Source organism: Calliopsis andreniformis, unplaced genomic scaffold, assembly GCF_051401765.1.
Source record: "Calliopsis andreniformis isolate RMS-2024a unplaced genomic scaffold, iyCalAndr_principal scaffold0133, whole genome shotgun sequence".
Taxonomy (NCBI): domain Eukaryota; kingdom Metazoa; phylum Arthropoda; class Insecta; order Hymenoptera; family Andrenidae; genus Calliopsis; species Calliopsis andreniformis.
In genome coordinates this window covers 347,061-792,754 of record NW_027480542.1, presented here as the reverse complement: position 1 = coordinate 792,754, position 445,694 = coordinate 347,061, and the positions used below count along the sequence as shown (strand labels likewise).

At 38.4% G+C, this 445,694-nt stretch overlaps 8 protein-coding genes, 1 long non-coding RNA gene and 3 pseudogenes across 14 annotated transcripts; 8 read left to right on the top strand and 4 right to left on the bottom strand.

Moving 5' to 3' along the window:
• The first annotated feature begins 17,036 nt into the window (after nt 1-17,036).
• On the top strand, nt 17,037-18,982 carry LOC143187670 (uncharacterized). Its single transcript, XM_076391909.1, has 6 exons — nt 17,037-17,407; nt 17,443-17,663; nt 17,706-18,162; nt 18,256-18,359; nt 18,406-18,523; nt 18,565-18,982. The coding sequence occupies exons 1-6, from the start codon at nt 17,037-17,039 to the stop codon at nt 18,980-18,982; spliced, it is 1,689 nt and encodes a 562-aa protein (XP_076248024.1).
• A 7-nt stretch (nt 18,983-18,989) lies between these two features.
• On the top strand, nt 18,990-20,070 carry LOC143187669 (uncharacterized). The gene is made up of 4 exons (XM_076391908.1): nt 18,990-19,011; nt 19,044-19,224; nt 19,266-19,833; nt 19,906-20,070. Exons 1-4 carry the CDS (start codon nt 18,990-18,992, stop codon nt 20,068-20,070), a joined length of 936 nt encoding a protein of 311 aa, XP_076248023.1.
• Nucleotides 20,071-20,873: 803 nt separating this feature from the next.
• On the top strand, nt 20,874-21,644 carry LOC143187668 (uncharacterized; annotated as a pseudogene).
• Nucleotides 21,645-24,391: 2,747 nt separating this feature from the next.
• LOC143187667 (uncharacterized) lies at nt 24,392-25,283 on the top strand. Its single transcript, XM_076391906.1, has 3 exons — nt 24,392-24,439; nt 24,651-25,025; nt 25,080-25,283. Exons 1-3 carry the CDS (start codon nt 24,392-24,394, stop codon nt 25,281-25,283), a joined length of 627 nt encoding a protein of 208 aa, XP_076248021.1.
• A 28,512-nt stretch (nt 25,284-53,795) lies between these two features.
• On the bottom strand, nt 53,796-416,068 carry Cow (Proteoglycan Cow). 2 transcript variants are annotated; one of them, XM_076391853.1, is made up of 10 exons: nt 415,686-416,068; nt 249,961-250,018; nt 192,779-192,881; nt 180,753-180,884; nt 140,896-141,041; nt 129,812-129,969; nt 112,110-112,323; nt 93,005-93,164; nt 79,041-79,267; nt 53,796-54,125 (listed from the first exon to the last, which is right to left on the bottom strand). In XM_076391853.1, the coding sequence occupies exons 1-10, from the start codon at nt 415,785-415,787 to the stop codon at nt 53,992-53,994; spliced, it is 1,434 nt and encodes a 477-aa protein (XP_076247968.1). In that variant the 5' UTR covers nt 415,788-416,068; the 3' UTR covers nt 53,796-53,991. The 2 variants fall into 2 exon arrangements, with proteins under 2 accessions (XP_076247968.1, XP_076247969.1); XM_076391854.1 differs by lacking the exon at nt 180,753-180,884.
• Nucleotides 150,101-151,336, bottom strand: LOC143187659 (histone H3-like). The gene is made up of 7 exons (XM_076391899.1): nt 151,328-151,336; nt 151,150-151,229; nt 150,964-151,037; nt 150,759-150,777; nt 150,693-150,698; nt 150,582-150,615; nt 150,101-150,537 (listed from the first exon to the last, which is right to left on the bottom strand). Exons 1-7 carry the CDS (start codon nt 151,334-151,336, stop codon nt 150,109-150,111), a joined length of 651 nt encoding a protein of 216 aa, XP_076248014.1. The 3' UTR covers nt 150,101-150,108.
• Nucleotides 199,579-207,403, bottom strand: LOC143187658 (uncharacterized; annotated as a pseudogene). Its single transcript, XR_013003252.1, has 3 exons — nt 207,375-207,403; nt 200,487-200,630; nt 199,579-200,395 (listed from the first exon to the last, which is right to left on the bottom strand). The product of XR_013003252.1 is annotated as an uncharacterized LOC143187658 (transcript).
• On the bottom strand, nt 207,266-208,627 carry LOC143187641 (uncharacterized). Of its 4 annotated transcripts, none has more exons than XR_013003246.1 (3): nt 208,449-208,627; nt 208,311-208,363; nt 207,266-208,211 (listed from the first exon to the last, which is right to left on the bottom strand). XR_013003246.1 is itself a non-coding variant. In XM_076391888.1 (3 exons), the coding sequence occupies exons 1-3, from the start codon at nt 208,459-208,461 to the stop codon at nt 207,920-207,922; spliced, it is 315 nt and encodes a 104-aa protein (XP_076248003.1). In that variant the 5' UTR covers nt 208,462-208,627; the 3' UTR covers nt 207,266-207,919. The 4 variants fall into 4 exon arrangements, 2 of the variants coding, with proteins under 2 accessions (XP_076248003.1, XP_076248002.1); XR_013003245.1 differs by having other exon boundaries at nt 207,266-208,145; XM_076391888.1 differs by having other exon boundaries at nt 207,266-208,145; nt 208,288-208,363.
• Nucleotides 240,502-242,644, top strand: LOC143187657 (uncharacterized). The gene is made up of 2 exons (XM_076391898.1): nt 240,502-241,111; nt 242,418-242,644. The coding sequence occupies exons 1-2, from the start codon at nt 240,502-240,504 to the stop codon at nt 242,642-242,644; spliced, it is 837 nt and encodes a 278-aa protein (XP_076248013.1).
• LOC143187656 (uncharacterized) lies at nt 351,852-352,255 on the top strand. The gene is made up of 3 exons (XR_013003251.1): nt 351,852-351,863; nt 351,914-352,067; nt 352,146-352,255. It is a non-coding gene; the product is annotated as an uncharacterized LOC143187656 (long non-coding RNA).
• LOC143187655 (uncharacterized) lies at nt 394,480-395,274 on the top strand (annotated as a pseudogene).
• On the top strand, nt 401,068-402,008 carry LOC143187654 (uncharacterized). The gene is made up of 3 exons (XM_076391896.1): nt 401,068-401,211; nt 401,337-401,432; nt 401,608-402,008. The coding sequence occupies exons 1-3, from the start codon at nt 401,068-401,070 to the stop codon at nt 401,857-401,859; spliced, it is 492 nt and encodes a 163-aa protein (XP_076248011.1). The 3' UTR covers nt 401,860-402,008.
• Nucleotides 416,069-445,694: the final 29,626 nt, after the last annotated feature.

Below are 445,694 nucleotides of genomic sequence, written 5' to 3'. Positions count from 1 at the left end.
TTGTAAACGATTTTATCGCGGTACACAATATTCATACTAATTGTAAGACGAGAGTTTAGGCTACAGACCACCTCGGCGACGAAAATTCCAAAGCAGAAGAGGTTTACAGTTTGATACCTAATAACAACCTGTATGTTCGATAAATCTATTGCGTATGTGCTGAAATAAGAAAACTTTACAATGCAAATACATTGTTGAATCACATCGCTCCATATTTTGAAATTTGTTCAAATTTGTTCAGAATGTAACATATGCACTTATGGCAAATTTCAATATGTAAAAACATATAGAATTCATATAATGTACAAAATTCTACCAAATATTGAAAGTTAATTATATATTTTGTAGTATTGGGAGAGAAGAACAAATCTGTAATTAGGTTGCACGTTCCTAATTTTATTTATGAAACTCAGAATTTGCATAAGCATTTGCAATCTATTCATCATTAATTAGCATCTTGAGCAACATACATTTTGTTTAAATTGCTTCATTTTGTTTCTCGTTTTCGTTTAAATATGATTTATCACAATTTGTTAACGCTAAATCTACTACTTTTAAAAATATCACATTTTCCACTGTAAAAACTAACGTCATTTTGTTTATTTCTATCTTACATTCATAATTCATATTGGGACGGTATACCTCTCCCTCTATGAAAAGATTTTCCTGGTTGTTAAACTGGTCTGCACATGTATGTAGAGGATGGAAATTATAAAGCGTTACAGACGAATATCTTAAAAGATATTGATTATACGCAAAAATGTTTCAGATGAAAGTTATTCAGCAGCGAGATGAATATCATGTGCTGGAACTTTTATTTTTCCCGGTGGATGCGCAAAGGTGAGGTATAGGTCACAACCATTGTTTCAAATGGAACCATACTTTTATTTTTTGCTAGTATTGTAGCTTCTTTTAAGAGGAATTTGAAAGCGATCTGTAGAAGGTCATTCAAGGTCAAGCTTGCAGGGAAATGCCGAAAAGATGATTGTAATAGATGTATTGATAATTTAAAGTAAATGCGTTTTATTTGTACGTTAGTAACTCTTCAAAATGATTACAAACAATGGTTTGTTCAATTTATTTCCGAAAAATAATTTGATTTTTGCTTTACAAGTTTACTGTGTATTCATTTCATTCACATGTTTTGTGCCTTCAAACTTTCACGCTAAAACAATAACATATGTTCAATATCAGCAATATTAAGGACGTAACGCCCCCCCCCCCCCCCCCCCCCCACACATACCTGCGCCATTGTCTTAAGATGATCCCCCACTTCCTATGCCATGCATGTAACCTTTTTTTTTTTTCTCTTAATACGCTCCTCTTTTATGATAGTTACTCCACTCATGTATAACCCTCATCATTGCGTTCGTAATATTTAGTTAGTTACAATTGCCTTGAACTATAACTTTTATATACCTTTTTCATATTGTAGAATTTTAAGATATACGTATTCAGTTTCATATCTTTTATAATATTTTATAATTACAATTAATTTAAGTTATTATTGTAAATATTAGAATAGGATAGCAATTGCTCCGACTTACTGAGCATGCGCGTGCTCTAATTTTTCGCGTACATAAAGAGGTGCTCCAGCCGCAGCTCTCAGAGAGAACACATTTGGATGACAAGAGTAATGCTTTAACTATCTGGGACGCAGCTGATAAACTTCCAGTGGTTACTAGAGACCGCTCCGCTTGTAAGATGGTCCCAGCGGCTATAGTGACTCAATGCCCAGAGGATTAAAGGTGTTTGATACTCCTTTGGAGATTGATAGCGAGGGCGTTCAAATATTCATGAAACTGGAAGTAATAAACCCGACGAATGCATTCTACAAGTGCAAAAAACCACTCCGTTCGAGACAAGGTTACTGCGACTATAGCAACTGGAGGCTTCGGCCAGTCATAATGCGTCTCGAAAATGTTTAGCCGACCATACATATCGTAACAAGCGCAGACAAGCAACTTGACGTTGGTGAGAGTGACAGACTGCTTCATCCGTGACAATATAGACTAAAAGTCGCTTAGATGTGCTTAGAAGGAGAGAAGAATTAGGTGACCACTCCTGGCTTATTTTCATAACTGAGGCAGCGACTCAGAATTTGGCAGATCAAGATCGAAATTCAACATAACCTCTCCAAATCTCGCGCTGCCTACATTACCGACACCGACAGAACATGTTGCCCTAACAACACTTTGTATGTACCCGCGTTCACAATATGACCCACAATACTACCGAAACAATTGTTATAGCTCGTGCTAGTTACACGTCCATTCAATTGCATAACCGCGTTCAGGTCAATGACCTCGCACCGATTTAGTAAATTCCAGGAGAGTCGGCAAAACGTGATGACGCCGGCCACCTGTTTTGTCTCTCGAAAGGTCATTAATCGCCGAAATGACTGATGAGTGTAGCGCACTTAGGCATAGCCGGCCTTGCGATACAGATCACGACAGTACCAGAAATAAACAGTGTTTGAATAAAAAGTAGTAAAGATCACGGTGAGTTCCAACTCTTTAACCTGGCCAAGGATCCAAGAACTTGCAGGGAAATGCCGAAACGTGTTAGAATATTGTAAAGCGCAGTGAAATAAACACATGTGATAGTGTGAATATGAGGACTGAATATAATCAATAGTGCTATTGTTGATACAAAATGCAAGAACACAGTCACACTATACACCACACGAGAGAAGGCGCGCAGAACAGCATACACTTACCCACACACAGGCTGTACAACTTGTGAAATATAAAGGAACTAAACTAGAGATAATTTCTTACTTTAATAAAAAGGTAAATAAAACGCAATTACGTTAAAGTATCAATACATTTATTTCAATCACCATTTCGGCATTTCCCTGCAAATTTGACCTTGAATAACTTTCTGTAGATAGTTTCCAAATTCGTCTTAAAAGAAGCTACAATACTAGCAAAAAAATAAAAATATGGTTCCATTTGAAATAATGGTCGTGACCTTCACCTCACCTTTGGGCGTCCACCGAGAAAAATAAAAGTCCCACCACATGATGTTCCCCTGGGTGTTGAACAACTTTTACCTGAAACATTTTTGCATATAATCAATATTTTTGGAGACATTCATCTGTAACGCTTTATAATTTCCACCCTGTATATGTAATTGTTATATTTTTTTATCATACAACTAAAATGGTATTTATATCTATAATTGTTTTCCTGATATAGTTTTATTATTAATTTCTGTGCACAAGATAACTTATCTGTTATTTTTAATATTCTACTATGTATACAGTTATTGAATAGATCCATAGAATTCTTGCTTAAATTATGTACAGGATTGTTAGTAATGTTCTCAAAATCTTTTATAAATGTATTCATAACATGTTGCTTATCAAATAATATTTTACAAAAATATAGTTTCCCCAAATATTTTGCTCTTTATTGAAAGGACGGTAATCCTATTTAGCTAACGGCACTGTCTTTGGCTCTTAATCATGAGGTCACTTATTGCTGCATTTTCTATAGTTTAAACAAGTTTTTTTAATTACTCTACTTTTGGAAAATGGATGGAAATACCAAATAGGTAATAAATATTTCTATGATACCAAAGAACCTTTGGTTGAAATATGTTTTTCTGTAACAACTGATGTGCAGACTACACAGTCAGGGTTGGTTTTAGCAATAGGCGAACGTAGACGATCGCCTAGAGGCGCCAAAATACGAGGGTGCAATCACCAGTCGTACTCATAAACAAAGAAATGGTAGATTGTTAAACTTTTTGACCTTAACTGACTTGACTTTTTTCTTAATTTTAGGAAAAAAATTGTTTAAAGTAATATGAAATTCAATAAAATTGACCGAGTCGTAAATTTGTTCTAAGCGTGACATATGACGATCCAGTTTGCAATTGGGTAAAATGTAAGCAGTCGATGCTGCGACTCCAATCCGTACCACGCCGTATCAATCGGTGCCGTCGCTCGATGCGGTGAGGTTTCGTATACGCGTCTGACGCTGTGTCCGTCTTAAGGGGGCAGACTCCTTGTGTTTTGAGCTGTGTGCGTGCGCTCACACAAGCAAAGAAAGTCATACACGTATACGCGATGAGCGAGAGAGACAAACAGTTTCGCAAATTACGCTTTACGTCTCGATACTTGCATAAATGAACTTTTCGCGGGTACAGAACCCACGAGTAGACTTCACTACAGGGTGCTCTGGTCCGTTTAAACTCCAATAAACACTATACGTTGAGAAAACTGTAAAATTACAAACTGTAAGCATGAAACAGACGCTGTTGTAAACTAGCAAGATGGCTGCCGAAGTGACATTTTCGCAAATATCTCACGATTTAATGGTTTTTTCACTCATAGCACACCAGAGCACCCATCCTTGAATTAGCACAATATCGTGGAAATGCGATTTTCCTCAATTTAACACTTCTTGAAGGCGTAAAGCGTAATTTTCGTTGTGCACCCGTTTTGACACAAAAATAATTCAACGATTTGCCGTTAGAAGCGTTAATGGTATATCTCAATCAATTTGGTCATATTACCATCAGCATCAATGAAAATACAAATCAGTCGATAAATGTAATCTAGAATTTGACAGCTGAATGGCGTATTCATCGAATACACGAATACAGATGCCAGAAAGGCTTAGTTGCCAAAACGTATTGAAAGTTTGGTCACGCTGTTGCCACATATATGTATGTACATATTACAATTCTGCCCATCAGGAAAACTCGAACGAATCCAACTCCAGCCGAGATTTTGATTCTTACTAATAAGGGAACATCGCGAGGTGAAAGTCTCCGATTTTGATGAAACTTTGTAGGATTGTAGAATAGCCGAATATATTCGACACGTATTTTTTTTTATTGCTTCTAATTCATCTAAAGGGTGTGAAAACCACCCCCAAAGTTGGGGGTGGAAAACATATTTTGTTTAATATCTCCAAAACTAGTGCGTATAGCAAAATGATATAAATGGCGTGATTGTGTATTTTTGAACCACGAATCCACCTATGTAAATAGTTTTTAAAAATATCAATTTATTTAAAAAATATATTAAAAAATAGTATATTGTCGTTGTTTTCACTGACAACATGCTGATCGATCGTTTTGCAAATATGTATGCAAATACTATGAACCAAAACACAAAATACGGCTAAAATAGAATTTTGAATTTTTACGTTATAAACAAAATAATAACATTCCTAGTTAAACTGCATTTTGTGCGAAATTGGGCCCTGAAACGAGTGGTTTTACGAAAAATATATACCCTTATAATGTTTTTGTCATTATATTATGATACATGTTGTTTATTGTTCACTAAATGCATAAATTATAACATTGCTAATGAATACTCGCAACGTCTTGCACTTGTTGCAAACAGTACGAGACGTTCAGTGTGAGTGACTCTTGATCGATGAAAATGTAGCAAGTAAAGGTGATTTACAAATTATTATTCTTCAATAGTTATTATTTACTATAAACAAACAATTGGAATTGTACCAGAAGTTATAGGTTAATCCACTAATTTTACAAGAAAGTACTTTAGTTGAGTGTGAATTAGGCATTCCCTCATAATCTGTAGGTGCCTGGTTCGAATCTCGTGGTAGCTTTTAATTTTTTTTGTTTTCAATTTTTATTTTAAATAATTCTAATTTTTGTATAACTTTTCACAGATTACAATTATACCACCCGTAACATTTTTATTTTTAAATAAAAAAAAATTAAAATAATTTCGTTTGTTTATTTCTTATTTTGGGATATTGAAAGGATTACATTTGAATAAATTAGAAAATATTTCTATATTACGTAACATTATAATTAGTCTTGATTAATGAACATTTATTATAAATGTGAAATTTTGTGTGAATCTCATACGAAAATGTTGTTTCTTAGACCACTTTCATAATTTTGGGCACATATGTATTGTTTCATTCGTGATACTCTTTCTTTGTCGCTCGCACCGTCCTTTTCTATATTCGTATGAAGCAAAATATCAGCTCAAGGCGTATTCAGTAGAGATTTACTGATGCATAAAATTGTAATTGATGTGGCAACAGCGTGACAGAACTTTCCTACGATGCGATTTGGCAATTATACCTTCGCACTTCTCATTTGTAATTCAACAGCATAACGCTAGATGCCACATTATCAAATGTCGCATGTATAAATTATATATTTTCACTAATGCCCGTTTTTTCGCAACAGCGCTTCGATCGATTCGGAGTAGGCCCCGAAGGAGTCTGCCCCCTTAACACCCAACGCACACATCGTGAAGTCAATGATAAAACAAATGCAGTAGATCAATGTACGTACAATATTGAAAACCGTCGTGTACGTTTGGACATGACGGCTGACCGCAATGTCGAACGCATTTAAGAAATCCTACCTTTAGCACACGATTTAAAAATCACTCCCTGGTTAAAGACTTATCGTAAAACTATAAAAATTCTTTAAAGGAGTATTTTCGATCCTTTCCAAATTTTAGAATTTGATTTTTTATTTAGTCTATCAGATATAGTTATAAGTTACAGTTAATTTACTTACATTATGGTTTTACCCTTTTCTCAAATATTCTTAAATGTTTCTTTCTTCAAATACTTAATTCTTCAAATATTGTCGGTAAGTATACTTATATACCTGCTATGTATTTATTTGAAAATTCTAACAAACGTTTTAATATGACAATTATTTTAAATTGTAAATTTTGTTGTACGTATTACGAGCGTTAGATGTTATTCTTCGTTACAGGCCGATTAGGCCATATCCGAGTTGTATTTCAATTTTACGTGTGATTATCGATCAGTTACCTTACGTTCTATTAGTCGCTATTATTAATATTATGCGAGGTGGTGGTGTGGTCGCGATTTCAAAGCAGTTTCTGAATAAGGTAGAATACTCGGGTACGATACGTAAATACTAATAGTATGTTGCTTATCCTGAAGAGATATAGTGGTAAATGCGTTAGGAAATCATCTACAACCTACAGTAATGTTATGGACGAGAGCCGCGCTCGGGTCTCGTCGCGGCTCTCGTTCTCAACATTACTGTAATCTCATACGAGTCTCGTTATACGTGATGACTTTTCGAGAAGTGGTAGTTTACGGTAATATTGTAGTTGAAAAATAAATGAATCGACTCAATGTAATAGTAATAAAAATAATAATAATAATTTTTTTAGAGATTTGCAAATTTCAAAAATAAATATAATTTCATTGTTAACTAATTGGAGCTAACAGTGACGTAGAATAAAAAACAGCATGATAATAATATACGAATAAAACGTATTATTCAAAATCAGCATGCAACTGTAAAATAATATGGTTCATATACAGTAATGTTGCGGACGAGAGCCGTTTCGTCTACACGGACGAGAGCCGTGGTTTATCCCCACTACCTCGTTTGATACGTGCCGCCGAGAAACCAATTCTTGGAACCATCGCGTTCGAGCTCGACGCCCGAGAACAAGGACGTCATAAAAAACAACGATAACATTAGGGATTTAAATAGGAAAAATTGAAGTTTCTTATTCGCAAACGGATTTTCACGCAAGTAACACCAATCGATTCCTTGTGCTCTCCCGATTAAAATGATGTCAAACACGACATGATTCCGATTATTTTTAACAAAGATACATAAAACTTGGTTTGTAGAACGAAAGGTCATGCTCGTAAACAGACCCGGGCGCGACTCTCGTCCGCGAGTGGTAGTCGATTTTAAGCACGACCAGTCCCGAGCGCTGCTCTCATCCGTGAATGGTAGTCGATTCTAAGGCACGACTAGACCCGAGCGCGACTCTCGCTCGCGAGTGGTAGTCGATTCGACGAACGCGGCTCTCGTCGTAGGGCTAACTCCCTATTATGTATTCCCTCATATTTTTGTGTTTAATTATTTAATGACTGAAATTATTAAGAAAATGAAAGCGTAATACAAAAAGTATGTATATAAGTTCCGCTTTAAATGTTTAGAAATTTTTATTTTTTTATTTTTAATATCTTCTTTCCGACATCGATTAAATATAATATACATAAATTCTGTTTATGTCATTTTTAGCTCGTAAAGAACTGATAGAAAAGTAACTTTGACGATTCTCCGTAACCGTCGCAGGGTTCCAACGTTTATTATTTAAATATCTTTATTATAAATAATAGGAATCATGTCGTATTTGATATCATTTTTATCGGGAGAGCACAAGGAATCGATTGGTGTTACTTGCGTGAAAATCTGTTTGCAAATAAGGAACTTCAATTTTTCCTATTAAATCCCTAATGTTATCCTTGTCTTTTCTGACGTCATTGATTTCGGGCATCGAGCTCGAGCGAGACCCTTTTTTTTGCTTCTCCGGTCGTGTACCAATTATCTCGGCGACCGAGAGCAAAGGAAGCCGAATCGACTACCAGTCGCGGACGAGAGTCGCGACCAGACCCGAGAGCGGGTCTCGTCCGCAACATTACTGTACACGCAAAATTAGATAAATATTATGACGCAAACATAAATTAAATCAGGAGACGCGGCTGATAGCGATTTATTCTTTTGATATAGTGTGTTTAAAATACAGTTAAATTTCGAATCGTTGTTTCGTCCGCGAGAATTGCAGTACGTTAACATACGTGACCGACCGAAGGTCGCTTTCGGTAGGGGATTCAGTTGCGTTGACAATAAACTCGGTACATTCGAATTACGACTCGTTTTTTCATCCAATGCGGTTGAAGTTCGAACAGGTGAGCGATCACGATCAGCTGCTTGAATCTCAGATCCGATATCGAGTGGGGGTATCGGAGCCTGACAAAGAGAGAGAGCAAAATCGGTACATTAGATAAAGATAGGCAATGATAAGCGAGCGCCGCGTAGCGGATTTTCGGGGATTCCGCGATTTTCGCGGAGCGTCTCGCGCTCGCAAGTCGAAGTCAGTCTTGCACCGATCGCTCGCACGGTAGTAAGGTACAGCAATTACAGAAGAGTCTGCTGAGTTAGGAAATTTGGGCACCAAGTTCCTTAGCTCGTGACGCCTTCTACGCTGTGTTATCGCACTGCAGCTCGCTATTGCTCCATTCGAGAATCACGTAATACACGTGCGAAGGAGCAGCGATTGTTTAGTAGCGATATTTTAAAAGACGAGTAACTGCACTCTTGGAATCGGTGGTTACCTCGATTCCCTGAGTTTGCTATTCGTCGGAGGAGCAATCAAGACCACTTCTTGGTAAGTGTGTCACCTCTGAGTGATAGGTGAGTGATAAAACCTCTGGCCTTTATCAGCCACCAAGCCTAGCCAGTGCTAGTGCCGTGTGTCGAACGTTCGCGAATCTCGGCTTACAACCGTGATTCGTGTGAGGCAAGCCTTCTTGGAAGGCAGGTTAAGCAGAGAAAAGGAGAATCCCTTCTCTCTGTACACTCGTCTACCGACGTTTTCTTCAGAGCGAAGAAACGTCGGTAATACAGTCCACTGCACTACCTTAACGTTCCGTCAAGGTACTGCTCCCCCCTCCACATAGGCTCGTTATCGAAGCCTGGAGTCGGGAAGACACGGTATAGCGTGAAAGTAATACGCTCGCTTATCTGTGCGATTCCATCGCTATTTTCTTTTCCAGACGCCAGCGTCGCTGACCGACGTCCGAGGGAGGAGAGGGGCCCTGTTCATTCGGCGAATAAACGGCGTCCCAAACACCAGGAGACCCCGTCCCGATGTTTTTAAAAAATCAAACAAACGTCGTAGCTAAGACCTTTTCAGGGCCGACTTAAATTTGATCAATCGTACACTTTTTTTTGACACCCTCCTCTCAACCACCCAATCCGGACCCCGTTAGATCCCTGAATTCAGCGATTCTAACATAGTGTGTAATGGATTTTCACGATTACTACATTGTTAAATATCACTTTGCGTGTAAAATGAGTCCTTACACATGTAAATTGGGATTGGAAGAGCTGAAATATTAAGATATTAATTTTACGTGCAGGAGTAATTTAACATGCTCAGTTTCGTCCGAGGAGGATACATTTTTCTGGCTTTCACATTTTTGTCGCTAGCTGGTTTCATGACTTTCATGTTTTTGCCGCTAGAGGGCTTCAGCTATGCAGCTAGTGTGGGTTCAAATAGTATCTGCGAGTTCCTAAATACGGAAATTCTAGATATACATTGGAAAGTTATATTGAGCTTTTCCGTTTTATAATTTATACTTACTTATATTTACTTATATTTACACAATTATTTACAATGATAGATCTACAATGAAATAAGATTAATAAACTAAAATAAAATAATCCAAAAACAAAATGTTCCACTAAATTGCAAGAGGACGCCATAGGTTTTTAAACTTTAACCAAATACGGCTAGTCACATCGAACGCTGGATCCAGAAGAAGGAGAAAATTGAGCGCGTCACCTTAGGTGTCGCACATACGCTTTAAGCCAAGTTTACAGTGTACAACCATGAATCACGCACTATTAAATGTAACTTGTCTATGACGTAAACTTCAAATTGATGATGAGGGCGGTACACCTGTGCTGCCAGACTGAGGACGCAAATATTGAGAATTACCCCCTCCACTACGCTTACTAACGCAAGGGCCGCGTATCCATCAGCTCAGCGGCTCAGCGCTTCGGGCACCTTCAGGCAGCTTCGAGAGATCCAGAGAAAAGGTGGAATGTGATGCGCACTCTTTCACTCTTTGAAATGTTTAAATCTCAATAGCTAGCAAGCGGCAAGCAACACGCACTTTGCGATCAGACCCGAGCGCGGCTCTCGTCCGTAACATTACTGTAACTGTATGAAACGTTTTTCACATTTTTTAAAATTTTTATTCACGCTATGTAACCCTCTATGAGATTATAAGCAACATACACTAATTAGTGTATGTATAATACAGTAGAATATACAGAGTACAGTACAAAAAAGACAAACAGAGTACAGTACAATACAAAAACTGAGAGTAAAGTAACAAAAGTAATGAAGTATTAGGACTGAATATTATAATACAATTAATATTACAACTAAATGTGTTGAAGTGAGCAATTGAAAAAAAAATAATAAAGAGAATTTCTCCATTTGGGTTTATAGCTTTATTGCTTTAGAACTGGGCAAAAGTCTGGTCGGTTTGTGAACTAAGTAAACAGTTGATGTACACTTAGGTACAGAATAAGTTCTCCACGGACCTGTCTGGTTGTCCAGATGGGAGGGGAGGTGAATCCCTACGTGGCGCGTCCCCAGGTGGCGGATAGGGGAAGCCTCGGGCCCGGGCCCGGGCCGGTGGGCATGACCGAGAGGTCGTGTCTCCCGTGTCCCGGTACCGAGCTCGGGGCGAAAGCCCCCGCGGACCAAACACAGTGGGTGTGTGTGTGTGTGTGTGCGTGCGTGCGTGCGTGCGTGTGTATGTGTGTGCGTGCGTGGGTGGGTGAATGGGCTGCGGCCGGTGGCTCGTGGATATTCCCGACAGACTAACCAAGGGGTGGAGTAGTAGCCCCCAGGCCGGGGTACCTGGGTGAAGTCTGTACCTAGCCTCTGTGGTGGAAGATGTGTAATTGTAAGTCCTGAAATTATGGCAAAGGTCGCCTGAAGCCGCATGCGAAACGTGGAAAAACCGCTCCCCAGGTACTGACTGGAGCCTATGTCGGGATTGAAGCGAGCTTAACTGGGCGCAGGTATGGAGGATTACCTCGTCAATATTTCTCCATACCCTGTGCGACGGGGGGTAAACCGTCGCGCCGTCTAGCCTGAGGTTTGGGTATGGGGTCCTTCGGATGGGTACCCGCCCTCTCGATAGGGGTGACGTAAAACCTTTAGCATCATATATGGTGCGGGTCTATCTCGTAACATTTTTTCTGTAGAGTCACCAGGTGCCAATAGGGTTGACCACCCGACAAGCCGCTTTTCGGTTTTGGCATTTACAACTAGGGCTTCTCTTACCTGGGGAAGTACTCCCACTGCGGTGGGGTCCCATGATGGGCGAACCGGAGGAACTTAATATCTGCCACAATGTCTAAACAAACGGAAACATTGGGGATGGAGGGGGAGTCGCAAGGCGACTTGAACAGACGGCGCAGCTCATCGCTGGGAAATATCCCTGTGACGAAGGACAGCGCGACAAAGGATCAGAGGGGCAGCTCATCCTCGGATGGGGGGCTACAGGAGTGGGTCGAGCGGGTTTGTTCCTCCAGGCCCATATCTGTAGCCGTAATGCACAGATCTGCAGCGGCCGAAGAAGTGGTCAATGCAGAAGACAGTACCCCCGGAGACGAGCCCGCAGCCGAACGGCTCAGTTGAACCCAGAGGCAGTACTTGGGTCCGAACTGGAGCAACCCTGGCGCAGGCGGGAGTGGGCAGAGGGAAACAGGGGACATGGGCAAGGAGGCGATGTCCCAGTCTTCCTCCGGCGACGAAGGCAGCGTGTCCTCCCATCGGTCCGCGATGTCCCTGAGATCTGGGGCATCGACCGGCAGTCGCAGAAGGCAATTGCCCTCAGCGGCTGCCGAGGGTGGGCGACGGGAAGACAAGAGGAAGAAGAAGAAGCAGGGTACCCTGCCCCCTGTCGCCAGGATACTGGTTCTTTGGGCGGGATGATCAGCCAAGAGCTGTCGGAGGTGGAAAGGGTTGTGTCGGATTCTGGAAACCTGAAGGGGATATTTGTTCGCAAGCTGAAGATGGCAGCCCGCAGTATAAGCGTGTCTGCTGTAGAAATGTAGCAGCGGACAGTAACCACCGCCAGCCAGAAAACGCTCGAAGAGCAGAATGCTCGGCTGGAGGCGGAGATACGGACCATGAGGGCAGAGATGGAGAAGCTGCGACAGGAAAGGGAGTCTTCCCCTAAAGACAGGAGGAATTCAACCCCCAGGGACCAACAGAGGGCGACCTTAAGAGATGAGGAGCTCATGCCTCCGCCTTCGCTGCCGTCTCCAACGACAACCACCAGCGCTCTACCAAAAGCGACCTCGGGCTACGACTCTCTTGTGGAGGTCTTATGGTCGAAAATGGAGGCTCTGGTAGAGGAGAAGTTCCGGGGGTTGAGGGCGGAGATAGTGCTCCTCGTCCACAAGAATACCCTCCCCACTGAAAAGAACGAGGGGCCAACACGGGTGCAGAAGTCACCCGCGCTATCGGTGACGATGCCACAGCCTCAAGCTGTGTTGGGAGAAACCCCAAGACTCTAAGGCGTTGCGGGAGAAGGAGAAGGAAGGAGGCACGGGCGAGGGCTCTGGCTTCAGCCGGTGAGGGACAGAAGCGACCCACTGTGGCAGTCGCACGAGCGGCACCGGTCACGGCGGACCCCGGTATGTGCTTTCCCTCCTCCATGCCTGTTGCTAACAGGCGGGCACCGACGGCGTGTGGGGTGAGCGGAGGGGGACTACGGGTCCTAAGGCTACTACCATGCCGTGGTCACAGGCAATGAAGCCACAGGGCCAGTCAACGGTCGGGAAGGGGGTGAGCCGGCAACCGGTAGCGGATCAGGCCACTTCTGTGCACAAGCCACAACGACCACGTCGGGATGGGCAAAATAGCTCAAATGAGCCGAAGGGGGCCAACAAAGCTCCCCCCGTAAGCGCCACCCAAGGCCAAAGGCAGAAGGGCAAGCCCCCACGTGCGCCGGCAAAGCCCCCAAAAACGGCAGCAATTGCGCTGACCGTGATGGATGAGTCCGGCGCGGATTTCGGTGATGTCATTAAGGTGGCCAGGGCCAACATTAAGTTGGCCGACCTGGGCATCACCGAAGTCAAGACAAAGCGAGCGATTACCGGCGGGATAGTCCTGGAAATTCCAGGCCCGGAGGGAGCCCCTAAAGCGGATGCTCTGGCGAAGAGGCTCCGGGCGGTCCTGGATGGAAAAGGGGTGAAGGTTGCCCGGCCCCAGAAGTCGGCGGAACTGCGGGTGGCGAGGTTGGATGACTCCGTCACCCCGCAAGACGCCGCTGACGCTATTGCGGCGCAGGGCGGGTGTGCAGGGGGTGAAGTAAAGATGAGCCCCATCTGCCACTCACCCACAGCTTTGGGCACGGCGTGGGTGAGGTGCCCACTCGCGGCTGCCCGCAGTCTGATAGCTGCGGGTAGACTGCGGGTCGGTTGGACCTCGGTCCGGCTCCCCATCCACTGCAGTGTTTCCGCTGTTTGGAAACGGGACATGTCCAGCAGCGGTGCACTTCAGCGGAGGATAGAAGGGGCCGCTGTTTTAAGTGCGTAGCTCATGAGCACCGGGCGGCTGAGTGCCGCGGAACCTCCCCTACGCGCCGTGCCCGGGTGTGGGCCCGAACGGTATTACTCTTGTCCCGGGGCACGGGTAATAGTACAAAATTTTTGTTAACTATAAAAGAAGCCTTACTTGAAGGGTAAAGGGTACAAAAATTTGGATTCGTCGGTAAGCTAGTCCTATACAGGTCCCTTTATTGAAATCTGATTAGATCAAAGGATATTGGAGGCTAGTCGTAATAACTTAGATTCATTTAAAGAGAAGAATAAACATTATCTATTAACACAAAACTTTACAGTGAAATAGTTTATACTTTCGCGTTAGTGTGTGGTAGCTCCGATAAGGGTGTCCCCACAATCTTGACGATTATCAAGAAAACTACCATCACTTACTTGTTTCCAAATTGATATTGAAATTAACAAAGATATGTGGAACTAAATATTCAGCTCACCAAACAATAATTTGTTTAAAATTCGAATTGGAAATTTCATTTCCTCTCTGTCTCTTTCTTTCTTTCTTTGTTTCTGTTCGCCGCTCCTGCTGCAGGAAAAGGAAATTAGCACTGTTCATACCACATCACTTAACAAGATCGACAATTTAGTACACTACAATGAATAATTAAAATAAATTCTAATACGTAAAAATATATATGTTATAAACAGCGCTAGGTCATGTTTCTTTGGAAGGGTAGGACGAACCGCTGAAGCGGACACTGTTGAATTAGTGTTCTCCGTGTACGGACCTGATTTCGTGAGCTGAGTGTTTGATTGTTTAAGTGCTATTTCAGACTTTGTTCCTCACATTGTGATTAGGAATACAATTGTATTGGGTTATACCCGACTTATTTCTTTTTTTTTATAAACTTCTAATTTTGATCCTAAAAATATATATACGATGCAAAGAATTAACACAAAGATAAAGTAAATAAAGTTAATGATATTAGCAGAAATTTGTTTACAACGGAATCAAGTCCTTTTCTTAACTTTAACACAAAGTCCAGAAAAACTCTGGCTCTAATATAATTTCGTGGACCCTAGACACGCACTTCGTGACTTTTCGTCGTAGAGTGTCGTAGCTTTGCGCCTTCGAAAGCGTCCAGAGTGGGTCCGCTCCGGCTTCACTATTGAATCTTCTAAATAAAGCAGTAATGTGTGTGTGTGAATCTATGTGCTAATTTCCCTAACTCATTCTTTTCAACTCTCTCTCACGTTCTTACACTCTCGCTCTCCTACAATCCCCGCTTGAAACCGAACTCTATGGCTTGCACATGGTATTGGCAATTTTTGTAGCGCTCCTGACGAAGGACATTCTCACACGGCTAGCATTATCAGGAGACACTACGCATACAAAAATTTAATCTACACGCTTCGTCTACTCTGACCGTTGCAAGGCTATTATATATTTTTACAGAAATTTACGCGACTGACTGACGCCTTGTAAGGCTATTCATATTACGACGACGATTCCAAGGAAAAAGGGATTTCGATTTCATCTAATTTGTAGCCAATTAATCTGTAACAGCACTTGATTTAGGGATAAACCCATAATACATGCATGTATTATCATTAGTGTTAATGAACCAGTTCACCATCTAACGATACACTCAAAACATTGGTCCTTGGAGCTGGATACCTGTGTTTAGTGAATACTGGTATTCTAAGTGACACTCTGGACCTTGAGAGTAATTGGACGGACTATATGTGATAACGTGACGTGAACTCAGGAACTGGAATTTATTGTGAAGTATGTGCTATTATTTTCACGGACTTGTCGCTCAGCATCCTGGAAGTTGGAACTACTGACGGACATTGAAACATTGAAGACACTACTTTGTTGGACTTTCTGGACCAAAATCATCAGAGAAGAGGTTGATAATATCTTACGTACAACACTGAAGCTGCACTTCTACTCTAAGGAATAGGACGCTTGAGATGGTAGATAGAGCACCAAAATTCCTTTGTCTATGACCGTAGGTTCCTTTCCTTTACTCGATTTAACTTGTGATTATTAGTAATAAACATTATGGACGCGTCATTGAAAATATTGGTCAAGGCACGTGGTCAGGTTAAAGCCGGACTCGCTTGCTTCAAAACGTATTTTGAATTTTTGGACAATTTTGCTTCTATGCGAGAACTCCAAGATCCCACGGAAAAGCTTTCATTATTATTTGATAAGTTTGAATCAGTTCAGTCTCAAATTGAAATGATTGTATTAGAAACTGAATTAGAAGCAACTCATACGGCGGAGCACGAATCTTTCGAAAATATGTATTTTAGATTTCTTGCCGCGGCAAAAGAACGCGTTGAAAAGACACAGTCACAAGGATCAAATGCATGCCTGATTTCGACTCCAAATGTTTCGACACCTGTAATGGCAGATCCATATTTTAATGTTAAATTTTCGGCATTAAATTTATCAACTTTTGATGCAGCGTATGATGATTGGATTAGATTTCGAGATACATTTGAGTCGCTTATTCATAATAATAATAATCTCTCAAATATTCAGAAATTTCATTATTTAAACTCTTCGTTAAAAGCTGAAGCAGCACGGACCATAAAATCTTTGGGTCTTTCTAACGTTAATTATGTACTGGCATAGAAAGGCTTAAAGAATCGTTGTAATGATTCCCAAACAATGATTCAGCATCATATCAAAGCATTATTCGATATGCAGGCTGTAACTAAATCCTCTTATACAGGTCTAAGACAATTATTCTATGATTACAATAACCATTTATTTGCGTTAAAATCTTTAAACGAACCTGTAGACTCATGGGGGTTCTATCATTGTTTATTTTGTAACAACGAAACTTGATTTTGCAACTAAACGAGAGTAGGACAAGGGACTAATGAATATTACTGGTAAACCAACTTAGACTCAAATGACAGAATTTTTAGAATCACAATGTAAATATTTGGAAAAACTTGCTATTGATAAGCCGGTTACATTACACGCACCATCTAAACCTGTGTATAAGCCAACTACAAATTTTAAGCGCAAGTATCCTGTAAATATTGCGATTTATGTATCTAAAACAATCGAAAAATGTGTTTTGTGTAACGAGGAACATGCATTATTTTCCTGTAGTCAATTTCAGAAGTTAACACCTGCTGCACGTAGTAATAAGGTTAGGCAACTGAATTTGTGTTTTAATTGCCTACAACCAGGACATAGAAATATAGCTTGTTCACACGGACAATGTAGGAAATGTGGGAAGAAATACCATACAACTTTGCATGTAGAAGATAGCAGGTAGATAGATCCGTTGCGTCGGTACCTGCGCCCAGTGTATCCTTAGCAGGTACACACTTTTTCTCAGATGGATTGTATGTATTATTAGCCACCGCTATCGTTCACTTGGAAGACTGTCATGGTAGGAAACATAAATGCAGAGCACTTTTAGATCCAGGTTCTCAATCAAATTTTTTGACAGAAGAAGTCGTTAAAAAATTAGGCTTATCTTGTAATCCATTTTTTGGAAGGTTTTCGGGTTTAGCACGTAAAGTCAGTAATGTATATAGTTGGACTCAGACAAGATTACATTAACGAGTTACATCATTTGAGACATCACTTCGTTGTTTGGTAATTCCAAGAATAACGGATGACCTTCCTAATGTAGCCATAGATTCAGATGTAATTTCTATACCTTCAAATTTAATGTTAGCCGATCCACATTTTTACCAAACAGGGAAAATTGATATATTACTTAGCGGAGGATTATTTTGGAAATTACTATGTGTAGGACAGACAAACTTTGGATCTAACTTACCGACAGTACAAAAGACACAATTAGGATGGATAGTAGCGGGAGGCATGTGTTTGTTTCCATGCTATGGGAGACCAAAATTAGAATGTCATTTAGTAACAAACGAAGATCAGTTAAACAAATTTTGGGCTATAGAAGAACCTAATTATCCATACAAAATTGTTAACAATGAGTGTGAAGCTGTTGCCTCTCTCCCGTTTGTTGGTGAGAGCAAGCGTGCTCTACCTCCGGTCGCCGTCAGGTGAGAAGGAGATAGGATGATTGGGTCCTTGGCCAGGTTAAAGAGTTAGAACTCACCGTGTACTTGACTACTTTTTATTTAAACACTGATTAGCTCTGGTACTGTCGCGTTGTGGTTCGCTGGACAGGCTATACCAAAGTGCACCGCGTTCCTCGATCGTATCCACGATCCGCGTTCTTTTTGGAGGCAAAACAGGGGTGGCTGAAGCCGTCACGTTTTGCCGATTCTTGTGAATTTGCTTAGCTCGGCGCGGAGGTATTGAGACTCCGCGGTTTCTGCTGCTAAGCGCACGTGTATTCACACGAGCTACAACAAAGGATATTTTCAAAAGACAACCATACGCGATAATAACGGGCGATTTGTAGTCAAAATTCCATTTAAACTAGAAATTAATGAACTAAGAGATTCGCGAATTATGACTGAAAAACGGTTTTACGCTTTTGAACGTAAATTTTGTAAAAATCCCGCCCAGAAAGGAGAATACTGCACATTTATGAAAGAATATGAAGACTTAGGGCATATGACACGGATAACAGATTGCAAAGCACAGAAATTACAATTTTTTCTTCCACATCATGCAGTGTTTAAACAAACTAGTACCACGACGAACCTCTGCGTAGTCTTTGATGGATCAGCGAAAACTAGTTCAGGTTTGTCGTTGAATGAAGCACAACAAGTAGGATCGACGGTACAGGATGATTTAATGTCTATTGCATTACGGTTTCGGAAACACAAGTATGTCTTGTCAGCAGACATAGATAAAATGTATAGGCAGGTCCACATTGCACCAGAGGAGCGACGGTTTCAAAGGATTTTATGACGTCCTGATGATACTCAACCCATTTAAACGTTCGAATTGAACACTGTCACTTATGGAACAGCTTCCGCACCTTTTTTGGCGATAAGGGCTCTTAGGCATCTGGGTGAAGATCATGCTGTTAGTTTTCCATCAGCGAGTCGTGCAATAATAAAAGACTTTTATGTAGATGATTTGCTAACAGGCGCAAATAGTATCGATGAGGCTAGAAAGTTACGACATGAAATTTCTGACATTTGCATACTGCTGGATATCCTCTTCGAAAATGGGCATCGAACGACTCCAGGATCTTAGACAACGAAGATGAGGGTCCACAAAGGGTAGAAATTAAAGAAGATAAGGATTCAAAAACGTTGGGGCTTTTGTGGATAGTGAAAGAAGATGCACTGCGATACTCAGTGCCTACGTCTACTCAGCACCGCATAACCAAACGCACAATATTATCTGAGATATTAAAAATCTTCGATCCACTCGGATTAGTAGGTCCAGCGACAGTTAGGGCTAAGGTAATTTTGCAAAGGTTATGGCAACTCAAGGTTTCATGGGATGAATCATTGCCACAAGACCTGCATACAGAATGGGAATGTTTTCATCATCAATTAGCATTACTAAATCAAATAAGCATAGCAAGATATGCGATTTCTAGTGCGATGCATGGAATTGAAATGCACGGATTTTGTGATGCGTCTGAACAGGCTTACAGGGCGTGTATATACTTGAAGTCTATAAACACGGAAGGTCAATGCACAGTCAGGTTACTCTGTGCAAAAAGTCGGATAGCCCCACTGAAGGCGATTACGTTACCTCGTCTGGAACTATGCGGAGCATTGTTATTGTCACAATTAGTTACTAAGGTAAAAAAGGCACTCGAAATTTCCATTATTCAGGAGTATTACTGGTGTGATTCAACAATTGTATTGGCATAGATTAGGGCTCCTTCAAGCAAATGGAAAACATTTGTTGTCAATCGAACGGTGGAAATTCAGAGGTCTACCAATAAGACTTGGTCTCATGTTAAATCTGAAGAAAATCCTGCGGACATCATTTGTCGAGGTATTCAACCAGCTGCGTTACAAGATTCGAGATTATAGTGGTATGGTTCGTCTTGGCTGTCCAAGGGAAATGATTACTGATCCAAGTCAGAAGAAAGGGTTGAAAACGTCCCAGAAGGCAGAGAATATCCATGCGTGTTAATAGGAACTACACATACAAGATTTGAATTGTTCGAGCGATTTTCATCGTATAATCGATTAATACGCGTCATTGCCTATTGCTTACGATTTATACGTAATATACGGAAACTACAGGATTTGAAGCCCCCGGTCGGCAATAAACATAATAGTATTTCCGATAAACTCTTAAATGTTAAGGAATTAGAAAATGCGAGAAATGTTTTGCTAAAATTAGCATAGAGAGATACATTTGCGACTGAACTGCATAGTTCACTAAACCTACCATGACGGGTCAAATGACCCATTTTAAACTTTTTGTCAGAATTTCTTGAAAATAACATTATCATGTCGCCATTTGCCTTTACGACTTTTATTAAAAAATACATCGAATGTATCTCTCAAGATTTACTACTCTCTTGTTAATTTTTTTACCGAGAAATATATGTAATCTGCCCTAACTACCGCAAGGGGTCATTTGACTCGTGCAAAGATTCTGTATCTTGATTTGTATTTCTTGTGATACGAAACCGCTGTATTGGACATTTTTGTTGTTGCGTGATATATTTTGCTGCATTGTGCTATATTTGTTGTTGGCTGACGGATGAATAGCCAATTTCACTCTACTCCAAGCGAGTATTACAGTAAAAATTTCAAGTTATAGTGCTATTTTGCGAATCAAGAATTCTTATTTCATCATTTTACTAATAATTCTTATCCCCAAAATGTCGAAACATTCAAGATATTTGAAATCATTAGAAATTATAAATAACATAGATGAAGAGTGTTCGGAATTTAGAGAAGAGAAACTATCTGAAAGTGAAGTGGATAACATAGAACAATATAGTGATTCATTTCACACTACGGACGAATGTGAGTCCTCAGGTGAAGACGAGAATATTTTGAATGTACGATGAGGACAAAAGAGAAAAAGACTGTTATCGAGTTCAGAAAGTGAAAGTGATGTGGAAGACCGATGTACTGAAATTGCGGATGGTACAATTTGGCAAGAAATTGAACAAGGCTCAACACCTGGACGAGCTCCAATTTATAATATTTTTAGGGAGGTTGTAGGCCCGACAGCGTATGCCAAACGAAATATTATGAAGGGCAAGGTAAGAACTGCATTTTCTTTGATTATTGACAATCGTGTAATGGAGCACATAAGAAAATGCACAGAAGAAGAAGCCTCTCGAATATTGGAAACTCAATGGAATCTTACTCCTGCAAAATTAAATACATTCATTGTTCTTCTATATGCACGTGGCGCATATCAAGCAAACAATTTGAACATTTCATATGTATGGAACAGTAAATGGGGTCCCGCTTTTTTTTCAAAAACCATGAGCAGGAGTGATTTTTGTGAAATTATGCGGTTTATCAGGTTTGATAAAAGAGGTCAACGAAGCCAGCGTTTACAAACAGATAAATTTGCTCTAATATCTGAAATATGGTACAAATTCATCAAGAATAGCCAAACTTGTAACTATCGATGAACAGCTTTTCCCAACCAAAGCATGGTGTAAGTTTACACAATATATGCCGAACAAACCGGATAAGTTTGGTATCAAATTCTGGCTAGCATCTGATGTCAGCACCAAATACATCATAAATGGATTTCCATATTTGGGAAAGGAAGAAAACAGAGGAGCTTCAACTTCGCTTGGGGAATTCGTTGTTCTCAAACTACTGGAACCGTTCACAGGATGCGGAAGAAGCGTCACTACAGATAATTTCTTTACGAGCGTATCACTAGCTGCAAAACTACTAGAAAAAAGAACCACTATTGTTGGAACGATCCGCGGGGACAAAAGAGAACTACCAAAATTCGCCAAACAGGCGAAAGATGGTATGCCACGCTTCTCCACAAAACTATATAAATCGAGTCATTGTTCACTTACCATTTACAAAAGTAAGCCAAACAAAAAAGTTCTTCTACTAAGCTCAAAGCATAAATCTGTAAGCACTGAAACACATGGCAAGCGTATACCTGAAACGATTAGATTTTACAATAATACCAAATACGGTGTAGACATGACGGATCAAATGACCAGAAAATACTCCGTGAAATCGAAATCGCAAAGATGGCATGCGCAGATGTTCTTCAATATTCTTGACCTGGCTGGAATCAACTCATGGGTTGTATACACAGAAACAACCGGCGAAAAAATCTTTAGACAACAATTTTTATTCCAATTAGCTGAAGAACTTGTCGCAGATTTTCAACATGAGTAACAGGAAGAAAAAGAAAATATACAAAAAATGTCAACAAATTCAAGTTCGGATTCTGGTGTGCAAATGCGAAAAAGGTGCTAAATAGGTTTTTGCAAAGAAAACAAAACTACGAAAATCTGTTTCAAATGCAACAAATATGTGTGTGGAAAATGTACCTTCGAGAACCCAATAATTTACAAAATATGCGGTGAACATGAATAAAGTTAACATATTATTTATTTGTTTTCTAAATTTGAGATTCAATTGAAGAATATTTAATTTTTTTCTTGTATTAATTTTATGGTTTTTAAATTTAATATATAAACTATTTTGAATCGTTATTTGAAAAAAATTGTTTTATTCATGTACCAAATTAGCCTAATTGATATATTTTTCGCTAGACATAGTAATATATGTAACCTTTTAAAGACGGATCATTTGACCCGCTTTGGTAGGAATAGGAATATATGAAGTATCGGTAGGTTTAGTGTTAAAGCAAACAAAAACAGTATCCAAATCTAGTAGACTGCGGTCGTTAAATCCTTTTTTAGATCCGGACGACCTTATTAGATTAGGCGGTCGTTTGGCTAATGCGAAATTGTCATATGATGGAAGATTTCCAATTATATTATCTTCGAAACATCCGCTAACAGATTTAATAATTCTTCACGAACATTCACAATTGTTACATGGAGGATGTCAATTAGTAATTGCATTAATCCGACGGAAATATTGGCCTCTTTCATGCAGATCGATTGTGAGGAACTTCTTAAGAAAATGTATTAGATGCTTTCGTGTAAAACCGAACACTGTAAATTATACGATGGGTGATTCACCTGCATCGCGAGTGACTCCTTCGAGAGCATCTTCTACCTGTGGGGTTGATATTACAGGTCCGTTTCCGACTAGAGAAAAGTCTCGGTGTCGAGTGTAACGCCCCACGACTCTGTCTCTGTCTCTTCCTATTTTCACTCTATCTCTCTCTTCGCTGTCTCTCTCCATCTTAGTGTAAATATGTCTATCTCTTTCTATTTCATTCTTCTTATTGTATATAAGCGCGTATTCTGTTCATTCATTTATTAATAGATATTTTTGTATTACGACACACGTTATATACTATAGATTTTAATTACATTCTCATATAAGTATAACATATTTCGTACGTTTTCATATTAAAACAGTCACTATTAGAATAAGAGCGCCATTAGAATTAGAACAACTGCGCATGTGCGAACTCCGACTGGCGGGTATATAAGGAGCTACGAAAGCAGCAGGAAGCCCACTTCTCTCTGGCATCGGGTTCCGAATAGACGATGATCTGGGAGGCAGCTGAGATACTCGTCCAGTGAGATCGAGACCGCTCCTTTAGGGGTAGCGACCGTTTTCCAGAGATCAAGAGTATTCGATGCTCCTTTACAGGTTCAATCTTGAGTAACTTCATGACAGGTGCACTATGACGATTCTAAGCAAGTGCAGTACGGGTGACATCTTGGAGGTAGCTGATATACTAAAGATCGAGACCGCTCCTTTAGGGGTAGCGACCGTTCTACCAAATAGTAATTGATGCTCCTTTAATATAGAGTTCGTGCTTGCCGCAAGCAGACGAATCGCCTGCCAACAAGCGCTAGAGCCATTCCTAGTTGGACGCATTTCTAAGACCGCTCCTGAAGAGTCTTTTCTCCCAGGTAGCGACTGATGTAGAAAAGATAACGAAGGGCTTACGGATGCTTAGGCAATCAAGCAAAGATTATATGTTTCATGAAACCTTGAGACCGCTCTGAGGTTATAGCCACCTATAACTTTGGCAGCGACCAGGGCATACGAGACAAGATCTATTGCACACACACACACACTTACACTGCGTATCGTCTAATATAGAGGATCCTCTACCGCAATTAATACGGATTAATAATTAATAACAGCATAATTCCTCTTGTTCACGAATGTAAAAGCGTAGACACATAACCTAACTTCTGTTCACGAATTTTAAGCATAGACACATAACCTAACTCTCGCGTTATCGAGATAAATGATAGAAGTATATCGCGTAACGATTACGATTAACATAACCTCGTCTGTGCATGATAATTATCCTAACTTGTTCTTATAAATATTTAACGAATTAGAATAGGCATTAGTATTGTATTTACGTTAGAATTAGAATAGGGTTTTACTGAATAAATTATTGTTAAGAAAGATCTAAGCTTTGGATTTTAACTCCTTAACCGCACGCCACACGAACCCCACTTTTCGTCCATCAGAAAGCCGCTCTTCCATGGACAACGTAGCATCGCTTTAGGGACGTTACACGAGTCATAATAAAGGCGTATTTATGTGTGTTTGTATGCTTTATAACTAAGGCACTTCATTTGGAGCTGGCTTCGAATCTTAGTACTCAAGCATTTTTAAACTGTTTACGACGATTTATAGTGCGCCGAGGAAAGTGTAATACTATTTATTCAGATAATGGCACCAATTTTGTGGGCGCACGTAACGAGTTAAATGATTTAGGCATATTGTTATTAAACGACAAACACAGAACACAAATATCTGATTTTTGTACAACGATAGGCATCCAATGGCACTTTATACCTCCTCATGCACCGCATTTTGGCGGTTTATGCGAAAGTGCTGTAAAATCAGCGAAATATCATCTGAAGCGAGTAGTTGGCTAAACTAATTTAACCTTTGAGAAATTATATACAATGATCTCACAGGTTGAATCGTGCGTGAATTCCCGTACATTATGCCCATTGACTGATGATCCTTCTGATTTTACTCCTCTAACTCTCAGTCATTTCCTTATCGGTGGCGTACTGACCTCACTTCCGGAGCCTGACCTTCGAGATGTTAAACCATCTAGACTAATTAGATACCAGCATCTTCAGCACATGTTACAGCATTTTTGGACAAGATGGTAGAAAGAATATCTGTAGGATGTGAGCGCTGATGTGTGCGTGCGCGCGCGCGTGTGTGTGTGTGTACACTGAATGTATGTGTTGTTTTTGTATACACCGCGACGCGTAACAAGCAGTTACGCACCGAATTTGAAAAGGACACTGAGAATATGTGAGAATATGTGAGAACATTCGATCGGCGTAAAACAAAAGGACGCACCCGCGGCGCGCGGGGTCAGAGTTACGCGAGTTACGAGACGAACACAGAAAACGATACGAAAGATTGATCACGACGTTACGGTTGCGACAACGGCTTTTAGTTCACGGATAACGAGACGGATTTCGGCTTAACGGTGGCGCTTGACCTGGTTTTTGCTAATCGCATACGCATATTTCCCGTACTTTTCTGTCGCGTGCTCGTCCCTATTTGTATATTTTGTCAATCGTTCTAATAAGTAGATACAAGCAATTCTATTCCTACATATCTGTATCAACTCCAACAACGGAACAAATGGATGGTGGGTACTACAGCCAAATTCGGACCAGGGACCCTGGTAATAGTCAAGGATGACAATGCACCACCATTGAAATGGCACATGGGCAGGATCATTGAACTTCATCCTGGGAAAGACAATGTCACACGCGTTGTTAGCATTGAATTACACTGTTCAACACGGGTCTGATTTTGTAAGCGTGAATAAACATTTCTTATAGATTTCGACGTGCTGATTACGAATCTGCAAACCGTTTTTTTCCAGAACGTCCAGTTTTTGAAAAAATCAATTTTGAAAAAAATGACAAATTTTCAACTTTGGGATTTTTCTGTGCTTTTGCCGTAGTAGTTATTTAGTTGCTCTTTGCACGAAATGATTCTGTGGACTCTCCCGAATAAAATAATATAAATATTTATTAGATTATAAACATCGAAATAGGTTTTGTTACACACGAAGTTTCGAGAAGAGAAACTTTTATTCGTTCACAATTGACGTTACAATTATTGACAATGATTTTGACGTGAAAACCACCAGAGTCTAACTCAGGACTAACTCTCGCGTTCGCCTGCCCCCCTCTTTATACTCTTTCTTATCGCTTCCTCGCGTCGGCTTTTCGTTTGGCTCATCGTGTTTACTTGGACCATGAGATTCCCAACGTTGGCTTTTGCGTTCGGCGTACGTTTGGTTCGTCGCGTTTGCGTCGCTTCTAACGTTAGCTTTTCGTTTGGTTTATTTTGTTACTTCGCTCGGCCCGTGAGATTCCGCCCGGGGTGAAAGAAAATGCGTCCTCGCATTTTGATTACAATTGTACGTTCCTATCTAATAGTATTAGGTTGTATTCTAGTTCCTCCGCAACGTTTAGGATGTGGTCTAACTTTGTAGCTATATCTCTTTCGCGTGCTCATTCGTTAAATGTTCGCGATAGATACTGATTGGTTTTGTTTTCGTAATTTACATTTACACTATAGCAGGCCGGCATATACCTTCTAAGGTCTAGTGTCTTATGCTTTAGGAAAAAGAAAAATTTGGTAACGTATAGCGAACAGATGTTACAGTCTTCGGCGCGTCTATACTTGTGAATATTCTATTTTCTAGGATGTCAATGAATGTTTCCAGTGTTCTGGTTGTAGTTTTAGGCCGACTTTCGATAATCGTTCAAGCAGAATTTGCAAATTTTTATTGTGTTCCTCTAAGGTTGTTCCAAATACTATTATATCGTCCATATACACGAAGCAAGTGTTTCCAATTAATCCTCTTAGACCGTTGTTCATCATCCTTTGGAAAGTGGCTGGTGCATTTTTCAGTCCAAACGGCATTCTGTTATATTCGTAGTGTCCGTCTGTAGTAGAAAAAGCGGTTTTTACCTTATCTCCTTCTCTCATGGCTATTTGATGAAAGCCTGAAGCTAAATCAAATGCAGAAAAGTATTTCGCATTGCCCAGTTTATCCAAGATTTCGTCTATTAATGGGAGTGGATAAGAGTCCTGTTTTGTTCTCTCATTTAATTTCCGATAGTCTATCACGAGTCTCCACTTCCGTTTACCTGAAGCGTCCGGTTTTTTGGGTACTATCCACAATGGCGAATTGAAAGGGGAATTGCTTTCCCTAATTATTCCTTGCTCTAGCATTTTCCTTACTTGCGTTGCCACTTCTTCTTGATGAATTGGTGGGAACCTATATTGTCTGGTGTGTATTGGGGTTGAGTCCGTTAACTCTATGGAGTGTTCAGTTAAATTCGTTAAGGGTATGGGATCTCCTGGTAGGACGAAGGTGTCGTGATATCTTTTTATTATTTCCCATATTTGTTCTTTCCCTTCTATAACGTGGTCCAGTCTAGTGTTTTGTTTCAACAATTCTTCGCGTTCCTTCGTAAGCGGTTCAGGGTTTTTTGGGAAATCTGACGGTTGGATTTTCTGGCCCAATACTTCCGTCGCTCTCACCCTTTTGGTTTCTGTTTCACTTAAGTTGTTTACAGGTATTCGGGCGATTCCACCTTTCACCGTGACTAGCATATCTGTATCTTCTAGTGTTATCTTTGCTTCTCCGTCTTGGATGTTAGCTACTTTGATTTTTTGTAGTTTGCTCGTTTTCGGCGGTATGGTTATTTCTTCCCTGTCGTCTTCTTTTCTCTTGAACAAGTTGTTCTCTAATCGTAACTGTCCTCTGCTTATATCCCATGTACAATGCAACGTTCTCAACGAATCTATTCCGATCAGGCCATCTTCCTGCATAACTTCGTCTCTTACTACTTGAAATCTTAAATTCTTTCCGAACAATCTTGTTTCAAATTCTCCTGCCGTTTTAAAGGTACTTCGTGACAGAGTTCTCACTTCGCGTATATTTTGCCTAGATATCTTCTTTTTGTCGATGATCATAGATTCTTTTAATAGTGATATGGCTGCCCCCGTGTCTACTAAGAATTTACTTGTCTTCGCGTTTTCTAATTTCAGAGTAACGTACGTTAATCGATCCCCTACTGCCGTGTTTATTCGTATAGCATTTCGCTGGTGTTCCCCTGAAAGTTCTCTTCCAGGGAAGTTTCTTGTTCGGGTTTTTGGTTTTCTTGGATTGCGTGCGCCGGTGGGGTTTCTGGGAAGCCTCGGCGCGTTTGAAAATTTTGAAATTGTTTCGTTCTACACTCTGCCTCTAGATGTCCTATTCTTTTGCAGTAATTACATTGTTTTATCGTGTTTCGCACCTGGGGTTTTACGGGATTTGAACGAGCTTGGGAATTCGGTTGCGGTCTTTTCGCATTGAAGTTCACACGGTTTTGAAATCTCGCTGGGTTTGGTTTAAAAAGGTGCTGTCTCTGCTGCATAATTTCCGACATCCTTGCGGCGTTTATTGCTTCTTGGATTGATCGCGGGTTTGCTGTTTTTACCTCTAACCGGGTTTCTTTGTCTAATCCATTTATAAAATCTATCACTCCTTTTTTCTTTTCCTCTTCTAATAACAGTTCGCGATGCTCTGTCGGTAGTGGCCTACTTAATGCGGCGTTTAGTGCAGCATCGTGTATTCTCATGAACCGGGATACGTACGAATTTACGGGTTCTCTGAACTCTTGTTTGCATTGAATTCTCTGTAATTGAAGTACTGTTGAATCGATTGGAGTTCCATAGTTTTGTCGCAATTGTTCTTTCAAGTCATCGAACGTTCCTATCATCTGAGCGCGGATCACCGTTCTGGCCTTTCCAACTATCTTTTGGCCTAATATGTTTCCTAACAATAGCTGGGCTTTTTCTTTCTGGACATTATGTTTGGCTGTTTCTATTTGACAAATGAAGGTCTCAACCGGTAATGTCTCTCCGTCAAACTCGGACACAGTTCCTAATAATTCGTTTAATGTACACGGAGCCGGTTCGAATTCGTTATCGCTTGTCAGTACAGACTGCATTGATTCTGAGAGGAGATCCTCTCTCCGGAGTGATTCACCCTTCGTTTCTAACTTCTCCAATCGATTCATTATTTCAGAGAGCATTTTAGTAACAGTTTCTGATTCGGCCATCTTACCTTGGTTTTTGTTTTCTTTCCTTTCTTTTTCGTACTTCTTAGAGAGTTGGCTCTTCGTCAGGTATTCTCTTCGTTGCTCGTGGTTTCGGAATCCGCTGGCCGTCTCCGCAGCTACGTTGACTCAGCAACGATTTTCAGCAGATCCCTCCGCTGCCACCAAATATGTTACACACGAAGTTTCGAGAAGAGAAACCTTTATTCGTTCACAATTGACGTTACAATTATTGACAATGATTTTGACGTGAAAACCACCAGAGTCTAACTCAGGACTAACTCTCGCGTTCGCCTGCCCCCCTCTTTATACTCTTTCTTATCGCTTCCTCGCGTCGGCTTTTCGTTTGGCTCATCGTGTTTACTTGGACCATGAGATTCCCAACGTTGGCTTTTGCGTTCGGCGTACGTTTGGTTCGTCGCGTTTGCGTCGCTTCTAACGTTAGCTTTTCGTTTGGTTTATTTTGTTACTTCGCTCGGCCCGTGAGAGTTTAAATAACAATTAAAGTGAAAAGGACACCCAAAACGCACCCATTTTTGTTGATATTTTTCACTTTATTTCAAAAAGTAAGGGTCTAGGAGAAAATTTGACTATACCACGCGATAGAGCAAACCTTTTCACTAAGGAAAGCATCAAGCGAATGTTCAAAATTATTTTTGTTTTCAATATAGAAATAAAATAGTTTGGCGAAACGCGCGGCGGCGACAGTGGTACTCAATGACGGCGGCGCGCGCTGGTGGACGCCTCGCCTATCGCCTGCCGTTCCGCAGACCCTATACGCATTGACGTCATTGAGTACCACTGTCGCCGCCGCGCGTTTCGCCAAACTATTTTATTTCTATATTGAAAACAAAAATAATTTTGAACATTCGCTTGATGCTGTCCTTAGTGGAAAGGTTTGCACTATCGCGTGTTATAGTCAAATTTTCTCCTAGACCCTTACTTTTTGCAATAAAGTGAAAAATATCAGCAAAAATGGGTGCGTTTTGGGTGTCCTTTTCACTTTAATTGTTATTTAAACCTATTTCGATGTTTATAATCTAATAAATATTTATATTATTTTATTCGGGAGAGTCCACAGAATCATTTCGTGCAAAGAGCAACTAAATAACTACTATGGCAAAAGCACAGAAAAATCCCAAAGTTGAAAATTTGTCATTTTTTTCAAAATTGATTTTTTCAAAAACTGTACGTTCTGGAAAAGAACGGTTTGCAGATTCGTAATCAGTACGTCGAAATTTATAAGAAATGTTTATTCACGTTTACAAAATCGAAAAAAAGTCAAAATTTGTTGAACAGTGTTATCTGATAGTGTAATAAAACGATCCGTGACGAAGATTTGTATTTTGCCATTAGATGATAACTCAAGTATTCAACCAGAGACTGTGAATTTAAATAAACAAGCGTGAGATTTTTTGTATTTTATTTTTTTTTAAGGTATTTAGGATTACATGTATATACAATTACATGCAAACGTACAAAATTTAAGTAATTACTGTATTTGCTTTGTGGAAATCTATATTATGTAAACTTAGATTTAATTATTCGCTCTTTATGAATGGCTTATTATTTGTGTTTTATATGCGATATTTTCTTTTGTAATAGCCTTAGTAACATTGTTATTTAATTAGACATTGACAATATTTGTTGAACACGATATGTTCAAGTCGGGCGGCATGATAAAGATTAAGTGACTTATGATGCAGGTTTATGATGCGGACGTGTCTTATTTGCAATTTTTGAGCACAAAAATTTCTTCTCTCTGCACAATTATTGCTGTTGTTTAGTATCTAACGTTGTAAACAGGAAAAATTCCAAATTCCGAATGGGACACGGAACCCTTGGGGTTTTCCTGGCGCTCAATAGTAATTTACGTGTCGTAAACTTCTGGGTAGCTGCACAGGATGGACTTGGTAACTTTGGAGGGCCTGGAATAAGGCCCAGGTCGGGCATTTAGTTTTGCGTTCCCTACCACTTTACTAGAAAAGGTGGGCGGAATCAACAATTTCGCTATTGGTTCTGTGTTCGCCCTTCCACTAAAATTTGTCTTGAAGAAGGAAAAAACAGAGTTTCATGGAAGGGAGAGCACAGGAAAAAAGGGAAAATCAAGACGAATTGTCAACTAGAAACTTGTACACTCTTCTATTTTTTAGGACTTTTTCTCGGTCATTGTACGACCTTCGTTTCTCACATTTGTTGTGGTTTACAATAAATTTGTTTTAAAATCGAGTGTGTTAATGAATCAGTTCACCATCTAACAATACACTCAAAACACCGGATACAGATTATGGGATTCAGATAAACAAAAAGTAATTGTGTCAAGAGACGTACATTTTGTGGAGAAAAACAATGAAAAGGTTGTAATAAAAGAAAAATTAAATAAAAATTACTTACTAAATGAGGATTCAGAAGGAAACCTAGAAATAGATTGAGACCATCAAAGAGAAGAAGAAAGTGCACAGGAAATAGAAGAAATTTTCGAAGACGCAGAAGAAAACCAATCGATAATAGAAGTCGGTGAAGATAGAACAATAGAAGAATTAGAAGATGGCAATGGAAGGCAAAAGAGGGAATGAAAATTTCCTGCAAAGTATAGTGATTATGTATGTTTAACATATCAAGAGGTAATAAATAGTCACGACAAGGTGAAATGGATAAAAGCTATTAATGAAGGAAAAAAAACACATAGTAAAAATAAGACATGGCAATTAACTCATGTCGTGGGAAATAAGAAGTGCATATCGAGCAGATGGGATTTTGAGGTGAAAGACTGTTTCGTCTTCGCCGGTTACTTGGCGAAGAAAGTGGACTGTATACGCTGAGATCTTTTAAATTTTGCTTGAAATTCCTGCCGGACTCCGGGACAGAAGGGCGGGAGACAACGGGCACAGTGACCAAGAACAACTTCTCAACGTCCTGTGGTAAACAGCGCAGCTTTAAGAATGATATTCGCTTTGTCAGCACAACCTAATTGGAGCTATATAAAATCTGATATCAAGACTGCATTTTTATATGGAGACCTGGATGAAGACATATATATGTATCTGCCTGAAGGTTACATAGAAGAAAATACAAAAGTATGCAAACTAAGGAAGGCTTTGTATGGTCTTAACATGCTTCGAACCGATGAAATAAAAAGTTTACAGAAACTTTGAAGGAGTACGGATTAAGACAATTAACAACGAAAAAATGTATTTTTAAGAAGGAAGACAACTCAATAATTTTAGCCTTTCATGTCGATGATGGAATATTATTTAGAAAAAACATAAAAACAGCTCAAAAAGACTTTCGACGTAACAGTTGACAAATGTCCAACTTGTTTTTTAGGGTTAGAAATTGAAAAAGTACAGCAGGGAATAAAACTTACTCAACAGAATTATAAGGATAAAATACTAAGATCATATGGGATGAAAAATGCAAAATCTGTTAGTACACCCATGGCGGTTGTAAAGAATAATCAAATTTCAGGTGTATGTACTAATAACAGGGATTAGTTTCAAAATTCATTTGCATTTCGCGAAGCTGTGGGAAGTCTTTTGTATGTGATGACTAAAACAAAATCAGATTTAGGTTTTGCTGTGACTTATAGCAGTAGAAAGGTACAAAATACCTATAAATAGATATAATTAATTTAAAAAGAATTTTCAGATATTTACAGGGTACAAGAAATTTAGGTTTAGTCTATAACAAAAACGAAGAATCACATATACTAAAAGCATACTGCGATGCAGACTATGCTGGAGATACATCAACGAGAAAAAACACATCAGGATATGTAATAGAAATATGTGGAGGATCGATTAGCTGGGCTTTGCAAAAACAACCCATTGTTGCATCGTTTACTACGGAAGCAGAATTTATTTCAGTTGCAGACTGCTATAAAGAATTACTGTTTTAATGGAATTAACAGGCAAGACGGTAAAATGTGACATGTATGTGGATAATCAGAGCGCGATAAAATTAATCAAAACCGGGGTGTTCAACCGGAGGTCAAAACACATAGATGTTCGATTTCACTTCATTACCGAAAAGGTCAGGAAACATAGTATTAACATTCAGTATTGTTGTTAGAATTAACTGATTAGATTGAGCGCGGTTTGCTCTAACGGTTAGAGTTACAATATATTTATAACATATGTTAGCTACGCGCGCGACACGCAACGTGATTCATCCACATGTTAGTCGGTGCCATCCTCAAACCGGAAGAGAGCAGCGCCCAACCAAAGTTGCATAAAACAGCCACGAATCGACTCACGCTACGAGGCGGTGCCTCTGTGAAAAAACATGTGCGCAATGAACCCATGGATTAGCGCGATAATTTAACAGTTGTAATACGAATGAACAATAAGCAGATATTTTTACGAAAGCGTTGAGTGTAACCAAATACGAGAAATTTAGAGATGCGTTAGTCAAGTAAGATAGAATTTAAGTTATTGAAAGAAGAAAATTTTATGTTTTATTGAAGCGCAGGAAATTTTGGTTTAAAAAATAAAAATAAAAATTATTTGAAATACCATCCCCCCGCCATCTGTATCGTTTGTCTACAAACGACAGACATTCCAACGGGAGTGCTGATCTCGTTTCAATTACGTGATCGATTGACGTATATGTTTTTGTGATTTCCAAATATATCAAGTGCCACGTGTTTCAAGTACCGTGAACAGTTTCACAGAAAGACTGTCTTTGACTAAGTGCCATTGTGTTTAATATTTTTCTTTTTTATAACAGTTAATTTAAGTGATTTTTTTTTCTATCATTTCACCAGCATCATGCCACCAACGTCTTTCAAATTCTAATTGTAACTTTAGGAACATTTGGTTAATGCATCGTGCTATTGACAAAGCCAATCGTAATTATGTAGAAGCTCGCGAAATATATAGGAAATATTTAAGAAGTCGTGGAGAACGTGTACGTGCAAGAGATATTCCGGATCGTAAAACATTTCAAAGACTCGATCATCGCATGAGTGAGATTATGTCTACAATAATGGACAATAGTTTTAGTAGGTCTAACACGCCACGCCGGCCTCGAGTGCACTGTCGGAAGGTGGAGCGCGTTATAGCTCTTCCACCTGCATTCCCACTAATGGGTCCTCGCGAAATAGCTCGACGAATAGGCATATCACATATGACGAGCCGTATTCGGGTTAAGACGGGCGTGCAGTATCCGGCCATTACGCGTCCCACGTCGTAAAAAATCTAATTGATCCTCGATCAGTGGAAGGGGGTATCGGTCGCGAACGATTTTAGCGTTCAGTTGTCGGTAATCGACGCACAAGCGAGAAGTACCGTCCTTCTTTTTTACAAGAACCACTGGGCTTGCATACTCCGAAAGAGAGGGTTGTACTATGCCGTCGCATATCCACTCGTTTATTTGCCGATTAACCCTCTCTCTCTCGGAGGGAGATAGTCTCCTCGGTCGCTGATACACCGGCTCGTCGTCCTTGACAATAATTCTCATTGTTACCCCGACGTCGCGGCTTTTGTCGGGCTTGTACTCGCGAACGACAGTCTCGATCTCTTTTCGTAATTTCGCGTCTTTCACGTGAGATAGGTCGATCGCGTCGTGTTCCTGTTCGTGGCCAACGTATAAAACTTCGGGCACGATAGTCTGCGTATTCGACCGTTTCGCCAATGTCATCGTGCCGTCTCTTACCGTTCACTCCGCGACATTTATGAAATCATAGCCGAGCAACACTCCATGATTCAGGACCGTGTTTTCTACAACGTGCAATGTAGCTTCGCGTATCTCGTCGTCGATTATGATCTCCGCGTCAAACTTCCCCAGAGTCCGATACTCTTGCGAGCCTATTTCCCGGAGATGTATTATTTCGTTTGTCAGCGGCGGTGCCCCGACGTCGAAGTATGCGCTTTTCCGAATTAGAGAGACATCGCTACCTGTGTCAAGGACGGCCACCGCGGCGCACCCGTTTACACGAACATCTTTTCGGAATTTAGTTTCCGCCGATTCCGCGACAGCGAGGACGTTTTTTGGGGCCTGTTTTTTCGTCGTGCAATCGCGCGAAATGTGACCATAATCGTTACACTGAAAGCACTTACGACCTCTGTTCTGTGTGGGACATTTCGACGTTGGATGTCCTCGGTCGCCGCAGTTGGTGCATCTTTTCGTTGCCGTCGCTGAGCTCGCTGGACCGTCGCCCTTGGTCCTCGACATCGGGTCCCCTCCCTTAGGCGTTGCGTTGGCTGTCTTCTGCCTGAGCGAAATCTTGCCGAACGCTTCCAGCAGATCGGCATTCGTCCGGAACCTTTGGAGGCGCGCCTGGTCCTGAAGGACAGGGTCGGGTATCCCATCGATGATGCAATCGATGAGTTCCTCTCCGTCTATGGGAATGCGGTTCGCCAGGATCACCTTTTGGTGGAGGTAATCGGCGAAGGTTTCTCCCCGCTGCCACGTCCTCTCCTCGAATTGTCGCCTTGCCAATAGCCGGTTCGGTCGTTGATAAAACATGGAACTCATATGCTCCAGCAAGGTCTCGATCGCCATTACCGTGTACTCCGGTCGAGAATGGAACCAATCCAGGGCCTTCCCTCGCAGCCTGGACGACGAGACACGCGTCGTCTCGCAACCCGTAAACGTTGCTTAGGAGTCGGAACTGCCTCGTCCACGTCTCGAACGTGCCCTCCGAACCATCGAAGTAAGTCAGGAGCTCCGCAATGGCCGTGATGCTCATGCGGAGGGGTTCGGGCGTCGCGGCTGCAACCTCTGTTCTCGTTGACCGCAGCTCGTCACTAGCTGGTGCCAGTCGCAAAAGTTCCAGCTCGCGTTTGGTCAGCTCTGCTTCCCGGATGGCCTTCTCCCTTTCTTTCTCCACAAGTTCGAGTCGCAGCCTCAATAGCTCCAACTCCGTAGCTTGGGCGGAGTCGCGGAGTGTCGGCCCTATTTTTTTGTCACCTTTGTCCGACGTCCCAGCTCCATCAAAAACACCGTCCGTCTCGCCGCCGTGCTCAAGTAACCTTGCGACCAGCTCGTTTTTCATTCCACTGGTTGAGAGAGATCGCTCCCTCAGCATCTCTTTCAAGCGTGCGGTGGTGAGGTCTTGCCAGTTCACGTCCTCCATTTCGTTTCAAACCGTGGGTGGTTTGACTCGTTGCACAGATCACTTTTCCTAATTGTAACTTCCCGTCGCGAACTCGCTACTTGTTTTAATCCCGGAGGGGCCCTCACTTGTAGGAATAGAATTGTCTGTATCTATTTATTGGGACGAGCACGCGACAGAAAAGTACGATTAATATGCGTATGCGATCGGCAAAAATCCGTTCAAGCGCCGCCGTTAAGCCGAAAACCGTCTCGTGAACTCAAAGCCATTGTCGTCGTGATCGATCTTTCGTCTCGTTTTTCTATACTCGTTCGTTGACTCGCGTAGCTCTGACCCCGCGCGCCGCGGGTGCGGCCTTTTGTTTTCCGCCGATCGAATGTTCTCGCATCTTCTCGCATATTCTAGCCTATTCTCGGTGTCCTTTTCAAATTAGGTGCGTAACCGCTCGTTACGCGTCAATGATGATGTCGCGGCGTATACAAAAACAACACATACATCTAGCGCACACACACACGCACGCACTCAAACACACACTCGCACTCGCGTCAGCGCTCACATCCTACATAATTGTAAAGGAAGTCGATTATACAGTCCACTGCATTACTTTCGCGTTATAGGCAAGGTATTGCTATCCCCTCCACATAGGCTTGTTGTCACAGCCTGGAGTCGGGAATCTTCGGTACAGCTTGATTTACACTCTCGCTTACCGCCGCGGTTCCGCCGCTATTTTCTTTTTCAGACGCCAGCGTCGCTAACCGGCGTCGATAGGACCAGGGCCCCCTCCACAAAGCAGCCTCCACGGACGAGGAGCCCACCCCGCCCCAACGTAACAAAAAGAAAGAATAATAAAAGTCGTAAATAAGTCCTTGTCAGGGCCAACTTAAATTTGATTACGTGTATTCGTTTCATTAAAAACCCTCAATCTCACCTTATCCGGAACCTAGTTAGATCCCTTATTATAAGCGATTCTAACACTTATCATTAACTTTAACTACACTATCACATATATAAACTCCTTCATTTAATACTCGTTTATCGATAAAATCTTCTTTTATATTTGAATTAGCAATATTTACGGAAACTAACACTTCATTTCGTACGGGAATAAATAATTAATTTATGGAACTAATATTGTTTCCTGTTGGATCGCCGAGTGTGGGGTCTTGATGTATCTGAATAACGACACGTTTTACAATAATCAACTCCGTGTATACTTAATAACTGAACGTAAGATATGTATAATAGGGAAAGTACAAGTCGTGTTGCGGAGCGCGTGTATGATGCTTTCTTGTCCCTCTCTATCTGAGTCTCTCTCGCTAGGCGGTGCTCGTGTTCGGGATGATGCGAGATGGCGCCTTATGCCCCAACATCTCCCTTCCTAGGAAAACGTTTATCAACCCACGTAAGATTTGGATTTAGGATCCAGGACCAGTCTCCGGGGTGGTGCTCGGGTACAGGTAGTTCTCCTCCTAGGGGTCACGTCCTCGGCATCAGCAGGTACAACGGAGTCAGCTGGCCGGTCCGCGCGTTGAAAGTCAGGTAGGTCCTCGCGCGGAGGATCCAGCTGGGACACAATGGCTGGGAGCGGTTCCTCGACGGGTGCATGCTCTGCCAGGATTGGGCCGTTGTCAGGAGCTGGCCCGAGGTACATCCAGTCATCATCGATCTTCTCCGTTCCGCGGATAGAGGCATCGCTCTCACCTTGCCAGACATGGTTGACATGGCGTTCAACGAGTTTTCCATTATCTAGCAGAATTTTTAGCGGGAGTCAGAGATGATGTCCGCTATGTTGCCCTGCGCTCGTTTGTCCCTGCCCAGAAGGACCACCGCGCGATCTGCTATCCTGAGGTTACGTCGACGTGCGCCATGGTGTTTCTGAAACTGAATTTGAGTTTTAGTTTACCCATCAATTCTTTCGGTAGAATCCTCCGGATACTGGTTTGGGAATAGTTTACTCAAGGGGGAGTTTATCCGTCGACCAAAAAAGAGTTCGGCGGGTAACTTTCCGCCAGGAGCTGAATCGCATGGAGAACTCCTATAGTTGTATCTCCCAGTTCGTAGGGTCTTTCGCGATTGCCCGTTTTATGGAATCGACCATTCTCTCTACCTGGCCGTTTGATTGTGGATGATTGACCGCAGAGAACAGATGGGTGACTTGGAACTCGTTGCAGAGTTTAAGAAAAATTTGTGAGGTGAACTGAGTACCGTGATTATTAACCAGGATCTCAGACGGACCATACCTGCAGAAGACCTCACGGCATAGGTTAGCTATGCGCTGGGCCGAGATCGATGAGGTGTTTGCCACATCCAAACACTTAGAGTAGGCGTCGACGAATACTAAGCTGTAACGTCCTTCGACAGATCCTGCATAATCAATATGCATACGCTCCAGAGGTTTCGACAGAATCGGCCAAGGGCTGAGGGGAATCTTGACTGGTAGTTTCCTAGTTAGAGCGCACGCGTCGCAATGTCGTGCCAGTTGTTCGAGATCATCCGACATTTTAGGCCAATACACATATTCGCGGACCAATTGTTTCATTTTTCTGATGCTATGAAGCGAAAGGAGTATTTTGGACTTCATTGCATCTGGCATTACCACTCTGCCTCCCAAGAGCAGTGTGCTGTCGACGACGCTCAAACTATTTCGGCTCTTGAAATAGTGTTGTATCATTTCGGAGTTTGGAGTCTTCTTCCAGTTGTTGCCAATGCTTACAATAACCGCCCTAAGGTCTGGGTCTTCGTTAGCATTTGCTTTCAAGGCCAGTCCCAGCTCCTTTCCGAATTTGTCAATGGAAAGATTCCCAACCTCGTGAATCTCTTGTTCCACAGTCTGAACGCTTGCGACCTGTAACTCTTCCAAGTTGTCTTCTCAAAATTTCTCGATTAGTCGTGATAGGACGTCCGTTTGCCCGAAATCTTCTGTTCGAACGTATTCGATTTGAAAATCATAGCCAAGCAGTCTGGTTGCCCAGCGTTTGAGCCTTGCAGCAGTGGTTGGTTTGAACCCCTTTGTGTTTTCAGTTCGGAGTAGAGCGACCAATGGTTTGTGGTCGGTTAATAGGATAAACTTCCTACCCCAGACGAACTTATGAAACGTTCGAATGCTGTAACCACAGCCAGGGCTTCTTTTTCGATCTGAGAGTAGTTGAGCATCTGTGAGGCTCTGAGCCATGTGATACACTGCTCGTTCGCGCCCATCTGGTCCCTGTTGCAGGAGTACTTCGCCGATGCCAATTGAAGAAGCATCTGCCGCTACAACGAGGGTCTTGAAAGGATCATAATGTTCCAGCATCAAAGAACTGAGCATAACTTCTTTGATGCGCTTTAAGGCCGCATCGTGTTTGCTATCCCAGGACCAAGTGCGGTTTTTTCTGGTGAGATCTTCAAAAGGATGTTTTATCTCATGTAGATAAAGAATAAATTTATCGTAATGGTTTATTATACCGAGTAGGCTTTTAACCTTTGACACTGTTGTAGGTTTTGGCATCTCTGCGATCGCGCGGGTTGCTTCGGGATCTGCCCGATCCCTATCATTGGCATTTATGATTGCTCCCAAATATTTAATTTGTGTTAGGGCAAATTTGCATTTCTCGGGCTTGAGTCTCCATTCTTTTTCTTCGAGACGTTGTAGGGTTCTGTGTAGACGTGTTCTTTGCAAGTAGTGCCTGTGACGACGACGTCATCGAGGTACGGGTACACTCCTTCCAGTTCCGATGTCGTGTCCTCTATCGGCTGCTGGAAGGTAGCCGGGGCTGTCCTGATGCCGAAAGGTACACGCTTGTATCTGAAGTGTCCTTTAGTTGTGACTATCGTGGTGATGTCACGGTCTTCTTCGGCTACTACTATTTGCAGGAAAGCGTCTTTGAGATCAAGAACACTGAAATAAGAGTTCCCGTTAAGTTTCGTAGTTATATCATCAACGCTAGGGAGAGGATGACGGTTGTCGATCAACGCGTTGTTAACTGCGGTAGAGTAGTCCGCACATAAACGAATTCTTCCGTCACTCTTTTTTTACAATTACGATGGGAGTGATCTAATTTGATGTTTGGACTCGCTCGATGATATCCAAGGATTCCTGCCGTTGTAATTCCTCTTCGAGAAGGACCTCCATGGCGTAAGGGATCGGTCGGCATGGAGTTTGTACTGGTCGAGCATCTTCCCTCAATTCGAATTTTACTTGGAAATTTTTACATTTTCCTAAATCAGTTGCGAACAGTTTAGGAAAATTGTTGATGAGTTTTTCGCTCAGCCCCGAGTTTGATTCTGCCGTATTGTGTCGTAAACTCAGCGTCGACATTGGTTTCCGGTATTCGGAGAGCAGCATGGACCATAGATTGAGTTTATCTATAGCGTTTAGACCAAACAAATTTATATTGTTTCGGGAAACAACGGTGATGTCGATATCCTCCTCGCGACAGAAAGCTTGAAGCGTAGCGTGGAATTTGCCGATTATATTGAGTTCATTTCCACCTGCATGTTCCACGGTGTCGCACTTAGAGAGTTTTGGACGTCCCATGCGAACTCACTCGTTTTTACCGACGGTCGTTGCGTCTGAACCTGAGTCGTATTGTAATGATACAGATTTTCCTAAGATGGATGCAGTCACGTAGATTCAGCGTTTCTTGTCAATTGAGGTTATGGATTGAATGGCTAGATTACCGTTTCTTGCCACGGATTTCTCTGCACTATTCACTGTGCCTTTTCTACGACACTTGGATTTCTTGTTTCGGCGCTCCTGTTGGCGTTACAATCGATCAGGGTGCGCAATTCGAATCGAGATTCTTCCCATCTCTTCTTGAGCTCATAGGATGTCAACGCATCCGTACGTCAGCCTATCACCCTGCTTCCAATGAAATGGTGGAGCGGTGGCACCGCTCACTCAAAGCTGCACTCATGTGCCAAGCTGGCAACAACCAGTGGTCACGTAGTCTTTCCACGGTTCTTCTCGGTCTCCGTACATACGTATGCCTCGACACCGATGCTAGCTCAGCTGACTTTCTCTACGGCACTCCTTTAAGACTGCCAGGGGAATTCTGTGCTTTTGGCGAATTTAAAGCCAATCTGCATATATTTCTTGAAGAATTTCGTGAATACATCCAATAAATCCAACCTGTTCCCGTCGCCCACAAAAGTGCGACGAAACCTTTTGTATTCAAGGAGCTTTTCTCTTGTTCTCATGTATTTGTCTTGCTCAGACTGAGCAAATCTCCTCTGGAGAGACCGTACTCCGGTCCCCACAAAGTTCTTTCTCGCAATCTTGAGTTTCGTACTTTCACCATTGATTATTTTGGCAAACCGAAAGTCGTCTCAGCCTAGCTTCTCAAACCAGCTCATTTTCTTTCGGAAGATCTTTCTGATCAATAATTCGACTCGCAGGATCCTAATCCCGTTCCTAACCCTCTGGAAATTCCTTCCAAGGCCGTCGTAGCAGGCGAACCCGTCTCAACTCAAGAAACTCCACGTCCGCAGCTACCCGATAGCACACCAAGTCGAAGCGAGAAACACTCTGACCAATCGCCCGCGGGTGTGCGGCGCTCGCGCGATGAAACCGAATCGCGAAACGCGAATCTTGACGAACCACAGCTGTCGTGCTCACATGCGCCGCCGGCTCAACCGAAATTCCCTCATCCTATCCTTAAAACTTATCCCTCGCCTAGAGATAAGGCTAAGAAAAATGTAAAATTTTTTAAAGTGATTAATATTCATTTAGTCAGTAAGTACATCCATCAACTTTTGGGCCATGGATCCAATCAACGATCTCATCCACGAAATTAAACGATTCATTAGCGTTAACTCTACCTCGCGTAATCGCAGAATCGAACCTTCTGTCGTGGCGGGGGAATCGTCCTTGCAGCACAGAAAACATGCGCCTGACAACACTGTTAAACTGCGCATCGACTTACTCGATACTAATCGATTTACTCGGTACTACCGTCACCGACGCAATCTTAGCGAAGATTACCCAGTAACTTCTTCAAAATCCTCCATATCGGCAAATCGCGTTCGTTCTTCCTTAATTATACATTGTAAGTCACTTCGTGGGACTCAGTGTTTGCCGTGTTCTTGTTCGTTCTCGTGAAGATTGTTTTGTACGCGTTACTCTGTATATATGTTATTCTCCCGTATGTATATATCGCGTTTCTTTGTAATTGCGTATGCGTTTTCTTATAATGTCTAAGTCAAACGTCTCTACTGTAATTATTGTTTGCATGCCGCGATGCCTTGTATGTGTCGTTATTCCGACACGCTCGCTTGTCAAGCACTGTATGAGCGACCCATTCTCTCTGAGGTCAAATGACGGCCAAAAACGCTTGCCCGTCATTGGGGGTGAGGCCTGTAGGCACGTCCCTGCCTCTGAATACCGCGTGCGCATGCGCGCCCCACTGGGCCGGAAGAGTGTACCGGCAGCGAGTAGAGTTCTGCAGCTGGCATCCATCTCATGCGATCTTTATATTCAGTTAAATATACTCGTTAAATTGTTAAGTCACTATGAGTGTTATTTAACCACCAGCCCAGAACACGACAGTTAATATAGGCCTGCCGACAACCACAAAGCCTATAACATTTCCCTCATTTAATCGATTTTGCGAACACACAAATTTTTCAACGTACTTTAATGAAATGCAATCCCGGGGGAAATGTAATAAGTTACTTTTACAATCGATTTGCAATTTTAGATTTACGATAATGTCATTATCCAACAGTCCAGGAAAAGAAATAGGAAAATTATCCTTCGCTACATGGAAAGCAACAATGTATGTATTATAGACTAAAGTTATATTTAAGTAACAATATCCTAGAGATTCAAATTCTTCAATGGATAAACGTTTTATTTTTAACTTTAAATTTTCATAACAAGGTATATTTCCTTTTAATTGAGATAACTTAGTTATGGATATATCAGCACTGGTATCTAGTAATAGATTAGTTATTTTATTTTGTGTTTCAAAAGTTTCTATAGGAACATAAGTTCTGAAGCCTAAATTTACATTTGTTGTTCTGCCTGAATTTGTTGAATTGCTCTCAGCTTGGCAGTCACCGAGGGTTAACTGAAGTTTAAAGCTTTCGGTTGTGACAAAGTTTGATCATTACAATTCCTTATATTCTGTTAAGCATTTTAACTGGCGTAATTTCTTGTCTGATAGTTTGATTTTTGATGTTGTAAAAGGTTAGGATTTGGCGAATTATTATATTGAAGAAATTTCCGATTACTATTATTATATTCGCGTGTCCTGCATTCGTTAATAGTATGACCAATATGCATATTGGAACATAGTTTCCTAAATTTATATCATCACTATTATTTCTAAGATCATGACTATCATTTCTATTAGCTATTCGTGATTTTGAATTACTGCTGTATGCAGAATAACGAGAATATATGTATTGGTTGTGTATACGCCTTCTTTGAAAATTTTCTGATTGTTGTCTACGAGACTGCACTTATACGGAATTCGTTGATTACTATTCGTTTCATTGGATTCGATATTTAAGCGATTTCTTCGAGTAAAAAAGTGTCTCCTCAAAGGATCACGTGTACTACAATGAGGAGACACAAATCTTTAGAAGTTCGTTGATGATCTCAAATTCTCTTCGTCATGGAAAAAATATTCTGCATTTGCATTAAGTGACTAACTTCTCAGTTTAGTAGTCTAATTACTCAATCTGCTATTAATATTTCTATGAAGAAAGAACGTATTGCGCCAGTTTCTCTGAAAACTTTTTCTTCTTTTTAAAATAATACTATTGTTGCGGATTGGCTGTGTGGGTCGGCGACGGATGCGCACTGAGCCATTGAGCAACCACGCGACCGGCAACGTTCGATGGCGAGTGAGCCATCGAGTCGGTTTGCCAATAGCTGAGTCAGATGTCAGCACCATCCGGCGGCGATTTGGGTATCGATTATCGATTCTGGATTACCCAATTACTATTGGCTAATCAAAGCGTCTCGATTGGTGTCCTTATCGCTCGCTCGGCAGACGGACGGCGACGCTCGCGGACTCGCTCTCTTATGCGCGCTCACTCAGCCGTGTCGGATCTGTTTTCTTGCGACGTCGTGCGTCTCTTGACCGATCGTGACATTAAAAACACCGATTCTCGATTGCGAAACACGTAATTCAATTAATTGAGTAAAAATTCGCGAGGACAATTCAACTCACACGGATTGTTTTATTAATACTCCTTGTACAGAACCACTGTATTGATTACAACGTTTAAGTTTTTTGTACCGTTGCTCGTGCGTTAACTAACCCGTTGGGCGAAAAAAAGACTTTTATTTTTAAGCCATTTCCTCGAGTCAATCCGTACTAAATAACTATACTGAAAATACGTTTCTTGAAGAATATCGTTATTAACCCCTTAACCTACGATTTACGTTCCAACAACCTGTGTCCAAAAAGTAAACAAGATCGCTTAGCCTTTGAGTCAATCCACGGTTCGGCAAATCGGTCCTAAGTGGTACTAATCGCCCACGACTTACGGAATGTAAGTACATGTGTAAGATACAACTAATTTAATTTTGTGAAATATTTGATAAATAATTACAACCTGACGTAATAATTGTGGTAGACATACCACAAAAGGTTTATCATCAATCAACAAAATATGAAAGAAATCAATAACATTTAACTCCAATTCGTGATTAAATTAACAATTCACACAGTTAGCATTTATACAAAAATCAACAACAAAAAATGAATAATCTTCAGTGGAGTGATATCGTTTGACACATACTGACACATGTAATGGAACTTTGCACCTCTTGCACTCCCACGTTGTTTCACGTTTTTTTATTTTTCGTGCAAAATATATTTCGACGTGCGAACGTGACCAAGAATAACATGTAACTGATTGTGATACAAAGAGATAATAAAAATTCATCACGAGCCTGGCCTGTGCTGTTAGTGGTGGGGCACATTACAAATCGCGACCGTCGTACCATAGGCCATGTATATGATATTTACATTTGGCCTGACCATTGTACCAGGGACCATACCCGTAATGTTTACATTTGGCCCGACCGATGTACCACGGGCCAGGCCCGTGATAATCAGTTTTGGCCCGAATACAAGACCACGTGTCTCACACGTAATTGTAGGTTAAGGGGTTAATATTAGTGCACTGAATTATTTCTGATCTATTATTAGTTTCATGGTTATTTATAGAATTATTATCTTGAGTTCTGTAATCTTGGTATACAAGATGCAGAAGGACCAGCTGTAAATGTCCGAAAAAGATTTTTCGACTATTTTTTCTACATAATCTTCTATGTTTATTTTGAGTGGTGTTTGATATTGATGTAATCGTTGCTTCGGAATTTGCGTTCAAGGAATAGTTAGTTGAGTTTCTTGAGTTCATTAGCAAATCATAACTGTAAGGGTAAATCAGGATCAGCGTGATGAGCGGTCAAACGAAATGAATTTGTAGGCGTTTATACAGTAAAACCGATGTTCGTCTTTATTCGTCGTGTTTCCCAGTCATGACGACTGCTCGTGCAAGAATGATCTTTTGATTGTCTTTTAGCCGTAAGGACATCTTCGTCACTATCGCCCTTTTTTGTGTTTATGGTATCCCTAGAGGTATCCCACTTGACTGTAGATAGAGAAAGCGCGTTGACAAAAAGCACATGATCTACTCGAGCATTCATTGACTTCGAATTTTTTAACATAACAGCCACTGTTATTCAAAGTATTATTTATTATTTTAGTGGATGAATGTGCAAAATTCGCAATTGACATTTGACATGTACTTGACGTTGGATTACTAGGTATGCTATTAATCAGATTTGAGAAGATAAGATAATGGTAAATTAGCTGTGGTTCTTGATAACCAGTCACAAGTCTCCAATACGCAGTTATAGATCTTCCGATGAAAAATCTTCCTCAACTGCTAATTGTGGATTCGGTTAGGAAATTGAACATTTAGCAGTCACCATGGAAAGTTTGTAAAATTTATACGAATTCTTCCCACTTCCCTCTTATTAAATTATGGGACACTCCCCAAAGCTGTTCGGAGTGATATTTTGTCACGCATTAACACAACTGCCACTCGAGGCTAATAAAGCTATAAACATTAAGTAGAACTTCAAAGAACAAGGTCTCGTAAACTCAGAATATTTAACTTTATAACTCCTACTGTCCACTCGTCTTGCGACAAGCTGTTTACAATCTTTTACATCCTATTCTTATTTTTTATGCTAGTCCTAAATGCTCTTAACGAAGGTCGAAATTTTCTACGTTAAGACTTTCTCCTCCGTGTCATAAACTGACCACATGCGGTGCACGCATCTGCGAAGTCAGAACCAGACCCATCCGGGATTCGAACTGTCTAACATTAGTTGCCCAGGTACAATCGGTCACTATGACCATATATCTCAAAGATATAAACCCATCGTAGAGTTTTCTGAGCTGTCTGTCGCTTGTACCTGGGCTACAACCGGTTAGCTCTAATCATATGCCATCAAGGCAAGCTAAACCGTGACCGTTTAAGCCGTCACGTTGGCGACTCCATCGCACCACCACCGCAGCTGCTGGGTTTTTCGGCTAGCTTACATGGGAAATGCCCAGCGAGCTGATTTGCTGAACAGTTCAGCCTATTGCCATTAGTTAAACCCCAAACGTTTACCAATTGGTTACTTTGGTCAATGCTTACCTTGCTGGAATATGCTCTGCAGCTCCTTGCTGACAGTTTTTAGGACATGGACGAGAAAGGTCAAGTCTCAGTCTAAAAAGATTCTTCGAGATCTACAGTCAGTTCTTGCCTGATTCTCTAACAAACTTATTCCTTTCATCGTTAAGATTACTGTAAACTATCTATCATCCTTGTTACTGTAACAGATTTTAGGGAAGTACGATTCTTCGTGGCAATGTAAATCCGATTGGATATCAATAAATGGTAAATATCATCGCGAACGCGTACTAAAAAACATAAACTTGATCAACACCAAGATTTTTAATTCTGATAATCTCACTTTCGACATCATTCAATTTTTGTAATGAACCTTTTGAGTAATGGTTATAAATAAATTCCACGTACTAATATATACTACAGTTTAATATATATTTCTGAGATGCACACAGTTCGACTGTTGATTCCGAGAGAGGAATGCGTTATATTAACTTCGTATTATCGAAATAGAATTCAACTGTATTCTATGCAAATATAAAATATGACAAACGAAGTCAGAATGGCAGTACAGACTCTTCAACAGTTGATTTTGACTAACTGTAATGTATAAATAAAAGATTACTGTTTCTTTAAATTTCATGGTTTATCAATAAACAAAAATATAATTACAATCATTTTAATAAATAATCTTGAACAGTGCAATCAGAGTGTTTAAAAAGCGGTTATATAACGGGCATTTGGCTCGTCCGCGAGATTCGTGATTTGTTGGTATACGTGACCGACCGAAGGTTGCCTTCGGTTGGAGAATCCATTGTCCTAGCAGCAAAACACGGTCAGCTGTCATATGACTTGTTTTTATCGTTAAAATTGAAGTTCAAACAAAGTAAGCGTTGTCGAGCAACGGTTTTGAACTCCAGGCTCGATGTCGAGTGGGGACATCGGAGCCTGAAGGAAAGAGAGAGTACATCGTACTACATTAGCACGAAATAAAAGATAATTAGTGAGCGCCGCGTAGTGGTAAAATTTAGCACGTCTTCCGCTTCGCGGAGACACGCGCGGCTCTCGCCCCAGTCGTCTTACGACAACCTAGCTTGCAACAGTCAGTGCGACCGTTCGTCAAGCGTATCTCAGCTAGCCAGTCTTCAGATTTCCAGTAGTTTGGTTACCAGACACTTGAAATCTTACTAGCTCTCAAAAGCTGAAACACTGTCGCCTACAAACTAGGATTCTGCTCTGCTCGATTCGTACGTATACTACGTACGACCGAGCACCTGGTTTGTCTTAGGGGACAATTGAACGAGATTTGCGCTCTTGGAATCGGGGCCTGCCCTGATTCTCTGAGTCTCGTCTTCGTCTCGGAGCAACAAAGGCCGCTGCCTGTTGGATCCCTGAGAGACGGGTTACAACAGAGAGAGATAACGTACGTGCCTATCACCTCTGCGTTACTCGTGCTCTGCCACCGCGTTTAGAAGCAACCCCCGTGTGACGAATAGAAGCACACGGTGAGGTGAACGGAGTCGCGGAGCCTCTGGCCGTCCTCAGCCTCCAGGACTAGCAATTCGCTGGTTATAGCGTGTCCCTCTGCTCACGAATCCCTAAGTTATCGGGATTCGTACAAAACGAACCTTTCTAAAAGGTGCAAGGCGAAGAGAAGAGGTCCCTCCTCGTCTCAAGCCACTCGCTCATCGACTTCTTCTTCGCACCAGAAGAAGAGTCGACAATACAGTAGCACTGCATTACCTTCGCGTTACAGGCAAGGTATTGCTATCCCCTCCACATAGGCTCGTGAGCGAAGCCTGGAGTCGGGAATCTTCGGTATAGCTAGACTTCCACTCTCGCTTACCGCCGCGGTTCCGCCGCTATTTCTCTTTTTCAGACGCCAACGTCGCTAAAGGAGGCAAACCGGCGTCGCCGCCACCTACCAAGGGCCCTCCGATCCACCGCCGAACACACGAGCCACCGAGGATCGGAGCCGCACCAAGCCCCCTACACGAGAGTCTAAATTTTCAATAAACGTCGTTGAAAAGCCCTTTTCAGGGCCGACAAAGATTAAACTTGTGTATTCGTTTCTTTCGTATACCCTCAATCTCACCTTATCCGGACCTCCGTTGGATCTCTTATTTTAAGCGATTCCAACACAGAGTATTTATTTTGTGATAATCTTGAATTCTGAAGTGCAATTAATTCTGAATCAGAAAGGGTTAATTCGATAAGAGCATTGTTTTCCAGACTAAATTGCATTACGTTAGCTTTACAAATCAAAATCTTTATCTTCCCACCTAATAGTAAAAAATATATGTGTAATATAAATATAAATATAAGAGGTAAGTATCATAATCCAAGCACCGATTTTGCTCTAAATCTAATAAGGTCTTGAGCTGAGAACATGAAATTTAGATATAAAGTTTCATTGAAGTTCATTCAGTCGTTTGAATGCAATTGGGTTGACCCTCTATGGGCCCGTGTAACTTTCAGGTCACACGTTAACTTATCAACATTTTATCAAATAATTTTAGTTTTTTTCATGAGAATTTCGGAAAAATTCTATAATTTCTTCAAAACAACCAATACCAATATTCATGACGGTTGGTAGGACTGAAATAAAGAAATACCAAAACAAAGGCTGTGCAAACTCTCTATAATTAAAACAAAAATTCGGCCCATAGAGGATTAATAAACATATGCGGTTTTTTAAAAAAAGCCCTTTTCTTAATAGTTAAAATGTAATCAGGGGGTCTTAAACTGAATTTTTCTCCAAGAAAAAAATTTTCGAAATTTTTTTTTATTAGAATAATTTTCTAAGTTGGAAACTGAAAATATTGGGGCAATCGGAAAACTGACACAAGGTGCGTGCGTCGCTTACCGCTTGCTAGCGATTGGGATTTAAACATTTCATAGAATGAGACAGTGCGCATCACGATCCACCTTCTCTTTCGACCTTTCGAAGCTACCCGAAGTTGTCCGAAGCTGTTCGAAGCTGCCCGAAGTGCCGAGCTCACGAATACGCGGCCCGTGCGTTAGTATGCGTAGTGGAGGGGGTAATTCTCAATATTTGCGTCCTCAGTCTGGCAGCACAGCAACGGACCCTTGGAGGTGGTGTAGCTGCTCCGTGTGGTAAAACCGTAGTCCGAGATGGGCCCCTCGGCCAAGGTCAACAGATGGCGTAGCCGCCGTAGCCTGTAGCGCTACCAACCAATTCCGATCCCGATGATCCTCCTCCATTGCGAACTGTGAAAACCGAGCGGAGCAGCGGCTCCCCCACTCGCTGAATCCGCCGTCGGGACATACGTCCCCCACTGCGTACCGAGCGGAGCAGCGGTTCCCAACCGACAGCGCCCGCTTAACCGGGAAGCTACGACTCCCAGCCGACTGATCTACAGGGGAGCGCGACTTCCATCCGACCGATACGCCAAGACGCAGCGGCTCCTACTCCGCGCTACGAAACAGAGGCATTCAGCTTCACACCGCGCCATTCACTGGTGTGAATAAAAACTACTTCAAACCGTAACTGACTGACTTCTTTCATTCGTTGCAACGAACCTAGCGCCCGACTGAGGCGGCACCTTCTTCGTCGCTCCACCCGGTGACTACGCATGATTTCTGCAACTCCGTAAGCACTATATCATTTAATGTTGATTTTGTTCGTGTAATTATATTGATTTTGATGTGGTATTCTGGTTGATTTGTTATAATATTATCAATTTGTGAAACATGTGCTCGCCTTGTATATTTATGTAGCAGAAAGGGTATTAATGTCGCAAAGGCATTTTGGATTATCCTGAATGCCCTTGTAACCACCAAGAGGGCATAGAAGAGCATGATACTATTTAGCGTATTCTTTTCTTTTGTTTTTCTTTTTCCGACATTGTATTTTCTTTCCGTTCTTTCTTTTTTTTCTTTCTGAGATTGCGATTTCTATTTGGACTGTTTATGTTCGGTGAACTAATTATTGCATATGCTGAACTTAGAGAATATATATATTTTGTTATTTTTGTTATTTACATACATATATTGAGTTCATTAATCTATTTTTCCAAGTACAATATAATCCTGAGCCTCCACCTCTCAGGAAGTAATCGCGTGTAGCGGGGCCCGTATGGGACTAGATGACTTCCTAACCCATTTACCATTATCCTTCTAGATAATTAATTAATAAGTATAGTAAATGTACTCGTGTATCGTGACCGAGCTTTCCTTTTATCTAAAGATCGCTCTGGTATTGCGACCACACTACCATTTCACATAATATCGCTATCCGCGATAGGTAGAGTAGTTGCTCGGTTAGTCATTTCTAAAGAGCGTGAGTAATATTAGTCTATAAAATATGTATATCTCGAGTGGCCTAGCCAATCCGTAACAAAAATCGTAAGTAACGGGTGGGGATACGAAACCCCGCGCAAGTAATGAAAGTCATTTGACTGTAATCAATTGTACTAGTTTTAGTGTCGTGATAACTTGAAATAATAAAGTAAAGAAAAAAATTTTGTTTATATTAACATTTACCTTAATTTGGTATATTTCATATAAATGAATTATAAATAATATCTTTGAAACTACAATCATGTAATTTTTACTTTGCTATTTCTAGTCTCAGAATATATAAATGAAGACGAAAAGAACAATATTATAAAGGACACAAAATATTGTTTAAAATTTGTTGTCTAGTAATTCATAGTAGAGATAAGAATAATATATCTTTTGGCAAAGTAGTATTTTTTTATTCATAAATTAATTTAAATATGATAATGTAAGGATATCTATTAATTATTAAAGTTTCAATTTTTATGGTTGTCGATGGATTTTCTCCAAGACTTAGATGTTCATAAATTACATGCAAATAGCATGGTTAATGGCAGGCTCCCACTGCTGCAATCGCGCCGCACAAACAAGCTCTCGGAGTGAGCGGTCAGTTTCGTTCGCAAATCCGTTTCCACTGATGCAATGCGCAGCCGCGAATGGTCTTCAGGTTTACTTGAAATGGTCGAGATGGTGGTCAAATGCGGCCCAAATTTACGACCACCCGCATAAGGAGAGTATCATGTGCGCTACATGCTAAAAATAACCCACCATCTCGCGCACTCGCGAATGTAGATCCTCATCGTTAACTTGTAGTTTTACTCCAAAGTTGCTCGTATACGTGGACTCATTATTTATTACTATAAACAAAATACATATTAATACAAGCAAAAGCATGATACCTGTAGCTATAAAGAACAATAATTTTATGATTACTGTAATTAGACAAATTATTATTTTTTTTAGAAATCATACACATAAACATCAGTTTAACTCGAAACCCTCTGAGTGGTAGCAGCAGTTATTGTAAATGCTGTTAGCATTGTAAGCGTTGCCAACACTTATTAGAGGGTTATTCAGTTAAACTGATTACGCTGCACAATTGTAATACAATGTATGTTCGTATCATTCAATTATAATTATATATTTTTTCAACTTAAATCAGTTATGACCCATCCTTCAAGAAGATCATAATACTAGAAATATAGGACGTATAGAAAATTTGTCACAAAAGTCACGCTACCCATACCTGTCTCTTCGCCACAAAAATGACAATGACCCTTAACTTAATGGTATTTCCATCATGTTTTTGAACACTTAAAACTATGACTAACACATGGTTAATTCAGAAACTCTACATAAAATAATGGTATAGCTTCACTTGAATCCTTGTTGATTTTTAGAATACGTTCGAAAGATAGCAATATGCGTTAAATCAAACTAAAAGAAAACCTAAAGTGTACTAACGAGTTATGTAACTGATACAGATATTGAATTGCTTAACAATTGAGATTAAAACTACCTTGCAAAATAATAACATTATATTTACTTTGTATATAACATTAACACTAATAAATACGCAGTACAGTCGTATAAAAGATTCTTCCAATACTTTTCAAAATGTTGTAAGTTCATTGTGACTGACGGTGTTAAAGTATGTTTGTTGTAAGTGGAACTAGGTGAAAACAAAGTATTCGTGTAGTCAATACTAAAAATGAAAATAGTATTATTATGATATTTGTTCTTATATTTTGTTCAAAAAGTCAAGTATGGACTATCGTGTGTATTCTAAGTTCAAGGTACATATTGGCCGATTTTCACGCAGAGGTTCAACGAATACTGTTTATCCTTGTTACTGCGAATGTAGACGATAAAGACAATACAGCAAGTTGTTTGGGGTAGTTTTAGTAATATCAAATGTGAAAAACTTGTTTCGGATACTGCCAACAGCCGATCCAACTAAAATAAAGAAAGATGTTTACATTCCGCATAGATCAATCTCTGGGTCCATAATTTCTCCAAAACTGAAAAATAAAAATCGACCTTCTTGAGTAATTCATGAATATGTACATACAACGCAGTTGCATCAGTGGAACCCTGCCTTAACATCTCCAAATGTTGATTGAAATTCGATTGTGTTGTATATCTATAATGTTCTACTCCATTTTATCCTTACTCTGTAAACGTATTTTTATACGTTCATATCATAAATATAGGTGATTTATTATCGACATGTTTTTAGTGTTTAAAAAACTGAAAAAAATACAAAAATCTATATAACTTCTATAAACGTTCCACATAAAGATTATAACAAGTGATTTTTCTTTAAATCAGAGGAAACAAACGATAATTTACCGAAAAACATACTCCTTTAGGACTATTCTTGACAAAAATTACCCATATTTACGAAGTAAGAGTTGATTTTGATGATATAAATTACATATGAAATAAGCGTTGATAACAATACGACATTAACTACATCATATGGGTACAATGTATGCGTTCATGTTTAAATATAAGTCAATATTTGGTAGTAAGCGAATGTGATTATGATAGTCATGTCTACTGCAGCCGGTTTTATTATGATTCAAAATGACACCTTCAATTACAATGACAATAAGAGATATAAATGAACAACTGGGTGAATATTTATTTTATTTTCAGAGAAGGAAATGTCTTCGTCTGAACGTTCGATGTTACTTTAAGGTGCTGCTTTAATATCTGCTACTGTTATATCACTGACTAATTCTAATATATCTAAAAATCCAACGGTTGATCAGCGGAACCTTCGAGATCCTGGGTAGAATTTGTACCACTATCTTCATCATCATCATTGAGATTTATCCTATTTGTTCTTGAAGCTCCATTGCTCGATTTCTTTACAATTACATCTGAAAAGTCATCATTTCGATTAATAATAAGCAACAATATTCAAAACACTAAAAGAGTAAGTAAACAACAATTACTAGTAACAATTAAAACAGCAATACCAATACACAATTGTTATGTATATATACAAGATTTAACAAGTATACGTTGAAGTATTTTAAGGAGTAGGAGGTACCCCAATTAGATCACAAAATGTCCTATAACATAGTGTCCGATCTGCGTCCGTTTTGCAGTGATAATGCTTCAAAGTTAATATGTATGAGGTGGTTATTCGGTAAGCACATAAACGTATTTAACTTAAAACTTGTTTATTAACAACAACAATATCAAATGTAGGCTACAGTAGTTCGACTATGACTGTCCGCGTGCCGTAACATCATCCTTTCTTATACCTTAAAAACTAGAGATAGCAACAGGAAAAGAAAAGAATGGAAAGAGGGCTGAAAAACGAAGAGGAAAGCGGACCGAACAGAGAGAAAAGTAAAGAAAGTAAAAAGGGGAAAATTGTCCTGAGCCACGCACAGATCTGGCCATTAGATGTAACTGACGATGACCAGTCCCGTGTTAATCCTTGGGCCAGGATGTAGAAAGAATAGGTTGGAAATTCTAAAGTATTAGAAGAAAAGGTTAAGAACAGCGAAGGTCGAAGAGAAAATCAGAACAGAAAACGGAAACGGAAATCAAGAGAAAACGACAAGGCCGTGGTGACAGTGCCGAACTACCACATGTACAGTGGATAAGACAGGTCTGCGTACAAACACACTCAACTTGAGAAAGAATGTGAAAAATGTATGTGATATCCCCTGTAGGCCTAGTTCACTATCTTGCGTTAATAGTTCAGAAAATCGCAAAAAAAGAAACAAAAAAACGTATCAGCAATAGTACCTCATAGGTGATATGGAAATCTATTGATACAAGTCTCGTCGCCCCAATGCGCCACGTGCGATTATTGTGGCACACGCCTGGGCTTTCCGAGCACTAGAATCGCTGCGGAGAGAGGTGACGTGCGGTGGGAGGAAGGAAACGTCGCCTTCGAAAATCGAAAAACAAGCTTGGTTTAAACCAAAGAATATAATGTTTAGTTTTACACGAAACTTGTGGTTTATTCTTTCATAATTCCAACAGTAACCACATACAACATAAATTAATATAACAAAAGTGTTAACTTCTATTAATTTATTAAAACGTAATATTGTACGATAGTGCTTGTAAGAAATTGATAATGCTATATTCTTGACGATTTCCTAAAATTCTCTGGATGCGCTCTTCTTTCATTCAATCTGTCTTTTCTGATCCTTTTCTTTGGGGATTCCCCGTTTGGAAGTTTTTCTAAAGTAATCTCAACCGCTGCTTGCTCTTTTCGTATACTATTTACAAGAATAAATATACTAGACTTTTTTTGTAAAAAGTATTGCCATCGTCGGTGCCATGCTTCTACGCTATTTTGTATTCCTGGTACTTGAAGTTTATTATTGTCATATACTGACCACAGTTCCGATGGAAATAAAGGGTGACGAATAACTAGTTCATTGTTACATTCTTATATTGTTCCATTTACATAATACTTATTAAACCATCGTGTAATATTATCAGACTCATGAAGAAGTAGAGGTTTTACTTCATTAAAGGCATCTGGTATTTCAGACAGTTCTAAGAATGCGAGACATGGAATATGTCTAATTACAGAACTAAATGCTCCGTCCCTTCCATATCGTCGTACTAAACCATTCTTCTGTACTTTACGATATATTGATTGACACAAATGAAACAAGCAGTCTTTGAGTTTTGCATTAGGAAACACAATTCTAATTGCGTTCATTGCAGCAACCTCAAAATCAATTATAATAAACTGAGGATTTAGGGATATACCTTATTTTTCAGCTGCAGAAACTATACTCTGTAAAAGAAATGTATAGATATTTTGTCGCTTCGAAGACAAAGGTGCACATACTAATGGAATTACAGTATCGCTGTCATTGTCTTCATCTTGTACGTTAGCATGGATTGTATATAATTGTTTCATGATAGTAGTAGCTGTCTTAAATGTACCGTCCATTAAGCAGCATTTACTTTTAGCAACAATTTTTTAATTTTCGTATGTTATAAACAATATAATACACTGTGTTCCTTCTTTTATAATTTTTCCAAATTGTTCTCCGTCCAATGTTTTAGATAATTTCTCAGGTAAATATAACTTTGATGCATTTTGCAGTACGAGCGACATCTTCGAGGCAGCTGAAGTACTAAGCCCTATTACTGACATTCAGGATTTCAACTCCTTAACCGCACGTCACATAAACCCGCACCTATTCGTCCATTGCAAAGACGCTCTTCCATGGACAGCATACCATTGTTTTAGGGACGTTACAAACTACGTATATAATTTTTGGTGATAGCGGTGGGATACTGAGCGTAGAACCGCATGTAATTTCGATAGAATCAACCCACAATAAGCTTAATATCTGAGGATAATAAGCTTTGCGAAACCTACTCCAAAAACTAAGTAAGTACTAACGAATAAGTTGTGGCTACGAGAATTAATTCTCTGCGGGGCTTATATCTGTAGCGGCCAGCGGTACGTACAAGAACATTTGGCGTGCAGATGATTGGCAGGATTTTTAGACATGTGCGTAAAGAAAGCTATTTTTGAGAAGATAGTTCCGTTAGTTGTTTCAAACAATGGATGTTTCCGTTTGTTCAAGACTTTTATTTTTGGGCCTCAATAGCTACGGCAGGTGTCATAAAGTCCTGAATTTCCCAGGGGCCTAAGCGTTGCGAGAGTGACAACTTGTGGGCCATGTGGTCAAGTGACTCGGGCCTCGAGGAAATTCCGCTGCGTTGCCAAGTTTGGGCCAGTAGCCCGCGAGGTCGTGACAAGATGCCGCCGTCACAACGTTGGAAATAGAGAGCGCGACCGAGCTCAGGAATTTTTCTATTGGTTAAGGAGCGTGAGGCATTGGCCAATGGGAATGAATGGAGAGGAACGACACGTTTTCATGAGATCGGAAAAAACTTGATTTGATAGAGTTGACTTCTAGACGCCTACGCGACAATTAGAAAAAGAATAAACACCGTCTTCAGAAACAAAACGTGAAATTTCTCTGGAACACAGACCCTTCGCTAAACTCCAAACGCGGAGTACGGTTTGGTACAGTTAATAAAAAATAAACTCATTGGACAAGCTTCACGACTAGTTTTAAGTGGTGATTGTAATACTATCGCTTTATTTCCGAACTCAGCTCACGTTTTGCTCCTTTACATTCGTCAATACAGTTATATGGCAATATGTCTAAGATTGCTCAGATACCAAACGAAGCTGTCGTAGACTATAGCAGTCGTGTTTCTAATATTCTGCTACAAATAAGAAATTGTAACGAGATCGAAGTACCAGATCATACTGCGCAATACAATATAACTGCGGAACGTAATTATATTAAGGCTTTCCTAACAGGATTGAAACCCGAGATATTCTCTCGTACGCGATATTGTGACTATAGTACTCAAATTTAGTACAATTCAAATTTAGTAACCAGCCTAAGGGGAAACAACAGCAAATTTCTTGAGTAGATTGGCAAATGAAGTATTGCCAGTTCTGTCAGTGGAAAGGACATATGATCCAAGAATGCCGAAGTCTAAATCGCCCCAGAAGAAACTCCCAACCAACAGACACCTACATGCACACTGCAAATTTAAGGGACACACAATTGAACAATGCAGGAAGAAGAAGTACTTCGACCAGCGGGAAGTAGTGAAAAACACTAATCAAGCGAGACCTCAAAGAAAACAGGCAGAACCGAGGATGGTACATAGACAAGCTGTACTAAATCTTGCTACAACATAAATAAGTAAACCTTCAAGTATTCATCTCTGTGATCCAGAATTCAGTAGTGATCGAACAATGTTAATGGTAGACATAGGCTCCGACTTAAACGTTATAAAGAAACCTACCATCTCTGCCTACGCACCTACAATCAACCAATCTCTTCTTCGACCTCTCAACGGAATCACGGAAGGACGACTCACTACTTTAGGGTTCATAAAAGTAAAGATCCTAAATACGTAAATCACCTTCCACATCGTTGAGAACCTTTCCATACATCAGGACGGCATACTGGGAACTGAATTTTTGAATATTGCAAAATCTGCAATAACGATAGGGAATCATGTCTTACCCCTTGCAGATCCAGAAACCATTACAATTCCTGCAAGAACAAGAAGCCAGATCTATGTACGTGTCGCTAATCTACAGGCAACCACGGGATACATTCCCAGAATGAATATGCATCCTAACATTTACATAGGAAACGCAATGGTAACCAACTATAATGGGACCGCCTATCCCGACAGGAGGATATAAAGACCCATGTCGAGCTTGCAAGGTGCTCTAACACATATGCCTGAATTACTTTAACAGTGAAGAAAGAGCCAATGTGGAGATCTTGATAAAGCAATATGCAGACAGATTTCTACTTCCTGCAGAAAAGCTAAAAGCCACAAATAAAGTATACCACAGAATAATTACCGAAAACGAAGTTCTCGTACACGCTAAGTAGTACCGCTATCCTCAGGTACACAAGGAGGAAATAAAAAAATCAAGTAAACGACCTCCTTGAAAAAGGAATAATTAGACCCTCTTCCTCCCCATATAACTCCCACGTCTGGGTCGTCTCAAAGAAGGAAGATTCCCAAGAAAAAAAGAAGTGGAGGGTGGTTATCGACTTCAGGAAACTCAACGACATACCTGTGGCAGACGGTCATTCACTTCTAAATATCACAGATATATTGAACCAATTAAGAAGTGCCAAATACTTCTCTGTATTTGATTTAGCTTCCGGATTCCACCAAATTCCCATGTACTCTGAAGGCCGGCACAAAGTTGTGCTGCAGATGCTGTTCTTAGCCGGAGGGGGGAGGGGGAGGGGGGAGGGAGGGGGGAGGGAGGGGGTATCGGCAAGGACCTTGCCATAGCATACGCATCCAGAGTCCTGAACGACGCCGAAACACGGTACCGCACCACCGAGCGAGAATTACTTGCAGTAGTATACTCTGTACATCAGTTTAGGCCTTGTGTACAAAATCTGGCTACTCCAACGTCACGACTAATGCGTTGGAAATTAAAACTAGCCGAGTATGATATCAAAATCATCTACAAATCCGGCAAATATAATATAAACGCTGATGCTTTATCCAGAAACCCGATCTCACTTCCTGTCTATGTCAAACGAACAATCGCCCACTCAAGCTCAGATTCGAACGAATTCAAAAGGAGAAAAGAATTTCACCAATACAGAACCCGTCAAAGATCAACTTCCTGCTCTAGCTCTGACCCTGAAGACTATAAGAGGAAGAAAATATATCACCAGTTCCCAATACGCCAGAGAAGCACCACAACCTTTGCATCTGGGAATCTAGCCCCAAAGAAACAAGCAAAAGTATATAAAAGTAAAGTATATAAAAGTAAAAAAGGCAGAAGTTAATGAAAAAAAGAAATTAGAAAGGAAAAAGGAACAAAAAACTTCCTTCTCCAGCCAACCTGAACCCAAAAAACATACAATACAAGCAGAAGTCCATGAAATCCCAAAATCTCTTCCTTTCCAACCTCCTGCTAAAACTAATCCTCTTAAATCTATACAGAAGCTAGAATCTACAGACTGGAACAAAATTATGGAGATTGACGAGGAAACAATAGCCCTAAACATCAATTCAGAGGTCCACCAAAAATAGATTCTTGTTCTAAAACTAGTAGCAGTACAAGTACCAGCGAAGCAACACTTACCACACCTAAAATGAATCGAATGTCAGACTCTAGTGGTACATTAACAGCCCCGATAAGTCCTATAAGAATCAGCAAGAAGAAACAGAGAATACTTATCCCCAGGTCGTATCCTCAAATCAATGGACCGGTGCAGAAGTAACCAACAAAAGAGATGCAGAGGAAACCAAAAATTGTTGGCAATGAACCTATAGGAGTTAACATTGAAGAGTCCAATGATCACCTACGGATGAGGAAGGAGACAATAATAATATTCATTAATGAGGATGGTAGACCATTAGGAACATTGGGAGAAGAATTAGTAAGGCAGAAAAAAATTAAATCATATAAACCACACGAAGCAGAACAAAAATGGTAGAATTAAGAAGAGGCAAAAACACTTTCTTTGGTATAGTCACTAACAATAATCCTTCAGAAGAAACTCTCCATAAGGTATTGAATTCATTCAGGATTAAGTTGTAACAAGAAAACATAATGCAAGCATGCATAAAAAACAAAGAACCACTGATAATAACAGACACACCTGTGGATGCATTTGACAAAATTTCCATGGATATCTTAGGACCACTCCCCTACACTGAAAGGAGTCATAGTCACATTCTGATAATAATTCAAGATAACCTCACAAAATACTCCCTTGCAGTCCCATTAGTGGCGATTACACCTGGAGATGTTGCCAAAGCATTTACTGAACACTTTATATGCAGATTCGGCAGTCCAAAGGCAATATTAACGGATCAGGGCACTAATTTTACAGGATCCCTTATGAGAAAATTCGCACAAGCGTTTCACATCAAACAATATCAAACTTCCGCTTTCCACCCTCAATCAAATGGATCCACTGAAAGAAGTCATCATGTTTTCATCGAGTACTTGAAGCATTACGTATCCAAGGAGAAACTATGGGATCTATGGTTACCTCAAGCAATGTTCTTCTATAACACAAGCACACACGAAGGAACAAGATTCACGCCACAGGAACTTGTTTCCGGCAGAAAAGGGCGCTTACCCTCAAACATTCCTTCAAATTACAGTCTAGGCATTTACGCAGACTATGTAGACAATTTAATCTCCAAACTACATTCACTCCGAGAACTAGCACGAGCTACTCTTGAACAATTAAAGTACAGACAAAAGTATTATTACGATAAGAAAATTCACCCTAAAATTTATAAGGTTGAAGATTATGTAATGCTTCTTAATCCATGACGCGACAAACTAAATAGCGAATACAGAGGGCCTTACCGGATTATTGAAATCCTAGAGAATAATAATGTAAAAATCTCTATAGGACCGAAAAAACTTAAGGTTGTCCATATGGACAGAATTAAAAAGGCCCATCTACCTTAAAGTACATACAGGCACTGAGCTGCCATTGGTACCGTCATAGCGGAGAGTTAAAATAAAACAACAATGAATTTCAAACAGTTCAAAACTGACCACTGCGATATTATAAAAGTGCAACAAGTTGCAACAGTGAAACAAAAGAACGGTAACTCGTAAGTAGAATATACGTGTAGGAAGAATAGAAAAAAATATAAAAAAAAGGGAAACAGGATATAGGATATATTATTTTCCAGAAAAAGATTTTGAACTTAACTACCGCAAAGGCAATATGTGCAAACAAAGGTGATTTCAAAATTACACAACCGCTAAGATGACAAGACTAATGGATTTGTGGTACAATGTATATTGCATAGAAGGGGAACTGTACACTGACGCAAACGGGAACGACTACTGCTGCGAATGCAGTGATAATCATAATATCGTAGAAGTATATCACTCGCACCATCTAAGTATAGACTATGCAATAAGATGTAGTACATGCATAAAATTAGTTATCGAACCAAAGTTGATACACTTTTGCCCGAGTTGACGAACAGCGTTCATAGCGGCATACAACCGATGGCAGAACCGATTAAGAAATATTTAAATACATATACATTTATTTTTCTAATAAAGTAATAAAAGGAGAGAAGAATTTTTATCATTTTTATTTTTGTATTTTACTCCCACATATACAGAGATATATAAAGAAAAAAAAGGAAAAAAAAACAACAAACAAAAGAAACAAAATTATTCATTTATTCAATTCCTATTATAATCTTTATGCTGGCGTCACCTACATGCGCCTTAGGGCTAACAAAAATCAAATGTAGCGCAAGTAGAAATCCGCTGCTATAACAGAATCTGCGCAAAGCTGCAAGCGCATCAATAAGGAAACCAGGAAAACAAGAGGACCAATCAGAAGCCTCGGAAATTTTCAGCAGCTTCAAAAAAGGGTATAAAAGAAGGCGGAAAATCTAAAATTTTCTTTATTCTTTCATTCTTAAAATACTAATAGGCTCTAAATCTAACGAGGCAGCACCGAGAAACACAGTCAGAGCCGACTGTCCGAAGCAATGTGCCAGTCGTTTCTGGGACCAGGATAATCGTAGCAAGGGCGAATACAGGCCTTTGTCCAGAGGGCGCTCCAGCCGCCCCAGTCCTCGTCCCAACAGTAGCCCTCACAGAGGTCGCTTCGGGCAATCCAGGCCCTCCTACAGAGGACGCTCCAGCCGTCCAGCCTCCGGAGGAAACCTGGTCCCTCCCAGTTACCCCGACCCGGCCAATAACCCCGTACCCTGGACCCATCTCAAAAGCCGAGATCCCGTATCAACTCATACCACTAACCATCCCGGAACCGGATTGGGAGGTTTACAAAAGCCTACCCCAAAACGACCCCCGGAAAAAACTGTGGCAAATCGGGAGGCTATTCGGAACCGGCGCCGCCGATTTCCCAAATACACGCAGGAATTGCAGGTGCACCAGGTGCACAAGGCCACCAAAAGAAGACCCATGCCAACCCAGAAAGAAGTCAGGAATCCCAAAAGAACTAAAGGCTCAGTGGCTGAAATCCAAGTCAAGACTTGATCTCTCGAGGACGAAAGGTTCCGCAAGGGGGGAGGTGTAACGACCCACGGTCTTCCCTCTGACACTATCCATTTCTCTCTCACTCTATCTATTACTATCTCTCTCTATCTATTACCATCTCTCTACATATTTGTATCCTTCTAATACCTTATTATTATATTACCGCGTATTCTATTATCTTATTACTAATTAATATTTTTGTACCTTATTTTTATATCATATATTATAAGTTCCAATTATATTTTAACATAAACACAACGTATATCGTACGTTTTCATTTACGATTAGAATAAGACCGCCATTAGAAAGTAAGACATTACGCATGCGCGAACTCCAACTAGCGGGTATATAAGGAGCTGTGAAAGCAGCAAGAGACACACTTCCTCCTGGTATCGGGTTCCGAATAGACAAAGATCCTGAAGGTAGCTGATATACTCGTCCAGTGAGATCGAGACCGCTCCTTTAGAGGTAGCGAGCGTTTTCCAAAGATCAAGGGTATTTGATGCTCCTTTACAGGTTCAGTCTAAAGTAACCTTATGACAGGTGCACTACGACGATTCCTGTTAAGTGCAGTGCGGGCGACATCTTGGAGGAAGCTGATACACTAAAAGATCGAAACAAAATAGTAGTTGATGCTCCTTTAATATAGAGTTCGTGCTCACCAGAAGCAGACGAATCGCCTGCCAACAAGTGCTAGAAGCCATTCCTAGTCCGACACATTTCTAAGACCGGTCCTAAAGAGTCTTTTCTCCAGGGTAGCGACTGATGTAGAAATGATAACGAAGGGCTTACGGATGCTTAGGCAATTAAGGCAAAGATTATATGTTTCATGGAACCTTGAGACCGCACTGAGGTTATAGCCACCTATAACTGTGGCAGCGGCCAGGGCATACGAAGCAAGATCTATTGCAGACACATACACAGCACACTGCGTTTTATATAAATGATCCTCTACCACGAATAATATCACCTAACCTAACTCTCGTTCAACGGTATATAACATAACTCTTGCATTATCGAGATAAATAATTATAATCACGTTCAATATAACTTCACATTCATATAATCACACATAATATAACCTCATAATATAAACTCATATCTTATGATTTTATTTAACTAGATTAGAATAGATATCAATATTATATTAATGTTAGGATTAGAATAAGTATTTGTTGAATAAATTATTGTTAAGAAAGATATAAGCCTTGGATTTCAACTCCTTAACCGCACGCCATACGAACCCCCACCTTCGTCCATTGGAAAGCCGCTCTTCCATGGACAACGTAGCATCGTTTTAGAGACGTTACAATAGTGACAATAGAAAACATGAGTTCAGGGACCCAAGGCCTATGGTAGAATTAACTTCAACAGGCGACTCAGGGTCACTCAGTCCCTCACGCGTCTTTCTGGTGGGACAGTGGAGTGAGCTCACGGATATTCCACACACGCGGAAAGTGCGTCCGCGCGCACGTGGAACTGCCGCGGTGGGGGAACCCGCCAGAAACGCGCGTGATGGGCTGAGTGACCCTGAGCCGTCTGTTGAAATTAATTCTACCATAGCCAGCAGTGCCAGTTATAAGGGTCAACTCCAGAACCCACATCTGACCATGACTGTTTGTCTCGTAACTTCTCAAAACCTCTCAGAATCGGAAAAAGAAGATAAAAATGTAAAATAAAAATTTGTTGTATTTTTAAATACCATAAAATGTATTTAACTATCAATCTCTTGTCTAATTCTGCAAATTGCATGAATTCTGTACGTCTTTGTACATCAAAATTCCCAAATGATATCTAATAATTAGACTGCGGCAAGTCTAAACACAGCTAAAGAAATAGTCCCTAAATAAAAATATGCTTTATCTTTCACATACTATAATTTGCACTCTATTTTTTATATTTTCTATGTTTTTGAATGTTTTATATATACTGTAAGTTTTCACAAACGCATAAAAATACGTAACCTAATATTCACTGTACAGTGTGTTCCAAAATTATTGCCACCACTAACAGAACGGTATTCTACACTTTTATATCGATGGAGATTTTTTAAAGAAAGTTTCCGCAAAATTTACCTTGACGTTGGAGCCATGGAGATAAAAAGTCAGAAAGAAATCATGGATCAGAACTCACTGTTTACAATGTGTTCCGAGGTCGCGGTGAAATACAAATTAAATAACCAATCAGGGTACTTAAGAATTAGAAATGCACGCAAATGCTATTGCAAAGTTCCGAAAGAAAATAGCTGAATGGATTGAGTTACTTTTAACTCACTGACAATCATTTTATTAACAATCCTGTCACTAACATGATTTCATCGACACCTAACTTCGTCGACAATATTAACTCATCGATACATTTAGATTACTGACGGTGATTTCCCCAACAATCATTTCTTCAACAGTCATTTCATTGTTACGAGCCCAGAGGTAGAACGGAACATAGCCGAGGATTCGATATTTTGTAAGAGGATGTTAATCAGGATGCACCAGCGCTTTAAAGCACAGGGTTGCAGAATTGTTTGGAAATTGAACTGACCCATGACGAATTCAGCCAGGTGCGCCGAGGATAAGTTCAAAACGTGGACATGCCTGTGACAGATAACACAGGTTTCCAATCCTAAGGACTGTATTGAAACTTTTACTAATCTCTAGATATATAAAACCATCGTTAAAGAGCTAAATATTAATTTGCGAACCCGTAAACCGTCAGACTCGATATCTCCATTTAATTCTGATTCCTTTACAACTAGTACCTCGACCTTGCGTACCACGACATCTGGACGCCAGATGCGACAGACCGCTTTAAAGGGACAATGCCCATCGTAAAATATTGTTTCTTAAACTACAAAAAGAAATGGTTAATACTGAAACCCCACTAATTTACCGTAGTTACTAAGCCAATCCACTCAGAAACACGACGACCAATAGAAGTGCATCTCCTTCACCACCAACTTTTCAACCCCCCCCCCCCCCCCCCCCCCCCCCCAAAATGTTGATAAAAACCCGGACACAGCCGGAACGAGCAGAAGTTCAAAAACCAACTCTCGAACGAACCAATAGCATAATTCGGAACTTGTCTCGATCTGTGAAGTTGTAATCATTAAACAGTTGTGATTTTTTTTGAATAACCGATATCCGTTTAATTTACGACCTGTCACTTTCAACGAGGATTGCATTGGACGATTGATGGAATCCAGCTCACCGTGCATCGTCACGGACAAGTGTATTGGGCCTTACAAACCCAATAGATTCTAAAAAAGGGAATTGCGGTGCATAAGGGACGCAACAACAGGGTTGCCACTAGTAAATTTGAAAATCGGACTATCCTGTGACGAATTTGCACGCGGCGCCAAGGATGGTGTCAAGATGTGGACACGCCTGTGCTAGATATAACAGGATTGCCACTACGAGATTTGGAGATCGAACTGATTTGTGACGAATCTGCAGAGGGGCCCTAAAGATGTGAGGTCGGGACTCAGACCCGATCTCGCCAAGATTTGATTTAAGGAAGCCCGAAGGGCCTGCAAATGTAGCTCCTTATATACCCGAAAATCAGAATTAAAAATTGGTGGGGGTGTTACATCCGGCCTTCACCTGGTCCTCTTTTCTCGATATCAATCAGCAAGAAATGCTGATGCAATCCGAAATATGTAATCAAACGTGCGAACGATTACGACTAACTCTATCGAGCTGATTCAACAAACTGATGTAAGTGTTCTCCTTTTTATGTTATGACACAAAAGGGAATAATATATAAGAACAACAGTCGTCAGCGCGCGTCAGTAGTCAGTCATAGTCACAGTCATAGACAGTCGTAGTCAGACCGAGAGTCAGAGGGAGAGAGAGAGAGTTAGTTCCATCGTGATTCAAGTACAAATGCGAGTCCGAGTAGGAGAAGCGACAGATCAGAACGAATCTCTGATTACCACCCACGCGAGAGCTGTAACATTGTAACAGCGAGGGCATATAGTAACGTTGAATTGGAAACTGCGTAAGAGATGGTGTCGTGAGTGTATTCTGCGAAATCCGAATCGGCCTCTTCAGACCGCGTTGAGCGAATCCGCGAAGTTCGATATAGGAACGTGTGTACGACAAGGAAAACCGCGTTGAGAAGTGACCGGAAGTGACCTGCGAGCCGATAACTTACAAGGTGGAAACGCTGAAATTGTACTGACAGACCGGACGAGTTGGTATGTAATTCGTAACCTTCCTAAATATATAAAATTCTTAAACCTAAACAGGATCTACCAGCTCACTTTCGCCTCTCTCCTTCCATTACACATAAGTTAAAGTTTAATCAAGGTGTGCTTTAGCACTTTAAAAGAGCAAGAACCCCAAAGGTCGATCTCCGCCACTCGAGACGATCGCCGGTTTAATTAGGACGTAACAGGGGTATGACTATGGTAGGAATGTTATTAGGAAAAAGTCTATGCGGGAGAGAATTCTGGAAGTTTCCATCCACCATATCGCTACAGCTGTTTCTATGATTGAATGGACAAAGGGTGCTACAGCTCGGAGAAAATATTACCAAATATGGTAATATCCTCGATCATGACCATATCGACAATCATTTCACCGACAGATGTTTTCATTGATACCGTGCTTTACCGGCAATCTTTTGACCGCCAAATATTTTCATTGTTACCAAGTTTCGCTGACAATGTATACATAGAAGCTATCGATTTCTATTATGTACACTGATTAGTATTCGCCTTATCATTGTGTGATATAGATGTGCTGCGTACTTACGTATTGAACGATATGAATTTTGGATCAAGTCGTAGAGCTGCGGAACAAGAAGTTAAAATTCTTTTCTTTATACGCGGGAAACAAAAGATGTGTATCAGTGGAAAATCATTGTTGGCAAAATCTTTGTATGTCAAATTCTTGTTGCGAGAAATTGTTACACGATTCTGTTCATATTTCAGTTTTCCTATTAGAGTTAACATATTCTTTATACTTTAACACTGTTTTCTCTTTGTGCTTTCTTTTTAAATGAGATATGCAATTGGAAGTTGTATTTCTAAATCCTTTAATTTCAACATGTTTTGTGTATTTCATACATAATCTTACTATTATATCGGAACTGCTCTTCGTAGGTTGATATTAAAAAAAAACGTACCATCAAGATTTAACATTACAATCTCTTTCAACATTCTGATTAGTCTCTATCTTTGTATGTTTATATTTCTTTTCATTGATCATTGTAACATTTACATATTACTCACAATTTACAAACTACCATAATTATATAAGAAGTAGAGGTGTCGGGAATGTTTGAATATTTAAATAGTTCTAAATTTTAATCGAACCGGAACTGAATTTTCGAATTTATTCGGGGTCTTGAAAAAACTTAACGGTTCGACAAAAACCGAATAATTTTCAAGGGTAGTAAATATAGTTCATTCGAACCGTTTAGTTCATTTTTTTCTTAATCGATTCGTTTTAACGAAACGTTCGGTTTCTTTGAGTTTCCTGATTAGTCCGAATATTCGAAGCACGTTATAACTCGGTTCGCTTATTCCGAACCGAACGACACATCTAATAGGAGGAAATTCAAGATAGTACTCGTACGTATCTTTTAGTTCTCGACTGTATGAAGTCAATTAATGACACAATGGGACAATACAGTCTTTTTATTAGTGGATATTTTAATAAGATTTTTCATTTTAATATTGTTGGCACGATCGATTTGCATAATATCAACGTAAGGTGGTGAGTTAATCGATGTGGATCGATGCGCATCGTGTCGCTCATAGTTTTTATGCATAGTTAATGCTCTCAGTAATTGTATACGCCATGTATAGGCACGTGTTTTTCTGGTTTATACTTTGGGGGTTTTTGTAATACCTAGTTTTAATATTATATCGGATATTTAATAATTTTGCGGAGTGTTTTCTTTTATTGATTCGGCGAAACCTTAACAAATATATTAATGATATTTCTCCTTTTTTGAATTGAAATATAATTATGGTAAAAATTGAATGCACAAATACGTTTGAAGAACATTCACATAAAATTCTAAAATTCTTACTCTAGGACATCAGGTTTACAGAAAACCAACACACACCAACAGATACCTACACGCCTCCTCCCACCACCACCCATCGCAGAAAAATTCAGTAATAAACTCCTTAATACACTGAACCATCAACATTAATGAGAAGGAACACCTCCCCCAGGAATTACAACACATTACAACCAGTCTGCAACAAAATGGCTTCTCCAAATACAAAATAAACCGTACCATGAACAGGATCATGAACCCATCCAACAAAAAATCCAAACCAGACAATAGTGACAAACATAATACCACCTTCCTCCCGTACATAGGGGGTACGACTGACCGCATAAGCAGAATCCTCACAAAACACAATATAAAGACCATTTTCACTACACACACGAAGATCGGACAAATGCTCACCTCCCCTAAAGATCCTCAACCACAGCTTTCATCGGCAGGAGTATACAAGATACCTTGCTCATGTGGCAAAATTTACATTGGTAAAAGTGGGAGGAGCGTGAGCACAAGGCTCAAAGAACATGAGCGCTGCACCAGATTGGGATATATACAATCCGCTGTTGCAGAACATCAAAAGGCAACAGGACACAAGATACTCTTCAACGAAATGAAAGTCCTAGCCAAGACTAAAGGCTATTTCCCTCGAAAACACCGGGAAACGTTGGAGATAATGAAGCATCCTAATGACATCAACAGGGATACTGGTTGCCACATGAACCCAATCTGCAGCTCCCTCCTCCCAGTTTTTTAATTGTCCAGCTGTATAATTAAAAAACAACACCATTGGTGCCCAATGAACCGGAACACCTTATTATTGACGCTCAGTGATGCATGAACAACACTTAAGTAGTGCACCGTACCAGACAAACTTCAGTTTCAGTGTGTCTTTCGACCCCCTGAAGAAGCCAGCTGCAATGCTAGCGAAACGTCGGAAATCTCTTCCTATCGGACATGGCTTACACTCGAAAGCTTCAACAATGATAATTGTATAATAATTAACAAGTTATGAGGTTTACTAACATTTCCTGCAGCTCTCTGATTCCACATCAGATTCGTCTACATGTCCTTGTGTTCGAATATGCCGCGCATATTCTTCTCGAACGTTCCATGTTCGCGTGACCGGTTCCGACAGCGCCACGAATTTCCACAAACCGGCGTTCCGGTGCCGATTCCCCAGACGCGCTACCGAAAGTATACCAAAAGGACATAATAAAGGTAATTGTATTTCCATCGAATCTTTCTGAGTCTCGTGTTTCACACCCAGTACGACTATCTGTTTCACTTCTTAATACTGATTTCCTAACCTTCCGACGCCTGACTCCCACGATTCTGGACGACTATCGGCTCCTCGTTCGAACCGTGCTACGAAAAGTTGTAAAATCGAACACTTTACTTCCAAAGAAAACTGTATCCAACATAGTGGCTCCCCGATTTATTCGAGTTCGTCCACGAAAGTTCGTCTGCATGCTACAGCTACCTGTAACACCAGTTTCGTTTGTACGTCATCCAACCTCCTTACAGCATCCTGATTTTGCATCAAGTGTCTGTTTTCACTTGCCAACCTCCTCAACACCCTAATTTATTCTAAGTTCGTCTGTGAAACTGATCATAGTGACTTCCTGATTACTGTTTAACCACTATATTCTTTGGATATATATCTATCCTCACCGGCTTCTCGAGCTGCTCGCGTCCCGTTTCATATCAAAGGTGTCGCTTTGAAAATGTGCAAATTATTGTTTATGTAGGATGGACGAATCCCGTTGTGTGTGCGTGTGTGTATGTGTGTGTACGTGTGCGTGTGCAAACACGTATGTGGTCGCGAGGTATCGCCGAAGTCGAGCGACGCAGGAAAAAACACGCGAGGCAAAACCGTTGGAGAGGCGTTGTGTATGTGAATGTGTATGTGTCCGGTGGTAGTCAGAAATCAGGAGACAGAGGACATTGTTTCGAGAGCGTCGCGAAGAAACGGCCACGAGGTGCGAACGTTATTCCGTCGTTCCTTACATATTTTCCGTTTTATAAACTTACATCTTTTCTTTTCTTTTGAATAAACCTATATAATTTTGGGGGCTCGTCCGGGATCTAATCAGACGTAGGCAAGTTTTAAGATCTTCGCGACGGTAAAACGACGTGAAAGTGTAAAGAATTGTAACGAAGTGAAAAGAAGTGTAAAGAAGTGTGACGAAGTGTAACATACAAAACACTATGGCGACTACGAGCAAAGATCCGGTATTAGTTAATCCGCCGACGGCCACAGGGAAGCCAATAGTGGACATAGAAAGTATGAAGCTGGAAGAATTAAGGGAACAATTGAGAAAATTGGGACTCAGTGTTCGAGGTAAGAAGATTGTATTAGCCGCAAGACTGGAAGGCGCCCTTGCACAGAACACGGAGAGAGACGGAGAATCTAGCGACGAATATTACGATGGTGACGAAGATCCGGCTGACAGGCCCAAGCAGGCATTGTCTTTCAAGGATGTGGAAGAATCTATCAAGGCTTTCAGCGGCGACGATTCAACCAACGTAAGCTGCTGGATAGAAGAATTTGAGGAGCTGGCGGAGCTGTGCGAATGGACAGACATCCAGAAAATTATTTACTGCAAGAGGCTCCTAAAAGGATCGGCAAAGCTATTCGTCCAGTTCGAGAAATGTGGCAAGACGTGGAAAAGGTTGAAAAAAGCCCTAATAGCGGAATTCTCAAGCTCCGTGGATACGTACAAAATTCATAGAGAATTGACGAAAAGAAGAAAAGAGCCCCACGAAACGTATCAAGAATACATCTACAAGATGTGTGATATAGCCGCACGAGGTGGGGTAGAAAAGAGCGCAACGATACAGTACATCATAGATGGAATTCACGACGAACCAGTGAATAAGACTATTCTGTATGGGGCAACGAACATTAGTGAACTCAAACAAAAATTCGCATTGTACGAGCCCATGAAGAGGGGCATGCAACCGAAATCGAAACGTCCGACGGAAAGCGAGGGTAAGAAGCAAGGATCGAATCGGCTTACTGAGGAGAAGCGCTGCTACAACTGCGGATCCATGAGTCATCTGGGTACGAAGTGTCCGTATTCACGGAAGGGTACGAGGTGTTTCAACTGCAACGGCTTTGGACATATAGCAGCGGACTGCCCCGAGCGGAAGAGTGCATCGAAAGAAAGCTGCAGTACCAGCCATGCATCCGTCAAGAAGAACTTCAAGGAAGTGAAGCTACGAGACGACAAGATAGTGGCGTTGATCGACACAGACAGTGATTTAAGCCTGATTCGTGCGGAACAGTACATTAAAATAGGTGCACCCACGTTAGGTAAGAACATTCTTAAATTTCGGGGAATAGGATCCGACGAAATCCATACGTTAGGCGAAATCTCCGAGAAAGTAAACATAGATAATAACGTTCACGCGATAACGCTGCATGTTGTTCCGGACACGTTAATGCGGCCAGATCTCCTGATTGGCAACGATTTTTTACAGAAAGTAGAGCTGCACATTAAAGACGGGAATGTTTCTATTTCATGTCCGGAAAAGAACAGCGAGCAATACGACGGCTTGCCGGAGATATTCAAAATAGACGTAGTTGAGGAAAATAGCGAAACCAATGAAGTTGATCTGTCGCATATCGTGAATGCAGCGCACCGCAAAAGAATAGAAGACGCGGTGACTAACTATAAGCCGAGTAAGACGCGCGGTATTGATATTGAGATGAATATAATTTTGAAAGACGAGGAACCCGTCTATCATCGTCCGAGGCGCCTATCGCCGTCGGAAAAAATGGAGGTGGATAGTCAGGTCAACAAATGGTTAGCGGAAGGAATAATCCGCCCGTCCAACTCGGATTTCGCTAGCCCAGTAGTTTTAGTGAAAAAAAAGGACGGGACGAGTAGGCTTTGCATTGATTATAGGAAACTAAATCAAAAGATTATTAGAGAGCGATACCCGTTGCCATTGATCGAGGATCAATTGGACGCATTAGAAGGCGCACGCGTGTACAGTACACTCGATTTGAAGAACGGATTTTTTCACGTCCCAATAAACGAAGAAAGCCGTAAATACACCGCGTTCGTTGTTCCAAACGGTCACTACGAGTTCCTCAAAGTCCCCTTCGGTCTGTGTAATTCGCCGTCAATTTTCCAGAAATTCATCAATACGATTTTCAGGGATCTAATGGCGTTGAAAATCGTGCTCGTCTATATGGACGACTTAATCGTACCGTCGGATGATGTGGAAAGCGGAATAGATAACCTTCTACGCGTATTCAACACCGCGGCCGAGTACGGACTCATAATAAACTGGAAGAAATGTCAATTTATACGAACGCGTATAGATTATCTGGGGCACGTGGTCGAGAACGGAACGATTCGCCCGTCGGTAGCCAAAACGTTGGCCGTCTCGAAATTTCCGAAGCCAACTAATTCAAAAGGAGTACAAGGCTTTCTTGGTTTGACGGGTTACTTCCGAAAATTCGTTCCCTAATACGCAATTATAGCGAGGCCGTTGTCCAATCTCTTGAAAAGAGACAACAAATTTGATTTCGGTTGCGAAGAAAAGCGATCGTTCGAGCGACTTAAGGCAATTTTGTGCAACGCGCCGGTTCTTAGACTGTATAAACCGACCGCGGAAACGGAGTTGCACACCGATGCGTCGGCTATGGGATATGGCGCTATTCTAATGCAACGCGATAGCGAAGATAGAGCATTTCACCCCGTTTACTATGCTAGCGGAAAAACCACACCCGCCGAGGAGAAGTACCCCAGTTACGAGTTGGAAGTGTTGGCGATCATCAAATCGCTACGCAAATTCAGAGTGTACCTGTTAGGGATACAGTTCAAAATTGTTACAGATTGTCGCGCATTTACAATGACAATGAATAAATCATATTTACATGTAAGAGTAGCTAGATGGGCACTGCTCCTCGAAGAGTTCCAATACTCAATCGAACATCGTTCGTGTAAGAATATGACACATGTAGACGCTCTAAGCCGCAACCCTTTACATACGGTGCTAGTCGTAAGTGAGAGCGAGGAAGGAATTATTTTCAAATTAAAAAAGGCACAGCGTGCAGACGATAACGTGCGAGCGATTATAGAAAAAATTCGTGAGGGCGAAGCCTCGGGATTTCTAGTAAAAAACGACCTGCTGTATAGAGTAGTGGACGGCGATGTATTAGTAGTGGTACCCAGAGCGCTACAAAAACAAATCGTAAGAAGGGTTCACGAGCAGGGTCACCTCGCGGCGGATAAAACAGAAAAGTTAGTAAAGCGGGACTATTGGTTCGAAGAGATGAGGAAGACTGTCGAAAAAGTAATTCGTAATTGTATCGATTGTATTCTCGCAAATCGAAAGCAGGGAAAACAGGAAGGGTGGCTCCATCCAATAGACAAGGGCGAGGTCCCTTTACATACGTATCACGTAGACCATCTCGGTCCAATGCCTTCGACTAAGAAAAGATATAGGTTCATTTTTGTAGTTGTAGACGGTTTTTCAAAGTTTGTTTGGCTCTATACGACCAGGTCGACAGACACTGCCGAGGTTTTAGGGCACTTGCGTAAACAGGCGTCGACATTCGGGAACCCGTACAGAATAATATCCGATAGGGGAACAGCCTTCACGTCACGGACATTTGAAGAATATTGCAACTCGGAGAACATAAAACACGCGAAAATCACCACCGGAATGCCGAGAGGGAACGGGCAAGTTGAGAGGGTCAACCGTACTCTGATACCACTACTGACTAAAATGAGCGCACCTAACCCTGAAGAATGGTATTGCTATCTCGAACTGGTCCAAAAATATCTAAATGCGACGCCAAACAGGAGCATCGATACTTCACCCTTTACTCTATTATTCGGTGTGCCGATGAGAATCCAAGAAAACCAATCGGTAAGGTCGATTATCGAGGAAGAATGGAGAGGCATGTTCCAGGAAAATCGGAAGGAGTTGAGAAAGCATGCGAAGCAGGCTATCCTCAAGGTCCAGGAGGAAAATCGAAAAGGCTTCAACAGGAAGCAGACTGCGGCCAAACGGTATGAGGTGGGAGAAATGGTCGCGATCCGTAGGACACAATTCGGTTCAGGCTTAAAATTATACCCTAAATACTTGGGGCCCTATGAAGTACTAAGAGTCCTGAAAAACGATCGTTACGTGGTACGGAAAATCGGTGAGCATGAAGGGCCTAACACAACGACTACTGCAGCAGACTCAATGAAACCATGGAGCAACGACGAAGAAAGAGACTCCTCGGATGCAGGAGAGGAAGATCAGAACATCTGAGGGCAGATGTTAATTGTCAGGACGGCCGAATGTAGGATGGACGAATCCCGTTGTGTGTGCGTGTGTGTATGTGTGTGTACGTGTGCGTGTGCAAACACGTATGTGGTCGCGAGGTATCGCCGAAGTCGAGCGACGCGGGAAAAAACACGCGAGGCAAAACCGTTGGAGAGGCGTTGTGTATGTGAATGTGTATGTGTCCGGTGGTAGTCAGAAATCAGGAGACAGAGGACATTGTTTCGAGAGCGTCGCGAAGAAACGGCCACGAGGTGCGAACGTTATTCCGTCGTTCCTTACATATTTTCCGTTTTATAAACTTACATCTTTTCTTTTCTTTTGAATAAACCTATATTTATTTAATCTCGATTTTGAACCTTGTTCCTTTACATTAGCTATTAGTGGTTTTATAGTATTCAATTTACTTTGACTTTGTTTTCGTTCAACATTGACGTAGTCATTACGTTTGACATTACGTTACAGTTCATGTTATATGTATTTCTTGAGAAAGATTGGTTGCTTCTATGAAAATTTTCATTTTGCAATGAATTATCGGTTGACACATTTTGTGAATATAGATTAGACGCATACAAATGATTTCGATTACGACATGTAGCCTTTCAGTAGTCTTTTTACAATAGATACGATAGGCTGTGGAGATTTTTTGTAAAAGGAAACTCGATGCTGCATTCTAGATAGATTTCGCATTAATCTTTTCTAATTTTAGTTGCCGTTACTCACCGAGTTCACATCGAACAGCCGTATTTATTTTAATAGCTCTTGACAAATCTTTAGTCATTTTGAGGAAAATAAATGGTACATCTTTATTTTTAAGTTTCCCGCGAATTCTGATAAACCTCTTCTTCGTTCTTCTTCAATTGAAATGTCTCTGTGTAGTTGTAAAATTGATTCAACCAAATATCCTTGCAGGATTTGATTATGAATTTCTGAGAATCTTTTAACATATTCTATGCAACGGGAACGCATTACAAAGTTTTTCTAAATTTCCTTCTTTCAGTGGTTTAAATCCTTACGAAGTCAAGATACTTCCAATGGTGAGAGTAGAGGCGCAGGCCGCATTTTCAAGGTTGAGAGACACAATTTATTGCAATATTAAAATCCTTATTTGTTTTCAGAAGCATTAAAACAGAATTTGTGATATTGATGGCTTTTAGATAATGAATCCAGTTAGTTAGCTTAATACATAGAGATGCCGTCAAATGAAGAATTCACTTCGATGTACCTTGGAGTTAAGTTCTTTCTTAAAAACGTTAAGCGGATCTGGTAATTTATTTGTGTTAGTTGGCCAATATGTGTGTTCAGTTGAACTAACAATGAGTTTTATACAGGATGTGGCATTTGAAACAATCAGATGTCATTAGAACAAAACGTTCTATGAAAAAATGTTTCAAATAAAAGTTATTCCATTTCAAGGAAGAAAGAGAATTGCATTAATATTTTTTAATTTTATGTGCGACTTCAAGATCAGTTGAAGGTTATCTTCATTTTTTAAAATGAGAAAAAAATAAGTAATTTTTGCTATGTTCAATTGAGTAATAATAACGTTCTGCAATTTCTTTACCTCATCATTCGTACAAATGCTTGAATGTAAATAAGACGTAACAAGAAGACGTAAGCAAAGCCTGTTTGTTTACAATCAATAAGGTTCTATTCTGTAATGTAAGGCATGTATAACTTTCAAGTGGTGACTACTATTTCAATATCATTAGTGGTGACTTGACGTCAAGTTGACTCTATATCAACAGTGGTGACCTGACTTCAAATTGACTACGTGCTAATAGTGGTGACTTGACGGCAAATTGACTCCGTATCGCTAGTAGTAACATAACATCAATGTGACTGTTGCGTCCCTTATGCACCGCAATTTAGGAGTCTATCGGGGTCGTAAGGCCCAATACGTTTGATCGTGGCGATGCACGGGTCGCTGGATGACTCAATCGGTTTGATTGAGATCCTCATGGAAAGTGCCAGGTCGTGGATGAAAGAATCGATTTGTTAACGAATAACAACACTTAATAAGTTAATAACACTTCTACAGATCACGTTGCGTGTTTGAGTATTCGTGTCACGAATGAATGGTGAATGTCTGATGTCTGATTGATGTCGGAATAGTGTCTCGCTAATGTCTCAATAATGTATCAATAATGTCTGAATAACGTCTGAATAATGTCTGAATATTTGGTTTTACAAAAGTTCTCTTATATACTGATTCTTGTTGGCATCGGTCGACCAATCAGGAGCTTGACTAATTTCTATTGGTGCGGGGCTGCTTACATTTTCCGCAGCTAAAAATTGTGGTCAGGGAATTCGCGATCGGTGGAAAAACCCTGACCTAACGGTACGGAACGCGCGGTGTCCTGCGTTTATTGGGGGTGGTCATAAACGCGACGCAGAGTCGAAAGGTGATCGTTTAGAAAATAATTGCTAGGGCTAAACTTCGATTATAAGCCGAAACAGATGTTGTTTTTAACTAAAAAATGGTCCAAATCCTAACATCACTGGAGGTATAGGTCTGATGGTACGGGTTTTACAATGTTCTTATACGTCTAGAAATCGGTGTACTTTCAACAAAGTCCTTAGGACTGAACAGTGACACATCTCTAAATAGAGATATATTCTACTTATATTAAGACGGTATTATTTGTTCTCATCTAGATAATTTTATTACGTTCATAGCATTTCATAAATAAAATATATTTGTTGTTAATACAATTACAATAATGAATTTTATTTCTATATACCTAACAATAACGCAACAATACATTTTACTATAAGATTAATAAACATTTACAGTACTTATACGGAGTCAATTTGACGTCAAGTCACCACTTTAGATACGGAGTCACTTTAATGTCAAGTCATCCGTATTATAGTGATACGAAATCAATTTGACGTGCATCACCACCAGTATTAGGAGCCAATTTGACATACGTCATCAATGTAAAAATAAGTTTAAAATTACTATTTATTAACAATGAGTTTAATAATCAGAGTCAGTTTGAATTGCAATGAATATCTATGGATAGATACACAACCACGGAAAAAATCGAAATAATTTTATTTTACGGCAAGCGTGCTCAAAACCTTGATTTTACCGTTGAATTACAAATGGCACGATTCCGTGAAGTGAAGTTTTTTTAATTAATTTGATTATTATCATGTTTATTTCTTGGTTGGTTTTATTTGTTCATTTGTTCATTTGTTGATTTATTGTTTATTTGTCTATTGCAATAATTTATGGAAACTTTGCCACATCTTCACAAAATTAAAAAAAAGACATCAATGCAATTATCTTTGCCCTTGGGAATCCAATATCTTTTGTTGGAAATCTTTTTTCATAAAATGCTTTGTTTTCAGGATTTGTTGCCTCATCTAAAATGCCGCATGTTGCATATTATAATTTCAATTGTGATCTTGATTGTGATCGTGTATTTAAACTTCTGCGCTTGAAGAAAGCATATTGCGTTCCAACATAGCATGTGCAATGAAATACGAGATTATTACTTTGGTATACTTGTTTTTGACATAAGATGAAAAACGCACTAAACAAAATTGGCTTTGACCAGCCGTAGGATGATGTAGGAAGTTGCTATATAATCCTGCTCTTTTTTCGGCATGTAAATGCATCATGAAAACTGAACATAGAAATCGCACTCTACTTTGTCCATACATCATTGTACAGCCTAAACTTTAAGAACACCGTTCGCTCTATCCGTACGTTCGGTACATTGTACGGACTAAGCAGCAAAAGGTTTAATTTTACAAAGGTAATAAATTCCAAAAATTTGTCTCTAAATCATTTAAAGCAAATTAAATGATACTGTATAATAGTAGTAATCCACTCAGCTAACCATATTTGTATTTGTATTTACATGTAAGTATATCAGAAATTATAATACACAGTAAAGGTATTTACCACAATTTTCCTTATTGCCACGTGTCCTGGTACCTGCAATTTCGACTCCATGGGGATCTACGCACCAACAAATCCCAATACCGTGATGACATTGGGTACTACGGTAATAACCTTGAGAGTCACATGCGGGTGCATTGTCGGGAGATGATCGTTTTTGTATAGCAATACAAGGACGTTCAGCTTTTGAGAAACATCCACACCACTCAGGACTGCTTACAAAAACATCTCTGAAAATATACATGCAGATAGTAACAATTAGTTTTAATGATAATTATTCACGTATTTAACAGATAAATGTAACAAACATAATGACTTTGAAATAACCCGTTATGTACTGTACAAGTGTGTACAATAACAATAATACACTCGTTAAAAAGATTCTACTGATCTCGTGGTATCGTGTCTAAGTGGTTCGACCACGGAATAAGTAAACAGCATTTAAGACACAGATTTCGATCAGTTTTATCGATCAGTTAATGGAATACCTGGCACGGAAAGCACGTTAGCTATTACTATTTGGTAACATTTTGTTATTAAACTACTCCTTCGCAAACATGTTGAGACTTCGTAACGACATTTGTTATTAAACAAGTGAAATTCAAAATTCGGTAGCAGAACACTCTACTCTTTGCAATCGGCAAACACACCTATTTTCATCAGTCTATGCAAATTTGTAAAGCAATAAGAAATATTTGACACGTATGTTTTATCAGCAACCGACAATGTTGAAGGCGTCGCAAGGGTAGCCGTCATTTTTGTTATGGCTTGAAAAGCCGGTTTAGGTTCGCTCAAACTACTACCGTAAGTCAAGAGAAGCTATAAGCGTAGACGTTGCAGTCTAGTAAAATTCTGTTATGCGCAAAGGTTGCGTATCCTTCTCGACATTGGGCTCTATATTCAATGAGGAAAATTCCCCTCTAGACCATGTAATATTTAATTCCATCAAGAAGTAACAAAACGAGTTCGACCAACAGAAAAAGTAAATAAGCAACATGCCACAAGATACCCAGATGTTGACGTGTGCATTGAGTGTTCAAGAGCAATACATTATTAACACTGAACTAATTTCAACGGAAATTGTTTTAACAGTATATGTCTTTATCCACACATGACATAACTCGCTGTTGAAACTTAAATGTCAGATCGACCTCGAAGTTTGATATTTTTGACAAGAATTAAAATGATATACATATAACTTTCCATGACGTAAACTACTGTGTAAACGAACGTCCTTGCAGTCCTATCGACCGGCTTACCTCTTCATGGAAAACCTCGGCAGCAAAATAGTTCCTAATGCCGGACGCAAAAAGGGTCGTTGATTGTATACAGAGGAGTCAGTGTCCCACTCTCGACGAAATTACAAGCTTATGCCAGAAACTATACTTATAACTCCCGATTCAACACAAGCAACGATTTCCATAACATCCCATGAAGGAGTCCATTTACTTAGACCATTCGATTACTTGAGAAGGTTGTCCTTCAGTGAGACTCCTACTGTAAACGGTCGCTATCTTTTCGACTACTGGATCATACTTGAACAGCTGACTGTTGGTCTACACTTTGGTCCTTAGGTCTACATTTCATTTGTGTGTTTATCACAAATATTTTTGACTCTTAAACCTTCATAAACATTAAACCGTAAGAGATACAACAAAATGTACCATGAGTTTTTACTTGCATTGCTCCACCTTAATATATCTGCAAAATTAAAAAATCTTCCGACTAATAGTCTACCGTATAGATTGTGAGCGTCGGTAGTTCGGAAGGATTTTCAACTCAATCGGGTGCCAAGAGATTCGACTTATTAATGCGGCCACTAGAGCGGGTGCGGTTTAACGTGCTTGGTGCGGGTTTGGTGGATCGCGGACGGTTTAGGCGGTAGTGTGGGGTCTGGTTAAGACTAAGGAGACGAGGAAAAGTCTCCTACCGGGAAGGCGGAGCCGCGTTCCTGAGCAGGCCACAAGGGAGACTTGAGTGCGTTGGGCACGCTATCACTGACGACGTGTTACTACTGCGGCCGGATAACCCAGCGCTCAGAACAACGTTTCTGGCTGATAGCGATCGAGGAAAAGCCTCAGCTAGAAGACCAGGCCGGAAGCGCGTGGACTTGTACGAATCCCCTGGAAAATGAAGTCCCAAAAAATAGAGTTGCGTCGCACACCACTGCGGGCAGGATACTCGTTTGTGTGATCTGTGCGTTGAGCCACCGTTCTCATGCATGTCGCGACTCTGGCTCCATGCGTCTTATCGCGCTCTTGAGCAGCGCGAGTTACGCATAGCCATGTCACGGCCGCGACGAGAAACCGTTATCTGCGCACATCCTTTACCCGCTTCATGTGTGTATGTCGAGCCTCGGCGTGGTAGGCGCCACTAATCGTGACATTGTCACAAAATATGTAAACTTTAACGCATTCTTACTGCAAAACGATCTTACAGTAATTTTGAATTTTGTGATTCAGTTGGACTATTCCACCACCCCTTGAAATATTTTAATGTATACATGTTGTACCCTATATACATAAGTCTTACAGCGCAGCAGGTAGACTCTCACTCATAATATGGGTTATACGATTGCCATCAAGGGTCCAAACTCAATTGCGGGTAGACTGAGATGATGAGACTTTTCCACCTATTGTTAGATATGACTCCTTAAGACTATCATTAGCGCTAGCTACAGCAAAAGATTTAGAAATTGACGTTATGAGTTGACGTTATTTCTACCTTTTTAAATGGATATCTGTCTGAAGGTATTTATATGAAACGGTCTCAAGGTTTTGTTAAAACTGATAGTTCTATAGTATATAAATTACACAAAAGCCTATATGGGCTTAAACAATCATACAGACGTTGGAACAATGCAGGTAAATGCATCTTTCATACTTTTTTTGAAAGTAGCGATGTTTATATGGCTCTTTATGTGGATGATGGCTTAATTATGAGCAAAGATGTGCGTACCATTGATATGATTTTGAATGAGCTCAACTTGCATTTTAAAATTACTATTGTGGGTAAATGAATAAGTAGCGATTTTTACTAAACCCACGCACTAATTTATTGTTCGAGTGTGACACGTACAAGATTCCTCGCGAAGCGCACGGTTGTGGAGCGAGTCAGTCAATGGCCCAGTCGCCACTTTTCACAGGCTATTTATTTGCCCTTAGTCTACGCGTAGGACACTCTTTTCAAGTCACCAGCGGAAAAACCCTCGCTGACTTCGTCCAAGTCTGGCTACCAGATATGGGCACGAAATATTGGGGAAAACCCGCTTTACCTGCCTAATCGCTCCGCAAAATACTGCAGGGAGTAGCAACGGCAAAGCCGCTACACTATAAAACCCTTAAGTTTTTTTTAGGCATGGAAATTAAGCAAAATAAACGTTTAAAGGAGATGACTTTCACTCAAAATCATTAAGTATGTAAACTTCTAAGCAAATTTAACATGAAGACCTGTAAAGCAAAGGCAACTCCCATGGATCCAGGCATTTTGGTAAATGTTGATCAGAACTCACAAGACACAGAAGTCAAGGAAATGCCTTTTCATCAACTAGTGGGTGATTTATTATTTTTAGCTAATATTTCGCGTCCAGATATTTCATTCTCAGTTAATCAGCTAAGTAGATATTTAAATAATTAGAAGGCTGTGCATTGAAAAGTATTAAAACAGATAATGCGGTATATACAAGGTTCTAAAGATAGTGGTATAAAATACAGTGGGAACAGGTTTAAATTATTAATGTATTTGGATGCCGATTTTGTGGGCGATTTAGATACTAGACGTTCAACGAGGGGGTATGTGAGCATGGTGTGTGGTGGATTGATAATATAGTATAGAGATTGTGTAGCTTGGTACTTTTATGAAGGAATTGGTTAACGAAGTTGTTGTATTCGAATAATAATAGAGGCGAAAGTAATAGTTTTACATTTTATGCGTTCGGAAGAACAATTAGCTGATATTTTTACCAAAGCATTAGCATGTTGTAAGTTTCTAGTGAATAAGTTTATAATAATTTATGATTTTTCTGAATAAGTTGTTAGGAGATAAACAAATAGTGGGAATGTTTATTACAGAGTTCTTATGTTTTACGATTATGTTGGTTACCCTTAATCCGTTATAGACTCCCTGCTGGTGCGTGTTGTGGATATTCAGCTATAGAATTTTTAATTTCATTTACTTCTACCAAAGTGTACAATTTTATTTTGCGTTATATTATTTATATACAGGGTGTAACAAAAATGTTGCAGTTCCTTGAAAGGGGTGATTCAGAGGGTGATTTGAAACAACTTTTTCCTTAGCGAAAATGTAACATGAGGCTTCGTTAACGAGTTATTAACGAAAAACACCGGCCAATGAGAGCGCGAGTTTGCCGCCCGCGCGACCGCGGTAGCGTTGGGTACGCGCGCTAGATGCTACGGTTGTACTCCGAACAAGAAAGTCGTCATACATCGAAGAAAATAGCATTAGTACGAAAACTAAAAGCGACATAATAAATAATACCGAGTCCTTTTTTTGTTTATCACTTAAAGTGAATAATTACTTAGAATTGAGGAAAACTACGTGCAACGTGTAACGCCCCAAGACTCTGTCTCTGTCTCTTCCTATTTCACTCTATCTCTCTCTACTATCGCTGTCTCTCTCCATCTTATTGTAAACATATCTATCTCTTTCTATTTCTATCTTATAACTGTATAATAGCGCGTATTCGGTTATCCAATTACTAATAAACATTTTTGTATTACGACACACATTATATATTATAGATTTTAATTACATTCTCATATAATTATAACATATTTCGTACGTTTTCATATTAAAACAGTCACTATTAGAATAAGAGCGCCATTAGAATTAGAACAACTGCGCATGTGCGAACTCCGACTGGCGAGTATATAAGGAGCTGCGAAAGCAGCAGGAACACACTTCTCTCTGGCATCAAGTTGCGAATAGACGAAGATCTGGGAGGCAGCTGAGATACTCGTCCAGTGAGATCGAGACCGCTCCTTTAGGGGTAGCGACCGTTTTCCAGAGATCAAGAGTATTCGATGCTCCTTTACAGGTTCAATCTTGAGTAGCTTTATGACAGGTGCACTACGACGATTCTAAGCAAGTGCAGTACGGGCGACATCTTGGAGATAGCTGAGATACTAAAGATCCAGACCGCTCCTTTAGGGGTAGCGACCGTTCTACCAAATAGTAATTGATGCTCCTTTAATATAGAGTTCGTGCTTGCCGTAAGCAGACGAATCGCTTGCCAACAAGCGCTAGAAGCCATTCTAAGTCGGACGCATTTCTAAGACCGCTCCTGAAGAGTCTTTTCTCTAAGGTAGCGACTGATGTAGAAAAGATAACGAAGGGCTTACGGATGCTTAGACAATCAAGCAAAGATTATATGTTTCATGAAACCTTGAGACCGCTCTTAGGTTATAGCCATCTATAACTTCGGCAGCGACCAGGGCATACGAGACAAGATCTATTGCACACACACACACACACTTACACTGCGTATCGTCTAATACAGAGGATCCTCTACCGCAATTAATACGGATTAATTAATAACTGCATAATCACTCTTGTACACGAATGTAAAAGCTTAGACACATAACCTAATTTCTATTCACGAATCATAGACACATAACCTAACTCTCGCGAAGTATATCGCATAACGATTACGATCAACATAACCTCGTCTGTACATAATAATTAACCTTATTTGTTCTTATAAATATTTAACGAATTAGAATAGGCATTAGTATTGTATTTACGTTAGAATTAGAATAGGGTTTTACTGAATAAATTAATGTCAAGAAAGATCTAAGCTTTGGATTTTAACTCCTTAACCGCACGCCACACGAACCCCACTTTTCGTCCATCGGAAAGCCGCTCTTCCATGGACAACGTAGCATCGCTTTAGGGACATTACAAACGTAAAAACACGAATACGTAAATTTCTTATTCGCATAACGTATAAACGAAAAATCAATACAAACCTGTATTGCAGACACACCTGTAGTTTGTAAACCTGTGTCACTGGGTTACTGTACCGATCCTGGTCATCGACCGTCGAAATGATTTATGCTAGGGTAGAATTTTTTTAAAGAAGCTCCTTCTACCCTCACATAGTTTCCGATCGTTCTATTATGAGTTAACTTTCACTAGGACCACAAGATTGAGAGAGAAAAAAATCAGTATCTGTCAAGAAAACATGTGCTTTGCAGAAGTGCGCAACGAGCACCAACAAGCAGTTTTACAAAAGCGCTCACCCTACTCTTTTACTGTCTACGTATCCAATGCTTCGAGACAGAAAACAGACACATCGTGCATCGGTCCAAAAGGGTCCGCGAAGAAGAGAAAGTCTTTTTCGTCCCCGAAGAATAAGAAACAAATTTTTAGCACCATTTGTCGAGTTGTTAGGGCAAGTCTAACCACCTTAGCAGAGATCAGGGGCATGCTTTTAGGTAATTTATGGCTTTATTGCTTTGGTTTCGAACGAGACATGATCTCGGAGTGTCCGAACAAGGAAGGTCTGAGGTGCTTAAACTACGTGGGGGTACAAGGAGCTTCTTTGCAAAAATTCTACCCTACCATAAACCATTTCAACAGTCGATGACCAGGATCGGTACAGTGACCTAGTGACACAGATTTAGAAACTGCAGATGAATTGCATTTAATTCATTAATGATTATTATTTTTTTAAATCTAACGCAGACTACTTTCCACGTTTCTATCTTCAACGTTAATTCTCCAATTCTCCGTTCATTTCTTTTGTTGCATTGCTTTTTTGTTTATACGTTATGCAAATATTTTTATACAAATGCTATTTCCTTCGACGCATGCCGACTTTCTTGTTCGGAGAACAACCGTAGCGCCCAGCGCGTACCCAACGCTACCACAGTCGCTCGGACGGCAAACTCGTGCTCTCATTGGCCGGTGTTTTTGGTTAATAACTCATTAACGAAGCCTCAGCTTACATTTTCGCTAAGGAAAAAGTAGTTTTAAATCACCCCCTGAATCACCCCTTTTAAGGAACTGCGACATTTTTGTTACACCCTGTATAACAAAACCATCCTGAACAAACGTTATAACATACGAACATATTTTTCAGGCACCGCTTTTTTATTTCGAGTATAACCTCAAGACAATTAATTAAGGAGTTTGAGATCACCGATAGTGTCCTAAACCAATATGGAAATGGCCGAAAAATGCCTGAAGGGATCGTAGAAACTGTGAAAAAACGGTTCCTAATATCTCCATCTACATCGCTAAAGAAAACTGTCGCAACAACTAGAACTTCCGTATTCAGCGTGCCAACGAGTTGCTAAACAGGCTCATCTTCACGCATATCGGAAGTCCACAGTTCAGGAGTTGCTACCGCCAGATCATGGAAAGCGTGTTCAGCGATTTATACTGGAAAATCCGAATGTATTACATATAACATGGTTTACCGACGAAAGATGGTTTCATTTAAGTGGGTATATGAATTCTCAAAATATCCGTATATGGGCGGGAAAAAACCCACATCATGTATTTCAGGAACAGTTACATTAGCAAAAAATTAGAGTATGGTGTGCCGTGTCTCGCCAAAGGATCACTGAGCCAATATTTTTCGACGCAATACTAAATTCACTGACAGACATTAATGTGATATTTAACGATTTTGCAAATTAACTGACTGATGATGAGTTAACAGAAGGCTACTTTCAGCAAGATAGAGCAACATGACTCACGTCTGCCAGTAGTTTAACCCCTTGACCTATAACAATGAGTCAGACTCGTGTATTTTTTCTGTATCTTCGCTGCCGATTACGCGATAACGCGTGATGAGAATATTTTACACGTAACCGATCACACATTATCGCGTGAGGAGTCTATGTTCGCTTAATGGGTGCTCTGTGGTTGGCAGTTTAAGATAGATTCCCGTTTCAGATCGGCAATGAAGGTGATGAAATTACGAAAGAAAAACGTAGGTCAAGGGGTTAAGAGAAATACAGACGTATTTTGATAATAGAGTCATTTCCAAAAATATTTGGCCACCAAGATTACCACACCTGATACCACCTGACTTTTTCTTGTGGGGATATCTCAAAGGACGCGTTTACATAAACAAACCCCGCGCTATAGAGGATTTAAAAAACAGTATACGCGAGGAAATAAACAGTATCACGAAGGACACGCTAATTCATGTTTTTGACAATTTGAAAAGATGAATAGAAAACTACAAAATATTCGGAGGAGACCATTTCCAACATCTTCTATGGAAAAAATTTTTGTAAAGGTAAGTGCAGTGTTGCTCCTCTCCCGTTCGTTGGTGAGAGCTAGTGTGCTCCACCTCCGATCACCGTCAGGTGGGAAGGAGATAGGATGATTGGGTCCTTGGCCAGGTTAAAGAGTTGGGACTCACCGTGTACTTGACTACTTTTTATTCAACACTAATTAGCTCTGATACTGTCGCGTGCGGTTAGCTGGACAGGCTATACCAAAGTGCGCCGCGTTCCTCGATCATTTCCATGATCCGCGTTCGTTTTGGAGGCAAAACGGGGGTGGCCGAAGCCGTCACGTTTTGCCGATTCTTGTGAATTCGCTTAGCTCGGCGCGGAGGTATTAAGACTCCGCGGTTTCTGCTGCTAAGCGCACGTGTCTTTACACGAGCTACAACAACAGATACATATTCATACGCAATCTTCTCTCTGGATATTCAGAACATTTCGCAGTGATTTTTTCTTCTTTCCTCTGCACTTTAATAAGGAACCATCGCTTGTAGTTCACACATGTATGCGTACAATAGTCTTGGGTTTGGAACGGTATCGACTACTTGAGTACTGGTGAAAACGCATCGTGAGATCACGTATGCAGACCCAGTGTTATAACCGTGTTGTTTATGCGGTGGCACTGCCTTTGCGTCCACTGGCAAGAGAATCACTCTGTGTAATAATAATGAACATTTTGTAACGTAATCTTTTTTGTCAATTCTTTGTCACGTACTTTTCACACTTTCTGTTCTAATCGATAATCTGCAAGCGAGAACACTGTTTTACTTTAATAAGTACCCAAGTGTGTACCGGGTACTCGTAACAGTATCTTATAAATAGACTGCGAATCCTTATGCATTTATGAGAAATTTCAGTGTGCAAAAACGGATAGAATTCGGATAATATTGGAAAAATATTGATATTATTGAAACATATTTCATAATGTTTAAAGGGTGAAACATGCCTTTAATTAAGTTTCATTTCTCTAATTTTGTGTATGAAAACAGAAATCTGCATAAATATCTGCAATCCCATACGCTAGCTAGTCATATATTTCTGTACAGGATGTTTGCAATACCATGGACTAGCGTTCTTTCACAAACGATAACTATTTGAAAAAAAAATGAAAGACAAAATTTTTTAAATGTTTTTTTTATAAGTAACGTACAATAATTTTTATATTTCCAATATTTATAAAGAAACGAAGGAAACTATAATGTCGTTTATTGAAGTGCACGGGATTCAGGCGACGGCGAGCCGGATGTCGACGACTCACTGTTCCAACAGTATGTTTTGTGGATATGTAATACTACATATAATATTCAATGCGACCTTCATTACACAAGAATCAAGTTTGAAAAACTTCATACGATTACCTTTAGCTCTTAAAAACTATTGCAAATATAAAAAATTAACGTACAATATCATATTGAAAATAAAAAACAGTAAATCTATTTTGTCTATTATTTTCTTGAAGTAGTTATGAGATAAAAATGTTGAATATTTATTTTATCCTATGGAGTATTTTTTTCTGGTACATAATTTTACGTCGCATTTTATTTTCAACGACAGACTTTTGAATAAATTATAACTAAAGTATATTGCATGTGTGATAATAATATACACGTAATTATATACTTTCGCAAATAGAAATTCCCTTTTTATTCTTTCCAAAAATTTTATAATAATATTACATAGACTTTATCACAACTCGTTTTGAAGAAAGTCTCTCGCATGGAGGTGAGACAATGATCGATTTGATCAGTGTGAAAAGGCCTTACTGTCATTATAGATCTGCGACTATTTTATTTGCACGAGTAGAAAATTAGTTCACGGTTATAGATTAAGTAACACTTAACTTCTCAATTCTGAGATTTAAGAATTACAGATAATTAGTTAATAAATTTATTGTACACATTTTACCTTGCTCGAGAGCACACTTATTTATATTTGTTTTGTACGATCTGTTTTCCTGCTTTGCGAGTACACGTTGCGTTTGAAAATCGATACAGTTTATCGAGCGGTACGGTAGTGTTGCGACACAAAGCATATGCGGGGCGTAGGCGGCAAGACCGCACGTATTTACTGAAGTTCTGCGAATGGGAAATATTAATCGTGAATATCATTTGAGCCGTAACTCAGAACTAAAATTCAGTGGTACTATCGCAATGTAATGTTGGTGCGATCTTTTGATTAAGCCTATACTCATCGAAATCGGTGCATCTATTGTTGAGATCTTGTGATGCTAACTGATCTTACGTCAGTTTCGTTTACGTACCAATTATTAACGCATCAATTACTCCATTCTTTGGAAGTATAGGGTGTGAGCGTGAATTGCGTGAATAACCAAACCGAATTTTCTAATTATTTATTATAATTGTAAATATTCGAATATTCGACAAGCAGTCTATGAGTACTAATGATTAGTGAAATTATGTTATTGTGTACAGTGATTAAGAATATGAGTGCCACAAATACGGAATTAACGTGTTGTCGTTGTGTGTGATTCTTCCGAAATATTTGTGTAAACTTCCTATAGTTCTGTTCTACACTCTTAGCGCGCGTGGATTGGATAAAAAATGAATGGAAAGATGAACACATTAGTCCTTTCTATTCCAACATCTCGTAGGGAATGTTTCGATTTGCCTTATAAATCATTAACGAAGCCCTGAACACTGAATCAGCATTCTTTATTTTTCTCTTGGTTTAACCTCTAGAATTGCACGTTAAAATTTTTCCCGCCTGTAGCTGAATACCCTATATATAAAATTGTTTAATCATAGGATAGTGCTACTATCTGCTCATTTTTTTTCATTCCTCCTCGCCCCTTACTCACTCACTCCCAAGATAAATGTAATGCAGTTGTGCTTCAGCACTTTAAAAGTGTAAGAACCCATAAGGTCGGTCTTTGCTGCTCGAGACGATCGTCTATCTAGTTAGGACGTAACAACGTGGAAGTGGGTAGTGTTTCAACTCTAGCACTAGCATCATTTCCCGTTCTGTGTATTGGAACCTGACATATATTACATAACACATCATCAGAATAAAGTTCTTTTAGCAAAGTCTGCGAGCATCATTCGGCATTTTCTATCGATAAAATATGTCGACTTTGCCCTGAAACTTTTTTAATGAATTTTTGGCATGAAACGCAATGGTGGTTAGCTGTCATTTTTACGGCGAGAAAAACTTAAAAAGTGGATAATATAATTAAATAAGAAGATAATATAAGTTGAAGTAAATAAATTAAACTAAATAAGATAATAATAGAAAAAAAACAAAAGAATATTTTAAAGAAAATATTTTCTAAAACAATTGAAGCGTATACGTTTTGAAACATCTGCTAAAAACTCGTGATTTTATATAACCTGCCAAAGCAAGACGATGTGTTTCTAGAACGTTCACTGAAAGTTTGACACCGAATGATTGTATTATTTCGATACTTCAAGGCATTTTACTTGCGTGAAAGGTCTTTTCTACCTAAATATCTAGCTGGGAATAGACGAAACTATTTTTTGTCTTTGTCTAGCATCTATCATTTTCTCTTTTCCAGAAACACCCACAACATTCTTTCTATGGCCGCTGAGAAAAATGTTGAATTCAATTAGTAATTTAGGAAGGTTTGTTTCGCACGGAAGAAATGGTGGACAACTCGAAGAATGTCTTTTTATGAGACAGTTCCAGTTATGCTATTCTGTGCAATGTAAATGCATATGCTGCAAATATTCGTATATAACAGTTGAATAATGCTTAAGAATTAAATTAATATAACTAACACACCCTCAGTGGTTTAGTATCCTGTGTGACGTTGCGCATAGCACCGTCCCCGGATTTAGCGAATTTCGTGAATCTGTGATAAGGAGGACCGTACGGCTCCCTTGCGGTACACGTGCCGAAAGACGCCTCCTGGAGGAAAATATCGTGAATTCGAATCGCTGCTAATTTCGGCTGCCTCCGTGCTGAGTATGCACGACGTTTCAGGGCCGTAGAAGAACCTGAGGGAACCCGAGGCTGCCCTTGTCCCCTGGCCGTGCAGTTTCCGGATTCAGGCGCCGTATCAACACTGGATGGTATAGGGGCCCTCCACTCCCGGAGTTGAGGGACTTGCCGCCGCCGCGGTGGACTAGAAGAGTGGAGAGAAAATCTGCCAACTACGAGCCAAGGGATGGTTTCGCGGTGCTGCCCTTCTACAGTGGCTCCAGAGGAAGGTGAGCGTGAAGGCGAGCCCAAAGATCATTGCCCAGGCGGTCGGAGCCATAGGAAGTCTTGGGGAAGCCTCCACGATACCGAAGAAATGCGTATCGTAGTCAGAGAGGAGCGGGGCCCCGCTTCTCGCATACGCGCCTGGACCATAGGGAGTACGCCGAGGGACTGTAGCGCTTGCGCGGGGCAGGAACGTGCCTCGAATTGGAGGGGTCGCATGCGCACGTACTGAGCGTTGTCACTCGTTGCCGACACGCTGACGAATAAAGAGCTGATTCGACACCAGTGTAATTAGGGTAAACTGCACAGATTACCTTCGTCTCAATTATCGAGCACGGGGTGCTGTAGTACTAGGCACGATTCCGGTTTCCTCCAGGGCATCCTCGAATATTGCGGTATCGTGTAATTCGTCTCAATTGTTCTCGCTTTAATTCGGTATCTCTACGCCGACACAAATTTTTTAACGGGCGAGTCCGCGCGTGCTAATTTCCTCAGGACGCGTGTTTGTTGTCGAATACCGAACACCTGTGAAATCTTCCGTTACCATGCCGACTGCACGGTCTAGATTAATTGTACAATAAGCACCTGTGGAAGATACTCGACGTTTCGTTATTGCATTGCCGTGAAGGCTAGATTTCTCCGCGCGTCCACGACTTTTCCTATCTCCTTCCGAGCTATCCGAGGTTTTCCACCGTACCTGAACTTACGGCAGTTCGACGCAGGTCAAGCTTTCCCCATCCATCCGAAAAAAAACACCCTGATACCTATTTCAGAAATAAAAAAGAAACTACAGGTAATAAATAGTAAGAAGGTACTATGGAAGTAGAAGAATCCCTGAGATAGGGAGAAATTGTAAACTATATAGATTTAATTAACTTAATTATATAAGATAAATGTATTTTTCTCACATACAATACTATAATATGCACTAGAATTCATCTGAGTGCATATAATATTGCATTATAATCAGAATTCCTTGCATTTGTCGAAAAAGTGACTAATAGCCATAATTCAAATTTCATAAAAGTGAAGTAGTGGAATTCACACGAGCGTCATTACATTGAGTTATCTGCAGATAGAGAAATCTGCTTTATCGGGCATGTGAAAGAGACGAACCTGTTCTTAAATACGGAAGGAAAGATCCGATCACCTACACCAGGCTTCGGAATTAACTGCTCTTTTCGGCCGATTTTCGAAGGCGACGCCTCCCTTCTCCCTCGCACGTCACTTCTCTCCGAAAATCGGCCGAAAAGAGCAGTTAATTCCGAAGCCTGACATACACAGTCTGACAACATTGCACGAAATGCGCATCTGGCGCTGGGTACCTTCTGAGCCGAATGCCGATTACTTGTCACACATCAGGGATCTTCTTTCGAAATATAGACAATGACTTTAGTATCCTGTACATAATTTCATAACGGACTATGTAGGTATGATGAACAACAAAACCACGGAAAGGCAAGAAACATTTGTTGCAATATAAATGTATTACCACTTTTAAAAGACTAAAGTTATGCTTACCCATCAGTATCACAATTATCCAAGAATGGTTTTAGACAAGGTTCGTTTTGATCATGCTCGAGTCCATAGAGTTCCGAAGGAGAAAGTCGTCCATCGTTATTACTGTCCAAATGTCCAAACATCCACTTGACTTCACTTTGACAACCAATAGGGAAGTGACCTGCAAATCGAATTTAGTGTTACGTATCGAACAAAATTTTTGTACTCATATGTCTCGACATGCCTAATATTGTGAGAATTTCCCTAGTCATATACAGTGCGACGAGATCGTCCGCTGCGAGCTGTGCTTGTGAACACTGTGTTTGTGCCGACAGTCGTGCAAATTTGAGCTGCACAAGTTTCTTACGCCTTGAATTTGTATGGGGCGCCTGGTTTCGTACAATGCCAGTGTGAGAAACATGTCACCAAAATTTCCGCAGGCCGGGTTAATTAAAGATAGGGAGAGCGGCTGAGTTCTTTCGGGCAACAAGGTTAGGAACAGTTATGGATTTCGGGTACTCTCACAGCGAGAATGCCAGCGAATATTCAGTTCATCTGGTAAAAAGACGGTATATTTTCGAGCAACATTGTATAAGGTATTCGGTACTAATTACATGCGAATTCCACGACTACGAAGCCGCGAGGACGATAATCTCAAAGTTACTCGGTTTGAATGCCGCGATTACAAAGGTACGAGGTACAAGATGGTTAAGCTAACTTCGACATTCGCGTTACAAAGATTTGAATGCGATAATTCTGAACCTAATTTTACAAAGTGCTGCAGACGCTCCGTTCATCCTCGTCTGAAGGCTGCAGATAATCCCCTTTTGCTAGCCTCCGCTACTAGTTCGTAATGACTACCAGGAGTCCAGCGATTACACCTTGCGCGCACGATATTTTTTACGGAGTCTCAGGGGAGTATTACGGAAGCGCTCGCCGCATGTCTGATCTTTACGAACTCTTACAGGAAGATGGACGAAGTTTAAGTACTCGTCTGGATCCTGTCACGCGTCGCTTCCAACGATTATTCCTGATTGGTTTACTCGTGTCACACCATTATTGGCCAACTCCTGATGGTGATATCTGAATCTTAACCGTTTGAGTGCCACTAGTCATTATTATTTCCCAATCGATAATTGCCACGCGACGCGATATAGCGCGTGTCATATTCTGTTATACTCTATTTTACATTACTAAATTTATTATATTATTATAGTCATGATTGTTTATAAGAAAAAAGCAAGTACGTCTACAAACTGTAATATTACTGTAATATTACTCCAATTTTGTTTTAAATTATCTAAAATTGAATGGTAACAGTAAGTCACGTATCGACAAAAATCGGGCGTGTTGTGATCGTCGAATTCGCAGCCCAGATAGCTGGCACTGTTCGAGCGACAGCGAAGAAGCGCAAAATCGCTCTTTGGCACTCAAACGGTTAATCGATGGTTGACGCGAAGTATCCCGCTGGCCCCCAGGACCAACACACGGCTGCGGTCCCGCGACGTAGCACCTTACAGTCTGTTCCTCGATGCTATCTACTGTCGATGCGGCGCCGATAACTAACACGCTTTCGTCGCGTAGTTGAGGACAAGTCCCTGAACACTTAGCGATAGGACTCTCCTCGCTAGACGGCTGTTCACCCTGCATTGGCGTGTCTTCTGCGACCGTGGTGCAGCCATCCCGTCGGCATCCTCCCCTGATTCTACTTGACGAACAACGACAGCCTCTTCCTTATCTTTGAGACACCCCTCACTTCACGGGCGGAATGATCCTGGAGTGACGGGTACCTGGGTCACTCCTCAATCCAAAGACCCGCTGTGAAATATCCTGTGCTGATTCTGTTGCTGGATAGACTACTCTCTCTTGACAATGGTTTCATCGATGTCGCCGAGATATCTGTTGACGTTTGACTTACGCACGTGAAAATGAATGTTAGTTTCGTATAAGACTTCTGATAATGTACACTGATGGCCGCCCCTGACACAGGAAAGGTTTAGCTTTATGACGTTCACTGATGCTACATAAAAGCTTGTAGAAAAAAAAGGCAAGTCTAACTTAAGTCTAAACTAGGTCTAACCTAAATCTAATTATCTTATATTATATGTTTTCAAGATAATTAGGTCTGGGGTACTTTTATCCGCTGGGTTAAGTTAGACTAATTGGGTCTTTCTAGGGTGTTGGAAGGCTTTTGGGTAATTTTTTTGGATTTGTTCATTGGGTCAACTTGTTCGGCTACTTGAAGGTCTCGAAGACAATGCTGGAATTCGATACCAACAGCCAATGTTATCCATGCAAGAAAGAGGAAAGATTGCATGGAAAATAGGAATAAGATGTTCAGTATCTCGTCCTGTATAATGTATTTCAAAACCATTGAAATCAGTAAAGTCAGCCACTTTCTAAATATGTCTTTCTGAGTACGCCAGAGCGTACCGTCCAGTGCTAACTTTACATCCAGCATGCACCTACACACCACCCACTGGAAACAACGCAAGTCATATCCACCACAGTACGGAATGCCACAGTACTCGTTCAGATAAATGTAAAAGTTGTACGTGTTTTTTACATCGATTTACTGCCCCTATGATGTCGAGAAAATTCCTCTAAACTCACAGTGTAGCATGTAAATTATATGTAGTATACTGTTACAAAATGTTTGGAAAATCATCTATATGTTTGTCTGTTAAGGTGCGTCTACATTATATAGCAAAACACTGTTATATAAACGATCTGTTTCAAACTTTGTTATATGACATGTTCCTGTAACTTGTTACTAGAACTCATTAAATTGCGTCTACACTATATAACAAAGTATGTTATATAGCAAAGTTATATAACTTGTTAGAAAACAGAAAAGGGACATGTTATATAACATGATGTTATATAACACTTTTTCTGTTATATAGCAAGTTATACGTTACCCATCAAGTATCGGTAAATGCTGAAAGATCAAAGAAGAGTACGCTGCATAGTCCGTTCAACAAATCGACGGAAACCATGAGCTGGCATGATACGAAGCGAACCGCGAGAACTGAGACTTTTCCGGAAGAGCTCATGGCATCATCGAACGCACGAGTTTAGATCTTAGTATGTGATCCGTTTATGATTGCCCATGCTCGATCACACTGTAATCGAAAATGTTCATCGCAGATCAAGGGCCGATACTACCCTTGTGTGGCGTGCCGATTTCGTGTGATCGGTATGTGCCGATCTGGTACGTAGCTTGAGTGTGTATGGACCACTACTCTAAGGACACGAATCTGGCGTTCCGATCAATAAAATCAAAATGAAAATCGTCGCATAGGCAATGAGCGAAAACAATAGTTTTTGATCCTTGCTAATGTGGGAGCGTAGAGGGCTCATTATGAATTGGACCATCACGGGAGTTTCAATAAATCAGTTTTATAAAAGCTTCTGTTGGATATTTAAATTTAAAGTGCTTTGAGTCTCCGTTGTGCGGCGCGCGAGTCAGTCCGAGGATGTGATTTCCGACTTCCGTGAGATATCCTTAGATTAAGAAGACGATCCGACTACGTTAAAAACATGTTATGTTTCATATAAAGTTTTTCATGAGTTTATTATTCTACAATGTTCCATATTATATAAATAATAGTATTAATGATAAGTATTATGTTTGTACGTACACGTGTACCTTAAAGCGAAAATATTAAAATATTCTAAAAGTTTCTTTTTCACACCTTGTTCCGTCGAGGAACAAAAAAGGGACCATCGACACGGTCCTTCCTCCGCTCGACGAAGCAATCGTTTATTTTATTATTACCAGATGCGAGAGTCAAAGTTTGTCCGAAATTATGGCTTTTATATTTTTCGATAGTTAAGGGTCCCACATCTGGCGACCTTAGTTATAAAACAATTTCGTGCTTTCGTCGAGCGTCACCACCGTTGCGGGACCAAGGAAGTGGGGGTACCTTCCGCCCTTCCAAGGTGACTCAGGAGGATGATGGCCAATCAATTCAATTTTGTCAACGCCCGAAATCAAATTTACACCCCCATATTCGTATTTCAGAGGGGATGAAAACTGAGGAGGAAGCGGACTCCGAAAGCATCGAAGCAGTTGTTATCGAATCGTCGAAAGAAATAATATTTTTCGAACCGTCACATATTCGAAACGTGAATAAGTATGGAATGGACGAAAGACATAGCGAGTGAGTTGATAGAATTATATCGTGAGAAGCGTGTATTGTGGGACCCAACAAGTATGGAATTCAAAAACAGGAATAATAAGCACGACGCGTGATGAGAATTAGCGGAAAATTTGAGGATAGATAATTTCTTTGAGGTACGTAATATACATATTTTTAACTTTGATTATTTCTCCGACCATTTATTAAACTTCTTTCATCTTCCTTGTTGGGATCCTTTCTTGATTAAATTAACACTTTGGGGCCTATGCGAAATCGGACCCTTGATTTCTTGTTTCTATAAACACTTCGCGATAGTTACAATTTAATTGTGTAGTACATAAAGTTTTTTGTAAATATCTTGAAAGCTAAGGCCGACCGATTATTATGTGCAAAAAATATTGTACAAGATCACTTCTTTTATAACATATTTGAAAACCATCAAAATCGGTGAGAGATCAATACATCGACAACTTCAACAAAACAGTACTTGTTAGAAACAATTACCAAAAAGTAGATAGAAGCAATTTTTTAAAATGAAATAATGTTTATTTAGTTCATTAATATCTTCGCTATAGGTATACAGAAGTTAATTCTCATGCGTTTATTAGGTCAGAAATTATGAATTTTTGATGAAAGTAAGCACTCTGATTCATGCAGCTGTAAGATCCATAATTTAAAAAATGTTGAGTACATTTAAACATTGCTAAAAACTGCAACATATTCAAATTTAAACAAGATTCGAGATATGAATCCGACAACTGTCCGATTTCGCATAGAATGACCCTTTCTAGGTATGATTAACATGCCTCCGATTCTTGTCTTCCTTATTTTTTTTCTACTAATCCATATGTTCTTCTTCTCTACAGGTAGAAAAAAAGATGCGTAGCCTCATAGGGCAATTTCAACGCGAGTTGAAAAAGGGAAACAGTGGCAATGGCGCGGACGCTGTGTATAAACGTAAGTGGAACTATTTCCAGACTCTTCTATTTTTAAAAGACAAAAACTCACCAAACCACACAACGGAAGTAGGTTTAGGCGAAGGACATTCTTTGGAATTCCAGAAGAATGATAACGGTAGCACTGGAGTTGAAGTAAGGATTGTTTAATTATTACAAATATAAAAACCATAGATATAAATAGATATCCATAAATACAAACATAGAAATACAGCACATATTACTGAATCTATAATAGATATTAAATTTAAAACACAAGAACTAATTGAAATCTAATAACTATTTTGCCATGGTATTTTTCCCTCCTTGCTCAAGAAGAACATAAAAAATTCTTTTCGAATTTCTTTTCCAAGTTCACAAGGTTCCCTTGGAACCCTTCTAAGTGATTGTACAGTACCACTTGGCGGTTCATCAGTTCTCCACTGTCCTGGTATTAATTCGCCTGTGACAGTATTTTCTAAATTAAAAGTTCCTGATGGACAGCAAGTTGCTGAGGACTGACTTTTTCACAAGAAATTATGAAGATAGACGCATGATAAAACCACCTTTTCTGCCTTTTCAGGCTCTAGCAACATTGGCAATCTTAAAACTCTAAATACGTTAGATATAATCCCAAACACATTTTCAACAATACGTCGTGCCCTATTATGTCTACCATTGTAAATTCGCTCTGCTGAACCTTTCATTTGTGTACCTGCATATGGTTTCATAATATTTTCTTGTAAGGGAAAGGCATCATCGCATACAAAAACATATGGTGTCAATGAACTACTTCCAGGTAGCGCCTGTGGTGAAGGTAAATTCAGATTTGAATCTTTAAGTAATTGTTTAAATGTGGTGCTTGTAAACACACAGCCATCTGATAAACACCTCTGACACCCTACACTGACAAATGTAAAGCAATAGTTAGCATCCATTATAGCTGAAAGTACGATGCTAGAAAATCCCTTATAATTAAACTAATCGCTTCCACTTTTTATAGGAGATTGCAAAGCTATGTGTTTTCCATCTATACTGCAACAGCAATGTGGAAAATTCCACTTTTCATAAAAATTTTTTGCATTTCGTAGCCACTGTTCTTCATTACTAGGCACCTAGAAACAAGAAAATTTTATTGTTATAGGTTAATTTAAAAGCGTATTAATAATTTTGATGTTTTTTTAGATTTGTGAAACAAATGCGAGTATTCGCAATAAGGATGAACGAAAAGCAAACGAAGTGGCTGTAAGTAGCCGTAAAAAGAGAAACGCGAAAGAAGTCCAAAAGGATGCAATGGCTGAAGAAGCGTATAATGTTATGACGCAATTGTCAGCAAGAATAAAACAAAAAGATAAATTTGATATATTGGGCGAATTGGTTGCTCATCGTTTGAGAAGCATAAAAAATATTGACACGCTGCTACAAACCAAACATAGTATTTACCATATACTAAATCAAGCAGAATTGAATGATCGATATTCGTCAACCTCCGGATCATCGCAATCCGATATTACAAACGTACATGAATTTGATAGTAGTAGTAGTAGTTACACTATGTTATAAGTTTAAATTGTTATAGTTTTATGTATAAATATATTTTTATATTTAGCTTTAAACAAATTTCTTACTTACCTTTACCATATTTTTTAAAGAATGAATTAAGGCTTCACACACTTCGGGCACAATATTTGAAATGCTCTGCTTGGAAATCTTGAATAAATAAAGTAAGCTTTGATATGAATCTCCACTTGCTAAAAACCTCAGTGTAACTGCCAATCTTTCCTTTACGGGTATGGCATCTCGGAATGAGGTATCTTTTTTACTTATTTTATGACCGATGCTATTTATTAAATATTCAAAGTCGGAACTTTTCATTCTTGCGAAATTTTTAAAACTTCAATCACACCGATATTCCTCCATTAATGAATCTCTGTCGTCTCTTTCAAGATCTGCTAAAAAATCACTACCGCTATATTTTCTTCTAGCTAATAATGATGGCCGCATCCAAAATCTTCGTTCCGATTTATTTTGCCTTGTTGACAAAATCACATGGCATGCTGCTACCAGAGCTACGTCCTCAATGCTTGACGAAATGATGAATACTGACTGTCGCAAACTACTGAAAACGTGGAAATCCTTAACGCCTTACCATTATCCTCAAAGAACCTAGAGTCGTTAGCTGCCGAAGAAAAAAAGTCACTCGATCTTTCGAGTGGTCGACAGCTTGACCCCACTTTCGGTCCCATAGCACGATCAGGATGCGCGGCACCACGGTGCATCGCAGAAAAATGTTATATAACATTTTTTTTCTGTCTTCTAACAAGTTATATAACTTTGTTATATAGCATGTTTTGTTACATAGTGTAGACGCACCTTTAGATAGTAATTTTTCGAAAACGAAGTCTCGGATGAAAAAATTGTACAATACATTTTTTCCTTATTTTCTTTTCTTTTTTTTTTTTTTTACATGGAATTACCCTTTAGCCGATTATACTACGATTTTAAACCCACCTTGTATTAATGAGTAGATCGATCTCATGTCTACTAGTGAACAAAGAAATAGATCATTGCTCTCGCTCTCGTAATATGTTTAAAAGGTTTCTTTTTGTTCCTTTTTAATGTTTTGTGGACCGCTATTCTCGAAGCACTGCAATTAGCTACCAATGTTCTGATTGATACCCTTGAGTTATTGTGAACTGCTGTTAATAGATTTAATTCGTGAACATTCGATGCAGGAGAGGATCGTATTTTGCGTTTGTCGGTACTTCCAGTTGTTTTAAATAGGTTAACTGATTTATAGGTTGTTGACGATGTTGGTTTCCATTTATGTGGATGTCGTGTATGAAACTTATTACTAATTTCTTGGTATAATAAATGTCCTTCGCCTCGTAAAAGTAATAATTCAGCTTTTTTCAAACAGCCCAAGACATTTTACATATCATTGTCAAACACACTTGAAGGTGAAGGTTAGTGTCTTAAACCAATTGTGATCATTCTTTTATGCAAACAGAAATTAAATATTCGCAATTGGTTATTAAAAATACGTGTATCAAGTCATCATGAAATAGGATATGATACTTTGTTTAAAATGTATCCACATATTGATTAATTTGAAATTCCGTTTATTTAAACATCAAGGAAATACCTCCACGTCTATCAGTTTTTAGTAACACTCACTGAATAAAGCCAAGACTGCAGACAATTAGTGCAATAGGCGTAAACGTCGAGCGCGATTTAAGACGGAGAATTTGAATGTCAAACATTGAAGAATCTTCTTTGCGCATCGACTCAGTTTTCGGGGAGCCTAAATCTATGGTAAAGATAAGGGCCTTTGAGGGAGAACCAAGGTACGTAACAACACTAGGTTTTTTCGTGTGTGAATTTGGATTAGAAAATTAATCCGGGCGTGCTTTGACTGACCCTCTGGATTGCAAAAAGATAACACGTTTAGTGTTATTCAACGGTACCCTCGTATGGTCTTTCAACATTCGCGAATGAGAAAATCGTGATGTGTGAAAGTGTAAAGTGAACAGACAGTTTACATAGAGATAGAGATATTAACTCTTTCTATCTCATACTGCGTGTTTTGTGTTGGCCTATGGATTGCAAGTAATAGACAAGATTATTGTTTCTGAATTATATTTATCAATTTTAACTGAATTTTCGATCCTGTATCTGGTCGAATATCGTAAATTTTATGATGAACTGTTCGACGGTAAGTGACTTCTCCCCTCTCTTATCTGAGTGCGGAACTGCTGTTCAAGCAACCCTTGCGTGAGACTTCTGAACTCATTTCTGGTGCTTCCCACCAGATATTTAGAGGCTTGCAATTAAGAAACGAAGCCTCAAACGCGAATAGGTTGTTCCTGATTATTGTTTTATTTTGGTTTCTAGAATCACCCCGTAAAGTTATACAGTATAGTTCAGAAACATACGCTTCACAAAGCCGAACCTTCCCAAGGACAGGAGCAGCCTTTGGTGCGCACCATCAAGAGCATAATACCATAATAACATCTATTTTTATGTACAAGGCGTGGGTTCCCGAATTGTCCCTTCAGGGTATCCCATGCAGCCTTCAAATTGCGATCCGCAATGTCAAACGAGGCTATTGACGCTAGAGCTTCCCATTCCAAGCAGGCGTTCAGATACTACAAGCGCTGTGTGTCGGACAGACGTTTGTTACGGATTATTCCAGCGGTAAAAAGATCCTCGAAGTGACTTTACTTTCCAGGATCTCCGCTAAATTTCGGAAGGCTCTGCTTAGGGAGCTCCAGCGGAACTGGAGAACTGAGTGAGCTACTTGCTTCGGATTTACGTTGGTCAATACTTAACGTAACTCTTTCTTGTTCTTCTGCAAGCTGGGCGAGCTCTGAAAAAATAAATCTTCAGCTTCGACGTAAGGTTCCTCTGCCTTCTCCAATCGAACCTCTGTTCGATTACTAACCTGTTTGGAATTATCAGTACGATTTCTTATTACCTTTTTCAACTTTCAAATCCGGTTCGAAAAACCTTATAGTAGGATCGCTAAAAGGAATCTAACTCTGGTCCGGATTAGGTGAGAAGGCGGGTAAACCACAAGAAAATCGCACAGTATAATTCCTTTTGTCGGTACTTATAAGGACAGACATTTATTGAAATGAATTACCCTGGAGGGCTAAATGGGCGATGCTCCTTGTAGTCGTGGATGGAATTCCTGGCCTCCTCCGGGCGTGATCGCCTGTTTCCTAACGCATCTGACGCCTAGAACAAAAATTTGGCGGAACCGCGCCGTCTAAATACCAATAACTCGACTATGCCTCAACTAAATACCTATCTCGACTATGCCCTAAGACACAGCGTCCACCCCACACGTGTGCATCTATTCGTCACACGGAGACTTTATGTAGGCGCGGGAGTAGAGCGGTACGACGGAGGAGTAATATGTGCCTCACGATTCTGTACCTTTCTGTGCTAGTGCACCGTTAACCAGTGGTCGTAACCGGAATCAACCGGAGAGAACAATGGGGGAAGACGTACCACCTGCGATACAGCCGGGGTTCCGTACAAGAGGAAGGCGGAGATCGCTGTGTGCGACAGGATCTTGGCACGCGATGCTTCTCCCACCGTGTCCCGATTGGCTCGCTCTTGTCGCACGATCTCGCGACCAATAATTGTCGACGTAATGCGAGTAACCATCGTTGATTGGTAGGAACCCACTGAGCCCCCCGACTTAGTGGAACTCGTCTTGCGGCGATGATCCGAGGCGCAGTATTGCACACTGTACTTCCAGACTTCGCTGCCATTGTCTGCCCACGAGATGGCTCCCGTAGCAGTGCCCCTAGGACTCTCCCTGGAGGACGTCTTCCCGGAACGCGGAACGAGATGGCCAACTTCGCGTGCATCGACTGGTTCCCATTCTTCAGTGCGTCCTCGTGCATTCGTGGTGCAGCCCTCCCATCGTGCGTCCTCTCTGAGTCGGTTCGATGGGCCATGACAGTCTCCTAGTTTACGCGTCGCTTCACTCGCCGGGTGGAGTAACTCTGAAGCGGTTGGTACCTTGGCCGCTCTCCGTTTCCGAAGATCCGACGCAAGAGACTGCTCTGATAGCTCCCATGTTGCTTAGTCCCTTTCTCCTGCCAATGCTCTTATCCAGGCTACCGAGATAACCGGAGTTACTTGGGCGTAAAATAAATGTTAGTAACGCGTTAAACTCCCGATGGTGCGCATTGAAGGCCCGCCTTGTCCCAGGACAGGTTCGGCTTTGTGACTGGCACTGCTGCTACGTCAGAGTACATAACCTCTGTCTCTCACCTTAGCTATCAAACGTCACGTACGGCAAGCGGAAGTCGTACCACGTTTAAAATGATCATATAATCAATTTCAACAGAAATCAGCAATCAATACGCGTATACTAATTATAGTTTTACTGGTTCATAAACATTTTTATTTACGCAAGTACATTAAAATAAGTTATTATTGTTACTATTATTATACATTATTGTTCCAGAACGTATGCACGAATTTTGCTAACATTTGCATTAAGGCACATAATAAGATTCATAGTGTTATAATTAATCACGTTCCACTGAGAAAACATCTTCTAACATACTTTCAAAATGCTTAAAGTTTTTGATATGCTAGTCTTCGTTGCTTTGTCTTGTGACGTTGCGCATAGCGCCATTCTCAAGTTACTGAATCTTGTAATGCGAAGGGCCGTACGGGACAGTCACATGCGTGCGTGCTAAGCGCTGACACTCATTGCTGACTCGCGAAAGCTAACAGATTCGGGTGGACAATCTGCGATAATTAGGGTAAGCTGCACAAAGTATCTTGGTCTTCATTTTCGGGAACGGAGTGCGTAGTGCTGGGCGCGATTTGGATTTCCTCCAGAGAGCGTCATAATTAGTCGTAGTTATCCCGACATCAATACGATCGACGTAGTAACTGTAATGATCGAATCCACGCGTGTCGATTGTCACGGACGCGTACCATAGCGAACTGCCGAATATTTGCAATTAACTTCCGTTACTATGCCGTATCGCATGGCCCTTCAATTGTTATAATGAACACCTGTGAAAGATATGCGCCGTATCGTTCTTGCCTTCCCGTGAAGGCTAACATTCTCCCCACTGTTTCCGACTTATAACCTGGCTTCTCCAATGAGCTACCCGGTCCTTCCGCCGGTTCTGCGCTGCAAGTGGTCGTGAGTTTTCGAATTTTTCGTTAACTGGCACGAAAAGTCCCTGGCGTATGTCCGAACAGGAATCCCTATTACCAAGCGATTCGCAGGGCGGACGCGGTAAGGTATCGTTCATTTCTGCCTCGACCATATGGCAGCTCGACGCGGGGAAATAGCCTAGTAGTTTATAGATAGTCCTGGCGAGAACATCTCGCCAGTTCACCACTATGACGAGGATGTACTTGACGCGAGTCTGTACCGAGACTCCTGATAGTCTTAGCAAAAGCCTCTCCCGAGGGCTTGTATTTGAACGAAAACTTTATGCCAGGAGTTTTTTCCACTTGCTTCTTCAATATTTGTCTTTATTATTTTACCTGCTGCCCGATAAAAAGTGACGAAGATATATTTCTTTAAAGGTTTCGAAAGAAGTTTCGCCTCTGTAAGAGTACTGCATGGCTAAATCGTGACAAACACAAAAGTCATTAGCGTCGGTTCCGCCAATTTAGAATAGCCGTGAATTTTTGCATCTGACGAGCAAATCTTCTTGTGAATGGCTATCTAGGTCATTGCGTAGAAATCGGTTTCAAAGCATTTAATTAATAGAGGGTGTTAATAATTATTAAAAAGGTGTTAACTTAATCACCACACCTCCATAACTCCATTCGTCACAACGTTTTTAAATATATTTCTGTTAAGACTGTTACTACTCTCTCGTTGCAATGCGAAAGTTAGTGGCTTCTACTTTTGCCGGCCGTTAAATGTGAAGCAGAGGGTTTTGGATTCTTGACCAGTTTAAACAATTAAAAGTTACCGTAAGATTTTATTAGTTTTCATTCAAAGACTTATCAACTCTAGTCGTTTCGCTATGTGTATCGCAAGACGAGTAACGCGTAACTTCGCTGAGCTAATTGAATCTTTCATGGAACACCGACTTTGCAAAGCAAAAAGTAGGGACCCGAAGCCGGCACGTTTTGCTTAGTTTCGAAGAATTTGCTAGTTTGCAGATGAATCATACGGCTTAATACACCTGAGCATCGATGAACGCACGTTTCATTAACGTGGATTATTCAACAACCGAGAAAGAGGAAAAGATAGCGTTTCGTGTTGGGCCTACTAGTGGACTCGCCGGTATAAAGCTACCTAACAGACCCTGCCTTAGATGCGGGGATGCTTAGGCCAGATCAGAGGTTGCACATGTAAAAAAGGGCAGCTGAGAAACTATTAGAAGGAAGGTAGTAAGTAGGAGAAAATCCCAATACTTGCGAAACATTTGTGGAAGTGGAAAAAAAACGATGGGAAAACGGTGGGTAAACCGTTGGTTAACATACAGGTAGGTAGGAGATTCCATTACGCTCATAACAGACACGGTAAAAACAACGTATGATTCTTTGAGTGAGAGAGGGGGGTGGGGCATCATAACAGAATAGAGATAGAGATATGAGAAGACAATAAGCGCTGCACAACGGCTAATAAGTGCTCCGGATTTACACGGTGATACGCCAGTCTTTCGGCGGTGTCAGCGAATATCCGTTCCACAGTACATTTCGATGAGCGCTATTTGGTCACCAAATCCATCGAAGACTCTGAACCGATTACACTAATGCTGATATTTCTATCTCTAGCGATCTGCGTCATTCGGTCTGTATGAACAACACGTATTGCACGTGCACTAGACGAAGCAAATCGTCCTAAAAAAGACAGCTTTTGGTATACTTGTGTCATTTTGGGACTGGATAAAATTACCATGGTTCCCGGCAGTTGTTATTCGGCTTTGGAGCACCACAGATCATTCGTTGAATGACAACTGGTTAACGGTGCACTCGCCAAATCCAGTCAACGTGAGGTAGTTTTCTACTCCTCCGTTGTACGAGCTCTAGTACGAGTGTGACAAATGACAACAGCTGATGCTTTCAGTGTGATCCCGAAACAAAATGCTAGAACATGCAATGCCAATTCCCGAGTTTGTCACGTTAAACAAAAACGCATGTCATGTTCGGAGTTCAAAATCATTCTTGTGTACTTCTTAGATCACGTAAGGATAATCTATTATGAATTTATGGAACGGGGACAAACGATCAATCAGAAGTGGGATTTAACACTTAATGTACCAGTCAGATAAATAGAATTTATTCTCTACTGATGTGAGTGATAATTTAAATTGTTAATATCAAGTTGAACAATTGAAGATTGAAAAAGACTGAAGTATCAACGGAAACCAATTTCATAACTGTGGAATACTTCTACAATTACACTCAGAAACAACAGCTGTGATTTGGATTTTAAAGGACTAGAAATGACGATGAAGTACAACTGTACTTTGGATACCAAGCTTTAGATATTTTTCGAATTATGCAATCTTGTTAAAAAATGTTAAATTCTGAATCGTAATTTTAGATATTAAATTGAATTACCAAATCTTAAAGCATCTAGAATTTTTGTTATTGTTTTATCGTATTATTCTTTATATTAAACAATATATACATATATTAACATTGAAGAAAAGAAAGAAACAAACAAAATGGAATCAAATCTTGCGACTACATCTACAGTTTAATTAGTCTCAACTTTGTAATTAGATTAATTCTTGACACATTTGATAGTAATAGATATCGATTAAGAAGTTTCATAAAACAAGTAGATTTTATTTTCGAACTGACTAGACAAGAGCAATAATTACCATTTTTGTTGTTTGTTAAAAGTAAAATTGTGAGTAAAACAAGACAATAAATTGACATACATTGTGAGTTAATTAGTTGAGCAGAAATTTCTAAATTATTGTTAAGCCTTTATTCAGATAAAAGATCGTTGGATCAGTTATTTTAAGATTTACATAATATAAAACAAGAACGTAATAAAAGCATAATACAGTTTTGCCAACGCTTGGAAGATTTATCTTCTTAAATTCTAGGTACAATTGACTCATTAAAAGCTACTAATAATAGTTTAATGGGACAACTTTTGTTGGTTAAAGACATGAGAATGAATTGACTTATTTACCATACGCATTCCCAAATATCACAAATACGCTACAGTATCGTGAATTTCCAATCGAGAATTATCGAATCCAAATGCAGTTTATCAAATTATACACAAGTTCAACGAATTTCTTCTTTAAAAGTTTTTAATTTTCACCTTGTTACTCTTCGTTCGACAAGTCGTGAGATACGTCATGAAAGCCCTATTATAGCTCGTACTAGTTACACGTACATTCAATTGCACAACTGTTTACTGGTCAATGACTTCACACCAAATTAGTGAATTCCAGGAAAGTCGGCAAAACATGACGGCCCTAACACTCCGTTTTGGCTCCCGAAAGGCCGCTGATTGCCAAAATGACCGATGAGTGCAGTGCACTTAGGTGTAGTCCGTCTTGCTATATGAATCTCAACAGTACCAGAGGTAAACAGTGCTTGAATAAAAAGTAGTCAAGTTCACGGTGAGTTCCAACTCTTTAACCTGGCCAAAGATCTCAAAATCCCATCTCTTTCATACTTAACGGCGATCGGGGGTAGAACACGCTAGCTCTCGCAAATAAAGGAGAAAGTGGCAACAGGTCGTGAACTAGTTATTCTTTTCTTTATCTTTACAATTTCTTTAATCTAACAATTTTTTACAATAGTTACCTTTTCGAGCATAGATTCACTCAAAAGTGCAATGTTCCGCGATTGAATAGATTCACAGTTCCATGTAACCAGGCACATTGTATAACGGTGACCCGGCTTTGATTTTGGATTGGTTTTGGTATTGGTTTTGGTATTAGTTTTGGATAATGACGACCCGGCTACCTCTATTGACTGCGACTTTTGACTTACGATTTGAATTACGATACTGATTCTTTGATTATGTGACTTTCTTCTGTTATATAAATTTTTATTCTTTGATTGATATTGTTGCGAATACCCGGTATGTAGCCATAGTCGACTGGTGCCTGCAAGAAGACAGTCGGAGATCGAAGAAAATCCACTGCGCTGACAGCTTGATAGCTGTTAGCCTTTCGCGTAAACTCGATCGTGGTACATGAGCGCGAAACGATCGAACAACCAATTGTATACCTATATAAATAAAGCCCTGTATAAAGTATGTAATGGTATTTAGTGAAGTGGGCTGGACTCGGTTGACGACGAGCCAGACGTCGGCAGCTCACCGTCACAACAATATTATCTTGATCTTATTATTTTTTTATTTATTTTATTTGTATTTGCGCTGATTTTATATTGATTTCGAACTACAATTTATTGAACATGTACCATCGCCTTTTGTATGTCCCGTGTGGATTGTTAAAGAGCATCGATATCGCCAATCGATATCGTGAATTTACCTTAGTGCCTTTGTCGCCACTTCAGCATGTAGAGCACGCTGCGCGGTGTGATAATTATTGTGTATGACTATACATGGTGAGCCGAAAATTGTAGTACAAACGGGCAGGGGTGATTCTACGTAGAAAAAGATTTGTAGACCTGTTTCCAGGCATGGGAACATCGTCTACACTATTTTCAAGATACACAAGGAACCTAGTATGAAGTCGACATTAGCTATTAATGTCGATTAGTTATTTATTAATATACACTTTCGAACAAACAGCTTTTACAAATGCATTCCAGGAATTAAATTGTCACACCTTATACATTAAAGTTTTCTACAATTCTTGTAGATGTAACTTATAACGAATTAAATTATCGAAAATTCTAATATGTCAGTAAAGCCTCTAATAGTATACAAAATATATGTTAATTAAGAACTACACTAGATTGATTTTTAATATTAAATATTAACTACGCGTATAAAGTTAAGGTGGCAACATAAAAGGCCTATCTTGGTTAAAGAATGTATTATGAATGAGGATGAAGCAGATAGTGTGAAGTTTGGTGTGTGTGTTTAGAGAGGTTAGTATAGGTGCGGTCGTGTCCAATTGCGTGTTTTCCAAACCGAAATAAATGAACGACGACGGTAGCCTTAGCCTTACATTCATGCTGTCGCTCAGGGCTAAACTTATGGTGCACGAATTGTATATTTGCTGTTACGTTCCGAACAGGAAATTCTTCGAATTTTTGACTCTTGGCCATTACGTCGGCCGGAGTATGTCACGACAATGCTTTGTCATTATAGAATTTCCTAGTCTGGCACATTCTGGCCTTTGACGTTCAAAATTCTAACTTATAATTATTGTATTGTATTATATGCTCTCTCCCTGGAATCGTCGTCGAAAGTCAACGACGGGAATGTGTGTGTGTGTGTGTGTGTGTTGTTCTGAAGCCTAGAAAAAGTGAGCGTGAATACCTTAGTCGTAACAACTATTGTTACATTACGATGTTTGGACTTGCGGGTTCTCATGCGCTTGAATGAGTGTGGTCTGAGCGTGTAATCAATACCTTCTATTGCGAATCGAATATCTTGTTGACCATGATGCCTGTTAGAACTAATTGCAAATTGTTCATAGGGTACCAATGTACCCGTATCTTGCATGAATTGAGACGGTTGCGAGTGATTGCGGAAAACTTTGTAATGTAACGGCGTTTCGAAAATTTGGAATGAGAACCTTTCGCGTTTGGTTTTGGATTTCGCACAAAAACTGTATACAGCGCGCGACACGACGCGACGCGCGAGCGACGATACCACGCGACGAAAACGCCGAGCGCTTCCCGCAAAAGTATGAAAAAGCTGTATAAATTATTACAAGTTTAATAATTATTGACCGTCGTTAATTGTAAGGAGCAATGGAGAATGTTGTACGTGTGTAGCATTTTGCAAAATATTGAGCAACTAGTAAATTGTGGAAGAAACCGGAAGGAGAACACATGCGATATATCGAAGTGCGAGTTGACAAATCGCGCGACGGCTCCCGCACGCTGCCTCATCTGATTTGTCAGGACCTCTCACGGATACGGCACACGATCACTGTATTGGTGATCCTCGAAGGATCCTGCTTATCTTGATGTCCGTGATCGATCACTCTTCGTTGACAAGTCGCGAGATGCGTGACGGGAGACCGTGGGTTAATTATATTCTCTTTCTTTCTTTCTTTTGTTCTTTCTTCAATTATAAATTGTTTCGAGCATAGATTCACGGGAGTGAATGGACTCAATCGCCCACGTAAAATTCTGTAATTCGTTCGGATAAAACCATAGTTCAATTTGAAATTTAACTTTTTAAACATTCCGCGTGTGCTCCCTTTTCTCTTTTACAGTCTTATCAGCATTTACAGTCTACACTGCAACCTTCTGCAATTCAGATAACGACAAGGCATACCTCAAAGATATGATTCGGCTTATGATTAGATTTGATTTCTGGAAAGGATTGATTGTGTTGATTTCTTCAATTGTGTGAGTCTTTTGAATATTATCAGATTTTGATTCATATATAATTTGATTGTCCGGAATTGTTTTCATATTCTTTTGTATTGATTGTATATTAATTTCTCTTCAAATTATTGTACATGTGTTATCGCCTTTTGTTTCGCTACGTGGTTTGAAGGACATCGATATCGCCAGTCGATATCGTGGAGTTACCTTGGTGTCCCTACGGCTACCTTGGCGCGGGAGATCCACGTGCACAGCACGATCTAATATTTTGTTTGCGATTATATATGCATATATTCTATTTCTTTCTTTTGTATCATACGCGAATTGATTAACATCATATAATTTTTCTTACGTGCATCGATATAATGTTTCGCGTATGTGTCTAAATGATTCTTTTACGGTTGCGTGCTCATTCAGCATAGTGCGTTTCGATTCTTTTCTTTTCATTTTTTTTTTATTGCATACGATTATCCATTGTTAACGTTGTCAATTTTGTTTAGAAAGTATCAGAAATCTATAATATATTTATTTTTCTTTTTGTCTTTCATATATACATTAAGTTGATTATTTTACTTTTTCCAAATACAGTATTAGCATAAGCCTCCACCTCTCGGGAAAATCAATCACGCATAGCGGGGCCCGTATGGGACTAGATGATTTCCTAACTCATTTACCTTTATCCTTCTTGGATATTTGATTAATAGAAATTTGAATATACTCGCATATCGTGGCCGAGCTTCGTTTTAAAGCCGTTTCTTTATCGCGACCACACTACCATTTCGCACTGTCTCAGCATATTTAATTCATAGACAGAGTAGTAGCTCGGACTAGACGTTAGAACGCATATAAGTATATTTATCTATAAAAATACATCCCATAACTAGCCAGTGGGGTGGTTGTGTATGTAACGGACAGAGTTACGAATTGCGTTGGTAACAGAACTAGTGACATACGAACGAGCCGAGTTACGGACTCCGCCCGTAACATTGCCGATCTCTTTCAAGGGTGTAATTAAACTTATAACTCTAATGCATTGTAATTAATGTAAAATTCTATAATGTGAAGCTATTTGTACGTGTACGTTCATACCTTTTGATTTAGGACGTAAACGGCGATGTTTGGAATCTGACATTACAACAGAAAACCAATCCAAAAGACGATTTGCCATTGTCGGTTTTGAGGACGGCGGACAGTCAGCATTTAATGACTGAAAATAGTGTTTTGACTTCAGAGGAGATGTTTTTCCCATAATTTCGTTACTCATTGAGTGTTGCTCATGATAGTTATTTCCAGAAGCTAATTCCTGAGAAGAAACAAACACAATTTTATATCAAATTTATTAAAAATTGATAAAAATACTAGATAAAGAACTACATTAATGCCTCTATAAGAGTGAAACCATTCGATCCGGAGTTTCACATTTGTTGAATCAGGCAGTACATTTCTCTTGTTCCAATATTTCCAAACGAAGAAAAGGACAAGGAGTTCAAGAGAAAGAGGAACTGAAAGTCGAACGAAGAAAAGGACTGCAATTGAAAGAGAAAAGGGGAATGACAATAAGAGTCGAGGCAGCCAGCGAAGATCAAAGACCTACAATTGAAGAAGTAAAATTAATTTTCTTGTTCTTGATTATTTTTAATAAAATTTTTATCATCACATTTGTGAGGTTTTTCTAATAAAAATGGAGTCAAACATAACACAATTCAGATTTCATTTACTCATTTTACAAGGAATCGTAATTCATTAACTTCTTAAATAGGTAAATATATTCTCAATTATATTGCATTTGGTATTATGTATGATAGTAATTTAATAAATAAATAACAGAAAATAAGAAAGTTAGTTTCGCCTCTTCAATTATAAGTTTTTAACTTTTACCGGCTGCTTCGACTGTGAGCCCTTCTTTCCCTTACTTTTTCTTGAAATTCCTATGTCCAAAACTATTTATTTGTCCCTTTTCATTTAACCCAGGTCACGATTCGTTCACATTTACTGTGAATCAGGAAATGGTTCGTTTACATTTATTTCAATCTAGAAGACGAATTTCACGCCTCGTGCATTTTGCAGATAGCCTTTGTATTTTGTAAATCATGAAAATCTTAGAGTACACCATAGTGACACACAATTGTTTTATTCTTCGTTTATTATTTATTTGTTATTGTTTATTTACATATTTCCTTATTATTTACTATGGTATCCATATAAATATTTGTGAATAGCATTTTCTGCCACATTATAATATAGAGAATGTAACAAGTATACCTTAAAATATTGAAAGAGATAGGGTAATTCAATTTCATCACTAAATGTGCTGTAACATAGTATCCGATCTGCTTTCATTTTGCAGTAATAATGCCTTAAAGTTAGCACTATGTTTCGAAACGAAGTAGCTCACACATACAGTGTCACTCGAAATTGATCAAATATTAGACTGAAATATTGTCCATATTTTAATTACTGTCACTTTTTGAAAAAAACTCGTACATTATCATTCCTAGAGTCATTTTACAGGGTAAATCTTCTATATAACAATAGAAGAAAAAAATCTTTATACATTTTGTTGTATCCCCTATGACTTAATTTTTATAAATCTTTAAAGATCGAAAATATTAGCGAAAAAGAACGTAGGTAGCGTACATATGTAGTCTAAACCAACAAACTGTCGGCAGTTAGCTGTTCAAAATTGACCGAGTGATCGACAGAGTTGAGGCTGTTTACAACAGAAGTCTCATTGAAAGACTTAGGTCTATGAAGGTCTTAACACGTGTTAAGGCTTTCCGAAACAAACACTACTTTTTCAGGCATCCGAATTCTCTAGGTCAACGGAATATTTTAATGTATTTGTTTCGCTGATATGCATGAGCTACCCTTCGTTTTAGAACACAGTCCTAATTTTAAGGGGATATGGTAATCACGTGACTTTCCAAGATTGACAGGTCGGTATCTACTGTCACAGTCATTGTTACAGGAATAGTATTACCTACAGACACGAAGCTGTCTAATGAAGGCGAAATGGAGTTACTCTATAATTTCAAATTGAAACCGTGACTTAGAAAATTTTCTCCTCCACTACACATACTAATACATGAGCCACATGCATATGAGCCCAACGCTTTGGTAGCTAGGAAAAATCGAAAAAGAAAGCAAGTGTGACTCTCGCTCTTGAAACGCTAAGATTCAACTATTCAAGTTGCTGGCAAGAGATACGAACCACGCATGATCTTTTCAATTGCCCAAATATTTTCATTTTTCGAGTTGTTAAAAGGGAGTAGTACCGGATCTAGTATTCTAGAGGCTTAAGACGTCACAAATGTTTGGAACTCCATTAAAATAAATAAATTATGCATAATATATATTGTCTTATTCCTATGTAAAGTTAAATACACATAAAATTAAGAACATTTAGATCAAATATTTGAAAAAAACATCTGTTTCTCATTTATCGTGATAATAATGTAGCTATATAATCTATAGTCTAGGTGTTAAAAGCTAAGGATAACTCCATAAACTTTTATCCGATTTGCTTGAAATTTTTGGCAATGGTTGCTAATAGTATTCTGTTCATTTGCACGTACGGAATTTTCGGTTAAATGATGTATATTTTTATTGCTGTGCAAAGACACCTATGTTACGGGTTTCGTGGCGACCTTCTGAACGTAAATCCACTACTGATGTGATTTCCAAAGATTTTTATGAAATTTTGAGATCAAACGATAACATTCTGAGGAATATCTTTATGTGTATTTTTTATAAACAATTAAAATAAGTCTGTATACATATTTACAAATTAATAATATTCTCAAGGAAGGTTGTTGGGTACCTGCAGATGACAATTTCTTTCTAAGTGACAGATTCTGCGTTCGATACCTAGTGTAGAAAGAACTTTTCCGTCTTTCCTAAATATTTACATTACATGTTATATTATTTCATAAATACTGCAATTTTTGTATACAAATTTTAATTCATACATAAATACATATTTAATAAATATGCATGACCAGTCGGAGACAGGAAGATCAGGGAGCACGCGATGTAATGCGAATGAAGAACGTGTCCTTCAATACACGAAGGAAAACCCTCAAACGAGTCAACAGATGGAGAGATTAATTGGAATGCCACGCTCGACTGTACATCGCATTTTACATGATGAAGGAATATCCTTGTCACATGTACCGTGTACAGTCACTAAAACCTGCTGATGTACCGGTGAATATAATTTTTTGCACATCGTTACGGGAGAAACACGAAGAAGATGATAGTATCTTTCAAAGAATTCTGTGGACGGACGAAAGCACTTTTACAAGAACTGGCGTTTGTAATACACGTAACACTCATATTTGGAGTTATGAAAGTCTATATGAGATAAGGTCCATTAATTTCCAACATCGATGGAAACTTAACGTCTAGGCAGGAATACTAAGTAATGAAATTGTAGATCAAGTTTATCCCGGATACATTAATAGCCAGCACGTACTTGGAATTTTTTCAAAATGAGTTACCTTAACTCTTGGAAAATATTCCATTAACTGTACAGAATACTATGCTTTTCCAACAGGATGGAACACTAGCTCATTTTGGGCAAAATGTTCGCGCATTTTTAAATAACTGCTACGAAGATCGTTGGATCGGGCAATTTTTTTTCTACTTTGTAGATAAGTTCTATAACACTCGTATTACTAAGTATCAGCAGAATTTTGTTAAATTGCGAGCTGACTGCGCTCCACTGAACTTTCTTCTTTCAAATGAACCCTTGCCCAGCTCAAAATCTCCTCATATAAGGACGAAGAATCGCAGAGCGTAAACCCATGTTTTTGTCTAATTTTGCCGGTAAAGTCACCGCCTTGACATATCCGGATCCATTCCCTTAAATCTCAACATTTTGAAAAGGAGATAATATTGGTCACATTTGCCTTCTCTCTTAACTTTTCACAGCTGTTGAAGCGCTGAGTTTACGTATACGTGGCTCGTGTAGTAGTATGTGTTATCAGGTGTTTTCTCTCGGTGGCGGTGTTTGACGATAGGTTTCCCTGCGTCGAGCTGTCGTGAGCTCGAGGCAGGACAGCCTGACAACTTCGCCATATCCGCCCTGCAAGTCGCTCAACAAAAGGGACAATTGTCCAGATGTGCGCCAGGCACTTTCGTGCCAACTACAACGAAAAATCAACAACGATATGCGACTCTTGCAGTGCAGGTACGGCGGCAAATCTCGACTAGCTCGGCGGAAGAGGAAAGGTCGTGGTTCGTATGCGCAGAGGAATCAAGCCTTCACGGCAAGGCAAAGACGAGACGTCGATTATCTTCCACAGATGTTTATTTGACAATATAGGGCCGTGTAGACGGCACGGTTGCGGAAAATTACAGGTGGTCAGTACAGAAACAAAAACGTGTCCTCACAATCTCGGCACACGCGGACTCGCCCGTTACAAACATTGCGTCGATCTTACTGACACCGGAATAAGCGAAACGAGATGTGAAATTACATAATACCGCGATATCGGAGACGTACTCGGGGAACCCGAATTGCGCCTAGCACTAACGGCAAAACCTCAGTAATTAGGGACCAAAGTAATTTATGCAGCTTACCCTTATTGCTCTATTCGCTAGCGTCTTCCATCACGTATCAGCAACGAATGACGACGCTCGGCACACGCGCAAGTGACCCCCCCCCCCCCCCCCCCCCCCCACCCATTCGCGGCACGTCCCTCCCCCGCACAAGCGTTACAGCCCCTCTGCGTAATCGCTCTGATTCAGGCGCGTATGCGAGCAGCGAGGCCCCGCTCCTCTCCGGCGACGATCCGTATTTGCTCGGCATCGTGGAGACTCCCCCCAGGACTTCCTATGGCTCCTGCCGCCTGGACAACGACCTCCACCCTCGCCTTCACCCTCGCCTTCTGCTTGAGCCTTTGTAGAAGGGCAGCACCGCGGGACCATCCCTCAGCCGGTTGGTAGATTTTCCTCAGCCTCACTGGTCCACCGCGGAGGCGGCAAGTCCCTCAACTCCGAGGGTGGAGGGCCCCTGTACCATCCGGTGTACATACAGCGCCCGAATCCGGAAACTGCACGGCCAGGGGACGGGGACGGCCTCAGAGTCCCTCAGGTCTCCTCCACGGCCCTGAAACGTCGTGCGCGCTCGGCTTGGAGGCACCCGAAATTAGCGACAATTCCAAATTCACGATATTTTCCCCCAGGAGACGTCTCTCGGCATGTGTTCCGCAAAGGGGCTGTACGGTCCTTCTTTTCCTTAAGTTTTCGTAATTTCGCAAATGGGAACGACGACATGCGCAACGTCACAATATGTATAATTGACAGTAACCCTAACCTAGAACTATATCCTGTGACGTGGCACAAGTGCCAGTCACAAAGCCGAACCCTTCCCGGGGCAAGAGGGGCCTTTAGTGCGCAGCATCGAGAGTCCAACGCATCACTAACGCCTCTTTTGCACTCGAGCTACCAGGGTTCTCGCAGCGGCCTAGGTGCTAGCTTTGGTAGGAGACAGGTACGAGACCACCACGGCACCACCGACACGGTCGCTTGCGGCAGATCCCCGGAATCGGGGAGCGACCAGGGTACCAGCCGCTCCAGAGTCACTTCACCCGGCGAGTGACACGACGCCTAAATTGGCAGGTTGTCGTAACCCATCGGGCCACTGAGGAAGGACACACGATGGGAGGGCTGCCCCACGGATGTACGAGGACGAACCGGTGACCACCTCGCCCCGCGTTCCGGGGAGAGGTCCTTAACGGAGAGGTGCAGTGGCGGAGCCATGGGAGCCATCTCGCGGGCGGAGGATGGCAGCGGACCCCGGAAGTGCGACGTCTAATACTGTGCCTCGGATCCACGACGCAAGAAGAGTTCCAGGGGGACTCAGGGAGGCCCTGCCAATCAGCCGTCAATCTTCGAACGGCGCCACAAATTGTTGGTCGCGAAATCGCGCGAGATGAGCGAGCCAATCGGGGCACGGTGGGGGAAGCGTCGCGTGCTGAGATCCTGCCGCACGCAGCGATCTCGGCCTTCTTCTTGTGCGGGGCGCTGACCAGGTCGCAGGTGGTAAGTCTTCCTCCATTGTTCTCCCCGGTTGACTCGGATTAGATCGGTTCGTAAGCGGAATCTTGAGAGGACCGACTCCTGGTGGTCGTGTAGGCCGTGTTACAGGAAGCGGCGTGATAACGAACGGTTGTCGCGTGCGGGTACATCTTCGACTTGCTGGTGTAACCTCGGTGTAACAGCAGCCAGGCGGGCGATTCACTTACGCGTGCCGAACGCACATTTCAGCCTCGTCGTCGCTCGGAAACCTTTGTTACGCGATGGCTGTAGCGGGGAACGGGTAACTGCCCGCGGCAACGTGTCGCGGGACAGCGCGTGTAATTAATCGCTCATACTCTGTACGTTTCTCGCTCGAATACATCTTTTATTACCTGAGAAAACCGTGCTTTGACTGGCGTTTTCGCCGTAAGAACCCGAAATCCCAGAAACGTTCCTCACCCTGCGCTCGAAAGAACCTCGCCCCTCTCCGCGCGAAGAACTAGCCCGGGCCGCGGTTTTGGAAAACGGGAGACGTATTCCACGCCGATATCGAAAGATACCTGACGCCCACGGAAAAATCAAGGCGTGGGACGCGTAGTGGGCGGATCTGCACGCCCGTCCTAAGCCAGATACGGGTCGGCGGGACGGTCATGTCGCAATTCTAACCTCAATTTCTTAATTCAAGCGATCGCGCTAGCGACACGTAACACGTTGCGCACAACATCGCGACATCATTCGAGTAACATCCTATACTGTGCTTCTTCGCACGCGCTGATGACAGAATGGCGACAGGATGATAACACCACGGACCTATCAGCAGGCGAGCTTCTCGGTACGCCTGCGCGTGCATTAACACGAGCATGCACCAAGACATCGGACCCTATTAGGAGCAGGTACTCTGCAACGGTTCTCGAGGACACATACGCAATACAATACTTATTATCTGCTGAGGGGAACCACTGGGTCCAAGGAAGGAGACAACCTTCGAGAATAAATATCGCGGCGACAGCAACAGCAAGACGTTCTGGAGTTCGAGGTTCTGAAGATCACACCAACGCACTGATTCTAAACCTTTCCAAGGCAGCTTTAATCAGCTCCTTGCATACTTCACATCGAGGCAGCTTTAACCAGCTCCTTGGTTCTTTCTAATCGAAGCAGCTTTTTAGGAAAGTTATTTTATTATTGCTTGTATTATCTTCATTATATTGTTTCATTTTATCCTTAATATCTATAATATTAGAATATGATAGATATATAATATATAATATCTAATATATATATACAGTATGTCCCACGAAATCCTGGACAGTCGATTATTTGCTAACCTATTAAAGATACGAAAAAAGTTTTTATATGAATTTGAATGGCAAGAGGGAGCTGATTTATTGGCCGTAACAATTTTTTTTTATCATTATTGTTTACAGAGATATGAAAGTTAAATTTGGTTTTTTAAATGGGATTATATATATATATATATATATCATATATATATCAGTAAACTTTTACGCGTAATATCTTAAAAACTATTTGAAAAAAGGTGTATACATTAATGTTTGCTGAATTCGTCTTGAAACGTACTATCTATTGATAAAAAAAATATATGTAATCCCATTTAAAAAACCAAACTTAACTTTCATATCTCTGTAAACAATAATGATAAAAAAAAATTGTTACGGCCAATAAATCAGCCCCCTCTTGCCATTCAATTTCATATTGTTTAAAAAGCGGTTATATAACGGGCATTTGGCTCGTCCGCGAGATTCGTAATTTGTTGGTATACGTGACCGACCGAAGGTGGCCTTCGGTTGGAGCATACGTTGTCCTAGCAGCAAAACACGATCAGCTGTCGTATGACTTGTTTTTGTCGTCAAAATTAAAGTTCAAACAAAGTAAGCGTTGTCGAGCAACGGTTTTGAACTCCAGGCTCGATGTCGAGTGGGGACATCGGAGCCTGAAGGAGAGAGAGAGTACATCGTACTACATTAGCACGAGACAAAAGATAATTTGTGAGCGCCGCGTAGTGGTAAAATTTGGCACGTCTTCCGCTTCGCGGAGACACGCGCGGCTCTCGCCCCAGTCGTCTTTCGACAATCAAGCTTGACGCAGTCAGTGCGACCGTACGTCAAGCGCCTCTCAGCTCGCCAGTTTTCAGATTTCAAGTAGTTTGGTTACCAGACACTTGAAATCTCACTAGCTCTAAAAAGCTGAACCTCTGTCGCCGACAGACTAGGAAACTCTGCTCGATTCGTACGTATACTACGTACGAAAGAGCACCTGGTTTGTCTTAGGAGACAATTGATCGAGATTTGCACTCTTGGAATCGGGGCCTGCCCTGATTCTCTGAGTCTCGTCTTCGTCTCGGAGCAACAAAGGCCGCTGCCTGTTGGATCCCTGAGAGGCGGGTTACAACAGAGAGAGATAACGTACGTGCCTATCACCTCTGCGTTACTCGTGCTCTGCCACCCCGTTTAGAAGCAACCCCCGTGTGACGAATAGAAGCACACGGTAAGGTGAACGGAGTCGCCGAGCCTCTGGCCGTCCTCAGCCTCCAGGACTAGCAATTCGCTGGTTATAGCGTGTCCCTCCGCTCACGAATCCCTAAGTTACTTGGATTCGTACGAAGCGAACCTTTCTAAAAGGTGCAAGGCGAAGAGAAGAGGTCCCTCCTCCTCTCAAGCCACTCGTTCATCGACGTCTTCTTCGCACCCGAAGAAGAGTCGATAATACAGTCCACTGCATTACCTTTGCGGTACTGGCAAGGTTTTGCTATCCCCTCCAAATAGGCTCGCGAGCGCAGCCTGGAGTTGGGAATCTTTGGTATAGCCAGATTTACACTCTTGCTTACCGCCGCGGTTCCGCCGCTATCTCTTTTTCAGACGCCAACGTCGCTAAGAGGAGCGCCGGCGTCACCAGCCACGACCACAGGGCCTCCGATCCACCGTCCACCCGAGCCGACGAGGACCGGAGCAGCACCCAGCCCTCTAGACAAAAGTTAAATAAACGTCGCTTAAAAGCCCTTTTCAGGGCCGACAAAATATAAAACTCGTGTCTTCGTTTTCTTTCGTATCCCCTCAATCTCACCTCATCCGGACCTCCGTTGGATCCCTTATTTTAAGCGATTCCAACACATATAAAAACTTTTTTCGTATCTTTAATAGGTTAGCAAATAATCGACTGTCCAGGATTTCGTGAGACATACTGTATATTAGTTGTAACAGTAGTATTATTCCTTACAAGACTCTGAATTGCACTTAGGAAATCTGAAAATATAACATAGGAGCATATTCTATCTTCTAAACAGATTTCTACCGCTTCTGTTAAAGCTACACATTCTAACGTAACAAATATCACTAATTTATCTGATAACTTTTTCTTTATTCTAATATTATAAATAAAATCCATTTTTACTTGTACAATGTCCTGCGACACCACACACGTGCAAAAAGAAACACCAAGCTCTGACTTCCGTTCTGACTACAGTCATTGTGAGTACGTTCCATTAAAACATATTTTATATCAGTTATGTATAGTTGTTTTATGGAGTTAAATATATTGTACTGTTTCACATGAGCACCTGCATAAACGTTATATGTAGAACCCTACAACTATAATCCAACACTGTTATCTGCCCGAATCAGATCTCGTAAGTCATCTTAAGTTGAAAAGTATTCGGTCAATAAATAAGCAGTGCTAGTTGCGAAATCTGTTAGTAAAAATACGTAACAGACTATACTAGAACTAGTTGCTTTAAGTTTAGCTATTAATTGTATAGACGTCAGTTTAATAAATTTTGTTATAGAGTAATTTAAGAGAAATCGATAATTATCGAAGTGATAATTATATATAATTATTATAATATATATAATATATAAAGTATCTAATATAATTATATATAATTATCACTCTCCATCGAATACGAAGTTCCTACAGTAAAATTGCAAGAAAGAACTTTACAGGAATCGATCGCAGGACTTGCTGTTTACAAGGAAGGCATTCATTCCACTTCACCGCCACAGCTTCTGTAATGCATATTTATACCTATAACAGATATACGAAAGGGCGTAACTTCAATTGTTTATATCTTTAAAACTATCGAGTAACTACATTTAATGTTGCGTATATATCATTAGAAACTAGTATACTATCATCTGACAAAAGCTCATTAAAACTGAAATCAGACAGTTGGGGTAATTCCTTATAATTATATACAGGGTATCCTAGGTTTTAGTGCTCAAATTTTGTCAGTATATTTTATGGCGTTAAATAAGAAAAAGATGTTTATAAACATAAGTCAATTAAAGGTTTATTAAAAAGTTATCGCACAAATACGGAGTACAAATGGAATAGTAAACGACTTGCTGCTACTGCGAGCATTGGCTTGAATAGATCAGTGTACTTACTATCTGACTTCGACACTTACAAAGTTAATTAATACCCCATTTAAAAATGTCCATCATTCTTGATAATATATGGTTGACAGCCATCAAAGATCGAATTTATAACTGTGAGAACTTTCGCATATCTCTGTATTCTCAATTCGTAAATACTCGTAACAGTTTGATATGAAGTTCAACGACACACTAACAGCTATTATTGGCGAAAACTACTTCCAAAATCTTTGGCAACCTGAGACACAGCTTAAATTGTCGCCCGAACCATATATTCTTTTAATACGTCAATCGATGTATCTTTGTATTCTCTTTAGAAAAGTATTGGATGTCTTAGTTCGAAAGTTGATTAATTTAGGAGCAATGAGTTTAGTTCCAAATTACCACAATAGGCGACACACTGTGGGACGGAAGACTCTACCCCTTGTCGACCGCCTACGGCAGCGACAGCGATCGCGATGCATGGTCGCTTTGGGTTTGCCGGGATCATTTGGTGATTAAGCAGATTACGGTGCAGGCTCGCTGGGTACTTCAGACCCTCCTGCTCATAGAGTTGACACTTTCAAGTGGACGGCGAACGCGCTCGCGACCCAAACTTACAGCAATGGGAAGCGACCTTTAGGCATAGGCTCTGCGCTCCTACCCTTAGCCCGTTACATCTCATATCTAGTAAACACCCTTTTCCACTAAGAAAAAGGCCCCAACGATAATTCATGGACTTCCCTGATCGTCCAATGATATCATTTCCTAGAAATCCCGCCTTTTCCCAATATTTCTGGACCCAAGGATAAATCATTCCCTTTTTTTTTAATCTCTTAAACAATCTGTCAATATCAGTTCTCGGGAAACCCGCTTTCCCCGAACTACGAAGGTCCCAAAAGGTTCCACCCCTCCTAGCGCGCACCCTTAAATACCGGCCCTCAACAAGGAGCGAGTCAGTCTTGAGTCTTGAGCAGTCTGGAACTTGGCACGAAAGTACCAAAAGCGTATCTCTGTAAAGTATTGTAAGAACCAACGAAATAAAAATACTGAAAACGATATCCAGTCCAGTTCCTTGGAGCACCTTGACGACATAATTTGGTTGCAGCGGCAAGGGATATCAACCTTTGGGCTTATCCAGAAGAAAATATACTAGTTGTGCTAGTTATTCCACAAGTGGAAATTTCTGGAGGTATCCTACAACGAACCCGAGAGCTCTGAAAATCTGGGAAAACTGGAGACCAAGTGGACACAGTGGAGAAACAGCAAAAACAACGTAAGTACTTCCAACGATACATTATTTGACATTTTGCAAGATTTCGTAACTGCTCCTCCTGACATGTCAAGAACGCAAAGTCCGACTCGTACTCAAATCGACATGAACATATTAGCTGAAAAATTACTTCAAGTATGCGATAGACTCAAAAGTTTAGAAGATAGAACAGAACCTAGACAAACAGTACAAATATCAGATACTATGAGACATAGAGACGACACATACATTCCGATCACAATAAGAAAATACCAGGAATGCCTACCACTAATTCCAGACTACGATGGATCTGGATTACGATGGACTGAGACATTTATCAGTATACTGATCAAAGTTTCTGCTATGCTAGACCAAGCCCAACACCCATTGTTACTATTAGCTATAATATCACAAAAATTAAAAGGCCGTGCAGTATTAACAATCCGACCAGATACAATTACATCAATACCAAAACTAATAGAGAAGGTACGATTTCTTTTTGGAAGAACTGTGGATACAGCATCTCTAAAAACTAAACGAGATTCGTGCAGACAAAAACCGAATGAGTCCATCAATGAATTTATACACCGATTCTCACAAGCACAAGACGAATTACTGGTCGCAGTAAATACTGAAAGAAGACTCCAAACATATATTGACATCAAGGAAATCGTCTGCAACGAAGAAAGGATCCAAGCATTCAGGTGTAACGTAAAAGCTGAAATATCTCAATATTTATTCAGTTAACCGCTTGAAACATTGAACCAAGCGTTCGAAGCAGCCTGCATGTATGACACAGAACTTCACTACATGCGTCAACAAGCTAGTACGTGGACACAACTAAGAGACCACAGAATACAAAGGGTGTCCTACAAGCCAGTCCAAAGAAATCCCGAAAGAAGGTGGGAACCTAGAGAATACAATTTCTGTAAACGACGAGGGCATACAGATAACGAATGCAGAACGAAGCAGTGGAGAGAGAGAGAGAAGACAGACGAATGGAGCAATAGCGAAATTTTCAACGGGGTCCGCCGAATTCAACACCACCAGGGAGACAGTTATCATCGGAAGTACTACGACAACGGCAGCAGAGGAACATCGTGTGTACCACTCCCCGTTTGTTCGACTAGAACTACCAGGACTCCAACCTACAACGTTCCTCATCGATACAGGTAGTGAAATCTCGATAATCAAGGAGAAACAAATCGCGAACGAAAATCTACCTAAAGGCAACCCGCTCACACTTAGAGACATCACAAATAACACTACAGACACGTTATACTCGATATTTGTTTCATTCAATGATAAATGCAATTCATTTCAAGTAATTAACAATAATTCTCTGATTTTACAAGATGGAATACTAGGGGCAGACTTTTTCTTCAATCACAATTTTTCCTTTTCATGTAATACATTCAAGATAGGCAATATCACTAAGCGTCGACTCAATACGAATACCAATTGTCAAAATAAGACAGTAATCGTCAATTTTATAAGCAGGATTGGAGCAATTACGAAACTCGATGCGAATGGTCACCCTATACTTTCAAATTCTCTGAAAAATCAAATCGAATCAGTAGAAGATTTCGATGAAAAGTTGGTGTTCCATATGCAGAGCAGCAATAAGACTGATGAAAGAATCAATTTATTACAACAAAACACTCGATTAGACCACTTAACAGAGGGTAGAGATCAAATTTGGGAAATTGTTTCTAATTTCCATGACATTTTTGTTTTACCCGGAGATCCTCTTCCTAAATATTTGATTCTCGAGCACGAAATTAATACTACTGACGAGATTCCTATACATACTGAACAGTACCGGTACCCCCCGATACACCAAGACGAAATTAAACGACAAGTTACAGACATGTTAGAGAAGGGCATCATCAGAGATAGCGATAGTACATACAACAGTCCATTATGGATCGTTCCCAAAAAGATAGACGCATCCGATAAACAAAAGTGGCGTCTTGTCATAGATTACCGGAAATTAAACAAAAAAACTATAAAAGATTCTTATCCGATTCCTAATATAGATGAAATTCTAGATAAACTCGGTAACTCAAAATACTTTTCAGCCTTTGACTTAGCTTCCGGTTTTCACCAAATTGGGGTTAAAGAAACAGACATTCACAAGACAGCTTTTTCGACAAATGACGGACACCATGAATTTGCTAGAATGCCCTTCAGGTTAAAGAACGCACCGCCAACATTCCAAAGATTGCTGAACCGCGGGTTACAGGGACTGACAGGCAATAATTGCTTTGTATATATTGACGACATTCTAGTGTTCGGTAGGATTTTAGACGAACACAATAAAAACTTAAAAACTCTTTTTGTATGGCTGAGACAGTGTGGACTGAAACTCCAACCCGATAAATGCAAGTACTTAAAACCAGAGTTGGAATACCTAGGGCACATTATCTCAGCCGACGGCGTTCGACCTAATCCGAAACGTATCGAAAAGGTAAAAACTTATCCCGCCCCTAGAAATCCTAAGGAAATAAAACAATTCCTAGATCTATGCGGCTATTATAGAAAATTCATAAAAGAATTTGCCAAAATTGCAAAACCACTTAACCACCTTTTAAAGAAAGATATAAAATTTCAGTGGACTAACGAACACCAGACATCTTTCGAAATCCTACGCAACGCCTTAATAACGCAGCCCTTATTACAATACCCTGAATGAACCGAACCTTTTATATTAACGACGGACACGAGCAATTATACTTTAGGCGCGGTACTATCACAAGGAACTATAGGGAACGACAAACCGGTTGCGTATGCCTCGCGTACTTTAAATAACGCTGAGACCCGATACTCGACAACAGAAAAGAAGTTATTAGCGATAGTTTGGGCAACCAAACATTTTTACCAATATTTGGGCGGACGAAAGTTTACCATAGTGACCGACCATAGACCACTCGTCTGGTTGATAAACGTAAAGGACCTGAATTCGCGTTTGATGCGTTGACGGTTAAAGTTATTAGAATACGAGTATGAAATAGTATATAAACAAGGAAAATCTAACACGAATGCAGACGCTCTCTCACGATGTAAAGTTAGAGTACTCGAAAATGATACCTTAGAAAAGGAACTAGATAAATATATAACATTTTATTCTCGTAACCCTCAAATAACTACAGAAGACGAGGAATTCATTGACGAAGTAATAGGTTACTCAAAAACAGACGCGCTTAAGGACTCCAAAGGTCCTCCGATTCGATCCGAGATAAAAATCTGTCAGGGATACTTAACCCTCACACGCTCCTCGTGTGAAAATTCACACATTTTGTGCTTTTAAGTGCTGTATAATTTTTTATTTCTTTGTAAATGTGTTATAACTTAATGTATTTGTCTAAAATATGAATATATACAGTCGGTCACGAAAATATTCAGACACCACTATAGTTTTGCCTATTGTAACAACCAGCCGCGACCTTATCTGTGAGGAAATCCAGTGTCGCAAGACATTTCCCCTTTCATAGTTAATAAATGACAAGTGATAATTAAATTCGAATAGTGGCAGTGATAGAACACCCTAACCTCGAATCCTTAATCGAATCCTTAATCGAACCCTCGGGCCAGCGACACGCGGCGCGCGTGCGCACACACAACGGAACGCTTCCCATTACGCGTGCGCACAGGATTGGTACATCATCAGGGCGACATCTTATGGCACGCGATAGAACACACGTTGACGATAGGATGATGACAGTACGAGCCAATCAACAAACAATGCTCTCTGTGCGCCGGCGCAAACACTACCAGACGTATGCACCAAAAATCCGGAACCAATAGAGAGCGCATATCCTGCGATGACTCCTACACGCGCAGGCGAAACACAACGCTACCCCTACACTGAGGTCAGTCACTGGGCCCAAAAGAGGGAGGCAATTTCCCTGTATAAATAGGGCAGCGCCAGCACCAGGAGACAGTAGAAAATAATAAGAATTAAAATACTAGTTCTCTCCAAAATTCCAAACCACACCAAGGCAGCTTTAACCAGCTCCTTGACTCTCTCATTCAAGGCAGTTTTAAACAGCTCCTTGATCTCCTCGTTCAAGGCAGCTTTAAACAACTCCTTGATCCCTTCGGTCTAGGTAGCTTTAACTAGCTCCTAGATCACTACAAACCGAGGTAGCTCTAACCAGCTCCTTGGATCCTCCGAATCGAGGCAGCTTCGATCAGCTCCTCGATTACTGACCGAGGCAGCTTCAACCAGCTCCTTGGCCTTTCCTCGACACACATTAATTCCGATCGTCACTGCCATCTGCTCAAATCAAAAGTAATTAATATTCTGTCTATACAGAATTTCGTGATAAGTATTAATTCGTAAAATGATAGGAATCTATCGCACCGAAGACTAAAGGTAGTACTACAATAAGAATAGAATTAAGAATCTTAGTATTGTAGAACATTTAGACTAATAAATGATTTCATGTATTATTTTAAAAGAGAAATCATAGTCTATGAAACTTATTTCTTAACCGCACGCCACAGGAATCCTACTCCCTGTTCACAGGTAAGCCGCTCTATCTGGGGACGTTTTATGTACAACGACACAAGATTCGTTACACGTCTAGAAACAATAATTAGAGAAATAAGAACACACATGAAAATCAAAACTGTGAGTACACTAATCAGAAACCCCAAAAAGTAACAAAAAATGTACTGGCTTAAAAAACATGTGCAAAATCAGGGAGAACTGTTAGAAACGTGTGACGCACATGTCGGTCAACGGGCGACTGCTATTCAGTAAATATGGGACAAACTATTACAAGGATATGAGAATTATGTTGACAGATCACAGCAAGGGGTAGTACAACGAGAAATTTTGAAATCCATAATACTCTCCAATGACCCTTACAGATCGTGAAATACCATAATGCATGATTATGGTAAAATCTGTCCGATGAAGATTTGATTGCGCTCCATACATTATTCCTTTCCCTCTATAATTATAGATACATAAAACATAATTTTCTAATAAATTATGTAGATTTCAACTTTGAATGTTAATCTTTACCATAATCATGCATTATGGTATTTCACGATCTGTGAGAGGCATTCGAAAGTGTTATGAATTTCAAAATTTCTCGTTGTACTAGCTCTTGCTGTGATCTGTCAACATAATTCGTATATCCTTGTAATGGTTTGTCCCATATTTACTGAATAGCAGTCGCCCGTTGACCGACATGTGCGTCACACGTTTCTAACAGTTCTCCCTGATTTTGCACGTGTTTTTTAAGCCAGTACATTCTTTGTTACTTTTTGGGGTTTCTGATTAGTGTACTCACAGTTTTGGTTTTCATGTGTGTTCTTATTTTTCTAAATTTTGTTTTTAGGCTCATAATTTTTAGATTACGGTTTTTTTTCTTTCAGAACGATCTGAATTGAGATCGAAATATCGGAAAAATGCTTCAAAATTAATGCAAAAGTGCTCTGATTGCCGATAACAGTTTCTTTTATTCTTAAGGTGTTTGGTTATTTTTGTGATAAACCGTGTAGATTAATAGACATTGCTTGACAATTCCTTTTGGATATTCTTTTGGAAATTCTTTTTGGAATTGCTAGTCAATTTTATTCCTTTGCCCTTCCTAATACCATGCCGAAGATATTGGTGACTCGCGCCGGTGTGAATAAAAACATAACCCTGGGACGGACCGATACTGCGAAGGTTCGTATCGTATCGTATTTGTTTGGGAAGTCCATATCACTGTGCTGGGTCTCACTTTTCGAGATAGAGAGTATTGAGTGATAGAGTAGTGGTAGGCCCATGCTCCTACATGTCACTCTATACAGTCAAACCTTTTCCTGGTTAAATAGTTCGTTTCTGACATATGATTTTTTTCAAACAATTTCTGTACTGAACTAACAGAGTATGTTTACATAAAAAATTGATATTAACTTTCGATGTAATAAACAATTTTACGGACGGGTTTTCCAAATCCAGCGGTGTAGAGTTATCCCTGAAAGCCGTGATCACTAATATTCTTACGTTTTGTATAGTACCTACTCGTTTTCGTTTCATTTTGTGCAATAAGGTATAAAGTAGTGTATCCAATAATATCAAAAACATTTTCTAAAATATCTATGAATGTAATTATATTAAACTTTTGAAGATGAAATATTGAACTTACTTTAATACGTTTGGTATATTTTAAATATCGGTAGTGATGATTGTCGTAGTTAAAATCACGGGGAGTAAATGTGATGTCATGACTTCGCTTTAACTTGTTAGCCAAGGACTTCTGACGTTGTACGTGCATTTTCTTAGTACGGATCCATGAATCGGTCTCTGAAAATGAATAATTGTTACGATCATAAACAGTTGAAAATTGTACTTTACTTTAAGGTAATTGACAAATTTGTCATTAGTGTTATGTTTGTGTACGTCTCGTGATAATATATTCATAAAAGAAAACTAAGACGTGATATTATACAGGGTGAGAATAAATAGTTTATAACTTTTAGCGTAGATAATACTAGCCATATAAAGCAGAAAAGTTCTAATAAATATGGGTCAAAAAATTATTATGTCCAAAGTTATAAGCAATTTTTGTTTCGATTTATTTGAGTGATTTGCTCGCTTCAAGAACTATTGAGCTTTATGTGTATTTCTAATTTCCGCGGTCAGAAAAGATCAGAAATAAAAGAATCCTATATTACGATACATATGTAGAATGGGAAAATAGATCCCAATAACATAACTTCAAAAAAGCAAGAAAAAATACGCCAAATACACGAAGAAATTCAAAACAAAAATATCTCAACAGTAACCCAAAATACACACACAAACAAGTGGAAAATTGAAGTGAAGTACAAGTTCATTTAAACGTAGTTTAAAACTTCTTAAGTTTTTTATATATAAAAAGATCAATATATTAAGCTCGTATCTTCATGATACTGTTGTTACACCAATGGCTATGTTTACTGTTTTATGAATATTTTAGTATTAAGTTTACACAGATGTAACATCTAGAGATTTGCTTCCATGTCCTCCGGCTGGAAGTTAAATACTTGGTGTGGCCAGGCAAGATCACTCATTGACATCCACTTCTTATCTCTACAAGTTGTCAGATAATTTGTCAATTTAAAATCTTGACGATACGAAAACACTTTCATTATTTTGTATCGTAGAATAATTAAGACTATTCATTGACACCTTGCCCTTGCCTGGCCACGCAAAGTATTTAACTTCCAGGCGGCGGACATCGAAGTAAATATCTAGATGTTACGTCTGTATAAACTTAATACCAAAATATTCATGATATTGTTACATCCGGCCTTCACCTGGTACCATTTTTCGGTGTCAATCAGCAAAATATGCTGATGCATTTCAAAGTATGTGACTTAGCATGCAAACGATTGCAACCAACTCAATCGAGCTAATTCGGCAAACCGATGTATAAGTGTTCCTCTTTTTGATGTTATGATCCAAAAAGGAATAATATAAGAACAACCGTCAGCGCACGTCAGAAGTGAAACAGAAGTGAAAAAGAAGTGAAAGAGAAGCGAAAGAGAAGTTGCATAGAATCAAGGATCAGTGAGAATCTCTGATCACCACCCACGCGAGAGCTGTAGCATTGTAACAGGAAGGGCGTATTGTAACGTTTAATCGAAAACCGCGTAAGAATTGTAAGGTATCGCGAGCATACTCGGCGAAATCCGAAACAGTCTCCTTAGACTGCGTCGAGGGAATCTGTGAAGTTTGAAATAGAAAACTGTGTGCGACAAGGAAACCACGTTGAGAAACGACCAGAAGCGACCAGCGATCCATTAACCTACAAGGTGGCAACGCTGAGACTGTACAGACAGAAAGGAAGAATTGGTATGTAATTTGTAACTTATTAAATATATGTGTTTAAAAGTGGAGTTAAAACGATGTCGATTAGCATATGCGACCTACCGAACGTGCTCTCTACAGGAGATTCCGTTGCGCTCATAACAGACACGGCAAAAACGACGCATGATTCTTTTCGGTTATTACAGTTGAAGTCGATCGGATGAACGGCCTGTATCAGCTGTTCGAATTTCAGGCCCAACGTCAAGTGGGAACGCCAGAGCCTGAGAGAGAGAGAGGGAGAGAGAGAGAGATAGAGAGAGAGAGAGAGAGAGAACGTCACAGAAAATAGACAGAGACATTAGAAGACAATGACCATCGCATTGCGGCAAATTAGCGTTTCACGCTTACTCGAGACGCCTACCGATTTTCGGCAGTCAATCAGCGGATATCCACGCTAGAGTACATTTCAGTGACCGCTTTTTTGCTACCAAACACTTTTCAAAATGTTTCTAAAAATTCAGGAATCCTTTCGGAAAAGCCTAGAGATATGTTTGCATGAGGGTGTAGGCCATTTCGAACATCGATTAGAAACCTACGGTAAGTCCTTATTATTCACACATAGCATTTTTCTTCATTACTTTAGTCGGAGTCGCATTAAAGATTTACGTATAGAAATACATTTTTAAACATTTTGAGAAATGACAGGACATTCAAACCGAATTTCATTTTTTATATTTCAGTATGAACTCTTTGTCACGTTATTTAAAAAGGTTCAAGCTATCCCTTAGTGAGAATGCAAAATTTTCGACTTTCTGAAAAAGCCAAAGCAACCCCTTAATCGTAGATAAATATCAATAGCATTTTCAATTAGAGAGTATGCTTTCCCATTCGATGCAGTATCTCTCGACACGTGTTGCCAGTCGTCAGAGGCTCATTTAAGCCCAGAAATGCCTAGATCTTTAAAAGCTCGAGGCCTCGTCGAAGTCCGGACACTGATCTTAAAGGGGATGGGTCACTGTTACATCGGTATTTTACGAAATATAAAATCACGTATAACTAACAAACTAAGCGTTTCCGAGAATATAGCATATGGAGTTTTCGGTTTATTTTCTTGTCTTCTACCTGCATCTCCGAGTATTCCTACGAATTCAGAAACACCCTGTATATACATTGAATAGTAAGTGTAGTGGTCCGAATTATTGTGTTGTTGCACCTAGGACAAGAAATATTTAGAGTGTACTGATGGACAATTATGGGTCATTTTAAATTCTAACAACTTACCGTATTTCACACATGGAAGGTTATGATTTAGTAAGTAGAACAATTGATACTTTGCCTTTCAGTTGGATTTAATTTTCTATACATTCATAAAATACACAATTCAGTTATAAATTAGGAACAGTTTGATGCTATAAAAACATGTGCCAATTCAAATTTTGACTACTTATCTAATTTAACAACTTCGCCGAATGACCTCAAGAGTTGACAAACGGAACATGTGTTAGTTCCTTTTATCTAAATTTATGCGTATGACGCGTATACGCTGTGACGTGGCACAAGTGCCAGTCACAAAGCCGAACTCTTCCTGGGGCAAGAGGGGCCTTTAGTGCGCACCATCAGGAATCTAACGCGTTACTAACATCTCTTTTACGCTCAAGCTACCATGGTTATCTCGGCGTCCTGGATGCGAACATTGGCAGGAGACAGGTGCGAGAGAACAACGGAGCCACCAAAGCGGTCTCTTGCAGCGAATCTTCGAAATCGGGAAGTGGCCACGGTACCAGCCGCTCCAGAGTCATTCCACTCGGCGAGTGACGCGACGCCTAAATTGGGAGGCTGTCGTAGCCCATCGAGCCAACTCAGGGAGGACGCATCGATGGATGGGAATCAGCCGACGCGCGCGAGGTTGGCCACCTCGCCCCACGTCCCGGGGAGAAGTTCTTACCGGAGAAGTGCAGGGATGTTGCTACGGGAGACATCTCGTAGGCAGATGATGGCAGCAGACCCCTGAAGTATGGCGAGAGCCTTTGTAATGCGATCGCTGTAGCGGGAAACGGGTAACTGCCCGTGACCACCTGTCGCGGAACTGCGCGTATAATAATCTCGACAAGAACTTGTACGTTTCTCGCTAGAATATATTCCTTCTTACATCAGAGAACCGTGTTTTGGCTGGCGTTCTCGCCGTAAGAACCCAAAATCCTAGACACGTTCCTCACTCTACGCCTGAAAGAACATCGCTCCTCTCCGCGCTAGGAGCTAACCTGGGCTACGATTCGGAAAAAGGGAGACACATTCCACGCTGGTATCGCAAGATACCTGGCGCCCACGGAAAAATCAAGGCATGGGACGCGTAGTGGCCGGATCCTGCACGCCCGTCCTAGCCCGAATACGGCTCGGCGGGACGGTCACGTCGCAACGTATATGACGGGCAACGAGCCACACCGAGTGATTCCGAGAGTCGACGAAAGAAACATGTGTTTGTTCTTTTGTCTGAATGTGTGTGTAACGTGTATACGCATATTATGTCGAAACTCGGATGAATTTTCAAAACCGAAAAAGGAAAATAAGAATCCTGAAATTTTCGTGTGATTGACGAGGCAATGTTACGATATTATTGTTATACGTAGACCAATTTGGTTGTAATTGGTCACGTTCGAAAGCTCATATTCGATTTGAATACAAAAATGCCTTTAAATTTGGAGAATATTGCAAACCTGTCGAGATATTAATGAAATAACCCACATAGCGGACTTTATTGCAGGAACGTTGGAGAAATGTTGCTGCAGTATTCTATTGTTGCAGGTTGCAATATAATATTCCAGTGGCAACGATCCTATAACATTTCTGTAATATTGCGCACAAATAGTAGCAGTAGAAGCGGTACCACAGGTAATTGCAGAAACACAATCAACAAGTACGTCTCTGCATGAACAGAATGACATTCAACCCAATCTTCATTCAGATTTTCAATCATTTATGATGAGAAAAAGAACAACTATGTCTATAATCCTGCAAGATATGAATAAAAGGTTGGAGAAAATAAAACACAAATTACAGGACGAGTCATGTAAGAACAATAATAATTCTGAGGTCGAATTCGATCTGATTCGTTTACTGAAAAGATTAAGCGGAAGAAACGTTTCAATAAGAACTTCGTTAATGTTAAACAAAGTATTAGACGCGCGTATGGCAATGAGCTATAGTTGGCACGGAAAAAAATCAAAGAAACCAAAAGTTTCAAAAATCAAAAGTTTCGTCAATATCCACAAGCTAGTACTCAGTAAGTAACTTTATTATTTATCTCATTTCAACACTTAAAATTGTAAAATAAATTTAACCGTATTATCCCAGGATCACTACACGCTGTATGCGAAGAAAGAGGACATAGACGTTGCAATGCAGAGATAATCAATGCGCGGTCTAAATAGTTAGCCCAAGCAAAAACCCGGGTTATAAGTTCACACAGTGCATTGAACAGTAATGCTACAAATATTTAACCTATAATATATGAGATATATGAACATTTAATTGATGCTTATTGTAATTTAATTCATTTCTCTTGCATTTACCTTTAACGTTTCCGTAATACTGCGGTCACATTGCCGAAACGTTTCAGAAATATGCTCCTACAAAATATTGCTATGCAATAGCATAGGGTGAATAAAGGAGTGAACCTGCAAAGTCACACCGCATTATTGTTAAAGCATTGCAGGATCATTGCCACAATTTTGCTGAAACGTTGCAGGATCATTGCCGTAATTTTGCCGTTTCGTTGCAGGCTCACTGCCGCAATATGGCAAAAATAAATACTTGTAACGTTGTTGCAACTTTGCAAGAATACACTCCTGCAATATTGTCCAAGGTGGACATAGGAATGAATCTGCAATGAATATTGCAATATTGCACCGCATCATTGCAGAGAGGTTGCTGCAATGTTATGGTACTGTGTGGTAAAGGTTCAAATGTCCGGTTTTTGGGAAAAAGATACGCGGTAGCGGTCGGTTCATATATTTAGTGTCAGAAAAAATATGTCGCAGCGACGGTTCACGTACTTGACGTTGAAACGCTACCACGTCTCTTGATATCGAGGCTTTGGAGTGCAAGATCATCATATTTAAATGTGTACGGCCCATCAATATTGTTTGTATAAACAAATTCGAAGAATCGAGCGAAACCGTCAGCAATAGATACATCATGATTAAGAACATTCTTATTATAATACATTACAATAGGTTACAGATTCGTCTTACTAGATAGTACAAGTAAAATTCCAAAAGATCTTGGCATTAGTCGGAATGTTACTTTCAATACGTTTAACATAATTAGAACAATAAATTTGCGATAGCCACTTACAATCAGTTTTAAGTCTTATAAAGATGACACAATCGGATATCGAATTGTAACGCTTACACAGTCTATGAGTAGCCTTCTTAATTCTAATAGTGTGAATTAAATCGGACGTGAATTGCATAAGATATGAGGATTTATGAATAGTTTTGGTTGGAACATACATCTCACTAGAGTAGTTCAAGTGCATATGAAGAATAATTACTGAATCTTCAACAGTATTACTAGTTAAAATATAATCCCAATTAATCGATCCATAATAGTTATTAATATAGGAGGAATCAGGTACTTTAGAATCTTTGATAATAAAGCAGGAGTGAGGAAAAGATGTTTAAAACTGAATAGCTAGAAAAAGCTAAAGTGGTGGATGGTAAGGATCGAGAGGAATTAAGCAATCAGATGCTAAAAAGACTTGAAGATTGCGAAAAGTTGAGAATACAAGGTCTAGCGTTCTTTCAAGACAGTTCATTACAGTATTCAATTGGAATAGATCCAAAAGATTAAGATAATCATGTATAATACTGCATTCTCTTGACGGAGAACAACAAGCAGAGGAAGGGAAAACTAGACTACCATTAAAGTTATTCGACCAAAAAATGTTAGGTAGATTGTAATCACCAGCTACGAGAAGATCAGTACCAGGTAACAATGACGTGAGTAAATATTGTACCTATTTACAGCGAATCCAGTACAGTGAGGGGTCATTGGCCAGAAATAAGTATACCGAATCTATTATAATAGATTCAAAATGACATCGGACTTCAACGATGACTTGTTCTATGAGCCAACGGTAGAGTGCGACTAAACAAAAACTCATGAAGAGTGTGGCGACCCGTGCACGTGCACGGCGTCACATGGCAAAGAATCCGGCGATGCGTCGATCGCCGTCTTTTCACGCTCGGGCAGAATGGAAATTAGTTTAAGTTTGTATATATTTCGTGGCGCCGTTCTGCCCCAGCGTGATAAGCCGCCGCCTAACCGTCACGTAGTCCCAAGTGTTTAGAGAAACAGGATGCGCGGCGGGGGCCCAGGCGAGAAAACCAAAAAGGTTTTTCTGGCAATCGATCACGAGACACCAGCGAGCGACTACGCTTCAATAAATTGACAAACAACGAACATATGTGTGGAAGTGATTTCACACCCTACATTCCTTCCCACAACTTAAAAGAAAAACTTTCAAAAGTCAACTTTCTAAGAAATACAAATCGTCGAATGCATCCATCTCGAATACTATGGCATACCAATTTTTGATAACACGTTACAGCTGTCATATAGGGTGTAACAAATATACGTTGAAATATTTAAAGGAGTTGGTAGAATACCCCAATTAAATCACAAAATGTGCTATGATGTAATATCCGATCTGTCTTCGCTTTGCCCTAATAATGCATTCAAGTTTATATGTCTATACGGTAAACTAATAATCCCACAATTTTATCATTCTGCAGATATACTGAAGATGAGCAATAAAAGAAAAAAATTTTAATACATTTTAGTATATCTGTCACATTTTAATTTTTATACAGCGTTAAAGCTTGAAAATGCTTGTGAAAAAGAACGTAAGTAACACACAAAGATGGAGTGTAAATCAAAAGACTTCCGGCAATCAACTGTTCAAATATGACATAAATCGAAAAAACAGCGACCGTTTATAGTAATGTAACGACCCACGGTCTTCCCTCTCACTCTATCTATTACCCTGTTACTATATCTATTACTATCTCTCTCTATCTATTGCTATCTCTCTCTCTATCTATCACCATCTCTCTTTATATTTGTATCTTTCTAATACTTCATTATTATATTACTGCGTATTCTATTATCCTAACACTAATTAATATTTTTGTACCTTATTTTTATACCATATATTATAAGTTTCAATTATATGTTAACATAAAAGCAACGTATATCGTCCGATTTCATTCACGATTAGAATAAGACCGCTACTAGAAAGTAAGACATTACGCATGCGCTAACTCCGACTAGCGGGTATATAAGGAGCTGCGAAAGCAGCAGGAGACACACTTCTCCCTGGCATCGGGTTCCGAACAGACGAAGATCTTGAAGGCAGCTGATATACTCGTCCAGTGAGATCGAGACCGCTCCTTTAGAGGTAGCGACCGTTCTAGCAAATGGTAGTTGATGCTCCTTTCATATAGAGTTCGTGCTCGCCAGAAGCAGATGAATCGCCTGCCAACAAGCGCTAGAAGCCATTCCTAGTCGGGCACATTTCTAAGACCGCTCCTGAAGAGTCTTTTCTCCAAGGTAGCGACTGATGTAGGAAAGACAACGAAGGGCTTACGGATGCTTAGGCAATTAAGGCAAAGATTATATGTTTCATGAAACTTTGAGACTGCTCTGAGATTATAGTCACCTATAACTTTGGCAGCGTCCAGGGCATGCGAGACAAGATCTATTGTAGACAAACACACACAATACACTTCGCCTTGTATAGAGGATCCTCTACCGCGAATAATATAAATAATCACATAACCTCATATCATCTTATGATTTTATGATTTTATTTAACCAAATTAGAATAGTTATCATTGTTGTGTTAATGTTAGGATTAGAATAAGTATTATTGAATAAATTATTGTTAAGAAAGATATAAGCCTTGGATTTTAACTCCTTAACCGCACGCCACACGAACCCCCACCTTTTCGTTCATTGGAAAACCGCTCTTCCTTGGACAATGTAGCATCGGTTTAGGAACGTTACAGTAGTGTAACGTCCTCACAACCCCTATCTCTTTCTATGTTCGACTATTCTTTTCTAACTTCATCTGTCCTTTTCTATCCTTTTCTTTCTTCTATTACTAGCTCATTTCTCTTTTTGTCCTTCTCTATCTTCACCTGTCACTATACTCCTTCCTAACTCAACTTTCCTACAATTCTTTTTAAACTCAATTATTAATCACTAAATATTGTTATATAAATTAAGTGTTATTATTAATTTTGTCAATATTATATTACATTCTGCTTCGAATATAAATAATTATAAAACTTCATCTAAATCGTAATAACTTATAACAAGAATATGAAAAATAGTGTAAGATAACTTCAAATGTAAAATATTATGCAGGCGTATTCCTAGAATTTCAAGTACAAAAGGAGTCGCACAAGCGGTAGAGGATGTACTCGTTTCTGTTAATCGTGGTAATAGCATGAAGGCGTTGGAGGTATCTAATAACCCCTTCCAGTGATAATAAGACCACTCTCTAGTAGACAGCGACTGTTGTTCAACGACACAACCGTAATAGATGCTCTTTTGGTGGATAACCACTTACGGTGGAAAGACGTGCCGCGCACGTCGAGATGCTTCTGCTACCGGAACGCCAGTGACCTGTTACACACGTCGTCAGGCGATTGTTGCAGAAAAAAAAAGACGCGCAATCGTGAATTTCTTTGCATCACAAGTGGTTAATGGCTTCCACCACTAACCTGTCATATATGCGACATCCTAATCCTAGATTCTAAGCAAATAGCTCTGAAAACAAGTATCTTGGAGGTAGTTGATTTGCTATCTTATTGGAATAAGACTGCTCTTACATCAAACAGTAACTGTTCTGAATAGGTGAAAAAGGTAGTTGATATTCCTTTTAAGGTTAATCATTCGACACTGAAGCAGACGAATCCATAGTGTCAACAAATACTAGGAAACGATCCAATATCTCGACAAGTTTTGAGATAGTTCCTGATAGGTTATTTCTTAAAGGTGGCAATCAAGATTCCACCTTCCAAGATTAGAATAAAAGCCTCAAGGAAGCTTAGACAGAATATATAAATAATATTCATCATAGTAAATAACGTATGCGATATAAAAACGTGTAAATCGAAGTGTTGTGTATTAGATCATAAATTTTAATTGTCTTATCATAGTTATCTTAGTCTTTCTAATTATTCATTGCTATAGCATCATTAGATTCCCAAATCCTTTATTATTTATTACTATAGCGACTCATATTGTTACCTTAATATTAATAGTTACACTTTTACAGCAAATTATATTATTGTTATTTAAACTCTCTCGACACTTAATCGTTATATTCTTATCACAAATAATTATATAACTGTGAACTGAAGTTAAAATAAGATATTATTGGTATTGTATTGTTGCCAATTAAATCGTTGCTTAATAAAATAGTATAAATCGAATAAACTATCGTTGTGAAGAGACATAAGCTTCTAGATTTCAATCTGTCACTGTACGCCATACTATTCCCCTCTTTTTCGCTCCATGGAAAATCGATCTACTATTAGCAACGTAATTCCGCTCACCTAAGTTTTTCCGAACGTTACAGTAGGAATTCCATTGAAAGACTTGTGTTTATGAAAGTCTTAACATGTGTTGAGGGCATTCAGGAATAAACACAACCTTGTCAAACCACCGAATAGGCTAGGTCGATGGATTCTTTCAATGCGTTTGCCTCATTGACATGCGTAATCCACTCTTTATTTCGAAACATGGTTGTAATTTTAAGGCATTATTACTGCAAAATAAACGCGAGTCGTTATAGGACATTTTATGATCCAATTGGGGTACCCGTCTAACTGTTAAAATATTTCAAGATATACTTGTTACACCCTGTATAATTTCTGTTGTTGTTCTCTACGAGTTTTTTATAATATGATCACAAATTAATTTAGATTAAATAGTCTGAATAGCCTAGGCGCGGATAAAAGGATTAATTTCTCCTGTAATATTTATACGAAATTATATCAAAATCGGTGTGTATCAGTAACCGGGATTCCCTGGCTAGACATCACTGGTCGAGGGTTACACGAATTATGCGATTGTGATAGAACTTCAAATTTTTAGTCTTACAAAATTTTGGTGTATTAACTTTCTACCTATAGAAAATCTTGTTCAATAACGAACCTCAATGCCAAAGTGAGTAAAAAAAGTTAAGTATGAGTACAATCCTGTTTAGAATTCTATAACACAATTCATGTTATAGTAGTAAAATGGAAAGATCTCTATAATTGCATAATTTGAAATTTCAAGTGTTACATATTTTCACATAACTACAGGATCTCATCAATTGATTAACTTGAAGTAGCTTAGAAACTGGTTTATAAGTACTGTTACCTTTACATGGACAGAAGCCTTTGCAAACCATGACAATAGATGTACGGTGAATGCAATTATGATATTGTAGCCGACATGGTGAACTGTACGTGCGGTTATCACTTCCACAAAGGAATGTCGGTTTTACCACAGGACATTCTTGACATCTGTAACACAAGTATATATATGTATAACTAAATAAAATTAGTATAACATTCAACAGAATGCATTACGTCCTCGTGCCGTATCTTTTGCTGTCGCATGCAGCGTTGGTAAAAAACGTCATTGAATTTTCGTCTGAAGGAGTGGGGAAGTTAGAATGGTGGAGCGGCTTCCACCGCTCCGCACAGTGCGGCGGAGTAGGTACCAGCAACATCGTGTTCTGAACACCCGTTACTTCTCGAAGCGGAGCGGTGGGAGCCATCCCACTATTCTATCTTTTCCGCTCTTTCAAACGGGGATTCAATGACATTTTTTAGCAACATTAGTGCCGCTGATAACACGTGTTGAGGCCAAGCGACGCGCGCCAGCTCCCGAATTCTCATCAACGACACCATTTTGTTCCCTCTCTACTCCCTACTACGTCACAGAACGGTAACGTCATAAAAATTCTCTATGCATAGAGAATCGCCCGGCAGGCATGCTACCAAGGCTGCTGGGCGGCAAGAAACTCATAACGTCATTAATTTGTTGGTGGTTAAACGTAGTTCGCGTGATGATGCTAAATCGTGGAGACACAGTCATGAATCTAAAGGATTGTGCATATACCCTTTAAAGGGTTGTAAGTTATAGCGAACTAGAATTTAAACGCGTTTATTTGCTGACAAATGTCAAGCCGCCATTAAAATTATTCTGTTCTGTGGTCAAAGTACAAAATGCAACTCTATACAACACACAATATTATTCAGTGATTAACTTTAATACAAGAACAATAACAAAAAGGAGTATATACATAAAATATAAGAAGATAGATATACGTATATAAATATAAAAAATTAAATACAAAAAAATATAAAACTAATAAGTATATAAGTATATGTCAACAATCGCTTTTGCATTCCTCAGTACTTTCATTGGTTTGTTCTAATAACGGTACACCGTAAGTAAAAGTAAGAGTAAGTGTTAGATTCGCTTATAATAAGGGAACTAATGGGGTCCGGATAAGGTTTGAGAAATATGGTATCGCAAAGAAATCGCACGCTGTTGATTTAAATTTTGTCGGCTCAGCTAAACGACCTTTATTTAATTATTTAAATTTTAAATTGATGGCCGGGTCGCTCCTGGTCCTCCGGAAAGTGTGGGGCCCTCTCTGGCGTGGACGCCGGTCAGCGACGCTGACGTCTGAAAAAGGAAGGAGCGGTGCAACCGCACCGGTAAGCAAGAGTATAACTTTCGCGCAATATCTAGTACTCCCGTCTCCAGGCTTCGTGGTCGAGCCTATGTGGAGGGGAGAGCAACGCCTTGCCGTAACATAAGGTAATGCAGTGGACTGTATAACCGACTTTCCTTCGTTGGGAAGGAATCGTCGATAGGCGAGTGGATAGGGTTAAGGGGGTCTCTTCTCTTCGCTTTTGCACCTTATAGAAAGGCTCGCTTCGTACGAATCCCGATGAAAGCGGTGATTTGCGTGCGGCGCGACACGCTATAGCTAGCACTTGCTAGTTCCGGTCGCAAATGACAACCAGAGGCTCTACGACACGCCGTTCATCTCATCCTGTGCATCCATTCGTCACACGGGGGTTGCTGCTAAACGGGGCGGTAAAGCGCAAGAAAGGAAAAATGTCTGCTTGCATCGCGTGGTGAGGTCAGATTTTCTCCTAGACCCTTAGTTTTCTAAATAAATTGAAAAATATCTGCCAAAATTGGTGCATTTCGGGTGTCCTTGTGCCTTTGATCTTAGTTTAAACATATTTAAATGTTTATAACCCAGTAATAATGTATATTACTTTATTCGGGAATGTTCATAGAATAATTGGACACAAAAATCAACTGAATAACTATTACTGTTTAAACACAGTAATTGTTCAAAGTTTAAATATTGCGTTTATTTTCAAAATCGATTTTTTCGAAAACTGAGGGTGTTGGCGAGTAACGGATTGCAGATTCGTATTCAGCGCATAAAAATCTATAAGAAACAAGTATTGAATGTTACAAGTCCGAAAAAAAGTTAAAATTTGTTGTATTATAAAAAGTGGTATTTTAGTGAATTAAATTTCTTATCCAATGTTAATCAAGAAACGGAATCTTCTTCTTATTTGGTAAGAAAACAAACATTTGCTTCTTTTTTTTTTTTTTATTACTTTTTGTATTAACCCTTTCGTTACGAGTGCCGTATTTAGCCAGCGTCAGCTGATATATACAGTATGTCCCACGAAATCCTGGACAGTCGATTATTTGGTAACTTATTAAAGATACGAAAAAAGTTTTTATATGAAATTGAATGGCAAGAGGGGGCTGATTTATTGGCCGTAACAATTTTTTTTTTATGAATATTATTTACAGAGATAGGAAAGTTAAGTTTGGTTTTTCAAATGGAATTATATATTTTTTGTTTGATCAGTAGATAGTACGTTCCAAGACGAATTCAGCAAATATTAATGTATATACCTCTTTTCAAATAGTTTTTAAGATATTACAAATAAAAGTTTACTTGAATTACTTGGTTCCTAAATTATCGGGCACGGAATGCCGTTAGTGCGAGGCGCGACTCGGGTTTTCCTCCAGGGTGTCTTTGGTATCGCGGTAGTGTGTCAATTACCGATTTGTATCGCTATTCCGGTCATTACGATCGACACAATTTTGTAACGGGCGAGTCCGCGTGTGCCGAAGTGTTAGGAGACATGTTTGTTCCGCACCAACCACCTGTGGTCTTCCTTAACCGTGCCGTCTGCACGGTGCCGACATTATAATAAATACCTGTGGAAGACAAACTGCGTTTCGTCTCTGCCTTGCCGTGAAGGCTCGATTCCTCTGCGTTTCCGGACCACGACCCTTCCTCTTCCGCCGAGCTAGTCAAGGATTGCCGCTGTACCTGCTCTGCAAGTGTCGCATATTGTCGTTCGCTTTCGTTATAATTGGCACGAAAGTGCCTGGCGCCCATCCGGACAATTTGTCCTTTTGTACAGCGACTTGCAGGGCGGATACGGCGAAGTTATCAGGCCGTCCTGCCTCGAGCTCACGGCAGCTCGATGCAGGAAAATCTCTCAAATAACATCCTGCCGAATAAAATACCTGATAGCATTGATACTCTACGGTTCGATATTGCCTTCGATATAAAATATAGGTTTGTCTGCGATCACTTTGCTAACTACACTAAGTTTGAAGACGACATCAGCAAACATAAATTCAAACAAGCGCTATCGCGTCGATTGGGTCATTTCGTAGTTACATCGGACAAGCGCTGTCACACCGCTTGCGTCCTTTCGCAGTTAGTTTGGACAAGCGTTACGGCGCTGCTGGGCTTTTCTCAACGCTACTTGGTGAAAACGGTCTGGTACTCAAACGATTAATGATTAAAATTGCTGACTTTGTATTCTCATTTTGTATATGATTTTATAAAATTAAAAAGAGATGATTTTTCATTAATATTGTATCGATACGAAGTTAATATCGAACTTTTCGGCCGATACATTCTCTGTATCGATATTTAAAGAAATTGATACATATCGATACCTAGTATAAATACTATCGATTGTATCGGGCATCCCTAATGCGCGTAATATGTTTTGCGAGTCGAAAGAAGTTTCTTCTGTGTGTTATATTTAGGAGTGAAGTATTTTCTAGGTACAAAAGTAAAATATAACAAGAAATCTTCGTTGAAGCATTACAAGAAATTGGAAAACAGCTATTAATGGTTCAAGGTTCGTAACACTTACTACATAATTTTATTAGGAGCTTTATGTAGTTTGTTTTATAAAATATTTTTACACCTTTATCAGAATGCTACAGAGAAGGTCAAAAAGAATTCTATTCTCTAACGGTTTGACTAATTCAGAAAATGATTCAGATAATGAAAATCAAAATAATGTTACACTACATAAAGAAAAAATAAAAAAAGGAGAATTGTAAGTAGTACTTCAGAATCAGAAGCGGAGAATATTGAGGCCAATAACAGTGACCGTGAAATATGGACGTCAGAAAGATTTGTCCCTAAAACACAGAGTTTTCATTAGAAGGTTCAGGAATTACACCTTGTAACGAGTAAGAGGGAGGCCGCGAACTCACCAATAGGGGCCGCCTTGGTTCGCGCCGCGGCCGCCTTGGTTCGCGCCGCGGCCGCCAGGCGGCAACCGCGGACTTCTCGCGATCTCGCGAATGAAATCGCGACACCGCGAGAATAAAAGGCGGGCAAGCCGGACCACGCGGCAGAGCGTTCCAGTTACCGAGCGTGCATACAGCGAGCGATACCGCGACGAGCGCACAAGCTGGTTCTCTCTTTTGTAATAGACTGTCCTCAGTCCTCCGATGGGAGAGTTATCTCTCCGCGTCACCAACCTCGGGTCTCTGTGCGCCCCACCCGTGGCGTAACCCGGTGGACAGAGGCGACGATCCCTTCGGCCAAGGTCAACGGGTGGCGTATCCGCCGTGGCCTGTAGCGCCAACCTCCGACTCCGATCCCGATTATCCTGTTACGTATGGAGAATATTTTCCGTCTATTCTCCCAAATATTCAAGTCCCTGCCTGTTAAGAGAAAACGCCCTAGCACTCTCGTTTTTTTTCCGTTATCTTAATGTAAGCGCGACTCCGAGAAGCTGGGTAGCAACCACGACGCTGTACCAACCGTGAGAAAGTTCCTTATATGGAAATTTCTAACAAACCTCCACTCATTTTTCGGCCTATATAAACTCAGAGATTTTAGCCCTAACGGGTTCAGAACAGTACCGTCACGTTGATAGTCAAGTTCGTCAGAGTTGGTTGCTATCCAGTTAGATCGGGCTAAAGTTCCCTTTCGAGTCTACAGTTAACCTCATAGATCCGCGAGTCGGCATAAATTCTATCTGGCAATTCCTACGACCATTCTGTAAGTCCCCGCATCGCCAGTGCGTTAACACCGTGCATTAAAATCATACACTTTACGCGACAACACTACACTGTACACTTGTACGTAAAGACTGATTTAGAATATATTCAAGTATTCATTGTAATTTTGCGTAGATTGCTTACAAACCTATAACTACCTTAAGCGATCCCATTCGAAGTTGACAGATCCACCACGATACAGCTTAACCGCTCAAGTTGTATCAATTAACAATTTAAAAAGTTACGAGGCTCACTAACATCTCCTGCGGCTCTCTGATCTTACATCAGTTTCGTCCGCTTACCCTTACTTCCAAAGAAACTGCATTCAACCTAGTGGCTCCTCGATTTATTCGAGTTCGTCCACGAAAGCTAACCTATCCTGTAGCTAACTGATTTTTACATCAGTTTCGTCTACTTCCTACAGCTACCTGATACCAGGTTCGTCTGTACATTATCCAACTTCCTTACAGCACCCTGATTTCGCATCAGGCTCGTCTGTTCGAATTCGCCAAACTCCTTAACAGCACCTCAATTTAATTTGAGTTCGTCTGTAAAACTGATCCTAGTGACTCCCTGATTTCGCATCAGGTACGTTCACAAACTCACTCTCCTGCGGCTCACTGATCATCGATCAGTTTCGTCCGCAAGCACACCTATCCTCAGAGGCTACCTGATTTTACATCAGGTCCGTCCTCGTCTACAATAATCCTAACGGCTCACTGATCTCGCATCAATTTCGTCCGTGTACCAACCAACACATCAACCACTATATTCTTTGGAATTATACCTATCTTCGACGGTCTCTCGCGCTGCTCGCCTCCCGTCTCGTAACAATCCTACACCACTGTGTACTGTGAGCACAGCGTGGAGCAGCGGCTCCCAACACTCGCCGACACCGCCGTTGGGGATACCCGATCCCCCCTACCGCGTGCCGTAGGGAACAGCAGTTCCCAACCTACCGACATCAACTAACCGGTGAGTTACGACTCCGAACGCGAGGGACTAAGTGGGGAACGCGACTCCCCACCTCCCGCCCGCCGAGAAGGAGCAGCGGCTCCCACTCCGAGTCACGCACGAGGGGCACCCGGCCTCTCCCGCCGCGCGTTACCAGAAAGCCAATAAAGGACTGTTCACAACCGAGATATAACTGACTCCCTTCATTCGCTTCACGAACCCGGCACCCGACTGAGGCGGCACCTTCTTCCTCGCTCCCCCACGCAACAGCGTGGTCACAACCTTTTAGTGCCGGGAGCCGATATATCGGCTCCTGCTACACTGGCGAGAAGTGTCAGAGCCGATATATCGGGCCGCGCCTCGTAGCGCTTTACTATTCGCATTGCGGGAGAAATAATCCAAATAAATTTGTAATACGTTATAAATGATCTAATTTCAGTACACTGCTTTTTGAATCATTTAAATATTGTTTCTCGTTTGGTTTTTATGAGCATTTTCCCAAACCCTAGTAAAACTGTGAAATTCGGCCGGTTATTCTCGCATAGGCACCTATTTTTCGCCCGGCACTAAAAGGGTTAAAGAAAACATTTCTAGATCAGTAAAAATCTTAAATTACTTTCAGTTTTTCGTCTGTGAAGATCTTGTAGAGTTGATTGCAAATGAAACAAATGAATATTGATCTCGAGATAATAATAATAACATAAACAATTCAGAAGGAACCGGAGTAGCCGAACTATACTGTTTTCTTACCGTATCATTTTTAATGACACGCAACAAGAAATTATCATTAGTAGAGTACTGGAGAAAGACAAACTTCTACATAGCGATATTTTTGGAGAAGTAATGACTAGAGATCGCTATTTCAAATTATTACGGATACTACATTTCAGCCACAATTTCGGTTCTATCAATGATCGTTTGTACAAAATACGGAATGTCAATGATATATTACGAAAAAAATTTAGTCAATCATTTCAACCCTCCCAAAGACTCTGCATAGACGAAAGTCTACTGTTGTATAAAGGGTGGCTGTTTTTCAAACAGTACATCCCGTCAAAAATAAATAGATTTGGATTAAAATCCTTTATTCTCTGTGACTGTCAGATAGGATTTGTACAAGATTTAATTGTTTATGCCGGATCATCTACCATGGTGGATGGTAAAAATAAGGATATTGGAAAATTGGGAGCATTAGTTGAAGCACTTATGAAGCTCTATCTAGGAAAGGGCCATACCCTTTATGTAGATAGTTAGTATTCCAGGCCAGCTTTATTTAATTTTCTACATAATAATTGCACAAATGCGTGCGGGACCATAAGAAAAAGAAGGAAAGGAATGCCTAAAATTGATGAACGATTGAAAAGAGTACAGGCAATCTCTCGCTCATCCAAAAATTTAATAATCATAATTGGTCTCTGTTCAATGGCAACATTTCGTTATTTCTTTCGTTTCGCCATTGTCCTAAAATTAAATCGCCGTTGTTCGTTTCGTGATCGAAGTCACTTGCTATTGCGTACATGTCGGAATGAGTCATTAAAAAATTATGTAAAGTACAGATTGCAAGAACAATCTTTATGGTTTTTTTTTTCATTTAAAGGTTGCCTTCAATAATATACATTTAGCTGACATTATTCCAAAAACATTTTCAATTATACGTCTAGCACGTTGGGGACCGCCTAAGTTATACCCCGAATGTGGTTTCATACTGTATGGTTTCAATGCGAATGCATAATCTGCCACAAGGACGTAGAGTATAGGCGGTCCATTTTCTATCAATCGTCCAGCAGATGAAATATTAATAGTATTTTCTTGTAAAGCATTTGATAAAGTGCATCGATAAAAACTTCACCATCAGATATACAACCTTTGCATCCCACATCAGCGTAAATTAGTTTGTAATTTGCGTCTGCAAGTGCCATGAATACTATACTATGAGTTCCTTTGTAATTATAGTGCGAACTTCCAGAGTTCGGAGGTGCAAATATCCGAACATGTTTCCCGTCTAGAGCACTAAAACAATTCGGGAAGTTCCATTTGTTTTGAAACATATACGCATGCTGTAAGCATTCCTCCTCTGTATTTGGCATCTAAATAATAAGAAAAATTATTTTCATTATTTTTTGGAATCAATGAAGGAAGGAAGTTCGAATCCGATGCCGATGTCCTACGTTGGGAATAGTGATGCAAATGATAGAGGTGGAAGTATGTCAGATGCAAGTAATCTAGAATTAAACACGGATGTTCCCCAAAGCAATTCATATCGGAAAAAGCGAAATAACTTGTAAAAAGAAGCATTATTGAATAATGCGATGAAAATGATGTAGCTAACAGATTCGCATCAAATATTTGGTGATTATACCGCCAGCAAAATTTGGTCAATGACTGAAGCCAAAGCAAAAAGATTTAAAATAATAATTCACAAAGCGTTAATCCAACTTGAAGAAGATCCTTGCGACATCACTCTCCCACCAAATTCTGTACGTGTGCAGCAAACTACATCATCGACAGCAAACCATACTGTAGGATCAAGGATTGGGGCTTATATATATATATATATATATATATATATAATATAAATTTTCTTCGTTAAAAATCTTTGAATATATATATACAGTCGAGGACAAAAGTAAGTGGACAGGGAGTAAAAATGGTATTCAAAGATTTTTAACGAAGAAAATTGTAATGTTATACACTTGAGTTTTATTAATTACATATCTCCATTGTATGTACATAATTAAATCAGTAATTGAAATTAATTTTTTACAGTTATAAATGAATTAATCACGTTTAATGAATACGTGAACCAAATGCGGAGGGACAAAAGTAAATGGACACTTTGTGGAAATGTCATTTAGAGTAAAGGACTGTAGACAAACGTCATGTGCTAGTAAATGCTAGTGTAACGGATAGTATGTCGTACATAAAACGTTCACAAATAAAGCGGCTTACCCGTGAACATGGGGGTAGGATTCCGGTGGCTTGCGGTTAAGAAATGAGTTCCATAGACTATGGTTTCTCTTTTGAAATATAACATGAAATCATTTATTGGCTAAATGTTCTACAATACTAGGATTCTTAATTTTATTCTTATAGTGGTACTACCTTTAGTCCTCAGCGTGGTAGATTCTTATCACTTTACAATTAATACTTACCGCTAAATTTTAGTAGAGATAGAATTAAGAGATAGATTAATCTTTGTATATTGTATATTGTTCCAGATATTGTTCCATTTTATAATTGTATATTGTTCCAGAGAAAACTTTAGGCTCTCTCTCCACGGATTCTGCGGGCAAGTTGGATGTCCTTTGGCATGATGGTCACTCTCTTTGCGTGAATAGCGCAGAGGTTAGTGTCTTCAAAGAGACCAACGAGGTACGCCTCGCTGGCTTCCTGAAGGGCCATAACCGCAGAGCTTTGGAAGCGGAGGTCGGTCTTGAAGTCCTGGGCGATTTCTCGAACAAGTCGTTGGAATGGTAATTTTCTGATCAAGAGTTCGGTGCTCTTCTGGTATCTACGGATTTCTCTCAGAGCGACGGTTCCAGGCCTGTAGCGATGAGGTTTCTTCACTCCTCCGGTTGCGGGTGCAGTTTTACGCGCAGCCTTTGTCGCCAATTGTTTACGGGGAGCCTTTCCACCGGTCGATTTCCTCGCAGTCTGCTTGGTACGAGCACCGACCAGATAATGATAGACCTAACATTCAATGGGGTTTTGTGTCTCAGGTCAAACTGCCTTACCGATGCATAGTTTGTAGACTGAATTAGGCGACCTCTACTCACGAATAACGTTTACGTGGAGAACTATTTCAACCTGTGGTGAAATATCGAATAGTGTGTGTGCTTACATACGTGTGACTTCTCAGAATAGAGTCGAATTTGACAGTTTATTCAATATAGAAAAGGAGCTTTGCCCACCCACGCTTTAGCTCACATACTATGTGTTACGAATTAAAACATTGTAAAAAAATGTTATTTTGCATAGTTATACATATAGTCATGTCGTTACTTTTGTCTCTTCATGATATATAAATATAAACATATATATGAAAATATAATATGTTCTTTTACATAAAAATAATAAACTAACTAATTAAGAAGACCATGAAAAACAAATTCCAACTTAAATAATTAAATATGCTAGCGTTAAGGTATTTTGAGAGAGAGTTTGGGACGGTTAGTCGAACGAGAATGTGTCTTTGAGGGATTTATGATAGGGTAATAGGGTCTTAGTCTGCCTGTGGCTGATTGAAGGTGCATGAGATTAAACAGTCCCGTTGGCGCCTGATGGCTGATGGCTACGTTTGACCTTCCAGTTATTGGGTGTTGTGTGACTGTTTGAAAGAAGAGCGAGTGTTTAAAGAAGGCAAGCGGCCTGACACAGTATTGCTAAAGAATGGGAATATTGTTCCTAAAGGATCTGACCACGGAGTGGGGAAGGCTATGCCTTTCGGTAACAGGACTGTGATGAACCCCACAGCACTTACCCCAACCATTGTCTAAGGAACAGATTTCTTATTCGTATTTTTCTGACAAATAAATTTCAATACAATTTCTTACAAATTTATCCAAACAAATTGAATCAGAGAACCATATCTAAATTTTAAAATTGTTTATTATTATAAACAATAATTTAACGGATATTTTCCAGTTCTATGTAAAAGATCAGAGCGTTATTTATAGCAAGTCATCTTGCGAAATAATAATTGAAACGTTACGAGTATTAAGAAAGTTAAATATATTCTTATAAGATATCCTCCAGAAGAATATAGAAAAAAATATAGAATCTCGTTTCAAAAATATCAGTGACCTTGAATTCTCGTAAAAAGAATGACTGGGAAAAATTCTTTCCATTGTTAAATTACATTGTGTAATAATAAACAGGACAAGTATGTAGGTGCTCTCATTTAGCTTGTTTATATACTATAATTATTATGTTTATTTATTATTACTATTTACTTTGAAATACTTTGAAACTTTGAAACTTTACTACTTTTATACTTTGAAACTTTACAAAGATTGCAAGTTAAAGTAAGTTATTATACAACTATTACAACATATAACAAATATTGTTTCTTAGTACCATGATTTTTTTTAGTTATATACATTAATATATATACATTAAGAAGTTTTTATAGTTTAATAGTTCAAATCGTTAGAAAATTGTACTGTTTAATAGCTTAATACATTACAAAATGTTAAACTTTAATATCTCAATGGCTGATACGTAGAGTATAGTTATTATTTATGTAAGTAGTATGTCTTATTTTCTAAATATTGCAACTTGATTTATATTCTTCATATTTTCTATATTTTGGCAGAAATGAATGAAATTCGCAATATAGTTATTAACTATTACTCTTACATAAACATTCAAAAATTGCGGGCTTAATATAACCTGCCTACTCCATTTTAATTGTAATTCCGAAAATTCGTAGCGTTGCAATCTACTTTGAGACTTCGCCGGTAATATTGGCGGTGACACTAAAATGATAATGGGGTGCTAGCACCCCAAAAATCGGGGACAAAAAAATACATAGGATGTTAGGTCTATTATTACCTAGTCGGTGGTACGAGCCATGTCTCTTCAAAGTACGACGGAGTCGATGTATGCTGAATGCAAGTCAACACAAAAGTAGAGATAGATTAATCTTAATTTCAGCAGATGCCAGTGATGATATGTGTCAAGGAAAGACCAAGGAGCTAGTTGAAGCTGCCTCGGTCGGTAATCGAGAAGCTAATCGAAGCTGCTTCAATTCAGAGGATCCAAGGAGCTGGTTAAAGCTGCTTTAGTGAGGTTCGGAGTTTTGGGGAAGACTAGGATTTTAACACTTATTATTTTTTAGCACTTGTTAATTTTGAAGAAGACTCCCCACTGGGGCTGGCGCTGCCCTATTTATACAGGGAAATTGCCTCCCTCTTTTGGGCCCAATGACTGACCTCGGTGTAGGGGTAGAGTCGTGTTGCGCTTGCGCGTGTAGGAGTCATCGCAGGATATGCGTCCTCTATTGGTTCCGGGTTTTCAGCGCATGCGTCTGATGGTGTTTGCGCCGGCGTACAGAGAGCGTTGTTTGTTGATTGGCTTGTACTGTCATCATCCGGTCGTCATCCTGTCGTCAGCGTGTGTTCCATCGTATGCCATAGGATGTCGCCCTGATGACGTACCGATCTTGTGCGCACGCGCGCCGCGTGTCCCTGGCGCGAGGGTTCGATTAAGGATTCTATTGAGGATTCGAGGTTAGGGTTTTTCTTCCACTGCCGCTGTTCGAATTTTGATTATCGCTTGTTATTTATTAATTATTAAGGGGAAATGTCCTGCAACACCGGACTTCCTCACAGATGAGGTCGCGACTGGTTGTTACACTAGATAGTTAGGAAGTAAACAAACATTCAGCAGTTTAGTGTTAGTCTTTGTAAGAGTAAGGTTATTTACGAATATTACTAGAATGCCGAAAACCAGAGAAATTTCGTTACAAATTCGAGATTTGATAATTTCGGACTGTCGCAAAGGATTAAGTTACCGTACAATAGCTAGGAAGTTCCATGTATCAAAAAGTGCAGTTCACAAAGTGTATAAAAAGTTTTTAACACACGGCAGTGTAAACAATTTAAGACGTTATGGACGAAAACGATGCACTACTGTACACGATGACCGACGAATTACACGTGAATGTCGCCGAAATCCAATGTCTTTATCCCGACAATTACTGGAATCATTATATGTCGTATGGCTAGATGCAAACCTCTTATTAGTGAGAAGAACAGGAAAAGGTGTCTTGCTTTTGCAAAAAAATATATTATCACTTTACAGACCGGTAGCGGTTCGAACATACTATGCCCTTTTCACCGCCCACTCAGCCGCAGATAGTCCGAAACACCGGCTCGGTTTCGGCCTAGACTGACGCGCGGGAATATATGCGCTTTTCTTAAGTTCTGGTAAAATTGTATGCTTCGTGTTATTGCAAGGTAACGAAATTTAATAAAATCTTTTACTTTAATCATATTAGTGTTAAACAATATTTATTTTATCTATTACACTCGTTTTCAGTTTATTATTTACATAAAATATACTATAATCCATATAACAATATTTATCGAAAAAAGAAGTTGTTTAATATTTTTTTAAACTATGATAGTGCTCGAAATAGTCACCTTTGTGTAGTGGGACGTTGCAGTATTTACAAGCGAAACCTGTTCTGCTTAGTTTTTTTTTTACTTGCACAAACTCTGCATTGTCTTAGGGGTTTTTTACATCGACCGCTGGTCACTATATTTACCAGTTTATGCTTTCCGAAATTTGCCAGTCTTCCGGGATGATCACATCGGGATGTGGTTCTTGTGTGTTCGGAATTAGGTAGATCCTTATCTTGTTCTTCAGTTTCGCAGTCTTCTATCAATGAAAGTGCCGCTTTGTGCAGAAAATTTTTATATGTAATCTTCTGTCCGTTCAGAGTTGTATATACTTTAAACGAATTAAAAAGTGCACAGTTGATGAAGAACATTACGACACGTTTCGTCCATTTTTTTGTTTTCCTAAAAATGGAGTAATAGGACAGATATTGATCTGCGCGATCTACGCCCCTCATATATTTATTATAATCTATTATTGAAATAGGCTTCTGTATGGGGCAATCTGATGTCGTGCTTCTGTTTCTAGATTCCGCCATTTGTGCAGAATGTATTGTCGTATCATGTTTACGTTCCTTTTGCCATTATTCCATACTTGTAACAAAATATGGCCATTTCTAAGAAATTGATCTTGGCCTCTTGAAAGCTTGACCGTTTGAAGTATTTGAGGAAGACCTCTGTTCTTTCGAATCGCCCCGCACACTCGCAATTTATTTTGTAAAAAAATTTTAGCTATGTTCACACTATTATAATAATTATCTTGATATATATGGTGCCACATGTTCTTATACGGTCCAATGACCGATAATACTGTCTCTTCTAATTTTTTTCCATCAGCGGCATACACACAAAAGTTGGATACGTATCCTGTACGAGCTTCAGACAGCACTCTAACCAGTATTCCGTATTTTGTGATTTTTGCTGGATTATATGTTTTGATTGACAGTCTACCTCTCCACGGAATTAAACATTCATCTAGAGACAATTGTTGATCTGGTTTATATACGTTGTTAAATTTTTCCTTGAAATAATCAATGACAGGCTGGACCTTCCCCAGCCTATGCGAATTGAGAGAAATATCGTTATTATTACAAAAATGCCAGCTTTGCATTATTTGTAAAAATCTGTTCCTGCTCATAACCTTCGAGAAGAACGGCGTTTCTATAGATGGATCTGTAGACCAATAATCGTAGAGAACGTCCTTCTTTACTTGTCCCATGAGAATGATCAGGCCCAAAAATTTCTTCATTTCAGTCACCGTGACGTCTTTCCATTTTTTCGTTTTTGATGTAATTCTATATTTTTCCACAATTTGATAATGATAACTATTAGACTCCTTCACGAAGTGCTCAATCAGGTCACTTCCAATGAATAAATTCACAATATCTATTACGCTTTCGGAGGAACTTGGCATAATTTTTACGCCAGAGCTGCCTTCGAAAGGTTCCAAAATTATATTCTTGTCGTTCGTTGACCATGTATCATTGTTGTCTTCAACATTATTATTCATGCCCTCGTCTTCTGAATCACTGTATATTAGCGGTACAGGACGTCGCTTTCTACTGATATCACTTTCGTCATCAGTACTACTTGCTGAACGGCAGTCAAGACAATCTGACAGATCGTCGAGATAAAACTCGCCAAGACTATCCTTTACATTCATTTTTAAGGGCTAGACCTTAGAAAAAAGCACCGATTATCTGAATAAAGAATGCGAAATGCTTGCTGCTTGCTACTTGACAGTCTAGCCTAACCAAATCTAACAGAAAGATCAAAAGTCGATGAATCGACGACCGGTCGGTAAGCGCTGGGGAGCAAAAGTCGAATAATCGACGGCCGGTCGGTATGCGCAGAGAACAGAACGTCGATTAATCGACGGCCGGTCAGTAAAGTGTTAACATGCCAATGTCTTTTTGAAAAAAATTATTTGGAGCGACGAAAGTAAATTTGAATTACAACTCTTAGAAAAGAAGAATTGCGTCTGGAGAAGACCTAATGAAGCATTCAAGAAACAGTATATTTGGAAAATTTAAAAGAAGCAATACTGAAAATTGATCTTGACGAGGATTTCATCTTACAACAACATAATGATCCAAAGCATACCGCGAAGAAAACTAAAAAATTTTTGGAGGATTCAAATATTAAATTAATCGAATGGCCAGCTCAGAGTCCAGATTTGAACCCGATAGAAAATTTGTGGTACATACTAGATTCTAAAGTACCATTGAATAGGCGGAATAATAAAACCAGTCTTTTTAACTCCTTGAACTCTGCGTTTACTAAAATTGATAAAGATTACCTGGAAAAATTAATAAATAGCATACCGCATCGTTTAGAGGCAGTTTGTTTAAAAAAGCGTTAATATAACGAGAACTTTATCTCGTTCGCGAAAACCGTTCTATGTTGATCTACGTGACCAACCGAAGGTCGCCTTCGGTTGGAGATTCAGTGTCACTCATAACAAACACGGTGAATTTGAAGAAGGACTCGTTTTTAGACAATTACAGTTGAACTCGAACAGGTGAACGACCTGTGTCAGCTGTTCGAATTTCAGGCCCGACGTCGAGTGGGAACGTCGAACCTGGAAGAGAGAGAGAGAAAGTTGTCGAATATTGGAAAAAGATAAAGTATGATAAGCGAGCGCCGCGTAGCGGCTAATTAGCGTATTCCGCGCATTCGCGGAGACACGCGCGAGTCTCGCAGTCAGTCTTGTGCCAGTCTTTGACAGGTAACAGTTCGATCAGTAGAAGTATAGCCATTTCGAGATACTTCGAACAGAGCTTCTTGGTTTCTCCAACAAGCTCGAAGTACTCGAAGAGCAGAATCCTCACTGACCGAACGATTTTCTCTTGCGGCTTAATCTATTCGTCTGTTCGATTAACACGTATTATACGTGCGACAGACGAATCAGCTTGCAAAAAAGAGATTGCTGTAGCGATTGAATACACTCTTGGAATCGGTGATTTTCACGATTCTCTGAGTTTGCTTATCATCGGAAGAGCATCGAGCCTACTGCTCAGGAGCATTGGTTGACGGGTAAATCCAGATAGAGTAAACGTAAGTGCTTATCACCTCTGCGTTACTCGCGCTTTACAACCCGCTTAAAAGCAACCCCCGTGTAACGAATAGATGCACAGGGTGCGGTGAACGCCGTCGTAGAGCCTCTGACCGTCACCAGCCTCTGAGCCTGGCACCAGCTAGGAATAGTGCATCTCACAGCTCGCGAATCTCTGCTCCCGCGGGGATTCACCCGAAGCAAACCTTTTTATAAGGTGCATTAGACGTAGAGAAGAGGTTTCCTCCTCTCTGCGTATTCGCCTGTCGACGATCCTTTTAAGGGGGTACGGTAGTCACGTGACATTTCGAAATTGCCAGGTCGGTATCTGCTATTACAGTTTTCGTTACAGAAATAGTATTATCCACAGACACGTGGCTGCTTGATGAACGCAAGATGGAGCCTTTCTATGATTTCGAATTCGGGAGGTAGCTTAGAATATTTCCCCCTCTACTGCACACACTACTATACGAGCTATGTGTACGTGAACTCGACGCTTCGCGACCGACTTCGGACATTTGCGGAAAGTAGAGAAAGTGCGAATATGAGTCTTACTCTCTCACTCTTGAAACGCCACATTCAACTGTTCAAATCCCTGCAAGCGGCACGAGCCACGCGCGATGTTTCCGATTGCTAAGATATTTTCTGTGATTCAATATAGCACTGAATCGTGTGAATGTAGTGGTATTTATCAAACGACACATGTTATTTGTATGTGTATAACTTTTACAAGTGTCACATTCTAAATACCACTACATTCATATTATTCATTGCTTGCCCACGTCGATGCCTTTCTCGAGATAGACACCTTTTCCAAATATCGTTTTTATATTAATATGAAGATCACGCATATGTGTGCGTGTACATAAGTATACGTGTACATATACAGTAATGTTACTGACGAGAACCGCGCTTGGGTCTGGTCGCGGCCCTCGTCCGTCACTGGTAGTCGATTTGGCTTCCTTTACTCTCGGTCGCCAAGATAATTGATGCACGACCGAAGAAGCAAAAAAAAAGGGTTTCGCTCGACCGTCTATGCTCAAGCTCGATGCCCGAAATCAATGACGTTACAAAAGACAAGTATAGCATTAGGGATTAAGAATAGGAAAAATTGAAGTTTCTTATTTGCAAACGGATTTTCACGTAAGTAACACCAATTGATTCCTTGTGCTCTTCCGAAGAAAATGATATCACATACGACATGATTCCGATTATTTATAATAAAGATACTTAATAACTTAATTTGTAGAAAGAGCTTACTTGTCCGTTTTCCGATTTATTATTTCGCTAGATATTATTCATCCTTTTTATATATACATAGAATATAGAATATAGAAGTATATATTATTTTACATATATAAGTAGATACTAATGAAACTCAAACCAATTTTAAATAGAAATATTAATATATATATGTATGTGTGTATGTATATTTTGAGTTAGGTCTGGATTAGGATCGTTGGATTCTAAATACAGTAATAATACGATCGAGGGCCGTTTCGTTCACACGAACAAGAGCCGTTACGAGACCCGAACACGGCTCTCGTCTGTAACATTACTGTATACGTAAATGAGCGTGACCTTTCTTTCTATAAATCAAGTTTTATGTATGTTATAAATAATCGGAATCCTGACGTGTTTAATATCATTTTCATCGGGAGAGCACAAGGAATTTACTGGTGTTACGTGCGTGAAAATCTGTTTGCGAATAAGAAACTTCAATTTTTCCTATTTAAATCCTTAATGCTATCTTTGTTTTTTATGACCGCCTTGTTCTGGGGTATTGAGCTCGTACGCGATGGTTCCAAGAATTGGTTACACGGAGGCACACATCATACGAGGTAGTGGGGATAGACCGCGGCTCTCGTCCGTGTAGATGAAACAGCTCTCGTCGGCAATATTACTGTATCTACACATATACAGGAAAAAATCTATTGGCTAGATGAAATTATCTTTTAAATTATTATTTTCAAAGATATGATAGTCAGGTTCATAGGAAAACCATTTCCAGAATTTGGGCCTACTGTTCCTGCAGCAGACCCTCCCGTATTGGTTTCAAGAAACAATGTATGGCATGTGGCACTTGACGCGTAGGCGAGATTTCCTGCGATGCTCTCTACTCGAGCAGGTTTTCCTGTGCTGAAAAACACTAAACTTTCGTATCCAATATCTCGAAAACCATTTGAAAACAGATACATAATTTCTATGTCGTTAAATTTATCTTGAAACGCACTACAAAATGATTTGAAAAAAAGTATATAGTTCTATTTAAAAAACTAAACTTGATTATCATGTCTTTGAAAATAATAATCTAAAAGATAATTTGTTATAGCCAATAAGTTTTCCCCCTTATACCATGCAAATGACATGTAAACACTTTTTTAATTTTGTGTTCTTTTTTTGTCTTACGCGAGACACCCTGTATATATACATAAGTGGTAACGCGCTAGGTTAGGAGCGAGCGATGCGATATGCGACACGAGCCGAACATGACCGAGTGTTACTCGAAATCGCAACAGCTAATCGACGGTATTCAGATATTTCAATTCCCTATGCATGTCTGGTGATGTATCCAAACGCACACGACTGTTTTGAATATACATACATGTGATCTACTGCATTTATTTCTTCATTATACACAATGTAACTGTGACATCAGACGTGTATAGGATCTCACAATCTCACCTCGTAACCGTAATGAAATGATGAACGTCAAGATGCACAAGATCCTATACCTGTCATCTATGTCTTTACCATTGATCGAGTTCGGATCCCGTTCAAACCTGCAACTATTTTTTATTCTACAAGTAATTTTAATATACAATTCCAATCTTTATATAAATTTGATTTTATATTATTATGACTCAAGTTATTATTTCATTCCATAAAAGACTGGTTGTAAAAAAATGAAAACGATGCAACTGTGTTTTATGGCTATCCGTGTGGCTAAAATATGAATTATATTTTCTACAGTATTTTATAAGTGAAGTAATATATGAAGCGAGGAATTTTAAAGTGAAAAAGCTACTAAAAATGATGTATGAAATAAAAAAGTCACAGATTTGAACCTGCGTGATAGCAAAAGACCGGCTCCGTATTCTTGTCTTCTCGGGCTTTCGTAAATATGTCTGGGCAAATGAAAATATCCCGCGCGGTTTGTGTCGTTTGTCGGATAACTTGGACAGTATTTAAAGAGCGAGAGAGTAAGGTTCACTTTACGCTTGCGTTCTCTTTTGACTTTTCGAATATGGCCGAAGTGGCCCGAAGCGCCGAGCTCACGTACACGCGACTCCTAAGGTGGTGTGTGTAGTGGAGGGGGAAATTTTCAGTAACTCGCATCGTTAATTTGGGTATCACAGATTCCGATTCCACTTCGGCAGCCTTTCAAATTAGGCGTCGCCTGGTTTGCAAATGCTCAACTAAATTTGTCACATTTTTTGCTCTGTTTTATCGATAACCCAGCCAAAAGCAATACTGTTGTATGGTTTTACGGCCTGACACTTTTCGTCCTCATATGAGAACATTTGGAACTGGGAAAGGGTTCATTCGATAGAAAAAAGTACAACGCAGCGCAGTCAACTCGCGATTTCGTTCAAAACACTCTCTAAATTACATAAAAATGCTTAAATTTCCATAGCTGTCTATGGTAGAACTTTTTTCAATGGGGTAGTTCAATGCAGCGCAGTCAACTCGCGATTTAACGAAATTCTACTGATATTTAGTAATACGGGTGTTATAAAGTAGAGCAAAAATCTACCATTGACAGCTATGGAAATTTAAGCGTTTTTATGTAATTTAGAGAGTGTTTTGAACGAAATCGCGAGTTGACTGCGCTGCGTTGTACTTTTTTCTATCGAATGAACCCTTTCCCAGTTCAAAATGTTCTCATATAAGGACGAAAAGTGTCAGGCCGTAAAACCATACCACAGTATTGCTTTTGGCTGGGTTATCGATAAAACAGAGCAAAAAATATGACAAATTTAGTTGGCCTTTTGCGAACCAGGCGGCGCCTAATTTGAAAGGCTGCCGATGTGGAATCGGAATCTGTGATACCTAAATTGGCGATGCGAGTTACTGAAAGTTTCCCCCTCCACTACACACACCATCTTAGGATTCGCGTGTGCATGAGCTCGGCGCTTCGGGCCACTTCGGACAGCTTCGGAAAGTCAAAAGAGAACGCGAATGTAAAGTGAACCTTACTCTCTCGCTCTTGAAATACTGTGAAGTTGCCGACAAACGGCGCGCGATATTTTCATTTGCCCATATTTATTGTGTCAGCATCGCCGATTTCTACGATCTCTAGAAATGCAGCCACTGTGACTACACCGGTTGTGAAAAGAATCAATACAAGAATTAATTTATGAATTTATGAATATTTTTATTTTTTCATTATAATAATTACTTTATTATAATAATATTTTTTGGGCCGTGGCCCTCTCCTCCCCCTCTTCTCCCGCCTCACCCGCCTCTCCCGCCTCTCCCGCCTCTCCCGCCTCTCCCGCCCCTGCCGCCTCTTCCATAGTTATAAAACTTTACTAATTGTTTCATTTTTTTCATCTGTAATAGAAAAAGTAAATAATTATAATGTTATGTAGTCTGAAATTGCGTATGTATCTAATTATAAGTACGTACCTTTTTAATTAAAGCCAGCATTTCTGCTGCCGGCGGCGACACAGACCGCGGCTGCCTCGGTTCCCGCCGCGGCGACGGAGACCGCGGCCGCGGCGTTGTCGCTCCTCCTGTGACCTCCTTTGATGGAGAACACTCCATGATGGTTTCCTTGTTTGCCATCTAAAAATAAATTAAAGAAATTATTGTATCCTTTTCTTGAATTATTATTTATGATTCATAGACAAATTACACAATCATGCTATAATTCACTGAAAATATGTCTTTACTTATCTAGAGTATCGAATAACTTCTTTATCTTTAATTCGACGATTTATTTTCTCAAATAATTTTCGAGCACGTGTCTAGTCACCGAATGCTGACTCGGGGACAGCCTCGAACATTACAACGTAACATCGTCCAATGACAAAAATTTAATCTTTTATTACCATTCTTAAACAAATAGGATGAAAATCATAAAAAATTAGATTTGTGTTATTGGACGATGTTACGTTGTAATGTTCGAGGCTGTCCCTGAGTCAGCATTCGGCGACTAGACACGTGCTCGAAAATTATTTGAGAAAATAAATCGTCGAAGGAATTATTCGACACTCGAGATAAGTAAAGACATATTTTCAATGAATTATAGCATGATTTTGTAACAATAGAAGAAACAGAGATAGTAAATGCGAAAATACTTACGATGCTTGCTCCGCAAATGTCGCTTTGCAAATGACGGTATGTCTGATAATCGAGCGCTCACATTCGTGCATTGTCCGTACGACGATCTTCATTTCGATTTTATTAATCGAAATTCCAGCAGTGGTTTTCATAACGAATATATGACACTCAATACTTTTCAAGATATTAGTAAAATTTTATTATCTTCTATAAGTATAAATAAGTTGAACATAATATTGAGTAATGCGTTGGCGTAAAAAAACTTCTTCTTTTCAAAATTTTCTGATCTATTTATGTAAAATAATTATAAAATGTACGAAATGTAATTATGTTACATAAATAGATGAAACAGTTTCAAAGAAAAAAAGGGATCAATTTCTTGCCATTCCAAGGGTATACAACTTGATACCCCTTGGGTGATAGTTTCGCGTACTTTCTTCTTGTCAATACATTATTTGATATTTTCTTTAAATAATTTGTACTTGTAGGAGGTACTAAAACTTGATGTGTAAATATTCTAATCTTTAACTAATCTAAATCTAATGTTTAACGTTCAGAAGCTTTCCCCAACTCGCTTCTTAACAACGGGCAATTCCATATTTCATCTGTCCAAATGCATCGAAAGGACTTCCATGGTAAGCGCGACGCGACCCTCGCGGCCTTCGGTCTCGGATACGGATGGCTCCTTCGAACTAGGCAGGGCAATACCTGTGATCATAAACGGCCACATCTGCGAGACACTCGTTACGGTCTCCTACGCTAATCCGATATGCCTTTGCTTTTTCCCATGAATTTGCTTGTGACTTTTTCGACTCGAAGGAGAGACTACCACCTCCACTAAAAAAAGTAACCGAGGAAGATCCAACCTTGTTGGTGTCAGCTAGTAAATCAAATTCGAGTATTTTGACGAAGCTACACCCCGAGAAGTCGTGCTGGAGGGATGCGAGGGCACGAGGAAAGAGACATCGGAAAAAATCGCCAATATCGATCGTAATTTCGCCGCCGAACTGTGTAACATCTTGTTTTTATTTACGGAATGCCGCAGAACGTTTCAAAGTAATCGGTTGTCGGTCATTAAAAGGTCAAGTGCTCGTTTAGTGAAGTGATCAGTGTTAGTGACCGCGAAGTGTTGTAAATACAAAGTGGCTTCTTGTGCTGTTGTACCTGGGATCAACGCTACCTGGGCATCATCCCTCTGTGATCGGGATCGACACAGTGACCCAATGGAGCAAGTGTTCAGGCAGCAGGTGAATTCTTCTCCGAATGGGTGAGTTTGACCGACAGTAATTACTCCTATTACTATAGTCATATTATTAATCTCAATTCATTTAAACATTTTTTGCTTTAGTCCGCCGTAATTACAAAAATAAAAATTAATGTTTCCGTACTTTTTACCGATTATAGCAACTAATACGTCCAATTTTCGTTCATTCATTATGAAATAAGTATTATTGTACAGTTTTCAATGTTTTGATACACAGTAAAATAACGTACAATGCGTAGGAACTACGAAAACATTGCTTTTTATTTTTTTTACTATGGTATTACTTTACTAAATCGGCATTATTGAATTTTATATTAAATAGGAAGCCAGGTAGTTTACTATAAATAAACTGAAGCAATAATTTGAGGAAGAAACAATTTTTATTACGATATCTTCTCACCTTGATGGTTGTCTTTTTACTAACCATTTACAGAAGTCAGAGAGTATTTCAGAACCCCCTCTCTGCTAAGGGGCAGAGTAAACAGAACTCATTCTATACCTGAGTGTACATCAACTGTTTACAATCCGACCAAGCTTTTGCTCTGTTATAAAGAAATAAAACTATACACTCAAATGGAGAAATTCTATCTATTATTATATATTTTATTTTGCTCATTTCAACACTCCCACTCAAAAAAAAAATATATAATATATATATAAACTTATCAAAACTATATTGATTTTATATGCATAAACTATGGTAAATATATAAATTGAGGTCCATCTCAATTTTATTAATCAATTATCTATGCCAATCTGTTTTCGCAAATTTTGGAATTGTACTGCAGGTAATGGTTTGGTGAAGACATCCGCCAGTTGCTGACCTGTGGGAATATATTTAATAACTACTTCCTTTTGTTCAACTTTCTCTCTTGGAAAATGATATTTTATATCAATATGTTTAGAACGTTTGTGATCTGTTGGATTATTAGCTATAGCAATACACCCATTGTTATCTTCAAAGATAATTATTGGATTCGTTATTTCTAGTTTTATACTTATTAACAGAGCTTTAAGCCAACAGGCTTCTTTAACTCCTTCAAAAAGTGCCATGTACTCAGCTTCAGTAGATGACGTGGCAACTGAGTTTTGTCCCTTTGTATTCCAACAAATAGTACATTGATCAAATAATTTGAATAAGTACCCGGTTGTACTTCTACGATTTAATTCGTTATTCCCCCAATCAGAATCAACATATCCAACTAACATATTCTTATAATCATTTTGCTTGTAAATTAATTTGAGATTCAATGAGCCTTTAATATATCTTAGAACTCTTTTCAAAGATTGCCAAAGTTCCTTATTATTTTTTGTTTGATAACGACTCAATAAATTAAGAGCAACGCACAAATCAGGACGTGTGCATAACATTGCATACATTAGACAACCAATCAAATTCTTGCATGGAGCATCATAAAATTCATCTGAATTTAATTCTTTATAGTTTAATTTGACAGGTAATGGGGTACTTTCAGTTTTACAATCACTCATATTAAATTTTTTTAATACTGTCTGTAAATATGCAGTTTGATCAAGGGTGATTGTATCATTTTTCTTTTCTACTCTTATTCCTAAAAACAATTTTATTTCGCTCATATCAACCATAGAAAACTGTTTCATTAAATAATGCTTAAAATTTGTCATTGTGCTATTTTCGAATGTAATAATTATAACATCATCTACATAAAGTATGACATAAATATTTTTAATAATGTGACCCCGATCTAAGAAATATAAACATCGGTCCACTATAGAGTTTTTGAACCCGCATTCTTTAATCGCTGTGTCAAAACGCTCAAACCAACACCTTGCAGCCTGCTTTAAGCCATAGAGTGCCTTGTTTAGTTTACACACGTAATTATTTTTTGCTTCAATTCCTTCTGGAATTCTCATGTATATTTCCTCCTTCAATACACCATTAAGGAAGGCTGTTTTCACATCCATTTGATGGATTAACAGATTAAATTGATTCGCGAATGCCAACATTGCTCTAAAGGTTGTAATGCGTACAACCGGTGCAAACGTCTCATTGTAATCTAACAAATATTCTTGACTAAACCCACGAGCTACGAGTCTCGCTTTGCATTTATATGGGCTTCCATCAGCGTTAATTTTTTTAAATTGAATACCCATTTACAATCTATTACATTTTTTTTCTCTGGACATGGTACTATATCCCATGTTTTATTTTGAATAAGAGAATCAATTTCATCTTTTATAGCTTTCTCCCACTGAATTCTATCATCACGGTTTTTAATTTCTTCGAAAGATTTAGGAATGTCATTTATAACCGACTGTGCACTTATATGATAACAATAGTCTTCGTTATATGAAATACGAGGTAGATCTTTAATACGTGCACTTCGTCGCAATTTATTTATTTCTAAATCTTTTGAAGAATTCGCGTCATTTTTATTACTTTCATCTGTTTCATCTGAATTGTCATGAGTTTTCTGCCTTTTTATGGAGCTTTCATTTTCAATCTCTTTATTGTGTACAATCGGTCTTGATTTTTTAAAATTAATTTCATCAAAAATAACATCTCTAGCTATAATTAATTTATTTGACTCTACATTTAATATTTTACAACCACTAGGTTCATATCCTACTAAAATTCCTTTAATTGACTTTTTGTGAAATTTATTCTTTCTAGTCTTGTCTAGGACATAGACAGTAGAGCCAAATATTTTTAAGTGGTCTAATCTCGGCTTTTTATTATGCCAGAGTTCAAAAGGAGTTTTATTAACTGATATAGCTACAGTAGGAGTCAAATTTAATAAGTATGAAGCAGTTAAAACTGCTTCACCCCATAATGCTTTGTCAAGTTCTGCGCCGTGTATCATTGCACGAGCTTTCTCAACCAATGTCCGATTCATACGTTCGGCTATAGCATTTTGTTGGGGTGTATATGGTACAGTTAAATGGTACTGTATTCCCGATTGCACACAAAAGGCTTTGAACTCATTTGACAAATATTCATTCCCATTATCGCAATATAAATGAGCGATCTTTAAATTAAAATGAGTTTCGCTTTTTGCTTTAAAATCTTTAAATACTTTGAAAACTTCAGATTTTTGTTCAAGTAAATATACAACCGTGTAATGAGTGAATTCATCTATAAAAGTAACAAAATATTTTTTATCATTTAAGGTTAAAGGTATAATAGGCCCACATACATCAGTATGAATTATAAACAAAGGTCTTGTTACGTGAGAACGATCTCGAATCTTTTGAAAAGGGAGTCGTGCTTGTTTTCCATAAATACAAGCTTCACAAATCTCATCTGTGGGATTTATTGCCTTTAATTGTTTATAATTCTGAATTAAATTATTTCCTTTTATTTGCAGAAATTTTAATTTACTTATATGACCCAAACGGGCATGCCAAATTTTATATGTGTTCAATGATATGTTTTTCTCAACTTGTGATTGATTACACAACCTTTTATTTACTATAAATTCTACACATATTAAATTATTTTGTGACTTACCGCTTGCAATGATCGTGTCACCTTTCTTAATAATGGTTTCACCATTTTCTATAAAATGTACACTCAATCCTGCCATTTGCATTCGTCGTACTGAGAGGAGATTGTATGGTACATCCGGTGCATACAGCACGTTTTCCAAAATACATGAGGCGCCTAGGTTTGTGGTCACGTTGATCACTCCTTCCTTTGTAGCGATGATCGTCTCCCCCTTCTTGGCTACGGATATCTTTATTGGCACATCCACGTTTCTTACAGACGAAAAAGCATCCAATTGGTTGACCAGATGGTCAGTCGCTCCTGAGTCCACTAAAAATAATAACTTGTCATTTTGTTCATTTATTGTGTTGACTGAAGTTCCAACTCCACTCATGAACGCAAAACTACTCGCACTATCATTTTGAATTTGGACGGTTTGGATTGTCCTCGGACGTTCTTCTGTGTTTTGTGCCTTTAAATAATAATAACAGTCTTTTAGCACATGATTTGTTCTACCGCACTGTTCACAACGTCTTATATTAAATTTATTTTGAATGCCATTGCTTATTTTCTTGAAATTCGCATTATTTGTATTATTGAATTTTTTAAATTTATTATATGGTTTATGTCTATGATTTTGTGGATAATTCTTAAACTTTCCTTTATATCCACCTTTGACGTTATTCTTTTGCATTTCTACGTGGAGAACTTTTCCACTTATATCATTTTGTCCACTCCTAAGCTTCACTTCATAATCTAATAATTTCACTTTAACAAAAGGTAAACTCAAACTATTGTCAGGTATCGTTTGTATTGCAGTAACAACTGAATCATATGCATTTGGTAATGTCATAAGGAGTCTCGCGATTTTACTCATCTCATTTAACGTACCTCCAGCCGCCTGGAGTTCAACAATCATTTCGTCAAATGAAATGAAGAATTTCGCAAGAGGAATCTCTTCTCTATATTTTAATCCTAATAATTTTTTCTCAACGGCTAATTGGGCTGCCAAACTTTTCCTTTCATATATTTCATCAAGTTTCTTGAATATATCGCTTGCGGTGTCTTTTTCTGTGGCAAAGCCAAGCATAGAGTCACTCAAATGTTCAACAATTATTCCTTTTGCAACCCTCTCACTTTTCCTCCATTTTCCTGTCACCTCTTCTGGTAACAAGTTATCAATTACTTCCAGAGCATCTTCTTCAGCTATCAGTGATCTCACTCGAAACTTCCAAATGCTGTACTTACTACCATCAAAAGGTTTGATGTTCCTTTTTGTTTTCTTTTCTTCATCACCCATGTTTGTCACTTGAGCTTAACACTTATTCTCAATGAAATTTATTCTAATCTTTAATTTACTATAAATGAAAAATAATCACTACACTTGATTTGTACCTGGGCCCATAACCTATTGAATTTTATATTAAATAGGAAGCCAGGTAGTTTACTATAAATAAACTGAAGCAATAATTTGAGGAAGAAACAATTTTTATTACGATATCTTCTCACCTTGATGGTTGTCTTTCTACTAACCATTTACAGAAGTCAGAGAGTATTTCAGAACCCCCTCTCTGCTAAGGGGCAGAGTAAACAGAACTCATTCTATACCTGAGTGTACATCAACTGTTTACAATCCGACCAGGCTTTTGCTCTGTTATAAAGAAATAAAACTATACACTCAAATGGAGAAATTCTATCTATTATTATATATTTTATTTTGCTCATTTCAACAGGCATTTTAAAAATCTTTCTTCTCGTTTTTTATTTTTTACAACTTGGATAATTAATTTAAAAATCTGAAAAAAGTCTATAATATATGTCTCAATAGTTAACGCGGTCCTAATATTTTTCATAATTTTTCATCGAATAGTTGAGGAAACATTGAGCATTGACGTAAACATTATGAGTTTCTTGTACAAGCCTCGAGCACGGTGAATAGCAGACGCTCCGCGTAGCTTGTGACCTGTCGCTGGTCGGCCGAGTGCTCGCTATTCGCGCTATCTGATTGGTCGAGGTTTTTCGTTAATAACTTGTTAACAAAGCTTCGAAGGACATTTTTGCAAAGGAAAATGTTGTTTAGAATCACCCCAGGAACCTCCCATTTCCGGCTTCCGCACTTAGTTTGGGACATCCTTTATATCCAAATGTCAGAATACTAATGATCACATCGAAGATACCACTCAGTACTACGTAAGAGATCTCCCAAATTCTGATGGTGTTTCTTATTATGCCAATGCCGCAATCCAATGCATGTTATATTGTTCATTCATAAGAGAAAACTTGTTCTCGACTGAAAAAGCTGAACATGTTATAAAAGTTCTTATGGACCAATATAAATCGTCGGATCAAAATCCAAACATATTGTCATTACGACAATTCGTAGGAGAAAAATACGCTTACAATCAGCTGCATGATGCAGCCGAGTTTATTACCTCTGTTTGTGATCATGAGATTCTTATTAAGAATGCAGTACAACCCGAAATAACAACGGTATTAAGATGTTAAACGTGTAATTACACAAGTACTACTATCAGTACAAATTGTGTGGTACATCTTGCACTGCCCAAGATGTTAAAAAAAAAATCATTTGAATTTCAAAATATAATGACACACAATTTCACAGGATGGAAAAATCTGGAAGATCCTTGCAATGATTGTGATAGTTCAAATTCACACATAATGAAGAAGGACAATATAACTGCTTCCAAACAAATTCTTATTACAAAATTACTTTTGTTCGATCACAACAGTACTGCAACAACGAAAGTGGAAAATTTCTGCATCAAAGCAATACCTACTGCTAAAATACAAATGGGAGATCATTGTTATAAACTTAAGGCAGCGATTTTTCATTGGGGTAAAAGTATTGCCGATGATCATTACACGAGCATAATAAAGGATAAGGGTACAACATGGATATCCATTAATGATTTACGAGTAGAAAGACAAGCTTGGCCACGAAATGCTAAAAATGCATACATATTTTTCTTCGAAAACTGTGAATTGTGGTTGCTATTACAGTTCAATGTTAAATACGTTTAGCGCCATAAGCTGCTCCGCGCACCATGTATTCTACACAAGGTACAATACATATAATATAATACGTATAGTTCTGCAATGCGGTGCACATGGTTTCTTTTAATAGTTATTAAACTTACATAGAATGTATCCTTAGTTCTGTACCGTGATAAGACATTTCATGGCTGTTGATAATCTTTGTAACAAGTGAGATCCCCACAAAAAACTTCACAAAAGTGAAAAAATTACATCAAGTACATGAAAAAATCGAGGACGAAAGGGACTACCACAAAAAAATAGAAAATCCCACAAAAAAATAATAGAAAATTACAATATAAGTAAAATATGTGAAATCAACATGATGTGCAAGTACATATCCCCACATAAAAATAGAAGATTACAGTATAAAAAAAAATGTGAAATCAAAATGAGCTACAAGTACATATGATATGAATCACAAAAAAAGTAGAAGATAATAATTACTATATAAAGAAGGATGTGAAATCAAACTGTGTTGCAAGTACATAAATGTGCTTTCCAGCAGCGTGCTAACGCGACAGTGTGTAACACGATGTAAGATTCGGTGCTTTCCAACTGCGCTTGTTAAGTATGGCACCAATATATATGCACAGCTGAAATGCTGTGTTCAACGTGGCGTGGACATTACCTATGGGTAATATTTTTCACTAAAATTCAATTTGGACTTATTATTACAGTACGATTACAGTACATATACAGACGTCGGGTTACTTCAAAAGTATTCCAATTAAATATTGAGATATACATATACAGGGTGTTTCTAAATTCGTGGGAAAACTCGGGGATATAGGTGTTGGAAACCTAGCACTTCTCAGCTCAATAATTCGTGTGGCAACCTTGCTTTTCCTTACAAGCACAACCATGGAAAAACCCATAAACTCATTTGAAGAGGCCTACAGGGTTTCCACCACCACCTACCCCCTGAAAAGGGTCCGATGCTTGCCTTCGGTGAGAAAGGCAGATTTTGGTTGACTGTCGAACTGTGCGCACTGTTGCAATAAAGCATATTGTAGTTAACATACAAATTAATTATTCCTGGGAATCCAACATAGGTAGAAGACAAGAAAATAAACCGAAAACTTCGTATGCAATATTCTCGGAAACGCTTAGTTTGTTAGTTAGACGCTGTTTTATATATCATAAAATACTGATCTAACAGTGGCCTATCTCTTTTAAGGTCAGTTTCCGAACTTCTGCGAGACCACGAGCTTTTAAAGGACTAAACATCTCTGGGCACAAGTGAGCCTCTGGCGACTCGCAACGCGTGTCGAGAGATACTTCATCGAATGGAAAAGCATACTTTGTAATTGAAAATATTATTGATATTTATCTACGATTAAGGGGTTGTTTTGGCATTTTTAACACATTGTTGACCGGCAATTTTGCTGAAAATTTATCTCATGCCACCGGCTATTATTTCGTAATTGGATGTGGAAGTACATAAATAAAGTAGATAATAGTATAATGTGATAATATGAAAATAGTATTTTCAATTAGAAAGTATGCTTTCCCATTCGATGAAGTATCTCTCGACATACGTTGCGAGTCGCAAGAGGCTCACTTAGGCCCAGAGATGCCTAGCCCTTTAAAAGCTTGAGGCTTCGTCGAAGCCCGAACACTGATCTTAAAGGGGATATGCCACTGTTACATCGGTATTTTACGAAATATAAAACCGCGTATAACTAACAAACTAAGCGTTTCTGAGAATACTGCATACGAAGTTTTCAGTGTATTTTTTTGTCTTCTACCTACATCTCCGAGTTTTCCCACGAATTTAGAAACACCCTGTATAACACCCTGTATAATAGCATAAGGATGACAAAAAAAGATTAATAATTTGTTTTCATAAACTATCTGACATACTGAGTAGCAATTATATTTATATATTCAAAATTGAAATTTCACAAGTTATTTCCGAAAAACTGGTTTTCTTTATGATTTTACACCGGTTTTCATTATAAATTTTATGTTAAGCTATATAATTCGAGAAGTATTGGACATATAAACTTGACTTACAGGGCTTTTTTGTAGATAATTGTGTGCCCTATAAAACTGTGTACTTCACTTTTCTCTAAAAAATTCTGTAGTTAATGAAAAATACTATCGAAGGAAAAAAAAGAAATTGCTCCATGTATTTCAAATTGAAAATCGTATTTTTCGATGAGCCAAGTCTGTAATAGAGATGAAAATTTTAGTTTTGTACGAAAATGTTTCTTTTATCATCTACTATCAATTTTTCAATCAGCACTTGAAAAAAAAAAATATTGTTTTAAAATGACGCACCCTAATGTACATACATACAGAGTGAGGCACTTAAAACCGGTCACCTGAATAAGTTGGCTGCTATTGGTGATAGGAAAAAATGCGTCAGGACAAACTTATTTGGTATCGAGGGACTGATCATCCGATGTTACTAGTTTTTAAATTTGATTTGACCTATCAACATATCTAACAGTGAAATAATTGGTCCTTATTTTATTAATGACACATTAAACGCTTCGAGATATAAATACATTTTAATGGAAAGTTTGACACATCTGCTGGAGAATATTCCGCTTCACATACGGTAAACTGTGTTGTTCCAATAAGATGGATGCCCTGCTCATTCTGCATGGATAATTACTTAATTTCTCAACGTGACATTCGGAAATCGTTGGATTGGTCGTGCAGGAAATCATAGATGGCCCACACGTTCTCCAGATTTAACACCTCTGGACTTCTATTTGTGGGGACAATTAAAGCAGCAAGTGTATAATGAAATACCAATAACCAAAGCAGATATGAAAGAGCGTATAAGAAGGGCTTGTGCCGCAATGAACATAAATGAAATTCAACATGCGGTATCATCCTTCAAGCAACGCTTCAGAGCATGCATCGATGTTCAAGGTCACCATTTTGAACACTTGTATTAGTCGTGTATTACTATGCTTATCAACGGTGCTTGATCATTTCCTCAAAGTAAATTATTTTTCATCACAATTGGCTTCACCCAGACCACAAATGACTTTTCCAATAGGTCATTGTAATCGTCTTGAAATACTCTATCAGAATGTAAATAAAAAATCATACGGTTCCATTCAAAAAAACAGAGATGACCTTTATATTTCCTTGACGTCTTCACCTATCAAAAAACTAGTAACATCGGATGATCAGTCCCTCGATACCAAATAATTTTGGTCTGATGCGTTTTTTCCTATCAATAATAGCAGCCAAGTTATTCAGGTAGCCAGTTTTAAGTGCCTCCCCCTGTGTAAGTGGCAACAGCGTGACCAAACCTTCAGTACGTTTTGGCAACTAAACCTTTCTTGCGTGTGTATTCGTGTATTCGAAGAATACGCCATTCAGCTGTGAAATTCTAGATTACATTTACCGACTGATCTGTATTTTCATCGATGCTGATGGTAATATGACCAAATTGATTGAGATATACCATCAACGCTTTTAACGGCAAATCGTTGAACTATTTTTCTGTCGAAACGTGTGCACAACGCATATTACGCTTTACGCTTTCAAGAAGTATTAAATTGAAGAAAATCGCATTTCCACGATATTGTGCTAATTCAAGGAACGGTGGTCTGGTGTGCTATGAGTGAAAAAACCATTAAATCGTGAGATATTTGCAAAAATGTCACTTCGGCAGCCATCACGCTAGTTTACAACAGCGTGTTTCATGCTTACAATTTGTAATTTTACATTTTTCTCAAGGTATAGTGTTTATTGGTGTTTAAACGGACCAGAGCACCCTGTAGTGAAGTCTACCCATAGGTTCAGCATCCGCGAAAAATTCATTTATGCAAGTGTCGAGATGTAAAGCATAATTTGCGAAACCGTTTGTCTCTCTCGCTCATCGCGTACACGTGTATGACTTTATTTGCTTGTGTGAGCGTACGCATACAGTTCACGACACAAGAAGTCTGCCCCCTAATGTAGAAGTCCAAATAAGCATTACTTTAAATTTACGTACTGTAAATTTAAACGTGTAACAAGCCTTCGTATAATTTCGCTTTATATGACAACAAACGTAATGAAGAATTTCGATAAAGCGATAGTTACTGACATGTGAAGTGTAAGGATATCAAAAGGAAAACGATCTCTTGCAAACTTCGTATCTGTATTTCCATTTCTAAGGAATTGTTAATACAGACATTGGCAAAAATCGAAAGGTACGTAGCAATGAAAATAAAATTTCATATTATTGCATTACTTTCAATTTATTGACCTTCTATCTTTTTACTTTAGTCAACAACGATGGCGTCGAAGAATGTAAGTAATATAAAAAAAATACTATTTAAATTACATCTTTTTTTTAAAAGATATCCCTAACCTTTGAGCTTGATCTATTCTAATTAATTCTTAATTAGTTAATTTTTGTAGAACTGCGATGATAATGAAAAGATGATCCTAGAAAGTGGTAACTTTTATTAACGATAAAAAGACAGACATCGTAAAATTAAATTATACAAATTTGTACATCTTTCACATTTATTTTTCCAAAAATATTTCAAATATAGACAACATATTCGAAGAAATTGAACTCGAAGGCGTAGCGCCACCGCAACCACAGCCGTTACAACCGCCATCGCTACAAAAAGCAAGGCCACCGATGGCAGACAATAAATACATATACATATTTTAAAGAGTTGCATACTTTTAGAAAAGCACTTTACTGATAAATTTGGTTTTATTAATTACAGAACACGTACCTCTGCACAGGAGGAGTGGAGTCAGGACAAGAGAGAAACAGAAGGAAAGGGCCTTCTTGAAGCCCCTGCAGACGCAGGGCACCCCTCTGCGGGCACAGGGCGCGATCCTAGAAATCCGAACCATGGCCTATTATCGTGGCCGTGGCCGTGGCGGCCGTGGTCGTAAATGATCATTTTTTGTTAATTCAATATTTTATTATGGTTTACTACATTCTTCAAACATTCTATTTAGACATTAACAACTTTTGTCATTTAAATATTTGTATAAATATGCATTTCCAGAAATGTGCTTGGTTATAAATTTATTGCTCAAAATGCAAGTGATGCATTAATATTTGTTGTAATAACCATACATTTTTATTGTAATTTTTCTTTTAATATTTATTATACCAATATCTGAAATTTCTATTGCGTCACAGAAGATAAATCTTTTAATATTTATTGTATCAATATTTGAAATATCTGAAGAAGATAAATTTATCAATTAATTAACTACAAATAAAAGCAGTTAAAACAATGAAATGACAATGTTTTAAATCAGAATTCTGGCTGCAATTTGTTACAAAATATTTCGTACAAGCATAGCACAAATTTTCAGAAACTTGTGCGAATGAAGATGCTTCTCCGTTCTATAACCTTCTACTACAGATAACATCCAAGCCTATGTGTCCGAAATGTCATTTAAGTCTTGGCAGGTTATCTTGCCAATGACAGTCGTCGAGCCTTGCCGAGTGATCCCGAGAGTCGACGAACGAAACATCATGCGTTAGTCCATTTTGGCTAAATGTGTGTATATAACGCGTATACGTATTATGTTGACGAAAATTTGGTTGAAAAGGAGTCAGAAGAAAAATCTTACCGTTTCCGAATGACTCATTACATGATATTACAATATCTCTGAGATACGTAGACCGATTTTATTGGATTTGGTCTTATTCGAAAGCTTATATGCGATTTACATGAGAAAAATACCTTTAAATTCAGAAAATATTGCAGGCGTGATAAGATATTAATGAAACATCTTTATGTACTTGCAGCTCATTTCAATTTCACTTCTTTTTTTATGTTGTTTATTATCCTCTTATATATTCTTTTTTTTTTTATATGTATTTGATGGTACTTTTTTTCATTCTCGACTTTTTCATGTACTTGGCGGAATTTTTTTACTTTTTTGAAGTTTTTTGTTAGTAATACCAACTGCCTGGCTTCTCTCATTCACCTATCCGGTCTACCGGACCCGACATCCGACTGTATCAACACCTTCTTCCCCGTCCCCCCAGTGACCACGTCCGATATGGTTTTACAACGCTTTTGACAGATTACACTGTCCAACAAATTTAAACTTTTTATCTGTCTTTCAATATCCATTGGGTGAGCCTTGTAAAGTATCCTCAAATACAAATCAGAAAACGGAATTGGTCTATTACCCTCAGTTGTCGAAAAATTCAAATTTTTATAAAAACACGCGATTTCGGGCAAAAACATGGCATTCCAGGAAAACTAAAGTCATTACAAAGGTATAACTCGGTTTAAACGCTAAAGGAGAGATTTATGAATAAGATAGTATCGATTGTTATAATATTTCATGCTTTTTCATAGGTGTAAATAGTCGTGAAAGTTTGAATAAGAAGCACACTTCGTAGTTACTACGCAATACTTTTATATTCTTACGAAAAGTTTCGTCACCTGGCAAAAATATTGTATAGGCATCACATTCTGTAGACTTTTCCGAAGAAGAAACCACCCAGTAGAAATATTAAAGTGATTGTGAATTCGGGTAATTCGAGAAAATATGCTTCGGTAACGTGCGCTCGGCCTTCTGCCGCCATGCAGCCCGCCCCTTGCCTGTCTCTACTGCCGTAGCTACGTCTGATTGACACCGATAATAAGTACCCAATACAACTATGTTTTTTATATATTTAACGTTGCATTTCTTTCCAGATTCGTGTCTATTAAACACGAAATTATTAAGAACTATTTCCGACCGCTCTTAGTTTCAAGCAATTTCATTGTACAGTATTCAATACATGCACATGAAAAATTTATTTCATAATATGGTGCTATTATGGAATAAATATATTTTCTTATAAACTAATAAGAAAAATATTTCTAGAATTAGAGGGGATATAAAGTAAAAAATTTACTATAAAATAACTCACACATTTAAAAGTATTTCCGTTTTGATTGACGTTTATATATTGTACTTTTATTCTCTTCTATAAGTGGCCAGCAATAATCTGCAAGCATTGCACACATGTCTTTTCCTTTATACCTTTTCTCTGCGTGGATATATCTTGATGAAAACGTACTCCATGTTCATCACTAAATGCATTTTCAGGGCATATTGCAGCCGAGGTTTCTGCATGCTTGTAAAAGTCCGTTAATTATAGCACGATAACTTTTTGGATTTTTATTTTGCCAGGAAGTTTTTTATCACTTTTATGAAAGAAAGCCGTACTCTTTTTTCTAAATCGTTTAATGCATTAACGTTCTAATTTGAGGACCGACAAATACATCTTTCTTTATTTTATTATCGGATATGTATGTTAGTGTGAACGTATTTTTAAGAGAAAATTTGAGAGGAATGGCCGAATGATGGCTGGTTTTTGATGGATTTATGATAGGGACTTAGATTAAACAGTTCAGTTGGCGATCGATGGCTGATGATTACGTTGGGCCTCCCAGTTATCGGGTGTTGTGTGACTGTTTGGAAAAAGAGCGAGTGTTTAGAGAAGGCAAGCGGCCGGACACTGTATTACTAAAGAATTGGAATATTGTTCGTAAAGGGTCTGGCCACGGAGTGGGGAAGGCTATGCCTTTTGGTAAGAGAACTGTGATGAATCATATGGCACTTACCCCAGAACTTTCGACTCTCATAGTTCTTGACGTGTATGGAAACTTTGATTTTAAATATAAAAACTCAGGTCCAGATTTGTCCATTGCCTTAACAAAATTCTTCATTATTCCTAATTTTATGTGTAGTGGCGGTAAGTATAATTTTTTAGGATTAACTAGATTTTCATACTTTATATTTTTTTGTCGTAGAATTAATTGATGTCTTGGTTTCCAATCTTTTTTATGTAGTGTTGATCTTTTTTACAATATGCAAAAGTAGCAATCTGTGATGTGATCAGCCGGTTCTCTCCATATCATAGGTACTGCAAAGCGCATTTGGTTCCTATTCAATATTTCTCCTCATCACCAAGTTTGCATCTGAAGTATTGTTCATATACAATTTTTATTGAAGAAGTTGTATTTCTACGTTGAGAATTTAAAACCACCTCTCCGCAAATGTAACAAAACGAATCAGGCTTATTTATACAATTACGCGACATGTATAACAACACTACACAAATACTATATTATTATTTATATACACATTTAACACACGTATGTTCTTATATGATGTTATACACTTAACACTTAACACGAATGTTTAAATGAATTTATACAGTTCGAATTATACAGTGGGTCCGAAACAAAGTGTAGGAGCAGTTACGGGTAGATTCCTGTGGTGATTCTAAACAACTTTTTCCTTTGCAAAAATATTATTTGAAGCTTTGTTAACGAGTTATTAATGAAAAATATCGACCCATCAGAGAGCGCGGATAGCGAGCGCTCGGTCGTTCAGTGACAGGGTACAAGCTACTCGTAGTGTTTACTACTCGCTGTGCTCCAATCTTGTACAAAAAACTCAAGATCTCTACGTTATTGCCTAATTTCTCTTAAACTGTTAGATGGAAAATTATGAAAAAAATCAGGAACACGTTAGCTACCGCGCTACATATTATGGAACTTTTTCAGATTTTTAAATTAATTATACAAGTTGTAAAAAGTAAAAAACAAGGAAAGAGAATTTAAAAATGCTAATTTAGTATTGTAGTAAACCCGGATTTATGACCATATTAATTCAGTATATAAATATCACTGATCCTGTTATGTAACATCTTTTCCACATTTTTTAACTTGATACATCGTAGTAAAAAAATAAAAAGCAACGTTTTCGTAGTTCCTACGGATTGTACATTATTTTACTCTGTATCGAAACATTAAATATTGTACAAAAATACCTATTTCATAACGAATTAATGAAAATAGGACGTATTAGTTGCTGTAATCGGTAAAAACTACGGAAACACCGATTTCTTTAATTATGACGGAGCAAAGCAAAAAATGTTTAAATAAATTAAGGTTAATAATATGACTCCCTCATTCAAAAGTAAAAGAAAAACTTACCCATTCGGAGAAAAATTCACCTGCTGCTTGAACACTTGCTCCACTGAGTCACTGTGCCGATCTCGGTCGTTGGGGGATGATGCCCGGTAGCGTACAGCACAGGGTCTGCTGATCGCAGGTATACTACACCGCACGAAGCCACCTTGCATTTATGACACTTCGCGGTCACTAACACTGATCACTTTACCAAACAAGCTCTTGACCTTTTAATGAGCGACAACCGATTATTTGGAAGTGTTCTGCGACGTTACGTCCGTGGCAATTCATAAATAAGAACAAGATATTACACAGTTCGACGGCGAAATTACGATCGATGCTGACGATTTTTTCCGAAGTCTGTTTCCTCGTCCCCTCGCATCCCTCCAGCGCCATTTCTCGTGGTGTAGCTTTGTCGAAATACTCGAATTTGATTTGTTAGTTGACACCAACGAGGTTGGATCTTCTTCGGTTACTCTTTTTAGTGCAGGTGATAGTCTCTTCTTCAGGTCGGAAAAGTCGCAAATAAATTCATGGGAGAAAGCAGAGGCACATCGGATTACTGTAGAGGACTGTAACGAGTGTCTCGCAGATGTGGCCGTTTATGATCGCAGGTATTTCCCTGTAAGTTCGAAGGAGCCGTCGGTATCCGAGACCGAAGGCCGCGAGGATCGCAACAGCGAAAGTCTATCTTGTAACGCAAGAAATATTGTAACTTAATTAAGGTCTATACATATTTACTATATTTATTTATATTTTCCTATATATGTATGTCAGTACGTGTACATTTTTCTATTTGCATATATTTATAATATTTAACCATATTTGGGATGTAGCACACGATTCTCGTTTATATATAAGTCAGATCGTTTCGGGATTGCGACATGACCGTATGTAAGTACGATACTTTATTTTTAGAATCCCGATACGTTCATATGTAGGCGGATATTTCGGAGATCTCGAAAGGTTTCGCACACCCCTGGTTCACACCCGTGCACGGTACTTAACACACAGTTCTGTTTGAAACTCTATAACTTCCTTAGTTTTTCGGAGTTTTTTTATTAGATTTCTTTAAAGTTACTCTTAAAACGTTTATTCATGTAATTATGTAAAAAAATTGATTTACTGAAATTTTCAAACAGTTATTCTTTAAATTTTCCAAACAATAAACCCTTATCCTGTATCCTCCCCCCCCCCCCCCCCCCCCCCCCCCCCATTTCAATAGAAAGTGATCAACTAATGTCAATTTTGTACTAAAAGTCAAAACCTCAAAATAAAACGTAACGTAACCTGTAACCAGGTAAACGTATAGTCTGACAATGGCTCTATTAAAAAAACGGAGAATCAGAGTATATACAGAATATCATTTTTTTAAAATCTTTTTCGCATTATTGAGCAGAACACGATAATGTGACGAAAAATTAATTTAGAACAGTGTTGACGATGCGAGGGTTCACGAGCACTGTGGGCTATCGCACTCTCGTTTCCGTCGACAGGGAACCCAGCCGACATTATGAAGGCCGACAGTACATGTTAGTCTCCCTGTTTGTGAGAAAACTCAAACACTACGAACGTCGTATATGTTGGTGGAGCAACAGAACGGTTTGAAGGGGAAACAGGTGAGTGAAGAAGTCCCTACACTGGACAGCGTTGATTTAGGAGGTCTAGTACCATTTGTCAAAGCAGTACATTTTGGATTAAAATGCAATCATCGAATATATAAGTCATATGAACTTACTTTGTTTCGTCCTGATCCTCATCATCATTCTCGGAGTCAAAAAAAGCATCATCACTCTCGGAATTGACTAGAGCTTCCGTTTTTAGTCGATAGTTTGATCTTGCCGATATGGATTTTGGTACTATTACATCTCTGCAAAATAGCATATTAATTATAAATAATGATATAGCTTCACTTCGATCAGTACTTGATTGTCAAAATATTTTCGAAAGTAAGCAATATTTGTCAAATCAACTTAGAGGAAAACACTAAGTAAAGCAAAAAGTTATGTAGTATAGATATAGAATTGTTGAATAATTAAAATTAAAACTACTTTACAAAAATAATAATATCATACAAGGTGTTCTGTCTCATGTGAGATTCACTTCAGGGGTGAATTCTACACACGAGAACAACAAAAAGAGTTCATATAAACACACGCTCTATTTGACCTTATTTTTAAGTTATTGTATCTACTGTAACGAACCGTGCGTCGTAGTAGATAAAACGTCCACAGATAGAGCGGCTTACCTGTCAACAGGGAGTAGGATTCGTGTGGAGTGCTTTTAAGAAATAAATTTCATAGACTATGATTTCTTTTTAAAATAATATATAACAATATTTATTAACTCAAGAGTTGTACAAACTTGAAATACTTAACACTATTCTTAAAACTATATGAACTTCAGTCTGTTAATGAAAGAGATTCTTATTGGTATGTGAGTCAGTAATTGTCGGGAGTTTCTATATCGAAGGAATATTAATGACCTATAATTCGAGCAGATGGCAGTGATGATCAATGTCGATATGGATCAAGGAAAGGCCAAGGAGCTGGTTAAAGCTGCCTCGGTATGGATTCGGAAGTTAAGGTTGGAGTTCGAAGAAAACCGCGCTGCGTACTATTTCTGTCACTTTCTGACTCTCCCTGTCTCCGTCTGTCTTGCTGGTGCTGGTGCTGCTCTATTTATACGGGAAAATTGCCTCCCTCCTTTGGGCCCAATGACTGCCCTCAATGTAGGGGTAGCGTCGTGTTGCGCCTGCGCGTTCAGGAGTCATTGCAGGATACGCGCTCCCAATTTGTTCCGAGGTTTTGGGGCACGCGTCTGGTAGTGTTTGCGCCGGCGTATAGAGAGCGTTGCTTGTTGATTGGCTCGTACTATCACAATCCGGTCGTCATCTTGTCGTCAATGCGTGTTCCATCGCACGCCATAGGATGTCACTCTGGTGATGTACTAATGTTGTTCGTATGCGTAATGGGAAGCGTCCTGTTGTGTGTGTGCACGCGCGTTGCGTGTCGCTGGCGCGAGGATTCGATTTAAGGATTTGAGGTTAGGGGTTTATACCACTGCCACTGTTCAGATCTAACTATCACTTATTATTTATTAAATGTAAAAGAAAAATGTCTGTCAAAACTTGATTTCTTCATAGTCGAAATCGCAGCTGGTTGTTACACCTCCCCCGCCGTGGAAGCCCTCGTCCTCGAGGGTGAGCTTTCTCTCCGGTGTCGGTGGAATCTGGTGGTCTTCTGCTGTTTGGTTCTTCTCGGGTTCTTTCCCCGTCGTAGGTGGAAGACATGCTCCGGTGCTGAAGATTTTTAGAGTTTTGTAGGCCCTGTGACGTGGGTCTGTCTTCGGTAATTTCTTGTACCAACCCCAGTCCTCTTCTTTTGGTGTTATCCTGCGGAGCCGCCATTTTGGTTCCGCCATCGCCTGGTTTCTTCGTGCTTGTGTGCGTTGTTTCCCTGCCACTTTGGCATTCTCGAGCCTACTAGTTCCTCGCCTCTCGTCAAAGTATTCCCTAGCCTATTCGCGCGCTCGCGGTATTTGGGGATTGGGATTAGAGGATCAGGGCGTTTCTTATGGAGGGTGGTTCGATGGAAGATTGTAGACATCTTGTATGATTTTAAATATTGATTTTATTCTTTTTCGTCCATGTTAATTACATCCTCTCTGTCTCGGGGCGCAAGCCGTGTCCGTTTACGTGTGCATTTAATGCACTTCACCGCTGGCATTTGCCAATAAAGGATGCCGTTGCATTCTGGGCACCTTTTTTAGTATGCAACCTCTCGCGACGTTACCAGCAGGTGGTCCGGGGCCGGCTCGATGTACGGGATCTCTTCCTCTAGGAGGTGCTCTATGCACTCTGTGCATATCTTCTTTCCCTCATAGTCTTCGAATTTGTATCTTTTTACGCTCCTTAGGCACCACTTCCCTTTCATCTGGTCCATAATCGTCCTGTTACGTTTTGGTGGAGGGGACTTTTGTAGTTTTCTCTTTTGTTTTTACAGTTTTCCTTCTTTGTATTATTTTATTTTTACCTACTTGCTTCTCGGTCCGTGCGTTCAGCCAATTGTCCTTACTTTCCCGTAGCTTGGACTATAATGGCGTGATCGCGTTAGCGTTTAATTAATCGCGGTTTGTGTAGTGGGGAGGATATCTTAAGGTATCTAGGAGGTATTTAGGGGGAGGTTTGATTGATAAACATCATTTCTCCGTATTATGATTTGTGTCTGTTTATTACTGTTCCAGCAAATACTCGCGCTGTACTAGATCTACGACTTTGCCGGTTTGTAAATCGGTATCATCTTCTGCTGAGAGATCTTGTTAGAATGATATCAGACTCCACGTAGCAACAGAAGATGAACGCCATACTATGGTCCGTGTTTTCCCATGCAACTTTTGTTTTGGGAAATTTTCTACTACTATCAGACTTTCGGAGTTATTAAGTATTAATATTTATATTAAATCGGAAGCCAGGTAGTTTACTTTAAATAAAACTGAAGCAATAACTTGAGCAAGAAACAATTTATTTGATATATTCACTCCTTGATGGTTGTCTCTCGACTAACCACTTACAGAAATCAGAGAGTATTTCAGAACCCCCTCTCTGCTAAGGGACAAAGTAAACAGAACTCATTCTGTACCTGAGTGTACATCAACTGTTTACTTAGTTCACAATCCGACCAGGCTTTTGCCCTGTTGTAAAGCAATAAAACTATAAACCCAAATGGAGAAATTCTATTTATTATTATCTTTTTTTGCTCATTTCAACATTAAGGTGGCAATAATTAGTGCCTCACCCTGTATATACTATACTTGGGACCTAACGGAGTCCAGATGAGATATTTGAGATCGGGTTTGGCAAAGAAAATGTACACTGTTAATTTAATTTTGTCTGTCCTTTTCAGGACAAACGTTTATTTTGTAAATTCACTCAGAAGGGAAGGGGGATTGTGCTGGGTCGCACGCTCTTGGACCGATCGGTGTAGTCCTGCTGCGGAGGCTCTCCTTTCCGTGACGCGTTGGTCAGCGACGCTGACGTCTAGAAATAAAAGGGGTGGCGAAACCGTACCGGTTAGTTTGCGAATAATTCGCGCTAGACCGTATTCTCCCGACTCCAGGTTTCGACGATGAGCCTCTGTAGAGGAGAGAGCAGTACCTTGCCGTAATGCTAAGGTAGTGCAATGGACTGTATAACCGACATCTCTTCGCACTAAAGAAATCCTTGGTAGGCGAACATACAGAGAGGAGGGGTCCTCCTTTCTGCGTTTAATGCACCTTACAATAAGGCTTGCCTCGTACGAATCACGGCTTGAGCTAAGATTTGTGAGCGTGAGACGCACTATAACTAGAGGCGGCTAGTCTTGGTGGCTGATAACGGCCAAAGGCTCTACCACCCGCCGTTCACCACAACGTGTGCATCTATTCGTCACACGTGCGCTGCTGCTAAACATGGCGGTAGATCGCGGGTAACGCAGAGGCGACTCACGTACGTTAACCCTCTCTGTTTTGTGCCGCTTATCAGGGTTCAACCAAGGAATGGTCTCTGGTTGCTGCTATGATGAATAGCAAACTCAGGGAATTAAGAAAACCACTGATTCCAAGAGTGCAATACGTCGCCTAAAATTTCACAAACCTGTGTTCTGGATACTCTGTCGCACGTATCCCACGTGTTAATCGAGCAGAGTAACTCACGAGTCGCAGCAGAGAGACACTCAGATGTATAAAACGTAGATTTCAAGAGTCTGATAACCAAACTGCTTGAACTCATTAGACTGTCCTAATATCACTAGATTTTTTGTTACATCTCGAGCAATTTGCGCAAGATTAACTCGCATGCTCGAGTGTTCCTCTCTCCGCGAAAGCGCGGAGCACCCGAAAAGTTGCTATGCGGCGCTCGCTTATCATCGCCTGTCTGTAAGGCTCTGATGTCCCCACTCGACGTCGGACCTGAGATTCGAACAACTAATCAAAATCGCTCACTTGTTCGAACATCAACTGTAATACCTGAAAAACGAGCCATAAGTCGAATGTACTGTGCCTGTTGTTAGAGCAACTGAATTTCCTACCGAACGCGACCTTCGGGCGGTCACGTATGCTAACAGACAACAGTTTTCACGGACGAGACAAAGGCTCGATATACAGTAATATTATCCCCACTACCCCATTTGATACGTATCGCAGCGAAACCAATTCTTGGAACCATCGCCCTCGAGCTCGACGCCCGAGAACAAGGAGGCCATAAAAGACAGGGATAACATTTCGAAAAATTGAAGTTTCTTATTCGCAAAAGAATTTTCACGCAAGTAACACCAGTCAATTCTTTGTGCTCTCCCGATGAAAATAATATCAAACACGACATGATTCTAATTATTTATAACAAAGATACATAAAACTTGGTTTGTAGAAAGAAAGGTCATGCTCGCCGCGTATACAGTAATGTTACGGACGAGAGCCGCGACCAGACCCAAGCACGGCTCTCGTCCGCAACATGTTCGGTATGCTGCTAATTCTGGAAAAAATTGTTATCAACGGATTTTGCACTAATTAGAATTTTCAGTAGCTAATCGCTCTTACAATTAATACAGTAAACCATATAGGTTTTTATCATTTTCGAGAATATTTGATATTATGCTTGCTATGAGGCATAGCCGCTCACGCGGTCGTCGTGTCGCACACTGTTTACAGTTTTTGCACAAGCTCCAAATCTGAACGTCGAAAGGTTCTCATCTTGACTTCTATAACACATCGACGCGTTACAACAAAGCGTTTCCCGAAATTAGCTATAGCTGTCTCTAATGATGCGAAATATAAATTCTCTTAGTTTCCATAAACAATTTGCAATAGGTGTTAACAAGCATTACAGGCAACGTTGCGTACAATTCTACGATAAATGTCTAGATCGCACACACTCTAGTTACACTGATTCTGGCTCGTTCGAACCCGCAAATTTAGAATGTCGATGTGTAACGCTTCGTTGACAAAGATGTTAGAGTTTACATTCTCGATGCTTCAGAAGAACGCACATACATACACACACGTACACACACGCGCGCACCCTCAGCACGTTCATATACACACGCATACACATACGGCGTCGGTCTCCGGCAATAATTCTAAGGAGAGAGCAGGTGAAAACAATTATAAAATTTTGACTTTTGGACGTCAAAGGTTCAGAATATGCTCGATCAGGAATTTACAAAATACAAAACATTATCGTGACACATCTCAACCGACGTAGTGGCCAAAAGAGGAGAAAACCAACAATTTTCCTGTTCGGAACGTAACAGGTGACAAGATATCTCATCCATAGCATTGTTTCTTCGACATCGTGAAACCGAGATATCTCGCCTTTTGTAGCAAAAGCGTTAATAACGACAACGGAAGCAAGTCTAAGTGACCTTTGATTTTTTTGCCGTCTTATTTGAAGTATTTAGTTTTCTATGTAGTGAATTAGTTTAAATTTACTTTATTAATATTATATGTATATGTGCAGCATATATGTAGCATAATATGACAGGTATTATTATTTAAAGTATTATTAAGAATGATGCATTGCTATTTGCTATTAGTGTTTCGTTACTTAATTGTCAATGTTTGCACATCAGCGTTATTCAGAGTATTTTCGTTATTAGTGAATTTGTAACAATTAAAACTAAAAGAGTGTTAAATGGAACATTTTTCGAAAACCAAGATGAAACAACAAGAAAATAGAAGATTTAAATATTAAATTCGTAAATGAATATATATTATCATTATGCACTGAGTGTTCCAGTAAAAATTACCACCTCGATTATATTTTAAACTATAAGAGTAATAGAAACATTTTTTAAATAAATATTGTTTGATTATCAAAGGGGTCAGCATATGGCCATATCCATTTCTTTATAGGTGGAGTCGCTGAATACATATGAAGGTTATTTCTGTTTTTCTAAATGGCATCCGACATTTCTCTGTTTAGGATCTCAGAATAGCTCTCAAGGCGAAATACAATACCTATAACACAAGGTCATTCAAGCTCATGCAAAAGAGAGTACGAATAATAAATAAACTTAATTTCTTTAGATGTACCAAAAAAGTAGGAAAGCAAAGTTGAGAAGCAAATTCAGTAAATAAGTACCACATAGTAAGTAGCATATGGGAAAAAAACTGCGAGGCCTGTGAGGGATTATGAAGGGTTCCGATGAATCACTTCAAGCCAATCGATGTCCATCGATGTCTAAATTTTTTCACAGATGTAGTCCACGTGTAATTACGGAGGATTAAGTCTGCCTTTTGCTGGTATCAAAGATTACGATGCATCTCGTAACAGGTAATCGATGTACCCGTTCCACTCCTAGAGTCACCTGACCGTACTTTAATGATGCGTTGTATTATTTATTTTCAATGATTCCAAAAAATAGTACCTGCAGATCATTGTTTCAGCGCCGGGCTCTATACCGTACACTATTACAACACAGTGGTTCATTGTTACTTAACGATACCTTTCCTGTCATACCCTTAGAAATGTTAGCTTATTTCATCTTTGATACAATAGTTGCAGTAAATAGTTCAAAGTAGCGGTGCATCACGTTTTCGATAAAGAAATCGTGTTTTCATGAAATCACATGTAAAAATACAAATTGTATTTTGTATTGTGTATTCCATTATTGCTTCACACTTCGGGAACGTTTTGTCTGAAAATAAGGGCAAGTATTGACCTTTCTTCCTCTTTTTATCATCATTTAGCTACCCCAAAGTTAAAAAGTTAAAGACACCAATAGGAAATGCAAAACCATGTTCAACCATCGCTCGATAGGTAGCAAAGGTTTCAGCGATTATAGAAGAGTCAACCGAGTTTAAGAAATTTGGGCACCAGATTCTTGAATTCGTGACGCCTTCTGAGCTGTATCTGTCCACCGCAACTCGTGAAATTGCTCGAATCGATTATCACGTGGGATACGTGCGATAGAATATATGTCCAGTGACACATTATTGCAGGCGATTATCTGTACTCTTGGAATCCGTGGTTACTCAAAATTCCCTGAGTTTGTTACTCGTCAGAGGAGCAACTATAGACTACTGCTTGGTTGAGCCTTGATAATTGGCAATAAAACAGAGAGGGTCAACGTAAGTGTGGCACCTCTGCGTTACCCGCGATCTGCCACCCGTTTAATAGCAGACCACGTGTGTCGAATAAATGCACACGTTGTGGTGAGCGGTAAGTGGTAAAGCCTCTGGACATCATCAGCCACCAAGGCTAGTAGCAGCTAGTTACAGTGTGTCTCAAGCTCGCGAATCTCAGCGGAAAGCTGAGATTCGTATGAGGCAAGCTTTCTTGGAAGGCAGGTTAAACAGAGAAAAGGAGGATCCCTCCTGTCTGTACAATCGCCGACCGACGATTTCTTCCGTGTGAAGAATCGTCGGCAATACAGTCCACTGCACCTGCCTTAGCGTTACGGCAAGGTACTGCTCTCCCCTCCACATAGGCTCGTCGTCGAGGCCTGGAGCTCACCGTTCAGCTCGATATAGTCGAAAGCTAACTGTTTCGGCTTTGCCGATCCCTCCTTGTTCCAGACGCCAGCGTCGCTAACCACAGGACCTTTTTTGGGCTTTTATTTTAAATAAAGGGTTTATCCTTATAAGGACAGGCGAAAGCAATTAATGTCGTACGATTTCTTTTGGTTAACTCGCCTTCTCACCTAATCCGGACCGACGATAGATGCTCTTAAGCGATCCTAACAAGTAAAAATGAAAGAAACCAAATCAACAGACAAAATTAATAGTTGTTATATAAAACAAATGATTAAATTGTATTTCATTCTAAATATATATTTTTTTTTTTTTTATGAAAAGTGTGTTTTATTTTCCCACTTTGATCGCGATTCTCCTGAAGTTTTCCGCTTTTTTGTCGATTTTTGTTCAGCTTTTCTGTGAATTTTCGATTCTGTCTGTTTTTTTCTAATTCCTGTTTCTTATACTATTTTTCGGAAAGTCGGTAAAAATCATTGTGTTCCTCGATTTGATTGATTTCTCTCTGGATGCTGCTTTGGGATATAGCTAGACTTTTCCTTTCCCCAGAAGAATTCTGGGCAATTTACACCAAGTGCTTCAGGCTACATAAATTTTATGTAACCCAAGAGTAAGAATATTTATTGGATATTTATTTCAATAAATAAAATATATTAGAATTTTTTCATTATAGTATTATTTTTTATTATCTTATACATACACAAGTTTTTTCATGCGGATGTTATATGTCACACATCATTTAACCTACTTTTCGTTCGCTTCAAATTTCAATTTCCTTTGCCATCTACAACTCTATCAAAATCTAGTTTTCTAAAATTGTCAAATATATCCAGTACTTTATATAAAAAAAGTGTTGTATATACATATTATTAATGCAAGACATTATTGTAAAAGTCTGGTAAATTCAATGTGTAAATACCTTTTATTATTTTTACTAATCATACATTTAATTCCAATTTAAATTTTACACACTATGTTACACATACGCGCTATTTATAATATACACAAAATATTATAAGACAGTATTCAATAAATTTAATCTACGTTCCGTACATTTACGTTTCAAATCATATGTTGCCCAAATATAAAAAGTTACGTTGAAATCACTTTATCCAATCTGTTCATGATTTATGTTATTGCTATGTTCTATTTATATAACAAAAGACACAGACAATTGTGACCACTATGTTACGTAGAGGTTATATTCTGTACATGTATTAAAAGTTACAGAACTTGAAACTCTCATATTACATAGCACTTACATAGTGTGCTGTGGGAGATATTATGAACCACTGATTCAAGGTACATCATACAGTTGTAGTTCAAGGTACACGAGGTTATTCTTGTCAATAAAGAGGTCACAGTTACAATACGTGATAACGGAATTTTAAAAACAGACCATTGTTATGTTCACATTTTGACATACACTGTGTTACGTTCCGGTTAATCATATCCTAATATCGTATGACATTTCAACACAAGCATTGCTTCCAACCGAATGTCCCTGTAACCTGGTATTTTGACAACCTCAGCATTATACCAACCGTGTAGGTGTCGAATGTGTTAGTATATAATTATATACTAGTATATAAGTAGTATATGTATATGTATGTATAAGTAGTATATAATTTACATTTTAAGAATAGATTTCGCTGAAGTAAGCATTGATTGCGGCAGGTCATTCGGCCCCACCATTCGAAAAAGTTCCAATCAACTGCTTTAAAACCTACCGTAACCTTTGTCTTGCGCCGATTCTTTTATCAAAATTCAATTAAGAAATATTTCGCCCGTCGAGTACACAGTTCCGTATTCATTGTCACGTGACGTAAAACCGCGGAGTGAAAACCTTTGAAGCCTCCTAACGCCGAGCCATTAGGTCTTTTTTATTCGCTACCGTCATAGTTATAAGGTAATCGATTATTGTAAATCATATTTGTAATAACGTATCAATTTTATCTCCGAAACGAGATAGAATAAATTAAACTATTTGTACATATATACATAAGGAGCTAAGTGACGACAGCCTGACCAATTCCCGATTCCCGAACACTCCGACAACGCCGAGGAATATATATACAGGGTGTAACAAAAATATCGCAGTTCCTTAAAAGGGGTGATTCAGGGGGGGATTTGAAACAACTTTTTCCTTAGAGAAAATGTAAGATGAGGCTTCGTTAACGAGTTATTAATGAAAAACACCGGCCAATGAGAGCGCGAGTTTGCCGCCCGAGCGACCGCGGTAGCGTTGGGTACGCGCCCTAGATGCTACGGTCGTACTCCGAACAAGAAAGTCGTCATACATCGAAGAAAATAGCATTAGTATGAAAAATGAAAGCGACATAATGAATAATACCGAGTCCTTTTTTTGTTTATCGCTTGAAGTGAATAATTTCTTAAAATCGAGGAAAACTACGTGCAACGTAAAAACACGAATATGTAAATTTCTTATTCGCATAACGTATAAACGAAAAAGCAATACAACAAAAGATAAAGGAAGAGAAGAACAAACTTCACCTGTAGTTTGTAAACCTGTGTCACTGGGTCACTGTACCGATCCTGGTCATCGACCGTCCAAATGGTTTATGGTAGGATAGAATTTTTTCAAAGAAGCTCCTTCTACCCTCGCATAGTTTCCCATCGTTCTATTATGAGTTAACTTTTACTACGACCACAAGATTGAGGGAGAAAAAAATCAGTATCTGTCAAGAAAACATATGCTTTGCAGAAGTGCACAACGAGTACCAACAAGCAGTTTTACAAAAGCGATCACTCCAATCTTTTACTGCCTACGTATCCAATGCTTTGAGACAAAAAACAGACACATCGTGCATCGGTCCAAAAGGGTCCGCGAAGAAGAGAAAGTCTTTTCCGTCCCCGAAGAATAAGAAACAAATTTTTAGCACCATGTGTCGAGTTGTCGTTGCTAGGGCCAGTCTAACCATCTTAGCAGAGATCAGGGGCACGCGTGTAGGTAATTTCTGGCTTTACTGCTTTGGTTTCGAAGGAGACATGATCTCGGAGTGTCCGAACAAGGAAGGTCTGCTTAAACTACGTGGGGGGTACAAGGAGCTTTTTTGGAAAAATTCTACCCTACCATAAACCATTTCGACAGTCGATGATCAGTATCGGTACAGTGACCCAGTGACAGAGATTTACAAACTACAGATGAATTGCATTTAATTCATTAATGATTATTATTTTTTAAATCTAACGCAGACTACTTTCAACGTTTCTATCTTCAACGTTAATTCTCCAATTCTCCGTTCATTTCTTTTGTTGCATTGCTTTTTCGTTTATACATTATGCAAATATTTTCATACTAATGCTATTTCCTTCGACGCATGCCGACTTTCTTGTTCGGAGTACAACCGTAGCATCTAGCGCGCGTACCCAACGCTACCGCGGTCGCTCGGGCGGCAAACTCGTGCTCTCATTGGCCGGTGTTTTTCATTAATAACTTATTAACGAAGCCTCATCTTACATTTTCGCTAAGGAAAAAGTTGTTTCTAATCACCCCCTGAATCACCCCGTTTAAGGAACTGCGACATTATTGTTACACCCTGTATAGCCTAAACTTCATATTAATACTGTATTATTCCCTTGTAGCGTACCCGGGACGTAATAACTGCAGCTGTTAAAGTGAAAAATCTACATCAACATGTAATTTTCTACAAACTATGAATAAACACAAGCAAAGATAATTACACTTGATAGCGAGAAACAATTTTACGGAATAACTTAAGCGATCCTTGCCGAAATGTGTTCCATATATGTTACACTAGCAATCGTTTCGAGCAAAGATAATAACATAGTATTACGGGTGCATATTAAATGGTGGCATGACCAATTTATTTGAATTGTCTGAAGATATTTTACGGTCAAGGTGTAACAATCTCCCCTACATTACATTTTGCAATGTTTGCAAATGCAATTATGTTATTGTGCAATATGAATATACATGTTTGTATGGGGTAAGAAGCACATGACTGTCTGCCGATATGTATGTACGTACATATTGGCCGTGTCATCGATTTAATAATGCATGATAAATCTCACTTCACTGATTGGATACCTAATTCGTTACAAAAACTTTGATTTTTGTCTAGAATTTCAGTACTGTTTCCACAAACAAACGGATAGCCACTGTACATATCTCGATAGTTTATTCGAATCGATTGATTTTTAAGAAGCAAGCAATGTAATAATTTTAAACAGAATTATATATAAAAGCATTAATTTATAAAAGTAAATATTTACCCCGATTTATGAAGATCCTTTTTTGAAATGCAAACAGCAGTAAATGTGTCTTCAAGTAAGCAGATTTCTCTCCTCTTGCACTGTAATGGACGACAAAGTTCACCTGAAACAAAAATCCGATATTGATATTACAAAGAGCTTTTTATAAATAAAAGATTTTGCTGAATATTCTTTTCATTGCGATGAACAAATTTGTTACTTGTTAATATACAACGTATGTGCTATTTTACACGAGTTAAAACATCTGTTTCAAAGGTGGGTTATTTTACTCTGCCACCTAAACTTAGTTACAAATTATTTATTATATAGAATGTTTCTAAACATATGGAACGTTTTTGGAGGGTATATTCTAGACATGAAGAAAATGAAAATATTTCATGTGCACAATATCCGGAAACGCTTAGTTTTTTTAGTTACATGTTATGTTATATTGCGCTCCTGTGTACCATTCAGTCAAAAGGCTGGAATATTTCTGGACCAAGGAAGACCTTAAAGAGGATAGCACACCGGCAAGAAATGGACTAGCATTTTACGCAATATAAAACAGCATGTAACTAAAGAACTATGTGTTTTCGGGCACATGTTCAAATACTCGGGCATATTTAAATTTTTTTCATTGTCTTTGTATATAGAACATATCCTCCAAAAGTACCTCATGCTTTTCTTAGTTTTTATGGGATTTGAGCCAGTGTTTTTACAATACAAAATAGCGTGTGATAAAAAAAATAAGCATTTCCGGACATATGTTCATATGAACTTTTTTCATTATGTAGACATGTCAAACTTACCCTCCAAAAATGTCCCACATGTTTGGGAATATCCTGTATAGGAAAATGTTCAAAGCAAATAATTAGTACTTCCAAACAATTTTAAAATATGCTATCAAGACGGCAAATGACCCGCACATTATGCAGAATGAGTACATTATACCTATATAACTATTTAGATTATTATTTAGATTTGTGCGTACCTCTCTACCGTCTAAATCTGGCATTGCGATCACAGATCCAATTTACTGACTTTGCACAATTACGAACACGTATTGTACAAAATGATCCCAGTAGACCTAAATACGGTAGACCTAAACTCCATGGTAATAACTTCATGTTTGTATACGTGATTTGTTAATAAACTTTCATTTCTATTTCACGTATACATGCACACAATCATTTCCATAGGAAATGTATTAATAACTAATTATATAACTGTGAAAGACGTCTTGATAGAAGGTCCTGGAGTTACCGCCATAGTGTTTAAGCGGCAGTCTTATCTTTGAGTATAGACACGAGAGAATCACCCTCTACAGTATTCTCTCGAGAAATGTGAAAGAGTCCTATAATAGAACCCGGGAGCGAATATCCGTGTGAGACAATACTAATGCAATGACAAAAATTTCGAATTTTTAGTTCTGTTTACAGGAAATTTGTTTAGCATATTCCTGACATTTTTCTGATTAAAATGATACCAAATATGATTATCAGTCGTTTCCGAATAGTGTTACAGTACAGACGTTTTTTACACTGCTCGCGAGTACCACAGTGTAACGTCCCTAAAGCGATGCTACGCTGTCCATGGAAGAGCGGTTTTTTAACGGACGAAAAGGTAGGGATTCGTGTGGCGTGCGGTTAAGGAGTTGAAATTCAAGGCTTATATCTCTCTTAACAATAATTTATTCAATAAAACTTATTCTAATTCTAACGTTAATACAATATTTATATCTATCCTAATCTGGTTAAATATTAATAAAATAATAAGATAATATGAGGTTATATTATGTGTGATTATATAAATGTGAGGTTATATTCAACGTGATTATAATTATCTATCTGTTATCTCAATAATATCGTTGTACGAGAGTTAGGTTATGTGACATTATTCGCGGTACAGGATCCTCTGTACAAGGAGCAGAGTGTTGTGTATGTGTCTGCAATAGATCCTGTCTCGTATGCCCTGGTCGCTGCCAAAGTTATAGGTGACTATAATGTCAGAGCGGTTTCAAGATTCCATGAAACATATAATCTTTGCCTAATTGCCTTAGCATCCGTAAGCCCTTCGTTATCTTTTCTACATCAGTCGCTACCCTGGAGAAAAGACTCTTCAGGAGCGGTCTTAGAAATGTGTCCGATTAGGAATGGCTTCTAGCGCTTATTAGCAGGCGATTCGTCTGCTTCCGGCAAGCACGAACTCTGTATTAAAGGAGCATCAATTACTACTTGCTAGAACGGTCGCTACCTCTAAAGGAGCGGTCTCGATCTTTTAGTATATCAGCTTCCTCCAAGATATCGCCCGTACTGCACTTAACAGGAATCGTCGTAGTGCACTTGTCATAAGGTTACTTCAGACTTAACCTATAAAGGAGCATCAAATAGTCTTGATTTCTGGAAAACGGTCGCTACCTCTAAAGGAGCGGTCTCGACCTCACTGGACGATATCAGCTACCTCCAAGATCGTCGTCTATTCGGAACCTGATGTCAGGGAGAAGCGTGTGTTTTGCTGCTTTCGCAGCTCCTTATATACCCGCTCGTCGGAGTTTGCTCCGTTTGCGCCGAATCTCTAATGGTCGAATATGTACGTATTTGAATAGCAAGGACACAGTACAACATCTAATAAACAAGCACAGAACTATAATAATTAACGAAACCAACGTAGAAGGGAGACCTCCTTTTATACCATCTGAGAGAATAATTCTCTCAAACGTATCACCAATAATATCGCCTCACGAACATATAGAAACAATCTTCAGTAACGATAATATAAGGACAACCTCCAAACTAACATTTCTCAGAGCTGGCATTCAGGAACCCGTATTTAACCATGTTATGAGTCTTCGCAGACAAATCTATATTAATCCAAATGATGTGAGCAAAATCACAAATTCTTTTATAATTACATATGATGGAACTCAATATCGCATATTCACCTCTACTGATAAAGTTTCCTGCTTTCTATGTAAAAAGGAAGGTCATGTTGCAAGATAGTGTATCAACTACAACGAGTCATCGTTAACGACTAATACAAACCAAATAAATCCAAGCAATAACGCGATTAATATTGAACCACTTCATACCAATCCATTGGAAACTAACACTCATGATAATGTTCCTGAGCCAAATAAAATGATAACAGAAATAATACATTTTACTACAGGAAAAAGACCACGTTCTGCAACTACAGAAAATAATACTGATCAAGACAATGACAACGTAACCTTCCTGACTTCAGACACACACGGCGAAAAGATAAAACCTACAGAGGCTGCTCAAAAGAAAAAACCCAAACATAATCATTTACCTATCAAAATTATCGAAAAAAATTGAAGACATGCTTGAACCAGCAAAACTCGCGTTAAATAACCCAGGCAACAAATTCGTACTCAACTACGACCAATTTAAGAGCTTCCTTGAAAACTCTTTCGAAATGGAAAACCCAATCGACAATGCTAAAACATATACTTCTGACGTTAGTGCTCTACTATGGTAGAATTAATTTCAACAGGCGGCTCAGGGTCACTCAGCCCCTCACGCGCTTTTCTGGTGAGTTCCCCCACCGCGACAGTTCCCCGTGCGCGCGGGCGCAGTTGCCGCGCGTGTGGAATATCCGTGAGCCCACTCCTCTGTCCCACCAGAAAGGCGCGCGAGGGGCTGAGTGACCCTGAGTCGCCTGTTGAAATTAATTCTACTATAGTTATGATTCACCAAGTGTATCCGTTACTGCAAGAGAGAAGCATAAAAAATAGACTTCATCGATTATCCAAGAAACTAAACAAAGAAACAGCAAATTCATCAAACAACGTAGCCACACTGTCCTGCCGAGACTCTTCACCATGCTGGAACACAGAATCGGATAGCGATAACAAGTAGCCTTTTAACGATATAACAAACTTGCTCTGCATAAAGAAGACAACCGAAAAAGAAAAAGAAGAAAAAAGGAAAAGTGAAGTATAGAAAATTTATTCTAGAACTGAACACCTCGATAATTCAATGGAACGTTAATGGTTTTATACAAAGGCTTGAATATTTACTGTTGGGGACTGCACGGGCCTGGGGCTGCGTCTGTGAGTGCGCGCTTCACGCGCGCTACGGGAAGTCGAATGGAAGATGGTGGACAAGCTGAACACGTTATGTACGAGTTGATTATTATTAAATATAGAGTATTGCGTGTGTGTGAAATCCCACGTCTTGCTTGCACTCATTTCCCTCCCCGGACATCCCAACATTTACAGTTGTTAATTAATTTAAAAGATCCAGATATAATTTGTATTCAGGAAACAAATTTCAAAAATAACAATGTCAAAAATATCAAAAATTATACAGTTCATTATAAAAACAGAGCCACTGCATCTAGAGCTAGTGGAGGGGTTGCTATATATACTAAAAATAATCTCACTTTTGATATTATTCCAAAACAGACGAGTCTGGAGGCTGTTGCCAACCAAATATCTACTCCTACCAAACTCACACTATGTAACTTGTATTTGTCTAACAATTATAATTTATAATTTGACTGAACTCTTCGACTTGGTAAGTCAATTACCAAAACCAATGTTACGCGTTGGCAATGTAAACGCCCACAGCACACTATGGGGCTCTTATAAAAATGATTCAAGAGGTGAACTAATAGAAAGACATATATTTTTCGGACCTTATCTTATTAAACTCTGACTCACCTACCCATTTTAATACAGTAAACGGCAAATTAAGCGCAATCGACTTATACGTAAGCTCAGACAATATAGCTCATTTATGAGAGTGGGAAACCCTTCCTGAATTATATGAGAGTGATCATTTTCCAATAGTCTTTACTAAACGCAATCACTATGACTCATCACGACACTCAAACACTCCCTTATCTCAAATGGATATTGAAAAAAGCAAATTGGCCTACATACCAAAACAGAAATTACCTAAAATATGCACAAATTAAAAGACCCTTCTAGTGAACAATACGACAAAGTAAATGAACTGGTAGAAAAATTTACAACTATGATTATAGATGCAGCTAATCAATTCCCAAAACCAAAAACAACTCCAAGAAAACAAAGAGACCAAATGTTCCATGGTGGAATAGTAACTGTGCTGAAACAGTTAAAAACTACAAACATACCATCTATATTTACCGTAAATACTCTACACGTGAAAACACAATTAACTATAAAAAACTAAGAGCTAAATCTTGAAGAACGATAAGAGAAAACAAAAAAGAATTCCGGAAAAATTATGTAAGTTCTATTTCAACACAAACACCAATTAAACAAATTTGAGGCAAAATAAATAAAATTAGAGGAACTCCACATTATTCTAATATTAATAGTTTCATTAACCAAAAAAAGAATATCATTTGTAATTCGGTAGATATTTCAAATACATTACCTTATACATTTGCAAGGAATTCTAGTGATTCAATCCTTGAACCAGAAAATGTACAAAATAAATCTAACTTTAACAATTTTACGGAAGCACAAATTTTCTTAGACTGTGATGAACCTTTTAACAAAGAAATTACAATATCAAAACTTAAAATCGCACTGTATAAGTATAAAAATACAAGTCCTGGACCAAATAATATCCCGAATAGCTTTTTAATCCATCTACCCGAAATAGCACTAAATTACCTTACAAAATTATATAATTATATTTAGAACACCAAACCATTTCCCAACGAATGGAGAAAAGTTATCGTAATATCGATACCCAAACCAGGAAAGAATACACAATCCCCAAACAGCTACAGACCTATCTCTTTAACTTGTACACTTTGTAAACTATTTGAAAAAATCATCAACAGCAGATCAAGATGGAAACTGGGAAAAACAATTTAATAGGAGACGAACAATCGGGATTTAGACCCTTCAGATGGACTCTAGACCAAATGTCTGCTATATCACGTGGTGGGGTCAGATTTTCTTCTAGACCCTTAGTTTTTTAAATAAATTGAAAAATATTTGCCAAAATTGGTGCATTTCGGGTGTCCTTTTGCCTTTGATCTTTGTTTAAACATATTTAAATGCTTATAACCCAGTAATAATGTATATCATTTTATTTGGAATGTTCATTGAATAATCTGACACAAAAATCAACTCAATAACTATTACCGTTTCAACACAATAATTATTCAAAGTTTAAAAATTGCGTTTATTTTCAAAATCGATTTCTTCGAAAACTGAGGGTGATGGCGAGTAACGGATTGCAGATTCGTATTCAGCGCATAAAAATCTATAAAAAACGAGTATTGAATGTTAGAAGTCCAGATGACTGTTGTACAGTGTTATTGCCGATGTTGGACGAAAATGACCGACAAACCTGCGAGATTCTCGAGTGTTTCATGTATCTCAGTGTGATTGGCTGTGTCGCCGGTATCATGTCGCAGATATTCAGGTAATTTTTAACTACCCGGGTGTCTTACGGGTAATTGAGTATTCGGGTATCTCGGATACTCGGGTGAAAACAAGAGTCTTAAATAACACAAGGTAGCCCCGCTGGCAAGCAAAGATGACAGACACCAGACAAAGATAGGAAATAAGCATGGACCTGTGAGGATCTACGGCTAAGTATTCGTAGTTGGTCAAAGCTCAATGAAAAAGATCGCGCGTTGTGTGAGAGAAGTAGCATTTACAAACTAAACATGTGACAACGTAGTAAGTTAGAGACCCTAGCCACCAGGACTCAACTCTAGAAAATGGGACTGTAGTATCAAATACACAGAGAATGGATTAGACAACAATGTGCGAATAAATTATGTATCTTTGAAACACTGAACTTTGTTTTCTTTAATATTAACAACATGCGTATAATAAAACCATATTTTCAGTAGTATGAAGTTTATTAAATCATATATTTTATTTTCATTTCTTACATAATCTAAATTGTTCCTTTTCGTTACTACAATGTTGATTTGACTCCCTGTTTTTTAATTTGACGAATTGTCGCATCCTTAAAAGTATACAATAATACATACAATGAGATATAATATATTCTTTATGGTCTTTATAAGGAAAAAATTATTTTTCTCCATTCATAAGGTGGTTTGGAACTACGAAGCTAGATATATCATTAGAAGTAATACGACCCTGAAAATACCATCCTGTTTTTAGAAAAATTCTGTATAAATAAATATTAGGATGTTGAAACCTCCCTCTGAATTTAACATTAACACAGCTTGCTTGCTTCCTTGTATCCAACAATTACATCCTCGTAGCGAGATGTAAATGCATTTCTACGTACATCACGTTTTATTGTCCTTATCATGCATTTGCAGACGTATCCACCTATGTAATAAATAATGCACGATTTGACTTCGTCCATTGAGTAGTCTTCGTCTACAGTATTATCACTCTCGCATTTGGAATGCTCAATTACATGGTTTAATTTGTTTTACAATTCTTTGATATCTTTCTGTTTGGAAGACTTATTTTTTTCATGAAAAATCGCTTTAAACTCTTCCAAAGTGACTTGTCATGGTTTGTTATCTGTAAATGGATTTTTCATTGTGAATAATGGATTCCCGAATCTAGATAGTTTGAGTATTGTATGTACTGATAGGAAGTGATACAATTGGGTAAAGTTTGAAAATGTTGGATGGTCGTCTTCACAACCAGCTTGGCGTATCACACCGAAGAATCTCTAAAATCATAAAAATTATTACAAATAAATATAAAACATAAACGATACATGCCAAACGCAGCACATAAATATGAATTAATAATTGATACTCTTGATTCGATCTATTTGTCAGTACATATTTAAAATTACAATGATTCAATAGTTCTCCATACAAGCTTATGGTTGAGTGAAGTGTTACTCTCAATTCTCCAGCTGTTAACGATGATAAGAATTTATCATTCCATGTTTTTTCTCTTTTTTATGTATCCAATCAAGTTACTGCTGCTCTTATGACCTGAGAAATGAAAAATCATGAGATTAGAAGACATTATAGTAAATGAGCATTACGTGCTCTTGTTGTAAAACAGACTACGTAATATACCGTGCATTACAGAATACTCCGAAAATAATCCGAATAATAGTTGAAAGATATTTTACTTACTTCCAAATCTGTGCTACCAAGCAGAATATCTTCCAATGGATATGACCTATTCAGTGCGTCGAATAAACAATTAATTTATCTTACGAAGAATCGTGTTGCTTCACATTCCTCGAAAACTTTTATACTAAGTTTCTCAGGTTGTTCTGTTTGCAACTAATATCGTAACCCATCGGCCACCGAATTACTGAAAAGCTAAACAATAAAGATAAAAAGGATTTATTAAAAGAATATCGTAAATAATAAGTAAATCATAAAGTTTTACATGCATAAGAAAAAAAAGTGAAACGTACTTTAAATAGATATTAAAAAGTGGCAGGCAATAAGTTTTAAACAAATGGTAAAGACAGTAATGTAAAAAAAATGTTAACTAAAGAGTAAAAAGTGATATGCTTGTAATAATAAAAAAGCAATATACTTGAGCAGTTAGGAAAACACGCATTTTCATGGTATTTGTGGGATGAATGTCATTGCATATTAATTTAGGGATATTCTTAAATTAGTTAAAGAATCCTTATTCTATAAAATATCATAGTACGACCAACAAATCAAGTCGCAATTTGTCTGAGCATAATGGTGGTTAAAAATAGCATGTAATTCGTACACGTTAAATTATTGTATAAAATATTAAATACAATGTTGATATAATTCGGTCAATTCTATACGTCAAAAAGAAATTATTTACCTTGAGATATTCTTTTATTTTCAATTTGTTTTGGACGCACTTTATTACGTGAGACACGTCGGGAAATACATAAGTTGTACGCCTCCCGACATAAGGACTCTCGAAGCAAAATTTACAATCATCCAATTTACCACTTATACCAAACTGTTTCCAGAAGCTCCTATTTGTAGATGCACCGTCACACACTATCCCACGCACTCTACCTCCGCTCTTTTCAACTACTAAATAATATGGCTTGTAATAGCAAAGCAACCAAAATATTGCAGGCTGTACAACTTTTAGCACCAAACATTATGAAGAGAACATAAAAATTAATGTCATTTCGTTTGTTCGTTAATATTCGTGCTGTTTGTGCAATGTTCTGCAAAGTTTTGCAAGCTATTGAAGGAGATAGTTTTCATTTCAACTTCATTGCTTCTTCGAACCAATATTTCATCGACCGACATAGTACCACCCACCATAGTACCATTTCTGGATATGACTAACTTTTCTTTTTCAAGTACTCAAAAAATCTATCATCAAACCCACATCCATTATTAGATGCATGCAGATATTTTAATTTATTCCATTTTATAGGTAAGTGTAGCTCGCCGTTATTACGTAACATATTGTATGTTGCTGAACTCTTTATACGTACACAAAAGTAAGCATAAAGGTAGCCATTAATGGCTATAACGCCGACTTTTCACAGCAGATGTTTCACTGACAACCAAGGATTCTTTAAGCAATACAATCTATAAAACAATATCCAAACCAGTTTTATTAATAAATGTTATCTATCAATGTTTAAAAATAGACAAAAAAAAAGAAACAAGAAGAATTAATATAACCACAATACATTAAATTTTACTTGATTTTGTGGATGCTTTGAGAACAATTTACCTATTTTTTATCTATTGTGAACTCCTTTATTTGAAGCAGGCATCGTTGTACCGTGTGAAATTCTTCAGTTAAATTACTTATTTCTTTTATTTTCTATTCAACTGTTGCTGTAGCAATCGTTTCTTATTTTGAAAACATTCTTATTTTGCTTTTTGCCCTTGATGAAATAGGTACTATGATTCTTCTTGCTCGGTCTTTTTCCTATTTTGTTCATTACGCGGCGGTGTTATATGAAGAGACAAACAAGTTTTACATATAGTTTCTTTTTTCATTGTAATAGAAAAGTTATGATGTCTTCATGTAATTTTGATTCTTGATGCAAAGTCTGGTCGAATATTTTACAATATTCTGCAGATGAGCTTCGTACACCAATTTGTATCACGTCAACTTCGATAAGCAAAGTTTCTAAATCTTCTGCAAATTGTACCTTCTTTTTTATACACTGCAATTCAATGTTCTTCCTTAGAAAGAGGAAGTATTTCCTGTTTGCTATTTACAATCACCAGACAATTTCAGTATTAAATAGCATCTTCTTTATTAAAGCCTGTGTACCTTCTTTCATCGGCTGATCCTTAAATACATGTATATAGTGCACGAATTACAAATTTAATAAGTAACACTGTTTAAAAAGCGGTTATATAACGAGTATTTGGCTCGTCCGTGAGACTCGTGGTCTATTGGCATATGTGATCGACCGAAGGTTACCTTCGGTAAGAGATTCCGTTGTCCTAATAACAAACATGGTAAATTGTCGTATGACTCGTTTTAAACCATTATAATTGAAGTTCCAACAAGGTGAGCATTTTCGATCAACAGCTTGAATCCCAGGCCCGGTGTCGAGTGGGGATGTCGGAGTCTGAAGGAGAGAGAGAGAGCCGTATCACATTAGATACGCACAACAAATGTTTGGCGACCGCCGCGTAGCGGTCAATTAGCGTATTCCGCGCTTTTCGCGGAGACACACGCGAGTCTCGCAGTAGTCTTGCGCCAGTCCTTTAGACCGGTAGACAAGAAACATCAGCTACACCAATTCCACGATTTCAAGTAGTTTGGTCGCCAGACGCTTGAAGCCTTACACTCGCTTTACAGCTGAACGTTTGTCCCCTGCGACTAGTAAGTTGCTCTGTTCGATTAATACGTATTATACGTACGATTGAGCATCTAATTCGCCAACAGGTGACAATTTGGCGAGGTTTGCGCTCTTGGAATCGGGGGTTATCCTGATTCTCTGAGTTTGTTCTTCGTCAAAGAGCAACGAGGCCGCTCCCTGGTTGATCACTGAGTAACGGCATACAACAGAGAGAGCTAATGTACGTGCTTATCACCTCTGCGTTACTCGCGCTCTAGCACTCCGCTTAGTAGCAGCCCCCGTGTGACGAATAGATGCACACGGAGAGGTGAACAACGGGCCGTAGAGCCTCTGGCCGTCATCAGCCACTAGGACTAGCATCTGCTAGCTATAGTGTGTCCCATCGTTCAAAAAACGAAGAGACGAGGCCCCCTCCTCTCTATCCACTCGCCTATCGATGATTCCTTCATTGTGAGGGAAAGTCGATTATACAGTCCACTGCATTACCTTGTGTTACTGCAAGGCATTGCTCTCCCCTCTACATAGGCTCATTGTCGAAGCCTGGAGTCGGGAGGACAATGTACAGCGTGATAGCCATACTCTCGCTTACTGATGCAGTTCCACCGCTTCTTCCTTTTTTTTCAGACGCCAGCGTCGCTGACCGTCCCGTCGTCCAGGACAGCGAAAACCCCATACTCCCCTGGAAGGACCGATCGCCCACGGAGGACCAGGAGCACCCGGCCATCCAAAAAAAAGAGAAGTTTAAATAAAAGTCGCTTAGCCCTCGTCAGGGACGACACAATTTAACTAAGCAGCGTGCGATTTCTTTGCGATACCCTATCTCTCATACCTTAACCCCGTTAGTTCCCTTATTATAAGTGAATCTAACAAACACATATGTTTAGTAATATCATTATTATGCTGAAATATCTGCTTTGTGTACAGGGTGTCCGAGCATTGGTGGTACAAGTGGGAAGGGCGTGATCCTACATGAAGAAATAAAACGAAAATACAGAATAACATTTTTTATATTACACTTTATTTTCGAAAAATTGACTTTGAATTTTAACCTAGTATAAGCGTACAGAAAAATAGTACACCCGGGATATAGTATCGCTGCTCGAGATCGGTTGCGAGCGTTTATCCCGGGTAGAGTACTAACTTCGCACCTTATTTGCGGATCAACTCAGAATAAAATGAGGTGCTGTTAAAGAAATTGGCGAGTTCAATAGACGAGCCTGTTGCAAAATCTGGATGCTAAGAGGAGGTTGGATAATCTACAGACGAACCTGGTGTTATCAAGCAGAGTTCTGCAACGAACAGATATATCGCGGGTCAACTTGCACCTCACACAATTACTTTTTGCTTCACCCGGTCCGCCCGTAGCCACATCGGGTTTAACAGATCAGCGTTGATTTCTACCCGCTCATCAGGCTCGAAATCGTTATAATTATAGAAGTAAAGGGTAGTTTATAGAGCAGTCTTAATTTATAGTTGTATATTTATCTTTGTGTTTTCTTTATATTTAGATTATATTAAATATATTTAGTTTTATACATATTTACATATATAATTTATATGTAGCTTATATCAGTTATATTTAGTTTTATATTTCTTTTATAATTAGTTTATGTTAGGATCGCTAAAGGGGATCTAATGTCGATCCAGATTAGGTGAGAAGGTGGGTTAACTAAAATAAATCGTACCCATTTAATTCCTTTTGCCTCTCCTGAAAAGGACAGACGTTAATTAACTTCAAAGTTTGTTCAGGGGAGCTGACGGGGACTAGGGCGATAATCCTTGGCCTCCTGGTCGGATTGTCCTCGGCCTTCTGGTCGGCTAGTCCGACGGCTATCTCATTGTCTCTGACGCCTAGAACAAAATCGGCCGAACCGTGTCATCTAAGTACGAATAGCTCGCACTCGATACGCCTGACCTGTCTCCAGGCAACGAGTCGACGTGCCTTTTGAGACGGGGACACGATACCTCGCTGTATAGCGCAAGGTAGTTCAGCGGACTGTATTATCGACAGTTCCTCGCAGTGAAGAATCTGTCGGCTGGCAAGCGTATAGAGAGGAGGTGGCCCCTTCCCTGCACTCTATGCCCTGTTAGGCGGGTTACCTCGTGCAACTAGTTAAGCTCAGTGAAAACTATTCCTCGTAAGCCGGAATCACCAGGTTTACTTTAACTAGGCTAGTCCCGATGGCTGATAACGGCGACCTATCTCGCTTATGCCTTACAACACAGCGTTCATCCCACACGTATGCATCTATTCGTCACATGGCGTATGTTTTGTAGACGTAGGAGTAGAGCTGTACCGCGGAGGAGTAAAATCTGCCTTGCGATAAGTGTACTTTGCGAGTGCGCTGTTAACCAGTAGTCATCCAGAGAGTGATCTCTGATACTCCCAAGCCGAATAGCAACCGCCAGGAATCAAAGTAACTTATTGATTCCGCTTGGTTTTTCTGATTTACCACGAAAAACCGCGTCTTTTCATAAACAGAACGAAACATCCAGATCACTAGAGACAGAGGAGGCAGCGTCTGTAATCTGCTATGAAACGTCGAGCGTCTTCGTAGCCATACAGCACTCGTTGAGGTTTGGCCGATAGCGGATATTCTCAAACTAACTGCCGAAGGTCGACAGGTGTCTCGTAAGCGCGAAACACTAATTAGTCGCTATGCGGCGTTCGCTGTCTTCTAATATCTGTCTCTGTTCTATTATATATGCCCCCCCCCCCCCCCCCCCCCCGCCTACCTGACTGCTGATCTATCTTACTACAATGAAAGTTATATAAACTATAAAAAAATGTTGTACCTATGTATTATAACTACTTCATGTTATAAAGGGCATTATTTTGAATAACTTTTTTATTTGAAAAAATTTGCGGACGATTTTAGTTTCCGCGCGATATTTGCAAAAAACTATTGTTACTACTGCAGTAACTTCTGCCGGTACATGCATCTGCCATGCCACCGCTTATCTATTGTTTCTACGAACACGTCGCAGCAGCCGGCAGGCAACCTATATCACGGGTGAACTAAAAAATTAAACTTGGCCAATTCCAATGTTGAATTTCAACGAAATGTTTATTTTATGTTTTCATTAATGTTTTCGTATTTGTCAACATTCTCCTAACAGGAACAGAAAAACGGATCAGGGTTTCTCTGAGTTAGGCTCTTTTGCGGGGTGGTGGTGCAGTGAGAAGGGCGCAACCCTTCATTCACTCACGCTTCGAAGTTTTGAACTTCCACAAAGACAATGTGTTTGATGAGTGCACGTATAAACAGAATGCAATCTGGTAAAAGCAATAGTTTTTTGCAAATGTCTCGAAAATTAAAGACCTAACCCAGATCTAACCCAGACTAACTAATTGTAAAAAACAAGAGATAAACGGTGGTTACAGCTACGGATGGGCGATTCTATCCGATTCATTTAGATTCGATTGATTCTTATTCTAAAGGATTAATTGTTTTATCGATTATTTTAGAAAGCAATTTTTAATGACTCGATTATTTTCTAATCAAGAATCGAGAAAAAATTGACATAATTTCCGGCAACAATGTTAGCGCCATCTTTTTTAGTGTGCATACGTACGGCGCAAGTTTTTCTCATTTAAAGAGAGACCGTTGTGAAGTGTGAGGAGTAAAAAACAAATGCAAAGCGCCGCTTGATTGAATACATTGTGAGTGATCGTGGTATCATAAGAGCACGTGAGAATTGTTAGAAAACGTTTGTGAAATTCCACAGTATAAACAGACTATAAGTTTCTTTTTTAATAAGTTTTTCCTTATAATATACTTTGTTAAATAAGTACTCTCAGAAATTTAACTTTTATTTATCAAGAAACTAATATTTTGAAGTCCAACGTTAATCTAATCGTGAATGATTTATGTAGGCATACACAGTTGAATTCACTTAACCTAAAGACTTCTAAAGTTTTCTTCCGCATTTTGTTATATGTATATATTTTCGTGTAGATACAAGTATGGATTATGAAAACATGAAATTCATGGAAGAAAATAAGCATAAGTTAACAATTAGTAAAGAGTAATTCCTTTGTGAGTGATTTTCATAACTTTCCTGTAACGTATCTTGATATAATTTTTTATCATAATTATCAATTTAATATTTGATACTTATATCTTCAAGCAAGAAACACTTACAGTATAAAAATAATTGTTTTAGAAAATTCTAGAACAAAAAGATACGGAAGATGTCAGTCACAATATGCAACTATCGAAGAAATAGATATCCCTAATGATGGTATCTATTCAGCATTTATCTTAAATTATTATTATATATAAATATTGGGAATGCAGCGTCATCATATAGAGATCGCGTGCGTGAATGCGCTCTAGGTTAGAATCAGTTGATGGCGGCCACGCAACATGATCTACGCGGCCTCGTACCAATCGTCCAGTATTTGTGTCTCTCACTTAGTTATTAAAGTACCGTATAAATAACCTCAAGAGTTCCATTTAATAATAAAACCCCAACACTGGTGCTGTGGACTGTTTTTCGGGTAATATGAACCGAAGATTCTGCGTAATACTCGGGACGAACGATTTCCACAACGACAATAGCAGAAGCTGCGTCTTACATCAAGACCTTCACGGCAGCAATCAACAGTCTCCTGCAGCTTCGATTTCACAAAGTAGACGTCCAAGACATTGGTGAACTCAGTAAACGCACTGTTTAAAAACGGAGAACTGTTTTTAAACATCGTATAAACTCGCCGTTTACTAAATTATTTCTATCTGTCGCAAAAAAAAAACGTGGATACAACGTTGCGCGAGAAATTACAAGAAGACATGGAAGCTCAGTTCAACTCACACCATGGTGCAAGGAAAAGATACCTGTTGCTTGGAGATCGTATCGTAGTTTTGCTCCAAAGAGATAAAAGGGCTTCCTGAAAAATCACACGGAGGATCTCAACAACGAGATACGCTATACTCCTCGGCAATGATAAGACCATAAAACGGCATATTAATCACCTTTGGCGGTCATTCTACGAACCAGAAAATCTTGGCTCAGCCAATGCCAACACAGACGATAGCCGAAACGCAGGAAACAACCACATATATGTCATCAGGAAAATGGAGTTCTGACATGCGAGACTCGGAAAACCTAGAAGACCACCATACCTTACGTAGAAGACCCACTTACACTAGAGGACCACCCACGAGACTGGTTCTGAACCCTAACGCTAAGGCTTATACCAATTGGTGACTTCCCTGATGAGACGGTTGTTGGGGATGCTGCGTCATCATATAGAGAGCTTGAAAGTTAGAATCAGTTGATTACGGCCACGTAACCCGATGTGCGCGGCCTCCTGCCAATCATGCAGTATTTGTGTCTCTCAATTAGCTATTAAAGTACCGTATAAATAACCTCAAGAGTTCCAGTTAACAATAAAACTCCTATAATAAGAAATTAACATTCTTCAAAGTTATAATGCATAGTCTTTGAGGTTAAACTACATTGATAATTTTTAATCAATTTATTGTCTCTTGACCCCGATGAACAAATTTCGCAACCCAGTTGCAGTTCAACTTCACAAAAATCAAAGTAGATTCTCATATTGTACAAATAAAACTTATGTAATCTTGAAAAAATGAATTGTCATTTATTGTTTTCAGATGCAAAATTCAGTCTCGTGTAATATGGAATCATGTTGAAATAATACAAAATAAATATTTACTGAGATGCATGTATTGTAAAAAGGAATAGAAAGCATGCGGCAATACAACAAATACGTTGAAACGCTTGAGAACTCAACACACACTATTTTTTCAAATGTTTTCAAAATGTACTACCAGCAACAACACAAAAGGCAATGAAGGAGGAGTAAAACGACCAACACACAAGGTAAGAGTGCCAATCTTACGTTCCAAAAAGCAGTGTACTGTAAGTAAAGTTCTAAAAAACAGGGTTACGTATATGGTCATAAAAAAGGTTTATGTTTTTATTTATATTTACAGGGTACAATAGATACTTATGGAATACTAGTAGAATAAAAACAAAAAATTTCTTTAATTATTGCTATAAACATATACATATACAGGGTGAGTCATATAACGTTTGCACCTCAAATACCTTTGTTGTTTTTAAAGATACGTCAAACGTCTTAAGGACGAAGTTGAATGATTCAATGAAGCTCACACAATGCCAAACAACTTGCTGCTTTTTATCATTTCTTTTTTAGAGGTTTCAAGGTCACCTCCATTTTTTTAAACGGAACCGCCTCTATTTAAAAACCTATACTGATAGTCTCTTTCATTAGGAATTCAGTGACTATTATTATTCAAGGTTATTCAAGGTTACGGACAGAGAAAATGTACAAGATTTAAAATATAAAAACGAAATACTTATATTTCACAAATGTTCGAAACAATGACCGTTTACGTCGATACATTGCCGTAAACGGGCTCTGAAGGAATGTTGAACAGTGGCAAGTATATCCCAGGTGGCATTTGGCCAACGTGAAACTGTTCCACCTCGTCCAATCCATCGGTTTGGAAATCTAGAATCTAAGGTTTCTTTTATTACTCGTGCATAATGAGCAGATCAGCCGTCATGTTGGTACCATGTATCATGACGGTTTTGTAAAGAGACATTTTCCAACAAAATTAGCAGATCTCGCAAAAATTGAGAATATTTTTGTGCTGTCATCGTTCCGGAAATGAAGTACCCGATTACTTTGTCGTTCAAAATATCACACCGCACATTTACGCTGCGTAGTCTTTGGTGGTCAATTTCTGGAAGCCTGTGCCGATTATCAAGAGACCAATAATGGGCGTTCCGTAGATTAATTGAGCTACTGAATATTTGAAAATATTCAATAATATTGAATGTGACCTCAATATGTTTAGAAGTCTCACTCGTGATAAACGTATTTTGCTTTCATATTTTATATCTTATATGTTTTCTCTGTCCGTGACCTTGAATTAACTTGAATAATTATAGTCACTGAATTCCTCATGAAGAGAACTGTCACTGTAGGTGTTTAAAAAAGGATGGTTCCATTTTAAAAAGTGGAGCTGACCTTGATATAAAAGAAAAAAAAAATGATAAATGATAAAAATTCTTTTGGTATTGTATAAGCTCTATTTTACTATTCAACTTTCTCCTTGAGATATTTGACGTATTTTAAAAAACAATAGAGATATTTGAAGTGCAAATCTTAGGTGACTCACCCTGCATAATGCGCACGCGGATGCGGAGTCAGTCGGAGTGATGACTATCCTATCCAGCATTTACAATAATAACATAAATTGACCGTATTTACAAAATTATATAAACAGGAATGAAAACAGTATCTATCAGTATGACTTTGGTACTTAATTATAAACTATTATAATTAAAAAATAAACATATTAAATTAGTGTATTTTTAGCAACGTCTCCTTTTATTTTGTATATACACAAACCTAACCCAGATCTAAGAACATACTATAAATACTATAAACAATTTATATTCTTTATTTTTGGTTTATTATTGCATATAGAATCGCTCTTTCTGTGTTGTATCAGCTTGTACATAAACTTGTTTTAATTTAATTTTTCATACAAAATACACAGAGAATGTCATCGTTTGATCTTTAAACTCATCCCTCTAAGTTTCATAAAAATTTTTGGAGATCTCACCGAAGAATCTCCTTCCAAATCGAAAAGTGAAAATATCTATAATATCAAACAGACTGCGTGTGCCTCGTTGTGCTTGCCGATGACTTGGACCTAAACGTTTCAAACTTCTTCCGAATCTTTCCGAAACTGTCCGAAGCGGTCCGAACCGCCGAGCTCACTTTCTGTTCGAACCTTACAATGTCACTCGGAACGACTTTTCATGGGACTTCTTGTAGGACATGAACAAAACACGCAGCTCGCATAGTTGCATGTGTAGTGGTGCGTCAAATTCTCGAAACTCGCGTGCCAATTCAGGGCAGCACGGGCCTCCTGATTAGGCGCCGCCTAGTGTGCTCAAGCGGAACTAAACTTGTCAGTTTTTTACTCTGTTTTATCTCTAACCTGGCAAAAAGCACTGCCAAATCGCGCTGATGCTTTACGTCCTTATATTGGAAGGTTTTGAGCTGGAAAAGGGCTCATTCGATAGAGGAAGGATCAATCTAGCCCGCGCTGGTCATGATTTCGCTCAGAACAATCTCTAAATTAGCTAAAAATGCTTAGATTTCATGGCTGTGAATTTGTCGATTTTTGCTTTACTTTGAACACTCATATTACTGAACATCAGCAGAATCTGATTAAATAATGTCCAGCGCGGGCTAGATTGAACCTTCCTCTATCGAATGAGTCCTTTTCCATCTCAAAATCTTTCAATATAAGGACGTAAAGCGTCAGCGCGTAAACCTCTGTTTTTGCCTAATTTTGTCGGTAATGTCACCGCCCTGACATATCTGATCCTAGGCCCTTAATAATCAATACAATCAACTCGCTTACAAATAAAATATCAAACAGTCATTATATCATTCACATTATCTAACCACATTAAAAACTTAAAGTAAGTCAACATTATAAGATCACTTTAAAAATTCCAAAACTGAACGCAATAATAATCCTTCTAAAGTGTAAACTCCTTGTTATGAGAACACAGCCATTTCCCAAATCAACGATGTTAACATCATTCCCATTATCCAATATGACTTCAACATCTATTATCATCCTTCCTTGCTCTTGATTATTAAGTTTATCTAATAGTCGACCAATAAAAATAAATTTAACTGAAAAACAAACCATTAGCTTTGATATCGTGATTGCGACATGAGAATTTAGTCACACCATTTTATAATGTCTGTTTTTGCACTTACCTGTTTTTAAATACCAAATTCAAAATTCACGTACAAATTCACAAGGTTACCTCCGTTCTAAAATACCCGATATTTCACCCAAGTTTCCAATTGAATTATTAATTGGTGCTTGATTTACAAAAGTTTCTACTTATACTATCTACATATGTAAAAACTGATAAGCGCATAAATAATGCCTATATCTAAATAACTGACACTATGAAATAAATTTATAACAAATTAAACTACAAACATATAAAGTACTCTAAACTTTTCATTTAAAATACACAGTTAGAAACAAAAAGCCCATATACATAACCTCTATCTCTACAAGCTGTTAAACGTCATGCACGGCAAACGAAAGTCATATCACAATTAAAATGATCACAGCAACTTCAGAAGAAACCGGCAATCGGTACGCGACTACTAAAAATAACGTTAGTAGTTTATAAACATTTTTATTTACGCAAGTCCAATAAAAATACATTTATTAACAAGAAGCTTCATAGTATTATTCATATTTAGTGCGAATCTCTGCCGAGACTTCTGATATATTACCAATCACTTCAATTGAACAATGCCGCCACACTTTCCAATTGATTTAGAACTACAAAAATCGCATTTGGCATCTTCCTCGTTCGCGTAAATTTATATAAATCTATCTTCCTCCCTCTAACACAACTAGTAATCTCGTTCTTACAAACATCTTACTAGATTTCACCAGACGTCTGCTGGCACACGAGGTGCTTAATATTCGATTTTTTCGATAATATATACACTGTTTCATACACTAATATTTACATCAATACGTGTATGAAAGTTCATAGAGTTAATCAATTTGTATAAAAAAAACATCTTTTAAGGTACTTTTAAAAAACTCAAAGTTTCAGCATTTTCGTCTTTGTCAGTTCGTGTATAGACAGTCTCGGCGACAGCCTCTTGCCAGTTCATCCGCACCACTCGTAGTGCAAATGTACTTGGTGCGAGTCTCTACCGAGACTCCCAATTCAATAAATATTACGAACGAAACGAAGAGGGTTATACACATGTGCAGTGTCTAACGTAGAAAAAGAGCCCATTAGACGACAGAAAGAGATGGTCATATATGGCATAGGAAGTGGTGGATCACCTTAAGGCAATGGCGTAGGCGTAGGGGCCGTAACACCCTGCACATTATTAGAAATTATAAGAAACTATAAAATAATAAATAATATCTCTTTGCAGGACCTGTAATGATTGAACAATTTTTTGTTGATGTACATTTTGGTTTTAAATGCACTGTTGTCGGCACAGTGTATATTCCTCTCCATTCCTCGCACATGGTTTACCAGTTACACTGTCAAACGGTCGAAGCATTGTTTTCATCCTATCCCGACTCTCACCTTATTATTGTTGGTGTGACATCCCACGGTCTACTCTATCGCTACTTCTGTCTATCTCGCTCCATCTCTCTTTGTCTATCGTCATCTCTCTCTATCTCGTTATATTTATTTTCGTTCTCTTTCTACTAATATTGTATAATCATTTATTAATGCATATTCGATTAATCATAGTACTTATTAATATTGTTGTATTGTGCCATATATTGTGTATTATACGTTTTAATGATATTTTAATAGAAGTATAACGTATTTCGAATGTTTTTTGTCTAAAACACTCACAGTTAGAGTAAGTGCGCTATTAGTAGTAAATTACTGTACATGCGCAAACTCTAACTGGAGGGTACATAAGGAGCTGTGAAAGGAGCAGGAGACACACTTCTCCCTGACATCGGGTTGCGAAAGCGCGAAGGATTCAAAGGCAGCTGATGTACTCATTCAGTGAGATCGAGACCGCTCCCCTAAGGGTAGCGATCCTCTAGCGAATTAGTAAATGATGCTCCTTCAAGTCTATAGTTCATTCTCCCTAATAAACAAATGCTAGAAGCCGTTTCCAGTCTGATACGAGAGTATTCCCAGAAGTACTCGACCTAAGCGTTTTCCCGTCATTATGTAAAACTTGTCTTATGTGTCCCACTTTCAAGCGCGGTGATGCTACATTTGTCATCTCGTATAGACCAGTCAGCATACAGAGCATTATCCCGAAGCTACTTCATAATATTGTTACAAAGAAACTTTCATTTTTGTGTAAATATCTGATTATTGGTGAGCAGCATAGCTTTATAACTGGTCGGTCTACTATTACCAATCTACACCATTATTATACCTTTTTAGCTGATTGTATTGAAAGGGGTCTGCAGATTGATGCTGGGTATACTGACATATGGAAAATCTGAAACTGTTAATCACCCTATAATGATTACCAAACTCCGAGCAGTAGGTATTCATAGTATTTTCATCTCATTCGTATCTCTGTGCCATTCTGATCCATGAAGTGCGTAGCGGAAGTGCCCCGTGGGGCAGTTGCTGATTGTTAAGTAGTGTGTGTGCCTTTGTGCGAGCGAGTCAACGCGCTATACGTCCGAACCTTAGTTATATTTAATTTACTTTTAACTACGTCTTATAGTGTGTACTAATTTAGTTTCTTATACATAAGGTCCGCAAAAGCTAACACTATCCAATAGGAAGCAAATCATTCGTTTTAATAATTGCCTCTCTAAGGAAGTCGTGGTATTGTCTGACGTGTTTCAGGGATCACATCTTAATCTCCTTCTTTTTATTATATTTATAAATGACATTTCCCAAGTCTTTTTATATTCCTATTTTCGTCTGTTCGTCAATGACCTTAAGATCTATTGTCCGATCTCAAGTATAGAATATGCTGCACTGCTACAAGAGGATCTTTCTTAAACTTTAACGTGTGTAAGTGCCACATCATCCGTTTTAGCCACAATGAACTGCTATCCTCTGCAAGCAATATACGGCACCTTGGAATCATTTTCTCTGATATTTTATCTTTCCATGCTCATTTCACTACTATTACCAGTTCTGCACTGAAAACTCTCGGATTTATTCACCGCACCTCTAAACATTTTTTCTATCAATACTTTTCTATTTTAAAAATCATACTACATTAATGGAGAACCTCTTATTATACTAATCAACCAATTCCTGTTTTTTGTCATGATTATACCTATATATTGCCAAAATCTGGGTTAATAATCCTCGAGCAACGTTGAACGACAGCAGGCCACTTGTTTATATATAAGACCATCAATCAACTGATCACATATTCTGAAGTTCTACGATTGCTCTATTTTAATGTTCTCCTATATCGCTTCAGAAGCCATTTTCTCTTGCGATTCATAGAACTACCTTTCGTAAATATAATTACTTAAATGGTACGTATAATAAAACTAAGCGCTAGTGTAAATCTTTGTACTTCTCTTATAATTCATTATTCGCTTTTAAACGCTCCGTCATTAATATTATACGATATACTTAACATACATGTCATCTTATATCATTCGTATCTTTATTCATGTTCATGTTATCGCTTAATCCGTCAATCACTGTTATAATGTATTTCCTTTCCGTTTTTGTAACAAAGAGTTTCAACCCGTAAATACTAAATAGTAAATACTAAATATTAATTGATACAACTCGAGCGGCTGAGATATATCGTGGGAGATCTGTCAACTTCAGATGGAATCGCTTAAGATAATTGTGGGTTTGAAAATAATCTAGTTGAATTACAAAGAATACTTTGATATATTTTAAAATCAAATTTTATGTTACAAATGTACAGTATAGAGTTGTTAACGCAGTGGCAATGCGGTGACTTACAGAGTAGTCGTCGAAAACTGCCAGATAGAATTTAAACCAACTCGCGGATTCTATAAGGTTAAACTATAGACTGGAAAAGGAACTTTAGCCCGACCAGTAGAGGCTAAAATATAGGGGTTTATATAGACCGAAAAGTGAGTGGAGATTCGTTAAAAATTTCTATATAAGGAAATTTCTCACAGTTGGTGCAATGTTGTGATTGCTATCTAGCTGCTCGGGATCACGCTTCCATTAAAATAAACTAAACAACGAGGGTGTTAGGACATTTTGATTTACTAGGCAGAAACTTCAATACATATTTGCGTCAGTAACGAAAAATATACTCCTTACATAACAACTGTAACCAGTCGGTGTATAATGTTGATTGAAGCTTATATCATAGTAACCCTGCACCGTTTGAAGTGCAATATCTGAAACGATACATTCTATAATAGTTTAGGTTGTTCATTACATTTCCTGAATTTAAATTCAATAATATAGGTAAAAACTTATATTTCACCTTTGTCTTTTTTTGTTGTCTTTGTTTGAACAATATGAATTTGCGGTTGTCTTTAAAATATTCGATACTTTCATAAATATGGATCACTTCTTCCTTTTTTGTTTATTTTGATTACTATCTTGAACCTGAAACAGAGCAGTTTTCTTCACTGTTTTGACGTCCAATATTGACTTTGGAGTTTGCGTTTACGTTGGCACCAGTGTTTCATCTTCAACACAAATCACAGAACCGTATTTCTCTTGATTTTGTAGATACCAAATATACCTGAAAAATGAAAGGAAATTTCCGAATGTTTCGAATTATTATAAAATTTTCGAAGTTATCGAATTATTACAATTGCAAATCGACATTTAGTATTGTAATTGTTATCTTTACGGATGAAAATTATACTTTAAGGCTAAATGCAAAGAACCAACTTTTGTCACCGCGATCCCGCAACGGAAACGGCTGTTAACCAATCGCACAGACCCATCAGGGAAAAGTTGTAACGACGCGGGATGAAAGTCGCTCGTCTATGTGTGCCAATTAAAACATGGATATAGAAATTATTACAAAGAACGAACTTTATGAGCAGTTATTTAACGGATCTCTATACTTGATATTACCCATTGCATTATTGGGTAAGAAAGTATAGCGTACACATTTTTAGGAGAAATAAGTAAAATATTTCATATGAACAGAAGTCCTATATTTGTTATTTTTCGAGTTAAAAGAAATTAAAGAAAATGTTCGAAACATTTGCAAAATGTTCCTCTTAAAATGTAATTTGCCTGTTAAACGCTTTCTGCACGTCGCAGATTATACGGATAAAGCTACTGTGTGTGTGTACTATTTGCCACACTGTAGATTCAGAAGTAGCATGAGTCCCGGTTAGATATCTTGTGCTATCGTTGGAGTTTCTTTAATTTCGTTAAGAATTTTGTTAACTCCCACACAATTCGTGGAGCTTACTTATGTAGCAATTCAAGACAATGTACTTTGCAAAACACAACTATTTATTTTTCAACAATAACAACAACAACAAGAACTAGACCGTACTATAATAATTTGAAGTACTGATATGAAGTAATGATATGAAAGGCAGAATGTCCTAAAGAGTTCTAGTAGTTTACGGTCTCCTCCGTTCTAAGGAAAAATTCATTACTCCCTACACGCATCTCGCGGAGGGAAACTTTACGGAGTGGATCTGAGAAAGACCCAATAAAAAGATGGCGTTATGTTCGGATTGCGCAACGCCTAGAGCCAGGATTATGCAAGTGTAACGACCCACGGTCTTCCTTCTCACTCTATCCATTTCTATCTCTCTCTATCTATTACTATCTCTCTCTACCTATTACCATCTTTCTCTCTATATTTGTATCCTGCTAATACTTTATTATTATATTACTGCGTATTCTATTATCTTAATGCTAATTAATATTTTTGTACCTTATTTTTATATCCTATACTATAAGTTCCAATTATATTTTAACATAAACACAACGTATATCGTCCGATTTCATTTACGATTAGAACAAGATCGCCATTAGAAAGTAAGACATTACGCATGCGCGAACTCCGACTAACGGGTATATAAGGAGCTGCGAAAGCAGCAAAACACACATTTCTCCCTGATATCAGGTTCCGAATAGATGAAGATCTTGGAGGTAGCTGATAGGTCCCGGTGAGGTCGAGACCGCTCCTTTAGAGGTAGCGACCGCTTTCCAGAGATCAAGAGTATTTGATGCTCCTTTATAGGTTCAGTCTGAAGTAACCTTATGACAAGTGCACTACGACGATTCCTGTTAAGTGCAGTACGGGCGACATCTTGGAGGAAGCTGATATACTAAAAGATCGAGACCGCTTCTTTGGAGGTAGCGACCGTTCTAGCAAGTAGTAATTGATGCTCCTTTAATACAGAGTTCGTGCTTGCCGGAAGCAGACGAATCGCCTGCTAATAAGCGCTAGAAGCCATTCCTAATCGGACACATTTCTAAGACCGCTCCTGAAGAATCTTTTCTCCAGGGTAGCGATTGATGTAGAAAAGATAACGAAGGGCTTACGGATGCTTAGGCAATTAGGCAAAGATTATATGTTTCATGGAATCTTGAAACCGCTCTGAGGTTATAGCCACCTATAACTTTGACAGCGACCAGGTTATACGAGACAGGATATATTGCAGACACATACACAACACACTGCGCCTTGTATAGAGGATCCTCTACCGCTAATAATATAAATAATCACATAATATAACTCTTGTTCAACGATATATAACGTATTTGCATAACCCTTGCGTTATCGAGATAACTGATAGATAATTATAATCACGTTCAATATAATCTCACATTTATATAATCACACATAATATAACCTCATATTATCTTATGATTTTATTAATATTTAACCAGATTAGAATAGATATCAATATTGTATTAACGTTAGGATTAGAATAAGTTTTATTGAATAAATTATTGTTAAGAGAGATATAAACCTTGGATTTCAACTTCTTAACCGCATGCGACACGAACTCCCACCTTTTCGTCCGTTGGAAAGCCGCTCTTCCATGGCAGCGTAGTATCGCTTTAGGAACGTTACACCGATGAAAATTGACAATGAAGTTGGTTGTGCTTGAGAAAACCCATCGTGTTCATCAACCTGGTACTGCCAATAGATTAAATTTTTGCTTGCTAAGGAATCTACTGAGTTGACAAAAACATAAGTTGAAGCTATTAAAAATAAAATTGACCATTCAAGTGTAAACCATTTAATAGTTCCTGTGTAAGAAATACAAATTAAATGCATGTTATTGTTAACGATGATCGATGAGAAAATTTCCAACGCGATCAAGGATACTACTTCAGATAAAAAATGTTATAAAAAATTAAATTATGAACCTGTTGTGAACGATAATAATAATATTGATAATTTTAGTTTCGGCATATCGCCTTTACATGTCTAAATTACAAGCTTTGAGTGTTTATTATGTTAGAGCAGTGTTTCCCAAAATGGGCGGTACCGCCCCCCGGTGGGCGCTGGAACTGTTCCGGAGGGTGATAGTAGCCTCTGGTACAATTAGGAGGCGTTGAATAAAAATAGGGGGCGGTGAAGAAATGTTTCATCTGTTGTATTATATAATTTTCGAAATAAACATACAAAATGCAAATTGTAACCGATCAGTAGTTAAGTCTGCCGACAGTTTTTATGATGCAAGTGTTGCTAGAGAACGTATTGCGGATTGCTGGAAAGTTTTTAAGCTGCTTGAGAGACACTTAAATATAGTGCAATAATCCGTTACAACGTCACATAGTTTAAAACGCGCGGGCACATAGTTAAAATCGATCAATCCATGCGTTGAGGATAATGAAAAAATTATAATAGATATTCTTTTTTTTCCATAGCGTCTGCTAGACAATATTCCAGAAACTTTCGTAGCGTCGACTGAGAGACACATACTATTCTATTGAGTTTGTTTTAAGTTTATTTTGTGAAATATATGAATATAATTTTGTAATTTAAAGTTTGAAGTTTATTTTATGAATCCAAGGAGATATTTTTCGATTGTAATTATAATATAGACTATAATTTTTAACATAATTATTGAAAATAATTTTAATAAAACAGCAAGGTACACGTGAATATACTTATGCAGTTTTTTTACACATCCGCCATACGTTTGTGTGTCTTCTAGTCTATTACTTGCTAATTGCAAAATAATAGCAGGCTTGTTGGTACAATGCTGTTTGAAGGGTACAATTAATATATTTGTCAAACTTTTATTAAAATGTTAAGGAAAATAAGAGAACGAAATCGTAAAAAAATTATTAATACTGTATCAAACTATAAATAACTGATTTCAAATTGCATATTGATGTATTTCTTAAGTTAATTATTTCTTGATTTTAGCTTTTTATTGCACAGTTTAAAACGCATATTATCTCGAATGCAAAAATTCAGTTTATTAGTCTCATTGCTATTCCAGTTTTTCGCAAAAACCTCTGTATACTATACCCATTTTGGTTCTAGCAAAGGAAAATGAATTGAATTGAAATAATTATACTTTTTCAATTCTATAAATTGTTATGTCTCTTACCAATTTTATTATTCTTGTTATGATTAATAAACGAATCAATACCATTTTTTTATAGATAATATTATGGCTGAATGTAAAAAAAGATGTAGACAATACAGTTTTGAATATTTGAAGTATGGCTTTATTTGTCACCTACAAATGGTACTTTACCGATATGTCTAATTTGCAAAAACGTTTTTTCAAATGAAGCTATGAAGCCTTCAAGATTACAAGAACATTTGACAAAAATTCATCTTCATAAGAGAAATAAGGATTTTTCTTACCTTGAAACACTTAAAGAAAACTTTTTTAGACAGCCAACATTGGAAAAACTCTTTTCAGTAGCATGCAAACAAGATGACGATGAATTACGTGCTTCTTATAACACTTCGTTACGTATTGTTAAGTCTGGAAAGCAGCACACTATTGGTGAAGAACTAATTTTACTGGCTATTATTAGTTAGGTACTATGCTACATAAACCAGCGTCTGATGTTACCAAAAAAATTTCTTTAAGCAATAATACTATGCAAAGAAGAATTGAGGAAATGACTCAAAATGTCGAAGACTTTCTATGTGAATAATTGAAAACATCTCAATTCTCTACACAACTTGATGAATCAACTTTGCCAGGAAATGAAGCTTTACTTTTAGCATATGTGCGATTCATAAAAGAAGAAATAATTTATCAAGAATTATTATTTGCTGAAAATTTGCAAACTGATACTAAAGGAGAATCCACATGTCATACATTGGAAGAGTTTCTTAAAGAAAAGGAAATTCCTCGGATATAAAATTATATTTTCTCGTAACTAAGAATTGAAGAATTCATTACGAATCCGTTCCCCCAAAAACATTTGGCGACCGTGACAGGACAGTGGGTTCGTGTTGTGTGAAGTTTATAATTGTGCAATAAGATGGATACGGCGAGAAGAAGAAGAACGTTGCAACGTGCCGCATTTACGAGAGCCTTGAATGCGCTGAACGAGGCGCTCGATGCTCAATCGGATGATCGGCGAATCTTGGTTGCGCTTGAAATGTCAGAAGAAAAAGCAAGTGATTTAGATGTCACAACAAAGAATATACTAGATTCGTTATTCGATCCTCTGGCCAGGACAGAAGAGGAGATTCAGCATGAGTACAACGACGCAGATGAGTACAGAAGAAAATTTTTACAGGCGAAGCACGCTGTTTCCGATTATATGTCGACCAGAGGTAATGCAGCAGTGCAAAGGAATATCCGATCGTGCAGAGCAAAGTTCGGAAAACATATAAGCTGCCGAAGATCGAAATGATCAAATTCGGCGGAGATTTAAGGGATTGGTTACAGTTCTGGAGTCTTTTCAAAAAGATTCACGAAGACTCAGATATAGCTAAAGAAGACAAATTCCAGTATTTAGTACAGGTGATGGTTCCTGATTCTCGGGCGGTGGAATTGGACAAGAGCGGATACATTTATTCGGATAACGACACGAACTTTATAGGAGCAAAAAACCAACTCAATGATTTAAGAAATTTGTTAACTAGCAAAGCTCACAATGAACATGTAGAGGGTGAACTAGCAAATGAACAAATACAATGGCATCTTATCCCACCACATTAACCTCATTTCGGAGGTCTCTGGGAAAGCGTTGTAAGGTCAATCAAATATCATTTGAGGCAAGTCTGAGGCGAGCAGCGTATGCCATTCGAAGAATTGTATACTGTCTTAACGCAAATTGAAGCATGTTTAAATTCTCGTCCTCTGCATCCTCTTTCAAACGATTCTAACGACCTCAATCCATTAACGTCTGGTCATTTTTTGATAGGCGATGCGTTGACTGCACCACCTCAACAAGATCTACTCCACGTCAAACAAAATCGACTTAATCGATACCAGCTAATCCAGAACACTGGTTAGCATATCTGGAAGCGTTGGCAATACGAGTATTTGCACGAATTGCAGCAACGCTCAAAGTGGAAATCCTCAATCTCACATACTCTTAACCTTGACACTTTGATTGTTATTCGCGAGGATGATCTACCCCCTTTGAAATGGCGCTTGGGCAGAATTATAGCTCTACACCCTGGATCTGACAACGTCGTACGAGTGGTGTCCATAAAGGTTGCGGGTGGCGTGATAAAGAGACCGGTGGCAAAAATATGCGTACTGCCAATACCAACAAATTAGTTTAAACTTAGTCTTGTACATTGTATTTGTGTTGTAACTTCATCTATTAATTATTTTATCATTTTGCAAGGGCGTGCTTACAAGCACCAATATTAGCTTGTATCAAACACTAGTACTTGTATCGTAATTTTAAGTAAGTTTACTCAATAATCTTACATGTGTTTCCACAGCTTCCTAATATAAGTGAATCCATTTGTTATTACATCAATTGCTCTAGTTTTATTGAACGCAATGTGCGTTCAAGGCGGGCGGAATGTTCGGAATTTGCGAGCTTATTTAATTTGTTTACCTTTCTTTTCTCTTGGTCGTTTGTTTGTCACGTTGCGCGACCGAGACGCAGCCGTTACCGGCCTGCGTCGTTCGGTCTCATCGGTCGGTGTTTAATAAAGTAGAGTTTGTGACAAGATCATTGCCTACTTAATGAATATACACATAAATCCTAGTCGGCACACCACGTGCAAAAACACCACTCCCGGGAAACGAAAGGTTCGTCTCGGGAAAACAACAAGCACTACACAAATTTTCGATATAGAAACGCAGCAGTGGCTACAAGACATCCCACTCCGAAATTCTTTCAGCTCACTGACAGAAGAAGTAGATATGGACCCAAAAGGAAAAACCACAAGGCATATTGTTAAACCACCACCGATCTACATAGACGCCCAAATAAAAGACCCTCTTACTGAAATATTAAACAACACTGCCGGAACAGACAACTACAACATACAACAATTAAAACTGGAACAAGTCAAAGTACAAACAAATACTCCAGAAATCTTCCGAAAGGTAACACAAGCATTAAAAGAGAAAAACGCTGGGTATCATACATACCAGCTGAAAACAGAAAAGAGCTACAAAGTAGTAAGTAGAGGATTACAACCAAGAACAAACACACAAGAGCAATAAATAACATAACTAAATACGACACAAAACAGCCTTTGCCATTATTCCTATTAGAACTCGAACCCAACACCAATATCAAAGAAATCTTCGATATTAAAAAAATCCTAAACACCATAGTAACAATTGAGCCACCTTATATAAAAAGTACTTACCGCAATGCATACGGTGTCAACAATACAGACACAAAAAAAATTACTGTAATAGAATTCCGGCGTGTGTCAAATGTGTAAAAAACCATTTAACAACAAACTGTCCATATACAGGAAAAATAAATAAAGTAAAGTGTTATAACTGTAATGGTAATCACCCAGCTAGCTACAAAGGTTGTGAAGTCAGAAAACAATTGCAACGTAAACTGTTTCCACTGCTACGTAGCAGAACATACAACATTTACCACTCTCAACAAGATATGACAGAATCAGATCCAACATCGAACGCAAAATACGTATTGAACACTAATTATGGAAATATCAACACTTTGGATAGTCAAAGTTATACACAAGTAACTAGCCAATTGTCACCCTTAAACAATCAAAACCAAAACGTCAACGATAACGACGCTACAGAAATCAAATAATTCCTCAAGCAATCCATTAAAAACACTGAAATGCTAACAAAAATGGTAATTGAGCAAAACGCAGTACTTAGACAACAAACACAACAAATTACAGCCATGTTACAACTACTTACGAACACGTTAACTGAAAAATAGAAATGGATATGTTGAAAACAGCAGCTTGGAACTCTAATAGCCTACAACAACGGGTCCACGAAACTAAAACATTTCTGTATAACAACAATATTGATATATTACTTGTTTCGGAAACACATTTTACTGCAAAAAGCTATATAAAAATACCATATTATACCATCTATGATACCAAAGAAGCATCAGGAAAAGCACACGGTGAGATCGCAGTGATAATACGAAATGATATTAAACACCACTTACATAGCCAAAGTAGTTAGGAACCACCTAACACACGTTCAAGCAACCACCATTACAATACAAACTAATAGCAATTATTTCCAGATATCAGCTGTTTATGCACCACTGCGACACAAAATGACACTACAAAAATGGGAAGAGTACTTTCAATCCTTAGATGGTGAATATATTGCAGCGGGAGACTTTAATGCAAAGCACGCGGTATGGGGCTCAAGAATTAATACAATACCGGGTAGAACACGAGAAAAACATATCAGAACTAGTAATCTCAATATATTATCCACAAGAAGACCAACATACTGGCCGACAGATCTAAACAAAATTCCTGATGTACTTGATTTTGCATCCATCAAAGGACTAAGCACAAATAAATTAAAAATAACAGTCTTGAGCTTAGTTCCGACCATACACCGACAATAATGGAATGTACAAGCAAACCAACACTTTATAGCAATCCAGAGTCGCCTCGCAATAAATCCACCAAATGGCAAACATTTAAAGAACTAATTGAGAACAAAATCAACTGCAATATTCTGCTGAAAACACCCGAGCACACTGAACAGGCAGTAATAACATTGGCAGAAATTATTCAAGAAACAGCATGGGCAACTACTACTTACGAACCAACTAACAGGCAAACAAAAATAATTCCACGAGACATCCTTGACAAAATCAGAGAAAAAAGAAAAGCGGAAGCAAAATGGCAAAAACATAGAACACATGAAAACAAAAAACATCTAAACAAACATACAAAGGAAATAAAAAGTAAAATAAAAGAATGTAATTGTTGGAATTCACCGATAATATGCGCCCTGAGACGGAGCTCACAAGCGTGGACTACGAGACTTTTATTGCACCCCCACTTAAAGAAGGGACCCAGGTCACCCAGGGACGTCACGAACAGACAAGTTAGTTTGAGTTCGGACAACGCCGCCGTCAAGAGTCAAGAGTCAATAGACATTTTTGCCCTTTCCTATAGTTTGTTCATTTCACGCTAGGATACGTGTATTATTATTATTATTTATATATATATTCAACACCATATTCAACAGGTTATGGACCCAGGCCCTAGTGAGATAGTGTGACAGACTCATAGCCAGTAAAGCAAAATAGGGACACGTAAAGGACATTTCAATACAGTTTAAGTGAACGTATAATCGTGGGTATAAGTGCAATTATAGCAGACTTCTTGCAACTAACCGTTCAGAAGTTGAATGGTGAAAATTATTCAACATGGTGTCAAAAGATGGAATTGCTGTTAACACTAAACCTACCATGACGAGTCACATGACCCATTTTAAACTTTTTGTAAGAATTTCTTGAAAATAACATTATCACATCGGCATTTGCCTTTATGACTTTTATTAAAAAATACATCGAATGTATTTTTCAAGATTTACTCCTCTCTTGTTAATTTTTTTACCGAAAAATATATGTAATCTGCCCTAACTACCGCAAGGGGTCATTTGACCCGTGCAAAGATTCTGTATCTTGATTTGTATTTCTTGTGATACGAAACCGCTATATTGGATATTTTTGTTATTGCGTGATATATTTTGATGCATTGTGCTATATTTGTTGTTGACGGATGAATAGCCAATTTCACTCTACTCCAAGCGAGTATTACAGTAACAATTTCAAGTTATAGTGCTATTTTGCAAATGAAGAATTCTTATTTCGTCATTTTACTAATAATTCTTATCCCCAAAATGTCGAAACATTCAAGATATTTGAAATCATTAGAAATTATAAATAACATAGATGAAGAGTGTTCGGAATTTAGTGAAGAGAAACTATCTGAAAGTGAAGTGAATAACATAGAACAATATAGTGATTCATTTGACACTCCGGACGAATGTGAGTCCTCAGGTGAAGACGAGAATATTTTGAATGTACGATGAGGACAAAAGAGAAAAAGACCGTTATCGAGTTCAGAAAGTGAAAGTGATGTGGAAGACCGATGTACTGAAATTGCGGCTGATAGTACAATTTAACAAGAAATTGAACAAGGCTCAACATAAACTATTTTGAATCGTTATTTGAAAAAAATTGTTTTATTCATGTACCAAATTGGCCTAATTGATATATTTTTCACTCGACATAGTAAAATATGTAACGTTTTAAAGACGGGTCATTTGACTCGCTTTGGTAGGAATAGGAATACATGAAGTATCGGTAGGTTAATAAGGGAAGAATTGTGGGATATCATCAAGAAAAATATTCCAACACCAGTGAATGCAGCAGTGTTGAGAAGAAATGAACGAGCTCGTGCTACCATCGGCTTCCTCATTGAACATAATCAGTTGATACACATTCAAGGTGCAACAACAGCACGTGGAGCTTGGGACAAACTTAAGGATCACCATTAGAAAACAACGCTATCGAGTGTAATATTTTTGTATAAGAGAATATTTAAATTACGCTTAGCTGAAGATGGTAATATGGAGGACCATGTCTCGGAAATGTTGACTCTTACAAATAAATTGACGGCATTAGGTGAAGAGTTAAAGGATAAATTAAAGGCATCGCTACTTCTTAGCAGTTTTTTAATTACCAATTTGGAGAGTCGATATAAAAATAACTTTACTCTGGATTTCGTCAAAGGAAGATTAATTGACGAATATAAGAGGCGTAAGAAAAACCAAAATGCAGAAAACGACCATCAAACGGCATTAAAGACCGTGTATAATAAAGGAAATCAAGAAATGGAAAAAGGAAAAAAAATGTGTTTTTTCTGCAAAAAGTCAAGCCATTTCAAGAAAGGCTGTTTCAAATATAAGAATTGGAAAACTAAACAGGAAACAGCTACTAAAGTTTCAGAATATCCCAAGGGCACGAACGCAATATGTTTCGCTGCAAGAAGTTCCGAGGGGTCCGGGACATTTGGAAACACGCTTGGAAAAGCGTACACAAGCTATAAGCCAGAAGAGGATAAAGAAAATTCGTGGTTCGTCGACTCGGGGGCAACGAGCCACATGACTGCTGCGAGGGAGTTCTTCACGGAGTTCGACTCAAGTGTAAAAGGCTATGCTCAACTGGCCGAAACAAACAAAAGAAGTGAAGTGCGCGGTATCGGATCAGGTAATATAAAATTGATCGTCGACGATCGGATTAATGTCGTGAAAGTTAAAGATGTGCTTTACGTTCCGTCTTTCGGTTCGAACTTATTATCCGTAAAGAAACTGGCTAAAGAAGGCTATCGACTAAGTTTTCAGGACAATTATTGTGAAATAGTAAAAGACAATAAAGTTCAAGCCATTGCACAATTTGGCAGTGATGTGCGAGATCCGTACAAAATAGATACAAATGTTGAAAAAGCTTGTGCGGTAATAGCCGTCGGGCACGGTGATAATTGTCAACATGTATGGCACAGGCGTTTCGGACACCGAGACCCGAATGCAATACAGGACTTGGTCAGGAAGGGATTGGCCACAGGTATCACCATAAAGGACTGCGGCAGGCGGGAGGTCTGTGAGTGCTGCGTAAAAGGGAAAATAGCACGGCAGCCTTTTTCAAAGGAATCAAAAAACAGGACGTACGCTACTCTAGATCTGGTACATACAGATATTTGTGGTCCAATGCAAACAATTACGCCTGGAAAAAAGAGGTATGTCATGACAATCGATGATTTCTCACGATACAGCATCGTCCACCTCATGGAGACTAAGGATCAAGTTGCAGGATTTATCAAGCGGTATGTAGAAATGGCGAAAACCCAATTCAACCAAACTCCAAGGTGCATAAGAAGTCTGATCGAGGAAGGGAGTATGTAAATGCGGAGTTGCGGAATTATTTAAAGAATCAAGGGATCAAAATACAGTATACGGCCGCATACTCACCGCAGCAGAATAGAGTGGCCGAGAGGAAAAACAGATGGCTCTTAGAAATAGCACGATGCATGTTACTGGATGAAAATTTAGAAAAAAGGTACTGGGGAGAGGCTACAAATACAGCAAACTCCTTGCAAAACAGATTACCTTCTAGGACAACTGGGAAGACACCTTATGAATTTTGATATTCGAGAAAGCTGGATGTCAAGAATTTACACATTTTTGGATGCGACGCTTACGTCGAAATCCCGAAAGAACTACGCAGGAAGTTAGATGATAAAGCGGAAAAACTTACGTTCGTTGGTTACTCGGAAGAGTCGAAGGCTTTTCGATTGATAGATAGGAGTACAGATCGATTGAAAATTAGTTGAGATGTAGTCTTTCTTGACAAGAAACAGCCAGAAGAAGCATTCATTGGTGCGGCGTACGACGAAACGGGGTTCATGCAAGAAAATAATAACGAAGAAAAGCAAGAAATCAACAGCCAAGAATTAACATCTGCAGAATCGAGTACCGAAGAAAGCGAATCAGTTTACGAAACAGATAGTGCAGAAAGCGAATCAGTTTATGACGCAGATAACATTGACAGCAATGAAGTACAAAATGAATCACAACCCAGAAGATCTGAACGATCAAACAGAGGAATACCGCCCGACAGGTACATGCCAACTTCAAGACTAGCTACAGCTTCAAAAGAAGATCCAAGGATCAGGAAGGAAGCATTATCAGGACCCTACAAAGAAGATTGGACAACAGCAATGAATGAAGAAATAGATTCTTTCATGAGGAACAATACATGGGATATCGTACCGGCGCCAAAAGGGAGAAACATTATTACCTGCAAGTGGGTTTTCAAGACGAAGCAGAGTGCGCAAGGAGAAGTCGACAGGTATAAGGCAAGACTGGTAGCCCGAGGATTCTCGCAAAAGTGTGGAGTCGACTATGATGAAGTCTTCGCACCTGTGGTGAGGTAAGCAACGCTCAAACTACTTCTGACCATTGCAGGTAAACAGGGTCTCATTGTCAAACATTTTAAGGTTAAAACAGCGTTCCTAAACGGTGACTTAAAGGAAACCGTTTATATGATGCAGTTGGAAGGATGCGAAACAGAAAAAACAAAAGGTATGGTTTCCAAATTAAGGAAGGGATTATACGGATTGAAGCAAGTTGCAAAATTGTGGAACGATAAATTACAAAATATACTAGAAGGTTACAATTTTATCCAGAGCAAAGCTGACCCCTGTATATTAAGCAAACTGCAGGTGGATACATTTATATTATCATTCATGTTGATGATTTCTTAATTGCTGCGCAAAAACTGAGTATAATAAATGAAACAACTGAGTTTTTAAAAACGAAATTTCAGTTACTGGATTTGGGGATTGTCCAGTGTTATCTCGGAATTGAAATAACCAAGGATATTGAAGGATTCTATTGCACGAAGCAATTAAAATATATAGATACCATCCTAAACAGATTTGGATTACAAGACGCGAGAATTTCAAACATACCACTGAATACAGGCTATTTAAAAGTAAGGAAAGATCAACTATCGATGGAGCACAGCGAGATTTTCCAACAGTTTATCGGTGCATTATTATATTTAGCGGTTAACACAAGACCAGATATATTATATATATATATATTAGGTAGATTCAATATATATATTCAATATATATATTCAATATATATATTCAATATATATATTGAATAATGTATTCAACACCATATTCAACAATAATAATACCGAATTCTCAAAATTCATAAATTTATTCCCTGCGCACGAGAATGCCAACGATTCCCTATAGAAAGCCACAAAGAAAATAAAGAAGTCAATAAAACCAGTTCCAGCAATTAGAAAAGCAGACAACACATGGGCCAGAAGCAGCAAAGAGCAAGCTAAAGAATTTTCCAACCACCTCAGTAACACATTTACTCCGCATAATATTAACAACAGTAGCTAAAATTATCATACAGACGTAAATGCACAAAACATTAGCACCTCAACGAACGAGCACTGTGTTACGAGACGGGAGGCGAGCAGCGCGAGAGACCGTCGAGGATAGGTATAATTCCAAAGAATATAGTGGTTGATGTGTTGGTTGGTACACGGACGAAACTGATGCGAGATCAGTGAGCCGTTAGGATTATTGTAGACGAGGACGGACCTGATGTAAAATCAGGTAGCCTCTGAGGATAGGTGTGCTCGCGGACGAAACTGATCGGTGATCAGTGAGCCGCAGGAGAGTGAGTTTGTGAACGTACCTGATGCGAAATCAGGGAGTCACTAGGATCAGTTTTACAGACGAACTCAAATTAAATTGAGGTGCTGTTAAGGAGGTTGGCAAATTCGAACAGACGAGCCTGATGCGAAATCAGGGTGCTGTAAGGAAGTTGGATAATGTACAGACGAACCTGGTATCAGGTAGCTGTAGGAAGTAGACGAAACTGATGTAAAAATCAGTTAGCTACAGGATAGGTTAGCTTTCGTGGACGAACTCGAATAAATCGAGGAGCCACTAGGTTGAATGCAGTTTCTTTGGAAGTAAGGGTAAGCGGACGAAACTGATGTAATATCAGAGAGCCGCAGGAGATGTTAGTGAGCCTCGTAACTTTTAAATTATTAATTGATACAACTTGAGCGGTTAAGCTGTATCGTGGTGGATCTGTCAACTTCGAATGGGATCGCTTAAGGTAGTTATAGGTTTGTAAGCAATCTACGCAAAATTACAATGAATACTTGAATATATTCTAAATCAGTCTTTACGTACAAGTGTACAGTGTAGTGTTGTCGCGTAAAGTGTATGATTTTAATGCACGGTGTTAACGCACTGGCGATGCGGGGACTTACAGAGTGGTCGTAGGAATTGCCAGATAGAATTTATGCCGACTCGCGGATTCTATGAGGTTAACTGTAGACTCGAAAGGGAACTTTAGCCCGATCTAACTGGATAGCAACCATCTCTGACGAACTTGATTATCAACGTGACGGTACTGTTCTGAATCCGTTAGGGTTAAAATCTCTGGGTTTATATAGGCCGGAAAATGAGCGGGGATTCGCTAGAAATTTCTTTATATGGAAATTTCTCACAGTCGGTACAGCGTGATGGTTGCTACCCAGCTGCTCGGAGTCGCGCTTACATTAAGATAACGAAAAAAACGAGAGTGCTAGGGCGTTTTCTCTTAACAGGCAGAGACTTGAATATTTGGGAGAGTAGACGGAAAATATTCTCCGTACGTAACAACTACATCATACCTAGTACAACTGCTCAAGAAGTTAAAAACATAATCAAGAAAAAAAACAATAAAGCACCAGGAATTAACCTAATCAATGATAAAATCTTGAAAAACCTCCCCCCAAAAGCAATACGATTAATGACAATCATGTTCAATGCAATTTTAAGAATTGAATATTTTCTTGCTCTATGGAAACTGGCACAGATCATAATGCTACCTAAACCAGGTAAAGATCCACATAAAACTGCAACTTACAGACCAATATCACTACTTCCTGTATTTTCGAAAATACTAAAGAAAATAATGTACGATCGTCTACAACCAATAATAGAGAAAAAAAATTAATACGAGACCACCAGTTTGGATTTAGAAACAAATACTCCACAATAAAGCAAATGCATAGGCTCATCAACGAAATTTTACTCGCAATAAAGAAACAATACTGTACAACCCTTTTCATGGACATTGAAAAAGCATTTGACAAAGCGAACCATGAAAGTCTCCTACAAATAATCAAAACAGATTTCCCGAAACAAATCTGCCACCTACTCAAATCATAGCTAACCAATAGAACCTTTGTAGTAAAAATAAAGGACACATATTCTGAAATTAAAAACATCAAGGAAGGGTACCGCAATGAAGCGTTTCAGAACCAATATTATATACACTATACACGGCCAACATACCAACAGCTACTAACAGAAAAATACACGACTGTACTAGTCACGCACTCTAATCCAGAAACAGCTATCACATTACTACAACAGCAAGTCACTAAAATAGAAAAATGGCTGTAAGATAAACAAATAAAAGCAAACCCCAATAAATGCAATCATACCACATATACACTACGAAAATGGAAACCACAAAATATTCAATTGAATGGCACACACATACCACAAACAAAACAAGAAAAATACTTAGGACTCCACTTAGACACACAAATTACTTGGAAGCATCATATTAAATCAATAATAGACAACATACGGATAAAAAGAAAACAAATGTACAGGTTAACTAGTCGAAATTCTAAATTCAGCGTAGAAAATAGACTAAAAATCTACAAGACAATTATAAAATCAATTTGGACGTACGGAATACCGCTATGGGGGACAGCAGTAATGAGCCACATGAATAAACTAGAGTCGCTACAATCAAAAACACTCAGAACAATTGTTAACGGCCCGTGGTACGTCAGAAAGGATTTATGTAAAGACCTAAAAATACCAATGGTCAAGGAAGAAATGGCAGATATGCAAAAAGATACAAAGAACGAATTGCAATACATCCAAACCAGCTGGCTGCAGAAGTGTACAAAACCCATATTAAAAGAAGGTTAAGAAGAAAACATCCCACCGATCTCGTTAAAGAAATGTAATAGACAAATTGTGAGATGGTATTCCGCTGGGGGTAGCCATCCACGTACTATGTAGCAATAAAATGATAGAAAAATTTACCAAACGTCCAGCTGGACAAATTGTAAAGCACAATACATATATAAAAAAAAATCGGTAACAAAAAAAGCAGGTTTAGAAGAACTATCTAATCCCTATGTACACTGGTGCACAAAATTAACGGTCCACTAAAATTTTGCGAAAAATTTGGTCATTTTCAAGTGACTGTATCTTCGTAAAAAATAGGTATAAAAAATATTGAAAGCAGCCAGTTTTTAGCTTGAAGTTTCTACTTTTGAAATTATGTACTCAGCTAATTTTTGGTGCAGTATAATGCCACTTTTTTCAAGATAAAGCGCAACAAAAAAATTGTTAAAAATTTTTGTCAACTTTGAAGTGATGCATGGGATGAAAGAAATCTTTCTTCGCGAATCCATTCAAATGACTTTAAGGCGGCAACTTTTCCCTTTAATTTTCTTTTTTTAGATTTGTTCTATCATTTTTTGTTACCACGTTATTTACTGTTGCATGAAAAATGGCACTTTTAACGTTGAACACCTAGAATTTACGACTGAGTGATCGTAGGAAAATTGCAAAGGGTGTTTTGGAAAGCTGAAAAGATTCCCTTTAAGGGCATCTCCTCAAAAATTTAGTGGGAATTTTTTTTCATCGTATACAAGTCATTTCAAAATGACCTAGAAAATGAGGTAATTACCACTTTTCACAAAACATGATGCCACTCTTAGAAAAATCATGGAAACATTCAAGTGTCCACGGTTTTTTTTACTTCAATGTACCTATAACATCTATACCAAAGGCCAAACCGATCAGATTTTTTTAACTTTGTGGCTTTGTTGGTTGAATACACAATACGATCTGAAAAACGGCCACATCACTTTTTTTACGTACGATGCTTCTTCTAAACCCTTCCTTTGGTTCTCGCAGCGCGTGAAGCAATCTCATCTGTTTTTCTTGGCTCCACTTTATTTTAACAAAAACAAAAAAAAAAAGATTTACGAAATATAAAAAAAACATTTCTATCCAATTTTTTCACAGTGATAAAATTTACGCAACACCACCGGCAGTATAATTACCTAAAGCGTAAAACGAAAAGGTTACGTGGTTGGATTTGCGCTCTATTATTTGTCCAAACACATGTTCGTCACTTCGCATTAATCAAATTCGCCACGTAACTTATTCTTCAGGATGACGGACATTGTCGTCTGTCTGACACACGAATACGATTTTCCTGAAACGATAATTGTCTTATGCCCTGAATAAGAGATATCCGACGTACTAAACAAAATGTAGGAGAACGTCTCATGTAAAATCTTTACGGCTGTGGCCAAGGCTACGCCATCCTAGGCGATTTTCTACCCGAAGGACAAGTGATGTTGTACACTCGACAGTGTCTAATAATGGGTATTGCCCCCTCGTTGGTAAATTACCTCTCTCAGACGATCTTAAATAAAGTCCAGTAAAAAAAAGTAAATCTATTGCAATAACTAAGAAAAAACACTTTATGCAGTCGATATGCACTGTTCCGACACTTCGTACCTGCAGTTTTTGTCATTGTGAAAAAATTGGATGGAAATGTTTTTCCTACATTTCGAAAAAAAATTTTTTTTTTGTTTTTGTTAAAATAAAGTGGAACAAAGAAAAAAGGACGAGATTGCCGCTCACGCGCTGCGAGAACCAGAGGAAGAGTTTAAAAGAAGCATCGTACGTAAAAAAAAAGTGATGTGACTGTTTTTTAGATCGTATCGCGTATTCCACTAGCAAGGACACAAAGTAAACAAAATCTGATCGGTTCGGTCTTTGGCACAGGTGTTATGGGTACTTCAAAGTAAAAAAAAAAAGAAAAAAAGAAAAAAAATAGATATGCTGATAGACATGCTGATAGACATCGCAGACATCAAGATGTTCGATTCGCGAAACAAAATATTAGTCGCGCGTTCAAATCTCACTCATTCTGGCGTATGAGAACCCGTTAATGGGAATAATCTTTCCAAAAATACCATGTTTAAAATTACCACACGACGCAACACACACGCACACACACACCATATATGTAAGACTTGCTCCACATGTAAGAACATAGCACCATCTTGCGGCAGTTCCTACAACCCGCCTCGATTTGAGCACAGTTTCTCTTTTTCTCTCATTCAAACTATGTCATATCGCTCTTATTCCAATATCTCGTAAACAAAACAAAAAAAAACTTTCTTCTCACAAAATATAATAACTCTTTGGTATTTCACTCTTACCGATTAAAGACTATTCCTAAACTTAATACGCTGGCACAGTTCATATTACATTAACACGTTTTCTTACTTCTACAGATTTATCTTTGGATAAATGTTTTGTCGTAACATCTGCGTTATTCTCCTTCGAGTTTACATATTCAATTGACAAAATCTTTTTCCTAACAACATTCTTTATAAAATGTTCTTTGACATATATATGTTTAGCCCTCTTTGAATTTTAATAAGTTTTAGCTATGTTAATTGCACCCTGGTTATCCATAAAATGATCTCACTATCTATATTGAAATTGGATAAAATACCTTTTATATTAATCAGATCAATCATCCGTATCATCAGCTTAACTAGCAGCAACATATTCAGCTTCTGCCGTCGATAAGGTTACACTAGTTTGCTCTTTCAATGACCAAAGAATAGGCTTATTCGTGAAAAATATCATGGTTCCACTCACACTCTGTCTATCGGAATGATCTCCTGCCCTATTGGCATCAAAGTAACCTTTTAACGTCAAATCATCATACTTTTCACAAATTAAAGCCATGTCTATCGTCCCCTCTATATAACGCAATATTCTTTTCGCCGCTTTTCAAGCCTGCTCCGTAGGCTGGTCTAATCTTCGACTTAAATAAGATATCGCAAACATAAGGTCTGGTCTGGAAGTGGTTGCCAGATACATAATACTCCCTATCACTTCTCGATAAGGTACATCAGCCAAGGGATAATTACTATCAAACTGGCATCCAACCTCCACTGGTGTAGGAGATTCCTTACAGTTCTCCATCTTATACTTGTTTAGAATTTTCCTTATCAGTTCCGTTTGCTTAATTTTAAACTTTTCTCCTTCCTTCATAATCTACATCCCCAGGAAATTATTAATTTCACCTAGATCCTTTGCTCTGAAACATTCTATAAGTTTTCCAATTACGAAGTCATACTCATTGATGGATGTTGTCGCACGTTTAAAAGATCGCGCGCGGGTTGACGATCGCCGCAGAGCGTGAGAACCGCCGACCAAAAATCCCCACCGTTACCACTCCTTCTATACTTCTGTACTTAATATAATGTATTTGCGTCATGCGCGATGCATCTCTTTTGTTATTCCTTATATTATTTTCACTATTATAAAGTTTATTACAATAAATCCATTTGTGAACTATTGAATATTAACACTCACCTATTAAAATTATGTCATCCACATAGATGAGAATCCAACAATTTAGTTCATAATACAGACAAGTGTCATATAAAGAGCGCGTAAATTCATTTCTTGTAGCAAATTTATTAACATTTTGGTGACTGTTGCGTAGCCCGTATAAAACACGCTTTAACCTTAAAACTTTTTCATTGTATTTTATTCCCTCCGGAATTTTAATATAGATTTCATCTTCCTGTTTTCTAGTAAGAAAAGCTGTTGGTATATCCAACTGTCTTATAGGCATATTATTTTTCACAGCTATTGCCAACATTAATCTAACGGTAAACATCCTAGCCACTGGTGCATACATATTTTGATATTCCTTTTGTTCCTGTACCTGTGTTCGGGATTGCGAGCTCGTTTTTTGTTTGTTTACTTGTTCTTTGATCTTTGTTTGTGTCGCGTCGCGCGACCGGGACGCAGCTGTTACCGGCCTGCGTCGTTCGATTACGATCGGTCGGTTTCGGGGCGCTTCGGGGACTTTCGGCGGCTGCGGACCGGGAGCGCGACACGCTGGGCGATTTTCGCGAGATCGATTACGACGGTCGATGGCGTATCATCTCTAATAAAGTACAGTTTTGTCACAAGATCACCATCGTCCATTTACTAAATATGTACAATTCCTAGTCGGCACACCACGTGCAAAAGCATCCACCCCCGGGAAACGAAATGGTCGTCTCGGGAATAACAACCTGAAATCCACTTACCACCAAGTGAGCATTTTTTCATTCCATTTTCTTTTATCGAATATACCCAACATGTATCAATAGCCCGCTTTCCTTCTAATAAGACAGCAGACACTCAGATTTCTTGTTTTACCAATGCCTTGATTTCAGTTTCAACAGCTTGTCTCCAGTCTTTCTCCTTTATCGCTTCGTCAAACGTTAATGGAACTTCATGTTGTGTAATTAAACAATAAGCATTATACGTCTCATAATCCATATACCAATCTGGTCTCTTGACTGTCCTTCTATGTTTTCCTTTATTTCCTGGACATTGTTCATTTTCAGAATGTGTCTCACTTTCCACAGTCTAATCTAATTCTTCTCTATTATTCTGATTTTGTGTCTTCATATAAGATTGATCCTCTTCGATCTCCATGGTTATTCTACCACCCGTTTATTTCTTTTCTTCTTCATCTCCGAACTATATTTTTGTTTCGTCGAAAATAACATCTTTGGATACAATTGCAACATTATCAGACGGAGCCCATAACCTATAACTATTTCTTGTATAGCCAACCATAATTACTGGCTTAACTCTCATATCAAGTTTATTTCGATGTGGTATAACTACTTTCCATGCCTGACTATAGGAACTGCCGCAAGGTGGTGCTACGTCTTAGATATATGGTATGGTGTGTGTGGATGAGGCTGTGTGTGTGCATGGTGCGTCGCGAGATAACTTTTCTGAGAATCTCCCTAAAAATGAGATATCAGATGTAATCTTAATAAATTTATTTCCGAAAGCCTAATCGTGTGTGTAAAAGGGAAAGAAAGAAAGAAAGAAGGGACTTTTCGTCTCCGAAAAGTCTAATCCCTTCACTGACGACCAAAGACTCTTAACTTAGACAAATCATTTCGTTCAAACCAAATTTTTGCTGAGACATCCGTAGAATTCGCCTTAGTAGGGGATCTATTCAACTCACAGGCGGAACATCTTAGTGTTTCACCCCACAAGTATTTGGGTAACTTTGTCTGTGCAAATTTTGTACGAACCTTGTCCATTAATGTTCTGTTCAAACGCTCACTTTTCCCATTCTGTTGTGGCGTATAAATATTAGTATACTGGATTACTATACCTTTTCGCTTGCAGGAGCGCTTAAAGTAATTCGTAGTAAACTCTATCATTTTCTACCCTTACACTTTTAGTCCTTGTATTATGCTGTGTATCCAATTCTCTGATATAATTCTTAAGGTTTTCTTCTGCCTCGTTCTTGGATTTCAATAAATATACTGTCATAAAGTGTGAGTAATCGCCTAAGATCACCTGAAATTATCGGTGTGCATCTTGAGTAGGAGGTGTAATAGGTCCTGCCAGGTCTGAATGTATTAGTTCTCCTATTTGCTTAGTCTGAGTTTTTGTAGCTTTTGCAGCTATCAGCACTGTTGACTTTCAATATATATAAATTATTCTCCTTTAGGCATTCAAATTTTACCTTTTCTCCAATTATGAAAGCTTTGTTGCAGTTAGTAAATAACACTTTGAGATCCTTTACTAGTAATTTTCTTACTGACAGTAGATTATGCCGCAGTCCTTGGACTATTAATGCTTAAATTTTAATTTTGCGACATTGACACAGTCCACAGAATTCACCTGATTGTGTAGCCTTTAATTTACTCTCGTCTGTAATGTGTATATTCACTTCTTTCTGTAGTTCTTTAACTCATTCGAGACGGCGATTTTTATCGAACACAGTTCCCAGGAGCGAAATTTCTTTTTCTTTATATTGTTCGTTTTTGATAAAAAAAACTTGTTTACTATGGAAATCACTGAATTCGTAAGTGAATTCACATAAATAAGATGATTGCACACCGTGTGTGCAGCTCGTTCCTCAGAAAATTTCTATTGCGAGGAGCGGATTCAATACCATATATGCAATTTAAGGTAAAATAAAAATACATCATTAAAATTGATAAACATTTATGTCGAAAATATTTTCATACTAATGCTATTTCTTTCGACGCATGCCGACTTTCTTGTTCGGAGTACAACCGTAGCGCCTAGCGCGTATCCAACGCTACCGTGGTCGCTCGGATGGCAAACTCGCGCTCTGATTGGCCGGTGTTTTTCGTTAATAACTCGTTAACGAAGCCTCATCTTACATTTTTGCTAAGGAAAAAGTTGTTTCAAATCACCCCCTGAATCACCCCTTTCAAGGAACTGCAACATTTTTGTTACACCCTGTATATTATGTGAGATACTAGTGGATCTTATTGCAAATAAATCTTTTGCTGTAATGCAAATTTTTCGATGTGAAAATGTGCAACGGTTGTCGGATAACTAGGTACATCATTGATAAAACTGTTAATAAACTGCGGTCGTTATAGTAATTAAACAGCAATCAGTCAAAATCGTAGAGGCGCGGAATCGCGGAATTTCCGAGTCGCGGAGACGCGGGACGATCATTTGTTCAGGCGTCTCTGGTCAATAAAGAGCAGTGAAAAGTGAAAGATACAAAGAAATCAATTGTTGCAAGTGCGCTGTTACAATAAGAATTTTTGCTGCTACATTAGGTAAGTTGTTACTTTATATTTATTTCTATTTATATAAATATGTTTTTCATATTAGTGATAAATTTCCTTTATTTTAGCGTGTTGTCAAAGTCCCGACAGATATTAGAGTTGTTGTTGGTGGTGGTACTATTTTAAGCTACATTTGTGTAAGTTTTTATTTTATGATTTTATTGTTATTTCATATTTTTGTTATATAATTTTATTTTATTATCAAAGTTTTTATTTTTTTTTAATTTAAGAATGGCAAAAAAACGAAATATGCAGAAATATTATATGCGTGGTAAAAGATCTTTGCTTGCATCGTACAAATCTTTGCATCAGGAAGTTTCCATATCATGTAATATAGGATCTTCAAATATTACTCAATTAAATGTTTCCTCAGAAAATTCTTATTCTAGTCCAAATAATAGTAATGAAAGTAGCTTTGCTTCTTTAGATTTGATACATAATACTGAAAATGATTCTGCAGAAACTCAAGAGACTGAAGAAAATGTCAATATGCTAAATCGTAATACATGTCCCATGGAGGAATTAGATGAAAGTTTTCATGCTTTGCTAATACAATGGTCTTTAAAACACAATATTTCGCATTGTGCAATTAATGATTTGCTGAATTTGTTAAAAAAAGCCTATTCCGAATAACTTACCCTCAGATGAAAAGACTCTTTTAAGAACATGCAGATCGATAGAAACGAAACGTGTAGACCTAGGAAATTATTATCATTTTGACTTAAAAAATGGGGTTCTAAAGCTAATTAAATTTATAGATATTGTAACACAACAAAAGTTAACATGATTGGTATATATCATGGCCATGAGAAACCCAAAAATGTCAATGAATTTTTAAATGATTTTGTGCATGAGGCTATACATGTTATTAATAATGGGATTTTAATTAATGAGCAATTATATCGTATACAGATTAAAACATTTGTATGTGATGCTCCAGCCAAATCGTTCATTAAATGCGTAAAAGGACATACAGGGTATCATTCATGTACTAAGTGTTATTCGGAAGGAGATTTTATACATAGTAAAATGTGCTTTCCCAATATAGAGAATATCCGTTTAAGATCTGACACTGATTTTAGATTAAAAATTGAAGAAGATCATCATACTGGGTTTTCAATCCTAGAAAATATCCCAGGAGTCAATATGATCGTCTCCTTCCCCCTTGATTATATGCACCTTGTTTGCTTGGGTGTGGTAAAGAAATTACTTTGTCTGTGGCGTACTGGTAAACCTTCAACAAAAATATCAAATTCGAAATTGTCAAATACATCCAATTCACTAATTCATTTGGCAAAAAGTATTCCGGTAGAATTTATTAGGAAACCTAGAGCCTTGGATAAAGTAAAAAGATGGAAAGCTACAGAATTTCGGCAATTTCTATTTTATACGGGTTCAATAATCGCAATAAAAAATGTAAGTAAAGATAGATACTTAAATTTTGTGTCGTTGCATGCAGGATTGATTATTTTGTCAAATGCCAGGTATTTTAATTATATTGATTATGCACCTGAATTGTTAAAATATTTTGTAGTAACTTTTAGAATGCTACATGGTTTGGAAAACAAATTTCACAATGTGCATAATTTGTTATATATAACTCAACACATTAAAAATCACGGGTCACTGGATAATTTTAGTGCTTTCCCTTTTGAAAATTTTTTACAGAGTATTTTAAGATCTATTAGAAAAAATGATAAACATTTGGAACAAATTGTAAAATGATATATAGAGATATCCACTTTTCTCGAAGAAAAACCTGACACTATGAAATATTCTTCTTTTACAAAAGAACATTCCGAAGGTCCATTAACAGAGCATATTACAGCGTTAAAACAATTTAAAGTTGTTGATTTTAATAATTTTATTCTAAAAGTTATTGATCCTGATAACTACTGCTCTCTCAGTGATGGTACTATTATTGTTGTGAAAAATTTAATATTGTCAGATGATGATTATAAAATACTTGGTAGAAAATTTTTAATCTTGAAGGATTTTTATGAGAAACCTTGCAAATCCTCAAAATTAGGTATTTTTTCAGTAGAACCGTATAATTCAGGGCCTTTTGAAATTTTTAATATTAAGCATATCGCCTATAAATATGTAAAATTAGAAATTACCGAAAAACTTGTTATCTTTCCACTGATCCATTCTGCTTATTGCTAAGTTCAAACGCTTATTTTTATTAATCGCTTCTTCGATAATGTACATAGTATAAATTGTAAATGCCAATCACCATCGACAAGAACTTTTTGTTCTATTCATTAAATTTAGCACGTTTTCATACAGTAATTACTATTACTATTTATCTATAGTTCAATATTAACTTACCACGCATATAATGACTGTATTATTCCGGCATGCCACACATACATTTAGTAGCACAAATAAACACATTCTCAATATTTCTAGAATTAAAGAATGGAGAAAGAAACGTGGACCATTGTTGAATTTGTGGACGATGGTAGTGTCAAAACAGTACCACCAATATGGATGATGGTACTGATACAGAACGATGTATGTCATTGACCACCTTTACCACAAAATCGGCTAATAAATGCCATCAAAAAATGTGAACCATTAGAATTATCCTGACCAACACATAAAATTAAAGTGCTCAGAAATATCACTTTCAGTAAGTTAAAATTATTATTCAAAACAAATATACAATTAATATAATTACTATTTAATACTTGTAGATGATTATTTCAAAGCCAGATTGAAAGCTAAAACTACCGAAGACACCAACGATTTGCAGTCTGAAAACGATGATTCGCGAAAAAAAGGGAAGCAGAAAAAGAAGTGGGTATCATCAGTATCATTGGATAGTGATGAAACAGTTATTGGCAGTTTACCATCATCTCCAATAATTAAAAAAAAGAAAACAATAAGTATGTACAGGGTGTCACAAAATTATATGTCATGACCACCATATCGTGATTCTATACCAACGATTTGGTGGAAATTGACATAAAAAACTCCCCGCAAGATTGACCTTGACCTTGAAAATCAAGGTCAAAAAACAAAATTTTTTTTGTTTAATCGTGTTCTACTGGTCATAAGGACCAACTTGTCAAAGAAACCATGGGTCGCATCTCAACCGTTCTCTTAAAAAATGATGTTGCATTTCTTATAATGTTTGCAGCTTCTTTGTTCATAATGTTCTTTCATTCTGTAGTTAGGGAAATAGGAGTATCATTATTCTGATAATTTCATACCCAACGAGATAGCTTACTGATGATACCCGCCGAATGTTGTCATGCGAAATATTTTGATTGAGACGACTACGACCATATAGCTGATAGTTTTTCATACGATTCATTATCGCGGCTAATATTAACGATTTAGTCTATCGTAAGCACGCGATTGAGAAACATGCCTTCCAGAAAATATTTAAATTTACGGCACATGTTACGTGCTATTGACGAAGCAGCAGGGAACTACGTGTTAGCTCGGGAAATATATAGAAATGTAGTGCGAATTAATGGAAGGCGATTACGTCCAGCAGAAATTTCAGATAGACGCGATTTTCAACGAGTAGATGAACAATTTGGTGACCAAGAAGTTATATTGCGGAATCTCAATCCTCATCGAGGGGCAGGACGACCCCGCAGTCATTGGCGTAAAGAGGAACAAGTCATCGCTCTTGTTCGAGCATTTCCACTAATGGGTTTACGCAATATAACTCGACGAGTAGGATTGAGTCATGAGACGGTGCGACGAATAATTCGAAGAGAAGGTTTACGACCTTATAAGATTCGCCGTGTTCAAGCACTTTATCCAAATGATTATGCTGCTCGACGAAGTTTTTGTTCTTGGGTGCTACGCAAATTGGAAAATGAACAACACTTTCTAGAACGCGTGTTATTTTCCGACGAATGTAGTTTCTCAAATAGTAGCATTCTTAATCAACAAAATGCCAGGATTTGGGCTTATAGAAATCCACACGCAATGGTTCAAAGATTTAATCAAGGACGGTTCTCCGTTAACGTATGGGCAGGAATAATTGGAAATTATATTATTGGCCCAATTTATTTACCTACATGGATGACAAGTGCAACATATTTGCACTTTCTCCGATCTCGCTTCTTAAGTGAACTGCGGCAAATTATACCACGACATAGACGTCACTCCATCTATTTCATGCATGATGGTGCTCCTCCTCATTACAGTCAACCGGTTTGCCAATGTTTAAATAACATATTTGGATCGCGGTGGATAGGACGTAGACCCGCACCACACGTATGGCCTCCACGTTCACCAGACTTAACGCCACTGGATTTTTTCCTTTGGAGTGCAGTAAAAGACATTGTTTATCGCTCAGGTCAACAGTTCAGATCAGTTGATCAATTAAAACATCGAATTGAAGAAGCTTTTAATTATCTTCGATGAATTCCCAATCTTGGTGGGAAAATTCGCCGAAACATGGAAGTTCGTTTGCGGGAGTGTATGAACCGCAGAGGTGGACATATTGAAGCTGGACAGCAGGCACGACTTCTTCGAATAATCCGAACTAATGGAGGGATTTTGTGGGTGCGGAGAAGAAACATAAACCGAATAGAGTAAGTATCTCAAAAGTTATGTTTATGTCATGCAAAAATTTTAAGTATTGCACAAATTTCACAGCATTCCTTAAGAAAATGGACCATTTTAGTCGCCAGCAATTGTTCAGCTGATCTGAGATGTTGGCTTGCAGTTCACTTAAGGAACGAGATCGAAGAAAGTGCAAACTGTCATCCGCATCACTTGCGTCTTTGATTAAATCTTTGAACCATTGCGTATAGATTTCTATAAGCCCAAATTCTGGCATTCTGTTGATTAAGGATGCTACTACGTGAGAAACTACATTCGTCGGAAAATAACACGCGTTCTAGAAAGTGTTGTTCATTTTCTAATTTGCGTAGCACCCAAGAACAAAAACTTTGTCGAGCAGCATAATCACTTGGATAAAGTGCTTGAATACGGGGAAGCATTTCGTTATATTTCCCAAGCTAACGCATAATTCACTGCTGCTTTGTCAATAGTACGCTATTTACTTATATATTGGTGCTGGATGTAAAAATTTTACAAATAAGGAAGCTGCAAACATTATAAGAAACGCAACATTATCTTTTAAGAGAACGGTTGAGATGCGACCCATGATTTCTTTCACAAAGTTGGTCCTTATGACCAGTAGAACATGATTAAACAAAAAAAAAAAATTTTGTTTTTTTGACCTTGATTTTCAAGGTCAAGGTCAATTTTGTGGGGAGTTTTTTATGTCAATTTCCACCAAATCGTAGGTGTAGAATCACGCTATGGTGGTCGTGACATATAATTTTGTGACACCCTGTACACAACAGTTTATAAACATTATTAGAACACTTACAGTACATAATGTTTATTCAACTCAAACAAGGCTTGTAAACAACACCTAAATCTTTTTCTTATAACACTGTTCGACAAATTTGGACTTTTTTTTGATTTTGTAAATATGAATCTGCAAACCTTTTGTGGTAATGTTTATTATATTGTAGGATGTGAGCACTGACGCGAGTGCGAGTGTGTGTGTTTGAGAGTGTCGTGTGTGTGTGTGCGCGCTAGAGTATGTGTTGTTTGTGTATACGCCGCGACATCATCATCGACGCGTAACGACCGGTTACGCACCTAATTCGAAAAGGATACCGAGAATAGGCGAGAATATGCGAGAAGATGCGAGAACATTCGATCGGCGGAAAACAAAAGGCCGCACCCGCGGCGCGCGGGGTCAGAGCTACGTGAGTCAACGAACGAGTACGAAAACGATACGGTAGATCGATCACGACGATAACGACTTTGAAGTTCACGGGACGGTTTCGGCTTAATAGCGGCGCTTGAACGGATTTTTGCCGATCGCATACGCCTATTAATCCTACTTTTCTGTCGCGTGCTTGCCCAATAAATAGATACAAACAATTCTATTCCTACAATATTATAAAGATAAACGTATAAAATTATACATAGTATAACTGTTATGATACAAGCGCACGACGTCACGCGGTAAACTTAAATCCTACACCTTTTTTACAGAACGTATAGTTTTTGAAAAAATCAATTTCGAAAAAAATGACAATTTTTCAACTTTGGAAGTATTTTGTACTTTTACCGTAATAGTTATTTAGTTGCTCTTGACACGAAATAATCCTGTTTTAATAATATATATATTATTTTATATTATATATATATATATATATATATAAATAAAATAATTTTGTGAATTCGCCTCCTGATATGCTTTCCGTAGCAGAAAGCTTGCTGTATCGCGTGGTATAGTCAGATTTTTCTCTAAACCCTTGTTTTTTTAAATAAAATGAAAAATATCAGCAAAACTGGGTGCATTCTGGCTGTCCTTTTCACGTTCATCATTATTTAAACATATTTCGATATTTATAATCTAATAACTACTATATCCTTTTTTTCGGGAGAGTCCACAGAATTATTTTGTGTCAAGAGCAACTAAATAAGTATTACGGTAAAAGCACAAAATGCTTCCAAAGTTTTAAAATTTTTCATTTTTTTCAAAATTGATTTTTTCAAAAACTGTACGTTCTGGAACAATATCTGTTTGTCGATTCGTATTCAGTATGTCAAAATATGTGAGAAATGTTCATTCAAGTTTAAAAAGTCAGATATTTGTTGAACAGTGTAATTAAATCATTCAACTGTTTATTATAATTAGAAAAAATATTCCGTTTTTTAGCTATTACTGAGTGCCCTACTTAGGGTACAAGTTTCAATCATGAAACTACTAATGATAACAGCTCCACCTAACCTTGTGTCATTGGTAAATTCATTTATTTGACTAATTAAATACTAATTTATATAGAAAATTTATAGGAAATGGAGAAACAAATAATTGCCAAAATTATGCCGGCAAGAATTCAAATCATAAGGTTCTTCTTGAGCAGAACCACTTAATACGGGGATTGCTAACGAATGTACTGCATGAAATTGGAGAAATAAAAAATATGTTGAAAGAAATAGGAAATAAATCTCAGGATAAACCAACCTTTTTCACAAAATATTCTAAGTTAGGATTTCCCTTAAAGACAGAAGAGGCTCTTTTACGTTTGGAAATTATTTCAAATGATGTAGCTGATTTTGAAGATGCAGTAAGAACATATATAAAATTAAATTTAATTTGTGTTTCAGTGACTAATCTATTTTCATTATGTTAGCAGAATATAAGTCATTTTTTAATTTTAGATGCAAGAATTAGCAAAAATAGGGGAAAACAATAATTATGAATTTGTGAAGCAGGTATTCAACTGTTTAATTACAAACGACCTTGCATTGGAATATAGCTGATTGGGAAGGAAAGGCAAGAAAGAGTTTCATAGCCTAAAAACATCAAATCTCATATTATGTAATTATCACCCTTAGAATATATTCTTATTAATGTTATAATTTTTATAGAGTTCATTCTAAAATATTCTATCGAAATTTGTATTTAAGGTGTTGCAGAAAAGGCAAATGTGGCACAAAACAGACGCCAAACCGAGGTGTCGAAACATGGCTACGAAGAGCTTCGGACAGACGTCTTTAAGAGGCCCATTAGACATCTTTGTGCTATCTGGGCACTAGCCCAAATAGCACAGAGACATCTTAAAAACGTCTTAAAAACATCCAGTAAAGTCCTAAAAATGTCCAAAAGACGTCTCTGAGATGTCCAATGTTACAAATCAGTATGTCTTTAGGCCGTCCTAAGAAATATTTATAAGACGTTTTAAGAACGTTCAGATTACATATATAAGACGTTCAGACAAAAATTAGACATTTTTAAGACGTCCAAAAGCGTAAGTCTTTAGGACGTCCATGTAGTGTGTCTTTAAGACGTTTTATAAATGTGAACTTTGCAAGTCTTTAAGATGTACGCTCTTAGATGTTTTTAAGACGTCTAAATTATGTTGTAAGACGTTCAGGCATAAAAAGAGCATAAAATAGACGTCTTCAAGACGTCGTGTGCTATCTGGGAGTTAATGTTAATTATCTGGTTTTTTTATATCAAAATAAAAAATTATTTTCTTCTAAATGAATAAATACAATACTATCCTGCTTTTAAAACTGTTCCTTTTACTGAGTACCCAGATAAAAAGAGTTTTATATTTTGAACATTAAGAATAAGAAAGAAAATTAGTTAGAGCCTTTTCGTATTGTCCATTTTTCATCGTAAAGCTTGTTCCGTCGTAAGCGGAAAAGGGCAATAAATAACGAGAAAGTTGGTGGTCGGGCGTTCGTTTATTTGGGCCTACAATTAGGATTGCCTGTTGAAAACTCATTGGCAAAAGTGGACGGTCTCGCCGTCCTTGTATGGGGTCTGGACAAGCTCACAGCTTGCTGACGTAACCGAGATTTCCTGGGAGAATTTCATCCCTCTCCTGCAGGACTCGGTAACGATAACAAGTAACGCCTTAAGTATGACCACCAATTAGGTCTCAAATTTTCCGCCAAGAAAGCTGGCTCCACCCACACGGAGGCTGCGAGCGAGGTGCATTTTTAAAGATTCGTGAGGTTCGTTGTAACTCTTGTAGACAAGAGAACATCAATCAAGGACACCTGTGTATCACAATTACAAGTGCAATAACACCTTCACAATCCTAAATCCTCTTTGACGCCATTAAATAGCCGTCGAAGGCGTAGTAGCTGCACGCACAAGAATGTACCTACGCACGCGTGTCGCGACAAAGCCGAATACACGCAAACAAAGCTGAAAAATGAACGCTGTTGGATTATCGATCGGTATAATGCTCATTTTCTACGTGTCCATGTCGAATTAGATGTACCAAAACAGTTCCAGTAGAAAATGAGCATTACACCGATCGATAATCGGCTAGCATTTATTTTTCAATTTGACGGCGAAAATCGGACTGCGAAAAACAAATCATATGAAGTTGGGTATTACAATGAGAATGTCGAGAATTCGGATATCCGAGGAGTAGGAGTTATAATTAAGAGAAGAAATCTAGATCCGGATACCCGAATACTCGGATCCAAGTTCGGATATTCGGATACTCATATCCGGGTACTCGAGACTCGAATGCTCGGGACTCGGATACTTGTAAATCTAAGCCATATTAAGAGCCCCAATTTATAGTGATGTAACAGCAATTGAGGATTTTTTATCATTTCTGAGATATTTTTGGGTAGTTGGGGGACTTCCTTTAATCCTGGTTGGTATCCTTGATAAGCAGCTACAGGTCTTGACGTAGCTAACGCATGGAATAATGAAATGAATTCCCGTGCTAGACATCTCTTACGCGCATTTTAAGTATTTTTCCAGTAATTATTATCTCGGAAACGAAGATTCAGATGCAATTTAAAATTTGCAGCACCTGCTGCCGAACGCTATGTAGAAGTTGTTTGGCTACAGATAAGGGTAAATTTAAAAAGCAATTTCAGATATTGTAACGAGACAGTATTAGCGTGTAACTAGTGATAAGTGAACTAGCGTAAAGTCGCGCGGCGATGCGACACAACGACGTGACAATCCAGGTAAAAAGGATCCGCTCGCGTACAAAGGTAGCGCGCTGCACCCTCATTGGTTGACGCTAGGTGCGAAAATAGGTATAAAAGGTGGCGATTAACGCAAAAACAAGAGTCTTAACGGAACAGACGTAGAGCACGGCACTCCGGTCAACTGAACATAGGCAAAAACCAATCCCCCTAGAGGAAGACGTCAGTACGCACGGCACCTCTAGGTTTCTGCAACCCAAAACCGTACAAGCAGACGTAGAGACGGCTCTTGTGCGATTTTTCCTTCCATAACCAACCTATCCTCAACCAAACTCGGGATCATACTTGTCGCGTCGCGGACGTTCTTTTACCTGAAAAAGCGAAAGACTAAAAATATTCTTTTCTGAATCGAACTCATAGAAATTAAGTGATTTGTGTACCACCCAGTGTAAAATGTTTGTTTAGGTGTTTCTGTTTCTTTTTAATAAACTATGTTAAAAAGTGTTTACAATTTAGAAATAGGCCGAAAATCAAGAATAATTAAATATGATATAATTATTTGTCTGGTAATTGTCAGCGTGTAAAAAAAGCAGAAACTGCCATAATCTCACTTACATAAGGGCTCCACATATCTACAGCGGGATTCTATGGCTTTCGGCTCGGTCAGTGGTTATGGGAATTACTGGTCTCTGTCTCGAGATTCGCGGTAATGATGGCGCAATTCGATTTTATGAGTTTTAAGCAAATTAAATTATAAATAAATTAACTTACTGTTTGGATCGTACGTCCACTTCTTCTTGTCCCCCACTTTTATTATGTGCGCATCATCCTGTAACGAAAAAACGAAATTATAATCTTTTTATCGGCAATGTTTATTCTAATACTATGAAATAAATTTATACATCAAAGCAGGGTTGACTTCTTAAAAAATTGAAGTCGGAGGTAGCGAAGTAGGCAAGTGAAACAACACTTTCTCTTGTCACGCTTAAGCAGCAGTATACCTACGCACGGTACGTGCACAAAAAATATAAGTACATACCATATGTATGTATTGTAAGTTGCCTGGTTGCTTCCTACTTTAGCCACCGATTATGTTTAATGAGAAAATATTTTTTCTGTTGTATATCAAACATGACGACATTCTTTATCGAAAGTCAAACAGGCTTGCCGATCGCTCACTATAGAAAGCTGAGAACTACATTCCGAAATTTTTGTTCATTTCTGTCTTAGGTGTAGAGGACGACAAATAGAACACTCACAAATTAGCAAGGAGCTGTCTAGTTTTTAAAAATTTAATTATTCCAAATATTGAAATTTCCATCGATTACTGCCAACTGTAGAAGTGTAACTTTTGCCATTAAAATTACAGATTGAAACCCATAGGTTTAGATCTTTTTAGAATAATGGTTTATTTCTACGCGAGGTAATGATGCATCAGGTTATAATACTATGTGATATGTATAGGGACTAAAAATATTAATGGTGACGGCTGAAGGAGTGAATCTACACCTCTGGATCGATGGACATCTGTAAAAAAGATCCGCCCGCAAAATTGTTTATAACATTGAAAATTAACGTTAATTTTTTTTATTGCGTAATCGTATTCAGATTGTTTAGCAGAGAAAACGTTAATGAAATCATATGTCGCAAGCGAACCATCTATGCAGAAAAAATAGTTAAAGGTTTAACATCAATTTGGTTGTGCAGAATCTCGCATAGAAGCATCGGTCTACCACTACTCTGCTACGCGGCAACGTCTACCCTGAATATGAGGTCCAACATAATGCTGTGCATACCCTAATACAGGAGGCTTAGCAAGATGCATTGACCTAGTAAGTCTAACTCGAGTAGCTTTTCTTTCTTTTCAGTATCATATGGCAAAATTAACAATCGTATACTACGGTATTAAATGTAATGATAACATTTATTTATCTACTCGATATTTGTTGCTTTATCCTATTTTTTGAAACACATAATTTTTATAATTACATATTAGAATTCCGAACCTTTCAATGGTTCTGGGGTAAGTGCCATGTCCTTAATATTCTCTAGACTTTGGCTGGGCTGGGAGGCCCACTATAGTCGTCAGCCATCAATTGCCAGCAGGCCTATTCATGACCTCTGATAGTCGAAATCCCGGTCATAAAATCATTTACTCTGGGACGCCCTAAGGCTAAAAAAAGGTAAAAAAGAACGGTAAAAAAAAGGTCCTGACGTTACATACATATAATATTGTAGTTCATGATTGTTGAAAGAAAGATTAGTTACTTGACTTGGACGCACGAGGGCAACTTGCTACGCCTCAGGTGTTAGGGAACGCACGCGACTATGCTGGGCCTCACGTTCAGGGCAGATGTTGCCCCATAGGAAAGTAGTGATAGGCTCATGCTCCTATGCGTGACTCTACACAGTCAAACCGATGCCAAATCTTTAACAATTTTTCCTAATTAAACGGTGTGTTTATGGCATATGGTTCCTTTCAAACATTTTCTCTGCTAAAAGATCTGAATACGATTACGTAATAAAAAGAAATCAACATTAATTTCCAGTGATGTAAACAATCTTACGGACAAGTTTTTTTTTAAAAATGTCCACCTATTAAAAGATGTAGATTAACCCCCTTCAGCCGACTATTAATATTTTTACACCCTGTACAAGGTGATCCTCTCGCTTAGAGACTAAAAGACAGTGTCGCCACAAAAATGTCGCACAAGAATATCGTACTCGTATGTACGATATGTACTCGTATGTACGTCTTTGAGTCTCTAAGCGAGAGGTTTACCCTGTATTTGCAAAGTTATGTGATAACGCACCGGCTATGTTACTGTAATTGTGTGATTACGAGAAAATGCGATTCGTAATCTGAGGAACCTCAATCAAGTTGCCAAAGCATTAACATCACTTGAGCATGAACGTTTGAGCAGGCGTAGCTACCAACCATTTAATAGGAGCCGGTCTTCCTAAGTGAGAAATGATTATATGCAAAAAGGTTTCAGATGAAAGTTGTTCAGTACCGAGGGGAATATCATGTGGTGAGACTTTTACTTTTCGCGGTGGACGTGTAAAGGTGAGGTAAAATCCTTTTATTTTTTGCTAGTATTGCAACTTATGAAAACTATCTACAGAAGGTCATTCAAGGTCAAACTTACAGGGAAATGCCGAAAAGGTGATTAAAATAAATGTATTGACAATTTAATGTAATTACGTTTTATTTCTACTTTAGTAAAAGTTCAAAATGATTACCTTCTACTTCAACACAGTTAACAATGCTTTATTTAATTTATTTCCGAAATATAATTTGATTTTCGCTTTACAAGTTTATTGTGTATTCATTTCATTTACACGTTTCCTGCCTTCGAAAACAATAACATGTGTTCAAAATCAGCAATACTAATGTAACGTTCCAATGCACTTGGCGAAAAGGAAGGAACAGGTTTCGAGAGGAGAGCGGCTTAGTCACGAACTTAGGAAAGTGGCAGTTCGTGTGGCGTGTGGTAAAAAAGTGAAATCTACGACTTGGATCTGTTTAACATTAATAATTTATTAAAACTTATTAAATAATCGAACACTGAAAGAAAACGAAATGATATCAATAATTATTAACTGACTTGAGCACAGCAGTGCGTGACGTAACTTGAACATCGAGTATCGATATAACTTTTAATCAATTCTTAAATTAAACACTAGCGGGATGAGTCTTAATGATTAATAATATGCAAGAATAATCAATTAGCGATGTGAATTAACAATAATGATTGTTCGGTGGTGTTTCGAATCGTATTTTATACGCCAGTACGTAGGAAGTGAGGTTAGCGCGACGTGAGTATGTCGAGTGGAGTTAGAGCGATGTGCGTATGTACAATGTGGGGTTAGCGCGACGTGTTCTGTCGATGTCGATAAAGCAGGCGGCACGAGATTTGGAGAGGTTATGTTGAACATCGATCTTGATCTGCTGAATTCTGAGTTGCAGGCCTCAGTTATGAAAAATAATCCAGGAGCGGTCTCCTGATTCTTCCAGAATAAGAAAGATAATCGATTTCATGTATTAAGCATCTCTAAGCGACTTTCGGTCTATATAGAATTCAGTTGCTATAACCGTCGGGACATTGTCACGAACGAAGCGGTCTGTGATCTTTTGCAATGCAAAATGTGTTCGTTGGACTTATTACTACGAGTTTGTGTATGTTTGGACGCCCTCGTTTTCGATTCCAAAAGGAGCATCAAACACCTTTACTCCTCTGGGTGTTTAGACCAGCGGTTGGTCAATAGATCTTTCTGGCTTTGTTGAATTTTGCTCGTGGTGTGCCGACTAGGGTTTAGTTCGAAGGATCAGAGATACCGATGAATTCTAAGTTGTATCTAACCTTGATTTTGATAAATCTTACTTTATACAGAAATGAGTTTAGAGGGCGGAGAAAATATTTACAAATAGGAACCCTCGTTACTCCTTCGAAGGAGGCCTCTCTAGGGTAGGTTATGCCCAAAAATTCCCGCCACAGACATGGGAGGGAAGCCTTTGTCAACAGCGCATGGGGGTAGTGGCTAGGTTCCGTGGAGTGACATTACCCCGGAAAGGCCTAAGGGGCAAGGGACCCCGAGGGTAGCGCGCTAACAGAAGACGCTCGGGTTTGAGGTTTACGATACGTCAATTGCTATTGAGCACAGATTCGGGAACAATAGGAATTCGAAGATTGATGCAGAGTTTATCGGCTTGAATCTGATGGACACTAGACATTGGAGGGCCTCAAAGGATGCGCCTGGACAAACCTTTTCTATTTCTATAAGTCACTCTAATTTTCTTTTCGATCTAAGTTAAAACAATGGATGCCAGGTTAAAGCATCTCGTGACTTGGTCATCGTTTCGAATCTGTTCATGCAATGGCCACGTTGACTCGCTTTAAAAGTTATTTTGACGCTTATGATTGTAAATTAGGGTAATTATATAGATTAGGGGAGCCACCCCCGATTTCAATGACCTTGGAATATGTTGCCAAGGTCATCATTCTGAACAACTTTTCCCTATACATATCTTTTAGTTTTCGAGATATTCGCAAAAATGTTTTCAATATTAAAAAGTGTGATCGGAGTTGGTCTGGGTTAGGTACTAGGTTCTAACTGGGTTAGGTTCTAGTTTTACTTCTGGACACGATACATGTCTTGTAGTGAATGTTATGTAAACTGATTTATTGACGTTAATTTTAATTTTCTATTTTTTTTCCCACACCCCTGTCTTGTTTAAAGCTTCCTGCAGGGGTTCTGCTGCATCCACAGGGTTCTCATGCGATGTTAAGAGTGCGGTGTCATCTGCGTACGTGGCTAAGAGCACATTTTCACTCTCAGGAAGGTCTGCGGTGTATATTTGATATAGTGTGGGACCTAGTACACTACCTTGTGGAACGCCCGCTAGAATTGGATAGATTTGTTATTTTCATTAACACGAAAATATCTTTCACTTAAGTATGATTTGAATAAAAAGTAGAAGTTGTGTGGGAGGTGTCGTTTAATTTTGTACAGCAACCTTGTATGCCATACCCTGTCAAAGGCTTGGCTTACATCAATGAAAGCGGCGGAGCATACCATACGTTTCTCATTTTGGCTGTCAATCGATCATAGCCTGGTGCTTTTTTATTATTAAGCTGTTTTATTTCTGCGGCTATTTCTGTGAGGCTGATGTGCCTGATTTGTTCATTGAGTTGCGTGAAGGTGCTGAGATATTCTGCTATTTCTTTGTCTTCGTTATCAGTCATCGAAGTATCGTTCGGTCTAAAGATTTTGGAGAGATGAATTGCAAATGTTTCAGCTTTATCTTGATCATCCTTTGCCAACATGTTGTCTTCTTTTTTTAGAGGAGTATTGTGTCTTGTCGGTCTTTTTAGTTTTTTTGTGATTTTTCACAGCGAGTATTCTTCTTCTTTATTCGGGGACAAGTTTTGTATGTATACTTGGATTCTGTCATTTTTTATTTTGTGCAACAGTTTTTTTAATTCTTTGGATATTTAAAATATCTGGATATTTGCCATTTCTTTCTGGCATTCCTTTTTTCGCTGATTTTATTCCGTACAGATAGTGGATAGCTTATTGTATTTTTTCCTTCAGTTTTGATTTGCGGAGTTAATTGATATGCAGCATTTTGTAGTGTCTTCGTTAGAGTCTCTGCCGCCTGGTCTATATCGTCCTCAGTTCTTAGTGGGGTCCTCAAGTCTAAATTTTCGTTTACTAGTGCTTTGTAAAGAGGCTAGTTTGGTTTTTTATTGTACCATACTGGCCGTTCTTCCACTTCTACCTATCTAGAGCTCAATGTAAGTATGACGGGGGAGTGGTCTGATTGTACATCAAGGTTTGAATTTATGTCTACTTGGTTTAGTGAAATTCCGTTTGCTACGAAGAAGTCGAGTAGGTCCGATATTTTTCGAGGATCTGTTGGCCAGTACGTAGGTTTGTCTGTACTGCTCTGTGTCTTGCCTGTAGCTCTCTACCTTTTAGGTTGATGATTTTTGGTCCCCATTAAGGGTGTTTTGCGTTGAAGTCTCCACCTGCAATGAATCCTCCGCCCAGTGTATTCAGGAAATTGTCGAAGTGCTCTTTGTGTATTTGGTGGCGTAGTGAACAGTAGACTGCGGCTATTGTTAGTGAGCCGCTTGCATATCTATCATTTTAATACTCGTGGATTGTAGGTAATTCTTTTCGAATTTGGTTGCTTCATGGTGCGAGATTCTTTCATTAATAATTATTGCGGTACCCCCATGAGCAGTCCCGCTTGGGTGATTTGTATGATATGTCTGGTATTTGTGTATGTTAAAATAATTTCTGTCTGTAAAATGAGTTTCTCAGATTAGAAGTATATCTATCTTTTGTTTATTTAGAAAAAGTTGTATTTCTTGCTTGCGTTGTTGCAAGCCGTTTGAAACTACGAGACATGACAAATTTTTTAGAAAATCACTGTAAGTACTTGGAGAAACTAACTATTGAAAGGAAGAATTTCTCTTTTAAACCTCAATCACAGTCAGCTGCAATTATGAACCACTGTCGCCAGCAGCACGTGTGGCTCAAATATAGCAATTACATGCATGTTTTAACTGTTTGAGTATTGTTGCGTTCCTTATGCACCGCAATTCCTCTTTTGAGAATCTATTGGGTTTGTAAGGCTCAATACACTTGTACGTCACGATGCACGGGTCGCTGGATTGCATTAATCGTCTAATACAATCCTCGTGGTCCGTGCCACGAATTTGAAGAAATTTATCAGATACATTACACTCAAGACACAAGTCGTAACACAACCGCAACCGATGATGTTACAATCCGCGAACGATTCAACCCCTACCGATTCGATGGCCGCGCCGAGCAGCAATAATGCACTGCCAACATCAGAATCACCGCTAACCGTTTCTTCCGACTTGCACGCAAAATTATGGACCATGCACTTACTAAAATTTAGCGGTTCGTATGAAGCATGGCCGGGATTCTCCGACGTGTTTCGCTCTGCAGTACAGAGCGAAGCCTTCTGCCTACAATGACAGAATTGCTTGAATTTTTACATGATCACCGAAAATTATTACAGTATACTCGCGAACGATCTAATAAGGTGACAACTGCGTCACACAATCGGCCAGAGGTCAAAGGACATGGGTTATCGAAGTTAATTGCTAAGACGAATTCCGCATACGCCGCAATTGATGTCCATTGCAATTTGTGCAAGGACAATCATTTCACATCAAACTGTTCAAAGCTTAAAAACATCACGGTTAATCAACGGCTGGAATTAGTAAAAAACGCTAGTTTATGCATAAATTGCTTACGCCCGAACTATTCAGCCAAAAACTGTCGCTCGGTTTCATGCAAACAGTGTAATGGACGTCATCATACATTGTTACATAAAGATCCGAATATCGAGGAACAGACCGCGACTCGAGTCGACTTCATATATGGTGAAAGAAACACCATACGCTTTTACACATACATCAATCTGTCATACAGCCTAGTATATCAGCCAATGCAAATATATCTGTATCACCGAACACGTCCACACAAAAAGAAGACACTAATCAGACAATTTTGAACGTTAAGACACCTTCTGCTTCTGGTCTATCTCAATCACAATATCCATCATTGTGAAACAGTAATACTTTTTACCGCCATGGTATCACACGATCTGATAAACGAAAGCGCTCTTAAAGTAGTCGCTCAATGGCGAGAAACTCGAACTGCAGCGCTGGCATGAACGTGTTAATTTTGCCGAAAATCACTAGTTAGTTACCCGGAATTTCTCTTAATTTAGAAACCATGAAAATACCATCACAATTGAAATTAGCGGATCTTCAATTCGACAAACCGAATTAAATACAGATGGTAATCGGTGCGGTATTGTTTTGAGATATTCAATGCATCGGTCGATATTCTTTTGGACCTAATCGTCCAATCTTGCAAAAGACTTGGGTGGATTGTAGCTGGGAAATTCGGATACTCAGAAGTCGAAAAAAATTCTGGAGTTCATCGTAATCTATTATCTGTACTTCGAAAGAAGATCCCTGGTGGGCGAGGCTTTTAACTTGCGATGTTTCCGCTTTCCTAGTTTATCTGTGATATTTCTCTCACGCAGCACGCGCCCTTCTCAATGGGTCCTAACCAATTACACTGTTCTACAAATTTTGACTTTCTTTCAATTTTGTAAACGTGAATAAACATTTCTTATAGATTTCGACGTGCTGATTACGAATCTTAAAACCGTTTTTTCCAGAACGTACAGTTTTTGAAGAAATCAATTTTTAAAAAAATGACAAATTTTCAACTTTGGGATTTTTTTGTGCTTTTGCCGTAGTAGTTATTTAGTTGCTCTTTGCGCGAAATGATTCTGTAGACTCTCTCGAATAAAATAATATAAATAGTTATTAGATTATAAACATCCAAATAGGTTTAAATAACAATTAAAGTGAAAAGGACACACAAAACGCACCCATTTTTGCTGATATTTTTCACTTTATTTTAAAAAGTAAGGGTCTAGGAGAAAATATAACTACATCACGCGATAGAGCAAACCTTTCTACTAAGGAAAGCATCAGGCGAATGTCCAAAATTATTTTTGTTTTCAATATAGAAATAAAATAGTTTGGCAAAACGTGCGGCGGCGACAGTGGTACTCAATGACAGCGGAGCGCGCGGAGGACGTCTCGCCTACCGCCTGCCGTTCAGCGGTCCCTATACGCATTGACGTCATTGAGTACCACTGTCGCCGCCGCCCGTTTCGCCAAACTATTTTATTTCTATATTGAAAACAAAAATAATTTTGGACATTCGCCTGATGCTTTCCTTAGTAGAAAGGTTTGCTCTGTCGCGTGATATAGTCAAATTTTCTCCTAGACTCTTACTTTTTAAAATAAAGTGAAAAATATCAGCAAAAATGGGTGCGTTTTGAGTGTCCTTTTCACTTTAATTTTTATTTAAACCTATTTCAATGTTTATAATTTAATAACTATTTATATTCTTTTATTCAGGAGAGTCCACAGAATCATTTCGTGCAAAGAGCAACTAAATAACTACTACGGCAAAAGCATTAAAAAATCCCAAAGTTAAAAATTTGTCATTTTTTTTCAAAATTGATTTCTTCAAAAACTGTACGTTCTGGAAAAAAACGGTTTGCAGATTCGTAATCAGCACGTCGAAATCTATAAGAAATGTTTATTCACGCTTACACAATCAGACCCTTGTTGAACAGTGTTATTTACAACTGCTTAGTTGTGAGATCCGACTTATTCTTTGTCTTAATCTGGCGTCTATCATTTTTTCTTTTCCCTAAGCACTACAAATTCTATTGGTAATTTAGGAAGGTTCGTGTCATACGAAAGAAACGTCGTTCAGAGGAAATACATATTTCCTTCTTCCCTTCCCTTCATTATACCCTCCCTATTTCCGGGACACTGCGCTTTGTCTCGCGACAGCGGCTTCACGGCTTCCATCTCCATGACCCGGGTGACAATGGCTCTGAAGTACGTGAAACCACCAAAGCACAGCGACCTCCTAATCTCGTCGCTTTGGTCGGCCGTAATGAACTAAGAAGTCGTCAATATATCCTGCGTTTCCGCAGAACCATCTGCAAACGCGGCACCTTTCAACCTCTACTTCCCTGGTCAACAACGACAAGGTCTCCCCTCTCCGCTACCGGCAATTTTGGAAAAGGACGTACTTCTGATTCGCTAATTTTTTAGCTCCATAACGTTTCAAAGCGGAAACCAGAATTTCGTAGTCCGACAGCTCGGCAACGGACAGGAAAGTCAACACGCTCCATACTGATCCAACCAATAAGGAGACCAAGACTATAGCTTTCCTCGGTCCATCCTAGCCGTTCGCCCTCAAACTGTATCCTGTTCTCTTCCCAAGACTCTTTCCCATCAAAAGTCTGGTGTTTCACCGTATATTCTAAACCCAAGGATACGCGATGTTCATTTCCACTCTCGGACAAGGGCAGAACCGCCAACGGAGTGAAGGTAGCATCGGACGGAGGTTCCTGAGCGACCAGAGGAGGTACACTACAACTAGTATTTACATTGGGAACCGCTGAATTTACAAATGCCCCCTCGCCCTGCACGCGAGACTCTGCGCTATCTGCGTTAAAATTAGATTTGGTCGTGTCGACATATTAAACGCTAAACACTAAATAATGCAACTTTATTTATAACGGGCTTACTTATTTCGTTTCGCGTAGGAGTTCAGTACGTGCTAACACTTTGACAGCTGTCAGAAGACTCCGTTAAACCGATGCCGAAAACGTCTGCTTCGATCGTCTTTTCATTCTTCGTTGCGAGCACAGCAGGCAATGACAGCAATATATTGCAAGTATTTGTATGTAACAGTCACTTAATCAATACTTAAGAATTAAATTAATATAAATAACACACCGTTAGTGGTTTGGTCATTATTTCAGAAATGGAAAAGAAACAACATATAATAAATAGTAAATATGAAGATAATATGGAAGTAGAGGAATTCCTGAGGTAGGGAGAAACTGTAAACTATGCAGATTTAAATAACTATTAGATAAAATAAATGTATTTGTATCACATACAATAGTATAGTATGTGCTAGAATTCATCTGAGTGCACATAATATTGAATCATGATCATAATTCCTTACATTTGTCGAAAAACTGGTGAATATTCAATTCAAATTTCATGAAAGTGAAATAGTCGATTTCACACGGGCGCCATTACATTGAGTTATCTGCAGATAAAGAAATCTGCTTTATCGAGTCTGCTAGAGACACGAATTTGTTCCTAAAGACAGAACGAGAGATCTGATCACCTACAGAATCTGATAACGTTGCGGGAAAAGCGCATCTAGCGTTGGCTCTCTTTCGAGCCGAGCGCCGGTCGCTTGACACGCCTTAGGGAGTTTCTTTCGAAATACAGACAATAGTATGTTGTACTGATAAGACTACATATCGTACTGAATGTGACTTCCATTAGCAAAAATGCATTTTTTAGTTCTGTTAATCACACTCCTGGTAATTTTTGCCAATGTTGCACTGAATATGGGTACACATGCTTCTTTTATTTTAGTTTCCAAGTCGTTTAAATTTTTCGGCGATATAGTATAAGCAATGTCTTTAATACGTCCCCGCAAAAAATCTAACAGTGACAAAACTGGAGATTTTGCAGGCCATTCTAGTATTTATAGATTTTGTGTAATATCTCATTTTTATGAGATAAAATGATACTATTTTACAAAAAGTCGTGTTTTTCGAATATTGAGGATAATAGAGCAATTTCACTTACGGATTCGTATTTAGGATGAGGAACTCTACAAGGATCACCCACTGAATATTACAGATCAAAAATCATGTTAAACAATGTAATGGAGAGGACTGCAACACTGACTTTAACCCCTTAGCCTATAACCACGAGTCGGACTCGTGGTAAAGAATTTGTGCCATAAGCGGAACCCACGAGTCTGACTCGTGGTCAGGAATTTATGCATAAAATGCGGCATATCACTGTTGAACCAGCGATTCGAGTTATTTCACATCGACTGTCTTTTCTTGAAACGTAAGTATTCTCTTTTCACCAGTATTTTGATTTCGTTTCGTTTACACGCTTCGTTTTGGCAGACCTCTACGGGATTTATTTCTAGGGTCTCCAAGGAATATGCGAGACTGAAGTTAATTCTTCAAAACAATTACTTTATTAAAACTTTGTAAAATGTAAATATAAGCAGTTGATTAACAATTCTTGGTAATGCAAATCTTTTGATCCTTCTTCCTAGAAGGCTTCGTTTCGTTTAAACGCTTCGTTTTGGCAGACCTCTAGGGGATTTATTTCTAGGGTCTCCAAGGAATATGTGAGACTGAAGTTAATTCTTCAAAACAATTACTTTATTAAAACTTTGCAAAATATAAATATAAGGAGTTGATTAACAATTCTTGGTAATGCAAATCTTTCGATCCTTGTTCCTAGAATTCCCGGTACCGATTAAAGATTTTGTATCTTATGAACTAATAAAACAATAACGTTCGTTTAACATTTGAATCTTCAATAACTGCAACTTCGCATCAAGGAGTGTCGCCACTGTCGCCACATCGTATATACAGTCGGTCACAAAACTATTCGGACACCACTATAGTTTTTACTATTATATTCCATACTTCAGAAATGTAAACAATTTTTTTTTTTTATAAATTTCCTTTATTCGTGCACTAGTCTTACTATTTGTAGACTTCTTACACCATTTGTATCCATTTCTTTTTGTCATTCGCTTCATCCATTCATGCTTTCATACTCGTACTATACTCATACATTCAACATTCTTCTACAATTTGTCCCCTTCGCTTTCATCAGTAATCCGGCGGGGGTACTGGACATTTGTTCAGTGGATGTAACCTTCGCAGTTTCCTTGGAAGTGGTATTGTGCAGTCTTTTACCGTCGGGTTTTGGTGTGTGTTAATTCTGGCCCAATATTTTTGATTTAGGATTAAAAGGGTTTCTTCGACTGATGGGATATCTAGGGTTTTTTCTATGTCGTCGTTCCGTATGTACCATGGTGCGTCAAGTATCATTCGTAGCAGTTTCGACTGTGCAGTTTTAATTTTCTTTTGATTGCTTTTTGTAGCTGTACTCCAAAGGGGTGTTCCGTAGGTCCATAAAGGTTTAATTATGGTTGTATATATTATCTTTCTGTTTGTTATTTTTAGTTTCGATTTTTTCCAATTAGCCAGTACAGTTGTTTTGTTGCTGATGATATTTTCCTTATTAGGTGTTTTATGTGAGGGCCCCATGTTAATCTTTTATCTAATACTATTCCTAAATATTTCGTTTCTATTGTTTGTGGTACGATTGTTTGGTTTATGTATACGGCCTTGAGTTCCTGTCTATTTAATGTGAAGCAGATGTTTGTGCTTTTGTGTGGATTAATTGTAATTTTCTTTTGCTCCATCCATGAATATAGTAGTTTAAGTTTATTTGTTAAATTTATTGCTGTAGTTGCATTGTTTCCGATGTCGTAAATTGTGGTGTCATCTGCACATGTTAACATTGAGTTTTGTATTTCTTTGGGAGGGTCTGCAGTATATATAGAGAAGAGTATTGGTCCCAGTACGCTCCCTTGCGGTACCCCTGCTTTGTATTCTCCAATACTTGAGTTTTCGCTGCCTATTTTGACGTAAAAGAATCTGTTGCTTACGTAACTATGGATCATGTTTACTAGATGCTCCGGTAATTTGTTGCTGAGATCTATTATAAGTTCGTGGTGTGGTATTTTATCAAAAGCTTTTTCTATGTCCAAGAAAACATAGTTACAGCTTTCTTTCTTCTCGTAAGCTCCCAGGATTAGATGAACTAGCTTGTGGACTTGTTCTGTTGTGTTGTGTTTAGACCTGAAGCCGAATTGGTGGGGTGGAATAAGTTCGCGGTCTATGGCATGTTTCATCAGGTGTCTCAGTATAACTTTTTCTAACATTTTGGAAAGTATTGGAAGTAACGAGATTGGTCTGTATGAGCTCGCCATTTCGGCTGGTTTGCTTGGTTTGAGTAATATGATTATCTCGGTACATTTCCATTGTGATGGGAAGTGTTGGAGTCTCATGGCTGCATTGAATAATATTGTTATATATCTAATTGTCTTTGGTGTTATATTTTTTAAGATTTTTCCAGTGATTAAGTCGTAGCCGGGAGCCTTCTTTATGTTGGCGTTCTTTATTAGGGTTTGGATTTCTTTTTGGTCTGTTCTAAATTCTTTTGGAGGTTGTATTTTTTGTTTTTGATATTTTATGTTATTGTTTGAGTTATAGATTTGTTGTAGGTGTTGTTTGGCTAATTCCGCTTGTTCGGCATGTGATTCCGTCCATCGTCCATCAGCTGTTTTCCAGGGTGCAATATTCCTCTTTTTTCTCTTGATGTTTTTTATCGTTTTCCATAAACTATAGCCTGTAGTTTGTGTCGTATCTAAGTTTGCTATATATGTTTCGAATTTATTGTTGTTGTATTCCCTGATTAATTTTTTAACTTCTCTATTATGTTTGTTGAGTGCTTTCTTTAAACTTGGCGTTCGATACTTTTTCCATTGTTTATCCGTTTTTCGTTTTTGTTTTATTGCTTTTATTATGTGTGATGGTGTTTCGCTAAATTTGTAAGCTTTTTTAACTACAGGTGGTGTTGATAATGTTGCTGCTGTTTGGATTATTCTCGTAAGTTTTTCGGTTGCTTCTTCAATCTCTTCTACCGTTCTAAGTCTGATGTTGCAGTTTATTTGTTCATCTAATATCCTTTTAAATTCGTCCCAGTTAGTTTTCCCGGTTGTTAGTGAATCTGGATTGGTTAGCTCAGGTTTGTCGTTAAGTTCCATGAGTAGAGGTGCATGGTCTGAGCTAAGTTCATGCAAGGCTTTTATTTTTGTTATTTGAGGTTTAAAATTTCTTATGAAAAAATCTATAATGTCCGGGGCTGCATTGATGTTTGTTGGCCAGTGAGTTGGGTTACTTTGTGTTATTATAGTTAATTTTTTGTGTTCTATTATTTTCTGTATAAGCTTACCTTTCGTAGTGTTTATTCTTGACCCCCATAGATGATTTTTTGCGTTAAAGTCGCCTCCTATTATGTATTTATTCTGGTTAGGTTATATATCGTTTATTTGTTCTTCGGTTAGTGTATGATTTGGTGACATGTAACAGGATGCTATAAGTATTTGTTGATTCCCTAGGTATATTTTTATTGCCGCAGTCTGTGCGCATGTTTCTTCTGTTCCTCGTACTGGGTAGTGTTTAATACCTTTACGAACAAGAATTGCAGTTCCTCCTCTCGCCTTTCCCGATTTATTTGGTGTTGTATGTATATCAAATGTGTATATTTTGAAATAGCTAAGCGTTGTTTCATGGGTTTCTTGAAGTAAACATATGTCTATCTTGTTTTGGTTGAGGAATTGCTCTAATTCGGCTTTCCTTCTTTGTAGCCCGTTACAGTTCCATGAGATTATTTTTAGCGTGAATTTTGGGCCGAAGAAACGAATTTTACGATCACATTCATGATCAGTGTTAATTGTTGCATTTGTTGTTCCATTAGATTAGTTACTTTCTCCATCATTTTTTCCATTCTGCTTAAGGGGGCAGACTCCTTCGGGGCCTACTCCGAATCGATCTAAGCGCTGTTGCGAAAAAACGGGCATTAGTGAAAACATATAATTTATACATGCGACATTTGATAATGTGGCATCTAGCGTTATCCTGTTGAATTACAAATGAGAAGTGCGAAGGTATAATTGCCAAATCGCATCGTAGGAAAGTTCTGTCACACTGTTGCCACATCAATTACAATTTTATGCATCAGTAAATCTCTACTGAATACGCCTTGAGCCGATATTTTGCTTCATACGAATATAGAAAAGGACGGTGCGAGCGACAAAGAAAGAGTATCACGAATGAAACAATACATATGTGCCCAAAATTATGAAAGTGGTCTAAGAAACAACATTTTCGTATGAGATTCACACAAAATTTCACATTTATAATAAATGTTCATTAATCAAGACTAATTATAATGTTACGTAATCTAGAAATATTTTCTAATTTATTCAAATGTAATCCTTTCAATATCCCAAAATAAGAAATATACAATTTAGACCACTTTCATAATTATGGGCATATATATATACTAATATGTGAAATCCTAAAACTTATATATATAGAATAAATAATTCATTAAATTCATGCTATTCATTCAATCATTCATTCATACTTTTTAAGAAATAAACAAACGAAATTATTTTAATTTTTTTTATTTAAAAATAAAAATGTTATGAGTGGTATAATTGTAATCTGTGAAAAGGTATACAAAAATTAGAATTATTTAAAATAAAAATTGAAAACAAAAAAAAAATTAAAAGCTATTACGAGATTCGAACCAGGCACCTACAGATTATGAGAGAATGCCTAATTCACACTCAACTAAGATACTTTCGTGTAAAATTAGTGGATTAAACTATAACTTTTGGAACAATTCCAATTGTTTGTTTATAGTAAATAATAATTATTGAAGAATAATGATTTGTAAATCACCTGTACTTGCTACATTTTCATCGATGCAAGGGTCACTCACACTGAACCTCTCGTACTGTTTGCAACGAGTGTAAGACGTTGCGAGTATTCATTAGCAATGTTATAATTTATACATTTAGTGAACAATAAACAACATGTATCATAATATAATGACAAAAACATTATAGGGGTATATATTTTTCGTAAAACCACTCGTTTCAGGGTCCAATTTCGCACAAAATGCAGTTTAACTAGGAATGCTATTATTTTGTTTATAACGTAAAAATTCCAAATTCTATTTTAGCCGTATTTTGTTTTGGTTCATAGTATTTGCATACAAATTTGCAAAACGATCGATCAGCATGTTGTCAGTGAAAACAACGACAATATACTATTTTTTAATATATTTTTTAAATAAATTGATATTTTTAAAAACTATTTACACAGGTGGATTCGTCGTTCAAAAATACACAATCGCCCCATGTATATCATTTTGCTGTACGCACTAGTTTTGGAGATATTAAACGAAATATGTTTTCCACCCCCAACTTTGGGGGTGGTTTTCATACCCTTTAGATGAATTAGAAGCAATAAAAAAAAATACGTGTCGAATATTTTCGGCTATTCTACAATCCTATAAAGTTTCATCAAAATCGGAGACTTTCACCTCGCGATGTTCCCTTATTAGTAAGAATCAAAATCTCGGCTGGAGTTGGATTCGTTCAAGTTTTCCTTATGGGCAGAATTGTAATATGTACATACATATATGTGGCAACAGCGTGACCAAACTTTCAATACGTTTTGGCAACTAAGCCTTTCTTGCGTCTGTATTCGTGTATTCGATGAATACGCCATTCAGCTGTCAAATTCTAGATTACATTTACCGCCTGATCTGTATTTTTATCGATGCTGATGGTAATATGACCAAATTGATTGAGATATACCATTAACGCTTCTAACGGCAAATCGGTGAACTATTTTTGTGTCAAAACGGGTGCACAACGAAAATTACGCTTTACGCCTTCAAGAAGTGTTAAATTGAGAAAAATCGCATTTCCACGATATTGTGCTAATTCAAGGAAGGGTGCTCTGGTGTGCTATGAGTGAAAAAACCATTAAATCGTGAGCTATTTGCAAAAATGTCACTTCGGCAGCCATCTTGCTAGTTTACAACAGCGTCTGTTTCATGCTTACAGTTTGTAATTTTACAGTTTTCTCAACGTATAGTGTTTATTGGAGTTTAAATGGACCAGAGCACCCTGTAGTGAAGTCTACTCGTGGGTTCTGTACCCGCGAAAAATTCATTTATGCAAGTATCGAGACGTAAAGCGTAATTTGCGAAACCGTTTGTCTCTCTCGCTCATCGCGTATACGTGTATGACTTTCTTTGCTTGTGTGAGCGCACGCACACAGCTCAAAACACAAGGAGTCTGCCCCCTTAAAGCCGAATTGTCGCTGTTTGTGGGTAACTGTGTTTCTGTTCTATTAGTTTTTTCGTTTACTGCTGCGGCATATATCAACATACCTGTTGTGTAGTTATTAGTTGCAGTGCGTGTACTTGTACTCTCGGGTGCGGGGAGGGGATGGCTTCTCGTGGCTTCGTTTACCGTATCTGTTATTCGGTCTTTCGTTGATGGTGAACTGGTTGTGTCGCGTGTATCTTTTCTGTGTGAAATTGTCGGGAAAAGTTTCCTTTCGATTTCTTTTCGTATCATACAGCCCTTGTAGCTAGCAGGATGCGCCCCTCCGCAATTTGCGCATGCTGGTTTCTCTATTCTTTTTCCTCCTGGGCAATCGCTTGAATTATGATTTTTTGCACACTTTACGCATCTGAATACTCTATTGCAGTAATTTTTTGTATAACCGTGCATTTGGCATCTTGCGCATTGGGGAATGTCTCTTGTCGAGCGTGGTGGTTCTATGTTAACGATCGTGTTGAGTAGCTTTTTGATTTCATAACTTTCTTTATTGTTAGCTGCTTTGTGTAGTTCAACTGCGAACATTGGTAGGGGGTATCCCGTTTTTTTACTTGTGATGTTGCTTACGTGTTCTGCGTTGTATCCTGCATCTTTCAGTGCTTCTTTAATGTCTTCGATCGGTGTGGAGTGATGTAATCCTTTGATTGTTATTTTGTATCTTCTGGTATCTTTCGTTTGATAGGTGAAGTAGCTTGCGTTTTTTCCCCTTAGTATTTGTATCGTTTTTCTGTACGTTACAATGTTCTCGGTCTGGATTCTTGTATTCTTATCTGTAGTTTTCAGCGTGTAAGTATTTAGTTATAAGTTATTTTTGAGTGTATTCATTAGTGGTTGCATTACGTTCGCTTCGACAAATATTGGTGGCGGCTTCTTTTGTGTTTATTCTTCTGCAAGATCTCTTAGAACTTGATATTTATTAGCTGTTTGTATTTTTGGTGCTGTAAGCCATTTCGATTCGTCGTTTTCAGAGCCGCTTTCAGTTAAACTAGCTGCCGGGATTATTTTCTTCTTGTTTGGCTTAGCGATTTTTGCCCTAATGAATTCGTCTTCCGAACTCGCTATGTTAGTGTTAGATTTTCCATAGGTATTAGTGGCTATTTCTGTTTTATTTCCTGGCGTTTGTTTGCATCTCTTTTTTTCCTGTCGCTATTTGTTGTTTGGTCTAGCTCCATTGGTTCGTCTTCAGTTTCAGTGATGTTGTTTTGTTGTTTTTGGTTAGTTGTCCTATAATTGTTTCCATTTTTAACTATTTTCATTTGTAGTTGGTTTGCCATATCGACGGTTAATGCCGTCGGCTGGCAATTAGTAGAATTTCAAAGTCTCACTATCACTCTCACTCTCACAATTTGCGGTCGTTGGGTACACGTATATACACCTTTTGATAAACACGTCCTATCCGTTCGACAGCTCAAGAGCGACTAAATGTAAACAATGAAAACAAAAAGAGGTTTCACGTATGTTATTATGCAGTGTGTAGTTTATAAAAACGTCAGAAATATTTGTTTACGATACGCCATTATTTAACTAATAAAAGAAAAACGGAAAGTACGCTCATTTTCATGTCACGGAAATATTCGGGCACTTGCTATACTTCTCAAGTTTCGAGATTTCAGGAATTGACTGAATCAATGTTTGTAAACATATCATTCATACTATGTACAAAGTATGTTATAGATCAAATATTTGTCAGTCTTGTTCAAAATTTGTGCGAAATGGATCGTAAAAGTAAGAATACATCGTTTGATATGCAACAATTAGTAATTTTTTATCATGGAAAAGTGAAATCGATTCGCAAAATTGCTGATTTATAAAATATTAGTAAGAGCACGATATGGGATATTGTTCGACGGTACTAGAACGAAGATAGAATTGAATCTATCCGTCAAAGTAGATATTCGCGAGAAACGTTCCATGATTAGCAGAATCAAATGTAATCTTCGGGTAAGTGCTCCAAAGTTAGCAGCTGAATTGAATGAACACCGTGAAATATCAATGCATTCGGAAAATATAAGTGCTGATAGTATGGGACTTCAAAATGGGATAAAGTTTTATCAAGATAATGACCCAAAGCACAAATCGCGAATTGTGCAAGAATTCTTATTATACACTTGCAAGAATATCCTCCATCCACCATCGCAATCGCCAGACTTGAATCCCATTGAAAATTTATGGAACGAATTAGATCGCCGAATTCGGACAACTACCATAAGCACAAAAAAAGAGCTAAAAAGATGTCTGCAAGAAGAATGGCTACGTATTACACATATGGTATATCCGACAAAATACTAATTAATAAAAGCAAGATTTATATAGCGTGATATAAACTTAGTTTTAACAGTGTCTGAATATTTCCGTGACATGAAAATGAGCGTACTTTCCGTTTTTCTTTTATTAGTTAAATAATCGCGTATCGTAAACAAATATTTCTTACGTTTTTATAAACTACACACTGCATAATAACATACGTGAAACCTCTTTTTGTTTTCATTGTTTACATTTCTGAAGTATGGAATATAATAGTCAAAACTATAGTGGTGTCTGAACATTTTCGTGACCGACTGTAATTCTCTAGACAGAAAAAAAAACTCTTATACCCATCATACTATCAAAAAATCTGATTTTGATGGTAATGGAGAGAAGTATAGTATTGCTGCCGATTCTGGTTCGGTAGATACTTTCGAATATGATAGCGAGGACAGTGATATTATGTTTCCTGTAACAAAACGTCCACGAAGATTAATAATTGCAGATGACTCCGATGATGAAGACAGCATTTATCAGCAATTATCGGAGTAATGGTTTTGGGAAGAAAAAAATAATAAACCAAAAATCTGGAAATATGCACAAACTCCAGACACAAGAGCAGCAATTTTAGACCAGTTAGGTGAAAGTAAAAGAGAGTTAGACTTTTTTAATACAATGTTCGACAATGTATTTTGGGATAATATTGTGCAGGAAACGAATCGATACGCAGAAAAAATAATAAGCTATGAACATACAAGCAAGATAATTGATAAAACTTGGATCCCAGTAGATTGCAATGAATTTAAAATATACTTTGCATTATGCATAATAATGACTCAAGTAAAGAAACCAAAAATCCAAATGAACTGGTCCAAAAGAGTAATTATAGAAACACCCATATTTACAAAAAGTATGCCACTAAGTAGACTTTTGCAAATCACTAGGTTTCTCCGCTTTGCAAATAACGATGTGACTGACAACAAGGATAAATTACCTAAAGTGAGACCTGTGATAAACTATTTTAATGAAAACTTCAAATACGTATATGTAATGGAAGAAAATATCGCGATCGATGAATCGTTAATGAAATTTAAGGAACGCGTGTCTTGTAGACAATTCAATCCCTCGAAAAGGGCGACATTTGGAATTAAATTTTATAAACTGTGCGAGTCAGCAACAGGCTACTACTATAATTTTAAAATATATTCCGGAAACGATAATACAAATCCTGATTATAGTGCGATGGAGTTATTGAAGTCTATACAAAATAAAGGACATATATTATACATAGATAACTGGTATTCTTCAGTGAAATTGTTTCTAACTTTGCTTAAAAATGGAATAAACGTTCTTGGGACTGTACGTTGCAATAGAAAAAATATGCCGGGAGATTCTGTCAAAGCAAAATTAAAAAAAGGAGAATGCATAATAAGAAGCTGTAATGGCATACTAGCTTTGAAATGGAAGGACAAACGAGACGTCCATATTATTTCAACAAAGCATGAAAGTGCAGAAATAATTGCACAAAACGAAAGTCACCTAAACCCTACTTTCAAGCCAAAATGTATTGTTGAATGCAATAAGGGAATGATTGATATTGATCGTCAGGATTAGGTATTAGCAAGTATCCCTATTATGAGAAAATTCGTGAAGGGATACCGAAAAATTTTCTTTTACATATGTGATATGGCACTTTTGAATTCACATATTCTGTACAACAAAAACAGTATGGTAAAGAAACAAAATTACAATGAGTATCGACTTCGAATAGCTGAAGGAATATTACAAACCGTGCCATCGCAAAATTATCACTAGACTGCGGATGTTTATGCACGATAGATATGCATAAAGCATATAACATTTATGCACGAAAAATATGCAAATATCCACGATATTAAGTATACATGTTAAGTGTTAAGTGTAATATTAAGTATCAACAAACATTTTACAGGTGTTCTGATGTATTATATTTAGAATTACAGTAAATTTGTGACCACGCTGCGGCGTGGGTGCCTCTCGTTCGCAACACGGTGTAGGACGTAGGAGCCGCTGCTCCTTCTACTCGGTCGGGTGGGGAGTCGTACTCCCCGCTTAGTCGCTGTGGTCGAGTGTCATAGCTCCCCGGCTAGGCGATCGCTGTCGGTTGGGCGCCGCTGCTCCCTTCGGTACGTGGTGGGGGGAACGTATGTCCCAACGGCGGTATCGGCGGGTGTTTGGAGCCGCTACTCCACTCGGTATTTACAGTACGTCGGGGAGTAGGATCATCGGGATCGGAGTCGGGGATTGGCGCTACAGGTTACGGCGGCTATACCACCCATTGACCTTGGCCGTGGGGTCCTTTGCCTGTGTCCACCGGGCTACACCCCGAGTGAGATACAGAGACCCAAGGAGGCTGGTGACACGGAGAGAGAACTCTCCCGTCGAGGATCACGGTTATTACCGTAAGAAGCGGTTAGACACCACCTTTCCAAGGGTCCGTTGGAGGACTGCGGACAGTCTATTACAAAAGAGAGAACCAACTTGTGCGTTATCACTGTACTCGCTCACTGTATGCACGCTCGGTGGGTGAAACGCTCTGTCTCCCGGTGCAGTTTGCCCGATTTATATTTCCGCGGTTTCGCGATTTCACTTGCGGGATTGCGAGATTCCGCGGTGGCCGCTTCGCGGCCGCGGTCTGAACTACGTCCGCCTGAGGCGGTCTCGAGTGGGGAATTCGTGGTCTCCCTCTTACTCGTTACAAATTATAAGCATTTTTTCTAAATTTGATGGCTTTAGTTGGTGGCGTTTGTCGGTAAAAGTTAATTTGTATGCCGAAAATGACCGCTCCACATCACATGACGTTATCGGTGCATATTTAAATTTATTCAAGCAGTGTTGTGGCAAATGCAACGGTTCTTTTACAGATTCACCGCCAAAAATACGTGAAATTTTTCTTAATTCCATAAATCCTGTATTTTTTTTGTAATACAGCACTTATTTCCTTCTTAATTTTCTCTCCACAATCATCAAGGATGTTTTCTAATTGAACTATACATTGCATATATATTCCTGTTGAATGATGTAATGGTAATCCTATGGTTTCTAATTTCTGAATAGTAGCCGGTAAGGTGTTTAAATGAGTCTTTATAAGCATTAGATTTTGCAGGAGTTCGTTTTGTTGAAGCACTTCTTGTGCGGTATTAATGGCAGCAGCATCTTTTTCTTTAAAACTTAGAACTACCTATTAATATGAAAAATAAAATAGATATAGCTTTGTTCAAATCTATATAATGATATCCCACTGCTATAGTTTAAATAAAGACGAAATTACGCTTTTCTGCAAAGACAAAATACTTTTTTTTATTTTCAAACCAACGCTCATAACCCTAAACACAAACTTGTACACTAGTTTACAAGATCAAGTATCTGTGAGCAAACGAGTTTCTCACCTGTAAAGACAAAAAATACAACATTTAAAGCCTTTATTCCAGAGGTCTGTTAATTCTTTACAGGCCGTTATTTTTGTAGTTCTCTGACAAATATCACAACTCGCTCTCTTGATCTGTTAAACTTTACCTAACCTCGCCTTCCTTCCTTCTCATCTCATAGACGACAGTCATGACACCTTTTGAACTCCGGCGATAACGCGGTAAATGCAAAATATGTCATTAAGAAAACGACACACTAGTATATGAGTGTGGTCTTTCTTTACATCTATTTAAGTTTACTTTTTTATTTATGGTTACTAACCTTCTTAATATATGATTATTAATCTTCTTAATATTCTCAAACACAATAATAGAATAATGCTGCCTCAATCCACAAAAACACAAAACAAAAGAAAAGGAGTGAAACTACGTGGGAATGTAAAAACTGTCGAGTTGCGTTACATGTACCTTATTGTTTTGAAAGATACCATACAGTTGAAGACTACTAATTTTCATTAAATTAATTAAGTATTAATTTACAAATTGCTAGTGATTCATTATCCACTTTGAAATAATAAATTGTTTTTGTTAACTGATCAATCGATTATGATTACGCCTTAGACGCCTTAAAAATACTATTTGTCCTCAAACGTTGTTTATTACTTTACAATTCCGTTTGTAGCCCCCAAATATACACGTCATAAGAAATGTACATTTTGCGCCAGTTCGGGCATTACAACAAAATGGTACGGCGCGCGACCGAACTTCTTGTTTACTATGGCTCGCGCAATCGGCAGATAGTGTGTAGGTCAAAGGGTTAATGAAGAAACTCAGACCGATAATGAAGAAGAGGATGAAATCTATGAAGTAGCAACTGTGGACGATCATGACAGAAATGAAAAAGACGAGGGATCAGAAAGATCAAAGAGGATCAGAAGACCTCCGTATACACTTCAGTACTATGGAATGCTGTCATATGATAAAGCCTTGAAAGATAAAGAAAAGGATAAGTGGATGCAAACAATAACAGAAGAAAAGGAGTCCTTAGAATAGGAATAGGATGTGGGAGATCGTAGACCTGAAAGAGGCCAAAGGAAGAAAAATATTTTTAAGTAAGTGGATCTTTACAATCAAAGATAATGGTCATTTCAAAGTCAGATTAATAGCAAAGAGATGCCAGCATGGCAAGGAGAGTTTCAGTTACACAGAAATTTACAGTCCTGTAGTTGGTGAAGCTACATTGTGGGTTATATTTGCATTGGCAACAGAAAATAACTGGGACATATTTAAGTTTGACAGAAACTACAGTCTTGTATGAGGAATTAGATCAGCAGGTGTACACATATCTTCCAGAAGGGTATGGTGAAGACACAGGAGAAGTGTATAAACTGAAGAAGACTTTTTACGGCCTCAAACAGACACCTTACTAGTGGTATAAAAGATTCACAGAGGCACTTAAAGAAAAGGGGTTGAAACAGTTAAGTGGAGAAAATTGTGTTTTCAAAAAGAAAGGAAGCACACTGACATTGGTTTTGTATGTAGACGATGGGTTAACTGTGGGAGAGGATAGAGAAGAAATAGAAAGTACAGAGGACGGAACAAGAGATGAAAATTCCACAAACTGTATGCTGAATAAATACTTGAAAGATATAGAATGTAAGGTGCGAAATCTGCCAGTACACCGCTGCAAGATAGAGAACCTGGGCTAGTAGGCAAGAAGGATGAAAGGTTCAACTGACGTGAAGTATTGGACAGTCTCATGTATGTGGCAAACAAGACAAGATCGAATTTATTCTATATCATAAGTTTTAATAGTAAGCGAATAGACAAACCCACAGAAGAAACGTATACAAACCTAAAGAGGACACTAAGATATCTGAGAAGGACTACTTGGGATAAAGTACTCAAAGTCAGGTAAAACGAATGATTTCATTGCTTATTCTGATGCAGACTATGAAGGTGACCTGAAAACACGAAAGAGCACGACAGGCTACGTAATAAATTCCTGAGGAGGGCCAAGAACTTTGACATCGAGGAAGCAACTAGAGGACTGCTGTAGAGAACTGGTACATATAAAATATTTGATAGAACGAACTGGAGATGAGCAGAAAATAACTATGTACGTAGATAATCAAAGTGCAATTAAAATGGTTGAAAATGGCATGTTCGACGTAGGTCAAAACATATTGAAGTTAAGTATCACTTTGTACACGAGAAAATTGTAGAGAACAAAATTCAGTTCAAATATTTTGAGTCGCGTAAACAGACTGCTGACATATTTACGAAGGCACTGGGCTCAAATAAATTTGTGCAACATAAGAACGAATCAGTATTGTAAACAAAAAATTTTGTTGGGTACGCTTAGTAAGGAATGCGAGATTAAACACGTTATATCATAAAATGAATGTGCGTATAACTTAAAGAGGAAACCGATTAAGAGAGGATATTGAAATAGTAATCGTGTTCCTCTTTGTCTAAGGTACAGGAGTAGGAGAGAAAAAAAAACAAGTGAGTGGGTTGTAGAGTATGAGATGTGCGTGGAGAGCAGAGTTAAAAATACAGTTTATCTTATTTTCTGTTTTATACAGAGAACATATCTAAGTTTATATTTTTTTGCTCTTTTGTATTTTAAGTGATGAATGTGTAATCAAAATACCAGCACGGTGAAACAAAGCACCTGGTGCCTCATTCAAACGTGACCTCTAACAATAGGTTTTCATATTCGGGTAGAAGGTATTTTGAGTAGCAGTCATTAAGATTCTCAATGAGCAGATTCCATTCAGTACGAGCGGTTTTTATCTTAAATGATTTATTTTTATAGTAGAATTTTTTGGAGTCTATAGTTATAGATATCGGACAGTGGTCTGACCTCCAGGCTTCATCGCATACTTTTACGTCGATTTTATCCGAAATATTTATTGTGGAAAGTATAAAATCTAAATTAGATTTAGGATTTCGATACGTATCGAAATGCGTACTACAACTCTTGTTGTGTAGGATCAGGTCATGATTTTTTATGGCATTTTCGAGTCTTTCGCCATTTTTGTCTATAAAACGGCAATTCCAGTTTCTGTGATGAGTGTTTAAATCTCCCATCGGAATACAGTTGTTGCTTATTTTCAAATAATTATATTCTACTCATCTTGAGTAAAGGTATTTCCTAGTGCCCTGTAACAGATTATTAAATCAAGCAGGAGATTTATATTACCCCAGCGTATGCCACAGATTTCCACTGTCTGGACTTTTGATATCGTTTATTTCTGTGTACTCCAGACTTTTTTGTCTGAATATTATGATTCCTCCTCCTCTTGAATGTGTACCGTCCTTCTGAAATATGTGGAAAACCGAAACTTTTGCATGTTGTTCTCTGTTAAAAGCCACGATTCAATACATGAATTGGTAACTCTGCTAATCGTTGTCTTATAGTTCTTAAATTCCAAAAAATTTTTTTTAGGGCTTCCTTATTTTTTTTTAATATGCATATTTGGAAATTTAAGGGAGATGTGATATTTTATAGTGATCTTGTAGTGCAAACATATAATATTTAGTATTTGGGCTATTTATCGTCTATTGTACTGGAACTTTCGGTAGACAGACCTGTTGTATCTTGTGTTTTTATACGTTTTATTAGCTTCGTGATACGTCCCTTTTATCTTTCGTTCAGTCAGGAGTTCTTTAATTTCTGAAAACGTGTTAGTAAAAACTGGAAAGTCTTCTGTATATTTTATGGCGGTCACTGAAATGTTTTCATTTTGATAACTAACCATTAGAAAGTTTGTGATGCCTTCGGCACCATCTCTGTACGTTTGCTAGGATGAAGTCTGTCGCTGGCTGTAATTGGCTTGTTATTTTTTCAATAGAGATTGTTGGCTCTGAGAAATTTTTTCGTTTCTTTAGAAGTTTTTTGGTTATTCTTAGAACATTTACTGTAGGGCTAGTTTCCTGAGAGCTGTCTACAGATATTATAGTACAGGCAGGTCTTTTTGTATCTAGCAGTCGAAGCATTGAAGAAAGTGTCTCATTTGTTAATGGATTTGGGTCTTTGCGTTGTGTTTGAGATGGATTTACACTTTTTTCATTATGGATAAGAGTTTTCGAAATAGTTGTTCTCAAATCCGTAGAACTTGTGAGGTTGGCTGGATTTTGCATACTATTATTTATGATTTTACAAAATTTTGCGAGGTATCCCTCTTCTTTGCACAAGAAGCACGGTAGTTTTTTCTGTGTACAGATAGATCCAGTAAAGTGTATCATCACAATTTATTTAAAAAGCTTCTGGTAATTTTTGTATGTCTTCTGGTTGTACATACATCTGTCTACGAAAACTCAGGATATGGATGTACTCGGGATCATTCATGCTTACTCGAATGAATACTATCTGTGATACTGATTTAATGTTCAATTTGACAAGTTTAGTTTGTATAACGTAGTGGGGAATTACTGGACACACGTTAGATAGAATCATTTGTTTATGTTTTGTTATCAGCGGTCAGATTTCAAGTTTGAGTTTTTCTGTCATTTCTTTACTATTTAGATCTAGACACACTCGACCGTGTGATACACACAATTCGAATCTAATATTTATAGGCCCAATTATTTTACCTATTGCCACTGTATATTCTTGGATAAAAATACTTTCAATGCTGTCAAGGTTATTGCTTGCTCTTTGGTTGGGATGTGCGTCCGTTGCATCATCTGAGCGTAGGAAACTTTGGTTTTTATTTTTTACTGGTTTTTTGTGGAACTTTTCTGTATATCTTATTAAGTACAAACCTTAAATTAACATTATGTATGTGGTAAAACATCAGCGATACCTTGACCTCAACGACACTTGAGGTGTGGTCGCGAGAGTCGAGACCACCTCTGGTGCTTCCTAGTCTCGGCAGATTTTTTTCTACTGAAAATCAGTAAACTTTTAAACGCAATATCTTAAAAACTATTTGAAAAAAGGTATATACATTAATGGTTACCAAATTTGACTTGAAACTCACTATCAACTGATCAGATAAAAAATATATATATCCATTTAAAAAACCGAACTTGACCTTCATATCTCTGTAAACAATAATGTTAAGAAAAAGTGGTTGCAGCCAATAAATTTGTCACCTTTTATCATTCAGTTTCATGTACAGATTTTTTTTGTGTCTCAATAGATATCTTAGGAAATAACCGACTATTTCGGCAGACACACTGTATATTGTAAATCCAGCTGACATTTGTGCCCATTATGAAACTAAGAGCGCAAGTATATAAATTGTCTTATTTTTTACTATGTGTTGCGTATTATTTCCTGATCCATGTTACAGAGGTATTGATTCACATGCAGCTTACGTATGATATAAAGGTATCAAGAGATTCTTCGATTGTATTGAGAAACGCAGGGCCACAATAAAAGTTGTATTTGTATTTAAAAAATGGATTATGCTGTCAGGTAATTACCTGTTACATCAACTAACATTTTCTATGAAAGAATGAATTCTAAAACAAATTATTACCATTTGTTTATAACTTTTTTTTAATTATTTAAACAATTGAAAAATATTTTACCAGACAATAGATCTAACAAAATATAGTAACTTGCGTCTTAAACATTTTTTTTCTATCTCCCACAGATTGCGAGTTATAAAATGAAATCGGAAATTAGTCGAACTTCTAAGGATTGATTTCACCCCCTCAGAGTGAATTTCCTAAGGAAACGTGACTTTCGCTTTATTACCTTCAGCACAACGGAGTTATTTTTTTACTACATATTGTAAACCATTTCGAGAATGTTTTGCCATAGAATAGCAATAGAATTTAATTTGCAATAAAATTTCTGAGAGAATTTGTTGGGAAGCCCTTTTTTCTCTTCTTTCACGAAATCGCGCCATACCCTCTCACTGTTTACGAGAGAACGCGGAAAAATAGATATAAACAGAAGTGTCCAAGCAATTCGCGTAGAAAAGAATCGTTCGCATAGAAAATAGTATCGTCTGTAGTTTGTGAAATGTTTTCGGCAACCAAAGACATTTTGAAGATACTTCTAAGACATTGTAAAACTAAGTTTAAGTGTAAATAATTAAGTGTTTGTGTAAGGAACTAAGTATACGTGTAAATAAGTTAGTGTACGTGTAGTCATAGATATTATTAACGCTCAAAATGTATTCTAATGCCAACTATTACATGTTTGTCGTGTACGCGCAGTATGATTGCAATGTTTCCGGGGTAGTACAGAAATATAACAGAAAGTTCCCAAATAGGGTATTCATCAGGTGCAAGCTCTTATCTCGGGTTATAAGGAACTTACTAGAGAGTGAAACGTTTCAGTCAGATCCCCTCACTGCAGGAGGATCTAGAACTGCGCGTTTTATTGCAAATGATGACCTCATCCTTCAATATGTTGATGAAACATACAAACGTGAGACAAATTGAACAGCTACATACCGTCTCAAAATCAACTATCCACCGAATACTGCAAAAAGATGGTCAATGGCTTTACCGTATTCAGCGAGTACAGGATCTATTGCCAACGGATTCGTCACGAAGATTAAGATTCTGCCGGTGGCTATTAAATAAATAAAATCAAAATGGAGACATTATAAAACATATCTTGTGGACGAATGAAAGCACGTTTACAAGAATCGGTGCTTTCAATAGACAAAATGAACGTACATGGAACCACGAAAATCCCCACGAAACGAGAAGTCTGTCTTTCCAGCATCCCTAACCAATTAACGTATGGGCCGGGATGCTGCTCGGGGACCACCGCATTTTAGAGCCATTTTTTTTACCCACCCGATTAACGGATGCAACTTATTTAGAATTTTTGCAGACTTTACCAAACAGACTGAACATTCTATTAGAGACCAGACATGAAATGATTCTTTAGCAGGATGGTGCTCCAGCCCCTTTTGGACAAAATGTGAAGACATTTTTAGATGATATATATGAAGATCGATGGATAAGTCGATCAGGACCAATTTTTTGGTCAGCTCGATCTGCTGACCTCAGGCCACTTGATTTCTTCTTGTGGGGATCTATTAAACAGAAAGCTTATTCGACGCCAGTAGAGAGTGAAGACGTTCTACGACAAAAGATAATTAATGCCTTCGATACGGTTAGGACAGACGGAGTGTGCGAACGTGCCCGTCAGTCGTTGATAAAACGGTGTCGTAAATGTTTCGAAAACAACGGGGACGTATTTGAACATTTAGTGTAAGTAAATGTTATTACTAAGACAAAAAACAAATTAAACCCCACGAAAGTACATTCACATTAGTACGATCGACGATACAATGTGAGTAAACGTGTATCTACGTGTGGTTCCTGTGCGTCGCGCATGCTGTCTGGGATTTAAACGGCGCGCCCTAGAAGTCGACTTCTCAATTTTTAACTGGTTCTATCTTGGAAACGGAGCTTGGAATTAAAAAACAGTAAAGGACTTTTCTATTTATTTTTTCATAATAAACTTGCATGTTTCAGCTTTTCCTATAATTTTGGGACATCCTGTATATTTAAATGGTGCAAAGTTTTTGGACAAATCATTTCTCTCTATGTTATTATACCTTAAGTATTTGACGCAAACTCTGCATCTTTAATGTTTTTGCAGGGGATTACTATATTAACTAAACTATACATTAAGCTAGAATCAGTTTTGCTGAAAAAATGATAGTAATAATTTGTAACTGCGTACCACACAAATCCCCACCTTTTCGTCCACGGGAAAACCATTCTTCCGCGAGCAGCACAGCTTCACTCGTTTAGGTTGTTTGCAACGCTACAGTAAGCAGCTTTAACATTATTTAACCGCGTTCTCGTATTGTACATCAACATTCGCAAATGGAAAAATCATGTTGTGCGCAGAAGCGGACTAGTCACACAAGTCTATCGGTGCTATCACCGCAGGGTCGGTCTGGGTTGAAGAGAACTTTTTTAACACGTTCCGTGCGCGATTACAGGCGTAGCAAAGATCTTAGAAAAGTTGTGTCCGCTGCCGAGTGGCGACATCGCTTGATGCTTGGTCGATTGTTTTCCAATGTTACGGGTTCTCCACGACACATGTATTGAGCTTGTACGGAACCTGTTAAGAGCTCAAAAATATATTTTGTGTAATAACTAATAAAAGTTATATATGTGAAAATGTATAGAATTTCTAAAGATTGACTTTTCATTATTACGACAAATGATGGGCGACATTGCGGAATTCATATACATATAATGTAGACGCTGTTTTTTCTCAATCTCAGATGTTCTTAAGTGCCTTCTTTATAACTAATGGTTCGAATAAATGAAAATTATGAGTAACAAAATTCACAGTCATACTATTTGATATGTATAGATTAGATAAGACTAAATTTGTTATAGATTGTATAGTTTGACAAAATAGTATTCATACGTATACGAATTGTCTATTTTAATTTCCTCAGGAAAATATCTCAAAAAATATGAAAGATATGAGAAAATGTTTTAGACAAAAGTTGTATGCTTTGAGAACAAATCATGCCGTTATTGATTAAATCTTGCGATGACCTCGGAAGAACCTATGAAGATCAACATGGAATTTTTAAATTAGAACCTATATTTGTTATTGCATATTCCTGTAGCTGGCATCGAAACGTTTTCAAAACACTGTCTGAACGTAATTTTTACATTAGCCATTCTGGAGGTATGAACTTTCAAAGTCGACGTGCCGCCGGCATTAACGTCATCCGATGTACACCAGGAGTGAGCAAGATCAACAGAACAACAAAACTCCTGAGTAAAACCAGGAGACGTGAATGTCACGTATACCATCTAAGGAAGCATAGTAAAACGTGGTAAAACGTCACCACGTGCTCATAAACTTTAGTGACAACAAACAACTAGCGTCATCCACCAAGGAATGGCGAGCGAGCTATGAGGTGAGCCTGTCGGATCATTACTATATGAAATTCTAAATTGAGAGCCTCCAAAACAAGGACAATACAACGCGGAGGAATCTAAGAACAACGAACTAGAAAACATATAAAATTAAGATTAGAAAAATATAGGAGCCTAACCAACAAGATGATATGAAACAGTAGATGAATTAAACCTACCTGTAGAAACCCTAACTAAGATTTTCTTAACAGCCTAGGAAGAAGCAATTGAGGAAGTGGAAGTAAACAATAAAATCTCCCTTGGTGGAACAACACACAAGAGAAAATGCAAAAGGAAATTGAATGTAGCCAAAAGATGAGGAGAAAATGACACCTGACAAAAAATAAAAGAAATTACGAAGAACTTCAAAAGAGAAATAAAAAACAAAGAGAATGACATGGAAAAAATACACAAGGATCGCGGATGCCACTAGGTTAAATAAAATACTAGCAAGCAATCCACAGGAATAACTAGGGGCATTAAAAAAAGAGGTTGGAAATTGTACACACTCAAATGAAGAAGCACTAGAGGTACTATTGGAAGAACACTTTCCTGAGTTCAGTAAAGATCTGTTCATAAGAAGCATACTGGGCAGCAATGAAGACACGAATCTACAAAGACCGGAATGGGAAATTGCAAACTATACTGTCGATCTGGAGAGATTAGAGTGGGCCATTAACTCATTCCTACCTTATAAGGCACCTGGCACGAACAGAATGTTCTCCAAGATGTTAGAGACAGCGTTACCCCATGTTAAAAGTTATCTTGCGAAGATTATGAGAGTTAGCATCGCACTAGGAATCATACCGGAAACCTGGAAAACAACCAAGGTAATATTCAACCTCAAACCTGGTAAGAAGGAATACACCACCCCAAAAGCTCTCAAATCAATTAATCTATTTTTATTTTTACTAAAAACCCTTGAAATACTAATAGATAGGTACATTAAAGGGAGAACATTAGAAAAGAAACCGTTGCACAAACATCAACATGCGTTTAAGATGAGACACTCACAATCAATGAAACAGACCTCTATGACCTAGTTAGACATGTAGAAACAGCGGTAATAAAAACGGACTATGCCACTGTATGCTTCCTCGACACACAAGCTGCATTTAACATGACCTCGGCAGACCTGATAATGAACTCGGTGGAGGACCTGACACTAAAAAAGTATCATGAGTACTGGTAGACTCGCGCCAAGTACATATACACCACGAGTAGTGGGGATGAACTGGCGAGAGGCTCTCGCTGAAATCATCTCTATACGAAGTAACAAAGATAAACATGTTGAAATTTTGAGCATTTTAAAAACATCTTGGAACACGTTTTCTTCATGGAAATTGATTAATTATAATTCTATGAACCTTCCTCTACGTAATAATGCAAAATATTAACGAAATTCGTGCATGCATTCTCCAAAAAACGGCGTATTAAACAGCTCATGCGTCAGCAGGTATCTAGTAACATGTCTGTTCACTTGCCTAGAAATACCAGTAGAGCGAGGAAGATTAAAGTACTTGAAAATGTACACGGAGAGAAAGATGCTGAGATTTTTCATAGGGTTTTTCATTGAAAGTGTCGCAACAGTTAGCACTGTTCAATTAAAGTGACATGGATAGCAGTGTTTAATCAACGGTCTCATATAAATAATACTACGAAGCTTCTTATTAGTAGACGCATTTCAGTGGACTTGCATAAAAATGTTTATAAATCAGTAAAACTATATTTAGTATTCCCGTGCTGTTCATTGATTTCTTGTGAAACTAATTATGCTATCAATAGTGTGATCTTCATTTGCCGCGCGTGTTGTTTAATAGCTAAGATTACAGACAAAGGTTACGTATCTGTTTTTGATAGTTGATTTTGAACGAAGGTAATAAAATATTTTATATGTTTTTAGCGTAATTTATAAAATTTATTTCATAATTTCATTTGTTTAGGCATTATTTATTGGCTCGTCAGTTTTTCTATTTACTCATAGTAAAAGTAGAAACGTTTACGAAGTAAACTCCAATTGACAATAAAAATTAGAAGTTTTGGTAAAATATCTGAAATTTTAAAAAGAATATTGAATTAGATATTTGAAAACAAGTAAGTGCAATAACAGACCTTATAAAATGGTATAAGTACATTTTCATATCCTAGTCACCATTTCAAAACTAATATGTTTGTCTTTTAGATACATTTACTTTAATGAGTGGAGTATTGAATAAATTAAATAATAAAGAGTAAGAAAAGAAGATAATAGAAGATGTTGAGGTTACGTTGAATAATGGAAATGACGTTACCACTGTTGACTTGAGAATTGGTTGTTTTCATAAGAAAAGGAGTTTCCACTTTTGAAGGATTATTCTTTCATTTAGTTTTGGAATTTTTAAAAGGAATCTTATAATTTTCCATTGATAGCATTAAAACTGTTATAGCTCGCGCTAATTACACGCGCATTCAATTGCAAAACCGCGTTCAGGTCAATGACTTCGCGCTGATTTAACAAATTCTAGGAGAGTCAGCAAAATATGACGGCCCCGTCCCGCCGTTTTGACTCCCAAAAAGACACTGATCGCCGAAATTACCGATAAGTGCAGCGCATTTAGGCGTAGCTCGTCTTGCGATACAGATCGCGATAGTACCAGAGCTAAATAGTGCTTGAATAAAAAGTAGTAAAGTTCACGCTGTGTTCCAATTCTTTGACCTGGCCAAGGACCCCAAAATTCTATCCCTTTCATACCTAACGGTGGTCGGAGGTAGAACACGCTAGTTCTCACAAACAAACGAGAGAGTGGAAACAAAAATAAAATAAGTACTAGAATAGATATGTATAATTGACAGTAACCCTAACCTAGAACCATATCCTAACCTCAATTTCCTAATTCAAAGGATTGCGTCAGCGACGCGGAACACGTATGCGCACAAGCAATAGGACATCATCCGAGCAACATCCTATGGCGTGCTTCTTCACACGCGCTGACGACAGGATGGTGACAGGATGATGGCACCACGGATCTATCAGCAGGCAAGTCTCTCGGTACACCTGCGCCAGCACTACCACACGCATGCGCCAAGATATTAAAGCCTATTAAGAGCGAATATCCTACAACGGTTTCCGAGCACGTATGCGCAATACAATACTTCTCCTCCGCTGAGGGGAATCACTGAGTCCAAAGAACGGAGATAACCTCCAAGGATAAATACGGCAGCGCCAGCAATAGCAGTGCGTTCTGGAGTTCGAAGTTCTGAAGATCACGCAGTCCCACTGAATATGGTCGCATGGTTACCATTTGGAGTCTCTCAGCTATCTAAGAGATCTGCACTATTCACCAATATTATCATGTAATACTACATCTTAGTTATTTTAAACTTTAAAAAAACTGCCATCTGCTCGAATCAGATCTTATAAATCATCTTAAGCCGAAAAGTATTCGGACGGTAAAGAAACAGTGCCAGTTACCAAATCAGTTAGTGAAAATACTTAATAAACTATTGTTCTTTTTTTTGCTATTGATCATCTAAAGACTGAATTAGCGATATTACTAGAATTGGTTATCTTAAGCTTGGACATTAACTGTATAGACTTTAGTTTAATAAATTGTGTTACATATTTATTCAAGAGAAATACTAGTCTATAAAATTTATTTTTTAATCGGACGCTACACGAATCCTACTCTCTGTTCACGGATAAGCCGCTCTATACGTGAACATTCTATGTACGACGACATCAGATCGTTACAATATGGTTTGATAATGTGGATTATGTAATGTAGGATTAGTTATTTTATTTAAAAAGCGCGGCATTCGCGGTGCGAGCTGCCTCGACCGCGTGCAGCGTGCAGCGAGCCGCGTATCGCTCGTCACTTGTTTTTACCAGATATTCATACGCTCACCTTTCGCTCGCGACGGAACACTGTTCGTCGTTGTAATTGCGTTTATTGTATCTACCTATTTGTTTCATTATACTTCATTAATAAATTTTCCTACAGTAATAACTGTCTACAACATTTCATTTGCAAACTAGTTGGTGGTATTGATTATAAAAAAGCATATTGTATATCATTATTAGACTACGAATCTCCATGTATTCATGGGAAATTTCAGTGTGCAAAAAAGGACAGAATTTATCAAATACTGAAAACCTATTGAAATTATTGAAAAATAAACACATTTTATAATATTTGCAGCAAGCCTTCAATTAGGCTCTATTTTCCTAATTCTGTATATGGAAATAGGAATCTACATAAACATCTGCAGTCTAATTATCACAGTGTTTTAAGATATGTATCAGTGGTACATTACGGCTATATTTAATTGTTGATAAACAATGATTATTTCTAAATGTATATTATAATTGCTGAGAAAGAATTAAGTTATGGTCGGTAATGCAGCATGCGAAGAACCATAGGGTATAAGTGTGCTCTATAGTTGTCGGTACATTATAAGCGTTTTCGCTGCTGCCCCTCTCGAGAACACGTGCGTACTTTATGTGAAAACGTGCTAATAAAGAACAGGGTCTCGAAAATAGAAAAAACCTTTAATTTTAAAATTTATATTAATAATCAATGAATTTTATTTGATTTTCTCTATTGAGGAATTGACAATAAAGATTTGGTTTATAAGTCTCTATAATTTGACTGAAGCTCTTTCTTGTTACTTTTCAGCAGAAGAACAAATAGCATTATCTATTTCTGAACATGGCATTTGAAGTAATTTATAACATTAAATCTCCTTCAGTTATAACATAATTTCGATGGCTTGTAATAATAAACATGGCACTGAAACTTACTAAGATATAACATGTTAGAAATTATTAAGTCAAAGTATGACTATATCAAATAACTATACAAATAGTCACGGCCAATTTATACAGAGTGTTTTCAAACATGTAAAACATTTTTGGAGGGTAGATTCTAGAGACGAAGACAATGAAGATGTTCACAGACAACTATGTCCGGAAGCAAGGTCTGTAGAATAGAAAGGTTGCCTGGTAACCAATAGCAACCAAAGTGTTGAAGTAGGAGGCGGCCATATTGTTACGTCACCCAGCGTGCCACAACGCCAGAGCAGCCGTGACTGTGATCATACTCTGACGTGCGACGTGAATTGATTCATCGAGTACAAAAGAAAAGCTATTAATTATGTATTTTATATATATTAATTTTTATATATTATTGTGATATTTATATCGTGATAAATAAATTTTATTGACATGCCAGGTGGTACTGTTTGCAGTGTTGCTACGTGTAAAAGCAACTCAAAGAAAGTAAAGGAAAATCAGGAGCATATAATATTTTTTACATTTCCTAAAGATCATGAAATTAGGACAGAATGGATCAGAAAATGCTACAGGAAAGATAAATTTAATCCGGAATACAAAAGAATATGTAGTTTACATTTTAAACCCAATGATTATGAGGATGAGTTACAAGCTAGATTAACTGGATCACAATTAAAAAAGCTAAAAAGAACTGGTAAATAGATTATATTAGCGGTTTATATTTGTTTATGCCTTTTTTTAAATACTAATTTTGTTTTTTAGCAATTCCTTCATTAAACTTATTACCACCAGTTAACTGAAAAGATACTTCAAGAAGAAAATATAGTGGAGTATGAATCTGCAGAACAAATTCTGCTTGCCCTAATCAATCCTAAACCTGTAGAATGTGTGGAGGAAAGCATAAGCAATAATAATCTCATTAATGTTCAATAATCTTTACAAATGAATCTTTACATAGAAAACTATATTCCATACAGAAGATTCAATTTAAGAAATTATTGAATATTGAAGATTTCTGTTTGTTTCACTTTTTGTGTCAATGTATTAACATACGGAGATTCAGTCTATTCCTTTTCATTATGTGCCACTGGAAGATTAACAAAGGACGACAAACAAAGGCAACAAAACACTTCTAAGTACAAATTTATATTAGTATATTATTTCTCGGAATCATGAAAATTGCATTTTCTATGCAACATTAGAACTATATAATTTGGGCATGCTGACTGACGTCACGCCCGCGTTTTTCATACTGGTTCCTGATTGGACAAAACTTATCAGGCAACCTTTTTATTCTACAGACCTTGGTCCGGAAGAGCTTAGTTTTTGAATTATATGCTGCAAGAGGTTATGATGGAGGTGTCGATGACGGCTTTGTTGGGTTGGACCGATGTGCGTTCGGGGATTGACGCTTCTTTGTTTGGATTCGGCTAAAATGCGTTCGACGTGGTCGACGGGGGGATGGTCCGCGGCACTTCGCATCGAATCGCGTTGTAGTCACATCGACGGGATACGTTTCGGTTACGTTTTATATTTTTTCATGTTCTTTGCCCCCATCGCTGACATCTTGCAATGCTATTTGATATTGCGTATGGTGTAACACTTTCTCTAACAAGATTCTCTACCAAAAGCGCCCCAAATAATTATCCAAAAAATATTAAACTCTAAAAACATATAACCTTTACAAATAAGGTTTAAGGTGATAAAATGAATATTCAAATTATGTCGTTATTTGTGCTACTGCCGAGGACACTATACATAAGACCACGAGACGGTTGTCCGATTTTAATAAAATTAATCTGCCAAGTACACCTGAGGCTTATTTTTTCTGGTTTTCATATGTATCCGTTGTTTGCGAATGCATTTTAAACATTAATGTTTTATCGTGATATTCTAATTAACGTGTTGTGGAACACACTTACAAATGGAGCAACTATGTACTTTTGATTTCAGTATCTTCTTCAAGCCAAATAGATTAATGTTTCTTGGCGATTTCATAATTACAGAGATTTGAGGCACCTTTATCAATTTTCCGAATCAAATGGTAATAAACACTTTTTAGGGTACTTTTGGGGGGTTTGTTAATATCATTTGGATGCTTTCTTAGGTGGATTATGTTTTTAGGAGTTTTTTTTTGTGAATTAATTGTTTTGAAAATTTTGTATGGGAACCAGAGTCCAAACCGAACTCAACCATTTCGTGTTTTTACACTTTATATATTAGGGGAGATTTTTATTTATTTTTGCTACTGATACGTAGAAAATTATTATTCCTGTACAATATAGTGTATCCACATGTCTTTTCATTATTTACTATGCGTATGCATTGTGATTTTTGATAGTCTAGTGTGATATATTTCTAAGATAAATGTATAAACGTCTTTAGCACTTCGTGGCGAACATATATGACGAATGTTAGAGTCATCAGCATACACCCATGTAGAATTCTTTTGTCTTAGGAGACAAGTATAATGTCCTTTATGAATAGATTCGCCATGATCAAATATAGCACTAATAACTTTGTACGTCTTCGAAGCTATTTGCAATGTCACAGTGGGCACAGCTTTAATGATATACTTATTAATTTTTGAAACGATCTGCCTTTGAATAGAAAATATGTCAGTTTTAAGCATTCTACTCTATTGTGTAAGAATTCCTCCCTGTTAGATCATGTTACAAGTGTCCTCGATTATTTTATTTATTGCTTCTGTTATTTTTTTTATTGTATTATTATTCTTGTATACAGGGTGTCTCAGCTAAAGGAGGCCACCCAAATATCTCCTATATTTTTAATGATACAATAGAAGGAAAATTTATATATCCGATTATTTTTCATAGTTTTTTCAAGGTTGTCGTTATTTTCTATCAGGAAAACTTCTATTTCTCTTTATTCTGTCCTGTAGTAGCCAAAAAAATACGTTTGAATATGCTTGAGTCATGACCTTCAGGTGACCTTGAGTACCAAAAATGTTATAAACTTGTAGGATAATATTAGAATTATATTTGAAGGATGACTATGTGCCAATTTATTGTTTATTATGTTATGAAGTGCTCAGTCATATCAATTAGCAGCGATACAGGCGACCGGAATCAATGGTATATTTATCAACTATTGTACAATCAACTGTTGTAGTTGATTGCGAACAGCTCGTTAGCTGTATGTAAACGCGTCCCAATGGCTTATCATTATTTGATACGAGAGAGGATTGGATTGATCTACATTTATGGTGAAACTAAACGATGTGAAAGAGAAGCTATACGGCTCTAATCAGAGATTTGAGGCTTTCACAGCGCGGCATCATACAGTTCTCACTGTTGAGGCTTTCGGGTGTAAGCCGTGTCCTTTTGGAATTATTTTCCCAAGCATTGCAGCTAGCATTGCAGCTAGCTCCATCACGGGGTTAAGAGACACAGTAATACTCACTATCAGTATCTACACGGAACGATTCCCTGATCGTAGGTATCCATCGCGACTGTTCTTTTTTAAAATAATTAAAAAATTCGAACAAAGTGGTACTGTTGAAAATAAGAAACGTCAGAGGTCTAAAGCTGTTACACATGAGACAAATGTTCGAAGAGTTGTTGCTCCTGTAAATCAAAATCCGCACATTAGTATATGACAACTGGGGCGGGACATTAATATTAATAAATCAAGCATATCACGTATGCTGAAGATATAGAAATTTCACCCATTTCACTTAACGCTTTACCAGGATCTTCACAGCAGAGATTTTGAAAATGGCGTGTTCTTCTGTCGATGGTTGTTACAGCAATTGAAAGATAATGAAACGTTTTTTAAAAGAGTCCTATTTACTGACGAAGCATCTTTCCCAATCATGATCAAATAAATCTTAAAATGCACTACAGGCCCGTAGAAAACCCACGATGGATGAAACAAGTAGATAGACGAAAAACGTGGACAGTGAGTGTTTGGTGTGGAATTTTAAACAATAAAATCATTGGTCCTTATTTTATTAACCGAATACTAAACGAAGATAAGTATGCAACATTTCCAAATCGTTGTATTGGACGTAATGGTTTCACACTTTGGTCAGCACATTCACCGGATTTGACCCCATTAGATTTCTTTCTCTAGAGAAAGCTAAAAGAAGACGTTTACCAACAGCAACCTACCACTCCAGAAGACATGATGAATCGCATAATTAGAGCTTGAGCTGCTATTTCATCGAAAACACTGGAAAGAGTATCACGATCCGTGACTGATCGTGTTAGAAAGTGTATTGTTGCCGATGGACATCACTTTGAGCACTTATTATAATATAAACAGTAAGTTCAAATGTAATCCTAATATTACCCAGAATTTTATCACATCTCTGGTACTCAAGATCACCTGAAGGTCATGACTTAAGCATATTCAAATGTATTTTTTCAGCCGCTACAAGATGGAATAAAGAAAAATAGAAGTTTTCCTGATAAAAAATAACGACGACTATGGTATTCCTCTTTTAATACCATTTAAATTATGCCATAAATATCCCTTGTACCATTAAAAATAAAGAAAATATTTAGGTGGCTTCCTTTATCTGAGAAACTCTGTATATTAGCTTTTACTATTAAATTTTTCGTTTAATACTTAACGGATTTTGACAATTTCCTAGCTGCGTAGCTGAAGCCACCTAGCGGCAAAAATATGAAAGCCAGAAAACCACCTAGCGACAAAAATGCGAAAGCTGGAAAGAAGTATCCCCGTCGAATGAAACTTTGTATGTAGCATGTTAAATTACTCCTGGACGTAAAATTAATATCTCGACATCTCAGCTTTTCCTATACCAGTTTACATATATAGGAGCTCAATTTCCGCGCATGATGATACTTAACAATGTGACAATCGCTAAAATTCATTACACACTGCGTCAAAATGCACGAATAGAGTTTATACCGACTCGCGGATCCTACAAGGTTTGCTCCGATTCGAAAGGGAACTTTAGCCCGATCTTACAATATAATCGACTCTGGAGAATATGACGCGACGTTGACTCTGACCGTGACGATATAATTCTGATCCCTCGATGGTTAAAATCAACGGGTTTTTATAGGCCAAAAAATGAGTGGAGATGTCTAAAATTTCCTAAATAAGGAAACCTCTAAATAAGAAGGTTCGGAAGTTGCATCATACTCCCCGGAATTACGGTTACAGTGCAGCTATTATGTACGATAAGCGAGTAGGCAAGATTAAGAGGTTTCTTCATTGCCAGGTAAAAGCTTCATGGAAAAGTCTTGGGAAATAGTGCGTATGAAATGCATCCGTAACAACAGGAAAATCAAATTACTGTGAATACGCAATTACTACAGCAGTGGCCCATGGCAGCTGTTTTCCAATTGGCCGGTGAAAATTTTATTAATTTTTATAACTCGCGGTAGATCTTCTACATCGTTGATACGAGACGCAGTGTGTGTGTGTATGTACGTGTTTCGTATGCCGCGGTCGCTACCAACCCTATAAGTGGCTATTCTCAGAGCAGTCTCAAGTCTTCGTAAAACAATTAACTCTTGCTTGAATTGTCTAAGTATGCGTAAGCCTTTTGTTATCTTGATTATATCAGTAGCTACTATTGGAAAAATACTTTTCAGAAGTGGTCTTAATATCTGTCAGACTGGGAACGGCTTTTAGCGCTTTTTGACAGGCGATTCGCCTGCTTGCGGCTGGAGTGAATTATAACCTTAAAGGAGCATCAACTACTATATTTGCTAGAACGGTCTATACCCCGAGAAGAGCGGTCTCAATCTAACAGGACTTAGTGCATCAGCTGCCTTCAAGATGTCGCTCGTGCTGCACTCGATTGGAATCGTCGTAGTGCACCAGTCATAAAGGTTACGCAAATCTGAATCTGTAAAGGAGCATCGAATACTCTTGATCTCTAGAAAACGGTCGCTACCACTAAAGGAGCGCTCTTGATTTCACTGGATGAGTACCTCAGCTGCCTCTTCTACCTTCGTGTTAACCCGATGTCAGAGAGAATTGTGACTTCAGCAGCTTTCGCATCTTCTTATGTAACCGTCAGTTGGAGTTCGCGCACGCGCAGTGACTTATTATTAATGACACACTTCTTCTAACCACGAATGTTTTACACGAAAAACATACGAACCACATTATATTTATATTAAAATATAATTAAAATCTATAATACAAAGCACAAAACTATTAATGAGTTTTTAAATTAATAAAATATATAATACTAAATAATAGTGCAATGAGACATAGAGAGATGGCGATAGATAAAGAGAGATAGAATGACATAGAGTAAGATAGAGACAGAGCAGGCCGAGAGGCGTTACATAAGCATAAATATTATGACAAGTATAAATTCATACAGTTGAGTATGTATTGCGAAAATATAAAAGATTAGAAAAGATATCGTAAAAGCAGTTACAGTAACGGGATTCGAACTCGCGTGCCAAAATGTATCTTCAGCTTCGCAGGCAGATACCTTACCGATTACACAAGCCGAAGTTTTTGCTAAGGGTTACCGAAATATAGTACATAAGTGTGTTTTAACACTTCAACATTAAATATCTAATAAATTATTAACCGTCTACGTTTAAAACCACGCTTTAATTGTTCCAGTATTTCAAACCCTATTACCCAGCAAAAACTAATTGAAAAGTTAATGTTTCTAAACAGTTCCTTTGCAAGATCTATCACCGTGTGACACTCGTTCAAGGGGCCGCAATATCACTAGGCGTAGTAGGATCTTAAAGAGGATAGGGAAATGGGCGAAATGTAGAGATTTGAGTCGTGTTCTCACACTCCTCTCAGTTTCGTCAATAGAAACCTTTCCGCATGAGCAGAGTATTTTGTAAACAGGGTATTTTGTAATAAAAATTATGTGTCATGACCACCACAGTGTGATTCTGCATGTCCAGTCCCGAGAACTGAATCAGAAGATCAAGGATTTCTAGCCATATAAAATGCGACCGTCAATATTTTGAAAATTTAAACCTACACCGAATATGCTGTTTATGATAAAACGAGCCTTCATTACCACGTCCAACAGTTAAAGAAACTAAAATTTTAATCCGCGAATAACCCCATAAAGCCTGCTAATGTTACAATATTAAGACCTTCACAATACTTTCATTTAGTTATAAGCGACTTCTTCAACATACCGGATGGTAATTGTTTTATGATCATAACTTCTGACCTTACGACCGCACCATCAGAATACCAGATGCGATGGACTGATCCGAAGGGACAATGTTTATTATAAACCATTGTATTTCGAAGCGCGATTCCAAGAAAAGAAATTTGTTATAAACAAACTCCTACCAACATACCGCAGTTACTAAGACCGACCACTTCAACACACGAAGACCAATCAAATAACATCTCAGCCACCACCAATATCACTAAACAGCCAATCACAACCAGCCAACATTTATAAAACCCTGACACATACTAACCGAGCAGATTTTTTCTGAACAGTTTTCGTGAGGAAAACAAGAACAAATGTACCACGATCACGTAATTGTATTATTACATCGTAGTTGCAGTTGTATTACTACTGTTATGTGTTTAAATTGATGCAATATTAAACTGTTGTTCTTGTTAGATCAACAGTCATTTATTTCAATCTTTCCTGCCATTTCAACGAGGATTATATCAACAAATAAATACAATTCAGCGACCCATACATCGTAGTATGAGTGCAGTGGGCCTTACAACCCCACAAAATTCTGTAAGAAAATTGCGGTGTACGGGACGCAACACTACATCTTTGGATCAGTGGAAACATATTCAAAAATTGGACCGCAAAATTAATCTTCGTCGGTTCTTTCAAGGTCAACTGTTTTATTGCTTCGTATTCTACTCATCGAGAAGGTAAAAAGTATTAAATGAATCATCGGTCGGAACTCAACCGTTCTCTTGAAAAATGGTGTTAAAGTTTCATTGAACTGCTGGAGAGGTTTCACTATTACTATATGTTTATATGTTTATATTTATATATGTTGGAGAGCTGGTTGAATAATCTATCTGCGTACACGTTTTGTACTTAATACTTTATATTGGAAAAGAAGCTCCAGGTTTTCCAATCTACCCTCGAACTTTTTAATACTACTCTAAATTCGGTAAATGAAAAAATGATTAACATTGAGACTAGAATTAAAGATCTGGAGGAAAACATGGAAGAATCGATTATTGAGAAGTTGGCTGACAGAATCAGACGTTCGAGGAATTTAATTCTTTTCAATGTAACTGAGGGAGATCTGGCATGCGATGCAGCGATTATCAAAGACATCGTTAGCAATACTCAAGCAGATACTTGGGATGATGGTATATCGATCCGCCGGCTAGATAGGAATCCCACGGCGGGGAAACCGCGACCTATACGCGTAACGTTTGCATTACCATCGACATCTCTGCTAATCTTGAAAAATAAATCCAAGTATGTGGGACCCATCAAGATCGCTCAAGACCAAACTCTGAAACAGAGAGTTTACATCCGATTTCTGAGGTACAGTCGTCTAAAACCATACGTTATTTTAACGGAGTTCCAAAAATAGTCTCGTATGCTGGAAGGTCAAAAAACGCACCAGGAAGCATTCGAGAGTTTTGGATCAGAACGCAAAAAGAAGTCGGAACCGTCTAAACTTCACCACATCTAGAGTCGTGGTGCGAACTCTTTGTTTTCGCAGAATATTAGCTGTCGTGCGAACGATTTTATTCTGTTTCACATGACTTCGAGTCATTGTTTCGGACTCATTAATTACATTGTTCACTAGTACACTTCACTGTCGAGGTCCATCCGGAAATATTGAAAGTCACTCAATATTAAATTGGCGAGTAGCAAGACGAGTGTTGCGATTAAAACATTAGTGGCGAACTGAACACCGGTGGTATACGATATCCGCGAATACGTCAGCCTAATTTCGCGGTTCGTACAAACACTGGCTTCATTCTGGCATAAACACAAGGGAACTTCGATTTCTTTCTTATAATGTGTATCGTTGTGGTCATTCAAGTGCTTCTAGTAAGTGCAGTAGAGGTGGTGGAGTTCTAATCGCGGTTAAAAGTTTTTTTAGCAGTTCTCGCATCAACGTTAACGTTTTAAATATTGAATGCTTGTTTGTAAGAGTGAGATTTAATTATTTTCTTAGCATATTCGGCACAGTTTATCTACCACCTCTCTCGCATTCTTTTTTATATAACTTCTCCAACTGTGTCATTGATTTAATTGACCGCTTTCACGATGCCCATTTTTATACAATTGGGGATTTCAACTTACCTCACGCTTCTTGGAATGATTGTTCTCCATTAAGTTCTAATTATAGTCAGAATGAAGCCTTGTCATACGAAAACTTATACTCGAACTTTTGTCTTTTAGGTCTCTATCAGTTAAGCCGCATTCAAAATAATTTTGATTCCTTACTTGACCTCCTATTTTCCTCAGATATAGCTGCCACTACTAACCCTTTCTTAGATCCCTTGTTACCTTGTAACTTATACTATCCTGCTCTCGTTGTTCATACTTTTCTTAGCGAGGTATCTTCCCCTCTTCCACCAAATACTGTTTGTAAGTATAATTTTGCGAAGGGACATTATGCTGGTATGCGTGAGTACTTTAATTTAATTGTTTGGAATGATATTTCTGAGGAAGTTGATTTAAATCAAGCTGTGGAGTTACTTTATTTTCATTTAATGGTTCTAAATGGTTCTCTCCACAGCTTATTTATCTGATTAAGGAAAAAAGCGAGCTTATCGTAGGTATAAGCGATCATCTCTATATTGGGACTATATTCTTTTTTCTTCTCTGTGCTCTCGATGTAAACCCTTATCGTCTGAATGCTACAACCGATTAGTTTTGAATACGGAGAGATTGATCTTAGAAAGCAATAAGTGTAAGCCCTTCTGGGGTTTTATAAAGGGTTTGCGTAACAAAGGTAGATTTCCTGAGGAGATGTTTTACAACAATAAGCTCAGTCTATTCCTCCCAATCAGGAAATTCTCTTGATTTTTACTTTGATAAAACAGTACATTTATTCTGCCTTAATATCTCCATAGGTAATGTTTTTCGTAAAATTAATAATCGTTCACTTTCGAAGGGTCCCGGCTTGAATGGCGTGCATCCTTTAGTTCTCAAAACCTGTTACATACTCTCTCGTCCACTATGGATTGGATGGATCTTTAACAGATCCATGAATCTTGGCACTTTCCCGGTGGCATGGAAATCAAGTGTTATTATACCAATTTTTAAGTCCAGTGATCCTGCTGATGTTACGAACTATGGCCCTATACGCAGGCTGTCCCAGCGAACACTGTACAGTACGTTATTTCCTAAAGTATTAGAAATAACAAAAAATTGTTTATACAGGATTGCATGATTCGAAGGGGCCAATTTATTAGCGAAGACGAATTTTTTATAACATTATTATTACATGTGATATGATGGTCAAGCTTGGTTTTTTAAATGAAACTATATATTTTTTTACAGCTCAGTTGATAGTGTGTTTCAAGACGAATCCAGCGACGTCTAATTTATGTACTTTTTTAAATTAATTTTCTAGATAATATGCTTACAAGTTTAGTGATTTTCGTCGGAAGAGAATCTTTCTGACCAGCAGGCACTGCGGGCGGTCTGTTGTTCTCTCCCGATGGCATGTGTTATACTAAGATACTAAGGTTCTCTTTCGACGAAAATCACTAAATTTGTAGACGCAATATCTCGAAAATTTTCGGCGGCTTTTAAACTAGGTTTTTCTATGCATTTCGCTGACTATAACTATTTGCCTCTGATGTGTAAGTTGGACCTTGAGTCACTTGAATTCAAGAGGACGATTGCTGACATTATTTTCCTTTTTAGGATTTTAAATGGTTTTATTAACTGTCCCCAAATTCTTTCTCTTGTCAGCTTGTATGCTTCTTCAAGGTTACTCAGATTCACGCGCACGTTTCTTCCTTTTCAGTATACATCACGTTTTCTAAATTCTGATCCAATATCTAGGATTACTTCCATGGCAAATAATTATTGTACCACTGTCGATCTTTTTGACGTTTCTTTGGTTGTAAATCGGAACCCAATTCGTAATTTGTTATAAAGACCGCAAATTATACTGTTTTTATGGAAACCAATGGGTTAGTCCCATTGATTAATAAATTAATAAATATTATTCACAATTGACTTGAGCACGTGTTCACATTACTATGGTTTTTAACAACAAGAAAGAGGAACGTTCCAGAAACACGTAGTCTCACCGCCAAACACACATACACAGATACGTATACATACAGCAAAGTCATTCAAAAAAACAGTTACAATGACAATAAGCGAGTCAATACTGTGATGTTGGTATTAGCGACATAACCGATACTCTAACTATATATGTATATTTGCACATGTTTTCAAAACAAATAGCAATCGGATCATTAATGGATTATTATCGTACGTAGATACTGCAGTAATGATTAGTTAATCGCTTAGTATCTTGTTGACATCACGGATTAATGGTTCGCTACCGAAATATTCAGGCCATTTGCGAATTCTTTCGATCGGGATATATATCAAAATTCAGTACGGAATACCAGAAAATTGCTACGTCCAGTAGAAGAAGTGCCAGATCAGCAAGATTTTCAGCCGCTCTACCAACAGTGTAATTTGGTTAAACCCCGCATCCATTAGCATCGAGAAGAACAAGTTATCGCTTTTGCTCGTGCTTATCCATTAATGGATCTACGTGGAATATCTCGTCGAATAGGAATAAATCACATGACAACGCAACGAATAATTTATGAGGAAGATTTACTACCTTGCCCAATCCATCACATTCAAGCACTCAGACCAAAGTACCGTATTATCGGCTGATGAGCAGAATGCGTTTCGGCTTGGCTTTGCACCTGATGGAACATTTTCGGAGGACAGACGAGTTTTAGTGGGTAGGCTTCCCCTCCTACCGAGGGGAAGAGTCCCACACTCCCCAGGACAATGCACGCCCACCCGGGGGTGCGTAAAGCATTTTTCGTCTATAAATAAATAAATAAATAAATAAATAAATAAAAAAACAAAGTACCGTGCAGCATGATGACGTTTTTACCAGTAGATGATAAATAAATTACAACATCAACCAGATTTTTTGGAGAATGTGCTATTCATAGACGACAGTAGTTTTTCGAGTAGTAGCATTCTGAATCGACAAACTGACAGGATTTGGGCTCACAGAATCCTGGACGTTATGACTCAAAGACATAATCAGAGACGCTTCACCATCAAAGTATGGATAGGAATGATTGGAAATCACATTATTGGACCAATTTATTTGCTATCATTAACAAGTGCAACATATTTGCGATTTTTAAGGACTCGTCTCTTGACTGAATTACAGTCTGTATTACAAGAACGTTGACACTGTATCTGTGAAATTTGATACCCAATAAGTCAAAAATTGTGCTAGTCACAATATACGAAGTCTGTCAGTGAGAAGTTCAGATCATTTCGAAATGAGTGTCATATACACTAAACGATTCAATGCGGTCTTCTTGTGCAATCACCCGAAAGGACCTAAAATGAGTATTAGAAATGCAACAAAATGTTTGCATAAGTCTCGCGAATTTGTAAATAAGTGAGTGCAACGTATAAGGAATCAGCAGTTTTGCAGCTTTTTTCGAAAAATCCGACACTTTCCTTACGTAAAGGACAAACAGTTTTATTAAAACAGGGCATAAATATAGGCATGTTAACAATCAAACGTCGGTTGGAAGAAAATAGAGTTACCTGGCGTAGTACAATATCAAAGCCATTGCTTTCAACGAAACATGTCCAAAAGTGGTTGGCATGGGCACACGCAAATGTTGATCATGATTGGAACTATGTTGTATTCAGCAACGAGTCACCTCTTTTGGACTTGCACTCCTATCAAACGAGCCTGGTCTGCGCATGGAAATCCAATTATCCAAAGAAACATTAAACACCCAATAAAAGTTTATGTTTAAGGGTGTTTCAACGTTCGGGGTTTCGGGACCTTATGCGCCTTTACGGATAATTTAAATGCTCAGAAGATGCTTAAATTTTACGAAAAGGATCTCTGATCTCCTAGTATCGGTGAAACATTGGTTTGATGGAACCAGAGACCAGTGGACACTTTAAGAGGACAACGATCCCAAACACCGAAGCCGTGTTAACGTGTTAGATTGATCATCTCAGTCTCCCGATGCCAATCCAATGGAAAATGTTTGGTCTATTATGAAGTACAAAATCCGAAGAAAGCGTATTTTAAAATTGAAAACACTAGTTCGCCGTTTTCGAGAAATACGGAGATCTTTTCCTGTCTCATATACCGAAAAGTTAGTTGAAATGCCCAGACGTTGTCAAGTAATAATCGCTAATGGTGGTGATTGGGTGATTAAGTGAGTGCGTATTAGTTTTATAGATGTACCTTCGGTCTATATAACATTTTTTCGTCTTCATTTTTAACATCTGATACGGACTATACGTCAAATTATAACAATGATACAGACGTCACTCTATTTTCTTCATGCATGATGGTGCTTTTCCTCATTATCGTTGAGCAGTTCGTAAATTTTTAGATGAAATTTTTGGAACTCAATGAACAGGAAGCAGACCTGTTCCACTCTTATAGCCTCCTCATTTACCAGATTTGACATCACTGGACTTTTTTCTTTGAGAAGTACTTAAAGAACTTGTCTATCGGTCAGCCACAGAAATTCGAAATGTGCATTGATTAAAACATACAATCGAGCAGGCATTCCGACATTTCCGACCTATACCAAACATTAGCCAAAGATGAAGGAGTAACATAGAAATGAGGCTGAAACACAAGCAAGACTTTTAAGATTGATTAATCAAAAGGGAGCTATTTTGTGGATTCGTCGAAAAATCAGGAGACAAAGAAATTGAGGTAAACAAAAGACAAAAAATTATCTTTTAACAAAATTATTTTTTACATATTGTTACATTATGTTTGATTCCAATTGTAGACGACCAATAAAATTGAAATCCAAGGAAAAATCCAAAAACATGTCATCGTACAGTTCGAATGTATAAAGATTTCATGTATGTGTGTATGATTAAATGTAAGTTTGCATTCATGGTTTTTCCAAGATGTAGTCTGAAGTGTGTGAATTCCAAATTTTATTGTTCGTAATAACCTGCAAATCTTGTAATTGGCATGAGTGTGTGTGTCTTTGTGTGAGAGCCTTGAGGACCGGGTGGAGAAGAATGCAGACGCGTATGCACATAAATCTTTTCTTAGAGACATGACCAATCGCGATTGATTATCGCGGATTCTCTTACATAATGAACAACTGAATAATTTTCCCAATTAGCCTTGGAATATTTACGTGACTTGCAGGATATCAGGACAATGTGCGTTACCCTTCTTCGAAGTTGCTGAACTTATTATTTGATTCTGCGCAACAGTATCAAACTCAAGCCTCAAAGACGGAAAATTAATTAAATTAATGTCTTTTTTGTTATTGTTTGCGCATGGTGGTCGAATTTGTATTATCGCGCCGTAAAACTCGACCGCTTACATCAACAGCAATTATACTACTTTTGACTGGCTGTGCCAAAGTAACCATTCATCACAGGGCTTCAGTTGCCACATATTTTTGTTTAGCCCATCATACTTTACAACATATCTGAAAATCATCCAATTTAACCGGGATCCAATTTTCCTTCTAATTAGTGAGAGGTTCTTTATGAAAGCATACATAAGACGCACAAGTATCCATTATTTTAGCTTACAGTGATGGGGTATGTATCATTTTCATAATAAATACCAGTGTAACTACGCTGGCTTCTATTAAATGGCAGGAAATTAATTATAAGTTGTTTTTGAAATATTTAATCACTAGCATAATCAGATTTAACGAACTTGTGAACAGGTACAAGAGAGTATACTGTAATATTTTTCAAAATAGTGGTCACGTGGATGTCTTATCCATGATTTCATCAATTTAAACGGCGCAAAGTTTTCGAGAAGTTCATTTCTTTTTATAACAATCTTTGAAAGGTTTAAAGGCACCTTAAGTACGTGGCGCAAGCGTTGCACTTTTAAGGTTTCTGGGAGAAGATTTCACAAGTTTTTGTAACGGTATCAATATATCTATTTAAACTGAGCAAGAATGTAGCAGTAGTTAAGTGACGACAATAAATTGCTTAAACATGGTCAATAATAAGAAGAACAAATAAAGATGAAGAAGTAATTAATAGTAGACATTGCTAGTCCTGATCTTTCTCGCATGAAGGATTAACATCTTAAACGCAAGGGGTTGCAGTGGATTATCATCCATGCGCTCAGTCCGCAATTCCATCAGACCTTCCGATCTTACGCGAGCGACAGGCGAGGGGTAAGGAAGGCTTCACATTGTAGCGATCTTAAACTTCACTCATCTTTGGTACATCACAGCTCCGTTTACCGAGAACTAATTTTATCGATATACAAGGTGAGCCACCCAATGATTGCACCTCAAATATCTTTGTTGTTCTTAAAGATATGTCAAATGCTTTAAGGACGAAGTTGAATAGCTCAATATAGTTCACACAATATCAAAAAAATGTTTGCTTTCTTGTAAATTTTTTTACAGATATCAAGGTCACCTTTTTTTCCATTAAGAATTCAGTGACTATTATTATTCAAGGCTATTCAAGGTCACGGACAGAAAAAACATGTGAGATGTAAAATATGAAAACAGAATACCTGTGTTTCATGAATGTTTGAAATGATGGCCGTTTACGTCGACACATTGCTGTAAACGGGCTCTAAAGGAATGTTGAACTGTGACAAGTATATCCGAGGTGATATTTATACATGCTGTGATTATATGCCGATGCATATTTCTAACTGTTGTTGGATCATTCATGTGCACGATCTCTTTTAGCAGACACCGCAAAAAAAAAAATCTAGTGAACGTGTTGGCCATGAAACAGTTCCACCTCGTTCATCGATTTGAAAACCTAGAATCCAACGTTTCTTTTGCTACTCGTGCATAATGCGCAGGACAGTCATGTTGAACCACGTATCATGAGGGTTTTGTAAAGAAACATGTTTCAACAAAATTTACAGATCTTCTTGAAAAATTGAGAATATTCAGTAACATTGAATATGACCTTAAATATGTTTACAAGTCTCACTCGTGATAAACGTATTTTGCTTTCATATTTTGAATCTTGTACGTTTTCTCTGTCCGTGATCTTGAATGACTTTGAATAATTATAGTCATTGAATTCCTAATGAAAGGGACTATCATTGTTGGTGTTTAAAAAGGAGTGATTCTATTAAAAAAAATGGAGGTGACCTTGATATCTCTAAAAAAGGTGACAAAAAAAACAAAAATTCTTTTGGTAATGTATGAGCTCCATTGAACCGTTCAGCTCCGTCCTTGAAACATTTGACGTATTTTAAAAAACAACAAAGATATTTGAGGTGCAAACGTTACGTGATTCATCCTATCGATAACTATTGTCGATGAGTTGAATAACAATTATTCGTAACCAATATAAAATTCTGGTCATCGGTAATATTTATTCGTAACCAATGTAAAGTTCAGGTTATACGTAATAATTATTGCTAACAAAAACTAATTTCCGTAATGGTAACTTGTAACTGAAAATAATTTCCGTCATGTCTAATGGTTATTCGCAATCAAGAACAATTTTAATCATTTATAACGATTATTAGCAGTCAGAAAATTCAAATCGTTTATAATGGTTATGTATAACCAAAATCATTTAAAGAAAAATGTAATTGTCATAACAGTTATTGATATCGTTGCAACAGTTATGGTTTTAACCTGTCCAATTCGAACCTTGCTTATTTTAGACCATTAAAACTACAAGCCGTATTAACGCCAACCAGTGTTAACGACACATCCAGCATCTCATGAACATTACTGAGTGTCAATACCCCGCGCACATTACTTAATGATAAAACATACGAAAGTGTTAAGTTAGACATCTAATTCGTATCTCTGCGCCATTGAGATCCATGGAGTGCGTAGCGGAAGTGCCCCGAGTTGCAGTTGTTTTTACCGATTATTGCGAAATGTGTGCTTTTGTGCGAGCAGATTAACGCGCCATGTGTCCGATCGTTTGTTACATATAATTTATATTTAACTACTTCATATAGTGTGTATTACTTTAGTTATTTAAACATAAGGTCCACTAGAATTTAACAGAAAGAAAGAAAACAAAGCCTAGCAGCAGTCATACAGGGTGTTTCTGAACGGTTGGAAGTAAATTTAAAGGGTGAATCTAGAGACCAAAATAAGAGGAAGATTTAGAATAACGACTTAGCGTTTGAGACTTCGATTGATCATTATAAGCGCCTACAAATCTGGTGGAAAGCACCAGAAATGAGCCCGCGTGAAGGCGTCAAGCAGTGGTTGCCCGAACAGTAGTATTGCACTGACGTAAGAGAGGGGACAAATCACTCACCGTCGAACAGTTGGTTAGAGGTAGGATTGCCAGACGTCCCGGTTTTTCAGGATTGTCCCCATTTGTACCTCCAGTACCTGTGTCCTGATAAAAGGTTTCGGGACAGTCGAATATCCCGGTTTATCAAAATTAGCAGAAAAGTCCTGGAAATCGCGCTCTTTCGCTTATTTTTTTATTAATATTCAACTACCAATTGTTAAGATAAAATTAACCATCGCGGTTAATATTTAAAACTTTAGTTCATTTCATTTGTCCTAACCTTTAGTTAATGCGACGTGCCGACTGACCTCTGGCGAAACATACGTATCGTCCAACCGATCGTCGATTGTCCGATTATTTTCTAAACTGTCATAAGGCAATTACAATGTCTCCAGTGCTCCTGACTACGTTGACGCGTCTCGTCAAATTTCGATTTCCTACATTATAAACTGTGCTTGTGTTGGGTTATTATTGCTATTGTCTCGTGTATTGCAGCCTTCTTAGCAGTATTTTTGTTAATAATGTGCGTTTTTATTTAGTTATTTAGTTATTTAGTTATTTAGCAACAAGGCAATGCAAATGTTTAGATACATACAGCAAAGAGTATCCATTTATAAAAAAGGGAAGAACTGAAAATGAAGCCTATTGCAAGCATTGCAATTGGTATTTAAGCATTGGGCATGGAGGAATTGCCGATCTAAGGGATCATATAAACAGTCAAAAACATAAATCTTTCGTAGCATCGTCGAGTAAATGTACAAGTATTATAAATTATTATTTTACAAAACCAGATAGTTCTGAAGAAGGCAAAATTATGACAGCGGAATTATGTTTTGCATACCACATAATTAAACAACACCAATCTTTTGCCTCGTCAGACTGCATGAATAAACTTATACGAAAGGCGTTCGATGATTCGAAAATAGCAAGAAAATATGCTTCAGCTAGGACAGAAACCACAAGTTTGATTAATCAAGTCCTCGCACCATATTCAATTAAAATTGTTTGTAATGACCTCAAACTTGTTCATTTTACAGTATTAGCACCGATGCTAGCAACCATAAAGATAAAAAAATCTATCCACTTCTAGTTTGTTACGGACGCATTTCATACGCACTATTTCCCAAGATTTTTTCATAGCTGCACTGCAACCGTAATTCCGGGGAGTATGATGCAACTTCCTAACCTCCTTATTTAGAACTTTCCTTATTTAGGAAATTTTAGGCATCCCCACTCATTTTTCGGTCTATAAAAACCCGTTGATTTTAACTTTCGAGAGATCAGAATTGCATCGTCACGTTCAGAGTCAATGTCGCGTCATATTCTCTAGTCGATTGTATTGTGAGATCGGGCTGAGGTTCCCTTTCGAATCGGAGCAAACCTTATAGGATCCGCGAGTCGGCAAAAATTCTATTTAGGCATTATTTTCAATCACTCTACCCCCGCATTGCCAGTGTGTTAAAATCGAGCATGAACTATTTGGTAATTTCTAAATATTCTTACACGTCACAAAAATTATACGACGCAGCTGTAAACAAAAGTTTTAGTTACAATATATTTTAGATCTTAACTTTTGAATTTGAGTTACAGTTTGAACCCGCATTGTAACTCCACAATACTTAGTAATAATCGAACGTTCCCACACGAAATATAACTACCGCTCGAGTTATATTTCTGTTCTATTATTATTAAAAGTTACGAGGCCAAATTAACAATCCTGCGGCTCCCTAATTTCGCAGTAGGTTCGTCTGCATCACCAAATATCGAAAGTAGTCTTACTGCCTGGTGGCTCCCTGATTTCGCATCAGGTTCGTCCACGGAAACTCACCCATCTTGCGGCTCCCTAATTTCGCATTAGGTTCGTCTGCGCACCTTACTAACAAACTGACCCCATATACCTGTGTGAAAATTACAGACCAGTCTCGCCGGCCTCAAGTGTTGCACTCGGCCCCGGCTCGTAACAAGTTCAATATTTTACAAAGACTGGTATCAATTTAAAGTTGTTCAAACTAGAAAATTAAAAAGGGGAGACTTCTGACATGGTTTCAAGTTTTTGTATACAAACTTTAAAAGATTTAAAAATTGACATAAAAGAATGCATTGGGTTGGGTGGCGATAACGCAAATGTTAATTTTGGCGGATGTGAGAGAAAAGGGGTTAATAATGTTTACAATAAATTGAGAACAGAAATTGGTGCAGAGATTGAAGGAATTGGTTGCCCTGCATATACGGTGATGGTCAACTACTTAAGATCGCTTGGTAGTTCGGTATATAAACGTTGTACATATCTAAAAAAAAAGTGAAATTCTCGCATATTTAACTTATATATAATAAACCCTAAAGTATGTTGTACCATAATATTGCAATAAGTTTATTTTCTATATTATAATTTGCAAATATTTTTGACATTTTCTTATATTATACCGCTATAATAGGAGACAGCTATTTAAGAGCGATAGGTTTTTATCACAGTTGCTCAGTTAACGTCATTGTTAATATGGTTCTTATAGTCTGGCATGTTCAAGAATGTAAACAATAGCAAATCAGTCTACAATCATGAGTCGAAGAAAGAACATTAGCCCTGAACAGAGAATCCAAATTAAATTGTTAAGAGAAGAGGGATACTCATTTTCGGTAACTGCTGAAAGATTAAACATTTCCAAAACAGCGTGTGTACAAGCAATGCAGTTCATATTAAATACAGGTTCAGCAAATAATGTGCCACGAAAAAAAGACCTCGTAAAACAACAGCTAAAGAGGACCGTGTTCTTCATCGCATCTCTGAAGTTGACCGACACAAAACAGCGAAACAAGTACTTAATGAATCTGGTACCGAAATTAGTAGCAAAATTAATGTTCGCACAGTGAGAAGAAGGTTGAATGAATTTAATCTTATGGGTCGTGTTGCTCGCAAGAAGCCGCTCATTTCTCAGCACAATAGAAAATTACGTTTACGGTTCGCTACAGAATATCGATACTGGTCAGCAGTTGATTGGTCAAAAATTATTTTTACCGACGAGTCCAAATTTAATAAAATGGGGTCGGATGGTAAAACGTACGTTCGACGCCGTGTTAACGAAGAATTCTTATTAACATGTGTAAAATAAACCGTAAAAGGAGGAGGATCGGTGAACTTCTGGAGAGCGATGACGTTACAAGGTGTTGGTCTGATTCATAATGTTTCGCGATATCGAAAAACCTGACGCGAAATTACGTAGAAACGTTAATAATATCTATAGCCGATTTGAATTAGAATTCAAACCTTCTCGGCTACATTGGCTCTGTACATTATCATGACGTTCTCCTCCACGTCATAAACGAACCTCATGTGGTGCACGAATCTGGAAGATCAGAGCCAAACCCCATCAGGGCTGCCAAGCCATCTAACGTTACCATACCCCAGGTACCACCGGTCACCATGACCACATATCTCAAAGATATAACCCATCGTAGGGTTTTCTGAGCCAAACATGGCTCGTGCCTGGGGTACTTCCGGTTCGCTCTGATCAAATACTCAAAAGGCACGCTCAAACGTGAGAGTTGAAGTCATCAAAGTTAGCGACTCATACGTGCACCACAGCTGCTGGGTTTTTCGGCTAGCCTACATGGGAAATGTCCGGCGAGCTGATTTGCTGAACAATTCAATATATTTCCATTAGATAAACCCCAAACGTTTACTAATTGGTCACTTGGGTCAAGGCCTACCTCGCTGGACTATGCTCTGCGGCTCTTGCTGACGGTTTGATATGGAAGCAGAAAGGCGAAGTTATTCTAAAAAGATACTTCAGAGTATTCGTTCAGTTATTATGCGGGATCATTCTGGAAACGACATCGTTGAATTCGCGAGACGTCCTTAGTTTTCAATCCCAATAAATTCTGCCTAATAAGCCTTCTGAGCTTCGCAAACATAACTACAAAACCAGTTGTATAATACAGTGAATTAAGATTATATATATTTCGCAATTAGTAATCGTGTTGTGACAATTTAATATCTTTATAACCCTAACCGGGAATAAGGAATTACACAACTTCACGGTGGTGGTAACTCGCGTTACAATTTAAACAACGCGAAGTTCATCGTGAAATTGTGCTAAAAAACACATAGAATTAATGGAATAATGGACCAATACGTATACATGGAAATATTGAACGAAGTACTACATCTATATAATATATGAATATTATCATGGCCCTCGCAATCTCCAGATCTCAATCCCATTGAGATGATTATGGATAGATGTGCACAAATATGTTAAACAGAAAAAACCAAAAAATTTAAATGAACTCTACGCTGTTATTGAAGAAGGATGGAGTAATATTCCAGTCAATTGTTGTCGTCGCTTAATTGAATCAATGCCAAGGCGTTGTGACGAGGTTATTCGACAAAAAGGAGATCCAACGCGTTATTAATTACGTTTTGAGTTTTATTTCACCAAATTTTCATTGATTTAAACTGTATTCACAATATTAATTAAGTTTCATTGATTTAAACTGTATTTACAATATTAATCTGATATGGTCTTAGGTAGTTGTCCGCTGTTATAACGACATAATCTAAAGAAATGTTAGAAATATATGTAGTTTGTAAAGTTAAAAATAAAATTTAATGTGCGAAAATCTCAATTCTTGAAATATGTGTAACGTTTATTTACTGAAGCGGTCTTAAGTAGTTGACCGCCACTGTATATTGCACAATACATTGCAAATCGCCGCTGATCAGTTATCCTGTAATGTGGATCAAGTTGTACTAAAATTATTTCATTATTTCGCAATATACACAGTTAGAACGGAAAGACTGAAAAATTTCTGTGACTTTGTGAATGTTGAATATAAGGAACTATTATCACATTCGAAAACTAGATGGTTGTCATTTCAACCTGCAATTGAGAGAGTTTTAAAGTTATTTGATGGGCTAAACTCGTTTTTCTTGTCAGAGGATAAAGAACCTAAAACTTTACTCGATTTTTTCAGTAACTCTCTAAGTGAAGGTTATCTTCATTTCATACATAGCCAAGACAGCACATTCAATATTCAAATTTTAAAAATTGAAGTCAGGAAGAAGTCAATAATAGAAGTTTTTTCCGTCATAAAGTCGACTGTAAATTTGTTAAAATGCTTGTAAGGCACTTAAGCAGTCCGAATATATGTAAACATTTTGAAAAGAGTAGTTGGAAGCATGTTGTAGGGCTTCTTTAATTGCGATACATTCAGCAGAAAAAATAGAAATATGTTTGTTAAGTCCTAAGAGAGAAGAGTAATTTAATACAGGGGAAAATACTGCCGCACCAACCTTTTGGGTGTCGTGATTTTTGCTTCCGTCTGTAAAAAATGATATTGAGTTTGATGCTTTACTGTGGGAATGCTCGAGAAAGAGCAGATTGGGATTAGGTGCATTTTTGAGTTGAAGACCAAGATTAGAGTTTACTTCGACCATCGAATATAATGAATTGTAACTGAACAAATATGGAACGTAGTTAATTTGAGCTCTGAGCGAGTCTTTAAATTTAAGTAGATCGTCAATTTTTAATAATATGGAGCGAGATTTCTGGATTAAACGACTCCAATAAGGAAATTCAGAAAGTTTATTTATTAGTTTGTTTACAATGGTTTCTTTGTTAGACAGATTTTTTATTAGAAATTTGTTGCACAGAAAATTAGCTCTATCATGGAAAAACAAGGATTTAGATTCTCCAAGAAGAATATTGGTTGGAATGCTGATTCTATAGCCCAGTGCTATGTGCAAACCGGCGAAAAGATTTTGTTTTTGAAAAGAGCTAATAACTCATTCAATTATTCGGCTACAAAAGAAGTTGTATTTGTCTACAGTTTCAAGTGCGTTGTAAGGGGAGCCTAAAAAGTCTGAAAGATTCTTCCACAATAGAGTAATACAAAGGCCAGTTTGTTCTTTTGGAGGAAAGACGGTGACGGTCTTTAGAGTATTGAGCTATTTCAACAGATAATTCAACATGTAGAGGAAAATGATCAGAACCCCAGGGATTTTCAACTACTTTATATTTAGTTTTATCAAAAAGGTCTGGGGACGACAGAAGAAGATCTAGATTTGAGAGTTTATTCCTATGGAAGTCAATATGTGTGAGAGTGTTCATATTTACAAGCATAAGATCGGAATCAGTTACAGATTGAAGCAGTCTCTCTCCATATAAGTCAATGTTAGTGCAGTTTCATACGGTATGGTGAGAATTGAAATCTCCAAAGATTAGACACGGACCGTGAGTATGTACCGAGTAAAAAAACTGGTCCCATTCAAATTGCGAAATGCTATAACCAGGAACCCTGTAGCATCCTACTAGGACAATTTCAAGAGTGATATTTAGAATTTTTACTGCACCTGTTTCCAAGATATCCGCTATGTTACATAAGTTTGGAATGGTTTGAAAATGAAGGTATCTTCTTAACAAGAAAATAAGACCGCCTCCAGGGCGATTATTTCTATCCACTCTAACAGAATTGAAACCGGGTAGATGAAACACTTTAGTCGCACATAAATTGGTTTCAACCAGCTGTTTTTGAAGCTCTTCCTTGCATTTGATTAAATCCCTGGCGTTCCAAAAAACGATATTAATTCCAGAGCTGGGTGGTTGTTTACGTGTAAGTAGATCCATAGTCCAGTTAAGGCGATGACAATGAGATTTCTTTTCTTAAGAATTGAGTGTCATTAATGAACGTTCAGAATCGGAGTCGGAGTTGAAATCCATGGAAAAGGAGTATTCTTCTTTTGAATCAAAGTCTTGGGCACAATTCGAGTGGAATTCCAGTTTTTTAATGATTCTGGAAAATTTATTTTTTATAGACCTGTCATAACAGACAGGTAAGTAAGGAGTAAGTGTCACGAAGCATCTTGATAAACGATGAGAGATCAGAAGTGTATGACCGAGCAAGCTGAACAACGCCCGGATTAGCTTTAGCTTTCAAACGAAATTCCCTCAGTTAAGCATAATCCAAAACATAAGCGTCAGGGTGGAGGGTAAGAGTATGTTTAAGAGAACTTAAGACTAGGTCGAGATTTTCTAATTTTGACGGTAAATCAGTGTTCTCTTTCTTTAGCTCCTTTTTGTATGAAGCAGCTACCTTTCCTACGGAAGCAGGAATAGGAGAGATCAGGTTACTAACCGTTGTAGAAGAAGTAGCGTTGTTCTTTTTGTCAGAAAATATACACTTACTGACAAAAGTTAAGAAACAAAATAATCGTTTAGGAGTTACTGTATACTTTTTACCTTCTAAAATACATACGTTGAAATTAAAAATAGTATAAAAAGATAACATTCCATACATTAATGCACAATAAGTTTTGTTTCGAATATGCATATATAAAGACTGTAATTCATATTGAGTTGAAGAAACAAAAGTTAAGAAACATGAAGACTTCTAGTCTTAGACGCAATAAGTCAGCGTTACAATGTAATCAAACATGCTCGGACGAATTTTTAGTCTTCTCTCTGACATCGTTGAATCGATTCAATATGACAAGAAGACAACATTTAACTGAAACCGAGAAACGAAAAGTAGTTACAATGTTTAAAAAAGGGCAGAGGAAAATTGACATTGCAAAAGTGTTTGGTGTAAATCGTTGTTGTTAGGTTTGAACGACCCGCGCATGGCGGTTTTCTTTGTCTCTGTACACCTTAATTGACTGTATCCATGTGGTTAACAATGGCGTGTGTTGTAATGCTTGTTGTATCACTGAGGCACCATAATAAACGCAAGGCATATTAAGTGTAGTGCTGGACGTGATATTTTATTTTTATTTGCGCACCCTAACTCTTGCTAAAAGTTGTATTATGACGAAGATTATAAAACGATTTGAAGAATATGGAACTGTTAAAACAGCATCACGAACCGGCAGACCACGAGAAACCAGTCAAAAACTAGATCGTCGTATTGCAAGAGTCTCTAAACGTAATCTATTTTATACTGCTCGCGAAATTAAAAATCAATTGGGTCTCGAAAACATTAGTAGCAGGACAGTTAGTCGTCGTTTAAATGAAAAGAATCATTTTTCAAGTAGTGCATATAAAAAACCACTTATTTCTTAAAGAATCGGAGAGCTCGGTTGGAGTTCGTTAAGGAGCACATTAACTGGATGGTTAGGGAGTGGTCAAAAAAAGCAAGTTCAATTTATTCGGAAATGACTCTAAAAGGAACGTGGTATGTCCTATTGAACAGAGATATAATGTCAAGTACCTGAAACCAACTGTAAAATATGGTGATGGTAATGTGATGGTATGTGGTTATTTTTCACGCGACGGCACTGGTCCGTTAATACGCATAAAAGAAACTATGGATAGATTTGTTTATCATGATATTTCAGAAAATCATATGCTTCCATTTGCTAACGAGAGTGTCAGCAGAGTGGTCATTTCAATACGACAATGATCCAAAGCATTTTTCTAAATTAATTAAAACATTTCTTATGGAACAAAATGTTAATGTAATCAAGTGGCCAAGTCAATCTCCAGACCTGAATCCAATTGAATATTTGTGGGATTACGTTGGTCGTCAACTGGAAAGTCATTCTTTTACCAATATAACGGAATTAATGCAAAAAATTACGAAAATATGATCTGAAGTTCCAGTTGAGCTTTGTATTCGATTAATCGAATCAATGCCACGTAGATGCCATGCAGTCATAAAATGCAGTTAATAGCTGCATGGCCTATACGCTGATATCTTCTACATTGAATTTGGTCACGTTTAATTATTTTTTCCCATTTTATTAGAGTGACATACTATTTTTATCTTTTTTAGGTTTTCTATTTCGCTATTTGGATCTAATTTGATTATAAATATTGGTAATTTTATGTTGTTTGTAACTGAATTTTTTGTTGTAAATTTCTTTACGCTGATAAAGTTTAGTTTATCTATTTTATTGCTTATTAGGTCTTGTAATATTTCGTCCTCCTCAAAGTCTCCGTCGAGGTCCTTGAGGAGCATGGTTGTTGTTCTTTCTAGCTTAGGTGTAAAAGTATAAAATTGAATATTGTTTGTTTTTAAATAGGAACATATTGATTTGAAGTCTTTTATTAAGTTGACATGCAGAAGATGTTTAGCTGAGCTGGTTTTTTTAACGAAAAAGTTTGTAGTAATACCTGCTCTTTTGATGAAGTCAATTGTGTTTTTTGTTGAAGGGCTTAAAATGTTTATTGGTGGAGGTCTGTTGTCCTTATTTCCAGTGGTGGCGTGTCCTTGGGAAGTGTGGGCTATGTTTTCTTCATAGTGGAGGTTGTAGTCTCTGTTCTGCCTTAGCGTTGTTGGGTTTCCTTTCTTCTTGGCGTTGTACGAGTTGCTGTTTCTCTTATCTGTTTGTTGTTTTGCGATTCCAGTAAGTTTGTTGTTGATTTGTTGTTGATACGTTCTGGTGTGTGGATTCTTGGAAGCTTCTTCTCCTTCTGCCAGTGGCATATATCTGTTGGACGTTGAGAGTTCTTCATCTGGTCGATTATGGGATTGTATGTCTTTTTGCTTTTTCCGTTCTTCTTGGAGTTCTCTTGTTAGTCTTGCTATTTCTTTGTTCAATTTTTCAATTATCTGTTTGAAATTGGGCTCTTGTTGTTGTTGCCGATGTTCAGACCTGATGGCTTCGGTTTTTTCTGATGCATTGTCCAATTCCATTTGTTCTTCTTATTGCTTCCTCCCATTGGTGGTTCTGAACATCTGCTGATTTTTGTCTGGTTCCTTCTTATTTTTGATAGTTTCTAAGTTCTAAGTTTACATCGTTTCCTTTTTCTAGACTATGTTGAACGGGTTGAGTGTTGTTCAGACCATCTGTTGATTTTTCGGCTTCCTCATTTACCGATTGAACAGGAACTTGTGTCCCTTTTGCTGTTTCCGTGGAGGAATCAATTTCGGACTACTTCTGTGGTAGCGGTAGCTTTGTAAATGATGATTAATTATAGGTGGTCACGTGTTGGTCTAGCACCCGAAGTGTAGCTTCTGTTTCTAGAGGTTGAAGTTGCTTACTCGCTCTCTCCAGTTTTGGTGGATGAATATTTTAAATATATTCCTTTATGGAGAGTTGGTGAATTAGTATGTAAATCACTTGCTAATTTATCAAAACTGCAGGTGACTGCTCGTATAGGTTATGAACGATGTTCACGCTCTCGCCGCTCGGGGGAGACTGACACTTTACTCACTGCGCCACGGCAACCGTTGAAAATGTGGCTGATATTCGTGAATATGAGGCGCCCAGATATGTAATTAATTGAGTCATTTAAAAAATTCTCATACTTATCCATTATTCTTTACAATGTAAAATGTTAAAAATCATATAATACATTTACTGTGTAAAGATGATGTAAAAATCAAATGTATTTATCACGGTTTTGCCCGAAATACCCCGAAAAATTCGGTTTTTGATTTTCCTAACTATGACGCACCCTGCCGAAAAATCTGAAAAAAATTGAGAAGAATAGTCGTACCATTACGTTGTTACTGTAAAAAGAAAAAAGTGGTCATTTTTAAACTTCACTACAAAATCTGCATTTTTCAGTATTTTTTTCAGTTTTTTATTTTTTATGCTTAGCATTCGCAAACGAAAAATCTAAAAAGATTCTCCAACATGTATCATCATATCGTCAGAATTTTCGTATTGTGTTAAATAGGGAAAATGGGGCAAAAAGTATTTGGAAGAACATTTAACTTGTGTAAGACCAACTGCAGAAGTATTAGACTTACTATAAGGAGAAAATAATACCTACTATGGTATTATCTTACCATTCCGCCTCCTGGTATTACGTCGTAAGTTTATTAGCTGAAAAAGAATGTACATATTGTGCTTCCTTGACAAAGTTTTAAAACCTCTGTTGATAGAATATTCCATGAATTTTTTCATTTCACATCCATTGCAGGGAAAAAGACTGCAGTTGCTGTTTTATCATATCCACGCTTCAAAAATCACTGGTTATCATGTATAGATGTGTCCTATCATGAATAGATTTTAACCGCATTTTAAAGAGCTGTAAAAATGGAAATGAAGTTTAACGAAGCACAATGCATAAACATTGCTACTGTTTCAGAAGAAAATAGTTTCTTTGATTTTAGGCAAGCATTACCTTTTTCTTCGACTCAATCGAGCAGTTTGAGATCAAAAGCAAAATTTAATATATTGAAAATTTTTACAGAGGATGATGAAAGATTCGATATTTTTTACAATTAATTTTTTAGTCGTAAGTATTTATCTATCAATCAAACTAAGAATTTTAGTCGACTATTGCCCAACTCTGGCTTCATGGCCGTAGAAGGAATCTGAGGGATCCCGAGGCCGTTGCCGTCCACCGGCCGTGCAGTTTCCAGATTCGGGCGCTGTATGAGCACCGAATAGAACAGGGATCCTCCATCCTCGCAATTGAGGGATTGGCTGTTTCCGCGGAGGGCTAGAGGAGACAGAAGAAAGCTGCCGAATACGAGTCACAGAATGGTCCCGCGGTGCTGCTCGTTTTAGAAGGCTCAACTGCGAGGCGTGGGTAGAGGAGAGCTCGAAGGCCATTGTCCAAGCGGCGGTAGCCATAGAAAGTTTTGGGTTAGGTCCCCGCGATGCTGAAGGGCTGTGGAGGGGCAATGCCGGCACTCGTCTACGAACCGAGAGATACTCAGCATTACGTGAGATTGCACAGATACTCAGTATCGTAATTAGAATAAGTTGCACAGACTATCCTGGTCTCAATTTTCGGGTACAGAATACCGTAGTGCAGTGCGTAATCCGGGTTCATTCAGGGGCATCTCCCGTTGTATTGCCGTCTTTTTCGTTACAATGACGCTCCAAGATGTTGGTCCGATTCATAGAATTAATGGAATAGTGGACCAATACGTATACGTGGAAATATCGAATGAGGTATTGGTTCCATTTGCAAACGAACAAATGTCACGGAATTGGATTTTACAAGCTGGCAATGACCCTAAACCATGGATATAAGTATAACGGGATGGAGCAATAATCTCGGTGGGTGAAGCCGTCTTACGGGGTGCAGGGATAGGATCACGTGGTTTCGGGGGACCCGTCGGTGATTGGTTCTAGTATAAATGCGCGAAATTTCACTTTCGTCGATCATAACATTGCTTCCAGAGACGCTGTTAGGTTAGACGTTGTTAGACGGTTAGACGCTATTTGTATCAGACGCTATTATTATACATATAATGAAAAGGTTTTTACAATGCCGCAGTGTAGCGTAAAACACTGTAACAATCGTACAAGAAGACGTGCCATTTTGGGACCAAAAAATGAAAATACGAATAATATTTCGTATCACCGGTAAGAAACATATTGTAGTTGTGTACATAAAAACTAAATTGCATTATCAAAATGAAACAAACAATGCAAAATTACACATGTAATTATTTTTTTAATAGATTTCCAAAAAATAAAAAATTGAAATTGGCTTGGTTAGAAATAGTGAAGTTAAATGCAAAATTGCTTTCAACCGAAGCCAGAATTTGTTCTGCACATTTTGCAGAAAGTGCATTTGTTACTGTTCATGGTATACAGAGACTTCAACCAAACGTACTACCATGTATAGGTATACTGCATGCAATTATTATTATTTTGTTTTCATTACAAATTGGCATTAATGTTATTTTATAAAATAATTGTTCCCCGTATCTGATTTATAGTATGCTTTATATTGTTCAGGACCTGTATCTGAAGGTACTTCAAATGATATAGAAATTGCAAAAGATTCTGTTTCTAATATTTTTGCAGTAGACAGAGCTACATCAGTTATTTCTAGTTGCAGTCAGTGTAAGAAATATAGAATCTTATTTAATGTAATATGTATAATAATTTCATACAACATGGAAATTTTTCTTACATTGTATTTTTTAAATATTTTACTTATGGATCAGTCAGTATTAATCTCCCTTGAGAATAAACAGATTTGCAAAACATTGCAAGACACAAAGAATTTTTATCAAAGCAAGATAAAAGTTTTGCAACAGAAGCTTCGACGAAAGGAATCACGAATTATTCGTTTAAACACAATTTTGGACAAACTGAAGACAAACAACGTGCTAAGAGAAGAAGAAGTGCAAATGCTACAGGACATAGGTGGGCCAAATTGTCAAATAATAGAAAGGCAATTGCAGAAAAACATAAGTGGATCTGTAAACAAACAATCTGATAATAGACTGAAATCATTTGCTTTAACTTTGCACTATTATTCACCAAAAGCTTGCGAATATGTGCGAGAACAATTCGACAATTGTTTACCACATAGTAAAACAATTTCTAAGTGGTATCAGAGTATTGAAGGGAAGCCTGGTATCATGGTTGAGACTGTTAATGCTATAAAACAAAAAACAAATAGTGTTGATTATCAACCGTTTGGATCACTAGTGTCTGATGAAATGGCTATTCGTAAATACATAGAATATGATGGTCACAAATTTAATGGATATGTGGACATGGGTGATAATATATCCACTTCTGATACAGCAATTACAACAAATGCTTTGGTTTTCATGGTTGTTTGTATAAATGATGCATGGAACATTCCGCTGGCTTATTTTTTAATTGATAAGGTGAATGCAGAACAGAAAAAGAATTTGGTTTTGCAATGCATGACTTGTTTGCACGAAACTGTAACGTATAATGGAACGGCTACAAACTTTGCAATGATGCAACAGTTGGGGTGTAATTTTACGAACATTGCCTCATTACAGACAACATTTCAGCATCCCGTAACTAAGGAACCAGTAGTAATATTTCCCGATCCATGCCATATGTTAAAATTGGTACGAAATGCATTTGGCGACATGAAACATTTTATTGATGAAAATAACAGATCTGTTAAATGGGAGTACCTTGAGCAGCTACACAATCTACAAACAAGAGAGGGAATGTATTTAGCAAATAACTTACGAACTGCACATATTCAATATGATAAACAAAAAATGAAAGTTAGACTAGCTGCACAAACGTTAAGCAGGTCTGTGGCAAACTTATTACAGTAGTGCACAGACGTATTAAAGCTGGATGATTTCAAGTATGCTGAAGGCACCATTCAATTTGTAAACATCTTTAATGACCTCTTTGATATATTCAATTGCAAAAGTACAAAACAAGCCGGTTTTAAGAAAACAATATGTATGGAAAATTATTCAACATTTAAAAACAGATTACAAACAACAATAACTTACATTACATCACTAAGGTTAAGTAATAGAGAGCTTATACATGCTAGTCGTAGAAAGACTGGATTTCTTGCGTAGAGAAAAAAGTATCGAAATACATCTCTTGTTATAAATTAAATTAGGACCATATTGAGTTGCTGTTTGGATGTATTGGGTAACGAGGAGGTGGGAATAACAATTCCACGTCTAGGTAGTTCCAAGCAATCATGAAGCGAATACTAGTTCATTGCCAGTTAAGGAACATTTCAAATGGCAATTGTATAGCGTTAGAAGAAATTTCCTTTCTGCATGTTACTTCATTTAATTAAGCAGTGAATTCAGAAGATGTGATTTATGGACGACTGGATTACATTGCCTAGAAGAAGAAACTATTATTACAGATGTAGGGAATATGTATGCCATTAATATGTTTACAACATAACATAGCGCGGCGAAGTATCAGGAGCAAGGAGCGAGTAGAGGTGTATCGCCCAGCCGTAGCGAGCCGGTAGACTCGCACTTGTTTTGGGAAAAAGCGTCGTTCGTCAAGGATCGACAGTCGGTCGTTGAGTCGTTAGTCGTCGGTCGGCCGCTGCCTATCGAATAAACATATTTTTACTTTCATTATACCCGAGTTTTATTGAACGAGGCCCCCCATCCTACAACCTCAGAAGTGGGATCACCGTTCGTGGGATTGCCGTTCGTGGTGAATTTGTACAGATCGTACCTGGTTTTCGAATCGTTTACGTTGCGGTACGTCGCATTTTTGGGTTTTCCGCGCAGGGAGCCGATCCGTCTGTGTATCGTTTGTGATCGAGTGAATCGAATAGTTCTCGAACATGTCATCGTCACCGGTGTTACCTATGGAAGAACTTCAGCGTTTCACAGTAGCGCAGCTGAAGGAAATATTGAAGCACATGCAATTGTCGACCACCGGCACGAAGGTTGAATTGTTGAACCGGATAAACTCGGTACAACCGGAAGCATGGTCCGCAGTGCCGGCGAGTTTTGTCCAGATTGCACCAGGTAATGTGAGTGGTGAAGAAGACGTGCCGGCGCTGCCGGTTTTGCCCCATGGCGATGATATTGGTGCGTATGGCAATATTGAAGGGCGTGAAGAAGCTTTGTTCCGACGAGAATACGAATTGCTGAAGCAGGAACGTGATCTGTTGCAAAGAGAACTGCGACTAACACAAAGAGAAAGAAGTGTTACGTCCGAGTCAACGAGTGTCAGCCAAAGTCATTCCTCTTCAATCGGTATTCGCGCGATCGCTGATTTGCTGTGCGAATTCAGCGGAGAAAGCAGTGGGTTTCAGAAATGGAAAAGACAAGCCGAACTTTTGCGCGAGGCATACCATTTGGACGAAAACACCATGAAAGTGTTGCTAACAATGCGACTCAAAGGTAAAGCGCTGTCGTGGTTTCATTCGCGGGCAGAACATGTTCGGTTGCATCTCGAAGATTTGTACCAAGCAATTGAGGAAATGTTCGGCGAAAGGGTTTCACGATCGACACTGAGGAAAAAGTTCGAGACGAGAATGTGGCAGCCCGATGAGACTTTCAGCGATTATTTCCACGACAAAATAATCTTAGCGAACCGAATAGCCATTGAGGACGAAGAATTTATCGATTTTGCGATTGATGGAGTGCCGGACGAGCGTATGCGCGATCAAGCGCGTATGCAACGATTCAAAACGAAAGGAGAGATGCTCGAGGCCTTCAAGAAATTATCGCTTCATCCCAGTGGCAAACAAGACAGAAGGGAGAAGAATTTATCGTATGCGCGTCCAGAGAAGAAAGAAAATACGATCGCGAAACCAGTGGGATCGCCCCGACGTGCTGCAAGGGATACGGTTCAATCGCCCCGGTGTTATAATTGCAATGAACGAGGTCATCTGTCCAGAAATTGTACGCGGCCGAGGCGCCAAAGAGGCGCATGCTTCAAGTGCGGAAGCGCTGCCCATCGCATCGAGGATTGTCCTGAGAATCGTCCACTATCGAAGAAAGCTGCAGAAAGAACCGCTCATCTGGTGCAACTGGTGCCGAATCCACCGTACATGGTAACATTGAAATATCCCGTCGTGAACGATCGAGGTAACAAGTACAATTATTCCGTTAGCGCGATAGTAGATTCAGGTTCGCCGATTAGCTTGATCAAAGAAAGTTGTGTACCTAATTGTTTAGGAGAACCTGTCGGAAACCATGACCACGCGTATCAAGGTATAAATGGATCAAAGCTAGACATACTAAATGTATTTGAACTCAATTGTACTATTAATGAAATACCGGTAAATATAGTTTTCGGAATCGTTTCGAGTGCCGCGATGCAATGTGACGCTCTGCTCGGAAGAGATTTCATATCGTTACCGAATATTAAAGTGTCTTTTGAAGATGAGTGTACGGTTACAGTTAAAAGTATCGAACCGGAAAAAACCACGTTATTCGTCTCACAGAACGAAGTCATGCAAATTGATTGTATCGAGACGGAAGCTAACATTACGGAAGCGTTGGACATCAATCCGAACATAGAGTCAAAAGCGGCTCAAAAGGTTGTCGAATTCTATAAAAAAATATATACGTCTGCCGGTAATGAAAAACCTGTTGGTGATTGCAATGTCGAAATGACGATCGCGTTAAAACATGACCAGCCCATCTCTTTTCGTCCGCGTAGGCTCGCCTTCAGCGACAAGGAAAAGTTGAAAGTTATTATCGATCAATTGTTAGAAGAAAAAATAATTCGTCCGAGTAACTCTCCCTACGCCAGTCCCATCGTGCTAGTGCGTAAGAAAGATGGAAATTTGCGCTTATGTATTGACTATCGCGAACTGAATAAAATTACAATAAAAGACAACTTTCCGACGCCGGTAATAGACGACAATATTGACCGATTACGAAATAAAAGGTATTTCACAAAACTTGATCTACGTAACGGCTTCCACCATGTTAAGGTCGCAGAATCGTCCATAAAGTATACGTCGTTTGTGACGCCACTCGGACAGTACGAATATCTTAGAATGCCATTCGGCCTTACGAATGCGCCACGTGTATTCCAGCGGTATGTTTATACTATTTTCTTGCGGTTATTAGAAATGAACAAAGTTCTTCTGTACCTTGACGATATATTGATTGCTACCGAAACTATTGAGGAGCACTTGGAGATACTTGGCGAGATATTCAAGTTGGCACGACAATACCGGTTAGAGTTTCGACCTGATAAATGTTCATTTTTGTACGATGAAATTACCTACTTAGGTTACCGAATAAGTAAGAATGGTGTTCAGCCTAGTGACGATAACGTAGAAGCAATATTGAGGTATCCGTTGCCGCGAAATACAAAAGAGGTACATAGCTTCGTGGGATTGGCTAGTTACTTCAGACGATTTATTGCGAATTTTTCAGGTATCGCCAAACCACTGTACGACCTATTGAAAAAAAACGTTCCATTTAAATTTGGTCCCGAGGAACTAGAAGCATTCGAGACGTTGAAAAATGTTTTATCGTACCGACCAGTGTTAGCTATATATTCACCGATGCTGAAAACAGAGTTACATTGCGACGCTAGTGCAAGCGGTTTCGGCGCGATCCTTTTGCAAAAACAGTTAGATGGAACGTGCCGCCCAGTATCGTACTTTAGTAAAAGAACCACCGTCAGCAAAGCGAAATACCACAGCTTCGAGCTCGAATGTTTAGCCATAATCTACGCCATTAAACGATTCCACATATACTTATTCGGGACACACTTCAAAATTGTGACGGACTGTGATAGTCTTCGGTTAACATTGAGTAAACAAAGTATAAATCCTCGGATATCTCGATGGGCTATGTATTTACAGCAATACGATTATGAAATCGAACATCGTGCCGGTACAAAATTGTGTCACGTAGACGCACTTAGCCGTTGTCACAGCATTTTGGTTTTGGAAGCGAACACCTTCGAGCAAACATTAGCGATCAAACAAAATCAAGACCGAGAGATTCGGGAAATACGAGAAAAATTAGAAACCGCAGAAGACAAATTTTACGAACTTCGTGATGGTCTTGTGTATCGAAAATTCAAAAATTGCGAACTATTGTTTTACGTCCCGTCGTGTATGGAAAATAACATAATCCGTACGTGCCATGATGACATCGGTCACGTAGGCACGGGAAAGGTTATCGAAAACATTAGCAGAGTGTATTGGTTCCCGCGTATGAGAGACAAAGTAAAGCGATATATTTGAAATTGTCTAAAATGCGTCGAATTCTCTCCAGTTAGTGGCAAGCGAGAAGGATTTTTGCACTGCGTTCCAAAGGGCAATATACCGTTTCAGACTATCCATATCGATCATTATGGTCCGCTTGAACGAACAAGTCGGGGATACAAACACATATTTTCTATCATTGATGGTTTCACAAAATTCATACGATTGTATCCATGCAAGTCGACCACTACCGAAGAGGTCTTAAAACATTTGTCAGATTATTTTAGAGCGTACGGTGTCCCACAGAGACTAATAAGCGATCGCGGTACCTGTTTTACGTCGTCACAGTTCGCTGAATTTGTAAAAGAAAAATCCGTTGAACATGTACTAGTTGCCGTCGGTACCCCACGGGCCAATGGCCAGATTGAACGTTTTAATAGAACTATAACGCCGATGTTAGCAAAAATTGCCGAATGTCCGAAGAAATGGGATCAAGTACTCGATCGAATAGAGTTTTCTTTAAATAATACAATTTGCCGTAGTATTGGAAATACGTCGAGTAAACTATTGTTCGGCATAAATCAATTCGGTGAACTAAATGATAGTATCCGCCTCATGTTAGAATCACAAAAAGACGAAGATCGAGATCTTGGTTCTATTCGAAATAGCGCGGCAAAACGGATCGAGAAACAACAAATTGAAAATAAAAATAACTACGACGAGAAACGGAAACCGGTTTCCGCGTACAAAGAAGGCGACTACGTGATGATACGTAATTACGATACTACCGCGGGTGTAAACAAGAAATTACTTCCAAAATACAAAGGCCCATACATAGTCAAAAAGATCCTCCGTTTTGATAGATATGTCGTTTCTGACATAGAAGATTTCCAAGTAACGCGTTTACCATATACCGGTACCGTAAGCGCCGACCACATGAAACCTTGGATCGGCAATCAGTCCGATTGACATAATACATTTCTTTACGCAAAATACTTTAGTCGTAGCTTTGTCATATTGTTTAGTTTATATTATATTCAATTGTATATTAACATTAAGTATGTATATATGTTCATTTTGTATCTCTACGTTGCCGATAACGATTGTATTAATATTGTATGACCGGGACGGTCACACTGTCAGAATGGCCGAGCTGTAGGGAATATGTATGCCATTAATATGTTTACAACATAACATAGCGCGGCGAAGTATCAGGAGCAAGGAGCGAGTAGAGGTGTATCGCCCAGCCGTAGCGAGCTGGTAGACTCGCACTTGTTTTGGGAAAAAGCGTCGTTCGTCAAGGATCGACAGTCGGTCGTTGAGTCGTTAGTCGTCGGTCGGCCGCTGCCTATCGAATAAACATATTTTTACTTTCATTATACCCGAGTTTTATTGAACGAGGCCCCCATCCTACACAGAAAATGAGATAAATGACCATGATTATATTCCTGATGTAAGAAACTTTAACGAATTCAGGAAAGAAGTAACAATGTATATTGCTGGATACATTGTCATACAATTAGAGAAAAGAATTGTATGTAACGAGTGCATAACAGCACTAAAATCTAATACAAGTATAAATGAGGATAGTTTAATTGCCTACAAGGACAAAGGGCAATTAAAATATCCTTCTAACGATACAGTGACAATCTGTAATTTGTGCGAGAAAGTAATCGGAAGTGCATTATTGGAAAGTGGGAGCATGCAAATAAACAAAAAATTTACTGGTACATGTTTGATGATTCAAGTATTGCAGCATTTAATAGGACATAAATTATTTAAAAACTTGGAAAATCATGTGTCGAACCAAAATGCGTTAGAAAACCACATTACGCATTTGATGAAAGCCGTATCTCAAAGATATATTAACGTGCGACTACATTATATAGCAGAACAGAGCAATGATACTTCCACTAGTATGCGACAAATTTTTAATAAATTAATTTTATTCAGAGGTCAATAGATCTTTCTCCAAACAAAAGATGTCAATTGCATTATATATTTTAGTATTTATTGTATAAATATAAGTTTGTATTGAATAATTGTATTACGCTATTGAAAGACAAATTAAATGATTTTCAAAAAGATTGAGTATATAAATTTGTAATACGTATTTATAATTCGTATTTTAAAATACGACTATATAATTTGGATATTAACAGTTTTTGAATACATAATTGAATATAAGAAACGTTGTGTTTAAAAATAAAACTAATAAAAGAATTTAAATGGCAAATACTGAGGTAAAAATTGCTTGCAATTATTGTTATTTTGAAAACAAAATGGAACAAAAATAAAGATTTTTCATGTCTATAAATTCTAATCTTTAATAATTTTATTTTGATCTCTCAATAACATGCATTTACAGGACACAATTAACACTTCAATATATTGATATATAAATAAGACACTTTATTTCTGTATTTTGTAGAAAATAATCTATCGTATGTACATTTATAATTCTTAACAAAGTGAAGGTCTCACATTGAAATTTCTCGCATTTATACTAGAACCAATCACCAACGGGTCTCCAGAAATCACGTGACCGTATCCCCGCACCTCAGGAGCAGCTTCACTCCCCTCGCTAAAAACGGGGTTTAGGCTCCATCCCTTTATTCCTATATCCATGCCCTAAACATGCGGCTTGCAGGGTTAAATGCTTATCCCAATCTTATACGAGTGAACTTTATTATTAAAATATAATACTATAATTAAGTAAGAAAACAATCAAATTTGTTTGAATAATCAAGCTTTCTTGGATAATCAAAATTGCTTAAACAATCAAATACTTTTACAGACAATACGGTCATGTATCAGGAGTTTCGGTAAAGAGACTCGCGCCAAGTACATTCACACCATAAGTGGTGGGGATATCTGCGAGTCTCACTGAGACTATCTATACACGAGGGAACGATTTAAGTGACGTTGAGAATTTGTGTTTTATAAAAGTATCTTAGAAGATGTTGTTTTCACGGAAGTTAATTTATTATAACTCTATGAATCTTTATCTACGTATTGATGTAAATACTGGTGAAATTAATATACGCATCATCGAAAGAATAAATAAACTAAGCAGCTCGTGTGTCGGCAGACGTTTAGTAAACTCTGCTGAAACTCTGGTAAAATGTCTGTAACAACAATATTACTAGCTATGTTAGAGGGAGAAAGATAAATTTATGTAAATTTGTGCGAACGAGGAAGATGCCAAATGCGGTTTCTTGTAGTTCTAAATAAATTTAAAAGTGTGGCGGCATTGTTCAATTGAAGTGATTGGTAACATATCAGAATATCTCGGCAGAGATTCGCGTCAAGTATGAATAATAGCGTGAAAGTTCTTGTTAATAAATGTATTTTTATCGGATTTGCGTAAATAAAAATATTTATAAACTACGAATGTTATTTTTTGTAGTCGCATACCGATTGTCGGTTTCTTTCGAAATTGCTATGATCATTTCAAATGTGATGACTTTCGTTTGCCCTACATGATGTTTGACAGCTCGTAAAGATAGAGGTTATGTATCCGAGTTTTTTGTTTCTAATTGTATATTTTAAATTAAATAAAAGTAATAAAGTACTTCATATGTTTTTAGTTTAATTTGTTATACATTTATTTCATACTCTGGGTTATTTCGGCACAGGCATTATTTATGCGTTGATCCGTTTTTACGTTTGTAGATAGTTGAAGTAGCAACTTTTGTAAATCAAGCATTAATTAATAATCAAATTAGAAGCTTCGGTGAAATATCCGATATTTTAAAACAGAGGCAATGTTGTGAAATTGTATGTGAATTTTGAATTTGATATTTAAGAATAGATACAGTCGCTGCGGCAAGTAAATTGACACGACTTTTAAAAATGACCTTGCTTGAAAACAAAACGTAAACAGTAGACACACGGGGCTAGCGGCCCCATAGGTAAAACAAGCCAGGCTTGATCTTCAGTTCATATAAAACAAGTGTTGAAACAGGACAGTTTTAATGAGTTAGGAAGGAAAACTTTGCATCAATCCTAATTTTATGACGCGGAAAGTAAGTTGACAAGAAGTAAATGTAAATTAATAGTTAGGAAATAATGAGAATATGAAAGTATAAATATCTTACACTCTTCGTAGAATATTTTCTCTTAAAACTTATAAAAATTAAATAATTTCAGTCCTAGTAAGGTGTACTCACTCTCGTCGAAAGATCGCAGATTTTCAATAGATAGGAAAAAGGAGAATCTCTTGAAAAAATTGCTGTTGACTATGAGGTGGTTAGTCGGTAAGCACATAAACGTGTTTAACTAAAAACTGGTTTATTAACAACAATGTGAAACGTAGGCTACAGAAGTTCGTTCTGACTGTCCACACGCCGCAACATGATCCTTTCTTATACCTTAAAAACTAGAGATAGTAACAGGAAGAGAGAAGGATGGAAAGAGGGCTGGAAAACGAAGAGGGAAGCGGATAGAACAAAGAGAAAAGTAAACAAAGTAAAGAGGGGAAAATTGTCCTGAGCCTCGCGCGGATGTGGCCGCCAGATGTGACTGACGATGACCAGACCCGTGCTAATCCTTGGGCCAGGATGTAGAAAGAATAGGCTGGAAATTATAAAGTATTAGAAGAAAAGTTTAAGAACAGCGAAAGTCGAAGAGAAAGTCAGAACAGAAAACGGAAATGCAAATCGAGAGAAAACGACAAGGCCGTGGTGACAGTGCCGAACTGCCACAACTATAATATTTCCCCAAAAGGTGTCAGAAAAATTATTGTGGGGGTACCTGTGAATAGCGTAGCGGAAAAATTTGTGCATCGTCGCAGGCACATTTGCCAAGCAGATGTTTTATGACTTTCGGCGATCGACCTTCGAACGGGATTTCCCAGAGCCTGCGAAGCGTTGGGTTTTTCCAACTTCGCGTTGTCGCTAAGGGCTATCATTACTCCCACCAGTACGCCTTTTTAGAAATTTGACCTGGTCATCCAGGGTGAAGAGAAAAGCGAATCGTGTTGTCGAGGAGTTGAACTTGAGGATTGACTTGAGCAACACGTCTTGCAAGTCTCACATTTTTACGCGACTTAAATAAATCCACTTTGTTGATTTTTAAGTCCGTGCTTTATTTTTCCCGACACGAATATCCCACATTATAAAACGACTCGAATGTAGACAAACTAAGACTCGCCAAAAATGTTAAAATCAGAATTAAGTTTTCCTATACAAGAAACGCAAATTAAAATGTGAATTAAAGAAGCCGGATATCATGGACAGATCTCCAGAAAGAGGCCGTACAAAGTAAACGCTGGCAAACGGTTAACTTTTGCCAAACAATATGTTAATTATCCCTTGGCCTTTTGGAAAAGAGTACTATTTACTGACGAATCGAAATTTGAAATGCGTCGCACAAAAGAAGAAAATATGTTTGGAGAAAATATGGTGAAGCGTTTAAACCAAATTTAATTACCCCTATCGTCAAGCATGATGGTGGGTCTTTGTTAGTGTGGGGTTGCTTCTCAAACTCTGGGGTGGGCAATTTGCATTTTATCGAGGATACATTAACAGGAGAAGGGTACGTCAACATTTTGCAAGAAAATTTAAGGCCATCTTCCTAGTAGCATTTTTCGTTGGCTTCTATTCGCTAACGGTTGAGAATGAGTTGGGAAGAGGCTAGTAATTTCGCCTGCAAACCTCCTTTATAGGGCCAACCGTGGAATGTTGCATTTGTCTCCCGATAATTTACCTACGGTTGGGAAATAATTGGAAGATGGTTAGTAGTTTCGCCTGCAAACCCCACCTGTTGGGCCAATTGTTTAATATTGCACTCATCTTCCGGTGATTTATCTACGAGTAACCAATTTTGGACCAACTAATAATGCCCTACGAAAATATATTTAGTTAAAGATAATAAGAAATACATATACCGATTCGGATGAAAATAAAAGCATATGACAAAATATGTAATTAAAAGAATTACAAAACGAACCCATACTGGCCATACTCTTTATATGGCCGCCGTGCGGGGTTGGAGAGGGTTTAGGGGAACGGTCGACATCGACAGTTACAGGACGTATGCGTACCGCGTGCAGCTGCCCACGTGAACCGGTCCGAACTACTCCGATCTGCTTCCGCCCACCATTTTGTACATGCTTCGGACTGATAAGTTGAGGTCTACATATTTCAGTTTTAAATTTTGTACGGCACAAAATGTTTATTCTTATTGAATTTGAGGAGTTATCTGGAAATGGTGGACTAAGTATTGTGAGAGAGGAGTGACTCACTCCACGAAAAAAAGAATGCTTTTGGCCGCCATGCAAATTGATCTCAAAGTTTAACAAGTGTTTAACAACAGGAACGCTGCCTGATGAAAATTGGGAAGTTTATTCTATAAACCGTATATTTTATGAAACAGGTGAGTTCGTGATTTTCTTAAGATTACCTGTAATAGCAGTACACAAAGCTATTTAGTTAGAAATCGCTGCTTTGCACATGTATTAAAAATGTTAAAAAATTACGAATCCGTGTGGTTATTAATATACGTCTACATACTGTACACTTTCATGCAAAAAGGTATTACATCCATGTAAACTAAAACCCTCAGAAAGTTCTAAACATTTGTAGAATGTTTTACAATAGAAGTAGAGGAAAATACAAATAAAGATTATTTTACATATGATTTGACTAAAGCGCGCGAAAAATGTAAGAAAGCAGAAAGTGATTCTGAAATATTAACCGAAGTAGAAGAGAATGAAAAAAAGAAGAGGAAGAGAAAAGTTATAAATTGTGATGAATCTGATCAACAAAGTGAAAAGCAAACAAAAATGAAATAACCCCCCAACATTGTGTTAAAGGTATGTAATTGAATTCAGCACTGCTATTTTATAGTAATGTATAAAATGTGTGACATTCGTATCAATGATTTATGTTACATATATGTACAGATCCATTAGAGCTGAAATCCAAAGCCAGAACTCCTACATTGTGTCTGAATGAGTGTAATGTTGGTAAGTGTATAGATAAGCTTATCTAAAATGACTAAAATTGTGCTAAAATAAAGTTATATAATTCAGCATTTTCAAGAACATATACTATAATTATGCCTGTAATAGATATATAACATACAGTAAACTTAATAGTGTTAAGACACACATTTTTTAAGCTATTGTATTTTTTTTCGTTTATGGAACTGCAAGGCCTGCGTAGAGCAATAAAACATCTGGCGACCATCAGGATCAGGGTTAAACGTAGGTTCTTCGGTGCCTTGCAGATTTTTGTCTGTTATGACCGTGCGACCCCCTCTCTGATTTCCCCACCTCTACCCAATGTAAGGGTTTGGAAGTTTTCCTTAGACAAGAAGAAGTCGAAGAAGACAGAACAGTTTAGACCACCAAGCTACAACCGACCTTTGAATAAACGATTATACATTTGTTCCGAGAACTAGTCTATATAATTAACCCATCCACACAAGGTTAAGTCGGAGTGTGTGATTACACGTAAAATCTCGAACTACGAAGTTACGTGTACAAACAAATAGTGTTAATTAAATTAATATTTGTTGTTAATTATTATTGTCATTTCTAATACATACAGTTTACATGTTTACTTTTGTACGCTATTATACTGTAGATTATAGATGTATGTTGTACAGGGTGTCCCAAATCTAGTGGCACAAGCGGAAATCTGGTGATTCTATATGATAAAGTAAGTTGAAAAGAAAGAATAAGCTTTTTTAGTATCGAACTTTATTTTCGAGAAAATTGGCTTTGAATTTTAGCCAAGTTCCAGTGTACCGAAGTGCAGATTTACGTGCTAGAGACGCATGCTAAAGTAAGGGGTAGATAACGCTTACCCTTCTGACTCCACCACTTGCCAGCAAAACGCTTCTCCCGTACCTCAGCGTGCCTATCAGGCACCTAAATCTGCACTTCGGTACACTGGAACTTGGTCGAAATTCAAAGCCAATTTTCTCGAAAAGGAAGTATGACATCAAAAAATTTGATTTTTTCGTTTGTTTTAGCATGTAGAATCACCACATTTCCGCTTGTACCACCGGATTTGAAACAGCCTATATATACGTATTTGCAATTATGGATATTATATACATACGAAGTGTTCTTAATAGATTCTCCACTGTTGACACATAGAACTACCAATCCAAGATTACGTCTGCTAGATTTCAATACTGGTAAGAATCAGTATGTATACTTCATACAGCGCAATAAATTATTTTAAATATTTTTTAAGTATTTCCATTTATTTTTTGCTTTTTAGATTCTCCATTACTATCATCTAGCCTGTCTAATACAAAAGAATTAGATGCCTCACCTTCTAATAAGTACACGTACTAAGAATATTATTGAAATTCCAGATAAAAGCGACATTTCTGTATATATTTTTAAATGAAAATTCTAGTCTTTTATGATCTAAATTAGTAAATTTTCAAAATTGATAGTACATAAATTGATGTGATATAATATTTGACAGGTCCTTTCATTTCAATAACGGAAACAACACAAAGTTCCATTTTGGATAAAATCAATGCCACTTTAGATAAATATCATTTTATTTTTAATACTTTCTACACATATTTAATGATCATGCTGTGATGCATGTTGATAATACAGAGTGCTACTTCGTAGTGCGCAATCTTAATGATCATGCATCACTATCTTTTACAAAAGTAGAAAACATGGGAGTTAGTAGAACAACCACAAGACTGTAAACCTATAGGATGTAAATGGGTTTTCAAGATTAAAAGAAGGCCGGACACCCCGGATACAAGATATAAAGCGAGGCTGGTAGCCAAAGGTTACGCACAAACAAAAGGAGTAAATTATTATGAAACCTTCGCTCCAGTCATAAGGTATGATACTATACGTACCATATTATCAATTGCCGCGGTAGAAAATCTAGAAATTGCTCAATTCGATATTAAGACTACGTCCTTATATGGAAAACTAACAGAACAAGTATACATGGAACTGCCGGAAGGTATCATTACTGAAAATAAAAATTTAGTTTGTAAATTACTCAAAAGTTTGCATGGTTTAAAACAGTCTCCACGAATATGGAACGAAAGCTTTACTATATTTCTAAAGAAATATAACTCTGTGTTAGCGTTTGAACGTAGCGCGTTCATGCCGTTGTGCGTTTCGGTCACACTACAGCGCGGCGCCACTGACACTTATTATCTTTTATTGCGGACTCGCTTCCGTTAAGCTTTTGTCTGTTATAGTCGATGTCACTATGTGCTTCGATGATTGTATCTCTTATTCACATATTATAGTTTCTATCTTAATAAACAATGTATGAGTCTATATTCGTGTTCGCCCTTATTTAAATCACGGCCTCCAACAAATTGAACAAAACGAAGTAGACCCATCTGGTAATTAACAATCGGATAGTATACTTTATCGGAGTAATTAACAATCAGATAGTATAGTTGTTGTTGTACTTAGATAATGGACTGGTATTATCTTCTACAAAAGAGGCTTTAAATACAGTATTAGAGTATCTGAAGAAAAACTTTGAAATATCCATAGGAAATAGTAATTATTATATAGGAATACAGATATCTCGCGATAGAATAAATAAAACTATATTTTTAAGTCAACAGATGTATATTCTGGAAGTTCTAGAACGTTCCAGAATATGTGAGGCATATACTGCAACTGTACCAGTAAATCCAAACACTATACTTACCAAATCAGATGAGGAAAAGGATCTAGGGTTTCCATATACAGCTGCGGTAGGCTCATTAATGTTCGCAGCTACATTAACAAGGCCAGATATAATGTATGCAGTGGGAGAAATAAGCAGACATATGGAAAATCGAACAAAAAGTCGTGTAGCAGCCGTCAAAAGAATACTAAAATATTTAAAAGGCTGTCGTGATAAATGCATTAAACATGGCCCACTTCAAAGAGAACTAGTGGGATACACAGACGCGGACTATGCAAGGGATGTAGATAATAGAAAATCTACATCAGGTTACATATTTTTATACAACGCAGAACCGATTACGTGGAGTACGCGGAAACGAAGCTTAGTAGCACTATCTACTGCGGAAGCGGAGTTTATTGCATGCTGTGAAGGAACAAAAGAAGCGATTTGGTAGAGACAATTGCTAAATAGTATATGTAAAACCCAAACAAACAGTACAATTATTAACGTAGATAATAAGAGCGCAATCAATAGAATTAAGTCTTACACTACACACAATCGAACGAAACACATAGATATTAAGTACAATTTCGTTAAAGATGCGTGGAAGAATAATACTGTAGATATAAGATCAGTCCATAGGGAAGATCAACTTGCAGACATGTTTACCAAACCATTAGTCAAAACTAAGTTCGAACAAAATGTATAAAAAATTGATATGTAAGCAGATTCATTAGCATGAACATATTTTTTTTGTTTGTTGCAAAGAGAAAATTACGAGTGGGAGAACTGAATGTTAGAGTTTCGGGCAAGTAAGGTTTATGGCAGGGTAATTTACAGCAGTCGCGCGGTACGTGACAAATTTAGTTTTTGTCAGATTTAGTTTTTGCCAGATGTACAACTACCCTATGGAAAGTTTTTAAGCAAGACCCTGTCATAAACATTGCCGAACCGTAGGACGACACGGCCTCGAACTTAACGGTATCCGCGGCAGCGAATTATCACTTGGAAAACCTGGAAAATACCCAGTGTTGCCAATGCGTCATGCACCCTACTTCACCCTGTCGAAAGATTCTGTTCCCCTTCCAAAGGTACCACGCCAAGGGCGTAATGAAAGGGATGACACGATGTTTTAAAAACGCAAGAAGCTGGCAGAAAATGGAAGAGAACTAATAGCATAGATAGAAAGTCTGAGATAGAGATAGAGTCTCAGATACTTAGTCAATTAGAAATTAGAAGCACAAGTTCAAACATATAATTGTTCACACAAACACACACATACACACGGTACATTCAATACTAATCTATAATAAATAGTCTGTCGGTTACATCGACCACGTTTTTATTATTACGGTCCCAAGCCGTTTCATCTTGGGTGGTCCTTCGACGAGATTCATAGACGGCACAGCGTGCATATATTAAGGATTAATTCGCACTCTAACACTGAAAGAAGCGTAATTTTTTTTTTTTGTATGATTTATACTAAACAGTTTTTTTTTGTTTTTGTAAACCAACGATGTAAAATTACGAGTGGGAGGTGATAATTGACGCCTTGGACTTCGCTGGTGAGCGTCGCGTCGTAGTGCTGTATTGCACTCTTTCAGTCTCTCGCTCGTTTGTTTTTTTATATAAAGTTAGACGCCACGCGTTGCGTTAGGTGCAATATACTGAGTTATATATATGGTTGAGTACTGTAAAAGAGATGTGCAAAGTACCATTTGTTTTGTTGTTAAAAGGGCGCGCAATAAACTATATATGTTATTTAAATTAATTATCTCTTGCAGAATAAATAATTCTAATAGTATGAAAATCACCAAATAACAAAAACTATTCTTACAGAACTTGATATAGGATTAGTGACGAAGGTGCCTTTAGATTACATGCATTTGGTGTGTTTATGTGTAATGAAAAAACTTATTCGTGTTTGGATTGAAAATGGGCCAAAAAAATGTAAGTTGAATTCTATAAAAGTAAATAGAATATCCGGAAGATTGATCGAAATAGGAGAAAAACATTATCCCACAGAGTTTTCTAGATGACCACGCATATACATTTATTCAAATTTTGGAAAGCTACAGTATTCCGATCATTTCTTCTATATCTAGATCCTGTAGTTTTAGTAAACATCCCACAACATTTCTATAAACATTTCTTACTATTACATTCTCCAATTAATGTATTATGTAGTGATTTCAGTATAAACTTTGAATGGCAAAAATATGCCAACGATTTGTTACATTGTTTTGCTCGTAACACCTCGATTTTTTATACCAAAGAACTTCTAGTGTACAACTTCCACAATCTTTTACATTTAACAGCTGATGATACAAATCTTGGCAAGTTAGACAACTTCTCTGCTTTCTCTTTCGAAAATTTTTTGACTAAAATCAAAAGAATGGTTCGATTCCGCAACCATCCGCTACTGCAACTAGTTAAAAGATAAGGGGAATTAAAATCTACCCTCAAATTGACACCAAAATCAAGAATAGTACAAAAGAAAAATAGAATAGTTAAAGTAATTTTAGATGACAATTATATTATAAATATTGATTCATGCTTTAATACCAAAACATGGAGATATTGTTATTATAAAGGCTATTGAAAGAATCCCTGGTATTTCCTTTCATAAATTAAAATGTAATTATTTTTTGTATAAGACTGATTATTATAAAGAACCTATAGAAAGTTAGTCGTTTAGAAGAAAAGTACGATTGCTCGTCTGGTTTAAGTAAAAAGCACTAATACAGTTGACGTTCGTACAGGTGAGCGATTGCGATAAGATGTTCGAATCTCAGGCCTGATGCCGAGTGGGGATATGGGAGCCTGAAAGAAAGAGAGAATAAAATCGGAACACTAGACACAAACAGACAATGATAAGCAAGCGCCGCGTAGCCGATTTTCGTTTGCTCCGCGAAAGCGCAGAGCGTCTCGAGCTATGGTAGAATTAATTTCAACCGGCGGCTCAGGGTCACTCAGCCCCTCACGCGCCTTTCTGGTGGGACAGAGGAATGAGCTCACGGATATTCTATCCGCACGGCAAGTGCGTCCGCGCGCACGGGAACTGCCGCGGTGGGGAAACCATCAGAAAGGAGCTTGAGGGGCTGTGTGACCCTGAGCCACCTGTTGAAATTAATTCTACCATAGTCAGTCGGAGTCAGTCTTGCACCGATCGCTCGATAGGTCTCAAGGTTTCAGCGATTATAGAAGAGTCAACCGAGTTTAAAAATTTGGGTACCAGATTCCTGAACTCGCCATGCCTTCTGAGCTGTATCTGTTCACTGCAACTCGTGAAATGCTCGAGTCCATTATCACGTGGAATACGTGCGATAGAGCAGCGTGTGTCCAGGCGATTAACTGTACTCTTGGAATCGGTGGTTACCCCGATTCCCTAAGTTTGCTATTCGTCCGAGGAGCAACCATAGACCACTGCTTGGTTGAGCCTTGATAATTGGCAATAAAACAGAGAGGGTCAACGTAAGTGCGGCACCTCTGCGTTACCCGCGATCTGCCACCCGTTTAGTAGCAGACCACGTGTAACGAATAGATGCACACGTTACACGTTACTAGCAGTAGCTAGTCAAAGTGAATCTCACGCTCGCAAATCTCAGCGAAAGACGAGATTCGTACGAGGCAAGCTTTCTTGAAAGGTAGGTTAAACAAAGAAAAGGAGGATCCCTCCTCTCTGTACTTTCGCCGACCGACGAGTTCTTGAGTGTGAAGAAACTTCGGTAATACAGTCCGCTGCACTACTTTAGCGTTACGGCAAGGTACTGCTCCCCCCTCCACATAGGCTCGTCGTCGAGACTTGGAGTCGGGAGTTCACAGTTCAGCTCGGTATAGTCGAAAGCTAAATGTATCGGCTTTGCCGATCCCTCCTTGTTCCAGACGCCAGCGTCGCTGACCAGGACCCTGGAGGTGACCAGTAGAAGACCAGGAGCGACAGGAGCCCCGGATTGTCCCCTCTTCCCCCCATACGGTTAATTTCAATAAAAGGTCCCTCCTTTTAAGGACAGACGGAAGAAAAATTAACGGCGTATACCTTCTTTGATTTACCCGATCTCTACAACCTATTCCGGACCCTGTTAGATCCCTGTATTCAGCGATTCTAACAAAAATTAATGTTTAGTTTCCCAAAATTTGTATAATTATTTTCAACAATTTTCTTACTCGCATGTTCTGCAATATACCTATTATTCATTTATGACAAATCTTACCATTTTTCCAACACTTTACTTCACATTGAACAATTTGAAATCTATTTTTAAAGCGTGTCAACTAACTTTCCGCGGCGACTGTAAGTGCAATAACAGAGTTTATAATAAAATGGTATAACTAAATTCTTATGTTGCAATGACAATATCAAAGCTAATGGTTTATTTTTCAGTTGAATTTATACGTTTTCATTGACCGACTATTAGATAATAAACTTAATAATCAAGAGCAAGGAAGACAATGGAAGGTGTTGAAGTTATATTGGATAACAGGAATGATGTTAATATCGTTGATTTGAGAAAGTTGTTCTCACGAAAAAAGGAGTTTACACTTTCGAAGGATTATTATTGCATTCAGTTTTGGAATGTTGATACTATTAAATTTTTTATTTATTTTTTGAGATTATAAGTTATAGTTATACTTACAGTTATATAGTTGTAATTATAGTTATATGATGGTTGTTCAATATTTTAACAGAAACAGAAATTACTGATTAGAAAATTGGTATAAAAAAGCTTTATTCGAAAAAATGAAATATAAGAAAGAATGATTTCCTATAATACCTTCAGATCTTTACACGCGTTATTAATTATTACAAATAAATGATTTCATTATTCTGTGAATACGTTTCCTAAGAAATTAATTGACAAATTATCTTTGTCTTTCGCAAAACATACTTGTCGTTATATTTTTTTACCTGAGATCATTAATCGAATGAATAATCAAATTGGAAGCGTTTTGTGCTTATAACTATAACTTATAAGTATAAAAAAAAGGGATGTATAACTTCTCTTCTGTATCCTATGTAAGAATATGTTGTCTGGGATCAAAAGAACATATAAGTTCTCTTTTCTCACATATAAGAGAGGAAAACTTACGATTGTATAAGTTTTAGAAAAATAAAATAATAATGAACATGTAGAAACTTATTGAAATTCTTTTAATGAGATAAACATATTAAATGAATAATCAAATTGGAAGCTTCCTGTGCTTATAATTATAACCACAGTCGACTCAAGTACAAACAATCCTGAACTAGAAACAGCAATACTACGAGAGTTCGATTTTGCACTTGATAGAAAGAGTACACAACATTATGTGTCTCCGTCTATGCAATGTAAAATCAGACTCTCGCAGTGTTGCTGTTTCTCATTCAACATGGTTAGTACTAGAGTGTTGAAGCTGTTTTATACCAATTTTGTAATAAGTAATTTTTGTTTCCGTTAAAATATTGGACAATCATGATTTAATTAAGAATTATTCAAACTGAGCGCTCCTCACTTTCAACTATAGGAAGCGCTGTAACCTAAACAAAAGAAAGCATACTGATCATTTTATAACTGCGAAAGTTCTGAAGCACCGAGCACGCACCATTGTTTGTTTAGTATTAACTGCGAAGATGGTGAAACACTGAGAATTCGCCATTGTTCAGTATTAACTGCGAAGAATGGTAAAATCGGATGTTGCTATTCGACGATAAAGGTTTTGATTTTATCAAATTTAAGAGTTGTAGTATAGATGTTGTGCCTACTACTAAAATACATACAAATAAAAAATCTTATAAAGTTGTAAGTGCGGTGTTTCATCACGGAAACGATATATGCGAGGGTCATCATACATGTATGCTAAGAGTCGAGATTTCTACTTGGTTACACGTTGACGATGCCGTTGTAACTGAAGGAAAATGTAATGTAAATGTAAATGTAAGTAGCGTTATAATAAATATGGCATTATGAAATTTATCATGAGGTAACGTATCAGAAATTATTAAGTCGAAGTATGATTGTATTAAATATCTACGTAAATAAACAGTAGTCACAAATTTATATATGCATATTAATTAGCACATTCGTGTTGACTAAAAAAACGGGGTAAACATTGCAAAAAATAACTAAATCCCAACAAAAACACTGTCAGTGTATCCCAATAAAAAAGCTATTGGTCTATCCCAGCAAAAACGACAGTGTAAAAATGTACACCCAGTACGTTTGCAGAAATCGTGGTTATTCCGCTCTTACAAAGTATCGAAATCAAATAAGGCCAAGTACATTAGCCTTTTATAGTTTATGTGAATAGTTCAGTGTGCGTTCTAAAAAAATTTGCGAGATAAGCATTGCTTTAGCAGTTATACATAATGTGCGCTCTAAAAAATTTGCCACATAAGCATCACTTTAGAAGTCATACACAAATTGAAAAATTAAACCTAAAATGTACTTGGCGGGCGCTTTTGTATCGAAACCATAATACACAATAGCCTAATTAAAAATAAAAAGTTTCTGTACAAGTTTAAATACCACTTGTATATCAGTTTATTATATTATTGCAAAGCGAAATATGTACGTGTGCATCCATTGCATAGGTCCACACATTCCCATTAATTCTGTCAAAAGGGAGTCGTTCCGAGACAGTCCACAGAGCAGGACGTGTTTACGAGTTGCTCCGGCTGTATCTCTCGAAACTCTGTAACGTGCGAGTGTCAGTGTATTTTTCTGGAAGTGCTTCACTTCGATTTGTGCTTCCTTTCTTCGTTTTTTGTTTTTTTTTTTTCTTTTTTTCGGTGAATGTGGGTCTCCACAATCTCAAAAAATGACAACACTTTAATGAGTTAGGGGACTTAATCAACTATAAAAAACATGTCGCCCTTACCAGGAAAACTTTCAAAAACAAGAAGAAGACTTGCTTCAGAAAATTTGCTAAATCCATCAACATTCATACCAACCCCTCGTATGTCTGGAATACATATAAAATATTTAAGAACAGATGGATTAACACTAGTCCTCAGAACAGCTGTAGCAATCCGTGTTCCAAACAGGATTATGAAACTGCCTTAAACAAAATCAGTCCGGCCTGGGTCTTAACTAGTCCTTCTCGTTTCCCACCTTACCAGGAAAACGAATTTCTTGACCACCCCTTCGACTTTATACAATTCAATATTGCTCTGGGTTCAAAGAAATCTACTTCTGCACTGGGAATCAGCGACATAGATTTCGAGATCTTAAAAAACTTACCTGTCAAATTCAGACTTTTACTACTCGATATTTTCAATCAAATGTACGCCGCTCTCGAATTCCCACGAAGTTGGAAGCACTCCTTCATCCATTTTATCAAGAAGGCAGATGGTTGTAGTCTCAGACCCATCTCCTTAACCTCTTGTAGTTGCAAGTTGTTTGAAATTATGGTCAAAAATAGATTGGAATGGTGGATTGAAACCAATAACTTTCTTCGTCACAGCCAACATGGCTTCAGAAAGGGCAAATCTTGTATTGACAATTTAGTCTGCCTCTCACTAAAAGCCGATAAAGCCCTTTCTCAAAATAAATTCCTACTTGCCACCTTTCTAGATGTGAGTGGAGCGTTCGACAACGTCAATTCTGACGTCAATTCTCTGAACTCGCTCTCCTCGGCTGCCCTTTATCACGCCTTCACTTCATCATGTTCCTTACTCACGAGAGACTAGTTATCTCCGAATTTAATGGTAAGCCCAGAATCGTGTGCAAGCGAGTGGCTCAGGGGGGAGTTCTGAGTCCTCTCTGATATATCTTATATGTCAGCGACATCGCAAAAAATGTCTCCCCCAAAATGTATACCTTACAGTTTGCCGACGACATAGCTCTATATTCACAGTCCTCTTCTCTAGATTATGGTATACCTTCGATTGAAAATCCCATCGAGTCGATTAACTCCAACCTGAGTGATCTTGGCTTAAATTTATCACCTGAAAAAACCAAATTCGTTTGTTTCACAAGAAAACGAATTCCTCCTGGATCCCTAAAAATTAAAATCGGCAACTGCTTCATAAAGGATTGCTCCTCGGCTCGTTTTCTCGGTATTACATTTGACCGCAACTTATCCTTCAAATCTCACATCGACACTATGTCGAAAAGATGTTTCAAAGCTTTAAACATCGTTAAATGTCTCCGTGGAACCTGCTTGGGTTCCGATCCGGAGATCGGATCACACTATATAAGAGTTTCGTGCGTTCTGTTGTTGAATACGGTCTTTTCATCTACTTTTCTAATAGTAAACGTTGGTCAGAAAAAATTGAACGTATTCAAGTCTCCGGAGTAAGGTGTGTCTTAGGCTACCGTATCTCTACCCCCACCAATATCATTATGGCGGAGTCCCGATTGCCGCTTCTGGAGAGCAAAGCCAGGTTCCTATGTAACTGCTTCCTTGTTAAGGCGACATCCAACTACAATAGCTTCACTTATAAGTCCATAGTAAATTATTTTTCTTCGCTTTGTATGAGTAGGTACAGATCTAGATTATTGATACTGACGCAGTCTGTCAATTCAGCACTCGACAATCCCAGAGAGGTATAATCGCAGGGCAGCTGGTGTATTCATCGCCATAGTTTTGACACACTCACTACCTCTGTTCTCATTGATGTTAGTCTAGGGCATGATGCACTTTCCTCTCACGACGCCAACTCTACCTTTCAGTCACGCATCAATGATCTCAATTCCGTATCCATCTTTACAGATGGCAGCAAGATCTCTGACCCTGTTGGTGTTGGCTCGGCTTGTATATGCCCTAAACTCAAAGTATGCATAAAGCGAACTATTAATTGCAATGCTTCCATTTTCAGGGCAGAGTGTATTGCCCTTAACCGCTTCGTTCTCACGGACGTGTATACACGCGCCGCGATATCGTTCACGCAGCCCCACAGACGCGTAAACACGCGCCGCGCTACCGTTCACGGAGTTTCACAGACGCGTAAACACGCGCCGCGATATCGTTCACGCAGCCCCACAGACGCGTAAACACGCGCCGCGCTACCGTTCACGGAGTCTCACAGACGCGTAAACACGCGCCGCGTTATCATTCACGGAGTCTCACGGACGTGTACACACACGCCTACTGATTTGCTCCGTCTGGAGAGACTAAGTTTGTGGTTAGTACTAATTTGTAATTTCATTTAGTGTACGTTTGACTGTTCTGCAAAGATGACCACCATGCGACGATCTAGAAATCGAATTATTAGTGATAGTAGTAGTGAAAGTGAAAGTGCTGTGGAAAGTGATATGACTGACGAGGATGTTCCTTTGTGCGAAAGATGGAAAAATATTTTACGCCAAAGAAAATGGAATATTCCTACTGCCACGCAAAATTTTACGCCACAAGTTTGGAGGTACAGCGATTTACATCACGGTGTGTTACCCCAATCTGGTATATCAGAAGATAGTTCTTTTCTTCAAATCTTCAAATTTTTTTTTTGTGAAGAACTCATAGAGTTAATTGTGAAGGAGACTAATAAATACAGCCGAAAGCAAGGTTTCTCCAGATCTCAGTTTCATGTATCTAGTAATGATTTGCACTGTTTTTTTGCAATTATTATTCATATGAGTATTGTTCGCTTGCCGAAGATGTCCATGTATTGGAATACAAAGGCAATGTATAATTTTGTGTTTATTAGACAAATCATGTCAAAAAAAAAGTTTTTCAATATTTTGCGATTCCTTCATTTCACTAGTGTTGATGCAAATAATAATGAAATTAGAAAGACCGAAAAAATCCAATCCGTCATGGATATTCTTATTTGTCGTTTTCAAATGGCATATCGACCAAGACAGAACATTGTAGTCGACGAAAGTCTGTTATTATGGAAAGGCAGACTTTCTTTCAAGCAATACATTAGCAGCAAACGTGCAAGATTCGGCGTGAAATCATTTATTTTAGCCGAATCAGAGACAGGATATATTTATAATTTGAAATTATATGATGGACGCATATCAAATGAAGGACAGTCCAGATTAGGAAAGTCGGGTTCAATTGTAATGAATTTGTCAAGAAATTTATTAAATGAAGGACGAACCATATACTTAGACAACTGGTATACTTCCCCCGCATTATATGAGGAGTTACATAAATATAAAACACATGCGTGTGGTACCGTTCGAATGAATAGAAGAGGTTTGCCATGCGACGAAAAAATAAAAAAAATAAAAAGTTTGAATAAAGGTGAGCTGACAGTGCGCTATAACAAATTCATGACATTTAGTGCGTGGAAAGATAAAAGAGTGGTAGCGCTTCTCAGCACCGTACATACCCCAGAGTTGGTAGCCACAGATAAAGTTGATAAAAAAACGGGGCAACCCATTAAAAAACCAAACGTAGTGTTAGCTTATAATATGCACATGGGTGCTGTTGATCACACAGATCAAATTTTACATGGCATTGGATCATTTAGGAAAACAATCAAATGGTACAAAAAGTATTTCTTTTATTTATTAGATATTGCTATATGCAATGCACATGCAATTTGGAACTGCCTCCATGTAAACCGAAAAAGTTTGTGCGAAGTGAAAGAAGATTTAATATTGCAGTTACTAAATAACTACAACGATCCAACAGAGAATTTTCATCGGAAAGGAAGGAGGAATCATCTTCATCCATTGCGACTGCAATCTAGATGTTTCTTAAAAAAATTACAGCCAACAAATAAGAAATCTATGCCGATGAGACGGTGTGTATGGTGCAAGCAACAATCGATTCGCAAAGAAACCAGATATCATTGTATCAATTGTGATGTTGCATTATGTGCAGTTCCTTGTTTTGAATTATATCATACAGAGCAATAATAAATTTGAAATATTTTGAAATCAATGTTTATTACTTCTATATACCGTTTCCAAAATTAACACTTTTCCAAATTAAACTCTTTATCTAATACTAGCGTGTTTACGCGTCTGTGGGACTGCGTGAACGCTAGCGCGGCGCGCGTATACGCGTCCGTGAGACTGCGTGAACGCTAGCGCGGCGCGCGTGTACACGTCCGTGAGACTGCGTGAACGATAGCGGGGCGCGTGTTTACGCGTCTGTGGGACTGCGTGAACGATATCGCGGTGCGTGTATACACGTCCATGAGAATGAACCGGTTAATGATGCACTTAATATCGCTTTACTCCATACGGGTTACAGTTTCCTCATATTCTCGGTCTCTCTCAGTGGCCTGTTGTCACTACAGTCACATACGCTTGACATTAGAATCAATCCACACATTCTCGAAATTAAAAGAAAGTTCTCTCTTTTTCACTCCACTTCCAATAACAGATTCATCAAATTTTTTTGGGTCCCATCACAAGTGGGAATTGAGGGGAATGACAGGGCTGATCGGGCCGCCAAGAAGGCGGCGCTTTGCAACCTGCCAGATATTATTCACATTCCTTTTACAGATCTGTATACCTCATTTAGGAAAATTATGAATGGCGATATTAACGAATTTTTGAAAAAGCAGGGTTCATTCAAAGGCAAAAAGTTCTTTCAGAATTTCCATAGTGGCTTCGGCCCCCCTTGGTTTGCTCACAAAAATCTCAAAAGAGAATTCATTGTCACTATTAATAGGATGCGGTCCGATCATTATAACCTGTCCTTCTCCTTAGCCCGTATTGGTATAATTAAGGAAGCCAAGTGTAAATGCAACTTCCCGATCGAAGATCTAAATCACATTGTATGGCAATGCCCTTTTTATGACACTCAAAGAACAAAACTAATTGCTTCATTGAGGAGACTGGGTTTTACACTACCCTTGTACCCTAAGTTAAGCCTTGTACCCCCGCCGTTCGTTGCATATTTTCTTTTTTTAAAAATTGTAAGCTAGAAATTTGAATTTGCTCTTCCATACGCGATATTCCGTTATTGTCTATTGTATGCGTTATAGTTCAGCTATTATGTAATAGTTGAACTGTAACCGTAATTCCGGGGAGTATAATGGAACTTCCGAACCTTCTTATTTAGAACTTCCTTATTTAAGAAATTTTAGGCATCCCCACTCATTTTTTGGTCTATATAAACCCGTTGATTTTAACCACTGAGGAATCAGAATTATATCGTCACGTTCAGAGTCAACGTCGCGTCATGTTCTCCAGAGTCAATTATATTGTAAGATCGGGCTAAAGTTCCCTTTCGAATCGGAGCAAACCTTGTAGGATCCGCGAGTCGACATAAATTCTATTCAAACAAATCACTCTATCCCCGCATTGCCAGTGCGTTAAAACCGAGCATTAACTATTTCGTAATTTTGAAATATTCTTACATGTCACAAAAATTACACGACACAGCTGTAAACCAAGGATTTAATTACAATATATTTTAGATTTTAACTTTTGTATTTGAGTTAAAGTTTGAACCCGCATTCTAACTCCACAATCCTTAGTAATAATCGAACGTTCCCACACGAAATATAATTTTACCGCTCGAGCTATATTTCTATTCTATTACACTGTTCGACAAATTTTGACTTTTCTTCGATTTTGTAAACGTGTATAAACATTTCTTATAGACTTCGACGTGCTGATTACGAATCTGCAAACCGTTTTCCCCCAGAACGTACAGTTTTTGAAAAAATCAATTTTGAAAAAAATGACAAATTTTTAACTTTGGGATTTTTTTCTGCTTTTACCGTAGTAGTTATTTAGTTGCTCTTTGCACGAAATGATTCTGTGGACTCTCCCGAATAAAATAATATAAATAGTTATTAGATTATAAACATCGAAATAGGTTTAAATAACAATTAAAGTGAAAAGGACACCTAAAACGCACCCATTTTTGCTGATATTTTTCACTTTATTTCAAAAAGTAAGGATCTAGGAGAAAATTTGACTATATCACGCGATAGAGCAAACCTTTCTACTAAGGAAAGCATCAAGCGAATGTCCAAAATTATTTTTTATTTCAATATAGAAATAAAATAGTTCGGCGAAACGCGCGGCGGAGACAGTGGTACTCAATGACAACGGCGCGCGCGGATGACACTTCGCCTACCGCCTGCCGTTCAGCGGTCCCTATACGCATTGACGTCATTGAGTACCACTGTCTCCGCCACGCGTTTCGCCAAACTATTTTATTTTTATATTGAAATAAAAAATAATTTTGGACATTCGCTTGATGCCTTCCTTAGTAGAAAGGTTTGCTCTATCGCGTGGTATAGTCAAATTTTCTTCTAGACCCTTACTTTTTGAAATAAAGTGAAAAATATCAGCAAAAATGGGTGCGTTTTGGGTGTCCTTTTCACTTTAATTGTTATTTAAACCTATTTCGATGTTTATAATCTAATAACTATTTATATTATTTTATTCGGGAGAGTCCACAGAATCATTTCGTGCAAAGAGCAACTAAATAACTACTACGGTAAAAGCAGAAAAAAATCCCAAAGTTGAAAATTTGTCATTTTTTTCAAAATTGATTTTTTCAAAAACTGTACGTTCTGGGAAAAAACGGTTTGCAGATTCGTAATCAGCACGTCGAAATCTATAAGAAATGTTTATTCACGTTTACAAAATCAGACCCGTGTTGAACAGTGTTATTATTAAAAGTTACGAGGCCAAATTAACTATCCTACGGCTCCTTCATTTCACATTAGGTTCGCCCGCATCACCAAATATTTAAAGTACTGTCTGGTGGCTCCCTGAATACATCCAGAGTATTGCTATTCGGTTTAATCGTGACCGAGACACTACACCTACCGACAAACTGGAAATACGAGCTTTTGTAGGGCTTCTAGTATTTGCGGGTGCAAGAAAAAATAGTCGTCTAAATGCGAAAGATTTATTTAGATGGATCATCTCTAGAAATTTTTCGATTGGCGTTGGCAGCCAACAGGGATCCAAGAAGGAAACAGTTTCAACAAACCGTTCTAATGTTTCTAATAATAAGTATAGTAATAATAAGCGTTTCTAATCGAAAATTAATGATATTGTATGCTTTAGATGTGGATAGGCTCACTTGGCGTCTGACTGCACCTTTCCTCGGACCGTTAAATGCAGAGGTTGTGGAGGTTTCGGACACCTTCAAAAGGTTTGCAAAAAGAAGGGGCAGACACATTTAATGGAGGAAGTTTTCCGAGTGGAGGGAGAACACGTCGAGCATCGAGTGAAATTCGCGGAACGATTAAGAATAGAAAATCGCCTGATAAGTTTTGATGTCGAATGCGGCGCAGCGGTTACATTAGTGAGCGAGAAATGGTTGAAAAGTTTATATCCTAAGTTAACACTACAGAGAACACAGTTAAAATTGCGATCGTATTGCAAGCAGAGTTTCGTGCCGCTCGGTTTTGTCGCAGTAAGAGTAAAAGATTTAGATAAAATTAGGATATTAAACATGTACGTAGTTAAATACGATAGAGATCCATTGTTTGGTAGGGAATGATTAAACCAATTAAAAACATTAAGTAAAATTAGAGAGAGTTTAATGGAAGTAGTTGATGTTCAAATGTTAGACGCGTCGGGCCAAGACCGATTGGCTAAGCTTTTAAAAAAGTATAATAATGTCCTAAGCGAGGAATTTGCTCACATGAAGAAATATGAAGCTCATTTGAAGTTAAAAGCTGATACGAAACCGGTATTCATTAAAAATCGCGCAGTACCATTTAAAATTGTGGAAAAAATAGAAAAAGAACTAGAGCGTATGGTGCAGGCTGGAATTTTAAAGAAAGTGGAATTCTCAAGATGGACAAGACCGATCGTCCCTGTTTTAAAAAGGGATGGTGAAATTAGAATTTGTGGCGACTTTAGCGTCACAGTTAATCCAGCATTAATAGTTGATGAACATCCTTTGCCCATGATGGAAGAATTATTCGCTTCAATGGCGGGCGGCATGATATTTACTAAGATAGATTTAAAACAAGCGTATTTACAGTTACCGGTAGCTGAAAACGATAAGGAAATACTTACGTCAAGCATTCATAAGGGTCTATTTAGATGTAACAGATTAATGTACGGTGTGGCATCCGCGCTAGCGATTTGGCAAAGAACAATGGAAAATATACTTACAAGGGAACTACCCGAAGTGATAATCTCCGATTTTGTTGAAACTTTGTAGGTTGGTAGAGAAGCCAAAAATATTCGACACATATTTTTTTATATCGGCTATATTTGATGTTAAAGGGGTAAAAAGCGCCACCAAAGTCGGGGGTGGAAAACATATTTGGTCTCCTATCTTGAAAACTATTAGGTATAGAAAAAAAGTGTACATTGGGCGATTACGTATTTTTTAGCAACGAATCCGCCTGAATAAGTAGTTTTTAAAAATACTTATTTGTTTAAACAATATATTGAAAAACGTCATATTTTTGTTAATTTTTCAGGTAACATGTTAATCGATTTTTTCGCAAATTTATGTGCAGATACTACAGTTAAGAGCAAAATTGAACACACATACCAAATTTTTGCGTAAATAATATTTTATTCAATGTTTGCATATAGAATACAAAAGAAACGAAATATACAGTACTAAGTACAATGTTTTAACTGTCCAAAAAATTGTCAACTATCGTCATATCCTTATTATTTTGATAAATACAAATGTTTTTCGTGTGGTCGGTTTTGCACCGCGTTAGAACTGTTTTGTTGACGACCTCTAAACACAGTTTTGTAAACAACGCCCGGCAGTATCCGTGACCGGGAGTACTCTAGTAGTTAGTTCATTGTTGTTTGTGGAGTGATACACATTAACATTCTGCCATGAAGCCATTATCTAAAACTGTGAAGGATAATATTATTTTCCCATTAAAGTCTGGCTTATTGACACGAAAAATTGCTAGAAAGTTTGCTGTTAGTCAGGCAGTAGTGCATAAAATACGGAAACGATACTGCAATGACGTTCCTACATCTTTTGGAGGTCGTCCAAAATTATTATCTTGCCAGGACAAGCGACGATTAACAAAGTACATTACTTCAGAAGTTGCGACGACAGCATCAATGACTGCAAAGCTGTTGGAAAGCGATGTTGGAAAGAAAATAAGCAAATGGACGGCTCGAAGAGCACTAAAAGAAGCTAATTTTATATCAATAGAAAGAAAAAAGAAATCTGCCCTTTCAAAGAAGAATATAAAAGCCCGTTTGAGCTTTGCGAAAAAATATATAAGCTGGAACATTGAACAATGGAAGAACGTAATCTTTTCAGATGAGTGTAAAATTAATCGAATTTTGTCGGATGGTCGTTCTTGGTGTTGGAAAAGGCAAGGTGAATCACTTAAATCACGTCATGTTAAACAGACAGTTAAATTTGGCGGTGGTTCAGTTATGGTATGGGGTTGCATTACGGCGTATGGTGTAGGTCCGCTGTATCGAATTGAAAGTACGGTGAACCAGTACACTTGCAAACATATGTTAGAAAAGAATCTACTAGATGCAGTTGAAAATATGCCAGTACCAGAATGTAATGTTGTTTTCCAACATGACAATGCCACAGCACATTCTGCAAGGAGTGTGAAAAATTGGCTCGATGTTCAACCATTTCAAACGATAGCGTGGCCTCCTCAAAGTCCAGACTTAAATCCTATTGAGAATGTCTGGGCATATTTGAAAATGAAACTAACGAATGATTACAATACTCCGCCAGCGACAATAAACGATTTGTGGGAAAGAGTGCAGGAACAATGGTATTCAATTACTCCACAATACTGCGAAAATATATTTTTAAGTATGCCTAAACGTATTCAACACACCATCAAGGCCAAAGGTTTATGGACGAAGTATTAAATTTATAAAAAACTAAAATGTTTATTTACACATGCTTTACCGTGCAAAACCGACTACGCAAAAAAAATTTGTATGTATCAAAATAATAAGGATATTACGATCGTTGAAAATTTTTTGGACAGTTAAAGCATTGTACTTAATACTATATATTTCGTTTTTTGTGTATTCTATATGCAAACATTAAATAAAATATTATTTATGCAAAAATTTCGTACGTGTGTTCAGTTTTGCTCTTAACTGTATGTATCAGAATACAAGATGCAGATATTTTGGAATTTTGAATTTTTGCCTTATAAACAAAATAATTACATTCACAGTTTATCCGTGTTTTCTGTGGAAACGAGCCCTGAAATGAATTATTCCAGGAAAATTATATATTTGTATGATGTTTTCACCATTATGTTGTAATATGTGTTCTAAATAGTTCATTAAAAGAAGTCCAACAAGGAAATGTGAAAAAGGGATTCATAGTGCATACTTTTATACGTCAAAAGTAGGGAGGGCGTAGTGAGTAATTTGGGCCTTCCACCATCATAAATGAGAAATAAACAAGCTAGGAAATAACATCGCTCATACTGGAAAATCCCAAAATGAAATGAGTCGTCCTCAGAGATTTTTACAAACGTAACCGATATTAGGCCCAAACAAATTTAGTCTTTGATTATGGTCCAATTGCCCTCATACTTGTAGGCTTAAGGTCTTGAGCGAGTTACAGATAACTGACGCTTTAAGCCTTCTATCCTTTTTATGACAGTTAACTGTTCCGACCCCTTGATTAGTTCAGCCGCGATAGAAATCTGAACAATTCAAGAAATAATAGGAACTTTTCAAGCTAACGTAAACAGCAGTGCAAATAAGTTTATAATTTTTGCTTCAGCCAACAGTTTTTCGCCGCGCTCGCGCTGATCATCATTAGCTGTGCATTTGTTTTTAACGTTTTAATGAAATATTTACAACATATATTACAACCTAATGGTGAAAACATCATACAAATATATAATTTTCCCGGAATAATTTATTCCAGGTCTCGTTTCCACAGAAAACACGTTTCCAACACAATGAAAACGCAGATGGTTTCTCGCGATTACCTATACCAGAAACAAGTGGCAGTAATTACGACGTAATTGATATTTTTCAAATTGAAAACGTAGAAACGCTGCCAGTAATTGCGAAGAATATTAGGGAGGAAACGGCCAATGGCCCCCTGTTAAATAAAATCCGACAAGCGTTGATAAAAGGCAAAAGCCTTGTTCCATTAGGGTATAACAACAGCGAATTTGTATTACAAGATAAAATTGTGTTTAAAAAAGAGCGAGTAGCTATCCCGGAAACTTTAAGAAACAAAGCACTAAAAGAATTACACGCGGGCCATTTTGGCATAATCAAAATGAAACAATTAAGTAGGAATTTTTGTTGGTGGCCTAATATAAATAGAGACATTGTAGAAATCACTAAAAACTGTAAAGCATGTATGATGTTGCGAGCAATCCTAATTGTAAAATTAAACATCACTGGCAAACGGCGACACAACCTTCTGAACGGGTGCATATAGATTTCGCAGGTCCATTCTTGGGACATACCTTCCTAGTATTGGTAGACACGTACACAAAGTGGCCGGAGGTGCATATCTTAAAAAGTATGTCGATTCAGAATACAAATGATAAATGTAGAGAAATTTTTGCAACCTTTGGCCTACCTCAAACACTAGTATCCGATAATAGTCGGACATTTATCGGGGAAGAATTTCAAAAATTTTTAAAAAGTAACGGTATTAGGCATAAGCGTACAGCGCCGTACCACCCAGCCACGAATGGATTGGCAGAAGGTTTTGTTCAAACGCTGAAACAAGCATTGCGTAAACTAAATGTTACTAATGCTAACATTAACGCTAATCTGCAAAAGTTAACACCTCATCAGGAATTGAATAAAAGCCCTGCTGAGGCGACGTACAATAGAAAACTACGAAGCAGATTAGACTTAATGTTTCCCGAGGAAGATAAATTGCGAAAGACACAAAATGTTAAGATTAGAGATTTTAAAAGGGGGGAAAAAGTTGCGGTGCGAGAATATTTAAACAAAAACACAAAATGGCGTTTCGGAAGAACAGTGACGGAATTAGGTAAAGCACATTTTGAAGTGAAACTAGACGATGGTAGAATTTGGAAGCATCATACCGACCAGATAAGAAAAGTAGGAAGTGAGCTTATAGAAGAAATGAGTAACGATATAGACCACGGTGATTCATTGGAGGTAATAGGAAACGGAAAACAGATTTCTGTAAACACAGAAACACAAAAACCCGTGAATTTCGACTCGACTAGCTCAGAGCGCCACTCAGAGGACACGCGATCAGCAGAATCCGAGGAAGCGGAGCCGCCAGGAGCTAACGCTCCACAAACGTCCACAGCAGAAATTAGAGTTAAGGATAGAAAACAGCAACCAAGTGTAAGCGTTGAGGGACGACCTCAACGCAACCAAAAACCTCCAAATAAGTACGGCGAGTACTTATCACTGCGTTAGCTGATAGTCGAATATTTACCTTATAACCGTGTTTCTGTTTTCCCAAACAGTTTATTTTAAGTTTAAACGAAAAGAAAGGTACAGTTACGTTTTGAGTTTGTTATAGTTTGTTAGAATTACAGGGGGAAGAGCTGATACATATGTCGTTCAAATTACGCGTTTCCGGTTCCGTTGCGAGTGTACGAGTTGAGTGGCACGCAGTTACTTAGTTTGTTCATTTTATAATAATAATAAGGAATGAATGGGATAGCGAAAAGCATTCAGTTTGTGGTTCTTTTCCTCCCCGATTACACTTCTGATGAAGGATTTAATAAGTTGGAATCATTTTTAGTTTCTAATGAGATGTCTTAGGTTTGACGACAAGCAAACCAGAAACGAAAGCACATCTTTGGACACATTAGCTTCAATTAGAGAGCTTTTTGAAGAAATAGTGTCATCTTTTGCAAAATATTATAGTGCTGCCGAATTTGTTACTATTGATAAAAAATTAGAGGCATTTAGAGGACGTTGCAGCTTCAAGCAATTCATACCACCATCGAAGCCAAATAAATATGGAATTATAATTTAAGCATTGACTGACGCCAAAATGTTTTATACATTGAATATGGAAATTTACGCTGGAAAGCAACCACCTGGCTCTTACCATTTGGACACAGGATCATTTGCTTTAGTTGATCAATTATGTCAAGTAATTTAAAAAACTGGGCGTAATGTAATCTGTGACAATTTTTTTACCAGTATTCCTTTGACAAATAAATTGTTTCAAAAACATAAACTATGCTTGGCACAATTCGCAGAAACAAAAGAGAAATACCGAAAAATTTTGTGTAGACTAGAGGTTGGGATGACAAGTCAAGTTTACTTGGACATCGCAAAAATTATACTCTAATTTCGTACATTCCAAAGAGAAATAGGAATGTTCTTCTCATTTCCAGTATGCATGATGATGCAAGCATAGATGTATCGACGGATAAGCCGGAAATCATAATTACACACAACGCTACGAAGGGAAGAGTTGACACAGTAGACAAATTATGTGAGAGCTATAACTGTGCTCGAGGTACTAATAGGTGGCCTATGATCGTTTTTTATAGTTTAGTAAATGTTACTGGGAGTAATTCATATATTATATATACAGAAAACCATTCGGATCTGCAAGTAAGCCGGAGAAAGTTTTGGGAAACATTATCCTATGATTTGATGATGGAACATCTGTCTAGACGGGAAATTGGATACATCACAGAGTAGTTCCATATCACAGGAAATACCAGGCTGATGTTCATACTGTTCATAAAAAAAAAATCGTAAAACGCGGTACAACTGCAAATCGTGCAAAAAATATTTTTATTTAGAACATGCAGTTATGATTTGCACTAATTGTTACACCTCTTCGTTTGAGAATGAATGAATAGTTGTTACATAATGCAGATTTTATAAATGTTTTAATATATCATACATGTTTTTATATATTTTAATATATTTAATGTAATTTTCATTTGAACATTGTTATAAAAGAACTTGTGGTACCCGAGGGGTTGTATTAAATACACCAATACTTTGGTTCAACGCTCCTTTATTTCGTATCTCTTTACAGTCGCATCCGTTCACCCTGACGGCCCACCAATGACTAACTTCTACCTGTGCCTTGTAACACCTCTACTTCCTGTTCGCGCTGCATCCCTCCCTAGTCACCGGTCTCTACAGAACTAAAAGCTCATTACTCAAATAAAATGCTAATTTTCAAGAAAATGTTCTTTTTATTTAACTTAGATACATTACCTAATTACATTTGCCAAGAACTTTGAAAAAATAATCTGAATGATATAAATAGTAATCACACTATAAATATTGGTCTCTGAGACCGCGCGCGGATATACGCGTCATGCTGTGGCATGACGCGCAGGTATAGGAAGGTTAATCCAGGCCTGTGTAACGCCCCACGACTCTGTCTCTGTCTCTGTCTCTTCCTATTTCACTCTATCTCTCTCTACTATCGCTGTCTCTCTCCATCTTATTGTAAACATATCTATCTCTTTCTATTTCTATCTTATAACTGTATAATAGCGCGTATTCTGTTATCCAATTACTAATAAACATTTTTGTATTACGACACATATTATATATTATAGATTTTGATTACATTTTCATATAAGTATAGCATATTTCGTACGTTTTCGTATTAAAACAGCCACTATTAGAATAAGAGCGCCATTAGAATTAGAACAACTGCGCATGTGCGAACTCCGACTGGCGAGTACAAAAGGAGCTGCGAAGGCAGCGGGAACACACTTCTCTCTGGCATCAGGTTGCGAATAGACGAAGATCTGGGAGGCAGCTGAGATACTCGTCCAGTGAGATCGAGACCGCTCCTTTAGGGGTAGCGACCGTTTTCCAGAGATCAAGAGTATTCGATGCTCCTTTACAGGTTCAATCTTGAGTAGCTTTATGACAGGTGCACTACGACGATTCTAAGCAAGTGCAATACGGGCGACATCTTGGAGGTAGCTGATATACTAAAGATCGAGACCGCTCCTTTAGGGGTAGCGACCGTTCTACCAAATAGTAATTGATGCTCCTTTAATATAGAGTTCGTGCTTGCCGTAAGCAGACGAATCGCTTGCCAACAAGCGCTAGAAGCCATTCCTAGTCGGACGCATTTCTAAGACCGCTCCTGAAGAGTCTTTTCTCCAAGATAGCGACTGATGTAGAAAAGATAACGAAGGGCTTACGGATGCTTAGGCAATCAAGCAAAGATTATATGTTTCATGAAACTTTGAGACCGCTCTTAGGTTATAGCCATCTATAACTTCGGCAGCGACCAGGGCATACGAGACAAGATCTATTGCACACACACACACACTTACACTGCGTATCGTCTAATACAGAGGATCCTCTACCGCAATTAATACGGATTAATTAATAACAGCATAATTACTCTTGTACACGAATGTAAAAGCTTAGACACATAACCTAATTTCTATTCACGAATCATAGACACATAACCTAACTCTCGCGAAGTATATCGCATAACGATTACGATCAACATAACCTCGTCTGTGCATAATAATTAACCTTATTTGTTCTTATAAATATTTAACGAATTAGAATAGGCATTAGTATTGTATTTACGTTAGAATTAGAATAGGGTTTTACTGAATAAATTAATGTCAAGAAAGATCTAAGCTTTGGATTTTAACTCCTTAACCGCACGCCACACGAACCCCACTTTTCGTCCATCGGAAAGCCGCTCTTCCATGGACAACGTAGCATCGCTTTAGGGACGTTACACCTGGTAAACATTTTGTTTTGGCAAAAGGACCCGTCAAATATATTTTACGTTTGATTTTTCAATTTGTGTATGACTCCTAAAGTAATGCTTATAAGGCAAATTTTTTAGAGCGCACATTATGTATGATCCTCAAAGTGATGCCCTATACGGCAAATTTTTTAGTACGTATATTGAACTATTCACATAAACTATAAAAAGCTAATAGGCGCCAAGCTCAATGGTCAGAGGTGATATTGGTATAAATTGGATTGGATTGGATAAATTACGTTTGTTTAAATTATTTTATTGCTTATTATTACCATATTGTTTGCGCATGTCTAATTTGTATTTTTTATGTATGTTTAGATTCCAGCTTTTTTCTTTCTAATAGACGATGGTCTACGAGTGTTGCATAAAAGGGTGCAGAAATCAGTGGCAGAAAAATAAAAGCATTAGCTTTCACAGGTAAGTAATTAATCAATTTCATTCCATGCATATGTTAGATAATAAAAATGTGATCTTTTTACAGGCTTCCAAAAACCCGGAATGCTTAGAAGCATTGTGCAAGGCAATACCTTAGAATTTACGACCGAAATCTTTTAAGTACGCTGTTATTTGCAGTGCGCATTTCAGCTCTGAGTGTATTACTGTATCACAAGCAAATGGTTCTCGCCATTTTAAAGCAACAGCAATACCTACATTATTTGATTGTATAGATAATTGTTCAGTAATACCTGCAAGCACGAATGAAGTAGGCCCCTCAGAATGCGTTATTATCTACTTCTAAATAGTTACAAATATTTATTATTTTGCAGGTAATTGAAGAGGAACCTGAAATGATTGTACATTCCAAAGACAAAACAACACAAACCACAATGATAAAATTTGTAATATTTTCATGAAATTTAAATTGTACTTTAAGCTTCCATTTGATTGTTGCAGGAGGAACGGAATAATATGAAAAGAAGTATTGATGTTCAAACATCAGACACATTTACAATTTTAACGACGCAACAAGCATATGTTGTTATACATGCATTGACTTCCAATATGCAAAAAACTGTAATATACTAATATATTTTTTTTCCTTACTTATTGTAGTGCAAATCTGCACAATAAACCATGTAAGTATTAGTGTAAAAATTTGATGAAAACTGAATTGTATATGTATGTATCACTTTGCAATGTATAATATGGAAGACATGAAGAAGTGTGATTGATTACAATTCTCATTGTTGAAGCTTTCGGGTGTAAGCCGTGTCCAATAGGAAGAGATTTCCCAACGTTTCACTAGCACTGTAGCTGGCTTCTTCAAGGGGTCGAAAGAAACTGAAACTGTTTCAGTGACACTCTTCGAAAGACATACTGAAACTGTTTCAGTTTTTTTCGACTCCCTGAAGAAGTCAACTGCAATGTTAGCGAAACGTAGGGAAATCTCTTCCTACCGTACACGGCTTACACCCGAAAGCTTCAACAATGAGAATTGTATGATGCCGGGCCGTGAAAGCCTCAAATCTCTGGTTATTGATTAATACTAAATTGTATTATGATTAATAAAAATGAAGCGTACATTATAATTTTCAATAAATAATAATCATGAGTAATTTTAACATATCCGACTCATTTTATTTCCATTGTACGATTGTAAACCGTAAATGGAGTCTTGTACCCTTTAATAATTAATCGGCCACTTATTACATGTAAATTATTACTAATAAATTAAATATACAAAAATACTTTAATGCATTTTATATATTTTATAACATTTATCTTATCTTTCATTGTTTTTATTTACTGAAAATCATGCTGTAAGGAATATAAACAATGTTCCCGCAGACTAAGCAATCTAATAGCATGCATTAGATGTACATTCATAGTCTATTGTTGCCACTCTCCCGTCTGCTCGCGAAAGCAAGCGTGCTCTACCTCCGATCGCCGTCAGGTGAAAAGGAGATAGGATGTTTTGGGTCCGTGGCCAGGTTAAACAGTTGGAACTCACCGTGAACTTTACTACTTTTTATTTAAACAGTGATTAGCCCTGGTACTATCGCGATGGGTTCGCTAGACAGGCTATGCCAAAGTGCTTCACGCTCCTAGATCATTCCAACGATCCGTGCTCTTTTCAGAGGCAAAACGGGGAGGCTGGAGCTGTCACGTTATTTTAAAAAAATAACATCTGCCCCTGGGATGGATGGGATAGACTTTGAAATCTTGAAAAGACTTCCTGACAAGTATAGAGATATATTGCTTAACATATTTAATGATATGTTCCTCTGTAATGAGTTTCCAGACAGTTGAAAGTGTTCTTTTCTCCACTTTATCAGTAAACCTGATGGTATGGGTCTTTGCCCAATTGCTCTTTCCTCATGTTTGTCCAAACTTTTCCAGACCTTAATAAAAAACAGACTTCAATGGTAGGTAGAAAGTAGCAATATTCTTCCTCGCAGCCAGCACAGATTTAGATGTGGCAGATCTTGCCTTGATAGCCTAAATCTATCTCTTAAAATAGGAGAGGAATTTGTTGAGAAGAGGGAGGTGTTGGCCGCATTTCTAGATGTATAAGGCACATTTCATAATGTCTGTATAGATATACTACTCGGAAAGCTAGCGTCCATTGGTTATTCAGAAAACGTATTGAAGTTCATAAAATAGTTAACTCACGAAAGATTCGTATTCACTGCTCTGTCTGAATATATATCCAGAGTTGTTTATAATGGTGTCTTCCAGGGCGAAGTTCTTAGTCCCTTACGATACATCATTTATGTAGCTAATATTTCTAGTAATGTCCAAAGCTCAGTTTCTGTTACTTAATTCGCAGATGATATGGTTGTCCACCATAAATCGATATCCATAAAAAGGGGATTAAATGTTGTCGAAGAAGCTATCAAAACAATTAAACATAATCTTTATGTCTTGGGATTAGATCTTTCTCCCAGTAAAACCGTTTCTGTCCGTTTTAATATCAAAAGAGTTGCTCCTGAATCCATTACTATTAAAATAGATAATGTCCTGATTAAATCTAGTCCGTCAGTGCGTTTTTTGGGGATTATTTTTGACTACATTTCGTCTCATATCAAGCATGTAGTTAAAAAATGTTCAACTTCTCTTAATTTAATTAAGTTTCTTTGTGGTACTTGGTGGGGCTCTGATTCTACCACTCTTTTAGTATTAAAAGGAAATATAGTGAATACCTTTAAAATAATGTAGGAATAGTTATTTTGTTTAAAAAGCGCGGCACTGAACAGTGCCCTGCCGCGAACGAAAAACAAGCGACACGCGGTACGCGACACGCGGCACGCTGCACGCGGTCGAGGCAGTTCGTCGCAGTTATTTGTCAAACGTGTTCCTGATTGTTCTTCTTCTTTTAATTTTCCTACAATAATAATAATAAATATCTTGTAAAATTTGTTTGGATTCCGTCCCACGCGAGGATCTGAGGTAATGATTTGGTGGATGATTTAGCCAAATGTGGTACCTCTTCCTGCTCTACTTACATCTTCAAAATTTCCTATTCTGACCTATATGAGCTTTTTAACAAAAAGATCTTCCTCACTACTTTTTCCATATTAAAAAATCAGGTCCTATACAAAGGCAAACTATATTTTCAATATTATTATAATCATTACCGTTATCCTTGGTTCAAACATAAAAAATTAACATGTCAATTTATTGTTACGATAAATAGAAGCAAAGCCGATTACTATAATCTGGCTGCCTCTCTGGCTGGGATCGGTACCATTGATAACCCAATGTGTAAATGCAACTATGAGAGTGAAACTCTGAACCACGTCCTGTAGCAATGTAGTTTGTATAATGACACGAGTTAAATTAATACGAAGTCTTCAAAAACTTTGTTCTACAACGGCTCAAGCGGAGGGCGAGGGTGGAGGAGAGCCCGGAGATCGTTGTCCAGGCAGCAGGAGTCATAGGAAGTCCTGGGGAAGTCTCCACGAAAATGTGGATCGTCGCCGGAGAGGGACGGGGCCACGCTCCTCGCATACGCGCCTGAACCACAGCGAGTACGCCGATGGGCTGTCGCGCTTGCGCGGGGGCGGGACGTGTCGCGAATTGAGAGGGTCGCATGTGCGCGTGCAGAGCGTCGTCAATCGTTGCCGAGACGTGACGGATAGCGATACGAGAGCAATAAGGGTAAGCTGCATAAATTACCTTGGTCTAATTACCGGGCACGAAGTGCTGTTAGAGCTAGGCGCGATTTGGGTTTTCCCAGAGTGTCTCCGATATCCCGGTATGGTAGAATTTGCCGTCTTGTTTCGCTTATTCCGGTGTCAGTAAGAGCAACGCATTTTTTGTAACGGGCAAGTCCGCGTGTGCCGAGATTGTGAGGACACGTGTTTGTTTCTGTACCGACCACCTGTAATCTTCCGCAACCGTGCCGTCTACACGGCCCTATATTGTCGAATAAACATCTGTGGAAGATAATCGACGTCTCGTCTTTGCCTTGCCGTGAAGGCTTGATTCCTCGGCGCGTCCGAACCACGACCTTCCACGACCTAGCTCTTCCGCAGAGCTAGTCGACGTTTGCCGCCGTACCCTGCACTGCAAGGGTTGCATCTCGTCGTTGGTTTTTCGTTATAGTTGACACGAAAGTGCCTGGCGCCCATTTGGACGAGTGTCCATTCTCTCGAGCGACTTGCAGGGCGGATACGACGAAGTTGTCAGGCTGTCCTGCATCGAGCTCACAGCAGCTCGACGCAGGAAAACCACTCGTAAAATATCCTACCGAGATAAAACACCTGATAGAATATATCAAGGCGTAATGTACAATTCCTATATAATGTATATATGCGTGTGTTCGTGTTCAGTAGACGCTGTGTCATTGGCGGACTCAACAATTAAACAGTATAGCAGCGCCCCGAAAGGATGGTGGGACTTCGCCAGAAATAGAGATTAAGATCCCTGGGAGATTACACACACAAGAGGACTGGAGTTTTTGTCGGAAAGATTCAAAGTCAGAGCGTCTCACGGGACCCTAAATTCAATGCGAGCCGCTATCTCCTTGATTGCGCCAGAGAACTTATCAGAGGATATATATATCTCGAGGTATATGAAGGACATCTTCAGACTAAGACCTAATAAGCCGCGATACGATACAACTTGGGATGCAAACCTGGTTTTGATCAAGATGAGTGCGTTATTTACTCTAGAGAACATGACGCTGAGGCAGTTAACGGAGAAAACTGTTATTCTTCTCGCACTGAGTACAGCCCAAAGGGTTCAGACCCTTTCAAAAATCTCAGTCGACAATATCCTAGCGTTATCTGAGAGTGTTCGGATATTTATTCCGGATGTCACCAAGACAACTAGACCGGGGGCAGCCCAACTGCTTTAGAGCTTCCTCTCTTCGTACAATAACCGGAGCTGTGCGTGGCAAACGCAGTTCTTAGGTATCTAGAAGTCACGAAACAGATTAGAGAGGGCGAAAGAACCCTGTTTCTTTCCATTCGTAAACCCCACAAGCCGGTCACATCGCAGACAATAGCGAAATGGATAAAGAGAACCTTGGTAAACTGCGGCATCGATGGGAAATTTACCGCACACAGTACGAGACATGCCTCGACGTTAAAGGCCTCAGAAAAGGGGATTAACCTTGACCTGATCAGGAAGACAGCAGGTTGGTCCGCACATTCGCAGGACTTTGCGTGTTTTATAAGAGGTCGATTGCGTTCCAATCTAGTGACGCCTTTGCATCGGCCGTAATACTTAATACAATACAGGAAAAAGTATCCAAAGATTAGGTTAAGGAGCTTGTAAGAGTAAAAGAAATATAATACAGATTCCACTTTCGATAAGAAGAACCTCTCCTTCTTCCTTTTCTTTTCCCAAACAAAAAAAAAAAAAAAGTAATTGTTAGGCTCTAAATAGCTACATTTGTAATCCTGAAGGCGATGTTCGAAGTATAATTAAACGATCAAACGAACTTACCTGTATGTAAAGTTCGATTGTAATTATACGAGAGCATCGCCTGAGAGATTACGGACCCACCCAAAGGAAAGGTTTAAACGAAGCCCGAAGACATTAAAGAGCTCTTCTTCGCATCAGTGTCACTATTTCTTTTGGCTTTGCTTAGACATCTCTAAACGTTATGAGGACGCAAGGCTGGGAAAGGTGGCGGCAGGGAAGGGCAAAGAAGGTGCCATTTTAAACAAGGCTCTAAAATCGTGGTTTATTGTAGGTACGGGGAATAGTACTACATTTGTAATCTCTCAGAAGTCGATGTTCTCGTATAATTACGATCGAACTTCACGTACAGGTAAGTTCGTTTGATCGTTTAATTATATTCTTGAATCAATACGAGAAAAATACTCTCGACAAACTACTAACTTTAAGAAACCAATTTCAGTACAAGAAAGACTGATTGTGACTTTAAGGTAAGCAAGAGAGTTTTTAAATTTAGAAATTTCTACAACTCTTAATATTTATTTGTTTAAAAATGAAAATATTGCATGTAATTATATGTTCTGATAGTAAATTGGGTGTGACGCGGCTTAAACTTGATCTGAACTTAAGAACGGAGATTCATTCATTAATTCTCTAATTAATATATTTTGTATTTCATTTCTAACCACTAATTTTTGCAATGGGTTTAATTTTTTGAAAAGTGACACCAATAACTTTACAAAATACGTGTCTTCACCAATTTACTCCGATCCATTTATTCCTGTGGATTTTTTTTCAAGCATTGCAATTTTCCTGTTTACGACTTCTAACAAAGATTTTCTCAAAATCGGTTAACTGCATAGCATTCCTTTCCCCCCCTTTTCTTGATGAATTTGTTCCTGCTTGTGAAGAAACATCCACCAGAGGCCTGACTGACTCTTCCACTCTAGGAGATTCATAAATTTCGTCACGTGGTGGTGTTTGCTCACGAGTAAAGACTTCATCAGGGAAAAATAAGCTGATTAACTTGAATATGTTCATAATTGTTATTGTGATTTTCAGTATAATCATTATTAGAAATACGAACAGCATTATCATCATCATAATTAGAACTAGCACTTACAAAATTAGTTTCAGTTTGTCTAGGCAGCACTACATTCCTTAAAAACAGCATATTCTAAAAATACACCCATTTTCCAATGTAATTGCTGGTGTTAGGACTTCCTGGATCACCAAAACGCGGTTTCTTAATTTTTTTAATTTCTCTCTGGAATTGATTTCTTAAATTTTGCCACTTCTGTCTTACTTCTTCCTCTAAAATGAAAGAACATTATTTTTATTTTAGGTACTTAGCAAGAGGAATGGCTTTCAGACAACTAGGTTTTTCATTTAGAATATCTAAAACTACTGTATCTGTTGTTGTAATTAAAGTTTGTCTTGCTATTTGGGAATCATTACAAATGAAACACATAAGTGTACCTGATACTGACAAATTTTATGACATTTCAAAAGAATTTGATCAATTTTAAGAATTTTATCTTGTTTTTGTTCAGCAGTCAGCAGTCGAGGCTCGAATTTGGCAGCCACCCTTTTTATCCCCAAATCTTCCGTTAAAATTCGCTGAACTGAACTCAAAGTCACTTCAGATAGCTCGACAACTTTTTCAATGGTCTGTCGTCGATCTTCCAGGATGATTTCGCGACTTTTTTCAACGTTTTTATCGGTTCGGGCCGTGGAAGCAAGGCCTGAGCGAGGTTTATCATCAATAGACATTTCACCTCTTTTGAAATGGGAAAACCACTGAAACACTTGAGTTTTCCCAATAGCATCATCCTTGTAGGCGGTTTTAACATTTCAAAAGTTTCTCTGGCAGTTTTTTCGTGCAAGAAGCAAAACTTTATGGCCATGCGCTGTTCACGAGAATCAATCATAGCAAAAATAACGAGTACACAAAACTGTCACTAAAAAATTCACAGAAACCAAACGGAACTTTGTTTAGCGACGACACTTGACTTACTCACTGGGTAATGGTAGCTCTATATGCTCCTAGCGGCAGAATGCGGTACTACAAAAACTCTGCTCACCATAACATCAGTTCGGTTTCTTTTGCGTACCCCCTCGTATAGATGATGGCTTAGGTTCAGAAGGTTTTCGTGCTTCAGCATCACGGTCCATTTCTGCATCCATGAGGTCAAAGAGAACTTGGTAACTATTCCTTAACACCATTGGATTTTTTGAATCGTTAACTCTTTTAATCTTTATTTTGATTGACGAGTTACTTACCTCCATATTGTTTCTTTTTCGTTTGATTGCTGTGTACTTTTCCTGTGCCAGTGCGGCACTCGTGAGCTGTCTAGGGTGAGGTGACGGAGGAAGTGCTTGCGAAACATGCTATGATGGTGTAGAAACCATGTTTACGGTTCTGGTATGGTTGTTATAGCTTGTGTAACGTCCCTAAAGCGATGCTACTTTGTCCATGGAACAGTGGCTTTCCAATGGACGAAAGGCCTTGTGGCGTGCGGTTGAGAAGTTGAAATCCAAAGCTTAGATCTTACTTAACAAAATTTATTAAATAAAAACCTATTCTAATCCTAACATTAATACAATATTTAATACCTACTCTACTTTAGTTGAATATTAATGGAAGTATAAAATGTTTACAAATATTTGTTTAAAAAGCGGTTATATAACGAGCACTTGGCTCGTCCGCGAGATTCGTGGTCTGTTGGCATACGTGACCGACCGAAGGTAGCCTTCGGTAGGAGATTCCATTGCCCTAATAACAAACACTGTAAATTGTCGTAAGACTCGTTTAAACCATTGCAATTGAAGTTCAAACAAGGTGAGCATTGTCGATCAACAGTTTAAACTCCAGGTCCAACGTCGAGTGGGGACATCAGAGCCTGAAGGAGAGAGAGAGCGAACCGTATCATATTAGACAGATACAAAAGATAATTGGTGAGCGCCGCGAAGCGGCAAAAGTAGCGTGTTCTGCGTTTTGCGGAGACACGCGACTGTCGCAGTAGACTTGCGCCAGTCCTTTAGACAGATAGACAAGAAACATCAGCTAAGCCAGTTGCACGGTTTCAAGTAGTTTAGCCGCCAGACGCTCGAAATCTTACACTCGCATTAAAACTGAACGTCTGTTCCCGACCAACTAGTGAGTTGCTCGGCTCGACTTAATACGTATTATACGTACGACAGAGCACCTAGTTAGCCAACAGGTGACAATTTGGCGAGATTTGCGCTCTTGGAACCGGGGTCTGCCTTAATTCTATGAGGTTGTTCTTCATCAAGAAGCAACAGGGCCTCTCCCTGGTTGATCGCTGAGTGACGGCATACAACAGAGAGAGTTAACGTACGTGCCTATCGCCTCTGCGTTACTCGCGCTCTACCATCCCGTTTAGTAGCAATCCCCGTGTGACGAATAGATGCACACGGTGAGGTGAACGGCGCGTCGTAGAGCCTCTGGCTGTCACCAACCACCAAGACTAGCAACTGCTGCGAGCCTTTCTATAAGGTGCAAAAACGAAGAGAAGAGGCCCTCTCCTCTCTATCCACTCGCTTACCGACGATTCCTTCCTAACGAAGGAAAGTCGGTTATACAGTCTACTGCATTACCTTGTGTTACGGCAAAGCATTGCTGTCCCCTCCACATAGGCTCATTGTCGGACCCTGGAGTCGGGAGGACTAAGTATAGCGCGATAGTCATACTTTTGCTTATCGGTGAGGTTCCACCGCTATTTCCTTTTTTTCAGACACCAGCGTAGCTGATCGGCGTCCGAAACAGCGACGGCCTCACACTCCCCCGGTAGGACCGAACATCCGCCACGGACGAGAAGCCCCCGGCCACTTTAAATTCAATAAAGGTCGTACCTAAGCCCTTTTAAGGGCCGACTTAAATTTGACCCATTGTAACGTTTCTTGACAAACCCTCTCTCTCACATCTTCTCTGGAACCTCGTTAGATCCCTTAATATAAGCGATTCTAACAATATTATACGTTAGCGACAACATATTTTAACCAGTTAACTGTGATTGACGAGTATATTCGTCATAGAGAAGTGGCACGATTTTGTGTACTGACGAGTATACTTGTCATGCATATAAAATAGTGACCATTGGCTATTTAAATTGTAATTTTTGATAAAAACAAAACATATTCTCAAATTTCGAAATGTTTAGAATGTTTTGAGGCCAGGCCGAAATAAATCAAACGAATAAAAAATATAAATACTTTGAGATGAACTCATGCGCCCCGTATGCACCGGTTGAAACAGCTTACTCCACAAGAAGAAAAAGACTTAAAAAGTATTATAAAAAAATACTTCTCCACCTATTGGATATTATTTGTTTGAATTCATATATATTATACAAAAAAAATAATGGAACGTTATCGCGAATGAATTTTTTGCTAGAATTTGTCGAGGACACTATTGCATCATATAAAATAACACGGGAAAAATCGACACAAACTCGGCCATCTAGGCCTAATGTGACACAATTATTCGGGAATCATGTTCTGGATCATATACCTAGTACTTCAAACACAAAAAATCCTACCCGAAGGTGTGCACATTGTTATAAACGCAAGATCAGGAAAGAATCCCATTACTGGTGTTCCATTTGTAAAGTCCCATTATACATATATGTAACACCCTGTTTTGCTGAATACCACGCCACAGCAGGAATTTAAATTCTTGCTATCATATGCATTTAATTTTTCTTGCGTTTTTCGTCTAATAAGTATGTAATATATGTTTAAGTTAACCAAATAAATATACATTAGTAATAAAAGTGTCAATTTTATAAAATAAACCTATCTTTTTGATCCAATATTTTAACACCGACACTTACTCTGTGATTGACGAGTATACTCGTCATCGCTCGATTTCGGCGACACATATAGGTGTGCGCTCGCAAAAGGGGGCGCCACAGCTAACTGGTTAAAAGAGAGTTTGGACGGGTGAATGAACGATGTTTGGTCTTTGATGAGTTTATGACTGGAGTTGAGGATGAACGGTTCCATGCCGTCTTACCTTCGAGAGTTTTATGTTTGGGACTTAGGCTACGTGGCCTTGAATGAGGGTGCGTGAGACTAAACAGTCCCGTCGTCAGGCGATGGCTGATGACCACGTTGGATCTCCCAGCTACACGGTGTTGAGGGATTGAATGTTTATGTGAAGAGACAGAAAGCTTGGGAATTGCAAGCGGCCAGGCATCGTGTTGCCAAAGAACAGGGACTTTGTTCCTGGAGGATCTGGCCACGGAGTGAGGTGAGTCTTTTGACTCTCTGGCAGGAGGACTGTGTGAAGGGATACGGCATTTACCTCGGAACCTCGGCAGATTCAACGTGTTTTTCTTCTAACATCAGAAGTGGAATTCGTTAATCCGATTTGGCTTACGAGACTACGAGACTCATAATCAGTAGTTTTTACACTATATGTGTTGTGTGTGTGCTTTTGTGTTTCTGCGAATACAAAATCAGTGACAATATGGAAAACACGAGTGCGGCACCTAACATTGACGATATCGTCCGGCGAGTACTCGAACAAGTGGGGAGTTCTTCGACGCCGGTTAATCCGAGTGCCATGACACCTGTGTCGTATCCTTTGATGGAAGCTGTTCCTGAATTCGACGGCATGGTGGGATTCGGTTCAAGGGATTACTAAAAATGTCTCAAGTCAACACAGACTATGTTTGGCTACGCACGCCTTGGCAGGTGCATCTGAAAGATGGTAGCAGGAATGGAAAGACAAACCGCGTACTTGGGGCATATTTCGGAATGTTTAATGTGATGTTTGTTTCTGAAAAGAAATTGCATGAACATTTACAACGTGCTTTATCGTATACTAGTGATAATACAACAACATACGTTTAGTATACGAGGAGAAAATTAACGTATTTTGAGCAGACACGTGCATCATTTAAACCCGCGGAATATATAGGGCTTGTGATTGGTGGTATAACAGACAAAAAGGTAAAGCAGTCTATAACGAATGGATAGGACAAGACAACATCGACATTGATTGTCGGAATATCACAATTTATTAAGCCAGTCAAGGAAAAGCTTAGTGAAGATGGACACAAGAATACAAACACGAAAACGGGTGGACATGGACAGCGGTCATCTAGAAAACGCTGATATGCTTGTGATAGCTATGGGCATTCAATAAACGACTGCGCTAAAGGGCGCAAAGCAGGTATTGTGTTATAATGTGCTATAACGGTTAGGTTATATGATTACGCTTATAGCAACCCATGCACGTGCACGGCATCACATTCGACGACTTCGACGACGCGTTAATCGCCGCCACATACTTCGTATATATCGGCGACTGTTCACGGAAAACAGAGAGATCCTCGGAGGACCACCGTTGCCGTTACAGGAACAGTTGCACCGAAAGCAGTTGACGAGTCGGCAACGTGTCGCCAACGAAAACTCGAGTCTTCGATAATACAGACTTTCTTGCCGAACACGTATTCTATTCACTCTCCTGTTACCCACACGCTATTTCTAATTATAAACATACACTAGTGCACAAAATAAAAGGCCCACTAAGATTTTGCAAAAAATTTGGTCATCTTCAAGTGGCTGTATCTCCGTGAAAAATAGGTATAAAAAATATTGAAAGCAGCCATTTTTTTAGCCTTTTTTTACTGGACTTTATTTTCTTATTATATTGAACTTCTTTATCTTTACCATATAATGAGTAAAATGGCATCTGCCAACGTGTCCTTGACTTCCGGCGTTACATCTCTGCAATATCGGTAGGTGGCCACGGTGCGGCTGTTTCTCGCAACTGATGTGTGCTAGTCACGGATTGATAGGGCCAGCCGCGAACAAGGAGAAATCAATTTAGTGGAATCCGATTTGCGGAAACTGACGATTTTAACGCAGCGATACCTTTTTTCTTCATTAATCCCGTATTTATTTTTTCCCGTGTTGGGAATACATTAATCCCGACATAATCTTACTAAACAGTTGCGGGTTAATGCAATAGATGGCGCTAGCATTTTTTTCTTTTGCGGTCTCGCACACGCTTCTGGAGTTAGTTGTTGCTATGCTGCCTGTGCGTGCGTGAAGTCTATAATAATGTATTATTACTACGTTCTTTTTGCTGTTTGATCTTCCTAAATAGATTATTACTATTATTATTAACTACTTTAACATCCCTTATTTATCTTTATTCTCTTTTGCGTCTTGACATTTTCTTTGCCTTTTTTTGTTATCCTTTCACCGCCTTTCTTTTATCTAATTGTTGTAATCTTTTTACTTTAATTACACCTAGAAGTCGTTCTACCGGACTGCCTCACCGTACGGTTACAATGCCAGGCATTCCCACTACGGCATGGTACGAAACGATTGTAAACGAAGGGGCTATTTCTCTCAGACATCATCCCTTAGAATTCGTGCAGTGACGGGCGGTTTGACGGAACTCTGATTTGCGTTGGATATACTCGCATACAGTTATGAATGGCCGTCTCGAATCTACCTTGATTCCGTGAAATCGGTGGACAGTAGTCACTTCAAATTATGTCCATTGGAACCTCTTTCCAGCTGTTTTTCTAGGTACCCTGGCCATCAGGTAGCTGCTTGCTGAGACGCGTTTGTTGACACAAATCTGCTCATAGCCGAACATAAACGTACCTCAGGAGAAGACCATGAACGTCCTCTCACGATATGAGAATACCCAAATTTATCGAATTTGGAACAATTAGCAAGAGCACTCTGCCAAATATGACAAAGAATACCCCAATCGGCAATAAGGAGGTGCATTAACATGCACAATCGTCTCATTATTAGACACTGTCGGGTGTACATCACTTGTCCTTCGGGTAGCGAATCGTCTACGATGACGTATCCTTGATCACAGCTATAAGGATTTTACATGAGACGTTGTCCTATGTCTTGTTAAGTACGTCGGATAACTCTTACTCAGGGGATAAGACAACTATCGTTTCAGGATAATCGTATTCACGTGTCACGGTGGCACGGGCAATAGGTACCTACGATAAGGGTATGTTTTTGGACAAACAATAAAGCGTAAATCCAACCATGTAAGTTCCTTCTTTTACGCTTGGGGTAATTTTACTGTCGGTGGTATTGCGTAAATTTTGTCATCGTGAAAAAATTGGATAGAAATATTTTTCCTACATTTCGTGTAATAGTATAAGCGTAAGTGTGTGTGTGTGTGTGTGTATGACGAGAGATGGCATGAGTGGAGAGCCAGGTAGATGGCAGGGCGCCGCTGAGAGAGTGGGGACCGTAGCTGTAATGATCAAGCATGTATCCGTAGCAATCTTAACTTGTATCATATAATAAATGTTATTAGTATTACACAATTATTACATGGTGTCAGAAGTAAAAGGTTTGGAAGAAGTTTAATTGTGAAGACGCAATACTAAAGGGAATAAGTGCGTGAAATCGCCAGGTGATAGCAAGAAACTAACCTCAAAAACCACGTGGAAGAAGAAAACAAAAAAAAAGTGGAAAATTTCAAACCTCTATAGGAATTGGATCTAAAAGACAATGCTGTCTCAAACAACAATCTTAAAACTTTCAAACAAAGGTTTGAAATATTCATAACAGCCATCTCTGAAAAAGAACTAAAGGAACCACGCAAAGTTGCAATGTTATTGAACTGCATAGGGAATGATGCACTGGATATATTTAATACGTTTGGGTTACAAATGGAAGCACTCACTACTAAGCAAATATTGGACAAGTTTGAAGAATATGTCAAGCCAAGGGTAAATATAATAATAGAGAGGCATAAATTTCACACAAGGCGACAGCAAGACGGTGAGCCGACTGACAGTATTCTAACTGAACTAAGAAAACTGGGTAAAAGCTGTTAATTTGGAGAACAAGAGGAATCTCAACAGACTTGGAAGAGTCTGCAACAACGTCTCCTAAGAGACCCAAATCTAACGTTAACCAAGGCCATAGAAAGCTGCAGGGCAGCAGAGATGAGTAAATTGCAACAAAAGGCACTAACACTTAAGAATGTGACAGTGGATACAGTTCAAGTAGATGCGCTTAAGAAACAGCCCTCAAGACAAAATGAAGCATGGTCAAGAGAAAACTTCCAAAAGAAGAAGATGTAAGGGAAACACACAGGCGAGGAACAGCAGCGGACATATGACTGCAGGAAGTGCGGACAGCATTATAAGCGAGCAAGTTGCCCAGGATTTGGCAAGATCTGTAAGAAGTGCGGAAAGAAGAATCACTTTGCAGTAGGTTGTATGCACCGGATGAAATCTAGGAATGTCAGCGAGGTAATAACACAGGACGATAGACAATTTTTTGTGGACTCAATGAATTGCGAGCCTGAAACACGTATTTGGACTCAACCACTAATCATAGGTAACACAGTTATAAACTTTAAGTTAGACATTGGGGCTGATTGCAATAACATTCCATGGAGAATACTTAAAAACCTAGAATTTAGCAAACAGCCAGAGTGGAATCCTACAATAATGACAGTAGTGAGCTATACTAATAATAAATGTAAGTCACTAGGAACAGTGGTATTAGATTGAAGTCTGAACAATAAGGTATATAAGATAAAGTTTTTTATAGTAGATCTAAAGGGTATACCTATATTGGGCCTAAGTACGTGTTTGAAACTAAATTTAATTAACAAGCCAAATAATAAAACAGCAGTAAAAGTCTGTGATAGAATCGTAATAAAAGAAAGGTCTATGTCAAAACAGCAGTTTGTGACAGCGAATAAAAATGCGTTTCAAGGTTTAGCGGCTTATCCTAATAGGTACAATATAAAACTGAAAGAAAATGCAGAGCCAGTGGTGAATGCATGTAGAAAGATACCTTTTAGCGTAAAAGATAGACTAAAAGCCACTCTAGATAAATTAGGGAAAGCAGGAATTATAGAAAAAATGAATTATACCACGGATTGGGTTCATAATTTAGTAATCACAGAGAAGTCTGATGGAACATTGAGGGTTTGTCTATATCTAACACAACTTAATAAATGTGTAAAACAGGAAAAATTTCCGATACACACAGCTGACGAATTGAGCAGTAAGTTGGCTGGTAAAGAAGTCTACTCAGTTCTAGACATGAAGGATGGAAGAATTTCATCAAATACTATTGACAGAAAAGAGTGCAGATTTGTGCACCTTCGTAACGCCATGGGGTAAGTACAGGTATAAAAGGTTACCTTTTGGTTTTACAACAGAACCAGAAGCTTTTCAAATGTTAAACACTCTTATATTTGGTGATATTGAAAATGTGGGAATTTATTTTGATGATATCATTATAGAGGCTAAGGATGAAGAGGAACATGACAAAATCATGTACTTAGTCATGGAAAGGGTTAAACAGTATAACATAAAATTCAATATGGATAAACTTCAGTATAGAGTGAGAAAAGTGAAGTATTTAGGTTTTGAGTTCAGTAAAGAAGGAGTAAGACCAGATCACACGCATGTAGAAGCTATAGTCAAGCTGAAGGAACCTACTAACAAAAATGAATTATTAAGAATCTTAGGAATGGTTAACTTTTTAGCCAAATTTATTCCCAATGTGTCTGAATTAACAAGCTGTCTTAGGGACCTTACCAAAAAAAATGGGGAATGGCAACAGGGGCCAGAACATGTCAAAGCATTAGAAACAATTACAACCAAAATAGTAGAGGCGCCAACATTGAGATTATTTGACAATAATTTACTAATAACAGTACAAGCAGGCGCCTCACAATATGGGTTAGGTGCATGTTTATTACAAGAAGGCCGACCGGTATCTTTTGCATCCCGAAGCTTAACAGATGCTGAACAGAGATACCCCCAAATAGAGAAAGAATGTTTGGCAATCTGCTTTACGGTGGAAAGGTTTCATCAATTTGTATATGGCAATCAAATTAAGGTATATACTGATCATAAACCGTTAGTATCGATAATAAATAAAAACATACACAAAGTAATACCAAGGTTGCAAAGATTAATACTGAGATTAGCAAAGTATAAAATGAATTTGAAACATTTTCCAGGAAAAAAAGTGTTAATTGCAGATTTATTATCGAGGTCGTACTTAACTCGGACCGACGACAAGGAGGATAAGCACGATGAAGTAGTACACTCACTAAAAACTTACGTAGCAATGAGTCAGCTGAGACTTGAAGAATTTCAAAAGGCTACGGCTAACGACACAGAGTTAAAAGAAATAATTAACTATTCTTTAAATGGGTGGCCTCAGTACAAATCGAGTTGCAAGTTAATAAGTGATAAATTTTGGACACTAAGAAACGATATTACATATTATAATGGTATGTTGTTCCTAAATAGTGAGAAGATATTAGTTCCTAAGGCATTAAGAATAGAAATGTTAAAATTAGCTCATAAACCTTACTTCAGGATATAGAAAACAAAGAATAGGTTAAGGCAAATATTTTACTGGCCTAAGCTAGCACAGGATGTAAGCGAATATATATCTGACAAGAGAAGTTTGGGAAGTGTTAATCGCCGATTTTAATGAAACTTTGTACACTTATTCTATGTTCCTACCTAAAAATTTTGCCGTACAAAGTAGCTGCCCATACGCACTTTTAAGGGAGAAACTGTTAGACTATGGTCGCAGACCGGATCGGGTGTGATCGGGCGCGTTCAGGATGCGTCGAAAACATGTGTCTGGGAGCGTTACGAAGAGCGTTACGGTGTGCGTGCCTTATAGCGTGACGGCATGGTCCAATTTGTTTTTAGAACTTATATTGTAATATTTACGATAAATATATTTTCTTATGTGCATAATAGTGTTAAACTTGATCCATGAACAACAGAAACTACCCCTTTAATCCAAATCGCACTTTTCCTTTCGATGCTTATAGCTCGCAAAGTACAATCCCCCCCCCCCCCCCCTCTTTCTAACAAAAAATGTTTCTATTTCAGATAAATAAATAGCTTTTTGTTGTGAATTCAGCATTGTATAGCAATATACAATTATACAATTTGTTGTATACAAAACCGCTGCATCATTTCTGCGTAGTGTAACATTCGCCGTTATTGGTACGGTGAATTGAAGTAAATATTCAATTATTACATTTTTTATTCTAATTTTCGGGTGTTGTCGTTATCGTTGTTCGTTACAATGCCCCAACAATAATAACAAACCTTATCTTCTGACCTTTGAATGCTACCGGTAATGCAATATATTTTTTGTATACATATGACTTGTGTATGGAATGACACAACTTGCATTGTAGTTTGCAGCTCTAGATGAACGAGACAGAATTAAAAGGGGAAAAAAATAGCAGTATCAGTTAACACATTGAGTATGGGTCACGAGAATTCTCGTATATAGCAAGCCGAACGTTGGGGCCGGCTTACGAGAATTCTCGTTTTACTGGTTTTTCGATTTAATCGACAATTCAAAGAATTAAAAATAAATTTTTTTGTTACGTTACTAGGGTAATGAAGTTTCACGTATTCTCCTAACAAATGAGAAAAAAAATGTGCGGGCCCTGGAAGCGCGTTAAGCAAGCAGAGTGCCGTACGAAATGTGTTAATTTTACCCATGATATTTTATAATTTTTATTTATTTCAAAATTAAAAAACATACAATCAGGGAGTGACAGTAGTGTAGTATTTCGATCTCACCGTCTACAATAACGAAATAGGATTCCACAATACAATCCGACATTGTATTCTGTTAATTTATTCATGTAGTTATTGTACGTAATTTTGACAATAATTATACTTTTCGTAAAGTATCGTTTAAAGCAGAAGTATTTTTTACACCAAGCACAACGAAAAATTGCAATTTCTCCGCATATGTGACACCTATGAATTTCGATATCTTGTTTCCCGAAACAATAATCAACTGGATTCTCGTAACGATCTGGGCGATTTTCGAGGTATCCCCTTTTAAACCATGAATGTTTACACATATTATGAAATCTAGGCGAAGACAGCTGATTGTAAGTAAGAGATTATAACTTTATAATGTTATTTCTCTGGTGCAAATTGACGTCGTAATTACGTAATAGTACGTGATCAGATAAAGTTTTTACGAAATTCTTCCAAATTCGAAAACCATGAACATCTAAAGGTTGTAGCTGCCCTGTTGTCTTTTTTGGTATTGCAAGAATAATTACTTCCTTACCATGAGGTACAAGGTGTTGCACAATAATACGCTTCGATCTTTCACTTGTGGCAAATATACATGTATGAATCAAGTTTTAAAATGATCGCCAGTTAATTTTCCAGATTTTGACGCAGAAACGTAAATATTGTCTGAAGAAAGTACTAGCTACCATCTACTATCAAGCGTTGTAAAAATAACATCACGCTCGAAACATATCAAAATGTTAAAAACAGAAGAAATTTCTCATCGAATTTACCATTTAATTGTTTCGGACTGAAATACTGCCGTAACAAATTCAAAGGTCAGAAAATAAGGTTTGTTATTATTGTCGAAGCATTGTAACGAACAACGATAACGACAACACCCGAAAATCAGAATAAAAAATGTAATAATTGAATATTTACTTCAATTCACCGTACCAATAACGGCGAATATTACACTACGCAGAAATGATGCAGCGTTTCTGTATACAAGAAATGGAATAATTGTATATTGCTATACAATGCTGAATTTACAAGAAAAAACGCTTTATTTATCTGGAATAAAAACATTTTTTGTTAGAGAAAAAGGGGGGAGGGGGAATTGAATTTTTATGAACAATTCGTTTTTTCAAAATTTTCTTAAAGCCATTTTATAGGTCTTGAAAAACAGTAAAACTTTTGTATGAAACATTTTTTTATGGCGCTTATACTTTGCGAGTTATAAGCACCGAAAGGAAAAGGGCGATTTGGATTAAAGGGGTAGTTTCTCCCTTAAAAGTGCGCATGGGCAGCTAGTTTGTACGGCAAAATTCTTAGGTAGAACCATAGAATAATTGTACAAAGTTTCATTAAAATCGGCGATTAACACTTCACAGACTTCCCTTGTGAGTGTCAGATATGCGAAAAATACAGTAAGAGCAATATAAAAGAACCGTTAATACCTCAGGCAGTACCTTCGCTACCGTTTAAGACAATAGCCATAGATTATTTCGATTACGCAGGAAGTGATTACATAGTAGTGATAGATTACTATTCTAAGTGGTTAGAGATAGTAAGAACAAAAAATAAAACAAGTAGAGAAACCATTGAGCAACTAAAACGCATATTTAGTGTATATGGTATACCTAAGATTATTAGATGTGACAATATACCTTTTAGTAGTTTTGAGATGCAACAATTTGCCAAAGAATGGTGCTTTAATATTGTAACTTCTAGTCCTCTATATCCTAAATCGAATAGTCTTGCAGAAAATGCAGTAAGCATCGCTAAAGCAATTCTGAGAAAAACTGAGGAGGACGAAGAAGACATAAACAATGCGCTATTAGAGTATAGGAATATGCCACTAACAGGATTAGGTGTCTCACCAGCGGAACTATTAATGTCTAGGAAACTGCGCACTAAGCTACCGATTATTAAAAATTTCTACCTCTGTCTAGAAAAGCTGCGCACTAAGCTACCGAGTACTAAAAACTTGTTAAAACCAAAAGTATACAGAATATCACCTGCGTTGCGCAACAGACAGCAAGAACAAAAATCGTATTATGATCGAGGGGCAAGAGAACGGTATAAGTTTAAGGTAGGTAATAAGATAGTAATTAGGAACAAGAAAAAATGGGAACCAGCAGTCATAACAGAGGTGTGCAAGGCTCCTAGATCGTACACGGTCAGAAACGCTAATGGGAACTTAATAAGGCGAAACTCATATTATATTAAGAGATCTGGAAACAGCACAGTGGATATTAACTATGTAAGCGATAACGAGAGTGAATGCACGGAAAGTGAAAATAAAGTTAGCAACAATCTGAATGCAAATGATAGTGGCGTGAGTGTCACTCGCAGTGGTAGGATCGTAAGACAACCAGATCGATTAGGCATAGCATAGAATTAAGACTGTTTCGAAAATCCAAAGGAAGGGAGGTGTAATAGTATAAGCGTAAGTGTGTGTGTATGTATGACGAGAGATGGCATGAGTGGAGAGCCAGGCAGATGGTAGGGCGCCGCGCCGCTGGTGAGTGGGGACCGTAGCTGTAATGATCAAGCGTGTATCCGTAGCAATCCTAACTTGTATCATATAATAAATGTTAATAGTATTACACAATTACTATATTTCGTAAATCTTTTTTTCTGTTAAAATAAAGTGGAACCAAGAAAAAAAGATGAGATTGCCGCTCAGGCGCTGCGAGAACCAAAGGAAGAGTTTAAAAGAAGCATCGTACGTAAAAAAAAGTGATGTGCCCGTTTTTTAGATCGTATCACGTATTCCACTAGCAAGGGCACAAAATAAACCAAATCTCACCAAAAAAAAATTCTCACCAAATTTATGAGGAAATACCCTTAAAGGAAACTTTTCAGCTTTCCAAAACACCCTTTGCAATTTTTCTAGACAATTACGCAGTCGTAAATTATAGGCGCTCATAGTTAAAATTGTCATTTTTCATACAACAGTAAATAACGTGGTAATAAAAAATAGTAGAACAAATTTAAAAAAACGAAATTAAAGGGAAAAGTTGGCATTTTAAAAACATTTAAATGAATTCCCGAAGAAAAATTTCTTTCATCTCGTGCATCAGTTCAAAATTGACAAAAATTTAAAAAAAAAATTCTTTTTGCGCTTTATCTTGAAAAAAGTAGCACTATACTGCACAAAAAATTAATTGGGTACATGATTTAAAAACTAAAAACTTCAAGCTAAAAAATGTCTGCTTTCAATATTTTTTATACCTATTTTTCACGGAGATACAGCCACTTAAAAATGACCAAATTTTTCGTAAAATTTTAGTGGACCTTTAATTCTATGCACCAGTGTATTAATTTATATAATTCGTGGTAGAGGATCCTCTGTATCGTTGATTAGAGACACAGTGTGTTTGTGTGTGGATGTGTGTGCGTGCGTGCGTGCGTGACTGCGTGATTGCGTGTGTAAAGGGTCTGGTTTCGTATACCTCAGTATACTATCTAAGCGTCTGTAAGCCTTTCGTTTGTCTCGATTATATTAGTCGCTCCTCTTGAGAAAATACTCTTCAGAAACGGTCTTAATATTTGTCAGACTTGGAACGGCATCTAGCTGTTGTATGTCAACTCTGAATTTTCCTCTATCTTTATCGTATATCTCCTGCAAAGCTAAACTAATAATCAATATGTACTCAAATTCTTTCCTTCATGAGTCCTTTTCATGTGTCATCCGTGAACCCTGTCCTCAGTAACTCATTCCTTATACATTTTCAAACCTTATCCTCAGTGTCTCATCCTTTGATAATCTATTACATCCAAAACAACCCCACTCTTAAAACTGCCGAACATATATACATCGTATATATATCGTATATATACACGATACGTATATATATATGTACACTGCCGGACAAAATGATAGGACATTTGATATATTTGTATATTTCATATAACACAATAAAATATATGTACATATTACTCACTTTATATATTAGATATGTTCTTCAAAGTATCCATATAGAATTGCAAGTTTGTATCTTGTACACGAAAGAAATTCGAGGAAGAAATGTAAACATGGGCCGACTTTGCTCGGTCAAATTGATAGGACGCATATAATATTTTCTGTTATTATGTACTCTGGCAGTAATCTATCAGCAGTGACTAGAAGCAGACGAGCAAATCTTTCATTTATCTACAATATTTGTGCCATTAAAGTTAAAATGGGCCGTGGAAAACAATTAGACAAAAGTGAAACCGACCGAATTCTGTTATTGCGGTCACAAAATCAAACTATTACGAAAATTGCGAAGTTATTAAATAGAAGCTGTCACGTTGTGTATAACTTCTTAAAAAATCCACAAATCTACGGAAAAAAGAAAAGTACTGGCAGACCTCGTGCTACAACAGAACGCGACAGACGGGCCATATTACGCGTAGCTTCTAATTATAAGGGAACTGCAAGAAAAATTGCTGAAGAAGCAGGTGTTTCAGCTAACGTAAGAACTGTGCAACGTATTCTCCAAAGCAGTAAACAAATTAAACGAAAAAAATTGAAAAGGAAACCTCCTCTAAGTGAGCAACATAAGGAAGCCCGTTTAAAGTTTGCTCGCGAGCATGTTTTGTGGAAAAAAAAGTGGAGAAATGTGATATTTAGTGACGAAAAGAAATTTAATTTGGACGGTCCTGATGGCTGGAATTATTATTTCCACGATCTACGGAAAGAAGAACAATATTTAAGCCGTCGACAAATGGATGGCGGAAGTGTCATGGTGTGGGCCGGTATAGGATATCGGGGAAAAACTGACCTAAATTTTTTATCAGGCCGTGTAAATAGCAAAAAATATATTGAATTAATAGATGATCAACTAAATAAGCACGTGACTCGTATTGCAGGCAGTATGTTCATTTTTCAACAGGATAATGCTGCAATATATACTGCAAGACTTGTTAAAGCTTATTTTATTTCTAAGAATGTGACATGCCTCGAGTGGCCGGCCCGTTCACCCGACCTTAATATTATAGAAAATATATGGGCAGAACTTTCAAGAAACGTTTACGAGAATGGAAAACAATACAAAGACGTAACGGAATTAAAACAAAGTATCGTTACAAAATGGAGTCTTTTAAGACAAAAACATATTAAAAAACTGTTTAAATCAATTCCTAATCGCTTAGTAGATGTAATACAGCGAAAAGGTGGTTTTACTAAATATTAATTTGAAATTAAATAAAATATTTCTGTTCAAACAATTGTATTTTTTAATAATGTCCTATCACTTTGTCCGGCTGAAATCGATATATATCTACATTATTTTCTCTAATTTCTTTCGTGTACAAGATACAAACTTGCAATTCTACATGGATACTTTGAAGGATACATCTAATATATAGGGTGAGTAAGATAAACATATATCCTATTGTGTTACATGAAATATACAAATACGTCAAATGTCCTATCATTTTGTCCGGCAGTGTATATATCGAATGCTGGTTTCGAGAGTTAGACTTTTACTACTATTCATCAGCAACAGTTCATTGAATTGTCTAGGACTTATATACGAATATCTATTGAACGTTGTCAAGTGTATGTTTTTCGTTTTGTAATAATATTGTTGTAAGTTTCGTTTGTAATAAAATATTGAGTTAATGGAACACAACATAGCGCTTGTTTGACAGGCAATTCGTCTGCTTACGACTAACGTGAACTTTAACCTTAAAGAAGCATCATTCACTAATTCGTTAGAATGGTCGCTACCCCTAGAGGAGAGGTGTCGATCTAACAGGACTCAGTACATTAGCTGTCTCCAAGATGTCGCTCGCTCAGAATTGTCGTAGTACAGTAATGTTGCGGACGAGAGCCGTTTCGTCTACACGGACGAGAGCTGTGGTTTATCCCCACTACCTCGTTTGATACGTGCCGCCGAGAAACCAATTCTTGGAACCATCGCGTTCGAGCTCGACGCCCGAGAACAAGGACGTCATAAAAAACAACGATAGCATTAGGGATTTAAATAGGAAAAATTGAAGTTTCTTATTCGCAAACGGATTTTCACGCAAGTAACACCAATCGATTCCTTGTGCTCTCCCGATTAAAATGATGTCAAACACGACATGATTCCGATTATTTTTAACAAAGATACATAAAACTTGGTTTGTAGAACGAAAGGTCGTGCTTGTAAACAGACCCGGGCGCGACTCTCGTCCGCGAGTGGTAGTCGATTTTAAGCACGACCAGTCCCGAGCGCTGCTCTCGTCCGTGAATGGTAGTCGATTCTAAGGCACGACTAGACCCGAGCGCGACTCTCGCTCGCGAGTGGTAGTCGATTCGACGAACGCGGCTCTCGTCGTAGGGCTAACTCCCTATTATGTATTCCCTCATATTTTTGTGTTTAATTATTTAATGACTGAAATTATTAAGAAAATGAAAGCGTAATACAAAAAGTATGTATATAAGTTCCGTTTTAAATGTTTAGAAATTTTTATTTTTTTATTTTTAATATCTTCTTTCCGACATCGATTAAATATAATATACATAAATTCTGTTTATGTCATTTTTAGCTCGTAAAGAACTGATAGAAAAGTAACTTTGACGATTCTCCGTAACCGTCGCAGGGTTCCAACCTTTATTATTTAAATATATTTATTATAAATAATAGGAATCATATCGTATTTGATATCATTTTTATCGGGAGAGCACAAGGAATCGATTGGTGTTACTTACGTGAAAATCTGTTTGCAAATAAGGAACTTCAATTTTTCCTATTAAATTCCTAATGCTATCCTTGTCTTTTCTGACGTCATTGATTTCGGGCATCGAGCTCGAGCGAGACCCTTTTTTTTGCTTCCCCGGTCGTGTACCAATTATCTCGGCGACCGAGAGCAAAGGAAGCCGAATCGACTACCAGTCGCGGACGAGAGCCGCGACCAGACCCGAGAGCGGCTCTCGTCCGCAACATTACTGTATACCTGTTATAAAGCTTATGCAAACCTGAACCGGTAAAGTAGCATCGAATGCTCTTAATCTTTGGAAAACGGTCGCTACCTCTAAAGGTGCGGTCTCGATCTCACTGCATGAGTATCTCAGCTGGCACTCAGATCTTCATACTTCCGCAACCTAATAACAGTTACGTATCAACAGAGAAATGTCTCCCGCTGCTTTCGCAGCACCTTACATACTCACCAATTGAGATCCACGCATGCGCAATGACTGATTACTAATGGCGCATTTATTCTAACTGAGAATATTTTAGATAAAAAATGTACGAAATACGTTGTTACTTATATTAAAAAATAATTAAAACCTATAATACATGATATAAGGCAACGTACAAAAATATTAATATGTATTTAAATTAATAGAATATGCAGTAATAAATAATAGTACAATATTAATAGCAAGAGAGCGAAATTAATATAACGAGACAGAGAGAGATGGCGATAGATAGAGATACAGATAGAGTAGGCCATGGGACGTTACACTTGGGATCACCGATTGTGTATTCCACGATGTATTGGTGCTATTGCCATCGCTGCTCTGGCTCATCTTGTATTGTAGAATATCAGATTTTCTTTTATTTTCAGTTATTTTTAGTTGTAATTTGAACTTTTCAACGCCACACTTAGTGAAAACAGTCTTTATGATTTTACTAGCGCTATCGCAGAAATTTTAACTGACAGGGGTTATTTTCGATCATTGGGAATAATTTGTTCACCTTCACTACAGTACAATGTACCCATTCTTTTTAAATTGTAAGTACCTAAATATTGTATTATAAGCCACTTGAAGCCAGACAAGATCCCTATCACTGTCGTCCATACGTATTAAAATACACTAACGCAAAATGTCACTCACCTCGTAGATGTTATGGATATATTCAATGACGTACAGCATAGTCACGCAATGTTGCGACACCTCACATATAATAGTAACTAAATCGTTGTCTCACATTAAACCTGTCAACTCGCTAAAATCCACAAGGGCAAATCAAAACACTCCCTATGGGACTTTCGAGTAGAAAGGGTTAATGATCCTTCCAGCATTTACATCTTCGTCTATAACTTCCTAACTTTCATTAACAAATTGAAACCTGATATGTCAGCAAAACCAAGGCGATGATGGATATAAATTTTGCCAAACTATTTCACTATTAAGTTTCTTTTGTACGTTTAGATGTAGTAGACTTAAATTTGTTCATATCTTGGGTCCCCAGATGATCCTTTACAACCCCATTTACATATAAATATTAATTTCCCATTTTCATTCAATGCTCCAACTTCTGGAAGATGTACTAACTAATAAACTTTGAAGATCAATTTCAGCAAATATTTCCGATATTTCATCGATTGGTGGATAACAACTTTTTTCTATCAATAATTTGTATTTTGTAATTTTTGTCTACCAATAAATTCATTTTATTGTTGGTATTTTTCGTTTTACGAATTCATAAATTCGTTTGGAATTGCCATATATTAAAATTTTAAAAGATCCACCATAATAAAAATAAGCATAGCTTCTCCAATAGTAAATTGTTTTTTATATGGAACGCAATTCTTTTTGAGAAAAGACTCAATTCTCTTACTACCTTTGCTAGATTTTAAATACTGAAGAAAGTATAGTCTCTAACACGTTCCGTGCTCAAATTTTGGAACAGCGGAATTGTCAGGAAAGTTTTGTCCAATCTCGAGTGGCGGAACCGCATGGATTACGGTCAATAGTTTTCCTAGGTCACTAGTTTTCCATGCATATATGGACGTAGCACAGGCATGTTAAACAAACTTTGGTAAATTTGCCAATGACGTGGGTTTTCATCGATTTCGATGATGTTTATACACGCTGAGTCATCTAACGTTTGCACCCCAAATACCTTTGTTGTTTTTTAAAATACGTCAAATGTCTCAAGGAGAAAGTTGAATGGTTGAATGGAGCTTATTATATCATACCAAAAGAATTTTTGTTCTTTGTCATTTCTTTTAGAGATGTCAAGGTCACCTCCATTTTTTTAAATGGAACCACCACCTTCTTTGAAACACCTGCAATGATAATCCCTTTCATTAGAAGTTCAGTAATTATGATTATTCAAACTCATTCAAGATTACGGGCAGAGAAAACGTACAAGATATAAAATATGAAAGCAAAATACGTTTATCACGAGTGAGACTTGTAAACCTATTAAGGTCAGATTCAATGTTATTGAATATTTTCAAATATCCTCTAGCCGAATACGCTGCAATTGATTTACGATCAGTATGTTTCTAAATGCGATTTCGTTATGTCTTATTCAATGATGGAAAGGTATGATATGATAACGATCTACTGTGAATGTAAGCAAAATGCAGTGTAGGCCTGATTGCTTTATGAAGAGAGGTATCCTTAACCGAGACACTCCTTCTAGGCAGACTTTTATTAATATTTACAAATTATTTAGTACTGGAAGTATAAATATAAGAAAGAATAAACACAAGAATCCCGCGACTAATGAAGACACTGAAATAAATGTTTTAGCAGTTAAAGCTGTCAATCCACACGTGAGTACGAGAAAAATTGCCCGATAAGCAGGCATGAGCCAAAGTAATACGAATTCTAGACCGACATAAATTTCATCCGTTTCAGGTATCGCTATATCAGGAATTATACGGAAGTGATTTTCAAAACTGAACTAATTTTTGTCAATGGGGATTGCAGCAAAATCGTTCATTCTTTTCTAATCTCTTGTTTACGGACGAAATGACATTTAGTAATCATGGCTCAATTAATCTACGGAACGCCCATTATTATTGGTCTCTTGATAATCCGCGCCGGCTTTGAGAAATTGACCACCAAAGACAATGGTGTGTAAATATCTGGTGTCGTATTTTGAACAACAAAGTAATCGGGCCACACTTCGTTACCGGAACGATGACAAGACAAACATATTCTCAATTTTTGCAAGAAGATCTGCTAATTTTGTTGTAAGCTGTCTCTTTACAAAACCGTCATGATACGTGGTACCAACATGACGGCTGTCCTGCTCATTATGCACGACTAGCAAGAGAAACGTTGGGTTCTAGATTTCCAAACCGATGGATTGAACGAGGTAGAACTGTTTCACGTTCGCCTGATTTAAATCCACTGGATTTCTTTTTGTGGGCTCTGCTAAAAGAGACCGTACACAGAAAGTTCCAATAACAATTGAAGATATGCATCAGCGTGTCATCAGAGCACGTGTAAATATCACCTCCTACATACTTGTCGCAGTTCAAAATTCCTTCAGAGCCCGTTTACAGCAATGCATCGACGTAAACGGCCATCGTTTCAAATATTTATGAAACACAGGTATTTCGTTTTTATATGTTAAATCTTGTACGTTTTCTCTGCCCGGAACCTTAAATCACTTTGAATAATAACAGTCACTGAATGTCTAATGAAAGCAACTATAATTGTAGACGTTTAAAAAGTGGTGGTTTCATTTAAAAAAATTGAGGTGACCTTGGTATCTCTGAAAAAAATGCCAAAAATATTTTGGCATTGTGTAAGCTCCACTGAACTATTTGACTTCGTCGTTAAAACATTTGACGTATCTTTAAAAGCAACAAAGATATTTGAAGTGTAAAAGTTAGGTGACTCACCCTGTATACGTTATTAATCTCCACATTTTAAGTAACTGTTTCCTTTGACAAAATTGGCGGTCGACCTTAGTTCCACAGAATTCGCAAAAACCTTTCCTGTATAAACATTCCGCAGCGGTGGTCTGCAGCGTTTATAACGGGTGGTTCGAGTGACGTTGCACTCACTCGAAAGAGAAAGTAGCCCAACTCAAACAGGGCATTTACAGGTCACACTACTTTTAATACATACTGTATACCTACCTACACCTAACCCAGACCTAACAATGTTTTTGTGAATATCTCAGAAACTAAAGCCGAACGCCAATTTTATCAAAGAAAAAAGTTGTCCAAAGTAATGACATTTATAACATATTTAAAAATTATCGAAATCAGCGAGGACCCACATCGTCGGAAACTTTACTGAACATTTTTTTACAAAAGATATTCGTATTGTTTTTCTAATGCTTCATCGGGAAACTGATTTTCTCCCTCTATAAATACATTAGACGACTGTGATCTTACTATAGCACTTGTGGGCGGAATATCTACCAATATAGAACTTGGATATAAAAATTTTTTGCAACCATTCATTATTACATGTGTAACGCCCATTGCTTCCTTACCGTGTCCTCTAGACCCTACGCCATCATCATCACCTCTTTTCTAACCATATCTTATCTGTATCTTTCCGCCATATATTTCTTTATCATTCTCTGCAACTATTATATAATTATTTATTCTTCGATATGATCTTATTAATTGTAAAACATGCTACTATTCTTGTATTTCTTATTTTATAATATATTATACATTTTGACCCTAGTTCAAATAAAATTTAATGTATTTTGTACGTTAACAACCTAAAAACGTGCATAATTAGAATAAATATCTCAAATTAGAGGTATACGAGTATAAGGAGCTGTGGAAGTAGCAGGAGATATTCTACTCTAGCATCAAGTTCGATAGCACGAGTATCTAGAAGTAGCTGATAGCCTTGTCCAAAGGGAGTAAGTATGGGTCTCTTAAGGCTTGAGGTGTTGGCCGGCTTGCCGGCCTAGTATCCGAGACCAGACCTTAAGAATCCAGACCTTAAGAAGATAGTTTAGCAAGCAGCCGTCTCTTCGCTGGTTCCTGCCATGAGTACCCCATTCGGGGAGGAAACTAAGAGCTGCCTCTGCGCACAACGGTCTTGGTGGGTTGCCAACCACTTCGACTGGTATATTGTCGGCCCTGTCACTAAAAAGAAAGCCTCGGATGAAACTCTTTTGACCTGGGGGCCCTCAGACTCCATCGGCCCTACAACTACTGATAATTCAGGTCCGAACGATGACGAATCTTTCATATGCGGATTCCCGAGCTGCGGACACCCATTTCTGACGGTAAGAGGCCGCAGCGTACACCAACAACGTACACACAAAAATTAGTACGATGAAAGGCAAGTAGATAACATCTACTCGACAAAGGCACCGTGGAGTGCCGAAGAATTAGCCCTCATAGCACGGCAGGAGGCTAAACTTACACTTAATGGCGTTAGATTTATGAACTAAGTGTTGATGCACTTCTTCCCGACTAGCACCCTTGAGGCCCTAAAAGGCCAACGAAAGCAACCAAAGCACAGAAACAAAGTTCCCCAGTTCCTCGTTGAAATGCGTGATGGAGCTTTGCAGCCCTAACAGCAAGCAGATAGCAATGTAACGATGCCTGACGAGCAACATTCTAATCTACAAGCCTTGGTTTGTGAACTATTCACCAATCTCCCTCCTCTAGAAGTAGGAGAAATGTCTTCTATGTCGAACGTCTAGATCGAAATTGCCAAGGTGCATCTGCATGGTCGCCCAACAAAATCTTGGAGGAATTGACGGCACATCTTTTGTTGGCGTTCTCACCTACAACCAACAAGAACAAACAGCCTCTCAGAAGACCGCTTAACGCCTCTCTAACAAGGAGGCAAGCACGTCGGGCAGACTATGCTATCACGCAAAGAGCATGGATCAGGAATCCTTGTAACTGTGTTAGAGGCATTTTTAAGGGCAAAACCCAAGCAGAAACACCAGCCAAAACTGAAATGGTTCAATTCTAGTGTACCTTGATGACTGAAGGGGCCAATGAATTCCCAGGGGACAGCCCTAAGCGGCCAATGCTGACTGACTTATGGACTTGCATAACTCCTCTTGAAATTAAAGTGTCCTTTCCGGAGCTTAACACGTGCCCGGGATCCGATGGTCTCACAGCTCGGCAACTACGAGCTATTCCATCGACATCTTGAGCAGAATTTTTAACCTGCTCATGATAAGTGGGTAATTGCCGGAACACCTGCTGAATGCCACAACAATTTTAATACCTAAGAAGAATAATGCACGCTCGCCAGAGGACTGTGGACCACTAACTGTCCAGTCAATTATGACCAGAGCCTTTTACAAAGTAGTGGCTAGGCGCTTAACCAACAAGGTTGCTTTAGATGAAAGGCAAAAAGCGTTCCTCCCCAAGCATGGACGCGCCGAAAACATTTTTGATCTGGATTTAATCCTTAAATACCATCGGCAAAATTTCAAGCCATTGTACATGATGTCAATGGATATCGCGAAAGCGTTTGACTCTGTCTGACATGCCACAATTAGAGACACTCTAATCGTCATGAGCATACCCGCCCCCATGCTCGATTACATCATGTACACATACGAGAATAGCTCCACAAAATTAAAATGTGATGGCTAGCAGTCTGATGTAATAAAACCCACTCGTGGGGTAAAACAAGGAAATCCACTCTCGCCTATCATCTTCAATATGATTATTGATAGACTGTTACGACTTATACCAACTGAAGTCGGAGTGGACAATCCATTATACGGCCGCTGCATTTGCGGACGACCACCTACTTATCGCCTCTACACTGAATAACCTCCAAAAAACAATCAACATTGCATCGGAATTCCTGACACAATGCGGTCTTCGAATTAATGCGACAAAGTCATTCACTGTGTCCATACGAAATGTGCTTCACATTAAGAAGTCAGTGGTTGATGAAAAGACCAAGTTCACGTACCTGAATCGTCAACTACCACCGCTCCAACGTGAGGATGAGTGGAAATATCTCGGCGCGATCGAACAGCAACCCAACCAGAAAAACAGCTGGAGGATGCTCTCAATAGGCTCACTAGAGCCCCTCTAAAGCCTCAACAGACTTACTTTTTGGTTTACGTGCTATGGTTTTGCCCGGTATATACTACCTGTTGACCCTGGGCTACACCACAATTAGTCGACTTAAAAATATCGACTCTATGACACGTGCTACCACACGTAAACGGCTATGTCTGCCACGTGACACGCCAAATGCATTCTTCTATGCTGATGTTAAAGATACCGGCCTTTCAAGACCATCTATGAGATGGCTTATGCCTCTCCATCGTAGAGTGAGACTGCTAAATCTCTCCAAGGGCATTCAAACAACTGACCCTTTCCTCACTCTAGACATGCAAAAGGCAACACATCGTTTAAAAGTTCACTGCATCAGCATCGAATCAGCGGCTCAGCTCAAGGCTAAATGGGCCAGCCTTCTCCACTCGTCCTACGATGGTCGTGCACTCAAGGAATCAAGCAAAGTGCCCTATCAACGTAAGTGGGTCACAGACGGAAACCATCTCTTGAGCGGGAAAAATTTTCTTAATATGATAAAGCTACGCATCAACGCAATACCTACAAGGAGCAGAACATCACGAGGTCGTGGTGCCAACCGTGCCTGCAAAGCAGGATGCCAAGCGGTGGAAACACTTAACCACGTGCTCCAGAAATGCTACCGCACTCGTCGAGCAAGGATCTAACGGCATAATGCCGTCGTATCCTTCGTTAAACATGCCCTAGGCAAAAAGTACGAGACGGTTGTCGAAGAGCCCCACTTCATAACACCTGAAGGGCTACAAAAACTAGACCTAATCGCCATTAAAGGGCCTAATGCCCTGGTGATTCATGCGCAAGTGGTGACCAAACACTTGGATCGCTATCATACGAAGGAGTATCGTGCGTCTCATCCGCCAATAGCTTACTTCAAGTCGGCATCCTGCTGAAAAGCGAAATGAAAATCCTGTCCACCCGTGTACTACTAGGAGGGTGAGCGGCTTCTGGAAATTCAACCGCACAACGTCATCGTCTGGGAGAGTTGCCACCCACCAAAGAGGAATCGGATAAGGAAATGCCTGGACGACTCGGACACAGGGTGCTACCTGCAATCTCAGGCATAATGCAGTTGGAGTTTTAGTGGGTATGCCCTGTGAACGGGAGAGTCCCACATAACCGGCCACTAATACCTGACCAGTATGCGTAACGCATTTCTCCAACTATACAAAAAAAAAAAAACAAAAAAAAAAATCGTTAGACCACGTATGCTACTAGACGCAGCTTATATATGATGCGTGTACAGGAAATTCACGAACCGAGTGAAACAAAGATAACAGCGAAAATGTAACATCACATCTGGGTAAAAGATGATTCAAAATGGTTAAAGTGGCATACTTATATGGCGAGCCTACATTTAACATCATAGAATCCGCGAGTCAGCATAAATTCTAGCTGGCAATTTCTACGACCACTCTGTAAGTCACCGCATCGCCAGTGCGTTAATACCGTGCATTAAAATCATACACTTTACGCGACAACACTACACTGTACTCCTGTACGTAAAGACAGATTTTAGAATATATTCAAGTATTTATAGTAATCTGCTTAGATTGCTTTCAAATCTATAATTACTTTAAGCGATCCCATTCGAAGTTGACAAATCCACCACGATACAGCTTAGCCGCTCAAATTGTATCAATTAGTAATTTAAAAGATTACGAGGCTTACTAACATTTCTTGCGATTTTCTGATTTTACATCAGACTCGTCCGCATACCCCTACTTCCAAAGAAAACTGTATTCAACCTAGTGGCTTCTCGATTTATTCGAGTTCGTCCACGAAAGCTAACATATCCTGCAACTAACTGATTTTACATCAGTTTCGTTTGCATCCTACAGCTACCTGTAACACCAAAGTCGTCTGTTCATCGTTTTAAAGTGGACGGTTTACCGATTAATTTGAGCGTAATGCGAATTCGCTACAAGAATTTTTTCGCCGTGGTCTTCATGTTTAAAATTATCAATGTGCAAAGAATAATGCTGTTGCATGCGTTGGCCGTCTTGGCATTGCAGGGAAGCGAGCTCTCTTCTTGTGCATGCCCAACTGTCACCGTAATTGACGAAAACGAACCGAGTTACACTGACGGCTTCTACACGTGCGCGACTGAACGGAGCCTGACTCTGTAATACTGTTAGCTGCCAAATTAAGGATATCAGAGTTTTACGCTCTCAATATGCCACGGCGTCAACTTAGCGAAATTGAAGTAATGCAAGTCATTACGCATTTACGAAATGGCTCTAATCAACGACAGGTTGCCCGTGAAATGGGTGTAAGTCAATCTGTCGTTAGCAAAACATATTCCAGATTTTATCAGCCAGGCGAATTTCGTAGACGACGCGGTCAAGGCCGCAGACGTGAGACGACTGCGAGAAACGATAGGTACATTATGCAACAAATCCTCCAACAACGACAATCATTTGCTAGAGATGTGGCTAGCACTATAAGTAATCGTAGGTTGCAGCGTGTCATTTCTGCGCAAACTGCCAGAAACTGATTAAGAGGAGAAGTTTTCGTTCTAGACGACTACTACGTGTTCCTATATTAACCGCCCACCATAGAAGGTTGCGCTTAGCCTATGCTCGCCGCTACATACAGTGGAGACAGAAACATTAGTCACATGTTTTATTTACAGATGAATCAAGATTTTCTTTGCATAGAAATGATTGGCGTGTACACGTCTGTCATCGTCGTGGAGAACGCTATCAACAAAATTGTTGCGTACCCGTTACTGCTTTTCAAAGCGGTTCAGTAATGGTTTGGGCCGGTATATCTAGGTTTACCCGAACACCTCTGGTAATTATTCCACCTCCTGGATTAACATTCCAGCGATATGTTTTAGAGGTACTTGCACCCTACATTCTTCCCATGCGTAGAAGACAAGGAAACCGGTTTAGTCTCATGCAAGACAATACCCGCTGTAACACATCTCGATTCACGTACCAATTTTTTAGACATAATCGCATTAATTTGTTGCCTCATCCACCCGCAAGCCCGGATTTAAATCCAATCGAGCATGTGTAGGATATGCTTGGCCATCAACTGCGTCAGTACAGTCCTCGTCCCACAAACTTAACACAATTAGGGATAATATTGCAACGACTTTGACGTAGATTATCACAGTATGTAATACGTCGCTATATTAATATGGAACAGGGTTTGCAGGCTGTTATCCAAGCTCGAGGTGGTAATACGCGATATTAAAATCCTTAGTGGCAAACAAATCTACCCCCCCCCCCCCCCCCCCCCAACACGCGCGCGCACACACACAGAAATAAATCCGACCAAGCAACCTTCACCTGGTATGTCTTGGGTAATGCCAATGCCGGCGGTGGTAGTGGAGTTAAGATAGGTCCGCTCGCTAGTGGTGAAAATTAGTGCGAAACATTAAACATAAAGGCCACGACGGAAAAGTTCTTGTAGCGAGTTCGCATTGCGCTCAAATGAATCGGTAAACCGTTCACTCTAAAACGATGTTAAGACCATAATGTTTCAATCAGCCGTTACTGAGATACAGTGAGTTAAAGGAAAAATGGAAATTATGCCATTTTTAAGGCTATTTTCGAAAGGACGTACATTATCGAAATACCAATCCAATGGTAAATGTAAAAACTGTATCTTAAAGAGGAAAGATTAAGCTTTCTATTGCTTCTTTCAGCTATGTTCTACGATGATTCTATCACTTTCTCCAAGCATTTAAAGTTAATGGGACCATTTTTGCATCAAAGTTGAATAACTTTGCGAAAAAAAATCGTACAACATTCGCCAAGCCCTCGTTTTAAAGCAGAAGGTAGCCGCTTACGAATGGTATAAGTGCAACATATCTAAAAAATTTGTTACGTTCCATGAAGCATTAGGAACTTGAACAAAATTTTAAAAAATGTTTAATGTGTAATTTATATCGCTATAATGTAAGCGTTTCGCTGAAAGCCGACACCCAAAAACACCGCCTGCAGACGATCAACGCGCAATACATGCGGTGTGAAAACACTGATAAAACATCGTATCGGATGCCGAGCGACCGTTGTTCGCGGATGAGAGGACCAGAAGCAGTTTCAGTTCGCCTACAACGAGAGACCGACCCAAAGAAGATTTTAATAAAAAACCCTTACAAAAATCAGAAGTGGGATCGACTAGAGTAAGAACAGAGCTCGTGAAAGTGATCGCAAGTGCACACGAATAAGTTCGCAGGAGAAAGTGTCAGGCGATTGCGCGTATAATCTCGTGAACGAGATCTACGAATATGTTCGTCGATTAAGTGGAAGTAGAAAATGTCCAGTGCTCTCACGATGGTCAAACTGAAGAAGTTGTGTAGGCTAAAGAATTTGCTAGCAACGGGAACGAAAACCAAATTATTGAAGCGACTAGTGGATGCTGGCTTCGCGGAGGAGACGTTGCAGCTAACAGTACCGAAAGGTAGCAGCGATGGTATGGCGGACGACGAGGTGCAGCGTGTAATGCAGTCCGCGGTCGAGAAAAGGGATGGGGCCCTTTCAGACGTGGAATTATTGCGTCGAGAGACAGCGCATGCACAGCGGGAAATTCGACTGCTGCAGAGAGAACTGCAACTGGTCAGCATAGTGTCATCGTCTTAAAATAGATCGTCGGTACGTTACCGGGATGTTAAGTGGAGTGATTTCAAAGAAATGATCGGCGATTTTGATGGTGGAAATCATGACGTTGGCATATGGGCTCAGCAAACTAAAGAATTAATCGACACGAACGGGTTGGACGAACAAGCGGCTAAGGCATTGGTGTGCCACAAGCTTAAGGACAAAACAATCAAGTGGTACTATTCGAGGCCGAATTGCGTGGATTTGACGCATGAAGGACTGACAAGGAAACACCTCGAACCCGAAATAACTGATTTCAATGAAACTTTGTGGATTTATAGTGTGATCTAATACAAAAATAATGGTACCCTTCATTCGTGCCCAATCGACCTTTAAGGGTCTGAAAACTACCCCCAAAGTCAGAAGGGCGCTTTTATTTTCTCGAGCACAATTCTTAGAATACAAGAGATAGAGAAAAATGTGTTAAATAAGATTTGAATGGTTTGACAAGCTCTACAAAGCTTTGTTAATATAGTTAAGAAAAAAAGTTCTGTTTATACAAAAAAAAAAAAAAAAAAAAATGTTTAATGTTATTTTTAACAATTTTTATATATTTTCATAATAACTAAAAATATTGCATGTTTTATTTTAAATTCAACAGTATGTATTAAAAAAACTTCAAAAAAGTAAAAAAGTTACGCCAAGTATATGAAAAGATCGGTACTGTGTCACAAAAAGATGTGAAATCCAATTGAGCTGCAAGTACAGGGTGTAAAAAACGTAATGGTTACGGCTTCTAGGGGTGAAAGTAGACCTCTGGATCGGTGAACATTTGTAAAAAAACCCGTCCACAAAATTGTTTATAACATGGAAAATTAATGTTAATTTTTTTATTACGTAATCGTATTCAGATCGTTTAGTAGAGAAAATGTCTGAAAGAACATTAGACTTTCTTCATTATGTTTGTATTTGAACTATCACAATTATTGCAAGGATCTGTCAGATTTATTCATCCTGTGAAATTTTGTTTTAGCATGTCTTGAAATTCAAATGATTTTTTTAACATCTTGGGCAATGCAAGGTGTATCACGCAATTGATACTGATAGTAGTGCTTGCATAATTATATTTGTTGTAATAACCGTAAATTTCTATCGTAATTTTTCTTCGACTATTTATTATATCAATATCTGAAATTTCTGTTCCATTACAGAAGATAAATTTATCAACTAGTTAATTACAAACTGAAAGCAGTTAAAACAATGAAATGATAATGTTTTAAATAAGAATTCTGGCTGCAATTTGTTACAACGTATTTCGCACAGGAATGGCACAAATTTTCAAAAACTTGTGCGAATGAAGATGTTTCTCCGTTCTATAACCTTCTACTACATATAACCTCCTTGCCGGTGCGTCCAAAATGTCCATTCACTGTCATGACACTAGGCAGATTCTCTTTCCAATGACGGCCGCCGAGTCCTGCCGAATGATCCCGAGAGGCGACAAACGAAACATGTGTTACTTCCTTTTGGCTGAATGTGTGCGTGTAACGCGTATACGTATTATGTTGACGAAAATTTGCCTAAAGAATAAGAATCATAAGAAGAATCAGAAGAAAAATCATACAATTTTCGACTGGTCCATGACATGATATTAGGATATCTCTGTCACAGGTTAACCGATTTTATTGAATTTGGTCTTATTGGAAAGCTCAGATGCGGTTTACATAAGAAAAATGCTTTTAAATTTAGAAAATATTGCCTGTGTGATGAGATATTAATGAAATAAATTTCAGGTAAGGTTGGAATTGCCGATTCTCGAGTAAATATATACGGCAGCGACAGTCGACATATACAGGGTGTCCCAAAACTATGGGACAAGCCGAGACATGCATATTTTTCATGCAAATAGAAATCGAAAAGTCCTGTACCGTTTTGCAATCTGGAGCTTCATCTTCGAGATATCGGTGATTGAAATTCAGGTATTGGACTTCCGGGGCGCGCTGTTCAAATCCCAGTCAGCCGAACGTGTGACCACACACACGCGAGTTCGAACGCGAGAAGCACGCGTCGGTGAACATACACACCCGTATACTGCTGATGTTACAGATGTTAATGCACTTCCATGGTATGAACTGAACAGTTACTTAACTTTTTCACTAATTGTAAGTCATAATAAATGTTCCAAGAACAAAGGCAGCTCATTTTGTAAAAACTCCAAGTACGTCCTGGCTGGCTGTAGAAGTGTGAAGAACCGATATCCTGCTGTTTTACCGAAATCGCTGTATCTGGCTGCCGACTGTACACGCGCCTATTGTCCCTCGGCAGTGGACAGGGGTAACATAAGAATCTGGTCACCACGTGTACTAGCCGCCGACGCGCCGGAGTAACGTACAGATTAAAAAAAAATAGCTTATTGTTCAGAACGAAGACGTCTGAACTCTTAAAAGGTGTCCTTTTGGGGTGCTTTTCCAAATGAAGCAAGCTGATATTTTCCAGACACTCCTCGAGAAGAAATAACTGCATGTCGTGAGACAAGTGGGTCTTTACCTCGCTCGTACCCTTCTTAGATTCTATGAACCAAGACACTTGGCACCGTCGTAAATTTTCCACACAAACAGCTAATACTTTCTATGCTGTATTTTTACCATTTCTCTGCCTGCTCTTTTCAAGTTTCTCAACCAATCTTCGTTCATTTTCCAGCTTTCTTAAGTGTTGAAGGAACCAATAATGTTCTTTCGAGGTATCCCCTTGACTTGATCTGTTAACATGCGGATTCTAACAGTCAGAATCATTCTTTGAGCGAAACCGAGAGCATCGTAAAAAGATTTCTGAGGACAGACATTATTGGTGTCCAACTAACTATTAGCTTAGTTATTATCTAGTTTTTACCCTTAATTATTGTTTAGACTTTAGTTTAAAGTAGTGTGTGGATTTTAGTGTGTGTCATTGTGTAGGTTTTAGTGCGTTATTTTCTAAGTTGTAGTGTACTAAGATCAGTGTTTTGAACTTACGTCGAATTAAAAACTCGAACGTTAAACAATGTTCTCCAACGAAGAGTACTACGATATGATGCTTGCATTAGGTGAATTATGACTTACAATTAGTGAAAAAGTTAAGTAACTGTTCAGTTCATACCATGGAAATACATTAACATCTGTAATATCAGCAGTATACGCGTGTGTATGTTCACCGACGCGTGCTTCTCGCGTTTGAACTCGCGTGTGTGTGGTCACACGTTCGGCTGACTAGGATTTGAACAGCGCGCCCCGGAAGTCCAATACCTGAATTTCAATCACCGATATCTCGAAGATGAAGCTCCAGATTGCAAAACGGTACAGGACTTTTCGATTTCTATTTGCATGAAGAATATGCATGTCTCGGCTTGTCCCATAGTTTTGGGACACCCTGTATATACAAGGTGTGTATATATGTTGTTCTTCATGTGCTTGGCGTCGAGACGCTACCATGTCTCTAGATATTGAAACATATAGTCCAAATAATGTGTACAATGCAGATGAGAGTGGATTTAACTTGGAAATCCATTCTGGTCGTATGTTGACTTATTGTGATGGAAAAACTATCGAAGCCTCCGTGCAGTCGGTGAGCTCAACCACACACAGCTATACGATTCTCCCTACGGTTTCTGCGAGCGGTGAATTACTGTCACCACTGTTTATGGTACTGAAGAAGACTAATGGAGAATTTGGACCTAGAGTGGAACAAAATTTATTGAAACCATTCAATGTATTTTTGACTGCAACAAAATGTGGAAAATTGACATCGCATTATTTTAATACTTGGTTTACGCAAGTCTTTGTACCAAAGACCGGATCTCGAAGTGTCTTATTGCTTAATTCATGGAGCGGCCACTGTCCTACTTTTTAACACAATATTCCAGCCGATAAGGAAGTAATCCCGTTAATCATACCAAAAGGAACAACAGGAATGATGCAACCATTAGACGTTTTCGGTTTTCGAGGGTGGAAAAATTTTGTAAGAACTTTTTCTGACCGCATCCTATTATACGATCTTAACATAAATTTACATTTACGCAATAATATCAAATTACAATCTCTCACCCGTCATCAACTGTCTTCGCCAAAATTTAAAAAACTGTTTAAATATTCATGGTACAAAAGTGGATACCTTGAAGAAAGACCAGTACAGCGGTTTGAGAATCCAGTGAACTTTTGTTTCAATTTTCCTGACAATGACAGCTTGCCACGTTATGATGTCTGTGATCAGCTTGCCATAATATAGTGTGCGTGGTGTAAAAAGTTTTTACGTATAAATCACTTTTTTTACAAATATCGTGTTTGTGGAAATTATGTACAATGAAATATATGTATGAAAATATAAATTAAAAATTCATATAAATACAAATTGTTTCCTGCTACATGTATCATCCCGTTCAAATTCCAGTTGTATATAATTAGGGAACTAGTTTCTGATCATTTTAAAAACCTTTCCTACGTAATATTGTTTCAAGCCTAATAAAGTCTTAAACCCCAAACCTTTTTATTATTATAAAATTTTATATTTCATTGTCAAGAAAAAGCTTTAAAAGATTGGAAATAAGTATAATTTAATTATTTATACGTTATAGAATAATAGCGTAATTGGGAACTAGTTTTTCATAATCTAAAATATATGGGAACTAATTATTAATTAGGTGAAGAATTAATTTGTCGACATTTGCAAGCTAATAATTATAAATACATTGAATTTTCTAACTTTATGTTTAGTCTAAATAAGTAGTTATGGGTGACGTATCTTATATTAGCACAAAAGTTGGAATATTATACGCGTACGTCTCCTTAAAAACACGTTTCAATATTAAACAAACATGTACAATAAATTAAAAATATAATTATTGATATATGTATAATATTTCATATTTTGATATTCTTATGTTATTCAATTTCTTGTTACCGAGAACTATGATTTGGTACTTTCGGTCGTATAATTGCATAAGTCGATATTGGATTGCAAGATTAATATATACTGTTGAATTTGGAATAAAACATGTAATATTTTTAGTTATTATGAAAATATAAAAATTATCAACAATAAGAAAAAAAAATTTTTTTTGTATAAACAAAACTTTTTTTTTAACTTTATTGACAAAGGTCTGTAGAGCTTGTCGAACCATTCAAATCTTATTTAAAACATTTTTCTCTATCTCTTGTATTTTAAGAATTATACTCGAGAAAATGAAAGCGCCCCTCTAACTTTGGGGGTAGTTCTTATACCCTTAATGGTCGATTGGGCACGAATGAAGGGTACCGTTATTCTTGTATTAGATCACACTATAAGCCCACAAAGTTTCATTGAAATTGGTTATTGCGGGTTCAAGGTGTTCCCTTGTGAGAAATATGTTCAGACAGAGGCTCAGCACATTATCGTTGCGGCGTGAATTTGAAAAAAGAAGTTGGAAAATAGACGAGCCGTTTTCTGACTGCGTGCATGACAAGATGGTGTTAGGAAATCGAGTGCCAATCGCATCGATGGAGATCGTCGATTACATCATCGAAGGCATTCCGAATGAGAACATCAGGTCCCTGGCGCAAGTGCGTTGCTTTGTTGGGACAGGGGTCTTGTTACAGTGCGGCCAACCGGGACACAAGGTCGACGGTTGCAAGACGTCGTCCAGCGTAAGCTACGTCACCGCCCTGCAGGACGAGAGCGACGAATTTTTCCCAACTGATACACTGTCCATGGGCGCTGAGCATAAGTCGATATGCGTTAGATTAGATGCTTTAATCGATTCGGGCAGCCCAATCAGTTTTATAAAAAAAACTTGTATACTGACGAAGTTTGTCGAAGCAATCGATGAATCATTAGGATTTTCGGGCATCAATGGTAGCATGATGAGGGTACTCGGATTAGTGAGCGCGAACATTACTTTGCATGGGGCAAAATACAGAATGTCGCTGCGCGTTGTGGAAAACAATACTATACAAAATTCGCTGGTTTTGGGTAGGGATATCATGAAGACGGCTAAAATCTCGCTAAAGTTAGATTAGGAAGTGATGCAAATTATGAACATAGACGCGGATATAGAAAATCCAAATTCAACTTCGCAATTAGTTTTAAAGGAAAAGTTGCCGCATAGCGTTCGTACACAGACGCGTCAGCATGTCGAAAATGTTATGCGACTTACACTAACGGATGATAAACCATTTCACTGGTTTACTATCATTTCAACAAATGAGCAAAAGACAAAGGCAATAACATTATTCAGTAACTTGAAATGAATAGAAATTCACATGACTGTAAGAAATTGCCGGGATAAAAGTATTCGTACAGTATCATTTATGTTCATAAACACAACAGTTACGATGGAATCAGGACATTTCGAACAATGTAAACATTACATTAGTAGATGGCATGTTAGTTTAGTTAGTCTAGTCGTGGCGAGTACATGTCAACACTAAATATTTACAATATGGGGAGATAAACGCAATGAAACAACGTTCGAAGAAAGAAAAATTATTGTACGGTTATACGAAGAAGGTAAATCATATAGAAGTATATCAGAAATAGTAGAAAGAAGTCGATCAACTGTACAGAGTATAATAAATAAGTATAAAAAAGAAGGAACGTTACGGAATGAAGAAAGAACTGGTAGACCCCGGAAACTAACTACTAGAGGAGAGCGTAAAATTGTCCGAATTATTAAAAAAAACAGATAGTAGTGCATGAGAAATTGCATCACACCTTCGGGAATATATGCAGAAAGAAGTTCATGCAAAAACAGTACGAAGAGTGCTGCATCGGGCAGGGTACAACAGCAGAGTTGCGAGGAGAAAACCACTCATCAGCAAAGTAAATAAAAGAAAGAGATTAGAATAAATTAGAATAAATTAGAGTTAAGACTAGATAAATGTAAATTCTTGCAAACGGAATTACAATATTTAGGGTACGTTGTTACAAGCGAAGGTATCCGGCCCGCGGAACAGGGAATTAATGATGTTCAAAAATTTCCAATGCCACGAACTGTCAAAGATGTACAAAGTTTTATCGGCTTATGTTCATACTTCCGCAAGTTTATTGAGAATTTCGCGATAATAGCAAAGCTGCTTTACAAATTGACGAAAAAGGACACGGAGTTCAGATTCGGGTCAGAAGAAACACGCGTTTGAGAAATTAAAAGATTTGCTCACGCGTGCCCCAATATTAACTATATAGAATCCACGTGATGAAACGGAGCTCCATTGTGATGCGAGCTCAATTGGCTTCGGAGCAATCTTAATGCAGCGGAAGTCGGATCAAAAATGACGCCCAGTATTTTATTTTTCAAAACGCACAACAGAAGTCAAGGCCAAACACCACAGCTTCGAATTAGAGACCCTTGCAATTATTTACGCATTGCGACGTTTCCGAACGTATCTATTGGGTATTAAGTTTAGAATAATTACAGATTGCCAGATTTTTAGTCTAACGTTAAATAAGAAAGACACGAATCCGTGTATCGCTCGTTGGATATTAGAAATGCAAAATTTCGATTACACACTTGTCCATAGGTCAGGCTCAAGAATGAAGCACGTGGACGCACTGAGCCGACAGATAGTTGTGCAAGGTAATTCGTTTGACCGGAATCTGGCTTTATGTCAAAGTACCGATGCAAACGCAGTGAAAATCAGGGAAAAGTTAGAACAGTTAGAAGATAAATTCTTTGAAATGATAAACGGTTTAGCATATCGAAAGGCCAAAGATCGCGTTTTATTTTATGTACCCAGCACATTAGAGCGTAACGTAATTCATAAATACCACGACGAGATGGGCCATGTCGGGAGTGAAAAAATCATGCTGAATATTCGTTTCAGTTATTGGTTCCCGGATATGAAGCAAAAGATAAAGGAGCATGTTAAAAGTTGTCTGAAATGCATCGCGTTTAACCGAAATTATGGCAAACAGGAGGGTATGCTAAACGAAATACCTAAGCACGACAAGCCCTTTATCACGCTACACATCGATCACTTGGGACCAATGACCAAGGCCCACATGCGGAAAAAATACATACTACTAGTGGTAGGTGGATTCACCAAATTTGTTAAGCTGTATGCGACGAGCACCACGAATACAGCGGAATTATTAAAAGTCTAAGACAGTATTTTACAGCATATAGTAGAGTAGACCGTTGCAAATCGTATCGGATCGAGGCAGTTGCCAAGCTTACTGACAAGCGAAATTGTAATTGGTATGAGACAGTGGAAGATGTCGAGTATGTGTGCAACAACACAATAAATAAGGCGACAGGGGAAACGCCAAGTATGCTCTTGTATGGAGTACAGCAGCGTGGTCAATCATTGACAGCATGCGAAACGCATTCGAAGCGGCGGAAAACACCGGGAACGCCCGAAGCATAATTGATAAGCGTAACAGAGCGGCCGAACGAATTAAAAAACATTCCGAGGCAAATAAACGTAGTTTCGATAAGAAAAGAGAACCGGCGACAACTTATAAATTAGAGGATAAGGTAATGATTAAAAACTTTGATACGAGCAGTGTAAACTGTAAATTAGTTCCAGAATTTAAGGGCCCGTACGAGATCGCGAAAGTGTCGCGTAACGATCACCACGTCATAAAAGACGTCGAAGGATTTCAAATGACTCAGATGCCTTACAAAAGAACTTGGGCTGCGTCAAATATTCGTCCGAGGCTGACCGGGTGAAGTTGATGTTTAAAATAACCAATGTTACTTAGTTACTCCTTACTTCATGTGTAGAAGCGAACCGATTTCTGTTATGTTTGCATTTTCGTTTTGTTCTATTGCACTAATTAGTTTAACCTGGGACGATTAAAAGGTCAGGATGGCTGAATTGTCAGCGTTTCGCTGAAACCCGACACCCAAAGTGTAAACGTCTCGCTGAAAGCCGACACCCAAAGACACCGCCAGTAGACGATCAACGCGCAATACACGCGGTGTGAAAACTGATAAAACATCGTAACCGATACCGTGCGACCGTTGTTCGCGGATGAGACCGACCGAAATTACGATCCAAAGAACCGATTTTAATAAAGAAACCTTTACAATAACATTTCCAAAAAACAAGACAATCAAAATCTGAAATAAACATGTGAAAGTAGAGATTTCACGCTTTTAAATGCCGTTCGGATCATGTCAATACGACTATCTTTGTAGAAGTTATACACACTTGAACTAAGGCCTAACTTTCGGGTTTGTACGAGTGATCCCTTAATTTTTTTGCGGAGTGTATTAAACGTAAATTTACTATTTTTACTTCGGATGAAAGTGTTAATGTGTGAATAAAACCAAATGAACAGATGAAGCCCAAAAATTGACTCTTAACGTTTAAACACGGAGACGGCAGCGTGATGGTGAGGGAGTGTATGAGTGTAGCAGGGATGCGAAATTTAGTCTTTATTGACGGTACAATGGATCAGCATAAATATTTGAACATTTTGAAAAAAAATTTGAAAAACAGTACCAGAAAATTACATCTTGAAGAGTCGTTTATCTTCCAGCAGGATAATGATACTAAGCACATGGCTAAGAAAGTAAAGGAATGGGTATTATACAAAGTCCCGACACAGGTGCATACATCTCCACAATCTCCCGATATTAATGCAATCGAACATTTGTGAGGAGAAATAAAAAGAAATTTGAAAAAATACACAATTAAAAAAGAGAAAGACCTAAAATCTAAAATATTGTTGGAATGAGAAACATTCAGTCAAGTACAACGCAAAAATTAGTCCAAAGAATCCTAAAGAGGATGCAAGAAATTATAAAATTAAAAAGCGGCCCAACTGATCACTAGTTAACAAATGATGAATAATAATGTTACATATACGGAGACTTTTTTTACCTCGTTTTTGTTGAGTTTGAATTTTGCCTTTTTTTGTTTGTTAACAAATAAATATAACATAGCTTTTTTTACACTGTTAATAAATGTTATTAGCGTTATAGAAATAACGGTGAAATAGAATATGTTATGATATTAACCATGGTAGAAAATAAAGCATATAACGCTGTTACCAGCACTTCGTCTTCCATGGAATCTCTCTCAAGCTAAGTCAATAGAAATGAATGATTTAAGCACAATAAATTCTAAAACTTGCAATGATTCTGATTATTCTTTTAGTATACCATCGTTGTTGTATATCTGGATTAAAACTTTAGAATGTATATTGCACATAGCATATAATTTGCTATTTAAAAAATGGACTGCGAACACTGCGGAATTAAAGAAAATAAAAAATGAAAGGAAGGAAAAAATACAACAAGAACTTAGAGACAAAATGAACCTCCATATTGACTATATAAAACAAGGATGGGGCTCATCGAATGATAGGAATACAGCCCAACGTTTTTCGCAAGCGCAGTATTATCCGCTGAAATTAGTGGGATTGACGTGACGTTGATTAAAAAACTCCGCGTCATATTAAAGGTAATTTTTATATCCTATATCAAATACACATTGAAATAATGATTATATTTCATATCCAAAATAAAAGAAAAGCATTTTTTAACATAATATGATTATTGTTGTACGCCTTCAATATAGAGCAGAATTTAATAATATTAATATAATACTAATTTAAAGATTTTGTACCATATTATAGGTTATTTCGTTCCCATGTGAAATAAATGCTAATAAGTTCCAGCAATACACACGAGAAACAGCAGAATATTTTGTAAATTATTATAATAGGTATTACATGCCATCGTTTATATATAAAATATTAATACATGGTGCAGAAATAGACATGCACTGCTTCCAACGAAAACTTTCCGAGGAGGCATTAAAGAATTCCAAATGTGTTCCGACCAAAGATATACATACCAATTTCAAATATATTCGGGAAAAAACTTAAACGAACCATGCGTAACTCCCACAAGTGTGGTACTGAATTTATGCAATAATATTCTACATAGAGATCACACGATTTACACCGATAATTGGTATAGTAGCATAAATTTAGCCGAAAAATTAATCGAGTGCAATACCCATTTAGTACGAACCCTAAGAAAAGATAGAAAGGGAATATCTGTAGACATTAAATTTCAAAAATTAAAACGCGGTGAACTTATCACTATGCAAAATAAGAAGGTGATTATGGTTCTCAAGCGGAAAGACAAGCGTCACATTTTTATGATCTCGACGAAACATTTGGCTAAAATGGTAGAGGTCCGCAAAAAAATTATGTTTATAATAAACCGGTAGAGGTTATGGATTACAACAAAGGAAAATGTGGTGTAGATTTTCTCAGATCAAATGATAGCATATTCCACACCACACAGAAGAACCCTCAAATGGTATATAAAATAAACTTTAGAGTTATTGTTGAACACATCAGTCTCAAACTAGCAACTAGAACAAAAGTCAAGGCACCAGAATTTAGAATAGCACTCGCAATGCACCTTACACAGTGCCATTCACCAACACTACCAAATCCACCTATTCGACGCAGACTGCGACAGGAAACATACAAAAAAGAAGGGCAAGCGTATCTGGAACAAAAATTATGCAGAGAGTGTTACAAAAAAAATGTCAAACTATTCAGATCGAAAATTGCTAAAAATCGGTCCAAAAAAGTGACCACCTACTGTCCAGATTGCGTTTAAAGTGTTTTAACATAGTGCATCGTAAGATGTAAAACTTGTTCTAATAAAAAATTTTAATTGTTCAATAAGGCACTTTTAATTTCAAAGTATCTTGTTGTATATATCGGCTATATTCAAAATGCACTGTCAGTTTTCATTCAATTGTTACAATTGTAAAAAGTTAAAGCGCTCCGGTCACCAATGACCATCGTGGCGCGGGAAAAACTGTGGCCGGTCATATATGACCAACATAGCAGTGAAAGTGTTAAGAAAGCAGAAAATCTGATAATTAAATAAAAGAAAAGACCATTATTAATGTTTTCATTTAAAAACTTTTTATTTTTTTCTGCCTTACCACCAGTAGCATAACGTTGCTACATTATCCAGTTTATTTCATGGCAATATCTCTTATGGTTTAAAAGTTATGCAAAAATGTTACTAAATTTCTCCATCCGAATCACTGTAGACGCCCGTTCTTTGAATGAAGGGAGCAGTGTTGCAAGCGCCGGGTACATGGCCATTGCCTGCTATGCTCGCAACTCGCAACAAAAACCAAGAAGACAGTCGAAGCAGGCGTCTTCAGAACCGATCAGAGAATCATATGACAGCTGTCACGATGACTAGATGTGAAACGAGATATACGAGTAAAACGTTACAAGTCTGTAAATAAAGTTGTAATATATCGTGTAAAGTGTTTAACATGTCGGCGCTGCGGTCGCGAGCTCGTGGTGCGCGCAAGGAGTCGTCGGCGACTCCTCAAAATCGTTACAGTATCAACATAAATATATCTTTTTAACTATACGTTTATAATTTAGGTGAAAAACATTATGACAAAAATATTTGAACATTTATAAATGATCAAATTAATAGATTAAGTAAAACACCGACTTCTGCTGAATGTTATCTCTACTTTATTCATCATTTCTTCACACTTTTTGATACTGATGTCAAAGCTTTAGAAAAAAAGAAAATAAAAGCACGTGATATCTATGAAGTAATGTTAACTTTAAAAAGGCCAACTTTTAAGTAGAAGAAGAAAGTAATTCTTCGGGTTTACTGTTAAACAAGCTCTCCCGCTTCCTTCAGCTTCTCTTCAAACCCTATTTCGAACAGAAGGTACTGAAGTTTATACATGGGCAATTGAGTACTTAGAAAAGTAGTTCAATTGTAATGGCTCGATATTTAAAAAGTTGGAAGTTTCACAATTTGATAAACAATCTACACTAGATCATATTACAAATACCACAATAGAGTTAGGAATCTAGGCTCCATACTACCATGAATTACTAAAATACATTATTACTCGCAATATATTAATAGTTACGAAATTAATATGTAATAATTAAATTAGGCAAACGTCGATGCACTTTTTAAACAAGTAACATCGCTGCTTATAGAAATAGGAACAATTTTTTAAAACAACTGAAACTCTGAATTTAAAAAGAGTCATTCAAGTATCGCCTGTAATGCCATGCAGTAACGCATATGTAAAAAGAATATTCAGCATAATGAGTAGTTTATGGTCGGATGAGAGAAAGTGTCTTTCAATCGAAACGGTAAAAGCCGAAATATGTGTAAGACTGAATTTATTACTCTTGTTACTTATTACAGCTTGACAGCTGTCAGTCATAATCGTAAAGCGATTGTGATCCATATACACGAAACGTTTGAACAAACCATTGTACATAGTTGTAAATAAAGTGCTATACAAACTGAATAATGCCGTTCAGTGAAGTGCGCGAGACTCGGGCGACAGAGAGTCGGACGTCAGCGATTCGCCGTCATAACAATATCATATAATAAGCAAAACCTAAGATTTAATATTTTGCCAATCATCAAACCGCCGGCCAAGAACTTCTCGCGTAAAAGGTGATAGCCTTATACCCTTATATTCTTATTATATTATATTATATATCTTATTATTATTATTAGCCTTAGAACTCTGTCTATACATATGCGGCCGTGTCACGTTGTACACGTTTCTATTGCGTATTCTACGGATTCCTTCGAATACATGGAATTATATTATCGAATACTGAATTAAATTATGAAACAACCCTGAAATGACCAAAATAACAATGACTGAAGTTAGAATGATATTAGTCTCAAATTTAGTACATCTCTGTAGATATCTACCTTTATAACTTCGATCATCTGGTGGTTGTTTTATAATTTAATTCTGTATTTCGCGGATGCGAAGGATATGAAGGATCCGTGAAATACGCAATAGAAACACATACCACTTGTCACAGACACATAAATATATGCAGAATTCAATTGTATCGTACCAGAAGTCTTTTGCAAATATCTTGGAAAATGGGGTCAAGCAACAACGGTTATATGTTGTTCCGTACGGAGAATATTTTCCGACTACTCTCCCAAATGTTCAAGTCTCTGCCTGTTAAGAGAAAACGTCCTAGCACTTTCGTTTTTTCGTTATCTTAATGGAAGCGCGGCTCCGAGCAGCTGGGTAGCAACCACGACGCTGTACCAACCGTTTCCTTATATGGAAATTTCTAACGAATCCCCACTCATTTTTCGGCCTATATAAACTCAGAGATTTTAGCCCTAACGGGTTCAGAACAGTACCGTCACGTTGATAGTCAAGTTCGTCAGAGTTGGTTGCTATCCAGTTAGATCGGGCTAAAGTTCCCTTTCGAGTCTACAGTTAATCTCATAGAATCCGCGAGTCGGCATAAATTCTATCTGGCAATTCCTACGACCACTCTGTAAGTCCCTGCATCGCCAGTGCGTTAACACCGTGCATTAAAATCATACACTTTACGCGACAACACTACACTGTACACTTGTATGTAAAGACTGATTTAGAATATATTCAAGTATTCATTGTAATTTTGTGTAGATTGCTTACAAACCTATAACTACCTTAAGCGATCCCATTCGAAGTTGACAGATCCACCACGATACAGCTTAACCGCTCAAGTTGTATCAATTAATAATTTAAAAAGTTACGAGGCTCACTAACATCTCCTGCGGCTCTCTGATCTTACATCAGTTTCGTCCGCTTACCCTTACTTCCAAAGAAACTGCATTCAACCTAGTGGATCCTCGATTTATTCGAGTTCGTCCACGAAAGCTAACCTATCCTGTAGCTAACTGATTTTTACATCAGTTTCGTCTACTTCCTACAGCTACCTGATACCAGGTTCGTCTGTACATTATCCAACTTCCTTACAGCACCCTGATTTCGCATCAGGCTCGTCTGTTTTAATTCGCCAACCTCCTTAACAGCACCTCAATTTTAATTTGAGTTCGTCTGTATAACTGATCCCAGTGACTCCCTGATTTCGCATCAGGTACGTTCACAAAACTCACTCTCCTGCGGCTCACTGATCATCGATCAGTTTCGTCCGCAAGCACACCTATCCTCAGAGGCTACCTGATTTTACATGAGGTTCGTCCTCGCCTACAATAAATCCGACGGCTAACTGATTTCGCATAAGTTTCGTCCGTCGTACCAACTAATACATCATCACTATATAATTCTTTGGAAATATTCCTATCCTCGACGGTCTCTTGCGCTGCTCGCCTCCCGTCTCGTAACAATGTATAAGAAAAAGTTATTCAAAATATCAATCTTGATAGTATATTTCAATTTCTTCAAAATCGATGTTAATATTGTAGAAGAAACTTTTAAAAATTAACGTTTTTCTAGTAAAATAAACACTATATCGGTTTTCCAAGCTATTCCGATTGATTTCTTTTTTGAGTGATAAAATGAAGCTTTTAAAATAAAAATTTAAGTCAAACAGCCAAACTCAGGAAAAGTCGTTAAACTACAGAATTACCCATATTAAAATTTATGTAGGTCTTGTGATTGGAAGAGGATATTAAAAAAGTGCCGCTTTTGGCCTAAATTTGAAACGTAAAATTCATACAGTAGAGAAGACCGGGGTCAAAAGTAAAATGTTAAATAATTCAAAATCTATCGCAGGTCTTATTCCAAATTTTGTATACATGATGAAAAATTACTATTGAAATACACACATCAATATTACGTATTACGCATTAAGTATTATATATATAATATAACAATACTGTTATAATATAACAATATTATTATATTGTTATATTGTTATATAATACGTAATACGTAAATAATTATTACGTAATACGTACTACATACAATAAATACGTAAGCAATGAATAAGTATAGTGAGTAAAATAACTTTTCAACAAGTTAGTGTTTTAAAAGTGATATAAACATTCCCTGGGAAAGTAAGAGCTTTTTCTTCCTTTTTTAATCTTTAATGTGACTCTCTTAAATGTAATATTGATCATTAGTTAGAAATTTTAAGTTTCTGGTTAGTGGAAACTTATAACTTAAGTTCCAAAGCATAGTTGGGTAGAATTGTAACATCACCGATCTGGGTTGAAAGTAACGTTACAATCGACCCAAACTGATGTAGCCTTTCATGAAACGATCATGAAACGTTTCCGATAGTCTTTCATTTGTGACGCTTAACCATCACCATCGATCAGTTTGTACTAGTCTTAACAATAAAGCAGAGAGAAATATGTGCAATTGTCTGTACATATTTCAGTACATAATATATTTTATTCAGGTAAGTATTCTTATTAAATTTTGCCTAATAAATTTTATTTCCTCCTAGAAACAAGAATTCTAATTAAACTTTTATTTTAACTTTTTTAAATGCCTTATACGAGAGTTAGAAAAACTGATAGAAGTACAAAAAGTGCAGCAGTATAGGAAGATACTTATAATAATATAGTAAGGGAAGAATTATATTATCTGTTCGGGACGCAGCAAACAAGTATCAGTTGTGCCACGTGTCTTTGACAAGATACATTAAGACAAAACAAAAAGCTTTAGAAGAAGAACTTCTCCAATAACAGTGGTTTATAGACCGCGGAATAAAGTCTTCATTAAAAATCAAAAAGAAATTATATAATAAGAGCTGCTGAAATATATTAAGCATTTTACCCGAAGGAAATAAGGTAATTTTCATATAAACTGACGCAAAATTATAAATTGTCTATGCCACATCAGTAGAAGGAAACTAAGATGGCAAGTGTAGATTGATTCACTAACTTGATGAAAAGAAACCCATAATTGTGTACATGAAGCCCAGAGCCCAGCAAACTGCCCTGTACCATTACCTTCGATGAAACAAACGTAAATGCGTTTTTTGACAATTTAGAGAAGGTCTTAAATAAGTAATAAGTGAAACGAAAGATATTTATAATGTTGACGAAATGGACATTATAGAATAGTTACTAAGAAAAGAATCAAGTAAGTTGTAACAGTAACTTGTGCCATTATTGCCATTGGTAAATTTATACCTCTCATATTTATATTTCTGCAACTTCACTATCAAGAATATTTTGTAAGAGATGGGCCAACTGGAAGCCTTTGAAGTGGAAACGCCAATGAATGGATGCAAGAAAAAGACTTCATTATATTTTTGAAACAATTTCAAAATCTGCAGTAAAAGAGAAGAGAGTTCTCCTGCTAATAGACAACCATAGCTCTCACATATCTATCCAAGCCATTGACTTTGTTTTGAAAATGGCATAATAGTATTATCTTTTCCACCCCATTGCTCCCACAAGTTACAGCTGCTAGATAGATCTGTACATGGAATACTAAAAAGGGCAGTTAACCCGTGAGAGGGTGCTCACGGAGGTTTCCTCCGGGTGCCAGACATTTCGTTAAATAACTATAGATTGTCAACCTGTAAGGCTGAGGCACTTTCTACCTTCCTCATTATTAATTTACTTTAGATTGAACCATGTTTCATTGTTTGAAAGAGTCGCGTGTATACGAATACATATACAGTGTTGTCTTACAAATTACATGTTAAACTTCTCAAGAAAAAAATAACTATTGTAGGAACATTGAGGAAAAATAAGAAGGAAATTCCTCCTTCCTTTGTTTAAACGAAACACCGTTACCTAAATAGCTCCATATTTGGTTTTCAACCTAACTATACAATTGTATCCTATATTCCAAAGAAAAACAATGTCGTTTTATTATTATCATCCATGCACGCTAGGGTCACAATCGATGCTACGTCGGGAGATGCAAGAAACTTAGAGATGATAACTTTTTACAATTCAAATACAATGTACAATGAATACAAGGGAATTTATACCGTAGGAAGAATAACCAATCGATGGCCTTTTGCCATTTTCTGTGATATGCTAAACATTGCTGCTCTAAACAGTTGTATTATACTGAAAAGCAACTTAAACCAGCCCAACATGTTGCGCAGACATTTTTTAAAATCCTTATCGCAACAGTTGTGTAGAGAATATATGCAAATCCGTTTGACCAAAATAAATTTACCTCGAACAATACAAATAAGGATTAAACAAATAATTGGAGAACCAGACGAGCAACTACAACAGCACCACCATCACCAACAACAATCAGCAGCCACAGGAACAGGTAGATGTTTCAAGTGTGATTGGCGCAAAAATCGTTCCTCAAATATAAGATGTGCTTTCTGTAAGAATTTTATATGCAAAGAACATACTACCTCAATCTGCGTAAATTGCATTGAAACCAAAGAACTTGTGGATTTAAATGAATCAACCACTTCGTACAGAAGTCGGCAAGTATTCAAACAATGTCATTACATTCTTTTAAATTTGGACAGTATTTCTACATATCAACCCTATAAAGGTGTCATGTTGAATAAATATTCAATTTTGATTTTATAATAATATAAATGTAATATCACATATTACACTATTCTTCTTTATATTGTTATTGTTGCTATTATTCGTACTATTATTATTATTAATAGTAATAGTAGTAATAGGCGTAGCAGCGAAAAAGTAGTAATAATAGTTGTAGCAATAGTAATTCAGTACAAGTAAAATGTATACATTCATTTCCTCTTTTCAGGTTTGCAACTCTATGAATGTATTCGAAGTTAAAAATTTTCGTAATACATCCTTTGAATCATCGAAACTATGACAATTACGGATTATGATAATAATTTAATTTTTTAATTTTGAAATTATGTATGCAGTAATATTATACGTACTCATATAGTACAGCTACAAATGTTACTATTTCATGCAAATAGTTATTATTGTATTTCCTTGGGTTACTGTGTACATAAATGTGAATAGAATTTATTTTTTGTGCTATATTGTTAACATAATTAAAACCCGGAGGAAACCTCCGTGTGTGCCCCTTCGCGTTCCAATTAGTCACGCGCCTTCTCACAGGTTAATAGCCTATCTGATTCTTAGACGCATAACAAACCAGGGAAAACAATGACCATCTACCACATTCCTGCAATAGTTGCAGTAGCTTTTCCGTTGTCATTGATCATAAACAGTATTCAAGCAGGCTTCAAACGTAGTAGAACATTTCCTTGTTCACGCTTCATCTTGTATCACAAATAGGCTCTTAACCCTTACCTATTGATAAAAATCAAGACAGCATAACAGAACAGAACAGAACAGTAAGAGTCACCGGTCTATTATCGAATATCTACCGTCAACATTTCTTGGAACAGCCAATAGTGAAACTCAAAACGCTTCAACACATGATGAACAAATAAATCATGAAGAGTTTTCACCAGAACTAGTAAGGCCCTTTCAAAAAATTCCACCACGAAAAGATTTAAAAAGGTAAGAAAAAAAATCGACCATATACACTGACACTTATGAAAAAGAAAAAATCAGAGCAGAACGTGAAGAAAAACAGAAGAAAAACAGAAGAAAAACAGAAGAAAAACAGAAGAAAAAGTAGATAAAAAGGCACGTAATTTGAAAGGAACTGTGAAATAGAATAATGTACATAATTAAATAAATATCTTGTAGTTTTTAAACAATTTTATTTATATTTGTGGTTTTTTTGTGTGTGAATACTATTATTTTACTTGTCTTCATTTATTATTATAATTTAATTTAATAAATACTATGATTTTTTAGAAATAACCTTGTGTTACTATTGACCCCAGGCCGTGTTACAACCGCCTCGGGATAAGCGTCAATTGTAACATTTTATCCGATTCCCATTTTATATTGGTAACTTTAATGTTACTTGTTATAAAACAAAATTCCTTTGACTCAATACCGTCAGATATCTATTTAAGGGTATGGTATTAACATTCTCATTGTAAGTGTAATAATTTTTGCATAATCATAGGCCAAAGTCAAATTGTTACTTTTGACCCTGGTCTTCTCTAAATGCAAATTTAGTACAAACCTTCTTTGTTATAATAAATATTGGTTGTGACCTCCTTCCGTTGCAATTATTACTACGCTCACAATTACGCTTAATGTAAATGAGAACTGAAAATTTGTACTACGTTTAAAGCAATGAAGTAATCTTTGTTGATGCTATAATAATCTTGTTTTGACAACCTGGAACGTACTTCTAAATCAATTCCTCTATTTACATTCAATGCGTCGTGGCGAAACTCATTCACGGTATCGAATATATGTAGACAATAAAAGTCAATTTTTCGTCGAAAGGTTTGACGTTATGGACTTACGTTAATTAGACGCTTTTTTACTTCTCTCGGTGAGTACTATAATCCCGTAAAGTCTTGAACCCTTTTTTTAACACCTTGTATTAACAATAGACTCTTTTTTGGATGGATTCGTATTACAATTCCCTTTCAAAGTATACAGTTACAATATAGTAACGATTAACTCATCGTTACCGACGATGATGGATAGATCCAGAAGGACCAATTCCTTGTATGAAAGAAAGTTCACTAAACACAAATTAATACGCATTAGGAATTAACGCAAAGGATTCGTGTCGTATTTGCTGCAACTAAGAAAAATGAAAAAGAAATTAAAATGCGCCAGACTCTATTTTTTCTATATACCAATCCTGCGTTTGTAATAACAGACAACATTTTGAATTGGAAGTATAATGAGAACGCATCAAGAAAGCAGACACTTGTTATTTTGTATTTTTATCATAACTTCTTAAAAAAGCATTTAAGGACAATGTGTATATGGCATTTTTTCTTCATTATGTTTGTAGAATATGTTGACAAAGTTATGCCAGAAAAAATTAGGTACACTCTATAGGGATATTTGCAAAATAAACAAACTATTCAAGATAACGTATTTAAATAAACATAACATGAATCGTTTATATATCATTTTTATTAATAACATATCTGGTTAAAGTAGCTACTCATTAAATCCATAAGTAATTATGGTTCAATTACAGTCCGCAACACTTGATTAAACGCAATAGTATTTTTTCAGTACATATTACCTTGGACTCGAACTCTAATTAATATATCCTATTTTTCTACAATATGAGACCCTATTTAATGAAACCATACGATCTGATTTTCGGCAATTACTTATTTCGTATAGAAATATTCACGTTTTATAGAAAAAGATACAAATGTTCTTGCGTCAGTTGAATAAGCGCATCTCATTTTTCCACTATTTTTGTCCCATTATGCATGCTATTCGGCTGCGTAGTACCAGTTATAACACGAAAAAGTTCACATTGTAAAAAGTCGTGACAAAGAGTTGCGTATAAAAGAAAAAATGGGTCAACCAGTGCAACTGAATTTTGAAGAAGTGGGGAAAATTGAAATACTTAAAGAAGAGGGATATTCAAACAATGAAACATACAAAGGTAGAAACAAAGAGGCTCTATCATCCAGAGATATGAGGTCAAATTCTTTGGATAGCTTCGAGTTCAAACTTTAGTACAAAACAAATTACAGAACAAGCTAGTGTTTTAGCTTCTGGACAAACTGTACAGCAATTTTAGATAAGTGCCTAGTATTCAAAGGAGAATATTAAAGGGAAAACCATGCTTCAAACATTGTCATAAAAAAGCTAGGCTTGAATTTGCAAAGAACAATATGAATTGGATATCTGAATAAAGAAATATTGTTTTTACTCATGAAAAGTTTAATTTAGATAGCCCTAATGGGTATTCACTTTATTATCATGATTTGAGGAAGAAGAACAGAATTTTATCTCGTAGACAATACAGAGGAAGATCAGTAATGACTTGGTGTGCCATAAATTCCAATGGAATTTATTGATTTACAAATTATGAGGACAGCCAGATGCAAAGAATACCTTAAAGTACTGAAATCAGCAAAAGTTAAAATTTTTAACGTAATAAAACATAACAATTGGATATTTCATAAGGTGTTTCATAAGCAGCAGGAAATAAACTGTTTAAACTGGCCAGCATAATCACAAGATTTGAACATCATCAAAAATGTTTGGAGATATCTATCTAGACAAGTTTACATGAATCGATAATTTTCCTGCCAGGAAAATCTCATAAATAGTATTGAGACAGAGTGAATAAAAATACCATAATCTTATCTGAACATACTGTATAAATCAACACAAAAATTTAATTTTTCTAGTAATAAACAAACATGGCAGTTATACAAAATATTAATAAAGCATATTTGTTATTAAAATACGGTTTTCTCTGTTTTATTTAGTATGTACTTATTCAAGTGACACAAGAACATTTACATCTTCTTCGATAAAGCATCAACATTTCTATGCTAAATGAGTGACTATCCAAAACAAATGCATATTGTTTCACTATATACAGTCTATTATTGTAGAAAAATAGAACATATTAATTTAAGGTTGAGTCCAGAATAATATTGACAAAATACTATTGCATTTAATCAAGTGTCAAGGACAGTACACTTAAAAATACTAGGTACAAGGAATTGAAACTGCTTGTCTAGATACAGATCTACATTAAAAAATCTGCTTCTTAATACTATTTAGCATAGGCAAAATTTCTGTTGAAAGAACAATTTATGGAAATCCAAGCAAAAACATTGAAAATTACTTAATTCAGATAGACTAGTAAGTAATTGCATATAATTACAATATTGTTTAATAAATAGTGATAGAAATTAAGTTACAATAATGATGTACGCACAAAAGATTCTTGAGGAATTTAAAGATAATTTTTAAAATAGGAGTAGAAATTACTTGGTAACTATAGAGAAATATGGTGTGTCATTAAAAATGTAAATCAACAAATAGATAGTAAACTTTAATGCCCATTAATTCAGAATAAACTATAGATTACCTAGTATACTGAAACTAACAAAAAAGACCATTACGTATGGTAAGAGACAACCAATCACATAAACTTCTTTATCTTGAATAAATTGGTTGTTTCATACTTGTATATTATCATGGTAAAGCTATCATCATTATTTACAAGAGGTAACATTGAATCAATAAAATTACTATTCTGGTTACTACAAAACTAAAAACAAAGAATATGTATGAAAATACAGTAACATAATTAGTGACCAAAATGTCAAATTATTAATCTTTACATTTATTAATATTTAATTATTATTGTATTCTATTTCAAGTAACAATAACTTGTTATAGCTGCATTTGTTGCACTTGTTCTTCCTTTCTTACATAATAACTAAAATCTGTAATTGTCATTAACTATGAATTTATATTTTATTTGTTAGAACTGAAACTACAATTGATATGTATTGAAATGACTATTGTTCATTCAATATGTCAATATACAGTATTTGTAAGTAAAACATGCAATAAATTAATACACAGGTATAGATTACACAGACAAATGTATTGATACTAAAATATCAGTGTAATTGCTACATATAAAATATAAATGACAGTGAATGAAAAGCATGCAGAAAAAAGCACAGAATATGACTAAGTCTATTGTTAAATCAAAAAGGGAAAAGAAATAATATGAAGAGACAGAAAAAATTACATATCGCAACCATAGACCAATAGAATGTAAGAAGTATACATTGAAATATTTTAAGAGATGGTAGGATACCCCAATTAAATCGCAAAATGTCCCATAACATACTATCCAATCTGCTCTTGTTCTGCAATAATAAGATCTTACAGCGTTACGTTCTGAGACAAAGAGCAGCTTGTGCATACTGATGAGACAAACACATTGAAAGAATATATAGATCTAGAGAATTTGGTTGCTTGATATGGTTGTGTTTGTTTTGAAAAGCTCTGAACACATGTTAAAACCCTCATAGACACATCTTTCGATGGAGCTCCGATTAACATTCCCTGCTCTTGCGATCATTGGCTTATACTTGAACGGGTACCTGCTGGCAGGCTTTTGGTCTATACTTTGTATCTGTGTGTGTTACCTATGTTCTTTCCTACAAGCATTTTCGACCTTTAAAACTTTACAAAAATTAAACCATATGAGATACAACAACATGTATTAAGACTTTTCTTCTGTTGCTCCTCCTCAACATATCTGTGAAATTACAAACTTCTCTGAGTATTATTTTACTGTATAAAGATATAAACTTTAACGCATTATTATTGCAAAGCAAAAGTAGCTCTAACACTGTGTCATAGAACATTTTGTGATCCAATTGAGATACCCTACTGCCCATAAAAATATTTCAACTTATAATCACTTGTAATCAAAGCATTTAATAACGTTATTATTAATTAAATAATTTTTATTATTCATCATTTCCTCTGTTTTTCCAGTGTTTTTTAATAGATTTGTGGGTGTTTCATACTACAGCAGTTTTGATGCATCGGATACACTTTTTATTTGTATTGTGAATTTATATTTCTATACACTATAAATTTTTCAAGTTACTCCAATTTATTGGATATGTAGCAAAAATGATTAAAGAAATTCTTGGATTATAACATAAATCCATGTTTAATGCTTATTTATATGTTTTATAAGCTCTTCAAAAACTCTCAAGCACAAAAAAAAGGACGGGAGAAGTTGAAAATATTATCCATCATACAATTTTTGTGATATTCATAACTGTATTCAAGCACCGTTTTTACTTGAAAATTATTCTAAAAAGTATAATCTATCTCGTATTGTGTTAAGACTTGTTAGAAAATGAAAGAAGAATTATAAGAATAAGATTACAATATACCTAATCTTTGTTACATTAACAAGCATCTGTCAAATATAAGACACACTAATATAAAATATTTTATACACGACACACGTCGTCAAAGTGTATTCTCTTTTATAAAGATTTTATAAATATTAAAAGGCAATGTGTCATAAACGAATAAGATTATAACTAGACCGCAGAAGAAAAATATACGAAAAGCTTACCTCTTCAGCGAATTCGAAATCCCCGTCGAATTTTCTTTTACACTTTGCTACTGTAGCTAAAGCAAGAAGCACTACAGTCACGAATAACCACGAAAATCGCATGATTTCTCTTCTTTCACAAGTACACAATAGACAAGTGTTAATCTTGCAACACTAATACCACAACTTAATTCCGACGAAAAAGAAGGTAGTCACAGAAAATGTTAAAACGCACGCATGGAACCTCAGAATGCGCGTATTCCGTACACTTCGTAAAACACAAACCGCTCTACGATCAAACGAATTGTTACTGCACCAGTCGAGTCGAGGCGACGCCGCACTACTACAAACACATAGTCGCCCATTGGTTGGATTCCGGCGAATGATGAGGAGAGACGCTAGAGGCCGTCGGGTAGACAGGTATATGAACTGAACTACCCTTCTCTGTCTGTTGCTTTTCTACGGGTCATATCATCTACCTCTGACCCTTTTCGGTAGCAAGATTCGCGCGGCGCGTGCTACACTGCGCCAGTCAATACCTCTACTTGCCTCAATTCGCCAGTGTTGCCAATTCGACAAAAGGATACCAAAAATTCAACCTCGCAAAATAAATTAATAAGATATTCATTTTCTGTTTACCTTTTATCTCTTCCTTTCAATTTAGATTACATTAAATGTTGCAATAAGTGATACAAAATCAGTTACGACGTTACATTAAAATATTATCTTCGTGTAATGTTTTTTCACGTCGAATGATGTCGTTAAACATTTCTTTGGACAAGTTTCTTGTATCTAGTTATTAAATGTACACTGCCCAGAGAAATCAGCCACAAATGGGGGAAAATATGAAGTTAAAATTAAATAAGTAACAAAATTATGTTTGCATTCTTTAATTCATTATAAATATCTAAAGATTATTTAGTAAAATTCATCTGAAACTCGGCAAATCGAATGGCATCGTTACTAGGGCGAAGTTTGTGGCAGAGCTTAAACCATGAGAAAGTAGTAAGTATCATTGTTGTAGCCACGTGATGCGAGTGCTCTTTTGGTAATATGATAACTGTTAGTCTCTTACTTCCTGTGAATTAGTGTACTTTGAATATCGGGTTGCCGAAAGAATAAAAAATTGCACGTTGTGTCAACTCAAGTTGAATGTTTAGTTTACTTAGGATTCGTGACGAGTTTTCGTCACGGCCTGGTCAAAATTTGGTATAAGTCTCATTGACAGTTTGATCGTTCTTAAATGTTATAAGCGGGTGCCAATAGCGCACCAATCAACAAACGGGAAATTGATGATTGGTTAAGGTCCAGCTTGGGAGTGTCTACTTTTCAAACGCGAAGAAGTCGTCACGTGCACAGTCCGAAAATACGGAAAGGTCCGACTTAATGGTACGCCGAGGAAGTTGTTCGTCGGGCGCAGGTCTCCGCCGATCGTCAAGATCTGTCATACCTCTGGTCTACGATACGGCTATCAAGCATTGTGTGTGAGCAGAAATGTGCTGACCAGATGTCGAGTAATCAAAGGCGCCTGCTTTGGACCTTTCGTTTTCCATGAATTGCTTCGAATGATTGCCGTATCATATACCAACTCATCGGAGTATTGACAATAACCACTACACTGTTTAGGTTTAGATCCTTACGATTAGATGCGTATTACCAGAAAAAATAATATCAAACCGTTCGTCGATTAATAATAAGTTTCATACTCAAGTAATCTGATATCACAAACGCGGGTCCTTAATTTTGGAATTATGTAGAATTGATTCCCACCTTTAGTTTATACAATTTTCATTTTTAATAGCAATGCAATTTCCATCATGCTATTGTCTCTTAATATAAAGGTTGTTACGAACCGAGGGTAGGATAGTCTGACCGAGAGTCAGGGTTTTTGGAATTTTGTTATTGTTTCGTGAACGAACCAACGAATAACTTTGCACTCGCCAGGAACCATGGAACATGGACGAACCAGTGCGCAATGGCCAAGACCGGGAGCCACTAGTAGGTTAGGAAAGGGGACCCTCGCAAAGATTGTGAAGACGTTAGTATAGCATCGTAACTTTCAAATTTATAATATATCTCGAGCGGTAAAGATATAATATTTGTGGGATCGTTACGCGTTCGCTTCTTATTGGATTTAGGAAAGGTTTTGATTGAACTAAGTCCAATTTAACAAACCTTATAAAAATGAATATTATTACGAGTTTAAGTTGACTCGAAGGGATACAATTGTCGATAAGTTTAACGTGTCGCGGAACTAAGTCCTCTCTCTCTAGATTACGCACAGAGGTATGCGGGGGACGCGGCGTTAAGACTACGTTACAGTGAATTTTCTTTACGTACTGTACTCTATGATTCTGCTCGAAGGAGAACTAATGCTAGATCTTACTTCCAGTCTAAGCCGCGTACTAAACTCGAACTGGATTACGAATGAGCCCCGCTAGACCGAGTTTCTTAGCCTTTTTATACTCGAAAATCTATGGGAAAAATGGTGGGGATTTGACTGCATCCTAGAATTTCCGAGAAAAGTTCGGTGATATTAGTTACTGAGAATTCTATTAGTTGGGTCCAACGGAAATGCCTACCGGCCTTTGCATGGTGACTTTCAGGCAAAGTCAAAGGTCTCGGAAGGAGCTTTGAATCAAGTTCGTTCGTAGTTGCTTTACGTAACTCGTCTGGACTCGTAATAAGGTTATAAATTATTTAATGATTTCTTCATTTGATGTGTACAAGCAAGTTTCGAAACACGTCCGGTTTCACCCCAATAGAATCGGAACACCGTTCTGGAATATTCCGGTCACAATATACATTGGTGTACAAAATTAACGGTCTATTAAAATTTTGCGAAAAATTTGGTCATATTTCAAGTGGTTGTATCTCCGTGAAAAATAGGTAGTTCTAGTTTTGAAATCATGTACCTAACTAATTTTTGTTGTAGTATAATGCCACTTTTTTCAAGATAAAGCGCAACAAAAAAATTGTTAAAAATTTTTGTCAACTTTGAAGTGATACATGGGATGAAAGAAATTTTTCTTCGCGAATCCATTTAAATGCTTTTAAGGCGCCAACTTTTCCCTCTAATTTTCTTTTTTTTAGATTTGTTCTACTATTTTTTGTTACCACGTTATTTACTGTTGTATGAAAAATGACACTTTTAACGTTGAACACCTATAATTTACGACTGAGTAATCGTAGGAAAATTGCAAAGGGTGTTTTGGAAAGCTGAAAAGTTTCCCTTTAAGGGCATTTCCTCGAAAATTTAGTGAAAATTTTTTTTCATCGTATACAAGTCATTTCAAAATGACCTAAAAAATGAGGTAATTACCACTTTTCACAAAACATGGTGCGACATTTAGAAAAATCATGGAAACATTCAACATCCACGTTTTTTTGTACTTCAAAGTACCCATAACACCTGTGCCAAAGGCCGAACCGATCAGATGTTTTTTACTTTGTGCCTTTGTTAGTTGAATACGCGATACGATCTGAAAAACGGCTAGATCACTTTTCTTTACATACGATGCTTCTTCTAAACTCTTCCCTTGGTTCTCGCAGCTCGTGAGCGGCAATCTCGTCTTTTTTCTTGGTTCCACTTTATTAAAAAAAAAAAAAAAAAAAAAAAAAAAAAAAAAAAAAAAAAAAAAAACGAAATTTAGGTGTTACGTCCCGGGTGCGCTACCGGGGCTAGTACAGTATTTTGTGAGGTTTAGGCTTCGATTGCCTTCCTCGGGATCGTTCGGAAATTCAGGGTTGGGTTCACTTAACTTCTCACGTATGCATGTACAGTTACTTTTATTTAGAATTCTCGTTTCGGAGATTTAAACGTTATTACAAGTTGAATATAAATGACAATACCTGATTACCTTAATTTCGGAGGTACGAAATCGGGAGGAACCAATGGCTCGGCTTCGAGGAGACTTACAAGTTTTCGCTTCCCGGTTTATCGTCGCGTTTACTACACAGATTATAAACTGAGATCTCCGGACATATTCCTTACTTGAGTTTAGTGGACGGAAAAAGCAAGAGCCGAAAGTTCCGACAGGTTTTAAAGGGTTGATTGGAATTTGTTCAAATCGGGGGACCGAAAGACCTGTCGCAATTGATGCTTACCTTGACGAAATCTACAGCGCGTGATCTGTAGTTGCGAGGTTACCATCTATAATTTTTATTAATTTTGGACTACGATATTCTTCAAGTAATGTATACCAACGAGGTCGCAGTTTCTAATCTTCTCGCTATCTATTTCCTATCTTATTCTAACGCGAATTATACTAGGTCAGTCGCCGGCTCATATTTGACACCTTCCCGGGTTATTGCATTGCTGAGGTTGTCAAAATGTCATTCGACTTCAGCGCGTTTTTTGTTTCGAAATGATTTACCCGGAATGTAACATTAGAAAAAACAGTTCCATCCAATTTCCGACGCAACATGCGCCGCGCGCTCCGGCCAACCACCGGGCCGCGGGCCCAAACGGGACATTTGTAAAGGGCCATAGTCCGCACCATTCCCACATATAGGCGACGTACCTTCATGTCAGGTCCCCCGAGGTTAGGCAAAAGTCGACTAAGCATGGTGGACACGGCCACAACCCGAGGGACGAGGCGGTCGAAGTGTCCTTCGAAGCGCCAGCAGCTATCGATGTCCAGGCCGAGGTACTTTAACCTATCCCCGACCTGGATGCGGGCATCACCCACTGTTGCGGATTGGCTGTGTGGGTCGGCGGCGGTTGCGCACTGAACCATTGCGCAACCGCGCGACCGGCAGCGTTCGATGGCGAGTGAGCTCCCGAGTCGGCTGGCCGATCGCTGAGTCAAGGGTATAACAGGAAAGACAACTGACAACGAACCACTGTGTTGTAATAGTGTACGGTATAAAAGACGGTGTTAAAATAATTATCAAATCTGCAGGTACTATTTTTTGGAATCATTGAAAATAAATAGTATTATGAACCAGTGGAGTACCGTCAGGTCAGGTAACCCTAGGAGTGGAGCGTGTGCATCGGTTACCTGGCCCGGGGTGCGCCGCGATCTTTGATACCAGCAAAAGCCGGACTTAATCTTCTGTAATTACACGTGGGCTACATCTGTGAAAAAATTTAGACATCGACGGACAAATCTGATCAGTTGGCTTGGAATGATTCATTTGAACCCTTCATAATCCCTCACAGGCCTTGCAGTTTTTTTACCATGTGCGTAGCAGAAATTTCTTCTATTATCCGAAAACGTGACTTTCAGTTTATTACTTTTAGGACAATAGAGTTATTTTTTTATGACATATCGTAAAACACTTTGGGAAAGTTTTGTCCGAAAATAAGAAAAAGTATTGACCTTTCACCGTCCTCTCTCCATCATTTAACTACCCTAATGTTAAAGAGTGACCAATAGGAAATGCAAAACCATGGTCAACCAATAGAATTTGCGACACAAGTTCCCGAAAAGCCTCTTTTCCTCCTTCTACGAAATCTTCATACGCCCACCCACAATATGAAGAAGATGAACCACAAAAGTAAGAAAGCAAAGTCGAGAAGCAAATTCAGTAAAAAAGTATCGCCAGTGAGAGACAGTGTTTACAGTGACTGTTGCGGATTGGCTGTGTGGGTCGGCGGCGGATGCGCACAAAGTTACTGCGCAACCGCGCGACCGGCAGCATTCGGTGGCGAATGAGCTCCCGAGTCGGCTGGCCCATCGCTGAGTCAGATGTCAGCACCGTCCGGCGGCGATTTGGGTATCGATAATCGATTCTGGAATTAACCAATCAAGTTCAAATAACGAGGCTTCCAGGTCGATATCCATCTCGCTCGCCCGTCCGGCGGACGAAGGGGCCAGACGACTCGTGTCTCGTGAGTAGTGTGCTCTCTCTCTGCCGTACCGAATCTTTTGTTTTCGCGACGTCGTGCGTCTCTTGACCGGTCGTAAGAAACGGTAACCGCAGCTGCGAAACCGATTATTCCACTTACGCGGGAAATAATAGTCAAGAACAGTTTAAATCAGGTTATTGATCAAATCAATTTCTGTTCATACCTTGTTTTGCTCATGTATTTAAGTTTTTTTGTACAGTGACTTTAACAACGAACTCGTTGGGTAAAATAAATACTATTAAGTTTCAAAACTAATTTTCTCGAACTATTCGTACCGAACAGTGACAGTTTGAAATATTCACCAATAGTGATTATTACGATATGCTATTCGTACACGACCAATGCAATGGCAATGTTCTTGCTACTGTACGTATGTACAATGAAAAGTACCGTAATAGGCAACCGATTTCGAGAAAAATTTTAACCCGCGTAATTACAAATTCTCCACACTACAGACATTTTGGTCACAATACATTGAGAGGGCGAACAAGGGATGCCAATTTTGCCACAATTGAAGAAAGGGTACTTCAAGAAGTTGAAGAAAATCCTACAATAAGTGTACGGCAGGTAGAACATCTTCTGAACGTGCCACGGTCTTCGGTTCACCGCATATTACAAGAAGAAGGGCTTCATCCATACCATTTGTACCGCGCGAGCTAGCTTTAACCAAGCTTTACAGCCGTGCGATAAACCTGTTAGGCTAGAGTTTTGCACGTGGCTGTTAAACACGTACGAACATGATCCGCACATTTTAAACAAGATTTTGTGGACGGATGAAAGTACGTTTACGAGAAGTGGTGCGTTCAACCTCCGAAATTCGCATGTGTGGAGTTATGTCAATCCGCGCGAAACTCACACAAGCAATTTTCAACATCGATGGACCGTCAATGTGTGGGCAGGGATAATTGGCGACAAAATTGTGAGACCGTGTTTCCTCCCTCACAGACTGTCCGCAGAATCATATTTGGATTTCCTCGTGAATCAGTTACCACAATTATTAGAAGATGTTCCGTTAAATGTTAGACCACACATAATTTATCAGCAAGACGGTGCTCCTGCCCATTTTGGTCAACATGTAAGAAGATTTTTGACGCAAACATATAGAAATCAGTGGATAGGACGAGGTGGTCCAATATCTTGGCCACCGCGATCTCCGCATCTTACGCCCTTAGATTTTTTTTATGGGGCTACGTTAAGCAACAGGTATACGCTATCCAAATTGACAGTGAATAAATGCTACGGCAGCGCATATTGGATGCGTTCAATAAAATAAAGACTCAGGATGTGTGCGGTCAACTGCGTGACTCCTTGTTGAGAATACTACAGAAATGTGTACAAGTGCAAGGAAATGTGTTTGAACACTTTTTGTAAAAAATTAGTGAATTTGAATTTGAGTGAATTTGAGAACTATGAAGGTGCGTCAACAGATGTATTTGAACATTTATTTTCTTTTTTTTTTTTTTTTGTTTTTGAACAATTAGACAATTAAGTGTATTAAAAACTATATCTTAAGTGTAAGTGGATTAAAATCTATGAATGTGTACAGTCAACTGTAAACTTTGTGTGAGCGTACATCTACGCGGGTCTCTTGTGCGACATTAAGAACTACGAACGCATGTCGCTGCGCCAACACCGTTTGCCGTTTAAACAGCGAGCCCCGGAAGTCGAACTTCTAATCTTCAACTGTTAATATCTTGGAAACGAAGCCTCAAATTGCAAAATGGTAAGGGACTTTTCGATTTCTTTTTGCATGAACAATAAGCATGTTTCGGATTGTCCCATTATTTTGGGACACCCTGTATAAGGTGCAAGGTAAAGAGAAGAGGTCCCCCCTCCTCTCCAGCCACTCGCCCATCGACTTCTTCTTCGCACCAGAAGAAGTGTCGATAATACAGTCCACTGCATTATCTTCGTGTTACAGGCAAGGTATTGCTATCCCCTCCACATAGGCTCGTGAGCGTAGCCTGGAGTCGGGAATCTTCGGTACAGCTTGATTTACACTCTTGCTTACCGCTGCGGTTCCGCCGCGTTTCTTTCTTTCAGACGCCAACGTCGCTAAAGGGTCAAGCCGGCGTCGCCAAGACCACCAGGCTCTCCGTTCCACCTCCAGCTATAGGAGCTCGACGCCGAGGACCAAGGAGCCCCCAGCCCCCCAAAGACACGCAAAAATTCGTCAATAAACGTCGTTACAAAGCACTTTTAAGGGCGGACAAAGATTGAATTTGTGTATCAGTTTCTTTCGTATACCCTCACTCTCACCTTATCCGAACCTCCGTTAGATCACTTATTTTAAGCGATTCTAACAGTTTTTTCTAGGATCAACGTGCAAATTGCGTTGGAGCAATATAAGGGACAATTACCGCAGGCATTTGAAAAAAGCAGAAGGAAGAAATGGACTGGCCGCAACAAAAATAAAACCCTACAGATTCCAGAATCAATTAAGCTTTTTGCAAAAATCAATGGCCCAAATGGAAACCATTTCAAATGCGCCTGCTGTGAGAGACATTGAGATACAGCACAGTAATAATGAGGAACCAGCGTGCGTTGTCGACATGTAGAATAACAATAATACCAGAAATTAAGGAAGAACACTTTAGAACTACACCTGCACAATCGGTGGCCCACCACAGAAGAAAAAAAGCGAAAGCGTCAGTCGAAGTGCATCATTCAGACTCGTAGAATATATTATTAATAAAAATAGTAAAAAGGACCATTTAGATAATTTTTTCGAAGGTATTAAAGATACCATAAGAAGTCTCGATGGTCGGACACAAAATCTAATTAAAACTCAAATTTTTAATTTAGTGCAACAGTATGAGTTGGAAACGTTTTCGGAAAATGTAATATCGCCGCCAGTTCCAAATACTGACATCCAATAATCAAGTTTTGTAAATATTTGTTAATTTTATTGTTTCGTACGGTTCAAGCCGGCGAGTCGTCGCGGCGACTAGACCCCCCTCCCTACGGCCACCGGCGGGTGAATCGACGCGCATGCCCGATAGCCGAACCGAGGCGAAAACGAACGCCGATCGGCAGCGCGCTTCGTTCTAACGATCATTGCGCAACGAATAATCGTTACACTCTTGTCGATCGAATCGCAGTCTCTATCGCATTGTTACACAGTTTTTTTTTTTTGTTTCTTTGTCGCAAGTGTTAATCTTTTCTTTTGGTTTTAACTGTAACTTGAGTGAAGCATAAGGACGTATCGTTCCGAAGGATCGATCAAGAAATACAGTAAGTTAATTGGTGATCGTGTTAGAGGTAATTTCAAAGACCCTCCTTTCTTTGTCTTTGGTCACTGTAATTTTCTTGACAAGTACATGCAGAAAATCGTACAAATATTGCTGAGGTTCAATCTTCTTCTGAAAAAATTCGCTTAGCTTCCTACGCTATTTTCCTTTTAATAGCGAAGAAGGGTAAACCATTCACTGAGGGCGATTTCGTAAAGAAATGTTTCACTGAAGCGGTTTCAGCCTTCGGAAATTCAATTTCATTTGAAGAAGCTGCGAGCATCCCACTTAGTGATAAAACCGTGGTTTCCCGAATTGCGGATATTAGTTTATCTATCGAAGAGAAATTATCTGCACTTCTAAACACCTATCGTTATTTTTCCTTGTGTTTGGACGAAAGCACCGATAACAGACATATTAGTCAATTGAGCATTTTCGCTCGAATTGAACAAAGTGATTTCTCGTATGTCGAGGAGCTTTTAGATTTCGTGCCTTTACATGGTACGACGACAGGTGTAGATCTCTTCAGTACAGTAGAGAACACTCTTCGAAAGTTTAGAATTGACTTTTCCAAATGCTCTGCAGAGGTAACCGATGGTGCGAATGCCATGACAGGTACCAAGATAGGACTGTATGGGCAATTCAAAAATCGTGATTTCAAGTTTCCAATGATACACTATATCATTCATCAGGATGCGTTATGCGGAAAAGAAATTAAATTATCTTTCGCCATGGAACTGGCTACAAAGATAATCAATTCTATTAAGGGCGGCAATAAATTCCTTTCTCATAGGCAATTTATTGAATTTCTTGAAACGCATAACGCTGTTTATACTGATGTTCCCTTTCATTGTGAAGTTCGCTGGCTCAGTGCAGCGAAATCTGTGACTAAATTTTTTGCTATAAGAAAAGAAATTTTTTTTCTTGCAAGAAAATCCAAGTATAAATTCTGTCGAATATTCTTCGTTATTAACAGATGTGAGCTTCCTTTGTGAACCCTTATTTGTAGTTGATCTAACTAACCATTTAAACAGATTAAATTTAAAACTTCGAAAACCTACCCAAAGAATTTCAGAATTATATAATCACATCGATTCCTTCCGTAGAAGGTTAACTGTTTTTCAACATCATCTCGAAGAAAAAAACTTTTTCTTCTTCCCCACGTCCAAATTAATCTTCGAAGAATTCGGCGATAAGTGTGATTTTGCTGATCATTTTCATATTCTTCGTTCGGTGACTTCGATTCGCTTAAAAATTATCTAATTCTCTTTGAGAATTCCCTCACCGTGAGAATCGAAGAACAAGACCTCGAGTATCAAGAAGTACTGTGCGATCTTCAGCACGATATTTCTTTAAAGATGAGGCAAGAAACAGGAGCCAAATTTTTTAAAATTCTGGATGAATCGACTTAAAAATTTTGTATCCCTGTCTTAAAAATTTTGCGCTCCGACTTTTCTCAATGTTCGGATCAACATATTTGTGCGAATGTTCGTTCTCGAAAATGCGAAGCATTAAGACAGAACAGCGCACACTTCTAAACGATTCCTCGCTTTCGTCTTTGATACGAACAGCGACGTCCAGACTCCCCATTGATATTTCTAGTTTACCAAGCACGTCTAAGCATGCTCGAAAATCTAGTTTTACCGAACCATTAGTGAAATTTTGACAATATTTTAATAATAATTTTTCTATATTTATTTTTTTCTCGCCATTTTCCAAATTATCAACGCGTGACAGTGGAATAGGCCTACAAGGGATACCACTGACAACAAAAAAACCCATCAACAATAGTACCTCATGGGTGATGTGGAAATCTATTAATATAAGTGTCGTCGCCCCAATGCGCCACACGCGATTCTTGTGGCACGCGCCTGAGGCCTTCCGAGCACTAGGGCCGCGGCGGACAGAAGTGACGTGCGAGGGAGAAAGAAGGCGTCGCCTTCGAGAATCGGCCGAAAAGAGCAGTTAATTCCGAAGCCTGGTTTAGATGTTACCAAGTGAAAGAATCGAGAGTACTGTATTGCATTTTGGTGTTGCTCCGTAATATATATAGACAACGTAATCTAGGATTTTGGTGGGGGAATGATGAGTCTAACCCTTTGTAGTTTGTTAGGGTGCCAGTAAGATAATCTTTGGACATTGGTATCTTAGCTTACACATTTGTTTTCGTCAACTCTCAAAACATCGGTTCATCGTGGTGACTCTTCCGTGAGTCACAGCCACGGTGACCCATGCTCACAGCTAAGGAAAAGGGTCATTTCCCAACACCACCTTACGAGACGCACTAATATAGAATGAAGAATCCTGCTGGCGAAAGTGCAGGTAACAGATCCTCGTAGGTGCACTACGACGGTGAGCTACGGCGAGCTACGGTGACCTACGGTGAGCTACCTTACGTTACGTTACGTTACGTTACGTTACGTTACGTTACGTTACGTTACGTAACCGGCGGCGCGCGCCGGTGGACGCCTCGCCTACCGCCTGCCGTTCAGCGGTCCCTATACGCATTGACGTCATTGAGTACCACTATCGCCGCCGCGCGTTTCGCCAAACTATTTTATTTCTATATTGAAAACAAAAATAATTTTGAACATTCGCTTGATGCTTTTCTTACTAGAAAGGTTTGCTCTATCGCGTGGTATAGTCAAATTTTCTCCTAGATCCTTACTTTTTGAAATAAAGTGAAAAATATCAGCAAAAATGGGTGCGTTTTGAGTGTCCTTTTCACTTTAATTGTTATTTAAACCTATTTCAACGTTTATAATCTAATAACTATTTTATATTATTTTATTCAGGAGAGTCCACAGAATCATTTCGTGCAAAGAACAACTGAATAACTACTACGGTAAAAGCAGAAAAAAATCCAAAAGTTGAACATTTGTCATTTTTTTCAAAATTGATTTTTTCAAAAACTGTACGTTCTGGGGAAAAACGGTTTGCAGATTCGTCATCAGCACGTCGAAATCTATAACAAATGTTTATTCACGCTTACAAAATCAGACTCTTGTTGAACAGTGTTACCGGGCACGGAGTGCCGTTAGTGCTAGGCGCGATTCGGGTTTCTTCCAGGGCGTCTCTTATATCGAGGTATGGTGTGATTTCTCAATTGTATCGCTTATTCCGGTGTCCTTACGATCGACACAACTTTTGTAACGGGCGAGTCTGCGGGTGCCGAAATTGTTAGGACACGTGTCTATTTCTGTACCGACCACCTATAATCTTCTGTAACCGTGCCTTCTGCACGGTGCCATAAAATCAAATAAACATCTGTGGAAGATAATAAGCGTTTCGTCTTTGCCTTGCCGTGAAGGCTCGATTCCTTTACGCGTCCGGACCACGACCCTTCCTCTTCCGTCAAGCTAGCCGAGGGTTGCCGCCGTACCTGCACTGCAAAGGTCGCATATCGTAGTTAGTTTTTCGTTGTAGTTGGCACGGAAGTGCCTTGCGCCCATCTGGACAATTCGTCCCATTTGTCGAGCGACTTGCAGGGCGGATACGGCGAAGTTATCAGGTTGACCTGCCTTGATCTCACGGCAGCTCGACGCAGGGAAGATCTCTCGTTCTATCACCTCTACCGAAAAACAATCCTGATACAACAAACACGGTACATTCAAATTATAACTTGTTTTTCAGCTGATACAGTTGACGTTCAAACAGGTGAGCGATTACGATCAGCTGTTTGAATCTCAGACCCGATATCGAGTGGGGATATCGGAGCCTGACAAAGAGAGAGAGTAAAATCGAAACATTAGACACAGATAGACAACGATAAGCGAGCGTCGCGTAGAGGATTTTCGGGGAGCGTCTCGCGCTCGCAAGTCGAAGTCAGTCTTGCACCGATCGCTCGCACGGTAGCAAGTTACACCTATTATAGAAGAGTCCGCTGAGTTAGGAAATTTGGGCACCAAGTTCCTTGGCTCGTGACGCCGTCTGCGATGTATTTGTCGCACTGCAGCTCGCGCTATTGCTCAATTCGAGAAACACGCAATACACGTGCGATAGAGAAGTGATTGTTTAGTGACGATTTATTACAGACGAGTAACTGTACTTTTGGGTATGCTATTCGTCGGAGGAGCAACCAAAGACTACTTCTTGGTTGAGCCGCGATATTTGGCACCATAACAGAGAGGGTAAACGTAAGTGCGTCACCTCTGCGTTACCCGCGTTCTATCACCCGTTTGGTAGCAACCCGCGTGTGACGAATAGATGCGCACGTCGTGGTGAACGGTGAGTGGTAGAACCTCTGGCCTTTATCAGCTACCAAGCCTAGCCAGTACTAGTGCCCGTGAGTCAAACGCTCGCGAATCTCGGCTTACAACCTTGATTCGTTCGAGGCAAGCCTTCTTGGAAGGCAGGTTAAGCAGAGAACAGGAGGATCCCTCCTCTCTGTACACTTGCCTGCCGACGCTTTCTTCAGAGCGAAGAAACGTCGGCAATACAGTCCACTGCACTACCTTAACGTTCCGTCAAGGTACTGCTCCCCCCTCCACATAGGCTCGTTATCGAAGCCTAGAGTCGGGAAGACACGGTATAGCGTGAAAGCAATACGCTCGCTTACCTGTGCGGTTCCACCGCTATTTTCTGTTTCCAGACGCCAGCGTCCCTGACCGATGTCCAAGGAGGAGAAGGGCTCTGCTCCACCAAGGACCTACGCGGCGTCCCAAGGACCAAGGCCCCGTCCCAGAGATTTTTGCAAGTTAAACAATAAACGTCGTATATAAGCCCTTTTCAGGGTCGACTGAAATTGATTCACTGTACGCTTTTTTTTTGATACCCTCCTCTCAACCACCCAATCCGGACCCCGTTAGATCCCTGAATTCAGCGATTCTAACAGACCGCTTCGTTATTAAATGATGTTCACCTACATATTTTTGTAAATAATTTTCATGCGATACGAAACTCATTTGTTGAATTATATCGTTTTCCATGCCATTAACCTCTAATGTCGCGGCTTCCAAAACGCCGATCAACGACCACGCATAGTACAAGATTTGGCGGCTTGCGAAAAGCGCTTCGGCTTTTAATCAAAAGCGCGACTGTTGACTGCCGAAGCTGCGACATCAGAGGTTGATACCGGTCTTTTGATGATTTCTGAATGTCGAGAGTTCAAGAGTATATAAGTTTGAATATTAAGCGAGTGCGAGCTTATTCTAATAGCACTGTCAAGCAAGTCACTTCGTGTGGTCCGAACTCCTAATCATGTCAAAGTGCAGAGTTTGAAACAAGTCTTATAAAACAAATAGAAATCAACGTGTTTGGAGAGTGAAGTGTGATACAGAAGTGTTGAAAACGAGAAGAAATATTTTACGCAGGATATCAAAACTGATGATATATTATGTAATAAGTGAGTATATGTGATATTTTTATTTTTGCGTTGTTACTTCTTCAAACTCTAAGTATACATTATTTATGTAAATGAGTAATTTTAAATGTAGACTTGTGATGTATCGAGAAAAAGAAGATACAACTTCTACTGACTGTGAGTCACGGAGTTCAAATTCTACGAATGCGTATTCTCCTGTGACAAGTGTGTTACCAATAAGTAAAGAAGAAGTACCAGTTGTAGAGGTTGACATACCAAGTTCTACTAGCTCAGAAAAGTGCTGTATCGTATGTGAATCAACTCGAAATCAAGCACGTGCCACTGATTTGTTTAGATTAAATACATATTCTAAGCATAAACTTTATTTGCCAAAAAATGTTAAGTGCTGTAAAGATCATTATTTACATGATGTATTTTATACTGATAGCTTCGAAAAAATTAAAATCGTTTCAAATACGTCGTTTATACCAGCTACCGAATTAAAGTGGCTCATATTACAAGCTTATAGTGAGGCGGGTTGTTTAAAAAGCGGTTATATAACGGGCATTTGGCTCGTCCGCGAGATTCGTAATTTGTTGGTATACGTGACCGACCGAAGGTGGCCTTCGGTCGGAGCATACGTTGTCCTAGCAGCAAAACACGATCAGCTGTCGTATGACTTGTTTTTGTCGTCAAAATTAAAGTTCAAACAAAGTAAGCGTTGTCGAGCAACGGTTTTGAACTCCAGGCTCGATGTCGAGTGGGGACATCGGAGACTGAAGGAGAGAGAGAGTACATCGTACTACATTAGCACGAGACAAAGGATAATTTGTGAGCGCCGCGTAGTGGTAAAATTTGGCACGTCTTCCGCTTCGCGGAGACACGCGCGGCTCTCGCCCCAGTCGTCTTACGACAACCAAGCTTGCAACAGTCAGTGCGACCGTTCGTCAAGCGTATCTCAGCTAGCCAGTCTTCAGATTTCAAGTAGTTTGGTTGCCAGACAATTGAAATCTCACTAGCTCTCAAAAGCTGAAACACTGTCGCCTACAAACTAGGATTCTGCTCTGCTCGATTCGTACGTATACTACGTACGATCGAGCACCTGGTTTGTCTTAGGGGACAATTGAACGAGATTTGCGCTCTTGGAATCGGGGCCTGCCCTGATTCTCTGAGTCTCGTTTTCGTCTCGGAGCAACAAAGGCCGCTGCCTGTTGGATCCCTGAGAGACGGGTTACAACAGAGAGAGATAACGTACGTGCCTATCACCTCTGCGTTACTCGTGCTCTGCCACCCCGTTTAGAAGCAACCCCCGTGTGACGAATAGAAGCACACGGTAAGGTGAACGGAGTCGCGGAGCCTCTGGCCGTCCTCAGCCTCCAGGACCAGCAATTCGCTGGTTATAGCGTGTCCCTCCGCTCACGAATCCCTAAATTACTTGGATTCGTACGGAACGAACCTTTCCAAAAGGTGCAAGGCGAAGAGAAGAGGTCCCTCCTCCTCTCAAGCCACTCGTTCATCGACTTCTTCTTCGCGCCAGAAGAAGAGTCGATAATACAGTCCACTGCATTACCTTTGCGTTACTGGCAAGGTTTTGCTATCCCCTCCAAATAGGCTCGCGAGCGCAGCCTGGAGTTGGGAATCTTTGGTATAGCCAGACTTACACTCTTGCTTACCGCCGCGGTTCCGCCGCTATCTCTTTTTCAGACGTCAACGTCGCTAAGAGGAGCGCCGGCGTCACCACCAGCCAGGGCCATCCGATCCACCGACGAGGACCGGAGCCAGCACCCAGCCCCCAAAAAGTTTAAATAAACGTCGCTTAAAAGCCCTTTTCAGGGCCGACAAAATATAAAACTTGAGTTTTCGTTTCTTTCGCATTCCCTCCATCTCACCTCATCCGGACCTCCGTTGGATCCCTTATTTTAAGCGATTCCAACACGGGTCCTTTCAAACAACGTCTAGACGCCGGCGGCGCAGTCCTCCTAAAAGAGAGAATAGGGAGCAGAAGCGCAGAAGACAATTTGCCATCGCGCAATGACTCTATAACACCAATATGCGCAGCTGTTTTGATCACATCTTTGTAGGCGACACTGATCGGAACCGTCCGTCCTCTGTTGAATTCGACGCCTACTGGCGCCCGGTCCTTGAGCGGACCAGTGACGCCGATGGAGACATGGCGGGCCTCCCTCGGTGCCCTCAGGGACCGAGACAGCAGGAGCGAGCCAGTGGTTCGTTCGCCCGAGGGATTCATCTTGAAGGTGTCGATGCGGGTATGGACCTGAACGCTTCGCGTTCTTGTGGGCCCCATAAGGCCTCTCTTTAGCAGCCTATCTCGTCCTCGAACGTTGAGAAGCATGCCCTGAGGGCTGGTTCTTCTCCAGGAATAGATGGAGTCACCTCGCGGCAGTGGAACAAAGTTCCCTCCGTGCTGCGTACGCTCCTCTACAACTTACTGCTCCTTGCAAGAGAGGCTCCTTCGCTATTTAACGCTACCAGGACGGTTCTCATCAGGAAATCCGAGACACCAGAGGTGCCTGCACCTTCTGACTACAGGCCCTTGAGTGTAGGTTCCGTGGCGTTGAGGCAATTCCACCGCGGAATAGATTGGTCGCGCTTAATGTCACCGACCGACGCCAACGCGGCTTTCGCCCGGTGGATGGGGTGTGTGAAAATGTCACTATTCTTACCACCGTTCTTCAAGAGGCTCGCGCGAAGCGTTGTACTCTACATATGGCCTGCGTGGACTTGTCGAAGGCTTTCGACACGGTTTCTCACAAGGCCATATTCAAGGCAATAGAGGGGGCGGAACTCCCGCCAGGGTTCCTCGCCTATATACGCGCAATCTACTCCGCCGCGAAGACCAGGTTACACCTTTGTGGTCAATTGGGAGAGCCGATACGTTTGGGACGCGGAGTTCGGCAAGGAGATCCTCTATCGCCCCAGCTTTTCAATCTGGTCGTATATAGAGTGCTGGAGGTTCCCTCGGAGGATGTTGGCTTTAGATTAGGTGGCGACAGCGTCAACGGCTCAGCCTATGCAGATAACATAGTGCTTTTGTCATCACGACCCAAGGCATGCAGGAGAATTTGAGCCGACTTCATGCTGCCTTTCAGAGACTGGGTTTGGAAATCAACGCCAAAAAGACCGGTGTGCTCTCGCTGGTAAGCTAATAAGGTAGAAGAAGGTGAGAGTGCTAACCCACCCAACATTCCGACTAGGGGAAGTTATACTTCCGCAGAGGTTCCCGACCGACGTTTGGACCTACCTGGGAGCCACATTTGAAGGGGTTAGGGATGTCGTCGAGCCCATCCCAATAGCTGAAGCGCTCCACCGTTTAACCCGGGCACCGGTGAAGCCTACAAAGGTTGCGGCTGCTTCGGGAGTTCCTCCTACCACGGTTTAACCATCGTTGTGTAGTAGGGAACGTGAGTGCTAAAATCCTAGGCGGGATGGACATTCCTGCTAGCTACTTCCATGCGCCGATATCCGAAGGTGGGCTTAGATTGCCTCAATTTAAGATCTTGATCCCTATTCTGAAGTTCAAGCGACTGCAGCGGTTGTGCCGCAGTTCACTACCTGCGGCCGAGTCCACATATGTGGCTCGCCAGCTAGTACGGTGTGAAAACCGTATGATCTACCGTGGGAATAGAGTGACCACAACTGCTGAGCTCAGACAGAGTTGTGCGAGCGCGTTGCACGCTTCCAGTCGATGGCGCCGGTCTCCGCGAGTCCGGTCAAAGTCGGCTGTCGTCCTACTGGGTGTCAGAAGGCTCCTCTGGCATTCCTGGGGCTGATTACGTGCACTACCATCACGTGCGAGCAAACTGCTTACCGTCTCGAGCGAGGGTCTCCCGAGGTCGTGAGGGGCGCGATGTGCGTTGCCGTGCCGGCTGTCCCGAAAGGGAGACCCCGGCGCATTGCGTACAGCGTTGCTTCCGATTGCACGGAGGGAGAATCCTGCGGCATAACGACCTGTGCCGTCAAGTCACTGACTTCCTTAGACAGAAGGGATGGCATGTCGAAGAGGAGCAATCCTATTCGACCTCTGCAGAGAGGCGCAGGCCAGACCTTACGATTGCCAAGGATGGTGTGGCTTTCGTGGTTGACGCGCAGGTAGTTTCTAGCGAAACAGCATTGAACCTTGCGCACAGTCGAAAGGTGGAGAAGTACGGTTCGAATGATGATCTAGTGTGCAGGGTTGCTGAGCACACAGGAGTACCGAGGAACAATGTCGGCTTTTCCTCCATAACGATATTTTGGAGAGGAGTTTGGTCGTCCCAGAGTGAGCGGGAGTTGCGGCATCTTGGGCTGACTTCAGCTCAGATGCGGACTCTCACCACGCGAGTTCTGTGGGGCTCGTGGATAAACTGGCGTCGATTCAATACCATGACGACGAGATACCGCCCGACACCGCCTTCGGCTGAACCAACCTCTGCGTCTGCCGTCAGTTCTGATGGAGCATGAGTGGGAGATGAGCGGCTGCGGGTATGAGTGAACGAAGCCTCACCGGAGGTTCGTGGAGCACCCTTCCTAGCCGCGGCGTATCGCCACACATCAACCTGCGTAGCAAAGTCTTGAGGGGCTCCGAGGTTGTCCAGTCTATGCTGTTCGACACGATGTTTCCCTCATGATACAATAGCCAAGTTTAAAAGAAATATAATCTGCTGTAGGATACAATCAAGACATAAGTCAGCAAAAGTATATTATACTTTTATTGAATACGTTCCTTACGGCGACGAATCTCCAGCCATTAAAAGTTGGACATGCAATTGTCATTGTGGACTTCGAACATTAGGATGTTGTGTGCATGTAGCGTCTACGATTTTATACTTAAGTAATGTAAGATACGCGTCAAAAATGTTTAATCCGGCCAATAAATTAACCAATTTCTTCAAAAATGGACAAACTGTAATTAATAATGACAGCGATGAAGATTAATATATGTTCTATTGCAAAAATATGTACAACATATATATTATCAAAATGATTAATGTAATTAAACTTTTTGTAACCTTTTAATTTATTTATCGTTATTAGCCCCAATATCAACTAAATTACAATGATTGCATTATTTTTTAAGCCACATTGTTATTGAAACGATTGTATCATAGATCGGAATATTATTGGATAATAATCAGCCACTGTCGTGCCGCGCTGTCCACGCAGGAGCGCGCAGCTTGTAGAAAACGCAATCGTTGGGCACCGTTTGGAAATTCATATACGGTCCTTAACCTCATTCCAAATCAAATGAAACCTTTTGCATTATATTTTAGAAGGATCATAGTATCATTGTGAAGCAAAGATAAAGTAGTCATTTTACACACTTGGAGGAGAAGAAGGTGAAAAATTTCCACCCTCTAAACATTAAGTAAAAATAAAGCCATCCATTTGTAATTTTGTATATTTATTGACGTAACCTTCAGCTACAATTAAGCGAAAGAAAAAAAACCTGACGACTTTAACCGGAGTTATCGCATTTTTTTGGTTTTTAGAAAAAACGTCATAATTTTGAAACGGATAAAAATTTTTCCAAAAATTGAATACATTTAGAATCGGTATACTTTTAGCTATAATATATCAAAAAACTAAGGCGAAATTCGATGGGGCCCAAAATCGTGTACTTAACCAGTGGTAGCCTTTGTTAAATTAATTTCACAGCTGTTTGATGTCGACTGCTAACTGCTAAAAAAATGCATAACTCCTGAACTAATAAATACACGAGAATTAGCTTGAGCATACATATTGTAACGGTATTGAAGAACCGAAGAAAAATTATTTCGTTTAAAAAATGTTGTTTCTAACCATTTTTGTTGCAATTATTTTGAAGAACTGCATTTTTTGTAGTGTCCGATTTCGCATAGAATGACCCAGCTACTTAAAGTATATGTAGAGTAAGCTTCTTAAAATGATCCATACAAGTTTTTACATTTTCATACCTAAATGTGCCTCTGCTTTGACTGCTATGGTTTCATTTTCTTCATTTACAGGACATTTAATGTCCATAGGTTCTACAAAATATTGAATTTATTTATATAGTTGAATACGGATATGAATATTTTACAGTACGCTTTTTATAAACATATACATACGCGGTAAATGAAGAGTGGGAAGTGCTGTCTTACACAGACATACCCCAACTTCAAATGTTCTTCGAAGCATCCATCACAGACCCATCGAGACTCCGTGCTGTTCAGGAGTAAATGTGGATTACTGTATTGTAGCCAACGCTGATGTTCGTTAACCTTGTTGGGGAAAGCTCTGAGCTTCAGGATTCCCAGAGTACAGTCCCGAACCTCACACTTTTTATGCTTCATTTCACTTAAGAAGTAAATTTTTTGTATACTATCGCAATTTATCAAGTGATACGTGACGCCAAGTATGTACGAGATATGATTAATTTGATTTTTTTTTGTTTCAGTCAAAATACAAGGGTATATAATACAGTAATATCAAAAATGGTTTTTGGGAAAGGTATATTGTAGTGACCACAATAGAATTAAAAATGATACTTGCTAGAACTACTTCAAAAATTTCGCTTGCTCAAAAATTCCAACGATCCTACGACGATCCAACGATGATTCTACGTTGATCCTTGATATTTATGATTAAAGAGTCTGTTGGCTTTCCCGAATGGCGTAACGCGAGGCAGCAGCTACCACTCTTGGTGGAGATTTCGGTCTGATGGAAACCGTTGTTCTCTGGTTAGGGTGGTGGGGCGGATGCCTCGGTCGGCGGTGGAATCAAAATTCTCGAATGTCGAAGCCGCTGTTCGATACAATGTCGTAGTGAAGAGGGACCGGCAGATTCGGAAACGGTAGTGGCACTATGGGTCCATGACGATTACACCACCCGTTTGGCCTTGGTCGAGGAGTCCGTCACCCGTGGCCCACCGGAATACTACACATGGGTGATCACGAAGGCTCAAGGATGGTCAACGCGGGGATTGATCTCCCGTTGGGACCCTAGCCGTCAGGGGGGCCAAGCGCAGATGTACAGGGTTTAAAAAAAGTCATGGTTACCGGCTTCTAGGGCTAAAAGCAGACCTCTGGGTCGGTGGACATTTGAAAAAAAAGTTGTCGCAAAATTATTTATAACAATGAAAAAAATTGTTCAAGTTTTTTATTACGTAAATGTGTTCTGCGTATCGAGTAGAAAAAAAGTCTAAAAGGAACTATGGTCCGGAAGTGCACTGTTCAGGCGCTATAAAATTGTTAACATATACACAGGAATGAGCGTCTGAGGCACCACTCGCTCAGAGCCTAGCTCGCGGCTGACGCACAGGGATACGTAGGGACCGGCGGCGCAGCCCACTGTCGTGCGCAACGCAACATTCTACACCAGCACGTTATGCGTAAAAAAAAAACAGCGTTTTCGCTAATTTCTTGCTACGTATTCCCGTGGCCCCAATACACACGCACATTAACGCATATTCGTTTCTCTAAGATTTTAAAATAAAGACGAAATGGTCATGAATATGCCTATACACGAAACAGCTGAAATACGTCAATTCTTTGGCCAGTAAATGTGTGCTTCTAAATGCTTCTTATCGTTTCGTGTAAGCAACAAACGCTAATGATTCTTCAACATGTAGTACCACTAATTAAGAATACTTATATTTATTACTATGTAGTAATGTTAGTATCTTTTAATCGTTAGAACTATACATTCACTGGCCAAAGATTGCTTGGCCAGCTATTCCGTGCATCGATATATTCATGACCATTTCGTCTTTATTTTAAAATCTTAGAGAAACGAATATGCGTTAATGTGCGTGTGTGTTGGGGCCACGGGAATACGTAGGAAGAAATTAGCGAAAATGCTGTTTTTTTTTTTTACTCATAACGTGCTGATGTAGAATGTTGCGTTGCGCACGACAGTGGGCTGCGCCGCCGGTCCCTACGTATCCCTGTGCGTCAGCCGCGAGCTAGGCTCTGAGTGAGTGGTGCCTCGGACGCTCATTCCTGTGTATATGTTAACAATTTTATAGCGCCTGAACAGTGCACTTCCGGACCATAGTTCCTTTTAGACTTTTTTTCTACTCGATACGTAAAACACATTTATGTAATAAAAAACTTTAACAATTTTTTTCATTGTTATAAACAATTTTGCGACAACTTTTTTTTCAAATGTCCACCGACCCAGATGTCTACTTTTAGCCCTAGAAGCCGGTAACTTTTTTTACACCCTGTACATCTGCGCTTGGCCCCCCTGACGACCAGAGTCCCAACGGGAGATCAATCTCTGCGTTGACCATCCTTCAGCCTTCCTGATCACCCACGTGCAGTATTCAGGTGGGCCACGGGCGACGGACTCCTCGGCCAAGGCCAAATGGGTGGTGTAATCGTCGCAGACCGACAGTGCCACTACCGTTTCCGAACCTGCCGGTCTTTCTTCACTACGACATTGTATCGAACCGCGGAGCAGCGGCTTCGACATTCGGGAATTTTTATTCCACCGCCGACGGAGGCATCCGCCCCACCACCGTAACCGTGGAACAACGGTTTCCCTCCGACAGAAATCTCCACCAGAAGTGGCAGCTTCTGCCTCACGTTACGCCAGGCTTCGAAATTAACTGCTCTTTTCGGCCGATTTTCGAAGGCGACGCCTCCTTTCTCCCTCGCACGTCACTTCTCTCCGCGGCGGCCCTAATGCTCGGAAGGCCTCAGGCGCGTGCCACAAGAATCGCGCGTCAGGGGATATCACTGACAAAACAAATACGCATCAACAATAGTACCTCATGGATGATGTGGAAATCGATTGATATAAGTGTCGTCGCCCAAATGCGCTACGCGCGATTTTTGTGGCACGCGCCTGAGGCCTTCCGAGCACTAGGGCCGCCGCGGAGAGAAGTGACGTGCGAGGAAGAAAGGAGGCGTCGCCTTCGAAAATCGGCCGAAAAAAGCAGTTAATTGTGAAGCCTGCGTTACGCCATCCGGAAGTACCAACAGACTTTTTAGTAATATCAACCGCCTAGCTTCCCTCATTCACCTATCGGACCCGCCATCGGACTCAGTCGGCACTTTCTTCTCCGTCCACCCGGTGACCACGTTCGAGGTGGTCTCATGCGCATAATTATCAACACTCGTTACGAACTGATATTGATACAATCGTGCAACGACAATAATTGCCTTGTAGGATTTCCGATGTTGGAACCTGAAATTGAATTGCTTAAAGTGCAATGGCGAATACCTCATGTGGCATTAAACGATGTTACTAGAATATCATTGCTATGTGCTTTGGACAGCGAACGACTTCTGACTATCAGTTGTGGTTCGTGGGATTTGTATGAGAACCCTCTTCTACGAAACTTGGGTAAACATTTTTCGTCCGACAAAATTGCAACGTAATTAGAAACGTCGCCAAATGTAATTTTTGCTTTACAAACGGATCAAAATACTGTAATGACAGAGGCTGTTGCGCGATTTGATCACTGTAAACTGACTAATGCAAAAATCTATCTGAATTCGGAGTTTTATCCATACGATGATATGAATGTAGATTTCGATAAAGAAAAATATGGTTGCAACAAAGCGTTTCTTACTTTTGACGAGTTTGTATGACTTAACCCTTTCGTGGTAATCGATTGCCCACGATAAAATGAATCAATCAAGAAAACGACTGTGGAGGTGCGCATAGAATTCGGTTGTCATGAGAATATTCCAGCAAATACTACAGCCTACTGTCTCATCTACATGATCGTGTAATCCAATATAATTTGTTGACAAACATTGTCTGTAAAATTAACTAAGTTGATGAGAGAGTTTACGAGAGTTTAACAACCAGCTGCGATTGCGACTATGAAGAAATCAAATTTTGAAAGACATTTTTCCTTTTACAATTAATAAATAATAAGTGATAGTTGGATCTGAACAGTGGCAATGATATAAGTCCCTACCTCATAACCCCTAATACACAACAGGACGCTTCCCATTACGCATGCGCACAACATCAGTACGTCACCAGAGCGACATCCTGTGGCGTGCGATGGAACATGCATTGACGACAGGATGACGACAGCACGAGTCAATCAACAAACAACGCTCTTTATACGCCTGCGCAAACACCACCAGACGCATGCGTCTGAACGGATGCCTCGGAACGAATTGGGAGTGTGTATCCTGCAATGACTCCTGAACACGCAGGCGCAACAGGATGCTACCCCTACGGCGAGGACAGTCATTGGTCACAAAAGAGGGAGGCAATTTTCCCGTATAAATAGGGCAGCGCCAGCACCAGCAAAGAGACAAAGATAACAAGAGTCAGAAGTACAGTTTTCTCTAAACTTCCAAATCCATACCGAGGCAGCTTTAACCAGCTCCTTGGTTCCTTCGGTCTAGGCAGCTATAAGATCGTTACTAACTAGTGTACAGTAAATATCGAATTAAGAAATATACTTAAACAAAGTAAAAGCCCTTACGCTACATTAAATGAATGGTTATAACCTCAAAATACATATATAATTTATACTGATGGTAGTAAAATTTCCGGCTCAAATCCAGACGGATATTCTTGCATTTGCAAGACCTTAAACGTCTCGAAAAAGAAGAGTATTCCATCCACAGCTTCGATTCTCACTGCTCAATGTATCGCTATCATTAACGCACTTGACATCGCTTTCCATAATACAATTCACAATTTCAAAATTCTGACAGGCTCTCTTAGCGTTATTATATGTGTTCAGAAAAGAAAAATGGATGTAACAACAAACTTCTATATTCTAGAAATTTAAAAAGAATATTTTTAGTTTAAGCGAAATTCAACAAGACATAATAGGAGTATAGAATTTGTATGGATCTCATCACAGTTAGGCATAGAGGGTAATGAAGAGGCAGATAATCTGGCAAAATTAGCAACTGATGAGCAAAGTACTAACCACATTCCTATTCCATTTACAGACTTTCGGGAATCTTTTAAACAAAAATATGATTTAAGTACCAAAAAATCCATAAAAGAACAGGGTTTAATAAAAGGCAAAGAATTCTTTCAATATTATTGTTTAAAAAGCGGTTAGCTAATGTTAGCAAAAGCAATCTAGTCTGCTTCTCCCTCTAACAGAGGTACAACTCGTCCAGCCGCAAGGCGCAACCCAGCTCCTTGGTGGGATTCGGACTGCGAAAAAGGTAAACGACTCCGCCGTGCCTCTCTCAGAAGATGGGAACACTCGAATGAGTTAGGGGACTTAATCAACTATAAAAAACATGTCGCCCTTGCCAGGAAAACTTTCAAAAACAAACAGAAGACTTGCTTCAGAAAATTTGCTCATCCTCAGAGTAGCAGAAAATTTGCTCATCCTCAGAGTAGCTGTAGCAATTCGTGTTCCAAACAGGATTATGAAACTGCTTTAAACAAAATTAGTCCGCCCTGGGTCTTAGCTAATCCTTTTTGTTTCCCACCCCACCAGGAAAGCGAATTTCTAGACCATCCCTTCGACTTTATAGAATTCAATATTGCCCTGGATTCAAAGAGATCTACTTCTGCACTGGGAATCGGCGGCATAGATTTCGAGATCTTGAAAAACTTACCTGTCAAATTCAAACTTCTACTACCCGAAATTTTCAATCAAATGTACACCGCTCGCGAATTCCCACAAAGTTGGAAGCACTCCTTCAGCCATTTTATCAACAAGGCAGATGGTAGTAGTCTGAAACCCATCTCCTTTCCTTAACCTCTTGTAGTTGCAAGTTGTTTGAAACTATGGCCAAAAATAGATTGGAATGGTGGATTGAAACTAATAACTTTATTCCTCCCAGCCAACACGGCTTCAGAAAGGGTAAATCTTGTATTGACAATTTAGTCTGTTTCTCACTAAAAGCCGATGGAGCCCTCTCTGAAAATAAATTCCTAATTGCCACCTTTCTAGATGTGAGTGGAGCGTTCGACAACGTTAATGCTGACATCCTCATCTCTAAACTCGCTCTCCAGGACTGCCCTCTGTCGCTTCTTCACTTCATCAAGTTCCTTACTCACGAAAGTTTTGTTATCTCCGAAGTTAATAGTAAGCCCAGAATCGTGTGCAAAGGAGTGGCTCAGGGGGGAGTTCTCAGTCCTCTCTTATATATCTTATATGTCAACGACATCGCAAAAAATGTCTCCTCCAATATGTATACCTTACAGTTTACCGTCGACATACCTGTATATACAAAATCCTCTTCTCTAGATTATGGTATACCTTCGATTGAAAATGCCATCGAGTCGATGAACTCCAACCTACGTGATCTTGGCTTAAATTTATTACCTGAAAAAACCAAATTCGTTTGTTTCATAAGAAAACGAACTCCTCCTGGATCCCTAAAAATTAAAATCGGCAACTGCTTCATAAAGGATTGCTCCTCGGCTCGTTTTCTCGGTATTACATTTGACCGCAACTTATCCTTCAAATCTCACATCGACACTATGTCGAAAAGATGTTTCAAAGCCTTAAACATCGTTAAATATCTCCGTGGAACTTGGTGGGATTCCGATCCTGAGACCCTCCTCACACTATATAAGAGTTTCGTGCGTTCTGTTGCTGAATACGGTCCTTTCATCTATTTTCCTAATAGTAAATGTTAGTAAAAAAAAAATTGAACGTATTCAAGTCTCCGGAGTAAGGTGTGCCTTAGGCTAGCGTATCTCTGCCCCCACCAATATTATTATGGCGGAGTCCGGATTACCGCTCCTGGAGAGCAGAGCCAAGTTCCTATGTAACTGCTTCCTTGTTAAGACGATATACAACTATGTTTAAACAGCGGTTATATAACGAGCATGTGGCTCGTTCGCGAGATTCGTGATCTGTTGGTATATGTAACCGACCAAAGGTCGCCTTCGGTTGGATATTCCGTTGTCTTAGCAGAAAAATACGGTCTGTTGTCGTATGACTCGTTTTTATCGTGCACATTGAAGTTCAAACAAGGTGAGCATTGTCGAACAACGTTTTGAATTCCAGGCCCGATGTCGAGTGGGGACATCGAAGCCTGAAGGAGAGAGAGGAGTCAATCGTAACACATTAGAACGATATAAAAGATAATTGGTGAGCGCCGCGTAGTGGTAAAAATTAGCACGTTCCCCGCTTTGCCGAGACACACGCGGCTCTCCCCTCAGTCGTCTTTTGGCAGTCTAGCTTGCGACAGTCAGTTCGACTGATCCTCAAGCTCATCTCAGCATAGCCAGTTCCAAGATTTTAAGTAGTTCGGTTACCAGACACTTGAGATCTCACTCGCTTCATAGCGGATACCGTTGTCTCCTGCGACTAGGAAGCCGCTCTGTTCGATTAATACGTATTATACGTACGACAGAGCACCTAGTTCGTCAAAGGTGACAATTTAGCGAGATTTGCGCTCTTGGAATCGGGGGTTGCCCTGATTCTCTGAGTTTCGTCTTCGTCTAGGAGCAACGAAGGCCGCTGCCTGGTTGATCCCTGAGAGACGGGTTACAACAACGAGAGCTAACGTACGTGCCTATCACCTCTGCGTTACTCGCGTTTTGCCACCCCGCTTAGAAGCAACCCCGTGTGACGAATAGAAGCACACGGTGAGGTGAACGGAGCCGCCGAGCTTCTGGCCGCCCTCAGCCTCCAGGACTAGCAATCGCTATTTATAGCGTGTCCCCCCGCTCGCGAATCCCCGAATTTCTCGGGATTCGTACGAAGCGAACCTTCCTATAAAGTGCAAAAGCGAACAGAAGAGGCCCCCTCGTCTCTATCTACTCGCTCATCGACTTCTTCTTCGCTGCAGAAGAAGAGTCGATAATACAGTTCACTGCATTACCTTCGCGTTACAGGCAAGGTATTGCTATCCCCTCTACATAGGCTCGTGATCGAAGCCTGGAGTCGGGAATCTTCGGTACAGCTTGATTTACACTCTCGCTTACCGCTGCGGTTCCGCCGCGTTTCTCTTTTTCAGACGCCAACGTCGCTAAGGGGGCAAGCCGGCGTCGCCATCACACCAAGGGCCCTCCGATCCACCACCGACCACTGGAGCCGCCGAGAACCGGAGCAGCCCCCAGCCCCCACAGACACAAAAAAAAATAAAGGTCGCTACTAAGCCCTTCTAAGGGCCGACTAAAAATTGAATTTGTGTACCTGTTTCTTTCTTTATATCCTCACTCTCACCTTATCCGGACCTCCGTTAGATCACTTTTTTTTAAGCGATTCTAACATAAGGTCCTTCGCGCCGGATTGAAAGGTTGAGAAAGGGTGAAAGAAACGTTTACATTTCAGGTTGACATTCGAGCAGAGTTTACCTCTCGAATTATATCGCCATGTCTAACCCCACAAAGAAGCAGTTGACTCTTCCTGCCCTGGAGATTGAGATGGAAGATATCCAATCACGAGTTCGGAGAATGACCCGACTCGTGACCAATCTGAAGAAAAAGGGGCGAAATAATTTCACCATCTCTCCCTTAAAGCAGAAGTTGGAATATGTGACTGACGTTTGGAGGGACATCCAAGAGCGGACTAAACAGCTCAAAAAGGAAGTTCCTGAAAGCAAACGGAAGGCCATACGCTTCTTCAGTGAGAGTACGATGGAGGATGCAGAAGAAGCGTTACACGAGGCCCAGAATTTCCTAATGACGGAACTAGACAGCCTCATACAGGAAAAGGGATCAGCTGGGTTAGGTAACCCCGGAAATACTGCGGGTGCCGGATCAAAAAACCAGCCTGGTACGCTTGAGCTTCCCAAGCAGAGCTTGTCGAAATTTAGCGCAGATCCTAGCAAGTAGTGTCACTTTGCAGATCTTTTTACCGCCGGCATCATAAAAGATCAACGGTTGTCAGATGTACAACGGTTGCAATATTTGAACGGCTGCTTGGAGGGTGAGACGCTCGCATCGATTGCCACGCTTGAAATTGCGGATCGTAATTTCAAAACATGGACAGAGGCAGAAGTTACGTGGAACTGCGGGCCTTCGCGTCGCATTCCATGTTGGTCCGCTACCGAGGCCTCTTAGAATACATAGGGCGGAATTACCCGGGGTTTCCGAGGGAGTTCCAGGAATGGAATACCAGAATCTCGGCGGCGAAATATACCACCGAGGGGGCGAGGGTTACCGAGCCACCGAGAACACGGGACACAACGGGACCCAAACCCCCGGCTACCTGAACGCCGAGAAACAAGTACAGGCGTTGTACTGTAGATACATTAGAGTTGGAGGAGCTGGATAAGTTCCTGGGGATAGAGGAGGAGCCCGAGGGTGCCCCGGGGGACGTAGCAAGTTATCTGGACTCGCGACCACCTAGGTCGCAGGACAGAGATCCTGCCGCACGCAGCGATCTCGGCCTCCTTCTTGTACGGGACGCTGACCAGGTCACAGGTGGTAAGTCTTCCTCCATTGTTCTTCCCGGTTGACTCGGACTAGATCGTTCGCAATCGAAATCTCGAGAGGGCCGACTCCTGGTGGTCGTACAGGCCGTGTTACAGGAAGAAAGCCTTCGCGTGCGGGTTTCTCGAAGCCTGCGGACTCGGCCAAACGGCGAGTCTGCGGCTTAACGGCGCGTTAGCTAACGGTTGTCGCGTGCGGATACATCTTCGGCTTGCTGGTGTAACTTCGGTGTAACAGCAGCCACGCGGGCGGTTCTCTTTCGCGTGCCGAACGTGCGTTTCAACCCCGTCGTAGCTCGAAACCTTGTTACGCGATTATTATAGCGGGGAACGGGTAACTGCCCGCGG

Bases quoted from the DNA above. Each gene is read 5' to 3' on its own strand.
- Cow (XM_076391853.1), bottom strand. From the start codon at position 415,787: ATGCGATTTTCGTGGTTATTCGTGACTGTAGTGCTTCTTGCTTTAGCT. The intron at 250,019-415,685 runs GTAAGCTTTTCG...TTTTCGTTACAG, and splicing joins ATTTCGAATTCGCTGAAGAG to GATGATGCGCACATAATAAA. The intron at 192,882-249,960 runs GTAAGTTAATTT...TTTTTGTTTCAG, and splicing joins GTGGACGTACGATCCAAACA to GTGAACTTTGTCGTCCATTA.
- LOC143187670 (XM_076391909.1), top strand. From the start codon at position 17,037: ATGACAGAATTTTTAGAATCACAATGTAAATATTTGGAAAAACTTGCT. The intron at 17,408-17,442 runs GTAGATAGATCC...ACCTGCGCCCAG, and splicing joins TTGCATGTAGAAGATAGCAG to TGTATCCTTAGCAGGTACAC. The intron at 18,360-18,405 runs GTGGCTGAAGCC...GAATTTGCTTAG, and splicing joins TTTTTGGAGGCAAAACAGGG to CTCGGCGCGGAGGTATTGAG.
- LOC143187659 (XM_076391899.1), bottom strand. The intron at 151,038-151,149 runs GTCAAACGTAGC...AATCCCTCAAAG, and splicing joins CAACACCCAATAACTGGAAG to ACACATTCTCGTTCGACTAA. The intron at 150,538-150,581 runs GTAAGGCAGTTT...ATTGAATGTTAG, and splicing joins AGTCTACAAACTATGCATCG to GTCTATCATTATCTGGTCGG.
- LOC143187641 (XM_076391887.1), bottom strand. From the start codon at position 208,543: ATGACATATATGTGGTTGTTTCCTGCGTTTCGGCTATCGTCTGTGTTG. The intron at 208,364-208,470 runs GTTCGTAGAATG...GTGATTTTTCAG, and splicing joins GGCTGAGCCAAGATTTTCTG to GAAGCCCTTTTATCTCTTTG. The intron at 208,146-208,287 runs GTGAGTTGAACT...GTTTTTAAACAG, and splicing joins TCTTTTCCTTGCACCATGGT to TGCGTTTACTGAGTTCACCA.
- LOC143187657 (XM_076391898.1), top strand. From the start codon at position 240,502: ATGATTGGTATATATCATGGCCATGAGAAACCCAAAAATGTCAATGAA. The intron at 241,112-242,417 runs GTTCAATAATCG...TAATACTTGTAG, and splicing joins GCAATTTCTATTTTATACGG to ATGATTATTTCAAAGCCAGA.
- LOC143187654 (XM_076391896.1), top strand. From the start codon at position 401,068: ATGAATGATTTAAGCACAATAAATTCTAAAACTTGCAATGATTCTGAT. The intron at 401,212-401,336 runs GCGAACACTGCG...ATCGAATGATAG, and splicing joins TGCTATTTAAAAAATGGACT to GAATACAGCCCAACGTTTTT. The intron at 401,433-401,607 runs GTAATTTTTATA...ACCATATTATAG, and splicing joins AACTCCGCGTCATATTAAAG to GTTATTTCGTTCCCATGTGA.
- LOC143187667 (XM_076391906.1), top strand. From the start codon at position 24,392: ATGATAGAAGTATATCGCGTAACGATTACGATTAACATAACCTCGTCT. The intron at 24,440-24,650 runs GTGCATGATAAT...TGGACAACGTAG, and splicing joins CGATTAACATAACCTCGTCT to CATCGCTTTAGGGACGTTAC. The intron at 25,026-25,079 runs GTAGTTGGCTAA...ATGATCTCACAG, and splicing joins CGAAATATCATCTGAAGCGA to GTTGAATCGTGCGTGAATTC.
- LOC143187669 (XM_076391908.1), top strand. From the start codon at position 18,990: ATGATACTCAACCCATTTAAAC. The intron at 19,012-19,043 runs GTTCGAATTGAA...CTTATGGAACAG, and splicing joins GATACTCAACCCATTTAAAC to CTTCCGCACCTTTTTTGGCG. The intron at 19,834-19,905 runs GTAAAAAAGGCA...GTATTGGCATAG, and splicing joins TGTCACAATTAGTTACTAAG to ATTAGGGCTCCTTCAAGCAA.